Source organism: Lissotriton helveticus, chromosome 6 (genome assembly GCF_964261635.1).
Source record: "Lissotriton helveticus chromosome 6, aLisHel1.1, whole genome shotgun sequence".
Lineage (NCBI taxonomy): Eukaryota > Metazoa > Chordata > Amphibia > Caudata > Salamandridae > Lissotriton > Lissotriton helveticus.
Genome location: NC_136067.1, coordinates 766462037 through 767038752, shown reverse-complemented (window position 1 = coordinate 767038752; position 576716 = coordinate 766462037). Strand labels below are relative to the sequence as shown.

Genomic DNA, 576716 nt, shown 5'->3' with positions numbered 1-576716 from the left:
GTAACTATCCCTGGATGTTGTCTCTGGGAGTATCTAGGGTCTGGCCTGGTCAATTTGAACCCCTGTATTTTGTTCAGGAATCTATCTTGACAGTTAATTTGTGTCTGTGGGCCAGATCAACCATTTTTTCCAATCAGGATGTGTTCTGTTTTGGTTAAAAATATGGGATACGTCTTTCTCAACATCTGTAGTGCTATTACTGTCAGGTGTTGGCTTTGGAATAGACGGTTTGTTCAAGTCTTTAATTTTGGCTAGGCCAAGACAGGTTGTCTGTTGAATGGTATCATTCAAGAATATAATTTGTTCTGGGATCATGCAGGCTCTAAATAATGATTCTATACCTTGGACATGCCAATCTTTGGTACCCCAGATGGTTTTTGTTTCAATATTGTTTTTCCAAAAAACAAATGTAGTCATTTGTTCATAAAATGCTTCTGAATAGATTAATTTAGTGTTTGTCAGCATTGTTTTCATTCCTGTGTTATTTAACATTTTGAAATAAAACACTTCTGCTTCACTTGTGTTAAACCCTGAGAGGTATGAGAATTTCTCATAAAATGTTTTTGAACTGCCTTTTGGTGGAGTTGCACAGTGTTCCCACTGATTATAATTTAAAACATTTCTAGATTGAGCAGATTTATGCAAATAGTGATGTGCAAAATGGTTGTAGCAGTACATTTCTTCATAATTAGATGAACCCTGCAAGTAATCATGTTCTGTAAATTTTGCTGACATTACTAAGTCTGACATCATATCATTAATACTTTCAAAGTCCCAATCATCAGAGAATGTGCTCGGTTTTACAAAGTCACTCAATGAAATCTTAAACTGGTGTGGATACTTCAAGAGCTCGACCGGGCCATAAAGTCATAATCTGTTTTGTCCCAAGCTACCCCGCCGGGTATTGGATTGGCTGTGACATTCACGTATGATAGTTCTCTTTTCTCAATGTGAGATGACTTGTGTGGCTTTAGGACCAAGTTGATGTTCTGACTTGCTTTGTCCATTGTACTATATTTTCCCTCAATGAATTTTCCCAAACAAAGAACCATGATGAGCCAAAGCAGGAGGAAAAGTACACCTAACACAATCCAAAATTCAATCCATGGAGAAATCAGATAGGTTTCTTTGAGTTGATGAAAGAGTTCTGTTACTTTGTCTTTAAAAGATTTTGTTTTTGGCTGTTCTTCAGGCTCGCTTGGATCCTCAGAAAAGTCATCGAAATTGATGAAGTAGCCAGATGCAGTTCTGTCAATTGTTGGAATCGCTTCCGGATTTTTATTTGCTTTTGGAATTTTCTTTGTTTCATTAGCATAGTCTGCGGCTACATCGTTGTAGACAGGTGTTTCTTGATGAACTGTTGCGATTTGGGTTTCAAGAGGCACAAGTCCCATGGTATTATTGCATAGTCCCTTTTTAATCACTGCAGGTTTATCAAATGTGATTAGTCTCTTAGTTTGAACCTCTTGTATTGTAGCAAATTTTGGTGTTCTGCTATTTCTTGGGAGTCCACTGGGCCTACTACTTATTATCGGCCACATGATTGTGGTTTTACCAGGTCGATGGATACAACTCGGTTCTCCTTTTTACCAGCAAGGGGCGGTAGTACAACTGATCTTGTTCCGTTGACAGCTAAGACAGGTACTGCTTTTCTGTAAGAAGGCCCAAATTCCTTCTTCACCGTGATCTTCTCTCTGACCAGATCCCCAATCTTAGGAATCCAGACAGGCCTTGCTGGGACAGGTGGTTTCTCTTCAGTGGCTGTTGGCTGCTGTTTTTGCTTTACGTTGCTCAGGTCTTTTCTTGTTTCATTTAAGTCCTGTAAAATAGCCAAACGATCTTTGATATCAAAGCATTTTTCTTCTACCACTGAAGTCTGACTATCGAGGTCCTGAATGTGCATTCTAGTCCCGAACAATAGTTCGTACGGACTGAAACCTTTTAAAGAATTTCTTGGCAGATTGTTAAGACTACGTTGGACACTTGTTAAATGTTGGACCCATCCAGTACCCATACCTAATACCCTCGCCGTTATAGATTGCTTTATGTGTCGGTTTTTTCTTTCCACAATCCTGTTTCCCTCAGGATGGAAGGGACAAGAGTACCGCAATGCAATGCCCATGCTGGTCATGGCCTCCTTATAAGCTCGAGAGCTAAAAGCAGGACCCTGGTCAGAATATAGCATGCCAATTGCGTATGTGCCGATATAGACTCGCAAATCTTTTATAACAGTTCTGGCATCAGCCGAGCGCTGGTGTCTACATTTTAAGTGAATCTAGTCTTAAAGAATATACATAGGGACGCATGTTTCCTGTTTAATCATGCTTATAGATCGCCTTATGCTTTCTATTAGGTGTTCTGGCACTACTTAGGCCGGTTCGCCACTGAGATCTCTGTTGCAGTTTTGACAGCTCAATTACAAATTTGTAATGTTGCAGGCTCATTCCCGGCCACCAGTATTCTGATTGTAATTCTGTCAGAGATTCCTTGATCTTTCGGTGCCCTAGACCTTCAACCATGTGTGCGTCTGCTATTAGCAAGACTCTCCTGTTCGTGTTTGGAATTACTCTATCCCCCACTCCAGGGATTCGAGCAAAAGGAACGGAGTTTGCATCGATTATGTATGTATAAATAATTGAGTGGATAGTTCACGGGTAATGCTGCACAGTCGCCTTTTGAGGACGCTTTTACCGCCAGCATGGTTTCCCCGTCTATGTATTTTTCTGAACGCTTTTTTGTGGCTACGGAAGCCGGTTTAGTTGCTTCCGCTGTGGCTGTCTCAGCCAATGAATTCCCTGCAGCGTGAACGCCATCACGCTGATGACTCAGTGTATGTATCACGTGAGTCTTTTGTAGTTCTTTCTTTACAAGAACTATTTGTTCCCAAATCGATTTTTGCTTAATTGTGGCACCTGTATCATCTTTGTAACCGTTTTGAACCCATGTCTGCAAGTCAGCATTGTATGATTTGATGCAGGAATGCGAATCGCACACTATTAGTGTCGGGAATTCGTGATCGGCAATGTCGAGCGCCATTTTTAAAGCTATTAATTCAGTCTGTTGACCTGAATTGTTTTTTACAGATTGTGACATTGTTACCAGTGGTCTCAATTTACCTCCGCGCCACCGGCATTTGACAACCTCGCGCATAGCATTATAAGCCTGTTTTCCCCAAACTGAGGGTTCTGCATAACTGTTTGTGTATATTACGCAAGCGTACTGTTGTAGGAGCAGAATGTCGTTAGGCAGAGGATATTCTTTTTCATATGTTAGATATTAAATTTTTTTCATTTCCGGGTCAAAATAGTATTTCACTTTTTCTGTAGCAAGAGAATTTTCCCATTGTATCCATTTTGGATCTAATGCCACAGTAGTTAAATTACATGGGCTTGTTAATGCCTCGAAGGCTGATTCTGCTGTTAAAACAGTAATCCGTCTGCCTTGGGCCTCGGCTCTTTCTTTTGCTACAGCTGTTTGAACCGCATTTACAACATTTTTCGCAAGACTGAATGTTTTTTCAGCTTGTGAGTACAAGTGTGATTTGTATGCTATTGGTACCTTTTCTCCCTCATTAGAGGTCAGGTACGTGAATCCGCATCTTCCTGGGATGACTCGGATTACAAGGTTGCGTGTATTATCACGAGTTTGCAATTTTGTTTTTGCTAACATGTCTGTTTGCAATGATCTCAAAATTTGTGTGTGTTTTTGAGTCCAATTGATTGGTTTAAAATCAGGTTTAATTAATTCATAGAGAGGTTTAACCCTCTCTGCATAATTTAGAATGTATGTTCTTCTGAAATTCAGGAAACCTAGTATTGATTGTAAGTTCCTCAGCGTTTTTGGTGCTTGGAGTACAGCACACTTCTCTAAGAAATGGTCTGCTAGGCTTTTGCCTTCACTTGATAATTCATATCCTAAAAACAGGACAGTTAAATGGGCAATTCGTGACTTTTTAAAGTTGAATTTGTAACCCTCTACTGCGAACCCAAGTATTATGGTGTTCACTCTTTTCAAGTGAGTATCCAAGTCATCATCTGTCAGATAGATGTCATCGACATAAGATAATGCCTCATCATCATACATTTGTAGTAACTCTGTTACCCTTGCTGAGAATAATCCTGGGCTATTCTTGAACCCCTGTGGGAGTCGACAGAAATTTTTCTGCGAACCCATTATTGAGAAAGCGGTCAAATACCTGCTTTCAGGTGCAATGTTTTGAAAAAAAATCCATTAGAGATGTCTAATGTTGTTTTGTATTTTTTGCGCATGATGCTATTCATTGGTGCTGCACTGTGTGAGTTTTGTACTGCAAATGTCTTGCAACATGAATTAAGGTGTCTGTAGTCCAAAACTAGACGATATGAATCATCTGGCTTGGAGACAGGAAACAAAGGATTGTTCATTTGTGAGGTGCATGTTTCAATCACCCCCTGGTATTCAAGTTGATCTAAGATCTCCCTGCCCTGTTTTTTTGCTTCTTGCTTAATTGGGTACTGCCTTTGTGCAGTTGGTTGACTTTTTAATTGGATTTTGTGAGGAGGAGAGTCCTCATCCCATCCTACATGATTTTTATATAATGCAGGAGCTTGGGCTACTGCCCACTTTCTTGCAAGTGTATATTTTTTATGAATAGGAATGTGATTTGAGAAGGCAGGCATAATAATTTCTTCGCCATGAGGGCACTCCCCGACAAACTCTGGTGGCCAGTCCTTTTCAGCTAAAAGGATGTCATAGCCTTTGGAAAGGTTATCCCAAAATAGACCCCTTACTTTCCTAGTTTTATCTCCCTCTATACGTAGTGTTATCTCGTATATCTTATGAGGTTTGCTAACTCTGCTGTCTGCAGTTTCCACTTGAATGTATTGATTCGTGTCCACTGTCTCCAGATGATTCATTGGATCATGCGAGCTATGGTCACTTCTGCTGCGCTGTCTAGCACTGTCTGGGCCCACTCTCCGTTTTTCAGCTGTGTCCTCAGTATCCTCGGCATGTTTTACTATTTTAATGCTGGCTACCTTCTTTCTTGGAAATTGTATTTTTTTACTTTGATGAGCAGGTTCTTTGTCTTTGGACTTGACGTGCTCTTCCCTTTGTTCTGATCGTCCTCTTCTTTCCGATTTCTGCGAGGAAGTCTGAAAAGATCGAGAGGGACGTGTATCAATATCTTGATATCTATCAGGTTTCTTTATATTATCCCTATTTCTAAGGTTGTATCTTTTCTCAGAGGGCTCCCTCTGGGGAGACTTGTGTCCTTGGGACGGAGATCTTTCTCTGCGCCGAGGAGACCTTCCTCTGGACTGGAATCTTTTTTCTTTGGGAGTGGATTGTTTATTTCCATCCCAGCTCTTTTTTGGAGTGTTTAGATTATTTTTAATAAATATTTTCTCAGGATTTTCAGTTAGTTGGGGTTTTACTGGTTTCCCACCCAAACTATCTCTTCCTAGTTCTTCATAGGATTTTTCTATGATTCTGGCAAGTTTAAATGGTTGCTCTGTTATATCTGTCTCTTTCAGTTTCTGGAGGAAAGTTATATCCTCCATTGCCAATTGAACCAACTCTCTATATGCCTGTGTTAATTATTTTATTTTAACTAAGAGTTCTTCACTTGACATTTTTTCAATGTCTGGATGTGGTGTGTAGCTGGCTAGAACCGGCCATGTTGCTCCTGGTCTACCTAGTGGACCGAGCCTGGTGATGTGATTATTATGTTTTAGGGCGCCTTTAAACCAGAGCAGGTGCTCTTGGTATTTTAATGGGATTTCCACCTCCTCAAAAGGAGTGTATTCATCCGGAGGTTCCTCTATTTTGTAATAGTGGAATTCATGTGTGACAGCATTTGCTGCTGGAAAGTTTATCCATGAATAGAATACCTCTGTCTGCCGATATTCATGTGCCTCAATTACGAATATGACTGTACCACCTGTCGATGTTAGTCCATTTTCTATAAGTTTAAGAGTTATAGTTTTTCTTATGTTGACCGGAATGAGTATAGCATTCGGGTCATTCTGTAGGAGACTTGTGTCATCCTCTATGAGTTGAGCTGCTATTCTAGCTGCCTCCCTCTCTTCTTCAGTTTCTGACATTTTTACTGACAGAAAGATTTTTGTTGCAGATCAAGTTTCAAGGAAACAAAGATTAGGTGCACAATATTTTTTGGAACACTGTATCCTTCAACGTTGACTAAACCAAAAACTATACATAGAAATCTCTTCCTACTAAGTTCCGGCGGATTTTTAACCTTTTACCCACTCCAGACGTCTTTTGGAGTATTTACGGGAAAAAAGGGTCTGTGTGAAAAAGCACGACTGAGTTACTCTAACGTCTTGCGTTAGATTTATCGCCTTACCAAACGTTGGGCGCCATGTAGTGTAGTTCCTATATTCCCAATAGGCTCTGCGCATTGGAATAATATATTCAGTAGTGTGGACGTAGGACTGAGGTTATCTAGGTCTCTACTGACTATATTAGACTTAAGGTTTGCCAGCTAGCTCAGAGGTCACTAGAAACTTTCTCGAATAAACGAGGAGGAGTTTAACCTCCCTGGATAGACAAGAAGGGATTAGCTTCTGACAACCATAAAACATGACAACTTTGCTCTCCCTGAATAAGAGTATATCTCTAGAGTTGTGTGAAAACAATAGACAGCTATTTCACTCAGTCAAATGTGCGTACTTAGTTTCACCAGAATGCAGAGAAAAGAGAGACAGGCGTTTTCAATAAAAGGTGTTATTTATTGAGCAGTCTTCTTCCTCATACAAGAGAAATGAATTGTCACGATTGTAATACTCATGGGAAAGTAAAGCGCGTACAGTAAAAGGAGGAGTATAAAATAATACTGTAAAAGCATTGATATGGTTTCTTAGCCATATGATACTTTAAAATAGATAAAATATATACATACATATATACATTTACTAATCATACTCAACTGGTGCTTCTAAATACGCCTACCCCGGTGTACCTGACCTAAGCCTAATACGTGGGAGGGAGTAAGTAAGTAGCAGTTTAAGTTAAGTTTGTTTTGCCAAGAATCTGACTCAAGAATTCTCTGTAAGGGTTTAGTCAGTTCCGTACCTGGGTAATAGAAAGCAGGAGGTCTGGTATCTCTTTCTCAGTACTCGATATCCCAGTAACCCGCGAAGGTATCTGGAAACACCGGAGCTGGATTTCTCGGCAGGAGAAAAGACAGCGTCTCTCTCAGTGCGTCAAAGGGGAGGGGCAGCGTCCGTGGGCTCTCGCATCAGCTGGACTCTCGGGCAAGTAGATAGCTGCTCTGCTCCAGAATCACCACTGTGTGTTTGCTTAAGGCAACGTTGGTATATTTATACCTGAAAGGTGCCTGGGTTTGACGTAAGGTTGGACATAAGACGTCAATAAAGATGTCACTAAGAACTGGCCGTTCTTACAGTGCTTTACAGGAGTTCTAGGACGAAATCAAAACAAAAGCAAGGGGGATTTCCCAGGTTGCTGGAGGCTTGGTTTTGTTTAGAGAACTCAGTGTGCTTACTAGGGGGCCGGAGAAGTAGCCTTGCTTAATGTGACAGCATGTGCTACGACTGAATTATGGATATGATTATTATGCCATTGTATGGATATTTATTGATTATAGCCGGACAAGGGCATAAATTAGCAATATCAATTCGGGTTCCTAGATAAAACACTACAATAGGGAAAGTGATGGATAGTGTAGGGGTGTAATTTACTATTCTAACTTCTGGAAGGTGCAGCAGTAGGGAAAGTGATGGATAGTGTTGGGGTGTAATTTACTATTCTAACTCCAGGAAGGTGCAGCAATAGGGAAAGTGATGTATAGTGTAGGGGTGTAATTTACTATTCTAACTCCAGGAAGGTGCAGCAGTAGGGAAAGTGATGGACAGTGTAGGGGTATGATTTACTATTCAAACTCCTGGAAGGTGCAGCAGTAGGGAAAGTGATGGATAGTGTAGGGGTGTAATTTACTATTCTAACTCCAGGAAGGTGCAGCAGTAGGGAAAGCGATTGATAGTGTAGGGGTGTAATTTACTATTCTTATTCCAGGAAGGTGCAGCAGTTTGGAAAGTGATGGATAGTGTAGGGGTGTAATTTACTATTCTAACTCCAGGAAGGTGCAGCAGTAGGGAAAGTGATGGATAGTGTATGGGTGTAATTTACTATTCTTACTCCAGGAAGGTGCAGCCGTTTGGAAAGTGATGGATAGTGTAGGGGTGTAATTTACTATTCTAACTCCTGGAAGGTGCAGCAGTAGGGAAAGTGATGGATAGTGTAGGGGTATGATTTACTATTCTAACTCCAGGAAGGTGCAGCAGTAGGGAAAGTGATGGATAGTGTAGGGGTGTAATTTACTATTCTAACTCCAGGAAGGTGCTGCAATAGAGAAAGAGAAGAATAGTGTAGGGGTGAAAAGTTGAAAATGTGTAACAATTTACAAGTTACATAAACATTACATCACTAAATCTTTTACTTTCTCATTACAGATAATGTCATCTGACAAAACAGCAAGATACATCAAATCCAATAAAGGAAACAGACTACTTAAACATGCAGGATATATATATATATTGTAAGGAGAGAATAAGTGAACCACGAAAACATTGGAGGTGCGTGCAATATTACTCAAGCCATTGCAAAGGCAGAGCGGTTACTCTTGATGAAACAATAATAAGTACAACTGAGGACAACCACTCTGCCTCTGCAATGGACATTGAAATACGAGAAACTATAAATGAAATGAAAGATATTGCAAGCACCTCCATTGACACTTCGGGTTCTATTTTAAGGGAGGTTGCACAGCATGTCCCCAGTCATATAGCTAGTAGTATGCCTATAATTCCAAATCTGAGGAGAATAATTCAAAGACAAAAGCAGGCAAGTAACACAAATACAACCACTCCACATACTTTTTCTGGAATTAACATTCCACAAGAACTCTCTATTTCTTTTTCTAATGAACCTTTCCTCCTGCACGACAACCAACCCCTCAGAAACGTATACTTATCTTTAGTACACCCCGCAACCTTGTCAACTTAGAGTATAGCGAAATTTGGATGATAAATGGCACGTTTAAAAGCACGCCCCATCCATTCACTCAAGTTTACACTATTCATGCTAAAATTAACAACAATGTAATCCCCTTAGTGTACAGTTTACTACCAGACAAACAATCTACAACCTACACTGAGCTTTTATCAGTGATTAAAAGCAAAACCTCCAACAAAAGTCCTAGGAAAATCATTATTGATTTTGAATTTGCAATGATCAATGTGATCACCAAAACGTACACGGATACCCAAATTCAGGGATGTTTTTTCCATTTTTCCCAGGCATTTTGGCGTAAATTACAAAAAACATCCCTGGTTGTAGATTATTCTAAGGATGGCCAACTAGAATATAAACTTAAAAAACTAACTGCTCTTTGCTTTGTTCTTCCTGAAAGTGTAGACGAGTACTACACTGCAATTACAGAATCTGAATTTTTTACTGAAAATGAAGATAAATTGGCACCCTTACTAAAATATTTTGAGGACACATGGATTGGGCATTTAAGCAGGTCGGGTCGCAGGAGGAAGCCACGTTTCCATGTGAAGTGGTGGAACTGCTACACGAGCTGTTTAGAAGGAGAAGCAAAGACAAACAATGCCATAGAGTGATGGTATAACTCCTTTAACCATACAATTGGAAAACCTCACCCAAACTTCTATCATTTTTTGGAAACTTTGAAGAAGGAGCAAAGTTTTCAAGAAATGAGAATCTCCCAAACAATAACAGGTAGTCTAAATCCACGAATCTCCAAAAACTCAAAAGAAATGTCTGAGAGACTATTGGCTATCTTACAAGAATTTTCGTTGTGTGTGGCTTTAGACTACCTTGATAATGTTGCTAACATACTACATTTCTAACAAAACTTAAAACATTACTTTCCTGCTTTGCCCTAAATTTCTGTAAGATTTCAATTTAATTGGCATTTTTCTTAAAACATTTTTCTAAATATTAATGTCGGGTCACCTTACCTGAAGACGTCTTCTTTCTTCTTTTTTTTTTCTTTTTCCTCAAAATATATCCATAGAAAAGTGTAATCCAACCAGAATACCTCTCCAAATGTTCCAAAAGTTGATTTAAAAAAAAAATCAAATTTTCTGTATTCTTCATTCCATTCTCCAAAGATGAGTCAAGCATTCAATGTGTATTAAAAGAAGTCATTCCAAGATCGAATTCCATTTTTCCAATTGAAATACAAAATCCATAAGGTTTCAGAAGTCTTCTTTCTTCAAAAGCGTTCTCCCAATCCGGAAAAAAAATCCATCTCCAATCCTTCGAAAATCAAATCAATAATCCATCTTCTATTCCAAAAAATCAGATCCCGAATCGGCTTTAAAAAAATGTTTGCCGACATCTTTTTGAAGTCTTCTTTGTTCCATAACGTTATCCCAATCCGGAAAATAATCCAACTCCAATTCATCGAAAACCATAACCCAAAACCATCTTCTTTTGTTGAAAAAATCAGATCCCGATTCGGCAAAAAAAAATATTTTCAAACAATCTTCTTTTAATTTCTGTTATGCAAAAACCATAATCCATAAACCTTGTCCTTTAAAAATAAGTCAATTAATCCCAAAATCCAGGAATTCGATCTTCATCTTGACATTTTTCTTGTACACATGTTAATGTCTTCGTAAACATTCCATGTCAATAAATAAACTATACTTTAAACTTTTTTTTACAACAATATTTAACATTATTTACCATTTCATACTCTAAACAGGCGACCCGACAAAGGCATAGTCTAGCTAAATGATCGGCGACATGCTAAAATAGTAAGCATAACATCAAACATTATATTTGCAACCTCCCCTTATTCTCTCCTTACAATATATATACATATATTAAAATAACTGTTTATAATTAATGTTTTAAATGTTTCCTACCAGAGCGCAGATCTGCTTGCTGCTGCATTGTCCAACGAAGCTCTTCAAAATGGCCGCGTCCATGCACGTTTACGCGTCTACATCATCTTTTGCAACAAACAGAAAAAAAGGACAATTTATTATTGTTGTGTATTATAATACATTAAAGTGGAATTAAACATTTATTTAAATATTTAAAAAAATTATAATAATTTTGCAAATGTACAAATAAAATTATTATAAATATTGTTCTTCTAAATATATATTTTGTTAATAAATGTATTCGAATTTATTTAAGTTTTTCGTGTTTTATTATATTATTAAAGTTATGTTCTATTTTTAAAATGCAAATACAACTTCCATAATTACTATTACATTGTTCTTATCTCTTTACTTGATCCATTTGGTCCTGCTCTGTCCCGCATGTAGCTTCAAATAAACTTAGTAAACTGCTCTCCGGAATACCTAAAAGCAGCTGTAGAAATAAATGAAGGACATTACTTTACATTGAACTCTATTGTAGAGCGTGGGAATTTTTTCTAAATTTATCATACTGTAGTATTTTTTTCTTAAAATATTACTTTACATTAGTAATAATTTTATACTTTACTAATATTACTTAATACTTAAATACATATATTTTAAATAAAATTTCTAAATATTTTCAAGTAATACTTTAAATAATATTTATAAATAATAATATTAGTAACTTTTTTAAATTACTTATATTTATAAATTATTCTTACTATTTAATTTTAAAAAATAATACTATAAATTCTTAATTGATTTTATGGTTATTTAGTTAAATGTCTCTTAATTATTAATACTTCAGCATTTTTTTTAAATTACTATATTTAAATACTTATTAATACTTCAGCTTTTTTTTAAATTACTATTTTTTTCATAAAATATTACTTTACTTTATTTGCAATTTTTTACTTTTCTATTATTTCTAAAATAATACTTAAATAAATGTATTCAAAAATATTTTTTAAATATTTTCATAGATTACTTTACATAATATTTATTATTAATAATTTTAGTAACTTTTGTTAAATTATAAATATTTATATTTTATTCTCACATTTTATTATTTAAAAATACAACTATAAATTCATAATTGCTTTTTTGGTTATTTAGTAAAATGTCTATTAATTATTAATACTTCTGCATTTTTTTTTAAATTACTATATTTAAATACTTATTAATACTTCAGCATTTTTCTAAAAATTACTATTTTTAAACAACATTAATAAATTTATTTTAAAAAAAATTAACACTTACGTTGTAATAACATGCAACTATTATAGCTCCAGCGGTAAAAATTATAATTAAACAATATTAAATGTATATTAAATATTGAAATTATTTAAAAAAAAATAATTTTAAAAACAAATTAAATTAAAATTAAAATATTATTAATATAATTAAATACTTACCTATACTTACGTTGTAAAGGCATACGTTGTAATAGCACCTGCGTCGTAATGGCATGCGTTGTAATGGCAACTGCGTTGTAATGGTTGCGTTGTGATGGAACTGCGTCATAAAAGTTGCGTTGTAATGGTTGTTCCCCCTAATACTGTGTCACCCAGATGGAAGATCCTCATCACAGCTCCTTGACGGTTGCACTTGTCCTGCCTCTCTTGAGCCCCTAGAAAGTCAACCCCTCTAGCTAGTCATATGTTCCAGAACATATTCAATCAGGGTGTTTTCTTTAGGATCCTGTTCAACCTGCTGTTCCTCTGCTTTGCTCAATGTCGTTCTGAAATGTTTTCCTAAAAGAACTTCAAAAAGTCTCAGTTCAGTCGAATTTTGGGTAGTGCTGTGAAAGCTGAATAACATTAGTTGAAAGTCCTCGTCCAGTCTCAGGCATGTGGCCCCACTGGTTTCCGAAATATTTGTTTGATTGTTTTATGTTGTCCCTCGACCAAGGCATCTATCTATGGATGGTGAACTGGCGTTCATGTTTACGCTATTTCTGGGGCATAAGATACTTGTTAGAACAAGTGGGACACACAAGTGGTGCCCTGATTTGTACTTCCCTCAGTTGGAATGTCCATGTGGGCAAACAAAAGGAATCAGCAGGTCACTGGAATGGTCAGCCATGGGGCCTCCTGTTGAATGTTTTGTTACATATTTGACCTGTCAGTGATCTTCTCCAGAAATTTCCAATAGGCCAATGATGTCACTGGAGAAGGACTTGTGGAGCCTGCATATATCGAAGGGGAGCTCTAGTTACAGGGCCTTGTTTTTTAAACTAGCAAGTAGGATACTGTTTACAGGACTTGGTTGAATTTGCATACACTCCCAGCCAGGGTACTTGTTGTAAAATGTCTTGATGTTCCCCTGTTAAATAGCTGGGGGCCAGTTTAAAAACTATAGTTTGAAAAATATTGGCATCCATATTTCAACACAAGAATGAATGGCAGCCTATGAAGGACCTGGAAGGTAACGAATGGACTTTGAGACTCTTCACTATTTTTAGATAAACCTACCAGGGTCCACAGCAATGCATCTTCTTTTGGTTGCATAGCATGCTTTTTTCTTTTGTTTTTATGGTAGTCATATCCAGAGGTAAAATAGTCCCGCTATAATCACAGGATTTTAAGTACATTTCTGAAGATCGTGTTTCTGTTACTCACTTCTACTAAGTTCACTAACAAATCCAACAGAGAAGGCAAAAAAAAGCACATTGCTTTTGGAAGACGATGTCCATTACTTACCTCGGATATCATGACAGATTGAAAAAACAGGAGAAGTAAATACTTCTCTGCAGTGTGGCGTCACAGCAGTGCTAAAGTAGTTTTCTTGGGTATGGCTTCAACAAGCCATCAGAGTGAACATGAGTTTTGAAACTCTGAGATTCACTGCTCTGATGTCAGAACAATGAAAAATGGGTTTCATGTTTTCAATGCTCTGGCATCAGAGCAGTGAAACACTAGGATCCCCAGCCTGAGCTCCAGCTGGTAACAATCTGCTTCAGAGACTCAAGGGAGGAGGTGGACTGTGGATGGCACTCTTACATCACCAGCTGGAATCTCCCCTGCCAGCCAGGGGTCTGAACAGATCCCACTTATACAGAAATGGAGTCTGTGCTGTCGAGAACGAACTCTGACAAGTCTGAGTGGTTCAAAGGCTATATTGTTTTCATGAGAATAAGGAGAGGGTATTACCAGGGTTGAATGAGGAATTTGGCAAGACGTCAAATATTTTTATTAATTGGTCAAGGAGGGTTCTCTCCTGATGGTGGTGGGGGAAGTTGGCAGAAAGACAGCTATTTATTGTTAGGTGAGCTGTGGAGGAGAGGCTTGACTTGAGAATGGTGGAATTGGTGGCAAGACGTCATGTATGCACACATTAGGATATTGTTTTGGACACTCTGAGAAACCCAGTGTTTCTGGGATTACCAGTTCAGAAAATACCCAAACCGGTAACTCTAGGCCTGTATGACTCTGGACATGGAGCCTTATGCGGTGCTCAAGTGTTTGTTGGAATCTGTTGCACCTGGTCGCAACTGCCATGCTGCTGCACGTGAGGGGAGCAGTGACCACTCCCTCTGTCCCTCCCCTCTCGGCTGTGCCCGGCACACATTTAACAGCCCCGAGCAGGCGGCAAAGGGGTGCAGATTTCAGCCCATTATGTCTCCTGAAAGGGGGAAAACATGCTGAATTTGGCCTAGCATTGCTGGGTGTGCGTGCAATTACTCTATTCTGGAAGGAATACCCTGTAATCCCTGGATTTATTTGCAGAGATACTGGCTGAGGGAAGTGAAGCCATTTTCCTCCCCCCCCCCCTCCCGTGATTCTACCCCTGTGCAGCTGCTCTGTGGGATGGAAGATAATTAGGGGGAGGGAGAGATGGAAATACATAACATAGCTCTTTTCTTCGTGCAAATCTGGGGCCCATTAAACTCTCTACTGAACGAATCGGAGTCCACAACTGAGGCTAGTTATCAAATAAATACATTTAAATAAGGTGAAGCATATTAGGCTCCACAAAGAGACATAGAATGATTATGTTTCAAACAATAAAGATTTATTAAAACATTGACAGGGTTACATATTCAAATCATCACATTAACTGTAAATCAATAATCAATACACAAATGCATTTAGCAGTTATGAAGTTCAACTAAATCAAAATCATATAAGCAAGAAGCAAACTATTATGAAATCATCTTAAAGAAAGAGCAAGGCACATCAGCAGGGCCGGACTGGGATCGCAAACCAGCCCTGGCAATTATGTCCAACCGGCGAGGGTGGGGGAGGGGTTATGGGGTGCTGGTGGTAACAGTGCTGCTGCACTTTTGTTACAAGGGGACGATTTTGCAGCACTGCTGAAAAATCGGCCCCAGGAACAAGAAGGCCCCCACAGGTCCAAAACCGGCCTCCACCCTTCTGGCCGACCAGGGAAACGTCGGGTGCCCGCTACGGCCTGTCCGGGCCTGCACATCAGTACTCCCATAAAGAGAGAGCACCCTATTCTGCTAAATCGGAACAAGGTTCTGCAAGGTTCTGATAAGAAGTCTCTGAATCTCATATAGATTGCACTAACTTAAATCACACAATTCTTACATTTGATGCCCCTACACAATGAAGTAGCCAGAAAAATAAAATACCCCACACTTGAATCATACCTCTATTCACACTGCGCATACAAAGTGATCAATTCGGACCCTCGTTAGAAGAGTTCCTTTACTTCTTTCATCTTCCTTCCATCCATCCTTCCACCCTTCTATCTATTCATCCATTCATCTGTCCATTTCCATTATTTCACTCATCTACCCATCAATATTTCCATGTATCCAACCATTTGTTCTTTCACCTTTCATCTTTCCTTTCTTTCTCCCTTTTATCCAGCCTTTTTCCTTTTCTCCTTATTTCCTTTCAAGTTTCCGTACTTCCTCATACCAACCCTTTCTCCTCCTGTTCTTTCTTTCCTCTATTTATCCATCTTTGATCTTGAATCCTTACTTTTTCTTTCTTGTCGTTCTCGTGATCACTTTTTCTCTTTGCCCCCCTCCCCCCCCTGTGTTTTCCTCTATTTTATCATTTCTCATTCTCTGTTGTTCTGTGCTGGTCAGTCTACCTCCCATAGCCCTTTGGACGTATATTCCCAGCAGTGTTATTTGTGAGCATTTTGTCAGCAGGCCTACAGACAGAGGAGGCTCATAAACAATCAATTAAAGCTTTAGTCTAACAACGTTCAGCAGTCTATGACACCTAGTAGTACCCCCGCTTAAGTTGTGTAAGTGGAAGGTTTCTTACACTACTGCACCTACACATGGTTGCCATAAAACTCCCCAATCAGGTGAAGTCATACACAGGTAAACTAAGCTCAATATTTTCTCAAGGTCCTACCCAGTGAAGCCACTCTAAGCATCTTCAAAACTTACAGTTATCTGCAGCATAATGAGATACATTGGACCAGCTTTTTCTCTGCATTTGCACTGAAACACTTGTTAGTACATTTTACAAGTATCACCTAAAAACAAAACATTTCACAGGAGAATGAAAACAAGGACACATCACATCTGTGAATGTAGAGTCAGTTTCTTCTGGAAATAAGAAAGACATGATATGAAATAAGATGGCAACCAGATGTTAGCCATTTTTGAATGCAGGCCTACATTAGCTGTGGTATATCTAAACTTGAATTTATCAGCATGAGCAAATGTTAATGTCGAAATAAATGCAAAACATTTAACTACGAAAAAAATCAGAACTTGAATGTGTAGATGTGTAATTGTCACTATATGAAGTTTTTCACCTCGGGCTTCTAATTAACATCTTCGACAAGTCGAGGCTCACTCTTGTTGTCTGTTAGATGTCATTTGGAATCCCTCAGTGGAAAAAAACTAGGCTTGGGAGTCATTTTAATTATGCAGGAGTAATCAGAGTCATTTCAGTTATTTCTTTATGTGGAATTACAGATAATAATGTGATTACGTCCACTTGCATGAGTAAGAGTAATTTGGGGGGGTGGGTAATCCTACTGCGAGAGTACATTTAGCAAGCGTGTGCGGCTGCTTGCGCTGCTGTTTACGTTGTGTTGCATTTAGGACTATTTTCTTGTGCAAAATGCATCCTCACACCCATTGTAAAATCCAAAGTTGAATTTCGCACCAAGAAACTAGTGTTAATGCCAGGAGTAAATTGTGGGAAAATCCTACCACAAGTACACATTTGGCAAACGTGAGCAGTTGTTTGCACTCGTTATTCATGTTCTGTTGCATTTTAGCGCTATTTATTAAAGCAAAATAGATCCTCGCATCCATTCTGAAAGAAAATAGCACTACATACAGAATTACTCTTCTCGTGCAATCGTGCTGAATTTTTTAGGTAAGTCTGGGTGTTTACACTACCACGGAATTATGCGGGATATGCCCACCCCTCAAAACAACTGATTATTGGTTGCGACCATCTTCTCTATATTTTTCACAAAATTGTATTCGTATTTTCTTAATAACGGCTTCAAAGGGAGGTTACATACAACATAACCTAACTTTCGGGTAAGTTAGAAATCTAAGATTGAAAAATATATGTTTGCTTTGTATTACTCTTCCTACCTAATATCTTGTCATTGACAGTAACCAACTCACTGACTGCAACAGGAGGTTGCGTAGTCTGCAAAAAAAGACTTTAACGTTTAAATATATATATTGTATTTTCTAAAAACGTAAACACAATTTCCACGTGAAATCAACAATGTATAATACCTGCAAATTCTTTTTTGTACATTATTATCATGCAATGCTTAAAATTGATTTAATGGAAATACTTTAGAATAGCTCAAGAATTGTAACTAGCATATTTGTGATAGCTTTACATTAAAACTGTTCTTTATTATTTTCACCACTAGGTGACACTGTGGTATTATTAGCTCGCTTCAGTCTTCTCGCACTAGAATAAAATCAGTTCGTCGAGCATTTTCAGAGTTATGGATTTTCACGTTCAAAATGGGCATAGGATAGTTCCATCTTTGTTAGTGACTTTCATATTGAAATACTCCATGGAGTCTTCAGACGGTTCGGCCTTAGCCTTCGCAACACGAAATTAATTGGATATCAGTTATAGTAAACATCTTTTTATATTGCCGCGTCTTTGTAGCTCCTTACCTTCTGCAACTTTGTCTCTGTCAAGTAGAGTCCCCTCTGCGTCACACGGCCCTGCTTAGAGCTGTAACTGTGGGACAAGTTTCTTTCGGCAAGCAAACGCGCCAATTTAATACATCTTTCTTACTTTTTTTATTTTTTAGATTAGCTCTTTGATTTCACAGTACTAAGCCCATGCACAGAACATTATAAATAACACGCTCACTGGCAATACCCTAATGAGGGTCTACCAGGAAGAACTAATTCTAGTTTTGACGAACTTTACATCAGAAAAAGGGGAAGGGTGCTTTTGTAAATTAGTTACATAATTGGCGTGGGTCACGTCTTACGGCTTGTTGTGTGTAAAAAGTAAGGTAACAAAAAGAGTTCCTTTCAGATTTATTAGGCGTTGAATAGGCCTGGCGAAGAAGAACGAAAACAGAATGAGACATCTGTATTACACGCGCAGCGTCCTGACTTGCTTTGCAATGTCCCGGAAGGACAGAAGGCTAAGGCGGGTTCACCAAGAATTATACTCGTGATCAGCAGATCAACACATATCTCGGCAGCAACCAGTGCTTAAATTGGGCCGGTACTGACCGGTACGGAGTATGGCACTTTTTAATTTTGAGAGGGAGAGTACCTGCACTTTTCAGGAGTGACTTAATACTTTTAATTGGAGAGTACCAGCACCTCTCAGAAACAAGTAGGTACTCTGGTAAGAGTGACCTGCACTTCTATTTTTGCAGTTCAAGCACTGGCAGAAGCATTTATCACACTAAAACAGTTTTAGCGTTGTAAACTTTTTTTAAGGACTTCTTTGTAAGTGCAGCTTTCTGCAATTGTATGATTGCATATTCTTTCAAAATATGCGTTGAATGTGTTTAGGTATGTCAGGGGAGTATTGGTCTCTCCCGCCACTATTGACTGTTTGTTTGATGTATCTTCCCCCCTCCAAGAAGCATGCTTGCATAGTAATGCAAGAGGAACTTAATTACATCTGAAACTTCATTACATCTGAAAACTAATATCAGAATGAAATGTGAGGTGTTCCTGCTATTTTTACTGTAGGAGGCTTTTTAATGTTTTAGTCGGTTCTCTGTCTGCCGGAGCACCCCATATCCACTGCTAAACACGCAGTGGCAAAGGCAAAAGGTGTGGTCTGTCTTTGAAACAGCAGGAGGCAAACGCACAAATACTTTCATATGTTGAAGCCAGCCCGGTTGGCTTTGCCAATGCCTGTTGAATTCACCCCAGCACATCTATAACAAAGGTTTTAAGCAAACAACACCACCCTTCAATGACCTTTAACCATATTTCCACTAGAGGTGGCCAAGGTAACTTCTTCTGCAGCACAAGGACATTTGTCGACCATTACAGTGTTCCTTTTGAAAAAGGAGTTTGCAGAGGTTTGCAGACATGTTTGCCAGTTCCACTTCCAGAGGTGACACTCTGAAGATAAATGCTGATCCTGAAATAGCTCATCTGCAGCCACAACTGTGAGCTGCCCCATCAACAAAAAAACCCCACAGTCAACATTTCTCTTCTATGCCCTCTGTCTGGGTTATCCGATTAATTGAACGTAAATGGAAACATATACTACCAGACCATACTGAGCAGGTGAAACAAGCAAGCAAGCCTTTTTTGACTGGGGACAGGACAGGGATGGGAGTGGGGTCGAACCCCTGTCATCCGGTTCGTTTTGCAGCATAGATTTCCAGATATAGTGGCAAAACAGCAATGGTTTTTGCAAGGAAATCTGAACATAGGCTCATCCAATACTCCAGAGGCCTTGCACAGCAGCTAGGAGCATGACTTCTTCTTCATAGCAGCAGAGCATGTATTTGCTTGTAAGAAAATGATATGATGCCCTCTCAGGGCTGTTTTAGGGCCGGACAGTGAAATTAATTCCTCAGACTATTCAAGCCCTGATAGTGGTGTCCTGACCCATAACCAACAGAGGGATTTCCTGGTGTCCAGTATACATATATCATCCCGGGTAGCAAAGGCTCCTTGTAGACCACAAAGCTCACATTCAAAAGTTCAGGAAATCGATTTACACAAATGACTTGCGCAAGGACGTTTTTTGAGGCGGGCAGAGATGATGAATGCCCTAGGACTGGTGGGGCGCCGCGCCAACAAGTGCATAATCTGTCCCATGCACACCAGGGCGAAAGCCAGGATTATAGGTCGAATCTTTGCATTAAACAGAGCAGGCAGTTGCCCAGGACCCCTAGTAACTTGGTGCATCCAGATATATTCCTTCAATGTAGCAGGAACTGATCAGCCAGCTCGGAGATACACCTACTGTATGCAGCTGAATGCTGTATGTAGAGGGCGAACATACAACAGCTTAAACTGAAATCACAAATTATGCATAGGGAAGATCTGAAGCGTCACTACCCTGCCTGACAATGTTAGAGTAAAATGGGAAGCGCCACGTTCTAGTTGTAGAAAATATAGAAGGGTGGGAGACCCAATATACCCTCGCAGGCTTGGGCAGATACTGTAAATTTAAACGGTGCCGGCAAGGGAATTTATTTGAAAAATTAACAGATTCCAGACTTAGATCTTAATTCTATATATTAGTCTGTTCAAGCAAAATTGATATCTGATCTCAATTGAATTTGTCAGTCTGTCAATAGGACGATGGTAAATGAAGAAACAGCACGGGAAATCTTTTTTATCAAAAAATATTTCTTTTATATATATTTTTCAAAAATTCAAAGGGTACATTAAACAGTTAAAAAACGGATCATGATGCTAACAAATGAAAAAGAAATCATAAATTATTCCTATAATTCATCTGTACATAAAGTCCAATCCAATCTAATCAATCAAAACAACAAATGACTCCTATTTTTCTTAAACTAAAGGTCGCTTGTATAATTAACAGCAGATGGGGAAATGGATACAGTAGTCGACGTTTCGGTCTTTTGTTGTATGACTACTTAAGACCTTCCTCAGGATAACAAGCATGAGCATATGGCAGTGACCCCTAAGAAGACATAATGTAAACATTACTTCTTTGTCCAGATTTATTATTAATCTTTCATAGTCTGGATATTCATAACAACCATTTGTTTGCAATAGAATAATTTTTACGTAGACCTATTTAAAACAGTGAATACAAATTCATTATGGTAAGATGAAAGACAAACTCTCAACATTATACATTTGTCGTGGAACAGTTATATCTAATCAATTTTATTATTTTTTTAGAAATCAGCTTACTTTTTGAATCAATCCTGTTATGACTTCAGAATTAGTGCAATCAAAAAATGGACTCTCTGTGGCAATCCTGATTGTCTAAAATAAGAAATGAGCATGTCAAGAGACTAAAACTCAAAATGCAGGCATTAATCCCCTGTTTAATTCATTGTAGGTAATTACCTCATTATTATGTGTCTCATGGACTAATCAATGCGAGGAATTTCTTTACTCGTAACCGGTCGTCTCCTTAATTCCTTTGTAATTTATATTGTCTCCTGAATTGATTACCAATCTGAAAAAGTCAAAATTGAAGTTTTCACTTATGGTAATATCAATGATAAGATATTATGTTTTAAAGATACCAAAAATTGTATGGTCAGAGTTTGGACTCGAACATTATATGTATTAAAGTCATACAATGCCTCAATGAGACATTGAAAACTATGAATGGCATCAACATCGAAGAAGTGTCTTGTAAAGATGCCATATGTTAGAACCCGGCAATATGAATAAATGCTAGAATGTTAAAAATTGCGGGTAACATGAACTCACATAAAATCTATCTTGTCGTGATGCCGGTTTAGTCCAAAATTATGATAAGCATGGAACTATAACCGTAGCGAACACTCAGATATTTAAGAAGAAAAATCATGGGTGCGAGGCCTTTGTTGGAAATCAATTGTGCAAAATCAATGTCGTTATGGCGCCTATTGAGTCTTAAGAATCTTGCGCTGCATTAGGCATCTTTGTAAAATATCGGCTAATCTCATTGTAGGCGCTATGATTTCATAGGTACTGAGTTAGTCTGCAAAAAAGTTACAACATTATGAGACCTGTTGAAACTGGCCGTTCGTACGTTGCATTTGGCTTCTTAGTAAAGTATCGGCTTAACCCACTAAGAGTGCTCCGATATCATTAGTCAGAGACATATGCGGAAAATGATTGCGCAGTATAAATGGTTTAAGCTAGCACCAAAACTCGAATGTTGCTGCACAACTATTGAATCTAAACGCTAAGTACTACATTTTTGGCGACTTTTTAAATTGTCGGCTTGTTGCATTGTGAACGTTCCAAAATGATTAACGGTCACATTGTTTTGGTAAATACAAAGCCAAAAGCTTATGAGAAAATCTAATAGTGCAGCCTCATGAGGGAGAAAACTGTGCATCTAGGCATGGAACTTACTTGCAAGGATTAATTGCCGAACTGGAATAGTGAGACGCTGAGACCTTCCGGAAGCAGGGATCAAGTAAATTCTTGCGAGATCGAGCATCAACGTGACCCGATCGCGTCTCTCATTTTAAAGGTCCTCACCTAGAGAGGTGAGCCAATCAAGATGTACCGTATTGTGTCGGCCATCTTAGAATGATAGCTATCGAATCATAAATACAAATAAATTATCTCTATGTACACAAGAATTATGCCAACCTCTGCCTTTCGTGATAGTTGTATAGAAAAATCGATCCTTAAACCGCATTGCGAATATTCAAAATAAAAGGCGCAATAAAAAAGGCTTGGCTTTCATTTTAAAGGGCCTCACTTGAAGAGGTGAACCAAACAAGATGTGCCGTTTTATGGTGGCCATCTTGAAACGATGTCTATGCACACGAGAATTATAGCAACCGATATCTTTTGTAACAGTTGTGTGAAAGAATCAATCTTTAAGCCATAACCTAAATGTATGATATTTAGGGGCTTAACTTATTTAAGAATTGAATCCATGTGGAACATGCATTCAACTGATGGTATATACATATAGGACACAACGTCAACTAATAATGTAAATGTTCAAAAGGGTTATTCGGGATCTATAACAGCTTTTTTAACGTGATGTTACAGACAAAAGAAATTTACGCCATCTTAAAGTATCTTATGCGAAAAATTGAAACTAAGTCTTATAACACCTTGTAGTGTTGAAAATCGCTTGAAATAAAGTTGCATTTATCTGAGGGTATCTTGAAAACACACCAGTCTCTTTTTGCATATAAAATTCTCTTTCGCTATATGTGGCGCTCACAATCTTATCTTCAAACAAAAAACTTGACGTTACTATGGTTTAAATAGATCGAAGAGCCATATTATAACACTAAATGTCGCTTCTCAAGCGCTCACAATCTAACATTACGGAGGGCTTAACAACTGTCTAACATGTTTGCACAAATGATCTTGAGGTTAGACAATTTTAAAATTGAATTCTACAAGTTGGAATAGCATATATATATAATACATCGTAGCATTAGGCACTTACAAGAATACCTAAACATCAGCACAATGTTTGTATATTACTGGCGCTTATACTAACTCAATGAAGTGCGTTTTTTTCAGGGTGATTTATGATTAATTCATTTCAAACGATACATGCTAAGGTATGCCACTCCGTGACTGAGTTTAAACCAGATTTAATACTATTAGCCTGGTGTATCCAACGGTTTTCTTTGAGTGTCAGAATTTTAACAACATTTTTCTGTCAGATGGTTGGTTTAACCACCTCTACAATCCACCAGTTCATGTCTTTTTCTGTATGTTTGATCGACTAGTGGGGCATTTTCAACTTTGCAGCAAATTCTAGATTGGTGTTGTAAGATTCTCTTTTTCACCATCTGGGTGGTCTTACCTATATATGGTAGACCACAAGGACATTTTATGCAGAACACCACGTTGGTGGTTTTGCAATTGGAAAAGTGCTTGATTACAGTGGTTATTCCATTCAATTTGAAGGATTCAATCTTGTTTGTTGAGGCACAGGCTATTGCATTTGAAAAAAACTGGTAGCAGTTGTTTCATATTGTCAACTATATCAATCTCTTAAGAGTCCTACGCATGCACTAATCGGTCTCTCAAATTTGGACCTCGTTTAAAAACAAACATTGTTTTTTCAACGAATTCAGGTAGTGCTGCCAGCAGAGACCAATGCTTGTTGACTATTTTCTTTATTTGATTGGTTGCTGTACCAAATGTTGTAACACATACCAGCGGTGATTGGTTTGTTTTCTGCTTGGTCTGTTTTCTGCTTGGTCTCAAGGAGACCATCGCGGTTGTTGTACCATGATCTCTTGAGCGATTTTTTAAAAAGTCTGTTAGGGTAACCCCTTGCATGAAGTTTCTCCTTGAGGATCTTAGCTTCATGAAAATAGTCCACTCGTCTGGTGCAATTCCTCCGGAGGCGGAGAAATTGCCCAAATGGCAGCCCATCTCTTAAAGCTTGAGGATGGGGACTATTGTATTTAAGCAACGTATTTCTCGCTGTCGGTTTGGTAAAGAGAGTTGTGTAAAGTGTATTTTCCTCTCCTACTTTGATAGTGATGTCAAGAAAATTCATATGACTGTTGCTGCATTCCAGTGTAAATCTAAGATGGAGATTTCTACTATTCAACCATTCATGAAATTGTGAGAGCAACTCTTTGCTTCCTTTCCAAATTAAAAAGACATCGTCTATATATCTCACCCAGCAAGATATGTTGGCTGAGAAAGGATTTAAAAAATGATAGACATGCTTTTGTTCAAAGTCGGAGACATAAAAATTTGCTATGTCGGGGGCATCAATAGCCCCCATTGCTACTCCCTTGAGCTGCTTATGAAACGTTTTCTCAAATAGGAAAAAATTCTCACATAGAGAGATCCTGATGCAATTCACTATAAACTCTGTTGGCACATTATGTGGTCTTATCCGTGTATCTAAAAGTTCTTCTATTATCGTCAGGGCCTCATTTTGCGGGATGTTAGAGTAGAGGCTCTCTATATCGATAGATACTAGCAGTTCGCTCAAGGGATCGAAAAATTTGATTTTCTAATATTTTGATTACTGCAGTGGTGTCTCTGATGTACTGTTGGGACTCAACTGCAAATGGTCATATAAAAAAGTCTGAGTATTGTGCTAGAGGTTTTAGGATGGAGTCGCATCCCGAGACAATTGGTCTCCCCGGGGGTACTGTAGCATGCTTGTGCACTTTTGGAAGAATGTATATGGCCGGCACTGTTGGAGCTTTACTAATCAAAAATGCAGCTTCTTTTTCGCTCAAACAGCCTCCTTCAAGGCCAATGAGGCTAAGGGATGCAATCTCTTTCTCTAGGCGACCAGTTGGATCAGCTGTAAGTTGCTTATAATTTAATTCAACTGTGCATTAAAGAATCAACTTACATTGATATGTACAATAATATATTATTTATAAAAAAAAGTATAACATTTTCAGTCTTCACCATAATCAGCTATACATCAAATATATGTATACTTTCTTATTCTCCTTTTAATCGGGTTAAGCACAACATATCAATTGTGGTATTCAAAAATACTTTTCCATATTCATTCATAATATATAAGTATGCTCTCTTGAATTGGATAATGCTCCCTCTAAAGTTAGCAATTTCGAAAGTTCACTGACTCAGTCTTAGTTATTTGCATAGTTGTTGTCATACCATTCCCTCTCTTTTGTAGCCACCATGACTGCTTCATGTATCCAGAAGTATGTTTGAGAAGTGCAATTGGATATATTGCTTGCATTTTAAATCTGCAGCTAAGTATACCTTCAGTCAAGCTGGTTGTTTCTCACACTAAATTACGAAAGCAGAATGTGCTTGGACAATCAGTTCTCATATGCTTGTAATTCCCACTCGAGGAATAGTATTTTCAGCATAAGTTAGAAACAATTCACCCTATTTTCCACTTTTGTTTCTGGTGTTCACTGTAATCTAACATAGACATTCTGCTGTTATAATTTGCCTGATGTGTCAGTGTGAACGAAAGAGCCCCTTCCTATTCTCCTTCAGTATGATCTAATCCAAGAGTTCTGCACAGTGATTTCTACACTTAGATAAAACGCTATAGATAATTTACCTATTTCTCTAAATAAGCAGGAACTAGAGCTTAATTCCCATTTTCCATTAAATGCTTTTCCAGATAATTGCCTACCACATTTACTCTCTGTTCTACCGCTCTTATTTCAAGAAAGACCTGTTATATGTTTTTGAAGCGCGATATCTCTCCCTTTCAGTAGGGGTGGTGAAAATGTTTGACATACATTTGAAAATGTAGTGCCAAAAAAAGTAGTGCTTATGGTTTCATTATCTACATTTTACAACGTTTTGGGATCAAGCAATGCTTCCAAATACAATTATCCTATAACAACACACACAGTCATGGTAAAACACAACAATGTTACATAAATTACTATAAAGACAAAAAAAGCTTCAAATGGACTGATTTGATTGGGTGATCCACGTGAGAAAACAGCACAATACACATGAGTTGCAACAGTAGAGACAATGTATATGAAAAACCACAACAAAAAAACTTTGGCTAGTACTAAAGCACATTCAGTATGGCGGAGGTGTAGTAACACTTCCAACCCATTATACTAACAGCACATGAATGGATAAGATCAATGTTCAAAATCATTGATGTTTCAACCCAATTTAAATGGAAGCGAAGTCTTCATCAGTACATATTCATGCACATCTATCCAAAATGGAGGTACCAGGGTGAGTTAACATTGCTAAAGGACAAAAAGAAAACTATCCATGAAACTATGTAGTGCAGAGTATTACTTGAAAAAAATGATTTGAATGTAAGATGAGAGCACTTTAAATGCTTATCACAACAATTGCGAAGGTTGGTGTCCAGAAAATGACATAGTCTTCAAAAGATGAAGGCCAAATCTGAGCTTTCAATACTTAGATAAAAAGAAAGAGGTTATCCTCAAGACTCTTCATATGTTTAGGAAAGAGGGTTTGTATTCTCCGAAGAAAGACCTGCTGGTACCTGGAGACAGATCACTCAATAATGATCAAATAGTGTGTATTAGAGAATTCTACACGCAGAGTAATTAGATTAAGACATTTGTTAACAAGCACAGGCATTAGGTAAAAAATATTTTGGTAAGGTCCAATAATACATTATTTGCATTAAAAAAAGGGAGAAACATCATGACAAGTATAGACAGATTTGGACTGCCAATGGTAGACCCCCCAACCATCCCATCACAATGGGGAATCCACCCATAGGTGGTCATTATAAGTGTGGTGCCTGCAAGGCTTGTGCATTCTATATTGAAACCAAATCATTTGTCCATGATGACATAAAGCATTCTTATATATATAGTCTGTAACTATAATTCAGTTAATGCAATCTATGGTATATAGTACCTCTGATCACTTTTATATTGGTCAAACTATCAGGAAAGTGAAAATGCATACTTTGCAATATTGCATCAGAATTAATTATGGTACAGTAGAAGCACCTTTAGTCAAATTGCAAACAATGACTCAACAACATATTCAGGTGGAGGATATATTTCCTCTATCCTAAACAGTCCTGAATGCAAATATATAGACTCTTTACATTCCATTGAAAGTGGACTGAATTGGTCTGAGGAAGGTGGACGCCTTATCATTAGTTTAAGAGTTAACTGAATAATGAGGTTATGACACATGCAAGAAATTTGAATCCAATTTACATTCATTACGGTGTATATATATATGTTCATTTCGTATATCATTGTATATATCTTTGTCGTGTTCTGTATAGCCTGTATTATGCATGTTGAATTGGAGAATAGTGTACATCCACGATACCGCCAAGTCCTAATATTCTTTGACATTTTCATGGTGGTGTCTGTATATAAGCACATTTAGCACCACCGATATGGTGCCTGTGCAGTCTTTCTTCTGTGAACAGTAACTTTAATTTTTTTTATAAATTATTTACTTTGTTAACAAATATATATCATTTTTTTCTACTGATAATGAAATTTATTCCCAATAATGTTTTACATGTTTCTCTAATTTAAAGCTTTAAATTGTATGCCTATTTCAATTTTGGTCTAACGACAGCGGGCATGTACATATATATATATTTTTTTATGCCTTTATGATTTCCCTGTAACAATTACATTTTGCCATGTTTCTTTGAAAGCCACGGTTACCTCAACCTGATTGTAGTTCACAATAAACATGGTAAGTTTTGAGCATAAATGTATCTTTTTGTGAATGTTTTATGTGGATGATAGCCCGTTTATGGTGACTCTTAATCTTGTTTTTGCAGCTTTTTTTTTACTGTATAGTGATGCCTAGTTCTATAATTTTTTTAACAGTTATGATTTAGTTCAATTTCTAGATGATTCCATATTGGTGCTAAATCTCATCTTAGAATACCCACCTTTTATTCAAGCTGTAAAAATCACTATCCTGCTAATAACTATGCTTCATGTTTTTCTACCTTAAAGTTTAGTGGTTGTAAGAAGGAGCATTCTAGTGGAGCATTAACCAATAAATGCATGTCAGGTTTCATCCACAGAGATGTTTCCAAGTCTCCTATCCTACATTTAGCATGTTTATTGCATGGGGCACTAGTATGTACCCCCCTCTGAGTTCTAGAATTTACATGCAGATGGTATCCTGACTTTTATTTGTCATTGGTGTCAATGGTGGTGCAATCCGCCCCACAACCACTCTTGTTTTCCCCTCTGCCAGATTAGGATGGCGGAGAGGACAGCGGTGGACGGAAAGACCGTCCGCCGCTTTACCGCCGCAGTCGCCATGCGACCGCGGCGGTAATAGATTAATATGGTGGAGGTGTCCAATGGACACCGCCAGCCATATTACGATGGCAAAATGTGTGGGCCTTTCCGCGGCGGCAATGACGTCACAGAAAGGCAGGCGGAGATTGCTGCGGGGGCCCCATGCAGGGCCCCCAGGTTGCCGCCACTGTCGGGGGGCACACGGGGGTACCTATGGTATCCCCCCACATGTACATATGCAAAGTGGCAGGCACCGCGCGGTGCCTGCCGCTTTGCATGTGTGAATGCATCAACTTATGTTTTACATTGTGGCGGGCGGTGCAGAGAGCACCGCCCGCCACAATGTAAAACATATAGGATGTGCCCGCCACTGTGGCGGCCACATCCTAATACCCCAACGGGACCCCCGCCCTTATGCCGGGCGGTCCCGATATCCGTTAGGGTGGCGGGCGGACAAAGTCCACCCGCCATTCTAATGGACTCCTAAGTGTGACCTCTTAATGGAGAGAGGATTACTGTCCCTTTCCTGGGTGCAGTACATAATGCAATATGATTTTATAGATACCCAGATCCTTTTGTATGTGTCAGTGAAAATGTAATCTGCTGGACCCTTGTGTGTAAAGTTCAGCTATTATATGGAACCCAGAGCCTTGCATTGATACTGTGTATGTTGAGTGTGTGTATGTATAGTATGCGTGTATTTCAGGTGTGGGTATAACACTCTATCTATGTATGAGTAAGAGAACTGAAGCCTGTGCAGTCCATTTTGGTTGCGACTGGAATGACATGGCACCAGATAGAAAATGAAGACAGCTTCCCCAGCCAGTGAAAGTGTATTTCTTGTGGCAGGAGGGCAAGCTCCAGACAATAAAGTGAGGAGGATGGAGACAGGCCTACCTAAAGAAATTCCATGAAGGCTTTGTTAGCAAGGGATGCTGATTAGTACTTCCGGAGCACTGCAATATGGTTGATGGCAGGGATGAGGGGAGAGACTGCAGTTTCTGTTGTGAGGAAGTTTCTATGTCAGGACTGCTCTTGTGTGAGCCCTTGAATACTGATTCAGAAAAGCTGATGATAGCCATGTGCAGAAATCCCCAAGCTTCATTGTGCTGATGATGTGGGTGTTCCTGATTGGAGACAGCTTCAATGCTCCCCATATGTGGAGATCACTTCACTCACAGGCTGAGTCTAGAGAGCTATCTGGGAGGAACACTAAAAAAGCAAGCCAACCCAACCCAAACCTGTTCTGAAGGTTAAAACAGTGGATCCACTTCCCCTGTCCAGAAAATATGTATACCAGTTGGATCTAAACCAGCCCTGTAGGAAGCTGGTTCTCTATATAGTGTACTAAAATGAAGTACATTGTGCTGAGAGTCCAGTGAGTCCCTTATTGGTTTACAGACGCAAAAGTAGATAAAACTAACACTCCATTTGTGGTAGTGTGGGTGGGCGGTTAGGCTTAAAAGAGGGTAAAGCTAAGTATTTGTTGTACTCTCAGAGTCAATAAATGAGACACACCCTTAAGAATAAATCATAGACTAATTTGCAAAAATAATATCATTTTTTATATCATTTTTCTGCCCAAGAACTTCGTTCTACAGTAAGTACTCCCCAAAATCAATCACATTTGTTTACAATTATGCACTATTGTAATCAATAGGGAAAAAGACAAAAATGCATGTAAAATCGTACAGTCGACTTTCAAAGTTCACCTCTTGGATAATGATAGTTAGCAAGGCCAGGTCTAATGTTCCAACAGTGGAGTATCTGGAGTATCTCGGATTTGGCTGGTTGCAGGGTGCTGAGGTCTTTGGTAGCTGGTGCGCTACTGGAGAGGGGGCCTCTTGAAAACATACGGTACAAGGGGACTTACAGGGAAGTTCGAGTGGGCCCACTTGAAGAAGCAGGTCTCAAAGGCCTCAGGACCACATGAGCACAGCTGCATCATCGTTACCGGGGCCAGTCGGGAAGTGTGCAGAGCAGATAGGTCAGCCGGACAGCGTGCATCAGGATGTCCTCATGGTCAGGAGCAGGCAACTAGTAGAGGCAATTTTGGGACAGCTGGGCCACTCCCAATGTAATTCTCAGGAGTCTCAATGTCCCTCGTGGGGGGGTCTTGCTTCCTGGAAAGTTGGAGTCTGGAGGGGACTCTTCATTTCGGTTCAGGTTGCATGAAGTCTGGTACCCCAGGTATTGGTATGGCATGTCCCCCAAACCAAACTTAGTTGGGGGACAGATCTGACTCTTCGGAGCTGGTATACCAATTTTGGTCTTCTGGGTGCTGCTTCGTAGTTTCCGAGGAGCAGCAAGTTGGTAAGTCCAGAGTCTGCAGTTCAGTTCCTAGTGTCACAGGGGAGCAGAGCCTCTGCTCCAAGGGGGTTCTTTAGCAATTTGTCGAAGATTGGAGGTTCTCTGGGGTTCTTGAAGTCCTCACAGTGGCAAGGCAAGGCAAGGCAGCATACCATGGTTGAGTCCTTCAGGCAGGAGGCAGGGTTTGGTGCCAATTTCTCTGCACCAGGGCTTCAGTTCTGGTGAGGAAGCTCTTCTTGGTCAGCTTCTTCTTTGTGCCCATTGAATTTAAGGTTCAAGGTTCAGGGGTGCCACCTAATTACTGAATTTAAGGGCATTAAAGGGGAGACAGTTAGTAGCCAATTGGCTACTACCTGTAGGGTATCTACATCATCTAAGTAACCACTTCCCGCTCTGGAAGACCATTTCAACCTGGAGGAGGCGTGAAGCACCTCTGGCCAGAGCAGGCTTTGTTTTGGGCCTCTGAGAGCACAGACTCTCACTCCATGAGGTAAGAAACATGTCTTGTGGTGGCAGGCTCGCTATGACTAGCCAGCGACCACACCAGTGCTTAGTAGGTTTTCAGGGGACCCTCTAAAGGGTCCCCTTTTGCATTTATTAATAAATCAATACTGACATCAGTGAGCATTTATAAATACAAGTTGTTTGGTACCAAACATCTTAGGATAGAGTAAAGTCATAATGGAGCTAGTAAACTCATAATGACATATATCCAGCCCATGCACTCTCTATGGCTTCCCTGTGCACTTACAATATCTAAGAATGGCTCAGATATTGCAGTGTCATATTGGTGCACGCAGATATGTCCACACATGGGATATAGTGCACACTGCCTTAGGGATGTAAGACCTGCAGTAGGTGTGAGTTACCTATAGCTCATGCAGTGTATGAGGGCATGGCACACAGGGCTACGTGCTATGGCGACTCTTCAGTTTTCTCTGCACCAAGGCACGCAGCCTGCAATGGCAGTTTCCATAGTCTTGGTGAGTCTTGGTACAATTTGTGCTGCAGCCCCAGTGGACCCTCTTTAGTATCCATGGGATAGGTACCAGGGGTACCATATACTAGGGACTTACAGGTGTGGCTGAAGTTGTTCCAATCTTGGTATAGATTTGGGAAAGAGATCTGGCACTGGGAACCTGGTTAGCATGGACCCAGTGCACTAATAGTTCGAAATGACATCAGGTATAATGCAAAAAATCGGGGCTAACCATGTAGAATGTGAGGCAATTTAATATTTTCTAGCAGATTAAACATTCTACTGCCCAAAGACCAATGCAGACTCCCTTAATTATCTCCAACAGCTTGCTTGGTGTAGTGTATTTGGTTCATATTGCTCCCATCTTATCGATGAACAAATATAAATATGCATTAGTTGCAATCCGTTCATGATCCAAATTTCTATGGGTATGGCCACAAAGAAATGCAGATGCTCCAACAGTTGTAAATGACTTGCAATGCCTAGTAGCGATGGGGAAGTCCACACATGGTCCTGTGTTCGCCTCAAACACTTATAGGAATGCCATGTCTGCTCTAGGGGTGTGCCTGCATTATTCTGACCCAAATAACACAAATAGCAATAATGTGATAGAAAGAGCAAGAGGCATGCTCAAGCAATCCTTTACTGCTGGTATATTAAGTTTATGACTTAACTGGTTACATCACCTGTATGATGTACAGAAGCCATTAAATAACCCCCTTGAAGTTTTGAATGGAGTCACACTATTGTTTAGTGCACCACTGTATGTACTAGAAAATTCTGAAGAGGTGGCTGAAAAGCAAAGGACTGACTGGAGCACAGTTTAACTGTTTTACAGGATATCCAAAAGGTCAAGGACAAGTGGTCTAATTTGAAGACATCAGATCCTGCCACAGGCCCAAAAATGTTTTTTAAAGCTGGTCAAGGGTGGAGTCCCAATGTGGATGACCTAGTTCAAGAGAAGACTAAGCCTGGGCGGAGTTACGCTTCGCGGAACTCCACAAAGTGACAAAAAAAACTCCACTGTGCTATGCAGAGTTTTGCGGGTGGTGTAGTGAAAGGTGAAAAAGTTTTATTGTTTCAGTTAATTAAAACCATAACAATACAATTTTATAAAATCAACTACTCATTTAAAATTCCTTTTATATAGATAAATTCTCTATTAGTTCATTCTGAGTCTAGTGCTAAAATTTGTTGTTAAAAACAATTAAGCAGTCCATGTTGTTTATAGTTCCAAGAGTTCTGATATTTATTCAGTTCAAAAGAGCCCTCTTACTGCGCTTCCGCAGTTTTGTTGTCATTGTGTGGGCCGGATGCCTGGTTGTGTTTTAACGCTTGAGCGTGAGCCATGAGGAACTTTAATAGTAAACAGTTCAAACGGGTGTCTGTTGGATTCAAAGTTGACATAATCGCGGATCTACACGTTCTTATGCCTCGTTCATTCATTGCCCTTTTTAAAAAAACTGCTCGTGCTTGGGCTAAATTCGGGCAGATACAAACTAGATGAGTAAAGTCCTCCTTGCTGCTCCCACATAGTCTACAGGTTTTGGGTCCTTCGTGTAGCCAAGTTGGTTGGTCCATAGTTGATGGAAAGTTTCCCAGACGGAGCCCCATTAACTTTTGTTTTTTGCAAGCCGGGAATGTAATTGTTAGATATGGGGCTGCAGTGAGAGTTTTATAGTTTGATATGATCATCCAGGCGTGTTTTCTTGTGCTGAACGTGGCTTTATCGAGTAGAAGAGAATGGAATTTTGTTGACTTGTTGATGGCTTGTTTAAACACTTGATAAGGCAAATTCAGTTCCCAGAGATTTCTTGTTCCAGTCTCGGTTATGGCCTTCTCAAGGTATTGGTTGTGTGGGGATTTAACATCATTTTTTATCTCTTCCCACAATGCTTGATGTAGATCTGAGGTTGCTATGTTCTGTTTCAAGCTATACCAGTACTTTATATTTGCGTACATTCTTCCCACTGTTTCATTTATTATTCCAAATTCCAATCTCATCTGGGCTGGTGAAGCTCCCCGTTGAATTTGGAAGGTGGATTTAAGGATGGCTGTCTGCATTTTATTGAGCAATTCCGCGTCTTTCCCGTGCAATCCCATGCTGCCGTATGACAGGGTGGGAAGCACCTTTGCTTTTATCGTTGCCAATAGGGGTTTGTAAGATGGCCCCTTAAGCTTTTTGGCCAAGGATCTAAAAGCAAATGACAATGAGTTTGCTCTCTGGGCGATGTACGTCTTTTGCTGCTGGTGGTTATATCGATTGTCAAAATAGAAGCCCAGATACTTATAGTTGGTCACGGCCTCTATTTTTGTTCCCTCCAGATGAATGTGTGAGTTGACTGATCGTCGTCTGGTGATGACCATTGTTTTTGTTTTTGTTGTATTTATCTCCAGGTTGTTATTTGTTATGAATTCCGCAATCCCTACTAGAGACCTTTGAAGGCCGATCTTCGTTAGGCTCAGCAATACCACGTCTTCCGCGTAGGATAGATGGGTTAATGGTAAGGAGCCTAGCTTGGGTAAATGGGATGAGATCTTGTTTAGGGTTGGGGCTAAGTCTGCCATAAAAAGATTAAAAAGATGAGGTGCCAGAACGCAGCCCTGCTTGAGGCCTCTGCTGGTATTGATTCGTTTTGAGAGCCGTGTACCGTTCCCCAATTTTACTTCCATCCAAGTGTTGGAATAAAGGAGTAGGATTCCTCTCAGTGTTTTGTCCGGGATGTTCCAACTGCGCAGTTTTCTCCATAAGATGTTACGATCTACGCTATCGAAGGCCGCCTTTAAGTCGATGAAACATAGGTAGAGGGGCAGTTTTTTCCGTAGGTATTTATCGGCTAACACTGAGAGAGACAGGATGTTTGTCATCGTCCCGGTCCCTTTCCTGAAGCCTGTTTGGTTGGGCGGTATTCTCTTTGTGGCATCAGACCAGTTTGTTAGATCTTCCAGGATAAGGGATGCGAAGTACTTCGCCTCCACGTCCAGGAGGGCGATCAGTCTGTAATTTGCTGGGGATGTCCTGTCTCCTCCTTTGAAGATGGGTGAGATTATGGATCCCCGCCAGCTTGATGGAATTTGATTTACCCTTTCTATCTCGTCAAAGAGTTTTCTTAATTTTCTGCTCCAAAAGTCCGGATCAGTTTTGAAAATTATCGGTGGTATCCCGTTTGGCCCTGGAGCTCCACTGCCGTGAGTTTTCTTTATATCCTCTTCGCAGAGCCTCATCTCCCATGGCTGAACCATGTCACAGTGAAGCCTTGTTGTAAGGAGTTCCCCTTCTGATGGTTGATTTGCTCTGCGTTCTTCCTTCGGATGTTGTGTTTGCCTGTGAGTGGTTTTGAGTTCACCAATGGAAACGGTGCTCGCTTTTCTTTGTATGTCCTCATTGGTGGTATTTTGTTGGTTTCCTTCTATGTTGGGCTGGTCGGGTGTTGTTTGCGAGAATCTCTGTGTTAGTAGCATGACCCAATCCGCTTCTTGGACATTAGATGTTATTGGGTTGGAGGGATGGTTTAAGCTGTTTATGATCCTCCAGAATGCGTTTGAGTTGGTGTTCTTTGCCGTGCAGAGTAGTCTTGCCCAGAAGTCATCATTCAGTGATCTTTTATGTTCCCACAGTTTCTTTTTGTACTCTTTCTTAAGGTTCTGTCTTTGAGCCCAATGTTTTGGGGATGCGGTTGTCTTTTTTAGTGATCTGGCGTTTCTCCTTATTTCTATTTTGAGTTTTAACAGGTTCTTTGGGAGTGGGTTTTTGTAAGTTAGGGGCCGTGTTTTTTTTGTAATGGACTTGGTTGTTGTTAACTTTGCCATGAAGTCCTCCCATTTTTGTATTTGGTTGCCTGTAGTTTTCTCACTTTCCATTTTTAAGCTCTGTACATTGGCCTGCAACTCGTCTATATTGGCCGTTGTCCAATTAAGTCGTTTCAGGTTAGTGGTAGGGGAGCTATTTCCCACTGACCTGGAGCTGCGATGTTTGGTGAGTTTTAAATTAAAGTAAGTGTGTTGGTATGAATGATCACTTTTTGATGTGTATTCAATTGAAAATTCCTGGACGAATTGCAGTAATGGAAGTGAGACTGCTGTGTAATCGAGTCTTGAGGTGGTTAAGGTTCCTAAATGGGTGTACTGCGGTGGATTATCACCTGGAGTTCTTCCGTTGAGGAACCGCAGCCTAAGGAATTCCAGGGTTGTTACCAGTTGTTGCCCGATTTGATCGAAACGCTCTGTTTTAAGCTGGCTTTGTGGTTTGACATTCCAGTATTCATTGGCAGCACTTAGCATCTCATCCTCCTCTGGTGAAAAGAAAAGATTAAATTTGAGTTAAAGTCACCTGTCAGGATGATTTCCCAGGTGGGATTGTTATTTCGGATGTCCCTGATAGTGGATACTAGCTCATCCAGCTGGGCTTGTTTCTCTTTCGCCTTTGGAGGTGCGTAGAAATTAATCAATAGTTCCGGAGCTGATCTGCCTGGTAGGGATAGTTTTATTAGTTGTGTATTTGGCCCTTGCGGTGCTATTTGTTCTGATTTAATGTTAATTTCCGATGAGATATAAACTGATAGCCCCCCTTTTGGTTGACCGTAGGTGAAGTTTTTCCTCGCAGGGATGCTAAAATGTGTGTACCCAACGAGGGGTACCCCCTCAAGTGCCCAAGTTTCTTGAAGGGCGATGATATCGCATGCAGTCCAGTTGAGGGGGGGTAGGCCATCTTCCAACCACTTCCTGGACCCGGCTATATTCCAGGACAGTAGATGGAAGTTTTCCTGGCTGTTATCCTTTTCAAGTTTTTTGGGTGGTCAGTTTTTCTTCTGTTTGTTCAAGGTGTCTGTTAGGCCGCGCCAATGGGTGGTGTAGTGGTTTACCTCATGCCTTTCAATACTGATTTTTAATGCCGGGCCTCCATCACGCTCTGTAAAATCAGCGTAAATGGCATCTCGCACAGTGCAAGAAGGCACTGCTACTTTCTGCTGCTCAAGCAGAAGTTCTACTTGAATGTTTCTCAACATGAGCGGTAGCGACCATCTGCGACCGCCCACGTTGAGAAATCTTGCTGGGAAGTAGTCTAGCACTGGATTTTCCTCACCGTTGGCGAACGAATTCGAGGAAAGAACTCCACTCGGTAGAGCAGAGTTTTTTGTGCCAGCGGAGCGGAGTTCCCCACCCAGGTTTAGAGAAGACCCCTAGTGAATAAGTATTTGGACCATCACCCATTGCAGTTCTTGGGGTACAAGGTACACAAACTCTAATTTTGCCTCCATTGCCTAGTTGAAAAGAAAACAGAAAGGTACATCAATCACATTAAAAAGCACTATGTGGACGATTCTGTACAACAGACCCTCTCAGACACCAAGACACCTTCAGAGTATAGCTTCACAACGTTTCCCTACTCTAAAGGAGGTACTCCTGGGCAACAGCAGCGAGATTCTGACTCAATCTGGGGATTAATGAACTTATTAGGGCTCTAGCTTTATACTAAGTGACTGGTTCCATGGAGGAATCTAGCATTGTAATTTCTATTTCCACATTTTCAACACTTCTGATAATACGGTGGTTTACCATGAGCCTCCTAATGTGCCCACAGCAATGGAAATAATGTTGTTGCAAAATAGAAAATTGTATGAAAATGACTCAGACCTTGTTGCAAAGGATTTGGCTGCACACTCCATAGTCACTTGAAGCCAAAGAATGATTTGTGCTTATAACTGGTTCCATGACAGGTACCTGCCTCCACTATGGTCCTACTTCTAGATTAGTACAGTAGTATTCTTCTTTCTATTGTGTTTCATTTTGATAATTGTTGTTTTACTGTTCTTGAATGAACAGGTGGTTTAAATACCTTATATGTTAAAGTTTGCACTTGATGACATGATAACATGTGGTTCCTTTTCAGATGAATGAGACATTAAAACTGTTGAACAAACGATTGCTTATCTTCAGGCTTACATAACCCTCAATGAAGAGCACCCTTATTTGAATACAAACAATGACAAAGAAATGTTATGCTTCCACCACTATGCACACCATTTCATACACAAGGCTAGTTATCCTAGAAAACTATGTAACTATACCCAGTGGGAACATTGCCAAACAGCACCTTTGAACATTCACCCAAACTTCTTGAACACAGTCCTTTACTTTATTAATACTTAGAGAAATGATATTCCTGAACAAAAAAATCTAACAGATTTGGATCCAAGAATGACTTTAAAACACCATCAATTCCAAAAGTAGACTTGGCACAATTTCCAAATTTGCAGAAGAAAGAACATTTCTGATGATAACCAACACATAACAAAACATACAGAAAAAGAAAACATTCTACAATAAGGTAAAATAACCGCAGAATAAATACACTGTAATCTCTCCAAACAGTATAATAAAATTTGGAATGTATGTATTAAAACATAAAGGAAGAGAAGAGTCAGAGAGAGCGGGGAAAGGAAAGAAGTAGAAACATTCCTTAAGAGGAAATAAAGACTTATTGAAGAAATCTGAGTAATTTACAACAATGCAGAATAAATATTAGAATAAAGTAGGTGAGACAATAATTCCAATGAATATGAATTCAATAAAAAATGAAAGAAAGTTAAGGGGGTGTTTTAAACTTCCTCAGTAAAGGATTAATGTAAACTGGACATTAAAGTAGAGGAGTCAAGAAAAGCAGTTACTGGTAACGGAAGCCAGGGATAATGGGGTGACATAATTCCTATCCAACCTATGATTGTAATAATTGCCATACCTCCATGCTTGAAAGTAAATATTGAGAGCATTTTACCATTTTTTTGTTATTTGTTGAAAAGCAGTAGCAATTAGTAAATGTACAATTTGTACATTGAAATCACAGTCATCCCAAGCTACAAAAAGGCTACCTAGAAATGTATTTGCAAAGAAGAAGGGGATTTGTGTGAGGAAAATGTGGTTATTTTGTGTCCAGGTTTGAAGCCAAAATGAATATATATATGGACACTCAAATAGCATATGTTTGTGAAGTTGAATTAGAAAGGCATCATGTCAACCTGTAGGCAATATATATTAGGATTCATTTTGTGTAAGGTAGTTGGTGTAATCATTAGTCTGTTGTATATAAAAAATGTTTGGGTGACGTTAGCAGCACTAGAGGGTTTGCAAATCTTTAACCATATTTTATTCCATAAATAGGGTGAAAAGAAAGTGTGCAGATCCGTTTCCAATAGCAACTCCAGTGATGACTTCTCTAGGGGTTCAGGTAGAGAAGTAAATTGAGTATATATTTTGGAAGCAGGGGGGTAGGTTAATAGAAATGTTTGCAAGGGTGAAGGCATGGGCGTTGGAGAGATGCTAGAACAAAGGAAGTTATAAGATTCAAGAATAGCTGACCTTAATGTCTGGTATTTGAGTTCATATGAATTTGGAAAATTAAATAAAGATTGTGCTTGAGGAAAGGGGATCACTGACTAATTATGTATTAATTTGTGAGTCCATAGAAACCCTTTTTTCTACTACGATTTCAAAGAAATCGATCTCCTATTAATTTTAATGAGCGTATTGTACCAAATAGAAGATTGAAGAAATTGATTTAAGATGGAAACCGACAAGCGTTTTTGAGAATGGGGATTGGCATAGAGGAGGATTGTTGGGTAAAAGACACAAACTCTGGAAAAGAAAAGGGTTGACTAAAAGATAACTCAAGCTTTGTCCCTAAGGGGTGCTCATGTGAACGGTGTTCATTGTAGTAATGAGCCAATTGTTTCAAAGAAATAGCGGCGGCATGATAGGGTTGGAAGTTTTGTAAGTTGACTCCCCCTCGTTGCTTACTGTGTTGAAGCTTGATGGGAGACATGCAAGCTGTTTTGTTATTAAATAAAAAAAACAATTAGGATAGTAAATCTTTTTTTTTTTAAATTGAAGATGTAATATTGGTTGGAATTGTGGAAAAATTGAAAAGTATTATGGGGACTAATATCATTTTTATAGAATCCAGTCTAGCTTACCATGAGAGGAAGAATGGATTCAACTGTGACACATCAAATGTTTCAAATGTTTATTTGTCATGATTCAGTTAATGAAAACCATTACATGATATAAAACAACATAAAATGTGACTTGTGAGTGCTCTGTTAAAAGAGGTAAGAACTATCTTATTTATTTATTTATTTGTGTTCTTGTATAGCGCAGGAAGTCAATCCTCGAAAGGGTATCTCCGCGCTTACGCATAACCAAATGAGCCAGATATCTGTAGCTAGACAGTGAGATGAAGGGGAAAAGCCTAACAAGCGACAAATAAAAAGGTTTTCAGAGACTTCTTAAAGAAAAGAAAGTTGGTTGTATTTTTGAGAGTGCAGGGGGCAGTGAGTTCCAGAGGATGGGGCGTTTATGGGACAAGGCTCGCCCTCCCTGCCTTGCTTTTTTTATGCAGGGAACCTGGAGTTGTTGCTGACTGCTGGAGCGCAAGGTTCGGCTGGGTTTGTAAGGTATAAATATTTCTTTTAGATATTTGGGTCCATTGCCAAACAGACATCTATGAATTATGCAGCAGATTTTAAATTTTACACGCTGTCTAATTGGCAACCAGTGGAGTTTAGTCAAGAGGGGAAGTGAGGCAGACCTTGGCGGGGCGTTGAGAACTAGTCTCGCGGCGGTGTTCTGGACCACCTGTAGTCTCTGTAGTTGTTCTTCATTTGCCGAGAGCAACAGGCCATTACAGTAGTCCAGCCTACTTATAACCAAGGCCTGGACGAGAGTCTTTCTATAGGAATCAGATAGAAATGGGAAGACTCGTCGTAGCAGACCAATGACCTGGAAGCAGGAACCTGCTACTTGATTTGTGTGCTCTTTAAACAGGAGTGTTTTGTCCAAGCGCACACCAACATTTTTGACGGTCTGTTTGGGGCTTGGAGTTGGTCCCAAATCCAGAGGCCACCAATCTGGGGACCACAGAAGTGAGGACTCCCCGAACAGCATTACTTCAGTCTTGCCTACATTACACTGGAGGCGATTAGTAGCCATCCAGTGAGATATTGCCCTCATTCCGTCCGCAAAAGATATTTTTATTGCGGGCGTTAGAGTTTTAAAGGGGAACAAAAGCTGAGTGTCGTCAGCGTACGATACAGGGGTGAACCCATAGGATCTTACAATATCTGCCAAGGGGGCCACATACACGTTGAAAAGTGTGGGGCTTAGGCAAGAGCCCTGTGGCACTCCCTTGGTGAGCTCCCTTGAGATAGAATGGTGGGAGCCCAATCTTACCTCTTGTTGGCGCTCCGAAAGAAAGCTTTCCAGCCAAGAAAGAGCCACCCCTTCTATTCCTTTCTCCCTCAGACGACCGAGAAGTATCTCATGGGACACAGTATCGAAGGCAGCGGATAGGTCCAACAGCACTAGAATCATTGAATTTCCTCCATCCAGTGACATCTTGATGTTATCAGTCACTTAAAGGAGGGCAGATTCCGTGCTGTGATTGGGCCTAAATCCGGATTGAGAGTGGTCCAGGCCCTCCGCTGCCTCGATATATTTGGACAAATGAGTGTTAACGTGTCTCTCGGTCATCTTGCTGAGAAAGGGTAGGAGGGAGATGGGTCGAAGGTTGGAAAGATCGATCCATGGGATTGCTGCGTTCTTTCGGATAGGGTTACCACTGCTTTTTTCCATTCCATGGGCACTGATCCTTCCCTAAGAGAGTGATTGATCAGTGTTAAAATATGGGGCCTGAGCAGATTTTGCAGAGAAGCAGTTATTTTAGCTGGTAAAAGATCATCTGGAGAACCAGATTTTATATGGCTCATAAGGGAGGTGGAATCTGAGTCATTGACTGCTGGGAATGCCGTAAGTGTGGTTTTACTCCGTGTGGGCAGAGTGGAAGGGGGGAGAAAGTTGTTACTATTTTGATTGGAGACCAATAGAATTTTGTCGTAAATCAAGTTAATTTTATTTTAAAAAAACAGGGAGATTTAGTCGCATAATTGTTGGGAAAAGTCGTCAGGGCTTTTGCATGCGATAGGTTTTACAAATTCCTGAAGGATTTTAAATAATTCCTTAGATCGATTTCCTGCTTCTGCAAGTTGTTGAGATAGGCTACTCCTCCGAGCGAGTTTGATGTTTTTGTAATATTTTGTCTGGGCCTCATAGTGTGCCTTCTTGTTTCCTTCGGTTCGCGTTTTTCTCCACTTCTTTTCCAGTCTCCTACATTTTTGTTTTTCTGTTTTAAGTTCTTCGGTATACCATGTTTCCTGTTTGGTGGCAGGGTATTGTTTGTGTAATTTTAGAGGTGCTATTTTATCAATTGCTTCTTTGAGGGAGTTATTAAATTTGGTTAAAACGGTCTCAATACTGTCTGTCTCTGTGGGAGTGGGCTGCTTCCATACCTTTTGCAATTCCTCTACGGTGACTTTATGCCATTGTCGACGCCAGACAGGGGGTAGGGCGTTTTTATTAGAGGGCTTGTCCGCCTTAGATATTGAAAATTCCACGATGAGGTGGTCGGACCACAGTATTTTGGCCGGGGAAAGGCATTTTATTTTGGGAAAATTAGTGAAAACCAGATCGAGGAGATGGCCACCTGTATGGGTGGGCTCGTGGTTTTGCAAAGTCAAACCGAGGGAGGATAGTTCTGAAACCAGGGAAATTGTTTCAGGAAGAGTGGGGTTATCAACGTGGACATTAAAATCGCCAAGAAGTAGGAAGTCTTGTTTTATTATTTATATTATATAAGTTATAACAATTCAATACATATATAAGTTGTACATATCTAAAAATGTGGCATTCATCTCCCCAACCATTGGTTCTTTTCAGCTACTGAGATGTGAATTGTCTGGCTGAGGTTGAAGGAAGTGGCCCGATTAGGTTAACCCGGGTCACTCACAACCACCTCTCAGCCTTCCACACCAAATGAAGAGTTGGTCAGACAGTAGAGGCTACAAAACAATATCTGTTTATTCAAAGTACACTCAAAGCGGAGCCCGGTCTGCCCAGTCTCATAGGAGTGCTGCAGAGGGACTAAAGTCCACAAGCATATAAATACATTTAGTATATTTCGTAACTGGGCTAGAACACGCCCATAGTGGAATTTTCCAAGCAGGCACTGTAAAGCAATGTGAACGAGAGAAAAAAAGCAATCTCAGTACTCCTATCTTACAAAGTTGCGGTGTCCAAGGCCACTGCAGGGGGGCCAGTCTTCTGACAAGTGGATGAAGGCCTATATCTAGTAGGAAAGGTATGCGCTAACAAGAACAGTCTATTCATTAGTAAAGCAAAACCCAACCTTGGAGAAACAAAACCTAGTGAGGGCCGTTTCTCAGAAATAGCAAAAGATTCGTTTTGATCATGATTCAAAATGGCGCATACATAAAAAATGTCGTCGCGTACATGAATTTTTCTATTCTAACAAGAGGGCTTCTCAGGGAGGCCTATTTGTTGTTTCATTTACATTATAAAGGGCTGGTGCATGATGTCATTAATACATTTAAAATGCCTTTAAGGCCTTAAAATTGGTATGACTTTCAGTGATTACTTAAAGTGCAATAGATTGGGTAGGAAGTCCAGACTGTTATTCAAGCAAAGTTACTGCAAACAGATGTAAACTTGAGCATTGACAAAAGGTGTAATCATAATTATTGTACGATTTAGATAATAGCGTGCTTAAGAAATTTACCAGTGGAAAGGGCCCAGAGCGCTGGGCTGGGTGATTCTAGGTTTCTCAGGATAGTAATCAGTTATAAGTTTTTTAGCATTGTGTAGGGATTGAGAAGTCCAGGATGGCATTGTGAAGAATCTCTGAGAATTGTAACGAATTTCCTGCACCTTGAAAAAGTGGTTGCATCGGTTTGGAAAGACATACAGAGGATGCCTTTATACAAGTACAGACCCCCTTTGTCAGAAATATTGGTTTCAGTAGGGCCCTCCTTGTGTCATCAAAAGTGGGCAGCAGCACAGAAGGTGCAGCCATAATTCTTGTTTGAACATTTATAGTCTGCAGTCCCCTCCTTTGTCTTGATTGGCCCATATCGAGTTAACCGCATGCGTGCGGCGGCTTTTTTCGCGCTGCGCGGCTTTTTTTAAAAAGCCGCGTTACATGACGAGCTCAGCTCGTCATGAGCGTGCGAGCGGCACAACTCATGATGAGCTGAGCTCGTCATGAGCGGGGAAGGGGTTAAAATCTACTATTGGTAGGCCAAGGAGGCGAAGAGGTGTAGTGCAGCGGCCAGGGCCGCTGACTCAGGAACACGGGGTCTCACGGTTTGATCCCTGGTACCAGCAGCATATTAGCCCAGCACCATGTGACGCTGGGCAATACCTCGCTTAATTTTCCCGATGGCTCCCAGCGCCTTGACACCCTCAGGTAATTGTTTGCACTTTACAAATACTGGTATTATTATTATTATTATTATTATTATTATTATTATTATATGTACATAATGTCTCTCCACACTCTGCGGTTGATGGCAACTGATAGATATGGCAGAGATTTCCCACCAGGTATGATGAATTTAAAGGACATACAATCTCCAAGAACCTCAGAGAAGCCAGGTCTTTCTGAAATGGAACTAGCCGCACCTGCTTATTGATTACCTTTTTCTATGTCATGAAGGTAATGGATTCAAAGGCAAGTGCTGCTGGATCAATTTGGAAGTACGCAACTGCCCTCTCTAGTTTCCAGTTCCATGGAGTTCCAGGGTTCTCGAAGATGACTCTGAAACAGGCCTTAAGGGACTTCTCTGGAGCTTTCAGTATAAGTAAATAGTATTTCAGAAAGTCCACCTCACAAGTTAGAGTTTGGTATAACAGACCAATTTCCAGTTCAAGCCTTGATCTGCTGAGGTATTTAAGCAGTTGGAAGATCCTCTTGCACCCCGCACACTGGGCGTTTTCAAGGCAACCCGAACAAGAACCGGGAAAAGCCTGGTATATTGTAGCGCTGGAGAAGGGAGGCCTGAGTAACATTGATTATTGCTGCAGCATAGGGACTATTTAATTTCTTTTTGCAGATTCAGTGAGCCACACCCTCAGATAGTTATATTTTGCTGCTGTAGCGATGATCTTGGGACCCATGGTGCATGAGAGCTAGTTCTTATTCTTGTAACAGCCAACAATTACGATTTTGGTCTTTTCTGGATTAATAGTGCAAAACTCCTTCTTGTTATACAAGTGGAGGCTGGTCAGTTTTCGTTAAAGGTCCACTTTTGTGTGATCCATGATTACTATATCATCCGCGTACTGAAGTATATAGCATATGAAACAGCTTGTGGCCTTATGGGCGAGAGCGAGGCAACTGTTTGCTAATAAGGAGCACATGGAAGGCCTTCTGACCGAATGTTAGCCCTGTTGTTATTGCCACTTGCTAAGCCGGGTTGTTTCGTTCAAAGGTAATAGCTTCTACTTTTCCAGTTGCTTTATAAAGATTAGGAGGCCACCTGATAGACACCCAAATAAGCTTATACGTTTGGCAGCATGAAAAGCTCATGCAAGCAATATAAAACTGTGGGGTTTGAAGTCCATGTTTCCTGTAGGTAGATGATATCGCTGTTGTACAAGTATGCTACTCCATATTTAGATGACAGGGTGGATTTCCATTCTGTGACATCCCATGATGTAATTATGAGCTTAGTCTCCTTTGACAATTTCTGTAAATGGAGACAGGGTGGTTGCTTTCAGCTAGGAATAGGTGTATTGAACTCCAATCTGAAGGTTAGTCAACTGATTCCATCCGTCGATGTTCTGAGACCTTGATAGGCATCTTACATTTCTATGGTTGTTGACAAAGGATACTTCCAGGGAATTTGAGGCTTTCAAGGTGCTTGGTAGCCAGTCATGGGTGGCACCCCATGCACCTCTCAGTACAATTCTGTGCCATCTGGTAGGTCTCAATATCAATAATACATGCAACTATTTTGATGGATGGAGCTTAATACCCCATTCCTCATAGGTTTTTGATTCTCTCAGGATGGCATCTCTGATGTTGGAACTTCTCCATATGGTGACTGAGGCCTCCAAGGACCCTTTTCCCAGGATTTGAGCGAATCTCACAGAGGTTGGATGACGTTAGGTTTTTCAGTTTAGGAATGTGTTGGAGTAAGTGGAGCAAGTTGCATCTACTTAATGTGTTGAGGGGCCTACTAGAAGTATGAGGAATGAAAACCAATCGCAGATGGTTCTTATGGTCTGCAGGTGGAGTTGCCCCTGATGTGGGAGTTTGGGATGCCAATCACTGTTGTGGGGGGACAGGTTTGGTGCTGTTTCTGCCTAAAGGATCGATTGAATGAATGTGTTTAAGATTACTGCTTTGGACAGTTTGTCTACATATAGTGGGGAGTTGGTCTTTTTGATGAAACCGTCTTGTTATCCCCCAATTTTGTTCCCCCCGATTGAGTGGTGGACTTGATGTTGATTTTCATTTGCTCTCTCCAGTTCTGTTACCACTAACTGAGTGGGAGATTTAAAGTGTCTGTGGGCCTGTTCTAAATTGACGTTTGGACCATTGAATGCAGTTCCTTGGCCTAGGATATTTTTGGGCTCAATTGGCAATAAGCGTTTTGGTGCCAGTTTATGTCCCAGTTTATGACTCAACGGTAGTTGTGGATCTTGGTTCTGCCCCAGGTTTATTTAAAGTTTCGCATAGTGCTCAGGTAGTAGTGGGATCCTGGACGATTGTTTTTAAAGTTTCTTGGTCATTAGTTCCTTTCAGGGTGGCAGTTTTTGTTGTTGAGCCACCTGGCTTGGGTTCCAGATGCATGGGAATTCACAGCGTGTCCTGCGAGCAACTTTGAGGGCTTGCAGATTCCGTGGACCTAGTGCTTGATTTAGGGGTTGGGTTAAAGATTGAGAAGAGCTTGGTGGCGTTACCTTGTTGATTTGTGCATGACACACTGTTAGACCCAGCTCCAGTTTATGAGACGCTGTTTTAAAAAAAAGTATTTTTAGTGTCTTTTTTCCCATCTTGAGAGGGTGGAAGAGATTGCAGGAGCAGGTAGACCTAGTGATTCTGGGGTTCGTAGTGGTGACACTTGCCAGTCGAATGTTGAGAGGCAGGGTCCAAGTTATTAATAGTAGTGCATGAGTGCAGATTGTTGAAGAGTAGGTCCTTGATTCAGTTACTAAGGGAGACACTCATTCCATTGCTGGGGATGGCTTGACATCTGTGTCTGTTTTGTAAAGTGCCAGGGTTTTTTCCAGGGGTGGCTCGAGTGAAGATTTTCCTGGTGTTTGTGTTGAACTTTTAACACTGTCTTGAGCTTAGCAAAGATTTTATGATCCTTGTTCTCTTTAGGAATGTGACACCTTAAAGCATCTTGAAAGGTGAAAGACACCATTTGACAGAGGTCAAAAATGTGAAACGTTGATGTAATTTGGGGACTAATACCGTAGAAAAATTATGGTAAAATTCAAAAGGCAAGCCATCTGGCCCAGGAGCCTTAGCTTTTTTTAATAGAGTTAATTGCTATACGAATGTCCTGAAGAGAAATGAGAAATGTCAGCACAAAGAGAGTAAAAATCAGTATTCGCATCAAGATCTTTATGAATGGAGGATAGGTATTGGTCAATGTCGATATGAGAAGGGTGACTTTCTGGGGTATAAAGTGCTTTATAATACTCCGAACATTCTGCTAAAATGTCATTATCCTTAAATACTGGGGTTGTGTCATCACGCAAGATTGTTTCAATTTGCTCTTTATTTATTTTAAGATTACATCATTTGCTAAGAGTTTGCCTGCTTTAGTTTGTCCTCCATTGTATTTAGAGATTTATTTAAGAAGGTAAGAAGCAGCATTCTCCATAGAAAGTGAAATTTAATTTAGCTTTAACTAATTCAGTGAACCATGAATTGGATTTGGATGTACAATGTGTTCTGATGATTTAATATGTCTCCTAATGTCTAAAGCTTTTTTTGTAGCTGTTTTCTTTTTGTTAGAGACATAAGATAAAATGAAACCATTTGAGGTAGCTTTAAAAGTGTCCCAAACAGTGTGGAAGGAGATATCCGGAAATTCATTTATAAGGAAACATTCATGGACAAAAGCTTGAAAAAGCTGAGAAAAACTAGTGTCTAATAAAAAGAGGTATTAAAATGCCAACGTCTTACCTTTGGAGTGACAGGAAGAAAATCTAAGTCTAAAGTAAGTGGAGCGTGATCTGAAATCAAAATGGTTTCAATATCTGCATGCATGCTAGATGTATTGAGGTAGTGCTTTAGAAATAAACAGGTAATCAATTCTGTATTGTGACAAATGAACAGGAGAAAAGAAGGTATATTCTTGCAAACAAGGATTGCTGAGTCTCCATTAGTCTATAGGAGCTCACTGCTTAATGGCTGCAGGGAATTGTTTATGCATGTAGGAAGGAATAAAAGTAATTTTAGAGGAACAATCTAAAAATTGGTCTATTGCAAGATTACAATCTTCTCCAAAGTACTCATTTGTAATAGACATCAACTTATGTGTAATGATAGGCCAGAATTTTTTGTCAATATGAGTGGGAGGGTAAATATTGAAAATTGTTATTGCGATGTTATTGATAGTTAGGCATAATAAAAACCATCAACTGTCTGTGTATAGTTCTTGTGACAACAACTTAACATCTAAGGTTTTTTTGTTACAAAAGTACAACAACTCCATTACGTTTACTTGTCCCTGGTGATGAAAAAGCATAACCTTCCCCATTAGGAACACGTTTTGGAACTTCTTTTTCCACAACATAAGATTCCTGAAATAAAGGGACATCTGCTTTTAATTTGGCTAAATGAGTAAGTACCCTTCGTTGCTTAATGGGTGAACCTAACCCCTTAAAATTCCAACTGATTATACGTAAAGTCATGAACAACAATTTAAACTAATCCTAGCAAATTCTACAAACTGAACATTATATACGTAATCTGCATTTCTATAAACAAGAACAAAATCAGTAAAATTAGTAGCAGAAAAACTGGAAAGAGAGAATATAAATAAGAACATGAATAAATTCCAATGAGTATTAACAACCAGATACATAACATTTGAGATGAAGCAATGTGATTTAACAGTTAACATTATCATAAAACGAATGAGAAGAGAGAGATATGAGGAAGTAAAAAGGTAAGAAGATAGAAAAGTACAGAAATAAAAGGATAAATAATTGTATAAGTAGGAAGAAAGAAAGAAAAAAGAGAATAGTGAGAGAGCAGAAATCAGTAGAAGTAGAGTAGAGACAGAAATCAGAGAAGACAAAATGACAAAAGTAAAATACCTATAAAAAACACAAAAAGTTGAAGGTAGCGACACCATTTAAGGGAGATGGAATGACTGGAACCGCGTAGCAGCCAAAAGGGAGAGGATGAGACCACATACAACAATAATACATAATCTTCAAGGTTTATGCCAAACAGTACCTGAAATGAGAGGAATGAATGAAAGAAATAATTATTTTAGGAACAGTCCACACAATGAGAAAGGAGACCCATGAATATAACACATAAGTGATAATGAAAAGCTAGTTTATTACAAGAATATTCTCAAGAGAAACCACAGCGAACAAATACATGTCAAACTAAAGAAAACTTTGAGATATCCATCTCTTCTCCTCTGCAAGTATTGATAAAACACTGCAATAACAACAGATCTTCATACATCATAGTTTTATTCTTGTGAGTTATGTTAAACAGACATAGATGGAAAGGTCAGAATCTTGCATTCAAAGAAGAAAGAGCTGGTCTCATATCTAGGAATCTTTTTCTCCTATCCGCCATAGCTTTGGCGAAATCCTGTGCAAAGAACAGCTGTGATCCAGACCATGAATTCGTCCTTTGACCTTAGCAGCCCTGATAACTTGAAGTAGTTCAGCGTATTCTAAGAAGTAAATAATGACTCCTCTGGGTTTTAGTCATGATGAAGGATACCAGTAGAGTATCCCAATCTGTGCGCTCATTATATATTTAATAATGGGGTAGCCGAGAGTTCTAAAATCTTTGGAAGGAGGGATTGTACGAATGAAACATGGTTTTTGCCTCCCACCCCCTCCTTTAGACCATACATATGGAAGATATTCCTTCTATCCCGATTTTCTCAGTCTTCAGCGTGTTTTTGTAGTTGTGACACTTCAGATTGTAGACTTTGAAGAGTGTGCATGGTGTCTTCAATGCCATTAACTTGTTGCTCTATGTGAGTAACCCTACTGTACATGAGTGACCAGTTATTGAAGGCTTGCAGTTAGTTATTGGTGCCTTCCATTTAAGGTTTCCGAGTTCTAATTTCCTCAAGCAAAAGTTGCATTGAGATGGCGTTGTATGATTTGAGGGGTGATAGAGGATCTTTTTTAACTCAATTTGGGGCCTGAGTAGTGCTAAGACTGGTTGTGATGTTTCCACCAGATGACACAGTGGAAGACAAGGCTGATTCTTGACTATTACTTTCCAGTTCAGAAAATCAATTTGCAGTTGTTGAGTAGTCTCAATCCTCTGATTCTTCCCATAAGATAATGAGTAGAATAAATATCTAGGCCATATTACAAAAAAAGAAACGCTACCTCTATAGTTAAATGCATACAAAGCAATGCCAAGAAAATTATTAAAAGATTCACAAAAACAGCACATAAAACACTGCTTTATATCTGACGTGCTTTTACGAGTCTTAGCAACTGATTTGAATTAAAAGAGGTTTGTGGAGCGTTGAGATTAAATGCAGACTGTTCTTGAGGTAATGGAAGCGAAAATGAAGCTTTAAAATGGCGGGTGTGACATTTTTATCAGTGTGCCTGCCGTGTTTGATGGGAAAAATGCATGTTTGTGGTCAGAGAAATAAACTTGCAGAGAGAGGTGATGTTCCTACAGATTGTCCTGCCAAAACAAGAAAGTTTCCCTCTGTTTTTGTGAATGTCAAGCTGACTCGTCCCTGTGGCCACTGCGTAGCTCCTCAGGTCACGGCCATCTTGCTATGGCTCCAATCCACGGTCTCCGACCCTGTTTAACTTGTGCTTTTTAGTGTCACACATGTTAATCCCTGATGATTCACACTCTCTTGCTACACTTGCTTCCATGATGCAATTTGGGGTTTGGTAGCGGTCATTGCTGTGCCATACAGTAGGGTTAGACACCAGGATACAATGAACTGTGAATGACACTGTTTAACATCAGAGGGATGGCATTTGACTCCCACAGTCTGGAAAGCAGATCAGCTAACAACATAAAGAATGAGACAGGTTTAAAACAAAACATACCTAAGCCCAGCTGGAGGAGCAAACTTGTAACTACATGCTATGGCATTAACATATGTCACAGACGTGCATGCTCTTATCTGAAGACATATGATTAAATTCAAGTACCTCTATCTTTTTCCCAAAATGATAATTTCCTCTATAACAACATTCAATACACTTTATCAAATATGCTATTTATGTTTACATAGCATCCATATAGAACAGTTTCTAACCAATTTCATCTCTTTCACCAGAAAATCCAACTGTATACATTGATTAATGAGCCCAATATTTGTCGAGGAACCACACCTCTCTAGGTTGATAACTTTATCATAAGTGAAGGCAGGTAAAATGGACAGCAAGTGCATTGCAACAGTGAAATAATTATTTATGATAGTGGCTCACAATTTGGGAATATTTCAAAGAGGATGAATTATACAACAACCCAAGCCCAGTCTTTTAAGAAATTCAAAGAAAGCAAGCATACATAGAAAATGTCAGATTCGGTCTTTGAGACAGTCCGATCCAGGGGATACACAGCATGCTAAAGTGAGAATGATTTACATGTCAACCAGGGCTCTGGGTACTGTCATCACAGCCTCTGCTATTTTAGTGCTAGAGATCTCTCAATCCAAATCCACTTGTAGTTTATGAGCAGGTGTGGAATGGTGAGACCTGCCATTAATGCATTTCCTGACTAGCATCATTGGGCTCAACAGAGGTGTATCATTTTGCATAGAAGGAGGTAAATTCATTTATTATGGCCAGTGAGTGTGAAAGAATATTACTCCTAACATTGTATGGCAGGTAGAGTTTCCTGCTATTTTAGCTGTAGGGCAAACAGTGTCCTTGATTTTTTACCATGTGAATAGGTTTTCCCCTTATGTGGGTCGGAGCGTTCTCTGCTAAAGCAAAGAATATAGTATTAATTTCAAATGTTTTGATCATCAGGGTCGGCAAATTTTCCTCTGTTGGGTGTTAATGATAACATTGTTGTATGGAGTGGATTTCAGTCTTCAAGACTGTACTCTTGCCTTCAGCTTCCTAACGTGCCATAGCCAAGTCCCTCATTACCATACCTCATAAGCACAATTTCCCTGCCACCCATTATAATTGTGGGGAAGTAACCGATGTTTTGTTAAGTTTTAAGTAGTCTCCATGTAGTTCTTGCTGTTTTGGAGGCCTACATTTCATTGCATTCATCTTACAAGTGCAGTTTTTAGGAAACACTATTTGAAAATCTAGTAATATATAAATCTATGCATGATTCAAAATCCATCCTTAGGTATATACCATGGGGAACATTCCACCATTCAATGTGAAACAATCCAGCCTTGATGCTATACCATGCGCCATGAAAAGGTAGATTATGCTCTTTCTCCGTCTGTTGGCTTAGGCGCCATGGAATTGGCAATGTGGTCTTCCATTTAATTGTAAAGGAGACCCCTATCATTCTTTTGTCTAAAATTGGTAATACTGTTTTAGCAGTGATAGGATCTAGTGCCAGGTTCTAATCTCCTCCCACTATGACTTCTGTGAATGACCTAGTCAGGCTGGAGAAAAAGGCATGTTTGGACCGGAAGGAGCATAGACTTATCCTACTATAAAGGTGGGATCTTGTACATTCATTTGGCAAATACATTGTGCCCTGCAGCATCCATTCAAATCTTTTGTACCTGTGCAGCAAGTTATTCTTGTAAGACAATGGCCACTTCATTTTTCCTACACTGTGAGGGAAGTCTGTTTGGGAGGCTGACTCTATTTGGAGATCCATTTTGTTGGCCGAATACTTTGTGTCCTGCTCCGAGCCCCAAGAAAAGCTTTCTGACTGACTATTTCCTTTCTATAAAAGATCAATAATGTGGTTAGTTCACATAATTTTCAACTGGAATCTTATCCATCACTGTAAGACCATCATTCAGGCACGTATTAACATCAGGCTTAATTACAGGAATGCCCTACATATTGGAATGTCTGATTATTTTTTCACACGTTTCCAAAATATTCAGGCAATTTATTCAGATAATTTACCCAACAGAGCTTCTGGGTCTGCCAGCCTACAGTCCCTTTACAATCCAGGTCCACAGATCTTCAGAAACAAAGTCTGCTCCTATATTAGTGCCAGGATACTTCCCTTGGAAGCAGCTGTTTTGTGCTTTAAAGAAACTTGTTCATTCATTTATTTACACAGACCCTCGAGAGAAGTCAGGTCCTCTTATCAGGCCAACATTGTCTCAAGACGAATTTCGCAGGTCAGAACTGGCAGCTGATCTTTTACCTATATGGCAACCATTCATTGGAACGTCCTTTCATTAAAACTGAGTTTGATGCCCAAACTCACTGTATTTTGTAAATTACTGAACAAAGTTTGTTTTCTGGCTAGTGGTGTGTTTTTTCTTTACATGTTTTGTCCCCATTCCCTGCTATTCTTAACTCTGGTGCTTTCTTGGTATTGTTTTTATCTAACGCTGGACTATCCCTTCAGGGATGAGTGTGCACTTTAGAAAATTCCTAAATATATAAAGTCCCTTGGATCATTGTTTGATCCATCCAAGCCAGAGGAAGAGAGCACTCTTCCTCCCCATTCCCTTCGCAATCTCAGATTCTGTAGGACATGCAGTTCATATTGAGTGACCAGATGATGAGTTCCATTTGCTTACAATGCCCCATTTCTCCCAATAAGTCAATCAATCAAGGATTGAAAAATAGTGGCAAATCACCTGTGAGGGTCTCAAGGCACTGGAGAAGCTAGCTGCTTCGTGGTGCTCTCGTTCATTCGAACAGCCAGGTCTTGAGTCCTTTTTTGTGTTTCTGGAGTGATGAAGGTTGTTTCAAGCTTTGACCGCCAGGTGTGAGGATGAGCGTCCTCTGCTGTTGCATCTGTGGATCCAGGGGGTGTCTGCAAGGAAGAGGGAGGCGAATTGTAGGTGTCTGGTCGGTTGGTGGAAGGTCATACGTTTGTTAATGTTTGTTAGTCAGAGGGGTACATTGAAAAAGAGCAAGGATAAAAAAGTGATTGTGGTATTGTTTAGAATATTTTCACTTTGTCTATGCTCAGGCAGTGAAAAAGAAAGATACAATTTGGATAAGCCTTTGAAGGCCACACCTAGGTTGCTAGAAACAAATTTGTATTTTCATTAATGTTCCTATTTCAAAAGCATATATGTTTCTAACAATGGTTGGCTTAATCAAGTGGCCATCCAGCCACTCCCATTTGTCCTCATTCTCCCTCCACCAGATGCCTATCTTCCTAATGGGCTGAGGGGCCACATCCTCTCACCTTTTGGCCACTATAAAGAATGTCAGCCTGACAGACACTGTTTTTTTTCAGATCAGGCAGCCAGGAGCTAGATAGGCGCTAAATGCGCAGGCTCCTGGCTGCCTGAGCTGAGCTTTGCTGGGTTGAAGATGTCACAGCTCCTGTGGGCTTGATATCTTCCACCTGGCAAAGCACCACAAGGTCACTCCCCTTGTGATGAAGGGGAGCGTCACTGATTGTCTTGGACCTGGACGCTTCAGTTTTAAGCCGTGAAGTGCCCAGGGCCGAGTGTCAATCACTGACATCTTGTCATAGAGTTGGGTGGGATGGGGTCAGCAGTCTCACTGACCGCATTCCACTCTGTGATGAATGAAGAACTGGTGCCTTCCCTCATTAGCTGACTCAAGGTCAGCCAATGGGGGAAGGCAGCAGTCCCAACCCTCCTGGGACCTCTGAGGCTTGAGACTGCTGCCTTCCCTCCTTGAGTGACCTTAGGTCAGCCAAGTAGGGAAGGCAGCAGTCCCAACCCTTCTGGGCCTCCGAGGCTTGAGACTGCTGCCTTCCCTCATTGACTGACCATAGGTCAGCAAATGAGGGACGGCAGCAGTCCCAACCCTCCTGGAATCTCAGATGCAGAGCTGGACAGGTGAGTATGATTTTACTTTTAATGTTTGGTGCATGCATGCAATAATATGCATGTGTACATTTGGTGGTCCCTTTTATGATGGCCGACTGCTACGGAGCTCCCGCAGAGAAGTTTCCCAGGCTAGGGATCGCCGTATGATGTGAATCCCTGGAAAAAGTCCCCCCTCCATCAAGTTGCCACTGTTTGGCAAATGAGCCGCGATGCAATGAAAGGCTGACTGCAGATTCTTAGAAGCGAGAAACAAAGAGGTAGGAACCTGGGAAGATCCCCCAGGCTCGGGATCGCTGCCAGTGTAAATCTCACTGGGTGTCTGGAGAATTGCCTGCAGACAGCCTCCTACCATGCCATCCCAGTACGTCCCCTCTCAAAAAAGCAGGAATTTCTGAGCTAGGTCCCACTTCGCTGACCCACTGCCTTCCCCACTCTCCTCTGCCCCTGTGACATGCCGGAGGGGGATGAGGGAGAGAGCTAGATGTCCATTCTGAGGCAGAGTCAACCCACCACTGCCCTCCTTTGCTGACAGCTGGCCTCCAGTCCTACAGTGCTTGGACACTGTCTTTCTGCTTGCCAGCACACTTGTGATGTCCCAGAACGGGGGTGGGTGAGAACAGGGCAGCCATGACGTCGGAAGAAGAGCTCACCACCTCTGCTGTCAGCCTGCCCCTGCCCATGGCGTTTGACTGGCCCTCTGGGATTAGGACTGATCGTTCGGAAGCGCAGATGCAATGCAGGTGCAAATGGAAAGCGAAATAAGCTGAAGATTTGAGGTGAGCCTGAATATACCCCCTGTGTGCCCGACCAACCTCAGTCTGCACAAAAGACTGCAGTTGAATGCAGGACTCCACGTGCTCCAGGAGTAGCCTGCCCATCTGACCCCGTGTGCCGCCTAGTAATGAGTCGGCCCTTGAGATCCGGTTCGACCACGGACTGCCACCCCCTCACCTCTGTCACATGCGGGACTCACTCGCAGGAAAAGAGCCCCTCACTGCTTTTTGACTTTGGCTCTATGCCCATTCACTGATCTATACTCTTATTCGATGTTAACATGCTATTTTATGCCTGCATGCTTTCCTGCTCATTTGGCAGCAACACTGTTAGCTTATCTGCATATGCCTAAGTCGACACGTCCCCTATCGTAGCTAGTTCAGAGCTATAGTGCCTATATTTCCTGCTGTCCATCTTATACACTGTTTCCATATATATGTGATTTTCCACGTGGCTATACCCACCCTTTTTTGTAACTCATATAATCATGACTATCTATAATGTACTTATGTGTGGGCGGTCGCTCTGTATTGGTCTTACTTCATTTTCTTGTATTTCCCATATGTAACTGGGGTAACTATCTCTCTACCAATTATGTAAAACGCTCTGATTCCTTCGGGTCAAGTTTGCGCTATATAATATAAAACACGCCAAATAAATATAAATAAATAAATTTAAAAAGTGAGTATTACAAATTGATGTATGTGTGTGTGTGTGCATGTGCGAAAGCATGAGTGTGAATGCATGTGTATGAGTGTGTGACCCCCCACCCCACTCTCTGGTAAAAGTACAGGCCTCCACTGCCCTCCACTCCCACTCTGACTCTAAGGAGGGAATCTCTACCCTTCCATTGTATCATTTGAAAAATGATACATTCCTTGTTACTCTTCCTTCTCTTCTCTGAGCAGTGATCATAGTCCCCTGATGCCTGACAACCCGCCAGGGGTTAGGTTCATACAGAAGCCAAAAGTTACTGACCGCGTACGGATCTTTGACCAACACTGCATCGCCTACAGCAATGCCAGTAGACCGGGCAGGTCTCCTAGCACTGCTATCCCCATTCACTTTGCGACTGTGGGTGTTAGACCTACCAGCCTTGGAGTGGTCTTCCCCTCAATTTTATGCTTACCCCCACCACTTTTCTGACCTTGTTTTTGCTGAATTTTGGACTCTGTGCACTGTACCACTGCCAACCAGTGCTAAAGTACTTGTGCTCTTTCCACTAAACTTGCAATATTGATCCATCCCCAATTGTCATATTTAACTTACTTATAAGTCCCTAGTAAAGTAGTACCGCTTGTACCTAGTGCCTACAAATTAAATTCTACTAGTGGGCCTGCAGCACTGATTGTGCCACTCACTTAAGTAGCCCTTTAACCGTGGCTCAGGCCAGCCACAGCAGGGTCTGTGTGTGTGCAGTTTACACGGCCGTGTCACCCTGGCAAAACAACCCTTTTGCCAGGCCCAAACCTTCCCTTTTTATACATGTAAGTCACCCCCTGTTAGGCCTTGCATAACCCACTGGCAGGGTGAAAAGTATTCAAAAGGCAGGACATGTACTTTTAGGTTTTACATGTCTTGGTAGTGAAAAACTCCCAAATTAATTTTTCACTATTGCAAGGCTCCCATAGTATAACATTGGGATTACTTTATTACATTTTATAAGTGTAATTCCTTGTTGGGAAGAGATAAGACACCCCAAGTCTGGTGCCTCTGGAATCACAATTTAAAATCACAACTTATGTTGGAGTCAGATTTTAAATTGGAATTCTGACAATTTCCCTTTTAGAAGGCTGACATTTTCTTATTTTAGTCATTTGGTGTCTGCTGCCTGTCTCTGTTCAGTCTGGGTTGGGGTGACAGCTGGACGTTGTGTATTCCCTCTAGGCAGCCACACAGAAAGGAAGCTTAGGTGTGACTTGATGGACCTTGATGTCTCATCCTGACAGGATGGGAGGGAGGAGCTTGGCACAACCTCATACTTAAACCTGAATAGTCTGTGGCCTGTTTCCCACACAAAGGGCTGCATACCGCCCCTCATAATGAGTCTGGAGCCTGGGCAGGAAGGGAGACTTCAAACCTCTTCTTTGAAATCTCTCTTCAGTACACTTCTGGACCTGTCGCTACTCTGCCAGGAAGAAAAAGTGCTGAGCTGCTGAAAGGACTGCCACTCTGCTGGTCTGCTGCTTTGCTGGACTCCTGCCTTGATATGCTGGCCTACTGCCAGCTGTTCCCCTGCCTGGGTGAGAAGGACTGGACCTGCATTTCTTGAACCAAGAGTGACTCCAAGGGCTTGCTGACTTGCCTCCTGGTCTGAAATCTCAGGGGCATAAAAGACTTCCACCGCTTCTGCTGCTACACCTGTGCTCTGCCATCTGTGAGTTGCCCTGCCAAGTGGTGCCACCCCAGTCCCGGACCCTTGGAAGTGAGGCCTAAGGTGCTAGCTTCAACAAAACCCACGCATCCTCTCCGGAACCGGTGTATCAATGCCGTTACGTGAATCCAAACTGGTGCATTGCATTCAGAACTAGTGCATCGCTGCAGTTGAGTGTATCAGAACTGGTGAATTGCACTCTGAACCAACGCATTGCCATTGTTGCGTGGAGAAAATAAACTAATCTTGACCACTACGTGGCTTTATACTGACACATCGCTTCGGCTGCACCCCGCATCTTCTTTGACGGCAACGCAGCCTAGATCAAGGTACTCCCTCTATCAGGCCCGCTCACCATCGCAGTCAGCCTCAACTTTTGACTTTGTCCCAGCTCGTCACGACCAAATGTCCCAAATAGGTGCTTATTGCTTCTAATTGCTATTTTACATTTTTTTCTTAAAAAAATATTATCTCAACTTCTAGTTATTGGATTCTTTTCTTAAGTTTGATATTATTAAAGAATAACAAGAAAAAGAACAGCAATGAAATGGGTTAAACCAATTCTATTTAACATGACATTATTGGAAGAAAATATGTCATAGGAAAAGTAATATGTAAGGATGGAACTATCAAGCTGAATACAAATTGAGAAATACACAATATAAATAATAAAGGGGAAAAGCAAGAGAAGAGGAGCATTATATAATTAATATAAAATCATTAAGAGAAAAAGATATAAGAGATAAATACTCTAACATTGTAAGCATATATATTACGTTTTTGTGACATAATAAAAACATACGAGAATGAACACTTACTAATTATCTAAGGGTATAAAAGCAAAGGGAGAAATGAAGGTGGTGTCTGTACTTCATCTGATACGTTTGCATTTTTAGCAGCAGAAGGAGCAGACAATGATAAATAAGTTGTGAGTGGGAGCCATAAAATATCTCTTTTAATTGCTAGAGATATAGGAGAGATATAATTAGTATCTAGTCAGTGATGAAAGCAGACAGCATTCCACCAAGATCAAAAAGTGACTTTATATGCCTGTTTCCAATTTGTGGTTATTAGATGAAAAGCAATAGCTAACAATAAATCCAAAAGTTTAAAATTCATTGGTGACGAGGGCCACTGGGTTGAAAGAGTGCCTACAAATATGTTTGTTAGGGAAAAGGGGACCTGAACTTTAAAAATTGTCTTCATTTGGGACCCGACTAATTGCAAAATTGTTGGATTGGGGGACATTCAAACAACATGTGCTTTAAGTCGGCAGAAGGACAGGGGCAGGGCCAACAAGAAGAGGACATGTCTGGAAAAAAGGATGCTAATCTCACTGGGGAAAATAAAACCTGTTGATAAATGAAATAAAGGGTTTGTGTAGTATTCGCAGCGCGGGAAGTTCTATGAAGCTTAGACCATAATTTGTCCCAAGAAGTGGTTGGCCAGGTTTGTGCTAGATCCTCTTCCCAAGCCAATTCAACTTTAGATTTGAGTCTGTCCGGAAGCATCTGCAAAGATTTATATAGAGTGGACTCAGAGGGGAAGGTGCCCAATATTGAAGATAGATTTTTGTAATTTGTAGGAAAATTAGGAGAACTTGGTAAAGTAAGAAGATATTGATTGAGAGAAGGACAAAGGAGGTTATATTGCAGTCTAGAGGACGCTGGTAAAGAAAATTTCATTTGCAGGTCCGAAAAAGAGAGGGGTAGATCATTAATTAAAAGCTGAGATATCCAACGTAAGCCTTTAGAGCACCAGGTTTTCCAATATATAGAGCGGTTATGAATTTGTAATAGTTTATTATGCCAAATAGGTTGTTGTTGATAGGAGTTAGTTGAGGGATATGATGACGGTAAGAGAGGAACCAAAAATGACGGGAGAACGTAAAAATGAAATATTGATAGTAAAAGGAAGGACTTCCTGGAAATCGAAAGGGCCAATACAAAATGTCTCTATTTCCAGCCACAAGGGAGGATATATAGGAAGATCCAAAGAGAGCCAACAGGCAGATTGTTTTAGGGAGAAGGTGGAGTTATAAGTTTTAAAATCAGGAAACCTCTAACCTCCATTAGGTTTGTTCTTTTTTAAAGAAAATAATGATATATAAGAGGGCTTGCCTTTTCATAAAAATGTTGTTAAGATAGAATCAATTTTCTAAAAGTAGTATCCAGGAATATGTATTGGAATCATGGAGATAATACATAATATAGGAGGAGAAAGCATCATTTTTATCGAGTCTCATCAACCCCACCAGGAAAGAAATAGGGGATACCAACGTGTAATAGCATCATTCAATTTTTTGGTGATGTAATCAAAGTTTAGCTTTAGTGTTTCAGAAATTAATGGAGCGAACCACAAGCCTAAATATTTTATTTTAGTTGACTGCCATGAAAAACCAGAATGGACAAAGAAAAGTTTTTGACATAAAACATTTAGAGGTAAGACTTCACATTTGTCGGTGTTAAGGCGATACCCAAAGAGTTGAGAGAAAAAGAGGCTACTTGTTGAAGGAAAGGGCAAAGAGAGGATGCAGGATAAGAACAATTCAGTAGAATGTCATCAGCGTATACTGACATTTTGACCTGATGAGTACTGAATTGAAATCCGGAAGTAAGATCATCTTGCCTAATCTTAGTTAAAAAAGGCTCTAACGCTATGACAAATACTAGCTGAAATAAGGGACACCCTTGACGCACACCTCTAAGCAAAGTTAAATAGTCAGAAGTTTTTACCATTGACAAATATTGAGGCTTTGGGACCTGAGTATAGCAAGGAAATTAAAGCAATCAACTTTGGAGGAAAGCTAGCCCATTTTAATGCATGAAACATAAAATCCCAACCAATCCTATCCAAGGCCTTTTCTTCGTCTAAGGTAATAGCGGCAATAGGGTAGTCTAAGGATGAGGCTTTGCTTAAGACATTGAAGAACACCCGAGAATTGTCAGAAGCTAATCTTCGTTTAACGAAACCAGATTGTTTTAGGCCAATCACAAAAGGTAAAACAGGATCACTACGGAGAGCCAAAATCTTTGCAAAGATCTTGTAATCAGTATTGACAAGAGAAATGGGTCGATAATTCTTACAGAGGGAGTAATCTTGGTCTTTCTTAGGAATTAAGCAGATCAAGGCCTCCTGAAATGTGCCTTGAGAGGACCCTTTATCAGAGAAAGATTTAAATAAAAGTAAAAGATTGAGTAAGAGAAGTTGTGCAAAATGATCATAATACTCAATTGTAAAGCCATCTAGACCGGGTGCTTTGCCGCGATGCAGCACCAAGACTGCATGGGGAATTCCTGCTAGAGAGATATCTAATTCCAAGGGCTCAAAATCAATGTGTTGAGAAGGAGGAGAAGCAATAGATTGAAAATAAGTTGTAAGATCAGACTGATCCGGAAGGAATTCAGGCATATATAAATCCTTATAAAATGAAACAAATTAATTTAAAATGTCATTATCTTTATAAATTGTAGTAACAGTAGGGCCTTGTAAAGATTCTATTCTAGTTCTTTCCTTTCTTACTTTTAATTCATTAGCCAGTAGTTTCCCCATTTTGTCCTGACCCCCATAATATCAAGAACTACTTTTCAATAAATAATTGGAGACAGTGCCTGTGAAAAGTCTGTTAAAAGTGAGTTTAGCATCTATAAGATTCTTCAGGGCCGACTCATTGTGAAAGTGATAATAAGTATATTCCAATTGTTTAAATTAAGCAATTGAGTGCATTGGGCCTCTAGAGACTTTTTCTTTTGTGATATAAAATCTATATTAAAACCTCTGGCGGCTGCTTTAAAGGAGTCCCATATCATAACAAACGAAACTTTTGGGGTTGAGTTAATAATAAAAAATTTGATGCAAAGGAATTAAATTGTTGACAGAAATTGGGATCTAGAAGTAATGAATTATTAAAGTGCCATCTCCCTTAAAGTGGAGAGAAAGGGATAAGGTCTATATCTGAATGAACAGGAGCGTGATCTGAGATACAAATTTAACCAATTTCGGATTGGGCCAAAGATTTGTTCGGTAAAAGGTAATCAATGCGGGATTGTGAGTGATGTGAGGCTGAATAAAGACTATATTCTCTAAGATCAGGGTGACAAAGTCCCCAAATAACGACCAACGATTTGCGTTTTATTGTGGAAGTAAATTGCTAATGCATTTTAGAGAGGACAAACTTAATTTTTGAATATCTATCTAATTTGGGATCATGGATTTGATTACAGTCCCCACCAAATATAATATAATCATCAAACTATAAAAGCAATTTGTCAGACATGTCAGTCCAGGAAACTGTATCAACCGAGGTAAGACCATATACATTAAAAATAACTAAAGGAATCTTACATATAAGCAGTTTAACAATAATCCAACGACCTTCAGTATCAAATTCTTGCTGAACAACAGAGACAAGCAGTTTTTTTATGACATAAGATCAAGACTCTATTTTTCATACCCAAAGCTGGAGAATTAAATACATGACCCACCCAACATCTCTTCAGCTTGGAAGCTTCATCATCAGAAATATGAGTTTCTTGAAGGAAGGCAATATCAGCCTTCAATTTTGCTAGATAAGATAGCACCCGTTGCCTCTTAATGGGATTGCTTAGTCCTTTAAAGTTCCAGGTAGTAACCCAAAATGTAACTTAATAATGAAAGCATGAACAGACAATATGCTTACAAGAGTAAGGTTAAAGATAGAAATTGGCCTTGATGAGCAATACAGATCTTTTTATTGATTGTGTGCATGCATCTCTCATCTTCTCCCAAGTTTGTACTCCACCATGAAGGAGTATTCTTGCAGCAGCAGGACACTTTTCTCTAACCTTTGAGGGGTTTATGATGACGACCCCTTGAACAACGGAATCAGCAGTTTATGGTCTGTTCGCACCATGAAGTGGTATCTGTAGGCATACAGATGGAAATGACAACACCCCAAGTATATTGCGATTGCCTCTTGTTCTGTCTGTGAATCTCTTTGTTCAGTAGGGGTGGGTGCTGTACTTGTGTAGAAAACCATAGCCTACTCCCAACTCTTTTGTTTGCTGAGATAATACAGCCTAAGCCCAGTTGGGCTTGTATCCACCTCCAGCTCTGTGGCCGTCTGGGGGATCAAACTATGCAAGGGTGATGTCTGCCGGGAGTGCAGCCTTGGTCTTTTGGAATTCTTTCCCCTGAGGCATGTCCCAGATCCATGGCATGCTCGCTTTGGTGAGTTCTTGTAGTGGCTGAGCGAGAGACGTAAGGTCTTGGATGAACTAATCAGAGTAGTTAACCATCCCTCGAAAGTTGCGCACTCCCAACACACTCTGTGGGGTTGGCAGTTCTTCATGTCATGTACCTTTGCTGGGTCAGGTGCCACACCTGCCGCTGAAAACTAATATCCAAAGACGCTGATCCTATTCCATATGAGTTCACACTTTTCTTTGTGTAATATAAGGCCACACACTCAGAGGCAACAACTGCTCGGCTGCCAGAAATTAGTGACCCGCCCTGTCCACATCTTCATAATCCATGATGTTGGCTTCCACTGGTGGAAAGGCCAATCCTGTTCACAACATGGGGAAGGGCCTTTCGAAGGTCTCGTGCCGATCGACATACCCTTGCAAAGTATTTGTTTTTGGCAAGTGGCGCAAGTCTTTCTCTAAGCAGGGTTTTCTATTGGTCAGTGGCTGGGGCTGCATGGAAGGTGTTTAGTGATAATTCTGCCTTTCAGCTGGACTGCCTGAACACAAAACGTTCGTAGTCAGAATTTGCCATGGGTTCGAAGTAGGCTGTCAGTACAATGATGATGGTGTCATAGGTGTGTGGGGGCCCTGCTTCATGGTGAGAATGGGCAGTTTGAAGATGTCTGCAACAGCGAGGTTGAGAAACAGCACCCTCTGGCATTCATCAACCACTCCTGTGGCTGTGAAGTATAAGTTCAACCTCTCAATCCACAGTTTCGATTTAGAGGCCTACAAACTGTGGGTCCTGTGATGGCAAAGGATTCAATCGCCAGTACACCAACCATGTTGGTGGGGATCATTCCCTTACTCTCTCTAGTTAGACCTTCACCAACTCTGCAGTGTTTTTAGCAAGCAGCACCACAGTCCTGTGGAATCAGTAGTATTGTCACCCCCACTGTGGCTCAAAAGTGGCTGGGCTCCGTTTCTCAGTTTCGGTGTGGATCCCAGCAGTGAGGGTGAGGATACCTGTCCAACCACTGTGGTGAAATGGGCAGCAGGGTCCAGTATCTCGAAGAAGGCTGCTCTGGTGGCCACACATGCTTTGGCTCAGTGGTGCAGGGGCAGCAGTGGGGCGTGCACTGAATGTGGCAGTGAATGTGCCCCATAGAGACAGATGTCAAGTGCCACACTCCCTCACCGAACACTGTGACCAGCTGGCTGGCAAGGTTGCTGTCAGTTAGAGCTCTTAGGGTTCCCCTGGCTGAAAAGGCATCAATTGCGGGGCTCACAGCATGCACCTCTCCAGATGAGATGGGCGTGAGGCACTGGGACCTCGTTACACGCATGTCACATAGAGGCACTCTGCCATTCACGTCACCAGTGGATGGGATTGCTGGTGCTTTGATAAGTGTGTGGGCCTCTGCAGCAGATGGACATTAGCACTGGTGGGTTGCAGCACCAGCCCAGTCCTGGTTGGCAATGTGGTGGGCTTCTGCCATCGGCTAGCGCTGCATGCAGTACACAAACAGACACAATGAAGGTGGGTAATTAATTCCCAAGAAAATCCTGTGTCTTTTATTTGTGCCACACATCACATCTTGGTATTTCCAGTTTGCTGAGCATCCCGTGAGGTATTTCCCATCTCTACTAGATGGGAGCCTCCCTTCACTCCTGGGTTGACGCCCACTAAATTACCGGGGCTTCCATACAGGGGTGCGCTTCGTCACCACGCAACCTCCTCATTCTAAAATGGAGTCCCTCCGTCTGCCTACTAGCTGCTCCAGGCAAGCAAGTTTTCACAAAAAAGTGCTCATTCTGTTATGTTATGTTATGTTATTTTATTTTTATATAGCGCAAATTACCACTGGTCTCTAAGCGCTTAAAGAGAGTGAGCAGAACGCTGCTAGATTGCCGGATGGAGGATTAAACAGGTGTCAATGTTTCTCTAAACAGATGGGTTTTTAACAATTTTCTAAAGGGTAGTAGGGCTGATTCCTTGCGCAGAGGCTCTGGTAGGTCGTTCCAGATCCGTGGCAAAAGGACCGAGAACGCTCTGCCCCCTTTGGTCTTGAGATTGTATCTAGAGCAGGCTAATCTACAGGGCTCTAAGGAGCGCAGAGCCCATTCCGGGCCATACTTCTGTACTCTGTCATTTATATATTTTGGCGCATCTCCATATAGGGCCTTATGGGCTATACACACGCTCTTAAAACGCACCCGCTGATCAATAGGCATCCAGTGGAGTTTATGCAGTAAGGGGGTGGCTCTCGTACACCTAGGGAGGTTGAAAATTAACCTTGCTGCATCATTTTGTACCACCTGCAGCAACCTCAGTAGCTGCTGATGGATGCCTAAGTAGAGGGCATTCTCATAGTCTAGCCGGGAGATGACCGTAGCTGAAACAATTGATTGTAGGACCGCAGTGGAGAGGAGTGGCACAACTTTCCGTAAATGCCTGAGTAGGCCTATACAAGTACCCACCACTGCCGATACCTGGCTAGACATTGACAGATCAGAGTCAATCTTCAAGCCCAAGCTCTTTACTACTGGTACTGGGGTTGGTGCTACACCTAGTTCCGAGGGCCAAAACAGTTCACACCAAGGGCTATTTTGAGCTGGGACAATGAGCACCTCAGTTTTATCAGGATTGATTTTTAGCGAGTTGGCTGCCATCCAGTTGACAGTGAATCAGAGGAGATTTCTCACTGATTCTTGTACCTGGCTGGTATGCTTAAGGCGGACCAGGAGTTTGGTGTCATCAGCATAGTTAAAGACCTGACAGTCCCTGCCTGTGAGCGCCTCCACCAGGGGCTACAGGTAGATGTTAAATAGGAGTGGAGACAAAGCAGAGCCCTCTGGGCTCCACAGGTCAGGGAGCCCAAAGTCGACATCTGGTCACCCATTTGAACTCTTTGGGTACGGTCGGTCAAAAAGGAAGTAAGCCACTAAAGTGCCTGCCCCTTTATGCCCAGATTCGACAACGGGCACAGCAAGATGTCAAAGCTGACCGTGTCAAATGCTGCTGACAGATCTAATAAAATCCGAGCACTCGGATGTTTATTATCGGCTCGGACTCTAAGTTAGTCCAGCACGGAGACCATCACCAGCTCAGTGCTATGGTGTGCCCTGAAACCAGCATGTCTAGGGTGGAGCAGCTGATGCTCATCTAGATAAGTTTGCAAGGGATTTCAGGACATGCTGTTCCAGTATTTTAGCAAAGAAAGGGAGCTGTGAGATGGGTCTATTGTTTTTTAAGACTGACGCATCAGCCCCTGGCTTTTTTAAAAGAGGAGTGACCCCTGCTTCCTTCAACATTGTAGGTAAATAGCTGAGGGCTAGAGACTCGTTGAGTAGTTCCAGGGCCTGCTTTTCCACTCCCGACAGGGCCTCTTGAAAGAGGCTCGGCGGACAGGGATCCATTTGTGAGCCTGACTTGGTCTGTTTGGCTAGTATGGTTAAAGTTGTCAGGTCAATTTTTGGAAAGCTACTCAACTGGCTACTCGGGCATGGGGGTGCGTGCTGCTCCAGGAGGCTGGGGTCTACGGGATTTGTGGTGATTTCTAAGAGAATATCCCGGACCTTTTGAAGGAAGAACTCCTGAAAGTTATCGCAGGTCGGCAGATCTCCCATGGTGTTTTTGTCCCCTCTTTGACTCAGTTCCCTCAGTATTGCAAAGATCTCTTTTTGTTTGTTACCTGCCAAGCTAATCCTGGCTTCATAGAAGGCAGCCTTCTTACCTAGGATTGCTGATTTATAAGTGCCAAGGAGATTTTTATAGGTAATTCGGTCTAGTGGATCATACCTAAGTCTCCACCTCCTCTCAGCTTGGGGAAGGATTGTTTTTTTTCCCTTAAGGACTCATCGTACCAAGGGGCTCCTTTCCCTTTATCTCTGACCCTTTCTTTCCGTTCAGGCGCCAAGACATCAAAGGCCTGACCTAAATGAGAGAATAGGGCAGCTCATTTATGATCCAGGTTATCCTCACTAAGCTCAGGAACGGTAATGGAGTGGAGTAAGGCGATTAAGGAATCTGCCTCGACGTTCTTCCATGACCTAACTTTCCTCCACAAAGGTGGTGGAGGCAAGAGTGGGCTGTCCATGGGGACCCAACATCTCACCAGCGAATGGTCCGACCAGGGACAGCGACTGATATCAGTTATATGGTTTGGAGGACCAGATTAGATCTAACGTGTGCCCTTTAATATGGGTGGGTCCAATTACCAATTGCACCATTTCCATAGAGCACATATTAGACTCAAATAGAGATTCTGCAGGTTCTCTATGTACCCTGTCCCAGTGGTAGTTGAAGTCCCCTACCACCAGGAGGTGTTTGTACCTGGAGCATAGATCGGACAAGAGTTACATAAAACTCTCATTAAAGTCAGGTGTGGGTCTGGGGGGACGATATGCTACTAACAATATAAAACAGGATGACTCCAGGAAGATTTTTATTGCCAGGATGTCTGCACTGTCACAATTATCCGTCAGTAATTTAGTAACAGTGAGGCTCTTTTTAAACAGAACCGCAACTCCCCCACCCCTGTACTCTCCTGGTCTATTATGCCAGACCGCATCATAGTCGGCAGGCAGAGCTGCCACTATGTCAGGGGTAGAGCTGTCCCCCAACAATGTCTCCATGAGTGCCAAGACATCAATGTTTCCCTCTTGTAGAAGGGAAAACACTTCGAGGTGGTGTTTCTGTAAGGAGCGGGTATTAAGAACCGCTACCTTCAGGCTGTTTCCTCTGGGGGCACGGGGCTGTCCTGGGGTACTCTGGGCCCTCTTCCCCTCTCCCTTCAAGTGACTATCCACCAACAGAGATTCCGCTAACAGTTTTGCGCCGACACTATCGTCAAGCCCAAAACTCTCTGGCTTAAGTACCCATAAGGTCTCAGGTGCATACCTCAATGCCCGACCAGGGGGTCTGACCCCTGGACCATTCTCAGCACTGTCCGCATTCCTGCCCTGATCTCCTGATCTCCTTCACCCTTCTACCATCCCTGCCATATAAGTGCACGGACTCCGAATACCCCTCACCTTATGAAGAGCCAGAAGTGGGCTTACTGGTGAAATGGCTCTTGGTAATAGCAACACCCTCCTCCAGCGTTGCTGAAGAGCTGGGAAGCACACAGGCTCCCTTAAGCCAGCAGCGTTGTGATTGGTCTGAACACCGTGAATTGTTCCCTTTTACACTGCTCTGAGAGCAGAGCAGTAGGGCAACCCCAGGAGAAGCCGCCCCTGAGAATGCTGCCGACATAGAGCTACTCTTAAGAATGGCCATTCGGAGCTTGGGGTGGCTCCGCCCCCTGAAATGAGACAGTAAGGGGTGGGGAAGGAGGTGGTGAAATGGGAAGGGGAGACGGAATGGAGGAGAACAGAGGAGAGGAGGTGCCTATGGGAGAAAATATGGGGAGGGAGGCATGGGATCGGGCAGAGTAATTAAATGCAGCGAGGAAAGTAAGATTAATGAAGAGAGGGAGAAAAGCGAAGTTGAAACGAGAGAAGAGAAGTATCTCAGTGTGAAACAACAAGAAGAGTTGAAAGTGCAGATGGCAGCATCCTAGGACTACACGCCGAGAATGTACAGTTCAGTGCACATATAATGGGGCCAGACAAAAAGCGAGGCACTACCAGTTTTTATCAATCCATACAGACAGTGGGACACATCCATGATGGAACCGGACCACAGCAGTGGAGTAAGTGGGCGGCAGCCTCTCTATTAAAGAATGTGGGCACCAGTTTTTTTCATAAAAAAATTAAACACTGCCCTGTCCCTCACTCTCAATCCCCTCTCACCTGCATCTGAATGTATGCACACTCATTTTTGATTCACAAGTTAAAATATTTTTAACTGTAACGGATGCTTCCTGTGCCGTAGGTCAGTGTGTACCGTTTTTGGCTAATAAAATACTGACATTTGGTATTCACCTGAAATACATCTGAAACATATTAAAATTTTAATTTTAAGATATAGCGTGACTCTTAAAATAAGGCTGACACCTTCCAAAAGGTAGATTGGTAACATAACATTTTGTTATAGCTTTTTTTATACGACCTCAGGTAAAGTGCTGTCCTAATCAAATTAAAACTCATCCATAATGTATTTTACAAAATGTAACTTACACATAAGCGCTCCTCTCAACCAATTTCTGTATTCAGACTGTATTTGTTCCTGGCACAAAACTAGGTAAACATGATAGATTGGTGCCAGGCTAACAAGAAATCTTGCATGGTGTGCGTGAGAGAACAGAGTAAACTAATAAGGACAACTGATACTAAATTATAACTGCCCCCGTGGCTGGCTTGGAAAGACACGGCCATGCAGAGGTCGCAGCTCATCGGCCACTGCGGCAGGCAGAAGCCACCGCGCTCGAGAAGGCTTAATTTTCAGACTTCATCGAGGTACTTTGTAATCTTAGCAGCACGCAGGAACAATACATCAGATAGTTCGAGAAGGACCCAGTCAGACCAAGGTGGATCGATTTCACAGGGAAGTGTACAGGGCGCAGATAGAATTATAACGACATATCAAAACAGGGAAAGCCTAACTGTGACCGTGATAAAGGGCAAGCCAGTGGTAGGGAACGTCTTGTGTTTCAGCCATGGATACTGTGATAATGTGCACAACTCTGAACAGCCAACTTTGTGTTTTGGCAAACTTTTTCCTTGCTACAATGTTGTTACGCATGCAAAGATTATATTAGCCAAATGGTTTACGTATACGAACATTTGTCGGACACAAATCAAATCAAATTAATCTTGTTTCGACTGTTAAGTAACAATCATAAAAGAAAACAATCTACATAAAGAGAAGGCGCACAAGTTGAGCTCCTCCAGACCATACGACCCTTCTCTGTGAGTAAAATTATAAGCACCTGCTTGGCACACGCAATAAGTTGAAGCGAGCCCAAGGAGGAGACAACTGAAGTTTTTTCAAAATCTACACTCGGCACCCTCCAAGACCAGACCATTTGGGAGCTTTTTTCAATATATGTAGATAGTGAGATGTCTTTAGACATATTTTACATTATATGACTCAAATATTTACGGGAAGAATATATTTATGAAAGTCCTGCAAAAGGTGGACTAGAAATATTTCTCCACCATATCTACTGTAACACGCAAGAGGATGAGCTTAGCATCCCTAGGTATTCCCCATCCCAAGACTCCCTCCTGGTGACTCAAAGTCCCATTCCAAATGGTGAGAGTGCAGGGCATTGCCAGAACATAGGAGGCAGGTCTCCGTCTGCGTCACTGCCCAGTAGGCAATTCCCTGTGGCAATCAGTCCCATGTGGAGTATTCTTGCGCTAGTAAGGTATATGGGGTGAGGCTGAATCGGCTGGAATTGGCAGGCTATTACCGCCTTTCTAGGGGCTGCCACCGCTTCAAACCAGTCCTCATCGCCCATCAATCCCAAATCCCCCTCCCACGCCACCTGCACCGCCACCATTGGATCTGTCAAGATACGAAGAAGAAGCATGTGTGTTCAGTGCATATTGTACTCCACTTGTGGATTTAAAAAAAAATTCAGCGACCCAGTATGTAACAGATCACCCAATGTAGATATACCTATGGTCTTCCAGGCAGAGAGTCCACAACCTGCGGGAGCCTGCTGCCCCTCCATAGCAGTCCATGCCCCTTAAGGGTCAGACTACCTGCCCATCCCATGGATTTCGCTGCATCTGCCCATACAGTCAGCACCACTCTCCTGTCGGAGGGCAAGATCGGCAGGATATCACCACCATAAAGCAGGCGTGGAAGATTGCTACAACCCATGATCCACCATCCAAAGCATATCCCAGATCATCAATTCAGTCGTTCACTATGAGCAAGTGCACAGCTCTGTAATAAAGGAGAATGTCAGGAGTGCATATCCCTCCCTGAAAGATGGGCTGACAGCCCTTCTCCAAGGATATTCGGGGGCTTTCCTCTCCCCACAACAAAGTTCTAATCAAGGTTGTTAGAACTGGGGGTCTCTAGTTGGCAGAGGTAGGTACCACTGTCCAAATAGGGACCCTTGCTTCTAGTCAGGGCAAGGAGATAACCCTCTGAGATAACCCCTGCTCACCCTCTAGGTAGCTTGGCACGAGCAGTCTAGGCTAACCAGAGGCAATGCGTAAAGTATTTGTACCAACACTCACAGTAACACAGTGAAAACACCACAAACTGACTCCACAACAGTTTAGAAAAAGAAAGGTATTTTAATCTAAACTACACAAGACCAAAACGACAAAAATCCAACATACACAGTTCAAGAATATGGTTTCAAAAAGAGTTCTTAAGGTTGCGTTAGAATTCTCTATGTTGCGATAGAATTCTCTACTGATGCGTGAAAAGTTCACAGTTGCGTCACGTTTACTCACAGTACCTTTTAGTTGCAACAAAGTTCCAAAAGCAGAAGCTGGTGCGGTGGAAAACAAGCGATGCATTGCTCCTGAGACCCTGGGGAGGCGATGCGACAGCCCCGCTGCAGCAGCGGGCGTGTTGCGACGAATCCGGTCTGTATGGGGAGGAAGGCCACTTGTATGGATTCCGATGCGTAGGTTCCGTAGGAAGTCTGTTCTCGCAAAGGCACGATGCGACGATCTCGTAGGGGCTGCGACGATCTCCGGGGCGACGATGCGCAGTCCAGCGGGGATCCTCTCTCTCGCAGCTCCTCGATGCGTTGATTCTGCGACGATGCTCGCAGCGACGTGATGCGGTCCGCAAGCAAGCGGTGCGGCGATCTCACCCAGCGACGACAGGCTCTGCGATGATACTCGCAGCGATGTTCGATTCTCCCGCACCGGTCTGGTGCGTCCCGCAAACGAAGGATGCGACGTCTCTGGCAGCGGTGTCAGACGCTGCGACGATCTCGACCTCCGTAGCGGCGGGAAACTTCTCGCACTGTCGGGGATGCGCTCCGCAAGCGAGCGATGCGACACTTTTCAGTTACAAAAGTCACTCAAGCTTAGTTTCAAGCTTCCCAGCACAGGTACAACTTCCAGAGGCCCCACAACTGGATCAAGCACTCTAGGAAGGACAGAACTCTCTCAGCAGAGTCCAGGGAAGCTGGGGGTGAAGTCCTTTTGTTCCTGGGACTTCAAAACAGGGAGCCAGCTCTTCTCAGGCCCTTGGAGATTCCTTCAAGACAGGGGACACAGCTCAACAGCAAAGTCCTTCCCCTCTCCTTGGCAGCAAAGCAACAGGTCAGTCCAGCAGAGCAACAGCAGGACAATCTTCCTTCTTCAGTTTCAGCTTTCTCCTTGGCAGAGGTTCCTTCTTGATTTCCAGGATGATCTAATTTTCTGTTGTCAGGGGTCCTGTACTTATACCCCTAAAGTCTTTGTTCTCTTGGTGCATGTGGGCCCTGAGCCCGGTCTGAGCCAGTTCTGGGTGTTTCCTGAGTACTTTGTTTTGCTGGCTTCTGACTTCCTTTCAGAGTGAGGGGCAGGGTCCTCAGCCGCCCAGCAGGGGGGTGGAGCCAGCATTGTGGAAGGCAGGCACAGCCCTATTCAGCCCAGGTGCTAACTCCTCCCACTACTCCAGTTGCAAATGCAGTCATTCAGCCTAGTGCTGACTCATCCAGGGGAATTCCCTCCTGGGGAATTCCCCAGCCGCTGTCACTCTCAAACCAGACAGTCAATACACAAACAGGCCCAGGCACACAGAAGGGTCAAACAAGAGAACAGCAACTTTCTAAAAGTGCTGTTCTCAAATACAGGATTTAAAAACAACCTTTCCCAAAAGATGTGTTATTAAATTCTGAGTTCAGGGATACTAGATACTTATGTCCTATCTTGTTCCTATGGGAAGAAATGCTGTTAACCACTGTAGCCAGCATCCCCCATGTTAACCTATGGAGCAAGATAGCCTTACAGTAGTGAAGAACGAAAATGGCTGCCATTCACTACCAGAGCATGTCACCTGCACTAGTACATGCTCTACCTTTTACATGCACTGCACCCTGCCCACGGGGGTACCTTGGGCCTTCCATAGGGGTGACTGATGTGCTCAAAAAGGGAAGGGTTAGGCCTGATCAGTGGGGACACTGACCAGGAGGACATGGCAGTTCTAAACTGCTCACAGGCACTGCAGTGTCAGGCCTGAGACATTATTTTAGGGCTACTCCTGTGGGTGGCACAATCGGTGCTGCAGGCCCACTAGTAGCATTTGTCATCACCAGCCCTGGCACACCCAGTGCACTCTACTAGGGACTTCATGGTGATACAAATATGCCAAACACGTATATCCAATCAGAATAACACTTTACATAGAGAGCATATGCACTTTAGCACTGATCAGCAGTGGTAAAGTGCGCAGAGTCCTATTGCCAACAGCCACGGGTCAGGAAAAATAAGGGAGGAAGAAGCAAAAAGTTTGAGGATGACCCTGCAAGAAGGGCCAGTTCCAACAAAGGTGTTTACTTTGGTGAAGAAGACTCGACCCACCGAGAAGGGGTGATTTTGCAGCTGATAAGGAAGTTGTGGGAGGGAGACCGTATTAAATGTGACAGAGATCCCCAAGAGGGACAGAGGGATGGTGGATCAGAATTTCCCATCTCTCCTAAGACCTTTAAGCTGAGCTAAAAGATTGATCTTATAGGACCGGGTCCTCTTATCTGTGATTAAGACCCCTAGATATTTGAACACAAAGAGGAGCACCTGTAGCCCAGGTGCCCACATATTTCCTGTGGGCAGGGGGGAATAGGGTAGATCGAGGATGTATTAGTGTTCATGGTTAGGTCAGAGTATGACCTAAAGATCTAAAGGATCTGAAGAACCCAGGGTCCAGTCGTCTCCGGATCATCTAGGAACCACAAGACATCATCAGTGTACAGTGTATAGTGAAATTCTGTCACTCACCTTGGAGGACCACTGGAAGCCCCGGAACACCCACGCTCCCAGAGGCCCAATCACCAGAGCAAACAACAAGAGGGACAAAGGGCAGCCCTTGCGAGTGCCCCTTTTTATAGGGAACAAATCCGATATTGTCCCCTGACTCGTATCCGGGCCCTAAGGTTGGTATAGAGCAAGTGCACATAGCTAATTACCTTTGGCCCAAATCCAAAACGGAGCAAGAGGGCAAACACTGTCTACTGAATCAAAGGCTTTTCTAAAGTCAACCAAGAGTAAAATATTGTAATGGATGGTTTTTATAACAATAATAAATATGTTATATTTTTTATATTCATGTGGTGTTTCAGACTGTTCTGATGATTATCTCAAAACATACTATGTAGTTTCAAATCTTTATTTCGATCGATTGATCATAAAAGATGTACAAATTATCTCACATTGTTTAAAACCCAAATAAAAGAAAAGAAAAGAAAAAAAAAAGGAAAAACATGTCGTTATCTAAAATGCATTGATGATTAAAATCAACTTTAAGAACAATTTCAAATAATCGAGGGGAAGAAAAATTATTGAGAGACTCCACCTCCCTTTACCAGTCTAGAGCGAACATGCCACATTGCAGTTAAAAATGTAGCCATGGAAAAGACAATCAATGGGGATAAGTCAGTTTTTAGAACTCTATATGCGGGAAACAGTGTTCTGAATCCCAGATTTTTAAGGACGGGGACAAGCCAGTATTTTCTGCTTTTCCTGTAGGCTCCGCATATGAATGCTACATGAACCTCGTTCTCCTCAGACTGGGCACATACCGGGCATGTCCCTTTTCCGGACTCGCCGGACCATGTTTTTGTAAAGGACCCGAGGGGAAGAGTCCCGTACCTCCACTGTAGGAATAACTTTCTTGTTAGGGGCGGAGTTATGTCGTTCAGAACAGCTTCTAGATTGTATGAGTCCTTATTTTTAATAAACTGGGATGATAAGGATCCCTCACAAGTGCCCTCCAGAGCCCAAGCAAGCATGTGGTCATAATATACTCTGGACAGCATTTTCCTTGGGATTCTGGTACAGGCATTTTCCGGGTCTAACCACAGTTCTGGCATTCTGAGAGTTTCACAAATCCTCTTGATGTAAGTTAGCCAGGGCGTGTTAGCAGCATTAGGTAATGTTAAAAATTCCTGGAGCTCAGTTCTGTAAATAGTAAGATCTTGACTACTCCAGAGGCGACGCCAAAAAGTAAGCGGTTTAAGGCCAAGCTCCTCGGTAATAGGCCTCACGCCCAGATCCAATCTCAGGGGTAGTAATGGCGTGCCTGGGGGGAGAGCTGTCAGCTGCCTAAGGAATTTATTTTCTGTAATTAGGAGGCTTTGTGATTGTAAGTGGCCCCAGAGCTCAGCCCCGTAAGTGACTGCCCCCTTGCCTGAAATTTGTAAATCTGCAATGCAGGGCCTAGTGGGCGATGGGATGACTTCTTAGAATGCCCCCCGCCTTCTGAGATAGTTTCATGTTAGCTTTTGTTTGGTGTACCCCCCATGTCAGATGTTGATTCAATGTCATCCCCAGGTACTCAAATGTGTACACCCTTTCCAAGCTTACCGGGCCTAGCATGGGATTAGGGCGATTGGAGGGCAAGGGGTTTAAAATCATAAATTTAGTTTTCTGGGGGTTTACTTCGAGTCCCCTTGCTGCACAAAACTCCAGGAAGCCATCTAAAACTCGCTGGATGCCCATTGGCAATTTGGACAGCAGCAGGGTGTCATCCGCAAACATTATTGCGGGCACCCTGCTGCCGCACAGTTTCGGGGCGTCGATGTTGGCTATCCTTGTCAGGTGCTCGATCACCCCGTTCACAAAGAGGCAGAACAGGGTCGGTGCAAGCACACAACCCTGCCTCACCCCTATGCGAACGGGGAATCTTTCGGTTAATTTACCGCTTCTCCCACACCTGACACGTGCAAAGTTATTATGGTGTAATTTCATCAGGACTGCCAGAATGTCCTCTGGGACGCCCAGCTCCGCCATAACCCTCCACAATTTGGGTCTAGGGACCAGGTCGAAGGCGGCGCGCAGATCCACGAAAACCGTGTACAGCGCGCCGCCCTCGACCAGTGCAGTCCTCCAGTACATGAGATTCAGTCTAAATATCTGATCCACTGTGGAGACCCCCCTCCTGAATCCCGCCTGGTACGGGCTCAGGGTATCCATGTCCTCCAGCCAATTTTGGAGCCGGTCCAGCATCAACCTACCAAAGAGCTTCTGAGATACGTCGATAAGGCTGATGGGACGATAGTTGGCTGGTAGCAGTGGGGATCCCTTTTTAAATATTGGGACCACCTCTGCTCCCAGCCAAGTATCCGGAACCTCCATTCCACCCAGAACCGCATTAAATACCAACATGAGAAAGGGGGGCCCATATCCCTGGCTCCTGCTTATAAAGGTCACCTGGTACCCCATCGAGGCCAGGAGCTTTGCCTGTTGCCAACCCTCCAATGGCTGCCCGAACTTCTTTTTCAGTGAAGGGTTCGCCCTCCGGGGCGTTCGGTAGGGTAAAGGGGATATGTCCCAGAGCCTCGTCCTCAGGTGCATATAGGGATTGGAAGTGATTTTGCCACGTGCTCGGGCGATATTAGGTTCGATTGCCGAGGGGAGATCTTCCGAACCATGATTAACTATGCGCCAGAATTTGCGAGAGTCTCTGGTGGCTAATGCACCCGCGAGTTTCTCCCAATAATGTTGGTCCCATTCGGCCTTGGCATTTACCAGGAGTTTCTTGTATGCCCCTCTCCTGGCATGGATTTCCTCCTTACTTTGGCCTGCCTTGACAGCGAGCAGAAGATCTCGTTTAGAGTTTCGGCATGTGGCATTATACCAGGTCTTTTTGTGTATCCTGCTAGTTCTACCTGCTCCCATTGGGAAAAGATCCAATTCCAGTGTATTAATTAGATCTTCATGTATTTGCCCTAGCTGTTTTCTGTTTTCCCCATTGCTAATTTCTTCCCCGTAGGCAAAGGCCTTTTCCAACACTGGGATTATTTTAGCATAGAGCCTAGGTAACTTATCGCCACGTGAGACCAAATTTTCCCACTTCACTCTCCTTCGGTTATTCTCAAGAAGTAGCCCTGATTTTACCCTTTGTTCTTCCCGTCCCATGTCCTCATTGCCTAGCATGGCATATTCGAGCTCCAGGGCGTTGTGGTCGCTGTCCATTCTATCTATTATCTTAAAATCAATAACTCGTGCCCAGGATGACAATTGAACTAAAACGTAGTCCAATCGAGATTCGCTTCCTACCTTATTAAAGGTACATTTACTTGGAGTGTCTGATTTGGTGCGCCCATTGCACGCTCTGAGTCCATAATTAAGTGTGAGGGCGGTTATCTGTAGGGCGAGGGGGGTCCATGCCCTAGGTGGGGGTGACTCCGGAGCCGGTACCAACCATCTTGAATCCTCCTCTAGGGAGGGTCCGTCAAGTAGGCCAGGCAGCGGCTCGTAATGGGAGTTCAGATCCCCTCCAACCAAATAATGGGACTCCCTTGGCATTTGGCTCAAAAAGGTGGAGAGTTCCTCAATCATGGTAGATTCCCTTGTTATAGGTACTGGTCTCGAATAAACATTTATTATTACCATTTTGTTAGAATTTGGCCATTCCAACAAAACCGCCAGTATATTGTCAGAGTCCACAGTTAAAGAGCTGGCCTTGCAGCCCAAGTGGGAAGCTACCCAAATAACCAGTCCTCCGGATGGTCGACCCCGACCACCCCATTTTGCGGGTTTTGAGAATACTACAAAGCCCTGGGAAGTGTGCTCCTCTCTAGCCCAAGTTTCCTGGAACAGGCAGATATTTTTTGAGTTAATGAAGGAAACCCAATCATCGCAGTCCAATTTATTACCCAGCCCGGCAACATTCCATGAGATCAGGGTCAATGGGGGTGGCATTATAGAATGTTGAGGGATGTGATTCATCTCATTTATTGCCAAATTTACCATAAGGTTGTCTGGTACTTCCCCCTCGCCTGTCTCAACAATCATACTGCTGTCAGACTGGTCTACTATAGGATCTGCTTGATCTTGTGAATATACGGGGTCCTTCGGTGGGGGTGGCTTTTCCCGCGAGAGCATGGTATGTCCAGGGGTATTGTTTTCCTCCTCACTGTCCTCTATAGATTCTAATTGGAACTGCCCTATGATATTCATCCTGGGTTGTCAATCGACTGTCTCAAGGCTACTATACCTACTATAGGTAGTAAAATAGGCTGGCTGATAGTTTCGATGTGGCCTGGGAACTTCTCTCACTTCTCCCCTCCATCTACTCCCCCTCCTGTTGGGAAATTCCCAGCCCTCTTCATCATCGTATGTGGATGGATATTCATGCCCCCTTCTCCTATTATAGTAGGCGTCCCTCCTGCCTCCATTGTTAATCTCCCATTGCCCCGCCATTTCTTGGTGGTGCCCCCATCTCTGTTCATCAAATGCGTATACGCTGGAAGGATAGAAAAATTACAGGGGGAGGGACTGAATGATATTCTCTTGTTCATGGTGGGGCCAACTACAGATGTATGTGGCTGTCATGGGATCGCGAAAACTGACCAGGACACAGTCCCCGCCAATCGTTTTCCTCATGTTACCTACCCAAGTGGCCCTTCTCACCATGAGAATGTCACTAGTTGTACCAGGTGGCAGAGGTCTATGTTTGAATAGCCAGTCGATAACCTTGTTTTTAAGGGAGGGCATCGTCTCAATGGTAGTGGATTTTAACTCAGGTACCCCCACAAGGATTACTGTGTAGGGGGACGCCTCTGGTGGTAGGTTCACAGTTCTGTGTGTATTGTTTTGCCTATTACCTGGGGGTTGCTGGTCACTCTGTAGGTTTTTTGGAGGGTTAGGATTGTTTTTAGGATGGATGGTTGTATTTAATACAGGGGGTGGGGCGGTTGGGTGTGTGTGGGCTGGCTAATTGAATTTCCTTTAGGCACAAGCTGGGGAGTCTTGATTTCACTGGGTTTTTGTTTCATATTTTGGGTAGTCAATGTGCCTTTTTTCTTTATTGTATTTGCGGTTATTAACTCCTGGGGTTTATTAGGGATTGATTCCAACCCCCCTTTAGCTCTCTTTGTTTCTACTTTTAGGCTATCTGCCAGCTGCACTGTGGATTTTTCAATATTAACCAGCCTGGCTTCGATTTTTATCAGGCGGGCTTCTAAGGGGCTTAAGAGGGACCTCATGAGTGCACCTATATCTGCCAATGTAATGTCCTCAGAGGAGGATTGTAATGTAGTATTATTAAAATTAAGTGATTGGTCTAGGTGTACAATATCAGTGAGTGGAACCTCTGGTCTATCCTCGCATAAGTTGCCCGCACTACTATCCCCCACCCTTGAAGTGTTCCTTGCGGAATTAGGTTTTGGTGTTTTTGCTTTTCTCCCTCCCTTAGTTCCCTTAGTTGACTCTCCTCTCTTCCTTTTTTGAATGGCTCCTTCCTTTGCCCCCCTTGCGAGACCTGGGACATTCTCGACGGTGATGGTTAAAGCCGAATCGAGGCAAGGGGTTGGGATTGTGACTTGTGGTGTTTGGCCCGTTGGGAGGGTCAACAAGCTCATGTCATCAAGGTCGGAATTAGTGATTGAGTGGTTGACCCCTGAAGCCCCGTTAGTGGATTCATTAGCCAGAGGCCCTCCCTCTGGTGTTTTGGCCAGGGCCAGTGGGCCTATCGATGATCTCCGTACCCAATCAATTTCCTGGGAAATGCGTCTTTCAAGCCCTTCAATGTCCTCTATCAAGAGTGATCCCGCTTTAACAAAATAGTTATCAAGTGTACCTTTAGCAGCTCCTACCGCAGCCAGTGTTGATTTGCTCCTTGTTTCCCTAGTACACATTTTGGGTCCTGTGTACTGGAGCCGGTAATGTAGAAATCCAAGGGGGGTGGCCCGGTCCCGGTCTCTGCCGTCCTCGAACGGCCTCAAACGGCCCGCCCTTTGCCCGGGCTTAGCCCCGGGCGCACCCGCGCACTCCCGCGCAGCGGCCGTACATCCTTCAAAAATAGCAAATGAGAGGAGTGATGGGCGGTGGGGGCGGTGCCAGCAGGGAGAGCAGCCCAGGTGAAGCAGATTGGGCTCGCAGGGACTCCTGGGTGATGGAGTCCCTGCTAACGTGCTCGCAGCCCTGCCAGCAACAACACGCCCCAAGTCCTAGCACAGGAGACCGCCCCTCTCCCAGCAGCAGCTCCCGCTGATGTCACACGCGCTGCGGGACCCGCTAAGCGGGTCCGGTGAGTTGCTGTGGGTTTTCCAAGGGGCAGAAGTCGAATAAAGAAGCAGCAGCAGTCCGGTGGTAGGTCCAAGCAAAGGGCAGGTAAGCGTCCCACGAACAAAGTCCTGCAACCTGTTTTGTGCTCCATGGGCGGGGGGGGCGGGGCCAGCAGGGAGAGCAGCCCAGGTGAAGCAGATTGGGCTCGTAGGGACTCCTGGGTGATGGAGTCCCTGCTAACGTGCTCGCAGCCCTGCCAGCAACAACACGCCCCAAGTCCTAGCACAGGAGACCGCCCCTCTCCCAGCAGCAGCTCCCGCTGATGTCACACGCGCTGCGGGACCCGCTAAGCGGGTCCGGCGAGTTGCTGTGGGTTTTCCAAGGGGCAGAAGTCGAATAAAGAAGCAGCAGCAGTCCGGTGGCAGGTCCAAGCAAAGGGCAGGTAAGCGTCCCACAAACAAAGTCCTGCAACCTGTTTTGTGCTCCGTGGGCGGGGGGGCGGGGCCAGCAGGGAGAGCAGCCCAGGTGAAGCAGATTGGGCTCGCAGGGACTCCTGGGTGATGGAGTCCCTGCTAATGTGCTCGCAGCCCTGCCAGCAACAACACGCCCCAAGTCCTGGCACAGGAGACCACCCCTCTCCCAGCAGCAGCTCCCGCTGATGTAACACGCGCTGCGGGACCCGCAAAGCGGGTCCGGCGAGTTGCTGTGGGTTTTCCAAGGGGCAGAAGTCGAATAAAGAAGCAGCAGCAGTCCGGTGGCAGGTTCAAGCAAAGGGCAGGTAAGCGTCCCACGAACAAAGTCCTGCAACCTGTTTTGTGCTCCGTGGGCGGGGGGGCGGGGCCAGCAGGGAGAGCAGCCCAGGTGAAGCAGATTGGGCTCGCAGGGACTCCTGGGTGATGGAGTCCCTGCTAACGTGCTCGCAGCCCTGCCAGCAACAACACGCCCCAAGTCCTAGCACAGGAGACCGCCCCTCTCCCAGCAGCAGCTCCCGCTGATGTCACACGCACTGCGGGACCCGCGAAGCGGGTCCGGCGAGTTGCTGTGGGTTTTCCAAGGGGCAGAAGTCGAATAAAGAAGCAGCAGCAGTGTGGTGGCAGGTCCAAGCAAAGGGCAGGTAAGCGTCCCACGAACAAAGTCCTGCAACCTGTTTTGTGCTCCGTGGGCGGGGGGGCGGGGCCAGCAGGGAGAGCAGCCCAGGTGAAGCAGATTGGGCTCGCAGGGACTCCTGGGTGATGGAGTCCCTGCTAACGTGCTCGCAGCCCTGCCAGCAACAACACGCCCCAAGTCCTAGCACAGGAGACCGCCCCTCTCCCAGCAGCAGCTCCCGCTGATGTAACACGCGCTGCGGGACCCGCGAAGCGGGTCCGGCGAGTTGCTGTGGGTTTTCCAAGGGGCAGAAGTCGAATAAAGAAGCAGCAGCAGTCCGGTGGCAGGTCCAAGCAAAGGGCAGGTAAGCGTCCCACGAACAAAGTCCTGCAACCTGTTTTGTGCTCCGTGGGCGGGGGGGCGGGGCCAGCAGGGAGAGCAGCCCAGGTGAAGCAGATTGGGCTCGCAGGGACTCCTGGGTGATGGAGTCCCTGCTAATGTGCTCGCAGTCCTGCCAGCAACAACACGCCCCAAGTCCTAGCACAGGAGACCACCCCTCTCCCAGCAGCAGCTCCCGCTGATGTAACACGCGCTGCGGGACCCGCGAAGCGGGTCCGGCGAGTTGCTGTGGGTTTTCCAAGGGGCAGAAGTCGAATAAAGAAGCAGCAGCAGTCCGGTGGCAGGTCCAAGCAAAGGGCAGGTAAGCGTCCCACGAACAAAGTCCTGCAACCTGTTTTGTGCTCCGTGGGCGGGGGGGCGGGGCCAGCAGGGAGAGCAGCCCAGGTGAAGCAGATTGGGCTCGCAGGGACTCCTGGGTGATGGAGTCCCTGCTAACGTGCTCGCAGCCCAGCCAGCAACAACACGCCCCAAGTCCTAGCACAGGAGACCGCCCCTCTCCCAGCAGCAGCTCCCGCTGATGTCACACGCACTGCGGGACCCGCGAAGCGGGTCCGGCGAGTTGCTGTGGGTTTTCCACATTTATTGTAAATGATTCATTCCTCATTTTGCAGGCAGCCAGACCACTCACTAACTCACTGCAACAGAATGAATCCAATATGTGAAAGCCATTCAACCATCAAAACGAAATTTCTCAAATGTGTACTTAACTCTGTGCTAGAGTCCGTATTAAGTTGTTCCAACTGTGATAAACCTTATATATTGCAAACGAGTCTTGATGGTATACTGTGTCCATCCCACGGGACACAGAGAATACTGTTCAGGAGATGTGGAGTGTACCGCTGTGGCAGAACACCTCCAAATTGTGATGGCTGAGGTGCAGTGTCGCTTTCTGGAGGAAAGTGTGCTGTGAAGTAAATGACAGTCAAGTGAGAAATGTGTAGTCTTGTAGTACTAGGTTTTGAAAGTTTTGCAAGACTACCAAAATTCTACCAGCATTAGTTTTCCAGCACTATAAGCAGTGCTTAATTTGTAAAAAAAAAGAAGTGCAAGTGATGAAAATTTTGCAAAGGAGGCCAGCGCTCACGTCTTCCTCTGGTGAGCCCCACTTTCAACACTCTCACTGCCTCCGTCTCTATCTTCTAACCTTGATCTGTTGTCTGTCCCTTAAGTCTTTGCTCTAAGAGTCTTTCCTCTCACCTCTCTAATTGTTTTCTATCACCTTTGTTACACCCTGTATTTCTGATTTGCCCTCTATTCATTTTTTCTCTACTCTTTTATCCATGCTCTGCTCTCTCTCCCCTCGATCATGGCTCTTTATTATCACTCTCTAGCAGTGATTAGCTGTGTCTCCATGATATCATTTGTCTGCTTTTTTTCCTCTGTACTGTCCTCCACATCTTTTCATTATATCTTCTCTCTTCTTAATGCTCTCTTCTTCACATCATGGCTGCTTTCTCTTTGTATCTGGTTTGCTCTCCTCCTTTTCTTCTAATTTGCTCCATTTTATCTCTCTCCTCTCTTGTTGTTTCTTCTCCTCCTTACTCTTGCTGTCTCATCTCTAACACTGCTGCTGCCTGTGACCACCATCTCAGCCTGTACATGTCCTTGCTATTTTGAACGCTGCATTTTCCTGTTGTCATTTCTAAAGAAGCGGAATATGACGTGTTTTACTTTCTTACCTACACCGAGTGCAAAAACGAAATGTACACCAAATGGAACATGTTTTTTTGCATATATTAATCAGTGAAGTATGACTGGGTTTATTGCGGAACAGGTGTCTGCTTGAGCACAGCAGGTCATGTCACTGCTAGTGCTTCCTGTAATTAGTAGGTCCAGGGATGGCGACGGCATCGGCTTCCACTGCTCAGCTTGCTGTGATCCTGCCTGCTACAGCACAGGCATTGTCCACAGCAGTAATGCTGCCAATGCCGGTAAGTATGGCTGTCGTGCCTACTGGACTCACTCACGCTCAGCAATTACCATGATGGGGTGCAGGGCACAGATTCTACTGGTGACTCCATGACACACAAAAGTTGTGTTGGGCCACAGCTGTATCAAGCATATTGAGGATAGTAGCAATGCAGGGCTGCCGGATATGCTACTCTGGCTACGCAACAAGTGGAAAGTCCACACTTAATTTCATTTATTCTTCCTCAAGAGCCCTCACTCCCAATTTCCAAATGCGCTCTTGCAGCTTCCTTGCCTCAACTCCGTCATGAGCCAGCCCCCAGCTACAATTATCCAATGGGAGGTTAAGGCTCAGGCAGTGGAAGGGGGCAGCAGACTAGGGGAATAGAATGCAAGCCATAGTTTGTCGATGACTTCTTGGATTTGTGATCAACGTGATGACATCATCACTAACGTGGTGATACACAATCATGCCTGCCTGGACAGGCATATGCCAGCCTGTCTATTAACATTTACCAGCCAGTCACCATGCAATGTATGGTATTCTTTTTATTTTGAATTGAACAATTAATATTGAGACCACCATTTGTAGGTTCAGAAATTGTAGCCCTGGCCCTGTGAAAGAAGTACAGGTGCTGAGCACCTGAAAGCAGCTGCTCAAATTAAGCACTGACTATAAGTAAGATCTCACCTTTACTACATTGCTAGAAATTTTGGTCCCAAAGAGAGAAGCAGTTGGAGTTCTGATGTGTAGCGGTCATCTTGATTGAAGCCCCGACCTTTGTCAGCATGGAATAGGATGTTGGAACTTAGAAAAGAACCAAGATAGGAAGACATGAATATTTATACAGAATCTTGGAATTTAGATTTTCATGCATTTTGAAGGTCAAAAAAGATGTGTATGTACAAACTGATTCAAGGATAAAAGTATTGCACAAAAAAATAGATACAATCTTTGGGTGCGCTGAAACTGAGTTTGGACATTTAATAGAGAGCCCTCCATGGGATGTTGTGAGGAAAGACGTATTTGTGGAGTCAAGTTTTATTCGAAGCAAAGAAACCGTTTTCTTAAGGACATTCTCTGCTTATAAACCAACGTAGGTGGTTACTGAAATCAGTCACTGAAATGTGCAAATTGTAGGCACATGTTTGGACAAATTGGACATACCATCAAGAAGCGTTTGAAGATAGACTGTTTAAATAAAAGACTGTGAATTAATAATGATATTCCTGCCTTTCAGATCATAAATGCATATAAATTATAGACAGAGGGGAAATAGCTCACAAGCCATATGGTAATGGCGATTGTTGAGAATCAACTCATTGTATAGGGAATGATGCTGATCCAAGACCTTTCACTCATATTATATTCTTGTGATTCGAAAACTAATTTCCTGGAGTGCCCTCCCTAATTCCATTCTGTTTGTCTAGCCTCTCTGAAATGTATTTGCTGAGTCGGGCTGCTGGGGCGAGCTTCTGTAGGTGATGCTGCAGAGGAATGGTTATCTGACAAAACTGATGCATCTGGTGTTGGACTAGGAACAGCTCTATAAAAACCTCAGGATTATACATCTTTGTTACCAATTCAGTATGACTTTATTACCTTGAGAAAAAAAAATTCTCCAACCGTTTAGCCTTCTCCCTTCCTGTTTTGCTGAATTGTTTTTTCTTGGCTTTTTGTGCATTTTACCACTGTTAACCAATGCTAAAGTGCTTGTGCTCACTCTCTAAAGCATGGTAAAAGTGGCTTACACCTGAATGGCATATTTAATTTGCCTATATGCCTATGGTAAAGTGGTATACCATGTACCCTCAGCTGGTAAATTAAATGCTACTAGAGGGACTTCAGCACTTATTGTGTCATCCACATAAGTAGTCTCGTAAAACATGTCTGAGGTCTGCCATTGCAGCCTTTGTGCAGTTTTAAACTGCTGATTCGACCTGGCATCATAAACCCCTTGGCAGGCCTAAATGTCCTGGTAATGCACTCCTGAATTTATTTGTTTTTCACTACTGTGAGGCATACCGCTCCCATAGGAGACATAACATTGGGTTACCTAATTACATGTAGTCATTTTTGTTTGGAAGCAGATAGAAATATCAAGTAATTGTATTTTTAAATCCTCTTTAAAGGTAAAGTCTAATTTGAAGTTACAATTCTGAAAATGACACATAGAAAGATGACATTTTCTTGTCCTAACCATTTGATGCCTGACGCCTGTTTCCTAAGTCACATGACTAGGTGTAATTGGCAGTTGGCCTTTGTGTATTTGTCCCAGCAACTCATGCAATAGAGGGACTGGGCGTTGGCAGGATGGGCCATCCTAACAGGATGCGAGTGGCGGAGTTGTACACAGCACCACTTGCACATCAAAGCAGTGGCAGCTGGTGACATTGAAAGTGGTGAGGCGTAAAACCTACGGGAGGTTCTGGGGGGGGATGGGGTGGGTGGTTCGACACCTGAGAAAAGTTTGAAAAAAAGAGTTGGCAAATGGTGCATATTCAAGCAAACCAGAAGGTGTGAAGTACAGCTCAGACAATACTACTGTTTACTACTGCCTTCAAACAGGATCTTTACTGCAGCCTGGCGGTGCCAGAGGGTCAGAGACTTAGATCCAAGCTCTGAGAACAAAGCATCACATCTCAACACTGCAGTGCTGCCCACAGCACATAACCCTGCAGTGCTGCACACAGTACATATTAACCCTGCAGAGCTGCACACAGGACATAACAACCGTGCAGAGCTGCACACGGGAAACATCGTTAACAATGCGGGCACTACACCGCAATGCTGTTACAACGCGGTTGTTACAACGACCGCGATGTAACCACGCTATGCCATTACAACGCAAGTCTTTACATCGACTTGCGCTAGATGGCGTGCTAACATTACAAATAGTGTAGTTTACTATCCCAACACCTTCCCTACTTTTAAGTGGACTGGAGTTGGAATAGTAAATTACACTTTTCTAATGTTAGCACGCCATCTAGCGCAAGTCGATGTAAAGACTTGCGTTGTAATAGCATACCGTGGTAACATCGCAGTCGTTGTAACGACCACAATGTAACGGCACGCGTTGTAATAACTAGTGTTGTTCTGTCATACATCCCTGCACACAAGACATAACAACCCTGCAGAGCTGCACACAGGACATAACAACCCTGCAGGGCTGCACACAGGACATAACAACCCTGCAGCAAAAAATGAAGCAAAACGTGTCCAAATTAAACAGGGTTCCAAGTTTCTGCACACATGCAAAAGTTCAACTGGCTTGAGGACATTCTCTGCTTATAAACCAACATAGGTGGATACTGAAATCAGTAACCACCTATGTTGTTAAAATTTCATGTTAGGAAGGCATGAGGAAAACCAGTGGGGAGCAATTTTAACGTTCAAATACAATATTTATTTGCTACAAAAATCAGTAGTCTCCCGCCTCTATCCACATTCTAAAAACACCCCCTAGTCCATGGGTTATAAAGGGCTTAAGACACTACACATCAGAACAGTTGGGGTGTACTCCCGGAGAGGGTGCATATCTTAAAATCAGGTGCACCCTTAGTTTGAATCTGGGAAGGATGATGGAAGCTTGACAGTCTGTGTTGAACCTCACAAATTTACCTCAGACCTGAGGCTGCCTTGCTCCTGTCCCCAAGAGCTGTTAAACTGGCCAGTATTTGGCATCCGCAGTCAGTGCAGCCCATGAATATCTGTCATATACACATGGCGAGTATCTGAACCATGAGTACTTCCCCACATGGCAATGTGTGACCCTGGGCAATTCCCACAACACCTGCCTGTGCTGTGAGTGCTGTATGTCGCATGTATTCAACCATATTGTAAAACTTAGCATTGCCTATACAAGAAATTGATCGGTTTAAACCGTCCGACTAATTAAAGGGCACGGGGTGGGCATGCTGACACTGAGAGAAGAGGGGAAAGCGGTGACAGAATGAGAGGAGGTTTTGAAACACCGAGAATGGTAAAGGGAGACAGGCAAAGAAGAGTAAGGGAAACTGGAAATCCTGTAAAGATAATTATACACTTCCCGCGTCTCCACAATTTCATTCACCCTTGCAAGTGTGGGTAGATGATACGAGGCCGAGCCTCCGTTTCAATATTCCTGCCAGGATCCGCACTTGGATGGCAGAGATAAGGATTAATAACATGCCGCCAGAAGCCACACTTGGCACGAGCCGGTATCCCACGCACCATCAGTGATCCAGCACCGAATGACACCTGAAACATTGTTTACTTCCCTCACCACCCTCCGAAACAAGGTCAATGGGATTTAAAAAAGGGAAAATGCTTACCTGCACGTGTGTCGTTTGAAACCATGGCTGCAGGCACCTTTCTTTTTCCAGCAACTGTGTCCCGGAAAGAGGGGCTGCCAAACTGAAACTAATGCATAGCTACTCCCCTAAGGTCGCCTCGGCCTTACCCAACTGGGAAGCCTAATTCACAGAGGCAAAAGAAGTGCTGCAATTGTTACCACCCCCTGCACTGTGCACCAGCCCTACCCCTTCCCACTATCCTGAATGGCGCTCCACTGACCGTGCCCTGGGCCAATTCCTTAGCGCCCCATTTAAATCCATGCACTGCCGCTTTATGCAGCAACTTCCACAAGGCTGATGTCACCCCCTCCTCGCTTGTGCCTCGAGGGCGAGGAATAGTCCTGGCCCAGCTTTGCACATGTGCACATTGTGCAGAAACTGGAAGACTCTTCGAGACTAGTACAAAAAAAAAGATTTTATATAGTTTCACGGGGGAGCACAGAGAGAATGAACACCATGGAGCAGTTTTAAAAGTTTTAAAACTGCTCCATGGAGTTCATTCTCTACCTTTAGTTTTCCCCCATGCTGGTAGGTAGGGCAACACCCCCTACACCCCTTAATACCAGCCACCACTGCATCAAAGATGATTCCTCAGCCCACACGCAAATAACTTCACATTAGTCTTTTGTGCCACAAGACTTCCTGAAATCATGGCGGGGGAGAAGAACACCATCTCTGTGTGTGGTGGGGACTCTAGAAGTTTCTTCCAATTGAAAGCTGGTGCCAGGAATACAATTAAGACTCTCAGACCCACTCTTCAGTTCACTACTGGACCTTCAGAGCACTTCTCAGAGTATTGCTCAGCTGCCTGTGGCCTATTGTGTACTTCAGAGGACTGCCGTTCTGCACCGAGAGGGCTGCTTTGCTGCCTGAAGCCTGCTACGTGCTCTCAGACAACTTCCATGTTGTTTGACACCCTGGAAGTGGTATTAAAAGTGCCTAGATAGTCCAAATTCAAAAAGTTGGGACACAAGATGCATCCCCTGTCAGCCTGAATTAACTGTAGCTCTGCTACATTCCCCTCATTAGCAAATTTTGTTAAGCAACACCTCGCAGAAAGGATCTCCGGTGTCTTGGAGCCCGCATTGGCTACTGCCTGCAGCTTTGTCCCACTGGAGATTTTCTAGTTCCAAATAAGAGACTAAGGTTCTCAATATAATGTTGGTGGGACCATAGCAGAGGGTCTTTTTTGGCATTTTTTCTGCCTTCCACCCTAGCGGTCCATCCGCCCGATTTAGATAGCGGCTGGCAATAGGAGAGAAGACCGCTGCATTCCCACCAACTCCACCAGGATGTTGCTCCGTGCCCCTAAAGTGGGATGGGCTGCAGTAGGCAGCGCCCGAACTCCAGCCAGGATTCCTGCTGTCCAGATTTGGATGTGGGCTGTTTCAAAGGGAATCCCAATGGGAATTGCTCCTACCTCGAGTCGGCAATATGGGAGTAAAAGGGGTGAAAAATCACCTTTTTCAGGGTACAACCTGTGAATTTGTCCTCTACTCCTTCCCCCAGGTCCCCCCTTACCTACTTCACATTGACTGCAACAGACTGGCGCTGTGTTTTTGACAGACCCGAAGGTAGGTGTTCGTGGTGTGTGTGGGCGCACATTGCATGGTGACTGTAGTTTGGAGGGGTGCAATGCAGAATGTACAAAATATGCTCACTTCACGTAGCCTACATACACATATGTACACATACACAACATATGTGTTTTGCGTAAATAAAAATAATGTTACTTACCTGTCCCCCACCACCACAGTCGCCCTGTCAGTACTCTGCTGACAGGACACTGCCAGCCCAATGGAACATCCAAATCTGTTCGGTGGGACGCCATTATACGGATGGCGACGGGAGTTTCTTCGCCAGCACAGAAGATGGCTGCTGCAGCGGTATTCTGTGTATCGCATATACATCTAAATACGGTGGGCGGAAGATCGTCAGCCAGGTGGAGTACTCAGTCCCGCTGCAGCGGCGGGACAGCAGTTGAACCACCAAGATCTAAATCAAGCCCTAAGCCCAAATGTAGAAATCTTCACTGTGATTTTGTCCAGCGCTCCCCGGCGACGACACCTCCTCCTCGGACACCGCCAACTACCTTACCTTCTTAGATATTTGAATTCAAAAATTATTTTAAGTCTGAAGGTAAGAGGAGACCAGGCCCAATCCACCTAGTGTATCTGAACCACGCTCATTGCAGTCACCATGCAATGTATGCTCCAGTCTCACACAACTAGATGTCCACAGTTGGCACTTTGATCTTTTAGGTGCTAGATTGCACTAAAATAAAAAAAATATAACTCTGGTTCTACTGATTGGAGTTTTGCCATTTTGGTGACAAATAATTTGTAAAATATTACTCTATTTTTCTAAATCAATGTGGGATTGTTCTTGTGTTCTGCTGTTAGGTGCTGCATAAATAGTTTATACATTGCCTCTAAGTTAAACCTGACTACTTTTGTGTTAAGCTACCAGAGGGTTAAGCACAGGTTAATTTAGTGACTTTTCGAGGATCACCTTGACAAGGTTTGTGGCTGATGCTTGAGAAAGGCTCATATCCTTTTTTGATGGTTTTTAGATCATCAGACTGTTCATTCAGAAGGTCATCTTCAAATGAATATGGTTGTTTTATCTATACATCTAAATCAAATATTGCCCAAATAGCTGTATGCTGGTGGTGAGGTATGTGAAATGAAAGAGGTCATAGATGTCCTTGGTTGAAGGCGGGGCAATGACGTGGGTGGAGAGGAGAAACATCCGCGTGTAACTTTGTCAATCAAGGACCCTGAAAGAGATGGTACAACTACTTCTGCGGTAAAGCCTAAATACGAGGAGAGCATGAGGAGGAAGAAAATGCTGGAGGGGGAGAAATTGGCACTGACAGAGGAGACCAGGCACACTGGCATTGTCAGAGGTGATACAAGAGGAGTTGGAGCCAGTAGAGCAGCAGGATTCAGCATGTACACTCTTTGTATCCAGTGTGAACCAGGATCAGAGTGAGTGTGCCAAAGAGGATAAGAAAAGACTAACACCCATCACACCGGGGTAAGAGGAAACCTGCAATGCTGATTGATTCAGCTACCTTCAGGCAGAGTGTTATAACCTACTTGTTGGTTGGTGCATCCTTCCCATTCTTGTTCTCTGCTTTCTGCTCAGCCAATGGTGATATCATTTGGAATGTTGAGTGTGTTTGTGCTTGAGGAGATGACAGTTGGAGCGGATGGGCTGAGCAGCAAGGAGGCTGCTCTTGGTGGGGCATTACATGGATCTTACCATCATCTTGTAACTTATATTTGATCCTGTAACCTGACAAATAAACCTACAACTTGTTTTCTACACGACCTGTCTACGAGACATTCTTAATTTTAACACAGAGGTTGCTTTGTTCCTTTCTGCCATGGACTCTGCCACTGTGATTCTTACCCTGTGGTGTCATCCCAGTCCTTGTTTCTTGGAAATAGGCCCGAATGTGCACTGCCAGCTGTGGACCCAGCCGGACCAACGCCACTCCTCTGCTGTGCAGTGCCACCCCAAGCAGGACCAACACATCACCTCAGCTGCATAGACTTTTCTGTTGCAAATGCTTTGCATTGCCGCTGCAGCCCGTAGCCTCATCAGAACCACCACTACGTGACACATCCCGCCACTGGCCCTCACATCACCACCCCCTTGTTGACAGCGCCCTTGATGATGTCACAGTACTCTGTTTCACAAGCCCCACAGCTTCTTTGGAACAAGCTGGTGTGCAAGGCATCCTTAATGCAGGTCTTTGCATTGCAAGCCCCTCGTCTAACCCCATCTCTGACCCCAAACTCATACCTTGGCTGTACCATGCACCCTCGACGCGGGAAATCGCAACACTCTGCAACTGGGATTTAAGGTACACCTGTCCAGTGCGCCTAAATGGGTCCCTGTAGCCAGACCGACCTCCATCACAGTAGGACTGAACTTGCGACTTTGTCCCGGTCCGGCACAACCAGATTTCCACAGATTGTTCTTAGTTATTTGCACTATTTTCACATAAACCTTTAACTACTAATTGGATTATTGTCATTTTGGTCTTGTTTTATTTAATAAAAATTACTCTATTTTTCTAATTCGGTGTTGGGTTCTTCTAGTGTTCAGTTTTCACATTCTTACTGTTTGAAGAGTTGCAAAAATACCTTACACTGTGCCGCTGAGTTAATCCTGACTGCTCTGTGTCAAGCTACCAGCGGGCCGAGCACCTGTCAATGTGGGGTTTGCTTGTGACTTCACCCTGACAAGGATTTTGGTTGCTGCTTGAGTAGTGTTCCTCCCCCCTCAACCAGTAACCCAATTTTTTTTTACAAGGGCACACTCTCTTTGAGAAATAATTCAGAGTAAAACTTTTCTAATACCCTTACCCAATGGTTTACCTGTTTGTGACTGCTTTGCCAATAATTGATGACTCCTCTCATTACAATCAAGAATAAGGATAGCCTTTGTTTGTCATCTATTTCTTACAGAGGTTTCCATTAACATCATTGACTATGATTTCTTATCCTCCAGTGTTTCAGTGAACTGCTAGTCCCCTCCATTAAGGATCTTACATTTGGCATTTTTAGGATCTGTCTGAACAACAGAGATCTCAGCTTTTAGTTTTTTCCTCATGGTAAATACTCAGTGAGAGGCACCAAACCCTTAAGGAAAATGTATACTTGTACCATAAAACAATCAGTAAATTCCAAATTATCAACAAGAAATCCCTCAAATGTATGCATATTTCTTCAAAGAACTATGTGTTAACAAATATTGTACTAGCAATGTTAAATGATTTGGGAGTGAAATTGTAAAGTTCTATCTATAACTTTAGTGAAATCAGAGAATGGTCAGTACTACTATGAAAGAATATTTCAGTAGACACGACCTGGCTCTTTATTAATTAAGAAGTTAAAAAATAATCAGTTCTAAAATAAATAATGTCTATCCCTATCTTAGTAAAGGTATAGCCGTTAACTCCTGTGCCAAATGACAATCAGCTGCAGGTTTTCTCCCAGCCTATATCCTTTTCACTGTAGCTTAGAAAGTTGAAAGTAAGGGCTTGTCTAAATCAGGATTCAACTGTAAGTTAAATCACCAGTGATAATAAAGTACCCTAGAGGACCACCAGCTCAGCTATTAATATTTGATAACAGGCTGGATCATCAGAAATAGCTCCAAAGGTCACCCCTAAGATTATCTTCTGATTCTGATCTGATATTTTAATAATTAACCATCGGCTCAATGAACCTGATTGAAAATTTTAGCTCCTCTCCTTATCAAAACCACTTTTCCCAGACTCGAGAGCCTGGAAGCAATTAGTAACTTTCCGAAACTAGGCAAGTTTCAAAAATGCCTTTGATTCTGCAGACTTAAGATGAGTCTCCAACAAATACATTATATCTAGAACTAAAGCTTTCAGACAAAGGGAAATGTTATTGTTTTAACTTTATTGTGTAGACAATTCAGCTTCCAGGAACTGAAAATATCCCAATCATTTAACAAGACTAATTTGCATATACTCCACTCAAGGAATACACATTTTCATAAAAATACCTTTTTATTCTATCATCCCTAAAAAATACAGGCACCTGGTGTAGCACAATAATATAATCTCAGTCTCCCCCACCCACCTATGGGATGTCAGCTCACCTTGACATATTCCTACGGGTTCCTGGCTGGCTCATTAACCAACAGTCTATAATTAAACAATATCCTGTGAAACTAGGCATATCACTTAGGGCTTGATTGCAAGTTTGGCACAGTTGTGCCGGCTCTCTGCTGGCACAGCTGTTACAAACCTACCCAAGGACAGCCCACAGTATTACGAGTTGACCTAGTGTATACCACACAGTCCTTCACCTTTCCCATGACGGTGCCTGAAAAACAATCACCGCAATGGGAATGGCAAAAAGTTCCAGCACGGCATGGACGGTGACATTCATGCCATGCTAGAACTTTGGGGTAATACAGACAGGGGGGTGACATTTTGTGCCCCCCTGAATGTATCCCTATGGCAGGGGGGTCATAGGGGCCTTGTAAGGCCCCCTTTGTTCCTCCACCACCATCCTTTTCATGGCAGGGCTCCCACCATGAAATGACTTGCTGTGGCGGAACTTGTAATATGCTCAGTGGTACTGCACCACTCCAGCTGAGCATCTTACATTTTAGTGCAACTGCGCCACCACCAGGTAACAACTGTTCCTAGGTGCAGTCGGTGATCCTCCGCCGCAACAACTTTCAAAGTCATAATGCGGCAGACGGTGGACCACCACCGGAAGTCTAGTGGTCAGAAGACCGCCAGACTCGAAATCAGGCCCCTAATCTTCCAGTGTCTTAAAAAACAAAAAAGAACATGTCCATGTGTAGTGTAACTGGTGCTCATGTAAAGCTCTTCAAAGCCTTCTAATTGAGTTTGCGCTTTATAAAACTGCAAGAAAAAGCAATTTAAATGAACTATGCTGAAGAGGAAGAATCATTATAGTTAGCTGGCTCCTCAGCTTGTGGTTTCTTCACATTTGAGTAGATATTACACAGGAAATATATTGCTTACAGGTAAAATGTGGACATTTTATCACTGAACTCTATTCAAAGATATCCAGAGAAAGGTGGTGACACCATGAGTCTTAAATCTGTTTATGAGTTGGCACGTCTTCTGCTGTTTCTCATTTGTCTTATGAGAGACAGGAAATCTAACAGAGATGGTAAGGTAACTTAATGCAGTAGAGCATCTTTTCTTAAAGACTTTTTTACCTCCTTTGAAAGGATTGAACACAATCTGGAATTTTCTTTAACTTTTATCTTCCAGGAGTGATGAGTGGGAACCCAATGAGCTCTTTGGATTTCTATTTTCCCTTCAATACTTTACAGACCCAGGAATAGAGAACTAACCAGAGTGACACTAATTCTAGAACAACTAGTTTGGAGCCAGAAGAAACGTCAACTGGTTATATTTTAACTCTACCTCCTATGGCAACAGAATCAGTAATGAAAAAAACTGTGGACCATTTAGTAGTGGAGACAGCCATATTTAGAAAGAAAGAAGTTACACTCCAGGCACAGTTTAGGGTATCTGAGCAGTTTTGGGACAAGCATGCACTTGGTTTGAAGTCTAGGACTCCCCGAAGAGAAGGAACGTATAATGAGATAAAAATTAAGGTATTGTGACACTTCTCACTCCCAAGTCATAAAAGTGACATAAAAGCGACCACAAATACATTGTGCATCGATGTTAACTAGATGGGGTGGTAGTGCGACCCCATGAAGGACACACCAGTCTGTGTAAATAGGAGCTACAAAAGGGGTCAAACATACTGATTGGGAGTTTTCATAGACAAATGATCTGAATCAGGAATGCACCGATCTGGATATCCACAAAGCCTCTAATTGATCAGTAGGATCATTGGTGGCAAATGCTGGTAACAGATCAAGTAAAATGAGTGCACTAACACTGTGGCTCGCGATACCTTTGACCAGGTATCTTGAGGTTTGCTATGGTCAACTATGGGTGCCTTTGGCATCGGAGGTAGATTTATAGCTTGGTTCAGTGCCTATACAGAAACCCTATGGCAATGCTCGTACTGGATGGGCATAGGACTCCATTATTTACCATCTGTCGAGGTACCCGCCAGGCTGTCCCCCCTGCTATTTGCCATCTACATCAGTGTGCAGAAAAAATATGGAGTTTGAAGTTTCGAACTACAGAAATATTGAGTCCTAAAAATTGTCAGTGAGAAATATCGACAGCAAGAATATTGTGGTCAAAAATATCAATTTGAAGGGTAAGAAAATTGTTTTTTTAAATATAGAAGTCAATAGTATCATTTGCAAAAATATAGTTGATTTTTTAATTAGTGTCATGCATATTAGTATATATTTTAAATGTATGTGATGATATTGTTTAAGTATTGTTTATGTTTTTTAATATATGTGTTACATTTTTAGTAGTTAATAATTTTATTTTAATTACATTTTGCGTTTTTTAGTTCCGTAGAGCAGTGGTTCCCAAACTTTTGACTCCTGAGGACCCCCACTGAATCACTACTGGAAGCCGGGTACCCCCAAGCAATTAGTACACATTTCTTTTTAAAAACGCCTTTTGAAGCAGAGTCAATTTCAAGAGGGAGACAGCCTGAATTGGGTCTATTGGCATGGACATGTATGCATACAGCAGTGTATTATTTAGTGATACAAGTCTCCTGCTCTCAGCCATAGCAGCACCTCTACATTCTCATTCCAGAGCCTTGGAGTGGTGACCCTTCCTTACAGCAACAGGTTGAATGATTGTGAATTGTTAGCATTTTTACCTATTCACAGTTTAAGAAGGTCTAAAATATTATACAATTATGAAGCATTTTATAATAAAGACATGCCCCAAGAAGCAATGAAAATTGTGAAAATTCTAACAAGATAGTGCACAAAGCGATGAGTCCAGTGTACAGAGCAAATTCAAGGTCTATATTAGGAGTTCATCATGGAAGTGCAAGAGATGGCAGGAATGTATCTGCACAGGAGGCATATTGTTTCAGCGAGATCATGGAACAATGCTATGCCAATTACCATAAACCCCTGTTAGACATAATCTTTAGACCAGACAGCAGAACAACATTTTACCACCAAGGGATGAGCAGTGCAGTTAAGGCATATTTCAGAGAGGCCTCGCGTGGCACCTTAAATGACCTTCTCCTGTTAGGATGCCCACTGCCCCTTCCCTTGCCAACAACAAACTGCAAATGCTACACAGAATAAGAGCTTGATATGTCTGAATATGAAAGCTTGACAGAACACATAATTCACCCAAGGGCTTGTGGAGAGTGAGCAATCAGACAGCAGCACGAAAATCCTACTGCTGATCCTGGCTGCATCTATTTTTACCTGCCTGCCAAGTAACGGTAACCTATACACATGTGCCTTTCAACGCTTCATTGCTTTTATTGTATTGCCTGTGTTTTCATTGTTGTGTCTGTGACTGCTGTTGTTTGTCTTCCCCCGCTGCCTGTATTTGGTCCGTGCCCCTTTTTCTTCCCTCTGTTCCCCTCGCTGTCCCCTTGCTCTCTCTGCCCGGTCTTTCCTTCTGTACCCCTCGCTGCCCCGTGTCTCTGCCCGTTCTGCCTTCTGTTCTTAGCTGCCCCTATATTTCTGTATTTTGCCTCTGTGCCACTCGTTTTTTGTGCCCTTCTGCCCACTCGTTTTTCCCTAGTATTTTGTACCTTTCTGCCCTCTGTTCCATTCATTTTTTTGTGCCATTCTGCCCTCTGTTCCATTTGTTTTTCCCTCGTTTTTTGTGCCTTTCTGCCCTCTGTTCTACTCGTTTTCCCTCCTTTTTTGTGCTTTTCTGCCCTCTGTGCCACTCATTTTCCCCTCATTTTTATGCCCTTCTGCCCTCTGTTCCACTAGTTTTTTGTGCCCTTCTGCCCTCTGTTCCACTCGTTTTTTGTGCCCTTCTGCCCTCTGTTTCACTTGTTCTTTTCCTTGTTTTTGTGCCCCTTTTGCCTTATGTTCCACTCGTTTTTTGTGCCCTTCTGCCTTCTGTTCCACTCTTTTTTTCCTTGTTTTTGTGCCCCTTTTGCCCTCTGCTACACTCGTTTTTTGTGCCCTTCTGCCCTCTGTTCCACTTGTTTTTCCCTCGTTTTTGTGCCTTTCTGCCCTCTGTTCCACTCGTTTTTCCTCGTTTTTTGTGCCTTTCTGCCCTCTGTGCCACTCATTTTTCCCTCAGTTTTTGTGCCTTTCTGCCCTGTTCCACTCGCTATTCCCTCATTTTTTGTGCTCTTCTGCCCTCTGTTCCACTTGTTTTTTGTGCCCTTCTGCCCTCTGTTCCACTCGTTTTTTTGTGCCCTTCTGCGCCACTCGTTTTTTCCATGTTTTTGTGTTTCTTTTGCCTTCTGTTCCACTCGTTTCCCCAGCCTCTGTGCCCCCTGCGGACCGCCCCCCCCCTGACTGCCCACTCGTTGCCCCCGCCTCCCGATTGTATTGTTGTGGTCTCGACGCCCCTGCACCAACATTCACAGCTCTTGTGTGCTGTGAGGACGCATGGGAGTTTCATTTTTCACTACAATGATAGGCACTTGAGTCCTGCGGACCCCCTGGGAATGTCTCACGGACCTCTGGGTGTCCACAGACCACAGTTTGGGAAATGCTGCGGTAGAGGGTTGTGGCTTTATGAGGGAATAGGGTGGGAAGTAATTTAATTATAATAAATTAATGATTTTTTTATTTATTAATATTTATTTATTTGAGATTTTATAGTATTCTTTGTGGGAAGTAATTTATTTTTAATTAATTATTATTTGTTGTTAATTAATATTAATTGAAAAATAAATATGGACATTGTGTAATTAATTTTAGGTGTGAGTTGTGGGGTTTATAGGGGTAAAGGATCGGAAGTAATTTATTTTTAATTAATTAATAATTAGTGGTTAAATAAATAATACATTTCTTAACACAATCTCCAAACTTTGCTCACATCGCTCTATATTATAATGTGTACCTCTCAAAAGCTAGGTTAACATATCTATACCTCCGCAAACAACTTTTTACTAGAGTAAACATGATTTAGAAAAGGTTTACCAACATTAGTACACTTACTGACATTTCACAAAAAAGTTTATAAAATATATTATTAAATTCCTGAACTTGCAGTTCCTACTTACATGTAGATGTGCACACCAGTCTCTTTTAGCTCCACATTAGTTCACTTCTGCTGAGCACAACTCAAACAGACCTTCTCCTCCTCCAAAGTAACCCTCTGTTGGATAATGGGTGTGCATACTGGAGTATGAGGGGGGACAACCCTGTGCTTTCAAACCTCTCTCTCAAATAAATATGCATAATAGGTTGTGTGGTGGGAACGGCCTCTCCTCTGAGACCTCTGTTTCAGATAACAGGTGTACATAGTAGTGAGTGCAAAGGGACAGGCGTGCATAATAGGCTGTGTGGATGGAGTAAATTCTCTTTTGAGAAGTCTGTTTCAGATGACGAATGGGAGTAATAGTGAGTGGAGAGGGACTGCCCTTTCCTCTCAGACCTCTATCTGAGATGACAGGTATGCATAGTAGTGAGTGGAGAAGGACTGCCATTTCCTCTCAAAACTCTCTCTGAGATGACAGGTGTGCATATTAGAGTGCATACATGGACTGGCCTCTCCTGTCAGACCTATCTCCCATATGAGAGGAGTGCATAGTATAGCGTGCTGAGCGAGATTTACACCAAATCACAAAAAGCACAATCTGCAGACCAATATCTTGTTTCCTGACATATTTGCTGTAATTCTGTTCAGCAGTTTTTGCTGTTCCCCTGCCTAAAAAAGTCTATGAAAAATGCATGGGGATTTTATGTTTTCAGACCCCCCCTTTATTTTGCCCCCTTTTGACAGATCACCCCAAACGTTCCAGGAAGGAGCTAAGGTAGAGGAACAATTGTATTGGAAAGTTTCATGAAAATCCATCAAATGCGACCAAAGTTATTAGCAAACCAAAGACACTCAGTCTATAGAAAGTCAAGTCAAGTCAAAAGATTTGTATAGCGCGCTACATACACAGAGGGTCTCAAGGCGCTTGAAGAAGGGTGGGGAGTTACTTGTCGAATATCCACGTTTTGAGTTGCTTTCTGAATGTTAGGTGGTTCTGAGTAAGGCGAAGGTGAGTGGGAAGTGAGTTCCAAGTTTTAGCTGCTAGGTAGGAGAAGGATCTACCTCCCATGGTGGTTTTGTTGATGCGAGGTACAGTGGCAAGGGCTTGGTTGGAGGATCGTAGCTGGCGGGAGGGGGTGTAGTAGGATAGTCGTGTGTTGAGGCATTCGGGTCCGATTTCGTAGAGTGCTTTGTGTGCGTGGGTTAGGAGCCGGAAAGTGATCCTCTTATTGACGGGGAGCCAGTGGAGGTTTTTCAGGTGATCAGAGATGTGTTCTTTACGCGGGATGTCTAATATGAGCCTGGCTGAGGCGTTCTGGATGCGTTGTAGTTTTTTCTGGAGTTTTGCGGTGGTGCCGGCGTAGAGGGTGTTTCCGTAGTCTAGTCGGCTCGTGACCAGAGCGTGGGTGACTGTTTTTCTAGTTTCGGTAGGGATCCAGCTAAATGTTTTTTTGAGCATGCGAAGAATTGTTGAAGCAAGATGAAGAAACGGCGTTGACTTGTCTGTTCATCGAGAGTGAGGAATCCAGGATGACGCCCAGGTTCCGTGCGTGGTCCGTCGGGATGGGTGCTTTTCCAAGGGCCTCTGGCCACCAAGAATCGTCCCAGGCGGAGGGGGAGGTACCTAAGATGAGGACTTCTGTTTTGTCTGAGTTCAGTTTCAGACGGCTGTGCTTCATCCATTCGGCTACTTCTTTCATTCCTTCGTGTAGGTTGGTTTTGGCCGTGTTAGGGTCTCTGGTGAGTGATAGGATCAGTTGAGTGTCGTCGGCGTAGGAGATGATGTTGAGGTTATGTTGGCGTGCGATGGCCGCGAGGGGGCTCATGTAAACGTTGAAGAGGGTGGGACTGAGTGAGGACCCTTGAGGTACGCCGCAGATGACTTCAGTAGCCTCTGACTTGAATGGTGGAAGGCGGACTCTCTGGGTTCTTCCGGAGAGGAACGAGGTGATCCATTCCAGTGCTTTTCCTTGGATTCCGATGTTTTTGAGGCGCTGTAGAAGGGTGTTATGGCAGACTGTGTCGAAGGCTGCGGAGAGGTCGAGGAGGATGAGGGCGACTGTGTCTCCATTGTCCAGTAGAGTTCGAATGTCGTCTGTTGCTGCGATGAGGGCGGTTTCGGTGCTGTGCTTGGCTCGGAAGCCGGACTGTGAGGAGTCGAGGGATTTGTTGGTTTCGAGGAATGCGGCGAGCTGGTTGTTGACAGCTTTCTCGATGACTTTGGCCGGGAATGGAAGGAGTGAGATAGGGCGATAGTTTTTGAGTTCAGTGGGGTCAGCTGTGGGTTTCTTCAGGAGGGCACTGAGTTCGGCATGTTTCCAGCTTTCCGGGAAGGTTGCAGAGTTGAGGGAGCAGTTGATGACGTCTCGGAGGTGCGGTGCAATAATGGAGTCTGCTTTGTTAAAGATGTGGTGAGGGCAAGGGTCAGTGGGGGATCCTGAGTGGATAGAGTTCATCAGACGGATGGTGTCCTCAGTGGAGATTGGCTTCCAGTCATTGAGGATGTTCAGGGGAGGTGGGGGTCCTGCAGGGGATTGGGTGGGTTGGTCTCCGGGTTGGTTGTCGAAGCTGTTGTGGATGTCAGCAATTTTGTTGTGGAAGAATGAGGCTAGGGAGTCGCAGAGGGCTTGAGAGGGGGTGATGTCGTTGGAGTTGGCTGAGGGGTTGGTAAATTCCTTGACGATGTTGAATAATTCCTTGCTGTTGTGGGCGTTGTTATCTAGACGGTCCTTGAAGGCTGCTTTCTTGGCATTTCGGATTAGTTGGTGGTGTATGCGGGTGGCGTTTTTGAAGGCGTCCTTGGTGCTGGTGGTTGGGTCTTTTTTCCAGGCCTTCTCGAGGGAGCGACAGAGTTTCTTGGATTTCTTAAGGTCATCGTTGAACCAGGAGGCCTTCTTGCTGCCTAGTTTGATTTGTCGTTTTTTCAGTGGTGCTAGGATGTCGGCGCTGTTGGATAACCATTGGGTGAGGTTGGTGGCTGCTTGGTCTGGGTTTGAGGAGTGGGCGGGGGGCTTTTGAAGAAGCGATGAGGAGATCTGGTCGATGGTGATTTTGTTCCAGTTTCTTTGCAGAGTGGGTTGGGGGTGGTTGTTGGATGTGGGCTTGTTGTAGGTGAAGTGAACGCAGCTGTGGTCAGTCCAAAGGAGAGCTGTGGTGTGGCTGAAGGAAACATGCTTGCTGGAGGTGAAGATGGGGTCGAGTGTGTGACCTGCGATGTGGGTGGGGGTAGTGACAAGTTGTTTAAGTCCGAGGTTTGCGAGGTTGTCCAAAAGGGTGGTGGTGTTGCGGTCGTTGTTCTTTTCAAGGTGAAAGTTGAGGTCTCCCAAAAGGATGTAGTCCTCGGAGGGGAGCGCGTGTGGAGTGATGAAGTCCGTGATGTCTTCACTAAATGGTGCGCGGGGTCCTGGTGGCCTGTAAAGGAGGGTGCCTCTGAGTGTGGTCTTGGGGTCGATGTGGATCTGGAAGTGAAGGTGTTCAGAGTTGGCGAGATTGACGTCTGAGCTGGTTGAGATGCGGATGGATTTCTTATGGACGATAGCGATGCCTCCTCCTGTGTGGCCGGTACGGTCCTTGCGAATGATCTTATAGCCTTCCGGGATGGCAATGGTGATGTCTGGGGCTGAAGAGGCATTCATCCATGTTTCTGTTAGGAAGGCGACGTCCGGAGAGATGGTGTCGAGTAGATTCCAGAGGTCAATGGCGTGTCTGTGGACCGAGCGGGTGTTGAGCAGGATGCATTGTAGGTGGTTGGTGTCAGATCTCAGTTTGGTGTTAGTGGATGAGGAGTTGTTCTTGGTGACGTCGAACTTGCAGGAGTAGCAGGAAAAGGGGCCATGGATGTGTCCAGGAGCAGCTTGGACGCAGTTGAGGGAGCGGCCGGGGTTGAGGGCTAGGAGGGTGGTGGCATCGTAAGTAATGCGGGAGGGGTGGACTTTACGAGGACCAGGGGCTCTGGTGCTGGGCGCGGTCCAGGCGCGGACGGGCGTAGACGGGCTTACCTTTGGCGCACCTTCGGCGCGGCCGTAGCGCGTGGACGCTGCGCGTGGGTACATCTGTCCATAAATGGATAGTGGGGGGGGCGGAGCGTGGGAGGGTCAGCTGGGAGGCGGGATCGTGGAGGCGGGTCAGGGGATATCACAACAACAAAATGGAGGGCAGAAATGAAAGTGAAAACAGCGAGGGCACAGCACAATGCACGCCAGCATGCAGACTAAGGCTCCTAGGTACAGCAGACTAATTCTCCACTAAAAGCGCTATTCACCAAGCAGTCAGCCTTCAAAGCGTAACACAGAAATGATGTTAGAGCGGACCAAACAGAGCACTAAGCAAATGAGCACCCCTAAGTTTTCAAAGCGCTACACGATGATCAGCCACTAAGCACACTTAATGAAAACGAGCTACAATACCCGCTGTTGTATTCAAAGCGCTACAAGCACAAAGCGCGATATAAATGAATGATACAAAAGTATCCAAAACGCTGCACGAGCAATATCTTCAAAGCGCGGTTTATCTGTTTGGCGCTACAATACCAGGCGCAGTCTGTAGGTCGCGGGTGCAAGGGGCTTCAGCTGCGGTGTAGGTGCTGCAAATCAAAAGAGCAAGGGAGCGTGGGGGAGCGACCGTTTAGGATGGAATCCAGGCGGTCACCAAAGCAGACCTAAATATAAATACCTAGTTGCAACAAATCATTATGGTGAAAACGAGAATCCTAGTAGAGTCAATACTTTTCTAATATGGCACCCCCCGTCACCCCCTTACTTGAAGAATGATTCTAAAGGGTCACGTGGGAGACACTTTACCTCAACACGCAGAAAGGTAGGGGCTTGAAGGAAGATTAAACACAGGGGCGCATAGGGCTTCTTCTTGCATTCTGGAAGGCACAGATGGGTAGGCAAAATCGGAACGACTGCCGGACTGTCAAGTAAGGGATACCTGTCCTTCCAAGGATAGGAGAGATTGGAGCAACATATACGAGAGCTTTTTCCTAATATTAGCTTTATTTTCCTCCATTAGATGACCTATGGGCAGTCAAAATATTCCACCTATCCTAAGGAACCCTGAAACTAATTGATTAGGGTGAGATTACCTCCTCAACATTGGCACAACATGGAAAACATTATTTCTGATATAAATTGCACACTACAGCTACCTTGCTTGATTTTTTATGTGAATGAATGAATGTATATGTTTCTAAAAATGGATTATTTCTTACACTTTACATGTGGAATCTTCTTGAAGATGGGGCAATATAAAAAAAGCAGCTAAGAATCTCTAAGATGAAGTTAACACCACCCACAATTTATGTGTGTATATATTGTCTCTAAAAGTTGTTTTTGTTTGTGTGCAATCTTTCAGGTCATCATTGCGACTCTATAAAGTACTCATCCTAACCTGGGTGTAAGTTCACACACACTGAATATCACTTTTTCAAGTAGGGCAAACTCATTTGTAGACCTTTGGATGCCTATAGTGGTAGATTATGTTAAGCAGGTCCTGATGAAATGCCATTGATCCATTTAGGGACAGAGAAGGTGTGAAACATGACAACCACTGGATGTTAACAGTCTAGGAGCTGTGATTTGTCCTGGAAATTGCACCATGTGTTTTTAACTATTGAAAGTGGGCCTGGAATAAATTGCACACATAGAGGAACCCTAGTCAATTTTAACAGTAATAGGTCACCAAGTGACATCTCTCTGAAACACACGTCCCCAGAATTGGGTCACTAGACAGAAAATGCAAACTATCAAAAGATCTCCAGCAAAGTACCCCTTTATGGGGCCTGTTGGCATTGCAGCGCCAGTCCAACGAGGAGCTTAGCTCGATGGTGAAGACTGCCACCATTGGTGGGTGAGGGCTTGTGCTCCTAAAAGAGAGCTACCCTTGATGACCTGGTCGGATCAAATACATTAATATAGGCTAGTCTCCCAAGATTATTCTCAGCACCCACATTTTGGTTTTTGAAGGTTAGGGATATCCTGCTCCCCTACCCCTTGAGGGGGGCATCCCAGAGTGAGCTCACCTGGTGCCAAAATTTAAGAAAAATGTTTTTCCCACGATCCTGTGTTTTTTTTCTCCAGAATATGACCCCCATGGTGGGGCAGGGCATGGGGGCAATCAAAATATATATAGTAGAGGGGTTCCAATTTCAGCTTCGGGACCCCTTCCCCTGGGGCCTGGCATAATAATGAACGGGGAGTGTTGTGTCGCTCCTATATATCCTATACAGGATCTGCACGTTCGGATAACTTAAACTGGGCGTGGTGGCAGACTGGTTCCGAGCACCCCTACTGGATATGTTATCTGGTTTGCATTAGCTAGCTCACAGTGCCACTAGAGTCTCTTCTTATCGGGAAGAGAATAGTTTCTGGCAACCTCAGAATATGGCAACCCTGATCCCTCAGGATCATGGAAACAAGATACTACTTTTCGTTCAGTCACTCGTGCTCACTTCGTTTGTCTCAGAGATATACAGAATAAACAGCCTGGGCGTTTCAATAAGGATTTATTGAACAGATGTTATTCTAGTGTAGAATAGATTTGCTGTAACAACCATTAGACAGTAGCAGATATATATGATGAGCAGTACTACGAAAGTAAAGGGATGGTACAGTTCTACCATCTTGCAGTAATCATGAATATATACAAGTACATAAACCAAATGCTAAGAAAGGGAAGTATTGTAGGAGAACGTACTAACTAGATGTACCTAAATGTACCTAGCATCGGTGTAGGTATTATGGATTATGCGATATGCCAAGACTCTCTCTAAGGTCTAGTCAGCCCAATTACCTGAGTAATGAGAGAATATGGGACCCCGCCTTGGTCTCGAGTTGGACACCCCATGAGGGATGTTAGACCACTGCTAACTAGAGCATCTGCATGCAGGAACCTCAGCGTCTCTGGTCATTGTGTCAGCCGGGAAGTCACGTCTCCTCTGTCTGTCTAAGCAAGACATAATGTATATATACACACAGATCTCCCCAGGGGTCCTACCTTGCTGTGTTACTGTGTCAGCCTAAAGGATGGCGTTGGGCTTGAACTTTAACATTGATAATATACAGTAGATGTCCGTCCTGCTGTAAGTCCTGCTGTGATTCCAAGAAACCTCATGCATAATGTATACTGATCGAACCAGGGAAAAACCCGCGTTCTGAAAGCAGTATCGTATCTTGGTAAACGGTCAGTCCCTATGAACCTTTATGTATGAAATGTAGGGAAGAATGTAGGTGAAAGGTTGCAGTGCCAGTCAATCAAACTCTTTATTCGGCTGTATACCACCCATAAAATAGTGCATCATAAAAACATTTCAAAGAGAATGATACAATAAAAATAATAAAATACAAACAGTAAATGATGATTCCATGACAATAACAATTACAGGATATCCAAGCAATCTTAGAGCAATTTGTCCACAGGCAGGGATCCATAATGCCTAGGCACTACAATATTCAGTCAAAATTAATAGATGGATAAAAAGGGGAACGTCTTTATACAAATTCCCTGTAAATGGTTGTCAATTTCAATTGTCAAGATTGATCATGAAATATATTAAGTCAACATAGGAAAATCTTAAGACCTAAGCACATAATTATAAATAAACATATATAGAATCATTTCCCAACAATATTCCGGAGCCGAATAGCGGAAGTAATATACTTATAGACCATAAGGCAAATAAATTCATCTTTTAAAAGCAAAAGATAATGTAACGCGGCACAACACTTTTATTTAGAGTGGTTTTAAAAAAGCATATCGGGTTAATGTAAAGTTTACAGAAAAACATAAAATGCAAGGTGGTCTGGACTGATTCTGAATCACATGGGCACAAATCCAATTTGGCATCGCAATACGCATCACGAGGATAAAAAACCAGTACGTGGGAGATGCCAATCCTGAATCTTATAAGATAAAACATTTTAACATGGGAAAAATAAAAAGAAAGATAGGGCTCAGTGCCTAGAGAGCAAACTAACAATGAGTGGTCAACAATAACCCTTTTCTTTGCCATCTCTTGGTTGTCTCTAATCAAATAGGAAAAAAGAACAATTGATGGACAGAATGCCGAACAATGTGGTGAGCAAAAAATTATGGATTTAGGCCCAGATCTCTGTACTGGGGTGAATGTATGACATTGTTCTGCATTCGGTCCAGCAACTGTTGTTTTGCATTTGTCACCACGAGTGGGACGGGTATGCCCAGACGTGGGTTCCGTGCTCTCCATGCCACTAGAATTAAGCTATCCTGGCTGAAGAGGGATGAAACCCCGAAACTGGTTCTAGGATGCTTGTTTCCAGTATAGGGAGGACCTGGTTTGGCAGTTTGGGCTGTACTGTTCCCATGAGGCACAGGGTCAAGACTGATTTGCATATGGCTGGGTTCAAACTAGAATGGCATGGTGAGCAAAAAAACGATGGATTTAGGGCCAGATCTCAGTACGGGTGTGAATATATGACATTGTTCTGCATTTGGTCCATCAACTGTTGTTTTTGCTTTATTCAAATATGAGTGTGTTAAAAATTCTCTTTTCAGCTTCGCTCTTGATATTTTAACTATGTTTCCAGGGCTGTCGAGACAATCCGACAGTCTCAGTTTCTCCAGCTGATTATTTATTTTGGTAACCCAGGGGATTTTTTTACACAATCCAGTTGTAAACAATCTAAAATGACAACGAGATTCAGAGCTGTTTCTTCTTTTGCCCAAATATTGTGCCATAGTAATAAAGGTGCTAGTTGTATACGAAAGGACAGCGGGATGACACCAAGTTCACTATGACAGATGGTGGCAGCAGTACTTTTAGGGACTGCCAACAATCATTTCATAAACGTATTCTCAGCTCTCTGTAAGCCCATGATATTATGAGAGTCCCAGACTCCAGCAACGTACAAAGTAACAGCACACGTATGGGCTTTATAGATATCTATGATGGCTTTTATGGGTCTGGAGCCTAATTTTTTTAGTAAATCTGAAAATAGCCTTCACATTTTTATTAAATCCCCTGGTCCTTGCCTCTACTGCAGGTTGCAATGTTTAGCTGCGCCTATATAGGGTACCTATATGGAATATAACAGTAGGGGGCATGCAGCCTTCCTCCCCGAGCCAATTATGGGCTGGGGACTCCATCCACCAGGGCACAGGATTAATAATGAAAGGAGAGGAGGGGGTGCAACCCCCCAACCTGAGCCGATTACAGCCCTGGGGATGTCATCTCCAGTGGCCAGGCATACTAATGAAATGTTGGAGGGAGATTATAGCCCTAATGATGCCATCCCCCAAGATCTGGCACAAAATTGAAACGGGAAGGGGATGCCTGCCCCCCTCTCTGAGCCTAAAAAGGCCCCAGGCACCTCACTTCCCAGTGCTGGCTCTAGTTATGTGTCTCGGGAAGACCACTCCCGGGAGACAATCTCCCTGCCGCCAAGAGTGCAGGCAGGGGAAACTTGTCTACTCCCACCTGGCGGAGGTGCAAGAATACATCCGCCAGGTTGGAGCAGACATTTGTTTTCCTGCTCATTCTCTTGTGGGCAGGGAAACTGAGATTTCTCCCACCCAGTGGATGCAGAGAGCGGAACCTGGACCCACCAGGTGGGGGAAAAGTTGTGTGCTGTGGGTCACCCGGGGCACTGAGGCACCCACATTAGGTTCCAGGCAATGGAGATCCTGGGCTGTGTACAAGCTTGGGGAGTGTGCCACACAACCCTACACTTACAAAAATCATTCGGCCTTGGGGAATAGGAGTCCCCCGACCTCTGAAGGCTCAGGGAGGGGGGCTGGGCACCCTTCTCCATTTAATGAATGTTGATCATGGGGGATGGGGTTCCAGGGGCCAATAAAGGCTCTGGGAGGGGCTCTGCAGGTACCCTCCCCTTGTAATGAATGTTGACCCCAGGGAATACGGTCCGCTGGGGCCAGTTAACACTCGGCAATGGGGACCACATACTCCCGCCCCTTTAAAGGCTTTGGGAGGGGGGGCACATGCCCCCTCCCCTTTTAATGAATGTTGGCCCAAAGGAATGGTGTCTGCGACCTTCTAATGCTCAGGGAGGAAGTCAGCAAGCCCACTCCACATAAAAAAAGAAATAATTTGCCCCAATTGATGGGGTCCTTGGGGCCAGCAATGGTTTGGGGAGGGGGACTGTATGCCATCCCCCGCTTTATATGAAGTTGGGCCCTGGAGGATGCTTTGGTCACCAACTCCAATGTTGGCTCGGGGGGGCTACACATCTCCTCCTTTAAATGAAGTTCAACCCTGGCGCATGAGGTCCCCGGGGTCCGTATTGGCTTGGGGAGGAAGGCACATACCCTCTTCCCCATGTCCTGTGCCCAACCCTGTGCACAGTTAAAGACCATGCATGACTTGGGGGTGGCTGCCCATGGAGGGATTTATGTAAGGCCTAGCCGCAAATCAGTATTTGTGCCCAAACATGCACCACGGACTACCAAAGGCTGTATGTTGCATGGGGTTGGGTGCTTTGCAGCCAACCCCATGCCTTGCATGACCTTAAGGGTTGGGTTTATGTATGGTAATAAAGCATTACTTTAAAAAAAATGTAATACCTTGAAATTCACTAAAAACAACGTTTAAAGCGATGTTATAGTTAGTAATGGTAAATATATCGTACTTGGCATTAAAAAAAACCTCATAAATCCACTTTAAAAAAAGCAAAGGTTAAAGGGAGAGTATAGTTATGTGAAAATGTCAGCTAAAACATACTGTTTAAAATTAACAAAACCACTGAAATTCACCAGTTATAGTTATTTCAAGTAACTATAACTTGTGTCCTAAAGTAACTATAACTTGAGCCCTTGCCATGCACTACTAATTACCTCACATATCATATCACTCAAGACATGCTCTATGACATCACTGATTACATCTGAAATGACATCATTGATGATAACATTGTGCATGGCGGGGCACATGTTATAGTTACCTGAGGTAACTATAACTGGTGAATTTCAAATATTGAACTGACGTTACAGTTAGGTGAAAATGTCAGTAAAACATTACATTTTAAAAAAATGTAAACCTCTGAAATTCACCATTTATAGTAAACTGAAGGAGCTATAACGTGAATGTTCACCATGTGCTCTGCTTATTACCTTACTTACTACATTACTCATGACATGTTGTATGACATAATTGATAACATTAATGGAACATCTGAAATTATATAATTGATGACACACTGTGCATGGTGGGCGACCTCCACCTAACACCCCTCTGGCTGGCGATCCTGTTCATGAAACATCCTGGGGTTGCCAGCCACTCAGTGCTGGACAAAACCCCAAGGTTGGACAACAACCTGTAGACACCCACTGAACTTTATTTTGTGTCCCTCTGTAACCTTGTGGTAATTTTGCTGTCATTTGTAGTACTCTTGTGAATTTCCTTGCTGAGTATAGGAAGTGTACCATGAGTTCACAGCGGTGCATTTTTTTTCTTCACTTTGATACCAAGGGGGTCCCACAAGGACGTCTAGGTCATCTTACACTTCCCCCGTATATGTTGCTTTGTTTTTATTTTCAGGATATGGCGGACTAGTCCTCAAGTCCTAAAATGGCGGCCACAACATTTCTCCTCATGTTGCAGCCAATCAATGAAATGCCTTGGTCCTGTGGATAAAACCAATCAGTATGCTTCATTGGCTGTTTAGTTCCATAGTACTAACTGCTGATCAGATTTACACCCACTTACAAAAAGCACGATTTCTGGAATAAGATAGAGCTTTTTTGGCAAATTTGGTGAAATTCCATGCAGCACTTTTCACTGTAGCATTGTCCAAAATTGCATGGGGGAAGTGTGTTTTGGAGTGCACCGCTTCACAGATCACCCCGAAACTTTCCAGGATGGAGCTGAGGTTAATGAGGTTTTTTTTGTGGAAAGTTTTGTGAAGATTTGTCACACTGCGCCAAATTTGTTACGAAATCAAAAAATGATTTTCTTTGTAAACATGGTCCTAACAATAACATTTCTTGCATGCCTGTAGAAGGTTGGCCACAAGGGCCATCAGCCACTTATCCATGGCAGACATTAAGTCACCTGTGCTAGGTAGTGAACTGCCCTTGAACAGCCCCTGCCTCACAATGAGCATGTGTTCAATGAGAACCACGTTAGGCCATTCAAGGTTCGCCCATTTGACCACCCACCCAATTTAGAGTGGGAGCTCAAATGGTCAATTTTCACTGTCCGTCACCACCATGCAAAACCTGGTGGTAAGGGACACAGGAGACAACTCCAATGATGTGGGGGTCATTTGTTTTTTTTTGTTTTAAAAAACAAAATCCTGCTTTGGGATTTTGCTTTTGAGAATAAAAAAACAGATTAAAAGTTTGATTGACAATACTGTCACGTTGATGGAGCCATCCATCACACTTTTAATTCATTGACAGGAACCGCTCTGGTGGCAGTTCCTGCCAATGTAAGAGATGTCAGCGGACCTACAGAAATGTCTAGAATCAGAGGGCATGTTCTCTGTGAGGAAGATTGAGTATTTTACTCCGTCACCCTGGTGGAGTATAGACCGTTCTCCGTAGTCTACATCGGGCCCTAAATCATACAAGAAATACAAAAGTTCGGGAAGAGACAGTGAAACATCTTATTGGATTTCCATACATTTATGTACTCATATAGGATGATGAGCCCTCACCTACCTAGTGTGGGATGCTTCTTCTATCAGGTCCACACTCAGCACTGGGAAGCATCTAAGAGTACTATTCTTTAGTGGTTGTACATGGGTTCCCTAGCATGGGTGAGTTTATGTCCTCTCTGTTGACATGTATGTTATCATTTTATTACATTGTAAGACCTATGAAAAATGTATGTAGGTGAGCTAAAAAAATTCTTTTTACTTGTGTATCCCTACTACAAGATTACAAATAGTAGGGCTACACAACAGACCCTGCTTCTCTTTCACATTTACATGTTTTGTGTTAGGTGATATTCCACATCACCAGAGCACAAGTCCTTTTTTTTTTATTTAGAAAATTTTTATTGAAAGAAGGCCGTACAAAAATATATATATACAGATGTGCGTACAATGATGGCGGTCCTGTCTATGAACAGTCCATTCGTGAGTTCGTTCTCCCTCCACTGGGAGAGGAAAGAAAGAAGAGAGAAAGAAAGAGGGGGGGGGGGTCGAGTGAGTGGGCACGCTCGTTGTTGTCTTTTACTGGGTCTTCCTCAGGTGCTCGTCCAGCGGGTCCCACATGTGTAGCTTGGCTTTATGTTCTTTTGAGAAGGTGCCTGTGATGTTGTCGGCACCCCTCAGGAAGGTGACCCAGTTGACCCATGTCTTGAAGTTTGCTTTGGCTGTGTTTTTCCAGTTCGTTAGGATTATTTTAAGGGCTGCTGTGAGGAGTAGGTCGAGGAGTTCTCTCTCTTCTCTACTTTTTAGATTAGCTGTTAGGTGTTCAGTCGCCAGGCTCACGAAGCTGATTTTCAGATCGGTTTTGAGCATGTCGTTCAAGAAAGTATTGATTTGAGCCCAGAACCTCTTGACTTTCACGCAGGTGAAGATGAGGTGCTCGAGGGTGCCTTCCTCTTTCAGGCAGTTCCAGCATCTGTCCGAGTCTGCGATGCCGACCTTGTGGAGTTTGGATGGCGTCCAGTAGGCCTTGTGAAGTAGCCAAAATTTTGTTTGCGCTAGCTGTGGTGTGATTTTGTTTGTCGTTGCTGAGCTCCACATTTTTGCTCGTTCTGTTTCACTCAGTTGCCTGCCCAGGAGCGTCTCCCATGTATTAGTGGCTTTTTTGTTCTGCGCCAGCTTGGATGGGCTCAGGAGCTTATAGATCTTCGCCGTTTGGTGACCTGCTGAGTTAAGGAGCTGCAGGTATTTGATGATTCCCGGCTCTCCTCCGCAAAGGTTGGCTTTTGTTATTGCTGTCCTGATCTTTAGGAAGTTATAGAACTCTCGGTTCGGGAGGGCATGCAGCAGCTGTAGGTTCTGAAACGGCAGTGGTCTTTGCCTGGTCTCTGTTTGGCTGGGGGTGCTGATGCCTTCCCCGATCCAAATGTCATTATGCAACGTCGCCCCCTGGTAGGTCACTTTAGTGTTGAACCAGATCGATTCCCATGCTGTGCCTTTCATCTTCTGCGCCATGTGCCTGTCCACTTTCAGCAGGGCCTCTCTCGTGTGTTTTAGTATGGCGTTGGCTTTTAGTGGATGCCGGTTCGCTGTTAGGAGTGCTATCGGCTTGAGCCCTCCCAGGATGTCTTGTTCGACCTCTAGCCATACTGGTATGTACGTTTGTGTGGCATCTATCCAGGCGATACCCTGTCTCGCCAGACATGCCGTTTGGTATGTCTTGAAGTTCGCCAGATTAAGGCCTCCGAGGTCTCTTGACAGTCTTAGTTTTTGTAGGCTTATCCTTGGCTTTTTGTTTTTCCATAGAAAGATGTTTATAAGTTGGTCCAGTTTTTTGTGGAATATCTCTGTCATCGGGAGAGGTAGCATTGTTAGCGTGTAGTTTATTGCCGGTGTTATCATCATTTTGATGGTTTCAATTCGCCCCCACCAGCTGATGTACTTTGGTGACCATAACTCCAGCCTTTCTTTTATCTTTTTCAGCGTGAGATCCTCGTTGTGTTGTAGCGTTGATGTGAGGTCTCTCCCAAAGTGGAGCCCTAGATATTTCAGTGGTTTCGTCTGCCATGCCAGAGCACAAGTCCTAAAAAAAGAATCGGGGGAACGCTGACGCTTGCACCATCAGACTCATTGCCTCCCCTCGCTCACCCCTTAGATGCGATTGCATCAGAAAAGCCAGCACGTGAGCAGCGTTCTGAATGTGCTCCGATCTCGCCCCAAAGAGGCCAAAAAGTGAATTTATGGCTCCATTTGCTCCAGTTATCGAGCGCCCGGTAAAATAAGTGGGGGGGGGACGCCGTCCACCCGCGTGGTACCCCGACTCGAGCCCTGCACATCACAATCCTGAAAGATCAGCTGATGTCAACTGGAGACCTGCAGTTTGTGTTTATTCTTCAGTTTGCCACAGATCGAGAAGTAGCCGTTGTCTAGTATGTCATCATCTTTTGGAGCAGCCTTGCCGCAACCTAAGTAACTATGCTCTAAGCAGGTACACAGGTGCCAGCCGCTTCGAAAAGGTATTGATGGGCGGCAGGTACACCAGGACCTGTGAAATCCCAACCTCGGTGCTACACCTGCTCAAAATGTTGATGCCGCCCCTCAACCCTCACCCCCCCCCCCCTCCGTCCCCCACCCCCCCACCACCCCCCGTGCTTCACATGTACACAATGCTCGAATACAAAAAGAATTAGGGACACAAACTGAGTATTCCATTGCAACTATGCTGTTCTTATTTTTCAAGTGAAAGCCGTGGAGAGGTTGTCCCCTGGGTGTCCCGTGCATTTTAAAGTTTATAGGACATATTCTTCTGTCATAACTCTTTGGGCAGACAGCCAGCCCCACGCTTCCTCGTCCTCCCGTCTTGGCGGGAATTCGTCATGACTTTTCCCAAAGCTGACGCACGCCACCTTCCTCAGATGGGTTCCGGTAACTGTAATTTTCAATATAAGATCTATGAAACTGCAAATGATACAGCCCTGCTCAAGTCTCCTGCAAAAAAAAAGAAATAAAAAGTAAAAAGGGCTGACATTTCCAGAAACGCATTACCGGGCTTCGGCTCCACCGAAGTCTAGCTGGCTGAATTGCGAACCCCACACTCATCATGAGCTAAAAATCCATCTCAGATAATTGACGTTTATTTGATTGAAACAGCAGGGCGCCCTCCATCACCATGGGATGAGGCCATATGGAAGAACAGTGTGTGCGCAGATAATGTTTGTCTGCGGAGTGTGTCAATGTGTTTAGAGATTATTCACAGGGCTCAGGGGATTCTCCTATGGTAATGCTTCAGCCAAATTAGAATCAGATTAATTGCTCTAATCTAATGGAAAGACAATGTTTATCAAATTATTGCTTCCTTCGCCGCATGGTGTTGCGGTGCCATTACTCTTTTTGGGCTTAAGGAAAAAAAGAGAGAATGAAAAGGCTTTTTGTAGAACATCTGGTCTTGAGCAATTGTTATCAGGCGGGCTCCTGTACACATTTGCGGCCGCGGTTTATAACTGAGGTAAACAATGCATTCGGATAAGAGGCTTGTGCTCAATAAATAGCCCGCCACTGTCCTGCGAGAGCAATTCACATCCGCTCATAATGCACTTCGTACGATAATGCGCGCGTGCGGCGGAGGCGAATGGAGGCTTTGACAAGATTGGTAGGGAGCCTTCTCAGAACGCGGAAGGTTATCTACCACCCCCAAATGAACACAGAATTGCATGTAAATAGTTTCCTCTCGAATTTGTATTTTAAAGCAAAAGGAGTTGTGTCCTAAAGTGCATTTTGACATTCAGAGTAAACAGGAACTATTCGTTTGTTCACAAAATCAACGCGGCCAGCTCTTAGTTTTTTTTAAAATGGGTATTCTTTCTGACAGTTGGTTACCTACACTGAGTGAGCCAATTAAGAGGGTGTCGCTGTTCAGCAGAGTATCACCTTTTATTGAATTACTGTTGATTATGGGATTAAAGGGAAAAATATGCAGAAATCCGTGTTTCAGTGGCATTTCTCGCATGTTTTCCCTATTGGCATGTGCATTTTCACCAAGATATTTCACTTGATTTCCATAGGGGAAGTGCCCGGGAGTCTCAGCATCATTGATTCTTACGAAGTTCTGGAACAAAATGCAAATTAGACTAAGATCACAAACTGACTATTTCAGTTTTAAAAATCAACTCAAATTTACATATAAAGGGCCACATGTATGTGCCTTTTTTAAGGTCGCAAACGGCCCGATTCGGAGAATCGGGCTATTAGGTACCGGAAAAAAGGCTTTCCCAATGTACCAACCCCGACTGTGCGATTCGGTAACCTATTACCGAATCGCAAAATGGGTTAGAGATTCGCTGTTAGGAAGTGGTGTGTTTAGGTCGTTGCTTCCTAATACTGAATCGCAATCAATATTAATAAGGTAGCCGATTTGCGACGCCCTAAGAATCGCTATATGTAACTCTTGGAGTTTCATACCCTATTACCGAATCGCAAAATGGGTTAGAGATTCGCTATTAGGAAGGGGTGTGTTTAGGTCGTTGCTTCCTAATACTGAATCGCAATTAATATTAATTAGTAAGCCGATTTGCTACCCCCTAAGAATCGCTATATGTAACTCTTGGAGTTTCATACATTTGCAATTGCTATTACCTAATTGCAATTTGCCTTAAAATTGCAATTAGGTAATCGCTATTACAAATGTTGATGCATGTGGCCATCAATCTCAAGTGAGAATCGTAACCTTCCAATCTTTTTTATCTTTTTCTTCCAGTTAGATGGACGAGTCATCTGAAGCACCAGGACATCTCTATTTGACGTCATTATTACGCTATAGAAGCTCTGTATTCATTCATTCAATAAAAATCCCAACTCGCGGTGTTCCTGCTTTCTGCTTTTCTTGCAATATGGTCTATGGACAAGAATTATGCACAACATTGCAAGCGAACTAATAAGAAACACTGAGACGATCAAGAGTCTGGATGACATGTAAATTCCAAAGAAAAATTGTATTGTGAATAAAACATCTATTCTCTGCCTCCAGCTGTAAATCGGGTCTATGTATATTCAAAGAAAAAAACACAAAGGTTAAAGTTTAGTTATATTTAGGAAAACGTTTTGTTTCCTGTACAAACCAAACTTAAACTCCACAAACATTAGAAATTCTAAGAAAGCGTAGAGAAGACTAGTATACAGTGGAGTGGCATACAGAGAAATAAAGTACACTGGAGTGTCGTACAGTGGAGAGGCATACAGTGGAATAGTGCAGAGTGGAGTAGGGTACAGTAGAGTGTCATACAGAGGAATGGTGTACCGTGGAGTAGTGTACTGTGAAGTGGCCTACAAAAGAGTGGCATGCACTGGAGCAGCGTATGGTGGAGTGGGGTAGAGAGGAATATCATACAGTGGAGGGGAGTAGTGTGGAGCTGCGCACAGTGCCATCGGGTGAAGTGGAGTATCATACAGTGGAACAGCGTAGTGTGGAGTACTATAAAGTGGGACAGAGTAGAATAGTGTAGACTGGACTGGCGTACAGTGAAGTGGGGTGGTGTGGAATATTATGCAGTGAAGTGGCGTAGAATAGAGAGGGATTCAACGGAATAGCGTAGAATAGAGTGGCAAAGGGTGGAGTGGTTTACACTGGAGTGGCGTAGAGTGGAGTTGCATATAGTGGTGTGGCATACAATAGAATGGTGTACACTGGAGTGTTGTATAGTGGAGTTGCATAAAATGGAATAGCGCAGAGTGGAGTGGCCTACAGTGGAGAGGCACAAGTGGAATAGGGGAAAGCTCTCTTTTGCCACTGAAGCCGGGTGCAAGTTACTGAACTGCCTGTTTTGGGGACTTAATTCTCCTGCCGGAATCACCGCCTGCCTTGGTGTGCCTGCTCGCCCCCCGCCGCCGCACTATTACATCAACTGTGCGGCCGCTGTGTGGGGGTGAGCATCTGGGGACTACACTTCCCAGTAGGTCTAGCGGCCAGAAGACGCACACCGAGAATACGCGCCAGGAGGCGCACAAAAAGCCGCATCACTCTCGGGGGAGCGGGAAAGCTCTCTTTTGCCACTGAAGCCGGGTGCAAGTTACTGACCTGCATTTTTGGGGGACTCACTTCTCCTGCCGGAATCGCCGCCCGCCTTGGTGTGCCTGCTCGCCCCCCCGCCGCCGCACTATTACATCTACTGTGAGGCCGCTGTGTGGGGGTGAGCATCTGGGGACTACACTTCCCAGTAGGCCTAGCGGCCGGAAGACGCACACCGGGAAAACGTGCCAGGAGGCGCACAAACAGCCGCATCACTCTTCGCGGCGCGGGAGCGCCCGGGCTAAGCCCGGGCCAAGGGCGGGCCCGTTTAAGCCCGTTCAAGACCGGACAAGGACGGGACGGGCCACACCATTAACGGCTGGAGCATCACCACAAGGTTAGTGCCCTATGATAGATCCAAGGGGTAACATATACCTTACATAACCATGCTAGATTGATACCCTGCTGTAAGCACTCATGGCTGCTACTCAGGAATGAAACCTACCGGGGGCTCACTCATGGGCACCCTAGATAATTTCCTTATTAGGGTATCATCAGCCCTGGCCAAAGACATAGTACTTACTGAGGAAGGGTTCTCCCTGGACATAGCCTGTGATATAAGATCCTCATTGGGCCCCCTGGCAAGGGCTAGGTCGCCAATAAGTCAGCAAGTTGACACCCAGGGGACGCTCCCTCCGTCGGGTGTGGAGGCGAGAACCTTATCGCCCCAGCCAGTAATCATTCTGGACACATGTGAGACCACTCCTAATAGGAGGGGCCTCGTGGGGGATGTAGATAGAGCCCCATCGCATTATATAAGAACTCGGCCAGCAAGTCAAGCTAAACAATGTTTGGCACAGCAGATTGGGGGAGTGCCAGCCAAAAGAAAGTGACCAGAGGCACATCCACATGCTGGGGGAAGAAAAGCAAAAAGTGCAAAAAACTCTGCAACCAAAGAGGACTCGGTGATAATTCCACCAACTAGCTCTAAGCAGCCCGGAACACTTGGTAAAGATGGCCAAAATAGCCACACGGATTTGCGGGGGAGGAAACATACCCGGACTTGGGACCACTGTTTTGGAAAAAACTGAAGGGCACCTTGAAGAAGATATGCCATCCAATTCATGATCGCCTGGACTCAATAGAAAATAGATTGGTGTGTCTTGAACTTTCTCTTGCACAAGTGCAAAAGCAGTCAGGACCAAGGCACAGTACCATAAATGCTCGGCCAAAAACCCCTTCTGTCCTTAAAATAGCTGATCCTAGCATTGGTGTTGTGAGAATAGGGGGGATAAGGATAATCAGTCTAGCAAAGGGGTGCCCCCAGCTATCTCCCGGCCCCCTGCGTTGGCAGAGGGCGGGAGTATAGCACAATCTAATAGACCTCCCCAGTCTAAGAATGTAACCAATGTTTTGCCCCCGGCCGTCAACAAGGTAGGGGCTGGGTCATCGCTAGTGAACAATAGGATAGCTCAGGGAGTTGTGGGAAGGAGGGAAACTAGACAGCATAACTTGCTCCCCTTGCCTACGGCATACAATGATACTCCATTACCTTACATTGATCTCCCTCCCCAATCAGCCCCCTTTGTAGTAGTCTTGGTTGGGGTTCCACCAGTTGCTCAGGGGAAGCATGAATCTAATTTAGATCTGAAGCACAAGTGTATTTTTTGGCTTAATAAGTTTCGCCCGTTGCCATCTAACATGCGTGCTGAGATCTTGGGGGCTAGGAGAGTAAATTGGATAAGAAGAGGATGTAAGACTGTGGCAGGAGATTGTATTATCATCAATTTCAGAGACCAGAGATGTGTTAATCACATTTGTAACTGGCAATGTAATGATCTTTCCCCTGGGATCCAGTAACTTCCGTTGGCCTATCTCTATGACCCTCCAGTTTCTTTTGAAAGGGATATTTTCCAGCAAGGCACCACACCAAATGATTGCCCATTGGGGAACGTGAGGCTGTTCAATAGATTCCAGGCTTTGTCTGGGCTGGCGGATTGTGATTGACTTCATGTACAATTAAGGCCCGCCCCATGTAGTATAGTAGGGAAGCACAGGGAGGTGGTGGATCTGAACTCGAGGGTAGGGCTAGTGCCCATCCAGGGCAGTAGCTTAGTGGGGGAGGTTGATGTGGATCAAAATATTACAACCACTGTAAATATTGAGCTGGATAATGAAGCCCGTTCACCGGAGAGGCAGATCTCTGCATTCCAAGGATCTAGCTGTCACAACTGGAACAGATTGACCCACCTTTGGATCCAGACACGGCGGGAGCGAAGCAGATGCTAGATTCACTCTTCCCTAGGAGCAGTACCCCAAGTGAGCAATATAGATAACGCTCCGCTGAGAGGACCTTACCCAGGGAAGGGGAAAAATGGAGAAATAAAATATAAAGGACTGGCAGCCAGAAATCATCCACAGCACTGAGTGACGGGTGGAACCCTCACGTTGGGTCTGTGTTCTGTTTACCTGCAGAAATACACAAGGGACATTATAAGTACACCCCCCCCTATCTTGTCTCAACATATACTATATGTATAGCTGAATGTTTCACTCACTGGTAGAAGCTGCCACAAACGTCCATACAAAAACAGGTTCATCAAAAAAGGAAAAAAAATAAAGTAAAGGAAAAGAAATTCGAACCAACAGAGCTTCACAGTCTTGAAGAGCGATAGTCTTGGGGATACTGTCAATGCAAGAAGAAGGCTACTTAGCTTACACGCGGCTGGTGCTTTCAGGGAAGTAAAATACCTTCAGAGTTCCAGAGCGTAGCCTGAAAGCAATCCCACTTGCCTCCTAAAAAGTTCTCCGAAACCCAAATCTCCGAGCTGCACCACCGCTCGTAGTATTCCACAATTCCACAAAGGTGTCAATCCAAACGTAAGTACGAGTAACCAAAAAACAAAAAGGATCCAATGAACTGTTATTCCATAAAAGCTCACAGTTCATGGTTCGCGCTCAGTGAAAGCTGAAAGCGTCTCTCCCTGCTTCCAGCGCGGCTCCTAAACGCTTGTTTCCAAGTTCGTTTCCAAGTACATAAACCAAAGGCACACCATGAAAGCAGAAAGCGTCTCTCCTGCTTCACGCGGCTACAATGTTCCTAGCCCGAATCACGGGCACACGATATCGGACTCTCTAGTTTCCCAGACTCCAGATAACTCCAAAAGGGCTAACACAACAGGTGACAAGCACTGATTGCAATCAGAGTGAGGCAGATATAGGAAACTGAAGGTTAACAGATCAGACACAAAGAACAGACTTAACACTCAGGCATTCTGGGATATGGAGTTCAAGGCTATCTGCACCTAAACCATGACAGAACCCCCTCTCAAGGACCGACGTCTCGGCGGTCCACCAGGCTTCGTAGGATGCATGGAGTGAAAACGCCTCAAAAGCCCAGGACAATGCAGATTGGCGCGAGGTTCCCAAGAGCGTTCCTCTGGGCCATACCCTTTCCAATCGATCAGGTAGTGCAAGACACCCCTCACCCTTCTGGAATCCAACACTGCCCGCACTTCGTATTCCACCTCCCCGTCTATTTCTATAGGCTGAGGTTTCATGGAAGGTCTAGTTCCTTGCACATATGGCTTCAGTAGGGACACATGGAACACAGGGTGGATGTGCCAAGAGGAGGGAAGCCTTAACTTCATGGCTACGGGATTGATCACCTCAAGAATGGAATATGGACCAACATATTTAGGTTGCAACCGAGTGTTCCCCTTAAATTTCAAGTATCTAGTGCTCAACCATACTTTGTCGCCAGGAGTGTATGTTGGTTCAGGGGTTCTTTTCCTGTCTGCCTGTACCTTGTCACGATTTCTGGCTGCCTCCAGATTCTCCCTAGCTTTCTGCACAACAGATGTAAGGTGAGCATGGTGTTCCTGAATGGTAGGATGAGAGGAGGAACTTGGATTCTCAAAGGGCAGGAAATTGGGGTGATACCCATGAAGACAAAAGAAGGGCGAACAACCCAAGGTGGAATGAGTAGCGTTATTATAGGCGAACTCCGCCATCCACAATAACGTTCTCCACTCCTCATCTTGCTGGAGAGTGAAACACCGCAAATATTGTTCTAGGGTTTGGTTAAGCCTTTCTGTCTTGCCATCCGTTTGTGGATGATAGCTTGTGGATAATCTAGCATCGATCTTCATAATGTCACACAAAGCCTTCCAAAATCTGGAGGTGAACTGTGTTCCTCTATCCGTAATGAGAACAGAAGGAACACCATGTAGTCTAACTACATTTTGCAAAAAGACAGTAGCTAGTTCTCCTGACGTGGGTAACTTAGTTAAAGCAATAAAATGGCCCATTTTAGTTAGATGGTCTATAACCACCAAGATGGTGTTGTTGCCGAAACTGAGAGGCATTTCCACGATGAAATCCATGGACACAGTATGCCATGGGGCAGGAGGAATGGGTATGGGACGTAACAATCCGCTGCTTCAATGATGTGTTACTTTCCCTTGAATGCAAACAGGACATCTAGCAATGTACTCCTCGATGTCCTTTCGTATGGTCTCCCACCAGAAACACCGTGAAGTGGTCTGGAACGTTTTCTGGACTCCCATGTGTCCACTTAGTGAAGAGTCATGTGTCCATTGAAGCGCCTGATTCCGTAACTCGTTCACAGGAAGGTACAATTATTCGTTCCTAAAGAGTAACTTGTTTTTCAATGTTCTTTGCAATGGTTCTTTGGCTATCCAAGCATGTACGTCCATGACCGCCGTCCTCTCTTCCACTTCCTTCAGGAATTCTGAGGAACATGTGATCGCGGAAGCAGAAGGTGAGAAGGTCGCCTTGTGAAGAATGATGGGCGGATCTCCAGTTTCTGTTGTTTGCTCCTGTATTACAGACGCAGGTCTTGAAAGGGCATCATCTTTCCCATTTTGTGGGCCAGGACGGTATTTGATTATGAAATCGAAATCAGAAAAGAACAGAGACCACCGTAATTGCCTTGGTGTTAATGCTTTCGCACTTTTCAGAAAGAGGAGGTTCCGGTGATCCGTGTACATCTCTACCGTGTGTCTGGCTCCTAACAGATGATGGCGCCATTCTTCGCACGCCCTCTTAATGGCCAGCAGTTCTTTATCTGTAATACTGTAGTTGATCTCACTTGGTGACAATTTCCTAGAAAAATATGCCACTGGATGTAGTTGGCCTGTTTCAGGGTGTCTCTGCGACAGTATGCCACCTAGGGCGTAATAAGAGGCATCTGTTTCCATCACGAAAGGCTGACTGGCATCTGGATGTCGCAGGACGGGGGCTGTCACAAAGCGGGTTTTTAATTCTTGAAAGGCCAGTTCCGCAGCATCGGTCCACTTGAAGACCACTCCTTTCTTCAACAGTTGGGTTAAAGGCTGTATTATTCCAGAGAAGTTTTTAATGAATCGCCTGTAGAAATTTGCGAATCCCATGAAGCTCTGTAAGGACTTCACAGAAGAGGGAGGTTTCCACTGAATGATTGCTTGTATCTTCTTCTGGTCCATCTTCAGCCCCTTCGGACCTATGACGTAACGCAGAAACTCCACTTCGGTGGTATGAAACAAACACTTCTCCAATTTAGCGTATAGCTCATGACGCTGCAATCGTTCCAAGACTTCCGTTACATGCTGGACATGGTCTTCTTGTGTGGCTGAATAAATCAAAATGTCGTCAATGTAGACGATGCACGAGACATCCAGTAAACCCCTCAGCACCTCATCCATAAAGAATTGAAATGCCGCAGGGGCATTACACAAGCCGAAGGGCATAACTTGATACTTGTAGAGCCCATATTTGGTCCGGAAAGCGGTCTTCCATTCATCCCCTCTGCGAACTCTCACAAGGTGGTACGCACCCCGCAAGTCCAACTTGGTAAATATCCTTGCGTCCTTCAACTGGTCCAGGAGGACGGGAATAAGAGGGAGAGGGTACCTGTTCTTTCTGGTGACTCTATTGATGGCTCTATAGTCTATGCATGTTCGCAATCCCCCCTCCCTCTTAGGGATAAAAAACAAAGGTGAGGAAGCAGGGGACTTGGACGGACGAATGAAACCAGACTCCAGCATCTTCTTCAGATATTGTTGCAGATAGGTGTTTTCTGCCTCAGTGAGGGCGTATATTCTGCTACAAGGGATACTAGCTCCAGGTTCCAGCTCTATTACACAATCGTATTCCCTGTGCGGAGGTAATTTGCTGGCTTCTTTTTCGCTGAAGACATCCCGAAACTTCTGGTAGGCCTCCGGAAGAGTATTGATAGCATTAACTCTCAAACTTCTCCCTCCGCTGGCTAGGGCACTGGCAGGAGTTTCCATGTTAATTTCCTCGCACAGGTGATGTAGGGTACAATGCTCTGCACAGTAATCCGAGCTAAGGGTAATGGTACGATCTGCCCATTTAACAGTAGGGTCGTGTTTCGTCAACCATGGCATCCCTAAAATCAATTTAAATTGAGGAGCATCGATTATATCAAAGGAAATATACTCATAATGGTTTTGTCCTACTTGCATGACCAGTTGCCGAGTATGGTAACATACAGGCCCTGAGGTCAGATCCGATCCATCCACGGCCTTCACTGCTTCAGGTGTTTCTTTCTGAATGCGCGGTACACCTATACTTCTTGCATATTGCTGGTCAATAAAATTGCCTGTAGCTCCTGAATCCAACATTGCATGTACCATCACAGGCATTTTTTCTGGCCATTTGATGGTAACACACAAATTCATGTGGGGCACAGATGGTTGCATGGTGTTGGCTACAGCGTGATAGACCTCTTTTTCTTTGTCTTGACTCAAACAAGGGGTCTCTAACTTGTTTGAGCTCTCTAGTTTCCCGAAGGGGACAAAAGGTAATCCACTGCCGGTATGTTCCGTGTGTTTTTGGTTTTGGCTTTGCAATCTTTAATGAAATGCCCCGCCTTCCCACAATACATACAGAGTTTCTGATTGCGTCTTCGGTTTCGTTCCTCTGGACTTAAGGGGCCCCTTACCCCTCCTATTTGCATTGGTTCAGTTGTGTCGGGAGCGGATGCGCCTTCTGTTACGGTTATGGGTTTGGACATCGGAAATTTCACTTCGTAACGATGTTTATCGCCTTTCCTTTCCTGAAGTCTATGATCCAACTGAACCGTAAGGTCTATGAGCTCTTCACACGAAGACGGCATATTCACCACCTGAGCCAGTACATCCTTTAGTTCCCCTCTCAATCCCTGATAAAACAAGGAGACTCTCTTTGCAGAAGGCCAGTCAGTTTCAACAACAAGACGATTAAAGTTTGTTATATAAGTTACCAAATCTTGTGACCCTTGTTTAAGTGTGATAAGTTCTCTATCTAGGGACAGCATATGAGCCTTCCGATCAAATAATTTGCGCATTTCTTCACAAAACTCATCATACTTAGATAATACTGGATCGTTTCTGTCAATAAGAGGGAATGACCAGGTTGCTGCATTGCCGCCCAAGTAAGATAACATAAAAGCAGTTTTAGAATAATCGTCAGGGAAGACAGCAGGTTTACACATGAAGTGTAACTTACACTGCCCTAAAAATGTACCAAATTTTTTAGGATCCCCTAAAAACCTCTCAGGGGGAGCTAATGGTAATTGCACTGGTTGAATAACCTGAATGGTGGAAGGGCCTTGTATCCCCTGAGCGATGAGAGGAGGGGCCTGTGAAGGAGGCTGTAAGGTTGCGGCCCGAATGTACTGGGCGCCTTTAGAACTGGTGGGACTAGTCCGCGTTAAGCCGGAAATCTCACTACGCAACTGACTGACTTCATTCCGCATTTCCTGATTCTCTCCTCTGAATGTGTCCACCTCCAGCCGTAAAGCTGTAAGGGACTCCAACAGAGTAGTCATGACTGTATGAGTATCCATCGCTCAGGCCGTTGCGAATACTTGGGCTTGTCACTCTGTCACAACTGGAACAGATTGACCCACCTTTGGATCCAGACACGGCGGGAGCGAAGCAGATGCTAGATTCACTCTTCCCTAGGAGCAGTACCCCAAGTGAGCAATATAGATAACGCTCCGCTGAGAGGACCTTACCCAGGGAAGGGGAAAAATGGAGAAATAAAATATAAAGGACTGGCAGCCAGAAATCATCCACAGCACTGAGTGACGGATGGAACCCTCACGTTGGGTCTGTGTTCTGTTTACCTGCAGAAATACACAAGGGACATTATAAGTACACCCCCCCCCCTATCTTGTCTCAACATATACTATATGTATAGCTGAATGTTTCACTCACTGGTAGAAGCTGCCACAAACGTCCATACAAAAACAGGTGCATCAAAAAAGGAAAAAAAATAAAGTAAAGGAAAAGAAATTCGAACCAACAGAGCTTCACAGTCTTGAAGAGCGATAGTCTTGGGGATACTGTCAATGCAAGAAGAAGGCTACTTAGCTTACACGCGGCTGGTGCTTTCAGGGAAGTAAAATACCTTCAGAGTTCCAGATAGTATCCTGAAAGCAATCCCACTTGCCTCCTAAAAAGTTCTCCGAAGCCCAAATCTCCGAGCTGCACCACCGCTCGTAGTATTCCACAATTCCACAAAGGTGTCAATCCAAACGTAAGTACGAGTAACCAAAAAACAAAAAGGATCCAATGAACTGTTATTCCATAAAAGCTCACAGTTCACGGTTCGCGCTCAGTGAAAGCTGAAAGCGTCTCTCCCTGCTTCCAGCGCGGCTCCTAAACGCTTGTTTCCAAGTTCGTTTCCAAGTGCATAAACCAAAGGCACACCATGAAAGCAGAAAGCGTCTCTCCTGCTTCACGCGGCTACAATGTTCCTAGCCCGAATCACGGGCACACGATATCGGACTCTCTAGCTTCCCAGACTCCAGATAACTCCAAAAGGGCTAACACAACAGGTGACAAGCACCGATTGCAATCAGAGTGAGGCAGATATAGGAAACGGAAGGTTAACAGATCAGACACAAAGAACAGACTTAACACTCAGGCATTCTGGGATATGGAGTTCAAGGCTATCTGCACCTAAACCATGACACTAGCGATCATCTTGTAGGGGGAGACTTGACTCCGGTCTTTAAGGGACTAGTATGTCACACATCTCTTATTTCATGGAATGTGGCGGGAGTCGGGTCTAAAATCATTTCGCCTGTTTGGCAGGAATTTATTGATCACTTCGATGCATGCTTGTTTCAGGAGGTGTGGGCAATTGAACCCGTATTTAAAATAGGGTATTTGAATTTTTTTGTACCGGCTGTTAAAAAACGCCAGGGTCGCACGATGGGGGGCCTGGTGATTTGGGTTAGGCAGAGTCTTAAATGTCATATCCAGTTGCTCCCTGTGACGAGCTGTGATATTCTTGCTGTTAGACTTAGCTTCCCAAAAAACCTAATAATTGACATCTATAATGTTTATGCAAGGGGGCTCCCTGCCGGTAAAAAATCTGACGTTATTGCAGAGCTAGATATATTGTTGCAGGCAACTCCCCCTAATATATTGCCACTGATCGCGGGGGATTTTAACACTAAGTTTGAACCCCTTGGTCTGGATGATACGCACCTAACAGAGGAGGAGGATGGCAGGTGGGGAATCCCTCAACTAAGCATTAATCTTATAAAAAAATGGACAGAGGCTGCTATACAGATGAAGGGCCTCTGCATGGGGAACCAGTTGAGGGCTGCTAATGGGCGCACATTCTCAGACAAAATGGGAAAGGAAACTTTCGACAACGGTGTAAGGACAAGTAATATTAACTATTTGCTTGTCCCGCTTAAGTTGTAGTCTACTCTCCTAGATATGGAGGTGGTTGTCCGTGCTGAGAGTGACCATAATCCCCTATCTGCGTCATTTAACCTGGGCATACACAAAGTGGACGAGGCTATGGGAGGACTAATTCTGCCTGATTTGGTTCTATCAAATGATGAGCGCCATCTTAAGTGGTGCCAAGTTGTGGGACATCAGAAAATCATCTCTGACATCAGGGCAGATCTGGAAGAGACATTAGCTGCCATGGAGGAGGCCACCTTGTGTGGCCCTTCCCATCAACTTTTGATATTGGCTCACAATAGGCTGTTTACTGAGCTGAAAACATATTTCTGCAAACTTTGCTCGGGCAGTAGACCCCAGACTAAAAAAGAGGAAAGCTGGTATAATGGGTCCTGCCGTCAAGCTAGGGGAGAGCTAGGCCAGGCACTTAAGTCTAAAGATTTAAGCAAAATAAAGGTGGCTCGTGCAAATTATAGGCATAAGCAACATATAGCAAAAAGGGAATGGGAAGAGAGTAGGTGGCAAGTTCTTAAAATGGTATGAAAGGCTAAAAACCCAAAACTTTTTTGGAACATTTTTAAATTGGACAGGGGAGGGCATCGAGAGTGCCCTCAAAATAATGTTGACCAAAACTCTGGGTCGAGTTCTTTAGGCCCCAATATGCAAATAGTGTAGCTAGTAACAGGGTGGGGGGTTTTGTGCATACTTTTTATGGGGAGACCGCCTTCACAGTAGGAGAAGTGGATAGGGCATTAGACCTAGTTAATGAGGGTCGCGCTACAGGCATGGACTGTGTACCAGCGGACTTATTTCTGAATAACAGAGCACGCTGGAGGATTTATATTCTGTACGTGGCAAATGCCATAGCACAAGGGATGGAGGTACCAAAATCATGGAAAGGTGCAGAAATAGTGCCAGTGTATAAAAAAGGGGATAGGTCGACAGCCGGTAATTATAGACCAATAAGTCTGATTGACTCCATCCAAAAAAATGTGGGACGGCTTGTATTGGGAAAAATCCAGTCCTGGATGGAGGATGACAACATTCTGAGTCACCTCCAGGCTGGCTTTCGCCCGAAAACAAGCACCATAGACCAGGTTTTCCGGTTCATTATGCTATATTGGCAGACGGTGGTACTGGAGAAAGGCACCCTGTTTACCGTCTTTGTAGATCTAAGGGCGGCTTTAGCCCTTGTTCCACGTAATATCTTGTGGCAAGTTCTTGCAGGGTTAGGGATGGCACCCGAGCTGTTGAGCCTAATCGTCCGCTTACATGAGGATACGTTTGCCCGGGTTCGGTGGGGCCGTCAGGGTGAGGTCACAGAAACCTTCCCGGTTGAGCGGGGAGTGAGGCAAGGTTGCGTCATGGCGCCTACCTTGTTCTCGCTCTTCGTGAACGGGGTGGCGGAGTTCCTTTCCCTGACCCCGACTGATGCCCCAGCGATGTGTGGTGAGCGGGTCCCGATCCTCATGTTCGCGGACGATACACTGATAATGTCAAAAACGCTAAGTGGGCTCCATCGTGCCTTAAAGTGCTTTGAAGATTTTTGTCTGGAGAGGGGTCTTGAAATAAATACGGCAAAGACAAAGTTTATGGTTCTTAATGGCTGTATATTGACTGGGCTAGTCAAACCCTTCAGAGGGATGAAATATATAAACGGCGCCCCGTTGGAGCGGGTCGACGCCTTTACCTATCTGGGGGTCACACTCCAGAGAGATATGGGGTGGACCAGCCAATTAGATATTGCGGTATTAAAACACTACCAGCAGGCTGGCATTCTTCTGAAAAGGTTTAGCTCGTCTTTAACAAAGCCCATTAGCCCACTACTGGAAGTCTACGGAATGAAGGTGCTGAACTTTGGGGGTTCCAGAATTTAAGAAACCTGACGCTAGCAGAAAATGAATTTCTGCGAAAGGTAACTAGCGTTCCTATAATTACTCCATTAACACCACTCATGTGGGATTTGGGAAAAAAATGGTTCAAGACCATGCCTCTTTGCGGCCCTTGTTGTATTGGCGCCGCCTATGGACCACAGATGAGCTTCAGCACTACGCCCAGGGAATAAGGGAGATAATGAGTAAGAATGGTTGCCTAAAAATACACTGGCTGAAGTCCATTTGGTCCCTACTATTCAGGATGGGATTCAGGGACCCGGGAAATGCTGCATTCCCTTCCAAGAAAAACTTGAAAGAAATTTACTGGAAGATGGTAAATGCAGATGTCTGTACAAATGGTCTTTTCTCAAACTTAACAGGTCGTTTTCTGGAGTTCAAGGCCCAACCGAAACTGGAAATATATTGGGATGCCATAGAGAAACAGCAGGATCGAAAACTCTATTTCCAACTTAGAGTAGGCTCCCTTCCAGTAAGGTTTTTTACAGCTAAATGGGCAGGTGAAAACGGCATGGATAAATGCCCTAAGTGTGGGGAGGAACGAGAGACAATAAGTCATCTCCTCTTTTTCTGTCCCTTGTATACTGCCCCTAGAGCCAAGTGGGTTAGGCCAACTTGCAAATTGCTTGGCACACGTAGGCATGCAGAGGCCCTAAGAATCCTATGTACTGACCCTAGTCCCCCAATTGCCATTGCTATGGCTAAATTTCTGAAATGGGCTTGGGTCATCCGTATGCGATTAATTGTGGAAGGGCTCTGATTACTAAGTATATACTAGCATTAACTATGTGTAAATACGTGGGACGTTATATTTTACATGAGCTATGTGCAATATTCCCTGTTCTTCATGAAAAATGATGGATTTCCTTCTGATTTTTAGAATTTTATGAAATCGTCAAGATTGATATTCGGCAATAGTTTAATCTATTTTTAAATATTTATTGTACTGTTTTTATTGTTTTTTTTATATTGAAAAATGTGTTTTTTTATGCTTTTATGACTTAACTGTCGAATAAAGTTTATGACTTGTTAGGAATAGTGTATAGTGGAGTAGCATGCATCGGAGTGGTGCACAGTGGAGTGGGGTACAGTGGAATACCATACAGAGTAGTGGCCTAGAGTGGAGTGGTGTAAAGTGGAGTGGCATAGAGTGGAGTGGTGTAAAGTAGAGTGGCTTAGAGTGGAGTGCCGTACACTGGAGTGGAATGGGGCTGTAGGTGAAATTTAGCAGGGACGTAGATGATGGTATGTACAGTAACACAAAGTAGCAATTTGCGCTGCCTTGTATTTCTCTAGATTTACGAGGCAACACAGGGCCACGCATGGTGGCCTTGTGTTGCTTTGTAAATCTGACTTAAGTATTGCGCTGCCCATTCAACACCATCCGTGGCACAAGGGTAACACAATACAATAATACAGGTAGGTGTTAGATATATATTGGGTCACTGTATACCATGGTAACTTCGTGGTATAGTGTGGTACATGGTGATGAAATAGCAGTATAATATTGGCTAATGGCTATCTTTACAAAATTAAGTTGGTCATATTATTTTTAGTACACTTTAGCTATGTTCTGAGTCTGGCCTTAGATAGAGGTAATTCAAATGTTTTATTGCCGTTCCCTACTTATTATCACTTTATTAAAATGATAATAGGTAGGAATATAAATATATTTAGTTTACATATTTTGAAATAAGTGTACAAAGTACCACGCTAGTCTAGCAAATGGTTTTTTGTTTTTAAGTAGTGTGGTAATTTTTAGGCATTACTGCACTACTTTTGTAGACCTTTTTTTAAAGTATTAAATATGTTGAAAAAATTATTAGTAGACTATATTTGTGAACTACAGTGTATTATAGGGGTTTTTCAATTTTTAAACATTCTAATTTTTTTAAATGTCTAAGTACCATGGTACTTCCAAGCTAGCACCGTAGTATGATGTAATTTTTTAAAAAATATGTAAAACTCATAATCATTTTTCCCTACATATTACCAATTTGCTTAAGTGGTACTAAGTAGGGAACAATATGAACCTAATACTTATACAGATTTAAGCCCTTAACCCAGAACAAATCAAACTATAATAAACCAACATGCCCTCACCTTTTGTAAAGGCAGTAATTAGGCAATCACATAATGACTTGCCACAACCATGATCCACAGTAATATCGTTAAATTTGCAAAATTCCCATGGCTTGAGAAATCACTAAATTAAATGCTGTATCACTTAAAAATCTTACTCTATTTACCTGTAATACCAAAAAGGAGCATCGGCAAACCACAATCTTTAATCCTGCCAAATGTCATTAAATTCTAGTTTGTTATCTAACATGAAATAATGTGTATGTGAATACAAATAACTGCAAAGTTAAAATGTATTTTGTTAATATGAATAAATAATGAATACGTTGATGAAAAAAAAGCTGACACAAAACATTTATTTTGAATAAAAGGTTACACTAAAGTCAGAATTAAGTAGCGAACCTTAAGGGTTAGCATCAGCAGTGCAGAAAGGGTCCGGTGACAAGCATATCACCTACCTCGCTCTTTGACTTTTAGGAGACTAGCATCCTCCCCCCTTACTGCACGCCCTGTTGAAAACTACATATAGCTTGAATATTGTTGATTATTTTGAAAATTTCGAATGCACAGTACAACCCCACTACTTTTTTCAATTTTTTGCTACCAGTACTGTAGCACCAGCAAAATGCAGTTTGATTCAATTTCAAATATCACAGACAATAAAGCAGACACCAAAACCTACACATGAGCTCAAGCTTTGGACATCTACGCTTTGATAACAGACATTCAAACTTTCAGCAATCAAAGTGGATCGATACCCCAACAGTTAAGACAACTGGAATTTTTGTCTAAAAGTGTACTGAATCAAAAACTTCATGCCTCAACACTAATTCAATACCACAACGTTCAACGAATACCACGTGGATTACGGCTACCATTCAAACCTATGCTCTTCAAATTCCAATACAACAAACATTTCATGGATAAGTGGCACCCAATTCTTAATAAGTGCTCATTGGATTTAATTCTACTATTAGTAGAGGAACTCGCAAAAATCATCAAGGATTTAGAAGAAGAATTAGAATTATTAACCAATGAACTATCACGTCAAATACAATCAGAGGAATGGAGTGTCATCTTGAAAGAGCTGCAGGATAAACTGGATAAATATGGAAAGGACACACAAGATCGAAAACTCCGTAAATTTAAATGCGATACCATCGATTATAAGTTAAACGAGGTCTACACCTGGGAAGAGGTGTATGCCCAACGGAGACCACCAACAAGACCTGTAACATCATCACTAGAGAGTGTGGTATCAGATCAGGAGTTAACCTTATCGCGACAACCACCAACAAATGCAGCACCACAAGCAACCAGTGAAGGCAGTTCAATGCAAGGAACAGGAAACCAAGATCAGGCACAGCAGAGTTTTTTAGAGAAGGGCACAGTAGCGGGCAAACCACCAGAAGCAGCAGGCACACAAAAACAAGACGCAGCCAAAGAACCGGTCAGTTCAAACCTAAGGAGCAAAACGAAACCTTAGTGATAAACATCTCAAGCAAGGAACTAAACAAACAGCAACTACGAGTATTACAAAAAGGCACACGTTTTGTACCAACATTCTCAAGCAACCATTTCAATACTGAAATCAGCCTTTTTAAATTTATGCGTTCATTACGCTTAAAACATTTTTTTACCAACATAGTACCCACATTACCCGAGTTGCCAGCAATTACTACAAGTGAATACAAGGAATTTAAGCCACCAAGTACGTTTATGCCACCTACATCCCATAAACTGTTAGATACATTTGAGATTCTGAATTGGAATTGGAATAAAAAGCAAAGAAAAAATATCAATAAACATGAAGAGATAATTATCCAAAAATTGGCTCGGGATTCGTCTATAACAATTCAAACAGCCGACAAAGGAGGAGCGCTAGTAAATATGGATACCTCATTTTATGAAGCAAAAGTTTTTGAACATCTCAATGACGAATCTACATATCTGATTTTAACTGAAGATCCACTCAATGATATTTCCAAGACATTTGATTCCATTCTACAAAACACAGTCGAAATGGGCTGGATCAGTAACCAGACAAAAAGATTTTTGACAACTACAACACCAAGATGTCCTAGGATCTACATGTTGCCAAAGATCCATAAGAATCTAAAAGACCCACCCTTCAGACCTATAGTAAGTGGATGTGGATCCATCTTTGAGCCCTTAGGGCAATACATTGCTGAATTTCTTCAACCATTTGTCCAAAACTGGGCAACCTATCTCAAGGACACCACACATTTTTTACAACTGCTACAAAATGTCAATACAGATTTGAATGAGCTAATTTTGTGTACAATAGATGTGACATCTCTGTACACATCGATACCGATTAATGAAGGTTTAGAATCTTGTGAATGGGCCCTTTTACAATCTTCAAATTTACCAGAAAACAAAGTCTTTCTGTTAGAATTGTTACAATTCTGTTTACGCCATTCTTATTTTTCTTGGAAATCTAACTGGTATCTACAAATTAGCGGAACCTCAATGGGTTTTTCTGGAGCTCCAGTCTTTGCCAATATTTTTATGGCTAAATTTGAACATGATTTTATTTTGTTTGATGCATCATGGAAGAAACACCTGGTGTTTTATAAAAGATTCATAGACAACATTTTTCTGTTGTGGAATGGTTCAGAAGAGATGCTACAACATCAAATCAATGGACTTAATACTAAGAATTGTCGGATTCAATTTACTTCAAAAATAGACCACTTAGAAATCCCTTACTTGGATGTCATGGTATACAACAACAAACATCGACTTGAGACAAGGGTTTTTCATAAACCCACCGATTGGAACAATACTCTGCTGTTTTCCAGCTTTCACCCTAAATCATTGCTTCAAAACTTACCTTTGTCACAGTTTATGAGGGCTAAACGCATTGCATCCACAGATCAAGCGTTCAACCAAGAATTGACATTACAAAAACAAAAATTCACAGACTGTGGATATCCATCACAAATCTTACAATCAGCAGAATCCAAAATACAGACTATAACAAGAAGCCACCTGTTACAACCCAAGGCCAAATCATTGCAACAACGTATGGTATTTGTCACTAAATTTTCAATACAATCAATGCAAATCAAAACCATCATTAATAAACGCTGGGAACTATTGGAGACAGAACAAGACTTTCATGGAATTTTCAAAGATAAACCGTTGTTCGCTTATAATAGAACCAGAAACCTTAAAGAGATGGTGACTAAATCCAGAATACCATCGACTCAACTGAGCTTGGCACAATCTGGAATGAAAAGATGCGCTAATTGCGTTCATTGTAACAATGTTATAGTCAGTAACACTATTCAACATCCACAAACTGGCAAAATTATCAAAATGCGCCATAGAGCAGACTGCAATTCTACTCACGTTGTCTATAGCATAAAATGCTCTTGTGGCAAAATATATATAGGAAAAACAGACAGGAAAATAAAGACACGTATATCTGAACATAAGAGTCGTATTCGTACTCAATCTACAACATCGAGTCTAGCCACCCACTGGAATGAAGAGAATCACACTATACCACAACTCAGATTTCAAGTATTGGAAGTAATTGATCAAAAACCTGATCGGGATAACATTAGTTTGTTATCACAAAGAGAGATCTGGTGGATAAAATGTATGGAAACCATGTTGCCCAAAGGACTCAATGATAAGTTAGACATGATTTGCTTCTTGTAATCACGCAGGAATCTTCAACGTCACATTTCCTTAGTTGGGTGCTATACTTTCGCAGAGTTGACAAACACAGTGTTAGGGTTACACAGTATTCATCTCACCAATTATGAAGATAGCAATCCAATTATGTGCAGTAGGTTCAGTAACACTCACCCCTAGCAGTGCACTATCTTATCAATCAGTTTAGTTATACATTTTGAATATATTTATTATCTTGGAGGAACTCATGACTATGTATGTAATTATATTCCAGATTCACCTTGTGTTCACCATTTTATTATAAATGCATTTTGTTATGTCATACATTGTTAATTCATGTACTCAAATACATTCATATCGTCAACTTACAATACCTTATGAGTTACCCCAACATCACTTTATTACACGTCTTTTGAGGTACATTTATTTTTCAATAATTTACAGCAAATTAAACTTCATTGCCATCGCTTGTTCTCAAAAAAAATATTTTCGTTCTCGGCATGCTATAATGCCGACACATGCGGGCGCTCATCTAGAAGTTTGAGAATCACGGATTTCTTATCCGGTAATGGTTATACCAATAGGTAATGGAGTCGTTTTCCTTTACCACGCACGTTGTTTTCAGGCATATTAGACCAGTCAAATATGGCTGCCATCGATTCCATGCTTGCTAGCTACTCTTTACCATAGACACCTTCTGCTTTCACTCGTCCGCTTTCTAGCACACTAACATTCCATTTACAAAACCATACCGGCACAAACATTTTCGCGGTTCGATGGTAGAACGGCAATAGCGTAGACCCAGATATCACCTTTCAGGTAACTATTTACGAAGTGCACCTGCGATAGTGAACTGTTGCTTTATCGATTAGTCAGGTTTTGATGGGCATTCTGTATTTATGTCGTTTTTGCATAGATCATTTTTTACAACTTACCGAGTCAGTTTGCACTGCGCCGACAGGCTCTTCTGAAAATCCAGGTACTTTTGATTTTTATCACTTTCTTGTCGCATTATCGTTTACATGAGCATACAGCAGTTTAGGACTCTGGCAACTCAGTTCAACATTAGTAGCGTTTTTTCTCATTTTTTCAGGATCTTCATTGTTTTGTCGACTATTGGCAATTGAAGCTTACTGGCAGTTAGAAGGTACACGTCTTATACTCTTGGTGTTCAGAGAATGTTGTAGTGCTTGGTTCTCCTAGTAATAGGTTCACTACCTTTGTGTCTTTATTTCCCAGTAATTGCCTAAAACAACTTAGATATCTGCTGACCACGGAAGTACAGTTAGTACTACATCTTGAATTGTTGGTAAGCTTCGCGCTTTGACATTGTTGGTCCGTCTCATTTTCACTCACCACTAACATTCGTGTTTAAAGACATGCATGACACTATCACGGTAACACTTGTTGCACTAATTTCCGAATCTACTCATAGAATGCACATGGACTTATTCTCGATCCGCTTTGTTTGCTAAATATTAAGAACTACTAATGGTACTGATATTAATTATTTTACATTTTCAGCTCCCCTGAAGAAGAGATCTTTGTTATCTCGAAATGCATTGGGATTTACAACAAGAATATGTCATTTATGTAAATTGAAATTACATGCAGTGCTTTTTTGTTATCTAACATGAAATAATGTGTATGTGAATGCAAATAACTGCAAAGTTAAAATGTATTTTGTTAATATGAATAAATAATGAATAAGTTGATGAAAAAAAAGCTGACACAAAACATTTATTTTGAATAAAAGGTTACACTAAAGTCAGAATTAAGTAGCGAACCTTAAGGGTTAGCTTCAGCAGTGCAGAAAGGGTCCGGTGACAAGCACATCACCAACCTCGCTCTTTGACTTTTAGGAGACTAGCATCCTCCCCCCTTACTGCACGCCCTGTTGAAAACTACATATAACTTGAATATCGCTGATTATTTTGAAAATTTCGAGTGCACAGTACAACCCCACTACTTTTTTAAATTAAATTCAATAGAGCCATATTGCAATACGCACAACACGAAAATCTATGCAAAATGCATGGTGGAAAATCCTGTTTTGGGACCCCCCTTTTTACTTTGCACACTCCTTAACAAATCACTGCAAAACTTTGCATCCTCTGCCATTCTAGAAAAAGAAATTGGCCTACAAAGTTCATGGAGATTCGTCAAACTGACAAAAACTTATTAACAGTCTCCGAAGACCACTTAGCAATCGCGCTGTGCTGGATTTATTGGAGATAACAGGAGGGGTAGTTGGCCCCCAATGACGTCCTTGGGCTTCTTTTACCCCCAGTAAGTTCCACATAGCAGGATTGCTGAGTTGTGATAGGAGGCCATGCCACCTTTCTCCACCACACTGCAAATGCAGCTCCTGGCACACTACTAGTAGGCGGAGGAAGTCCCCTTGGCTCTTGAGGGTCCTTGGGGACCAACTACCCCTACTGTCATTTCCAGTAAGACTCACACATCTGGATTGCTGAGAGTTTTTCAGAGGCCAACGACTTGCCGGAGGTTTTTTACTCCATTTTTTTAGGGAAGGTTGGCTGTGTAGCCCCTCTTCCCTGGGCTGATTTCGGCCCTGGGGAACTCATCCCCGGGGCCAGTTTTTTATGATATGGAGTGGGGGGCTGCACAGCCTTCTTCACCGGGCCGATTACGACCCCAGGGACCCCATACCCCAGGGCCTAACCTTTTCCTTTTTTAAAAAACTTTCTTTTATAGAAGAGAAGGGGGCTGCGTGAACACCTTTCTCTGGGCCACATTTGGCCCCGGGGACCCCATCCCCGAGGCCTGGCCTGAATTTTTATTTTATTTTAACATCAGAGGGGGGTGTGTGGTCCCCCTGCTGAGACCAATTTCTGCCCTGGGGACCCCACCTCCCGGGGCTGGGCCTTTATAATTTTTTTAAGGAGGAGGGGGCCCATGCAATCCCCTTCCCTGGCCGATACTGGTCCCCATCCCCTAGTGCCCGACCTGTAGTGCAGTGCCCATGGCACCGACATTTCCCACATTGGGGGCCATGGGGAACCTGAAGACCCTTGCGGTGCCGGCCGGCTCCCACTTCCTGCGGAAGCTGGCATTGCTTTTTACACACAAGGGAGCTGCTAACATGCAGCTCCCTGTGTGTAAAAAGCAAAGTTTGCTCCACTTTGAGCAAGCAAGAGCAAAATGCTCTCGCTTGCTCAAAGCGGAGCACACTGTTTGCTATGGCATAGCGGGAGCAGAGCTCCTGCCATGCCATAGCAAACTGCAATGTCCTGGGGGTGGGCACCCTGGGACATTGCTGGAGCTGGACCTGGGGGTCGCAGTCCCCAGGGCTCTGTAGGGATGAAGGAGCGGGGGTGCATGGCCCCCCTCCTTCATAGACTAGGACCTGCCCCAGGGAGGTGGTAGTCCCCAGAGCGAGAGTGGCCCGGGAGGGGGACCAAGTGGCCCCCCTCCCATTTATTTAAAATACAGTTTGGTCCTGAGTAGGTGGTTGTCCCTGGGCCCAGGGGGTCCATTATGCCCCCCAACATGAAAATCTAAAAGCCCCCAGGAGGTGGTTGTCCCCGGAACAGGTGGGTCCTCGAAGCCCCCATTACATAAGCTCCAGGGAGGTGGCAGTCCCCGGGGCTGCCGGGGAAGCCATAGAGCCTCCCCGCAATTCTTCACTAATTAGCCCCAGGGAGGTGGCAGTCGCCGGGGCTGCAGGGAGCCCCCGTGGCCTCCCCACATTTCAATTGTCTTTTGCTCTGCAGAGGTGGTGCTCCCCATGGTTGTAGGGGGCCCGCACGGGCTCCCCATCATTATTTTCATTTTCCCCCAGGACCTGGCCTAAATAAAATAAAGCATGGGAGCCTGCGATTTGTTTATTTTTTCATTTTTGGCGGGAGTCACAAATTCAACACTACTCCAGATTAACTATTTTTTTTAATGCTTTTTTGGTCCTGGGAGGTCCCTGTCAGATTCCCTAACGAGGCCTAGGGGGTCAGGTTGTTTCTACCCTGCCCCATTTTTTTATTTACATTTTTTTTCTTGTGTTTCAGTTCAACCGAGTCACAAGATGGCTGCCAACACTTGCTGGTTTGAAGTGTTGGCAGCCAATCAGATCAAGGGCACGAGATCGGGAGGGGTCATGGATCCACAGCAGCCTCAATTGTATATCTGAGAAATCTTTACATTTCTCAGCAACTACTGAGTGGATATACATTATTTAACAAAAAGGGCACTTTCTGGACCAAGAGCTACCATTCTGCCAAATTTGGTGTAATGCAGTTCAGCAGTTCGGGCTGTAGCAGTGTCTAAAGCTTCCTATGGAGATTAAAATACAGAAAAAGTGTTTTGGGACCCCCCCTTTTTCTCGTCCCCACTTGACGGATCATCTCCCAAAATTTTCAAGAAAGCACCCGAAGTGACCGAGCCATTAATTTTGAAAATTTCAAGAGGATTCATCAAACGACGCCAAAGTTATTGACAAATGAAAAAAAGTTCTTCCTATGGAAACTACATCCTAACTATAACTACCTACTGGTGACTGCCAGTAGGAATATATATTTATATATGTATATGTATGTGTGTGTATGAAAAGCAACATTTAAAGCTTAACTATACTATTTTCGCACATTCAACGAGGCAGCATGGCACTGAAAAATACTTCCTGACAGCCAAAGCTCAGCTGAACATAGGATATAATTAAAATATGTTTTCAGAATTTTCCTGAACAGTTTTAGATTACATTGAAAGTGTAGAGATAAAGAAAGGAAGTTCCATGGCTTGGCAGCAGCAATCAAAAAGCTCTGTCATCAATATATATACACGCTGGATCTTGACACAATGAGCTGAACAGTAGTGGCAGAATGGAGAGCTCTCTTGGGGATATGAAGAGTAAATTTCTTAGCCACAAAATAAAAGAAAATTTAGCTATATTGTCCTATAGACAAATATATGGCTTTAAAGAAAATCCTGCTTTTCATCGGTTACCATCAACAATGTTTGCTCTTAGTGTGTTTTTAGTAATCAGGCTTGCAGACCTGTTTCCGGTATCCGGCAATACCCTCCTCATTACCCAAGCGGCACAACACCGTCTATGCATTGACAATAGGCATCACCCGCCATTTTCGAATTACGCTTTTCTGTTCCTACGGCCATTGATACTTTGTGCGGACCCTTGCACATTCTAGGCTTGAAAACCCGATCAGGACCGGGTTGGAATTATCACCGGTCCCCCGAAACTACGATACCCCATACCTTTGCAGCCCTGAAGATTCATTGGGTTAACACCCTTACTGACGAAACACGTGTCGGCTGGTTTCTTTCTTTATGGATCTCCTTTGACAGGAGAACCATTCACATACCAATTAAAACAGGAATAGAAAGAACATTTGTGTGTGATCTTATCCTTGGAACACTTTAACTTGATTACTCATATCGTTAAAATTGTTGTGTGCGCTTTGTATTAACTGAAGCTGGTGGACAAGAGCGATTGGGGCAGCTAAATATACGGCATTACTGTAATTTAGCCTTGACTGAATCAAGGTGTTTACGATAGTCACATGATCAACAGGGCCAATGCTTGGCCGCAATGATCTTAACACTTTGAGTTGTTTTAGAAAGAGTATTCATCTGGGTGTTTAGAGAAAAGTTTGCATCAATCAAGAAACCTAAATCACAGACTGAAAATGTAGGACATCTGCTCATTGTATCCAGCCAAGTAAATGTAGCACCGGATCCGGATAAGGTCTGAGTGGGTACCCGCAGGTGCCCGATTTTGTCAAGATTTAATTTCATGAAATTGGTGGACATACACCTATGAGTGATGGATAAAGACTTGGCCGTATTTGGTTGACAATCAAAGGAGAATGGCACTGGGTTGGACAGTCAGACAATCAGTTATGTGTCATCGGCATACATAAAAGGAGGTTACAATAGCCAAAGAAATATGTCTAAAGGAACCATGTATAAATAAAACAATCTGAATGCTAAGACTGAACCTTGTGGGACCTCAGCTGAGAGCTCTCGCACTCACTCCGCAGGGAGGGATGTCCAAAATCTGTCTAAACTCTGACAAAAAAGATAAAAAACATTTAAGACTTTACCAGCAACATCTATGTCAGCCAACATACAACACCATAATAGACTTATCAATGGTTTCAAATGCAGCTGAGCTTTTCAATAGTACTAATGCACCCACTCCTCCTCTGTCTACGATTAAACATAGATCATAAGGGGCTGAAACCACATCGAGTTCAGTACTCCTACCAGATCGAAAAACAGTTTGAAAGTAGTTAAAGTTTAATGTAAATATTTAATTCTGATGGGGTCAGTAGCAAGCATTATTAGCCCTATTTGGATTACCTAGCTACCTGTAATGTGGCCCTAATAAGGGTCAGTTTAAACCAGAGACTTAAATAAGTTTATTGCCCCGGTAACAGAACAATTTTGCTGCATAATTCCCAGATCATATTTTGATGCCAATCTAATTTTTCAACAACATTTGCACAGAATGGAGACTGCAACAAGCATGGGCAAAGCCCATAGATCTGGCTTTAATGTGCCAACTCATACAAAAAAGTTATGTACAAATACTGTTTACAAGTGCTTGCTTAAATTCTGTTTATCACATTAAAGTCTATGCTATTGACTTTGCAAATTCTGGGGGAAAATGCAAAAAAGGATTACTTTATGTAAAGAACGAAGGTAGGTGGGGCACCAGAGAGCCAGGCAGGAAGATGCCTGCCTTTCGGTGAGGGTCTGCTTACTGACTCTCAAATTCCCTATCCCTTCCCCCCGAGAGTGGTGGATGAGTGGAGCGATATGAGGCTGCGGATTGGGCCTGGTTTGGTGTGCGTTGTGGGTGGAGTGTTAATGTGTGCCCAGAGGATACTGCGGGGGCAGTGATTTTGTGGCTTGCCTCAGTGGTTCGGGTGCTGTGGACCTGTTGATCTGCACAACTTGCTTGTGAGAGGGCAGGCGGTCAGAGTGGCATGGCAGCTGGAGCCCCTTGGAGGGCTGGGCAATCAGGACACTGAACTGCCCCTCAAAGTTGCGGTTGACCACAGGCAGATTCAAGGTGAGTCTGACTCTTGGGAGAGACCGGGCGTCTCAGTGGTTTAATGGGGCAGCCCATTGTAACAATGAAGAAACGATTGATTAAGTAATTTACTTTAATTAAGTTAAGCATAACATAAGGATGCCGTCAGCTTATCTCTAAGGGGCTCAGCTGCTATCTCAACATTCGATAGCGAGCGCCTGAGCTATGACAGCGGAACATTCCAAAGCGGGTGGAAAGGGAGGGGAGTCAAAAGGGGAAGAAAGGAGCAATCCAAGTTACAACACATCATCCTCCCTAGGGAAAGAGAAGGGAGGTAAGGAGGGAAATACCCACCCACAATGATGACCTGTGGTCTTTCGCAGAAGACCACAGAAACACAACACTTTGTAACCCATTACCGATCACGATCTCATCATGTATTGTTTGTGCCAGTGAGGAGGGATTCTAGGTCTATCACTCTTTCTGTATAGTGGGACCCCTCCCTTGATGTCTCCACCCTCCATTCTTCCTGAGCCTATGCTAGTTTTTTCCACCTCTGTGGGCACCACCCGATCATGGCTCCATAATCTTCCATCTTCCATGAACACTGTGTTCTTCTTTGGCATTCTGATGGTACTGGGAGCATAAAACTTTCCGTCTCCTTTTCTTAGTCTCTCTGGTTTCCTGACGTAGACCTTTTGTCCTTGCTGGAACTCTCTCCTTGACTCCCCACTTCCTGTCATACCATTCCTTGTATTTCCATTGATTGGTCTCGATCCTCCTCTTGACTTCTTTGGGATCAATCTCTTCAGTTTGCTTTCTTCCCATCCAATTAGGGGTCAGCTTTGTTCCTGGTTTCCTTCCTCTAAGTAACTCGAAGGGTGTGCATCCTGTAGTAGATTTAGGCGTGGTGTGATATGCCCATAGCATGTCTCTTATTGCTTCTTCGATGTTTTTCCCAGCCTGATTGGCCAGCTGCATGCACTCTTTCAACATGCGGTTTACTCTTTCCACCTTGCCTTTCGCTTTGGGGCAATACAGTGGCGTGCGGATATGGGTTATGGAGCAGTCTTTCAGGAACTCCTTCATCTCTTCAGAGATCAGCTGCACTCCGTTGTCCGTTACCAGTGTCAAAGGGATTCCCTCTCGCGAGAACACCTCCTTCATGAACTCAATGATCGACCTTGTGTTCACATTGTGGACCATCTTGCATGTTATCCAGCTTGAAAAGTAATCCACCAGAACAAGTAGGTACCACTCATGAGATCCCTTGCCATGGATTGGACCGGCTATGTCGAAGCCTAGCTTGTCCCAAGGAATCTCTGGAACTTCCACCGGTGACAATGGTGCTCGTCTAGTGACTTTTGATTTGTCACTCAGGCTGCATGCGTAGCAGTCCCGTACTTTGTCTTCCATTTCACTGTCCATTGCTGGGAACCAATAGTCCACACGTAGTCTAGCTTTGCACAAACTGCGGCCCAAATGACCTTCGTGAGCCAGTTCCACGATCTGGTTCCCTAAAGCCTCCGGTGGAACAAGCTTCCCAGACTTGAGTATGAAATTTCCTTCAACAGAAAGATCTTCCCGCACATTCCAATACGGTTGGATATCAACTTCCATGTCCTTGCACTTCTTAGGCCATCCAGTGAGGATATGTTTCTTTACCTTCTTCAATACTTCATCTTTTTCCATCTGGGTTACCCACACATCCTTTTCTACCGCAGCTAATCTCACCTCCAGGATGGAGTCACCATTCGACTCTTCTTCCTCCTCTCCTCCTGCTGGTGCTCTCGATAAAAAGTCTGCAACCCTGTTCTGTTGCCCTGGAATATAAGTCACTTTGAAATTATATGCTTGTAGTCCTACGGCCCATTTGGCAATGCGGGGCGTCATGCTTTCCATGTCCTTCTTAGTGAATAGTGGAACCAGGGGCTTGTGGTCAGTTTGTATCTCAAACGGAATGCCCCATATGAAAAACTTGTAATGACGGATAGCCCAGTAGACCGCCAGAGCCTCTTTTTCTATGGTCGAATAATTTGCTTCTGATGAAGTGAGGGTCCTTGATGCAAAAGCCACAATTTTGACTTTACTTCCTTCTCTTTGCGCTAAAGTCGCCCCTATGCCTCTATTGCTGGCATCTGTCGAAATGATAGTTGCTCCATTGGGGTCGAATTTGCCAATGAACGGGGCTTCAATGATTGCTTTTCTTATGCTCTTCATGGACATCTCTTGTTCTTTACCCCAAGCAAAAACACTATCTTTTTTGATCAAATCTCTTAGAGGCTGCGATACCATAGCAAAGTCCTTGATAAATTTGGCCATGTACTCAGCAAGCCCTAAGAACGATAGTATGTCCTCCTTGCTTTTGGGTATGGGGGCGTCTCTCACAGCTCTGACCAAGTCGTACTTAGGCTTGATGCCTTCCTCTGATAAGGTGTGTCCCAGGTAGTCTACTGAACTTACTCCTAGCTTGCACTTGCTTGGTTTAGTGGTGAACCCTACTTCCTTCAGTTTCTCCAAGACCTTCTTTGCCATCTCATTGTGTTCTTCATCGCTACTTCCATAGATCAGTATGTCGTCTTGGAAACAGATGGTCTTCTTGCAATCTTTTAGCACATGTTGCATGACTCTTTGGAAGGCTGCGGCCGCAGACGCCAAACCAAATGGCATTCGCAAAAACTTAAAGTTGCCAAAAGGGGTGGTAAATGCCGTTTTGATTTGGTAGTATGCGGAAGATAGGTCTAGTACACTAAAAAACTTGGCCCCCCTGATCGTGCTCAACATTTCACTGATACGGGGAAGTGGAAACCTATCCACTAGAATGTTTGCATTTAGATCTCTCAGGTCCACACAGAGTCTTATGCTGTTTCCACCATCTTTCGCCGTGATAACAATCGGGGCGAGCCATGCTGAACTCTCAATTTCAGTGATAACTCCTTGACTGACCAATCTTTGAAGTTCTTGTTGGAGGGGTTCTCTCATGCGCAATGGTATGGATCTGGTTTTGTGCACTACGGGTGCTGCCCCCTCCTTGAGAATAATCTTGTGCATATAGTTCTTGAATACTCCTAAACTTTCACTAAATACCTCCTTAAACTCCTCGGTGAGGTCCCCCGCTATGCCTACCAGGTTGATGAGTAACACCTGCTCCTTGTTATTCGGGTCTAATTTCATACCCAACTCCTTCTGGTGTTTCCAGCCCAATAGGGTCGAGCCACTAGTGGACACATACACTTTCCCCACCGTGTGCCTGTCTTTAAAAGAGATTCTCATTGTCACCATACCCTCTAAGGGGATTCTTCCCTTGTTGTACCCCTTGGGATTTATATCAGCTTGCATCATTTTAATAGGGTGGTTTGCAAACTTATCTTCAAATACACTTTTGTCTACCAACGTATATGGTGAACATGAATCAGCATACATACTGAACTTTACACCATCAAGTAAAACATCACATTTGGGATAAATGTCATCATTATTTTCATCCTCTTCTTCCACTTGGAAGATATACGATTTCTCCCCTTCCTCATCCTGAGGAGACTCTTCAATGGCATGTACAGCTTTGCTAGGTGTCTTACAAACTTTGGAATAGTGCCCCCACCTGTTACACTTCCTACATTGAACATTTCTCGCCGGGCACTTCCAGTTGTTGGCCAAGTGATTTGAACTACCACACTTAAAACACACCATGGATCCTGTCTTACTACGCACAATTTCTTTACTCTTGTCCCCTACTTTGCATATGGTTTCTCCCTCTGTGTGGATCTTGTTTTCTGCCCTCTCTTTGTTTGTCCCCTCCTGTGGTTTCATTTCTCTCATACAACGTGCGGTGTGTTCTAGGCCTTTAGCTATGTTGAGGGCTTCTTCTAAATTAGGATTCTTAGTGAGTAATTCCTCTTGTGTTTTAGTATCATTGGTGCATCTCACGAGTTGATCCCTAATCAACGAGTCTGTGAGTTGCCCAAATTCACAAGTAGCAGATAATCCTCTAAGCACTGCTATGTATGCACTCACCCTCTCCTCTTTCTTCTGTGCCCTCTTAAAAAACTTGTGTCTTTCCATTACCACATTTATTTTTTCTTTAAAATGTGACTCTAACTCCCTCAAAGTGCACTCATAGACGTTAATACCCTCCGCTACTTCCACCTGTTCATCCTCCACCGACCTCCCAGTAATGTCTTCATAGATTTTACTACCATGTGTGCCCAAATTGTGGAGTAGTATATGCTGTTTCCTTATGTTTGAATAATTACTACCTCCTATGGCAATAAGATACGATTTAAAAATACCTTCCCACCTCCTCCAGGGAATAACTGGTTCTCCTAACTCGTTAAGGAATGGTGGAGGTTGACTCATACCTGCGCCAGTCATTGCCATGAACTGTCTTAAAATTATTTTTTTTTTAAATGCACCCTTTAAAATGAGAAAGTGGAGGAACAATTGCTGGAGATAAGGTAATCGTATTTAGGAAAGAAAACTGCTTCTACGAATAATTCCCCACAATTGCAATTTTACACAAACAAAACACAATCTCCCACCTCACGATATATTTTCCACCGAGAGAATATATTTAGAAGTCCCCTTTCAATTTCTGATGAATCAGGCTGAGAAGCCCAAAGAGGCATAGGTCACCTCCCCCATTGGCGGGAACTTCCTGTGGAGGAGTGTCTCTCAGAGTGGTTCCTGTAAGAACGAAGCTGCCTGAGGAAAAGGGTGAGTCTCCGCTCCTCGCTTTGTGAAATTCGTTATGCTCGCTCTAAAACAACAGTCAGTTAACCAGATTAGACTCAAATCCCCACCCGGGAGACGGTAAACAGGGCTGGGGAAAGGTTCGTCGAGATAATTGCTTTTCTCTCAGACAGATTGCAGACTCGCGTCCTCTTCAGCGAGAGCGCAGACACCAAATCAGAGCACCTGGCATTGGAGGGAACACCAACGGGGAAGTTAATGGTCGGCTACCAGTTACTCAAGCTCTACAGTGCGCCCCGCTATGACACCAAGATGCGCCGCCTCAGACAGAGTAGTTTTTGTCCCCACGTCACAGCCTTGAAATACGTAAATCTACCCCTGTGCCCGACCTGACACACGAGTTATCCTCCTACGCACTGCTTTAATTTACGTCGAAGAAGACACCTGGGCCCGACCTGACACCCGAGTGGTCCGCCTCCTCACTGCCTTAATTTACTTAAGAGCAAACCCCTGTGCCCGACCTGACACACAAATATTCCCCTACTAGTCAGCTGTTAACATCACGCAGACTGCTTAACGGACCCGCTATAACTCACTTCAATATGCCGAGAAGTGCTCCCAATATTCAAATAGCCAGCCCGCCGGCGCTTCAGCCACAGCAGCGGTTTGACTTAGCTGCCTACTGTCGATCACCGTAGACTCCTTGATCCTTCATCCGATAAGCATATATTTCATTCCAGGGGAACGACATCCACTGTCCCTGGCACAGTCTCCTCACCTCGTCGCCAACAAATGTAACAATGAAGAAACGATTGATTAAGTAATTTACTTTAATTAAGTTAAGCATAACATAAGGATGCCGTCAGCTTATCTCTAAGGGGCTCAGCTGCTATCTCAACATTCGATAGCGAGCGCCTGAGCTATGACAGCGGAACATTCCAAAGCTGGTGGAAAGGGAGGGGAGTCAAAAGGGGAAGAAAGGAGCAATCCAAGTTACAACACCCATCTCTGGAGCGAATTTGGGACAGTGTACTGCCCAACCCCCCAGTGGGACTGTGATCGATCCATTCACACTGGACGCTCCCTTCTCTTAGCTACTGGTGCTGTTATCTTCTGTGAGAAGGGCTCAGGCTGGATGGGGTGCACTGCATCGCCCAGCTTGGGTGAGATCTGTGCATGTCCGAGCCTAGTATGCTCGGGCTCCTCAGACACCCATCTACCAAGATGAGGTAGGACTGGGTGCCCTCACTGGACAGTATTCTGCTCTAGATGGCAGTGCTGCCTGGGGCAACGTGATCAGCTCCCTAATAAGCCTTTGGCCACAGCCTGCCTCTTAATCCCCTGGCTGATGCTTCATCATTGGCAAGCTAGACAAATGATAGTGCCAGCAGCCCTTTGAAAGTAAAACATCCAGCAGAGCTGTTGAAGATAACCACAACCAGGGTCCCTCCCCTGTGGGTCCCGTAGGCAATCCTATTGCTGCCTTCTAGTTGATATGATTATTTACGACAAGGGGTGGTGAGGGACAGAGTCTCTGAATTAAGCAGAATACTCTCACCCAGTCAAGAGATCAGGGCTAGATCCAACACCGTTTTTTAGCTCATTTCACCATCCCAGTTTCAGAACCTGGCTGTATGCAAATTAGTCTGTTCCTGTCCCAGTGCATGATGGGAACAGGGCAAACCAAACTACAAAAGCCAATTCTTACACTGGGAAGGAAACAAGCTTCCGGGGACCGGTTTTTGGCATTACAGCCGTCTTCGGCCCGGCTTGCTTGAATCCTGATGGTGCAATGAGCAAGGGACTCATGTCTGAGTATACCCTTCCACGCTTAGGGTAGACAAAATTATTTACAACAAGGGGTGGTGAGGGACAGAGTCTCTGAATTAAGCAGAATACTCTCACACAGTCAAGAGATCAGGGCTAGATCCAACACCGTTTTTTAGCTCATTGCACCATCCCAGTTTCAGAACCTGGCTGTATGCAAATTAGTCTGTTCCTGTCCCAGTGCATGATGGGAACAGGGCAAACCAAACTACAAAAGCCAATTCTTACACTGGGAAGGAAACAAGCTTCCGGGGACCGGTTTCTGGCATTACAGCCGTCTTCAGCCCGGCTTGCTTGAATCCTGATGGTGCAATGAGCAAGGGACTCGTGTCTGAGTATACCCTTCCACGCTTAGGGTGGACAAAATTATTTACAACAAGGGGTGGTGAGGGACAGAGTCTCTGAATTAAGCAGAATACTCTCACCCAGTCAAGAGATCAGGGCTAGATCCAACACCGTTTTTTAGCTCATTGCACCATCCCAGTTTCAGAACCTGGCTGTATGCAAATTAGTCTGTTCCTGTCCCAGTGCATGATGGGAACAGGGCAAACCAAACTACAAAAGCCAATTCTTACACTGGGAAGGAAACAAGCTTCCGGGGACCGGTTTCTGGCATTACAGCCGTCTTCGGCCCGGCTTGCTTGAATCCTGATGGTGCAATGAGCAAGGGACTCACATCTGAGTATACCCTTCCACGCTTGAAATGCCAGAAACCGGTCCCCGGAAGCTTGTTTCCTTCCCGGTGTAAGAATTGGCTTTTGTAGTCTGGTCTGCCCTGTTCCCATGATGCACTGGGCCAGGGACAGACTAATTTGCATACAGCCGGGTTCTGAAACTGGGATGGTGCAATGAGCTAAAAAACGGTGTTCGATCTAGCCCTGATCTATTGACTGGGTGAGAGTACTCTGCTTAATTCAGAGACTCTGTCCATCACCACCCCTTGTTGTAAATAATTTTGTCCACCCTAAGCGTGGAAGGGTATACTCAGATGTGAGTCCCTTGCTCATTGCACCATCAGGATTCAAGCAAGCCGGGCCGAAGACGGCTGAAATGCCAGAAACCGGTCCCCGGAAGCTTGTTTCCTTCCCGGTGTAAGAATAGGCTTTTGTAGTCTGGTTTGCCCTGTTCCCATGATGCACTGGGCCAGGGACAGACTAATTTGCATACAGCCGGGTTCTGAAACTGGGATGGTGCAATGAGCTAAAAAACGGTGTTGGATCTAGCCCTGATCTATTGACTGGGTGAGAGTACTCTGCTTAATTCAGAGACTCTGTCCATCACCACCCCTTGTTGTAAATAATTCTAGTTGATATGAAGCAAGGCCTCTACACTATTGATTCTAAATTAGACATGGTCCCCACTGACTCAATCATATGAAGGAGTGAATGGACAGGTAAAGTGAGAGAATTGGCCATTTAGAATGCCGAGTCTGGGACTCGGAGGATACATCCGCCACACACACTAAGCAGCTTCTTCGGATAGAGAAGGTCTTGCAGGCCATCAAAACTAAACATAAGGGGCTCGAGACACCTTCTAGGTGCAATAATCTCAAATTGTACGTTTCCCTGAGTCTACCCCTTGAAAAAGATTGAATCTGACATTGAGGACTTGCTTCGCTCGTTGAGCGGGAGATCTCTTAACTTCTCTGTTCTCTGTCAAGCGGGCTCACCGGTCCCTGAGGACCCGACCTCCCCCTGTGCCTCTGGGTGCCTTGGGATAGAGTGAGTGGGATGGGTATGGTCAGACATGAGTCCCGTGCTCTCCACACCACTGGAGTCAAGCTATCCTGGCTGATGACGGCTGGCAGCCAGAAACCAGTCCTAGGATGCTTGATTCCGGTCCAGGAAAGACATGGGTTGGCAGTTTGGGCTGGACTATACCCATGAGGCACAGGGTCAAGGCTGATTTGCATATGGCCATGTCTGAACTGGGGTGGCTTGGTGAGCAAAAAAACTATGGATTTAGGCCCAGATCTCTGTACTGGGGTGAATGTATGACATTGTTCTGCATTCTGTCCATCAACTGTTATTTTTGCATTTATTATATAAACAACATCAATCCTTCATTTAGACAGAGGAGCATTTCACTGGCACTGAGAGGTTGACCCATGCCAGAATTCTAGCCCAGTTGTTTTCTGTTTACCTCATGCAAGGGATGCTATTCACCTCACCACCAAGACAGGCAGCCTGATGACACTTACCCAGAGGTAATGGCGAGTTTGATCACCCTACAGGTATTTGGCAGATTCACACACCCTAGACATACAGGTTAGGAAGTGGTAGAAGTACAATATATCACATTATTCTGTTTACTTCTATTGATTTTTGCAGCACAAGTATTTTATGCAAGAATCACAATGCTTAAATAACTATGTTAACACTTTACTGTGTATTTCTTGTGTATCTCTTTGGGTATGCATTAGTAATAAGTGAAAGGGTTCTAGAACTGTTAACATGATTTTCTTGGGGAGTCAAGGTTGTCATGTTCTGAAGTTGCAAAATCCATTTGGTACTTTGAGAAGTTAGGGTTACAGATGGAGCACTGTGATCTAGCAGGACTTAGGCCAATATATCCGTATGGTGTGCATGGAGTAAGCCTCACACCGTACCGATGGTTATGTAGTCCAAACAAATGCACCCCTATTCACTTCTTAACCGGAAACATCCATGGTGTTAGAGAAAAATCCTCCTCAGCTGAGTAGGTAAATCCTTTCTATTAACTGTAGGCTGTTCAAGCTTGAACCTTTCTAACGACCACCCCATAGAGGTATCCTCTCTGAACTCCACACATTCACATGGCTGAAGAAACAGTAACTAATATACCAGTGAACTGCAGACATACGGTTACACAAATCCTGTTACAACATTGACGTACGGGTGGCGAAGTTAACTCTGTGGTTGAGGAAGCATTCAGGACAGAGGTATTCTATTCATGGGTTAAATTCCCAGCCACAGAAATATGAACATGACAGGTTCAAACATACACTTAGGCTGCAGATCATAACAATTATACAGCTTAGGCAGCTCTAGAAATACAACTACCTTATCAATCACACCAAAATTGGTTTGAAGGTGCCCTACCACCTACACCCAACAATCTTAGACTAGGTCCCCTCAGTAATGAGGGAGAAACATGGCTAGTCTTAGACGGTTACACACCTTACCCAGATATAGAAAATCTGACAGTGCCAGACCTCATGTGCTATAGACAGATCTGGTTAAAAAATACAGATGTTTCACACGATTTGTCATGAGAAAAATGACAACAAATCCTGCAAGGGCTGCTTATGCTGCACATCCTCAATTGGGTATGCCTGGAATTAGTCCAGTCACTATCAATGCAGTCTTAGGGTAAAATTCCCATCAGACTGGAGAAAATTCAGTTTTGGATTGAACAAAAAACAAATCACATTGAAACAGTGTTTCACCTCAGGAAAAACTCAGAATTCTCACAATATACTTGCCAAAGGGATGGGTCCCCCGGTGGAACACTGCACCACTTGGGGTACAGTCTTTGCTGTAGTATATACCAGAACATATGGTACACCCTCATTAGCTGGTTTGTCAAAAGTGCTTACATAGATTCAAAAAGAGTGTGGGTCAGCTGTATAGATCCACCAAGCAGCATGTGGTTAAATTGAAAGTTTATTTTCCATCAAGTACCTCCAGTCTCACTCTTAAAGATTCTCTACTCCAACTCCTCTTTCTTCATAAGAAGACATTCCAATCCCCAGTTCCAAGTTCCACATTACATAGGAAAATTCGAGCAACTCTACACCCCCTTTACATATATACAAGTGCATCCATTATACAGAATGGAAACATTTGAAACTATGCTAACAAGATTTATATCAAAATTCAACATCAGAACTTTATACATAGAAAATGTACCCCCTGTCACATCATGCATGTTATCCAGAACTTCACAACACTGGAGAGAGGGAGGGAAATTAATAATGCTAGGCACTATGTGAGGTGGGAACTCCTGGTCCCCCAATTAATCTGAAAAAACAATAGAGGAGTAACCCCTCGTGGGTAGAGAGAGAAGTAACTCTCTAATAATGAGCAATAGTGCTCTGGCTAGCACATTTTGCCCCAACCTGTTACTGGATAAAGCATATCCTTATAGAAGACCCCTCACTCACCAACCTAGTTGGTGACATGCTTCATCATCGGGGTCCCACCCCATAGGCCGAGTGCCTACAGGGTGTGCTGCGACACCTGATTACAGTGGAGCTGGTTTTGTTTTTATGTGTACAAGACTATCAAAATTGTGTATTAAAAAGGGCCAACACTACTCACTTCAAGATTTATTCTTGAGCGCTTGAACCCTTATTAAAAATAAAGTGTGGCACCTTTGCCTAATTAGGAAGGCTTCGGTGTCAAAAGTCGTGTTAAAATATATAAAAATAGCAAAAGTGTGCTATGTGAATGTGAATATACAAAATTATTGTTTAAAAAAGGTCTACATGTTTCAACCCAGACATGGATTCAAGGGTTTTCGTCAGGACCGTAGGTGATTTGAACTGGGTGGTCCGCCCGCGCTAAGGAGCGTCCTGCCCTAGTTCAATTTAGAGATCCTAAATAGGGATCTCGTGAAAAAAGTGCGTTTGTTCAATTTTGAAAAAAACTGTAAAAAACAGGGAAACAAAGAACAGGAGGGGTCACACACAGGGGTAGACAAAATGGATTGTACCACATATAACATATAAATTCAGGATTATTCGGACAATCATAATATCCACGTGTGGAATCATACCAGTATGTCACTTTCGTGGTTATTAATATATCTATTGCGTGGGTGGCAACAGAACTATAGTGAAAAAATGGCCGGGAAGTGCCTTTTGATTAAAGGGCAGCCGCCAAATGAGGGGTGTCGATATGATTTGGCGTCTGGGATACGTGAAAATCAGGGGTCGGTAAATGGGAGAGTGACCTGTTAGCGTGCTGCGCTGTGAACGGCTGCCAAGACAACTGTGAGCAGTCGTGAAAAAACCGTCTCAATGATATTGTGGCGGCTGATTGTTTTGTGCTTACGCTTGAAAGCGAAACTCTCGCTTCATAGGCACCAGCGTAACCAAGTGGACAGGATTCCGTCTCCTGTAGGTGAAAAACAAGTTTCCAGTGTCAGCGCTATTGACAAAGCGCATTGACAATCGAGTATTGCCCCAAGACAAAGTAGTAAATACTACAAGCGATCGTTCCCGCTTAGCGGTCCTTCAAAGTGTACTTACTTGTCGCTTCTGTTCATCAGACCGATTAACCTACTTGGTTCTTGCTCGGCGTGCCCCGTGGAGTGTCTCCGGTGCCTGTTTGCCGGTAATGTGAACACTTCCTTGTTGGGCGTGGCCGGGTCACGTGTGGTGAGCACGTGGTCAGAGGTTGGCCAATCAGAATTTTCGGTGAGCATTGTTGTAGGACTGGCCCGAGTAAGGCAATGTGTACATTGCCATGGTAACGAGTGCAGTGATCACGAGCGGACAGCGCTCGCGTTGCTGAGCCATGGTTCAGGGGTATTATTTATCGTTTTTCTAAGCACGTACATGGGAGTCATGGGCAATATTTACAAATGATTACTATACAGAGATTACTTTCAGGACACAGGGAAATTCGCCCTTTCTTCGGGGGCTTTTGGTAAAACAGGACAATTATATGAGAACTCCGTCTGGTGAGGTCTAGACTGATGTATTCCCTTATGTCAGCACATTGTTCCACGGAATATTATCATTTAAACCGGTTTTGTGCGTGCAAAGTCTATAGACCCACCTCTGTTCCTTCTCATATAGGCGTTTGTCTAGGTTTGTACCTGGTTGTACTTGTTCAATTATTGTCCATTTTATGTCATCAGCAGTGTGACCCAGCGACAAAAAATGTTCAGTAAGTTTTGTATTTGTCTTCCTGCACCTGATGGTGCTTCTGTGCTCTCCTATGCGGAGTTTTATTTTTCTACTGGTCATTCCTACATAATGCAAGTCGCATGGGCATGTCAATCTGTAGATGACATTCTCGCTGTTGCAGTTAGTCTGTCCTCTAATTGTCCATACTTTGTTTGGTTCCAACAGTAGTGTTTTTGTATTTGTGGTAAAAGGGCAGACACTGCAACTTCCGCATTTGTAGTGACCAGTTACCTTGGGTAGACCCCATAGGTTAGTTTGTGTTTCTTTCCTAGGATGTACCGCAAGGGGTCTGGTGTTTACTACGGCATCCTTTATGCTTCGTGCTCTTCTGAAAGAGAATAACGGTTTGTTCCATCTTAGGTTGCCTGTATTCAGAATATTCCAGTGTTTTTTTACTATTCTTGACACATCATTGGATATAGTGTTATATGTTGTCACACACGTCAAAGGGATCTCTTCCGGGATCCTTTCCTTTGGTTCCAAAAGCGCTGCGCGAGGCTGATTACGAGCTCGCTTCTGGCTTTTCTGGAGGATTCTGTTTGGGTAACCACGGTTTTGGAGTTTCTGAGAAAGATCTTTGGCTTGGCTCTTGTAGTCATCCAGTTCACTACAGTTCCTACGGATCCTCAGGTATTGCCCGTATGGTAAGTTTTCACGTAGGGGTCTGGGGTGGAAGCTTTCAAAACGGAGGAGATTATTTTTGGCAGTAGGTTTGTAATGGGTAATAGTAGTCAGTTTCCCATCTTTTTTTGTGATTTTTACATCTAGGAAGACCAAAGTGTCACTGTTTTTTTCATATGTAAACTTTAGGTGATTGTCTCAAGTGTTTATCCAATTGAAAAAGGAGGTTAGTGATTCCTCTGAGCCTTTCCAAATGGTTAGCACATCATCGATGTACCTACGCCATATTAGCAGATTGGAGCTATAGGGGTTTGTATCGCTAAGAATGTATTTTTCTTCAAAGTCAAAAACATACAAACCCGCTATGCTTGGAGCAAAAGAACTGCCCATGGATGTCCCACCCGTCTGTAGGAATATTTGGCCCTCAAACTCAAAATAATTCCTTTTCAGTGCTAGCCTTGCACACTCGAGAATGAATTTTTTGGGTGTTCTTGATGTCCATATTTCCTTCTCTAGAGCTCTTTCTAGTACTTCCAGCGTTGCATCTTGAGGGATGCTAGTGTACAAGCTCTCAATGTCAAAACTCACCAGGATGGTGTCATTATCCACAGTGAGTTGGTCGAGAATTTGTAAGAGACTCTTTGTGTCCTGTAAGTATGTGCTGGTTCTCTGTACCATGGCTTTGAAGAAAACATCGCAAAATTGTGATAATGGTTCGAGGACTGATCCCAAACCAGAGACAATTGGTCTACCTGGCGGTGGTGTTCTGTTTTTATGTATTTTGGGGAGGGTATAGAAATAGGGGATTTTCCCTTCGCTGTTGCAAAGGAAATTTGCCTCCTGTTTAGATATAAAACCCTCTGTTTCTCCATATTCCACTAGCGATGTTATCTCGCTTTTCAAATCCTCTGTCGGATCCACTGGTAGTCTCCGATAGCTGTTGTCATCTGCTAGAAGTCGAAGACATTCGGTTTGGTAAGCTGTGCGATCTTGCACAACAATTCCTCCACCCTTATCTGCAGGTTTTATCACAATTGTGTCACAGTTCCGCAGGGTGTCGAGGGCAACCCTTTCCTGATTAGTCAGGTTCATGAATTGTTTCTTGGGTTTCGTATTCTCAATGTCATTGAAAACAGCCTGCTCGAATGTGGAAACTTCCACCGGTATTGAGTGTGGCGGAGGGTTGAAAGTGGCTTTGTTTCTCAGGCCTGTTTCATTAGGATCTGGATTCTCCTCAGAGATTGGCCTTTTTTCGAAAAAGGCTTTTAGTCTGAGTTTTCGAAAGAAAGACGAGAGTTCGCAGTGAAGTCTGAACTTGTCCAGATTCGCTGTCGGTACAAAACCTAAGCCTTTATTCAAAACTGATTCTTCGGCTTTGCTTAGTGGTCTAGTTGCGAGGTTGGTTATTAGGTTCTCCGGTTGCTTGGTCCTGCTTGTTGCGGCTTGGGCTTGTTCTGATTCGTGCTCGGATCTTCCGCTGCCCAGTGTACCTGAGCTCCCTGGTTTTGGTTTCTTCGTTTTCCCCTTCCCCTTCCGCCCCGGTATAAAAAAGGGGGTGTGTAGGGGTTTGGTTGGAAAAACGGCTGCTGGAAGGGTGGTTGCCAGCCGTACACTGGCATATTTTGCGGATGATAGTAAGGATCGGGTGGTCCTTGCATTGGTACCGGTGCATAATGTGACCAGTTCCCTTGTCCTCTACCCCGTCCTCTCCCTCTTGGTTTGGGGTTACTTCCTCCAGAATTTGTACTTGAATTGGAAGTATTGCTTGAGGCATTACTGGAGGCATCTGAAGTATCTTCTCCTTTAGATTGAGGGGTAAATTCTGGGTCAGAGTATGGGTATGTCTTGGTATAGGAAAATTTCTTTAGATCCTTCTGGAACTTTTGCACTTTTTGCTGGGTTAAGTTGTCTTTATAGTCTGTCATTTCCTTGTTTAATTCATCAAGTTTTTTCTTAAAGCCTGTAATCGTAGTCTTCATGTGGCTTTCTGTCACCTGGATCTCGACTTGTATTTTTTCGGACAGTCTTAAGGCTGTCTTTAATATCAAGACGATCCAATCGTGTGTGCAGTGCCATGCTATGGCCGCCCAGTCTTTTCGAAAGGCTTCGTCTTCAAGAAAAATGCGAGGTGCATTTGAAACCAGTAGCCCTTTTGGAGCCATGCTGTTACTCAGGTATTCTTTTAGGATTGTCCCATGTAAGATGGTCCTGATTCTGTTTCTCTTCATCTCTGTAAGTTTCTCCCAATCTTTAGTTGTTGAAATGCTTTGTGCTATATTTGCATCTGCGAACACAGATAGGTCACTCATGATCTCATCGACCTCTGCAGAGGTATATGATAGACCCTGGTTTTCGGCCATGTTGCCAATGGTTTTTTTTGGCAAGTGTAGTGTGGTGTCTAATATGTATTATATAACTCTCGCAGCTGCGCGCTGCCTAAATCTTCACAACACTGGAGAGAGGGAGGGAAATTAATAATGCTAGGCACTATGTGAGGTGGGAACTCCTGGTCCCCCAATTAATCTGAAAAAACAATAGAGGAGTAACCCCTCGTGGGTAGAGAGAGAAGTAACTCTCTAATAATGAGCAATAGTGCTCTGGCTAGCACATTTTGCCCCAACCTGTTACTGGATAAAGCATATCCTTATAGAAGACCCCTCACTCACCAACCTAGTTGGTGACATGCTTCATCATCGGGGTCCCACCCCATAGGCCGAGTGCCTACAGGGTGTGCTGCGACACCTGATTACAGTGGAGCTGGTTTTGTTTTTATGTGTACAAGACTATCAAAATTGTGTATTAAAAAGGGCCAACACTACTCACTTCAAGATTTATTCTTGAGCGCTTGAACCCTTATTAAAAATAAAGTGTGGCACCTTTGCCTAATTAGGAAGGCTTCGGTGTCAAAAGTCGTGTTAAAATATATAAAAATAGCAAAAGTGTGCTATGTGAATGTGAATATACAAAATTATTGTTTAAAAAAGGTCTACATGTTTCAACCCAGACATGGATTCAAGGGTTTTCGTCAGGACCGTAGGTGATTTGAACTGGGTGGTCCGCCCGCGCTAAGGAGCGTCCTGCCCTAGTTCAATTTAGAGATCCTAAATAGGGATCTCGTGAAAAAAGTGCGTTTGTTCAATTTTGAAAAAAACTGTAAAAAACAGGGAAACAAAGAACAGGAGGGGTCACACACAGGGGTAGACAAAATGGATTGTACCACATATAACATATAAATTCAGGATTATTCGGACAATCATAATATCCACGTGTGGAATCATACCAGTATGTCACTTTCGTGGTTATTAATATATCTATTGCGTGGGTGGCAACAGAACTATAGTGAAAAAATGGCCGGGAAGTGCCTTTTGATTAAAGGGCAGCCGCCAAATGAGGGGTGTCGATATGATTTGGCGTCTGGGATACGTGAAAATCAGGGGTCGGTAAATGGGAGAGTGACCTGTTAGCGTGCTGCGCTGTGAACGGCTGCCAAGACAACTGTGAGCAGTCGTGAAAAAACCGTCTCAATGATATTGTGGCGGCTGATTGTTTTGTGCTTACGCTTGAAAGCGAAACTCTCGCTTCATAGGCACCAGCGTAACCAAGTGGACAGGATTCCGTCTCCTGTAGGTGAAAAACAAGTTTCCAGTGTCAGCGCTATTGACAAAGCGCATTGACAATCGAGTATTGCCCCAAGACAAAGTAGTAAATACTACAAGCGATCGTTCCCGCTTAGCGGTCCTTCAAAGTGTACTTACTTGTCGCTTCTGTTCATCAGACCGATTAACCTACTTGGTTCTTGCTCGGCGTGCCCCGTGGAGTGTCTCCGGTGCCTGTTTGCCGGTAATGTGAACACTTCCTTGTTGGGCGTGGCCGGGTCACGTGTGGTGAGCACGTGGTCAGAGGTTGGCCAATCAGAATTTTCGGTGAGCATTGTTGTAGGACTGGCCCGAGTAAGGCAATGTGTACATTGCCATGGTAACGAGTACAGTGATCACGAGCGGACAGCGCTCGCGTTGCTGAGCCATGGTTCAGGGGTATTATTTATCGTTTTTCTAAGCACGTACATGGGAGTCATGGGCAATATTTACAAATGATTACTATACAGAGATTACTTTCAGGACACAGGGAAATTCGCCCTTTCTTCGGGGGCTTTTGGTAAAACAGGACAATTATATGAGAACTCCGTCTGGTGAGGTCTAGACTGATGTATTCCCTTATGTCAGCACATTGTTCCACGGAATATTATCATTTAAACCGGTTTTGTGCGTGCAAAGTCTATAGACCCACCTCTGTTCCTTCTCATATAGGCGTTTGTCTAGGTTTGTACCTGGTTGTACTTGTTCAATTATTGTCCATTTTATGTCATCAGCAGTGTGACCCAGCGACAAAAAATGTTCAGTAAGTTTTGTATTTGTCTTCCTGCACCTGATGGTGCTTCTGTGCTCTCCTATGCGGAGTTTTATTTTTCTACTGGTCATTCCTACATAATGCAAGTCGCATGGGCATGTCAATCTGTAGATGACATTCTCGCTGTTGCAGTTAGTCTGTCCTCTAATTGTCCATACTTTGTTTGGTTCCAACAGTAGTGTTTTTGTATTTGTGGTAAAAGGGCAGACACTGCAACTTCCGCATTTGTAGTGACCAGTTACCTTGGGTAGACCCCATAGGTTAGTTTGTGTTTCTTTCCTAGGATGTACCGCAAGGGGTCTGGTGTTTACTACGGCATCCTTTATGCTTCGTGCTCTTCTGAAAGAGAATAACGGTTTGTTCCATCTTAGGTTGCCTGTATTCAGAATATTCCAGTGTTTTTTTACTATTCTTGACACATCATTGGATATAGTGTTATATGTTGTCACACACGTCAAAGGGATCTCTTCCGGGATCCTTTCCTTTGGTTCCAAAAGCGCTGCGCGAGGCTGATTACGAGCTCGCTTCTGGCTTTTCTGGAGGATTCTGTTTGGGTAACCACGGTTTTGGAGTTTCTGAGAAAGATCTTTGGCTTGGCTCTTGTAGTCATCCAGTTCACTACAGTTCCTACGGATCCTCAGGTATTGCCCGTATGGTAAGTTTTCACGTAGGGGTCTGGGGTGGAAGCTTTCAAAACGGAGGAGATTATTTTTGGCAGTAGGTTTGTAATGGGTAATAGTAGTCAGTTTCCCATCTTTTTTTGTGATTTTTACATCTAGGAAGACCAAAGTGTCACTGTTTTTTTCATATGTAAACTTTAGGTGATTGTCTCGAGTGTTTATCCAATTGAAAAAGGAGGTTAGTGATTCCTCTGAGCCTTTCCAAATGGTTAGCACATCATCGATGTACCTACGCCATATTAGCAGATTGGAGCTATAGGGGTTTGTATCGCTAAGAATGTATTTTTCTTCAAAGTCAAAAACATACAAACCCGCTATGCTTGGAGCAAAAGAACTGCCCATGGATGTCCCACCCGTCTGTAGGAATATTTGGCCCTCAAACTCAAAATAATTCCTTTTCAGTGCTAGCCTTGCACACTCGAGAATGAATTTTTTGGGTGTTCTTGATGTCCATATTTCCTTCTCTAGAGCTCTTTCTAGTACTTCCAGCGTTGCATCTTGAGGGATGCTAGTGTACAAGCTCTCAATGTCAAAACTCACCAGGATGGTGTCATTATCCACAGTGAGTTGGTCGAGAATTTGTAAGAGACTCTTTGTGTCCTGTAAGTATGTGCTGGTTCTCTGTACCATGGCTTTGAAGAAAACATCGCAAAATTGTGATAATGGTTCGAGGACTGATCCCAAACCAGAGACAATTGGTCTACCTGGCGGTGGTGTTCTGTTTTTATGTATTTTGGGGAGGGTATAGAAATAGGGGATTTTCCCTTCGCTGTTGCAAAGGAAATTTGCCTCCTGTTTAGATATAAAACCCTCTGTTTCTCCATATTCCACTAGCGATGTTATCTCGCTTTTCAAATCCTCTGTCGGATCCACTGGTAGTCTCCGATAGCTGTTGTCATCTGCTAGAAGTCGAAGACATTCGGTTTGGTAAGCTGTGCGATCTTGCACAACAATTCCTCCACCCTTATCTGCAGGTTTTATCACAATTGTGTCACAGTTCCGCAGGGTGTCGAGGGCAACCCTTTCCTGATTAGTCAGGTTCATGAATTGTTTCTTGGGTTTCGTATTCTCAATGTCATTGAAAACAGCCTGCTCGAATGTGGAAACTTCCACCGGTATTGAGTGTGGCGGAGGGTTGAAAGTGGCTTTGTTTCTCAGGCCTGTTTCATTAGGATCTGGATTCTCCTCAGAGATTGGCCTTTTTTCGAAAAAGGCTTTTAGTCTGAGTTTTCGAAAGAAAGACGAGAGTTCGCAGTGAAGTCTGAACTTGTCCAGATTCGCTGTCGGTACAAAACCTAAGCCTTTATTCAAAACTGATTCTTCGGCTTTGCTTAGTGGTCTAGTTGCGAGGTTGGTTATTAGGTTCTCCGGTTGCTTGGTCCTGCTTGTTGCGGCTTGGGCTTGTTCTGATTCGTGCTCGGATCTTCCGCTGCCCAGTGTACCTGAGCTCCCTGGTTTTGGTTTCTTCGTTTTCCCCTTCCCCTTCCGCCCCGGTATAAAAAAGGGGGTGTGTAGGGGTTTGGTTGGAAAAACGGCTGCTGGAAGGGTGGTTGCCAGCCGTACACTGGCATATTTTGCGGATGATAGTAAGGATCGGGTGGTCCTTGCATTGGTACCGGTGCATAATGTGACCAGTTCCCTTGTCCTCTACCCCGTCCTCTCCCTCTTGGTTTGGGGTTACTTCCTCCAGAATTTGTACTTGAATTGGAAGTATTGCTTGAGGCATTACTGGAGGCATCTGAAGTATCTTCTCCTTTAGATTGAGGGGTAAATTCTGGGTCAGAGTATGGGTATGTCTTGGTATAGGAAAATTTCTTTAGATCCTTCTGGAACTTTTGCACTTTTTGCTGGGTTAAGTTGTCTTTATAGTCTGTCATTTCCTTGTTTAATTCATCAAGTTTTTTCTTAAAGCCTGTAATCGTAGTCTTCATGTGGCTTTCTGTCACCTGGATCTCGACTTGTATTTTTTCGGACAGTCTTAAGGCTGTCTTTAATATCAAGACGATCCAATCGTGTGTGCAGTGCCATGCTATGGCCGCCCAGTCTTTTCGAAAGGCTTCGTCTTCAAGAAAAATGCGAGGTGCATTTGAAACCAGTAGCCCTTTTGGAGCCATGCTGTTACTCAGGTATTCTTTTAGGATTGTCCCATGTAAGATGGTCCTGATTCTGTTTCTCTTCATCTCTGTAAGTTTCTCCCAATCTTTAGTTGTTGAAATGCTTTGTGCTATATTTGCATCTGCGAACACAGATAGGTCACTCATGATCTCATCGACCTCTGCAGAGGTATATGATAGACCCTGGTTTTCGGCCATGTTGCCAATGGGTTTTTTTGGCAAGTGTAGTGTGGTGTCTAATATGTATTATATAACTCTCGCAGCTGCGCGCTGCCTAAATCTTCACAACACTGGAGAGAGGGAGGGAAATTAATAATGCTAGGCACTATGTGAGGTGGGAACTCCTGGTCCCCCAATTAATCTGAAAAAACAATAGAGGAGTAACCCCTCGTGGGTAGAGAGAGAAGTAACTCTCTAATAATGAGCAATAGTGCTCTGGCTAGCACATTTTGCCCCAACCTGTTACTGGATAAAGCATATCCTTATAGAAGACCCCTCACTCACCAACCTAGTTGGTGACATGCTTCATCATCGGGGTCCCACCCCATAGGCCGAGTGCCTACAGGGTGTGCTGCGACACCTGATTACAGTGGAGCTGGTTTTGTTTTTATGTGTACAAGACTATCAAAATTGTGTATTAAAAAGGGCCAACACTACTCACTTCAAGATTTATTCTTGAGCGCTTGAACCCTTATTAAAAATAAAGTGTGGCACCTTTGCCTAATTAGGAAGGCTTCGGTGTCAAAAGTCGTGTTAAAATATATAAAAATAGCAAAAGTGTGCTATGTGAATGTGAATATACAAAATTATTGTTTAAAAAAGGTCTACATGTTTCAACCCAGACATGGATTCAAGGGTTTTCGTCAGGACCGTAGGTGATTTGAACTGGGTGGTCCGCCCGCGCTAAGGAGCGTCCTGCCCTAGTTCAATTTAGAGATCCTAAATAGGGATCTCGTGAAAAAAGTGCGTTTGTTCAATTTTGAAAAAACCTGTAAAAAACAGGGAAACAAAGAACAGGAGGGGTCACACACAGGGGTAGACAAAATGGATTGTACCACATATAACATATAAATTCAGGATTATTCGGACAATCATAATATCCACGTGTGGAATCATACCAGTATGTCACTTTCGTGGTTATTAATATATCTATTGCGTTGGTGGCAACAGAACTATAGTGAAAAAATGGCCGGGAAGTGCCTTTTGATTAAAGGGCAGCCGCCAAATGAGGGGTGTCGATATGATTTGGCGTCTGGGATACGTGAAAATCAGGGGTCGGTAAATGGGAGAGTGACCTGTTAGCGTGCTGCGCTGTGAACGGCTGCCAAGACAACTGTGAGCAGTCGTGAAAAAACAAAAACAAAACCAGCTCCACTGTAATCAGGTGTCGCAGCACACCCTGTAGGCACTCGGCCTATGGGGTGGGACCCCGATGATGAAGCATGTCACCAACTAGGTTGGTGAGTGAGGGGTCTTCTATAAGGATATGCTTTATCCAGTAACAGGTTGGGGCAAAATGTGCTAGCCAGAGCACTATTGCTCATTATTAGAGAGTTACTTCTCTCTCTACCCACGAGGGGTTACTCCTCTATTGTTTTTTCAGATTAATTGGGGGACCAGGAGTTCCCACCTCACATAGTGCCTAGCATTATTAATTTCCCTCCCTCTCTCCAGTGTTGTGAAGATTTAGGCAGCGCGCAGCTGCGAGAGTTATATAATACATATTAGACACCACACTACACTTGCCAAAAAAACCCATTGGCAACATGGCCGAAAACCAGGGTCTATCATATACCTCTGCAGAGGTCGATGAGATCATGAGTGACCTATCTGTGTTCGCAGATGCAAATATAGCACAAAGCATTTCAACAACTAAAGATTGGGAGAAACTTACAGAGATGAAGAGAAACAGAATCAGGACCATCTTACATGGGACAATCCTAAAAGAATACCTGAGTAACAGCATGGCTCCAAAAGGGCTACTGGTTTCAAATGCACCTCGCATTTTTCTTGAAGACGAAGCCTTTCGAAAAGACTGGGCGGCCATAGCATGGCACTGCACACACGATTGGATCGTCTTGATATTAAAGACAGCCTTAAGACTGTCCGAAAAAATACAAGTCGAGATCCAGGTGACAGAAAGCCACATGAAGACTACGATTACAGGCTTTAAGAAAAAACTTGATGAATTAAACAAGGAAATGACAGACTATAAAGACAACTTAACCCAGCAAAAAGTGCAAAAGTTCCAGAAGGATCTAAAGAAATTTTCCTATACCAAGACATACCCATACTCTGACCCAGAATTTACCCCTCAATCTAAAGGAGAAGATACTTCAGATGCCTCCAGTAATGCCTCAAGCAATACTTCCAATTCAAGTACAAATTCTGGAGGAAGTAACCCCAAACCAAGAGGGAGAGGACGGGGTAGAGGACAAGGGAACTGGTCACATTATGCACCGGTACCAATGCAAGGACCACCCGATCCTTACTATCATCCGCAAAATATGCCAGTGTACGGCTGGCAACCACCCTTCCAGCAGCCGTTTTTCCAACCAAACCCCTACACACCCCCTTTTTTATACCGGGGCGGAAGGGGAAGGGGAAAACGAAGAAACCAAAACCAGGGAGCTCAGGTACACTGGGCAGCGGAAGATCCGAGCACGAATCAGAACAAGCCCAAGCCGCAACAAGCAGGACCAAGCAACCGGAGAACCTAATAACCAACCTCGCAACTAGACCACTAAGCAAAGCCGAAGAATCAGTTTTGAATAAAGGCTTAGGTTTTGTACCGACAGCGAATCTGGACAAGTTCAGACTTCACTGCGAACTCTCGTCTTTCTTTCGAAAACTCAGACTAAAAGCCTTTTTCGAAAAAAGGCCAATCTCTGAGGAGAATCCAGATCCTAATGAAACAGGCCTGAGAAACAAAGCCACTTTCAACCCTCCGCCACACTCAATACCGGTGGAAGTTTCCACATTCGAGCAGGCTGTTTTCAATGACATTGAGAATACGAAACCCAAGAAACAATTCATGAACCTGACTAATCAGGAAAGGGTTGCCCTCGACACCCTGCGGAACTGTGACACAATTGTGATAAAACCTGCAGATAAGGGTGGAGGAATTGTTGTGCAAGATCGCACAGCTTACCAAACCGAATGTCTTCGACTTCTAGCAGATGACAACAGCTATCGGAGACTACCAGTGGATCCGACAGAGGATTTGAAAAGCGAGATAACATCGCTAGTGGAATATGGAGAAACAGAGGGTTTTATATCTAAACAGGAGGCAAATTTCCTTTGCAACAGCGAAGGGAAAATCCCCTATTTCTATACCCTCCCCAAAATACATAAAAACAGAACACCACCGCCAGGTAGACCAATTGTCTCTGGTTTGGGATCAGTCCTCGAACCATTATCACAATTTTGCGATGTTTTCTTCAAAGCCATGGTACAGAGAACCAGCACATACTTACAGGACACAAAGAGTCTCTTACAAATTCTCGACCAACTCACTGTGGATAATGACACCATCCTGGTGAGTTTTGACATTGAGAGCTTGTACACTAGCATCCCTCAAGATGCAACGCTGGAAGTACTAGAAAGAGCTCTAGAGAAGGAAATATGGACATCAAGAACACCCAAAAAATTCATTCTCGAGTGTGCAAGGCTAGCACTGAAAAGGAATTATTTTGAGTTTGAGGGCCAAATATTCCTACAGACGGGTGGGACATCCATGGGCAGTTCTTTTGCTCCAAGCATAGCGGGTTTGTATGTTTTTGACTTTGAAGAAAAATACATTCTTAGCGATACAAACCCCTATAGCTCCAATCTGCTAATATGGCGTAGGTACATCGATGATGTGCTAACCATTTGGAAAGGCTCAGAGGAATCACTAACCTCCTTTTTCAATTGGATAAACACTCGAGACAATCACCTAAAGTTTACATATGAAAAAAACAGTGACACTTTGGTCTTCCTAGATGTAAAAATCACAAAAAAAGATGGGAAACTGACTACTATTACCCATTACAAACCTACTGCCAAAAATAATCTCCTCCGTTTTGAAAGCTTCCACCCCAGACCCCTACGTGAAAACTTACCATACGGGCAATACCTGAGGATCCGTAGGAACTGTAGTGAACTGGATGACTACAAGAGCCAAGCCAAAGATCTTTCTCAGAAACTCCAAAACCGTGGTTACCCAAACAGAATCCTCCAGAAAAGCCAGAAGCGAGCTCGTAATCAGCCTCGCGCAGCGCTTTTGGAACCAAAGGAAAGGATCCCGGAAGAGATCCCTTTGACGTGTGTGACAACATATAACACTATATCCAATGATGTGTCAAGAATAGTAAAAAAACACTGGAATATTCTGAATACAGGCAACCTAAGATGGAACAAACCGTTATTCTCTTTCAGAAGAGCATGAAGCATAAAGGATGCCGTAGTAAACACCAGACCCCTTGCGGTACATCCTAGGAAAGAAACACAAACTAACCTATGGGGTCTACCCAAGGTAACTGGTCACTACAAATGCGGAAGTTGCAGTGTCTGCCCTTTTACCACAAATACAAAAACACTACTGTTGGAACCAAACAAAGTATGGACAATTAGAGGACAGACTAACTGCAACAGCGAGAATGTCATCTACAGATTGACATGCCCATGCGACTTGCATTATGTAGGAATGACCAGTAGAAAAATAAAACTCCGCATAGGAGAGCACAGAAGCACCATCAGGTGCAGGAAGACAAATACAAAACTTACTGAACATTTTTTGTCGCTGGGTCACACTGCTGATGACATAAAATGGACAATAATTGAACAAGTACAACCAGGTACAAACCTAGACAAACGCCTATATGAGAAGGAACAGAGGTGGGTCTATAGACTTTGCACGCACAAAACCGGTTTAAATGATAATATTCCGTGGAACAATGTGCTGACATAAGGGAATACATCAGTCTAGACCTCACCAGACGGAGTTCTCATATAATTGTCCTGTTTTACCAAAAGCCCCCGAAGAAAGGGCGAATTTCCCTGTGTCCTGAAAGTAATCTCTGTATAGTAATCATTTGTAAATATTGCCCATGACTCCCATGTACGTGCTTAGAAAAACGATAAATAATACCCCTGAACCATGGCTCAGCAACGCGAGCGCTGTCCGCTCGTGATCACTGCACTCGTTACCATGGCAATGTACACATTGCCTTACTCGGGCCAGTCCTACAACAATGCTCACCGAAAATTCTGATTGGCCAACCTCTGACCACGTGCTCACCACACGTGACCCGGCCACGCCCAACAAGGAAGTGTTCACATTACCGGCAAACAGGCACCGGAGACACTCCACGGGGCACGCCGAGCAAGAACCAAGTAGGTTAATCGGTCTGATGAACAGAAGCGACAAGTAAGTACACTTTGAAGGACCGCTAAGCGGGAACGATCGCTTGTAGTATTTACTACTTTGTCTTGGGGCAATACTCGATTGTCAATGCGCTTTGTCAATAGCGCTGACACTGGAAACTTGTTTTTCACCTACAGGAGACGGAATCCTGTCCACTTGGTTACGCTGGTGCCTATGAAGCGAGAGTTTCGCTTTCAAGCGTAAGCACAAAACAATCAGCCGCCACAATATCATTGAGACGGTTTTTTCACGACTGCTCACAGTTGTCTTGGCAGCCGTTCACAGCGCAGCACGCTAACAGGTCACTCTCCCATTTACCGACCCCTGATTTTCACGTATCCCAGACGCCAAATCATATCGACACCCCTCATTTGGCGGCTGCCCTTTAATCAAAAGGCACTTCCCGGCCATTTTTTCACTATAGTTCTGTTGCCACCCACGCAATAGATATATTAATAACCACGAAAGTGACATACTGGTATGATTCCACACGTGGATATTATGATTGTCCGAATAATCCTGAATTTATATGTTATATGTGGTACAATCCATTTTGTCTACCCCTGTGTGTGACCCCTCCTGTTCTTTGTTTCCCTGTTTTTTACAGGTTTTTTCAAAATTGAACAAACGCACTTTTTTCACGAGATCCCTATTTAGGATCTCTAAATTGAACTAGGGCAGGACGCTCCTTAGCGCGGGCGGACCACCCAGTTCAAATCACCTACGGTCCTGACGAAAACCCTTGAATCCATGTCTGGGTTGAAACATGTAGACCTTTTTTAAACAATAATTTTGTATATTCACATTCACATAGCACACTTTTGCTATTTTTATATATTTTAACACGACTTTTGACACCGAAGCCTTCCTAATTAGGCAAAGGTGCCACACTTTATTTTTAATAAGGGTTCAAGCGCTCAAGAATAAATCTTGAAGTGAGTAGTGTTGGCCCTTTTTAATACACAATTTTGATAGTCTTGTACACATAAAAACAAAACCAGCTCCACTGTAATCAGGTGTCGCAGCACACCCTGTAGGCACTCGGCCTATGGGGTGGGACCCCGATGATGAAGCATGTCACCAACTAGGTTGGTGAGTGAGGGGTCTTCTATAAGGATATGCTTTATCCAGTAACAGGTTGGGGCAAAATGTGCTAGCCAGAGCACTATTGCTCATTATTAGAGAGTTACTTCTCTCTCTACCCACGAGGGGTTACTCCTCTATTGTTTTTTCATGTTATCCAGAACACCTTGTGGAAATTTGCATACGTTTCCCAAACTCCATACAGATCTGTCCACCAAAAGCACAACACTCCTCTTTCCCTTCTTTGCCTGGATAGGCTTGGAGAACTTTCTTTCCCCTTTTTTGACAATACCACCTCTTCTAACTGCCTCCCAGTCACCCATCTTAATGTCTGTTATTTTGACACACTTCTTCGCATCATGATATTCTTTGGTCTTGTGTTGCTTCTCTGCCACACTACCATACACAGCATTGTGATCTACCCTAACACATTCTTTGCTATTCGACAATGCGGGAGCCTCCTTTAACCTGGCTCTCATCCTTTAAGAGATATGAATTGTGACTCTCCAGTCTCCAAGTGAGGTGGTATCCAGTACACCCAAATCATCTTTCGCAATTCACTATTCCAAGGTAAGCCGTTAGCCAAGGAAAGCTGAATGTTCTCCATGATCAAGCAGTTGATTCTTGCAACCAAACCATTGGCCTGAGGACTTAACAAAGCTACTCTTTCATGTTTCACACCCACTCTTTTCAAGAATTCCTTCATACTCCTGGAAATTAAACAACAATGTAGCCACTGAATAATGGAAAATTAGGATTCCCCATACCGGTGTGCATAGATGTAGAGAAGATACAAAATATTCGGCACAGATTTCCCCTCAAATTCTAGTGATATCTTTGATGTTATTGAACCGGACTCATTTGAAGTAATTAGGATCCAAATGCCTACAGAGAAAAAACCTAACATCAGGCCTGATTCCATTTGATACCCCAATACAGATGAATCTGGCTTCCGATCGATTAGCAGGTTCCTTATTGGAGCACCGAAAGCAGCCCGGAAGTAAAGCTTAAAACCAGGTCGTTGGAAACCCACCTGTAGTAAAGAAGTTTCAGAATATGCAAAGCCTGCCTAGTTCCTTATAGTCCCAGATAAAGCTGCCTTTAGACATGAATGAGTTCAGAACCTGAAGCGGTATTGCACAAAAGTTACAGAAACTTGGGAAGGATATTCCCGTTTTGACTATATTACAATGCCCTATTATGCTAAAAGGAAGAATATTGCATGACTGTATCTAGTGTATAACTATCTGTAATAAGGGTTTGTAGTTCCGTTGAAAGTTACAATCAACCCTGGTATGCAGCCTGACTCCTAGGTAGGTATCAGCTGTGACAGTCCCAGGGATTGGGATCTCTAGTTGAAAATTTAGCAAAAGATGGGGTCTTGTTAGATTGTGTTATATCCAAAGACAGCCCTGAACTTTGCAGCCTCGTTTGACATTTGTTCAATAGCTATCATAGGGTCTGGAGTATAAATGGAGACATCATCGCCATGGGCACCTTTTTAATATGACCGTCTGAATCTGTTGATTAATGATAAGTCTTAAGTAGGGTTTGATGTAGAGGGTTCACTGACAAAACATCGACACCCAAAACATTCCCATACCACAATATTGAGTCATAAATATAAATTTAAAAAATATTGACATCCTATATTTATAAATGTGAGTACAAAATATTGGAAACAAAATATCGATGATATAAATATAGATGTAAAAAAAATGTTTTTATATATTACATAAAATAATAAATATTAAATATATTAAATAATAAACTTTAAAAAAATAGTTTGAATATACATTTTAACAAAAATAACAAATAAACTTAACCTAAAAAAGTTAAACACACATATATAAGAATTCTTATATATATTTACTGCAAAACAATGAACAAACTATTACTTTAAATTTATTTTATAATTTAAAAAACATACAAATTTAATAAATATATATATACATATATCAATAAAATTAAATTTATGTTAAAAACATTCTATTATTTATTAAAAAACGATTTCAAAATATTTAAACTTAAATATCTGTAGTAGTCTCACCATTCTCTTGGTTGTATCTCTATGATGTCACTGCAATGGTGATGGAATGTGTATGTTTAAATACTGGTGGACAGTTATTGTGTTCCCTGGAACCTGTGGAGATGAACAGACATTAAACATAGTGTTTCCACTCTTACCTGCCTCACTGTGATCACTACAAAATTGGCGATGAGCTTGTCAGTTCCTCTCTCCAGCCACCTGTGCTGCAGTACTCCTAGTCATGTCTCTGCCTTATCTGTGGTCATCTGGCCATTCAATTTCTTCTTGAGCACTCTGGTTCTTCAAATCGGCGTTTATGTGTATCTGCTGTGCTAGTCTTCATCGGATTATCTAAAGGCTCCTCTGGACATTTAATTGTTTACTCAATGTGATCCAGCCTTCCTAATAGGAGCAGAGCAGTTCTGTCTCACAAATGCTGGTCCTAACAGTGAATTCACTTTTCCAACTCTCTCCCCCTGTGAGTTTACTCTGATTGCGCTGTTCCTTTGTGTGTCCGGCGGCTACAAGTGCCAGCGGCTGTTCTGCTCGTACTGGCAATGAGAACTAAGTTGTGTGCCTTGTGTCTCCTGCGGCAGTGTTGGATGTCCTGGCATAAGGAGCTCCATTCAGCAGCGGTGCCAATAGGAAACTGATGACGTATTTGAGTATTCAAGCAGTATTAGCGATTGTACGGAGTGTTGATATTGCACCAGTGATAAAGTCATTAACTCCTTCGACGCTCATGACTAGCTCAGCTCGTCATGGAGTTGCCATTCATTTCAATGGAAATTACATGGGAAGGATGGAAAAGGCCTTAGCATCCAAGTGGTTAAGATTGTCAAACCTCCTCTCCAGAATGTAGATCTGCGTGGTGGACCTTGGATGAAATTAGCAGTTGACTTTGTGGACCTGTTAAATGTTCTTCCAAACAAGTACAAATTTGCCTTGATTGTAGCTGATTATTTCACCAAGTGGTGGGAGGTTCATTTTATGACTGATGCCAATACTCAAGAAGTTATTACATTTTTTGAAGGTCTTTTTGAAAGGGAAGGCTTCCCCAAGGCATTTGTTTCAGACAATGGTGTACAGTTTACTTCTAAGGAAAAGTCTGATTTTTTATCACAATCTGGTATTTTGCATCATCGTGTGGCTTTATAGCACCCACAGGCCAATTGTTTCATTGAGCGCATTAACTAGATTTTGGTTGAGTGTGTTCAATGGGCTGTTTCTTCCAAGACTGAGATTAAAGAAGCAGTTCAAAGCATGTTGTGGGCTCGTCGTACCACTCCCAATCCTTTGACGGGTTCGAATTCTTTTGAGCTGCTTCATGGGAGGTTTGCTACTTTTCATATGTGCCCTTCTTGGATGAAGAGATGGGGTTTATGACCTAAGAGTGATGTTACTCGAACCGGGGAAGCACTTAACAGACCGCTTGCTTCTGATGTGGATGGGTTTGTTTCAAGGTCAAAGTGGGAGATTGAGTCACCGCACAATGTGGCTAAGGGTCTCTTCAAATTTGGCCCTCCTGTTAGAGTGGATGCTACTTCATGTTTTGCTGTGCGGGTCAATGAGATGAATTGGTGGAATCTTTCTAGGATATACAAAGTACCCAGTAAAGTAGTGTTGCAGTTGGGGCATTAGTCTGGAGATTTTGCTCAAGTTCTCCAACAATCACATGGGAGAAATGCTCAGCAGTCTCGGAAAAGTAGTGTTCCATCGCCTTCTCAGCCTCACAGTTTGGCTCTTGAATATGTTCCTCCACGCAGGAGTGAGAGGAGAGTTGTTGTACTGAAACCTTTAGATCTTTGATCACTTCTTTTTGTATCTGCCATTACTATGCAATGTTTTTACAGCAGTTTTTATGCAATGTTTATACAGCTAATATGCAATGTTTATAGAGTTGTTTTTGCCATTATTATGTTTTTTTTTATTTTGAGTTGTTTTTTCTCTGTATCTTCATTTTTATGCTCATTTTTAATTTTGTGTTGCGAGAAAGGAGATGTTGTAGTAGTCTCTCCATTCTCTTGGTTGTATCTCAAAAATGTCACTGCTATGGTCATGGAATGTGTATGTTTGAATACTGGGGGACAGTTATTGTGTTCCCTGGAAGCTGAGGAGATGAACATACATTAAAACTAGTGTTTCCATACTTACCTGCCTCAGTGTGAACACTACAGTGGAGGGGTAAAAATTATTCTTATAACTATTACTATTCAAACTCCAGTAAGTGCAACAGTAGGGAAAGTGTTGGATAGGGGAGGGATACAATTTACAATTCCAACTGCAGTCAGTGTAACAGTAAGTAAAGTGTTGGATAGCGGAGGCATACAAATTACTATTCCCACTCCAGTCAGTGCAACAGTAGGGAACGTGTTGGCTAGTGGAGAGGTAAAAATGTGTATTCCCACTCCAGTCTGTGCAACAGTAGGGAAAGTGTTGCATAGAGGAGGGGTAAACAATACTATTCCCACTCCAATAAGTGCAACAGGAGGGTAAGTGTTGGACAGCGGAGGAGTAAAAATTACTATTCCCACTCCAATGCATGCAACAATAGGGAAAATGTTGAGTAGTGGATTGGCAAAAATTATGATTCCCACTGCAGTCAGTGCAACAGCAAGGAAAGTGTTGGATAGCGGAGGCGTAAACATTACTATTCCCACTCCAGTCAGTGCAACCGTAAGGAAAGTGTTGGATAGCGGAGGGGTAAAAATTATTATTCCAACTTCAGTAAGTGCAACAGTAGGGAAAGTGTTGGATAGCAGAGGGATCAAATTTACTATTCCCACTGCAGTCAGTGCAACAGTAGGGAAAGTGATGCATTGCGGAGGCATAAAAATTACTATTCCCACTCCAGTCACTGCAACAGTAGGGAAAGTGTTGGATAGAGGAGAGGTAAAAATTACTATTCCCACTCCAGCAGTGCAACAGTAGGGAAAGTGTGTGAGGACTCCATGAAAAAGAAAGAAGACTTTCTTCTCTCTTTTTCTGTTCACAACACACGGCTCTGAGTCTCAACTCACGCCTTGACAGACTAGTTATCATTGATTTAACAAACATTCATGCATGCCATAAACAGACATCACCATGACACTCCTGGTCGTGGGCCAACAGGGGGCACACACACCCATCGTAATCCATGTCAGCTACCTACACGTTGGAGAGGCACACGTCTATGCACCACTCGGATAGGCACGTGCAACATTGCAACACAGGTTGAACGCAGGTGACGTCCGCAATCCAGAAGCTCAGCCGGTAAGTGATCTGCAGCACTACCAAAGGCAGTGCACACAGGACATGCAGCAGATGTGCAAGGTATAGGTGGACGTGAATGGAGTCGACCATGTGTTTGGGATGCCCTGCCATTGTGTCAGTGGCTTTGCTTGTAGCTGCACTGACTTGCCGTGTGCCAGTCTTGTGTATGAAATGGCACAGCTTGGTGCAATGAGCTGGGTCTGTGTGCAATGGGTACAGGGCAGGGGTGTGGTGAGAGTACGTGTGAAGGCCATTTCACGCACGCTAACAATGACAAAGGACTTTTGAGTGTGGGATGTTTACTCGTTGTTCTCAAATCGGGCAATGCATAGTGTGGGAGACGGATGCAAATATTATCGTATCTGTCAGGGGGGCTGGCAACTTGCAAGTTCCTTCCCAGAGCAGCAGATGCGCTAGCGCAAGATAGCTCAGCCAAAGAACTTTTCATCCCTACAGTAACTTCTCCAGCTGCCTTCATATAGGATGTGTACAGAGGCCGGTCATGGGTGTTGTGGGATGTCTGCGACCCTGGTCTTCATGGATGAGAGGCCCAGCACGTGGCACATGGGCGGGTTCACTGTGTGTTACTTTGCCAAACAGATGCTCCTCCCTCCCGTGAGCCCCCACACTTTGGTGCGCTGCGCTCTTGTATCCTGTGCACTCCTACGGCACACCATTGTAACCCCTATTCACGAATGTCCTGTGGCATTCCAACCACACCGTGACACTGCCCTTTGGAAGTGGTGCATGCCACTTTACAACATCGACTGCTGCGGCCCTTGTGGCGGCCACACCAGAACACAGAGACACACTTACAGCACTTCCTGCACATGGACATGTCCGAGACACCCCATTCCCTTTTGTGGATAGGCACATCCCTGCACTGACCTGTGTACACCGGACCAGGACACGCCGCTTGTGCATGCAGGAGGATGCATGCGTATCTACATGTCCAGGCTCACTGTCAACGCTGAGGTGACATGGTAACGTCCGCTGAAGACAGCACACTGTGATAATGCAGGGCCCGTGCCCATCATGCTAACACAATGACCACACAGACACACTTGCTCAGATGCAGGTTCGGGGGGCTTTGGCGGCCCTGGGGTTGTTACGATGAGTGTTGTGGCCCTCATGGGTATCCGTGTATCATGCTCATTGACTCTATGGCACCTATGGGTGTTCCGGTGTGGCTCTTGGCTGTGTTCCCTTTCATGCTGCAGGTAGTCGTTCTGCTTAACACCAGCAGAAAGAAGGTGTAAAATTCCTGGTGCTAACGCGGCTTATCGACGGAATTTGTTTCGCATCGCAGTTTTTGCCTTTCGTTGTAAAGTTGTGATGTGGTTGTTTCGTGTACAGAATGTACAGAAAAATAAACAAACTGGGCAGTGTATCCTGTCAAGATCCAGCACCTGACCCACTATTCCCAATCAATATAAATACAATGAGATTTCTTCATTGATTTTGTGTGTACACTGTAAATGCACCCACTACCACAGTGCAATTCAATACAGGATTTTAGTATTTAGAATAACTCGCAAAGGTGCACCTCGTGTGAATTTGCACGGGAACACTTACTCTGCATCTCATTATCAGCACTTTAATGCAACTAAAGTTGAGATAAAGCTAACACACTATTCAGAAGCTGGTACAAACTGCAGACATCACCAGTATTCCTGCGATAACTGCCCCAAAATTTAATACCATGGTGGACACCACCAAATAACAGTAATAAGATCGAGAAAGAGTCACACAGCACTTAAGTAACAACCAAAAAGTTTATTGAAATGTAACAAACTCAACACAAAATAACAAGGCAGAAGACTCCTTTTGGGTCCATCAATGTCAACGACACAGCCTGGAAAATAAAGCACAAAATAAGGACGTGTGTTATGTGCATATCAAAGGAATGAGACACAGAGAAAGAGAGACGGAAAAAAAACAGAGAGAAAAAGAGAGGGAAGGAAAGGAAGGGAGTGAGAAAGGGAGAGAGAGTGAGAGAGATAGTAGGAAAGGAAGGAAGAGAGTGAGAGAGAGGGTGAAGAGAGGGAAGAGAGAGAGAGAGAGAGACACTGCCACCCCTGTGCATCCGTGACCAAAATATTACCTGCTGCCACCAGAGTGTCTACCAGTGGGCACTCCACGTGCCTGTGAAAGCTCCAGGGCCCGGTCCCGCCACCATGGCTTGGTATACATTATGTGGACCTGCTCCGCGGCCCAGCAGATCCCACACATGTTGCTGGGTCCTGAGTCATCAATGGCATAGACCACATCAGCTTCTGGTGCCGGTAACCCTGTATGACGCAAGTCAGCGCCACGTGGTGCTAGGCTGCTGACGGCCATACAACTTAGGGTGCGACTAACCCTGTGCAACTCAAGTCCACACCACGTGGTGGTAGGCACAAGACGGCCACATCAGCTTCGGGTGGCACTAACCCTGTGCAACTCAAGTCCGCGCCAAGTGGTAGTAGGCCCCTGACGGCCACTTCATCCTCGGGTGGCACTAACCCTGTGCAACTCAAGTCCGCGCCACATTGTGGTAGGCCTGTGACGGCCACACAGCTCAGGGTGCGACTAACTCCCTGTGCAACTTTTAATGGACTCTTTATGATTCAGACCCGTGGAGCGTCCGCCATCCAGTCACCACCGACAATAAAGGATGTGATGTTGTAGATCCATTATATTTGTGTGGTCACATGGCCTATGATGCATGTGCCAGATGGGTGTGGTGTGTGTGCAAACCTGCCCTAAGGGAGTGACCGTGACATGTTGACAACTAGACCACTGACCTGCACACCAGCAGCGAGTACGCCTGTGATAGGTAGCTATGTGGGGCCAACTTCGGAACATAATCTGAGTGGTGTGGCATACGACTGAACAGGGCAGGGATAGCCACAATGACTCTGGGGCTCTGGGCATGGTTCAGTACATGCCCGGACAAGGAAGTGACTAATGCATGTGTCCCCATTGTAGTCTTTACGGCACCAGAAACACAATAGCTATGTAGCATACTGTGACTGGCCTCCCATTAGATGAGCATCATTGACGTAAGGTGAATCACTGTCTCTAAATTCTTCCACATATTCATACATAAATTAGGTAAAACATAACACAGCAGTGAGTCACTGGATGTTTGTTGCACATCCATTGGAGTTTAGCAGCTGGAGCGATAGAGGGACATGACAAGCACACTTCACAATATGGGCTCATGGAGGGCGAACCAGAGTCCACCCGGGGATGACAGGTACAGCGGAACTGGAAGGGTACAGTCCCCACTGAGGTTGCCGTGTCATTGGTCATTGAAGAGGATATGGCAGGCCATGTCGCGGACCAAGGTGAGTCCATCAGAGTGTAACGTGGGACAATGGAAGGTCGTAGGGCCATGTGTGGCACCAAGGATAAACAGGCCTGGTGGCGGAAAATAATGGTAGTGCCTTCTTCTGATCTCAAACCCATCCACATCCTCGTCCTCGTATGTGTGCACTGCCCCACCTGTGGGTTTTCCTGTACCAGCTGCGGAACTGTGTGCCACTGAGACATGAGTGGACAAAGGTGGATTTTTTTCCGCACTGTGTGCCACTGACACATCGGTGGACGGTGATGGACTGTCTTTCGCACTGTGTGCCACTGACACTTCATGGCGCGCAGTGGATATGCCTGCCACACTATGAGGCACTAACACACCAGGGGGCAGAGATGTGAAGGGTGTGGGAGCAGCAGCATTCATCTGCGCCATGCCTTGTGGCAGCAGTGCCATGATGAGGATATGAAGGGCATGTTAGATCCCAGCTACATTTCATGTTCAGCGGTGGGTGCCATCCTTTACGCCTCCATCCACAGCATGTCCTCCATGAGCGTCTGCATGTGTGGCAGGTCGTGGCATTTAAAAAAAATTGGAAATTTACTGATAAAAATCATAGGTTTCAGACACGTTATAGTTAGAAATTAGCATTTAAAAAACCTTAGAAGTTCACTGAAAAAACCATAGGTTTCAGACACGTTATAGTCAGAAATTTACATTTAGAAAACCTTAGAAATTCACTTAAAAAACCATAGGTTTCAGACATGTTATAGTTAGTTGGACATTTCACTTGTAACCATAGAAATTCCTCTGTTATAGTTAGTTCAGCTAACTATAATTCATGCACCTGCAATGCACTGCTGATGACGTCACATATTACATCATTCATGACATGGTCAGTGATATCACTGATGACATCTCAAATGACATCATTGATGACATCATCCACGTGAAAATCTGATGCACCTCCTCACACTCCAATATAACCTTTGATACATCCGCTCTAAAAATATAGAGTATCATTTTCAAAATCATCAACACACCAATACCAGTTACTACATAAGCACTCACTGATTCCTAGGTCTAGATACACATCTACTCATTCACCCATGCAGTACCTCATACATTCAGTCACTGATGAATACACCACTATCATATGCACTCATACATCTTTACAGATACTCACGCACTGCCACTCACCCATTGAGTTATTCACACTCGTAGTCAGTCACGTAAAGGATCAATCACACTCCCATTTACTCATGTATAAAGTTATACAAACACCACCGTACGTATTTATACAGATACTAATGCATACTTAGTCTCTTATGTAATCACTGATACAAGAACACACTCATCCATACAGCCACTCTCACAATCACTGACTTTTATGTATAGTTATTTAGATACTTCAACTCTCACATACACTGTATTTTACATATGTAGTTACTTGCTCATGTACCACTGAGACATCCATTCAGTTACCAACAGACTCATACACACACTCACCCACTCATACGGCTGTTTCTACATGCACATTTGAACCCATACGCCCAGTGAATCAACCACTCACACATCCATTCAGTCAGATACCTCTCACCCACCCACACACCCATTCACTCTCCTATACAAATACTCAGGCAACCAATCAATAACCCATAGAGACACTTATGTAGCTACTGAGCAACCCATGCAGCAGGTTACACAACAACAGACAGACTGATACAGACATTCACACAGTTAGTCACTAACCCATGCATTCAGTAAGAAACATGTAATCATTCATTTATACAGTCAGTCACGTACCTACTAAATCCTTTATACAGACACATATACACCCACTCATTCTTCAATACAGCTTGGCATATATATAAAACAAATTTAAACTTTACAGAAACACACAGTCACTGGATGATGTCATCAGTGATGTCACTGACCATGTCATGAATGATGTAATATGTGACATCATCAGTAGTGCATTGCGGTTGCGTGAGTTATAGTTAGCTGAACTAACTATAACAGGGGAATTTCTATGGTTTTGAGTGAAATGTCCAACTAACTAAAACATGTCTGAAAAACTATGGTTTTTTCAGTGAAAAAAATATATACATAAATATATCTATATATATATCTATATCTTTATCTATATATATCTATATAAAACAACATTTGGTCACGTGACTGATTGATACTACAACTCCCATAGTGCAATAAAAAGTCATAATGTACTCGGAAGTCCGTATTTCAAACATAGTGCTTACTTACAATGTCTTTACTGCACTGGCATTTGATTTTAAGTCCAAATAGAAGATCAGCACGTGAAAGCTCCTCTAGGCTTAATGCTGGCGTAATGCATACAATTTTACAAGTGTCCTCCAAACTTGCCTCTTCTCCGGACCGATCAGCACAGGATGTTATCCTTGCCAAATCCCTTCCATGCGCACACACGTTCGCTTTCATTAGCCATCCATTAGTAGGTGTGCATGCACGAGTGGGTCATGCTCCTTATTTAAGTCCACACACAGTCCTCCGAGCCAGGAGCCCCCAACCCTTCAGGGCGGCCTCTTTTAAAATGGGCACGGAGAAGCCCATCAATCACAAGAAAAGAACACAGAGGCCCAGTTCTGGATTCGTGGCAGTTTAATTTGAAAGACCAGCAGCACAAATTACTCCATTTTCCCTACGCGTTTCGGCGCTCCTGCGCCTTGGTCACGAGTGGAGATATGCAAAGTGCTTACGTGCATGCTTTTAAAACAACATTTGGTCACGTGACTGATTGATACTACAACTCCCATAGTGCAATAAAAAGTCATAATGTACTCGGAAGTCCGTATTTCAAACATAGTGCTTACTTACAATGTCTATATGCAAAGTGCTTACGTGCATGCTTTTAAAACAACATTTGGTCACGTGACTGATTGTATCAAGAGAAGAGGCAGGTTTGGAGGACACTCGTAAAATTGTATGCATTACGCCAGCATTAAGCCTAGAGGAGCTTTCACGTGCTGATCTTCCATTTGGACTTAAAATCAAATGCCAGTGCAGTTCTTTTTATATATATTTTGAGGAGGGGCGCTGAAGAAGGCAGACACGCCGAAATGCATTCGCCATGGACATGTATACAATAAAGTGCTTCTTTGACTCTACCTTGGGTTGCTGCTTGTTCTTTGGAAGGAGTTGAAAGCCATTAATTGATGCGCTAAGCCAGTGCGCATTTCAGCGTTCCCCCGCCATGCAAAGAGGTACGAACATTCTGGCAAGCTCCGTGGAGCATTGAGTCTATTGCGTTGGCAATATTGTTCGTTACCCACCACGACGCTGGGAAGAAACTGCGGTAAGGAGGTGACTTCACTTTCTTGACGGGCAACCGGGATTCCTGTGCTGGCCCCCGCACCATATTCCTGGCTGAAAGGTTGTGGCGGTGATAAGGTGGAAGAGAGGGGGCACTGGACTGTATGCGTGTCTTACCTCCCTGGATGCTACTCAACCTGCGCCTGTCCTTTTCACCTACTCTCGATGTGTCACCCCGAGGAATTTCTCTGTTCCTGCAATGTACAACATATAGCATTGTGGGACATGCAGTCCTTACAATTTGGACTACATAAGAGGGCCGTTTAACAACTGGGGCGGAGCATGGTGAGCTCAACAGCGTTTAAGGCAGGACTTTCCATATCGCAGCTGAAAAGCATTTTGAGGAGGGGCGCTGAAGAAGGCAGACACGCCGAAATGCATTCGCCATGGACATGTATACAATAAAGTGCTTCTTTGACTCTACCTTGGGTTGCTGCTCGTTCTTTGGAAGGAGTTGAAAGCCATTAATTGATGCGCTAAGCCAGTGCGCATTTCAGCGTTCCCCCGCCATGCAAAGAGGTACGAACATTCTGGCAAGCTCCGTGGAGCATTGAGTCTATTGCGTTGGTAATATTGTTCGTTACCCACCACGACGCTGGGAAGAAACTGCGGTAAGGAGGTGACTTCACTTTCTTGACGGGCAACCGGGATTCCTGTGCTGGCCCCCGCACCATATTCCTGGCTGAAAGGTTGTGGCGGTGATAAGGTGGAAGAGAGGGGGCACTGGACTGTATGCGTATCTTACCTACCTGGATGCTACTCAACCTGCGCCTGTCCTTTTCACCTACTCTGGATGTGTCACCCCGAGGAATTTCTCTGTTCCTGCAATGTACAACATATAGCATTGTGGGACATGCAGTCCTTACAATTTGGACTACATAAGAGGGCCGTTTAACAACTGGGGCGGAGCATGGTGAGCTCGACAGCGTTTAAGGCAGGACTTTCCATATCGCAGCTGAAAAGCATTTTGAGGAGGGGCGCTGAAGAAGGCAGACACGCCGAAATGCATTCGCCATGGACATGTATACAATAAAGTGCTTCTTTGACTCTACCTTGGGTTGCTGCTCGTTCTTTGGAAGGAGTTGAAAGCCATATATATATATATATTGAATACAAAGAACCAGCGCTTCGAAGCGCACACGGAGTTCAATCTTCGTAACAGCTCAGCGGCTTCCCTTCCCACAGGTAAAATAACTCAGCCTAACGCGTTTCGGAGCTGTGATGCTCCTTGTTCACAGGCAAACACATGAAGAGCAGAAAATCAAGGAAGGCTGCGCCGTCGGAAAACCTTCATCCCGGGGGCCCACTGAAGGGCTATTTCATTATTAATTATTTACCACATGAAACGAGCAAGGCGGCACCAGCCTACCATAGGGAGACTACTAAAGACTCAAAGTACCGGCATGCAACGTTGTTACAAGGCACTAAGTGATGACGAAATAAAAGACTTGCCGGTAATGTGCCTTCCTTGATTTTCTGCTCTTCATGTGTTTGCCTGTGAACAAGGAGCATCACAGCTCCGAAACACGTTAGGCTGAGTTATTTTACCTGTGGGAAGGGAAGCCGCTGAGCTGTTACGAAGATTGAACTCCGTGTGCGCTTCGAAGCGCTGGTTCTTTGTATTCAAAATGTCATGCGGCAATCCATTGTCGCGAAGCTGCACCGCCCGGACTCGGGGCCAAGGAGACACCTGAACTGTTCCAAGTCTCCAGCTGGGGTCTTCAATCAGCTGCGCCGTCGGAAAACCTTCATCCCGGGGGCCCACTGAAGGGCTATTTCATTATTAATTATTTACCACATGAAACGAGCAAGGCGGCACCAGCCTACCATAGGGAGACTACTAAAGACTCAAAGTACCGGCATGCAACGTTGTTACAAGGCACTAAGTGATGACGAAATAAAAGACTTGCCGGTAATGTGCCTTCCTTGATTTTCTGCTCTTCATGTGTTTGCCTGTGAACAAGGAGCATCACAGCTCCGAAACGCGTTAGGCTGAGTTATTTTACCTGTGGGAAGGGAAGCCGCTGAGCTGTTACGAAGATTGAACTCCGTGTGCGCTTCGAAGCGCTGGTTCTTTGTATTCAATATATATATATATATATATATATATATATATATATATATATATATATATATATATATATATATATATATATATATATATATCATTCAAAGTTGCTCCAGAGCAAGGGAAACGCTACTCCACGAAGATAGGAAAACATTCCTTTTTACTGCACACAATCACGCTGGCAGCCCCAGTTCGAATCAGTTGCTTTTCCTTGACGCATTTCGCTGCACCTGAAGCTTATTCCTAAGGAGAAGGGGACACAGGCAAGATTCGGTTGGTATTTAAAAGTTTACATTTTACCCATATTGCATCTGCTTCCAATAAAGATGTATGCTGGGATTTGAAGTCCAAAATAATCCCTTTCAATAGGGTCCGTTATTTTTGCCCAACTTTTTTTCAGCCCCATCATTTTGCACAATTGTTTATTGCCCTCCAGTGGGTTCCAAGGCTGCCCTCGTGATTTCATTCAGGCATATCTTCGCGCTGACCGGCTATGGTAAGACACAGCCTCACAGACCTGATTTCCAGTTTGCAGACGGTGCTTCTCCCGCGGCACAGAGCCTGCCGCATTAAATCATTCAAAGTTGCTCCAGAGCAAGGGAAACGCTACTCCACGAAGATAGGAAAACATTCCTTTTTATTGCACACAATCACGCTGGCAGCCCCAGTTCGAATCAGTTGCTTTTCCTTGACGCCTTTCGCTGCACCTGCAGCTTATTCCTAAGGAGAAGGGGACACAGGCAAGATTCGGTTGGTATTTAAAAGTTTACATTTTACCCATATTGCATCTGCTTCCAATAAAGATGTATGCTGGGATTTGAAGTCCAAAATAATCCCTTTCAATAGGGTCCGTTATTTTTGCCCAACTTTTTTTCAGCCCCATCATTTTGCACAATTGTTTATTGCCCTCCAGTGGGTTCCAAGGCTGCCCTCGTGATTTCATTCAGGCATATCTTCGCGCTGACCGGCTATGGTAAGACACAGCCTCACAGACCTGATTTCCAGTTTGCAGACGGTGCTTCTCCCGCGGCATGGAGCCTGCCGCATTAAATCATTCAAAGTTGCTCCAGAGCAAGGGAAACGCTACTCCACGAAGATAGGAAAACATTCCTTTTTATTGCACACAATCACGCTGGCAGCCCCAGTTCGAATCAGTTGCTTTTCCTTGACGCGTTTCGCTGCACCTGCAGCTTATTCCTAAGGAGAAGGGGACACAGGCAAGATTCGGTTGGTATTTAAAAGTTTACATTTTACCCATATTGCATCTGCTTCCAATAAAGATGTATGCTGGGATTTGAAGTCCAAAATAATCCCTTTCAATAGGGTCCGTTATTTTTGCCCAACTTTTTTTCAGCCCCATCATTTTGCACAATTGTTTATTGCCCTCCAGTGGGTTCCAAGGCTGCCCTCGTGATTTCATTCAGGCATATCTTCGCGCTGACCGGCTATGGTAAGACACAGCCTCACAGACCTGATTTCCAGTTCATATATATATATATATATATATTATGTTCCCAACTAGGAGGGGTAAAAAAAAATGCACTGGAGACCACACTTTAAAAAAAAATGTTTGTCAAATTCACTGATCACTTGCAAATGAGCAGCAAAATGTATCCCAAAAATACTTCTTGGGCAAGGTCTAGGGGGTCTGGGTATTCTTCCCCGACCCCCTTGTGTTTTTTTTGCCTTCTTTCTTTGGACTTTGGCTGAGGCCTGAGTCCTACGATTGCTGCCACCACTTCCGGGTTGCAGTGGTGGGAGCCAATTAGATCTAATTTCTAGACCTATCAGATCCGCGGAGGATTCATGTTTCTAGATATATATATATATATATATACATCTTTTGTCTTTAATATCTCCAAAACTAATTACACCAAATTACAAGAGGCACTCTTTCTGAACCAAGATCTAGCTTTCTACCAAATTTGGTGTAATTCCATTCAGTGGTTGGTCTGTAGTCGTGTCCAGAATCCCAATGCAAAATTGCTTGGTGAAATCGCATTTTGGAACCCAGCCCAAAAATTTCAAACAGCAGCTGAAGTGAGTGGAAAATTAGTTTTGAATATCTCATTAAGACACGTCAAATGGCGGCAAATTTATTAGCAGAACAAAAAATGCTTTTCCTTAGGAAACTAGGTCCAAACTATAACTAAATATATGTGTGTGGTGGTTGCCACTCTGTAGTTATATTTAGTATTACCAGAGATAGTAATTCCTCAGATTTTTCACCATTAATAACTTTGATCCTATTTGACGAATCTGCATGAAACTTTGCAGACCTACTCCTCTTTCTACATTGGCATAAAATGGAACGTTTCATAAAGATTCGTCAAGTGGGTTAAAAAAGGGGGGTTCCCAAATCATGTTTAGGCACCACTGCATTTCTCATAGACTTTGTACTCAACTGTAGCGCAAAAATGGCAGGATGGATGTGAATGAAATTTTGCAGGATTACACATTATGATGCGCAGATGATCTTTTGGGTCCTGCAGGTAAGTAGGGTAAGTATTTTCATAAGCTATTTCATCTTAGTGACATCTATAGTCGCTGTATTTTTATGAAATTTCACAATTTATTGAGGTATTTTGTAGGAAAAAACATGGTGATAGCAATGACAAGTCATTTTGTGATTGGCTAATAACTGTCTTTACAAAAGTTAAAGGCAGCCATATTGTTTTTAGGTACACTTTGACTGAGTTCTGAATTACGCCTTTGTATATAGATAAGTATAGGATTTGATATTTTTCCCCTACGTATTATCACTTCATTAAAATGGTAATAGGTACGGAAAAATATATAATATAATATAATATAATATAATATAATATAATCTATACTACTATTATAAAGGAAGAACTTTGAGGCTTTGAGGCGGGTAAACTCGGGAACCACAGCGCCAATCCACACACCCGATACATCGTTGGAATCCTCAGGGTGTGCAAATGGACATAGGCTATATAAAGTAAAAAAATACGTTATATTTAAAAAATGTACATTATAAAAAAAGTAGTCCCCTCGAAGTAGCGCCGGCCGTGACCTGCGTGCTGATGTCAGGAGCACGGGGAGGAGCGGCGTCCAGGAGCGGCAGACATGGCACGGGGGAGGAGCGGTGAGGAGCGGTGAGGAGCGGTGGACTGAGGAGCGGCGGCTGAGGTAAGGCAGTGGGGGTCGGGGCAGGCGGGGGACAGGGTGATGTAAGGCTCCAAACTACCACGATCACGCTCATTAGTTTTACCTCAAACACAGCTCAGGAAGTTGAACTGCAGAGCGCCAGCGTTTCAGCGTTAAGGGTCATTATGTTGACACGCGGGCATCATGTTACCATGCTGGAATCTCGGCACGCCGAGCTCCGTCAAGGGGAAACCACGTTCAAAGAGACCCCACAGGCGAAAGTGATCCATCAACCTCGGAGCCGTGTTTAAATGTGCCCTTTTTTCGTGGTACTTTTCAAGTGGACGGGGAAAGCAAACAGCCCGAAGCGCACTGCTGTGACTATCATATGTCACCTTTTTAAGGCTCCGGGGGACAATGTCGGTGCAGACGGGGGTTGTGGCAGGTGGGGGATGGGGCGGGCGGGGACGGGGAAAACAAGCAACCCGAAGGAAAGCCAGGAAATCTGGCTCGGTTTATCCCCACTCTAAACACATGGAAATGGTAATTTCCAGGCGAAGGCTGGAGTAATAGCTGCAATACAGTGAGACGGTTTTACATTATAGTGCTCTGCTGTGACTATCATATGTCGCCTTTTTAAGGCTCCGGGGGACAATGTCGTGGCAGGCGGGGGTCGGGGCAGGCAGGGGACGGGGCGGGCGGGGGCCCAAAATGCTGGACAATGTCGGGGCAGGCGGGGGTCGGGGAAGCCTGATTGCTCCCAGACAAGGTCGGGACGGGCTGCTAGTATAATATAATATAATATAATATAATATAATATAATATAGGGTTTTATATATTTTTAAAATAAAGATATAGGAGTTCCACAATAGTTCTTAGGAGTACCAGGATGCTTTAAATAAATGGAAAAAATTATAAAAAATTCAAAATACATTGTAGCACACTATATTTTAGAAATATGGTGTACTACAGTGTTTTTTCTATTTTTAATATACTCAAAAAGTAAACACAACAAAGTCTATGCAGTACTGCTGCAATACCTACAAATTACTGCGTATTTAAAACATTTTAAAAAGATGTTCAATTCTCCCTAATTGGCTTGAAAAATGTATACATTTTTCTACCTATTACCACTTTAATAAATTCATAATAGGTAGTGAAAAACAATTATTCCTACTACTTACCTGTATGTAACACCGTAACCCAGAAAGCAGTGAAATGCAGAAACAGACAAACTCTGCTAAACGCTACATGACTGCCTTTTACCTTTGGTAAACACAGTCATAAGCCAATCACATACTGACTTCTCATCTGAACTTACCGCAGTATAAAGCGGTACAGTATATAACTACCTTTTTCATAACTTATTATTTTAACAGTACTTGACAGTACTTAACAGTACTTGCAGCATTCACACATGTTACCAAAAATTTACACCTCACAATGTATATTCCAGAAACATTACATCCTCATTCGGTCACACACTTTAATGCTATGTCTGTTTGAATGACCACACTCCACTTTAAGCCACTCCACTCTACTCTATTACACTGTACGCCACTCCTCTTTACTTCAGTTGGCTATATGCCACTCTACTCTTCGCTAATCCACTGAATGCTACTCCACTCAACTCCAGTCCTCTCTACGACGCTCCACTCTACACTATCACTGTACACTATTATGCTCCTCCACTCTATGCTACTCCACTGAACGCTATTCCACTGCGCAGAACTCCACTCTTTAACATTATTGTACTCTATAACATTCCAATGTATGCCACTTCACTGTACACACCTGCACTATATGCTATTACAGTATATGCCACTTTACGCCACTCCACTCTACATCACTCCACTGATGCCCATCCGCTCTAGGACCATCTACAGTAAGCTATTACACTATATACTACTCTATTCTACACCACTCCACTTTACACCATTCCATTCTGTGGCACTACACACTATGCTACTGCATTCTACTCTATTCTACTGCATGACACTCCACTGTAAATCACTCTTTCCTATGCTGCTCTATTTTTTTTTAATGTATTTTTTTCTCTAAGTTACAAATCAACACATGGCCAGTGTGCAACAAAGATCAACGTCCATAATTCTCATCATATTATCAATCCCAGCATCCTCATGACCTTCCTCACTAAGCCACTATTGTTTTACAATGTCAATACAGTATTATCCACTCCACGAGAATCTTCCCAATGAGCTCATGAGTGCTGTAAGAAAACAGGGTGTTAGGTTCTTAAGTGCCTTCAATTACCAATACAAGTCGTATAATTTACAATAAGCCACCACAATCAAACACCCTCCCCCTCCCACTGCCGCCAGTGTGTCGTAACAACATCCGTTCCTTGGCGTCTTGATTCGGGACGATCGTGGGTCAGTACCTCTTGGTCCCGGTACTCCTCTGAACCCCCCATTCCATTGTCACAGGGCTAGATCTATATTCCTATCTCAGTTCTTGGTTCCTCATGGGGAGCGCATCAGACCCTCCCCAACCGGGTCCCCTTCCGAGCCAGTTTCTGGAATCTGCAGCGCTATTACTAGTGCCTCTCACGCCTTTGCTGCCTTCATTGCCTTCTCATTATTAGCGCGTATAGCCTGTTGCAATCTTACTGTGCCCTCACTCCTAGCCCACGTAAGTAGTTCTGATTTCCACTTCCCTATACTAGGCCCTGGCCGTGACTTCCATTGGGCCGTGATCTCTCTTAGCCAATAGTAGGCCTAGATCTATAAACTTGCTCGTGATTTTCATTTTGGGAGTATGAGGAAACCAATGCAAAATACAGGTGCGTATGTCAGCCTCTACTTGTCGCTCCATGATGCCACATAGCAGGCCAACCACCTCCTGCCAGTACATTCCTAACTGTCTGCAGCTCCACAACATATGGTGCAGTTCCACCCCCTCTAGGTTATAGCGCGGGCACTAGTCCATTTCTATCTGGAAATACTGATTAATCTTGGCCGGCGTCAAATAGGCCCTATGCAGTAAAAAGAAATGTACTAATTATAACCTAGCGTTTCTAGAACTCTTCCAAGCCCTCCGGGTCAACTGTGCCCACGTAGCGTCCGGTATTTCCTTCCCAAGGTCAACCTCCCACTTTCTCTGCATGTCTTGCAAAAGTTGCAGGCCTTCAGTGACCAGTTGACTGTAAATACAAGTGACCGCCTTAAACGTTCCCGCCGCCATCACTACAAATTGACATGCCATAGCAGTCTGTCGTTCCAATAGCCCTCCCCTCCAGTGGCGTTGTATCTCTGAGACAGGTCTGCATGCAATAAATAATCCCCTCGAGGCAGGTTGTTCTTTCCTGAAGCGTTTGAAAAGGCAATAACACCCCATCGTCATACAAATACCCCATTACCTGGACTCCCATCGTCTCCCAGTCTGCCAGTGACGACCAATCCCCTCCATGCGGTAGGGCAGTACACATGCCCAGGGGTATCTCCGGAGCATACAGGCGACTAATCCCCGTTCTACAATGGCTCTGGTTCCAACACTGTCTCAGCGTCTGCTCTTCTGTGGTTAGTGACCCGACACACAGACCCTGCTATAATATTGTAAACAATAGCACGTGGCGCTGTATCCACCAGCCCTCTGGGCCGTCAGGGCCCCTGAACTCCAGAGCCACTGCCTGAGTAAGCCATTGCAACTGAGCCGCCAAGTAATAAAATTCAAAGTCCGGTACCGCTAAACCCCCATCAATCGTGGCCTCATCATTGGAGATAAAGCCACCCGCCGTCTCCCGTGTCCCCATATGAAGCCTCTAACCATGGATCTGATCTGCTTGAAGATGACCCCCGGTATCCACAACGGCAATGTCCTAAAGTAATATAGCAAGCGGGGGAGCGTCACCATCTTCAGGAGTGCCACCCTACCAGCCACAGACAGTGGGAGAGTGCTCCAAAAGGCCAAGTTACCTCACAGTCCCAGTAAAGCCCTTCCCACCCTCCCTTCCAGTAAATCAGCAGGTGCATGATATATATTGGTCCCTAGATAGGATAAACAGCTCAGCTCCCACTGAACCTCTGTTATTGGGGCCGAGCCTGCTGTTGAAGGGATCACCGGAAAAAGACAAGTCTTCCCCCAGTTGACTCTCAGCCCTGAAATCGCCCCGAATATCCTCAGCAGGCTCATCGCCCCCTCCAGTGCCTCTCCAGTGTCAGTCAAGAAGACAAGTAGATCATCAGCATACAGAGATATATACTGTTCATCGCCCCGCAAGGACAGGCCCCTAGAGTACCGCCCCTCCTAGCATGCTCAGCCAACGGTTCGATGGCCAACAGCAGTGGCGACAACGGACATCGCTGTCGTGTTCCTAGTTCTACTGAGCAGGGGGACTATATCACCATCCATGTCCGCACCCTAGCACTAGCCATCCTATACAATAATCCCGTCCATCCCACAAACGCCTCCCCAAGGCCGAATGCACGAATTACTCTGTACAAATATGGCCACTCCAGGCTATCAAATGCCTTCTATATGTCTACTGACAATACTGCAGCATTTGAAGCATCCCTATGATCTGCGTCCAGTATGCGAATTAAGCGTCGCCCATTAACAGCCGTATTCGGGGTCGGGATAAAGCCCGTCTGGTCACAGTGGACCAGTTGTACCATGTAGGGTAAGAGCCGAGTCGCCAGAATTCTTCTTAATATCTTATAGTCAGATGTCAGCATAGATAACGGGCGATACGACGATCTGTCTAATGGGTCCCTTCCTGGTTTCGGACGTGGGATATCGATGGCCTCTCTTATGGAAGCTGGGAGCCTCCCCTTCACCCATGCCTCTTTATAAACCGCCAACAATTGCGGCGCAAGTAAATCAATATAAGTGGAATAAAACTCAATGGGCAGATCGTCAGTACCCGGTGTTTTATTACGTGCCGTGTGTTTAATGGCACTCCGTTTTTCCCCCAGAGTAACGTCTTGCCCCAACAATTTTGCTTGCTCCTCTTCCAGCTGGGGCAAGGTTATATCAGTCAAGAAGTCTTCCAGAACCTCGCCAGTGCCCTCTAACTGACTCTTATATAAGCCCTTGTAATACTCTAAGAACAAATCGTTGATCCCTCTCTGGGTATAGACCGGTAAAACCCAACAATGAATTCAATGCCAAGATAGGCGTGCCCTGAGGCGCTGGAGTAGCCAACCAAGCCAGCAACGTGCTTGCCTTGTCCCGCTCCGCATGGGCCCGTGCCAGATAAGCCCTGTGATCATAGCATCGTAATCTCTCTATCTGAGTTGCCACCTCTTCCCTGGCCCCCACTATTTCTTCCAGCTGCTCGGGGTGTTCTGGCCTCTCCCTCTCAACTCCGCGCAACCTGTTTTCTGCTGCTGCCAAGTCATTTAGCAGCGTCCTCCTGACTCCCGCCGATTTAGCAATGCACAATTGTTGTACATTGATTCTTCATGTATTATGGTTGTCTCTTGTCTTAGTCCTTTCTTTGTGTTTTCTTGTTCTCTCTTCTATCTGGAGAATTCCACTAGTGTCAGTTGGTGGTCTGGTCAGCTGGCGAGGCTTGTGCTCAGCTGTGTCCTACAATAAATCTACATATGATCAACAATACCTCTCGGAAGGTTCCGTGCACAGATAGGTATTCTCCATTTGTACCTAAAATCACAGTCTTCTAAGTCCACAAATATGCACCTGTACTGAAATGTCTCTGACGAAACAAAGATGTAAGAATTGCTTACTCTGTATTAAGTACGCTGTGCCGAACCTAGTTATAATAAAACCAGCCAAACAAAATACTAAACAATACCACAGGATGGCACTGTTGTAGAGGATCTCATCAAAACTGTCTCCAAATACACGTACGAGTCTGCCAAGTCAAATGCTGTTGAGTGCAAGGTTCTACATGCAGATTGCACGAAACCCTATCGATGGAAATGGCAACACGAGAAATACCCCCGCAATGTGTAGGGATTAATTGCAGTAGTTCATTACACATGGTAACATTCCATCGAATACAATCTGATGAAAGATGCCAAAGTTGGAATGTATTTGCTTTCCCGTACCTTCGGCAACTTTCCAATGATAACATTTATGGAAACAGGTTCCTCCTTTCAATCACTCAAAATGCTGTGAATGTTCCGTTTAAAATCTGTAAAAACATACCTGGCAAGTCTTTTGATGAGCGAAAATCATTCCGCTTGTATTAATAAAAAGAAGCACCGTTATGCCTAAATTACTCGCACCTCAGCATTGCCGGACACTATTAATCTTTACACGAACTTAAAATGGCCGCCACATGAGGAAGAACGAGAGTGAGGCTTGAAGCGCACGTGTTGCGCATGGGTGAGCCATCACTTCCTGTCACTTCCTGAAGAATGTTCTCCTGGTCGAGATCGTGCTCCTGACATCACTCTGAACAACAGAGAAAAGGTTGCCAGGATACCGTGACGCATCATGCAGTTTTCAAATAAGGCGAGTACTCACGGTTGCAGCTCTTCCGCTGAGACCAATGGAGAAGCCAATACGTCATCACATTGACATGGGCAACGGAGAAGCACAGATAAACACGGAGGCAAAAACGGCATACACAAGATGAAAAACTCACGGTAGATAAATAAACTTGAATTCATTTCCTCGTTTCTTTCATGCGTTCAAGACTCGGTCACTACTTTTATTTGATAGTTGTGGAGGAGTTCCTCACCAAAGGCAGTTCTCTTTTTTTTTTTCTGTTTGATTGAGGATAAATTAAGTTTAACTTCTGCTACCAATTTAGACAGATTTCTCCATTTACAGAACGCTTTAAATATTTCCAGCAGGTTTCCTCTGTTCTCTCTCTGCGCTTCAAAGACTCATAGTTGCTGGACTGCTTATTTTCTCTTTTCTTTACTTCTAAATTCAGTTGGGCGATAACGAGTCTTTGCTTCTTGTTGCGCAGTGCTGCCAGGGATGAGAAATGGACTCACGGTTCTTAAATTTTCTTAGACTTTTCGCTAAATCATCCGGTTACCATCTTCTTTTGATGATGTTACTGGCAGCAGATATATGGGTTCTTTTGCGAGGTGTAGCTCAAGCTGTGTTAGATGATTCTTCTTTGGTCTGGTCAGCAGAAAACTTCGCCAAAATGTTGTATATAAAATAGTAAGTGATGACAGGATACTTCTTGTTGATCATATGTAGATTTATTGTAGGACACAGCAAAGCACAAGCCTCGCCAGCTGACCAGACCACCAACTGACACTAGTGGAATTCTCCAGATAGATGAGAGAACAAGAAAACACAAAGAAAGGACTAAGACAAGAGACAACCATAATACATGAAGAATCAATGTACAACAACAATCCTCTCGTCACCAACTTGAAGACGTCCCACTCCATCGCTGTATTAGATGCCGTCCCCCCATTTTCTGTCAAATACTGTTCAATGCCCATTTCTATATCCTTGCGGAAGACCGCGACCTCCAGCATCTCTGGGCGTAGTCGCCACAGTTGTATCGCTGGGTCAGCCCCGAACCCAGCTAATCATTATCAATAGCGGATTATGATCCGAGAGCGTTCTCACCAAATACTCACTGCTAAGAATATTTGCTTGTACATCCTGAGTGTACAATATTGTATCCAGGTGCACATGCAAGTAATGCAAGGCTGAGAAGAAAGAATAGTCATGGTCGTCTAGGTGTTGCATTCGCCATGTGTCTACAAACCATCCCTTCTCCTGCCAATCCCTCCTGGCCCTAGTAATCCTGTGTATCGGAGTCTCCAGCAATGGTGGGTGTGACTGATCCATAACAACATCAGTTATCGAATTAAAATCCCCTCTCAATATCACAGAAAAGCCACCTGCTCAACATTAGGGGCGTATATGCTAACAATTTCACATCCAGACCATTCAGCCACCCCCCCACCACCACAAACCTCCCTTCTGGGTCAACAAACTGTTGGTTCATCTGGAATGGTACTCCTGCCCTAACCCATAAGTGCGACCCCCTTGCAAATGCAGAATATGTTGTACAATAAACTTGCCCCCGCCATCTACGTTGCAACGTGCTGCCCTCCACTTTATTAATGTGGGTTTCCTGCAGAGCACCCCTCTCCATATCAAATAAGCATTTACCCTGTGGCGCTTTCTCATTGTATGCATCCCCCTCACGTTCAACGTCAGGCATTTAAAATCAAGTATCGTCCCCATGTTGATCCGTTATCCCTCGGTACCGCTGCACTTTCCCCACAGACGCACCGGCAGCCACTACAACTCCAAAGAAACCATTTAACAGTCCCCAACAGCCCCACCCCAGAACAGGTGGCAACAAATCAGCACCCATCCAAACTCTCAACTCAACAGCTTCCCCGGTAGCTACCAGGGATCTCTACTCACAATAGAGGGGAGGTGACCAAGTACCAGACGGCCCGATTCCAATTCAATCAGCCATCTCACGCCTTACCTCGTCCCCGCTAATGCTACAGCACCACTGTAGCCCCCCGAATTAAGGGAACTCCTCCCCAAGTCCTCCTTATCCACCCTCTGACCCCCGCCACATCACATCCTATAATACAACAACAAATAGAAAAGAGGAAGAATGTTTGTAACCAATAACACCCTCCAGTCCCGGAGAGAGTCTTACTGTACTATGCATCAGCTATCTCATCAGCAGTCCCTGAAGTGACATGAGGCATAGTAACACTCGCCGAGTCCGATTCTTCAGACGCTGTCCCAGCCGATCCCTTCTCGGAGTCAGTCGCTCCCGTCTGCTCCGTCTCCTGTTCGTGAGAAATCTCTGTCACTGCTTTCAGCGCTGCTAAGCATTCTGTCTTCATCTGAGAGACCGTCAGTTTCTGGGATCTGAGCCTCCGCCTTCCAGTGCGCCTTGGTCGGGGAGGGCGCGGGGCCCCCCAGCAGCCTCCAAGCTGAGGCCAGCCTCTCCCTGTCCTGCCCAGTAGGATTTCAGCCAGTCCCTTGCTTCCTCAGGGGTGATAAAGAAAAAGGTCTTATTATCCATGGCCTCCCTCAATCGCACTGGAAACATCAGGGAATATTTTAACCCTTCTGTGCGGAGTGCCTTCTGTACTTCCAGAAAGGTGGCTCGCTGTCGCTGCACCTCGAAAGTATAGTCAGGAAACAACGTCATAGTGACATTTTCCACCCTGAAGGGGCCCACGGTGCGCGCTCTGTTCAGAAGCAGGTCTCTATCTCTGTAGTGTAATAGGCGTGCCACCACAGGTCTGGGCGGCCTCCCAGGGTTCAATGGGCGAGCTGGCACCCTATGCGCTCTCTCCAGGGCGAAGAAAGAGGACAATCCCTCAGGCGCAACTTCCGTCTTCAATCAGGCCTCCAGATAGTCCACCATACTTTCTCCTTCCTCTCCTTCGGGCAGGCCCACCAGGCGTACATTATTCCTTCTGTTCTTCCCCTTGGCATCCTCTGTCCTCTTCTCCAAAGCTTGCAGGCCTCGGCGCATGTCACCCATCTGTGTCTCAAGAGCTTTGTGCGCCGGCTCCAGATCTCCCAGCGTGGCTTTGGTTATTTTCACCCGGTCTGCCAGTTTTGTGTGATCAGCACGGAGAATACCCAGCCCCACTGACACCTGTGCTATATCCTTTTGAAGAGCATCTATAGTGTCCGTGATGGTTTTAAGTATTACCTCCACTTGTTGCTGCATCATCCCCTCTGGATGCGACTCTGATGCCTCAGTTTTTCAGTGATCCACCGCCTTTTCCTCTTGTTTCGAGGGTACCCCCCTGTTTGCCCCATTGCTTGCCCATGGTCGTCCTCCTTGCAGGTCTAAAAACTCCCAGCCAGTGCCGTTCTTCGTCTTCCCCCATCCTCCTCCGTCGCTGAAGAGTCTTCGCAATGGTCCACGCCTCGAAGTGCCCTGCTTGACCTCCGCGTAGAGGGATAGTCGCCACTCAGCCCCCAATATGCCCAGGCCACTCCCTTGGTTGTTCCTCTCAGTTCGTGGTGCTACACAGTGTGGCGCTCAACCGTCCGCTTAGTCCCCTAGGCCATCACTCTTCTGAGTGTACATCACCATGGTCTGGTCCCAGACCAATAGCCTCCGGCAGTCCACCTCAAATCCTGGGCACAAGACCAGCAACCACAAGCATGCCCACCATCGTTCTGGCGCACAACGTCACCCATGGCTCAGTCCCTGCTGTGCCATCCCCACAGATTTCAGCCTCCTTACGGCAACGTCAGTGGCAGCCCATCAATGTGCTCCCTCTCCCCGTCAGGGGCAGGCCATAAGCACTAGTGCACCCGGGTAAACTCCACTCACAGATTTCCACTGCCCCAGGTCAGCTCAGGCAACCGATCCGGGTAGCACCCACAGGGTTCTGCCGCCTCTTCGCACCCCCTCAGTTGCCAAGTCAGCAGCTCAACTAGCCATCACCCCAGGCTTCTCAATGAGTCTCCATGCGAGTCCCATCACGTCTCAGGGTCCATCCCAGGCAGTATTCGCCCACAGGGGGTTCACCCCCTAATTGTAGGCCTCCAGGGCAAGAGCCGACCTCACACCTGCCTCCTGACCCTCAATGGTGTTACAATGCTTTATTCATTCAATGGTGGCCACACACTCACCATAAACTGTCTGCACCCACCTCCACTCCCGGTCTATGTATGCTGCAGCGCTACCTCACAGGGCGTCCCTGCCCTTCTGCGCTCCGCTGCACTGTGTCTCACTTGTTGCAGCCGCTTTAGCCTCCCACGTTGCTCCAGGAGAACAGTCCATTGTAAAAACAAACAAACCACTGAGTCTGGTAGAAAAAATATAGGTTTGATTCAATGACTCAACGGCATGTATTCCACGTGATCATACAGTTGCAGTTGCACTTTTTAAAAAAAGGGTTTTTATGTTCTTTTTTTATTGGAAACCTCCCAGTCCCTGCATGTTGCAGCGCTACCTCACAGGGCGTCCCTCCCCTTCTGTGCTCCACTGCACTGTGCTTCTCTTGTCCCAGCCGCTCTAGCCTCCCCGCGCTGCTCCAGGAGGACGGAGGCCAGAGGGGGGCCGGGGGAAGGGAGAGCTCCACGCACCGCGGCAGCCGCTGCCACCCTGGTACCTCCGCTACCGCTAGCTGCCGGACCGCTCCTCAGACTCCTCCACCCAGTAGGCAGCTTACAGAAGTCCGGCTCTCCCTCTTGCCAGCTGCTGCCACTCGAGAACGGCTCAGCGCTCCTCCTTGACGGCTGCCGCCATCTTGAGCGCCCAGGATCCCGGCATCATCTCGCCTCTGGTTTCCCTCTGCTACGATCTCATCCCCCGTAGGCACAGCAGTCAGCACCAGGGCGGCACAGCACACCACCAGCTCTGTTTTGCAGGGACAGAGTTGGTCCCTAAGCAGGAGAAATGCCGGGGTTGGCGCGGAGCTCTTAACTCACGCGTCCATCTGCATCAGCCCTTAAGCCACTCCCCTTCTCTATGCTACTCTACCGTATGCCGCTCCACTCTACATCACTAAACTGTATGCCAGTAAACGTTGTTCTTCGACTCTACACCACTCCACTTTAAACTACTCCACTGTAAGTCAATTCCACTGTAAGCCACTGTTCTCTATGCCACTAGACTCTATGCTATTCTACTGTACACCACTGCACTCTACAACACTCCACTCTACACCACTCGACAGTACACTATTACACTGTACACCACTACAGTCTACCCCACCACAATCTACCTACCCCACTCTATAGCATTCCACTCTACAAAACTCCACTCTAGGTCACTCCACTGTATGCCACCCCACTGTATGCCAATCCAGTCTATGATATTTCACTGTATGCCACTACTCTGTATCTCACTTCATACTACGGCACTCCACTCTATGCCATTCCATTGTACACAACAACACATTATGCCACTCTTCTTTATGTCACTCCACTCTACCCCACTCCAGTGTACTCTAATCCTCTGTATGCCGCTCCACTCCACTATCCGCTACTCAAATCTATGCTGCTGCACTCTACCCTATTGCACTGTACGCCACTCCTCTGTGCACAAGTCCACTCCACACCACTACACTCTATGACACTATGCTTTATGCCACTCTGCTCTATGCAACTCCACTTTATGCCAGTCTATTCTACAACATTCCACTCTACCCCACTGCACTATACCTTACTCCACTCTATGTTATTCCACTGTTTACCGCTCCACTGTACAGCGCTCTGGTCTACTCCACTACACTGTACACAACTACAATGTACGACACTCCACTGTATGCTATCCGTCTCTTTGCCACTCCATTCAACGCCACTCCACTGTATGCCACGCTAGTATATACTGTTCCTTTATACCCCACTTCACTCTATGCCACTCTACTGTACCCCACTTTATACTTTACAAATCCACTCTACTCCACTCCACTGTATGCTACTCCAATCTATGCTATTTCACTGTATGCAATTCAACTCTTACCACTCTACTATATACTATTCTACTCTACACCACTACGCCACTCCACTGTTTGCTATTCCACTCGAATCCACTCCACTCCACTCTAAGGCAAGCCCGTATGCGCCCGTCCGTGCCCGTCCGCGCCCCTCCGTGCCTGGACCACGCCCAGCGCCAGAACCCCTGGCCCCCGCCACACCCAGAGTACCCGACTAAGATACGACTCCACCGCCCTCAACGCACTCAACACCGGACGACTACCGCCTGCTACCAAGCCACCCCGAAGCGAACCTACGGACCGTTCACCTGCCAAGCCTGCAAATTCACCTGCCTTCGAACCTGCCCCCCGCCCACCAAACACAGCAGCAACAACAACAATCACCTCAAGTGCATCCTCCTCAACACCCGCTCCGTCCACAAACACGCCGTCAAACTCTGGGACCTCCTCGACACAACAGCTCCAGATGTTGCCTTCCTCACTGAAACCTGGATGAACGCTTCCTCGGCCCCCGACATCGCCATAGCCATCCCGGACGGATACAAAATCACCCGGAAGGACCGCGTCAAACAAACCGGAGGAGAAATCGCCATCGTCTACAGGAAAACCATCAGCATCACAACCTCAATTGAAGACACACTCTCTGCCGCCAAACACCTACACTTCCAGATTCACACCGACCCCAAGACCACCCTTAGAGGAACGCTCATCTACAGACCCCCTGGCTCACGCACACAATTCAGCGAAACCATCGTCGACTTTATCAGCCCGCATGCCCTAGCCTCACCAGAATACATCCTCCTAGGGGACCTAAACTTCCACCTGGAGAAAAACAGCGACAACAACACCTTCACCCTGCTCGACAACCTCGCCAACTTCGGACTCAAACAACTGGTGAACACCCCCACCCACCTCGACGGCCACACGCTCGACCCCATCTTCTCCTCCAGCAACCACGTCTCCTTCAACCACTCCACCGTACTACACTGGACCGACCACAGATGCATCCACTTCACCTTCAATAAGAATACATCCCACCACCGCACGCAACAGATCCCCCGCAGATGCTGGAGCAAACTCACCACAGACCAGCTCCTCTCATCTCTAAGCCAGAACCCGCCAGCCGACACCGCTGACACCAACGAAGCAGCCCACAACCTCGCACAGTGGATCACCAACTACACAGATGACCTCGCCCCACTGAAGAACCCCCCAAGCAAGACCGGCTACAGGAAAACCTCATGGTTCACTGACACCCTCAAAGAATCAAAAAAATCCCGCCGAACCCTCGAAAAAACCTGGCGCCACAAACGGACAACAGAAAACATGACAGCCCTCAAGAACGCCACGCGCAAATACCACCAGCTGATGCGCACCACCAAAAGGTCATCTTTCAAAAAACGGCTAGACAGCAACACCCACAACAGCAAGGAACTCTTCAGCATCGTCAAAGAACTCTCCAACCCCAGCGCTAGCAACAACAACATCACACTGACACAAGATCTCTGCAACTCCCTCGCCACGTTCTTCCACCTCAAGATCGCAGATATACACGACAGCTTCAGACCCCAGAGTCCGCCTCCAGTCACCGAACCAACGACCCTGACCACCACCCTCCGCACCTGGACCCCTATCAGCACTGAAGACACCACTCACGTCATGAACACTATCCACTCCGGCTCCCCATCGGACCCATGCCCCCATCATATCTTCAACAAAGCTGACATCATCATCGCACCCCACCTCCGGAACGTCATTAACAACTCCTTCACATCAGCCACCTTCCCTGAGAGCTGGAAACACGCAGAAATCAACGCCGTTTTGAAGAAACCCACAGCAGACCCCAAAGACCTCAAAAACGTCCGCCCCATCTCTCTTCTTCCCTTCCCGGCAAAAGTCATCGAGAAGACCGTCAATAAATAGCTGACTGCAATCCTCGAGACAAACAACTCGCTCGACCCGTCCCAGTCTGGATTTCGTGCCAACCACAGCACCAAGACCGCCTTCATCGCAGACACCGACGACATCAGGACCATTATGGACAACGGAGAAACAACCGCTCTCATCCTCCTGGATCTCTCGGCAGCCTTTGATACCGTATGCCATCGCGCCCTAATAACCCGCCTCTTCAACACTGGGATCCAAGGAAAGGCCCTGGACTGGATCACCTCGTTCCTCTCAGACAGAACCCAGAGAGTCCGCTTCCCTCCCTTCCACTCAGCGGCCACCGAGATCATCTGCGGCGTACCCCAAGGCTTCTCGCTCAGCCCAACCCTCTTCAATATCTACATGAGCCCCCTCGCCGCCATCGCACGCAAACACAACATCAACATCATCTCCTACGCCGACGACACCCAGCTGATACTCTCTCTCACCAAAGACCCAGCCACCGCCAAAACCAACCTCCAAGAAGGAATGAAAGACGTCACAGAATGGATGAAGCTCAGCCGCCTGAAGCTGAACTCACACAAGACGGAGGTCCTCATCCTCGGACAATCGCCTTCCGCCTGGGACGACTCCTGATGGCCCGCAGCGCTGGGCTCCGCGACAACACCCTCAGACCACGCCCGCAACCTAGGATTCATCCTGGACTCCTCCCTCACGATAACCAAGCAAGTCAATGCCGTCTCGTCCTCTTGCTTCAACACCCTGCGCATGCTCCGAAAGATCTTCAGGTGGATCCCCACCGAAACCAGAAAGACCGTCACCCAGGCCCTCGTCACCAGCCGACTGGAGTAGGGAAACGCCCTATACGCTGGAACCACCGCCAAACTTCAGAAACGACTACAGTGCATACAGACGCCTCCGCACGACTCATCCTCGACATCCCTCGCCCCAACCACATATCCGCCCACCTGAGAAGCCTGCACTGGCTCACCGTCAGCAAGAGGATCACGTTCAGGCTCCTCACCCACGCACACAAGGCACTCCACAACATGGGCCCCGAATACCTCAACAACCGCCTCTCATTCTACACTCCCACCAGCCAGCTACGCTCCACCAGCCTCGCCCTCGCCACCATCCCACGGATTCGCAGAATCACCACCGGAGGAAGATCTCCTACCTGGCAGCCAAAACATGGAACTCCCTCCCTGCACACCTACGACTGACCGAGGACCATCTCACCTTCAGGAAACACTTCAATACCTGGCTATTCGAGCAGTAGCAGCACCCCGCCTCCCCCCACAGCGCCTTGAGACCCTCACGGGTGTTTAGCGCGCTCTATAAATGCATTGATTGATTGATTGATCCACTCTAAGTCTGTCCACTGTACGCTATTTAAGTTTACATCACTCCTCTCTATGCCAGTCCACTCTACACCATACTACTATACACTATTTTGCTCAACATCACATCACTCCATAACACTCCACTATATACAATTCTACTGTACGTCACTATAGTATACCTCACTCAAATGTATGCCACTACACTGTACAACGCTCTGGTCTATGCCACTACCCTGTACACAACTCAACTGTATGACACTCCGCTGCATGCTATCCCACTCTATTCCACTCCACTCTACACTACTCCACTGTATGGCACTCTGCTATATGCTGTTCCTTGTATGCCAATCCACTGTGCACCACTCCACTATGACACTCAAATCTACTCCACTTCACTGTACACTACTCCAATCTATGCTATTTCACTGCATGCAATTCCACTCTTACCACTCCCCTCTACGCTATTCCACTCAACGCCACTGCGCTCTATGTCGCTCCACTATACTCTATTCTAGTTTACTCCACTCCACTCCATGCCACTTCACGAGAATCTATTCCAACTGTACGCTATTCTAGTTTATGTCACTCCACTCTACACCACTCCAATGTACGCCATTCAACTAGATGCTATTTTTCTCTATGCACTTCACTCTAAGACACTCCACTCCATACGATCCTACTGTATGCCACTATAGTATACCTCACTTCACTGTATGCTGCACCACTCTACACCACTCCACTATATGCTATTCTACTGCACACCACTCCACTCAATGCTACTACACTACAAAACTCTACTGTATGCTATTCCACTCTACAGTACCCCATTCCAGTGCTATTTCACTGTACTTTTCTTCACTGTACACCACTGCCCTGTATGCCACTCTACTATACACTACTGCACTCAACACAAATCCACTGTACCCTATTCCAATCAATGCCTCACTGGTGTTTCACCAATACTGTGAATTTCACTTCACTGTATGCCACTCCACTCTATCATACCCCACTCTACACTATTTAACTGGATGTTATTGCACTGTATGCTATTCTAGTGTATTCCACTGCAGTCTACGCCACTCCATTCTACGCCACTCCACTATACACTGTAAGGCACTACTACACTCTACACTATTCTACTGTATGTTACCACACTGAGCATCACTCCACAATACTCCACTCCACTCTATGCCACTGCGATCTTTGGTACTCCATTGTATGCTATTACAGTCTACCACACTCCATTGTACACCACTGCACTCTTTGCCACTTAACGTATGCTATTCTACTGCACGCCACTCCACTCTATGCCACTCCACTCTACAACACTCCATTGTATGCTATTCCACTTCATGCCACTCCACCGTATGCCAATCCACTCTACACCACTCCACTGTACCCCACTTCATTGTGTGCGACTCCACTATATAGTATTCTACTGCTTCATAACTGCACTATGTGCCATTCAACTCTATGCTATTCAACTGTAAGCCGCTTCACTCTACCCCACTCCACTGTACACTACTCCACTAAACCCCAATCCACTTCACTCTATGCCACTTCAGTCCATGCCACTTCACTCTACGCTACTACACTAATGCTATTTCAGTGTATTGTGTGCTATTTCACTGTATGCTACCTGACTCTACACAACTCTCCTATATGTCACTCCACTGTACACCACTCCAATATGCCACAGTCTACTCTATGTCTGTCTACTTTTGCCACTCCAAACTATGTCACTCCTCTGTACACCACTCCATTTTATGCTATTACATTTTACACCACTCCACTCTATGCCATTCCACAATTCACTAATCCACTATATGTCACTACAGTCTATGACACTCCACTGTTCACCACTCCACTCTTTGGCAACCTACTCTCTGCTATTCCAGTGTATGAACTCCATCCGATGCTATTTCACTCTACCCTCTCTACTGTATGCCACTCTAATATATGCCAATACAGTGTAAACCACTCAACTGTATGCTTCTTAACTGTACACTTTTCCACTTTATTGCAGTGCACTGTATGCCACTCAAATCTACGCTATTCCACTGTATGCTACTCCAGTCTATGCCACTCCACTATACGCCTTCCAGTGTGCCTTCCAGTGTACGCTACTCTATACTCTAATCTACTCCTCTGTACCCAACTCCAAGGTATACTGTTCCACTCTCTCCCCACTTGACTGTACACCAATACAGTTAATGACACTCCACTATACGCAACTCCACTGAATGTTATTCCTCTCAGTGCCATGCCACTGTATGCCACTTCACTGTCTGCTGTATCATTAGATGCCTTTCCACTTTAAGACACTCAACTCTAGCCTATTCCACTCTATGCTACTCTACTCAATGACTCTCTAGGCCACAAGTCTTGACAACACTACATGCCATTGCCCCACACTCTAGTCTACTGTATCTCGCTGCACTGTACAATATTGCACTCCAGTCTATGCCACTATGCTATACTCAACAGTTTCACACACTACACAGCATACCACTTCACTGTATGAAATGTCACTCAACTCTACAATACTTTACTCCACTGTATACTACACCATTTCAGTGTACTACGCTCAACAGCAGTGTAATATGTGAGACACTATTGCCTTATATGACACTTTAGTTAACTCTATGCTACGTTACTCCACTAAACTGCACTGTTCGACAGTTTGGCCCACTGTATGACTCTCCAATGTGCCCGCTCCCCTCTACAACACCGATATTGCACTGTACAACACTCTAGTCAACTCAATGCCATTCTACAACACTCTACTCAACTATATGCCAGTTAATGACACTGCACTCCACTGCACTCCATGACACTAGATTTCATGACACTACAGTTGACAATACTCTACTGTAAAACACTCAACTGTACTGTACGATACACTGCTCCACTGTACAACATGCCACTACACTCTATAATTCTCCACTCCACTATACAACACACCACCCCACCCCACTATATAACTCTTTACTCCAATATACGTAAACCCCCTTTCCACTCTACCCTACTTCACGGTATGCCACTCCACAACATTAGACTCTACACTGTACAACACTATCCTGTACGATACTCTATGGAACTGCATTTAAGAATACTTAACCAAAAAAATCTCTCAACACTGTTTTGAAACACCTTTTTATAAAAAAATAAAAACCATTTACATTTAATCAAAAAGCCCAAGGTTAGAGCTAAGTTATATTTTGTAAAACTTTATTTATTCTTAATATACAAACCCAACTTAAACTGTACAAACAGGAGAAATCAAAATATATAATTTTAACCTAAATTTCTAAGTTATGGAACATTAGATAGAACTTACAAGCAGAATTTACACACCACCTTCAATTTACAGTATATTGTGCACCTCCGTACACTTTCTTATCACATCAATTGGCACATTACATTAACTATAACCTGCCACTCTACAATGCACTGTTTTTATTAGAAATTCTTTGATTTCAGATGTCATAAGTGTTATTATAACTGTATTGATTTCACATGCTATAAGTTATATATTATGCAAGGATATATTTGTGCATGTAAAAAGATCAAGTTATAAATAATGTAGCGTGGCGATTGACGCAAGAAGAATGTTTATGGAAGTGCAGTAATTCATAATGTAAAATCTAGGAAATAACAAATGTGTATTAAAACAAGCTATGCATTTCTGATATATGCCCAAGAATTTTGAGTCTAGGAATGTGTACCACTTTGTATTTGGGATTACCCATATATCAGATAATTCCTAGGAAGTTTCACAAAATGCGTTCTTTTGTACTCACTGGCTTAAAGTGGAAGTCAAAAGAGAAATTTAATAGATAACTACAATTGTCTTACAATTTGGCATTCCCACATTTCTCACAATTAAACTAGTATGTGTGGGTTTTGGGATAGGAATGTCCCCTGCATGGTGAACTGGGGACACTTGTTCTGAGAGCACGATTGTGTGTTAAACTGGTATCCTGACTTTTTATTTTGGATGTGGCATTGTGCTAATCTAGGCACATACGACTGCTGTCTGTGCCCTGGTTGAGGCCCATAAGACAGTGGTGGTAGCATACTTAATTTTGTAAATCATTAGTGTGGCCACACCTTTCTTTGTCAGGTAGAGGGTAGTCCTCAGAGCTCACTAATGTAAGATCTGCTGTTGTGTGGATCCCAGGACCTAGCACTGCCATTCTGTATAGTAGGACTTAGTGTGAGGTATGAGTCTGAGTACTGGGACCAGTGAGATCCATACATAATAGCCCCTGGTTTGGAAAGGCATAGGATTGATTGAGGGTTATATAGCTTCCTCAGACTGGGGAAGTACATTGACTACATTTCTATGGATGAAAGGTGGCTATTCAACCCCAGAAGCAAGGTTGTATTGAGATAGGGCTGCCTGTAGAAATCCAAGGAAGACCTTGTTAGCAGGAGGCTTCAGATTAGTTCTTATTTAGAAGTGCCGTAGGAAAGATAGTAGAGATGAGGAATGGAACTGTAATTTCTCTTTCTCAAGGTGTGGCAGTTTCAAGGCCAGGTCGACTCTTTTGCCTGTTACTGATTACTGTTTCCGGAAGACTGATGACAGTCAGGTGCAGAGATCCTACACTTCATTATCTTGTTTTGGATGCTCCTGCTTGAAGCCAGGCATATTGCTACCTGTGGTGAAAGCCATCACTCTGCATAAAAGTTATGTCTGAGGAGCAGCCTGGAAAAGGAATTTAAAATAGAACCACCCCAAATCTGTTCTGAAACCTTAAACAGTAGTTCCACAAAATTCTGACTATGCAAAGATAGGCCTGAAGGTGGACATTCCAAGAGCTGTGGGAGAAAGTGTTAAGGGTAGATTTAAATGAGTCTCAGTGGAATGGTGATGATGCAAATGACGAATTCCTTGAAATATGTGGCAAGAATTAAAATATCCTGCAAAATTAAGTTTAGGTCTTGCTTTAAAACAAAACACTACACTAAATTGGCAAATCTGGAGGGGATATGGAAAAGGTCACACACATTTTCTGGATGTGACCCTATATAACACAGTACTAGGACAGTATCCTCTTCATGCTTGAGGAATCCACCAGAACAGCACTAGTGAGGTGTCCTGAGGTGAATTTACTAGGAGGCCCATTACATTTTAAGATAGGGAAAACATGCATCATATGTCTCTAGCAACGAAAAGCTTATATGCACTGGACGCTTAGATTACACCCACAGGGTACATGTTGATGTAGAACATTTTTGACTGCTGGGATGAAACAGTTATGCAGGTGGTGCAGTCGAGGGAGAGGGAGTTCAACAGGCAATGGAAGCTGATAGTGTAATTTCTAGCCCAGGACTACTGTCCACTATGCTTGAATCTGAAACATGCAAAGTAATATTGCTGACATAAGCCGCACATTTTTAAGTCCTGTAAGGAACAGAAGAGTAATTTCCCCATTTTCTTTAATCATAGTTTAAAAGGTTCTAAAGCAACAATATATATCAAAGGTGATAACCAACATCATATAAATTGCATTTATATTCCAAAACAAATGCGTTTTGCATCACCAGAATTTTTTTGGACTACAGTTCGAACGGCTGTATTGAAGCAACATCCATTGACACAGGGAAGACATATAATTGTGGTGCCTCCTGTTCCTGCCCTAGAGGCCATGACAAAGGCCAGCATTCCAAGCTTGGAAGCCTGACATCTGAGATGGAACCAGTTGCCCTCTTCCTTGACAGCTATTGATGTAGATGATATTTTTTTACCATAATTTGAGAACACAGGAACATCTCCAGTATGAACAGGAATACTCCATGTCTAGTAAAATTTTGTCTCTAGATGTCTAAGCAAGCAACAAGTACTCGCCGCGTGTGCTGCAGTTGAAGGTGTCATGAAGGGTGGAGTTTTAAAGGCACAAAAACATATACAGAAACATTTAGGTGACTGTACTGCTCAACTAGCTGAATTGAAAGATTTGGTTATGGTTTTGCAGAACACTGATTCATAATTCCCCACATGTATGTGAATTACCTTATTGGCGCTTGAATGGATTTAGTGATTCAAAAGGAAAAACTAAAAGCTTCTTTGGGGGAACAGTGGCAGCTTTGAAAGATGCTTTGCCATTTACTCATGGGATCAACACATTGAGTCATCAACTTGGTGGAATACACGTTGCAAGGAATTGATTGGCTGATGAAGCTGCCAAGGCCGCTGTTTAGATTGTATCAGTGGCTGCGATTACTTGTTCACATATGAGAATAGATGATGACATTATGGCTGCTATCACTGCCTCAGCTAGTGGCGCGCCCTTTCCTAAAGGCTAGTCAGTTAAGAACTCATATCTATTGAGTCCTCAAAATGTTCCCTTTGCCCGCATTCCTGGTGTGGGTGATTGAGAGATACTCAAGTGTGACCACAGGTTAGAGTTAATCATAGCAGCTCATGAGAGTTTGGCATCTGTCCATGCAGGTGTGATGGCGATTGTTTCTTTATTACAGAAAAAATACTGTGGCAGGGTCCTTGTCAACAGACCAGAAAATGTATACTTTGTTGTGACATTTTTCAACAAATTAAAGGCTTCACCATTGCACGCCCACTGCAAACACCACATTTGGTCTTAAATAAGCCATTACCTTATGTCTATTTAGGTCATTGCTGACCACTTCATATGGATGGTTCCTTTAAATATATTTTAGTGGCTGTTTATTCTTGCTCTTGATTTCTTTGGGTGTGGCCACAGTGATTGGCTGATGATTGATCTTTTATTAAAGGTTTTGCAAGTATTTATCCATACATATGAAGTGGCAGCATTCCAATCAGACCAGGGCCCGGCTTTCGCCTCTAAGGCATACCGGGACACTATGTGCACCCTGCCCCTTATCATCTTGATGGAAATTTAATAGTGGAATGGAAGAACTGTGATTTAAAGCAGTCCTTAACAGCTAGAGTTGTTTGTTCAGGTCATAGTTAGACTCATCACTTGTACGGTACACAGGGAGCTTTAAATAATCTTCCTAGATGCATGTTGGGTGATCATACTCCATATGAGGTGTTGTTTGGGGTATCGTGCACTGATGCCTGTCCTTGCCATCCAAGATACTTGAACTGTGATTTTGCCACTGTGTGCTGGTTGTAAACAAAAATTACAAGTTTAAATGGATTTGATCAAGTTACACCATGTGGCCAGTTCTCCATAGTAGGACACAAGGGTTTCTGGCTAGTTAGTTGTCATTTCTCCCTACCCTGCAGGAAATCCCCCTACAAGGAATATGTAGCCCTAATGTTGCTTCTCCCAGGCTGGGGTCGTCAGATGCTGAGCTTTTGATCCTTCAGATTGATGGTGGAAGCACAGGGTGTGCTTCTGACGTGAGTTTGCTATTTTTTACTATTGCTCATTGCAATTACATTGTGTATTATCAACCGCCTTTGGAGGATTCTACCTGATCTCCTTTGCTTAATGAAGTCCTTTTTTTTCTCAGACTACCGCTGGTTATTTGTCAACAGTGACAATTTTTCTTCAGACTCTTTGTAGTCCTCTTTGCAATTTGTGTGTGGCTATTCCTTTTGGCTGAAACAGACTGACCTAATTCCTCCTTGGTCCTATTGTTGGATTTTTCTTTCATTTTTCTTCTCATCCTTTGGGTTGGATTTGTTACAGTCTTCTTTCTACTGCTGAAAAGGCACTATTTCCCTTAATGTATTGCTTCAGAACTGGTAGATGAGGTGCTTACACCCCATTAATCATCACGTAAGGTCCTGAGACACTTGTCCCTTGTGAACATTACTGCATTCCCTGTCTCTGAGGACATTGTGTGGGATAGGGTCCCTTATGATATTGTTGGTCCTATGGAAACATTACAAATTCTGTATGCATTTAAAGTTGCTACGGATGACATTATTACCCCAGGTTCAATTTCTGATTAATGGGATGTTATGACTGTTACTAATATGCTATCTTAATTGAAAGCATACACAGTATTTAAAAATGAAGATTTTTATTATAATTCTGTAAATAATGGTGAATGGGTTTGTTACCATCAATACTCCTGTCGGTTTTTACACAGAGCTAGTACTCCACATGCTATTTTCAATTATACACAGTAGAAACACTGTCTGACAGTACATGTAGGTAGTTTGAATACTTATTTGAAGAAGTTCCCTTATTTTTCTTGTCATGTCCCTATGGACCCGGTTTCATATTTTCATAATTCATGCCTTTCCCACTGAAAGAAAATATGCTCACACAAACAAAGTTGATTTACTCTGATTCATTTATTAGACAACTCTCCCTACAGGGTTATGTGTATTAGAAAAATAATATTGAGCTGAAGTCTGTTTGCGAAATGCATTGTTAGCAGGTTCAGGGCACTGATGATTTATTTAGATCATGGATGATCCCTCGGCAGGTGATCTTTTTAAACAAAACAGTACAACAGACTACATGTCCTGGGTTTGACAATGTTTACAATCTGAAAACATCAAGCAGTCTCTCTCCTGCTCGATTTGATAACTGGCAACAGTGTGTTAATTGCACAGAAAAACATCTTAATGAAATGGTGCAGACTGGAAAATATAATTCTTCAATTTCTGGTTCAGATGGGTGGTTATTATAACCAGTTGATACCAATGGTTGTAATGGTCATTTTTCGAACTCTTCTGAAAGGTTTAAAGCAAACAGGCCAGACCCCCAGTATATTCAGTCACTTCACTCTGTGGTGGTCACTCTGTATAATGTTGGGAAACTATGCCAGCAGTGGTTAGAACACTCGACATTGTCAGCAGTAAAACATCACTTATCACTCCTTTCTGATAATATGGATTTGCAGGGTCCTGCTGGGTCCCAGAGCACTTAATCTAAACATTTTTTAAATTCCAGTTATAATGACATTTGGAAATTTTCTCAACAAGAAGCTGCTGAACGTTGGAGACAAATTGATAAAAAACTAAATGGAAAAATTTTGGCTGTTGTCGATAATGGGATGACCAAATTGTCAATTCATAATATTAACTGAATACTGTTGTTTCATCTGCATTCAATATCATTCAAAATGACATATCTATGCTTCAACATGCAACAAAATGGTCCTGTAGGACAACTCGACTAAGACAAATTAATTAGCCTATCTTGATTCAACACACATAATTATGAGGCACTTATCCGAGGGAAAGGGGCATATATTATTCCTGAAAACAGGAAGAGTAATTAAAAATTACATTAAACAAAGAAACACAACTGAATGAAGCTAATTCAAATTGTATTGAAATTCAGCAATATATATACATTATTTATGTACAATATTTGCTCCAACACATGTAACACAAGTGCTCAAGGAAAATGCTCATGCATAAGCGATAAAAGGAAATTGGAAAATGACAGCCTGAACCATTCACTTTGAAAAACAGTCATATTGTATTGAGCCTGGCTGTCATCATTTTCAACAAATAAGTTCTCATCCAAAGAAGAGAGGTACGTTTATGAATCAGTATTGCCTCTCTCTGGATAACATACTCAGTCCATGCAGTAAAAATGGAGAATGTCAACGTTTTGACCTGAAACTGGGAAAGGAAGGCCAATTAGAACTGGGAGCGGGTCATTATGTTTCCATATAATTGATCAAGACTACATTTTTGTTGCTTTCTAATGGAAGCTATTTAATTTTAAATGCTCAAAGTTGTTGTGGGATCAAACCAGGTGTCCCTTCTGTGGTTACTGTTTCCAGGGTTTTTGAATTTCTGTTCCTATTTCCTTCCACGCATATTGGTATGAAAGTTTACTTTGTGGCATGAGGTACCGGTGAATGCCATACATTTTGATGGAATGAGCAGCTTTATTGTTTCAAACTGATATGGCTCTCATATTTTCCTGAGCAACTTTTGATCTCCAAGTAGCACGTTCTTTGTCAGAGATGCATTTCTTTTACAAACTCAATTGCCACAGCATTTTGGTGAGCTTGTGCGCTATATTTCCAATGCTTCTATCACAGCTGGAGTGGCACGCTTTTTTAAGCATTCAGGTCTGAACTTTTTTGTATATTCCAGACTGTAGTTGGAATTATTCGGTACTTTTTGCACTCCTTATTTTCATTAATCTTTGGAGACCTTCTGATTGTATTATTACTCCTTGTTGCTGTATTGGTTCTATGTTTGTTGCTCTGAAATGGATGTTCCACAGTGAATTCAAATGGAAATGGAACTACCGCACATCAGTATTTTTGAGAGTTGATGTTACTGAAACTGAACGAACTCTGTCCTTCTGGCCCGTATGGTGCAGCCTGGGTTTCACGGTCAAAGCTGCTCATTTGAGAATGGACTTGACTTATGCCTTTTCACGTAATTGTTGCAATCTCCAGATATAAATCTGTTTGAGTGTCCCATGCAGTCGCATCAACTGTGTTGTCAAATGATGCTGCTTCCTCGGCTGTAAGATACCTATTATGAGCCGCCTTCTCCAATGCCAGATGCTCCTTTGACTTCAGGTTTCCTGGCATCTCAGCTGAGTTCTGATGATGCACTCCTGGCATTATCACCTTTGGCTTCTGCTGAATGGACTGGTGATGACTATCTTCGTTCTTTGGACCTTGCCCTTCAGAGCTCTTTCAATGCAATGTCTGCCGATGTGATTCCCTCTTGGGCCCTAATGACACTCTAGATATGGATGTTGTGGACACTTCGGAGATGCTGTCTTCCACTTTGGATGGCTCTTTGACTACTAAATGGGCCTTTTTTTAATTTCTTTTTTCTTTCTCATAGTATACATGGTTTTTAATTGCCATTTTGTATAACCTTTGAGTCTGCGCATGTTGTTAAAGTGGTAATATGAAACTCAAAGCTTTTTACATACATTATGGCTGTTGCTAACGTTTCATAAAGTCGTATCTTCCAACCACAGGGAGGCTGTTATAAGGATTTAGTCTCCATTTTAGTTTTCCTTTTTAACTTAGCGTCTTTTTAAGATGATCGTTTGAACACGTTTTTCACGAACGCAAGAAAATGTCATGCACACATTGATTTTTGGTAGACATTGTTGTTCTCTGTAGTCTACACTTTTAATTCCATGAAAGGCATGCTAGAACGTGATGCCCTTGCCTTATTTTATGTTCATAGGCTACAACTCTTTTTGCCCAGACTAAGTAACAGATGTTTTTCTGTGTCTCTAGCAGAATGAGATAAGGCTGGTGTTTTAATATTTAAACAGCATCCATTTTAAATTTGGTGACAGGTACTACATACCAGAGTTATCATAGAAGCTCCTGAGAGCTGTGGCTGAGATGCAGCTTTGGGTGCCCTGTCATTCATCTTACAAAGGAAGATAGTTGCAGCAGTAGATATATTCAGGCTTGCACATTGAGACGGAGTGCATTCGTTACTGCACTGATGCTGACCTCCTGAGACATTACACCAAGGTATGGGTTAGATCATTCCAACAGGGTCTGGCAGAAGAGTACCCCCACCACGCTCTTTCTAGAGTAGGGGTTTTAGTGATTAATAGTAACATGGTTTTCATCATTCTAATAAAGCTTATAAAAATGATGTTTCTCTTTTGTTTAAAAATCACATTTCATGTCTTATTTTCAAGGATTAGATCTTTTCAATAAACATTTGAACATTTATTAATGACTCTTCTCTTTGTGAAGACCATGGACATGTAAAAATAAAAAATAAAAGAATAAGATCTGTTTTTATGAAGTCCTTGGGAATAAGAGTGGTCATGTTCGAAGTTACTGATAGCATCTGTAACTCTGGAGGTTTAAAAGTTTAGATGCAGTACTGTGAGCTAGCCATACCAACATTTACTGATGATATAGGAAGACTCAGTCCCTATAATATGCCGTTTTGTCGATCTAATACACAGTCTTACTAAATTTGTAGGGACAGTATAACACAAGGACCAAGAAGAGATCACCGGATGTTGCCAGAACTGCAATGCTTTCCAAGGCATGGGCCCCTCTCTCAGGGTAAACCCAGTTGATGGTGCCCAGCCTAGACGGCCACACTCCTGGACCAGCTGGAGCTCTGACCTGGGACATGGCCAGAGATTCTCACCCTAGTCAAGAAGGAGAGCACTCACAGGTCTACAAAGTCTTATCCTGAGCAATTTGCAACATGACAGGCCTGAGAATGGAGGCCAGGGCCTGCTGGAACAATGACGCAAGCCCAATCAAAGCCTTCCACCCCACCAAAAGCTGAGACCAGCCATCTGTCATTGGTATGGGGTGACCAGGACCCCTGCACTGTGCAGTGAGAGAAATTTATTGAAAGACCCATACACTCTCCCTACTAATCTAGAGCAAGGGCACCACCCTTTCTTGTAATCCATGCACACTTGGTGACAGAGGGGGACTTTTGTGCAAATGTATCCAACCCTGTGGAGCCCTGGTTGGGTTTCAAGCTTCAAATGATCCATCATTGGGACCTACAGAGCAGATGAGAATCATTTACACAGTCACTCCCAGAAATTATATGTTTGTTTATCCATTTGTTTTTTTGTATATACAAAATTTCACAAGTGACATTGACTTGACAAATTTTACATCACACATGTGGTCATGATAAATGTCACACAGGCATACTTTTGCAGTAGAGAACCCACATTTATTTTCATCTCCATCTTAGTAGACAGAGCCCTTATTACTAATTACTCAAACTCTCAACACACTTCCCTGTTTTCTTAATGAATAAATATACTATATGTTTTATGACGTAATGAATATCTCTATGCTACCAGAATGGGAGACAGGTGGAAAGTCGACTAATTATGGGGACGTTTGGCTGACTTTTAAGAAATTATTCATAGGAAATGAACCAATTTAAATACAATCTGAATTTAGCTAACATAATCAAGAACATATATGACAATTGTATGCTTATATTTTATTTTTTCATCTGTATTCTTATCTTCAGGGCTACGGATTGTCTGCAGATCAAGTGTGGGTGAAGCAAGCGTCTATTAAGGCAATGAGAAAGAAAAGAGTGAATTTCTTTTTAATTTTTATATTATCTTGGAAGGTATAATGAATATTGAGTGTTTTGCCTTCAAAATTTCTTATCACTTTCTGGTCTTTGTGCATTTGTGGAGTTTGAAAAGAAAAGATGTTTTTTTTTCTCAAAGTCTTACATTGGTAACTGCTTTGATATGTTTCTAGCAATTTTCCAATATGCTTAGTTCCTCAGAAGTATCTTTCTTCTTTGTGACTATTGCATGTGACAAGTGGGTACCGGGTTTACAGAATGGAATTCAGAAACACCCTGGCCTGTCATGTTAAGTAGATTGTTATTTGCTCTCTCTGGTTTTTTCTTCGAAATAATGCTGCTGAGGTGATAGCACTGAAGACAATCGGGGCTATTCAAAAAGGAAAGTTACAATTGTGAGTAACTTTACTCTTACACTTTTGAATAACTTTTCTACTTTTGGCTCTTAACAAAATATGAGTGTAAAATTGATCCAAAGTATAGACATGTATACACCTCCTGAAAAAAGGGGTGGGGCCAAACTTACAAGTATGAGTTACTACTGCCAAAAAGGAAATGATAGTACCACATATCGGGTACTGTATCACCCTCCCACAGAAATCAATGGAGGTAGGGACTTAAAATATTACCCTATAGGAAATATTGTAAAATTAAAGTGAATCATTTAAAATGGTTTAAAAGTAAATAGATATAATTTAATATAAAAAATATACAAATAAAACCATATTTATTATTTCACGTTTGAATGTATTTTTACAACCTTTCTGTTCTGTTTTAAAAAAAAAATCAAAAATAAATGTGAATAATATATCATTAAATAATGTTAGTTAACACTGTACATCACTTTAAATTAATTCTAAAAACAGGCTATTTTTGTACTTTAGGAGGGAATTTATTATTTAATTTAAACTCCATAAAAGGTCATTTTAATTTCATGTATTATATTTAAAATCATTAAAGATTTAATTCAAAATTAAATATTTATTCCTGTAGCATATTTTAGTGAATGTACAATATTATTTAACATACATATTTATGTCTAACTTTTAATCTTTTTTTGTTTTCCCTATACTTTACCATACAGAGATCCCCACCCACACTGCAGAGTCTCCCTGTGATAAAGTTTAGGAAAAAGTAAAAACGTTTATTTAACTAAATAGCAATCAGTAAATATTTCCTTTGATTTCTATGAGAGGGTGTTGCAGTACCAGTGGCAGGCGAAGTGTGTTGATGATGGACTTATTTCAGCTCTAAGCTGGTGTAATTTACTACTGCTTTGGGCCCTGTTTTGGCTGTAGTAGCTTTTGAAGTCAAGCCTGTATTGACATTTTAATATAGACTATGTCTCCATCATCTCTAGGAATCTGTGGCTCGATTCCCAGAAGAAGGCGCTGTTATAGCGTCGAAAACGCGCGTCGGAACCTATTCCATTCTTGCCACGTTACTACTTGTTGGATTAGATAAAGACAGTCTGTCTTTTTAACATTGTGATTTTTATACTGTACATTTTCTGTTTAATACCTACTGTTGAATTTATTGTGTTTTTTAACTTTTAATTTTTAATAAAATAGATTCTATTTTTCATAAATTTTACTTGCTTGACATTGCATTTTCTGCTGAGTTTGAATGACAATTTAATCATAGACGTGTAGCATTTTGAACTGTCTACGATGATACCCACATTGTGTTTTACCCTGTCCTAGAAGTTCCTTACTTTGTCAGGGGGTCCTTGATATTTCCTATATTTACCCACAGCCTGTCTGTGTGGGACTGTTTGCAATTTATACTAAAAATAAGACACATTTGTTAGTCTATTTTTGATACTGTATATTTTGCCTTCATAGGTTAGTAGTATTGGTTACATGTTACTACATACGTTTACTATCCCTTTTGTCTCCTTCTTATTTTCACTCTGGTATTGAAATTTCCATTATCTCTTTGTCTCTCATCACACTAACTCATGGCCCAACTTAAAACATTTGGGTTCTCAGATGAGGACTTCGCATTATTGGTAGGCACTAGCAGCTCATTTGGCAGTAGCTCTAAAACCAATAGCCATGCCAATGAAGATATAAATAAACTGTTAGACCTAAAGAAAAAACTCGCCAGGATAGAAGCCCATGGGAAATTTATGCTCGGGTACCTTAAAGCGGGAATTATCCCCCAGGGCCTCGGAGTACGTAATGTTCCTGGCCTGTTTGTTCAGTACAAAGAATATTTAGAAAAATGGAGTATGATCGCGAGCCGATGCTCTCGTGATCTTATGATCTTAATAATAGAAACTGCTAGAGACCTAGCAGCCGCACTCAAATTAGAACTGCAGGAATTAGAGGATAAGATTAAAAAAGACAGTAATGCTGAAGAAGCACTCAAAAAAATATAAGAATGCATTAAAGAACTTGCATCATTTACTGAATTCCTTAATAAAAGAAAAACAGACAAATTAGCCAGGGAAAAAAGGTTTAGCACAATAGAACGAACCTATCCATATTTAAATGTGGATTTCTATAAACAGAACCACTATATAAATGATCAAACTTCACGACCACAGAAAATACAAACATTTTTGGACACATCAGGCTCCGACAATGAAGGCTCTTCACATACATATGATTCTGCTAATACATATAACTCATTTAATCCTATCAATAATCAAAAGTCTTTTTTAGGGCCACGCGGGCCGAGACAAGGCAAACAACGGGTCAGGTTTCAACCCCAATTGTCACACAGGGGCAACTACCAAGTACAACAATATTAACCGGACCCCCAATATCTTTTGGAGACTCGCAACCGTCAATATTGGAAGCATGGAATGTAATCCCCATCTTCAATCTGTCTTCATATGAACTCAACATTCACGATACAGATCTCCTCTCTAAAGGTCTATCATATGTACCACACACGTCAGCCAACAAATTCGAACTCTTCAAAGACATTCATTCCTTCTTCCGCAAAATTAGACTTAGGAAATTCTTTGAATCCAATGAATTTGATACCTCCCTTCCCAGTGATCATACCAACCTATCATTACCGTCCATTTTCACGCCCACTTTAGAACAAGTAGGAACTGAAGTTGCTACCTTTGAGAATGTAGTCATTAAACAACTGGAACAACAACTTAAGTACATCCCCAAACGCATATACAATCTTAATAAAAATGAATTTTCAGCCATGACCCACCTTAAAGCCAACAAATCACTCACTATAAAGTGCTGTGATAAGGGAGGAGGGATAGTTGTTATAAACACTACAGACTACAAAACCAAAATGTTAATTCTTTTAGAAGATCAGAACTTCTATTCTAAAATTACCATCAACCCCACTTCCAAAATACAAAAAAGGATTCTTCACCTAACAGAATTAGCATTAAATGAGGGATCGATCTCCACTAAAGAACATGAATATCTGAATCACTCCACAGGCAAAACCGCCTGTATTTACGGGGTACCAAAGATTCAGAAAAACATAGATAACCCCCGTATAGACCTATAGTCTCCACCATAGGCACTGTCACTGTACCTCTATCCAAATTCTTGTATAACCTTTTGAGACCATATATCCCTTTAACTCCATCTTATATCCAAGATACAAGGGACATTATCTATAAAGTTGAGCACCTACCTTTTAATCACCATCAGGAGGTGTTCGTTATATTGGATATCGAGTCGCTGTATAGCAACATACCACAGGCTGGCGCTATACAAGCAACCGATTGGTTCATAGACACATTCAGTATACCATGCTGCAAACCCTTCATTATTGAATGCTTACAAATCATACTCACAGAAAACATTTTCTCTTTTGGTAGTGACCTGTTTCGCCAAACTAAAGGCGTCAGTATGGGTGCATCTGTTGCACCATCAATTGCTAACATCTATATAGCCATGTGTGAATCGAAATTCATCTTCAATGAGGTCGCCCCCTTTTTCGAATCGGTTACCCACTGGTCCAGATATATAGATGATATCTTTTTTATCTGGACCGGTGGTCAGACACCATAACCAACTATATTGAATGACTTAACCTCACTGACTCCCATCTCAAATTCACATCTAACACCAGCAGCACCCAAGTCGAATTTCTTGATATTAACATACTTAACCGATTAGGACATCTTGAAGTAGATCTACACGTTAAAACCACCGCACGCAATACTCTTCTTCATTTCCACAGTTTCCATCCCCGCAATCAGAAAGACAGTATCCCCTTTTCCCAATTCTTGCGAGTCAGGCACAACTGTTCCACCTTAGCCGACTTCGATAAACAATCTAAAGTCCTGAAAACTAATTTCAAGGAAAGAGGATACCCACATAGACTGATCAGAGAATCATATAAAATAGCCAGATACTTTGATAGAGATAGTCTTCTCAAATCACAAAGCAAACAATCTAAAAACCAGCTAGTGTGCATTACTAAACATTCAACACTTGATGTTACAGTAAAACATATAATAAACAAAAATTGGCACATTTTAAATTGCAACAGTACAACCATCAATAAATTAGAGAAACCCATATACGCTCATCATAGGAATAAGAATTTAAAAGATATTTTAGTTCATTCAAAATTTGAAGAACTAACATCCACACCGTTTTTTGTTCAAAAATCCATTAACAGTCACTTCCCCATCAAAGGCACCGTTAAATGCACACAATCTAAATCTTGCGACTCCATAATTCCAGGTGAGACATTCAGATATAATGGTGTCAACACCCAAGCCACGAACATGTGGAATTGCAAGACACAGAACGTAGTATTTACCAACCTAAGAATAGCAAGGGGTCACAAAAATATAATTGAAGTGTGTGTGCCTTAACCACTAAAGAAAAGTGTTGTCATCAGATCAACTCACAACATCTGTCAAAGGGTCTCTCCAAATATTCAAAGAGTTCCCATCAGACTCCCATCCTGTACCGCCCTACATCATTTGGGAACCTTCAAAATGCATCTGGGAGATTGAGCACCCAGTGCCAGATTTGGCAAGACTCAACCAAATTACTCACATCAGTTCCAAACTTGTTGTATTCAATAGTAGGTATCAGGAAGTAGTTGAAAAGCAGTGCTCATTAAAGTAAACCAAAAAATGTGTGAGGTGTGGTGGCTAAAATTGAGTAAGAGGAGGAAAATATGTTTAATGGATACCTCCCTTTCCTCAATATTAAAAACAGTGCAAACGGTAGTTTTAACAAATAACTACACAGATGAAAAAATGGTCGACATGTTTCTGCAGACTATCATTGGGCCCATGGGTCACCTTGCTGCTTCATCAGGACCTAATTGCGCTACTGCTAAAAGTGATGATGTGAATTAAATCATACGAAAAAGTGATAATCAAAGTAAATATCACCTGAGAATTCTCCCAATCTGTAGGAGAATGTCGCCCCCCTCACCTGGCCACAGCTCAGGTAACACGGAGGACCGCTCTGTCCGTCGGTACTTCAGACGTCCTTCTGGGCTGTCTGTGGGAGGTCAGCCAGAAGGACGTCTGGAGTACCGACGGACAGAGCGGTGCTCCGTGTTACCTGAGCTGTGGCCAGGTGAGGGGGGGACATTCTCCTACAGATTGGGAGAATTCTCAGGTGATATTTACTTTGATTATCACTTTTTCGTATGATTTAATTCACATCATCACTTTTAGCAGTAGCGCAATTAGGTCCTGATGAAGCAGCAAGGTGACCCATGGGCCCAATGATAGTCTGCAGAAACATGTCGACCATTTTTTCATCTGTGTAGTTATTTGATAAAACTACCATTTGCACTGTTTTTAATATTGAGGAAAGGGAGGTATCCATTAAACATATTTTCCTCCTCTTACTCAATTTTAGCCACCACACCTCACACATTTTTTGGTTTACTTTAATGAGCACTGCTTTTCAACTACTTCCTGATACCTACTATTGAATACAACAAGTTTGGAACTGATGTGAGTGATTTGGTTGAGTCTTGCCAAATCTGGCACTGGGTGCTCAATCTCCCAGATGCATTTTGAAGGTTCCCAAATGATGTAGGGCGGTACAGGATGGGAGTCTGATGGGAACTCTTTGAATATTTGGAGAGACCCTTTGACAGATGTTGCGAGTTGATCTGATGACAACACTTTTCTTTAGTGGTTAAGGCACACACACTTCAATTATATTTTTGTGACCCCTTGCTATTCTTAGGTTGGTAAATAATTCAGTATCAGGGTTGTAGCATTGGAAGGTCGTTAAACATTCCCTGGGACCCCCCCTTTTGTGTATTGAAACAGAACGTAGTATACCTCGTTCTGTGTCCCTGCAATGTAGCATATGTTGGAGAAACAGCCAGAGCCATACATGTTCACATTGCCGAGCATAGATCATCCATCAAGACAGCTAAAATGTTAGCTCCCTTGACTAAACATTTTCTCGAAAACAACCATAAACCAGTAGACTTACGCTGGCGCATTCTAGAAAAAATTAACACCTCTGATACCATCAACAGCACCAGTATAAGGAAAAAACGTGAAGTCTACTGGATTTTCTCACTCGATAAAGTTAAAAGAGGCCTCAACAATGACTTACCATGGGAAAATGCCATAATTTAAGGGAAATCCCATTCTTTAGTCATTTAAATTAACCACTTCACACAAAACATTGGATGAATTATCTGTGCCTCTACATCACCCAATGTTTGGTTAACACAATATACGCCCACTATTCTTTTGCCCATATAGATCCTTCAACTATACACAATAGATTGTGGCAGATAGATTCTCTTTAGCCACACATATACGTCCTTCTAATCTTATAGATCTATTGTTCCCCCCCTTTAATAATAATGAGCCATAGATTTGGGGACTTTGAGTATTTCTCCTGCACTTGTCATACATATGCCACCGCAACAGAGTGTCTCCATACCTTTCAATTATGTCTGCAACACAAAGACCACTGTGCTCGGAACTACGCTCCATCTTTACATGAGGAGGCCTATTATTCCTAAAACTTTTAGAAAAATTGTTTCCTTTCACGAACTCGTATTAATAATACCCTCAGTTATATATATATAGGAAATTCACCATTATGAGATACTCACTAGTATTTATTTAGTCAATATCATTATGTCCACACAATTTTGCTATCTTTTGTATTCATGATGACGCTTTAACATGTGATCCGGAAGTCTATCTATCATACGTGACACACCTACATAGCTCACGTCTCTTGCGATACTGGGATGAGTATAACTTTAGATCGCCTTGTCGGTTACGTTTAGCAGCCAGGTACAGCATTTCTGCCCGGAGACTATGCGCTTCCTCATCTGTTTATTAGGTAAGAAACACGCGTTTACATCTCGCTTGTTCTATAGATGTAATGTGCCGCTACTTAACAGATGAGTGTCCCCAGCACATATTCTCATCCATCTCACCTGTTGAACCGTTTCCCCCTCCTGCTAGGTGCTTCCCCATTTACCGGCACTAATTGATTTATAACTAGAGAGGAGTTCAGCCTCCACTTCTGCGGAGATTTATACATGAGAGCCGTCCTATGTTGGCAGATATATATTTGAATTCCACTCTGGCTCCCTGCCCCTAGATGGGCGCCAACACGGCCAACTCTCTGCACCTATCGTGCACAATGCCACTTTTACATTAGGCAAACTTGTTACAAGTAACCACTAATTGCATATAAAATCTTACCTCATTATCATAAATCGATCTACTATGCAATCCCCTTATTAGGCTGCACTGTAAAAAGTAACCATTGATTAATCACTTTTCTAGTTCCCCCCTTCTTTCTAATTATTGAAACCAATGTTCTGGAATGTGTCATATTTTGTTGACTCTCGGCAAGATGGCAGCCGCTTGATCCCGAGTGAGCGTCTCCCCTGTCTGGTTTCAGCGGAATTAGCATTTTTCCGAGAGTTTGACGGAGCAGAACGGAGAGAGAAAGGATTGAGACTAGTGCGGAGGAGTGAAGAATTCTGTAGTACTGTCGGTTTTGGCAGAATTTGTGCAGTTACCTGGAGAGTTACATGTTAACATCACGGCGAGATTGCAGCGTTTGGGTGCGGGTGTCTTGGCTCGAGGTGACCATTCTCCGGAGTCAGGCGCACCTGTGGGCGTGGAAGGTGTGGTCTCCGAAGAACCTGCAGCAGGAAGCAGCGGCGTTCGGCAATTTTGGTGTTCATATGCCACCTCGCAAGAACGAGAAGGTCCCCGCTGGCGCCATGGTAGAATCACCGGCTGCTTTTCGGAAAGGAGCGCCGGTACCGATCTCAGAAAGAAAAAAACGGCAAATTTGAAAAAGCTGGCCCCAAGGCTTTACCGGTGAGTCTTAAGAAGGGCATAATTAAAGGGAAAGTTATGGAAAAGACACAGCCCCGGTAAACGGGAGTGAGTGAGGACTGCAAAAACAGGGTTATGGGGACTCAGGCATTAGCTGTGGCCGGTGTCGGACGGGGGGAAAGCGGCAACAATCCCCGGGATGTTCTCTGGGAAGGGACCCCGGAGCAGAAATCAGCACCAAAATTCAAAAGTGTTGTCTGGGGCTGTAGGAGAGGCGGAAATTTGTAAGAATGGTGAGAAGCCGGCAACGGAAAAAACAAAGGGGGCACTAGCACCCACAGAAGGGCTAAAAGGCACATCACAAGATACGAGTGATACTGTAACTCTGGAAGTGGATGGTGAGATAAAGCGGTGCACGGTTGCTAGTATAAGCTCCGAGCCACTGATGTTTGATGTAGCTGAGCCTGGAGAAAATGAAGGAGTTATTAATATCGTTGAGAGCTCAGCACAGAACTCCGAGACTGATCAGAGTGAATCTTCTAAGTTTTCTACTCCCTCTGGAGGAATAGTATACTCAGGATCAGCCGCGGGTAACCTCCATGAGGCTCAGGAGGGAGATAGTTTATTTGCGGTCCCAGAAGACTCTGAGACTACTGCAGATTCTTCTGACTCTGCTGAGGGGGACGTAACGACAGGAGATGAAAGTGGGAGTCCTCCTAATACTGGGGATACGTTAAGGAAGGTGACCCCCCGGTGCGCCAAAGGAAGAAATATGTTTAAACAAGGATGCAGGGCAGCAGACAGTGATGGGTCTGAGGCTGGTAATAACAATCTCCAATGGGACTATTTACATGCTACCACCTCTATGGCCGGTGCAGATGGTTTGAGTGCTCAGGAAGAGCAAGGGGGGGCGGCGGATGCATCTCGCCCTAACTCAGTGATATATTCTATGTTGAAGTCCATTCAAAGCGAAGCACGGCAAGAACATAAAAGAGCCCAGCTGGCCACTATGAAGATTCAAGGGGCTATTTGCAAGAACACTAAGGCTTGTGCGGAGGTTATTGCCAGAACTACTGCCCTGGAAGAGCGGATTGTTGGGCTCGAGACTGGATTACAGTGTGCTGAACAGAAGACTACTGCCAACGACGACAAGTTAACAGACATAATGTGGAAGTTGGAAGATTCCGAGAATCGCCTACGCAGGAATAATTTAAGACTGCTCGGAATTTAAGAGAATGTGGAAGGGCAGGACATTAGAGGTTTTGTGGTGAAACTATTCAAGACCGCATTCCCGGAGCTGTTGCATTGGTGCTGGGAAACAGAAATACAAAGAGCACATCGGTTTCCTTTTATGCTAAAATAGAATCCAGGCACTGAATCCAAACCAAGGGCTATACTAATTTTTTTGGGTAATTTTCTGTTAAGGCAAGCTATTTTTGAAAAAGCCCGCCCTGACGCTAAGAGAAATGCAGAGGGGCACTCGTTTTTTGTATGCCCCGACTTTTGCCACGTAACAGTGGAACGGAGGTGGCGACTCCGTACACTGATTATTCCTTTTCAAAAGAAGGGATGCGAGATTTATTTAATGAATCCCGCAATGTTAAAGGTTATTTTTTGTGGCAAAACACGGGTGTTTCTATCCGAAATACAAGCCGAGGTATACTTGAATGAACTAAATTAAAGAAAAGGCTGGGCACACCGTTTTTTAACTGTATAAGAGAGTATTCAGTGTATACACTATTATTACATGCGTGCTGCTTAGGTGGGCACAATGTCCATGATGTGCTTAATCGATTAACAAGAATACTACAAGCGAAACCGCTTGTCCTAATGCGCACAGTTGCTGTACCTGCTGGATTGCTACTGTTCAAATAATATACCTTACTGAGCAAACATTACTTGACAATACGTTATTCAATCAACATTTGCAAGTCAGAAATCATTTTGAAAAAAATCTTTTCTATTCAATTCTTTATACATTAGAAGAAGAATCCACATGTTATGCGCCAATTATATGCATCATTGGGTAACATTATCACATTCTCAGTTATTACATGAACTTATTGTACATTTCTTTGTAATGCCCTATGCATTTCGGGCCCTTGGCCCTTCCTCAGGGGCAAAATCTGCAAAAAATCAAAAGAAGATACATCGTATTTGATTTTGTTCAATTTCTGTGAGGGATCTACAGTCAGATAAACTAGTACAAACATTATTCCTAGATACCATAGTATTTAATCATGCCAAAATGTCAGTCCAAGTGTTGACTGTAACAGATGGGAAAATCGGAAAAAATGATACTGAGAGAGGCTAGAAAGATAACAAGAGGAGTGAAGTGAAGAGGTGAAAGGACGGATCGATTAAAGTGCCAATACTAGAAACGCTCCGTGGCGATCAATAGTGCAACCAATACTTTTAACCCAGAGGTAAAGGACGATCTCGAGGTGCGAGGTCACTGACCTTGTTATACTGAGTATTAACAATGGGGTGATACATGGAACATTCTTCAATGCCCTGCGCGGATGCTGGAAAAATACAGAGGAGTGTGTTTAAGAACGTTGCATCTGACCTGATAAACAACGCTGGGCAACAAAACGGTGAAAAATCGTACCTCGCCGGGTTCGTGGAAACTAGTCACGTGGTGATCGATGGGTAGATGATTCAGTCGGGTGGGTTCTTTACGCTAAAGATACAAACGAGCGGGACTGTTTAATACTTATAAACGGACCCTTACAAAAGAGCAGACAAGGCCCTTGCGGTTTGTAGGGAAAAAAATTTACCTTGCACGAATTGAAGGTCCGCTGTGACACTTCCCAGGAGAGTTCCGGATTGACTGCTAAGTCGATTGCGGGATGCCGCGCATGCGTGTAGCAAGCTTAAGAGAATAGTCCTAGAAAACGGACTAAGTTGTATATATCGAGGTAAATTACAAGATAATGGCGGCCATTATTAAATGAAGTGAAGTACTGTGAATATTAGTGAAGAGAAAGCTTCAAAAGTGATGAAAACTGGAAAGGGTCAAGGTGTGTATAGAAAAATGACTACACAATACATGGCATTAGTATTCCAGGTAATGAGTACAATATTTATACTAGACATGTATTTACATAGCAAACTCATACAAATAATTGTGAACAGAGTACTGAACTCTAGGATCGCACGCAAGCGGCTGGTGGGGCATTATCACAGGTAACACCCTAGATCTGCTCTATCATTGATCCCTTTGGGATCTTGTGTATCTAATTTTTTTATCCAGAATGTTTCTCGTTGGAGTAATTTTTTGGTGGTGTCCTTCCCAGGGGTGGATTTGACTACTTCGAGGACCTGGAACTTGAGCTGTGCTATCGTATGTCTATTTATGGTCCAATGCGTTGCCAGACTGCTGTTAGGGTTATTGTTGCGAATAGTGCTTTTATGCTCTGATATCCGTGTCTTAATCTTGCGTTCAGTCTTGCCTACGTATAGGAGGCCACATGGGCATTTTATGGCATAGATAAGATGGGTGGAGTTACAATCTGCGTTATGTTTAGTTTTGAAGGTTTCTCCGGTATGAGGATGTCTGATGTTATCACTCACTATGACGTTGTTACACTGGACACAGTTCTGGCATTTTCTTGTGCCACGGTACACTTCTTGAGTGCTCACAGTGGGTGCTTTCAACATCTCTTTTACGTTTCTGGACCTTTTATAGGCGAAAATTGGTCTGTCTTTAAACAGCCCTTGGAAGTCATTTTCATTGCTGAGGAGATCCCAGTGTTGAATAATACTCTTTTTGATTTCTCTTGAGCTAGTTGAATATTTAGAGACAAATACTTGGCGACTCGTCTCAGATTTCGTTTTAGATGTAAGCAATGACACCCGATCTTTTTCTGCTACTTTCAGTTTGGTATTGTCTAGAAGAGCCTGTGGATATTTCTTCTCCAAATATTTATCGGAGATCATTACAATGTTGCGTTCAAGTGTGTCAGTTTCTGTACATATCCTTTTTGCTCTCAACATCTGTGAGTATGGTGAGTTCACAATCAGGTTTTTTGGGTGAAAACTATTAAACATTAACGCTGTGTTTTTGTCTGTAGCTTTGTGATATATCTCAGTTCGAATTTCATTGTATTCCAGTTTCACTAGTACATCCAGAAAAGGAATTTCTTTTGACTCTATTGTGCTGGTGATCTGAAGGTGTTCATCAAGTGTATTTAGTTGGGTTATTTTCTGTTCGAGCATTTCCCTGGTGTTCTGCCATATGAGGAAGACATAGACGACATCTTCCTCATATGGCAGAACACCAGGGAAATGCTCGAACAGAAAATAACCCAACTAAATACACTTGATGAACACCTTCAGATCACCAGCACAATAGAGTCAAAAGAAATTCCTTTTCTGGATGTACTAGTGAAACTGGAATACAATGAAATTCGAACTGAGATATATCACAAAGCTACAGACAAAAACACAGCGTTAATGTTTAATAGTTTTCACCCAAAAAACCTGATTGTGAACTCACCATACTCACAGATGTTGAGAGCAAAAAGGATATGTACAGAAACTGACACACTTGAACGCAACATTGTAATGATCTCCGATAAATATTTGGAGAAGAAATATCCACAGGCTCTTCTAGACAATACCAAACTGAAAGTAGCAGAAAAAGATCGGGTGTCATTGCTTACATCTAAAACGAAATCTGAGACGAGTCGCCAAGTATTTGTCTCTAAATATTCAACTAGCTCAAGAGAAATCAAAAAGAGTATTATTCAACACTGGGATCTCCTCAGCAATGAAAATGACTTCCAAGGGCTGTTTAAAGACAGACCAATTTTCGCCTATAAAAGGTCCAGAAACGTAAAAGAGATGTTGAAAGCACCCACTGTGAGCACTCAAGAAGTGTACCGTGGCACAAGAAAATGCCAGAACTGTGTCCAGTGTAACAACGTCATAGTGAGTGATAACATCAGACATCCTCATACCGGAGAAACCTTCAAAACTAAACATAACGCAGATTGTAACTCCACCCATCTTATCTATGCCATAAAATGCCCATGTGGCCTCCTATACGTAGGCAAGACTGAACGCAAGATTAAGACACGGATATCAGAGCATAAAAGCACTATTCGCAACAATAACCCTAACAGCAGTCTGGCAACGCATTGGACCATAAATAGACATACGATAGCACAGCTCAAGTTCCAGGTCCTCGAAGTAGTCAAATCCACCCCTGGGAAGGACACCACCAAAAAATTACTCCAACGAGAAACATTCTGGATAAAACAATTAGATACACAAGATCCCAAAGGGATCAATGATAGAGCAGTTCTAGGGTGTTACCTGTGATAATGCCCCACCAGCCGCTTGCGTGCGATCCTAGAGTTCAGTACTCTGTTCACAATTATTTGTATGAGTTTGCTATGTAAATACATGTCTAGTATAAATATTGTACTCATTACCTGGAATACCAATGCCATGTATTGTGTAGTCATTTTTCTATACACACCTTGACCCTTTCCAGTTTTCATCACTTTTGAAGCTTTCTCTTCACTAATATTCACAGTACTTCACTTCATTTAATAATGGCCGCCATTATCTTGTAATTTACCTCGATATATACAACTTAGTCCGTTTTCTAGGACTATTCTCTTAAGCTTGCTACACGCATGCGCGGCATCCCGCAATCGACTTAGCAGTCAATCCGGAACTCTCCTGGGAAGTGTCACAGCGGACCTTCAATTCGTGCAAGGTAAATTTTTTTCCCTACAAACCGCAAGGGCCTTGTCTGCTCTTTTGTAAGGGTCCGTTTATAAGTATTAAACAGTCCCGCTCGTTTGTATCTTTAGCATAAAGAACCCACCCGACTGAATCATCTACCCATCGATCACCACGTGACTAGTTTCCACGAACCCGGCGAGGTACGATTTTTCACCGTTTTGTTGCCCAGCGTTGTTTATCAGGTCAGATGCAACGTTCTTAAACACACTCCTCTGTATTTTTCCAGCATCCGCGCAGGGCATTGAAGAATGTTCCATGTATCACCCCATTGTTAATACTCAGTATAACAAGGTCAGTGACCTCGCACCTCGAGATCGTCCTTTACCTCTGGGTTAAAAGTATTGGTTGCACTATTGATCGCCACGGAGCGTTTCTAGTATTGGCACTTTAATCGATCCATCCTTTCACCTCTTCACTTCACTCCTCTTGTTATCTTTCTAGCCTCTCTCAGTATCATTTTTTCCGACTTTCCCATCTGTTACAGTCAACACTTGGACTGACATTTTGGCATGATTAAATACTATGGTATCTAGGAATAATGTTTGTACTAGTTTATCTGACTGTAGATCCCTCACAGAAATTGAACAAAATCAAATACGATGTATCTTCTTTTGATTTTTTGCAGATTTTGCCCCTGAGGAAGGGCCAAGGGCCCGAAATGCATAGGGCATTACAAAGAAATGTACAATAAGTTCATGTAATAACTGAGAATGTGATAATGTTACCCAATGATGCATATAATTGGCGCATAACATGTGGATTCTTCTTCTAATGTATAAAGAATTGAATAGAAAAGATTTTTTTCAAAATGATTTCTGACTTGCAAATGTTGATTGAATAACGTATTGTCAAGTAATGTTTGCTCAGTAAGGTATATTATTTGAACAGTAGCAATCCAGCAGGTACAGCAACTGTGCGCATTAGGACAAGCGGTTTCGCTTGTAGTATTCTTATACTTGAATGAACTGCCTGATGGTTAACTTTGGATTTAAGTATAGAGGACATTGAGTCTATTCTTTTAATGGTGTATGCTCTACATGTCTCACAGGAGCTGTATAATTGTTTCCGCTATTTTTTCTCACTTCACTTTCTTCACTTTCTTTTCCTACTGATCCATTGATTGTTATATGTCTTCTCACTCTCATGGTTTGACGTGCTACAGACAGGGGGAGACCACGGGCATTTGGGAAGCGGGAGGCATCACACGGGTCCACGGACCCCTATTGCCTCTTTTTTGGGTGGGGCGGATCTGGGGGTGGGTGTTTTTGGAGTGAGGGTTGGAGAGGGGGCAGGGGGGATGCAGAGGGAGGGAAGAATGGATCTTGTTATTGGAGGGAGTTTGTTTAAGGTTCCACTTAAGACTGGCAGGTTTAATTCTAGAAGGAAGTATTTAGTAGTATGGCTATACGAGTAGCATCTATTAATATATGTGGTCTAAATGATCCGAATAAGCGTAGGCGTATTAGAGAAGATCTTCAGTTTCTGCTGGCAGATATCATTTGTTTCCAAGAAACCCATATTGTGGCCAGTCGACACAAATGTGTGGAGTTTGAGGGGTTTCAGCTAGTTTCATGGACTAAATTAGAAGCCAAGACTAAAGGGGTCGCCATTTTGGCAAGACGTGGGAAGGTAAATATTTTTCGGACAGCAGTAGATTTATATGGGCGCTGGGTTATTGTACATGGCAAATTTTCAAATAAAGAATTAACCTTATGTTCAATATATGGGCCTGTTCTGGATGACCCAGAAATTTATAAACGGTTGAATTTGGAGTTGTTAGGTTGGCCCTCGCCATTGATATTTTGTGGTGACCTCAACATCAATATTGAATGTGATCTGATGAATCAAACCAGGGCAACCTATGCAGGACGTAAACCAAGGGTTTATAGGGCCCTACGGTACATGATGGATTTGCATGGGTTAATCGATGCCTGGGCATTTTTCAGACCCAAGGACCCTGGATTTACTTATTTTTCTGCCCCACATAAAATGTGTTCTAGATTAGATTATTTTCCTATTTCTTCTGTACTTGCTGCTAAATCTAATATCATCCGATATCCACTTTTACTCGAGATCAGTGTACAATGTAGTAGGGATAAGCCAGATTTATGGACGTTTAATCGGGGTCTGCTAAGAGATAGCACCTATATAGAGGTTATGGCCGGTTGGATTATAAGATTTCTGGAGGAAAATTTGGGCAGTACCCGGATACAAAATGTGTGGGATACATTAAAGGCGGGATAAGGGGCAAGGGGCAAGATTACTCGCTTTGGCTGGGAGAGTCAAAAAAAGGAAAAAGATGCATTAGTTAAGTTATATTCTAAATTAGAGAAGGCCGAGGCCAATCTGGCCCGTGTACTTGCTCAGGATGAGGATAGCAATCTTGTCCAAACCCAGATTATTTTAGCTAAAGCAGCGATAATAGAAATATCCCAAAGTAAGGTGGCTAGTAAATTCATGGCATGGAGAACTAAGATGTTTGAAAATAGCGAAAGAGCTGGACACCTACTTGCCTCTAGAACTAGGGAAAGAGAATCTGTAATGCGAATTAAAAATATTTATGATCCCGATGTTGGTCTTGTATGTGAGGAAGGTGCTATCGTTGTAGCATTTCAGAAATGTTATCAAAAACTGTATAAAGAGGATATCCAGGAAAACTAGGCAACACAGGAGGAAATTCTGGATTATTTGAGGGAAATAGAGGTTGAGGCTTTGTCCGCTGAGGAGAGGAATATGTTAGATACTGATATAGGAATGGATGAAATTTTGCTAGCTATTGACGCCCTCCCGTCTGGCAAAGCTGTAGGTCCTGATTTCTAACCAGGGGAATTTTACAATTGTTTCCGTTCTCAACTTTCACCAATTATGATCGAAATGTTTCAGAAGATTCAGAAAGGAGACTTGCCTCCTGAATCGTGGAGAACTGCCCGAATTGTGACATTTTTAAAGAAGGGTAAGGAACCCTCAGATACAGGGTCTTATCGACCCATTACGCTTATAAATAGCGATATAAAGATATATGCCAAGATATTAGCGAACCGGCTTTCGGGGGTGATTAAAAAGTTGGTTTCCCCTCAACAGCAGGGGTTTGTTCCCGGACGGGAAACAATAGACCACATTCGGTGCACAATTGCATTGTTTGATTTTACTAAGGTTTCAGGAGACCCTATGGCTTTAATTCTGCTCGATGCAGAAAAAGCCTTTGATAGGCTCTCCTGGCCTTTTTTATGGGCCACTATGAAACATTACGGGTTCGGGGATAAATTCATAGTTGCAATAAAGAGTATGTATAATCAACCCAAAGCCCAGATCTCTGTTATGGGAATACAGTCAGGCATAATTATCATTCTGAGAGGTACAAGGCAGGGATGTTCCTGCTCACCTTTATTATTTGCTATTATTATAGATCCCTTAATTAAAAAACTTTTGTTTAACAATTTGATACGTCCAATTTGTGTAAAGGGGGGGGCGATACTAAAGTTCTCGAGTATGCGGATGATTTAGCTATAATAACTGACTCTCCTTTGGAGGCTTTACAAGAAATCCAGACCCTTACGTCACAGTTTGGGGCACTTTCAGGATATCTTCTAAATGAGGCCAAGACTCAAATTATACACAACAATAAAATTGCTCTAGTAGATCCTCGGTGTTGCATAATGCGAAATATTTGGGGGTAGAGATTTGCGCTAATCCAGATGAGATAATACCGATTAATTTAAATCCACTGTTAGATAAAATTGATGTTGATGCCCGTCGATTGATTAATCTTCAACTAACACTAATGGGCCGATGTAATGTGGTCAAAATGATATTCCTACCTAAAATATTGTATTATTTAAGAGCTATCCCTTTATTATTTGAGCAAATTTGGTGTACGAAGTTGGATCGGATCATCTCCTGGTTTTTATGGGCAGGGAAACGGCCCAGACGGGCCATGAAATATATGACATTGCCTAGGGAGAGGGGGGAATGGTCTGTACCCAATTTTCAGATTTATTATTGGGCAATCACGGTTAGGCATATTGCGGAACTTTTGGATTTTGAATATTTAGAATGTACGGATATTTCAATTTATCATTTAATTTTGGGAGAGGAGGCGTGAGGGTTATTATTTAGACATATTGATTTTGCTTATTTCAAACGGGTTAGGATAGGTGTTGTGGGGGGCTTTCAAAGTCTGGTATAGGATTCGGAAATTGTGCAGTATCGGATGGCTTCATATTTATTCTCCTCTGGTTGGGAACACCCTATTACCTGGAATTTTTCAAGATGCATATTTTAGAGAATGGGTATTACAAGGGGTTATGGTAATTGGGGATATAGTTTCGGTATCCAGCCTGCTGCAAAAGTTTGGAGTTAGCAATAGACATTTTTTTAAGCTTCTACAGATCCAAGATTTTATGTTCTAGAAAAACGGTTAATTGGTGTCAAATTCCGCTTATCGATGGTGTAAAAGTGGGGCAACCAACTATTTCTAGGATTTATAAGTTACTAAATGAGACTCGGACTGACAATCTTGCTAAACATTTTAGTCGGTGGCAGATTGGATTAAATGCTGGACAGGAGGCATGTGAGGAATCTTTAGACTATAGTCAAACAGCTTCCATTTCAGCAAACCTCCAGGTCCAGTGTTATAAGACCTGGTTTAACCTTTATATCACTCCACATCGTATTCAACAATGGGGGGTACAGTTGGGGTTGATTGCCCCAGGTGTGGGGAATATGCTGTCGACGGTATTCATATGTTTGCATCTTGTTCTTGTTTGACGTCTTGTTTAAATAAGATCGAACAATGTTTGGTGCAAATGCTAGAGCAAAGGGTACCATTGACCCCTCAGGCCATAATGCTGGGTGTAGTAGACCAGAATTTGACTGAACCTGAACGTAATTTTTTATAACTATGGCAATTTTGCGACTTTTAATTGTTACTATTTGGATGGACTCTACCCCCCCCCGAATGTATATGAATGTCTGGTCAAATTGGTCAATGTGAGCAACTGGGAAATGCTGGTTTATAGGAGAAGGAGTCCTAGGGTTCGGAGGGAGGTAGAACGTATATAGGAACCTTTGAACAATTGGATGTCTGTTGAGAATTAGGGATCAAGGATTTTCCCTTTTTTCTCTTTCTTTCTTTTTTGGTAGTGTCAGTTTTTTGATGCTTATTTTTTATGGGTTTTCTCTTTTTCTATTGTTGGTATATTCAATTTTGTTCTTTTTCTTCTCTCTCTCTGTTGCATTCCCTCTGTTGGGTGGGGGGATTGGGTGAAAATGAAAGAAAAAAGGGGATGTTCGACATGGTTATTATGTATGTTAATTTGAATATGTGAATGAACTAATTATCATGTCGTATGTCTAATAAATATGTTTAAAAAAAAAAGAAAAGAAACCAATGTTCTTTACAGTTACAGGAGCGTCATTGTTTATATTATTTTGCGTTATCCATGGCCTCTGGAATCTACTAAGCCGTAGGAAGAAAATCCTTCATTATATCATCGCACATACAACATAAGGTAAATTGTTCACATTTACGTATACATCTATATAATAAGCATCCTGTCCTAACTTTAAAGAATCCCATTAAACTACATTCGTTTTGCCCCACACTGAACGGTCTGTGCATGTCTCACACTGTTTATTAGATAGTGTTTGGTCATTGCCAGACATGGAATTTTTTCCTTAAGACATGACCTCATGTAAAGAGCTTGAGTAGCTCATTTTAATATCCTACACTAATCACCTGTTCATCCTTAAGACCCTAGTCACCTATTAAAAACAAGACTAGTGATTAGCAATTATCCATTTTTTATCTTCTTCTTTTCAGAGTCATCTAGACTCCCATCTCCGTGAGTGTTCCTGCACTACTATATAATAACATTATAGACTCTCATTTTAAAGAATTATATATCAAGAAGACCATAATCAGATCAACAGATAGAGTCCTATATATTCTAAAATAACAAGGTTAGTAATATTTTATTTTCCTATTTATAGTCACCTATATCTAGGATGACAGTAACACTCCTCATGATTTACTTTTCTATCATTTTAGTATTGATCAAAAATTTTATACAGACAAGAAGCTCTTGTAAATCGCCGGTGTTTAAATATACAGGTATTATAAATTAAATCCCCTCAGCTAGCCTCACAGTGTAAATCATCATCTATACACACAAGGTGTTTGGAATTATCAGTTTATCCTTTTCATCTATTCCATTCTATACTGTGTCTGTCACCTTTATCCATTGGTATTTTTGATATATATCACATCCCATTCTTCCCTGTCACTTCTTGTGAGTAAAGTATTATTCACCCCTGTTCCTCATACTAACCAAGTCCTCCTTATCATTAACTATTCTATGTCTATACACTACTTGGCTACAACATTGATTATGACTTATGGAGTCCTACAATCACATATGGACACTCTATCGACTAGTAATAACTGTTATGTGAGACATTGTCATGTTTAACCACTATCTCCCTTGAAGGCACTGCATATTACCACATTGTTTTTCATTGTCATTCACTTTTTGAGCACTATAAATATTGTTACAGTTTAATACATTAATGCATTGGTCAAGCCTGTATTGACATTTTAATATAGACTATGTCTCCATCATCTCTAGGAATCTGTGGCTCGATTCCCAGAAGAAGGCGCTGTTATAGCGTCGAAACGCGCGTCGGAAGCTATTCCATTCTTGCCACGTTACTACTTGTTGGATCAGATAAAGACAGTCTGTCTTTTTAACATTGTGATTTTTATACTGTACATTTTGGGGTCGATTTCGATTCGGGAAAAAAAACGTCCGTACGATTTGTATCCGGAGTCCTCTCCGTACGAATCGTACCCGTCCGTCCGAGTCGCGTAGTACGATCCGTATTCCGTGAATCCGTCCGAATCGTTGCGATCCGTACGTATTGCAGGGCTGAAACCGTGAATGGTACGACTCATACACATGCCGTATGACTCGTACACATGCTGTACGACCCGACGAGTACGATCTGGACCAGGGTATGAGGACGCGATTCGTACGGTCCACGTCAGGTAAGGGCGAGTCGTACAGAAAAGCACACAAACACCTACACACCGTATGGTCCATACACCCCATGATCGCAGGGGAACGGTGCGTACCCCTGCGATCATCGGGTGTATGCTCCATATCCTATGTACGCTGGGTGTACGCACCGTACCCCATGTACGATGGGTGTACACACCGTACCCCATGTATGATGGGTGTACGCACCCAGTTATGGTACCCCTGCGGTCATGGGGGGTATGCACCGTACCCGAGGGGGCCGTTCCGTACCTGTTTCGGCACGAACTCTGCTTTTACGGCTGTTTTCAGCTCCCGTAGAAAAAGGGTTGTTCGGTGCGTACCCGACACGTATCGTACTTGCTGGGTCGTAAAAACCAGCCGCAAACCATACAGATGTCGCGTACAGTGGGTTCCGAGGGGGAATCGTACGGAGATTAGAGTCGTACGGTCTCTGTACGACTCGTTCGGAGTACGGCTCCTGGTACGAATCGTACTTCGTCATACATATGGGGGACGTTGCAGGGTACGATTCGTACGGGAAAAAACGCTCCGAACGGCTATTCGGAGCGGTTTTTCCCAAACGTAATCGGCCCCTCTGTGTTTAATACCTACTGTTGAATTTATTGTGTTTTTTAACTTTTAATTTTTAATAAAATAGATTCTATTTTTCATAAATTTTACTTGCTTGACATTGCATTTTCTGCTAAGTTTGAATGACAATTTAATCATAGATGTGTAGCATTTTGAACTGTCTTGGATGATACCCACATTGTGTAGCTTTTGAAGGGCCATTTATTAGCAATGGGCTTAATCTTTTGTGGGTGGATTTAAGTCCCTCCCTAAATCGCTCCCTAATCCTTTTTTAACATCGCCTTAGTCTTTCCTAAACCCCTACCTTATTCCTCATTTTCCTGCGTCTCCCCTCTGTCCCTTCCCCTTTTACGACTTGAATGTATTCTTATATGTGTAGAGACTCAGCAGTCCAGGCAGAGATCACACAACAGAAAAAGATAGGAGAGGCAGAGGTAATCTCTGAATGTAAATTTGTGGGTAGCATTTTGTGGTACGCTTGTAGTGCTATTGTAATACTACAAGCGTACTACATAATGCAGTTTGTGAGTTGGACCCCACATGCATAATGCTTGGCTCTGGTATTGTCATAACATTTCTTAGAATTGTTTATTTGCCTTCTCCTCTGAAGGTACTGAGTTGTGCAGCAGAGATGTGACCAGATTCCATTAAAGCAAGTCATATATGGGGTCCTACAGACGAGGTTTAGTTGTACGATGGCAGTTATGGCATACGACCAATCAGAAGTTGAGAGTAAACTGAGTTCACTCGTCTTTGTACACCAACTTGGCACTGAGCCCGATAAACAGGCCTGTTAAAAAAATCAATACATAATTTGAAATGTTATTCACCATTTGTGGGCACATGCAATTTTTGCGAGCAAAAACTCACTCTGTACGCATATTATTCTCATTTTATGTAAGCGTATATCCCTAAATACCCCACTGGCTTTGGTGAGTGAAATGTGTATTGCCTTTTTTAGTTTCTTTCCTCAAAGAATTTCAGATCATCACAAAGAAAGCGAAAACGAATGCCCTTTTCTTTTTTGGAATACTGTAAAGTCATTATGAATATGATTGGTGTGGTTTAATTTTTAGGTCAGATAAACCTCATAAAGTTCATATATTTAATATCTTCACTTGCAGATGGAAAATACAGTACAATATCTTGGAGCATGTTTTAAAAAATGCGTTGTGCTCTCATTATGTTAAAATATTTCTCTATAATTTGATAATTGTGGCCTTCCTATGAGCGACCTAATGCTATAATGAAGTACACATTTTGAGTTAGCACTGCTGTTGTTTTTCATTTACAATTACAAATGAGCATTAGTAATACAGATTGCCACTAACATCCACTGCGATTTCGGGACTACATTTACATACAAATGAAAGACATGATGTGCATGCCGAGGTAACAGTGGCAGGGATATTACAAAATTAAGTATTAACCAAGGTCATTGTGGCAGGCAATGCAACTATTAGACATTTGACTAGTTCTTCGGAGAGATGTGCACACTTTAATATCATTATTTTAATACAAGATCTGGACATTATCATTAATGTTAAATAAAGACGTTGCTTCAGGGTATTGTAGAACAATAAACCTTTGATTAAAACAATTAATATAATTTAACTTCGACTGTGTCTTTTTTTTCTAAATCACTGGGTCATTTACTTTAGCACTATGAGATAGGTCTTCCCATCACATTCAAGTGAATTAATGTCAAAGGTAATAGAAAAAAGCCCAATTTAACAACAGGGAGAACATTAATGCTCTATGCATGACAGTCCCACCTAGGCAAATGAAGGCACGCTAAGGAAATGGCGAGGCATTCTGCTTAGACATATAACGAAGATTCAACTTAAAACAGATTTTCTGCAGTACTAAGTTGAAGGTTAGGGGAGGGAACATCGATGTTCCCCTTGGGTAGCTTAGTGGTATGCCCATTTCGAGACTAGGTAAATCCAAAAGTAATTTGTGAGTAGATTCACGCACTCTGCCCAGTTATGTCCATCTCACAGGCACAGACAGATGCACTTTTGAAAACAGTTAGAGTAAGTATGCAAAACAGGGTAGAAAACCTCAACAAACATTTCAATATTTAATGGTGTTGTTGGGGAAGACATTTCTCAAAGCATTGAGTAAGTTCTGTGGAAGCGGTCTTAGTCGACATTCTGTCTGATATCTTGGTTGTAAGACTTTATCACGCATACGATTGTTTAGGTCTGCGTTAGCCAAGAACTTTTGATTTTACTTACATTATATGTATAATAAACTTGCTTAAAGGGGCTTTCAGTCACCTCTCTTCTTCCTTTGATCTGTTGCTGTGTGATTCACATTTTATTTCCGCCCACTACAGCATACAGCATATGGCACTGCGCCATCCTACTTCAGCCACTAGGGGGCATATTACCAACAACTAGCGATAATTATCGCTGTGTTGGCTTAGCGGCTATAATTTTATCGCCGTGTAGCGACGATTTTTATCGCTTAGGAGCCTTGATATTATCAAGGTTTATCTCCTAAGCGATAAAAATTGGCTGAAATGCATGAATATCGCTGAAAAGTCAGCGATATTCATGCATTACCGAGCGAATGCTCTTAGCCATATTATCCACCTCCCATTGGATAACATGGCTAAGAACTGCTCAGGGCAGGTGTTAGCTTTTGGAGATATTCGCGCTTAGCGCGAATATCTCTAAAAGTTGGTAATAGGAGATAGCGATGTTAGCGACCAGTCGCTAACATCTTGGCACGCCCACTTTGCATGCCATTAGTGATAAATTTCTCTGACATGCAAAGCGGGGCCCAAGATGGTCGCTATCTCCTACTAGCTGCCGCTAACTGGTGTTAGCAACAGCTAGGTAATAGGGAGATTATTTTGTCTCTGCTTTCTTGGCTTTTAAAGCCAAAAAAGTGGAGATAAATCCCTTGATAATATGCCCCTAGATTCCTTCACTTTGAGTGAATGCATTTTACTCTCCCACAATGAGCACTGCACACAAAGTAGTTTCTCTAGTGTTTGTGTTTTTTTTGTTTCTACTGTATAATTAGTTTAGAGTTGCCTTTGTGTTTAGAGCCTGAGGTGAACGTAGGGGGCTGTATACCACATGGGAGCACAGGCCACATTTCATGCTCTATCAAGTTACGCTCATTTTACTCTGCATGTAGTACACAAACAGAAAAGCTTCAATATTATATATGTGAATTCATAAGTAGACAATTCTTCAGAACATGTTTATTCTGGACTCAGTTTCACTAATGGTTTTTAATAAACATCACCCAGGAAGGGATAAACTGGTGCGACCAGACCAGGCTGTCTTTATTACAGGGAAGGTCACATCGTTCAACTTATTTGAACTTACGCACCCTATTTTCATCCAAGACATAGACCCAGAGCTCAGCGCTGTGGCAGTCTTTTTAGACGCCACCAAATGTTTTGACTCCATTGAATGGGACTATCTTCTGTCAGCCTTAGTGCATATGGGCTTCCCTCCAAGGTACTGCACATGGGTACAGTTACTTTATTCTAAACCTACAGCAAAACTACTAATAAACGGTGCACACTCCTCAGCATTCCATATAAGTCATGGTAGGAGGCAGGGCTACCGACTATCTCCACTCCTTTTTGCACTGGCGGTGGAGCCTCTGGCCACCACTCTGTGGCAAAATCATAGGGAATGTGCACTGAGATACTCCACTAGACGCATACTGGTACCACTCTATGCTGATGATATTAAGCTATACATTCGCGATCCTCAGTAAAACCTGAATGGGGTGCTTTGGGACTTTATTAGGTTCGGAAGGTGCTCTGGAGTCACAATTAACTGGAAGAAATCCCAGATATTCCTTTCTCTCCTTAAACACCTTGCCCTGTCAACCAGAATACCCGCTTAGCTGGGCTGCAACAGACATGAAATATTTAGGAATTGTTATCAGCCGCGACAGGGAAGAACTCATCAGGGCAAATTATGGCAGTGCGCTGGATAAGATAACAGGCTCCATTACCAAATGGATTGCCATGCCCCTCTTCATGGCGGGATGCATTGCAATAATGAAGATGATTATCTTGCCTCGACTACTATACATATTTATAGACATTCCACACACCCCTGGGCCTTACTTTTTTAAATACCTAAAGTCACAGCTAATCAGGCTTGCATGGGGGTAGACAGCCCAGAATTAAGTGGTCCACCCTTACCTTACCCTTAGCAATGGGCAAATTTGAGGCGCCAAACCCAGAGTCATATTACTTGTGCGGCCAAGTGCACTATGCAATCTACTGGTTTCACCCTCCACCATTTATGCCCCACTTAGAGGTATAACGGGGTTATATGGCTCCCACATCTCGGACTGGCTTCATAGGGGTGGAATGGCTAAAAACTGGAGATAGATACTCCACAGTGGCGTGTATAAATGCAGCGTGACAGTGCATCGCAATGAGGCTAGGCGTGCCAATGCTGTACTCTCCAACCCTGCCAATAGAACATCACAGCAATCTTCCTGTGACCATGAGGGAATCTGCTGCAGCATGCTGCGCCAGCATACTATACATACATGAGGGGATTTTTACCTCAAATAACAATTTCAGACTAAGGAGGAGTTATTTGGAGAGCATCTTCCTACTCCAATGGAGCTGTTTATGTACATTAGACTTAGGCAAGATGGAGTGACATGCACCCCAGCATTTCCAGAGGAGCTGCATAATTTGGCACCATTACATACTATGTTACAGTCCACTAGCCTTATGCACATGGTAGCAAGGCTATACACAAATGCCCTTACGTCAAGAACACTACCCCAGGACAGAGCACTAACAAGCTGGTAGGCAAACAGGGTTTTCCACTTGAAGACACACAGTGGAATTACTGTTGTCAGCAGGCAGGTAAAATAACTGCTAGCAGGAGACTGTGGATCATTCACTACAAATATTTACATAGGATATATTACCCCCCAGCGAGAAAGCGCAGATATGGGTTGTGGACCCCTGATTGTTGTGAGAGATGCGACTCAGAGGGAGCAGATTTCCTTCGCTTGGCCTAGTCCTGCAGACTGGAGCATAAATATTGGGAAAAGGTCGGGAGCACCATGTCCCAAATGGTGGGAACAGATTTAAGCCTCACTCCAGTTACTGCACTATTGGGTTACACTGAGAAAATTGAGGGGACAGTTCGCAGATTTGTATCACTGGAGCTATTGTCGGCCAAGCGTAGGGTTGTATGAAGATGGGTGTGGGGGAGGGCTCCTAAATTTAAGGAATGGATGCATGACTTGATCTATTGCCAAGAACAGTTAACCAAGCCTCTTAGCTTCGGAGCCCCCGATATCTGGGACCCATTAAATTATTTAATGAGGACCCTACAGGATGCAAATGTATCACATGCCTCCCATGCTCACCGAGAGAAGTTACTGATACACAGGTGATGACTTAGAAAACCCTCTCCGCATAATATAAAATGTGGAATATACACGATTAAATTGATGTGCAGATGCAAACCTGCCATGTCCTAATCATATGTGGGGCAAGGGAGGACAGTAATATAGTTGCGCCAAACAGTAAGTGAATGATATTGAAATGTAATTGCAGAAGGTACTGTGCTTTATCGAAATTTGCACTGATGTTACTTGTTTATATCTTTGATGTTCTCTGTTCTTATTATTATTTTCTCTTTTTTCTTCTGGAAAATCAAATGAAATAGAATTAAAAAAAAACATCACCAAGGAAGAAAATCCATCTTTATCATGTTTAATTTACAGCACTTGTAACATCTTCTAATCGTATTTTCTTCTTTCTTCCGTTTTTTTATTCTCTCTCCTCTCCTCTTTTCTCCTCTCTCCATCTTTATCATGTTTAATTTGCAGCACTTGTAACATTTTCTAACCGTATTTCCTTCTTTCCTTCCTTTTTTATTTCCTCTCCTCTCCTCTCCTCTCCTCTCCTCTCCTCTCCTCTCCTCTCCTCTCCTCTCCTCTTTTCTCCTTCTAAAAGTAAGAGGCTGCAGCCAGTGGCAGAATGATTAGCTTTTATTTGGTCTGTGTTAGTCAAGACTTTTTGATTTTACTAAAATTATGTGTACGGCATAGTTACTTATAAGGTTTGCAGCCACACTTCATCCATTTGATTGTGGTTGTGTCATTCCGATTTGTCTCCAACCTACTCAAGCATGCATCAAGGAGCAATGCATCAGTTCACTTGAACTTCACAATGAGCTAAGGCATGCTGCAGTTCACAATGAGCATATGCACACACAAAATAGTTTCCTTCAGTGCGAGGGAGTACTATGGCAATGTGTGTTTTTTAAAAATTCAAAAAACATTTTTATGCCTTGAGTCAATGTATTTTTTAGATTGACGAACGCCCAGCAGCTTCCTGAAAATGTAGTTTTGAAAAAACTATGACAAAACAAGAATTGCCAAAAGGCTGGCAGACAACACCAGACCTATTGATTCTGCCAATGATTGTGTTAATTTTAATATTAAAAACATGTTTTTCTTTTTATGAGGGGACTCCCCAAACACACTTCTTTTTTTAATTTACTCTAAAATATTCTTTATTACTACTTCCCCAAAACCCCTAAAATTACCCTTACTACCCTTTACCACTACCCACCCCTAAACCCTTAAATTACTCATACAGCCCTTTACCACTACTCACCCCAAAACCCTAAATTTTGCATTACCATTATTTGTAATATATCCACGCACATGCTACAAACATAATAAAAAGGACTGTCACCAGGAATGTCAGGTGAACATTAAATGGCAGCCGTCTCAGAATTATAAAATAACACAAATGTCCTTGATAACAGATAATTATGGCAATATGACAAAAAACAATAGCAGTATAATTAATTATTTCAATTATATACATTTATAGAATTCAATTGATTACCATAATTAGTTAAGAGACATGTAGAGATTAATCAATGATTTTCTAAATTCATCTTTTGTCATAATAAACAAGGAACATCAAATATAAAGATAATTCTAGCCATCGCCAGTATAGCTCCAGGAAAGGCGGCGGGCCCAGACGGCCCTCCAGGGGATCTACTTCTACATGACCCCAAACCCTGGGCTCACTTTATCTCGCTTTTAATTAATCTCATTGCTGAAGGCCTTCCTATCCCCGATTCTTGGAGGGCGCAGAGGTGGTAGCCATATATAAAAAGGGGGATAGGGAGGACCCTGCCAACTACAGGTCGATCAGTTTGATCGATGTAATTCAGAAGGTGGTTGGCAGGGTTCTCCTTGAGGATCAGGACTTGGATGATTGACGGGAACATCCTTTCACATTTCCAGGCAGGATTCAGACAGAAGGTGGGTACGATGGACCAGGTTTTTAGATTTTTTATGATATACTGGAAAATGGTGGTTATCGGGAAAGGCAGTCTATATTTGGCATTCATTGATCTAAAGACTGCCTTCGACCTGGTTCCACATCCCAAACTCTGGAAGGTGCTGTCTGAATTGGGTGCTCCCCCGCTAATCCTTGATTTTATCATGCGCCTACATGAGGGTAATTATGTGAGAATTAGGTGGGGAAATCAGGGCCAGTTAACAGACAGGGTGGCGGTGAACAGAGGGGTACGCCAGGGCTGTGTGCTGGCTCCGACTCTGTTCTCTCTTTTTGTTAATGGGGTGGTAGACCATTTAAGAGAGGACCCAGCGGATGCCCCAGCCCTGGCTGGTGAGAAAGTCCCCACCCTACTCTTCGCCGACGACACCCTCCTTTTATCAAAGAGTCCTAGGGGTCTACAAAAACTACTGGACAGGTTCAGCTCCTTTTGTGATCTAAGGGGTCTATCTATTAATACGTCCAAAACCAAGCTGATGGGTCTATCCCCGTCTAAATGCTTCAGAAATAACTTCACCCTTAATGGTACTCCGCTCGACATGGTGGAGTCTTTTGATTACTTGGGAATTCGGGTTAATAGCTCGATGAAATGGAGCTCCCATCTGGCCAAAATGGTCCTTAACCACACGCGGGTAGCAGGGGCGATTTTAAGAGATCAGCAACTTTCTATCTCCAAACCGGTGGCACCGGCTCTTGTGGTATATGAGGGCAAAGCTTTACCATCGGCCCTCTATGGGTCGGAACGTTGGGGATTCGAGGACACCTCTGATCTAGCCAGATCTGAAAACAAGTTCTATAGAGGTCTGGTTGATCTCCCATCCTCGACGCCTTTGATACCACTTCGCCAGGATTTGGGGAAACGGTCCATTAAAGACATCGTACGGCTTCGCCCATTACTATTCTGGACGCCCCTAACAAGGACTCCCGAACTGTCAAATTATGCTGCTGCCCTTAGCGAACTTATCAAGTTAGACACGGGTAATACAATTTAATGGATTTGTAAGCTTAGACAGCTGGTGATAGATATTGGACTAGGGGAGACATGGGTTAGTCAGACGCCGCCACCCAAAGAAACCATCAAGAAAGCATACTGGGAGTGGGTCCAGGAGAAGGAGGCCAGTGCATCCAACAGGGGGTCCCTTACCGAACAATTTCTGGAACACAAGCCGGTCCGGAAATTGCAATCCTATCTGGATTTCATTCAAACCCCCAGAGACAGGATGCTATACATGAAATTGAGGTTTGGAACCCTGCCACTAAATGAATTCACGGCTGGGTGGAAACAGGGCAATGTAACATCCCCTTTTTGTCCTGGTTGTGCAGCCCCTCGAGAGTCCACTGCCCATTTCCTTTTTGCCTGCCCAGCCTATAGGCATGCAAGAAGGAAATGGCTCAAACCTATTTGCAGGAACTTGGGGACCAAGAAGAACTGTATGGCGCTCTGCATTCTAAGAACTGATACCATCTCCCTCACCATGGTCTGTGGAGTAGCCATATACTTGGCTGCCCTTGGCTAACACGCAATAAGCTGCTAAAGGAGGGGAGGCACTAGGCGAGGCTTGGGGTCTTTTTAGCAGTACCAAAGACTTTATTGTCCATGTACAAGTATTTTAAAGCATTTTATTGTATCTGCTTTTTATTGTAGTTGTTTTAATGGTAGTACTTTAAACGAGTGTATTTATTGGTCCTATGAAGCAGTTGATATTTAAGCACTATCTGTTATCATACCCTCTGTTGTATATATCAATGAATTGCTTTTTTATTAGTCTTTTTTTAACATGATTCATGAATGTTTATGCTTTTATGATATCTTTATCGAATAAAGCAAATTCAACAACATCAAATATTACTAAATCATGATACTTTCTATGTTCCACTTTTTCATGAATAAATTATTCGATTTCATGGGTTTGTGCTATTATTATTATTAATTAATCTATCTTGTTCATGTCAGCCTGGAACTTAGTATTCAAACTGTGTAACTGTTCTGTTCCTATACATGGTCTTGGTTTGGACATTAAGCCCAAGTGGGCTAAATATATCTATGTTACTATTCTTCAGTTCCTCCTGTATATAATCCTTATACTTGTCCTGATCTCACAATTGTTAAAAACCATTCTTTAAATGACGAATATACCAAAGGTGCATACAACAAATCCCAGAGCTTTATTACATGTCTAGATCGTCTATATCAAATTATTAATTTCCTCCTAACTGAATGTACACAATTTCCCTGGTCTGCTTAAAGTGTTGAATCCCCTTGTACACCTGTGCAAATACAAAAAGGTTAAAAACTAATAAAATCATATATGTACCCCTCCAAACTAGATTAAACATTCTTAGGCAACCAGTGTTTAAATATCATTTCTAATACTGCTTCATTAACCCACTTTACCAGACATTTCCTCACCTGAATTGAATGCTGTAGCCACTAGGGTATTAAATCAAATGATTTATTTAGATTACAGTCTCTGTAGTTCTAAAAGTGTATTGCCCCCCTAATTTGTGTTCGATCTCAATCAAAGTGGAAGAATCTTAGCAGTTGGCATTCCTTTCATGAACTGCAACAAAGCACCCCATTGGGTATCATGTCTCTTTATAGCTCTTAAGTGTTCCATCACTCTTTTTTGACTGAATGGATCATACTCCCAATATACATTTTGTCACAGGGACACCGAGGATGATGCCCACAGTAATCAGAATTACCTGTCAGTCTTTTAAAAATGTATAAATCTTAATCAGTATGGGTATAGGAAAGTCTGTATGCTCTTTCTATATTTACATGCTACACTGTTGTTGTATTTAAAGAAGCCCAGTTTGCTTGGGGCCTAAAGATGTTTTGTTGGGGAATGCACCTCACTCTTACTTACAAAGTACTTTAGAGATTGGTTCTCCCTGAACGTAACCCCTGGATACTCGCTAATATGTTAGACCAGTATATCATCACTTATAAGAATGTGCCAGTGTTTTCTTAGTACTGGGTGCTCCCTTACTATACAGAGTCATGAATCTTATGACTCCCCCGTCACCTGTTGACTGTTTTTGGAAGCAGTTGTTCTTGTTGCCTAACAATAAATGAGATCTTTGTACCTTATTCACTCTATCCACTGCTGACTTTATGATTTTCTTGCTGTATCCCCACTCCGAACATCTAGATATCATTACATGTTTTTTTCTCAAACTCATGTTCAGAGCTGCAACTCCTTTTTGCCCTTAATAGCTCTCTGTAATGGATACTGCAGTTCAAATTCTGATTTTGGGCGCTATTCGCATGTAAGCTATTACCTGTTGTCAATTTATGCTATAGTTTTGTCTCTAGTTTCTGCCCACGTACATAAACTTTCAAATCCAGATAATGGATTCCCTTCTTATTCATGGTACCTGTGAATTTCTAGTTAAATTCATTGTCATCAAGAGATAACATGAATTCCTCAACTGATTTCTCTGATCCCCTCCAGATGACAAAGAGGTCACTTATGTATCTTACCCAGAGAACAACATAGTCAGAATAATCTGTGATGTTACTAGCTAGCTGCTCCTCCCTCCAGCCCTTGAATAAAAAAAATTAAATTTATGTTGAACAATTTTTAATCAAGCAGCATATGGAAGAAACCATGGATCATCCTGGGGATTGCATAAGGTCTTCTTCTAGATATTTGGAATGTGACATGACAAACATGTTGCCTCCCTTACCTGAATGTCAGAATACAATGCTATCATCATCCAGAAGTTGTCCTATCACCTTATGTTGGTTATATGTAAGGTTATATTTGCCCTCCAACCTCATGTACCTCAATGTTTTCAATTCTATGATGACTCCTTTTTTAATTACAACAATGGTACTATGGTGTACTGCTGGGAGAAGCAGTGACTTGGGTTTGAAACCACCGTGGCTACTAAGGTCTACTTGTAACCTAAAGTCTTCCAAATGCAAAATGGGATTGATTACATCCTCTGAATTAGATTCCAATTCTGCACAAGCGTGTAATATTCAGAAATCACTAATCAACAGGTTACTTATATTAGGTGCAACATCTCTGGTATTTAACCCTTGATTGCTGTTAGTGTGGTTCCTATATTTCAGCTGGAATATGAACAAAAGTAAGCAGTTCCTAATGAAACTAAAGACAAAGGACTGCACAGGGTGGTTTTTAATGGATGGATATGCTTCTAATAGGAGTTCGGGCCCTCACACACCCGAATGGGTGTCATTCTTCATCATTGGGCTCGCTCCTCAATTGGCTGGTGCTACAATACCCGACGGGGAACCACAAGGAGGAACTTTGCCAGAGATCTTTTTAGAACAGCTGTTTGATGAAGTGAAGGTGTGTGGCATAATAATGTGGTGTAGTTTGGTAAAACAAGTGTGATGCAAAAGTGTATTAAAATAGGTGAAGTGATGCTCAAAACCAAGAAATGTATTGAAGGAGTTCACTAGCCTAGTTAAAAATGCTAATAGCTATACAGGACATATTGGTCCTAGATAGCTCAGTGTATTATTGGCTTAATTGGCCAACATGTCTCTTGCCTGTTATTAGTCAAAAAGCATGATGTGATGATTGTTCAGGACTTACAAACTACTCTAATCTAGACAGTGCCTGGTTTCTCTGGGTATGAATTCTCAATGTGAGATAACCAGTCACTCAACCAATTTGTAGTAAATCTTGCACCTTAAGTTCAATAAAAAAACATCCTGAAAAACAAAGACAAACATGAAATTGCATATTTGTCAATCACAAAAAAACATTTCTGAGCACTGCATGAGAAGCAACTGTGAACAGCATGCCCCAAGGTAACGTGTTTGCAAGGCAATGTGAGAATAAATGACCACCAAAAACACATAAAAATATGACAATTTTGAAGCCACAACATTGAGGTTCACCTTCTCTGTTGCAATATAAGTTAACAATAACAAGGACTCTCCCAGTTAGGGTAGTGGTTCAGCCGTGCAAGAAAAATGAGTGAGAAAAATTGTTAGCGTTTAGTGGGGAGAAAGCGTTAAGATACATATTTTCTTTTTTTTTGTCCTCGTTAAAGAAAGAAAGTGAATTGTCTTAAAGCAGTACCATGGTGCACTCCTGGACCCGATAGAGGGGACACGCCACCCTGTAGATCTCTTTCCAACTCAAAGGGTACCTGGGAACGTGGACTCCATGACACTTGCGAATTTACCAGGATAATATCGAGCCGATGGTTTCTGCATGAACCATCTTCTCAAAAACTCACTTGTTTCATAATCATTGGACTTTTGTGTATACTAGGAAGTCACAACACCCAAGTTAACTAACCCACTCTTCCCATAGTCCCCAACATCTTGTTCTTTTCTTTGACTTACAACCCATGTCCAACTTATGGGCTCTTTTAACTGAAGTAACCCAATCTAAGATCTTTGGCGGATTAGGGGAAATCCAGTTTAAACAGATTTCCCTTCTTGCCAAAAGAACTAGAACAAACAGAAGTGAAGCCTGAGCATTTGACAATGTGTTGTTAATACTGTCATCAAGTAGAATTCCAAAAATAATTAAAACCAGGCTTACCTTAATTTCTTGGCCAATTACATCTGAGATAGTCCTACCCACTTGCCTCCAGAAGCCCTGGATCTCAGGACACTGCATGAACATGTGTACATCATCCGCGCTCCTCAGGGTACATTTCACACAAGACTTCTCTACACCTCCCAGCTTGGAAAGCCTCTTTGGGGTCCAATAAGCTCCGTGGAGTGCGAACAGATGATTTCTCTTCAATGGTGCAGCCTTGACAACCCTCCACAAAGTGCTCAATGATACTTGCCAGTAAGATGTGACATCGCTGGAAGGCAGTTCTCTAATCCAGGGCTCCTCCGTGGGCAATGGTGGTGGGTCTTCTTTAATAAACAGCCAGTACCATTTAGATACTGCTTTGCTTTGGTGGCGAGGAACTAAAAACTTATCCTCCAGCTCATCATTTATAGCTACATCTTTGCCCAGATTTGCAGCCCAACGAGACAGTTGATAACATTTGAATCTAGATAGGCTTTGGTTTGGTTGTGAGTTTAACTCATCCCAAGGCAGTAGTTTATTATCTCTGAGTAATTGGCCCCATTTCTGAAAGCCATTTTTCCATAGAGGGCCTGATAATCTGTTGTTTAGGCAATCAGGAGTACCTGGCAAGTTCCATATAGGAGCATTCGAACAATAGCATGGGATTCTAAAAATCTTCCTCACCTGGAACAATAGTTCCCAGGCCGACCATAGCACCTTAAGTTTGAACTTTTTAAAGTATCTGGGATGTCAGAATTTAAAAAAAGAAATCCATCTCCCCCTGGGGGACACTGTTTGACATGGCTACGAAGTAATGCGGAAAGCAGGAAGAGTCAAGCAGCACACATCTCATATTCTTAAAATGGAGCTGGCTGTTAACCCGGTTGCTTTTTTACATCTTCATTTCTTCCATGCGATTCTGACCCCTTTGTAAGCCCAAAGAAAACTATTTATATCCGACTAGATTATTTTAAGTGGCGGCGCTAAAAAATAAAGGGATTGTATTAAGAATGAATGTATTTTAGGCAAAACAGACATCTTAGCAAGATTGGATCTGCCAAGAATTGATAGTGGAAGGTTGCACCAAGATCTTAATAGGGATCTGACCTCTTTCCTTTTAACCTTCAGATTGACTTGGGCCAATTTGTCGAGGTCCTGAGTGATTTGAATGCCTAAATGTCTTATTTGATTATGAACTAAAGGCGAGTTAGATTGGCAGTTCGAAGACATGATTTCAGTTTTTTGCGTGTTGATTAAATAACCAGATATCTTCCCAAAATCATTCAGCAGTTGCTCCAACTTTGGCAGAACTGCTGGGGATTCTTTTGTAAAAATCATCTGATCATCGGCATATAAAGCTAGCTTTTTTACCCATCCCCTATATTCGAATGGAGCAAAAACCTCCCTGGTCCTAATGTTATGAGCCAGTGGTTCTATGTAATGATCAAAGAGGAGAGGGGAAAGGGGGCAACTTTGCCTAGTACCTCACTCTAAACTAACTAAGTTGGTTAAATTGCCATTGACTATTATCCTAGCTTTAGAAGTTTTATTGATGTTCCTAATAGTCTTAGAGATGTTATCTTCTAAACCGAACGCTTGAACTATATGATGTAAACAAGACCAGCTCACCCGATCAAATGCTTCAGCCGCGTCAAATGCAAAAATCGTGAGCAGCAAATTGTTAGCTGAAGCGATATCGATTGCTCCTATCAATTCATGAGTTAAATCATGATGTTGACGCCCTCTAATAAACCCCTTTTGATCAGGATGAACTAAATGCCCCATCATGTTATTCAGTCTCCCTGCTATAATTTGCGCAAAAACGTTATAGTCTCAATTTAGCAAGGAGATAGGTCTATAGGACTCACGTTCTTTTTCTCTTTATCGGGCTTTAAAATCAAGGAAACCACTGCCTCATTCCAGGAACTGGGGATTGGAGATTTGTTAGAGAAAATGCTGTCAAATATTTTCTCCATAACAAGGGCGAGGGTTTCACTACGTTCAATATAGAACTCGTTGGGGATAGCATCTAAACCTGCAGCACTACCTCTTTTTAGATTTCTTTATTGTAGATTTAATTTCAAGTAGTGTGATCTTCCTATTTAACTGTTGGGCCTGGTCTACAGATAAGGGTTATAAGGAAGCTTTATGCACATAGTTTTTTATTTGGGAATCTGGGACTACTAGGTCTTCAGTGTGCAATTCTTGAAAGAATAACTCAAATGCTTTTTCCATATTAACCGTGTGATACTGTCTCCCCTGTTTCTGTATTGCAGATCTCCTTAATTAAGTTTCTGGTTAAATTGACTCGGAATCTCCAGGCCAGAAGCTTTCCGCACCCTTCTCCATATTCGTGATTAGCGAGTTTACTAACTTCCCACCTTCTTCTAGTGATAGTATCAAGATAGTCTGCCATATCCTGCCGCTTAGCTAGTATCTCTGAGCTTTCCTCCCTCTGTTCTGCATTATTTTGATTGGCTGCTTGATTAAGCAAGGCTCTAAGGATTTTGGCTTCCAATAACCTAAGTCTTTCTTTAGCTTCCTTGTTGATTTTTGCTGAAATGCTAATAATTCTACCTCTAATAAATGCCTCATAGGCGTCCCATATTACCTTCATTGGAGCTGACCGATCATTCACTTAAAAAAAGAGCAACGTGTCTATCTTTAACTGTTCTACTGCTGAAACATCTCTAAGAATAACTTTATCAAATGTCCATCTTTTTATTTTTGGTTAACTAGAAAATGTTAAATCTATCCGGACCGCTGAATGATCTGATAAGTGTTCTGGGATGTGAGATAGGGCACTTACATAACTTGTCAGTCTGGAATCTGTCAAGAACAATGGCTATGTATTTTATAATGAAAAGTAAAATTCTGAGGCCCAGTTACAGACCTATTATTAACTCGCCAAATATCTACCAGTCTCAGGTCATGCATAAGAACTTTAATCAGGGAGCCCATTTTCGTAGAAACCAATCTCCCCCCTTGGACCTATCAAGAGCGGGGTTCAGCAAAATGTTAAAATCACCACCCATAATAATAGGTAAATTAGTTTCGAGTAGGTGGTTGTATATGATTTTAAGGGATGACTCATCATCTATGTTAGGGCCATAGTATAACCAGAACTACCCACTCATCTCGTATTTTAATATCCTTTATGACCCAACGCCCCTATTGTCTATCTTTGAGGAGCCCAAGATTGCTTTGGCAAATTTGTTAACAGTGATGGCGACACCTTTAGTACAATAGGGTTGCGTGGTGTGGCGCGAGCAGTTGAATCCATCTCTGCTTGGCAACCGCCATCTCCCATTCCTCGACTGTAAGATGATGTTCTTGCAGAATCATAATATCATAATCAGCTTGACTTAGATATCGAAAAATCCTTCTTTGTCTGCTCACTACCCTTAATCCATTTATATTCCATGTACACATTCTGGTTTCAGCCGTTTAAGCCATGCCCACGCACCTTATCTCTAGACCAGGAGAGCGCACCCTTGATGCAAGCTATTCCTTTCTGGTTAGTGACATCCTTAACAAAAATGTGTATATGAGGACTTTTTCTATTTTTTCCCTATTTTGCTCCCCACCCAGTGAAAAACGAACATTACTAGCACCCCTATAAACTTTCCGGACTGTGAATGCCTTCCGTTTTTTATAAAATTCAGCGCCACACATACCTTCTCGGGTATACTTATATATCGTCCGCCAGGACCACAAGGACAGTTTCTTTCGGATCTCGCCTCAGCTCTGCCAACTTTACTATCTTAGGCGATCTCAACATCCACCTAGACGACCCAAATGACTCTATAGCCAGAGAACTTTCCTCTAGCCTAATCGCCCTCGAATTACACCAACGCGTTACTGGGCCCACCCACCAAAAAGGACACCTTTTAGACCCGGTCTTTAGCAACTGCAAAAACCTCCATGTTGGAATTGCCTCCCCCCTTCCTTGGTCTGACCACTTCCTCATCCCACTCACCTGGACCCTGCCCCTTCACCTCCCCCCCAAACCCCCGACAACTCAACGCTCCCGCAACTGGTCCAAACTCCCTTTAACTGAGTGGCAGGATCTCCTTCAAGGCACTAAACCCATTAACACCTCCGCTCCCACTCTAGACAATGAGAACTACAACAACTGGATCAGCAGTGCCCTAGAAACAGTACTACCACTAAAAAACTCCCATCCTAAAAGGGGCAATCCTACAGCCCCGTAGTATACGAGTGATCTATGTGAGGCCAAACGTGTCTGTAAACGACTCGAGAGGAAGTGGCGCCTCAGTTACCTTCCAGCAGACAAAGCAAGCAATCGAACGGCAATCAAAAACTACAAAGCAAATATCAATCTAGCTCAGGCTAAATACTTTGAACTCAAGATTGAGAAGGCAGCCTCCAAACCTAGGGAGATTTATCAGATAGCAAAATCCCTTTTGCAACTTCCTGAGGCCCCAAAACATCACAATAACACTCAGACCCACTGCGAGGAAATAGCTGAGTATTTCCACCAAAAGATAGAAACCATCAACTCCTCTTTTCCCCCCACCGTTACCCTGATCTCAGACTCCGTCAACATAGACCACATGACGGCTCCCTCCTGCGTTCTCAATAGCTTTCCCCCACTAGAACTTACCAAACTGGAAAAACTCATGAGCCAGATTAAATCTGGATCACCCATCGACCCAGCTCCTCCCAGCGCTCTCACCCAGATAACCCATCTGATCTCGCCCACCATACAAGACCTGCTCAACTCATCCCTCCAGACTGGTACTGTTCCACCTCCATGGAAAAGGGCAATGGTTAGAGCTCTATTAAAAAAGCCCAATCTGGATCAATCCAACCCCGCTAACTATAGACCTATATCCCTTCTGCCATGGCTTAGCAAACTTCTCGAGAAGCATGTAAACATCATTCTCACTGACTTCCTGGAAGCCAACAACATACTAGACCTCTCTCAGACCGGCTTCAGGCCCCGTCATGGTACGGAGACTGCACTTATTGCAGTGACGGAGGAGGCACGGAGGATCTTGGACGATGGCGGGTCCACAGCCATCGTCCTACTCGACCTAAGTGCCGCCTTCGACACTGTCAATCATAACATCCTACTTCACCAGCTTAACAAAATAGGAGTGTCAGGCACAGCACTCATTTGGCTGAGGTCTTTCCTTACGGATAGATCCTTCCAGGTCTTTGAAAGGGACTTCACCTCAGCCAGTAAACCCCTCACTTGTGGAGTGCCTCAGGGCTCCTCCCTGAGCCCTACCCTTTTTAATGTCTACCTACGCCCCCTAGCTGATGTCGTCCGCCCATTCGGGGTGAAAATTGTCACCTACGCGGACGACACGCAGCTAGTATTAGCACTGGACCCCCCCCTGAACTCTCATCACAGATTACATATCTGCCTTGAAGCCGTCGCTGCTTGGATGTCTAGCTCTTGTCTCAAACTTAACGGGGACAAAACAGAGATAGTGCTCCTTGGAAATAACATCTCGAAATCCATCAATCCCATCTGGCCTCTCTGCTTAGGAAGCCCCCCGCAACCCAAGGAGCAAATCAAGAGCTTAGGCATCTGGCTCGACCAGACTCTAACCTTCAACTACCAAGCCACCAAGCTTGCTGCCACCTGCTTCGGGCTGATGAGACTTCTCCGCAAAATTCTCCCCCTCCTTCCGTTCCATTCAAGACAGATTATGGTTCAAGGCCTGATCCTCTCCCGTCTCGATTGTGGAAACGCCCTATATCTGGGGGCCCCACAATCTACACTTAACAGACTCCAGGTCATTCAAAACTGTGCGGCAAGAATCCTCCTGGATATCCCCCGCCGAACTTCAGTCAGAGCCAGACTGAAGGATCTTCACTGGCTCCCGGTGAGATCCAGAATTGAATTTAAGAGCATGTGCATCGCACACCGATCCTACTGGGGTACAGGCCCCTCTATTAACTCCCCCCTGATGAAAGCCTATCTACCCTCCCGCCCACTCAGGTCTACAACCTCCCACCTCGCCTCAGTACCACGCATTAGGAAGGTCAGATGTGGAGGCCGCTCGCTTTCTTACAACCTGGCTAGGATCTGGAACTCCCTTCCCCTCCCTATCAGATCAGAACCTAACCTTCTCACCTTCCGTAAACTATTAAAAACTTGGCTCTTCAGCAAAATTCCAATCTAACTTTTCACTCAGCTTCTCTTACTCCAGCCTCTCCAGCCCAACTCACTCTTTTCTATAGCGCTGGGACGCCCCTGGGTAGCCAACGCGCTTTACAAATCATCAATACAATACAATCAATACAATACTTTCTTCTCGTGTGTTCCCACCCCCCCACCCTTCTCCGGGAACCCTAATAAACCTCATTGGGTATGATGAAAATTAACCCCTGTGAGCTCACTACCCACTCACCCTGGCCACTGATAGTTATAACAGACTTTCATGCAAAACTATCCCTGATCTTTAATTTGATCAATGAAGATCCCTACCTCTATGGGGTCTCTGAAGTTAGACATTTTAGGGCAGATTTAAAAGCCCTTGCGCCTTGTAGTGTAGTTCCTATCTTCCCAATAGGCTCTGCGCATTGGAATAATACCTACAGCAGTAAAGGCCTAGACCAGACGTTAACTAGGTCTACTACTGTCGATACTAGACTTAAGTTTTGGGTTTGCCAGCGTAGCTCAGAGTTCGCTAGAAACTTTCTCGAATGTTCAAGGAGGAATTCACTTCCCTGATTAGACAAGAAGGGATTTAGTTTCTGACAACCATAGAACATGACAACTTTGCTCTCCCCTATTCAAGAGTCAATCTCGAGAGTCGTGTGAGCACAAGGCAATTATTTTACTCAGTCAGTACGTGCATTCTTAGTCTCATCAGATTGTAGAGAAAAGGAAGAGACGGGCGTGTTCAATAAAAAGGTGTTATTTATTGATCAGTCTCTTTTCTCGTACAAGAGAAATGGATCGATATTATTGCAATACTTATAGTTAAGTAAAGTGCATACATTAAAAGCAATAGTATAAAATAATACTGTAAAAACATTGATATGGTTTCTGAGCCATATGATGTTTAAAATGATTAAAATATATTTACATACACATATACATTTGACTAAACGTACTCAACTGGTGTTTCTAAATACGCCTACCCCGTGTACCTGACCTAAGTCTAATGCGTGGGCGGGAATAGAAAGTCACAGTTTAAGTTAAGTTTGTTTTTGCCAAGTGAATAACTAAAGGATTCTCTGTGAGGGGTTATTCAGTTCTGTACCTGGAAGTTAGGATGAATGAGGAATGGTATCTCTTTCTCTGCTCTCGATATTCCAGGCCGCCTGCGAGGGCTACCCGGAAGCGCCGGTGCTGGGTCTCTCGGCTTGAGATAGCAGCGCGTCTCTCAGTGCGTCAGGAAGGCGGGGCTGCTGCCAGCGGGGTCTGCTTCTGCTCTCGGCTTCGGCAAGTGTGGCTGCTCCGTCTTGTCACCACGCGTGTGTTTGCATAGGGCAAGATCGGCAATATTTATACCTTAAAGGTGCCGAGATTGACGTAAGGATGGACATAGATACGTCAATAAAGATGTCATACGACTTGCTCGTTAGCACATTCTTTACTAAAGTTCTCTGTGAAATCAAAACAATGGCCGCAGGGTTTTTCCCAGGTTGTCATAGGTTTGATTTGTTATGAGAACATCGTATGCCTTATCAGGGGCTGGAGGAATGTCGCTTGTCTAATTAGATCTCAAGCGTTATGACCTAATCAGATAACACGTTCCTGTGCCGTAGTGTGACTGCGTCAGATAACGGTATCTGCATCATGGGGGCTTGTCTTGCCTCATGGGCTGACTGTTAGTTAACTTGATAGTTAGTTTAACCAGAATAGGGTCGGGAATAGGGGGATCGATTCAGAACCTATAGGAATACACAACACCCACTCCACGCTAACTATGGTCATATTTACTAATCTATGCATAGTATAACATAGTACAACATACTATAGAGAATAGTGTATACCTTACCACCCCAAAATACATAAATGCATTTTGAAATTTTCAAATATACTGAAAAAATGCAGTCATATATTTTGTATGCACTTAAGCTATGAATTAAATGCAAAAGTAAACACGCATTTGTATGCATTATTGCTAATTTGGTATTTGAGAAATACACATGAAATGGCTCTTAACATGGCTATACAGAAAGAAAGTTCGAGACCATTTCATCACATAATAAAATGTTTGTGAACATACCAGCGGGCAGCTAAAGCCTAAAAAGTATCTAAAAATAGAAATCTTAGTTCTCTAGGAATAGTTTCTTACTTTAAGCAGAAGATCAGTGTCCCGGAAAAAATATGGGAAAATATTTTAGGGGGTTGCTGAAAATTGCTGTCCGTGAACTGGATTGTAATTGTTCATGTGACTTTATTTTTAAAGTTGAAGGCCGAATTCAGGGAACGCCGTGTGCGAGTTTACTCAAAAGTCTCTATTTCTGTTCTGGAGAGAACATCATATCATTCAGGCTTTCGAATAAACTGTAAACAGCTTCATGGGAAAGTTCCACTAAGTCGGAAATAGGTGTAACCATGCATTCATGCGCATGATTGTCTCCATTGACATTCTGATTTGCATTGCTGACAGAAGGTCGTACCTGTTCGATGCTGCTTTCATCTTGAACTTCACTACTCTTCAATCGTAGTGGTGAAGATTCCAGGAATGCCGTCATCAGGATTGGCAGCCTTTGAGGGCAGCACAAAGCGTGAACCTTGGTAGGAACCAACAATGTATCTGCATCCACCGGCGCATCTGATTGTAGCGTCAGACAGGTGTCTAACACGCATTCTTCTCCGCATAGCAGACACCTTAGTACAGGTAAAACACACCTTTGCCACATCGGTCGAAATGATAGAAACCAAGTCATGTTCAGGTCTCTAAGCCGGGAGAGTCCCAGGATTTTTGATATCCGGTCCCGGTATCCAATGGCTAGGATCGTCTCTTCCATTGTCGCGAGAGTTTGATCTGTGACATGGGTTGCCATAACGAAAAATAAGGACTAAGAATAGGATTCCTGCAATTAGTCCCAGGATCAGGGGAAGTCCGCCAAAAATCGAATGGACGAAATCTGGAAAAATACCCAGTATGGCTTTGAATGGTGTTAATGCCATCGAAAATACTGTCTTAAATACCCCTGAGATCCCATTGGTATCAGAAATATTTAAGATTTCGCTCAGGATTTCCGCGAAATGTACGGGGGAATTAGTTGATAATAATGTATGTATCTCTGCAGTCGTCCTTGCGACTTGTAGATCATACGTTTCTTTTGATGACGTGAGCCTTGTAGGCGTCTGTAGAAGCACTGTTTTCATTCTGCTTAAAGTATCTATTCGAATAGAAGTAATTTTCAAATTGGGCCATGCCCTTGCCTCCCTGTCTGGGAAGGAGCTGGGGAACAAAGAACGTCCACAGCACTTGACCTTCGCCGTTGTAGTGACTAGATAAGGAGTCCCGGGCATAAGACTACAACATCTGCGGTCTACAATAAGAATGTAACTCCCATTATAGAGTCTTTGAAAGAATGGTTCTATTTCAGTTGCAGGTGCGCCTTGCTGGTGACATGAAAGGTTGTATGAATTCCCTTCACAGGCTCCGTGCAAACTAATACCGTTACACAGAAGCGTGCCGCTTAGTGACATAGCACAATTGTTGCCACTAAGAAACACTTTCTGTCCTTTATTACTGACACATGCATGTGAATAGGGCAGGTTCCAAGTTGTTTTAAGGTACCCCTTCCCCAATTTCTCGTACATGCCAGCCTGTATATATTTTTGGCAGTATTGAAACCTGAAGGTTGAGATTGGAATATTTATGATTCCGTGGATTATCCATTCACTGACAGGTCGTTCTGACATTGTCATTGGTAATCTTTCTAGTTTTTCAATGCTCAAGATTGTATAATCAGCACCCTTTTGCGCCATACCGATTTGTCTATCAGTAAGGTTAAAGATTTGGAATAGTGACGTTGTGTTGATTAAACGCCAAGGCACATAGCCTGAACGCAGATTTTGTAACGTCCAGCCAAGCTGTACAATAGAACGCAATTGTGACTGACCATGTTGTAATAACAGTAAGTCTTGCGATAATATATTCGTGTGCCTCGATTACGAATATGACTGTGCCACCTCTAGGTGTCAGTCCATTTTCTATAAGTTTTAAGGTTATAGATCTCCTTTTAATGACCGGAATGAGTGTTATATTCGGGTCTGCTGCTTGCATGGTAGCATCAGCATCTTCGAGTTCAGTTGCTAATCTAACTGCCTCTCTTTCTTCATCACTGTCTCCCATTTTACCGACAGGATGGTATTATGGTTGTTTGCAGATCAGGTTTCTTTATGGAAACAGAGATTAGATGCACAATATTTTGGAACAGTGTATCCTTCAACGTTGACTATACCAAGAACCATACAGGTTTTGGAGGATATAACCTTTCACCCACTCCAGACGTCTTTGGAGTATAATGGGAAAAGGGGTCTGAGTGAGAAAGCACGACTGAGTTACTCTAAATGTCTTACGTTAGTTTTATCGCCCTTTCCAAACGCGTTGGGCGCCATGTAGTGTAGTTCCTATCTTCCCAATAGGCTCTGCGCATTGGAATAATACCTACAGCAGTAAAGGCCTAGACCAGACGTTAACTAGGTCTACTACTGTCGATACTAGACTTAAGTTTTGGGTTTGCCAGCGTAGCTCAGAGTTCGCTAGAAAGTTTCTCGAATGTTCAAGGAGGAATTCACTTCCCTGATTAGACAAGAAGGGATTTAGTTTCTGACAACCATAGAACATGACAACTTTGCTCTCCCCTAATCAAGAGTCAATCTCGAGAGTCGTGTGAGCACAAGGCAATTATTTTACTCAGTCAGTACGTGCATTCTTAGTCTCATCAGATTGTAGAGAAAAGGAAGAGACGGGCGTGTTCAATAAAAAGGTGTTATTTATTGATCAGTCTCTTTTCTCGTACAAGAGAAATGGATCGATATTATTGCAATACTTATAGTTAAGTAAAGTGCATACATTAAAAGCAATAGTATAAAATAATACTGTAAAAACATTGATATGGTTTCTGAGCCATATGATGTTTAAAATGATTAAAATATATTTACATACACATATACATTTGACTAAACGTACTCAACTGGTGTTTCTAAATACGCCTACCCCGTGTACCTGACCTAAGTCTAATGCGTGGGCGGGAATAGAAAGTCACAGTTTAAGTTAAGTTTGTGTTTGCCAAGTGAATAACTAAAGAATTCTCTGTGAGGGGTTATTCAGTTCTGTACCTGGAAGTTAGGATGAATGAGGAATGGTATCTCTTTCTCTGCTCTCGATATTCCAGGCCGCCTGCGAGGGCTACCCGGAAGCGCCGGTGCTGGGTCTCTCGGCTTGAGATAGCAGCGCGTCTCTCAGCGCGTCAGGAAGGCGGGGCTGCTGCCAGCGGGGTCTGCTTCTGCTCTCGGCTTCGGCAAGTGTGGCTGCTCCGTCTTGTCACCACGCGTGTGTTTGCATAGGGCAAGATCGGCAATATTTATACCTTAAAGGTGCCGAGATTGACGTAAGGATGGACATAGATACGTCATTAAAGATGTCATACGACTTGCTCGTTAGCACATTCTTTACTAAAGTTCTCTGTGAAATCAAAACAATGGCCGCAGGGTTTTTCCCAGGTTGTCATAGGTTTGATTTGTTATGAGAACGTCGTATGCCTTATCAGGGGCTGGAGGAATGTCGCTTGTCTAATTAGATCTCAAGCGTTATGACCTAATCAGATAACACGTTCCTGTGCCGTCGTGTGACTGCGTCAGATAACGGTATCTGCATCATGGGGGCTTGTCTTGCCTCATGGGCTGACTGTTAGTTAACTTGATAGTTAGTTTAACCAGAATAGGGTCAGGAATAGGGGGATCGATTCAGAACCTATAGGAATACACGACAGCCTCTTTTACACTGCCATTGCATCACTTTTGTGACGCAGCGGCGGCGCAAAACCAGCGCCATGCTGCGGGGTATTTACAACGTGACACATCTGGGAGATGTGTCACGTTGTAAAACCCTGCGCTTGAAGTAGGCATTCCTGCGCAGTGGGGGGGAGATGTTCTGGTGCAGGAACGCCTCCTAAAAGTGGCTGAGTGAAATCTACAAGATTTCACTCAGTCACTTTTGAGCCCATGCTGCGTCAAAACCCTGCGCCTGCTTGAAGCAGGCGTAAGGATTGACGCAGTATTGTAAAGATAGGGCACCCCAGAGCCTTGCTGGAGCTGCGTCGCGCTTGCGACACAACTCCAGCCATGCGCCGCCTTTACAGCACAGATGTAAATGCGGCGCATCCATGGTGGCGGAGCCGTGATGCACAATAACTGGTGCATCCCTGCTGATTTGCAGGGATGCGCCAGTTATTGTAAATCTGCCCCTCTGTTTTTCCACATCACCTTAAGTAGGAAACCTTAGCTGTACAGAGGCACCCATATATCTTAAAATCTGCATGAATTTTCCCAGTTCCCATTGACTGTCCTGCGTAACTCTTGAGAGGTCTGACCTTATCCAAAACACCCAGTCCTCTTTCGTGAAGCTGCCAGCTTTTAAGGCGATAGTACACTCTCTTTTAGTGCATACGTTTTAAAGTTTATAAGAATTCGCTGGGGATTTTTTCAGTTTGGGTTTTTGGAAAATAGATCTCTGTGAATTCTCTGGATGTCTAATTCCAATTCCTTAACATACAACATGTGGATACATTCTTTTAGCAAATTTATGACAAAGGTTTTAATGTCCCCACCCTATGGGATATTCATAATTTTAATTTTGTTACTCCTAGCATTATTTTCTAGGGTCTCCAGTTTATATAGCATGTCCTTTCCTCCCCTTTTAATGCCAGAATCTCAGTGCAGTTCAGCTCAACTTATTTATTCAAGGCTTCTATTGAGGCTTCCATTACACAGATTCTTTCAGTAATTGCCGACATTTTGGCTTCTAAGTATTCGCATGACTCTTGTATTTTAGCCTGATTCGTCTCTGAAATAGTAAACTTACTCCGAATTTCCGAAGATAAGGCATCTAACATATGTGCCAGATTTAGTTGGTCTGGGGTAATTAATCCTGATGGCATTACTAAAGAGGCTGACGTAGAGTTAGAAGTGTCAGAACCGGAGCCAAAGCCAGAGCCAGAACCAGGACCAGAGACAGATTCCAAGCCATTTTCGCCTAATACCTCAAACCTGATAGCGGTTGTAATGTTGGCGAATCCCACCTAGCCGGGAACTGGGATAGTTTTCATTGTGTCCATTTTTGACTCAAATAACTTTGGAGTCCTAATTGGTGCTATCTTCCCATAGTCTTTACTTATAGAAGACTGGGTCTCGTCTTCTGGCAAAGGAGCAATTTATGGTTTTTCCTTTATTTTAAAATACGTTCTGAGAGACGGAGTAATCTTAAGTATCGGAATTTCTTCCAATTGTCGTGAGGCCGAAATGGCTTGCTGGACCCCCTTTCAGTTCTTGCCTGTTTTCTTATTGGTGGAGTTTCCCTAATGTGGGGAAATGGGGGGTGATGGTGTACTGAGCTTCCAAGGACTCCGATTGAGTAAAAATGTTATTATGCAAGGTATATCTAGCATGATGGACTGTTGTTATGATTTTCTCTTCTGGAACCGCTTGTGAGTGCCGGCTCTCCAACAACTCAGAGGGCTCAGGTGGAATTGAATTATCAGCGAGACCCCCTTTATATGTGTTGTCTGCTTGGGGTGATCCCAGGGCTGACGACTTTGATTTTGCTTTCCTTTTTCTCTTTGGGGAAAGCGTAAAGATTGGATGCTCCGGTCTTGTGGATAGAAGATACTTACATGGACGTGGAACGGCATCCACCAAGAGACCTACCCCGGCATTGTACTCTACCAGAAATCGCAGCCAAACACCTATGACGACTACAACGCATCCAAAACGCCTCCGTACGACTGATCGTCAACGTCCCCCGCCACAGCCACATCACCCCCCACCTGAGAGACCTACACTGGCTCCCCGTCGACAAGAGGATCACCTTCAAGCTCCTCACCCACACACACAAAGCACTCCACAACGCCGGACCAGCCTACCTGAACAGCAGACTCAGCTTCCACACCCCCACCCGCCAGCTCCGCTCCGCCAGCCTCGCCCGCGCCGTTGTCCATCGCATCCAATGAACGACCTCCGGCGGCAGATCCTTCTCCTACCTCGCCGCCAAGACCTGGAACACCCTCCCTACCCACATGCGGCAGACCCAAGACCTACTCGCCTTCAGAAGACTCCTCAAGACCTGGCTCTTCGAGCAGTAGCAGCACCCCCTCTCCCCTCAGTGCCTTGGGACCCTCACGGGTAAGTAGCACGCTTTACAAGTACTCTGATTGATTGATTGGAAGAGAGGAGCAGTCAGGGTGGAGTCAATTTATGCGTGTTCAATGCAATGTTTTTGAGCATCGTTGCACCAATTTTAATACACTTTTGTCATACACTTACTTTACCAATCTACGCCACATTTTTAGACCACACTCCCTCACTTCATCAAACAGCTGTTCTAAAAATATCTCTGGCAAAGCGCCCCCATGTGACATTGCTGGGCCAGCCCGATGAGGAACTTGCCCAACGATGAAGCATGACACCCATTCCGTATGTGAGGGCCATTGCTCCTCTTAGGAGCATAATCCTCCCTTAAAAAAACATCCTGCACAGTCATTCTTCTTTAGTTTTCACTCAGAACTGCATACCTTTATTCATACTTTAGATGTGATAAGGAGCTTGTGTGTTGGACCTATAACGCTGCTGGTTCCCCCTCATTTTGAAATAGCCAATATTTCAGCTTCCGTTTCCTAGTAAGATTAAATTAATCCACTCTATTTTGACACCGTTAAACTCTTTGCTGGGGCAAAATGACAGACCTAAAGACAACACATCCATCTCAATATTGGTTAAAATACAGTATAAAAAATCTATTACATTTCTACCAGTGCCCTTCATTATGTCTTTTTGTTTCCCTTGCTTATATTCCCATGAGGTTTGTTACTCCTTTCAGTCTATTTTTTCTTGCTTGTATGTAATTTTTCTTCGTCTACCTTTTCGGCTTCTTCATAGGCACTGCTCTATCCTTGAATGAATGTATGAATGAATATAAAACTTGTAAAGCGCTAACTTTGCCCAAGGGCGTCAAGGCGCTAAAAGCAGAAGATAAAAGTAGACAGCCAAGACACCTCTAAACCAGTATCTAGGTATACTACCAAGTTTTTAGCATTTTATGAAACACAAGGTGTGAACATTGTCCAACAATTTCGTCAGAAAGGGAATTCCACAGTTTAGCAGCAGTCGCTGAGAAGGATCTCCCCCCCCATCTCAGCCGCTTAAATCTAGGCACCGTAAGAAGATGTTTTCTGGCCGACCTGAGGTTGCTAGTGGGGACGTAATGATGAAATAATACTTTAACACCGTCCAGGCTCCGACCATAGTAGGCATTATGAGTGAGGCAAAGAGCCTTAAACATAACCCTACGGTCAATAGAGAGCCAGTGCAAAGCCCGGAGGGAGGATGAGACTGGAAGATGTTTAGACACATCCATCACCAGCCTAACTGCAGCGTTTTGCACCAACTGCAAACGTTGCAGTTGCCCCTTATTAATACCCAAATAAAGGGCGTTGCAGTAATCTAGTCTGGAAAGTATTAAAGCAACAACAACTTGTTTACGGGCAGCAAGAGAAAGACACTGAGCAATCTTCTTTATGATCCTTATAAGCCCAACACAGGTAGCTACCGTCCAACTAATCTGTAGATTGAGGGACAATGACTTGTCCAACAAGATTCCCAGGTTCCTACCATGGGAAACAGGATGGGGGCAAGTACCCAGAGATTCTGGCCACCACTCCCCAGACCAGATGTTAACCTTATCCCCAAAAATAAGAACCTCTGTCTTCTCGCCATTCAATTTAAGATTTTGACCATCCATGATGAAACTGCTTACATACAGTTTTTAAAATTGCAGGCAGCATCACTGATGTTATGCGTAATGGACACCATGGTCTGCGTGTCATCCACATATGATAACACTTCCAGACCAAAAGATTTTACCACCCCTGCTAGTGGTGCAACATTGATGTTAAACAATGTAGGGCTCAACGAAGAGCCCTGAGGCACCCCGCATAGCAAGGGGGTTGGCTCAGAATAGAAATTGCCCAGTTTCACCGTTTGGGTCCGGTCACTTAGAAAAGAGGCGAGAAGACTTAACGCAGAGCCTCCAACCCCTTTCTCCCTGAGGCGATCCACAAGCCTCAGTGGAGAAAGGGTATCAAAAGCTGCGGTAAGGTCCAATAAAATCAACAGAGTAGTATGGCCTGCATCCACCTGAGTGCGAATATTACCAAGCACCGTGGTGAGCGCAGTTTCGGTGCTGTGGCCACTTCTAAAGCCATGTTGAGACCCATCCAGAATTTCGTGGTCTCTCAAATAAGCACTCAAATGATGATTAAGGTGTGATTCCAGGATTTTAGCTGGGACTGGCAAGAGAGAGATGGGTCGATAATTCTTCAATTCAAGTGCGTCCAGCAATGGCTTTTTAAAAAGAGGCCTAACTACAGCCGCCTTCCAGGCCAGAGGGTATTTCCCCTCTGAAATAGCCAAAATAAGGACTGTGGTGAGATGCGGCAGAATAGCCTCTTTTGTACTCTTTAGAAATTTCAAAGGACAAGAGTCCATTGGCGGACTAGACTTAATTCCCTCTAACAGAAGATCTGTGCTCCGGAAGGCAAGTAGACAGGGGAGCATATTATTGCTAAAGCTTTCCCCCATGCCACTTTCATACTGAGTGTCTGGATCCAGATTAAGATTTTGGGCTTCCAACTGAGCATATATCTGTTGGATCTTTGAGCAAAAGAAAGCTGAGAGCCTGTCACAGAGCTCCTGTGACACCTCACCAGGATCAATGATTTTAGGAGTGATCAAGGAGTTTACCATATTAAAGAGCTCTTTAGATGATTTTATAGCCTCAGAGACCTTAACAAAGAACCTTCCCTTCTCTTCCAGAATAGCCACCTTATATGCCCTTAGACAGTATTTATGCAGGTTTCTGCCTAATACTGTATACTCAGTACGCCATGATCTTTCCATCCTCCTACACTCCTGTCTCAGCTTACAAAGTCTCTCAGAAAACCACGGGCAGAGGGTCTTTTCCTAGCTGAGTAATGGGTTTTTAAGGGGGCTAAGCTACGTAGTACTTCTACTAGCTTTGTGGAAAACTCAAGGCCGCTAAGTTGGCACTTAAGTGTCCTGGAATAAGAAAATTTGCCAATACGTCAGCTACATCCTCATTACTAACCAACTTAAGGTTCTGTTATTCCAGTTTTTTCTTGTTATCCGGTTGCAAGACCCCAGACGCCGAGACCATCAGATTAAAAGGGATAGCAAAGTGATCAGACCACGCCAACGGCAAGGCCTCTCCTACCCCCAATGCTGTGATCATTGGAAAAAATCCCATCCAGGGTGTGGCCCGCCACATGGGAAGGGAGAGTAACTAGTTGGGAAAAACCACAACCATTCAAATTTTCCACAATGATTAGGGTATCATGATTAGCAGAGTTCTCTAAGTGAAAATTAAAACCACCAAGAAGGGAGAAACTATTTCTATCCAAATAAGGCTCCAAAAGCTTACAGAAATCCTGAGGAAAGGAAGCCCTAGATCCCAGATGGCGATAACAGAGCACTCCAGAAAAGCTTTCAGTGGGATGGGTGTCTATAGAGAAGTATAGAGCCTGATGATCGGCCGGGGATGTGAGTGGTTCGGAGCGACAGGTAAAAGAGTCCCTATACAAAATGCCCAAACCCCCACTGCGTATGCCTACTCTATCAAATCTTGTGAGGCGGTATCCATTAGGGATAGCCTCTACAAGATCTGGGCCTGAAAAATCATTAGCCCATGTTTCCGTTAAAAATACCCAATCAGGATTTTGTTGTAATACAAAATCTTTGAAGGCGATAATATTTTTAATCAGGGATCTAACATTTATCAGGAAACCAACAACTCCCTTCACCACGGCTTTGTTATTGACCGGGCTCTCCTCTCCACCCCCTGTAGTTTTAAAGTCACAAAGCCCATAAGAGGAGGGTGATTTATTAGACAGAATATCTGGGTCCAAGGTCTGAGTGCAGTGGGCCGTAGCCTTACCTACACCCCATAGTTCCTCTCTGGAGTACCTCAATATAGCACTCCCGTCAGGCATTAAAGAACCAGCATCCCTGGCGTGAGGCGTGGACTTGGCGCGGACGGGTGCAGACGGGCATGCCTTTGGCGCACCGGCAGCGCGCCCGCTGCTCGCGTCCGCTGCACGACCAGCAGGGCATGCTATTTTTATGGGTTTCGCGCTCTAGAGTGCTAACCCAGCTGTCTCCGCCCCCCTGACTCTGCCGAGAAGCAATGGAGCCTCATGCATCCTCGACAACAAATGGTAACAACCGCGGTGGACCGGGGAGCGAGGCAGGACGTCTGAGACCAGAGAGTCTGCTCCCACTAACATGCCAGGTAGGCAATTTACAATACGATTGCCTAGGATCAGTGATGTCAATTGAGATGTCATCAGTGATGTCATGAGTGATGTCACTGACTATGTCATGAGTGATGTAATATGTGACGTCATTAGCAGTGCTTTGCGGGCGTGCCAGTTTATAGTGAGTACAACTAACTATAACGTGGGAATTTCAATGGTTTTGTATGAGTAAATTGTCCAGCTAACTATAACCGATATAAAACCTATGGTTTTTTCAATGAATTTGCTAGGTTTTTTAAATGCTAATTCCTAACTATAACATGTGTAAAACCTATGGTTTTTTAGTGAATTTTAATGGTTTTTTAAGTGCTAACCCCTAAATAAAATATGTGTGAAAATCTTTGTTTTTTTTAATGAATATAAATACAACATTAAAACACTGAAAGTTTTTTTTTTTTCTCCTTTCTTTACTGCCCTTCCCTTAGTTTTTCATTCCCCTTAACTCATTCCTCTACCTATAGTCCCCTTCTTTCACTCACTCTTCGACTCCTCTTTTTTCACTCACCATACTCCCTTTTTCTCACTCTTTCTCTTAGTCCCTTCCTTTCCTTCACTCAGTCATTTCAATCACTCATTTATGCACTATGCTTTCAAACAAAAAAATGAACGACACAGTGTATTTGGAATATAACTCTTTTTAGAGAATTGAATGAGTTCTGAAAATAACTTTTTTTTCTTTTGTTGTTTTATATTTTTTAGCTTTTTTAAAAGTTTTATATTTTTTGGGGTTTTTTTGCAAAAAAATCAGGAACTGCAACTTGGAAACTATTCAACAAGAACAAAATAAATGAAAAATATAAAAATTATTATCTCTTTTCAGAGCATTTATGATCCTGAATGCTGCGTTCAATTACTTTTAGGCTCTGTTCACCAAAAACAATACCATCAAAACATTTGTTGCATCGCATATGCACATGTGCCAAATATGGCTTAAGGTCCATTTCTGCTGTTGCTGGCGATGGAGGTCGAGCTGTAGATGTGCTGGCCGCAGCTGGTGGAATCTGCTGGGCCAGAGCTCTTGTGGCTGCTTGGGCATATCGCACAGGGTGGACATTTTTTACATGTCTTATCATAGTATGGATTGAAAAAGAGTATTTTTAAGAGGGTTTCCCCCTTGAAAGAACAGTACCACAAAGGGTACACGTTACTTTAGGGGCATTTACCATTTTTAGTCCCTCAGGAAAAGTAAAAAACTTCCAAATAAAAGAAGATATCCCCTTCTTGGCTTGCTGGCGATATTCCATGTGGGAGTCAGAAGAAGAAGATGTTCTTTCCTGTCTTTCTGCCATCCTGTTGTTTTTTCTGCTTCCAGCTCCAAAAAGGGTCCTTCTTCCAGGAGAATAAAGCAAATAAAATGTTGTTTCCGAGTCACATGACTTGACCTTTTTTTTTTTATTAAATTGCGAGGTGCGCGACCGGGTGCGTGCACCCCACACATTTTTCAAGAACAAAAAAAAGGTTTCTTTGCGCGTCGGAGTTGTTTAGGGACCCCTGAGAAGCTCTAGGGGGTCAGGGACTGTCTACCTTGCCTCCTTTTCACGTTTTGAAACTTTTATGTAAATCGGGTAAAGCACCATTTTAAACCGACGTGTGCGAACGGGTGCGCGCACCCCGCTATTTTTTTAACAAAAAAAAGGGGTTTTTGGCCCGTCGAGATTCTTCTGGGACCCCCTGAGAAACTCTAGGGGGCCAGGGAGTGTCTAGCTTGCCTCCTTTTCACGTTTTGAAACTTTTATGTAAATCGGGCAAAACGCTATTTTCAAGCGACGTGCGCGATCGGGTGCACGCACCCGAGCGCGCACGTGAAGTCATGTGACTCGAAAACAACACTTTTCATTGGTTAAAAGTAGTTTCTGTTCTAGAATCTTCAAAAACCCCACCCAATTCCCTCACTATCTGTTTCACTCTCATGGGAGAAGGAGCCTTTGCAACTTTCCTGAGAATTTTCTGAAATGGCTGCAAGACAGGATTCATCTTCTGATTCTGGGGAAGAATATCGGCTACCACAAAGAAAAGGGAAGGAATCTTACAATTGGAAATTTTTTACTTTTCCTGAAGGGCTAAAAAAAGTGAATGCACCGAAAGTCACATGCACTATATGTGGCACTGTTCTGTCAAGGGGAAACCCTTCAAAAAAGTACTCCTTTTCAATTCATACAATGATAAGGCATGTTAGACAAGTGCACCCCGTGCAATTTGCACAGGCATCAACAAGAGCCCTGGCCACATAAATACCACCAGCTGTGGCCAGCACATCATCTGGATGACCACCTGCATCTGCATCCACTGCAGAGTTGGACTTAAGACCATTCTTGACAAAAGTCCACATGAGATGTTACAAATGTTTTGAAATTATTGTGTACGGGGAGCAGAGCCTCTCTCTGATCGAGCGGAGAATTAATGAACATCAATGCTCCCAGAAAAGATGAATTTTTTCAAAGTTTGAATTTATTTTGTTCCTGTTGAACAGTGTTTCAGTTGAAGATTTCTGTTCCTGTTAGAAAAATCAAAAAAAATATAAAACTTTCAAAAAATAAATAAATAAATAAAACAACAAAACAAAAAAAAGTTATTTTCAGAACTAACTTATTTTTCCAAAAAGAGCTCTATTTGTTACGCACTGTGTCATCTTTCTTTTGTATGAATGTGTAGTGTATATATGACTAAATGAAATGAATGACAAAAATGGAGTAAGGGACTGAGCAAATGAGTGAGGTAAAGGAAGTATTGTGACTGAAGATAGTGAAGTAAAAGAGTGACTGAAACTAGGGGACAGATGTACGTTACATGGTGCATCCCTGCAAATAAGCAGGGATGCGCCAAGTAACCTACGACAAGCAAAACCACCCGTGCGCCACCACTGATGTCCCACATTTACAATGTGGCGCACCATGGGGCAAAAACGGCACACATGCGTGACGCATCTGTGCCGTAAAGGTGTCGCATTGCTGGAGTTGCGTCACATGCACGATGCAGCTCCAGCAATGCTCCTGGGGGACCCATTCAACTAATGCTGCTTCAAGCCTTACGCCTGCTTCAAGCAGGCACAGGGTTTTGACATAGCATTGGCCTAAAAGTGATTTTTAGCCACTTTTAGCAGGCGCTCCTGCGCAGGAACGCCCCCCCCTGCACCAGAACACCTCCTTAAGGCGCAGGGCTTTACAACGTGACACATCTCCCAGATGCGTCACGTTGTAAATAGCCCGCACCATGGCGCATCTTTTGCACTGCCGCTGCGTCACAAAAGTGACGCAACGGCAGCGCAAAAGAGGCGTAAAGGGCTTGTAAATCTGCCCCAAGATGTCTAAAGGTAGGGTAGTGAGTTAAGGGAAATTAAAAATTATGGGAAGAGCAGTATGGAAAAGAAAGTAAAGGTGGAGGAGTCACAGAAGGGGAGTGAGGATGGATATATGGACGGAGAGCAAGGGACAAAGCGAGATACATAGAGTAGGGTTAGGGGAGTGAAGGTAAAAGAAATGGAAAGATGATGAAGGAAGGGGATTTGAGGATGATAAAAGGGAGGTAAGTGAAAGTGAGAATTGGGAAATAAGTGATTAAAAATTGAGTAACAGAATGAAGGGACTTAGGAAAGCATAGAAAGGGAATGGAACAGAGGGACAGATTTATGTTACCCAACACATCTCTGCAAAATAGCAGAGATGCGCCAGGAAAGATGCGATACACAAATTAATCCTTGCACCACTCATGATGCACCGCATTTGCACTGCGGTGCACCATGGCACAGGAATAAACAGATGCATGTCACATCTAGGGCTGAAAGTTTGCACAGTATTGAAATTCTGTTCCATGCAGGACGCAACTCCAGCACTTTTCCAACTTGCTCTATCTGTAACGTGCTACGTCAACCTTTACACCTGCTTCAACAGATGCAATGTTTTGACACATCAGTGTTGGTGAAGTGACTCAGTTAAATCTTGTAGATTTCACTGAATCACTTTTCAAAGGGGTTCTTGTGACGGAATGCCTACCCCTGCGTGGAAATGCCCACATGAAACCTGAGACTGGTTTCATGTGGTGCAGGGTTTTACAACGTGATGCATCTCCCTGCACTATGGCGCTTCTTTTGCACTGCCACTGCGTAAGAAATGTGACGCACAGGCGGTATAAAAGAGGGCAATGGGCTTCTAAATTTGTCCCTGAGGAATTAAATGAGTGAAAGAGTGTGAGGGAGAGTAATGGAAAGAGAGAGGAAAAGAGAAAAGGGGTGAGATACAGACAGGAAGAGAAGTAAGACTGAGTAACACACAATAAAAGAGGGAGAAAAAAATATTCAAAATATGAGTGAGAGAGTAAATGAAAAGGCGGTAGCACAAGGGAATGAGAAAAAGAAATTAGGGAGCAAGATTGACAGATGAAGTGAGGAAAAGAAAATGAGGGGTACAGAAGAAATTGGAGAAGAAGAAAAGGAATGGGAGTGATGCACAGAGAAGAGAACATGAAGTGGGCGAAGAGGAGTGAGATTCAGTAAAGAGCAGTGATAGTGAGGGAAGGGATATAAGAGTGAGGGGAAAAGAGTAATGGAAAAAAAAGCAAGATAAATGTAGTGATAGTAGAAGATAGGAAAGACAAGTAAAGGACAGAGAGAGAAAAAGGTAGTTAGACAAGGTGAGTGAGGCTGAAAAAACAGTATTAATAATGACAGAAAGACTGTAAAGAAGAAAGAAGGGAAATAATGGGAATAAGTAAAGGAAACTAAAGGAAAGTAAAAAGAGTTAAGGAAGGCGAATAAGAGATAGATTTAACAATGACCAAGACACAAAGAGAAGTAAGAGAGTGATTAAAAAGTATTTTTGTTTGTCATACTTACCGTAGAAATAGTAACAAACTAATAGTAAATTTCTTTTAAAAATATACTATCTGTGGAAGAAAAGAAAAAATAGAGTTATAATATACATTTCATAAAACAAAAGAAAGTAGGAGTGCCGGAAACAGAAAGTGAAACAAAGGAAGAGAAAGGGAGAGAGAGAGAGGGACAGAATGTGTAGTGTATAAATCAATGACTAAGATGACTGAGTGAAAGAGAGGAAGAGAGGAAGGGACTGAGGTAATGACTGTGGAAAGGAAAGCATGGTGAGGGAGGAAAGGAGAGTATGATGAGTAATGGAAGATGAGAGAAACAGTGTGTAAAAGAAAAGGACTAAGGGTAGAGGAGTGAGTTAAGGAGAGTGAAAGGGCACTAAGAGAAATAGAGTGAAGAAGAGTGAGTGAGAGAAGGTGAATGGGGTAGAGACAGGGAAGGAGTGTAAGGGATGGACAAAGGGAAATAGAGTAGGCTAAGGGGACTGAAGTATGGATTGAAGTATGGTGAATGAGGATAAGTGAAGGAAGCAGAGTAAGGGAACAGGGGTGAGGTAGAGTAAGAGAAGGGCATTGAGATTAGGGAAACAGGGGTGATAGAGGGTGGATAAAGGCGAGTGAGCATGAGACAAGGGGAGTGAGAAAGTGAAGAGACAGAGGGAGTGAAGGAAACAGTGACAGAAGGGGACTCAGGGAAGGAGCAAAGAAAGGTAAATGACGAAATGTGGATGAGTTAACGGGAGTGAGCGTGAGACAAGGGGACTGACAAAGTGAGGGGATGAAAGGAGTGAGGGTAAGAGAGAAGGAGTGAGGGAAGGATAGGGAGAAACAGAAATAAAAAACTAATGAAAAAGTATTTTTTATTAGTCATACTTACTTTATAAATGTAATATCTGTGGAAGAGAATAAACAAATCAGTTATAATAAATATTTGTGAATACAAAATACAAAATAACTTGTACAATATGTTATATGGTTTATTTTTGCTGTTCTCAGAATATATTGATTTTCACTATAAACAGTGAGTTCAATACTACTCATCATATAACAGCGGGGAAAAAAACCACAATCAAAATGATTGTGTTTAAAAAACCCCGACAACATTTGATTACATAATGTAAATATTTGAAAAAAACATGTCTTAAATGTTTTCTCTAAATCGCAATTTCATATGTAAGCATGCTACATCTTCAACAATCACAAAGTAATAAAATAATATGACTTATTTTTAAATACCTCTCAATAAACTTCTGTACAAGCATGTTTTAACAACATTTATCTGAAGTAGTCATTTTGTTCTCAGATACTATTCCTCACGGCCAAATAGTATGAGTAAAGTCCTTATTTTGCAAATTATTTAATTGTACCATTCTTTTCCCAACCTTTAGAATGAAACGTTCCAACGTGTTCTGTACCATGAAACATTACTTCAATCTGTACCTGATACTATCACTATGCCAAATACAAGTTTCATTTTTAAATTTGGTCACCCTCACTCGCACGATACTTCTGAACAACAGAGTATCTTTTCTTAACAGCAGTAATCTTCCTACGCCAAGTAATTTTACTGAAATTTGGGTTGCAAAAACACCAGATAAGAATTTGGTAAATCAAAAAGCAAACATTTTTTAAAAGTCAATTGACTATCATTACAGTGAGTCCACCCTGTTGGAGATTTCAAATAAGCTGTGTAATGTCCTGATGTTGTTGAAGGACCATCATGGAAGATAATTGCTACAGTTACAAAAGTTCTTCCAGAAATTGATAGTTGAGAAGCCACAACATTTTTTATTGAAGTTGTCAATTTTGTTCCATCAGGTCTGCATCGTTGGAACATTAAAATTACATACTGTCCATATCTTCGGATAAATAATGTTGATAACATTTCTGAGTTACATTGAGAACAGACCATGTTTTGATGCGCATCTCTACCTAGATTATTGAAAGACACTGCTTTACAGTCTGGTAATGTTTAATATATAAATCTTTCAGTGTGTATGTCAGTAAAATTTGAAAATGAACAATTGTCGCACTTATGTTGCCATTTATAAGAAAGGCCAAAAAGACTATCAATATCTACACCTTCATCTTGTAAAACTGTAAGCATATACATAATAAATTCTTGACAATCTTGCTGAATATTCGGAGAAAATTGATTTAGTCCAGCACATATGTCTAAAACATTTCGAAGTTCAGAAACATTTGCTATTTGACTATTATCACTGTTACATTTCTGAAACACAGAATTTAATGAACAACAAAATGTTTGGTCCCGATTTTCAACAATCTGTTGCTGTAAACTTTTAAGAAAAAAAACAACATTAACCACTACATTTGCATAGCAGTTGACACCAGAACTGTTTTCACATTTAAATCCAACAATCTCTTCAGTAGTAACTTTTTTCTTTTTGCTACCAATCACAGGTTCATCTATTTTTTTTCGTTTCTCTACTACTTCAGTACATTTTTCCTCATATCTCCTTTTTCGACCTATCACACACTTTTCAATTGAAGGATATTGAGGTAAACTTGGAGCATATTCTCTTCTTAACCTGTTATACTCCTCACACAATTTAGATCTGCACTAATCTTTGTCTCATCAAAATCAATCAGATACAATCCAGATAAAGATCGAACACGAGATAAAGCAACATAGGCCATACCCTCTTTGAACACAGTACTTCCAATATTTATCAAAGCACTATCTACACTTAAACCTTGAGATTTATGAATAGTCACCGCACATGCCAAACAAACAGTAAACTGTTTTCGTCGGACATATAAATCTTTTACAAGCAAAAATCGATTTGAACAACGACAGACTTGTTGTACCTCTTCAATTCCATCAAATTTGATTTTTAAAAATTCAATCTCATCTCTATTTGGGTAATTCACAAAACCAACAACATTACCCATTGCTCCATTCACCAAACCTCTTTCCACATGTAAATTTCTTCGTAAAATAATCCGACATTTTAAACATACATACAGATTCTTTTCTAAACCAGCAGTTTTAGATATTGATTTCTCTAAAGAATCCAATTTTAACTTCAACCTTTCTGACAAAATAATAGTACTTCCTTCATGCTCTATTCTATCTTTAGCTTCCAGTTTCTTAATTTCTTGATTTTCTAACTTCAACATTTTTTCATTGAACATTGAACATTCTTGTAGAGTTGGCATCAAGCATATAACTGACTTATCTTCTGCCTCTTTACTATATATTTTCTCTGCCACATTATTTTCATTTGGAAACAAATTGGAAAGTAATCGTGTTTGTAAAGTTTCTTTGGCATGTTTACTTAGTTTTCCAATTCTTATATCATGAAGAATATTTCCATATTTAGCATCCTTTGCCTGTCGCATATTTTGAATGAGTTCAGTATATTTGAAATGTGACCATATATTAACATTTCCAATACTTCCCAGCACTTTCTGGTGTCTTCATGTGTAACAGTTTTAAATACAGGTTGTCCTTTTACAGGAGTTAGCTGCAGTAGATCTCCAAAAACGATGACGTGTTTGCCTCCAAATAACACATCGTACTCTGTTTTAAGAATCTGTTGCATTCTTAAATGCACAAAGGCAAGCATTAAATTTGATACCATGCTTACCTCATCAATAATGAGAAGTTTCATTTTTTTTAGGACTCTAGAAACTTCACAACAAGCTTCTCCAGATAGCTTGTGGTATTGTAATTTATTTTCATGTTCAACTGGCAGCATCAATAAACGATGTAAAGTAATCCCTTTAATGTTGTGTGCTGCCAACCTAGTTGGAGCAGTAACAACACAAGAGAGTGATGACTCAGTTCTTTGCTGTAGATATGTGGCAATTCCTTTAATTAGAAAACTGTTACCTGTTCCAGCTTCTCCACTCACATATAGTGGGACAGGATGAAATGACATACATGAGCATTCTTTTTTCTCATGACGAAAACCATGCTCAATCTGCTCTGTCACTTCATCATATATTTGTTTTTGCTCAAGATTAAGTTACTTTTCCAATTCTTCTAAGTTTATTACATCCTCTTGAACTTGTTCCATTGCTCTTTCCACCTCATCCATGGCAGTGGCTGCTTCATTTTGGATAATCGGTTGTCCTAGTGGATCTTGACTCAATGAAGCAGAACTTTGACTATCTTGAGAACTGTCTCTAGCAATCTCCGCTGCTATTGTTGCTTCTTGCTCTATTTCGTCCTTCAACATTTGCAGATAATTACTAAAAACAGGACATTCTATACTATTTTTAGATGCGTTGAATGAATCTTCATAACTGTCAAAGTCACCAAGTAGTTCCTCTTCTTTACGCCATGGTTTAAAGAGTTGCAAAAGAGCTAAATAGTAAAATTCTCTTTTGTCAAGAGTTTCACCACTCAGTGTTCGGTGATTAATCAAATATCCTTTTCTTTGTTTCATCAGACATCCTTCACATCCAATCACAGCATATACACCTTTATCAATATCCTCTGTAATATTCCTTTTAAAAGTGTAGTTTTGTAGTATTTCATACAGACAAATGTTTTCAAGCAGATTGCTTCTATTTGGATAGTATGTATCCAACATGTTTGTCTTCAGAATGTCTGTACTGTTTGGTTCTTTCTCTGCTAAATATTCAATTTCTTGAACAGGTTTCAAAACTCGGTTTCGTGTTCTTGCAAGACCTATACTCACCCAAATGATTGTTCGAGATTTTGCATAAAGACTTGCTGATGATAATCGATCACAACATTCATATGCTCCAATTTCTCGATTAGATAACATCTTCAAACTGTAGGTATACAATTTCTTACTTAGGCTCTTTTCATGAGAAATGTCTTCCCACATATTCTTTAGTTCCGTCTTTTCACATTTGGTGATGTAAGACGTTACATATCGAGCCACAGCAATAGAGTTGTCTGAAACATATTGAATATTCATGTTAGCATTCCACATGGACAAAATGACTGGGTTATAGTCATTTATGTATTTTGACTCTTCATTTCTTCTTAAATTGTACGTATTTTTTGGTGATCTTCTTGTGACAGTATGTCGCAAAGACGACATAAAATTGTTCACTCTTCCTTTTAAAATTACTGGTCGGGGAAATCCAAAACGACATTTGGTATAGAATTTATCCTTTGATTTGAATTTTCGTCGACAATATTTGCCACAACGATGCCTTTGAAATCGTAACACTTTCCCTCTTAAGTCCTTATCAATTGTACTTTTGGGTATATCACATGTTGCATATTCTTCAATGAAAGACAGTACAGTGTCATCTGAGTCTTTTCCAAATTTGGGAGCATCTCTGATCCATAATAGCATATGAATATGAGGAGCACCTCTCGCTTGATACTCTTTTCTCCAAAAGAAATCCAGAACTTCGCCAAGAGGAGGATTTTTTTTGTTTGTAATAAAAGACATCATAGCTTCAAATCTATGATTAAAATATCTGCAAACATTAACTGGATCCAAAGAACACAGTTCTCCAGGTGTCTTGTACTCTACATTTTCGATGTTTGCATTTGCCTCTCGAAGAAATTCAAGTAAATCTTCACAAGCATACTCAGCACAGCTTAGAGTTAGAAACCATGTAGGTGCTCCTAAGTTTCTTAGCATACATTTCAAATCCCCATGACGACGGTACCAATACTCATTAGTACCACGCTGACATGCCATTAGATTAATTAGGTGAGAATACAAAACCGTGTCTTTCTGTTGGACTTTATCCATAAACTTTCTTGCTGAAACATTTTGCAGATGTACTCCACTTTTTAGTATATGGTTTACTGCATAAGAAAGTCCAGATAAGTCACTCTCAAACAGAAGATGAAACAAATATGGAATACATTGACGAAATCTCGGATCTTCTGCATATAATCTTGTTGTCCGGTATTCAGATGCAGGAATCTGCATAGGTCGGTCATCATATCATGCACCTTGACCTGTTGGAAATAACTGAGGAAAACAACGAGCTTCCAAGCTTTCTTCCCATACACTAATGGGAGTTCCTTCTGCTTTTTTCATCTGAAATAATTCAATAGCATTCCCCATTGCTTCTTTGGAATGCAGTGGATGAACACTGTAATGTTCATAAATTTCTTCACTTCTGGACACATCCACTTTTTCAATTTGTTCAGCAGACAAATCATTATTCTCTACTTCATTTATTTCTTCTTCTCCTACGTATACATTTTTATAGTATTTATTGTTTTTGACCAAATACAACGTTGCCTTTTTTACTTTTCTAACATCCACTAAATCTTACCAGATTTTCTTACTCTTTGTAGGCACACCATTAACTAGAATAACTAAAGGTTCCTCTTCTACATTTTCAACACCAATTGTCTCAATGTTTTTCTTTAAATCAAGAGGCAAATATACAACTCTTCCCTTTAATCCTCTTTGTAAATCTGAAGGATTTAATTTCCCTGTCTTAGGCCCCATACGAACAATAGCCTGAAATGGATGCACACATTGAATCAGAATAGTCTCATAGGTATTTAAATCCTGCAGTTCAGATGGAATACTCACCAACTCAAGATTATTATGTACAGCTCTAGCAGGCATTCTATTATCACTTAATTTATTATAACAATATTTACAAATACGTTGATCAGAACCCAAATCAATTTCAATTTCAAAAGCTTTTATTCGATTTGATACACACAAATCATACAAGCATAATAAGATACATAGTTAAAATATTAAAATCGCCATATGAACAATAAGAAAGGAGGTAGGAAGATGTGCAAAGGCTAGTGTGCAACAATTAAAAAGTAATCTTGCATTTTAAGTCATCAGGCTGTTACAAAAAAAAAATACGAGACATTCATAGATGAACAGACAGGTAATCAATAGGGTTTACTTAATAGAGATTTCCTGGCAGCTGTACATTTCAATTTAAATAATCATAACATACTGTGGACATCAACAAGTAAAAATAATACCTTAGTTACTAAAATTGGTATAAAACTTGACAACATATATATACAGACAGGAATGTAAAGGTAATAGCAGCATAATACAATTCCTGGCAGCTGTATAACATAGGTACAGACAGGTAAGTATAAAAGATATTATAGTACAATACTTTTCCTGGCAGCTGTACACTTCAAAATAAAAGTAGCCAGAAAAAAACAAATCTCCTCATTCTCTAATGAGGATAAAAGTATCAGTGCATTTTCTGTAGTACAAATATTATACTTTATAAAAATCGGTTTAAGGTATTTTAACCTAAGAAAATGAAAAAATTTACAAAAAAGTAGAAAATGGCAACTACTCTGGCGGGAAGTACTGTCACACGGGCAGGGTGTCTCTGATCTGACTCTCGTGTTTGGAAATGCAACCAAATGGTGAACGATACCCAATCTGACACGTGTTAGAACATACTGATGAGAGGGCCGGGTCACATACACAAGGTAGGGTTGGAGCCCCGAAATTAAATTCAAGTCTTTATAAAATTTCACGGTAATAAGATTACCAGAAATTTTATCTCGCTCTGCCTTTTGAAAATTTAGAAACGTTGTCTTAATTTCTTTTTTTGAAATAAAAACAACCTCTTCTGGCTCACGGAACACATCAATATTAAAAAGAAGGAGATACCAACGATGAATGTATCTCAACCACTGTATGCGTGAAGAATGGTGCAAACCTATACAGTCAAGAATAATATCTTGAGTGAATCGAGTCTCTGGCTTAGCCCAAATAGAACGCCACAATAAAAGTGGCCGAACTGCTGCTAAGTCAGAAATAAACTCGACCCCGACCTCTTCGTGGATCAATTGAACAGAGGCAGAAGGGGGAACACATAACACCCTCCTAAGAAACTTATTTTCCACCTTTTGCAGGGATGTACCCTCGCTGTGGCCCCATACACCTGCCCCATACAGTGCAGAAGAGACACAACAAACATTGTATATGTTCATCATGTCTGGAATGCTTCGTGAACCCAGCTTGGAGGCAAATCGAAAGATACTGCTAGTGGACCGCAGCATTTTTAATCTAATAGAATCAAATTCCGAGGTCCAGGTCCCACTATTATTATATGTAATTCCCAGATAACAAAAGGATTTGACATGAGTCAGTTTTTCTTTATCCAGGAAAAAGGTATGCTTTGACTGCTTTGCTGCCTGACCGCATGACATAACATACGTCTTGGTTTTGTTCACTCGTAGCCTCCTAACTTGAATAAACTGCATAAAATTATCAATTAAGCGCTGGAGGCCAATCTGTGTTCGAGATAAAAGAACAGCGTCATCCGCATAAAGTAACAGCGGGACCGGTTTACCACCAATCAGGGGAGCGTCTGCTGGGATGTCAACCAAGGAACGGTCGACATCATTAATAAAAAGAGAGAATAAAAGCGGGGCCAGAACACATCCCTGGCGTATGCCCCGTGACACTTTAAAAAACGGGGTGCATTCACCTAGGGTACCATAGCGGACCTTACAGGAGAGTTTTTCATAAAGTCTTGCTAAGAAATGAACGATTTCCCTCGGTGCCCCTGCATCAAGCAAAACCTCCCAAAGAATAGCGTGGTTAACCAAATCAAAAGCGCTACTCAAATCAGCAAAACATAAAAAGAGGTTGCCATTTTTGGCCACAGTATATTTATTAATTAAAAGGTCCAAATTTACACATTGATCCAATGTGCCCAAACCTTTCCGGAAGCCGTATTGGACTCTAGTTAAAATATTTGATTCAGTTGCCCAATTTTCTAGCCTTTTGAGCAAAATCCTACTCATTATTTTTACAGAGGCATCCAACAAAGAAATAGGCCGATAGTTGGAGGCCTCTGACTTATTACCTTTCTTGTGTAAGGGATAATAACCGATTGACCCCAGGTAGAAGGGAAATTAGTTTCTGCCGCACTGTTAAATATCCTCACCAGGATGGGAGCCCACAAAGCTGGTTCATCTTTGTATAAATCCAGCGGGACCCCATCAGGGCCAGGGGCCTTGCCTCCTTTGCTAATAGAAATTCCTTCATGGCTTTCTTCTAATGTTATTCCCAACGGGAGGGGTAACCAAGGGGTAGACTCAGGTGACAGTGACACAAGGGGTAACCCTTCCGGATTAAAAATTTTTGAAAAGTGACTGACCCAATCGCTGCATGCCACATAGGATGTTAGTTCTGGAACATCTTCTTTATTGAGAAAAGGACTGTTAATTGTTTCCCAATAAAGTTTGCAGTTTTTGGTCTCAGCTGCTTCCTTCAACTTATCCCACGCCTCAATCTGTAATACCCTTTTCCTATTATTAATTGCTATTTTATATCTGGCCCTAAGATATTGTATATCCTCCTTAACACGTGGTTTGATACCTAAAGCTTTCTTTAATTCCCGGAGGGCGACTATACAGGTCTTATCAAACCACCCCTGCTTCGGACCACTATTGGATGATGGGGCCTTAGTAAAAATACCATCAATAATACTATTCATGGAGACAAAGTCGACTAATAAGCGACCGGGGTCACAGTCACTATCTAGACAGGAACTAATTTGGTTCTTACAGCTAGTAAGAACCTCCTTCTGCTTAGCCTTGGAATTAAATCCAGTCCATTTAATCCTTAGACCCTTCGGTCTTATAGGTACTAGGTCAGTAGAGCATTTTTCACCTGAAACTGTCGAGGTACCATGCCCTAGAAGGGTAACACGGATGCTGTTATGGTCACTGAGACTTTCTTCAGTTACAAACAAATCGGTAAAGTCACCACTGCTAGACAAAAGAATATGATCTATAAAAGATCCTGCGTCTCTTCCTGTAAATGTGGGGCATGTTATTGCCTGATTATTTATATTACAGTTTAACAGGGTCAAGTCTAGTGTAACTAGCATATTGTTTAGGGTGGTACCATAACTACAGTGTTGGAAGTGAGGAAAATCCTCCCTCACACCCGTACCCCCCCAGTGACTACTCATAGCCACTCCGAAGCCACAGATATTCCCATTAGACAAATGGCAGGGCTGCAAATTAAAATCCCCTGCCCAAACAACCTCAGCCTTTCTTTTCGAAATGCCCAAGGCCTTGGCAATTTCCCTTTCTAGAGGCGGTAGAATATCTCCTCTGGTGGCATCAAAAATGTTGTTGTAGAAATTTACTACAACTAAATCAATACTCTTCCTACACTCCACTCTTATAACTTGACTATGGGTCCCAACTGTCGTACTGCTTTTAACAGTACAATCACACAGCTTGGTGGACAAAAGCATCAAAAGGCCCCCCTTGGCCCTGCCCGAGCTAGATTTGGTAGCTTTAAGGCAGTGAGATGCGTACCCATCGATGTTAATAAGGTCCAGACACCACGTTTCCTGCAGAAGGATTAGGTCCAATCCCTCCCCTATAAATCTGGTCCAGAAGGGTGTACCTATTTTGCTGGCAAGGCCAGCAATATTCCAGGAAATAAGGGAGAGTCCTGCTGGCTTACTAGTGTCGCCAATGATGGTCGGCTCTGGCTGGATTACACGTGATGGGAAAGAACCAACTTCCTGGGGGTTAGTATCTAGGCCTAATGCGGGGGCAACGGTAGATGTACATGCATCAAGGCTATCCCTATTTTCTATATGCGAGAGGGATATTAGCGATGGCACTACAGGGAATTCAGAATGTGTCGGGGAAAGTATAACTAGAGGAACACTCTCCATATCTATTTTAGGCGTAGAGATGTTTAAATCTAAACTAAGTCAATCTACCTCGTCTAACACAGCATATCTGTTAGGATGGACAAATTGTGAATACGAGGGATCTTGGGAAGAAGGCAAGTCCTGCCATGTTTGTTGCCACTGGGGTTTAGCTGGTTGTAGGGGCTGAAAAGGTTGCTGCCACTGATGAGCAAGCTGATATGGAGGTGGTGGATAATGGGGAGGTTGTTGCCATTGAGGACTAACATGGTGTGGGGGAAAAGATAAGGAATGTGATGGCTGCTGCTGAAAACTAGCAAAATGTGGAAAAAAAGAAGAAGGGTGTGGTGGTTGCTGCCAAGGTTTAATGATATGTTGCGGGGGAAACGCAGGTCCTCTATTACTTGAAAAAGTAGAACAAGGGAGATTTGGCCTTGATGGCATAGGAAGAAAATAAGACAAGGGAAGTGGATTGATTTGAGTAGCAGGACCATTGTTGGGTGCATTACATATGTAACTGGCTGCCCCTATATCCCTAAAATTAACTGTAATTACATCCCCTACTATTGTTTTCTTACTTCTGCCCACCCAGTCCCCTCTACGCACAGTAAGAATTTCACCGTTCATATTATTAGGTAGAGGTTTATGTAAGTGGAGCCACTGAGCGCATTTATTTCTTAACTCAACAAAAGTTTCTTTTGCTCCCTCCTTCAGTGGGGGAACTGCTGTCAACACGACCACGAAGGGGGAGACTTCTGGTGGCAGATTAATTGACTTGAAACGCGCCTGCTTTGGCTTGAGACCTTCAGTCTTATTTGCAACGTTTGTAGGGGGAAGTACTAAAGGGGTACTAGACTTTCCTACAACATCTTTTACTTGAGGAGTAGTGACTTTGTTACCAACAACAGAGTGTTGATGAGTCGGAATAGAACCCACCGCCTTCGAAGTGGATAAAGCTATGGATTGAACAGAGTTATTCCCTGATTGGGACAGATGAGATAAGGCTGAATTCCCGGGGACTATAGTTACATGTGCATTATTTAATACATCTTTAGGAAGCTGGACACAGGATGAGCATTTAGGGGCTGCTTCTGTGATCCCTTGTGGCTGGACAGGCCCTGTCCCGTTCGTCTTATTTGGCCATTTCGAGTGCATTAAAGAAGTGAGCCTGTCTAGTTTGGAAATTAAAGGCTTAATTTGTGCTGCTATTGTAGCCTCAAGGTCCAATTTAAGATCTGTAACCATATTTTGCACCCAGCACGGTATACCTGGTGCCAGTTGCAGGGTAGGTGATATCAAATTGTGGTTCCTTGCTGCAATTTTTTCTTTGTTTTTACTCCTGGATGTAACTTTTGGTGGAATGATAACCCTCCCCCCAGAATCTATAGGTACAGGAGCTGTTTCCACATCAGTTAACCCACCCAGACTCGGCTCCGCTTTGCCAGGTGACTGACAGGCTTCTAGATCTGGGGTGGCCTCTAGATCGACAAAAGACGGATCCGTGTCTGATAGGGCGACCGATAAATCAACAGCATTCGGTACAGTCAGTGCGCTAGTAGTAGGCAGGGTTAATGGTAAAGAACAATTATTCAGTAACTGCTGGGCGGGTGATTTGGCATTTGCAAGAGAACCTAAAGACGAACGCTTTGCGTTCGCAAGATCCATGGAGACTCTTTTTTCCAATAAAACAATACTTTGGTCAATAGTCTCATTCACCCGTGAAATAAAAAGATCTATTGGACCAGTTACCTGTGCTACCGCCGTAGCTTTTTTTGTACAACTTCTAGTTCTGTTACGCATGGCTGACATCTGTGGCGCAGAGACAGTAGAAGGTGATAGTACAGCTAAAAGGCGGCCGCAAATGTTTCAGTACACAAATAGAAGGCACAGGTCCGTCTACCTTAGCAATTGGTTGATTGGGGGCAATAAGTCAGGGGTTCAGGGCCAGGGCCGTCCTTTGCCGTCCTTGAACGGCCTTAAACGGCCCGCTCTTTGCCCGGTCTTCGCCCCGGCCGTTGCCCCGCGCGCGTCCCGCGTGCGCGTTGTTGCCGCAGGATATATAGGAAGGTCAAGTGAAGGGGCGGGAAGAGGACCAGCTGCGGCCGATCAGCGCCGTGCTGCACGCTGGTCCTCGCAGTCCCGCCTCACGCCTTAGGGTGCAGATACCGGCTCAACAATGCCGCGTTGGTGCTCCTATGCACTCAGGGGGGTCCAGCAACCGTAAAACTGCCAAAGTTCCTTGCCTGCGAGCGGCACCCGCGGAGCGGGGGCCGCGAGGCGTAGGTTCAGCAAACAGGGAAATAAAGGCGAAGGGAGCTGTACTCGCTACACGTCAGCTCAGAAGAAAATCCCAGGCGGCTCACTCGCCGCGATGATTTTGACGGGTGGAGGGGCGGGAAGAGGACCAGCTGCGGCCGATCAGCGCCGCGCTGCACGCTGGTCCTCGCAGTCCCACCTCACGCCTTAGGGTGCAGATACCGGCTCAACAATGCCGCGTTGGTGCTCCTATGCACTCAGGGGGGTCCAGCAACCGTAAAACTGCCAAAGTTCCTTGCCTGCGAGCGGCACCCGCGGAGCAGGGGCCGCGAGGCGTAGGTTCAGCAAACAGGGAAATAAAGGCGAAGGGAGCTGTACTCGCTGCACGTCAGCTCAGAAGAAAATCCCAGGCGGCTCACTCGCCGCGATGATTTTGACGGGTGGAGGGGCGGGAAGAGGACCAGCTGCGGCCGATCAGCGCCGCGCTGCACGCTGGTCCTCGCAGTCCCGCCTCACGCCTTAGGGTGCAGATACCGGCTCAACAATGCCGCGTTGGTGCTCCTATGCACTCAGGGGGGTCCAGCAACCGTAAAACTGCCAAAGTTCCTTGCCTGCGAGCGGCTCCCGCGGAGCGGGGGCCGCGAGGCGTAGGTTCAGCAAACAGGGAAATAAAGGCGAAGGGAGCTGTATTCGCTGCACGTCAGCTCAGAAGAAAATCCCAGGCGGCTCACTCGCCGCGATGATTTTGACGGGTGGAGGGGCGGGAAGAGGACCAGCTGCGGCCGATCAGCGCCGCGCTGCACGCTGGTCCTCGCAGTCCCGCCTCACGCCTTAGGGTGCAGATACCGGCTCAACAATGCCGCGTTGGTGCTCCTATGCACTCAGGGGGGTCCAGCAACCGTAAAACTGCCAAAGTTCCTTGCCTGCGAGCGGGACCCGCGGAGCGGGGGCCGCGAGGCGTAGGTTCAGCAAACAGGGAAATAAAGGCGAAGGGAGCTGTACTCGCTACACGTCAGCTCAGAAGAAAATCCCAGGCGGCTCACTCGCCGCGATGATTTTGACGGGTGGAGGGGCGGGAAGAGGACCAGCTGCGGCCGATCAGCGCCGCGCTGCACGCTGGTCCTCGCAGTCCCGCCTCACGCCTTAGGGTGCAGATACCGGCTCAACAATGCCGCGTTGGTGCTCCTATGCACTCAGGGGGGTCCAGCAACCGTAAAACTGCCAAAGTTCCTTGCCTGCGAGCGGCACCCGCGGAGCGGGGGCCGCGAGGCGTAGGTTCAGCAAACAGGGAAATAAAGGCGAAGGGAGCTGTACTCGCTGCACGTCAGCTCAGAAGAAAATCCCAGGCGGCTCACTCGCCGCGATGATTTTGACGGGTGGAGGGGCGGGAAGAGGACCAGCTGCGGCCGATCAGCGCCGCGCTGCACGCTGGTCCTCGCAGTCCCGCCTCACGCCTTAGGGTGCAGATACCGGCTCAACAATGCCGCGTTGGTGCTCCTATGCACTCAGGGGGGTCCAGCAACCGTAAAACTGCCAAAGTTCCTTGCCTGCGAGCGGCCCCCGCGGAGCGGGGGCCGCGAGGCGTAGGTTCAGCAAACAGGGAAATAAAGGCGAAGGGAGCTGTACTCGCTGCACGTCAGCTCAGAAGAAAATCCCCAAGAACCCAAATCAAAACAATTTTCTACCAACAAATAAGTTGCAAAATGTTTCCACTCACTATTATTCTCCTCTTCACTTTTTAAATATAAATCAACTAACCTAGTTTGATTTTTGTAATGAGTGCGTCGACAACACACACAAGGAAAATTTGGTTTTTCACCCACAATAACCTTAAACTTTGTTATTTCCTGTTCAAAATTTTCAGTATTAAAATTCCGGACATTTTCTACCACATTTCCATCTATTACTGTATCAGTTTCTGCACTGTCTTCTTTTGGACCAAAGTAACTAACCTCAATTTCTTCACAGATCTTCTTAACATCTAATTTAGATCCATGCAAAAGAGCACTATTCAACTGTTTGAGCTTAAGTGCTGGACATTTTGCATAATACAACCTTCTCACTAATTTCCTCACTTCGGTATGATGCACTGCTAACATCCTGAAATGGTGAAAAACACTCTGGCATACTTTTTTAGAAAGACAAGCCAGAGAATGCCCTTGCAGACCTTTTTTTTCTCTCACTCTGCAAGGGTCTAATTCTTGCAACATTTTAACTTTTTGTTTAAGACTTTTCTTAGCATACTTACGTAAGAAATTGCGAACGAAATCAATTGAATCCTGTCGTACACTGCAAATACAACTACAATTCCAAGTGTAAACAGGAGCCTTAGGACGTCTCCCTAAAACTTCATCAGCTATCACCTTTTCTGTATTTCTAGGCACAATTTTCTCTTTTTCAATAGGGCAACCGACCTTTACGTATATGCTCGACCACTGGTGTCAACTGCATGCAACAAATCATTACTTTGAAAGTAACTCTCTTCATTAAAAAATGGCTCACAACTTGAACTATGCATCCATTTTCCAGAAAAAACATCACAAAAATTAGTCCTATTAATTACTCTTTTCCATTTACTCTTAGCTTTTAAAACTTTGATTCACTCATTCATAGTATTTATTCTATTAATTACTAAAACAAATACCTTTTTATGTCTCAAATGCACGTTCAACAATATTCTCAATATACTTTTTTTCTTATAAAAAGCAGATTTCCTTTTAGAAATGTTTACATTTTTTAATAAATTAAATAATATAAAACATACGCTTCCTGATTTCCCCAAACTGATTAGTACGTCTATTAATTTGTTCACCGCAGAGTTGGGAAACATTTTTCTTTTTTCTCTGATTTCTCCTTGTAGATACTGCCAAATGTTTTTCCTTTCCCACATTATCCCCAAAAAATTTCCTTTGACATAATTTTTTTTATAAAATCCTTGGTTGTCTTACCAGGAGCACTCTTCTTTTTGTCCGTCCTTTGTTGATTACGTAATTCTTCAAATTGTTTTCTCTTGGAATAGTATGTCTGTTTTTGGTTTTTTCTTTTTTAATTTTTGTTCGGCATGTTGATTTTTCTTTCTGTTCAAAATTATAATCTGTTATGAATAAAGAAAAAAAATATTATAGACCTCTACTAACATATAACAGAGAAATTATATCCACTAAATAATGTAAACACTGGTTCAGTTTATAAGTAAAATTAAGGCATAGCAACAGTCTCTGAACAGAGTAGGAAATCATGTAGTGAGTGCTGTTTGTAACTTGATGGCAGTGCATTGGTGTGTCAACATTATAGACGTATTTGCTAAGAATAATATTTCAGGGTTAAGAACAGTACAGTGGTTTTCAGGCGGTTTAGGGGGTCATAGTGGAATTAATGTTTCTGACCCTAATCTCTAACACACTTCATTAAAACATTTATTCTCATTTTGATTAAACACATGAACGATCAATACTACAAGAAGACTGACTCGAAAAATGTTTTATTATAAATTATAAATTTATTCGTCAAACATTTCATAGTCCAATAAAACTTGCAACATGACTTCATCCGGTATTTCATTTTCATCATAAACAACATTTTCATTTTCCAATTCAAAATCTTCTATCACTTCAACAAAAGCACTGTCCAAACTCTCATCCAAAAAATCTTCATTTCCAGTATCATTTTCCTCTGGAAAAGTCCATCTTTCACTTCCTCTAATAAATCACTTGAGATTTCAAAATTCAAAGCAACGTTTTCTTGATGCTCTTCCATTGTATCAATAATATTATGTTGCTGGTCCTTCCAAAAAAATATAAAGACTTAATTATATCTTTTTCACAAATAGATAAGTAAAAACTACCTTTACCAATTTTATAAGTACATACATTACCATACTTTTAAACACATTAACTACACAAATTAATCTGCCACCTTCCTCTTTTTTAAAAACAGACTCACACTGTGATCCAAGACACATAACACTATCCCTTGCAATTTATTTAAATGATTACTGCAGTCAAAGGGGGTCTTACTGTGAGTTTTGTTTAAGGGTTTTCTGGACTGTAGAACTGTTGAAAGACTTTATAATTTATTTCTAGGGATGGATTTTCTGAGTTTAGCACAATAAACTGGTGTTTAAACTGTGTACAGACTGAAGGTGGAACTCACAGTGCACAAATGTAAATTCACTAAAAAGATTACTACTTTCCACAAAGACAGTTGCTTTTGCCTTTCAACAGCACACTCAGCATCTAAATTGCACAGCATGCACAAAATTTCATGCTAAGCATGAGCAACCATATCATAATAGACCTCTGCAAATGCATATAAAAGGGTGCAGAGAGATGGTACAGGCACAGATATAGAGAGATGGTGCTGAAATAACGCAGGCAGACAGTAAACTGTTACAGTCAGAGAATAGATGGTGCACTGCTGCAAGTAAAAGAACAGATGGAGCAGTTACAAAAAAAAAAGGTGCAGAGACACAGTGAGATGGTATGAGCAGAGAGACACATAGTACAGGCAGAGACAGACATAGTAGATTGCATGTAACATGCTGGTCATGTGTCTAAGATCACACTGTGAGTCAAATTTGATTTTAAATTAATCTGGGTGAATAATTTGCTTAATTGATGTGTTTTAAAATCATGTTTGGAAGACAATTAGGCTTCAGGATATGAACTGTTAGAGAATCTTAGGCAGCATATCTGTTAGGCCTCTTATTTGCTAAAAAGGTTCTATGTTGTGCAATAAAGATCCAGGGTGTGCTGTTGAAATGAAAAAGGAATGTTATTTCTTGCTTACATGTATATGGTCTGTTTTGTGCCAGTAGAGACGGTGAGATGGTATGAAAACAGACACAGATAGTGCAAGCAGACTCAAACATGGTAGACACAGATGATAAAATGGTACAATAGAGAAAAAATGCTTGAAACAGACACTGAAATGTTACATCCAGAGGCTACATGAAGCACACAGAGGCGCAGATAGAGAAGATAGAGAGAAAACAGTACAACCAGAGAGTGCGAAACTACAGAGAAAGAGGGAAAATATTTATCATGGTAGGACTGCATAACACACACCAACAGCCATATCATAATAGGCCTCTGCAAATACACAAGAACGGGTGCAGACATATGGTACAGCCAGAGTTAGAGAGATAATGCAGATTTAGCAAGAAATAATGCACGCAGACACTAAACTGTTACAGGTAGAGGATACATAAAGTAGGACTGCAAAGAATACAACACATGGAGCAGTCCCATAAAAAGATGGTGCCGAGAGACAGTAAAATAGTATGACAACATACATAAATAGTGCAAGCAGATACAGACAAGGTACACATGAAAGATAAAATGGTACAACACAGAACAAATGGTGGAAACATTGAGAGAATTTTTTCTTATTATTTTAAACTGCACAAAAATAGATCCCCTTTACAAATTAGCAACTCACATTTAGAAATGGTTTTGAAGGTTCACAACACTCTCAATTACACTCCAGATTCTTGGATTTGAGCAGCAAACACTAAAAAACCCAAAAAAACACTAATTTTATTACCATGTTACACACATCTTTATTACACAGCATAGAGCCTTTTTGGCAAGTAAGAGGCTTAACAGACATGCTACCTAAGATTCTCTAGCAGTACATATCCTAAAGCCTAACTGACTTCAAGAAATGATTTTTTAACATATCAAGTAAGCAAATTATTCACCCAGATTCATTTACAATCAAGCTTGACTCATAGTGTGATCTTAGACATATGACCAGGATGTTATATGCAATCTTTATGATATGTACTGCTAGAGAATCTTAGGCAGCATGTCTGTTAGGCCTCTAACTTGCCAAAAGGAATCACCATGGATCTTTTGCCAACTAAGAAGCCTAACAGACATACTGGCTAAGATTCTCTAGCAGTACATATCATAAAGCTTAACTGACTTCAAGAAATAATTTTTTAACACGCAACACATAACATTTATTTCTGATTACATGTAACATCCTGCTCATGTGCCTAAGATCACACTGTGAGTGAAGCTTAATTCACCCATCAGTGTGATCTTAGGCAGATGACCAGGATGTCACATGTAATCTACCATGTCTTTAAAAACATGTACTTCCATATTTTTAAAGACATCAACTAAGCATATTATTCACCCAGATCCATTTAAAATCAAGCTTGACTCACAGTGTGATCTTAGGCAAATGACCAGCATGTAACATGTAATCTACCATGTCTATCTCTGCAAGCAGTATGTGTGTCTCTGCTCATAATATTTCACTGTCTCTACAGACCAAAAACAGGCCACCTATATATAAGCAACACATAACATTAATTTCTCATTACATGTAACATCCTGCTAATCTGCCTAAGATCACACTGTGACTGAAGCTTAATTCACCCATCAGTGTGATCTTAGGCAGATGACCATGATGTCACATGTAATCTACCATGTCTTTAAAAAACATGTACTTCCATATTTTTAAAGACATCAACTAAGCATATTATTCACCCAGATTCATTTAAAATGAAGCTTGACTCACAGTGTGATCTTAAACACATGACCAGGATGTTACATGCAATCTTTATGATATGTACTGCTACAGAATCTTAGGCAGCATGTCTGTTAGGCCTCTTAGTTGCTAAAAGGAATCACCATGGATCTTTTGGCAACTAAGAGCCTAACAGACATGCTGAGTAAGATTCTCTAGCAGTGCATATCATAAAGCCTAACTGACTTCTAGAAATAATTTTTTAACACATCAACTAACCAAATTATTCACCCAGATTCATTTAAAATCAAGCTTGACTCACAGTGTGATCTTAGACACATGACCAGGATGTTACATGCAATGTTTATGACATGTACTGCTAGAGAATCTTAGGCAGCATGTCAAAACAGGCCACCTATATATAAATTGATACTTGTATAGCGCACTACTCACCCGCAAGGGTCTCAAGGCGCTTGTACGAATACCGCAGTGGAATCCATCCTGGCTTTCCCTGTGAGGTATCCACTCCTGGGCACCCCCAAGGTGGAGGCCAGGCATCCTTGGCGTTATGGGGGCCGTTGTTGAGATTAAGCAAGCTATTGCCCAGAGTTGCAGAGTGGGACTCCATGATTGGAATAGGTGAGAATTATCAGGTCCGTGGAATTTTGAGCCCAAGACCCACCAAGGCGGGCAATTGAAACCTGGTCCCGGACTAGACCTCTGCATCAGGGTCTGCCGCTCTTACCATTGAGCCACACTTCTCCACTACACTCCACCTATATAAGCAAGACATAACATTCATTTCTCATTACATGTAACATGCTGGTCATGTGCCTAAGATCACACTGTGAGTGAAGCTTGATTCACCCATCAGTGTGAGCTTAGACAGATGACCAGGTTGTTACATGTAATCTACCAAGTCTTTGAAAAAACATGTACTTCCAGATTTTTAAAAATTGTATGGTGCATATTGGAAATGTATTTTGGAAATGTGTTATGTTTCTGCTTTGGTTTGTGGTGGACATTGAAATGGGCTGCGCTTTGTGTCCAAAACGATTTACTATGTGTTGGAACTGGGGGTTGCCCAAGTCTCAAAGGGGGTAGCATGGCATCAAGCGGGCAGGCCAAACTTGGAGGACATGTGAAGCACTCACGCAGTACCCTCAGTCAACACACCAGGCACACCACAGAAGAGGCAGGACACCAATTTGAGTTGGAAAATTAAGTAGTTTAGTATCTCCAACCTGCAAGGCAAAAATGCATCAACAGTGTCATCATAACACGGCGCCAACTGGCACCAGAGCCAAGTACTTCAGAGGGGGATTATTTACATGGGATAAAAAGGATTTAGTCCATAGTCCATAGTGTCTAGCTGAAATATAAACAGGTTAGCATTTGGCACGAACATCAGTGACACCTATATAAGGGAAAAATGCACTTGGCGTATTCGCCCATTAAACATGCAATCAAACATTAGGGATAAAAACCCAAAATAGCTGGCATTGGTGACTCCTGCAAAAAGAATAGGAATCACCTGGCATTACCATTAGGCAGGAACACCTGTAATAAGACATCAGGTTTCTCCCCCCTCCCTTTAGGGAACTATGCGTCAGGCAGGGCCAACTCAGGCCTTCATCCTTGGTAGCGGCTGTAATTACAGCAGACAGCATCCTGCATAACCCCTGTAAGAAAAGACATCATGGCCTACCAGCATCCACTAGCAGGCGGGTATAACCATAGGACTATTAAGCCACCTTCGCAAGCTCTACAGGGCATACAGAACCCCAGTGCTATAGCCTTAGGGAAAAGACCTGGGGAACATGACTTCTTAGCCCCCAACCTGCAACACAAACATCAGGTAGTGCATTGGCATCAATAACATTTGAACCAGGCTTGGATCCCACTGCACTTGGGCATCAATCCCCTAGCTTAGGCGTAACACTGGGCATGTCATCACAGCACATTATCATTGGACCCCCATCACCATAAATGCATGGGTCTTATCATACCAGCAGGGGACACATTACCAAAGCTGCTTTGCCATAGGGCACCATCACCTGCGGTGTAAACAAAGGGGGAGGTTCAGCAGGGGTAGAAGCACAACCCAACTTCCCAAATAGACAAGTCCACTGTAGGGACAATTAGTCTCGGCCACGCTACCCACAGCGGGGAGTCCCTCCGGGTCCTCGGGCGGTATTACCCAGTCTCCAACAGAAGAGAGGTGGGGCGAGCACCGACCCTCTTCAGACGTCCCACTCACCGGCTGCTCCCGGGGATGTCCTGTGGGCTGTAGGCTCTCCTCCCGCTGCTGGCTCCTTTCTCAAGGAGGCCGGTCAGGAGACTCTTTGTGCTCTTCTCCGGTAAGCTCGGACCATTAAGCAGGATGAGGGGAGGGGCAGGCACCGACTCGCACCTCGACGCCCCCTCCCTCTCGCTCCATTATGGGTGGGCACAGCGGGACTTCCCTCCGGGGCTTCCTCACATCACCCCCGGTCTCGTGCTCCTTTGGGGGCGGGGGCCTAGTGCCAGGGAGGCTCCCGTCCAGCTCCTTCACCCTAACGGGCAACTGTCGCTCTTCGCGCGGGGCTCCTCTCTTCACGAGAGCCCCGCCGACACTGGCGCTCTTCCTCCTTCCTCCCGGGCCCCTCCCTCTGGGCCGGGGCACTCACCGGTGGGGTGGCCTCCCGCTCCGGTCTTCCAATCGGGGCTCCCTCCTGACCACGGGGGCCCCGCACCACCGTCGTTTCACCCGGGTCCCCCCTCCTTCCTCACAGGGACCCGGGGCTTAGACTCGGCTCCTCTCCTCTGGCTGTCAGCCGGCAGCCAATCAGTGCGCGGCGGGGGCGGGCCGATGACGCGGTCAGGCCCCCGTCACGTGAGGCAGGAGTCAGCGGCCTCCGGGCCTAGCGCGGACCTCTCTCCACTTCGGCGGCCCCCTCCTGACACCGGGGGTCCCTGCAACGATGCGCCACACCGCGGGGAAAGGCCTCCTCGCAGCGCCGGGCTGCGGCGGTGAAATTGGCGGCACAAGGGGTAGGCTCCCTTTTTAATTAATTAATTAAATGGCGGACAGCGCGCCAAAACGAGGGTAGGCTCCTCCAGCTCAAGTCCCCTCACAGTCTCCTCAGCCCACACAGCGCGATTCTCTTCACAGCTTCCTCAGCGCCCGGGCTGTGATAAGGGGTAGGTTCCCTTCTATTTAATTATTTATATGTCGCTCTTCACAGAAAAAGGGGCGCTTTTCTCAAAGGACAGCTCCTCCCTCAGCCCACACAGTCCTCAGGGCCGACAGCACTTCGAGGGCCACACCAATCACAGGGCACAGTCCCTTGGGGGCACAATCCTCCCCGGGCAGCTCCACAGGCAGCAACAGTCTTTGGACACCCAGCGCTTAGGGGACGATACTGCAGTTTACAGCACTTGACAGCACTCCTCACAGGGGGGTAAACAGTCCCGCAGTCCGCCTCAGGGGCACACTCCTCACCTCCTGGGCGCTTCCTCACGCAATGCTGGCGTGGTACCCGGTCCAAACAGCGTCAGTGACCTAGGTTGGGGCCCTCCCTTGTCAGGGGCCCAGGGGACAGCAGAGGGGGGAGTTTAGGGGTACAGGGCCCAGCTCACAGGCCCATGTGGCGGTAGCACCTCACAGCAGGTCCCCCTCCCTTCCTTGTCCCAGCGCTGACTGACTCTCTGGTGACACTTCTCCCTATTTATACCCTCCTCCCAGGCAGTGCCAGGACCTTCTAGAATGTTGGCACATCTAGCCTAAACTGGTTCTAGGGGAGGGGTGAGCACCCTGGGTGCCAGGCTTTCCCTCCAAAAGCTAGGGGTAGCTGGGTAATATTATCTAGACTGCTAACCTATGTCAGTCCAGTGGCAAAACCCATGGCCATGGCATCCATTTTAAAAGCAATACATTTCAGTCAGGTACATTTCCAAAATGGGGGTGCAGTTTTAAAATGGGGGATTTTACAAGTGCTCACATTACTTCAGGTAATTACATTTTTCACAAGATGTCTCACACCACTCATGGCCTATACAGGTTTAATCCCATGGGGGAGACATTCAAATTAGGGGGTCAAAAGCGAAAAATTTTGGGGGAAAAAGGCCAAGTCCAACACGACTCCCCCCCAGCCAAAAGCCAGGGTAGACATATCAATGCCTTGATGGGCTTCCCTGCTTGGGGCGGAAAAAGGTGGACGCAGGCCTGCAACTACAGGAGCACCTGCAGTCTCTCCTCCACTCTGGAACCCGATGGTTCTCTTTCGCAACCCTCCCTTCACCAACAAAACCACCCCACTGGTGTTCCCTAGTGGGATGTTTCTCCTTCCTAGAGTGGGAGGCTCTAGCCTCAGGCTTGTAATTCCCTTGGACCACTCTTCTCTCTCCAAATTGCCACTGGTCCACCCATCTGGGGTCTACACCCTCAGACTGACCAGCCCTTAGGGGCGAGGCTCTCCTCCCCCTACTTCTCCTCCAAGGGTTCCTCCATCTCCTACGCTGGGGGACACCCTCACACAACTCTCTCCCCAACCTGGAGCCGAAACCCACAGGCTGAACCGGTGACAGGGGCGAGTCCTCCCTCTCCCTGCACCCCCTCCCAGAGTTCCGCACCCTCCTACCCGGAGAAGTACCCCTGGGAGTCACTTCCGGGGGGACTCTGGTTACAGAGGTCCCTCCCACCAGGGCAGGCAAACCCTGTCCCTGGCCACCCAACCCAGGATCTGCGCCCTGTGGCTGAGCTGGTGACAGAGAAGAGACCTTCCTCCCTCTGCACCCCCTCCCAGAGTTCCGCACCCTCCCACTGGGAGTAGTACCCCTGGGAGTCAAATTGGTAGGGACCTGAATTACAGGTACCCCACCCTCCAGGTCAGGCAACCCCTTAACCTGGAACCCCAGTCCAGGATCTAAACCCTGTGACTGGTCAGACCCCCGAACCACTGGAGCTCCAATTATTGATGCTCCGGGTCCTCCTGACATGAGGGGATCCCTTCCTCTGGATGACACATCGGGACAGCCTAGACTCCCAACCTGGGGTTCTCTTAAAGAACACTCCAGGCCCGGTGACCACAGCTGGGGCATCTCGGGACACCTCCCCGTCTCACTCCCTTCAGGATCACTTCCCTCAGCCTTCCCAGACGCTCTGGCACTTACCCAGAGGTCTGCCTCCCGTGCAAGTTCCCTGGGGTCTGAGAACCCGCACCGCAACAGATGGTGACGCAGTCTTGGGAAACAACTCCTCAGCATGTGCTCCCGGATAACGGCATGGCACAGCCCTTCCCAATCCTCCACTGCTCTCCTCACCACCCAATCCTCCAGTACAGTCCAACACTCCTCCTCGAATTCTCCCCAGGACTGATGGAACAGCTTTCCCCTGCCCCTAAACACTAACCCGTCCTCCTCTTCCGGGGAATCAGGCACAGTCTCTCGGGCTTCGGGAGTGGGACTCCTTGCACTGGACCTACACTCGCTGCCACCACTGGATCCCACCCTCTTCGGTGAATCCAGACTCCTAAAACCACTCTCAGGGGACAACCTACCCACCTGAGCTGATCTCTCTCTGGCGAAGGCCCTCTCCGCCTCCGCCATCCTCTCCAGCGCTAGGACTTTTTCAGTCTCTAGTCGCTGCTCTTCTACCCTCAGCTGCGCTAAGCCCTCGGCATGCCTGAGCTTTGCCAGCGCCAGCTGATACTCCCTCTCTTCTCTCCTATCTACCCACTCTTCTGGGGACAGGGAAAGGGATGGGGCAGTGCCCCCGGGACTGGACCCAGTGCGAGACTCCCTATCTTCGGTGTCCTCCACAGCTACTGGCGTCTCTGCCCTGCTAGACTCTTCCTCCTCCTCATCGGAGCAACTACCTCCCAGGGTTCAGGATGGGGAGCCCTCTCTCTGGTCTCTAACCCACTGACCCTTCAAAACTTCGGGGGGGTAGTCAGACAAGTCCCCATTAATCTCTAAGGGCTCTCCCCTCTTGAGGGCCTCATAGAGAAACAAATTCCTCCTAATGTTCCCTACTGGGGGTATCCCTCTCTCCAGGAGGAAGTCTATCACCTCCTGTTCGGTGTACTCCATCAGTTCCACTTCCTGGTAAATCAACCCCATCGTGGCGAGGTACACCCGGGACACACCCTCCCAGTGGAACAAGGGGACAGTTCAGACACTTTCAGGAGGAAGCAACAATAATCCCCACAACAAGGCTCGGATTACCTCCAAAGCTCTATTTGCAGTGTAACCCGTGGCCGCTGTGGTACTGCGCAAACACAAGTCCTATCCCACCGCTCTGCCACCAAATGTTGGAACTGGGGGTTGCCCAAGTCTCAAAGGGGGTAGCATGGCATCAAGCGGGCAGGCCAAACTTGGAGGACATGTGAAGCACTCACGCAGTACCCTCAGTCAACACACCAGGCACACCACAGAAGAGGCAGGACACCAATTTGAGTTGGAAAATTAAGTAGTTTAGTATCTCCAACCTGCAAGGCAAAAATGCATCAACAGTGTCATCATAACACGGCGCCAACTGGCACCAGAGCCAAGTACTTCAGAGGGGGATTATTTACATGGGATAAAAAGGATTTAGTCCATAGTCCATAGTGTCTAGCTGAAATATAAACAGGTTAGCATTTGGCACGAACATCAGTGACACCTATATAAGGGAAAAATGCACTTGGCGTATTCGCCCATTAAACATGCAATCAAACATTAGGGATAAAAACCCAAAATAGCTGGCATTGGCGACTCCTGCAAAAAGAATAGGAATCACCTGGCATTACCATTAGGCAGGAACACCTGTAATAAGACATCAGGTTTCTCCCCCCTCCCTTTAGGGAACTATGCGTCAGGCAGGGCCAACTCAGGCCTTCATCCTTGGTAGCGGCTGTAATTACAGCAGACAGCATCCTGCATAACCCCTGTAAGAAAAGACATCATGGCCTACCAGCATCCACTAGCAGGCGGGTATAACCATAGGACTATTAAGCCACCTTCGCAAGCTCTACAGGGCATACAGAACCCCAGTGCTATAGCCTTAGGGAAAAGACCTGGGGAACATGACTTCTTAGCCCCTAACCTGCAACACAAACATCAGGTAGTGCATTGGCATCAATAACATTTGAACCAGGCTTGGATCCCACTGCACTTGGGCATCAATCCCCTAGCTTAGGCGTAACACTGGGCATGTCATCACAGCACATTATCATTGGACCCCCATCACCATAAATGCATGGGTCTTATCATACCAGCAGGGGACACATTACCAAAGCTGCTTTGCCATAGGGCACCATCACCTGCGGTGTAAACAAAGGGGGAGGTTCAGCAGGGGTAGAAGCACAACCCAACTTCCCAAATAGACAAGTCCACTGTAGGGACAATTAGTCTCGGCCACGCTACCCACAGCGGGGAGTCCCTCCGGGTCCTCGGGCGGTATTACCCAGTCTCCAACAGAAGAGAGGTGGGGCGAGCACCGACCCTCTTCAGACGTCCCACTCACCGGCTGCTCCCGGGGATGTCCTGTGGGCTGTAGGCTCTCCTCCCGCTGCTGGCTCCTTTCTCAAGGAGGCCGGTCAGGAGACTCTTTGTGCTCTTCTCCGGTAAGCTCGGACCATTAAGCAGGAGGAGGGGAGGGGCAGGCACCGACTCGCACCTCGACGCCCCCTCCCTCTCGCTCCATTATGGGTGGGCACAGCGGGACTTCCCTCCGGGGCTTCCTCACATCACCCCCGGTCTCGTGCTCCTTTGGGGGCGGGGGCCTAGTGCCAGGGAGGCTCCCGTCCAGCTCCTTCACCCTAACGGGCAACTGTCGCTCTTCGCGCGGGGCTCCTCTCTTCACGAGAGCCCCGCCGACACTGGCGCTCTTCCTCCTTCCTCCCGGGCCCCTCCCTCTGGGCCGGGGCACTCACCTGCGGGGTGGCCTCCCGCTCCGGTCTTCCAATCGGGGCTCCCTCCTGACCACGGGGGCCCCGCACCACCGTCGTTTCTCCCGGGTCCCCCCTCCTTCCTCACAGGGACCCGGGGCTTAGACTCGGCTCCTCTCCTCTGGCTGTCAGCCGGCAGCCAATCAGTGCGCGGCGGGGGCGGGCCGATGACGCGGTCAGGCCCCCGTCACGTGAGGCAGGAGTCAGCGGCCTCCGGGCCTAGCGCGGACCTCTCTCCACTTCGGCGGCCCCCTCCTGACACCGGGGGTCGCTGCAACCATGCGCCACACCGCGGGGAAAGGCCTCCTCGCAGCGCCGGGCTGCGGCGGTGAAATCGGCGGCACAAGGGGTAGGCTCCCTTTTTAATTAATTAATTAAATGGCGGACAGCGCGCCAAAACGAGGGTAGGCTCCTCCAGCTCAAGTCCCCTCACAGTCTCCTCAGCCCACACAGCGCGATTCTCTTCACAGCTTCCTCAGCGCCCGGGCTGTGATAAGGGGTAGGCTCCCTTCTATTTAATTATTTATATGTCGCTCTTCACAGAAAAAGGGGCGCTTTTCTCAAAGGACAGCTCCTCCCTCAGCCCACACAGTCCTCAGGGCCGACAGCACTTCGAGGGCCACACCAATCACAGGGCACAGTCCCTTGGGGGCACAATCCTCCCCGGGCAGCTCCACAGGCAGCAACAGTCTTTGGACACCCAGCGCTTAGGGGACGATACTGCAGTTTACAGCACTTGACAGCACTCCTCACAGGGGGGTAAACAGTCCCGCAGTCCGCCTCAGGGGCACACTCCTCACCTCCTGGGCGCTTCCTCACGCAATGCTGGCGTGGTACCCGGTCCAAACAGCGTCAGTGACCTAGGTTGGGGCCCTCCCTTGTCAGGGGCCCAGGGGACAGCAGAGGGGGGAGTTTAGGGGTACAGGGCCCAGCTCACAGGCCCATGTGGCGGTAGCACCTCACAGCAGGTCCCCCTCCCTTCCTTGTCCCAGCGCTGACTGACTCTCTGGTGACACTTCTCCCTATTTATACCCTCCTCCCAGGCAGTGCCAGGACCTTCTAGAATGTTGGCACATCTAGCCTAAACTGGTTCTAGGGGAGGGGGTGAGCACCCTGGGTGCCAGGCTTTCCCTCCAAAAGCTAGGGGTAGCTGGGTAATATTATCTAGACTGCTAACCTATGTCAGTCCAGTGGCAAAACCCATGGCCATGGCATCCATTTTAAAAGCAATACATTTCAGTCAGGTACATTTCCAAAATGGGGGTGCAGTTTTAAAATGGGGGATTTTACAAGTGCTCACATTACTTCAGGTAATTACATTTTTCACAAGATGTCTCACACCACTCATGGCCTATACAGGTTTAATCCCATGGGGGAGACATTCAAAATAGGGGGTCAAAAGCGAAAAATTTTGGGGGAAAAAGGCCAAGTCCAACACTATGTAAAATGTTTTCTTGTAAAAAGTCATCACCCAACTATTCATCATCTTAATATTAATATTACTATTATTCACCCACATTCATTTTAAATCAAGCTTGACTCACAGTGTGATCTTAGGCACATGACCAGGATGTTACATGTAATCTACCATGTCTGTCTCTGCAAGCAGTATGTGTGTCTCTGATCATATTATTTCACTGTCTCTCCAGGCCAAAAAGAGGCCACCTATATATAAGCAACACATAACATTTATTTCTCATTACATGTAACATCTTGCTCATGTGCCTAGGATCACACTGTGACTGAAGCTTGATTTACCCATCAGTGTGATCTTAGGCAGCATGTCAAAACAGGCCAACTATATGTAAGCAAGACATAACATTCATTTCTCATTACATGTAACATGCTAGACATATGCCTAAGATCACACTGATGGGTGAATCAAGCTTGACTCACAGTGTGATCTTAGGCACATGACCAGAATGTTACATGTAATCTACCATGTCTTTAACAAACATGTACTTCCATATTTTTAAAGACATTAACTAAGCATATTATTCACCCAGATCTATTTAAAATAAAGCTTGACTGACAGTGTGATCTTAGGCACATGACCAGAATGTTACATATAATCTACCATGTCTGTCTCTACAAGCAGTATGTGTGTCTCTGCTCATAATATTTCACTGTCTCTACTGGCCAGAAACAGCCCACCTATATATAAGCCTATATATATATATATACCAGACTTTTTACCAGAAAACATTTTCCATAGTAAATCGTTTTTAACACAGAGCACAGCCCATTTAAATGACCACTACAAAGCAAAGCAGAAACCTAACTCATTTCCAAAATACATTTCCAATATGCACCATACAATTTTTAAACAGCATTACAAAACAACATGACACACAATGCAAAAAATAAAAAAGCACAATATGCTTCTTAATCTTCCCCATACTGCATACAGCAGTGTATCTTCATTAAATGAATCATATTTCAGATAACACACAGGCACAGAGTAAGATGAGACACAGGCACAGAATACCCTTTAAGCTAAAAGAGGCAAACTGTTAGAAGGCACATGTGACATTATTGAAAATTATAAAAATATAATTTCTTACTTTAAACAGACACTCAGTGTAATTTAAAAATTGTATGGTGCATATTGGAAATGTATTTTGGAAATGAGTTAGGTTTCTGCTTTGCTTTGTAGTGGACATTGAAATGGGATGCACTTTGTGTCAAAAACGATTTACTATGTATTATTCACCCACATTCATTTAAAATCAAGCTTGACTCACAGTGTGATCATAGGCACATGACCAGGAAGTTACATGTAAGCTACCATGTCTGTCGCTGGAAGCAGTATGTGTGTCTCTGATCATATTATTTCACTGTCTCTACAGGCCAAAAAAAAGGCCACCTATATATAAGCAACACATAACATTTATTTCTCATTACATGTAACATCCTGCTCATGTGCATAAGATCACACTGTGAGTGAAGCTTGATTCACCCATCAGTGTGATCTTAGGCAGACGACCAGAATGTCATATGTAATCTACCATGTCTTTAAAAAACATGTACTTCCATATTTTTAAAGACATCATCTAAGCATATTATTCACCCAGATTCATTTAAAATGAAGCTTGACTCACAGTGTGATTCTAAACACATGACCAGGATGTTACATGCAATCTTTATGATATGTACTGCTAGAGAATCTTAGGCAGCATGTCAAAACAGGCCACCTATATATAAGCAACACATAACATTCATTTCTCATTACATGTAACATGTTGGTCATATGCCTAAGATCACACTGATGGGTGAATCAAGCTTGACTCACAGTGTGATCTTAGGCACATGACCAGAATGTTACATGTAATCTACCATGTCTTTAAAAAACATGTACTTCCATATTTTTAAAGACATCAACTAAGCATATTATTCACCTAGATCCATTAAAAATCAAGCTTAACTCACAGTGTGATCTTAAGCACATGACCAGAATGTTACATATAATCTACAATGTCTGTCTCTACAAGCAGTATGATTGCCTCTGCTCATAATATTTCACGGTCTCTACTGGCCAAAAACAGCCCACCTATATATAAGCATATATATATACCAGACTTTTTACCAGAAAACATTTTCCATAGTAAATCGTTTTTAACAGAGAGCACAGCTCATTTAAATGACCACTACAAAGCAAAGCAGAAACCTAACTCATTTCCAAAATACATTTCCAATATGCACCATACAATTTTTAAACAGCATTACAAAACAACATGACACACAATGCAAAAAATAAAAAAGCACAATATGCTTCTTAATCTTCCCCATACTGCATACCGCAGTGTATCTTCATTAAATGAATCATATTTCAGATAACACACAGGCACAGAGTAAGATGAGACCCAGACACAGAATACCCTTTAAGCTAAAAGAGGCAAACTGTTAGAAGGCACATGTGACATTATTGAAAAGTACAAAAATATAATTTCTTACTTTAAACAGACAGTCAGTGTAATCCTTGACCAACATTTAAAAACCAGACTTTTTACCAGAAAACATTTTCCATAGTAAATCGTTTTTGGCACAAAGCACAGCTCATTTAAATGACCACTACAGAAACAAAGCAGAAACCTAACTCATTTTCAAAATATATTTCCAATATGCACCATTCTATGTTTAAACAGCATTACAAAAAAAATGACACAAAATACAAGAATAAAGAAGCACAAAATGCTTCTTATTCTTCCCCATAGTGCATACAGCAGTCTATCTTTATTAAAATAATAATTACTCACCTTTACAAATGCTTTGGAAGATGTAGAACAGTGTCAGTCACACTCAACAGATTTTCTTAAGCAGAATCTCTGAATAATGCTTCTTTCACTGGAGCCTGAGAATAATGGCACAGATTCCCTCTCATTTCAGACCCATATTCTTGTACATAACCAATAAAAATTCTTCCCACACAAATTCAAAACCAAACTGCACATTTTAATTGGTTGTACATTTGAACTCTTTGAAAGTCACATAACATTCACCCATCCCCCCAGTGCTCATTCACCCTGTTACCATGGTAACTCCCTCCTAACCCAGCACACTGTTGAAAAGTTGATCATACTATGTTGCAAACAAATGCAGCAAGTGTGTTTGACCTCTCAATGTACCAGCTAATCATGTGCAATGTTTCTTGAAATGACTTTTCCTCAACCATTGAAATGACTTCTTTAAAAAAAAAAGCATGCACCCTAATTTTCAGTGCTGAATTTTAAGAAAGCACCAATCATTTCTTGTTTTTCAAGTGCACTGAATCTCAACCACTTTTTTCATAACTCCTACTTTCAAACTGCCATTTCATTTCCACAACTCATCTGAATACAAGCACATCTACCTTCAAGATGCCAAAAGTCTGGTTTGTGGGTCATAGCTTTGTCCACTGGATTCAAAAATACGCAGCTAACAGAGGTATTTACAACCTTGATTTACCAAATGTGGACATTGTATGGATTGGACAGAAAGGATTGAGAAGTCAGTTCAAGAAGTCTTTATTCGATTAGTCAAATCATAAAAGACAATAAAATACAATATATACATATTAGGATTGAGAAGTCACCAATTGATACCATTGGTAAAATCCTTTATGCATTTACCACACCCCGACCTCATAATTGTGCACTGTGGTGGAAATGATTTAGGCACATTGACTGGGGTAGGTCTGGAAATGCTTTTAAAGGACATCTTTGGGCAATTGATGTCACTTTTTCCCAAAACTGCCTTGGTATATTCTAATATATGCCAAAGGCAAAAATGGAACTGGTCCAACCAATTTTGTCCACAGATTGAGAAAGCAAGGAAACATGTAAATAAATCTGTTTATGCTTACATGAGAGACTATGGAATGGGTAGTATATACCACAACAACTTGCGTTACAATATGCAAGGCATCTATAGGAGAGATGGTGTACATTTCACCGATGAGGGGAATAGAGTCTTCCTCTGTAACATAAGACTCCGCATCAGTACTTACTTGTAGGTACAAAAAACACCCAATTAACACAACGGCTCTTTTTAGAGCCAACTAACATCTAAACACTCAAACTTGTAATTTAACTCCATTTTTTTAATCTTTTTTTGTCGCCGTGCGCGCACCTCGCAACGTTTTTGCGAGGAAAAAACAAAAAAAATGTTTCTTTTTGGCTTTGGGGGTCCTTAATGGACCCCCTGAGAAAACCTAGGGGGTCAGGGAGTCTCCACCCTGCCCCCTTTCCACGATCTCCGCTATAGTTTTTAACAGTCTTGTAAATCGAGGTGAGCGACCGGGTGCGCGCACCCCGCAACTTTTTAGAAAAAAAATAAAGATTTTTTTGGGCCTTGGGGGTCCTTAATGGACCCCCTGAGAAAACCTAGAGGGTCAGGGAGTCTCCACCCTGCCCCCTTTCCACGTTCTGCCCCTTTGTTCTCTACAATATGTTGACTCGCACTGACAAAATGGGGGTCAACACTTCCTGATTTCCTCCGAATCGAATGTTGACAGACGTCAAACAGCAAATCAGAATTCCACTCGCGCACAGGGGTGCGCGCACGGTGCGCGCTTATAGATATATAAGTGATTTCAACTTTAATTTTCTCAGCAACTACTGGAGGGATTTACACCATTTAAAGAAAAGCGTAATCTGCGAACCAGACTCTACCTTTTTGCCAAATTTCTTATAATTCCATTCAGCCGTTCGGGCTGTAGCCGTGTCTAAAGGTCCTATGGAAAATAACATGGGGAAAACGCATTTTGGGACCCCCCTTTTATCTCAGCCCCCACTTGACAAATCCCCCCCAAACTTTCAAGGAAGGAGCAGAGCGGAGCGGGCCATCTTCTTTGAGAAATTCGCGAAGATTCAACAACCGGCGCCAAAGTTATTCCCAATAGAATGTTGCGGATTTCCTATGGAAACTAGGTCCCAACTATAACTACCGCCAGTAGGTAATATATATAAATATAAAAGTGAACCACAAGTACCAGAAAGCATCACGAGCCATGAGGGGCGGTCCACCGAGGACAGAACTTAAAAATTACGTACAAAAACACGTGGGTTCACGGACAACTATGCAAGCATCTACGGCGTACCTCTGAGGAAGTTCGAGGAAAGAACGAAACATGTTAGGATTGCCGTTTGTGAATAAATTCAGGATGCAAACCTCGCTGGTGATGTGCGGCTGATTCTTCTCTTTGGAAGTTGTTTTGGCAATCTTTATCGGTGTGGTCCCACCGCAGCGACGCACTGCCAGCAAGCGCGCCGGAGTCTGCCCGACCTAAGGACCTTGTTTGTTGAACACGAGAGTGACAAGGGCAGGCTGGTGACGCCAAAGACAGACTTTGGCATGGTTCTTGGGAAGCCTAAAAATGGTAATTCTCGGGGCACAGCGAAGTATGTTTCCTGCAACAATAAGACAATGACCTTGCAACAAAAATACCCATTGGAGGGTTTAAAATAAATATAAAAGTGAACCACAAGTACCAGAAAGCATCACGAGCCATGAGGGGCGGTCCACCGAGGACAGAACTTAAAAATTACGTACAAAAACAAGTGGGTTCACGGACAACTATGCAAGCATCTACGGCGTACCTCTGAGGAAGTTCGAGGAAAGAACGAAACATATTAGGATTGCCGTTTGTGAATAAATTCAGGATGCAAACCTCGCTGGTGATGTGCGGCTGATTCTTCTCTTTGGAAGTTGTTTTGGCAATCTTTATCGGTGTGGTCCCACCGCAGCGACGCACTGCCAGCAAGCACGCCGGAGTCTGCCCGACCTAAGGACCTTGTTTGTTGAACACGAGAGTGACAAGGGCAGGCTGGTGACGCCAAAGACAGACTTTGGCATGGTTCTTGGGAAGCCTAAAAATGGTAATTCTCGGGGCACAGCGAAGTATGTTTCCTGCAGCAATAAGACAATGACCTTGCAACAAAAATACCCATTGGAGGGTTTAAAATAAATATAAAAGTGAACCACAAGTACCAGAAAGCATCACGAGCCATGAGGGGCGGTCCACCGAGGACAGAACTTAAAAATTACGTACAAAAACACGTGGGTTCACGGACAACTATGCAAGCATCTACGGCGTACCTCTGAGGAAGTTCGAGGAAAGAACGAAACATGTTAGGATTGCCGTTTGTGAATAAATTCAGGATGCAAACCTCGCTGGTGATGTGCGGCTGATTCTTCTCTTTGGAAGTTGTTTTGGCAATCTTTATCGGTGTGGTCCCACCGCAGCGACGCACTGCCAGCAAGCGCGCCGGAGTCTGCCCGACCTAAGGACCTTGTTTGTTGAACACGAGAGTGACAAGGGCAGGCTGGTGACGCCAAAGACAGACTTTGGCATGGTTCTTGGGAAGCCTAAAAATGGTAATTCTCGGGGCACAGCGAAGTATGTTTCCTGCAGCAATAAGACAATGACCTTGCAACAAAAATACCCATTGGAGGGTTTAAAATAAATATAAAAGTGAACCACAAGTACCAGAAAGCATCACGAGCCATGAGGGGCGGTCCACCGAGGACAGAACTTAAAAATTACGTACAAAAACACGTGGGTTCACGGACAACTATGCAAGCATCTACGGCGTACCTCTGAGGAAGTTCGAGGAAAGAACGAAACATGTTAGGATTGCCGTTTGTGAATAAATTCAGGATGCAAACCTCGCTGGTGATGTGCGGCTGATTCTTCTCTTTGGAAGTTGTTTTGGCAATCTTTATCGGTGTGGTCCCACTGCAGCGACGCACTGCCAGCAAGCGCGCCGGAGTCTGCCCGACCTAAGGACCTTGTTTGTTGAACACGAGAGTGACAAGGGCAGGCTGGTGACGCCAAAGACAGACTTTGGCATGGTTCTTGGGAAGCCTAAAAATGGTAATTCTCGGGGCACAGCGAAGTATGTTTCCTGCAGCAATAAGACAATGACCTTGCAACAAAAATACCCATTGGAGGGTTTAAAATAAATATAAAAGTGAACCACAAGTACCAGAAAGCATCACGAGCCATGAGGGGCGGTCCACCGAGGACAGAACTTAAAAATTACGTACAAAAACACGTGGGTTCACGGACAACTATGCAAGCATCTACGGCGTACCTCTGAGGAAGTTCGAGGAAAGAACGAAACATGTTAGGATTGCCGTTTGTGAATAAATTCAGGATGCAAACCTCGCTGGTGATGTGCGGCTGATTCTTCTCTTTGGAATTTGTTTTGGCAAAAAAAAAAAAAAATATATATATATATATATATATATATATATATATATATATATGTGTGTGTGTATATGTATATATATGTATATATATATATACACTGGAGAGTTTCTCAAAATAATATCATAGACGGAATGGCAAAAAAGCTACCTGCTTATAACGATCGATGTAAAATCTCTATACACCTCAATTGAACATGAAACAGGATTAAATGCAATGAGATACTTTCTCAAGCAACGACATGTGAGACAAACTGAACACTCTGAGATGATCCTAGAAATGACCGACATGTGTCTACAAAATAACATCTTCTTCAATCAACAACTATAGCAACAAGTCTGCTAGACCACAATAGGACTTTCCTTCTCCCCCAACTAAGCCCATTTAACTATGGGCCGGTGGGAGAGGGAAGTTGCATGGAGTGACATGTATGAACAATAACTATGCAAAATAGTGATTTGGCTGTGATATATAGACGATTTATTCCTGATATGAAATGGGTCAAAAGAAGAATTCCAACACTATTTCTAAGGCATAAATCACAATGAACACAAATTAAGATTTACGTATAATATCAGTGAAAAGGTATTTGCTTTCCTGGTCATTAAAGTATTTGTCAAAAATCAAAAACTGGAAACGACCATGTACAGAAAGCCAACTGCAACCAACAGTGTGTTACGTGGCACCAGCTTCCATCCCAAAGCACTAATCACAAGTATCCCACTTGGAAAGTTACTAAGGACCATAAGAAATTGCTCAGAAAAAGTCAACATTATTGCTCAGATTCACAAAGTAAAAACAAGATTTTACCAATGCAAATATCCAACAGCATACATTAAACAAGGAGCAATGAGAGTAAAGGGTAAAACAAGACAACAAATACTTATGTGGAAACCATATAAAGAAAGTATGAGTACGGAACCAATCAGGATGATAACAACATTCAATAAAGAACATCAACTGATATATAAGATTTTCCAAAAACATTGGAACATTCTGACAAGTGACAAAGATATGGCAAAAGCAGTAGGCAAAAAACCACAAACAACTTACAGAGAAGTACGCTCCCTCAGATATCAATTGTTGAGAAGCCATTATTCAGACCAGCAACCAGAAAGCTGGGTACAACAGCAAAGCAAAGGCATTGTAAAATGCAATAACTGTAAAGCATGCAGGATTGGCAAATGGAAAAGTAATGCTGATTGAACATAAAATAACCTGCGACAAACAGTTTGTGGTATATTTCATTGAATGTGAATGTGGCCTCAAGTATGTGGGAAGCACAATATGCCCATTGAAGAAACAAATTTTAGAATACATACGGGCTGTTCAACACAAAGATGTTAGTTATGCAATTGCAAAACACCATGCTCAACAACATGATAGTAACTTGAAAACCTTAAGGTGCAATGGAGTAGCACATGTCCCTAAAAACAAGAGAGGTGGAAATAGAACCTTACAACTGCAAAGACTGGAGAGCAAATATATAATAAGACTGCGAACAAAAATACCATTTGGTCTCAATACAGACGAAGAACTGTATGTACACTTATAACACAAGAGACATCTGTTGTGAAGTATAACAGGACTAAGGCTGTAATATGTGACATTGTCAGTGAGTAACCTAGGTAGAAACTTACATATAATCAGAAGGTAAAATCAGTAGTGTGAGCCATGAACACCTTCACATTAGAACAGTCAGAAGGGTTGTGTATATATGAAAAAAGTAAACATGTAAAAGATAAAATGTTCTTAACAATTACAAAGATATCTGCAACAATTAGACACTCCCAATTACTTAAATTGGTAAGGAGAAAAATTACCAGGCATACAGTGGTTGTTCCAAAATCACCCAATAGCGTATCTGTGTAAGTATAACTCTCATACCTATCTATTTAACTATCGAAAAGTATATATCAATATACCAGTAGCGACCTATTGTTATCACACACATCTAGATTTTGATAATACTTGCATCCATAAAGGACAAAGAATAAGAATTGGGGTATTACAATTTCCTTAAGGGATTATATGTGTAGGCATAAGGCACCTACCAGCACTAACAATCAATCCTTGGAGAAATACCAGCATGTTAAATTAGGGGCACTCAGCCATCTAAAAAAATATTAATTAAAAATAACGAATAAAACAGAGGGTACAATCCGAAAAATGAAATACAAAAGTATAAAAATATAATAAACCCTAAATAATTTCACCTGTCTGATGGGGGCACTCAGCCCACTAGAAAATGACATCACATCAACATTTTAGTCAATCTGTGATACACACAGGTGACATATAACAAAACAAACTACTGGCAACATAAATACGATGTAAAATGTCAGGCCAACATAAGTCTCCTGGCTTAGAAGAATGGAGACCGAGCTGTTAAACAGTGATATTGATGTTCTTCTCCACTCTTATGCCCTCCCACTAAACACCGACAAGACCCTCTGGACTCATGCAAGGCCCCTATGGGCTTAATCCAAACCATCCATGCCAACCAGAACAGGGAATCGTCCCACAACCTCAGAGTTATAAACAATGACAACCTCAAACAAGTGAACATCATGCAGACTCCGACCGCCCACACACAGCTCCAATTGAAATGCATACCACTAAGTTACAGACCAGCGAGTAAACATGCAGCCTCATTCAAAACAATAAGCTTGATATCATCATCCTCACGGAAACCTGGCTTAAAGGCTCGTCCACCCCTATTCTTGACCTTCTAGTCCCACCTATCCATGACATAATTCAATTACACAGATCAATAAAACATACACCAAAATACACTCTCAGTCTCTCATTCTGATCCCTCTGCTCTGACCTCCAGTAAGTACCTATGCATCAACATCTCTAGCAATCACAGCCCGGTATGCAAAATATATACATTCTACCACCCCCCTGTGGACAATCTTTTCTTCATTGAACAATTAATGGAAATCATCTCATCCAATGATGACACCCTAGTTTCCCAAATATTCCTGTGAGATATCAACCTTCACTGATCTAACCCAATTAATCAACCTGTAAACTGTCTAAAACCCTTCCTATTTGAGCACACTTCTTTCTTCATCTCCAAAGGAAAATACGTCTCAATAGATGCCATTATCCCTTGTGATTGGTCTGACCATTACAGCATCTTCTTCCTAATTAACAAGGAGGTTTCACTGAAGAGGGTTCAACCCAAGAAAATGAAGCATTGGAAAAGGAACCTTAGGAATATTAACTCCATGGATCTAGCAACCCGCTGTAGAAAGGCCTTGACTCCCCAATTGGACATGTCTGATGTTCATATCCTCACAGATTTCTATAATACCACCATTTCTGGCATCCTGGACAAAATAGCCCCTCTACAACAAAAAAGTGCCTCCCTCAAAATCTCCAAACCTTGGTTCAATGACAACCTAAGCTCTGAACGCCTTAACCTAAGGTTAGCTGAAAGAACCTGGAGATACATTACCCTCTACTGAATATCTAATTCACCTTAGATTGGTCAGGAACACTTATAACAAAAAATCAGAACTGCATAGGTTGACTTCTTCAGAACCCAACTTAATCAAGCCAAAAACCACCTCAAGGAACTGTTTGAAACTGTTAAAAAACAATCAGGCAAGACACCCAACAGCTCTGACCTTGGTGACGGCCTTCCATCATGCGACCAGTTGGTGGCCTTCTTCACTGAGAAAACAAAAAGCATGAGTATTGACCTGGAAGCAAAGAGGGCTGTTATGCCATCATCAGTGAGAACTGGTCCAGCTCACCATGAGCGGCTCAGTCCCCCCAGTACTGGCATCAAGAACGACACCTCTTGGATCTCCTTTACTCCCCTCAATGAAAGAGATATTTACAACACTCTGCGGGTGATCAACCCATCTAGTCATTTCATAACCTGCTACCCCCACCCGTCTTCAAAGATATCAAGGATATTATCCTCTCCCTATGGACAAAGATTGTCAATGTCTCACTATGGCAAGGCACATTCCCCGACTGCTTAAAAGTGGCATAGGACTCCCCCATACAAAAAAAGCCTAATGCAGACAGATCTGATCTCAATTACTTCTGGCCTATCTCCACCATCCCCACGCTGGTTAAACTGCTGGAAAAATGCACGCAGATGCAACTTTGTGCATACATGGAGTATTCCCAACTTCTGAACAAGCATCAATCCAGATTTTGAAGAGGCCACAGCACGGAACCTGCTCTCACTCATATTATGGATGACATCTTGATAATGCTAGACCACAACAAAGCATGTCTCCTGATCCTCCTTGACCTTTCTTCAGCTTTTGACACTGTTAACCACGACAATCTCCTATCCATCCTTGCACACAAGATGGGCTTTTCAGGTCCGGTATTGCAATGGTTTACTTCCTTCCTCCATATTAGATCACAAAAAATCAAGATAAAACAATCCCTATCCCAGCCCTCCAAGGTTTCTATGGGGGGGTTCCACAGGGGTCAGCACTATCACCAAAACTCTTCAATTTATTCGTAGAATCTTTGGCAAATGGTCTGAACTCCGCAAACATCCTCTTCCATATGTATGCAGATTACACTCAACTTTTTCTGAAAATCACCTCCCCTGAAGACTTCATCTCACTCAATACTACCCTTTTGGATACTCAAAACTGGATAACTGACAACCACCTCATGCTCAACATCTACAAAACAGAATTCCTTCTCACTGTTCCACCTACACAGACCCCCAAGATAGACCACTGGCTGGAATAACTTACGGCCTTCAACTGCACTCCCCACATTATGGACAACGCAAAATCCCTCAGAATCACACTTGATAAGCACTTAAACAAGCAGAATCATATTAGCAATTTAAGCAAGGGGGCTAAACACCAGATGAAAACATTAAGGAACCTAAAACCTTTCCTTTCACAAGAGGACTTCAAGATGGGAGTGCAAGCTCTGGTAATGCCTAGACTAGACTGTGGTAGCTCCACGCTCTGTGGACTTCTCAAATATAACTTGGCCCCACTAAAAACGTCCTTTAAGGTAGCCTTGGCCCCACTAAAAGCATCCATTAAGGCAGCGGCTAGACTGATCACTGGTTCAAAAAGAAACAAGCACATTTCCCTGCCCCCAAATCCCTAAACTGGCTGCCGTATGAGGCTAGAATACTGCTAAAGAACCTGCATGACTTACAAAGCCCTACATCTCAAGACTCCCATATATCTGGCTCAACAACTAGAACTATCTGGGGTTGCAGCCAGTCAAGAAGTGCAAGTTCATGGCTTTTAAATCCACAAATCTTCCACAAAAGGAGAACGAGTCACAGAGCCTTTTCAGGCACTGCCCCAAAGATTTGGAACTCTCTTCCTCCGGAAGTCCGACGACTTTCTTCCACTACTACCTGCAAAAAAGAAGTAAACAAATCCTAATGGCTACACTTTTTGAAATAAAACGGCTCTGGCCCCACTGCTCACTGAATTCCCCTTGAATTACTATTATATTGTTTGACACCATTGAATCCCAGCATTAGCCTGCCGTGCTCATTTATGGAGCAAAGATTATTTAATATTCTTCTCCATGTTCTGTATACGCACTACCTTAACTATGTTGCTTGACTGTCTTGTTGTTGTATGCATATATATGTAATGCCTATCCAAATTGTATAGCGCTCTGATACCTGCCTGAATCACGTTCACACTATGTAAAACTTTCAGAAGAAATAAATAAAGAAGGCCTGCCACGGGCTCATGTTATTCATACATTGAGTCATCAGCGTGTAGGCATTCTCGTTGTAGGGAATTCAATGGCAGGCAAAGCCTCCAAGGCAGCAGTTCGTACTGCTGCCGTTGCTGCAATAACTTGCTCTAGCACGAGGATAGATGGAGCAATTATGATAGCTGTCAATATCATGCGCAACAGCTCAGCCCTCCCTGGCGAAAGGTTTCCACTCAAGTACTCCTACAATTAAATGCGCAAAACAATCTGTAAGCTCAAATTCCAGGAGTGGGGGATAGAATAATACCAAACAATGATCGCAGATTGGGATTGATACTAGCTGCACATGAGGGTCTGGGTTTAGCACATGCATGGATCTCTGCTCCAGTTTCACTACTAAAGCAGCACTATTGGTGGCCAGGTCTTACTAAACAGACCAAGAACTTTGTCCTCAAATGCGACATCTGTCAACAGATGAAGGGCCCAACTGTATTACATGCACCACAGACACCTGTATTGATCTCAGACAAACACCTCACATGTGTCTAGTTGGATCACTTGATCCCCTCACAATCAAGCAGGGCTTACAAGTATATCTTGGTGACAGTAGATTCATGCTCTACATTCCTGTGGGTTTGGCCACAGGGTTCGGCTGACCCTCCTACTGTTATAAAGGATTGGTGAGTCTATATCTGCACATTCACAATTGGCACACTACATTCTGACCAGGTTCTGGCGCTTAGCTCTAAGGTTTACAAAGAAGCAATAGGAAGCTTGGATGTGGCTTTGCGGTACTCCTACCCCTATCAACCTGAGGAAAATTCGGTAGTTGAGAGGAAAAACTGTGCCTTAAAACCATTCTTAACAGCAAGGGTATTAGGTTTGAGTAGCAGTTGGGTTAATCACCTATATGGGGTCAGGAGGGTACTCACTTAACAACATGCCAAGAAAATCCCTGGGGGGTTGCACACCTTATGAACTCCTGTTTGGGGTAAGGATGTGGGTACCATACCTGGATAGTGTCAGCACAATGTGAAGGCCCATTTGACCTCAATGATCATTTGGATGTTTTACAGGACATTAAAGAATACCAAGCTTTACAAAGCAACACACACCGCCACTGGTGAAGTGAAAACGGTGACAGCAAGATCTGCCTGGGTTGGGGAGATTGGGGACTTGGTCAGAGAAAAAAAATGTGAACAAAAAAGAATTTGGGCCACTGTACAGAGCACCTGTACCTGTCCTAGCTCTAGAAAGGAATCCGCATGGTCCTTCTTCCACCTCTTGCTGGCTGCTGAGATAAAAGATGTGTCTCTATTGATCTGATCAAACCAGACTATGTGTCCGATTCTCAACACTAGACCCCATGGGTTCCTGGGTAGCCACTGCACTCCTCTCACTACTGTACAGGAAGTTCAGATGGAACCTTTAATAACAACTGAAGACTCCACTTTCCAAAGAGAAGCTGTGAACAACAATAAAATGACACTTCTCCCTATTGAAACAACTACAACTGTACAGTCAACAAGTACAAAAATTTCAATTTGAAAAATTGACGACGTCTACGTAAACATGCCCTAGATTGAGTCATCTATCATTTCTACAAAACCTACCAAGCTGCCAAGAATAGACCAGAGGGCGTTTTGCTACTTCGTGCATCATGACAATTTCTAATTGGATCCGAGTGAACCTGAGCTGCCAACACCGCCTCTCCTTTTCAAGCTTCGAGTTTATGCTTTCTATCTTTGGTTGAAAGAGACTTATTACTTTGTTCCCTAGGTACATCTAAGGATTACAATTGGATTTATTTTCTTTGTACTTTGGATTGGTATAGTATCTGTCTTTTTTCTACTCCTGAATGGACACCTTCTCACAGAACCCTCTGCAGTGCAACTTGTGAACTTGGTTCTCAAACCACATGCATCATCACACCGTGAACTAAGAGACTTATCCCTGGTGAACATTACAGCGGTTCTAGTTCCTGAAGGAAATGTAAAGGACAGGGTATTGTATGATGTATATGGTCCTACTGAACTTTTTATAATTCTATATTTGTTTAAAATTTCTTTAAATTACATCATTACCTATAAAACTTTCTCTGCATGATTGGGACATTGAAACTGTGCAGAATTGGCTTTCAGATTTAGAGCAACCAGCTACATTTTCTAATGATGAATTGTATGATGGTACAATTCATTTTGGAGACAAGTTGTTACCAGCATTATGGGCACAATTTTTTACATTAGGCTAGTATCCCATGCGCTGTTTATAATTACACACAAAGGGAACACTGCCCAACACCACCGAGAGATAGTTCAAAGACTTTTACACAGAAGTTTGCTTATTTTTCAGGTTTCGAAACATCAGAACCAGCCTTGTATTATTATAGGCTTCCACCTACACCTGCAAAGAAAAATATGCTAACAAACACCAAGTTGATATACTCTGCTTCTTTATTTCCCAACTGTCTATACAGTGTTCTGACTTTTGGAAAGACATTATAGACACAAAGTCTACCTTTTATGAATGCATTTTATTAATCTGCATTGTGTGACCGCATTCCTGAAGAACACATTGTTTCAATTGATTCATCATCTAATTGAACCATGTAACTTCTCTGCGAAGGAATACTTTTAGAAATATTAACCTCATATTTCTGGGTCAACTTGGCCAATTTATCAGGTGTAATTGGCGCTTGTCTTGTAATTTCTTTACACAGATAAATGAATTCTTTATCTTGATATAGATTCAAATGTTCCAAATCGAAACATTCCCTAACGATTTCTTCTCATAACATTTTTAATTTGGGACTATTTAGTGGCCTCTCTTCCTCAGGTTCTGTGTCAGCCATCTGCACAGTTTTCTCTGTCTTTTTAATTCATGTTACTTCCTCAAACCATGGTGGAAAAATTCCATATTCAAACAAATGTGTTTTCCCCAGGGCAATACTTCCCTTATCTCTTAATGCTTCGACCATCTGAGGTAGTCTCCATGCAGCAATCTGTGAATTCAGAGAAGTCAGAATAAATCCTGATGTTGGTTAACCTCCTACAACTCCTTGAATCTCTGAAGTCAGGTTAACATTTACTGGGGATATTGCAATCGATCTAGGCACTGTCTGTACAGTTGCTGGTTTCGTTACTTGCACTGGACCAGTCATAACAGATGTAGTCATGTAGAAGAACAATCTGTGGTTGAGCAACACGTGGTGAGGCAATCAAAAGTATTTGAAGGGGTCTCTCAACTTGCACTATACCAGCTTCTACAAGGGCAGTAGACACTGTACTGCTTGTGCAATGGCAACATTTCCAGCACTAACAGTTGGTGTTGCATAAGGCGGGGGTCGAGCAGTTAACATTTCCTTGAAAATATCATCCCTTAAATCACTATCTCTCTCGTTTCCTTTTTCCTTTTTTTGTTGTCTTTTTCTAGTGTCTTTGTCTTATTCACTTTCTCTGGTATTTCTGCAGAAATGAGTGGATAAAATCTAGTCCCTTCTGCTATGGCTTTCCTCCTTCTCTGCTGTTTTTTATCCCATCGAGCGTCTTCATAATTACGCATTTCCCTCTATGTCCTTCTCTGATATTTTTCCCTTTCTTTCTCTTGTGCAACTTTTCCCCACATATTCAAAGCTTCATATGGAGTAGCTCTATGGGCAGTTTCATTTCATATAGGGTTTCTTTCAATCTCTGAGTAATTATAGTTTCAAAGCTATCATATTTTGGAAATTGTAATGGACCTTCCTTCTCAGTAATTTTGCAACATTGACAAAGTCCTAACCATATATGTAATCCCAATTCAGTTATCATGTAATGTGCAGGTACAATCTCAGGAGGTGCCTTTTCACCTTCCCGTATCGAATTGTAACATCACCCATCATAAAACTCTTCGATCTTTCAAACATTTCATGATTCTCATAAATTATTGAGGTAATACAATTGCAATTCAATATTTTGATTCTGTTCCAGAAGCATCAGATTTATTTTACTCCCATCCTGACAGTTTTATTTATCGAAATCCTGTTAACAAATCCAGAACCAATATTCACACAACCAACAACCTATCACGGAGCGGCACCCTGATGTCACCTTCCAATCACAGTGCGAGAGTATACCAGCCAACCAATCCCAGTGCAAAACACTTAGACGTATAATCTCACTCCTTGCAGCAGCTCACCCTCCTTTACAATTTCTTTTGTACTTGCACAATTCATAAAAAATCATTAAAACAACAAATAACAAAACTTTTGGAATGTAGGTGTAGGTAGGGACCTAGTGAAAACAAATGGTTCCCTTGGTTGTATTGATTATCAGATTACACTGAGGACCTACCTCTCTAGGATCAGTACCACCAGATCTATAGAGTTATCACCACATGCTTATCAGTCATTCAGCAATGGGAGTACATTTACTAGGAACGAAACCACAAAAAACACAATCTAGAGGATTCAAAAGTGAAATGCATAGCCAGGAAAAATTCTTTGCATTATTTTATTTCTAAAACCAGTTAATGTAAAAGGCTCAGTATGCCACACAGAATTCAAGTTACAGTCAGTTTGTACTCTAGATGCGAAAAAACTTTTAAATTTCATTTAGGTCAATCCATCATATCAAACATCAGATCAGCATAACAATTTTTACATATAATAACATAGTATTCAACTGCATCTCAAAACATATTTAATTAAAAAAGAAATTATTTTAATATAAAATGCATAAAAAAGTGCTGTGCGCACCACCTTCCTCAGGACAAATTTAAAAACGATCTGTTGGAATGAATATACATAGTCACTGATCATTATTTGTGATATGCTTTACAAACAAATTTTTATGGCTATCATTGCCTTTTAACATCCTAGTCCTCCTCATTGGCTCAATATACATGCATTTGTTCTCATCAATATTTATAAACCTGTGCTGTACATTTGTGGATCCCGCTCCCAGTCTGAATCCCCTACTCCTATTATCATACTACATTCACTTTGATTAATCTTTTAAGAATGTCATTCACACCATGTTCTTAGGGTTGGGCTCATACATCCATTTTTAGTACCCACTACTCTTATTCTCAGGGCATTTACTTCTATTTGATTCAGCTCCTCATATTCATAATGAAAGATCTACATATCACACACCTGATACGTGGCTGTTTGATGCTCCACTTGTCAGGTTCAATATTGTAACTTCATTAATGGTTTACAATAACTCCATAAAAACACACAAAAAACTGGGCAAAAAAAGGAAGGAAAGAGAGGTTCTCAATTAATAATCTTTTGTGCCCCTATTGGTAATAAGGGGCCTATTATGATTGCGGTTTTTCCGCATCCTCCGGGACGGCGGAAGCCACCGCCGGCCCGGAGGATGCGGAAAAACCGCAGCGGACCCACCAAAGACCCACCGCCACATTAGGATGGCTGGTGGGTCCTGGTTTCCGTCCGCAGCTTTTCCGCCGCGGTTGGCTTACAACGCGGCGGAAAAGCTTTAATATGGTGGCGGTGTCTCTCAGACACCGTCCGCCATATTAGGAAGGGCTTCAAAACATGCTTTTCCTCTGCGGGTTTTCCGCTGTGGAAAAGCATGTGTAACTTCACTGCGGGGTCCCGTTGCGGGCCCCCTAGGTGAAGGGGGGTGGGGGTGCACATGGGGGGTACCTATGGTACCCCCCTGCATTTGTATGCAGAAATCGGCAGGCACCGCACGGTGCCTGCTGCTTTCTGCATACAAATGCAATTTATGCATTTTTACCATTGCCGCGGATGCAGCTTGAAGCCGCACCCGCCGCAATGGTAAAAATAGAGGATGTGACCGCCAGGGTGGCGGTCACATCCTAATTGCACAGGAGGGAACTCCGCAGGCAATGCGGAGGTTCCCTCCTGCTCTATGGTGGCGGACGGACTCAGGTCCGTCCGCCATCATAATCGGCCCCTAAATGTGGTATTCTTGGTGTGTTCACTTACCTTGGATAAGGAAAATACCTCCTATATCAATTTCGTATATCAAGGGACCTACCACTAGTAATAAGGTTACAATCACAATATAAGGCCCAGTCAAGGTGTCAATAAATTATTCCTTTGCTCAACCCTTGATAGCTGGCTACAAGCAGGCAGGCTTAACTTAGCAGAAAGGTGTGTAAATCATTTAAAAGCACCAAATACACTAAATAAGTAAGACACAACACACAATAAAAATGCAACACCAATTTTTAAAAATAGGAATTTTTTTATGATTATAGTGACATTAAAATGAAACGAGCATGTGCAATGCAATAGATCTGGCATTTGTGAGAGTGAGACCTATTGGCACTGTAAATGACAATGTCTTTTAGTTATGTATTTTGGTTTTGAGTGTAGTGGATGCATATGTTGTGTGGTGGAATTATGTGGGTTGCACCGGAATTGTTAGTTGTGGAATTGTGTGATGTGTAGTGCATTTTGTAGGGGAATTATGTGATACTGTGAATAGATGGGATGAGAGCGGCACAGAATATATAGAAAGGAAGACAGAGAGAAGATAGGTAGCTTATTTAGGTAGTGGTGAATGAACTTGAGACAGGAGCAGAAAATGGGTGAGAAAAAGAAAAAGAATGGGAGAGGAGGCTACAGATGCATACAGAGGCAGCACCTATGTATGCAGAAGATGCCCTGAGAAGAGGAAAATGGTGTGGATTTGAGGGAGGGAACCTTGAAAAGATACAATCAAGGAAATTGTGCTTGAAGACGTGAAGTTAACCATATGAAAGAGGCGAGAAGAGTATGGGAGAGAGAGGGAGAGAGCGGTGTGAGAGAGTTCAAGAGAGAGAAAGAGGGAGGAGTTGGAGGGGCACCCGGGGTGTTGGGAAGGAGAAGCGAGAAGTGGATCAGTACACAGTGTGATGAGGTGTTTAAAAATGTTGTGTTATGTACTTAATATTTGTGGTTCTCAGTGGAGAACTAAATCAAATAAAATTAACTTGACTTGACTTGACTTGAAGATCGGTAAAATCTCTGCTCTGAACCAGGATTCGGGGACTGGTGCATCGCTAGCTAAGGCATTTGCTAGTGAAGTTATATATGGGACCCATAAATCTTGATCGTGCTTGAATACATCTGCCGGAATGCAGTCAGGCCCAGGAGCTCTGCCACTCGGAATCACTTTCAGCACAGACTCCACCTCTTTATGTGAGAATTCCAATGGTTCATCATAACTGGGGGGCAGGAAAACCTCAACATTACTATCAAGTATCTTAAATTGATTTTCAAAATAGGTTACCCAGTGCTGCGACTCGACATGGTTACTCGGTGTCAGTGATTGCGGGCAGTTCCCCCACTTTAATAGGTGCCAAAAGTGGGTCATATTACGACCATTGCAGGCCTGTAACAACTCCTTCCAACGGTCTTCATCCCACGATTTTTTAGCTTCTTTCTGCACTGCTTTGTAGGTGACCCTGCATTGCTTGATGTTATCCTGTGATCTAGATTTAATAGCTTTCACCAAAGCTTGTTGGGCCTGCCTACAGCTATTGTTGTACCATGAGCTAGGCCTCAGCAATTTATCCTTTTTACAGGGGATGTTTTTAATAAAATACTTTTTAAGGTCCATAAAAAGATCACTGTGGATGCTCAATGAATTAACATTGAGCACCTCTTTTGACTCGCAACCGTTGAGTTTACACAGAGAGCTTGAGACCAAATCCCTAATGTCAACACGGGTCCTCTCATTAGTGGCTATCCTAGGCCACCGTACCCTTCTTTGGTCATTGGAAATAGTTACCATCTCCTGGTCTATTACACCTTCACTCATGGAGGAACTACTATCATTAAATGTCAGAATCAGAGGGTTGTGGTCACTTTCTGGCCTACTCTCAAACACCATATCTAAAATATTAGGCCACATCTCCACATTAACAAATATATAGTCAATGCGGCTGCCAGATCTGCCGTTATCAAACGTCTTTGCACCCTGCCTATCTGACTGAGCCCTGCCGTTGACCGCCCTCAAACCCTTGTCCAGGCACAAGCCCTTCAATTGGAGTGCAGCCTCGGACCATTTCCTTATGGGTTGTAGGTCCAGATAGGGAACACTCTACAATACATCCACGTCTTCGGTGAGCTTACCATCATCCAGGTCTAGGGGCTCAAAACCCGTGTTAAAATCACCAATATTAATCCGGTAACTAGAATTATCCTCCTGGTTCAGATGACTTTCCAGGATTGAAACACCTTGAGAGCTCCTACCACCCGGTAGGCCCCTCGAATAAACATTATATATGGACACGTTGAGGCCCTTTGATGATCTAACCCGGATAGCCATAATATCGGGGCTATTAATAGAAACCTCTTCCACCTTTATTCCCTCACGTTGCTGTACCCAAAGGGTCAGCCCACCAACTGGTCTACCCCTCGGTCCCTTGACTGCTGGTTTAGAGAAATTTAAATAACCCACATGAAAGACTCCTTCCACAGACCAAGTCTCTTGGAAGGTCCATAAATCCGTGTTCTCTATGAAACTTGCCCAATCAGGTGAGAGTAGTTTGGATTTCAACCCCGCAATATTCCACGAGGATAGAGTTATGAAGGATCTCATTGAGCAAGGGATCGCCAGTGGGCGATCTTCATGGACAACATAAGTATCCCGCTGAACCGGGCTCTGACAAGTTTTAACTGCTCTGCCAATAAGATTTGCCCGATAGGAATCACTCCCCCCACACAACTCCCTCTGGGTACCAAAAATATTCCCTCCAATCATCTTCTTAACCCCATGTCCTTCGACCCGCAGTGGGGTGACACACCCACTCAGTCAATCAATGTATTCTAATGTGGATAGTAACTCAAAACGATTGCTGATCTGAATTGGATAATCAACCAAGTTGTAAGCCCTATGGGGAACCCAGGCTTCCTTAAATCTTGGAGTCCTACAAGGGTTATAAAAAACCCTAGGGGTAAACTTTTGATGCCATCAGCAGCGGGGGGGATGGGGGGGTTAATGGGCAGCCGTCTCAAGGATGTGTTGTACAAAGGAAGGAGACCTGAAACTCAATACCACCCAGTCACCCGCCAAGGATTTATGTGAATGGCTAACCCAGTTGATGCACCTCACCATTTTAAATTCATCAATAATGCCTTACTAATGCCAGACTTTTTTCTCAGAAAGTAAAGAGCTTTATTTTTAAGGGTTGACCAGTGCTCGCGAGTACCCAAAGGGAGTGGGGGCACGTTAGCTAGGATAATAGTGTAGGGTGTTGCTTCGGGGGGGGAGGCTAGGAAGCATATTGGGACCCCCTTCTAGCCCTTCTTCATCCCTCCTCCCGTTACCTGCTGCCTCATTCCACTGCACTGTTGGAGCCATAGAGCCGATTTTTTTATTCGGCCGGTCTGGATCTACAGCACTTGACACCTGAGGGACCCGGGCAGTGCATACTTGGCCGTTTGGTATATCACCAGTTTGCATGGTGGTTTCTACCCCTGAAGGTTTACTTGGGGCACCCCCATTATCTTGCGCAATATAATGGATTGGAAACCTTTGCTTACTACTGGAGAGACATTGTTCAATTTTATAGAGCCTCTCATCTATTGAGTCAAGTCTTTTAAGAATGGGGGCGATGAGGGCAGCTAACTGATCCTTTAGTATTGTGCACAGATTTTCTTGGTTAAACTGGGCATTAGCGCCAACAGTAGAATTAACTACGGGAGCATTAACATCTGTATTCCCAAAAACATATACCCCACTAATTCAATCAATCAATCAATCAATCAATCATACCATTTGTATAGCGCACTACTCACCCGGGAGGGTCTCAAGGCGCTTAGGGGAAGGGGTATGCTACTGCTCGAACAGCCAGGTCTTGAGTTGTCTCCTGAAGGCGAGATGGTCCTGGGTCAGCCGAAGGTAGGTGGATGGGGAGGGAGTTCCATGTCTTGGCAGCCAGGTAAGACAAGGATCTTCCTCCGGCGGTGGCTCTTCGGATGCGTGGTACAGCGGCGAGGGCGAGGCTGGTGGACCGTAGCTGGCGGGTGGGCGTGTAGAAGGTCATGCGGTCGTTGAGGTACTTGGGGCCCAGGTCGTGGAGAGACTTGTGTGCGTGGGTGAGGAGCCGGAACGTGATCCTCTTGTCGATGGGGAGCCAGTGCAGGTTCCTCAGGTGGCTGGAGATGTGGCTGCGTCGGGGGACATCCAGGATAAGTCGGGCGGAGGCGTTCTGGATGCGCTGGAGTCTTTTCTGTAGCTTGGCTGTGGTTCCGGCGTAGAGGACATTCCCGTAGTCCAGTCGGCTGGTGACGAGTGCCTGGGTGACTGTCTTCCTGGTCTCGGTCGGGATCCAGCGGAAGATCTTGCGAAGCATACGCAGGGTGTTGAAGCACGATGAGGAGACGAAGTTGACTTGTCTGGTCATCGAGAGGGAGGAGTCCAGGATGAAGCCCAGGTTGCGTGCGTGGTCGGTTGGCTTGGGTGCGGTGCCCAGGGCTGGGGGCCACCAGGAGTCGTCCCAGGCGGAGGGCGAAGATCCCAGGATGAGGACTTCTGTCTTGTCCGAGTTCAGTTTCAGGCGGCTGTCCTTCATCCACTCGGCGACGTCTTTCATCCCTTCGTGTAGGCAGGTTCTGGCGGTGTCGGGGTCTCTGGTGAGGGAGAGGATCAGCTGGGTGTCGTCGGCGTAAGAGATGATGTTGAGGTTGTGCGGGCGTGCGATGGCTGCAAGAGGTCTCATGTAGACGTTGAAGAGGGTGGGGCTGAGTGAAGATCCTTGCGGAACGCCGCAGATGACTTCGGTGGCCTCGGAGTAAACGGGGGGAGGCGGACTCTTTGTGTTCTTCCGGCGAGGAACGAGATGATCCACTCCAGTGCCTTCTCTTGGATACCGATATTGCTGAGGCGCTGGACTAGGGTGCGGTGGCAGACAGTGTCGAACGCAGCGGAGAGGTCCAGGAGGATGAGGGCCACTGTTTCCCCCTTGTCGAGCAGGGTCCGGATGTCGTTGGTGGCTGCGATGAGGGCGGTCTCGGTGCTGTGGTTGGCTCTGAAGCCGGACTGCGAGGGGTTGAGGGATTGGTTCGTCTCGAGGAAGGCGGCCAGCTGTCTGTTGACGATCTTCTCGATGACTTTAGCAGGAAAAGGGAGGAGCGAGATGAGGCGGAAGTTTTTGAGGTCGGTGGGGTCCGCTGTTGGTTTCTTCAGGAGGGCGCTGAGCTCGGCGTGCTTCCAGCTCTCCGGGAAGGTGGCGGTGTTGAAGGAGGTGTTGATGATGTTCCGGAGTTGGGGTGCGATGGTGGAGTCGGCCTTGTTGAAGACGTGGTGTGGGCAGGGGTCGGTCGGTGATCCGGAGTGGATGGTGTTCATCGTGCGGGCTGTGTCCTCGGTGGTCACCGTGGTCCAGGTGCGGAGGGTGGTGGTGGTGGTGGGGGGCGTTGGTTCGACGGTGGGGTGCATGGATGGTGTGCTGAAGCTGTTGTGGATGTCGGCGATCTTGCGGTGGAAGAACGAGGCGAGGGAGTCGCAGAGGTCTTGTGACGGAGTGATGTCGTTGGTGCCGGTGCTGGGGTTGGAGAACTCCTTGACGATGCTGAAGAGTTCCTTGCTGTTGTGGGTATTGTTGTCCAGTCGTTCCTTCAGGGATTTCTTCTTGGTGGTGCGGATAAGCTGGTGGTGCTTGCGGGTGGTGTGTTTGAGGGCGGTCATATTGTCGGTGGTCCGGTCGAGGAGCCAGGCTTTCTCGAGGGTGCAGCAGGTCTTCTTGGAGTCCTTGAGTTCGTCGGTGAACCAGGATGCCTTCTTGCTTCTGGGTCTGCTGGGAGGGTTCTTCAGTGGTGCGAGGTCGTCAGCGCAGGCGACAGATGCAGCTTGTTTAGCTGGGCAGCGACCTTTCCTTTTTTATTCATAGGCGGTTCAACCCCTTTCCCCCCCCCAGTGCTTTCCTCCCCCTTGTCTTAACCATAGCCGGACTCTGGATGCTACATTGGGGTCACAAAGCACCAGGAATGGGGGGCATGGACACCTCACATATCGAACTAGGTGGGGTAATCTCACCAGAGGGATCCACTTCAATACTCGTTTGAGAGGGGGGTGGCTGGGCACAAGGCAAAGAGCCACCCCTAGATAAAACTGGCTCCAAGGAAAGCCTACGTTCAGTTGCCTGAATCTCGTGAATTAGAACTGATTCCGCTCGATTTAAAAAAGCATTAAGTGTACCCACCATCCTATCCCCTACCTTCCTATTACTCATAGCTGCAGGGTACAACGTTAAGGGAACCCCCAAGAGTTCAAACCAGGCAATTTACAGAGAACAACAAGCAAATGATAATAGTCCCAAAGGAAGGATGCAGTCTTATAGTTCTCAGCAGAGGATGTTAGAGATGTGGCACCTGCGCTGCAGGAGGCCGGGCCGGTTTTGAGGGCCTCAGGCGCCTTCCAACAACATCACTTCCCCTGCGACTTGCAGGGACTTCTGGGGCTTGTGGTCCTTGGCGACCCCACCAACACGCCGCGCTGCGCCGCTCCCCTCACAGCTGGAATGGCGTCTCCGGGCTCCTGGCGTCTCCGGGCTCCTGCTTTCCTGGCAAGGTGAGCTAAATCAATGGCGCGGTATGAAATTAAGTGTCCCGCGCTGCGGGAGAGCCGGGCCGGTTTTGAGGGCCTCAGGCGCCCTCCAACAGCGTCACTTCCCCTGCAACTTGCAGGGACTTCTGGGGCTTGTGGTCCTTGGCGACCCCACCAACACGCCGTGCCGTTCCCCTCACGGCTGGAATGGCTTCTCCGGGCTCCTGGCGTTTCCGGGCTCCTGCTTTCCTGGCAAGGTGAGCTAAATCAATGGCACTGTATGAAATTAAGTGAAAACTAAACATAAAACAAAAGTCAGCCACTGAAAAAGCTGTGCAGCACAATTCAGTCGTTTGGTAACACCTGATGGAGCGAGATAGAAAACAAAATTTTGTTTAAACTCGCAAAGTCAAATTTCCATAACATGAATAATAATATTAATGATTTGTGAAATGTCGTGCTAATACAACTTAGATTAAACTTTACACGTGGGGGGGACTAATATGTGTGCTCATAAACGTGCATAAATGTTGCATCTTTTTGTTCGTGCAAAATAATAAAATAATTTATTGTTTTCGTTCTTGTCATTACTAACTGCTGCAAACTTAAAAGAAGCATGTGCTTGTTTTGCTTTTCCTTGTCTGTGTGATGTCATTTCTACTATTCTAGGTGCATATGGGTCTCATAGAAAAACGGAGACTGGTAAATATAAACGCTGCTTATTTGTTTGCAATGGCTAGGTAACATTTTGATTAATCGGGTGGGTTAATTAATTAGTGAAACATGGGGTGGATACAGAATCTACTTTATTTCTTACATTAATACTTTTCTTGTGTTTGTTTTATACTAGAAAACATAAGTTGCCTGCTTTTGGGCCTAGTCATTTGAACCGCAGAAAAAGTGCTGACATAAATTCTGCAGAAAGTCACGAGACGCCCATTCTGAATTAAAACGTTTATTGAATCTGCATTCACAAAGCAAAAACTGATGAGCTGACATCATTCTGTCGGACATGGCCAAGGTCGAAAGTGAACATTTTGTCAGTCCTTAACTTGGCATCCGCGGAAGTTGTACTGAAAGTCTATGGAAGCTGCGAGGATGACTTAATACATAGTTGCAATCGCAGGAAGCTTCTGGCTTCACGTGGAAGAGACAATGGTCTTTATGAGACATGATTTTGTGGAATTTTTTGAGAATCGGGTGACATGTCACTTGTCACTCTCAGCCAATGGGACGTCGAGGATTTCTGAAAACTTTCCTTTGCTAGTTTAGTTAGCGTAGAAAGGTATAAAAAGTCATGCCCTTAGGGTTGGGCTGGCTGCTGCTTTCTGACTTTCCGATGAGGGTGAAGTGCTGCTGGACTTTGCGTGGAGCACGTAAGAATCCTCAAAGAACTTTACTTTAATTCTTATCTATTTAGCTTAATTTAGGGACTTAGGTTTTAGAAATGCTAAACTTTAAATATTCACTTTGAATTTTGATTCACTTGTTTAAATTGTATTTTCCATATTTCTTTACAATCATGCTTGCTTTATTGCTAATAAAATTCATTTATAAAACTATATATTAACATACCATAATTTAGAAAATAAAATCTTACTTTTGACAAACAAGCTGGTCTTGGTTATTCAGAAGTGTAGGTTACTATTAGCTAGATCACGTCGCCTATGGTGGTCATATAAATAGTTGGGTTTTATTCTAATGACAATATTCTTTCTGCAAATGTATAAATATGTATATAAATTGTAGATAATGTGTATATAGATTTATTCTGACCACCTGATTCAGTAGGCCCAAAATATATCAGGTTTATAAATGGGTCCATATATAGTATAGAATTTTGTTTATAGGTTATGAAATTGGGTAGCGTTGTTTATGATATATTTTCTATAGCCCGCTGGATCAATTCTCTGGTAGCAGAAATTGATGGTTGCTAAGGGGTAACCAAAGTAATATGTTGGTTGCTAAGGGTTACGTCATGGTATGGAAATAGGATCGATGTTTTAACACATGTTAAGTTCGTTTTTCGTACCTATCTGTAAGCTATACCGGTATAGATTGTGTGGCGAGAAATTAGTCACGCAAGCCATCTGTTCTGTTTGTAGTGATATCGCCGAATATCACAAGAGGTATCGCCGTGTACCATAGTGTTGTCGCCGAGCAGCACAGTTTTAGGGCTAGGTCTGAATCTTGTATAGTGAGGGTTTTCTAAGAAATCAAAGCAGCATGAGAATAGGGACAAAGCGCCTTCCATAAAACTCACTGTGATGAGAGTATTAGTTACATCCGAGCTTGAGTGAAGGGTAAATTTAACGTCGGTGCATGATTATCTATAAACAGGTTAGAGTCCTGTACGGGTACATGTTTCATATCTATAAACAGGTGAGAGCCCTGTACGGATAACGTCGTTATTTTGCTAACGGTGCATGATTTCTATAAACAGGTGAAAGTCCTGTACGGATTTCATGTGTGTTTGAAATTAGGGAATTTTCCGAATGAAAGTGCGAGTTTGAATTGTATTTTATGTTCAAGTGGAACTCTTAGAACTTTCACTTCGCGGTGGGTTCAGAGTAAAGCGAGTTCATAATTATACGTGTTAGAAGGGTGGGGTAAGGTTACTCTACTGACAATTGAATATTATCCTTAGTGTGAATAGCGCCGTCTATTCCGAAGTGTGGATACTTGAATGCATGTAAACTATCCTAAATAGTGAAACGAACAGATGTTGTCCTTATAGTCATTGTTAAAAAATTAATTTACACTGAAAAGTGTCCTTAAAATGGCGCTGTGAAAAGATTTTGTGAAGGAGGGGTAAGCGCCAGGAGTGAGAAGCGAGAAACCGCAGCTGCTGTGTACGTCACAGAGCCGCGCTGGGATTGGGTGACCTACGTCACAAGCTGTATTCTGATTGGCTCTTGAGTCTCTGACGGTCTGTGAGCTGATTGGTCCTTCGGAAAAACTCTAAATTTATTGGTTAAGCAGAAAAGTGACGTAGCTCAACTGTCATTGGCTTGTTGGTGTGTTTCGCGCAAGGATTGGTTGTTTTACGGAACATCCCGGAAATATTTTACGAACGATTTTGTGAATTAGAATTAACTCTTAAAATGAGTTATCATTTTAAACATGTTGAGAAAAAGACAACATTATTTCAGAAATTCAAGAATTTATTTTCACCTGACAAGAAAATCGAAACGCGAGGTGGTAAATTACTTCATAAGTATAAAACACCTGCAGCGTATATGGAAGGTGAATACGGATATCATACTGTCTTATGGTTCGACAGTTGGAAACGCTATACTAAAAACGACGGTGTTTTAGCTTGGCCTGATGATGGTTCATTTAACGTAAGAGTCTTAAGAAATTTACGAGAGAAAATGAATGCTCTTGTTCCAAAACCGAGACCAACTCAATTTGAAGCTTTAGTTGAGTGGGAAGACGAAATGTATCAATTACAAAGAGAAGCTAGTGGAATTAAAAGACCTTCTAAAAATCCATCTTGGAAAAGAGAAACTCATGAAGATAGATTGCGAATGTGGAGACAGGGAAACATGAGTGAAGGATTGTATTTAATTCATGAAATGGTAATGGGTTCTCCTACAGGAAAATCTATGGAAAGTGAATCTGAGGATGCAGTTATGGAAGAAATATATACAACTGCTAGAAAGAATCAGCCTAATCAGCCTTTGAGACCTCCTAGATCATGGTCTACTCCGGTGGTTTCTACTGAAACTTCACCGAGTGCACCTCCAATTAGTGAAGCTCCTAAACTTTATCCAAATAATTGTGAAATCACTGAAACTCCTAGAAGACCAGAATTTGAGAATGCTCGAAATGAGGGTAGACATTTTTCAATGACTCCAAGAGCAAGGGAACCTCCAAAAGATTATACAAGAGAGGCAAGAAATGTTGAGGATGTTGATTATAATGAATATTTAAGATCTAAAGAAGAATTAATTAAAAGAATGACAAAAGGCATGGAAGCTGTCACAGTTCCAGTAACAATTGGTCCTGTTCAGCCTGTATTTGACCAAAGAGATACAAACAAAATCGGATTAACTATTCCTTTAAATACTGAAACTCAAAAGGCTACTGAAAAATTTTATTCAGACTTAACTGAATTAAACACTTCTAGATCGAGAATGCCTGATTTAACCTTTAATGAGGATTTATCTCCAAAAACACCAATGGGTGCCATGTCAGATGTAGGGAGTCCTGAAGTCAGGGTAACCACACCAAAACTTGATGTGGCTAAATTAAAAGCGAATATCGAAGAATTAATAATTGGAACGATTGGTCCTGATAGTTTAAATTACTATCGAGATGATGAACTACTGTTCATCTGCAAAAGCATTCAGTGGAAAACGAAAAATAAATATGATCAACTAGAGGATCTAGCAGCAGAACTTGAAATCGATGTGAGTAAGCAAAAGAACTTTGCAAAACATTACAGATTAGACTTTTCAGAAAGTGACATTGAGAGTTTGAACTCAATGGGAAGAATAGTTCACATTAAAGATTTGATTGTCTATATCAAAAAGCTAGGAGAACTGAACAAATGGAGAGTAAAATGGACGAAAAAGAAGGAAGATGAAAGATTGGATAAATTGTCAAAACAATTTCCAATGAGAGAAGTTGCAGGTGGAGGATATGTTCATGTCCCTTGGTCAAGACAGGACATTCTGTTATTTACAAATGACTTTCCAAAATTAAGGGAAAAACCAGTTGAGTGGTACAGACAAGTTGATAGATTTATCAAAGTGTCAAAAGTTCTGTGGATTGATTTGGATGGATTTTTTGACATTGTTGTTCCATCTGATCTTTGGACAGAATGCAAAATATCGATTAGTTGGCCAAAAGCAGAACCTGAGCGAATTAAAGAAACAGGTGCCCCAAATCCAATTGTAATGGATTTCTATGAAAAAGTAATTGTTTGGATGAAAAACAAAATTCCACCCAAAGAAATTGATTGGGTTAAAATAGAAAGAACAGAACAGGAAACAAAAGAATCAGTTCATTCCTTTTATGAAAGACTACTGTTAATCTTTAAACAATACAGTGGTTATGAAAAATTGGATGAAAAAGACATGAGTCATTTTATCTATAGATTTGTTTATGGACTAAAACCTGAAATTGGAGAAATGATCAGAACTAGTATTGTCGGATGGCAAGCATTATCTATAGATGATATTCTAAGAAAAGCAAAGTATTGCAGTGATGAAATAGAAGTAAAACAGAAGAAGCTGAAGGAGAAAGCCATGTGGGCTCAGGTAAAGGTGGCTGAGCAACAGATTGCCAGCATGGGAAATAAGAACACTAATTTTGTTCAAACTGGAAATACAAACCAGATACAAGGAAAGTTTAAAGGTAATAATTTCACAAAGAAATTTAGCCCAAAGATTGAGGAGTTAAAGCAAAGATTACCTTGTTTTAATTGTGGCGAAATTGGACATTGGAGGGACGAGTGTCCTCATCCTCCTAGAAACTCAAAGAATCCCTTATTGAATCCACAGATGCAGAATGGTGTTGACCTGCAGCGACAGCTACAGATGCAACAGGGGTTAAACGAATTTAATATTCAGCGACAGTTACAGCAACAGCCACAACAACAGGTGAATAATCGTCAAGACCAATTGCCACAACCACCTTTTCCGAATTGTGGGGGAGTTCAAAAATATAATCCAAACGTGGGATTTCAGGGAAGTGAACAGGTAATAAAACCACAGAAACAGCAAAAGCAGCAAAAGGTTCAAATGCAAAATGCTTCACAACAATTTTTATTAACAGAAAGTCAAGACAGTGATTCGGATGATTATTGCTGACGGTGCCCGAGAGAGGAGGAAGAGTGTGTTATTGGAGCCACTCTTGAGGTTGACCAGTCTGGTCCTTATGTAAACGGGAAAGTTAATGATGTAGACATCACTTTTCTAGTGGACACTGGTGCTACCCGTTCTACTGTTAGATCAGTGGAAATTGAAAACCTACCTCTCTCTGGGGATACCATCCAAGTTGTTGGAGTAAGTAATCAGCAAATTAAAACAGACTTAACTGATCCAGTACCAGTTGAAATTGGAAATTATAGAGATAAACACAGATTTGTAGTTTGTAATAGTAGTCCAGTAAATCTATTAGGTAGAGACATCCTTTGTAAAATGAATTGCAGAATATATTGTTCTCCTGATGGAGTTGAGTTACAAACAATGGAGGAAGATGGTTTGTACAGAATGACAATGATGATGATGGAAGCAGAACAAACAAAATTGTTTCCTGCATTTGAAGAAAAGGATTTACCTGAAGAGCTAAAAGAAACAGTGAAATCTGAAATATGGGATTTTACTGGGAATGAGATGGGTCTAATGAAAAACGTAGATCCTGTAAAGATTGCATTGAAACAGGGAATAGAATTTCCAAATACTCCACAGTATAAAATGAAAACAGAAACAATTGAAGGTATTACACCTATAATTGAAAAATTGACCAAGCAAGGTGTTTTAAAAGAAATGAAGAGTAGCTCTTGTAATTCACCAATTATGGGAGTTAAAAAGTCTAACGGAACATTTAGGATCGTACAAGATTTGAGAAAGGTTAATCAAATTGTCGTTCCATGTTGTCCTGTGGTTCCAAATCCAGCAGTAATTCTATTTCAGATTCCACATGATGCTGAATGGTATACAGTCATTGACCTTTGCAATGCATTCTTTACTGTTCCCTTACATCCAGACAGTTATGAAATCTTTGCTTTCAGATTCCAAGGTAAGACCCTTGGATGGACAAGAATCCCTCAGGGCTATACAGAAAGTCCTTCAATCTTTAACGAACTGTTAAAAAGATCATTAGAAGATTTAGACTTACCAGGTAGGTCTACATTGGTGCAGTATATTGATGATTTGTTAATAGCTGCAAAGACAAGAGAAAATTGTGTAACAGACACAATAATTCTGTTAAATCGTCTTGCAGAAGAAGGACATAAAGTGTCCCCAGCAAAACTACAGTTTTGCAAACAAGAAGTAAAATATCTTGGTCACAGAATTGCAAAAGGAAAAAGACAAGTAACAATAGAGAGAATAAAAATGATTCAAGCAATGTTACCACCGAGAACACAAAGACAGGTCAGAATGTTCTTGGGAATGGTAGGTTACTGTCGACAATGGATAAGTGGATTTTCAGTAATTGCAAAACCACTACAAAGACTAACCAAATCAGATGTAAAAGATCCAATTATTCTCAATGATGCTGAGATGGAATCTTTTGAAAACCTGAAAAAGAGCTTATGCCAAGCTCCTGCTTTAGGTATGCCAAATTATGAGAAAGATTTTGAACTGTATTGCAGTGAGAGAGAAGGATGTGCATTATCTGTGTTAATACAGAGACATGGAAATCTAAAGAAACCTATTGCATACTTCTCTGCAGTTCTTGATCCAATTGCAAAAGCTTTACCAGGTTGTTTGAAAGCAGTTGCAGCTACAAGTATCAGCCTCGAACAAAGTGAAGGAATCATTATGGGATTTCCTGTAAAAGTTTTTGTGCCTCATTCAGTTGAAATATTACTGACAAGAGGTAAGACTCAACATTTAACAAGTAGCAGATTGACAAAGTATGAGAAAATCATACTGGGAGCAGATAATGTTTCGATTTCAAGATGTTTGAATCTGAATCCTTCTACATTACTGCCTGATTCTGAAATTGTTGATGACATTGAAACTGAACATGAATGTTTAGATGTCATGGAATTCTGCACTAAACCAAGAAAAGACATCAAAGACAGACCTTTGTCTGAATCGGATTTTGTCTACTTTGTAGATGGCTCATGCTTAAGATCCGAAGGAGGTGTCTTGAAAGCTTCATACTCAGTTTGTACAGTTGTAGATGTTGAAGAAGCATCATGTCTTGAAGGAGTTCGTTCAGCACAAGTGGCTGAATTGATTGCTTTAATTCGTGCATGTGAAATATCAAAGGATATAAGAGTTACCATCATTACTGATAGTCAGTATGGGTACGGAGTTGTACATGATTATGGACAACTCTGGTCACAGAGAGGATACATGACATCAACAGGATCACCAATTAAAAATGCAGTTTTCATTAGAAGATTAATTGAAGCAATACAATTGCCAAAAGAAATTGCCATTGTGAAGTGTGCAGCACACACTAGAGGAACTGATTATATTTCCAAGGGAAATGCCTTCGCAGATGAAACAACAAAATACTGCGCAAGGAAAAATTATTCATACAATCGGGAGAGGAGTAAAGAAACTGATTCAAATTCATTAATGCTAACAACTGTTGTAGAAACATGGCATGAGATTAGAGATTTACAAAACGAAGCAGATGATGAAGAAAAAGACTTATGGTTAAGATCAGATTGTAGACCACGTGAAGAAGATGGAGTGTGGGTTTACAAAGATGGCAGAGTAGTTTTACCAAATTGTTTGATTGCTGACATGGCCAGATTATATCATGGTCCTGCACATCTAGGAAGAGATTCTATGGTCAGACTTTTCAGAGAAACATGGTTCAATACCAAATTTAGAACAATTGCTGAATCTTTTTGTCAAAGGTGTTTGTCATGCCAACAAATGAATCCAAACAGAAAATCAGTGGTGGGGACAGGAATAATTGGTCGAGAAGGTGGTCCCTTTACCAGGTTACAAATAGATTTCATCGAAATGCCTTTACACAACTGTTTGAAATATGTGCTTGTAATTGTATGTTTGTTCTCAAGATGGGTAGAGGCTTTCCCTACACGACATTGTGATTCAATTACAGTAGCAAAACTAATGCTAAGAGAAATCATCCCAAGGTACGGTTTTCCAGTCACTATTGAGAGTGATGGAGGAAGCCATTTTGATAACAAACTGATGAAGTTAATTTGTGAAGCTTTGAGCATTGAGCAGAAAATACATTGTGCATACAGACCAGAGGCATCAGGTGTAGTTGAACAAATGAATGGAACACTCAAAAACAGAATTGGAAAAATGTGTCTTGAAACAGGTATCAAGTGGACAGATGCTCTTCCACTTGTTTTGATGTCATTAAGAAGTACACCAGATAAAAAGACAGGTTTGAGTCCTCATGAAATTTTAATGGGAAGAGTTATGAGGCAAGCTTTTGTACCTGTAGGTAAACTATTGAGCATAAATGACAGTGCAATTTTGGATTACTGTAAAAGGTTATCTGATATGGTAACTTCTGTGTCTAATCAGGTGGGAACTGAAGCTCAATCAAATGAAAAAGTTTTGACACATGATCTGAGACCAGGCGATTGGGTCAGAACAAAAGTACATCGGAGGAGGAATTGTCTATCTCCTAGATGGCAGAAACCTAGACAGATAATCTTGATCACTACTAATGCTGTAAAGTGCAGAGGATTAAAACGCTGGATTCATCCTAGTCATACTATTCCAGTACCAACTCCTGAGAGTTCTGACGTTGAAAGTGATACCACAGATGATTCTGATTCTGAAGCAGAAGACAGAACAGAAGGTGAAGTAATTCCAGATTCTGAAGATCGACAAGAAAGTGGACATCTGGAAACTGTGCCAGTGAATGGGAATGTAACAAGAAAAGACTTAGAAATCATTGAAATAGATTCTGAAGGTGAAGAGAATCTGTTAAAAGGAAAGATAACTGAAGATTCGGTTGTCTCCATTGAAGACAAAGAAGCTGAACCAAAAGAAGTTTCAGACCAGGAGAATATCGAAAGGCAGAGAACAAACTCTGAAGTAAGGAACAAAAATCCGAAATCTGGGAAGTTAGAGGTAATTGAGGAAGAGGAGGAGAACGAATTACCGAGTACCAGTGATGGAAGACAAAGTGAAGTTCCTGAAGGAGTGAAATTGCCGAATAGAGAAGTTCCTGAGTCAATTGAAATTTCAGACTACGAAACTGAAGAAAGTGACGTGGAAGGTGAAAGTGAAAAGAGAAAGAAAAGGAATTGGAAGTCAGAATCAAATAATTCTGAACCAAAGAAGAAGTACGTGAGAAAAGCAGACTACTGGCCTGGTGGAAGGTTGAGAGTCAGACTGATCAAAAAGCCAATAGAACAAGTTGAAGAAATCAGTAGTCAAAAGAGTCCTGGAAAAGAAGTTGGAGTTGGAAGAAAAATTGAAGTAATATCAAGAAAAGGGAAGAGGATAATTAGACCAAATCAAAAATACAAGTCTCCTGAGTGGACTTACTTAGTAATTCCACCTGTTATTGATATATATGATAGTAGTGAAGAAGAAAACGAAATCCAAGAAATTAGTGACAATGATTGAAGTACAGAAATATTAAATTGGCAAAAGGCTGAAGAAATCTTGTTAGTTGACACAAGGTCGAAGAAAAACTTTTTAGTTGAAAGAAAACTTATGTATGACATAAGGTCGAAGAAATCTTGTTTAGGGTTATAAAAGAAAAATATATTTTAAAAGGGGGGTGTATATACATTTTAAAATTTATTTTTATTTTTGAGGCTAAAACTAACCTAAAAATGCCTTATGTTAAGGAGAACACTTCAAGATGTTCTGTTTTTAAAAGATGCTGTAAGATGACTCTGGTATGTCTGCTCATTCTAGTTCTGCTCTGGTTGGTACTAGCTGTGATTATTCCTTTAGAAATGAATAGAGAATTACACAAAGTTAATTTAACAAGCAAAGCTCTGGTTAGCCAAACTAAACATAGTACATCTGCAAAAGTTATTGATCATCAACCTAACATTCATCAAGATAAATCAATAGGTGATTTTTCAAGCAATACATTCACAAAGCTTTTGAGTGAATACGTCAAGGTAATGGATGCAAAAGACTGTTATGTCTGTGTTAAGTTACCTGCTTCTGTTTCTGAGGGAGTAACATATAATATGCTTCCTCTCACTTATGCTGTTACATGTAGTGTATTAACTAGTTTATTTTATCAAACTGGTCGTTTAGAATATTACTATTCAAATTATGATGAAATTTTTGCTAATGTTAAGATTGATAATGCTTTAAATAAACATAAGAAAGCAAAACAAATGAGAGAATATTTCCTTGTTACTAATGAACTTACATATGAGTATGCTTACAAGAATAATCTAACATGTAAATTAAGTGCTGAAGGAAAGAAATTTTTGAACATGGTTGAAGAGAGAAGAGCAATTTATAAGAGAAATGAATTAGTCAAGCAGACTAAAACTGCTTTCTGGCAGAAAGAGGACGAGAAGTTAAATGGCAAAATGCTTGAAAATATTGCAATTCACATAGACAAACCTGTTAGTGGAAAACTTTGCATTAGAAGAGATAACACACTTTTTGATAATTACTTTGTAGGTGCAAGTAACTGTGAAGATACTTATCAGATTATGGGAGGTTGGGGATTTAAAGGTGGGAAAGATCCTATCTTTCCAGGGATTTATTTTGTTTGTGGTGACAAGGCCTACTACAACCTTCCAGACCATTGGTATGGAACTTGTTATGTGGGAATTGTTTTTCCTAAAGTGTTTCATGTTGACAGAGATTCAGAAGGATTGTTTAAAATTCATAATTATGTAAATAGAGCTAAAAGAGAAACTTTTACCGAAGTTTTGGGAGATATTTTTCAAGCTATAATACCTTTTGTTGGTATAACCCTAAATGCTGGGAGAATTAGAAAATTGTCCACTATAGTTGATAGATTATCAACTGACACTGCTGATGGATTTCAATTAGTCAATGTTGAAGTTATTGCAATTAGATCCATGGTAATTCAAGATCGTCTTGCTTTAGACATACTCCTAGCAAAAGAAGGAGGAGTCTGTGGCATTTTACATGTCCAACATTGCTGTACATATATACCTGATGAAAGTAAGAATATTGAAATGTATATTAAGAATATTACACAAATGCATTCAGAGATAATTCCTTTAGAAGAAGAAGATTTTACAGGGAAACTTTCAAAAAGGTTTCAAGCAATTAAAAACTGGTTTCATAATATCGGAAGTTCAATTCTTGGCAAGATTCTGGCACCTTTGATTGTAATAGTATTCATTTTTATTTTGACCAAATTAGGTTGTTTGTTACATAAGAGAAAGAAACAGTTGAGAGAAAAGAAAAGAATCTATAAACTCAGAAAAGAAGAAGAAAGGGAGATCGAGTTACAGGAGTTACATAGAGAGCGTCATGTTAATTGTAAAGATTATGCAGAAACAGACTTTTAGGTTTACTGATACAAATGAATTTGAATCGATTTCTTATAAATTTAATTTACCAAAATTTTGAGTGCTGGTGTGGTGATTTGTTAATCACCAGATGAGGGAGTTGATGGAGCGAGATAGAAAACAAAATTTTGTTTAAACTCGCAAAGTCACATTTCCATAACATGAATAATAATATTAATGATTTGTGAAATGTCGTGCTAATACAACTTAGATTAAACTTTACACGTGGGGGGGACTAATATGTGTGCTCATAAACGTGCATAAATGTTGCATCTTTTTGTTCGTGCAAAATAATAAAATAATTTATTGTTTTCGTTCTTGTCATTACTAACTGCTGCAAACTTAAAAGAAGCATGTGCTTGTTTTGCTTTTCCTTGTCTGTGTGATGTCATTTCTACTATTCTAGGTGCATATGGGTCTCATAGAAAAACGGAGACTGGTAAATATAAACGCTGCTTATTTGTTTGCAATGGCTAGGTAACATTTTGATTAATCGGGTGGGTTAATTAATTAGTGAAACATGGGGTGGATACAGAATCTACTTTATTTCTTACATTAATACTTTTCTTGTGTTTGTTTTATACTAGAAAACATAAGTTGCCTGCTTTTGGGCCTAGTCATTTGAACCGCAGAAAAAGTGCTGACATAAATTCTGCAGAAAGTCACGAGACGCCCATTCTGAATTAAAACGTTTATTGAATCTGCATTCACAAAGCAAAAACTGATGAGCTGACATCATTCTGTCGGACATGGCCAAGGTCGAAAGTGAACATTTTGTCAGTCCTTAACTTGGCATCCGCGGAAGTTGTACTGAAAGTCTATGGAAGCTGCGAGGATGACTTAATACATAGTTGCAATCGCAGGAAGCTTCTGGCTTCACGTGGAAGAGACAATGGTCTTTATGAGACATGATTTTGTGGAACTTTTTGAGAATCGGGTGACATGTCACTTGTCACTCTCAGCCAATGGGACGTCGAGGATTTCTGAAAACTTTCCTTTGCTAGTTTAGTTAGCGTAGAAAGGTATAAAAAGTCATGCCCTTAGGGTTGGGCTGGCTGCTGCTTTCTGACTTTCCGATGAGGGTGAAGTGCTGCTGGACTTTGCGTGGAGCACGTAAGAATCCTCAAAGAACTTTACTTTAATTCTTATCTATTTAGCTTAATTTAGGGACTTAGGTTTTAGAAATGCTAAACTTTAAATATTCACTTTGAATTTTGATTCACTTGTTTAAATTGTATTTTCCATATTTCTTTACAATCATGCTTGCTTTATTGCTAATAAAATTCATTTATAAAACTATCAATTTACATACCATAATTTAGAAAATAAAATCTTACTTTTGACAAACAAGCTGGTCTTGGTTATTCAGAAGTGTAGGTTACTATTAGCTAGATCACGTCGCCTATGGTGGTCATATAAATAGTTGGGTTTTATTCTAATGACAATATTCTTTCTGCAAATGTATAAATATGTATATAAATTGTAGATAATGTGTATATAGATTTATTCTGACCACCTGATTCAGTAGGCCCAAAATATATCAGGTTTATAAATGGGTCCATATATAGTATAGAATTTTGTTTATAGGTTATGAAATTGGGTAGCGTTGTTTATGATATATTTTCTATAGCCCGCTGGATCACACCCACATAGGAAGATACGTGGTCTGCAATAGTTACAAGTCTGGTGTGCTGTGCTGAGGGTGAGACGGTGCTGTGCTGATTCTGAGGTGGTGCTCAGGTGATGCTGAATTACCTTTCATTCCCGTTCCTGTGCTGGCTTCTGAGTATAACTAGCTTTAGGTGGTTGATCTTTGCCACCATGTTTTGAACCAGCAGCTATTTCATCATCATAAGTTAAACCACAATAACAGTTCTAAGTTCAGTCAATGATGAGAGTTTAAATTTGTTTTCAAAGTTTATTTCTCATTAAGAGATGAGTAAGAATCGTTTTATTCAGATTAGTCAATAAATTCGAGTAAGTTTACAGAAATCTAATTAAAAGATGGTTAGAACTAATCATCAAATTGTGTATGAAGTGTGTTCCATAAAGGAAATGTTTCACTTTCTGAAGAACAAGACCAAAGTGTAGAGTTAGTAAAACTGATGAAGAGTTTGAATTCAAAGGAAAAGAGTGAGATAAAGAAAACATTAAGCTCAAAATCCAGTTTAAGCACTGGAACTTCCCATTAAGTGTAGTTCCTGAAAATCAGCTGAGTCTCAATAATTTTAGCAAAAAGCATACAGTTGCAGTAGCAATCTGTCAAAATCGATCATCATAATAAGCCAAAGGAAGAACAGCAACACTGTAGCCACAACTGTTAAAAAGGGACAAGGAAAATGGGTCTCTGGAAATAGCTGCGTGGAAAAGGCGGGCAAGATAATTGTTACAGACATCTGACGTTCATAGCTTCTTGATTCATAGACCTCCTCTCTCATATGCATTGAATACAGTTTAATCTTCTAATGTTAATGTTTCATCGAGTAAACAATGAACTATGCTAAGAAGAGAAACATCAGCTTGCATAATACTGTTGAATAATGCATCTCATTAATAAAATCAAGAAATACTGTTTTAAATTGTCCAACTAATCTATTCAAGTATTATTTGAAATATGGGGTAAATATGAAGTTTGTTAGCACAATCAAATGTGTCTTAGCAAAATATAATAGATTTGTTAAACCGGAACATTCTACAAATTACGAATATTCATAAGCATGTCACACTAAGGTCAGATCTCTAGATTTCATAGTGCAGTTTTCAACATTGTCAAGTTCATTTCTAGTTAAAAGAAAATTTGTATTTAAACATTTCTGTGGCCTATAGGAATATCTATATCTGCCTAGTGCAGTTTTCACATTTAAATGTGTGTCATTTAATTTTTAAAGTTTACGTAAATCATTGCACATACAGCTGGTACTCCAAATAATTTTAGTTTTAATTAATTGGCTTCTAGAACAGTTATATATTACACAGGAGTGGCATTTGGAGCATGCACCATTTTGTTTCAAGCTCAAACTGTTTACATCAAAACTATTCTCAAAGCAGCAGTTATTTCAAGAATCAGGATTTAGAAGAATCTCAAACATATGGCTATTTTTAAATGTGATGTTTTGAATCTTAAAGTGCCTTCAAACAGCAGATGTCACTTTAGCATAATGTAATACATGTGAGTCTGCAATCCATTATAAAAAAACTGTCTAATTTTGTTATTACAGGTTAGTTGTGATGTTTCTAGTCACCTGTAATAAAAAAATGATGACGCTCCTCAACTGTAACACGTTATTACAGCTGACTTGTGACATCATAATACTAGTATCAAGTGTGAAAGGAAGGTCACACAGCATAATTACAGCCTCAGTTTGAACAAGGAAAACAGGAACATATTTTGATATATTTGTCTAAGAAGAATAAGTGATTAGCAGAAAAGACGACATGTTTAATTCACACTGCTGCTGGTCATTGCTGGAAAGACAGAGTCTCTGCATGTTTCCACACAATTTCAGCCACATCGTTTTTTACCTGACTTACAGTATACTATTCTAATATCATTTTACAAAAATTTCAAACTTCTTTTTGGTGTGTTTAATTTCTCAGTACATATTCTGTTTTTATTCTTCTTGTCTGCCATAAACATGAAAGACACCAAGGATCTTCCTTTACTTAATCCCTGATGCATGACCTTTTGTGCTGACTTGTAGGGAGATTAACGACCCTAGTGTCATATTGCTATCTCTTTAAATCATTTGAAATGAATGAATCTTGCAAGTGGCATTCATAAGATACTGAACATGCATAGTGGATCTCCAGAGATATCTATAGGTCCTTTAGCCTAATTCGGTTCCTTCTTAGACTGTACAAGCTAAAGGGTTGTGTATAGTTTTGATAGATAAACAGAAATGCGCACGCAACACATCCTTAGATCTAGTTGATATTATGGTTCTAACAAACATTGTTAGTGGAGAGCAAAGTTGTGCTTAGTGAACATGAGACATAAATATAGTTAAACATATGTTGATTGAAACGTACCATAAATATTAAGTCACATTGTGCCTAGATCAAACCATATTGTAACAAAGCACTGATTTTGAGATTTTGAGTAATTTTTAGATTTTAAGTCTAGTAAACTCCAGTCTTACCAGTGGAATACAAATGTAAGGAGAAGGAAACAAACCCAACAGCATATTAGCATAAATTAATGTTTGCCCAGAAGGATTATCTTTTTATCTGTAATGAATGAAGAGCAAATTTAGGGCCTGATTTAGAGTTTGCCAGATGAATTACTCTGTCACAAATTTCACAGATATCCCATCCGCCTTTTAATTTTGCGGATGGGATATCCCTCTTTTTTGTAGCAGAGTAAAGCACCAAATTAATATCAAGCCCTTGTTTCTTATCTTAGTATATTCAAAGTCATAGGTGCCTATCATATAAAGTAACCTTCTCTAGTGCTATTTTTTACACTCTTTTTAGCAGATTAGTATGATGTAAAGAGGCAGCAGCTTTGAAGAAGCAAGCAGTAGAAAGACCAATAGCACGTCTCCTAAATCAAATAATGATTTTAGCATGGAATTGCAAGGTTGATGACAATTATAAGATATTGATATGTTGTTTCTTTTTGAGAGCACTAGTCGGGTAGGTTCACCCCGTGTCCTTACATTATTCCTGCATTGTATATAAGTTATATTTTGGGCATTCAATTGCTTTCACAAATGTAACAAAGAAAATGTAGAGACATGTTGTAGTGCTTAAGGCCCAATATTCTATTGTTCCAACTTTTATAGAAACAAACTACACAATCAACAATTTCAAGCACTAACAACTTAGTATTGTGTATATATTGTGTGAAATTAAAATTTGCTCATAAGTGTCCTAAACATTAGAAACATGAGAATCATTTACCCTATTAGAGTGAGTCATATTCTTGTTAATGCCCTTGGGTGGTAGTCACATAGAATTATTACATGACCACTTGTTAAGCCATCTTCTTTTGCGTAGAGACAGGGCTCTCACCTAAGGTGAACAAACATTATTGGTCATAGGCTGAGGGTGTCCATACTGCTGTTTTCTTATGGTGCTGTGCCAAACTGATGTATGAGTTTTTGCCTTACGCTTTGTGCACATGAACTATTAGGCGATTCACCGGAAACTTCGCAGCAACTCACATTTCTTATTTTATTGTTTATTAAGACATGCATGAAAAATGACGGTTGCACTCTTTGTCATCTTCCTGTATTGCCTCCACATGCAAATTTACTCTGCATTCTATGGGCCTGATTAAAAAAAAAAATTCTGTGCCTAAACTTCCATTACATTGTTTTCAGTTCCAACACATTCTCAGAAGCATGTCTAGAAAGCTGCACCAGGCAGAGGTTTCCAGGAGTACTACTGGGAATTTTATGTGACATCTTTTAAGGGCTCCTATTTCCCAAGTGCAGAATCTAGGGCCTGATTCTCAAAAGTAATCTAAGACAAAATCCTAACTTTATGACTTTCGGTATTAATAAAGTGCATTTAGGAGTCGTAACGTTAGGATTCCTAACTTTACTACTCCTAATTACCTTTTGTGAATACCAAAAGTCGTAAAGTTAGGATTTTCACTCAGATTACTTTTGTGAATCAGGCCCCTGTGTAGATTTCAGCACATTTTTATCCTTTTTATCTTTGTGTGAAAAACAGCTTTCCCTATTGGGAGATTCTGTCTCGTTCCCTCTCACCAATTATGGGGGTAAGCCAGTCTTTTTCTCATACCTGGTCCAAAGTGGGAAGGGGTCTGATTGGAGTTTGTTAATGCCCACAAACATACATGTTTGTGGGTGTCAAAAAGAAAATGGGACAGTCTCTTGTCTCTCTGGGATAGACTGAAAGAGAAACCAGTCATAGTTAAAAGAAAGAAAAAGCATTGAATGAAAAGAATAGAAAGAAAAGAAAAATAACCATGCACGATAGGAAACGAAATGGAAGATATACAACAAAGGGGGAGGCAAGGGGATTAAAAAAAAAAAGTAAGAACCGACTTGCTCTTCCCCAGAGAGTGATGTCATCAAGGGGCCACACAACCCAGATAAGAAAATTGAAGTGAAAGAGACCAGAAGGATAAAAGCATCTGGAACAGAGGGCCCACACTGAAAACAAACTCAGAGAAGGGAACACGAGGTCCGTCGCATGACTCAGACAGCTACTAAAGGGTTGTCAAGCAGGAGAAAGAGCCGGGGAGAGTGGTTCTAATAATAAATGGTGGAAAAACTCTGGATTGTTGGCAAATCCACTATAGGAAGTGAATGTTCCCCTCCACTTCTTCAAGATGTGCCTGGCACAGGAGAGTGCATGGAATAGAAAACAGGGCAGGGAGGACGACAGTGCGTGGAATGTGTGATTAATACAAGACAAGAACATAAAAAGGGGAAAGCAGGCAATATTAAGTATGGGGATACAAAGTCTGAAGAAACTTTGCTGCAGATGTATTTAAGAAGTAAAAGCAGTGCTTAATTTGAGCAGGTGTTTGGTGGTTGGAAACGTGACTCATTTTTGGGAACTGGCACTTATTTGTCTTTATCAGCCGTTTACTGAGATCAACATGTGGAAAAAAACACATAAAGCAGAAAAACTGAGGAAGACGGAAATACCATCACAGAGGGAGAAAGCAGGCAGGAACCAGCGAGAGAGAGATAAATGGGCAGGCTGTTTCCTATAGTGGAGTAAAGCCACAAGAGGTGGATGTAAGACCACCTGCCTTGGTATTCGGAGCGCAGGTGCTTAATTGCTTCAGCAGCAGTCTTCTGAGCAGAGTTTCGGGTAGAGGTACTCTTCCTTTTACAAATTAAGCACTGAAAGATATTAAGGACCCGAACTAATAAAAAAAATAGGTAACAGAGAAAACAAAAGCAAAGTTCATGGATTAGAAGATTCTGGAAGATAATTTTGAATTTGGAACAAGAAAGGATAAGCTTGCAGAAAGGAAACTCCACAAGACACATTATTAATGAAGGACCTAAAAGTAAGGAAACAAAAGGAGATTGAGCTAATGAGCAATAGACAAGCTACCCTGCTGTCAATCATATAGAATAAGAAACATAACACAGCAGGATTATTCAGTTCTTTATTTCTGTTTTTGTCATTAGTGTACCACTTATGTTTATTTACACGTGCGTGCTCTGTGAATACACTCTGGTGAGTATGTTGCCCAGATTATCCACCTCTTATCGGCAATCTAGAGAAAAGGAGGAAAAAGACTTCCTCGATACTTTATGTAAAAAAAATGTCCTGTGAAGCTAGACTGGGTTATAAACAAAGACTTCAATAAAAGAAATGCTAAATTAAGAGATTCTCCCTATCCCTAATATTCTGCCTACTTCTGTATAATGATTTGACTCACTCTCCCACGGGAGGTATTCATAAGCATACAAGGCAAATCACTTCTTCTATTGCGTAATTCCCACCCCTAATCTGGCATTTACTACTGCGGGTTTCTCCACACTCATGACAGGCACATTCATAGTAAAGCTGTTTACTCCTGCCAGGAATCATTTCTTTTTTTTTTAGTTCTTGGCAGGCAGAAACGGGTTTATTTAATCAATTAGCGTACGTTTATGGTTGACAATATATCAGCGAATAGGACCCTACTTGTTGATGTAACGACTCCCCACATTTCTCTATTCTAGAGAGACAGTGATGCTCTATATAGCATTTTTGGTCGCGGTGCTTAAACATTTGAAACATTTCCAACTCCCTTCTTAACGAAGTGTTTAAATTCGTGACCTTGCTTATATCATATGGGTCTCTGTAGCCGAAGGCTCCCACGGTTCACCTGCATTTCATCATTAGACTGGCACAGAAAGGAAAACATTTGGGTTAGGTCCATTTATGTGGCATTCCCATCCAATTCCTTTGTCAGTGAAAGACAGAAAAACACTCTTTCTTTTCTTCCTCGCTATCACTTCTGCGTTCATGTGATTTAAGTTTTACTTGCAACAGAAACAGATACCAATCCTTAGCCTGATGCCTCTTTCTGCCACACATTGCAACCCCGGGGAAACTAGTACGAACTTTTTTAGATAAATAGTGCACCTCCGCACCATTAACTTTTATTCTAAAAAATGCAGAATCTTGACATTCTGAAAGATGTGAATCCCAGAGGACTTTAAAATTCCTGGGGGAGTAAATGACTGTTGTTTGATCCCACTGCTTGCATAAGACTGCCTGTCAAACTCCGATAAACCTTTGCTGACCCCTTTTTTCATGTCTACGAGATCATAAGATCCCCGGCTACCCACTGTATTGTCCCGGAACAGAGACTGCTGCTCTTAATTATAGCTATCTCAACATCAGAGATGTCCTATTTCCATAAAGCTACTTAACTTAATCAAAGGATTCAAATAGTCTTTAAAGTCGCTTTATGTGGATAATGGTGATGTGGTAGTCTGCATAATTGCAGTATTTGTCCTTGACATATTTTAGATTATTTCTGCAGGGGAAGGCAAGATTCTAACTAAGTTTGTCTGAGTGGGAGCATGTACCGTGGCTACTTAAATGTCAATAGTACCATGATTAACACAATGACAAATGCAGTAGAAGGTCACCACAGAATGGTTTGTTGAGACAAACTCTCAAGCATCACTACTTATTTGCTATCATATAGAGGTGGGTGTGCGATTTACAGTACTGCTACTATTTGTGTTGCTTTCTGTATGATAGCCAGTGATTTAATTGCATGAAAGAATGTTAGATACTACGGAGCCTATTTACGAGCCCCTTGCACCGGCGTTGCGTCTCTTTTTGTGATGCAACGGCGGCGCAAAACCACCAAATCATAATTATGAGGCTTTGCAAAGCCACTTTCTGTGGCTTTGAATGGATCATAGATATTGAGTAAGGTAACGCAGCGCAAATCACTGCATTGCCTTACTCTGCGCTAGCTAGGCTTTCCATGGGCATTGCGGTGGGTGTTCCCATGCAACAGCTATGGATTTTTACGTATCCCCAGATTTGCAAGACCATGTAAACCTGGGGATGTGCCAAAACCTTACACGTCCCTAGACGTGCTGCGCTGCCCTGTGCCAAATCCGCATAAATATTTCCCTACATGCTTAAATAGGACAGCAAAGGAAACCTTGGGGCAAATACATGGGGTTTTAGCACTTGGCAGCGCAGCAAGTCATCTTACTGTACTGCCATGCGTCAAAGTGAAAGGGCAGGAATGCACTGCATATACGGCATATGGGGCATCCCTGTCCCCTCCCCCTGTGCTGGTGGCATTTTTGGCAGCCTAGCGCAAACGCAGCACCATGGTGCAAGGATGCCTCCATGCCTCCATTGCATGCAGGACATTTTGTTGGTGCAGAAAGGGTAACCTTCCTGCACAAAAACAATCCTGTGAGGCTTTTTCCTCTTTTTATGGGAGGCATAAGGATTCGGGTGCATCCCCAGATTACACAGTCCTGTAAATCTAGGGATGCATCAAAATCCATGCGTGCTGCATGGGAACACATACCAGAATGCCCATGGAATGCCTCTGTGGCGCGTAGTAAGGCAAAGCAGCGATTTGTGCTGTTACCTTACTACAAATCGATGAGGCCATTCAAACCACACAAAGTGGGTTTTGTGTGACCTCATAAATATGATGTGGTGGTTTGCACCACCGTTGCGTGCTGTAACAGTGACCCTAGAGGCTCATAAATATGCCCCCAGGTGCCTGCATTCGTTAACGAGGCATGGCAGCTAACGGTTGAGCATGGAAGTTAGGGTAACTGTGAGGAAGTTGTCAAGGAGCAATGACTTTCAATTATGCTCTCTCCTGTTTCTGAGGTCGAGGTCCCTGAAACAAGAGCTCAGGGGAACCAAAGCCTTACCATAAGGCTTATTGGCCTCCACATCTCATACTTCAGGCTACAGCTTTTATTATTGTGTCAGTCATTCGTGCTCCTAATGGCAGCAATGAATCCAGTTGACTTTAATGGTTTATGTGGAACACTGAGGCAATTCTCCCCCTGTGGAATATTTAAATTACAACAAATAACCACCAGTCTGAATGAACTATTATTCCACTGTTTTAGAATGCATTTTAGGGCTGGCTACATACAACTCTAGTTGGCTGCAGATCTTTTGTTACTGATTATTTGAAATATACGTACTGTGGGCTTTGGCTCTAGCCAGCTGAGTATTCCTCTCTCACCTCGACTTTCACCGTTTTTGTCACATCCAATGCTTTATCTTATACATACAATACTTCGCCCACAACCAATACCACCACTACCAATATCACCATCAATCCCACTGATATCACTAACACCCCAACCCCCAATACCAGCGATAGCACCATCACCATATCACCAATAGTATCACCAAGAATACCACCAGCAGCACCATTAACATCACCACTACTATTATCCCTATTACTACAAAACCCACCACCAATACCATTAATACTAACTTTTCACCAGTATCACACCACCACCTGTACCATCACTTCTTGGGGTCCAGGGGTTTTGTTTCCTCTGGACCACATTATACTGCTTTACAAATCAAGGTATTCATTTCATCATAAGAATGCATTTGAAAACATGATGGACTGTTAACATAACATTAGGTTCTTGTTCTTTAAACAGTGTGTTCGCTATATCTATATGCACAGTTTCGGCTCTTTGATTGGAGACTTAATTTGTGCCACTGGCACCACACCACCACCAATACCTCCTCACATACCACCAGCAGCACCAATATCACTGACACCACTACCACCAATAATATAATCTCCAATTCCACCACAACCACCACCAGGATCACCATCAGCAATAACATTAGCACCACCACCACAACAACATCCTCACCGTCACTACCAAGGACTGACAAAGCCAAAGGCTTGGCTTTAATGTGCTCTCGTGTGGAAATACTTTTCTGCATTTCTGTTTGCATGGCATGTGTTATCACATTAAAACAAGGTCATTTTGCTTTTACATTGCTTGTTCTATTTTAAGAGATAGCATGAGCCAGATTGCATCTTTTAATCTTTAACAATAAACCTGGCAGGGGAAAACCTGGCAGTGGAAATCATGGCCCACACACATTTCTGAACTCTAATATTTTCAATACAAGCAACCACTTACGACAACAGAGTTCCCTAAAATCTTTGGCCAGGTGGAGAAATGTAAGCCTAACTACCCCTTTTTCTTTCCTGTGTAGTTTTAATAAGTTTCTCCGGGCCCGATTCACAGAACTAACTTAAGACAAAATCCAAAACTTACTACCATTTTGGTATTTACAGAAGGCACTTACTCATTTTGGTATTCACAGAAGGCACTTACTTATCAATGAGTAAGTGCCTTCTGTGCATACCAAAATGAGTAAGTTACTCAAATGAGTAAGTTATTCAAAATGAGTAAGTAACTAATTTTGGTATTCACAGAAGGCACATACTCATCAATGAGTAAATGCCTTCTGTGAATACCAAAATGACTAACAGCCCGATTCATGAAGCGAAATAGCGCCCGCAATGGCTGCGAAAACGCAATTGCGGGTGCAAAACACGGAATCGGCATTCAAGTACGAAATAGCGAAATCGCAAAAAAATAATAGCGAGCGGAATAGCGATTACGCTGTAAAAGTCGCAGACTCCGGGAAGTCGAGCATTAGCGATAATGAAATAGCGACCAACCACGGAATCTGCGAATTGAATAGCGAAACGCAATATTGTCTCAATCGGCATTCATGAAAGAAATACATTAGCGAAAAATCGCTAAATCGCACATTAGCGCGGCGCAATTTAAGGACAACTCAAAGCAGGTGGTAACCATAAAAGCCATGATTAACCAAAATTTGAAAAACTGTTAGCCAATCACCAACAGGTCCAGGCCTGACCAATCACACATAAGGACATTCAGCAGCAGCAATAGGCGTTCCACAATTCCTGGGATGTACATGGTGGTGAGGCGGCGAAGGCTACAGCGAGCAGCACGGAGGAGACGCATGAGGCAGGCAAGGATTTACCGGCAGCGGGTCACCTTGCTGGGGCAAACCAGAGAACAGATTTATGCTAAATACAGGCTGAATGGGGAAATGATCACCTGGCTGATACAAGAACTCGACCCCATCATGCAGCACCCAACAAGGCGAAACAATTCCGTGCCCACACATGTGCAGGTATTGTGCAGCCTGCACCTCCTGGCATCCGGCAGTTTCCAGGGCATAGTAGCCGCTGCTGGGGGGATTTCCCAGCCCACCATGTCACGCTGCCTCCACACTTTTGTTGACGCCATGCTCACCCAGCTCCACCGGCACATCACATTTCCCACGAGCCAACAGGATTTGGACCTCACAAAACTACAATTTTATAATGTTGCCCATTTTCCCCATGTCCTTGGCTGCATAGACTGTACCCACGTCGCCATCTGCCCACCAGCTGGCACGGAGTATATGTACCGCAACAGGAAGTCGTACCACTCCCTCAACATACAGATGGTCTGCAATGCCAAGACCATCATCACTGACATTGTGGCCCAGTACCCAGGGAGTACCCATGACTCCTTCATCTTCAGGCACAGCGGACTCCACACACGACTGATCAGGGGAGAGTTTGGGGAAGGACACCTACTTGGTAAGTACACTTTGTCGACAATGTCACATTGCTATGAAGTAACTGCGCTGCACAGGCAATCAACATCTGCTCCTCTCATTCAGGTGACAGTGGCTACGCCCTACGGGAATACCTCCTGACCCCTTACCTCAACCCTGCCACACCTCAGCAACGCCGCTACAATGTTGCGCACATCCGGACAAGGAACTGTATTGAAAGGACATTTGGCCTGCTCAAGAGCAGGTTCCGTATACTGCACAAGACAGGTGGGGCCATGTATTACAGTCCTGCAGCGTGCTGCCGCATTGTGGCTGTCTGTGCAATGCTTCATAACATTGCAACCAAGCGCCGGATACCAGTTGACATCTCAGGCAGTGAATCTGAGGGGGACGACCGGCCACCAGCACATGCGCACCATGCACGCGGGGAGAACCCAGCTGAAGGCCACAGACGTCGCTACCACATCACAGCTAACAATTTCTAGCCCACCCCCTTCCCCCACCCCACATATCACAATTGCATGCAAACTGTAATGATTACACAAGGCGTATGTGTGCACCAAAATAAATGTATTTGTTTGAATCACAAAAAAATAAATGGGTCTTCGTAACAACTATTTACAAAATGCAGTATTCATGCATACTGCATGAGACGCTCCATGGCAGGCTTAAGTTCAGCCTGCGCCTGTGTCCCTGACACAATGTCATTGGCGCCTCCGGCGCACAATTCCCATGCGCCTGGGAGCCTCTTCCTCTTCCTGGGCAGCTGGAGCTGGGGCAGCCCTTGTGCTGCGCCTAGGTGGGGGGGCCTGCGTGGCAGAGTGGCTGCTGACACTAGAGGCACCCTCACTAGCATCATCACCCCCAACAATTGCCGGAATCACAGGTGCGTGCAGTGCGGTGACGGCGGTTGTCAAGTGCTCCAGCACCCGGGTAATATCCTCGCAGCACTGGACGAGTTGGTGCTGCTGGGTTAACGAGCGCCGCGCAAGCAGGGTGGTGGCATTTGCCGAGGCATAATTGGAGCGGCTATATGTGGACAGCCGGCTCAGCAACTGGTGGTGGCGCCTGCTAGCAACACTTCGGTGCTTCACCAGCGCTGCAGTGTTGTGTTCCATAGCCGTCGCCATGCGGTCAATGGCCGCCGTCATGCGGTCCACCCTCTCGCCCACTCCCGCCACATTGCGGCCGATCTTCTGCAGCTGGAGCTGGATGGCTCCTTGCTGCTGCGACTGGCGCTGGTGTAAACGCAGCATGCGCCGCTCCACACTCATGCAGGCGTGGAAATGGCCATTGCCCCTCCTGGTGGTCGGCCGCTGTGTAGCGGATGTGGCTGGCCCAGATGGTGGTGGACGAGCTGCAGGTCTTGCAGCAGCTGGTGTTGCAGGTGCGGCAGGTGTGGTGGGTGGCCTGGCCTTGGCAGCCGGTGGGCCTGAGGCGGATGCAGAAGGCAAGGTGGGTGGCCTGGCCTTGGCAGCCGGTGGGCCTGAGGCGGATGCAGCAGGCAAGGTGGGTGGCCTGGCCTTGGCAGCCGGTGGGCCTGAGGCGGATGCAGCAGGCAAGGTGGGTGGCCTGGCCTTGGCAGCCGGTGGGCCTGAGGCGGATGCAGCAGGCAAGGTGGGTGGCCTGGCCTTGGCAGCCGGTGGGCCTGAGGCGGATGCAGCAGGCAAGGTGGGTGGCCTGGCTGCTGGTGTTGGCGCTGCCGCAGGGGCTGGTGGCTGGGTAGCAGGTAGGGATTCCTCCTCCTGGGCCTCCTCGTCGATCAGCAGCCTCTCACTGTCGCTGCTATCTCCCGCACCTGTGAGGGTAAGTGGATACTCATTAGGTGCATGTGACTGTCAGACGTGCAGATGTTACATGCATGCTGGGTGTCATTCCCTGGGTGGCTGTGTATTTGCGCACTTTGGAACCTTTCGGGCCGCATTGTGGTACTACTACATTGTGGACATACTACGTCTCCCACAATGCTTCAGGGCATTTCCTGATGCACGGCATGACTAAGGGCCAATGAGTGAGCCTATTTGGTCAGGGGCGGTCATAGGGGACAGGGTCGCAGTCGCATGCCACTTACCTTGGGTGTCGTGGGTGGGGCGGGAGGAGTCCAGAGGGGTCACGCCAACACACGCCTCCCTCTCCAACGTGTCCTCTACCCGGTCCTCCAGGGGGGTGTTGGGTGGGACAGTCGGTCCACCACCTCCGGTGCCTGATGCCTCACCAAGGCGCTCCGCCACCCTCTCCTTGGCACGCCCTCGGAGGTCGTACCACCGCTTTTTTAATTCCTCCAGGGACCTGTCCGCAACGCCCACAGAGTTCACGCTTGCGGCAATCCCCACCCAGATCCTCCTCTTCTCCTGCTCTGGGACCCTCCGGGAGTTTGCACCAAACAGCTGGTCGTGGTTGGCCACCACACCCTCTATGAGGTTCTCCAGCTCCTGTTCGGAGAATTTCAGTTTGCGCTTGCGGCCAGCGCGGTTGCTGGGTCCGGGCTGCGGGTCGTCTGACATAGCGGTCGCTATTTCGGCGGGGTCGGGATGCGCAAACGGCGGGTTGGTGGCAGCTTTCCGTCGTGGACAGTCGACTGATGGCGTCACTGTGGTGTTTGGGGGTGGGATTTGGCTGCTTCCTGGTTGTGATGTCATCACGGTGCTCGGAATGCGTCTTCCCGTTTTCCAGATCCCGCGAGAATGCGACTCGCAATCCCGTGCAATCGGGATTGCGAGCGCAATCTCGTGCGATCGGGATTGCGAGTCGCCATCCCGATCGCAGGTAGCCGGAAATAGCGATTATTCTGCGTTTTTTGTGGGTCGCTAATGGCTTTAGCGCCCGCATGCGAGTCGCTATTTTTTCTCCGAAAAGTACATGAATGCCGTTTTGCGTTTCCTCAATAGCGAGTCGCTATTGATCGCTATTAGGGACACGCAAAACGGCCCGTACATGAATCAGGCTGATTGTGTCTTCTGTGAGTACCAAAATGGTAGTAAGTTTAGGATTTTGTCTTAAGTTAGTTCTGTGAATCGGGCCCTCTATACCTAGCATCCATTACAGCTTTTGTAACCAGCCTTCAAAAGAAATCTGAAAGCTACCTTCCAATCAGCTAAGATTATGTATTTCACTAAAAGTGTCATGTGTAAGATAATCTTATTGGCTTTCAACTATTCAGGACCCCAGTCCATCTGCAATTGGTCAAATAATATGAGCGTGCCACCGTGAAATAGGGCGCCCAGGGTAACTACCCCAGCATCTTCCCATGACATCAATCCCTCTCTCCCAATTAGTTCAATAAATATCTCGATGGAACTGACACGAATCTCGGGGTAGTATGGTGAGATAGGTGCATTAGGCTTAGACTCCTGTGGAAGCTTTCGTGTGCTCTGCGCAGCAGATTGATGGCCTCATGGGGAAGTCTTACATGTGGTAATAATATCTCCCTAATAGCACATTGCGCGTGATCGATCGAGGGCAATCCTAAGTCATCAAGCCAGTGGGCAGGCCATTGTAGCTGTGCTGCTAGATGATAAAGCTCAAAGTTTGGGGCCAGAAGTCCTTCTATTAGTGCGACCCTCCTAATGGGAATATTATTTCTCCATGAGCAATTTTCAGAGTCTTCCTGCTTTTCTTTTAACAACATATGTTGTTCATCTGCATGCAATACTCAGGCCCTAAATTCTTCTGCATTTAATGTCCACTCAATGAAAATGGTTTTGTATCGGAATTAGCTACTGCAGTTCGCACAAAATATCTGGGCTACTAGTTATATTGAATTATTTCTGGTCACAATATTTTTTGGTAGACCTGAATAGAGCACTAACCAGTTGTTATCTACTTTTTAATCTTGCTCCAAGTATAGTAAACCATTCTGTGAAGGTTTTTCAATTTTAATCTACTGGCAAAAGCAGTAAAACAATCTTTTCGATCAAGCCAATGGTATTATAAATATGATCTTAACAACATGTAGAAAATATTTCCATTATGTGCTAAAATCGTCGCTGAAGGCCATCGTGCTCTGTTAATAAAAACATCAGAAATAAAGTTTTTTTTAAGTATTACATTTTCTGAGTCAAACATGAAGCAATTTGCTATAAACTATTTGACTTAAATAATTTAAGAGATACACAGAAATTGTAGAGCCTTGCGAGTTTGGAACATACTGTTACTAAAACGTGTCTGACTCATATTTTCTGTCAGGACGAGAACATATTATTAAGGGATTGTATGCTGGACGTCAGCCTTCACTTTTAATAGCACAAAAGAAGAAATCACACAATGATCAACTCAGGTTCTGTTGCTGAAGGCTGACGATGGTATCTCTCCGTTGGCCCTAACATTATTGTAGTGACCATACTAAAACATAATTGCACTGATTGGAGTGCAAATTTAATTGGTACCTACATCAACATCTTTAATACAGGGATAATCCCAACATATTGGAGAGATTCAATATTACATCAGGTACACAAACAGGGCCAGCATCTGGTCCCACAAGTTATTGCTGAATAGTACTTCTGAACTTAGATGGCAAGATGTTTGCTAAATTTGTGCTGCAAAAAGGTTCACAATGTGCCTTGCACAGGAAAATACTCAACATTTCTCAAAATGGTTTCAGGGCAAAATGCTCTGCTCTTAATAATGTTATGGCATTGATCTTTCTGGCAGCAACTACCATGAAATGGAATAAACTACTTGTGAGTTATGTGAACCACTCCATGGCTTTTGACAAAGTCTCTAGAAGCTGGCTTCCATTGAGGTTGCACTCATGGGGTACAATCCATACTCTACTTCATTTTCAAAATGCCTGGCATAAATTGATAACTTAACTTGGGTGCAAGTTGAAGTATCAAATTATACGGTCTTAAGTCTAGACCATATAAGGCTTGAGGTCTGCATCAGGGTGGCATAGTGGCCCCCTTTTTTCTCATTGTAAATAGCAGATTGCCCAACGTTTTAGATTATCCAAATTACTTTGTACTGAAACTTGTCTCAAAGAGGATCAGACATTAAGCATATGTGGATGGTTTAATTATTCTACTCAAGTGGGCCTTCAAAGACAATTAAATTACCTACAGCAGTATAACAAGATCAACAGCCTAACAATCTATGAACAACTAAAATTATGGACCGATTTAAAGTTTGGTGGATGGGTTCCTCCATTACATACATGACGAATATCTCATTCACAAAATTACAAATGCATTATATCTTATGTCACTGGTAATAATGCTGATCTGACATCTGTCACGTTTGTCATTGAGTAACTGGACTGCCAAATTCTAAATCAGGCCGTTTGTATTTCGAGTTCTACAATGTTGCATTGGAATGTGTAATCGACTCTTCTCTGATTGAACTGGCTCTGGCTACTCGTACTTTAAGGGGACTTGATCATCATAAGTTAAAATAGAATACACATTTCCAAACTAGCTAGGGATCTACGGATACCGCTAATAGTGCTAAGCACATTTCCAATAGGTACGAGGCTTTGTGATAAGACCCACTATTACAGTAGCTGACTTGAAACTAATTCCCCTACAGCTCTATAGTTCATCATTTTTTTGCATATAAACAGTTTACCAGTTGGACAAAATTTTACATCAGAAGTGTTTGTTGCCACATACATCTTAGATCCTCAACTCCCCATTGTAGCCTTCTAGCCAAATTGTGTCTTTGTTTGTTTTTTTTGTCCTCATTTGCCACCCATCTCACTTTGAATGTACACTCAGGCCGTCCGTACCCACACTCAGCAAACTGAGAGGAATAGGCGGCTAAGGGTTGGAATAGCCCACCTACTGGCACTAAGACTTGCTGATGTGTACACTGAAGCGCCCACTGAGATAACTTTATTTTATAAGGTTCTAGAGCTAGGTGACCTTTTGTATTGGGAGCTCCCCACTTATACTCGAAGTGGTCCCCAACTGGCCTTAGAGTATTCAGGCAGCATAATCATAGGACCCTAGAGGGAAGGAAAAAGACGAAGAAAAAAAAACTGCCCCCTCCACTTCGGGTCCCATCTTGATTTCAATATATTCCAGAAAGTTCTGTTCTTTTGGCTGCCAGTTCTCGATAGATCCAATTTAGAAGTCGCCAGAACTGAAGATAGCCAGTCTAAAAAGGAAGGAGGGATGGGTTCTGTCCATGTTATGCATATTTGTCTCCTAGCCAGGAGCATAGCGTAAAAAAGTAGTGATCTTGCATGGCCTCTAACATAATCCTGAAGGCCAAAAAAGACGAAGGATGAATCAATGATAACAGGGATTCCAATTAGGTCTGACATAAATTTACCAACACTGTCCCAAAAGGATGTCAGAGCTGGACACTCTTTAAACCTATGAGTGTCTTGAAGCGAAGGCCAGACCACATTTCTTGCAGCATACAGGCAGCTCTTTATTGATTTTAGAAAGCTTCAGCGGGGTGAAATAAACCCCGTGGATAGTATACAGATGATTTCTTTTTAGCCACACCGGCTTTACTATATCATACAGGAGTTTACACGAGGTTTGCCACAGAGCGTCACATTCTTGGCCTGGTAAGACACTCCCCCATAGACCTTGAGCAAGTTTGAACTCTCCATCCACTGCCTCTAGCACTGCCTGATACCAGAAGGAGACTTCTTTCTTCCCTCGAGGTCTGGTCACAAGGTTGTATTCTAAATCGGTACCTTTCCCTAATAAGCCACCCTTGGTTGTTTGTAACTGAGCCTGAACCCAGCTAGCCAGCTGGAGGTATTTGAACCTGGACAGACCTGGCCCAACCCTCTCGCTAAGTGTTTCCCATGTTAACAAAGTGCCATCTGAGATCAGGTCCCCCCAAACTGCCAGGCCCGATTCCCTTAGCGGGACTGCCAAACTCTCCCTCAGACATTCTGGACCCCCGGGGGAGTCCCATAAGGGGGCCATACTAGAGAAGTAACCAAGAGTGACCGACCTCCTCAAGTCTGCCCACGTTTTACCCAGGCCCTGCAAAACCTTAAGCCTGACTTTTTTGAAGAACTTAACATCTCCAACTTTAAACAAAAAGCCTTCCACCGGTAAATGTGCACCCTGAAGCATTGCTAAAAACATCCCTCCTATTCCAGTATTAACCGGCATTTTTAAAAGCATACGGGCGTGAGAGAGTTGGAAGGCCAAAGCATAAAGCTGGATATCAGGCAGGACCAGATCCCCTTCTCTCTTCGACGTCTCAGCTTTTTCCAGGCTAACCTCGCAAATTTATAACCCCAGGCAAATGAGTTGATCTCCCTCTGGATTTTATCAATTTTTGATTCTACCAAGCCAATTCTTATACTGGGAAGGAAACAAGCTTCCGGGGACCGGTTTCTGGCATTTCAGCCGTCGTCCGCCCGGCTTGCTTGAATCCTGATGGTGCAATGAGCAAGGGACTCACATCTGAGTATACCCTTCCACGCTTATGGTGGATAAAATGATTCAGAAAAGGGGGTGGTGATAAACAGAGTGTCTGAATTAAGCAGACCACTCTTACCCAGTCCAAAGATCAGGGCTTGATCCATCACAGTTTTTTAGCTCACTGCACCATCCCAGCCCAGAACCCGGCTATATGCAAATTAGTCTGTTCCTGTCCCAGTGCATGATGGGAACAGGGCAAACCAAACTACCAAGCCAATTCTTATACTGGGAAGGAAACAAGCTTCCGGGGACCGGTTTCTGGCATTTCAGCCGTCGTCGGGCCGGCTTGCTTGAATCCTGATGGTGCAATGAGCAAGGGACTCACATCTGAGTATACCCTTCCACGCTTATGGTGGACAAAATGATTCAGAAAAGGGGGTGGTGATGAACAGAGTGTCTGAATTAAGCAGACCACTCTTACCCAGTCCAAAGATCAGGGCTTGATCCATCACCGTTTTTTAGCTCACTGCACCATCCCAGCTCAGAACCCGGCTATATGCAAATTAGTCTGTTCCTGTCCCAGTGCATGATGGGAACAGGGCAAACCAAACTACCAAGCCAATTCTTACACTGGGAAGGAAACAAGCTTCCGGGGACCGGTTTCTGGCATTTCAGCCGTCGTCGGCCCGGCTTGCTTAAATCCTGATGGTGCAATGAGCAAGGGACTCACATCTGAGTATACCCTTCCACGTTTATGGTGGACAAAATGATTCAGAAAAGGGAGTGGTGATGAACAGAGTGTCTGAATTAAGCAGACCACTCTTACCCAGTCCAAAGATCAAGGCTTGATCCATCACCGTTTTTTAGCTCACTGCACCATCCCAGCTCAGAACCCGGCTATATGCAAATTAGTCTGTTCCTGTCCCAGTGCATGATGGGAACAGGGCAAACCAAACTACCAAGCCAATTCTTATACTGGGAAGGAAACAAGCTTCCGGGGACCGGTTTCTGGCATTTCAGCCGTCGTCGGCCCGGCTTGCTTGAATCCTGATGGTGCAATGAGCAAGGGACTCACATCTGAGTATACCCTTCCATGCTTATGGTGGACAAAATGATTCAGAAAAGGGGGTGGTGATGAACAGAGTGTCTGAATTAAGCAGACCACTCTTACCCAGTCCAAAGATCAGGGCTTGATCCATCACTGTTTTTTAGCTCACTGCACCATCCCAGCTCAGAACCCGGCTATATGCAAATTAGTCTGTTCCTGTCCCAGTGCATGATGGGAACAGGGCAAACCAAACTACCAAGCCAATTCTTATACTGGGAAGGAAACAAGCTTCCGGGGACCGGTTTCTGGCATTTCAGCCGTCGTCGGCCCGGCTTGCTTGAATCCTGATGGTGCAATGAGCAAGGGACTCACATCTGAGTATACCCTTCCACGCTTATGGTGGACAAAATGATTCAGAAAAGGGGGTGGTGATGAACAGAGTGTCTGAATTAAGCAGACCACTCTTACCCAGTCCAAAGATCAGGGCTTGATCCATCACCGTTTTTTAGCTCACTGCACCATCCCATCTCAGAACCCGGCTATATGCAAATTAGTCTGTTCCTGTCCCAGTTCATGATGGGAACAGGGCAAACCGAACAACCAAGCCAATTCTTATACTGGGAAGGAAACAAGCTTCCGGGGACCGGTTTCTGGCATTTCAGCCGTCGTCGGCCCGGCTTGCTTGAATCCTGATGGTGCAATGAGCAAGGGACTCACATCTGAGTATACCCTTCCACGCTTATGGTGGACAAAATGATTCAGAAAAGGGGGCTCCAGCGCCGCAGCCCCCCAGCACGTCGAGCTGAGAGAGAAAGTTACTAAAGCTGGGCCAGGAAAGCCAGGGAAGCCGCCTTCGCCTTCGCCTCCACCGAAACACATCCGTGGGAGGCGGGCCACTGGCACACAGCGAAACGTTGAGATGGAACCTGGACCGGAGCTCGAGCAAAATCAGCGACGGGCAATGCAAGCGCCTCTTCACCTGACGGCCAACCACCCCATGGTCTGCGAAAAGGGGGGGAGAGGGCACCTCCAGCCGCCGACGCAACCTGGAACCAGACCCGGGACCGAACAACTGCTACCGCCGCCGACCCCGCACAGGCAAGCGGCGCTGCCCCAAACGAAGAAAAAACCCTAACAAACCCGAAAAGGCCTGGGAAGAGGTAGGTCACTTCGCTATCACTTTGTGGACCTTGTGGAGCCCTCAGCCCTCCATTGCACTATTAACAGAGCGCTAGAGGGTCGGGTAGAATTTTCAGGTTCAGCGGCAGCTCAGCATGCTGCCGCCATGTTCTCCCTCCAGCCAAATTGTGTCTTGTTTCTTGAATTGCAGTTGACACTTTTCAATATGTTAATTTAATTTGTTGTTGGGCTAGCACTGAACAGAATTATTTAACAAGCAATAGCAAAACCAATTGGTTTGGCAGTGCCTGCAAGCCTTTTGGCAAATCTTGTTTTGTTTTGTCATGGTTTTTTCAAACGTTATTGTTCAGAAGGCTGCTGGGCGCTCATCAATTAAAAAAATATTTTTTGCTAAAGGCAAAAACGTTGTTTTGGTCTCAGAAAGGAACGCACAATACCATAGTATTGCCTGGCACCAAGGGGAACTACTTTGTGTATGGATGTACTTCTTGTGAATGGGAGGCAGGCAGTAACTTATAGTTAAGTCAGACAATGACTAAAGTGGGCTGACAGATTGCCCCTTGTTCCTTGCTGGATCGGGTGTAGTCAAAATTTGAATGACACAACCACAGACTAATGGATGAAGTCTGGCTGAAAACCCCTATACGTAACTATGTTATACTCAAATGTTCAGTAAAATAAAAACATCTTGGCTAACATAAACCTAAAAATGCCAGTCAGTCTGGCATTGGCTATAAGCCTCTTGTTTTCCAGACAGAAGGCATGAAAGAAAGAGAAAGAGAGAGAAAGAAAGAAAGAAAGAAAGACAGAAAGAACAAAAGAAAGAAAGAAAGAAAGAAAGAAAGAAAGAAAGAAAGAAAGAAAGAAGAAAAAGGAAAGCAGCAGAGCTATGTAGCCCCTCTAGCCCAATTAGTTAAGTCCTGCAGGTTAAAAATTCTTTCTTATGCAGACGACACCCAGCTGGTCATTTCATTTGGGCAAGACTTTGTGAATGACAAACAGCAATTTGTCTCCTGCATGAGAACAATCGCCATCTGGATGTCCCTTAACTTTATCCAACTAAACGGGGCAAAACTGAGATTCTTCTGTTTCGCAAAGCCCAGCTCCACTGGACGGATGACTGGTGCTCTGCTGAACTTGGTCCTGCCCCTTCACCGAGCAGAACAGCCAGCAATATGGGCATACTGTTAGATGACAAACTATCCATTAAAGACCAGATCAACTCCACCTGTGAACCTGCTTGGGCACACTGCACCTACTTAGTAAAATCTTTTCAGTGGATTTCTCTGAGCCCCCTGGACACGGTTGCCCAGGCATTAATCATCAGCGCTTGGATTACTAGAATGCCCTAATGCTCGGGTCAAATCAACCCCTCCTAGCCCATATACAGGTGGTTCGAAATACTTCTGCCCACATGGTTAACAATTTGCCTCCATGAACCCCTTCAGGCCCCATGCTCAGAACTCTTCATTGGCTCCCCATCAGACAGAAAGCATTCTTCAAATAGCTTTGCCTTGCCTCCAAATCTGTGTCTGAATCTAGGATCAAAATAACAACTTCTTTTATGCCATGGTGTATTTGTGCATCAAAATAAAATGGCTGGGCTTTCTCCTTCCTTGCCCCATTCCACTGGAACAGACTCCCCTTATTTATTTGGGCATGCACCAGTTTTGCAGGTTTTACAAAACATCTTAAAACCTGGCTGTTTAATCAGCTGCTTTCATGTTTCATCCACCTGCCGGTCACAGCACCATGATGTTCCCTGGAGGATGAGTCGTTGCGCTATTTAAAGAACCAATTAACATACAATAACGTAACAGAAAAAGAAAGAGGTAGGTAAGAATGTAATAAAGAGGAGGAAAAAAAGAAAGTAAGAAAGAAAGAAAGAAAGAAAGAACGAAAGAAAGAAGGCAAGAAAGAAGAAGGCAAGAAAGTAAGAGAAATGAAAAAGGAAGCAAAGAAAGGAAATTATGATTGAAAGAGAGAAAGAAAAAGAAAGAAAAGAAGGCAAGAAAAATGAAACAAGGAAAGAAAATGGGAAAGAAGGGAAGAGGAAGGTAAAGAATAAGGAAAGAAAGACAGACAGATAGAAATAGGACAGAAAGAAAGAGGCTGCAAAAGAAAGAAGTAAAGAAGGAATAAAAGAAGGAAGGAAGGAAAGAAAGATGAATGAAAGGAAGAAAGAAAATGAAAGAAAGACAGAAAAGAAAGAATTAAAGAACGAAAGAGAAAAGAGAGAAAGATAAAAGCCAAGAAGGAAAGAAAGAAGGAAGGAAAGAAAGAAAGAAGTAAAGAAAGAAGAAGCAAAGGAAGAAAGAATGAAAAACAGATATGGTTGCAAAAATAAAGCAACCACATGATCTTATATTTAGAGTTTGTGTGAGCTGTTGTTTATATACTAATCTCCTTTAAAAGACTCTGTTCTCCACAACATTTTCAGACTAGTCGATGCACAACTGTTATTGCAGCATGCTGATTTTCATACAGATTGTTTAATTGACAGATACTTAAGGACAGATCCTGTAGTGTAGTTCCTATTATCCCAATAGGCTCTGCGCATTGGAATAATATCTTCAATAGTATAGACCTAGGGCAGAGGTTAACTAGGTCTTCTACCAACGATATTAGACTTAAAGTTTTGTGTTTGCCAGCTAGCTCAGAGTTCACTAGAAACTTTCTCGAATAGGCAAGGAGGATTTTAACCTCCCTGGATAGACAAGAAGGGATTTAGTTTCTGACAACCATAGAACATGACAACTTTGCTCTCTCCTAATCAAGAGTGTATCTCTAGAGTCGTGTGAAAACAAAAGACAACTTATTTTACTCAGTCAGTTCAGTGCATTCTTAGTTTCACCAGATTGTAGAGAAAAGGAAAAGACGGGCGTGTTCAATAAAAGATATTATTTATTGATCAGTCTCCTTTCTCATACAAGAGAAATGAATCGCTATTATTGTAATACTTATAGTTAAGTAAAGTGCATACAGTAAAGACAGAATTATAAAATAATACTGTAAAAGCATTGATATGGTTTCTGAGCCATATGATACTTTAAAATGGATAAAATAGATACATACATATATACATTTGACTAATCATACTCAACTGGTGCTTCTAACCTCGCCTACCCCAGTGTACCTGACCTAAGCCTAATACGTGGGCGGGAGTAGATAAGTAGCAGTTTAAGTTAAGTTTGTTTGCCAAGGGACTGACTCGAGAATTCTCTGCAAGGGGTTATTCAGTTCTGTACCTGAGATCTAGAATGATGGAGGGCTGGTATCTCTTATCCCAGGTCTTGATATTCCAGCTGCCTGCGAGGGCTGCTTGGAAGCGCCGGAGCTGGATTTCTCAGCAGGAGAAAGGCAGCGTCTCGTTCTCAGCGCGTCAGGAAGGCGGGGCAGCGCCTGTGGGCTTCGCTCTCTGCTGGGCTCCTCGGCACGTCTCGCTGCTCCGATCTCGTCACCACCGCATGTGTTTGCTTAAGGCAATGTCGGTAATATTTATACCTGAAAGGTTCCGAGATTGACGTAAGGATGGACATATATACGTCAATAAGGATGTCATATGAACGGGCTCGTTCGCACATTCTTTTGCTGAAGTTCTCTGTGAAATCAAAACAATGGCTATGGGAATTTCCCAGGTCGCTGTAGGTTTGATTTGTTTTGAGAACTCCGTATGCCTTATCAGGGGCTGGAGGAATATCGCTTGTCTAATTAGATGGCATGCGTTATGACCTAATCAGATAACGCGCTTCTGTGCCGTGGTGTGGCTTAATCAGATAACGGTTTTTGCACCGTTAGATGGCTGCTAGTTAATTATTAACCAGACCAGGGTCAGGAATAGGGGAATCGATACAGTACCTATAGGAATACATCACACCCACTCCACGTAGACTATGTCCATATTTACAAATCTAGGCATAGTGAAACCCGTAGCGTTTGTGTATATCGTACCACCCCAAAATACATTCATATGTATCCTGAAAATTTTGAAACATAATCATATGTACTATCACGTGTACTATATGCATAAGCAGTCTAATAATGCTAAACATATAACGCATATTTTTAAATTCAGCATGAATAAATGCGAAAACCACACATGAAATGGCTCTTAATACAGAAAAAAAGCGCGAGACCATTTCATCACAATCATAAAGTTTTGTATGAGAGCGCTAGAGGATAGCTAATGTCTCGTGACTACCTAAAATAGAAATTCAGTTCTCTAAGAATAATGTCTACTTTAAGCAGAAGATAAGTGTCCCAAAAAATCGTAAATATTTTGGAATTGGGGAAAAAGGTTCTTGCAGTCTGAACAAACTGATGAAAAAATTGTTCATATCGCTTTTTGAGAAGTTCAAGGCCAAATTCAGCATGTAGGGAACTCCGAGTGCTATTTTGCTCAAAGTTATTCCTGCTGCTCTGGTGAAAACATCATATCATTTAGACTGTTGAAAAAACTGTCAACAGTTTCTTGCGTAAGTTCCACTAATTCGGAAAAGGTTGTTACCGTGCATTCATGAGCCTGAGCATGATTGCCTCCATTGATGTTTTGATCAGCATAGCTGACTGAAGGTCGTACCTGATCGATGCTGCTTTCATCTTGTGCTTCACTACCCCTCAATCGTAGTGGTGAAGTCTCCACGAATGCCGTCATCAGGATTGGTAGCCGCTGGGGACAGCACAATGCATGAGCCGTTACCGGACCCAACAAGGTATCTGCGTCCATTGGCACATCCGATAGTAGTGCCAGACAGGTGTCCAACACGCATTCTTCGCCGCATAGCAAGCACCTTAATACAGGCATAACACAACTTTGCCACATTGGTCTAAATGAAAGAGACCAAGTCATGTTCAGGTCTCTAAGCCGGGATAGTCCAAGGATTTTAGTTACCCGGTCCCGGTAGCCAATGGCTAGGATCATTTCTTCCCTTGTCGCAGGTGTTTTGTCTGTGACATGGTTTGCCATAGCGAAATAACAGGATCAAAAATAGAATACCCACTACTAGTCCCAAAAGGAGTGGAAGTCCGCCAAAAATGGAATGGACAAAGTCTGGAAAAATACCCAGGATGGCTTTGAATGGAGTTAAAGCACCCGAAAACACTGCTTTAAATACACTGGAGACACCAGTGGTATCAGAAATATTTAAGATTTTGTTCAGTATTTCTGCAAAATGTATGGGGGAATTAGTTGATAATATGATGTGAGCCTGGTCAGCGTCTGTAGGAGCACAGTCTTCATTCTGCTTAAAGTATCTATTCGAATAGAAGCAATTTTCAAATCGGGCCATAACCTTGCCTCCCTGTCTGGAGAATCGTTCGGGAACAATACTCGTTCACAGCACATGACCTTCCTAGTCACGGTTATGAGATAAGGTTTTCCGGGCAGCAAACTACAACATCTGCGATCTACTATTAGAATGTAACTCCCGTTCGAGAGTCTCCTAAAGAATGGTTCTATTTGTGTTGCAGGTGTGCCTAGCTGGTAACATGAAAGGTTATTTGAAGTCCCTTCACAGGCTCCATGCAAGCTAATACCCTGACACAGAAGTGTACCGCTTAATGATCTTGCACAATTATTGCCACTGAGAAACACTTTCTGGCCTTTATTACTGACACATTCGTGTGTATAGGGCAAGTTCCATATTGACTTAATGTACCCTTTACCCAACCTTTCATACTGGCCTGCCTGTATATATTTTTGGCAGAATTGAAACTGGAAAGTAGTTATTGGAATATTTATTATTCCATGTATTATCCATTCAATGACAGGTCGTTCTGACATTGTCAATGGTAATCTCTCAAGTCTTTCAATGCTCAGAATTGTATAGTCAGCACTCTTCTGCGCCAGACTGATTTGTTTATCAGTAAGGTTAAAGATATTAAATAATGATGTTGTGTTGATTAAACGCCAAGGCACATAGCCAGAACGCAGATTTTGTAACGTCCAGCCAAGCTGTACAATAGAACGCAATTGGGACTGACCGTGTTGTAACATCAGTAAGTCTTGCGATATTATATCGATTGCTGAAGACACAATGCTGTCCAGAGAATATATTCTGGAGGACAGAGTCATTAACCCATTGTCCACCACAGAAAGTGATTTTTCCAAATTAATACGGTCAATTTCCCGTATTTTTTCTGCTGTCTCAATTTGAGTTACTTTCCAAACTTCGTTATAAGCTGCATATATAGAGGCCGCTATGAAACGTTTTTGCCGCTGTTTGCATGGTCCCAATATGAAATCACGCAAGTCAGCACCTTCTGTAAGTAAAGTTAGGTGTTGCTTAATTTCAGCCAGTGTGGACGTTTGTAGCCATTGAAGGCAGAGCTTGCCCACGCTGTAGGTGGTTACTATCCCTGGATGTTGTCTTTGGGAATATCTAGGGTCTGGCCTAGTCAATGTGAACCCCTGTTTTTTGTTCAGGAATCTGTCTTGACAGTTATTTGTATCTGTGGGCCAGATCAACCATTTTTTCCATTCAGGATGTGTTCTGTTTTGGTTTAATATATGGTTTACGTCTATCTCATCATCTATAGAGCTATTACTGTTCACTGTTGGCTTTGGAATAGACGGTTTGTTCAAATCTTTGATTTTGGCTAAGCCAAGACAGGTAGTTTGTTGAATAGTGTCATTCAAAAATATAATTTGTTCTGGGATCATGCAGGCTCTAAACAATGATTCTATACCTTGTACTTGCCAATCTCTTGTACCCCAAACAGTTTTTGCTTCAATAATATTGTTCCAGAAATCAAACCCAAATGTATTCATTTGTTCAAAGAATGAATCGTAATATATCAATTTTGTGTTTGTAAGCATGGTCTTCATACCTGTCTTATTTGACAATTTGAAATAAAATGTTTCTGCCTTACTTGTGTTAAACCCAGAAAAGTATGAATATTTATCATAAAATGTTTTTGAGCTGTCTTTTGGAGGAGTAGCACAATGTTCCCATTGGTTATAATTTAAAACATTTCTAGGTTGTGCAGATTTATGTAGATAATGGTTACCATAGTGGTTGTAGCAGAACATCTGATCATAATTAGACGAACCCTGCAAATAATCATGTTCTGTAAATTTAGCAGACATCAGAAGATCAGACATCATATCATTAATACTTTCAAAGTCCCAATCATCAGCAAATGAGCTCGGTTTTACAAAGTCACTCAATGAGATCTTGAATTGGTGTGGATACTTCAGGATTTCAACCGGACCATAGATTTCATAATCAGTTTTGTCCCATGCTACACCGCCTGGTATAGGATTGGCTGTGAAGTTCACTGAAGAAAGTTCTCTTTTCTCGATGTGTGAAGATGTGTGTGGTTTAAGGACCAAGTTGATTTTCTGGCTTACTGTGTCCATTTTAGCATATTTTCCTTCAATGAAATGTCCCAAGCATAGTACCATGATGAGCCAAAGAATGAGGATAAATGCACCGAAGGCCACCCAAAATTCAATCCATGGAGAAATCAGATAGGTTTCTTTCAGCTGTTGAAAAAGTTCCTTAGCTTTATCTTTAAAAGTTTTTGTTGATGGCTGTTTCTTTGCTTTACTCAGGTCTTCAGATGAATCATCGAAGTTGATGAAGTAGCCGGATGCTGTTCTGTCAATTGTTCCAATTGTTTTTGGATTTTGCTTTGTTTCATTAGCAAAGTCTGCAGTTACATCATCATAGGTTGTTGTTTGTTGATGAAAAGTTTTAATTTGGGTTTTAAGAGGTTCAAGTTCCATTGCTTTGTTGCATAGTCCTTGTTGATTCACTGTAGATTTTCCAAATGTGATCAGTCTTCCAGTTTGAGCCTCTGTATTCGTAGCAAACATTGGTGTTCTGCTACTTCTTGGGAGTCCACTTGGCCTACTGTTTGTTATCGGCCACATGATTGTGGTTTAACCAGGTCGATGGATACAACTCGGTTCTCCTTTTTACCAGGAAGGGGCGGTAGTACTACTGATCTTGTCCCGTTGACAGACAAGACAGGAACTGTAAGAAGGCCCAAATTCCTTCTTCACCGCGATCTTCTCTCTGACTAGATCCCCGACTTTTGGAATCCAGACAGGCCTTGCTGGGACAGGTGGTTTCTCTTCAGTGGTTGTTGGCTGTTGTTTCAACTTTATGTTGCTCAGGTCTTTTCTTGTTTCATTTAAGTCCTGTAAAATAGCCAAACGATCTTTGATATCAAAGCTTTTGTCTTTAACCACTGAAGTCTGACTATCAAGATCTTGGATCATCATTCTAGTCCCGAACAATAGTTCGTACGGACTGAACCCTTTCAGAGAATTCCTTGGCAGGTTATTTAGACTACGTTGGACACTTATTAAATGTTTGACCCACCCAGCTCCCGAACCTAATACCTTTTCCGTTATAGATTGCTTTATGTCTTGGTTTTTTCTTTACACCATCCCGTATCCCTCAGGAAGGAAGTGAGAAGAGTCCCGCTATGCTATGCTCATTTGGTCATGCTTCCCTTTAAGCCTGAGGGCTAAAGGGAACACATTATTCAAAACGTAGCATGCTCCTAGCGTATATGCCATTATAGACTTGCAAATCCTTGTATAACAGTCCAGACGTCAGCCGAGCGCTGGGATCTACATCATAAGTGAAAATTAGTCTTTTTATGTTAATATAACGCTTTTTGGTGATGGGTACATTCTTATTGTTGTTGTTTTTCTGGAGCGAAGTGCCATGGCAATAGTCCTCCTCGCTCGCCACTGCGATCTCTATTGCAGTCTGGGCAGTTTTTTACAAAAATGTGATGATGCAGGCTCATGCCTGGCCACCAGTACACTGATTGTAATTCTTCCAGAGAATTTTTTAGCTTAAGGTGTCTGAGACCCTCACCCATATGTGCGTCTGCTATTAACAAGCCTCTCCTGTCCGTGTTTGGAATTACTCTATCCCCCACTCCAGGGATTCGAGCAAAAAGGACTGAGTTTGCATCGATTATGTATGTATAATTGAGTGGATAACTGATCGGTAGTGCTGAACAGTCGCCTTTTGATGGCGTTTTCACCGCCAGCACAGTTGCACCGTCAATGTATTTTACTGCATGCTTTTTTGTAGCTAAGGAAGCCGATTTTGCTGCTACCGCTGTGGCTGTCTCAGCCAATGAATTCCCTGCAACGTGAACGCCATCACGCTGATGACTCAGTGAATGTATCACGTGAGTTTTTGGTAGTTCTTTCCTTAAAAGAACTAATTGTTCCCAAAGCGCTTTCTGCTTTATTGTGGCACCTGTGTCATCTTTGTAACCGTTTTGAATCCATTTCTGCAAATCGTTATTGTATGATTTGACGCAGTAATACGAATCGCACACTATAAGTGTCGGGAATTCGCGATCGGCATTATCTAGCGCCATTTTTAATGCTATTATTTCAGTTTGCTGTTCTGAATTATTTTCCACTGAGTGTGTTTTTGTAAGTAGAGGCCTTAATTTACCTCCGCGCCACACTTCTTTTACAATTTCGCATGTGGCGTTGTAAGCCAGCTCTCCCCAAACTGAGGGTTGAGCATGACCGTCTGTATATATTACACAGGCGTACTGTCGTAAAGGCAGAATGTCGATTGGCAGAGGGTATTCTCTTTCATATTCTAGATATTTTAATTCTTTCATTTCCGGGTCAAAATAGTATTTTACTATGTCTGTAGCAACAGAATTTACCCATTGTATCCATTCTGGATTTAGTGCAGTTGTCTGTAAATTACATGGTGTTGTTAATGCCTCAAAAGCTGAGTCTGCTGTTCTGACTGTAACCTGTCTACCGTCTGCTTGGTATTTTTCTTTTGCTACAGCTGTTTGAACCGCATGAACAATGCTTTCCTTAATGCTGAAGCTTTTTTCAGCTTCTGTGTACAAATGTGATTTGTATGCTATTGGTACCTTCTCTCCCTCATTAGAGGTCAGGTATGTGAATCCGCATCTTCCTGGGATGACTCGAATCACAAGGTTGCGTGTGTTGTCACGTGTTTGTAATTTTGTTTTAACTAACATATCTGTTTGTAAAGATCTAAAAATTTCTGTGTGTTTTTGAGTCCAATTAATTTTTTTAAAATCTGGTTTTATTAGATCATAGAGAGGTTTAATTCTCTCTGCATAATTTATAATGTAAGTTCTTCCGAAATTTAGGAAGCCTAGAATTGATTGTAAGTTTTTCAGTGTTCTAGGTGCTTGGATTACAGCACATTTCTCTAGGAAATTGTCAGCCAGGCTTTTGCCTTCACTTGATAGTTCATATCCTAAAAACAGGACTGTTAGATGGGCAATTCTTGACTTTTTAAAGTTGAATTTGTAACCCTCTGCTGCGAACCCAAGTATTATGGTGTTCACTCTCTTCAAGTGAGTATCCAAGTCATCATCTGTTAGATAGATGTCGTCGACATAAGATAATGCCTCGTCATCATATGTTTGTAGTAATTCAGTTACTCTCGCTGAGAATAATCCTGGGCTGTTCTTGAACCCCTGGGGCAAACAACAGAAATTTTTTTGCGTGCCATTTATTGAGAACGTCGTCAAATATCTGCTCTCTGGTGCTATATTTTGACAAAAGAATCCATTAGAAATGTCTAAGGTGGTTTTGTATTTTTTGCGCACTATGTTATTCATTAGTGCAGCACTATGCGAATTTTGTACCGCAAATGTTTTGCAACATGAGTTAAGGTGTCTGTAGTCCAAAACAAGACGATATGAATTGTCTGGCTTGGAGACAGGAAACAAAGGGTTGTTCATTTGTGAGGTGCAAGTTTCAATCACCCCCTGGTATTCAAGTTGATCTAGGATCTCTTTTACCTGTTTTTTAGCTTCTTGCTTAATCGGGTACTGCCTCTGTGCATTAGGTTGTGATTTTAACTGGATTTTGTGAGGAGGAGAGTCCTCATCCCATCCCACATGATTTTTATATAAGGCAGGGGCTTGAGCTACTGCCCACTTTCTTGCAAGTGTATATTTTTTATGAATTGGAATATGGTTTGAGAAGGCAGGCATAATTATTTCTTCGCCATGTGGGCACTCCCTGACAAACTCTGGAGGCCAGTCTCGTTCAGCTAGAAGGATGTCATAGCCCTTGGAGAGATTATCCCAAAATAGACCCTTATTTTTCTAGTCTTATCCCCCTCTATACGCAATGTTATTTCATATATTTTATGAGGTTTGCTAACTCTGGTATCTGCAGTTTCCACCTGAATGTATTCATTCGTGTCCACTGTCTCCAGATGATTCATAAGGACTTTGCGAGCTATGCTCACTTCTGCTGCGCTGTCTAGCATTGTCTGAGCCCATTCTCCGTTTTTCAGCTGTGTCCTCAGTATTCTCGGCATTGTTAATTACTTTAATACTGGCTACCTTCTTTTTTGGAAATTGTAATTTTTTATTCAGATGAGCAGGTTCTTTGTCTTTGGACTTGACGTGCTCTTCCCTGTGTTCTGATCGTCCTCTTCTTTCCGATTTCTGCGAGGAAGTCTGAAAAGATTGAGAGGGACGTGTATCAATATCTTGATATCTATCAGGTTTTTTTATATTATCCCTATTTCTAAGGTTGTATTTTTTCACAGAGGGCTCCCTTTGGGGAGACTTGCATCCTTGATCAGGAGATCTTTCTCTCCGCCGAGGAGACCTTCCTCTGGACTGGAATCTTTTTTCTTTAGGATTGGATTGTTTATTTCCATCCCAGCTCTTTTTTTGAGTGTTTAAGTTATTTTTTATAAATACCTTTTCAGGACTTTCAACTAGTTGAGGTTTCACTGGTATTCCACCCAAACTATCTCTTCCTAGTTCTTCATAGGATTTTTCTATGATTCTGGCAATTTCAGATGGTTGGTCTGCTATATTTGTCTCTTTTAACCTCTGGCGAATCGCCACATTTGCTGCTTCTCCCTTTATGTTGGCTAATATTATTGCAGAGACCTGCTTGAAATCTTTCAGTAGTTTCATACCGAGAGTTAAAGCGGGTTCTGGACCGTATTCATCTTGAATCTGTTTTAGCACATCTGGTATTACTGACATGGATGGTACACCATGTGGTTTTGTGTAAATGGAAGCAAAGACTGTTCCCCAAGTGTCACAGTCCTCCACATGTGGTGCGATTCCCATTGGAAGACAGATAGTCAGAATCCTATGTTTCTCAACAGGGGTGGTATCTGGAAACACCGCCTCTATTTGAGTGATTTTTTGTGCTAGCCAGAAAGGAATTTGTTCCCGTTTTGCGGGTGCTTTACCTAGACAGGACTGTATGTTTTGCGGTGTAATTTTATTTGTGTTCCCCTGATGAGTGGTCAGCTGTGGAATTTTAATTGCTGGTTGGATTGTTGAAGTCCGCATTACATATTGGACTAATTGTCTATGTATTTTTATTAATTGTTTTAGCTGTGTTAAAAGCTCTGGTGCAGGCATTTCTTCAATGTCTGGATGTGGTGTATATCCGGCTAGGACCGGCCACGTTGCTCCTGGTCTACCTAGTGGACCGAGCCTGGTGATGTGATTATTTTGTTTTAGGGCGCCATGAAACAAGAGCAGGTGCTCTTGGAATTTGAGTGGTATTTCCACTTCCTCGAAAGGAGTGTACTCACTAGGAGGTTCCTCTATTTTGTAATAGTGGAAGTCCTTTGTTACAGCGTTTGCTGCTGGAAAGTTTATCCATGAATAGAATACCTCTGTCTGCCGATATTCGTGTGCCTCAATTACGAATATGACTGTACCACCTCTTGGTGTCAGTCCATTTTCTATAAGTTTTAGGGTTATAGATTTCCTTATGTTGACCGGGATGAGTATTGCATCTGGGTCATTTTCCAGCAGAGTATTGTCTGCTACTAGGAGTTCAGCTGCTAGTCTAACTGTCTCCCTTTCTTCTTCACTTTCTGTCATTTTACTGACAGGAAGGTTATTCTGTTTGTTTGCAGATCAGGTTTCTATGGAAACAAAGATTAGATGCACAATATTTTGGAACAGTGTATCCTTCAACGTTGAATTAACCAAGAACCATACATAGGAGTCTCCTCCTGCGAGGTTTGGCGGATATGACCTTTCACCCACTCAGACGTCTTTGGAGTGTTATGGGAAAAAGGGGTTCTGTGTGAAAAAGCACGACTGAGTTACTCTAATGTCTTGCGTTAGTTTTATCGCCTATCCAAACGGTTGGGCGCCATGTAGTGTAGTTCCTATTATCCCAATAGGCTCTGCGCATTGGAATAATATCTTCAATAGTATAGACCTAGGGCAGAGGTTAACTAGGTCTTCTACCGACGATATTAGACTTAAAGTTTTGTGTTTGCCAGCTAGCTCAGAGTTCACTAGAAACTTTCTTGAATAGGCAAGGAGGATTTTAACCTCCCTGGATAGACAAGAAGGGATTTAGTTTCTGACAACCATAGAACATGACAAATTTGCTCTCCCCTAATCAAGAGTGTATCTCTAGAGTCGTGTGAAAACAAAAGACAACTTATTTTACTCAGTCAGTTCAGTGCATTCTTAGTTTCACCAGATTGTAGAGAAAAGGAAAAGACGGGCGTGTTCAATAAAAGATATTATTTATTGATCAGTCTCCTTTCTCATACAAGAGAAATGAATCGCTATTATTGTAATACTTATAGTTAAGTAAAGTGCATACAGTAAAGACAGAATTTTAAAATAATACTGTAAAAGCATTGATATGGTTTCTGAGCCATATGATACTTTAAAATGGCTAAAATAGATACATACATATATACATTTGACTAATCATACTCAACTGGTGCTTCTAACCTCGCCTACCCCAGTGTACCTGACCTAAGCCTAATACGTGGGCGGGAGTAGATAAGTAGCAGTTTAAGTTAAGTTTGTTTGCCAAGGGACTGACTCGAGAATTCTCTGCAAGGGGTTATTCAGTTCTGTACCTGAGATCTAGAATGATGGAGGGCTGGTATCACTTATCCCAGGTCTTGATATTCCAGCTGCCTGCGAGGGCTGCTTGGAAGCGCCGGAGCTGGATTTCCCAGCAGGAGAAAGGCAGCGTCTCGTTCTCAGCGCGTCAGGAAGGCGGGGCAGCGCCTGTGGGCTTCGCTCTCTGCTGGGCTCCTCGGCACGTCTCGCTGCTCCGATCTCGTCACCACCGCATGTGTTTGCTTAAGGCAATGTCGGTAATATTTATACCTGAAAGGTGCCGAGATTGACATAAGGATGGACATATATACGTCAATAAGGATGTCATATGAACGGGCTCGTTCGCACATTCTTTTGCTGAAGTTCTCTGTGAAATCAAAACAATGGCTATGGGAATTTCCCAGGTCACTGTAGGTTTGATTTGTTTTGAGAACTCCGTATGCCTTATCAGGGGCTGGAGGAATATCGCTTGTCTAATTAGATGGCATGCGTTATGACCTAATCAGATAACGCGCTTCTGTGCCGTGGTGTGGCTTAATCAGATAACGGTTTTTGCACCGTTAGATGGCTGCTAGTTAATTATTAACCAGACCAGGGTCAGGAATAGGGGAATCGATACAGTACCTATAGGAATACATCACAATCCCAGAGAGCTGATAATCCGAAATCTCAGGAGCTAATGTGGGATTATTCACTTAGGGCACAACTGGTTGGGACTGCGAAAAGAATGGAAAAACAACCGACTAAATCTACGGCAGTTCCCCCGGCCCCTCCGACTTTGGAATCTATTCTTCAGTGTGTCATGGCACACGGGAGGAAGCTCGAATGGAGAGCAAACGAGCACAAAATGTTGCCAGGAAACTACAGGGGGCTGTGAGAAAAATCGGTAGGACCTGTAGTAACATCTGCAATCGGATGTCAGAAGTAGAAACAAGAACAGTAACTCTTGAGGAGAATCTGGCAGGCTCAAAGGGCTTAGTGGATGCACATGAAGCACAACTTGTAGACATTCAATGGAAACTCGAAGAGAGCGAGAATCGCCAGAGAAGGAACAATCTTTGTTTTCTGGGGGTGCCGGAAGGAAAAGAGGGGCAAGACATGAGAGCATTTATGGTCCAGATGCTGCAAAAGGCCTTCCCTGAACTAGAAGGCTGGAGCTGGTCCCATGAAGTTCAGGGGGCTCATCGAGTCCCATTCAATATCCGTCAACCAATCCGACCCGATACTAAACCATGGGTAATCCTAGTTTATTTTGGGAACTTCCTATTAAGGCAACTGATCTTTGAGAAGGCTAGACCAGATGCACAACGAGCGGTGGATGGGTTCTCGTTTTTCTCAAGGCCAGATTTCTGCTACATCGCGGTGGAACGAAGGTGGCGACTGTGCCAGATGATTTCGCAGTTTCAGGAGAAGGGTGCACAAGCCTTTCTATTAAATCCTGCCCGGCTTAAAATGATCTGGAAGGACCGGGTCAGAGTTTTCACATCAGAAATTAAGGCCAAGGAGTTTTTAGATGCTTGTGGCATATGATCGCTGAACTTCTAATCTTTGGACATAAGTGTGCCTTAACTCACGGTCTTTTAGACCCCCAGGGGAAAATTAATCTCATCTAATTTATGTTGTTTTTGTATACTTTTGAGTTATTTTTTCTCCTCTTGAAGCTCAGATAGCTCAGATAGTGTTGATCTAGTCAGGAACAGGGGTATGATGCTCGATGCTTATTCATTGGGAGGGCAAGGAGCGGGTGGAGGGGGGATAGGTTGGGTTTTCTTTTTTTTTCCCTCTTTCTTTGATTATCACATGTTTTGTATAATAGTCACCCTAGCGGGGGACGCACCACCACCATCACCCACAGACCAAGTCAGGTCTGTTGCTTTACTTTGCAGGGGGAGGACGGGTGGTGGGTGGGGCGCGGGGATGGCAGTGGGGGAGGGGAGTGGGGTGGAGGGGGCAGAAAGCAAAAAAAACTCAGGAAAGCAAATCAATGTTTTTTAGTTTAATGGCTAGAGACTGGGTTCAAAGCAAGCGGATGGTAAGGTCTATGAAGCAAAGCAGGCACTAGAGGGGTCAATGTAGATATTGGGATGGGTAAGCTAACTGTCTGTACGATTAATATCGGGGGGCTGAACGATCGAGCTAAGAGAGATAGGACAAAGGAAGCACTGCGAACCATGGGTTTGGATGTTATCTGCCAGCAGGAGACTCATCTCCCGTGGCAGAAGAGAGGTCTTCATTTTATCCATGGCTTCTCGCAAATTATCTGTTCTACTTAGACGGTAAATACGAGAGGAGTGGCAATACATGTTTCCCACCGGCTTCCTCCAAGTATTCGTACACTATCGGACAAGTGAGGTCGGTGGGTGATTGTGGTAATTCCCACTCTTGGTACACTTTGCACCGTTTATGGGGCAAACATAGACGACGCCGACCTAATGATAGAAATAGAGGTAGAGCTCGCATCCTGGCCCACTCCATTGATACTGTGTGGAGATTTTAATATTCATATGGATTCAGGGGGTCTGGGGAGTGCTGGGTACCAAGGTAGGAAACCACGGGTCTTTCATGCCGTACAGGCTCTGGCCGCAAGTCATGGCTGGTAGATATTTGGTCATTAAATAAGCCTGGGGACCCAGGATATACTTATTATTCATGCCCACATAGAAAGTATGTTAGGCTGGGCTACTTTTACATCTCAAGCTCGCTTGTAAGTAAAGCTCAGATAAAGAAGTTATCAAAGTTCCTCTCGGATCATAATCCTCTAGTTCTGGAGATCGAGAGCTCAGGGTATGTGAAACCCTCAGCTTGGTGGACTTTTGATAGGAAATTATTGGCTACTAATGGGTTCATCGATCATATCAAACTCTGGACTACTCAATTTTTTGAGATTAATAGGTATAGTACGTCGAGGTAGACGGTTTGGGATGCTTACAAATCTGGGCTACGAGGGGAGGTAATTAGCTTTGCCGGGTTCCATAGGAAGAAGCAGCAAGAGCTTATTAGATCATTGATGCAAGAATTGAGTAGTCAGGAGATAGAACACATGGCCACTATTGCTCAAAAACAGACCCTGAGGCAGTCAGAGATCGAACTTAAAGTAATCAGCACCAAAGCAAAGATAAATGGGATATTTAACCAAACCATTGCTGAAAGATTCATAACTAATAGACAGGAGCATTATGAATATGGGGAAAAACAGGGAAACATCTGGCTCTGCGGACTAGACAAAGAACAACGACAAGTAGCATTTCGCAGTTAAAAAGAAGGGATGGTACATTGTCTTCTGATCCTCAGGAGATACTGAATATTTTTCAAGATTTCTATCAAGATCTTTATAAATCCAGGCAACAAACTAGAGTGGGATCAGCGACTTTACCTCCCCCTGAGATACAAGAATTAGAGGGAGAGATTTCATTGCAAGAAGTTAATGAGGCTTTGTCATCAATGGCCTCTGGTAAGGCGGCAGGCCCAGATGGCATACCGATGGAGATTTACAAGCTTTTGCTTAAGGAACTTGCCCCCTTGCTCTGAGATCTGTTCCTTGCAGTCCAGCATAAAGGTATTCCGCCCAAGTCTTGGGAGGAGACCAGTATAGTCATCTTTTTGAAAAAGGGGAAGGCGGCGAAGGATCCGGCCTCCTATAGGCCTATCACACTGATAAATACGGATGAGAATCTTTATTCTAAAATCCTAGCGAGTAGGATCGCAAAGGTTATTGATTCCCTAGTTAGTCCATGGCAACATGGTTTTATTCCCGGTCGCAGTACAACTGATCACATTAATAGGGTAATCTCACTATTCAACATCGCGGAGAGCTCAGGGCAACAAATGTCGCTAATATTATTAGACGCCCAAAAAGCGTTCGACCAAGTAGAATGGGGGTATCTGTGGCAGAATTTAAGATCTAATGGCTTTGGGCCCCGCATACTCACTGCCCTAAGAGCAATGTATGTACAGTCTTATGCGAAAATACAATTGATGGGGCAACAGTCTGGACAGGTAAAGGTCACAAGGGGGACCAGGCAGGGGTGCCCTTGTTCCCCTATTCTCTTCGCGTTATATATAGACCCGCTAATTAGAGCTATCTTAAACAACCCAGTGATTCTATCGGTGGAGTTCAGGGGGTACAGTACTAAAGTACTTGCCTACACAGATGACATCGCGGTAGTCACCCCTGACCCACAGGCGTCAATTGGCAGATTAGAAGAACTAGCTAGGGAGTTTGGAGAGGAATCTGGTTATGGGTTAAATACGGACAAAACCAAGATCATTTGTTCCAGTTCAATTTTATGGCAGGATTCTAGAAGGGCAGAGGCAGCAACATATTTAGGGATCACAATTGCCGCTGATGTAGATACCATCTGGAAGATTAACGTAGACCCCCTCCTGACTGTAATGAGTGCAGATCTTAAGAGGTAAAACAATCTACATCTCTCGATTATTGGCAGGGCAAACGTTATAAAAATGACTATGTTTCCAAAAATACTTTATTTACTCCGTTGTATACCGCTAGAACCTCCGAATCTTATGTTTGAAAAAGTAGATGCGATTTTTTCACAGTTTATCTGGGGGTTCGGGAAAGTAAGGAGATCGTTGAGATTTATGGTTCTGCCCCAAAATCGAGGGGGGCTGGCAGTCCCATGTATGTTATACTACTATTGGGCTATTATGTTCCAACAAATGTCCATACTGTTTAAATCAACCCCTCAAATTCGAAAGACAGAGATTCCACCATCCGTCTATGAATTCGCTTTGGGAAAATGTCCCCCTGGCCTTTTACTTAGACAACTGGACAACAGGTATTATAAAAGAACTCGTTTCAAACCTCTCAAAGCTGCATGGAGGGTGTGGCAGAAAACCAGTAAACTATTGAACATTCCTAAAATTAATCGCCACCTTCTATTATGGCGGTCATCACTCTTTCCCGACTCTTTGTTTGATAAGATTGGTAGTAAATGGGAACAGGCAGGAATTAGTTCTGTCGGTGATATCATTAATTCAACTGGCCTTAAGTCATTTGTAGAGATACAGGACCATTTTGAGATAGATCCCGGAAGCGTATTAAAATATCTGCAATTAAGGGAATCCACTAAAACCTTCATGGGCCACATTATGTCCCATCCAAACATCCCGCTTTTGGAAATTTTGGTTCGGAAGCATCCCCAAGTGAAGGAAGTGTATGCATTGATGATAGGAGCTAGCGAGGATGATCTAGTTAAAGTTGAAAGCGCTTGGGCAACTAAACTTGGTAATCAGGATGTGGATTTATGCAAGTCTCTTGAATTATCCCACATGGTTTTATTATCGGCCTATTTAAAGGCTCAACACTTTAAGACCATTTACAGCTTATATTTTACACTGGCTAAACTCTGGACCTGGGGGTTAAGGGATTCGAATGAATGTCCAAGGTGTGGGCAGGGCCCGGCCAACATGATTCATATGTTCGCCAATTGCCCCGATCTGGGGTTGGTCAAATTGGGGATTGAAGCCTTTCTCAATAAGATCATGGGATGTCCAATCATATTAACATCTTCTTTAATATTGTTGGGATGGGATGAATCCCTACAGTTAGAAAGAATGCATGCTTATTTCTGTTTCATGGCAACAGCTGCTTTTCGTTTATTAATTGCTTCTAAATGAAAGGACAAAGACCCACCGACGTATCAGGCTTGGTATGCTAGACTGTTTCATATATTCAATTTGGAGGTTACTTTGTATAAATGCAAAGGGAACAGAGCAAGGAAAAAAGCCCAGCAAATCTGGGGACCATTGTTGGAGGTCCAGACATAAGTGTAGTATAAATTCTCCTAGGGGGATTTTGTTTCTTTTTCTTTTTTCTCTTTTCTTTTTTTTTCCTTCCCCCTCTATCTGTTCCCTGTGATTGGTTTCTTACATGCTTATTGGGGTTTGCCACCCTCTTTTCCGTTTATGCTTTACTTTAAATTTGTTTTTGGATTCATTATGTTTTATTTAATGTATGCTTAATTGTTTACATATGTATATTTGTATATTTGCTTTCCCGAAAAAAAAAAAAAAAAAATAAATAAAAGACTCTGTTCTCCACAATATTTTCAGACTAGTGTCAGGATCCTTCCTAATAAAGGGTCAGCAAGGTATCTCAGGGCAAAGAAACTGAACTGGAGTTCGACTCCTTCCTGGTCCAGGGCATGGAATTCACGGAATTCCAAGATGGCGAATAAGCAGGACAATTGCCAGCCTAGTTGCCAGTCTAGTTTCTCTGAGCATTCCAGAGCGGAGTTCAGGTGAGGCGCGAGCTCTATCTGAGCTGCGCACTTCACCGAGTATTCTGCCCGAGTCAGTCAGAGAAAATTCCGTCAGAGTAGAAACGTTTTCAAAAACGTTATTCAGAGTTCAGAGTTTGTAAAATATATAGATATATTCCTAGTGAGATACCGTTTAATAATTCCTGAAGGTAATTGCCACATTAGAAGAACGTTACAGTTGACAGAAAAGACTCTTAAATGCCTTCGTCGAAGACAGCATTTCATCGCCTCAGGAACTATTCCAGCAGCATTCACGTCCTAGAAGAGCAGCGTAAACACGGAGCTAAGTGACTAATTAATTCTTGACAGTTCAGCTGATTTATTGCGAGATGATTACAGGCTGTGTCTTTTTCTGAATGAGAAGATAAAAGCTGAGACATTTGAGTTAGTGCTAATGGCACAGAGGCAAAACCGAAATAAGTATTCCAGTGAAAAGTTAAATAGTTAGCTTTAAATTTAGTTTGTTAATTATTTGTTAGAAGGAAGAAACAAACGCTTACCTGAAAATAGTGAGACTTATCACTCAAGCAGGAAGTCTGCAATCCTAAAAAAGAAGAACAAAGACAAGTTAACAGAATCCCTTAAAGAAGATAACAGAATACAGTACTGGTAGGTCAAAAGAGATTAAGAGAGATAACAGGCAAAAGAGAGAGTGAGCAGGGAATTAATTAATCTACTGTTTTGCAGATGAGGTTCACACAAGCCAGATACTAACACAAGAAAAAACGAATAAAAGACATGGAGTTGCATAGAAGGGTAGGTTAATAGACTTAAAACATAGTACTCTAGTAAAGTAGAAGAGTGGAATAATTAATTGGAATTATTTGTTCTAGTGTGATTGGAACACCAATAGGCAGCCCCGGGTAAAAAGGAACCACATCAGTACTAAGAAGAGCAACAGGTCAACACAGTCCCTTGGGTATGTAAGAGTAGTCGCTAAAAGAAGACAGTTGAGCAGAGCCTTGATGTTAGGACTAAATATTTGTATGTGTTTTAGTATTCACAGGAATCTTTGATAGGCTGATTAAAAGTCAGAAGAGGATTCATTGAAGTATCGAGGGATCTGGACCAGTCTCTTCTGTGCCTTTTCTTTTTTATGGTTATTTTCTCCACTTTTCCCCTTCCCTTTTTCTGATTGCTTGGAGTTATGATTTCACTCTGACTCCGACTGATTGGAGAGAGGGAGTTGGAAAGCAAGCATCATCTGTTCCTGTGCAAGTCGACATAGAGACAAGAATTGAAGGTTCGTGGAGCCCTGACAGAGTGAAGTGCCCACGTTGTAAATTTGCACCCGAACAGAATGGTTGAGGGGGTTAATTTGCAGACCTTAGGGGCGGTATTAGATGCCATCAAAAAAGAGTTAGTGACAGTAAAGGAAGAGAATCGGGGTTTGAGGCAGGAGGTGATAAATGCCAGAAAGGAAACAGCTGAGTTAGCGCAGAGGATAAGAAATTCACCTGTAGGGAATAGAGAAAATCCCACTACCTCAGCAGGGGAAGTCAATAGGTTGACAACACAGGTGATACACTCTTTGTCCCCAGTCATTCCCTTAGCTGCACCAGAGAGATTTAGTGGGGACCCACAGAAGGCACAAGTGTTTATCACACAATGCTCTCTGCATTTCATGTGCCGTCCTTCTATCTTCCCTGACGCACAATCCAAAGTGGCATTTATCTTGTCATATTTGAGTGGAGATGCAGCCGCCTGGTCAATGCCCATCGTGACTCGAGATGACCCTCTCCTGCAGAATTACGATGAATTTAAAAAGGAATTCTTGCGCATTTTTGATCGAAGACGAATCTCTCAAGCAGTAGATAATGAACTACTGGAATTAAAGCAGGGAAATAGAGATTTGGTGGAGTACTTGGCCCATTTTAATAACTTGATAATGGAAACAGATTGGCCGGAAAGTAAAAGGACAGCAATTTTTTATCGTGGTCTCCGGGATGAATTAAAAGATGGGCTGGCGCAAATTCCCAACCGACCCACGGAAATATCAGCACTCATAGACTTGGTCCTAGAATTGGATTTCCGGCAAGGTGAAAGACGAGGAGAAAGGAAGCGAGAGTTTCGAAGTACAGTGCCTCGTTTTGACAGGGCAAGGACTGACGTAGGAAGAGTTGCAGAAGGGTCCAACAGTCAAGAACCAATGCAGATAGGGGCAATAAGGGGTCCGCTTACTAAAGAAGAAAAAGAGAAGAGACGAACCAGTAATTTGTGTATGTATTGTGGTTCAGGCGGACATTTTGTGAGGAATTGCCCGAAGAAACCCAAAGGGTCATACAAGCCGAAGGAAAACTAGTTGCACCACCTGTAGAAGGAGTTGTACAGGTGGATGCGAGTCAAGATTCAACTCCACAAGAACATCAACAGGCCAATACTCTGCAATCATCTTCTCCACATCTTGTATTATCCATGACGATCAAATTCCGTCAGGAGGTTAAGGAGGGAGTGACGGTAATGGTGGATTCAGGGGCAACGGGGAACTTTTGCGATCAAAAGTTTGCTGCCAAAATAGGATTGAAGGCAATCCTCAAGGATAAGAGTGAACCAGTTAGAGCCATCAATGGAACAAACCTATCTTCTGGGCCCATAGTTAGCCCTACCGAATTAGTGCAGTTGATAAGAGAAGATGGACATCAAGAAGAAATTCAGTTTAATCTAATAGACGCTCCTCAATTCCAGTTAATCCTAGGACTACCTTGGCTCACAGAGCATAATCCGACCATCAATTGGGCAGCAAGAACTATAGAAATGACTTCGAACTATTGCAAGAATCATTGCTTGGGAAACCAAAAGAAAAAAGATCAAGAAAATCCAGCTCAAGCCTTGTGTTCAGCGAATGCAGTAGTGTGTGTAATCAATACGCAGTCCATACCATCGCAATATCAAGAATTTGAAGATGTGTTTGATGAGCAGGAAGCAGAACAACTGCCACCCCATAGAGTATACGATTGTAAAATAGACTTTGAACCGGGAGCAAATATGCCTTGTAGCCGGGTTTATGCCTTAACTGAGAAGGAGCATAATCATTTAAAAGAATACATCAACAAGTACTTGGCTAACGGATTCATTCGCCCCTCCCAATCTCCAGTATCCTCGCCTTTGTTTTTCGTGCCAAAGAAGGAAGAGGGCGAGTTAAGAACCTGCATAGACTACCGCGCAATCAATCGGATAACAAAGAAAAATAGATACCCACTACCCCTCATCTCAGTCTTGTTGGACCAGGTGAAAGGAGCCCAGATATTTACCAAATTGGACCTGAGGGGGGCCTATCACCTCATCCGAGTAAGGGCCAGCGATGGATGGAAAACTGCCTTTAGAACTCGCTTTGGATTATTTGAATACCAAGTGATGCCCTATGGGCTGTGCAATGCCCCAGCTGCGTTCCAGCATTTTATCAACGATGTCCTTAGTGAATTTATAGACCAATGTGCAATCGTGTACATAGATGATATATTGATCTACTCCGTCAACACACAGGAACATCAGAATCAAGTGAGGAGAATTTTACAGAAACTGAGAGAAAATAAGTTGTTTGTCAAGTTGGAGAAATGTGCTTTTGATGTCACAGAAGTGGAATTCTTGGGGTTCGTGATCTCGCCAGCAGGAGTACTCATGGATCAACGAAAGGTTCAGGCCGTCTTGGAGTGGAAGTCTCCAACCAGTGTGAAAGAAGTACAAGCATTTATTGGCTTCGCCAATTTTTATCGAAGATTTATCAGTGAATTTTCTCGACGAATTCTGCCACTCACACGACTATTGAGGAAGGGAGTTAGATTTCAGTGGACTGGAGAAGCTGAGACAGCGTTCAAGGCATTGAAAAAAGAATTCACGTCAGCCCCAATTCTTCTTCATGAAGACCCATCAGAACCCTTTTATGTGGAGACAGATGCCTTAGATTTGGCGGTGGGTGGAGTACTTTCTCAGAGAAATAAGCAGACAGGTCAACTACATCCGGTTGCCTATCGTTCAAGAAAGCTGTCACCAGCAGAAATCAATTACACAATTACTGAAAAGGAGCTGTTGGCAATAAAGGACGCCTTCAAGGAATGGAGACATTATTTGATGGGTGCTCACCACGTTGTAACAGTTTACACGGACCATCGAAACCTAAAATTTCTAAAGTCAGCCAGAACTCTAACCCCGAGACAGCTTCGTTGGTCATTATACTTTGCTGACTACGATTTTGTCATCACATACAGGCCTGGAGCGCAGAATGGCAAGGCGGACGCTTTGTCCCGTATGGGAACAGGAGAAGAAAAAGATCAAATTAAGACACAAGCCATTATCCCTGATACCAAAATCATAGGCGTCGTTGAAACTCAGAGTGTGAAGGAACAGATATCTCGAGCCTTGACACCAGCGAAGATGTTGGAGTGGACTCAACAGGAAGAGGACAGAGAGATACTTGATGGTCTACCTTATCACTCAGGAGCCTTGTATTTGCCAACGTCTACACTGCAGAACCAAGTCATGAAGGAATGTCATGATCATTTGTTGGCAGGGGATTGGTGTCACTACAACGTGGTTTATAACAACGCATTCCGTTACATCGGAATTTTTACAACGCAGGATCCATTACATCGGATGCCATTACAACGCATGGCATTACATAGCAGATGCTATTACAACGCATGGCATTACATCGTAAGTATAGGTAAGTATACCTTTTTAAAAAAATGTAATTAAGTTAATTTAATTAATTTAATTTAATTAATTTAATTAAAATACATTTTAAAATAGTAATTAATTTTATTTAATAAATTTAAATCTATTTATTTAAATTAATTTTAATAAAAATTTTAATTAATTTTATTTAATTAATATAATTAAATTAATTTAATTTAAATATTTTTTTGATTGTAATTAAATTAAATTATTTAAAATAATGTATTTAATTTAATTATTTTAATTAAGAAATGTAATTAATATAATATAATTAATTTAATTTAACCTAAAAACACCCCTGTACCCCAAAACCCAAACCCTGCCCTGAAACCTAAAAACACCCCTGTACCCCAAAACCCAAACCCTACCCTGAAACCTAAAAACACCCTTGTACCCCAAAACCCAAACCCTACCCTGAAACCTAAAAACACCCCTGTATCCCAAAACCCAAACCCTACCCTGAAACCTAAAAACACCCCTGTACCCCAAAACCCAAACCCTACCCTGAAACCTAAAAACACCCCTGTACCCCAAAACCCAAACCCTACCCTGAAACCTAAAAACACCCCTGTACCCCAAAACCCAAACCCTACCCTGAAACCTAAAACACCCCTGTACCCCAAAACCCAAACCCTACCCTGAAACCTAAAAACACCCCTGTACCCCAAAACCCAAACCCTACCCTGAAACCTAAAAACACCCCTGTACCCCAAAACCCAAACCCTACCCTGACACCTAAAAACACCCCTGTACCCCAAAACCCAAACCCTACCCTGAAACCTAAAAACACCCCTGTACCCCAAAACCCAAACCCTACCCTGAAACCTAAAAACACCCCTGTACCCCAAAACCCTAAAACCTAAAAACACCCCTGTACCCCAAAACCCAAACCCTGCCCTAAAACCTAAAAATACCCAAACACCCCAAAACATATACCTCAGTACCCCAAAACATATACTCCTATACTCATACTTATTTAAAAAATTACTTAAATTAATAAATTTAATTTATAATATTTAAAACATAAATAAATATTTTTATTTATTTTTATTTATAATTAATAATAATTAAATCAATTATATAATATTAAATAAAATAAAAAAAAATTATATACTTACCAATACTTACGATGTAATGGTATGCGTTGTAATACCATCTGCTATGTAATGCCATGCGTTGTAATGGCATCCGATGTAATGGATCCTGCGTTGTAATAGCTGCGTTGTAACAGCATTACGACGTAAAAGTTGCGTTGTAAGTGATACACACCGTTGGCAGGTCATAAAGGAGAATTGAAGACGATGGACTTAGTGAAAAGAAGTTACTGGTGGCCACAAATGAACAAAGACATAGAGCAATATGTGAAAACTTGTGAGATATGTGCGCAGGGGAAGTCAGAACGACAGGCACCTAAAGGTTTGTTACAACCCTTACCTACTCCTCCATATCCTTGGCATACAATCACCTTAGACGTAATAACAGATCTTCCTTCCTGTCAAGGTTTCAATACCATTTTAGTGGTAGTTGATACATACACCAAAATGACACATTTTGTGGCCATGAAAGGGATTCCAACGGCAAAACAGCTAGCAACTCATTTTAGTGCACAGGTGGTGCGGCTGCATGGGATTCCTAAGGTTATTATATCAGATCGTGGAACCCAATTTGTGTCTCATTTCTGGAGAGTCTTCATGAAGGCACTAGGAGTGGAGACGCGTTTTTCCACTAGTTTCCACCCGGAAATGGATGGACAAACGGAACGAGTAAATCAGGAAGTGGAACAGTACTTGCGATTATTCACCTTAAAACAGGGTGGGGAGTGGCTGGACTATTTGTGGGCTGCTGAGTTCGCTCATAACAACGCCACAAATGTGTCCACGGGTTATTCCCCGTTTTATTTGAATTATGGTAAACATCCAAATGTTACCATGCTGGATGTTTCACTTCCAGTTCCAGCAGTTCAGGATTTGGTGACCCATTTGAGTCAGGTACATAATTCTGCATCTGAAAATTTAGAACAGGCAAAGAATAAGTACAAAAAATATGCAGATAAAAAGAGGAGGGATTCCCCACACCTAGAAATAGGAGATGAGGTTTGGTTAAACACCAAGAACTTGCGTTTGAAGGGAAATCGAAAGTTCCAGCCTCGATTCATTGGTCCTTATCCTATTGAAGCACAAATTAATCCAGTAACCTATAAATTGACACTACCTACAAAACTCAAGGTTCACCCAGTCTTCCATGTTTCTTTGTTTAAAAAGGCAGTACCAGGATTAAGACGAGAGAGTGCTCCACCACCTGTTCAGTTGGAAGCAGGTGTGGAATTTGAAGTAAAGGACATTTTAGATTCAAAAATAGTGAAGGGAAAACTGTACTACTTGGTGGATTGGAAGGGTTATGGGCCAGAGGAACGCTCTTGGGAGTTAGAGTCAGATGTACATGCACCTAGGTTAGTGAGACTTTTTCATCAGCGAAACCCAACCAAACCCAGACCGGGAGGGCCTTCCTTGGTGGGGGGTACTGTCAGGATCCTTCCTAATAAAGGGTCAGCAAGGTATCTCAGGGCAAAGAAACTGAACTGGAGTTCGACTCCTTCCTGGTCCAGGGCATGGAATTCACGGAATTCCAAGATGGTGAATAAGCAGCAGAATTGCCAGCCTAGTTGCCAGTCGAGTTTCTCTGAGCATTCCAGAGCGGAGTTCAGGTGAGGCGCGAGCTCTATCTGAGCTGCGCACTTCACCGAGTATTCTGCCCGAGTCAGTCAGAGAAAATTCCGTCAGAGTAGAAACGTTTTCAAAAACGTTATTCAGAGTTCAGAGTTTGTAAAATATATAGATATATTCCTAGTGAGATACCGTTTAATAATTCCTGAAGGTAATTGCCACATTAGAAGAACGTTACAGTTGACAGAAAAGACTCTTAAATGCCTTCGTCGAAGACAGCATTTCATCGCCTCAGGAACTGTTCCAGCAGCATTCACGTCCTAGAAGAGCAGCGTAAACACGGAGGTAAGTGACTAATTAATTCTTGACAGTTCAGCTGATTTATTGCGAGATGATTACAGACTGTGTCTTTTTCTGAATGAGAAGATAAAAGCTGAGACATTTGAGTTAGTGCTAATGGCACAGAGGCAAAACCGAAATAAGTATTCCAGCGAAAAGTTAAATAGTTAGCTTTAAATTTAGTTTGTTAATTATTTGTTAGAAGGAAGAAACAAACGCTTACCTGAAAATAGTGAGACTTATCACTCAAGCAGGAAGTCTGCAATCCTAAAAAAGAAGAACAAAGACAAGTTAGCAGAATCCCTTAAAGAAGATAACAGAATACAGTACTGGTAGGTCAAAAGAGATTAAGAGAGATAACAGGCAAAAGAGAGAGTGAGCAGGGAATTAATTAATCTACTGTTTTGCAGATGAGGTTCACACAAGCCAGATACTAACACAAGAAAAAACGAATAAAAGACATGGAGTTGCATAGAAGGGTAGGTTAATAGACTTAAAACATAGTACTCCAATAGAGTAGAAGAGTGGAATAATTAATTGGAATTATTTGTTCTAGTGTGATTGGAACACCAATAGGCAGCCCCGGGTAAAAAGGAACCACATCAGTACTAAGAAGAGCAACAGGTCAACACAGTCCCTTGGGTATGTAAGAGTAGTCGCTAAAAGAAGACAGTTGAGCAGAGCCTTGATGTTAGGACTAAATATTTGTATGTGTTTTAGTATTCACAGGAATCTTTGAGAGGCTGATTAAAAGTCAGAAGAGGATTCATTGAAGTATCGAGGGATCTGGACCAGTCTCTTCTGTGCCTTTTCTGGTTATTTTCTCCACTTTTCCCCTTCCCTTTTTCTGATTGCTTGGAGTTATGATTTCACTCTGACTCCGACTGATTGGAGAGAGGGAGTTGGAAAGCAAGCATCATCTGTTCCTGTGCAAGTCGACATAGAGACAAGAATTGAAGGTTCGTGGAGCCCTGACAACTAGTCGGTGCACCACTGTTATTGCAGCATGCTGATTTTCATACAGATTGTTTATTTGACAGATACATTGTGACACAAAGAATGATGGCCATTCATAAGAAGACACAACATCAGAAGGACATAGGATGCATAACTTAATACAGAACAGTTTCAAATGGGCTCAATCTGGTATGGTGTGAAAAAGCAGCAGATAAACAAACGCTACCCAAAAAGGAATTTACAACAGAATTTGCAGGAGAAGAAGGGATAAATCTGGAATGTGCGAAATGCGCACCTTTGTTAAAAAATGTCCTGCCATCACATCAGGCTCTACAAACAAAGGCAACACTAAAGTAGTAAGGTAAAACAAAAACACTGGCACTAAATGGAACTACCTTGTGTGTGAATGTGCTCCTGAAAGGGCTAAATGTAGTCACTAAAAGTGAATTTAGTTAGTGACTGAAGTAGGCTCCATTGCCCCATGCTGCATGCTGTAATGGACATAAGAATAATGTGAACGACACAACAGCAGACCCCTGGATGAAGAAAAGTGGCTGAAAACTCCTTTAAGTATGTTTATTGTACTTATGTACATATAATTTGAATGAAATCAAAGGAAATTTTCCTTATGAATTCTAGCATCCAATAGCTAACTGACAAATATATGAGCACAGAAATATGGTGGTAGTGGTATAAAGATGCCCTGCATATCCAATGACACCGCAAATGTAGCAATGAAACAGAGTAACATGTGCTCAATGGGCCAGAAACACTATGCCACCAAACTATTGTTAAACATACATGAGAGAGAAACTCCTGCACATAATGAAAATAGATTAATAAACCCAGAGCACTACAAAATGTTATTTTTTGTCTGGTGATGTAGCAGGTCCAAATGTTATTACAACCACATTCAGAGGTCCTGCAATGGCTGTATTGTTTGTACATAAGAAGACAGCCAACTTGTGTATCGTCTTAGACAACTTTTTCAAGGCTGTTTACTGTAGTCAACTGGAATGGTCCAGCCGAAACACGAGGACCCAAGGAGTAATTTGAACCTTGATGCCAAATGAGAAATGAAAGGGTGTCACTGTGTGCTGTGCTACAGTTGCCCATAAGTCGTGACCGCATAGTATTGAAATGTTTCAGAGTCACTTAGGTCACAAAACAGAATGTATTAGTTTCTATAGGGCCATGCTAAGCATGTGAATACCGTCTGTATGGTGCAGAATAAATGTTTTTGTAGTGCTCTGGGTTTATTAATGGAAATATAAAAGCAATATCATTTTTGCTTACCTATTACAATTTATAGAGTAGAGCCTCACCAAATGAAAATGAACCTTAAACTCCTTATCCATGTACATCCCCTCTTTCTGTCCATTCTTTCTCACCAGTACACCCTCCACCCCAGAGAACACACCACTAAGCACCAAGAAAAAGTAGGGGGAACAGAAGTGGTGTGGGTGCTTCCTGGATCATACCAGGGACTCCCCATATCTGATTCACCCACCAACTTGCCCTTCTTTCGGTGATCTATTCATTCATGGTATTTCAACTCCAAGAGGTACTGTTTCGAAGTCTGGATTCTCTTTTTTGCCTCTCCTGACATGATTACTTTTTTAGTGGAGTTCAGGACCACCATTCTTCTGCAGGAATTCTTGTCAGCAGGCATGCCGAGGTTACAGGGGCTGAAGAAAGCCTTCTGCAACAGGTAGTTTAATGAGATTGCTGCCCCTTGGAAGGACGATAAAAGACCTCAAGTGCTGCAGATAACCTCCTTCTGCTACAGGTCTGCAAGAAACTAAGCACATTTCAAATAGGTTTCTTTTTATCTTTGAATCTGAACATGCTTGCATGGCACTGCCATGATTTACGTTTCCTGAGTCTAGAATTGGTGAGAGAGGTGGACTTGCAAGACATGGCAATCAACACGTGTTTCCAAACTGTCCTGTCGCTGCCAGCCTTCTGGAGGCCCTTTGGACAAAGGAGGTGTTCCTGGAAAGTTAAGGATGCTATTTGTCCTGGAATTCCGGAATCCCTCTGCATTATTTCTCAGCTAATTTGAATCAACGAATGTTATATTTTTTATACAGTGTTTTTCCTCAAATGATGTTTCTAGCTGTTTGTAGTAATCCAATCTGACCTATGCAGAATGGATCAAAACATTGTAGCATTTAATAAGTAGGGTAGAGGGATTGGACATTGACAGCTTTGAAACCTCAGTGATTTAACCAATCCATTATCACTCTTTAAAAAAAAGTGCCTTTAGATGTTGCATGTTGTAGTGGGTTGCTATTTGAACCTGGTATTCCATTTATATTAACATGCTGCACTTTGAAGGTGTGAATTTCCATTGGCTTTTCCTTGCCATATAACTGCTGATAACAATAACTTTAAAGATGACCCTTCCTTTCAATCACTTAGACAGGATTTGTAAAGCATGGCTATTCCCCCGTGAGGGTCTCCAGGCACTATGAGCCCTTCAGTGGATACAGTTTAGTCGAACAACCAGGTCTTAAGTCATTTCCTGAATTCCAGCAGTGAGGATGATGTTCGTAGGTGAAGGAGGAGGTTGTTCCAGGACTTTGCCGTGAGATAGGAAAAGGAGGGACATACACTGTTGCTTCTGTACAATGGGGGATGTGGGAAAATAAGAGGGATGCAGCACGAAGGTTTCTATTGGGTTGGTGAAAGTTAATGCAGTGGTTGATGTACGTTGGTTCCTGGTTGTGAAGGGATTTGAAGGTGTGGACCAGCATATTGAATTGGCCACTTATGTTGATGTAACTTCTGGCAATGTCATGGATGCCAAACAGCATGCATAATAGGACAGCCCTGTCCCCCACTGGGAAATTTGAAAGTTGATTCTATTCCCTACCATCCCTCCTGACTAGGCAGCAGCAGCTTATCAACTTCATGGGGAGGCATATTTGTTGGTTGCATCTTAATTCGTTACCCCAGCATAGGTAAAGAACCGCTTTGCTCCAACTATGAGTTCTACCCAGATAGTTCCACAATAATGGACCATAGCTCTTCTCTCCAGATGCAGAGATGTACATCAGAGGCACTATTAGAGAAGGAGCACACATTTTTCTTTCCAACACAGCCCTTCAAAAAGTGTGTAGGCTAGAGATTTGCAGCACAGCCAATATCTCTAATCAGGGATTTTTCTAAATCGTGGTACAATAGAGTGGGCCCCTCCGTGCCACAAAGGGCATTACACCTTCTCCGCCCCTCAAAAATGGTCTGCTTCCATAGTTCACTCCAGTACCTCTCATTCAGATGAGCTAAAATGGCTATAAAAAACAGGACATTTTATGTTAAAACATGCAAAATATTGTGAGAAGGCAGCCCCTCCATGTACTGAGCTTGACTCCCAATCTGATGTGCTATTAGCCTACCTAGGTACCTAGGTCAGTGAGATACAACAACAATCCAGCAACAGGCCACCAGAAACCAGGAAGTTGCACCAGAAGGTGGCTGTTGATGAAGATGGGTTCAAATTGGCACGAGGACTGTTCTCCTTAACCTCTGTGCAAACCACCTTTCTTTTGAATCCCATGAGAGGCAGATCAGGGAGCCTACTTCTAGTCAATCCTCACAGTGGACATGACATCCCTCCTGTATTCATGGGATATATATGTACAAATTAAAAAACGAAACAGTGTGTGGAGCCTTGCCTTCTAGCACAAACTATATACCTGTGTGACCTGCATTCATCATTTGCGTTTCAGTTCCCCCTCGCAAGCAAATTAGGAGGGCTACCCCATGTCTGCAACCAAAGGGACGCAGCATACTTTTGGACTTCAGAGAACATTTTCTTTAATTTGGAAAAAATTATTTAAGTAGGCAGGTATGACTCCTGATAGACAGTGGGTTTTTCTCTTAGACCTCCACTCAGCATCTATATTTGAGCCCCCATCGTGGAGCAGATTGGGGTATTACCCCATTATGTCCCAGGCAGGACAACTGAAGTATATGCCGGGGTGAAGGAATAATTTTTTTAAAACATAAAAAATGTAAATGGAGTGGGGAATGCGACTGACTGGCGGAAAGCATGCCTCTTGAGGAACTCCACCCTCCAACTGTATTTCAGCTCCCCAGGAGAAGCAGATTCGGTCCGTTACCATCTGGTTACCCCCTTTAAGGGACCTGTAATGCTTCCACAAATCAAGTGTTAATTATTCCAATTGAAAAAAAATAAATGGGGTGGTGATTTGGTCCTCCTGGCAGATGAAATGCCTCTCTCTCCAATTTTAATCATCCACATTCTGCATTTCAGATTTCCTCACACAATACATTGGGTTGTTACATCCAAACTGACTCCCTAGGGCAGTGGATTCCCACTAACAGCATGTGAATATTTAATTTTACACAACTTGGGAATTTGCAGGAGCTAGTCACCATGGCCTAATGTCGCCTTGGCCAAGCCATCCAAAATTTCACTCTGTCAAGTTGGGACCACACATGAGGATGAGCACATCAGAATAGGGAGGAATACATATAATATGTGTCTATGTGAGAAACATCTTGGACACATCTTGTCACTTTGTCATTCATCTACAGTTCTTGACCTACTGATAACAGACTTTGTGAACATTAACTACTAGGCAAAATGAAAGAAGGCATGACTTGTATGAAGTGCAGTAATGTTCCTAACTCATAATGCCTCATAAACTTCAAATGTTAATAAACAAAACATTGTATTCAAATGTAAATGCTTCTAAAACCAAACATTCACAGAGCCCCAAATATCATATTATCCTGTAACCATATCAGCCTTATAAAGTCAACCTGAAAATTAAGCTGCCTCGTCATGTGTGTGGAGCGACCCTATGTCAGGGAATGCACCAGACAGCTGAGCACAGCAATCACTCAGGCTCCCTCAGTGCATTGAGAGGGGTGAGGGGAAGCATTTGCACAGACCAGATAACTGGAAGATGGTGGAGAAGCCATGAGTTATTTGGAAATTGCTGAAGGTGAGTCCCATAGTGCAAGCAAGAAAGGGTAGGCACAGCATGTGTGCCGGTTATGGCTGGTCCGGGCAATTTGAGCACCAAAACACAAGTTACAGGTAATTTGACAAGAGCTACCAAACCAATAGAGGAGAAGGGCAAAGTCTGGTAAGGTTTCAAGTGAAGTAGTGACCACATACAGAAAGGACTGACTCCACTTGGTGGAGTAAAATATGTATGACAAGACTGATGGAGGGGCGCACTAAGTTTGCTGGTCCCAAAGAGAGAACAATATGACATGAAAAGTTGAAAAAACAAAGTAGCAATCTTGCAACAGGACACTTTAAGAATGCAAAAAATGTTCTGTTCATCTTGAAATGGGTTAGTATTGAATACGTTTATAAAGATTCTTCATTCATTCTCAAAGATTGTATAATAAGGCCAAATGGAAAGCGAGTGGTGGTCAGCACTTGCTTGAAGCTACTAACCAATTAATTATGAATCCTATATTAAAAAATACTTGCTAAGGAGTACATGTACAGCGATGTTAGGTGACAAAGAAACAAACACATTCAACCGTGCCATTGAAAGTTACTAAGGGCAAACCGAAAAAGACAAAGTTAAAGCAAGCGAGAATAAAATAAATATCAGGTTGCCAGACATCAATGACCATTAGTGAATCATTGAACAGCCAGAAATATACACCATGACGCCTCCTGCAAAACAGTCTGACCTAAATGACACTACTTTTTAAAGATAGATAATTAGTAAATGATGGATTCTGCATGAAGGCAGGGAAGAGGCCAACGTAATTAAATGCTCACCACTGAGAGATGCTGTAATCTGTGTGTTGCACGTTTGAACCATGAAAGGGTGAACTCAGCCTTCCAACCTTTTGAGTTCGCCACTTTGAGCAGAATTGAGAAGTATTGGTGACACCTGAAATGTGGTGTAAAGTGATACACACAACCACATAGTTATTGTAAGAAAATGGTATATTAGTAAGGAAGGATGTGGGAGCTTCCCAAGTAACAAGACCAATATCCCATTAGGTCCAACACACAACTTCAATAAATTAACCTGGGCTCACTCCCTGGTAGCTATGGCACAGAGCAGACAGGTTTAACCTAAGGAATGTGTTTAAAGTATTTAGCAAAACCAAAGCAATTGAAAAGACAAAGCGCAACACAATAATTATCACATCATTTATAAAAATAGAGAACAATTTAATAAGAAAAATGATACCAGAGTAACTGAAATCCACTAAGAATAACTGGTGATACGCATTTTTGAAAATTTTGGAGCAAACAATGCTAAGACAAAGTAAAGTGCCAGTCAGTGTTTGCGGTTGACTGGGAACTAAGTGTGATTTCACGATTAATGCGGAGGAAAGAAAGGTGTATACTCCCAGGAGTTCGGCCCAGTCAAAGATTTTGCCTTCTGACTTAGGGTCTGCTTACAATGGCGGTGAGACCGCTACCATCAGGCCGTCAGTGGCTGTCACACTGCCATCCAGCTCGTTGTATCCGACCGTCGCATTAGGATGCAGGCAGTCGGATCTCGGCTGGTGGAGGGAAAGACTACAGCATCCAGCAGGATCAAGGATCCCGTCAGTGTGGTAGCCTGAATCCTATTCCCTACAATGGAGCAGTACCTGCTCAGGCACTGCAGTAGGGATTAGGGTGTCACTTTCTGCTGGCCCTATAATGGTGGTTTACCCGCCATAAAAAGGCTGGCAGGCAATGACTTTGGGGGCCCCTAGCAGGGCCCACTCCACTCCTGGCCCTCCACTATGGTGCCCCCTAAACATCCCTGCACCACGTGGCAGGCACTGCATTGTGCCCGCCACATAGTGCAGGGATGTTTCAAATGTACATATTTGGTACTGCAGCGTGTGCTGTGGCCTGCCACACACACCACAATGCAAAGTATACACATTGTGACCACCGTAAAGGCGGTCGCCTCGTAATGCAGGTAGCTGCACTGCCGACTTCCTGTCTGCGGTCCTGTATTTGCCACACTCCTAGTCAGACGAAAGTCCGACCAGCATTGTAATACCCCCCTTAGTCTCTGAAATGGAAGTTGAAATCCTCCAGTGGAGCAAGGCTGCAGGATGTGTCTGGGGAAAGCTTCCCAAAGTCAGAGAGTGGTTGTACAAGGTGCAGCTGAAGCCATTTTTTTACAGGAAAATCTGTGAATGGGAATATGAAAAATTAGCTGCCATTGAAACTCATCAGGTGAATGCTTTTCTTGTGTTCACCTGGTCAAGAGTTCTAACTTTGGACTTCATGTTGTTTTTAAAGCTCTAAATTCTCCAGAAGGGCTATCCTGGGTGTTGTATCTGACGAAGTCCCCTCAATGTCAGACAGCTTTGACACAAGGTCTAGGGAGTCCCAACATCTCAGACTTTCTGGGGCAGTTCCTCTTGCCTATGGCCAAGTCTCACAGGACTTCAGGGACAAAGGTGGCGACTGCGCCAGATGATTTCGCAGTTTCAGGAGAAGGGTGCACAAGCCTTTCTATTAAATCCTGCCCGGCTTAAAATGATCTGGAAGGACCGGGTCAGAGTTTTCACATCAGAAATTAAGGCCAAGGAGTTTTTAGATGCTTGTGGCATATGATCGCTGAACTTCTAATCTTTGGACATAAGTGTGCCTTAACTCACGGTCTTTTAGACCCCCTGGGTAAAATTAATCTCATCTAATTTATGTCGTTTTTGTATACTTTTGAGTTATTTTTTCTCCTCTTGAAGCTCAGATAGCTTAGATAGTGTTGATCTAGTCAGGAACAGGGGTATGATGCTCGATGCTTATTCATTGGGAGGGCAAGGAGCGGGGGGGTAGGTTGGGTTTTCTTTTTTTTCTCCACTTTCTTTGATTATCACATGTTTTGTATAATAGTCACCCTAGCGGGGGACGCACCACCACCATCACCCACAGACCAAGTCAGGTCTGTTGCTTTACTTTGCAGGGGGGGACGGGTGGTGGGTGGGGCGCGGGGATGGCAGTGGGGAGGGGAGTGGGGTGGAGGGGGCAGAAAGAAAAAACTCAGGAAAGCAAATCAATGTTTTTTAGTTTAATGGCTAGAGACTGGGTTCAAAGCAAGCGGATGGTAAGGTCTATGAAGCAAAGTAGGCACTAGGGGGGTCAATGTAGATATTGGGATGGGTAAGCTAACTGTCTGTACGATTAATATCGGGGGGCTGAACGATCGAGCTAAGAGAGATAGGACAAAGGAAGCACTGCGAACCATGGGTTTGGATGTTATCTGCCAGCAGGAGACTCATCTCCCATGGCAGAAGAGAGGTCTTAATTTTATCCCTGGCTTCTCGCAAATTATCTGTTCTACTTAGACGGTAAATACGAGAGGAGTGGCAATACATGTTTCCCACCAAGTATTCGTACACTATCGGACAAGTGGGGTCGGTGGGTGAATGTGGTAATTCCCACTCTTGGTACACTTTGCACCGTTTATGGGGCAAACATAGACGACGCCGACCTAATGATAGAAATAGAGGTAGAGCTCGCATCCTGGCCCACTCCATTGATACTGTGTGGAGATTTTAATATTCATATGGATTCAGGGGGTCTGGGGAGTGCTGGGTACCAAGGTAGGAAAACCACGGGTCTTTCATGCCGTACAGGCTCTGGCCGCAAGTCATGGCTGGTAGATATTTGGTCATTAAATAAGCCTGGGGACCCAGGATATACTTATTATTCATGCCCACATAGAAAGTATGTTAGGCTGGGCTACTTTTACATCTCAAGCTCGCTTGTAAGTAAAGCTCAGATAAAGAAGTTATCAAAGTTCCTCTTGGATCATAATCCTCTAGTTCTGGAGATCGAGAGCTCAGGGTATGTGAAACCCTCAGCTGGGTGGACTTTTGATAGGAAATTATTGGCTACTAATGGGTTCATCGATCATATCAAACTCTGGACTACTCAATTTTTTGACATTAATAGGTATAGTACGTCGAGGTAGACGGTTTGGGATGCTTACAAATCTGGGCTAAGAGGGGAGGTAATTAGCTTTGCCGGGTTCCATAGGAAGAAGCAGCAAGAGCTTATTAGATCATTGATGCAAGAATTGAGTAGTCAGGAGATAGAACACATGGCCACTATTGCTCAAAAACAGACCCTGCGGCAGTCAGAGATCGAACTTAAACTAATCAGCACCAAAGCAAAGATAAATGGGATATTTAACCAAACCATTGCTGAAAGATTCCAAACTAATAGACAGGAGCATTATGAATATGGGGAAAAACAGGGAAACATCTGGCTCTGCGGACTAAACAAAGAACAACGACAAGTAGCATTTCGCAGTTAAAAAGAAGGGATGGTACATTGTCTTCTGATCCTCAGGAGATACTGAATATTTTTCAAGATTTCAATCAAGATCTTTATAAATCCAGGCAACAAACTAGAGTGGGATCAGCGACTTTACCTCCCCCTGAGATACGAGAATTAGAGGGAGAGATTTCATTGCAAGAAGTTAATGAGGCTTTGTCATCAATGACCTCTGGTAAGGCGGCAGGCCCAGATGGCATACCCATGGAGATTTACAAGCTTTTGCTTAAGGAACTTGCCCCCTTGCTCTGAGATCTGTTCCTTGCAGTCAAGCATAAAGGTATTCCGCCCAAGTCATGGGAGGAGACCAGTATAGTCATCTTTTTGAAAAATGGGAAGGCGGCGGAGGATCCGGCCTCCTATAGGCCTATCACACTGATAAATACGGATGAGAATCTTTATTCTAAAATCCTAGCGAGTAGGATCGCAAAGGTTATTGATTCCCTAGTTAGTCCATGGCAACATGGTTTTATTCCCGGTCGCAGTACAACTGATCACATTAATAGGGTAATATCACTATTCAACATCGCGGAGAGCTCAGGGCAACAAATGTCGCTAATATTATTAGACGCCCAAAAAGCGTTCGACCAAGTAGAATGGGGGTATCTGTGGCAGAATTTAAGATCTAATGGCTTTGGGCCCCGCATACTCACTGCCCTAAGAGCAATGTATGTACAGTCTTATGCGAAAATACAATTGATGGGGCAACAGTCTGGACAGGTAAAGGTCACAAGGGGGACCAGGCAGGGGTGCCCTTGTTCCCCTATTCTCTTCGCGTTATATATAGACCCGCTAATTAGAGCTGTCTTAAACAACCCAGTGATTCTATCGGTGGTGTTCAGGGGGTACAGTACTAAAGTACTTGCCTACACAGATGACATCGCGGTAGTCACCCCTGACCCACAGGCGTCAATTGGCAGATTAGAAGAACTAGCTAGGGAGTTTGGAGAGGAATCTGGTTATGGGTTAAATACGGACAAAACCAAGATCATTTGTTCCAGTTCAATTTTATGGCAGGATTCTAGAAGGGCAGAGGCAGCAACATATTTAGGGATCACAATTGCCGCTGATGTAGATACCATCTGGAAGATTAACGTAGACCCCCTCCTGACTATAATGAGTGCAGATCTTAAGAGGTAAAACAATCTACATCTCTCGATTATTGGCAGGGCAAACGTTATAAAAATGACTATGTTTCCAAAAATACTTTATTTACTCCGTTGTATACCGCTAGAACCTCCGAATCTTATGTTTGAAAAAGTAGATGCGATTTTTTCACAGTTTATCTGGGGGTACGGGAAAGTAAGGAGATCGTTGAGATTTATGGTTCTGCCCCAAAATCGAGGGGGGCTGGCAGTCCCATGTATGTTATACTACTATTGGGCTATTATGTTCCAACAAATGTCCATACTGTTTAAATCAACCCCTCAAATTAGAAAGACAGAGATTCCACCATCCGTCTATGAATTCGCTTTGGGAAAATGTCCCCCTGGCCTTTTACTTAGACAACTGGACAACAGGTATTATAAAAGAACTCGTTTCAAACCTCTCAAAGCTGCATGGAGGGTGTGGCAGAAAACCAGTAAACTATTGAACATTCCTAAAATTAATCGCCACCTTCTATTATGGCGGTCATCACTCTTTCCCGACTCTTTGTTTGATAAGATTGGTAGTAAATGGGAACAGGCAGGAATTAGTTCTGTCGGTGATATCATTAATTCAACTGGCCTTAAGTCATTTGTAGAGATACAGGACCATTTTGAGATAGATCCCGGAAGCGTATTAAAATATCTGCAATTAAGGGAATCCACTAAAACCTTCATGGGCCACATTATGTCCCATCCAAACATCCCGCTTTTGGAAATTTTGGTTCGGAAGCATCCCCAAGTGAAGGAAGTGTATGCATTGATGATAGGAGCTAGCGAGGATGATCTAGTTAAAGTTGAAAGCGCTTGGGCAACTAAACTTGGTAATCAGGATGTGGATTTATGCAAGTCTCTTGAATTATCCCACATGGTTTTATTATCGGCCTATTTAAAGGCTCAACACTTTAAGACCATTTACAGCGTATATTTTACACTGGCTAAACTCTGGACCTGGGGGTTAAGGGATTCGAATGAATGTCCAAGGTGTGGGCAGGGCCCGGCCAACATGATTCATATGTTCGCCAATTGCCCCGATCTGGGGTTAGTCAAATTGGGGATTGAAGCCTTTCTCAATAAGATCATGGGATGTCCAATCATATTAACATCTTCTTTAATATTGTTGGGATGGGATGAATCCCTGCAGTTAGAAAGAATGCATGCTTATTTCTGTTTCATGGCAACAGCTGCTTTTCGTTTATTAATTGCTTCTAAATGAAAGGACAAAGACCCACCGACGTATCAGGCTTGGTATGCTAGACTGTTTCATATATTCAATTTGGAGGTTACTTTGTATAAATGCAAAGGGAACAGAGCAAGGAAAAAAGCCCAGCAAATCTGGGGACCATTGTTGGAGGTCCAGACATAAGTGTAGTATAAATTCTCCTAGGGGGATTTTGTTTCTTTTTCTTTTTTCTCTTTTCTTTTTTTTCCTTCCCCCTCTATCTGTTCCCTGTGATTGGTTTCTTACATGCTTATTGGGGTTTGCCACCCTCTTTTCCGTTTATGCTTTACTTTAAATTTGTTTTTGGATTAATTATGTTTTATTTAATGTATGCTTAATTGTTTACATATGTATATTTGTATATTTGCTTTCCCGAAAAAAATAAATAAATAAAAGACTCTGTTCTCCACAATATTTTCAGACTAGTGTCAGGATCCTTCCTATCAAAGGGTCAGCAAGGTATCTCAGGGCAAAGAAACTGAACTGGAGTTCGACTCCTTCCTGGTCCAGGGCATGGAATTCACGGAATTCCAAGATGGCGAATAAGCAGGACAATTGCCAGCCTAGTTGCCAGTCTAGTTTCTCTGAGCATTCCAGAGCGGAGTTCAGGTGAGGCGCGAGCTCTATCTGAGCTACGCACTTCACCGAGTATTCTGCCCGAGTCAGTCAGAGAAAATTCCGTCAGAGTAGAAACGTTTTCAAAAACGTTATTCAGAGTTCAGAGTTTGTAAAATATATAGATATATTTCTAGTGAGATACCGTTTAATAATTCCTGAAGGTAATTGCCACATTAGAAGAACGTTACAGTTGACAGAAAAGACTCTTAAATGCCTTCGTCGAAGACAGCATTTCATCGCCTCAGGAACTGTTCCAGCAGCATTCACGTCCTAGAAGAGCAGCGTAAACACGGAGCTAAGTGACTAATTAATTCTTGACAGTTCAGCTGATTTATTGCGAGATGATTACAGACTGTGTCTTTTTCTGAATGAGAAGATAAAAGCTGAGACATTTGAGTTAGTGCTAATGGCACAGAGGCAAAACCGAAATAAGTATTCCAGTGAAAAGTTAAATAGTTAGCTTTAAATTTAGTTTGTTAATTATTTGTTAGAAGGAAGAAACAAACGCTTACCTGAAAATAGTGAGACTTATCACTCAAGCAGGAAGTCTGCAATCCTAAAAAAGAAGAACAAAGACAAGTTAACAGAATCCCTTAAAGAAGATAACAGAATACAGTACTGGTAGGTCAAAAGAGATTAAGAGAGATAACAGGCAAAAGAGAGAGTGAGCAGGGAATTAATTAATCTACTGTTTTGCAGATGAGGTTCACACAAGCTAGATACTAACACAAGAAAAAACTAATAAAAGACATGGAGTTGCATAGAAGGGTAGGTTAATAGACTTAAAACATAGTACTCCAATAGAGTAGAAGAGTGGAATAATTAATTGGAATTATTTGTTCTAGTGTGATTGGAACACCAATAGGCAGCCCCGGGTAAAAAGGAACCACATCAGTACTAAGAAGAGCAACAGGTCAACACAGTCCCTTGGGTATGTAAGAGTAGTCGCTAAAAGAAGACAGTTGAGCAGAGCCTTGATGTTAGGACTAAATATTTGTATGTGTTTTAGTATTCACAGGAATCTTTGATAGGCTGATTAAAAGTCAGAAGAGGATTCATTGAAGTATCGAGGGATCTGGACCAGTCTCTTCTGTGCCTTCTCTTTTTTATGGTTATTTTCTCCACTTTTCCCCTTCCCTTTTTCTGATTGCTTGGAGTTATGATTTCACTCTGACTCCGACTGATTGGAGAGAGGGAGTTGGAAAGCAAGCATCATCTGTTCCTGTGCAAGTCGACATAGAGACAAGAATTGAAGGTTCGTGGAGCCCTGACAGAGTGAAGTGCCCACGTTGTAAATTTACACCCAAACAGAATGGTTGAGGGGGTTAATTTGCAGACCTTAGGGGCGGTATTAGATGCCATCCAAAAAGAGTTAGTGACAGTAAAGGAAGAGAATCGGGGTTTGAGGCAGGAGGTGATAAATGCCAGAAAGGAAACAGCTGAGTTAGCGCAGAGGATAAGAAATCCACCTGTAGGGAATAGAGAAAATCCCACTACCTCAGCAGGGGAAGTCAATAGGTTGACAACACAGGTGATACACTCTTTGTCCCCAGTCATTCCCTTAGCTGCACCAGAGAGATTTAGTGGGGACCCACAGAAGGCACAAGTGTTTATCACACAATGCTCTCTGCATTTCATGTGCCGTCCTTCTATCTTCCCTGACGCACAATCCAAAGTGGCATTTATCTTGTCATATTTGAGTGGAGATGCAGCCGCCTGGTCAATGCCCATCGTGACTCGAGATGACCCTCTCCTGCAGAATTACGATGAATTTAAAAAGGAATTCTTGCGCATTTTTGATCGAAGACGAATCTCTCAAGCAGTAGATAATGAACTACTGGAATTAAAGCAGGGAAATAGAGATTTGGTGGCGTACTTGGCCCATTTTAATAAGTTGATAATGGAAACAGATTGGCCGGAAAGTAAAAGGACAGCAATTTTTTATCGTGGTCTCCGGGATGAATTAAAAGATGGGCTGGCGCAAATTCCCAACCGACCCACGGAAATATCAGCACTCATAGACTTGGTCCTAGAATTGGATTTCCGGCAAGGTGAAAGACGAGGAGAAAGGAAGCGAGAGTTTCGAAGTACAGTGCCTCGTTTTGACAGGACAAGGACTGACGTAGGAAGAGTTGCAGAAGGGTCCAACAGTCAAGAACCAATGCAGATAGGGGCAATAAGGGGTCCGCTTACTAAAGAAGAAAAAGAGAAGAGACGAACCAGTAATTTGTGTATGTATTGTGGTTCAGGCGGACATTTTGTGAGGAATTGCCCGAAGAAACCCAAAGGATCATACAAGCCGAAGGAAAACTAGTTGCACCACCTGTAGAAGGAGTTGTACAGGTGGATGCGAGTCAAGATTCAACTCCACAAGAACATCAACAGGCAAATACTCTGCAATCATCTTCTCCACATCTTGTATTATCCATGACGATCAAATTCCGTCAGGAGGTTAAGGAGGGAGTGACGGTAATGGTGGATTCAGGGGCAACGGGGAACTTTTGCGATCAAAAGTTTGCTGCCAAAATAGGATTGAAGGCAATCCTCAAGGATAAGAGTGAACCAGTTAGAGCCATCGATGGAACAAACCTATCTTCTGGGCCCATAGTTAGCCATACCGAATTAGTGCAGTTCATAAGAGAAGATGGACATCAAGAAGAAATTCAGTTTAATCTAATAGATGCTCCTCAATTCCAGTTAATCCTAGGACTACCTTGGCTCACAGAGCACAATCCGACCATCGATTGGGCAGCAAGAACTATAGAAATGACTTCGGACTATTGCAAGAATCATTGCTTGGGAAACCAAAAGAAAAAAGATCAAGAAAATCCAGCTCAAGCCTTGTGTTCAGCGAATGCAGTAGTGTGTGTAATCAATACGCAGTCCATACCATCGCAATATCAAGAATTTGAAGATGTGTTTGATGAGCAGGAAGCAGAACAACTACCACCCCATAGAGTATACGATTGTAAAATAGACTTTGAACCGGGAGCAAATATGCCTTGTAGCCGGGTTTATGCCTTAACTGAGAAGGAGCATAATCATTTAAAAGAATACATCAACAAGTACTTGGCTAACGGATTCTTTCGCCCCTCCCAATCTCCAGTATCCTCGCCTTTGTTTTTCGTGCCAAAGAAGGAAGAGGGCGAGTTAAGAACCTGCATAGACTACCGCGCAATCAATCGGATAACAAAGAAAAATAGATACCCACTACCCCTCATCTCAGTCTTGTTGGACCAGGTGAAAGGAGCCCAGATATTTACCAAATTGGACCTGAGGGGGGCCTATCACCTCATCCGAGTAAGGGCCGGCGATGAATGGAAAACTGCCTTTAGAACTCGCTTTGGATTATTTGAATACCAAGTGATGCCCTATGGGCTGTGCAATGCCCCAGCTGCGTTCCAGCATTTTATCAACGATGTCCTTAGTGAATTTATAGACCAATGTGCAATCGTGTACATAGATGATATATTGATCTACTCCGTCAACACACAGGAACATCAGAATCAAGTGAGGAGAATTTTACAGAAACTGAGAGAAAATAAGTTGTTTGTCAAGTTGGAGAAATGTGCTTTTGATGTCACAGAAGTGGAATTCTTGGGGTTCGTGATCTCCCCAGCAGGGGTACTCATGGATCAACGAAAGGTTCAGGCCGTCTTGGAGTGGAAGTCTCCAACCAGTGTGAAAGAAGTACAAGCATTTATTGGCTTCGCCAATTTTTATCGAAGATTTATCAGTGAATTTTCTCGACGAATTCTGCCACTCACACGACTATTGAGGAAGGGAGTTAGATTTCAGTGGACTGGAGAAGCTGAGACAGCGTTCAAGGCATTGAAAAAAGAATTCACGTCAGCCCCAATTCTTCTTAATGCAGACCCATCAGAACCCTTTTATGTGGAGACAGATGCCTCAGATTTGGCGGTGGGTGGAATACTTTCTCAGAGAAATAAGCAGACAGGTCAACTACATCCGGTTGCCTATCGTTCAAGAAAGCTGTCACCAGCAGAAATCAATTACACAATTACTGAAAAGGAGCTGTTGGCAATAAAGGACGCCTTCAAGGAATGGAGACATTATTTGATGGGTGCTCACCACGTTGTAACAGTTTACACGGACCATCGAAACCTAAAATTTCTAAAGTCAGCCAGAACTCTAACCCCGAGACAGCTTCGTTGGTCATTATACTTTGCTGACTACGATTTTGTCATCACATACAGGCCTGGAGCGCAGAATGGCAAGGCGGACGCTTTGTCCCGTATGGGAACAGGAGAAGAAAAAGATCAAATTAAGACACAAGCCATTATCCCTGATACCAACATCATAGGCGTAGTTGAAACTCAGAGTGTGAAGGAACAGATATCTCGAGCCTTGACACCAGCGAAGATGTTGGAGTGGACTCAACAGGAAGAGGACAGAGAGATACTTGATGGTCTACCTTATCACTCAGGAGCCTTGTATTTGCCAACGTCTACACTGCAGAACCAAGTCATGAAGGAATGTCATGATCATTTGTTGGCAGGTCATAAAGGAGAATTGAAGACGATGGACTTAGTGAAAAGAAGTTACTGGTGGCCACAAATGAACAAAGACATAGAGCAATATGTGAAAACTTGTGAGATATGTGCGCAGGGGAAGTCAGAACGACAGGCACCTAAAGGTTTGTTACAACCCTTACCTACTCCTCCATATCCTTGGCATACAATCACCTTAGACTTAATAACAGATCTTCCTTCCTGTCAAGGTTTCAATACCATTTTAGTGGTAGTTGATACATACACCAAAATGACACATTTTGTGGCCATGAAAGGGATTCCAACGGCAAAACAGCTAGCAACTCATTTTAGTGCACAGGTGGTGCGGCTGCATGGGATTCCTAAGGTTATTATATCAGATCGTGGAACCCAATTTGTGTCTCATTTCTGGAGAGTCTTCATGAAGGCACTAGGAGTGGAGACGCGTTTTTCCACTAGTTTCCACCCGGAAACGGATGGACAAACGGAACGAGTAAATCAGGAAGTGGAACAGTACTTGCGATTATTCACCTTAAAACAGGGTGGGGAGTGGCTGGACTATTTGTGGGCTGCTGAGTTCGCTCATAACAACGCCACAAATGTGTCCACGGGTTATTCCCCGTTTTATTTGAATTCTGGCAAACATCCAAATGTTACCATGCTGGATGTTTCACTTCCAGTTCCAGCAGTTCAGGATTTGGTGACCCATTTGAGTCAGGTACATAATTCTGCATCTGAAAATTTAGAACAGGCAAAGAATAAGTACAAAAAATATGCAGATAAAAAGAGGAGGGATTCCCCACACCTAGAAATAGGAGATGAGGTTTGGTTAAACACCAAGAACTTGCGTTTGAAGGGAAATCGAAAGTTCCAGCCTCGATTCATTGGTCCTTATCCTATTGAAGCACACATTAATCCAGTAACCTATAAATTGACACTACCTACAAAACTCAAGGTTCACCCAGTCTTCCATGTTTCTCTGTTAAAAAAGGCAGTACCAGGATTAAGACGAGAGAGTGCTCCACCACCTGTTCAGTTGGAAGCAGGTGTGGAATTTGAAGTAAAGGACATTTTAGATTCAAAAATAGTGAAGGGAAAACTGTACTACTTGGTGGATTGGAAGGGTTATGGGCCAGAGGAACGCTCTTGGGAGTTAGAGTCAGATGTACATGCACCTAGGTTAGTGAGACTTTTTCATCAGCGAAACCCAACCAAACCCAGACCGGGAGGGCCTTCCTTGGTGGGGGGTACTGTCAGGATCCTTCCTAATAAAGGGTCAGCAAGGTATCTCAGGGCAAAGAAACTGAACTGGAGTTCGACTCCTTCCTGGTCCAGGGCATGGAATTCACGGAATTCCAAGATGGTGAATAAGCAGGACAATTGCCAGCCTAGTTGCCAGTCTAGTTTCTCTGAGCATTCCAGAGCGGAGTTCAGGTGAGGCGCGAGCTCTATCTGAGCTGCGCACTTCACCGAGTATTCTGCCCGAGTCAGTCAGAGAAAATTCCGTCAGAGTAGAAACGTTTTCAAAAACGTTATTCAGAGTTCAGAGTTTGTAAAATATATAGATATATTCCTAGTGAGATACCGTTTAATAATTCCTGAAGGTAATTGCCACATTAGAAGAACGTTACAGTTGACAGAAAAGACTCTTAAATGCCTTCGTCGAAGACAGCATTTCATCGCCTCAGGAACTGTTCCAGCATCATTCACGTCCTAGAAAAGCAGCGTAAACACGGAGCTAAGTGACTAATTAATTCTTGACAGTTCGGCTGATTTATTGCGAGATGATTACAGACTGTGTCTTTTTCTGAATGAGAAGATACAAGCTGAGACATTTGAGTTAGTGCTAATGGCACAGAGGCAAAACCGAAATAAGTATTCCAGTGAAAAGTTAAATAGTTAGCTTTAAATTTAGTTTGTTAATTATTTGTTAGAAGGAAGAAACAAACGCTTACCTGAAAATAGTGAGACTTATCACTCAAGCAGGAAGTCTGCAATCCTAAAAAAGAAGAACAAAGACAAGTTAACAGAATCCCTTAAAGAAGATAACAGAATACAGTACTGGTAGGTCAAAAGAGATTAAGAGAGATAACAGGCAAAAGAGAGAGTGAGCAGGGAATTAATTAATCTACTGTTTCCGCTGATGAGGTTCACACAAGCCAGATACTAACACAAGAAAAAACGAATAAAAGACATGGAGTTGCATAGAAGGGTAGGTTAATAGACTTAAAACATAGTACTCCAATAGAGTAGAAGAGTGGAATAATTAATTGGAATTATTTGTTCTAGTGTGATTGGAACACCAATAGGCAGCCCCGGGTAAAAAGGAACCACATCAGTACTAAGAAGAGCAACAGGTCAACACAGTCCCTTGGGTATGTAAGAGTAGTCGCTAAAAGAAGACAGTTGAGCAGAGCCTTGATGTTAGGACTACATATTTGTATGTGTTTTAGTATTCACAGGAATCTTTGATAGGCTGATTAAAAGTCAGAAGAGGATTCATTGAAGTATCGAGGGATCTGGACCAGTCTCTTCTGTGCCTTTTCTTTTTTATTGTTATTTTCTCCACTTTTCCCCTTCCCTTTTTCTGATTGCTTGGAGTTATGATTTCACTCTGACTCCGACTGATTGGAGAGAGGGAGTTGGAAAGCAAGCATCATCTGTTCCTGTGCAAGTCGACATAGAGACAAGAATTGAAGGTTCGTGGAGCCCTGACAACTAGTCGGTGCACAACTGTTATTGCAGCATGCTGATTTTCATACAGATTGTTTATTTGACAGATACATTGTGACACAAAGAATGATGGCCATTCATAAGAAGACACAACATCAGAAGGACATAGGATGCATAACCTAATACAGAACAGTTTCAAATGGGCTCAATCTGGTATGGTGTGAAAAAGCAGCAGATAAACAAACGCTACCCAAAAAGGAATTTACAACAGAATTTGCAGGAGAAGAAGGGATAAATCTGGAATGTGCGAAATGCGCACCTTTGTTAAAAAATGTCCTGCCATCACATCAGGCTCTACAAACAAAGGCAACACTAAAGTAGTAAGGTAAAACAAAAACACTGGCACTAAATGGAACTACCTTGTGTGTGAATGTGCTCCTGAAAGGGCTAAATGTAGTCACTGAAAGTGAATTTAGTTAGTGACTGAAGTAGGCTCCATTGCCCCATGCTGCATGCTGTAATGGACATAAGAATAATGTGAACGACACAACAGCAGACCCCTGGATGAAGAAAAGTGGCTGAAAACTCCTTTAAGTATGTTTATTGTACTTATGTACATATAATTTGAATGAAATCAAAGGAAATTTTCCTTATGAATTCTAGCATCCAATAGCTAACTGACAAATATATGAGCACAGAAATATGGTGGTAGTGGTATAAAGATGCTCTGCATATCCAATGACACCGCAAATGTAGCAATGAAACAGAGTAACATGTGCTCAATGGGCCAGAAACACTATGCCACCAAACTATTGTTAAACATACATGAGAGAGAAACTCCTGCACATAATGAAAATAGATTAATAAACCCAGAGCACTACAAAATGTTTTTTTTTGTCTGGTGATGTAGCAGGTCCAAATGTTATTACAACCACATTCAGAGGTCCAGCAATGGCTGTATTGTTTGTACATAAGAAGACAGCCAACTTGTGTATCGTCTTAGACAACTTTTTCAAGGCTGTTTACTGTAGTCAACTGGAATGGTCCAGCCGAAACACGAGGACCCAAGGAGTAATTTGAACCTTGATGCCAAATGAGAAATGAAAGGGTGTCACTGTGTGCTGTGCTACAGTTGCCCATAAGTCGTGACCGCATAGTATTGAAATGTTTCAGAGTCACTTAGGTCACAAAACAGAATGTATTAGTTTCTATAGGGCCATGCTAAGCATGTGAATACCGTCTGTATGGTGCAGAATAAATGTTTTTGTAGTGCTCTGGGTTTATTAATGGAAATATAAAAGCAATATCATTTTTGCTTACCTATTACAATTTATAGAGTAGAGCCTCACCAAATGAAAATGAACCTTAAACTCCTTATCCATGTACATCCCCTCTTTCTGTCCATTCTTTCTCACCAGTACACCCTCCATCCCAGAGAACACACCACTAAGCACCAAGAAAAAGTAGGGGGAACAGAAGTGGTGTGGGTGCTTCCTGGATCATACCAGGGACTCCCCATATCTGATTCACCCACCAACTTGCCCTTCTTTCGGTGATCTATTCATTCGTGGTATTTCAACTCCAAGAGGTACTGTTTCGAAGTCTGGATTCTCTTTTTTGCCTCTCCTGACATGATTACTTTTTTAGTGGAGTTCAGGACCACCATTCTTCTGCAGGAATTCTTGTCAGCAGGCATGCCGAGGTTACAGGGGCTGAAGAAAGCCTTCTGCTACAGGTAATTTAATGAGATTGCTGCCCCTTGGAAGGACGATAAAAGACCTCAAGTGCTGCAGATAACCTCCTTCTGCTACAGGTCTGCAAGAAACTAAGCACATTTCAAATAGGTTTCTTTTTATCTTTGAATCTGAACATGCTTGCATGGCACTGCCATGATTTACGTTTCCTGAGTCTAGAATTGGTGAGAGAGGTGGACTTGCAAGACATGGCAATCAACACGTGTTTCCAAACTGTCCTGTCGCTGCCAGCCTTCTGGAGGCCCTTTGGACAAAGGAGGTGTTCCTGGAAAGTTAAGGATGCTATTTGTCCTGGAATTCCGGAATCCCTCTGCATTATTTCTCAGCTAATTTGAATCAACGAATGTTATATTTTTTATACAGTGTTTTTCCTCAAATGATGTTTCTAGCTGTTTGTAGTAATCCAATCTGACCTATGCAGAATGGATCAAAACATTGTAGCATTTAATAAGTAGGGTAGAGGGATTGGACATTGACAGCTTTGAAACCTCAGTGATTTAACCAATCCATTATCACTCTTTAAAAAAAAGTGCCTTTAGATGTTGCATGTTGTAGTGGGTTGCTATTTGAACCTGGTATTCCATTTATATTAACATGCTGCACTTTGAAGGTGTGAATTTCCATTGGCTTTTCCTTGCCATATAACTGCTGATAACAATAACTTTAAAGATGACCCTTCCTTTCAATCAGTTAGACAGGATTTGTAAAGCATGGCTATTCCCCCGTGAGGGTCTCCAGGCACTATGAGCCCTTCAGTGGATACAGTTTAGTCGAACAACCAGGTCTTAAGTCCTTTCCTGAATTCCAGCAGTGAGGATGATGTTCGTAGGTGAAGGAGGAGGTTGTTCCAGGACTTTGCCGTGAGATAGGAAAAGGAGGGACCTACACTGTTGCTTCTGTACAATGGGGGATGTGGGAAAATAAGAGGGATGCAGCACGAAGGTTTCTATTGGGTTGGTGAAAGTTAATGCAGTGGTTGATGTACGTTGGTTCCTGGTTGTGAAGGGATTTGAAGGTGTGGACCAGCATATTGAATTGGCCACTTATGTTGATGTAACTTCTGGCAATGTCATGGATGCCAAACACCATGCATAATAGGACAGCCCTGTCCCCCACTGGGAAATTTGAAAGTTGATTCTATTCCCTACCATCCCTACTGACTAGGCAGCAGCAGCTTATCAACTCCATGGGGAGGCATATTTGTTGGTTGCATCTTAATTCGTTACCCCAGCATAGGTAAAGAACCGCTTTGCTCCGACTATGAGTTCTACCCAGATAGTTCCACAATAATGGACCATAGCTCTTCTCTCCAGATGCAGAGATGTACATCAGAGGCACTATTAGAGAAGGAGCACACATTTTTCTTTCCAACACAGCCCTTTAAAAAGTGTGTAGGCTAGAGATTTGCAGCACGGCCAATATCTCTAATCAGGGATTTTTCTAAATTGTGGTAAAATAGAGTGGGCCCCTTCATGCCACAAAGGGCATTACACCTTCTCCGCCCCTCAAAAATGGTCTACTTCCATAGTTCACTCCAGTACCTCTCATTCAGATGAGCTAAAATGGCTATAAAAAACAGGACATTTTATGTTAAAACATGCAAAATAGTGTGAGAAGGCAGCCCCTCCATGTACTGAGCTTTACTCCCAATCTGATGTGCTATTAGCCTACCTAGGTACCTAGGTCAGTGAGATACAACAACAATCCAGCAACAGGCCACCAGAAACCAGGAAGTTGCACCAGAAGGTGGCTGTTGATGAAGAGGATGGGTTCAAATTGGCACAAGGACTGTTCTCCTTAACCTCTGTTCAAACCACCTTTCTTTTGATTCCCATGAGAGGCCTACTTCTAGTCAATCCTCACAGTGGACATGAAATCCCTCCTGTATTCATGGGATATATATGTACAAATTCAAAAACGAAACATGGGGTGGAGCATTACCTTCCAGCACAAACTATATACCTGTGTGACCTGCATTCATCATTTGCGTTTCAGTTCCCCTTTGGAAGCAGATTAGGAGGGCTATCCCATGTCTGCAACCAAAGGGACGCAGCATACTTTTGGACTTCAGAGAACATTTTCTTTAATTTGGAAAAAATTATTTAAGTAGGCTGGTATGACTCCTGACAGACAGTGGGTTTTTCTCTTAGACCTCCACTCAGCATCTGTATTTGAGCCCCCATCGTGGAGCAGATTGGGGTATTACCCCATTAAGCCCAGGCAGGAGCACTGAAGTATTTGCCGGGGTAAAGGAATATTTTTTTTAAAACATAAAAAATGTAAATGGAGGGGGAAAAGCGGCTGACTGGCGGAAAGCATGCCTCTTGAGGAACTCCACCCTCCAACTATATTTCAACTCCCCAGGAGAAGCAGATTCGGTCTGTTAGCATCTGGTTACCCCCTTTAAGGGACCTGGGATGCTTCCACGAATCAAGTGTTATTTATTCCAATTGAAAACAAATAAATGGGGTGGTGATCTGGTCCTCCTGGCAGATGACATGCCTCTCTCCAATTTTCATCATCCACATTCTGCATTTCAGATTTCCTCACACAATACATTGGGGTGTTATATCCAAACTGACTCCCTAGGGCAGTGGATTCCCACTAACAGCATGTGAATATTTAATTTTACACAACTTGGGAATTTGCAGGAGCTAGTCACCATGACCTAATGTCACCTTGGCCAAACAATCCAAAATTTCACTCTGTCAAGTTGGGACCACACATGAGGATGAGCACATCAGAATAGGGAGGAATACATATAATATGTGTCTATGTGAGAAACATCTTGGACACATCTTGTCACTTTGTCATTCATCTACAGTTCTTGACCTACTGATAACAGACTTTGTGAACATTAGATACTAGGCAGAATGAAAGAAGGCATGGCTTGGATGAAGTGCAGTAATGTTCCTAACTCATAATGCCTCATAAACATCAAATGTTAATAAACAAAACATTGTATTCAAATTTAAATGCTTCTAAAACCAAACATTCACAGTCCCCCAAATATCATATTATCCTGTAACCATATCAACCTTATCAAGTCAACCTAAAAATTAAGCAGCCTCGTCATGTGTGTAGGTAGACCCTATGTCAGGGAATGCACCAGACAGCTGAGCACAGCAATCACTCAGGCTCCCTCAGTGCATTTAGATGGGTAAGGGAAGCATTTGCACAGACCAGATAACTGGAAGATGGTGGAAAAGCCATGAGTTCTTTGGAAATTGCTGAAGGTGAGTCCCATAGTGCAAGCAAGAAAGGGTAGGCACAGCATGTGTGCCGGTTATGGCTGGTCCGGGCAATTTGAGCACCAAAACACAAGTTACAGGTAATTTGACAAGAGCTACCAAACCAATAGAGGAGAAGGGCAAAGACTGGTAAGGTTTCAAGTGGAGTAGTGACCACATTCAAAAAGGACTGACTCCACTTGGTGGAGTAAAATATGTACGACAAGACTGATGGAGGGGCACACAAAGTTTGTTGGTCCCAAAGAGAGAAAAATATGACATGAGAAGTTGAAAAAAAAGTAGAAATCTTGCAATAGGACACTTTAAGAATGCAAAAAATGTTCTGTCATCTTGAAATGGGTTAGTATTGAATAAGTTTATAAAGATTCTTCATTCATTCTCAAAGATTGTATAATAAGGCCACATGGAACGCGAGTGGTGGTCAGCACATGCTTGAAGCTACTAGCCAATTAATTATGAATCCTATATTAAAAATTCTTGCTAAGGAGTAATTGTACAGCGATGTTAGGTGACAAAGAAACAAACACATTCAACCGTGCCATTGAAAGTTACTAAGGGCAAACCGAAAAAGACGAAGTTAAAGCAAGTGAGAATAAAATAAATATCAGGTTGCCAGACATCAATGACGATTAGTGAATCATTGAACAGCCAGAAATATACAACATGATGCCTCCTGAAAAACAGTCTGACCTAAATGACACTACTTTTTAAAGATAGATAATTAGTAAATGATGGATTCTGCATGAAGGCAGGGAAGAGGCAAACGTAATTAAATGCTCACCATGTAATCTGTGTGTTGCACGTTTGAACCCTGAAAGGGCGAACTCAGCCTTCCAACCTTTTGAGTTCACCACTTTGAACAGAATTGAGAAAGTATTGGTGACTATAACAAAAGGAGCTCAAAGGGGAACAAAGCACTAAGAAGGCGGAGGCAGCCCCCCACTCAATCAGTATCCAACAACAAATGCCTCCACCGACCAACACCAAAAACGTTAAACAGACCTGGGGTAGAGTTGTACAAAGGATCAAACTCTCACACACATAGTGTAAACTTTTACACTCATCTAAGGCCGTGGTGTATGTACTAAAAGAAATACTACAGTCGTATCTACTAGCCACAAAAGAGACAAAAGTGCAAAAAATGTGGAGACGTAGAGGGAGCGCCTCACGGTAGAAACACCGAGGGGGTTCCTGGCTTGAAATTGCCAGTTTACCCACTTCTCATCATCGGTCGCTCTCTCCTTGTCGTGACAAAACAAACAGAGAAAAACCCAAAATGTAAAGATAAACTTATATAAAGTGCCGTGTAAATAGACAAACTACTAAACCACTCACCTAAGTCTAAAAATAAGTGAGAGTGTGCACCTAGAACCCCTGCAATAGCCAGAATGCAAGCAGGCTGGCCACCGCTGTTTAAAATAAAGAACCACTTGCTGGCTCTGATAAGTTTATTCTGCTGCTGCAAGTAGTCCTGATTTAAAAATGGTTCAAATTATACCATACTTAGTAAATGCCAACATGTTTCATTGCTATAATTTCAGCAATTTCGTCAGGGCAACAAACGGGGTTTCAAAGTCGGCTTATTGTTTTTCTCAGTTCAGACGACCTGTAGTATAATAAAAAAACATCAAACACAGCGAGGAGTTAATGTGAGTAGTTGCATGTAACTAACATTTTGTAAGCCTCAATACCAACCGAGAGGCAGCCGTATTCTACTGCATAGAGCCCTCCTCCTAATGATCCCCAAGCAGTGCCGCCACCCGCAGACACACTCCCCGGTCCTCTTACCACTACCGGCTACGCTCGGTGCTTCAATGTTTCCACTCGAAGACCCCACTGACGAGCGGACTTAAAACTCGGGTGTTTCCAGGGTCACGTGTGCCTGTGACTGACGCAGTGCGATGACGAGTCACGTAATTGTGTACACCAGCGCCGCGCCGCCATCTTAGATTGGGCAGAACTGTATATATAATTATACACTGCGTGCATTTAAGTTGCCGATATTGCAACCCCCCCCCGTGCCACACTGTTAAATATCTAATTTGAAGTTGGAACAGGACACGGTCTCATAATATAAATTTGATTGAATTCTTTGTTGGGAGATGTTATTTAACAGGGCATATTATGCTCTTTGATGACACAAATGTTGGCAAGGGCGGTGGGGCTTTTAAACATGTGTCTACATTGCCCCAGTGATGCAATTTGGATGGAACCATCTGCCTACATTGTGTATGACAATGCATAAACCATCAAAAAAAGGGGGGGGCCTTACAATGAATGAATCTGTGGGTGGCACGATGTCAACAAAGGGTCACAAATATAAGGCTTACTGTTAGCAACATCTGTTTTCTGTCAACACCCGGGTTTTAAGTCCGCTCGTCAGTGGGGTCTTCGAGCGGAAACATTGAAGCACCGAGCGTAGCCGGTAGTGGTAAGAGGACCGGGGAGTGTGCCTGCGGGTGGCGGCACTGCTTGGGGATCATTAGGAGGAGGGCTCTATGCAGTAGATTATGGCTGCCTCTCGGGTGGTATTGAGGCTTACAAAATGAGTAGAGTTAGACTGCGTGCAGTTGGTCGCTTAATCGAGCTGCCGGCTGTGATCAGCATCACGTGTGTTTATCTCTCGGTCAGATTAACAAGGCATTGTCTTTACCTCCTTGAATTTATAATCTCATTAGGAATATTGTTCAGAACAACTTCACTAGTTATACTCCCTTGTTTCTATATCTGTAGGTCGCATATATTTAATATGCACCGCCTGTGAGCACGTGATCTGTTGACACGTGACCTTCAAGGACTGGTGGTTGTTGGTATGCAGCACCTGGACAACCATCAGGTAAAATGCCATGTCCTCTTTCAGTGAACTGGTGTGTGCACATAGTTTGTAAGCCTGTCAGTTACATACAACTACTCACATTAACTCCTTGCTGTGTTTGATGTTTTTTTTATTATACTACAGGTCGTCTGAACTGAGAAAAACAATAAGCCGACTTTGAAACCCCATTTGTTGCCCTGACGAAATTGCTGAAATTATAGCAATGAAACATGTTGGCATTTACTAAGTATGGTATAATTTGAACCATTTTTAAATCAGGACTACTTGCAGCAGCAGAATAAACTTATCAGAGCCAGCAAGTGGTTCTTTATTTTAAACAGCGGTGGCCAGCCTGCTTGCATTCTGGCTATTGCAGGGGTTCTAGGTGCACACTCTCACTTATTTTTAGACTTAGGTGAGTGGTTTAGTAGTTTGTCTATTTACACGGCACTTTATATAAGTTTATCTTTACATTTTGGGTTCTTCTCTGTTTGTTTTGTCACGACAAGGAGAGAGCGACCGATGATGAGAAGTGGGTAAACTGGCAATTTCAAGCCAGGAACCCCCTTGGGTGTTTCTACCGTGAGGCGCTCTCTCTACGTCTCCACATTTTTTGCACTTTTGTCTCTTTTGTGGCTAGTAGATACGACTGTAGTATTTCTTTTAGTACATACACCACAGCCTTAGATGAGTGTAAAAGTTTACACTATGTGTGTGAGAGTTTGATCCTTTGTACAACTCTACCCCAGGTCTGTTTAACGTTTTTGGTGTTGGTCGGTGGAGGCATTTGTTGTTGGATAAAGTATTGGTGACACCTGAAATGTGGTGTAAAGTGATACACACACTCACATAGTTATTGTAAGAAAATTGTATATTAGTAAGGAAGGATGTGGGAGCTTCCCAAGTAACAAGTCCAATATCCCATTAGGTCCATCACACAACTTCAATAAATAAACCTGGGCTCAATCTCTGGTAGCTATGGCACAGAGCAGACAGGTTTAACCTAAGGAATGTGTTTAAAGTTTTAGCAAAACCAAAGCAATTGAAAAGACAAAGCGCAACACAATAAATGTCACATCATTTATAAAAATAGAGAACAATTTAATAAGAAAAATGATACCAGAGTAACTGAAATCCACTAAGAAAAAGTAAAGTGCTAATCAGAAGTCAGTGTTTGTGGTTGACTGGGAACTAAGTGTGATTTCACGATGAATGCGGAGGAAAGAAAGGTGTATACTCCCAGGAGTTCGGCCCCGTCAAAGATTTTGCATTCTGACTTAGGGTCTGCCTACAATGGCGGTGAGACCGCCACCGTCAGGCCGTCAGTGGCTGTCACACTGCCATCCAGCACGTTGTATCCGACCGTTGCATTAGGATGCAGGCAGCCGGATCTCGGCTGGTGGAGGGAAAGACTACAGCATCCAGCAGGATCAAGGATCCCGTCAGTGTGGTAGCCTAAATCCTATTCCCTACAATGGAGCAGTACCTGCTCAGGCACTGCAGTAGGAATTAGGGTGTCACTTTCTGCTGGCCCTATAATGGCGGTTTACCCGCCATAAAAAGGCTGGCAGACAATGACTTTGGCGGCCCCTAGCAGGGCCCCCTCCACTCCTGGCCTCCGCTATGGTGCCCCCTAAACATTCCTGCACCACGTGGCAGGCACTGCATTGTGCCCGCTACATAGTGCAGGGATGTTTCAAATGTGCATATTTTGTACTGCAGCGTGTGCTGTGGCCTGCCACACACACCACAATGCAAAGTATACACATTGTGACCACCGTAAAGGCGGTCGCCTCGTAATGCAGGTAGCGGCACTGCCGACTTCTTGTCTGCGGTCCTGTATTCGCCACACTGCCGGTCAGACGAAAGTCCGACCAGCATTGTAATCCGCCCCTTAGTCTCTGAAATGGAAGTTGAAATCCTCCAGTGGAGCAAGGCTGCAGGATGTATCTGGGGAAATCTTCCCGAAGTCAGAGAGTGGTTGTACAAGGTGCAGCTGAATCCATTTTTTTACAGGAAAATATGTGAATGGGAATATGAAAAATTAGCTGCCATTGAAACTCATCAGTTGAATGCTTTTCTTGTGTTCACCTGGTCGAGAGTTCTAACTTTGGACTTCATGTTGTTTTTAAAGCTCTAAATTCTCCAGACGGTCTATCCTGGGTGTTGTATCTGACGAAGTCCCCTCAATGTCAGACAGCTTTGACACAAGGTCTAGGGAGTCCCAACATCTCAGACTTTCTGGGGCAGTTCCTCTTGCCTATGGCCAAGTCTCACAGGACTTCAGGGACAACACTTATGTGCCAGTACTCACATCAGGAGTGGCGACCAGAAGGCTACAGTCCAGGTGTTACTGGTCAGCTGGGCACTTCAGTAAGAAGGCCTTTGCAGCTTGTTGTATCACTGTAGTCGCCAACTTGCCCTTGGAGTATCATTCTCAGACCTGGGCACAAGTGGAATTCTCCACACAGGTCCCTCACAGCAGCCCTAGTCGTCACTGGTCTTCAGGACCAGATGTGTTCTGATGAGCTGTGGGTGAGGTGCTACTTTTGTGGTGGGATGACTCCTGGACATTCCTTAACCAATGAGAAAAACACTCCCAGGGACCCTTCCCACATTTCAGCACATTCTGTTTGCCTTTCCGCAAACTATCCCACAGTACACTATTCTAATTAAAATCCAACATCTCAGCACTGTCTGGCCTGCCAATGTGGAGTGTGCTTAGGGAAATATTCTGTCCCCTCCTCCTTCTCAAATATGTTTAACTGGTTCTGGGACCAGTTTCACCTTCCACTGGGCTGTTGCCAAGCTGCCTATAGATGGCCCAATGAACAAAAGCATCTCGTCTTCAGGTCTCCCTTTAAACTGAACTATGATTTTGAAGACCTTCCCCTGGTTCCTTTTAAGTTAATCAAGTGCCTGGACCCTACCCAATTGCAGGTCCTGAGCAGAAAGCCGCCAAATACTTCCTCTCCCCCAGGTCTTTCTGCTAAAAGGCCTAAGCCATTTTTTCTGATTTTTAGAACAGTTTACACAGATTATTAAGGGGTTATCACTGACAGGGGCCAGCGGCTGGCAGACTAACATTAATTAGCCTATTGAAGGTTCAGACAAAGTCTAACTTTATAAAAGTTACTTTTCTTAAAAATTTATTAAAAATCTTTCTCAAATTGAATTTTAAATGAACACAAAAAAGTAGTGGTTACATTATTTTAGTTGCTGGTCCCAAACCAAAGGAATCAGAGTTATGATTTTCTTCAGAATTTTAGCTATTCTCATAGGACAGCTATACCCACTCTGCAGTGAAAATAATTTTTGGGTTCAGCTTGATGTAACTCTCATAATTTTCCGTTGCTTAATTAAGTGAAATTACAGGAAACTAACACACAATTATGTGAGGAGAATAGCCTAGCATTTGGCACTGTTTTCTCACTGCTAAATGCGCCCTTGAATCCAAAATGGAACAGAGGATGCATTTTGGGCTAAGAAAATAGTGCTAAATTCGGGTTAACAGGAACAGCAGTAGCCATTTAAACTTGCGGAGTATGTTGTTTCTGTGACCTGATGGTTGTATTTGTGTGCCAAATGACTCATAATTACACAAACAGTCATAATCTTGTTATTTTAGTTAATTTTGAGTAACGCTAAATTACCGAAATTACTCCGAATACTCCGGCGTAATTACAATTTTACCCAGGCCTACTTTGGGGGGTTCGTCACTGTAGGTGCATGTCGACAATACATTCTTGCATTTACCACTTTTAAATAGTAGACATAATCCTTGTGGGCTACAAGTCCAATTTTGGGGTGACTTATTTGATATTTAAAAATGGGTTTCTTCATTGTCTAAAAGGGTTATTCTGACAGGTTTGCCTGTAAAAGTAAAAGATTCAGCAGTCAGGATACAGAGGTAGGCCTGAAGCCATGTTTTCTTTGTCTGCCTAGTGCAAATTACTAAATTAAATTAAAAAACAAAATTGCAATAAAATAAATTGTAAAACCGACAGGCTATTACCGATCTACACCTGCTTAAATCTCTAGACCTGATGGCGTAGCCAATTAATTTTATAAAACATTTTTGTAGCAGATCTGACCCTGCACTTAGTAGCTATGTTTAACTCATTTTTACAAATGGGCATGGTCTCTCCCACAAGGGCTGAGGCCAATGTGGCAATAAGCCATGAGGTGGGTAAATCACCAGATCTTTGTGAAGCAAACTGGCCTCACGCCCTAATAAACATGGAAGTTTTCCACAGAAGTTCTGGCGGACTGTTTAATGCCTCATGTCATATTTCATTTACCCAGATCAGTCGAGATTTGTCCTTCATTAACAGACAGTAGATAACATACACTGAGTGCTACAACTTATATAAAAGGCATTTTTAGACGAACATCCCCTAACACTTCTGTCAGATGCTGTAAAAGGATTTACCAGGGTAAACCTGTTGTTTTTTCCATAAAGTACTCAAAGAGATGAGATGGGCACCAAATATGTTGACATGGGTAACAGCTAACTACAAAACTCTGATGGCCTGAATATTAGTTAATGCATGCAAGCCTGAATCCATTTACCTCTACAGAGGTACCTGTCAGGGGTATTGCCTATTGCCCTTCTCTTTTTGCTAGCAGTTGAACCCTCGTGGCAGATGTAAACAACATGAAACAATACTTAAACATTAAATAGATCACAAGCAAAAATAAACAAATAATACATCTTTAACAAAGATCACACAATGAAATAGAGGAAATAATTTAATATTTGAATAATTTACATCATTTCTTTATCCAGTCAAAATAAAAAAAACAATAATTTACAAATCACCCATTACTTAATTAATCAATTAAAAAATTACTCAACTAGTAATCTAATTAACTAATTGAATAAAAGATAAATAATTGTTTTTATTTATTAAAATATGTAGCAATTAAATAATTTGCACAGTTCCTAAGATAACGAAACAGTTTCACTTTGCAAATAATTAATTTTATAAAATGTTAAAATATATATTAAAATATCCTCCCAACCTACTCATTTGCAAACCAAACAACCCCCAGTAATTAAAAAAACATCTCTGAAACAAAACTTAATAAAATATTTCCCAAAAATACAGCTACTAAAATCACCTCCAGACAACCACAATAACATATTATTAACTTCAAACACAACGCCACAAACAATAAAAATATCCTAAATCACGATGATATACAAATATATTTTAACAAAGTTGGTATTAATGACCTTCAAGAATAATATTTTTAATTGGAATATTCTCTGCTACTATATTATTGTCATCACAAAATATTTTGACTTATCTGAGGTGTCAGGCAGCAGTATATTGCTTCAAAGTGATATAGACAATAGCATACTGAGGATCGACAGAAGATCTGTTAATTTAACCATACTCCGGAAATCATCTCACAAATATACCTGAGAAAGACTCTACAAAAGGGAGAGAACCTAGAGGCAGTGGTCAATCTCACTAGGAAAAACGGAGACATGACACAGAAAACCAAAAGACGCAAAGTATGACACACCCATCAACAACTTCAACAGCAATTGTCAGACTAGGACGAGGACAAACATGACCCTATTAAATCTGAGTGAAATTCCCCAGCTCTAAACATCAGGCAAGGGGGAAGAACACATGAAAAAAGGATCACTGACATAATATCGAATACAAAAAAAAAGGCATTTAAAATATCGACTTCAAAATATCGACTACAAAAACTATCGAAGTCCTATCTACAAACAGGTAAGTACAAAAAAATCAAATACAAAATATCGTTTAACAATAATATAGTTAGTCAAAATATTGAATTTTTGTAAATATCTTATAAGTAATTTAAAATAAATGAAATATTAAAAATAATTGACTAAAACATACTTAAAAATACTTAAATAACATAAAAACGATAAAATAATTAATTTAAGTTAAATAAAAACAATTTTATTTTTTAAAACATATATATTTTTTTCCACATAATATTAATTTTAAAAAAACAATATTTTTACCTTAGGATAGCGTAGGGGTAAAAATTACTATTCCCACTCCAGTGAGTGCAACAGTAGGGAAAGCGCTGGATAGCGTATGGGGTAAAAATTACTATTCCCACTCCAGAGGTTGCAACAGTAGGGAACGAGTTGGATAGCGTAGGGGTAAAAATTACTATTTCCACTCCAGTGAGTGCAACAGTAGGGAAAGCGTTGGATAGCGTAGGGGTAAAAATTACTGTTCCCCCTCCAGTGAGTGCAACAGTAAGGAAAGTAAATACTTCATATAATATTTTAAAATATATATCTATTAATATCTATAAAAAATTTATTACAAGTAATTACCAATTTAATATCATATATTAATTAATCAATTAAAAATACAAATTAAAATAATCATTACAATTAGTTACTTATTAATACAAAATAATTACAAATTAACAATTAATTATTTGGCAATTAAAAATTAATTAACAATTAATTCAAAATAAATACCAATAAAATACATTTACATATTTAATTCATTATCATTAAATTACTTCCCACCCTATTCCCCTATAAACCCACAACCCGCTACAGGAAATAAATGAGTAAAATTAACATAATTATCAAATAATCAATTAAGTAAAATTAATTACCAATTAAAACTTAATTAATTACCAAATAAAAAATGATTTAACAATTAATTCAAAAAAATACCAATAAATAAATTGACATATTTAATTAATTATAATTAAATTACTATCCACCCTATTCCCCTATAAACCCACAACCCGCTACAGAAAATTAATTATTAAAATAACATAATTATCAATTAATCAAGTAAAATTAATTACCAATTAAAATTTAATTAATTACCAAATAAAAATTAATTATCAATTAATTCAAAATAAGTACCAATCAATAAATTTACATATTTAATTAATTATAATTAAATGACCTCCCACCCGCTCGCCGGCGCAGACACTGGGTGATTTGTCTTTCCTTTCAACACGGATTAACAGAGGCTGTTTATTGAACATTTCCAAACTGAGGGGCAGAGCACTTCGGGAATAAGAGCCGGTCCGGGACTGCGAGGACCAGCGGGCCTTGCCTGTCATCATTGGCCACAGCTGGGGCCTCTTCCCGCACCCTCCTTCCTCTTCTACATAACGCCTCGCGGCCCCCGCTTCGCGGGAGCCGCTCGCAGGCGCAGACACTGGGTGATTTCTCTTACCTTTCAACACGGATTGTTTATTGAACATTTCCAAACTGAGGGGCAGAGCACTTCGGGAATGAGAGCCGGTCCGGGACTGCGAGGACCAGCGGGCCTTGCCTGTCATCATTGGCCACAGCTGGGGTCTCTTCCCGCACCCTCCTCCCTCTTCTATATAACGCCTCGCCACCCTCGCTTCGTGGGAGCCGCTCGCAGGCGCAGACACTGGGTGATTTCTCTTTCCTTTCAACACGGATTAACAGAGGCTTTTTATTGAACATTTCCAAACTGAGGGGCAGAGTACTTCGGGAATAAGAGCCGGTCCGGGACTGCGAGGATCAGCGGGCCTTGCCTGTCATCACTGGCCACAGCTGGGGCCTCTTCCCGCACCCTCCTCCTACCTACTTTAGCCACGCCCACATTCGCGCACGCGGGATGCGCGCGGGATGCGCGCGGGATGAGCCCGGGCCAAGGGCGGGCCGTCTAAGGCAGTCCAAGGTCGATCATGGCCGGGCTGGGCCCCCCACTCTTACATTCGTCTCCTGCTAACAACTTGCATATATCGATCTACTCATCTAGTAAAATCACCATTGTGAGCAGGTACATTCGTGTGACATACTCTCTAAAAGCGTCGGCTGGCACTGGTTGCAAGTCGCTATGCCTTCGCGGTCTGGGAAAAATTGTTACATTACCCTTGCCAATTCAAATGGGGTGGCTACTGGAACCCTGGATCACTTTTTCAAGAGAGCTTCGACAATACTTGAAAAGGAAATTGCTTATGTGGAGAACCGTCTATCTTTGGATTCAATAACGGGGAAGCGATCCTCCCTAGGGCAAATAGGGACCGTGGCCTCCCCGGTGCCTACGAACCCTACAGGGAAGGAAACTGGGTTGGTGGATGTCGACGATGCTGAGGAAAAGCTGGATGGCTCCAGCATTGTTTCATCTCCTCTGAGTTTGTCCTCCTGTAGTAATAATACTGGTCTATCAAATTCTCCGAGGCTATCTATCCCCCATCTCCCCCCAACCTCAAACAGAGGACTCTAGTTAATATTAAATCCACAAGTAAGAAAAGAGGGGGTGGCCCTTTAAAGGCTCGTCAAGCAAAAGTACAAAAGAAGAACCCGACCTTGACACTGCCAGTCACTGTTCAGCCTTCCATCCCTTCTAGGGCCGTTTAATACCCACTTATCTCCCTGATTGTTCTACTGAGGAGGGTGGCCTCCTGGGTAAAATTGAATTCCTGGTGAAATCCTTGATGCTCCAACTCTTAGGGGCCGATTCCGTAAAAAGCACTCCGAATCGTCGTACGGAGCATTTTTTTCCGTACGAATCGTACCCGTAATCGTCCCCGTACGAACGACGTAATACGATCCACACCCAATGCAGCTATCCGTACGAATCATACCAGGGACAGTACGAATGAAATTCCCGTACGAATCGCCCTCGGAAGCCACTGTACACGACGTATATACGGTTCGCGGCTGCTTTTTACGACCCGGCAAGTACGATCCGTGTTGTGTACGCTCCGTACAACCCTTTTTCTATGGGAGCTGGAAACTGTCGTACAGTCAGAGTTCACCCCGAAACAGGTACGGAACGGCCTCCCCCGGGTACGGCGCGTACACCCCATGATCGCGGGGGTACGGCGCATACCCATGCAATCATGGGGGGTACGTGCCGTACGGTGTGTAGGTGATCGTGCGCTTTTCACTACGAATCGCCCTTACCTGACGTGGACGGTACGAATCGCGTCTGGGTAGCCCGATCGGGATCGTAATCGTCCGGTCGTACAGCGTCCGTACGAGTCGTACGGAAACGGCGCCGGATGCGAGTCGTACGGATGGTGATTTTTAACGGATCGGAATCGACCCCATGGAGAGAACCCGGATGATCAATTCAAAGTTAGACCAGATTGAGAAACAGGTCGGAGGAAACACAGCCTTATTAGCCGACCTGGCAAAAAGTCTCATCATCACTAACCCCCCGGATAATAATCCTGTAAACTCAACGTTGCCCACAAAATATCGTTCCCCTGGTTCTACAGTCCCTACAAAAGTCAATTATGTAGACCAAAAGTCACTACGTAAATCCCCTAAAAAAGTACAGATATCTTCTTTATCACAGAAGACCCCACCTCCTAAAACAGTACCTAAACGAAATATGAGTCATCGAAAGGGGGATAAATTGGATTCAGGTAAGAAAATGGAACCCTCCCAAAGTAAGGCCGATAAGGAAAATGGGAAAACAGCCCCGAAAAATATACATAGATCACGTAACGTAAGAGTAGATCTACCGCCGGAATCCGCACCTTATGTTGTTATCATGGCAGGAGTCCCTGAGCTCCCTGTGGGATTAAAGGAAGACCATCGAGCCTTAAGAAATAAAGTAATATATTGGCTGCGCAATAACAGACCTCTGCCGGCCCATATAAATGGTGAGATTTTAAATGTAAGGCGTGTAAACTGGGTCGGATCACGTCCAAAAGACAGAAAGGGGGATGCTATTATTATTAATTTCAAAGATCATAGAGCAGTGAGGCATATTGGTGACTGGTATGAGGCGAGAGGTAGTGATTCCATCTCCACACATTACCTTAGCTATTTTTACCCGCAGACGCCAGCCCCATATCCCAAAGAATGTTCATTGGGAAGGCAGTTTCTAAATAGTCACGGCATAGAATATCATGGTGCTAATCAAATGTTTTTCAACCACCCACAAAGTTTTCCCCAAAATCAGGGCTTCCATAATTTCAACTCAGTACATCAAGGTTTTAATTTACCCACTTTCAATCATTTTTCAATGCTTTATGGATTGGAAGATGTGGACTGACTTTACCCGACTGCCACTGGGAAATCCAGCATTCTTGCTAAACCTGTAGTGCTCGAAATCGCAGTGGTAGGAGGTCCAGATGTCCAGGAAGAGGATATCAGGGACAAGCCTTCATTAAAGCAGACTACCCAGAGAGTAAATAATATGGTAGATCAAAATAAAGTCGCAATCTCTATGAGAGAACCCATCAAACACGTAGAAGAAAGTCTAGTGGACATATGTGCAGATGATGTACATATGGGAGCCCATAGTACCCCTTCGGAAGATAGTTTACCACCAAACGAAAGGCAATCACTTAAACTTATGTTTTGGAACATTGCGGGCCTTCGTTCAAAGGTTCATGATGGTAGTGCCCTAAACTTTGTTCAAAATCATAGTGTTATCTGTCTCCAGGAGACATGGGCTACAACAGAATTGCACCTGGTGGGATATAAGACCTACTTTAGTTCTGCAATAGCAGCCAACTCGGGTAGGGCGAAGGGAGGCTTGTCGGTTTTTATAGCCAACACAATTGGGGGATTGAAAACAACAGTTTTACATTTGGACACAAATTACCAGTTGCTCTGTCTCTCGTTTAATAATAGAGAGACCATCCTTCTCCTTAATTTTTATAATAATTTAGTGGAAGGACAGGCCCTGAACGTTCTGGGTTCCATACGCCACAAGCTCTCAAAGTTGGTACAGGAGGTAGGGGATAGAGCAAGTGTAAGTATTATATGGGGGGGTGATTTCAACCAGCACCCTTGCACCCGCAGTAATAGTAACTTATGTGGGTTGGTTGATGAACAAGAGGAGCCAATCGTGCACTTTAGTCATAATCCTATGGGGGCATATCTAAATGAAGTGCTCTCAGAACTGGGGCTCATGATGGTGAATAAATTAAACAAGATTTCCCCACGGCTAGAGCCAACCTTCTTGGGGAGGGGTTGCGAGACCACAATAGATTTCATTCTAGCATCAAATACTCTAGCAAATAGAGTCCTACGTTTCGATCTACTGGTCAATACACTGAGTGACCACAGTGCTCTTAGCTTAGATCTCTTTCTAGACTATGCCCAGCAGCCCATACAGTCTATAGCCAGTGCCTTAACCCAGAATACCCTACATATAGCAAAGATAAACGGATATTCTCTAAGATGGGAGAAGGTAGATCCCGGGGAAATAACCAGAAAAGTGATATGCGCAGTATATCCTTCTATACTAAAATGCTTAGATCTGGAAGTCCCGGAGGATGAAGTCCTATATAATTTTGAGGTAATTTTGGGGAAAACAAATGAATTATTAACGGCTAAGGTAAAAAGTGACCGACCAAGGAAAATAGGATGGTTTAATCATAAATGCACGGCAGCACATAAAAAATGTATATTAGCCCTAAAAAAACGAACAGAGATCAAGAAGAAATCAGGATCCTAAGAAAGGACTACAATATAGCGTGTAAAGAAAGGAAGGCTGAACTAAAACAAGCCCTATGGGACCAACTACATGAAAGCTCTCTAGATAAGAACAGTGAGGCATTTTGGAGAGTGATAAAAGCTCCCTCCTTGGTAGATCGTAAGAACCTTCCATCCATAGACGTAGCCATTGAGGGATCAGCGTGGGTGGACCATTTTTCGGAAATATTTAAGAAGAGTCCAGAACCGGTAGGGATAGACGCAGCATCTAGTGATAGCCCCTTGGTGGTAGTTTATCACATCTCGCTAGATCTGGTCATAAGCGAGGTTCTCCAAGCGCTAAACGCAAGCAGAAATGGGAAAGCCCCGGGCCCAGATGGGGTTCCCGCAGACTTTTTTAAATACAAAATAGATCTGTGGGCCCCAATATTAACCAGGGTCTTCGGGGCAGCAATGAAATACCGTCTGCTGTCCTCCTGGACCAAATCCATCATGGTCCCTATATTTAAGAAAGGAGACAGGAACGTAGCGTCCTGCTATCACCCGATCTCACTGCTGGACTTGCTGGGCAAGGTGGTGGCGGGAATAGTGCTTGAGCGCTTGCAGCAGTGGGCGGACGATGGTGGGATTCTCTCTGATCTCCAGTTTGGATTTCGGGAGGGTTTTGGGACGACCGAGCAAGCCCTAAATTTATCTATGTTGTTGGGTAAGTACGTTTGTGCAAAGCAGGGTAGGTTATACATGGTCTATGTTCACCTGTCTGCTGCTTTTGACTGCGTCTCCCATACGAAATTGTGGTTCATCCTCTTAGAAATGGGCATTGATGCCCCTCTGATAGACTTCTTGAGGGAGCTGTACTCGAATGCCTCCGCGAGGGTACGCTTTGGTGTAAAAGGCGAGTTGTCTGAGTCGTTCAGAGTAGAGCATGGTGTCCGGCAGGGTTGTGTCCTGGCCCCCTTTCTCTTTTCACTTTATACAAATGGACTGGAGGTGGCGATGTTGAGGGGGGGCCAGGATCTACCCCAAGTAAGAAATCGCCCGATACCCGCCCTGCTCCACGCGGACGACGCCGTGATACTGGTCCATACCCCTCGCGAGTTTCAGAAGGCGTTGGATAGGTATGCGACATTTAGGGGACACCTTGACTTGCGAATAAATATAAAAAAGACTTATGTGATGGCAGCCGGTTCAGGGAAAATAGGGGGTAAAGATATATTCCTTGACAGAGAAAGACTCGAAGTTACTGGCCAATACCCCTATCTAGGCATCGTAATTGATGACAGAATAAGTTGGAAACCTGCAATTGAGGCCAGGAAACACCACCTAATGCGAGCTATTGCTGCACTCATAAGCTTTTCACAGAAGCTGGGTAAAATGCCACCTCCAGAATTGTTGCATATCTATAGAGCTAAGTGTCAATCGACAGCCCTGTATGGGGCTGGACTGTGGGGCCATACTAATACTAGCTCCTTACAAATAGCAGAAAACACCTTTCTAAGATTTTTATTAACGGCACCTAAATGCGTTTCTACATTTGCGTGTCATGCGGAATTGGGGATCCCGTATTTGATGGACTTGGCAAAAATACAACCACTTTTACTTTGGCGTCGCATTTGGACAGCAACGAAAAATTCACTTACTAAGCAAATAGTGGCAGACTGTATGTCATTAGACCATTCAGCGAAAATCACCTGGCTTATGTATGTGAAAAAGTTTCTGACCGACCTAGGGCTTGGAAACTATTACTTTGCTCCTGAGAGGATTTCTGAAATATCTAGAAAGGAATTGAAAGTGAGGGCATTGAGTCACATAGAAGAGTTGCGTATCGCCATAGAAGCAAAAAAAGCTTCGGTTCAACATTCAATGGCGATCCAGACCACCCTTACAATTCAACCATACTTAACATTTGTTTTGTCACAATTTGAGCGATTTGTTCTGGTAAGATTCAGATTTAATATATTTCATCGATTGGTGGCATTTCCAGCCCAAAACAGTTGGGATCGAATACTATCATTCTGTCCATGTGATGGAATATCAGAACAATCCACCATTCATACTACTCTGTTCTGTAACTTTTATGTCAGTCATCGTAAGCTTTGGTTGTTGCCGTTGTTAAAAAAAATGGGTATTAGAAGATGTCGCCCAGCCATGCTGCGACTGCAATTTTTAGAGTCCGAACGGATTTGTAAATACATCGTGACATTTCTGAAATGTATTTTTAATCATAGAGCAAATCTTTGATAAATTGTTTTATCTTAGAAACATATTAAATATCAGAAATTAAGAATACATATGTATTACTGAGCATGGCTGAGGCTACCCCATTCTGTATGGATATCACGTTTTTAATTAATTATAAAAATGTATGTTTAATATATATACAATGTTGTTTTTTACTTGTGACACCGCTTTTATGGTTTTTTATGTACTTTAAAAACCGAATAAAGGAAATTATATATACCTGTTTGCCATAGATGATCAGACGGCTGCATTTTAACTGCTAGGCATGTTAAGTATCAACTAATGGATGTATTTTAACTGTAGGCATGCTAAGTATCAACTGGACTTTTGTTATCTCCATTTTCCTTGCTTTTACTGCAATGATAATTCATGCACATTGTATTATTTCTTTTATATGTAAAATGTTGTGAAATCTTTTATGGCGAAAATTTGCCGAAATAAAGAAACAATGAGTGTACTTCCCACCCTATTCCCCTATAAACCCACAACCCGCTACAGAATTAAATTACGCAAAAATTAAATAACATAATATTCATTAATTAAAAATAAATTATAACATAAATACACAGTTTTCACACATATACTAACATAAAAACACTATAAAAATTCGATATTATTAAAAATTTGATATTTTAATAACCTATATTATATACTTCGATATATTGACTTTCTATATTTTAAAAATTTGATATTACATTACCTACCTTAAAAACAATATTTTTGATGACTATATTCTGTCCATTCGATATTTTGTCTATTCTATATTTTGAAGTCGATATTTTGTCTATTCGATATTTTCTACTTGATATTTTGTCTGTTTACCATGAAAAAAAGCCATGGTGTGACAGCTATTACACCATCCGAATGACCATCTGATTCAAGGAGCATTTTGCCATGTTTTGTTGGATCGATGGTATCACTTATCACACCACAGTCAAGAGAACAGTCATGTAGGAAACCACATAAATAATCCAAGTCAGATTGCAAGAAGATTTCACCACAATATCGTGGATAAATAGAAATGCTAATCACGCCAATGTAAAATAAAACTCCCCATAGTCAACCACTTAAAAACACGTCATATTCAATAAACCAATCTGGGATTTAAAGAGCGCTGCAAATCACCCTTGAGGTTCTCAAGGACCTGGAGTAGCTGATTGGTTCTAGGTGAGTGTTCATTTGAACAGCTAGGTCATGAGTCCTTTCCTGAATTCACGGAGCGAAGGGGCAGTCCTGTATCGCAGGGGAAGGTTGTTCTAAGCTTTGGCCATCAGGTGTGAGAAGGAACGTCCTCCGCTGCTGCTTCGGTAGATCCGGGGTTTGTATTGTCTGTAGTCTCTTCGTGAGGCATGCAGTGATTCCTATGTAGAGTGTGTTCCCGTAGTTTAATCTGCTGGGGATGAGTGCCTGTGACAGTCCTTCTGGTGTTGACTGGGAGCCTCCTTAAAATCTTGAAGAGCAGGCATTGGATGTAGAAGCAGGTAAATGAGACTGTGCTTACCTGTTTCTTCATAGATAGATTGCTGTCCAAGAGGATGCCGAGGTTGCAGGCATGGTCTGTAGGGGCAGGAGATGGACTGAGTTCCACAGGCCACCATGCTTTGTTCCATGGTTGGTGTTTTCCCAAAGATGAGGACCTCCATATTGTCCATGTTGAGTTTGAGACAGTTGTCATTCATCCAGTAGGGCGATATTCATCATACATCTGTGGAAGTTGGCTGTGGGAGTGGAAGGGTCTTTTGACAGTGAGAGGATGAGATGGGTGTCAATGGCATAGGAGATGATGTTGAGCCCAGGCGATCTTACGGTGTCAGCCAGAGGAGCTTTGTACGTGTTGAAGAGGGTGGGATTGAGGGATGATCCTTGGGGGACACTGTACATGATCTTCTTGCCTTTCTAGGTGAATGTTGGGAGATGGACTCTCTGGGTTCTTCTGGTGAGGTTTGAGGCAATCCATTTGAGGGCTTCTCCCTGGATTCCGATGTGGTGGAGTCTGTTGATCAAGATATGATGGGAGACGGTGCTGAAGGTGGCTGACTGGTCCAGGAGAATGAGGGATGCCATTTCACTGTGGTCCAGGAGGGCCCTGAAGTTGTCAGTGGCTGTCTTGATGATGTGGTTGGCTCGGAATCCAGATTGAGAGGGGTCCAGGATGTTGTTGTGTTTCAAGTGTTCGGTGCGTTGCTGGGTGATTGCCTTCTCGAGAACCTTTGCTAGAAAGGGGAGCAGGGAAAGGGGCCTGTAGTACTTTGGTTCTGCAGTATCGGAGGATGGTTTCTTCAGACGAGGTCTCACTACCATGTGTTTCCAGTCCTCAGGAAAGGAGGCCGAGATGATGGAAGTGTTCAGGACTTTCTTGAGTTTGCGGACAATCGTGTTACTCTCAAGGTTGAAGATGTGATGGAGCCAGTGGTCCGTGGGTGCTCCACAGTGCACAGAGTTCATGATGGAGATCGTGACTTGAGTTGTGAGAGGGACTAACTGGTAAGTGGGTGTGAGTGGGCTAGTGGTGTCAGCTACGGGGGTTGGGGTCTGATGCTTTCGTAGATGACTGAGATCTTGGAGTGGAAGACGTCCATCAGGGTGTCTCACGGTTCTTGGGAGGGGGTGATGTTCTCGGTGGCTACTGGTTTGGAGAACTCCATCACTATGGCAAAGAGCTCCTTGCTGCAGTTTGTGCTGGCTTCTATGTGGTCTGCTAGGGCATTCTTCTTTGTGTCTCTCAGGATGCAGTGGTACTGATTGAGTAAATTGCTGTCTTGAAGGTGGTATGGTCTCCTGTCTGTATGCTGGTGTGCCACTTAATTTCCAGTTGCTGGTAATTTGGTGGATTTCAGCTCCATGGTGAACCAGCTGGCTCTTCTGGCAGGTCTTTTTGATGTGGATGTCTGAGAGATGTTCAGTGCAGCCTGTTCTGGGTAGGATGTTGTGTCTGGGAGGTGGGAGTTGAGAGCGTTGTTTCACTGGTCGTCAGATGTCCATCAGCTCCCTTGAATGTACCACAGAGGTAATCCCTCCATCTACTGAGCACTGTGATCAAATTGCAGTTTACTTTGTGAACAAAGTGAACAACATCCACACTTCTATCCCTGAAAGTGTTAGGACTTTTAAGAAGCCTCTGCTCCCCAGTACTCTGCTAGAAACCCCAGGAAAACTTCTCAATTTACAACCTATTTCAGAGACTGATACTTTCAGGCTAATGCTTAGAGCTAAATCTGGATCCCCCTAGACCGTGCATTCTCAGCTATCCTGGAAAAGGGCAGTGCTGCTATTGCTCTGGTACTAACAGAACAACTCAACTTGTCTTTCTGCACTGGCCTAGTCCAGAAAGTGTGGAAGCACGCCACGGCCAGCCCTCTGCTCAAAAAAGCCTACCCTAGACCTATTACAGCCTGAGAATTTAAGACCTATATCATTACTGCCCTACTTTGCAAAAGTGGCCGAGAAGTTTGTCAACCAACAACTAATGCAATTTGTATAGGAACACGATCTCTTCCATGAGAAACAGTCTGGATTCAGACCCTGTTTTAGCACAGAAACGGTGCTACTTCTACCTTCAGATTCAATACCCAAAATTGCTGATGATGGTCAAACGGCAGCTCTAGTCATGCTTGAGCTGAGCGCCACTTTCGATACAGTTTCTCATGGCCTGCTACTTGATAGGCTACACCATGCAGGTATAGGAGGTCTGGTCATGGGCTGACTTGGCAAGTTTTCTGGAGGGTCACACCTTTCAACCTACCCAGCAACCCTATGTTTCGTTTACTCAACATCTGAAACAGTGGGTGTGATCCAGCGGGCTATAGAAAATATATCATAAACAACGCTACCCAACTTCATAACCTATAAACAAAATTCTAAACTAAATATGGACCCATTTATAAACCTGATATATTTTGGGCCTACTGAATCAGGTGGTCAGAATAAATCTATATACACATTATCTACAAACTATATACATATTTATACATTTGCAGAAAGAATATTGTCATTAGAATAAAACCCAACCATTTAAACGACCACCATAGGCGACGTGATCTAGCTAATAGTAACCTACACTTCTGAATAACCAAGACCAGCTTGTTTGTCAAAAGTAAGATTTTATTTACTAAATTATGGTATATAAGTTGAAAGTTTTATGAATGAAATTTAATAGCAATAATGCAAGCATGATTATAATGAAATATGAGAAAATTACTATTTAAGCAAATGAAACAATTTTAAAGAAAATATATAAAGTTTAGCATTTCTAAAACCTAATTCCCTAACTGAGCTAAATAGATAGAAATTAAAGTAAAGTTCTTTGAGGATTCTTACGTGCTCCACGCAAAGTCCAGCAGCACATCACCCTCATCGGAAAGTCAGAAAGCAGCAGCCAGCCCAACCCTAAGGGTATGACTTTTTATACCTTTCTACACTAACTAAACTAGCAAAGGAAAGTTTTCAGAAATCCTCGACGTCCCATTGGCTGAGAGTGACAAGTGACATGTCACCCGTTTCTCAAAAAGTTCCATTAAATCATGTCTCATAAAGACCATTGTCTCTTCCACGTGAAGCCAGAAGTTTCCTGAGATTGCAACAAATGTATTAAGTCATTCTCGCAGCGTCCATAGACTTTCAATACAACTTCCGCGGATGCCAAGTTAAGGACTGACAAAATGTTCACTTTCGACCTTGGCCATGTCCGACAGAATGATGTCAGCTCATCAGTTTTTGCTTTGTGAATGCAGCTTCAATAAACGCTTTAATTCAGAATGGGAGTCTCGTGACTTTCTGCAGAATTATATGTCAGCTCTTTTTCTGCGGCTCAAATGACTAGGCCCAAAAGCAGGCAATTTATGATTTCTAATATAAAACAAACACAAGAAAAGTATTAATGTAAGAAATAATGTAGATTCTGTATCCACCCCTTGGTTTACTAATTAATTAACCCACCCGATTAATCATAATGTTACCTAGCCATTGCAAACAAATAAAGCAGCGTTTATATCTACCAGTCTCCGTTTCTTCATGAGACCCATATGCACCTATAATAGTAGAAATGACATCACACAGACAAGGAAAAGCAAAATAAGCACATGCTTCTTTTAAGTTTGCAGCAATTAGTAATGACAAAAACGAAAACAATAAATTATTTTATTATTTTGTACGAACAAAAAGATGCAACACTTAAGCACGTTTATGAGCACACATGTTAGTCCCCCCACGTGTAAAGTTTAATCTAAGTTGTATTAGCACGACATATCACAAATCATTAATATTATTATTCATGTTATGGAAATGTGACTTTGCGAGTTTAAACAAAATTTTGTTTTCTATCTCGCTCCATCAACTCCCTCATCTGGTGATTAACAAATCACCACACCAGCACTCAAAATTTTGGTAAATTAAATTTCTAAGAAATCGATTCAAATTCATTTGTATTAGTAAACCTAAAAGTCTGTTTCTGCATAATCTTTGCAATTATTATAACGCTCTCTATGTAACTCCTGCAATTCGATCTCTCTTTCTTCTTCTTTTCTGAGTTTATAGATTCTTTTCTTTTCTCTCAACTGTTTCTTTCTTTTATGTAACAAACAACCTAATTTAGTCAAAATAAAAATGAATACTATTACAATCAAAGGTGCCAGAATCTTGCCAAGAATTGAATTTCCGATATTATGAAACCAGTTTTTAATTGCTTGAAACCTTTTTGAAAGTTTCCCTGTAAAATCATCTTCTTCTAAAGGAATTATCTCTGAATGCATTTGTGTAATATTCTTTATATACATTTCAATATTCTTACTTTCATCAGGTATATATGTACAGCAATGTTGGACATGTAAAATGCCACAGACTCCTCCCTCTTTTGCTAGGAGTATGTCTAAAGCAAGTCGGTCTTGAATTACCATAGATCTAATTGCAATAACTTCAACATTCACTAATTGAAATCCATCAGCAGTGTCAGTTGATAACCTATCAACTATAGTGGACAATTTTCTGATTCTCCCTGCATTTAGGGTTATACCAACAAAAGGTATTACAGCTTGAAAAATATCTCCCAGAACTTCAGTAAAAGTTTCTCTTTTAGCTCTATTTACATAATTATGAATTTTAAACAATCCTTCTGAATCTCTGTCAACATGAAACACTTTAGGAAAAACAATTCCCACATAACAAGTTCCATACCAATGGTCTGGAAGGTTGTAGTAGGCTTTGTCACCACAAACAAAATAAATCCCAGGAAAGATAGGATCCTTTCCACCTTTGAATCCCCAACCTCCCATAATCTGATAAGTATCTTCACAGTTACTAGCACCTACAAAATAATTATCAAAAAGTGTGTTATCTCTTCTAATGCAAAGCTTTCCACTAACTGGTTTGTCTATGTGAATTGCAATATTTTCAAGCATTTTACCATTTAACTTCTCATCCTCTTTCTGCCAGAAAGCTGTCTTAGTCTGCTTGACTAATTCATTCCTCTTATAAATTGCTCTTCTCTCTTCAACCATATTCAAAAATTTCTTTCCTTCAGCACTTAATTTACATGTTAGATTATTCTTATAAGCATACTCATATGTGAGTTCATTAATAACAAGGAAATATTCTCTCATTTGTTTTGCTTTCTTATGCTTATTTAGAGCATTATCAATCTTAATATTAGCAAAAATTTCATCATAATTTGAATAGTAATATTCTAAATGTCCAGTTTGATAAAATAAACTAGTTAATACACTACATGTTACAGCATAAGTGAGAGGAAGCATATTATATGTTACTCCCTCAGAAACAGAAGCAGGTAACTTAACGCAGACATAACAGTCTTTTGCATCCATTACCTTAACATATTCACTCAATAGCTTTGTGAATGTATTACTTGAAAAATCACCTATTGATTTATCTTGATGAATGTTAGGCTGATGATTAATAACTTTTGCAGACGTACTATGTTTAGTTTGGCTAACCAGAGCTTTGCTTGTTATGTTAGCTTTGTGTAATTCTCTATTCATTTCTAAAGGGATAATCACAGCTAGAACCAACCAGAGCAGAACTAAAATGAGCAGACACACCAGAGTCATCTTACAGCATCTTTTAAAAACAGAACACTTTGAAGTGCTCTCCTTAACATAAGGCATTTTTGGTTAATTTTAGCCTCAAAATTAAAAATAAATTTTAAAATTCTAAATTTATTTACACCCCCCTTTTAAAATATTTTTATTTTTAAAACCCTAAACAAGATTTCTTCGACCTTATGTCATACATAAGTTTTCTCCAACTAAACAGTTTTTCTTCGACCTTGTGTCAACTAACAAGATTTCTTCAGCCTTATGCCAAATTAATATTTTTGTACTTCAATCATTGTCACTAATTTCTTGGATTTCGTTTTCTTCTTCACTACTATCATATATGTCAATAACAGGTGGAATTACTAAGTAAGTCCACTCAGGAGACTTGTATTTTTGGTTTGGTCTTATTATTCTCTTCCCTTTTCTCGATATCACTTCAATTTTTCTTCCAACTCCAACTTCTTTTCCAGGACTCTTTTGACTACTGATTTCTTCAACTTGTTCTTTTGGCTTTCTAATCAATCTAACTCTCAATCTTCCACCTGGCCAGTAGTCTGTTTTTCTCACGTACTTCTTCTTTGGTTCAGAATTATTTAATTCTGACTTCCAAGTCCTTTTCTTTGCATTTTCACCTTCACCTTCAACGTCACTTTCTTCAGTTTCGTAGTCTGAAATTTCAATTGACTCAGGAACTTCTCTATTCGGCAATTTCACTCCTTCAGGAACACTTTGTCTTCCATCACTGGTACTCGGTAATTCGTTCTCTTCCTCTTCTTCAATTACCTCTAACTTCCCAGATTTCGGATTTCTGTTCCTTACTTCAGAGTTTGTTCTCTGCCTTTCGATACTCTCCTGATCTGAAACTTCTTTTTGTTCAGCTTCTTTGTCTTCTATGGAGACAACCGAATCCTCAGTTATTTTTCCTTTTAACAGATTCTCTTCACCTTCAGAATCTATTTCAATGATTTCCAAGTCTTTTCTTGTCAAGTTTCCATTCACAGGCACAGTTTCCAGATGTCGACTTTCTTGTCGATCTTCAGAATCTGGAATTATTTCACCTTCTGTTCTGTCTTCTGCTTCAGAATCAGAATCATCTGTGGTATCACTTTCAACATCAGAGCTCTCAGGAGTTGGTACTGGAATAGTATGACTAGGATGTATCCAACGTTTTAATCCTCTGCACTTTACAGCATTAGTAGTGATCAAAATTATCTGCCTAGGTTTCTGCCATCTAGGAGCTAGACAATTCCTCCTCCGATGTACTTTTGTTCTGACCCAATCGCCAGGTCTCAGATCATGTGTCAAAACCTTTTCATTTGATTGAGCTTCAGTTCCCACCTGATTAGACACAGAAGTTACCATATCAGATAACCTTTTACAGTAATCAAAAATTGCACTGTCATTTATGCTCAACAGTTTACCTACAGGTACAAAAGCTTGCCTCATAACTCTTCCCATTAAAATTTCATGAGGACTCAAACCTGTCTTTTTATCTGGTGTACTTCTTAATGACATCAAAACAAGTGGAAGAGCATCAGTCCACTTTATGCCTGTTTCAAGACACATTTTTCCAATTCTGTTTTTAATTGTCCCATTTATTTGTTCAACTACACCTGATGCCTCTGGTCTGTATGCACAGTGTATTTTCTGCTCAATGCTCAAAGCTTCACAAATTAACTTCATCAGTTTGTTATCAAAATGGCTTCCTCCATCACTCTCAATAGTCACTGGAAAACCGTACCTTGGGATGATTTCTCTGAGCATAAGTTTTGCCACTGTAATTGAATCACAATGTCGTGTAGGGAAAGCCTCTACCCATCTTGAGAATAAGCATACAATTACAAGTACATATTTCAAACAGTTGTGTAAGGGCATTTCAATGAAATCCATTTGTAACCTGGTAAAGGGACCACCCTCTCGACCAATTGTTCCTGTCCCCACCACTGATTTTCTGTTTGGATTCATTTGTTGGCATGACAAACACCTTTGACAAAAAGATTCAGCAATGGTTCTAAATTTGGTATTGAACCATGTTTCTCTAAAAAGTCTGACCATAGAATCTCTTCCTAGATGTGCAGGACCATGATATAATCTGGCCATGTCAGCAATCAAGCAATTTGGTAGGACTACTCTGCCATCTTTGTAAACCCACACTCCATCTTCTTCTCGTGGTCTACAATCTGATCTTAACCATAGGTCTTTTTCTTCATCATCTGCTTCATTTTGTAAATCTCCAATCTCATGCCATGTTTCTACAACAGTTGTTAGCATTAATGAATTTGAATCAGTTTCTTTACTCCTATTCCGATTGTAAGAATAATTTTTTCTTGCGCAGTACTTTGCTGTTTCGTCTGCGAAGGCATTTCCCTTGGAAATATAATCAGTTCCTCTAGTGTGCGCTGCACATTTGACAATGGCAATTTCTTTTGGCAATTGTATTGCTTCAATTAATCTCCTAATGAAAACTGCATTTTTAATTGGTGATCCTGCTGATGTTATGTATCCTCTCTGTGACCAGAGTTGTCCATAATCATGTACAACTCCGTACCCATACTGACTATCAGTAATGATGGTAGCTCTTATATCCTTTGATATTTCACATGCACGAATTAAAGCAATCAATTCAGCTACTTGTGCTGAACGAACTCCTTCAAGACATGATGCTTCTTCAACATCTACGACTGTACAAACTGAATATGCAGATTTTAAGACACCTCCTTCGGATCTTAAGCATGAGCCATCTACAAAGTAGACAAAATCCGATTCAGACAAAGGTCTGTCTTTGATGTCTTTTCTTGGTTTGGTGCAGAATTCCATGACATCTAAACATTCATGTTCTGTTTCAATGTCATCAACAATTTCAGAATCAGGCAGTAATGTAGAAGGATTCAGATTTAAACATCTTGAAATCGAAACATTATCTGCTCCCAGTATGATTTTCTCATACTTTGTCAATCTGCTACTTGTTAAATGTTGAGTTTTACCTCTTGTCAGTAATATTTCAACTGAATGAGGCACAAAAACTTTCACTGGAAATCCCATTATGATCCCTTCACTTTGTTCGAGGCTGATACTTGTAGCTGCAACTGCTTTTAAGCAACCTGGTAATGCTTTTGCAATTGGATCAAGAACTGCAGAGAAGTATGCAATAGGTTTCTTTAAATTTCCATGTCTCTGTATTAACACAGATAATGCACATCCTTCTCTCTCACTGCAATACAGTTCAAAATCTTTCTCATAATTTGGCATACCTAAAGCAGGAGCTTGACATAAGCTCTTTTTCAGGTTCTCAAAAGATTCCATCTCAGCATCATTGAGAATAATTGGATCTTTTACATCTGATTTGGTCAGTCTTTGTAGTGGTTTTGCAATTACTGAAAATCCACTTATCCATTGTCGACAGTAACCTACCATTCCCAAGAACATTCTGACCTGTCTTTGTGTTCTTGGTGGTAATATTGCCTGAATCATTTTTATTCTCTCTATTGTTACTTGTCTTTTTCCCTTTGCAATTCTGTGACCAAGATATTTTACTTCTTGTTTGCAAAACTGTAGTTTTGCTGGGGATACTTTATGTCCTTCTTCTGCAAGGCGATTTAACAGAATTATTGTGTCTGTTACACAATTTTCTCTTGTCTTTGCAGCTATTAACAAATCATCAATATACTGCACCAGTGTAGACCTACCTGGTAAGTCTAAATCTTCTAATGATCTTTTTAACAATTCATTAAAGATTGAAGGACTTTCTGTATAGCCCTGAGGGATTCTTGTCCATCCAAGGGTCTTACCTTGGAATCTGAAAGCAAAGATTTCATAACTGTCTGGATGTAGGGGAACAGTAAAGAATGCATTGCAAAGGTCAATGACTGTGTACCATTCAGCATCATGTGGAATCTGAAATAGAATTACTGCTGGATTTGGAACCACAGGACAACATGGAACGACAATTTGATTAACCTTTCTCAAATCTTGTACGATCCTAAATGTTCCGTTAGACTTTTTAACTCCCATAATTGGTGAATTACAAGAGCTACTCTTCATTTCTTTTAATACACCTTGCTTGATTAATTTTTAAATTATAGGTGTAATACCTTCAATTGTTTCTGTTTTCATTTTATACTGTGGAGTGTTTGGAAATTCTATTCCCTGTTTCAATGCAATTTTTACAGGATCTACGTTTTTCATCAGACCCATCTCATTTCCAGTAAAATCCCATATTTCAGATTTCACTGTTTCTTTTAGCTCTTCAGGTAAATCCTTTTCTTCAAATGCAGGAAACAATTTTGTTTCTTCTGCTTCCATCATCATCATTGTCATCCTGTATAAACCATCTTCCTCCATTGTTTGTAACTCAACTCCATCAGGAGAACAATATATTCTGCAATTCATTTTACATAGGATGTCTCTGCCTAATAGATTTACTGGACTACTATTACAAACCACAAATCTGTGTTTGTCTCTGTAATTTCCAATTTCAACTGGTACTGGATCAGTTAAGTCTGTTTTAATTTGCTGATTACTTACTCCGACAACTTGGATGGTATCCCCAGAGAGAGGTAGGTTTTCAATTTCCACTGATCTAACAGTAGAACGGGTAGCACCAGTGTCCACTAGAAAAGTGATGTCTACGTCATTAACTTTCCCGTTTACATAAGGACCAGACTGGTCAACCTCAAGAGTGGCTCCAACAACACACTCTTCCTCCTCTCTCGGGCACCGTCAGCAATAATCATCAGAATCACTGTCTTGACTTTCTGCTAATAAAAATTGTTGAGAAGCATTTTGCATTTGAACCCTTTGCTGCTTTTGCTGTTTTTGTGGTTTTATTACCTGTTCACTTCCCTGAAATCCCACGTTTGGATTATATTTTTGAATTCCCCCACAATTCGGAAAAGGTGGTTGTGGCAATTGTTCTTGACGATTATTCACCTGTTGTTGTTGCTGTTGCTGTAATTGTCGCTGAATATTAAATTCGTTTAACCCCTGTTGCATCTGTAGCTGTCGCTGCAGGTCAACACCATTCTGCATCTGTGGATTCAATAAGGGATTCTTTAAGTTTTTAGGAGGATGAGGACACTCGTCCCTCCAATGTCCAATTTCGCCACAATTAAAACAAGGTAATCTTTGTTTCAGCTCCTCTATCTTTGGGCTAAATTTCTTTGGGAAATTATTACCTTTAAACTTTCCTTGTATCTGGTTTGTATTTCCAGTTTGAACAAAATTAGTGTTCTTATTTCCCATGCTGGCAATCTGTTGCTCAGCCACCTTTACCTGAGCCCACATGGCTTTCTCTTTCAACTTCTTCTGTTTTACTTCTATTTCATCGCTACAATACTTTGCTTTTCTTAGAATATCATCTACAGATAGTGATTGCCATCCGACAATACTAGTTCTGATCATTTCTCCAATTTCAGGTTTTAGTCCAAAAACAAATCTATAGACAAAATGACTCATGTCTTTTTCATCTAATTTTTCACAACCACTGTATTGTTTAAAAATTAACAGCAGTCTTTCATAAAAAGAATGAACTGATTCTTTTGTTTCTTGTTCTGTTCTTTCTATTTTAACCCAATCAACTTCTTTGGGTGGAATTTTGTTTTTCATCCAAACAATTACTTTTTCATAGAAATCCATTACAAGTGGATTTGGGGCACCTGTTTCTTTAATTCGCTCAGGTTCTGTTTTTGGCCAACTAATCGATATTTTGCATTCTGTCCAAAGATCAGATGGAACTACAATGTCAAAAAATCCATCCAAATCAATCCACAGAACTTTTGACACTTTGATAAATCTATCGACTTGCCTGTACCACTCGACTGGTTTTTCCCTCAATTTTGGAAAGTCATTTGTAAATAACAAAATGTCCTGTCTCGACCAAGGGACATGAACATATCCTCCTCCTGCAACTTCTCTCATTGGAAATTGTTTTGACAATTTTTCCAACCTTTCATCTTCCTTCTTTTTCGTCCATTTTACTCTCCATTTGTTCAGTTCTCCTAGCTTTTTGATATATACAATCAAATCTTTAATATGAACTATTCTTCCCATTGAGTTCAAACTTTCAATGTCACTTTCTGAAAAGTCTAATCTGTAATGTTTTGCAAAATTCTTTTGTTTACTCACATCGATTTCAAGTTCTGCTGCTAAATCCTCTAGTTGATCATATTTATTTTTCGTTTTCCACTGAATGCTTTTACAAATGAACAGAAGTTCATCATCTCGATAGTAATTTAAACTATCTGGGCCAATTGTTCCAATTATTAATTCTTCGATATTCGCTTTTAATTTGGCCACGTCAAGTTTTGGTGTGGTTACCCTGACTTCAGGACTCCCTACATCTGACATAGCACCCATTGGTGTTTTTGGAGATAAATCCTCATTAAAGGTTAAATCAGGCATTCTCGATCTAGAAGTGTTTAATTCAGTTAAGTCTGAATAAAATTTTTCAGTAGTCTTTTGAGTTTCTGTATTTAAAGGAATAGTTAATCCATTTTTGTTTATATCTTTTTGATCAAATACGGGTTGAACAGGACCAATTGTTACTGGAACTGTGACAGCTTCCATGCCTTTTGTCATTCTTTTAATTAATTCTTCTTTAGACCTTAAATATTCATTATAATCAATATCCTCAACATTTCTTGTCTCTCTTGTATAATCTTTTGGAGGTTCTCTTGCTCTTGGGGTCATTGTAAAATGTCTACCTTCATTTCGAGCATTCTCGAATTCTGGTCTTCTAGGAGTTTCAGTGATTTCACAATTATTTGGATAAAGTTTAGGAGCTTCACTAATTGGAGGTGCACTCGGTGAAGTTTCAGTAGAAACCACCGGAGTAGACCATGATCTAGGAGGTCTCAAAGGCTGATTAGGCTGATTCTTTCTAGTAGTTGTATATATTTCTTCCATAACGGCATCCTCAGATTCACTTTCCATAGATTTCCCTGTAGGAGAACCCATTACCATTTCATGAATTAAATATAATCCTTCACTCATGTTTCCCTGTCTCCACATTCGCAATCTATCTTCATGAGTTTCTCTTTTCCAAGATGGATTTTTAGAAGGTCTTTTAATCCCACTAGCTTCTCTTTGTAACTGATACATCTCGTCTTCCCACTCAACTAAAGCTTCAAATTGAGTTGGTCTCGGTTTTGGAACAAGAGCATTCATTTTCTCTCGTAAATTTCTTAAGACTCTTACATTAAAAGAACCATCATCAGGCCAAGCTAAAACACCGTCATTTTTAGTATATCGTTTCCAACTGTCGAACCATAAGACAGTATGATATCCGTATTCACCTTCCATATACGCTGCAGGTGTTTTATACTTATGAAGTAGTTTACCACCTCGCGTTTCGATTTTCTTGTCAGGTGAAAATAAATTCTTAAATTTCTGAAATAATGTTGTCTTTTTCTCAACATGTTTAAAATGATAACTCATTTTTAAGAGTTAAATCTAATTCACAAATTCGTTCGTAAAATCCGTGATGTTCCGCAAAACAACCAATCCGTGCGCGAAACACACCAACAAGCCAATCACAGTTGCGTCACTTTTCTGCTCAACCAATAAATTTTGAGTTTTTCTGAACGACCAATCAGCTCACAGGCCGTCAGAGACTCAAGAGCCAATCAGAATACAGCTTGTGACGTAGGTCACCCAATCCCAGCGCGGCTCTGTGACGTACACAGCAGCTGCGGTTTCTCGCTTCTCACTCCTGGCGCTTACCCCTCTTTCACAAAATCTTTTCACAGCGCCATTTTAAGGACACTTTTCAGTGTAAATTAATTCTTAACAATGACTATAAAGACAACATCTGTTCGTTTCACTATTTAGGATAGTTTACATACATTCAAGTATCCACACTTCGGAATAGGCGGCGCTATTCACACTAAGGATAATATTCAATTGTCAGTAGAGTAACCTTACCCCACCCTTCTAACACGTATAATTATGAACTCGCTTTGCTCTGAACCCACCGCGAAGTGAAAGTTCTAAGAGTTCCACTTGAACATAAAATACAATTCAAACTCGCACTTTTACACGGAAAATTCCCTAATTTCAAACACACATGAAATCCGTACAGGACTCTCACCTGTTTATAGAAATCATGCACCGTTAGCAAAATAACGACGTTATCCGTACAGGGCTCTCACCTGTTTATAGATATGAAACATGTACCCGTACAGGACTCTAACCTGTTTATAGATAATCATGCACCGACGCTAATTTACCCTTCACTCAAGCTCGGATATAACTAATACTTTCATCACAGTGAGTTTTATGGAAGGCGCTTTGTCCCTATTCTCATGCTGCTTTGATTTCTTAGAAAACCCTCACTATACAAGATTCAGACCTAGCCCTAAAACTGTGCTGCTCGGCGACAACACTATGGTATACGGCGATACCTCTTGTGATACTCGGCGATATCACTACAAACAGAACAGATGGCTTGCGTGACTAATTTATCGCCACACAATCTATACCGGTATAGCTTACAGATAGCACGAAAAACGAACTTAACATGTGTTAAAACATCGATCCTATTTCCATACCACAATAACGCTAGTAACCCTTAGCAACCAACATATTACCTTGGTTACCTCTTAGCAACCATCAATTTCTGCTACCAGAGAATTGATCCAGCGGGCTATAGAAAATATATCATAAACAACGCTACCCAACTTCATAACCTATAAACAAAATTCTAAACTAAATATGGACCCATTTATAAACCTGATATATTTTGGGCCTACTGAATCAGGTGGTCAGAATAAATCTATATACACATTATCTACAAACTATATACATATTTATACATTTGCAGAAAGAATATTGTCATTAGAATAAAACCCAACCATTTAAACGACCACCATAGGCGACGTGATCTAGCTAATAGTAACCTACACTTCTGAATAACCAAGACCAGCTTGTTTGTCAAAAGTAAGATTTTATTTACTAAATTATGGTATATAAGTTGAAAGTTTTATGAATGAAATTTAATAGCAATAATGCAAGCATGATTATAATGAAATATGAGAAAATTACTATTTAAGCAAATGAAACAATTTTAAAGAAAATATATAAAGTTTAGCATTTCTAAAACCTAATTCCCTAACTGAGCTAAATAGATAGAAATTAAAGTAAAGTTCTTTGAGGATTCTTACGTGCTCCACGCAAAGTCCAGCAGCACATCACCCTCATCGGAAAGTCAGAAAGCAGCAGCCAGCCCAACCCTAAGGGTATGACTTTTTATACCTTTCTACACTAACTAAACTAGCAAAGGAAAGTTTTCAGAAATCCTCGACGTCCCATTGGCTGAGAGTGACAAGTGACATGTCACCCGTTTCTCAAAAAGTTCCATTAAATCATGTCTCATAAAGACCATTGTCTCTTCCACGTGAAGCCAGAAGTTTCCTGAGATTGCAACAAATGTATTAAGTCATTCTCGCAGCGTCCATAGACTTTCAATACAACTTCCGCGGATGCCAAGTTAAGGACTGACAAAATGTTCACTTTCGACCTTGGCCATGTCCGACAGAATGATGTCAGCTCATCAGTTTTTGCTTTGTGAATGCAGCTTCAATAAACGCTTTAATTCAGAATGGGAGTCTCGTGACTTTCTGCAGAATTATATGTCAGCTCTTTTTCTGCGGCTCAAATGACTAGGCCCAAAAGCAGGCAATTTATGATTTCTAATATAAAACAAACACAAGAAAAGTATTAATGTAAGAAATAATGTAGATTCTGTATCCACCCCTTGGTTTACTAATTAATTAACCCACCCGATTAATCATAATGTTACCTAGCCATTGCAAACAAATAAAGCAGCGTTTATATCTACCAGTCTCCGTTTCTTCATGAGACCCATATGCACCTATAATAGTAGAAATGACATCACACAGACAAGGAAAAGCAAAATAAGCACATGCTTCTTTTAAGTTTGCAGCAATTAGTAATGACAAAAACGAAAACAATAAATTATTTTATTATTTTGTACGAACAAAAAGATGCAACACTTATGCACGTTTATGAGCACACATGTTAGTCCCCCCACGTGTAAAGTTTAATCTAAGTTGTATTAGCACGACATATCACAAATCATTAATATTATTATTCATGTTATGGAAATGTGACTTTGCGAGTTTAAACAAAATTTTGTTTTCTATCTCGCTCCATCAGGTGCCTCAGGGCTCCGCTTTGAGCACGACCCTGTTGAATCTATATATGCAGCCATTGGCAAGACCTGCTGAACAAACATGGGGTACAGACAGTGTCATATGCAGAGGACACGCAGCTGATCCTCCCTTTGGCCCAGGACAATGGCAATGCGGCCGAGGATTTTAAGCTCTGCCTGGAGGACATGGAAAATTGGATGAAACACAGCTGTCTCAGGCTAAATGCCAGCACAACAGACATTCTAGTGGTAGGAAATTAACACTCCATCTGGTCCTTGAGGTGGTGGCCTTTGTTGTTAGGATTTCCACTTTCTCTGAGCCAGAAAATTAAAAAGTCTTGGAGTCTGGTTTGACTCCACCTTATCCTTCTCTGATCAGATTTCAGCTCTCACAGGGTACTTGTTACGGAATCTTAAAAATGCTGAAAAATCCTAGGATTTATTCCAGATGATGCTAGAAAGACAGTGGTACAGGCGCTTGTGACAGCTAGACTGGACTATTTGAATGTGCTCTATCTGGGGGCACAAAAAAGTAGCATATATATGCTCCAACGGGTGCAAAAAGCTGCAGCTTTAATGCATCTAAACATCCCTAGATTTTCCCCAAAAGGTAGCGCTCTGGAGATGCTCCACTGGATCCCTAGATGAGAGGATTTCCTTCAAAGCCTTGTGCTATGTCCAGAGAATACTGCAGGGCAAGGGCCTGACATATCTCTGCCCCATGATACACCCCTTCCATCCCACGCTCAGTCTGAGATCAGCTGGAACCGGACTGGTCTGCATTCCTAAATTCAACAGGAAATGTTTTGGAGGTATCTCTTTTAGGTATCTGGCAGCCAAGAGGTGAAATTCTCTACCTACATACATAAGACAGAAGAAATCAGAATTAGCTTTTAGGAAGTAACTCAAAACTTGGCTGTTTAAGAAAAATCCTGCTCCGTAGGGTTTCTTTACCCCTCTTGTGCAATTATGATCATAGCCTCTGAATGGAATTCAGTGCGGGGACACTCCGTAATGGAGTAACCATTGCGCTTTATAAACTGCCATAACATAACAAACATGTATTTTTACAATTTCTGCACCTGGGGCTTGAGGGTTGATAGCTCCTGAAATGGTGAAGTGAATACTGTGGTGGTTGGTGCAGGTGAGCTGTGAGACGTGGCTTTACTTGTCGCTGGTTGGGAGTCGAGCATAGGTCCTGCAATGTGGGTAGGGTGACAAGCTGCTTGAGGCCTATGTTGCCCCTTCTTTCCAGGAGGTTGGTTGTGTTGGTGTCACTGGGGTTGTTGAGGTGGAAGTTGAGACCCCCAGGAAGATGTAATGCTCAGAGTCGATGATAATTGGGGCGATGAGGCCTTGGATGATGTTTCAGAAGCTGGTGCATGGTCCTGGTCGTCTGTAGACGAGGGTGCCTGTGATGGTGCTTTTACTGTCTGTGTGGATTTAGAAGTTGAGATGCTCAATTACCGGGTCTGGTCGTCTGAGGAGGTCGTGTAGCAGATGCTATGAGGATGTCGTGTAGCAGATGCTATCCTTGTAGATGATGGCAATTCCACCTCTATGTTTTTTGGTTCACCCTTGTGTGTTAACTTGTAGCCTCCGGTGGTGGTGATGGCGATGTCTGGCGCATTGCGTAGAATGCACTAGAGTTGTGCTGGGGCGGTCTCAGTCAGCGTGGTGGAAGCCGTCGTGTATGCAGTGTCTCCGTGGTATACGAGTGATCTACGTGAGGCCAAACGTGTCTGTAAACGACTCGAGAGGAAGTGGCGCCTCAGTTACCTTCCAGCAGACAAAGCAAGCTATCGAACGGCAATCAAAAACTACAAAGCAAATATCCATCTAGCTCAGGCTAAATACTTTGAACTCAAGATCGAGAAGGCAGCCTCCAAACCTAGGGAGATTTATCAGATAGCAAAATCCCTTTTGCAACTTCCTGAGGCCCCAAAACATCACAATAACACTCAGACCCACTGCGAGGAAATAGCTGAGTATTTCCACCAAAAGATAGAAACCATCAACTCCTCTTTTCCCCCCACCGTTACCCTGATCTCAGACTCCGTCAACATAGACCACATGACGGCTCCCTCCTGCGTTCTCAATAGCTTTCCCCCACTAGAACTTACCAAACTGGAAAAACTCATGAGCCAGATTAAATCTGGATCACCCATCGACCCAGCTCCTCCCAGCGCTCTCACCCAGATAACCCATCTCATCTCGCCCACCATACAAGACCTGCTCAACTCATCCCTCCAGACTGGTACTGTTCCACCTCCATGGAAAAGGGCAATGGTTAGAGCTCTATTAAAAAAGCCCAATCTGGATCAATCCAACCCCGCTAACTATAGACCTATATCCCTTCTGCCATGGCTTAGCAAACTTCTCGAGAAGCATGTAAACATCATTCTCACTGACTTCCTGGAAGCCAACAACATACTAGACCTCTCTCAGACCGGCTTCAGGCCCCGTCATGGTACGGAGACTGCACTTATTGCAGTGACGGAGGAGGCACGGAGGATCTTGGACGATGGCGGGTCCACAGCCATCGTCCTACTCGACCTAAGTGCCGCCTTCGACACTGTCAATCATAACATCCTACTTCACCAGCTTAACAAAATAGGAGTGTCAGGCACAGCACTCATTTGGCTGAGGTCTTTCCTTACGGATAGATCCTTCCAGGTCTTTGAAAGGGACTTCACCTCAGCCAGTAAACCCCTCACTTGTGGAGTGCCTCAGGGCTCCTCCCTGAGCCCTACCCTTTTTAATGTCTACCTACGCCCCCTAGCTGATGTCGTCCGCCCATTCGGGGTGAAAATTGTCACCTACGCGGACAACACGCAGCTAGTGGTAGCACTGGACCCCCCCTGAACTCTCATCACAGATTACATATCTGCCTTGAAGCCGTCGCTGCTTGGATGTCTAGCTCTTGTCTCAAACTTAACGGGGACAAAACAGAGATAATGCTCCTTGGAAATAACATCTCGAAATCCATCAATCCCATCTGGCCTCTCTGCTTAGGAAGCCCCCCGCAACCCAAGGAGCAAATCAAGAGCTTAGGCATCTGGCTCGACCACACTCTAACCTTCAACTACCAAGCCACCAAGCTTGCTGCCACCTGCTTCGGGCTGATGAGACTTCTCCGCAAAATCCTCCCCCTCCTTCCGTTCCATTCAAGACGGATTATGGTTCAAGGCCTGATCCTCTCCCGTCTCGATTGTGGAAACGCCCTATATCTGGGGGCCCCACAATCTACACTTAACAGACTCCAGGTCATTCAAAACTGTGCGGCAAGAATCCTCCTGGATATCCCCCGCCGAACTTCAGTCAGAGCCAGACTGAAGGATCTTCACTGGCTCCCGGTGAGATCCAGAATTGAATTTAAGAGCATGTGCATCGCACACCGATCCTACTGGGGTACAGGCCCCTCTATTAACTCCCCCCTGATGAAAGCCTATCTACCCTCCCGCCCACTCAGGTCTACAACCTCCCACCTCGCCTCAGTACCACGCATTAGGAAGGCCAGATGTGGAGGCCGCTCGCTTTCTTACAACCTGGCTAGGATCTGGAACTCCCTTCCCCTCCCTATCAGATCAGAACCTAACCTTCTCACCTTCCGTAAACTATTAAAAACTTGGCTCTTCAGCAAAATTCCAATCTAACTTTTCACTCAGCTTCTCTTACTCCAGCCTCTCCAGCCCAACTCACTCTTTTCTATAGCGCTGGGACGCCCCTGGGTAGCCAACGCGCTTTACAAATCATCAATTCAATTCAATTCAATTCAATTCCGGCATTGTTGGTTGCTTTTGTCTTGGAGGTGAAGCGCCAGTGCTGGCAGGAGAACGGTCCTGTAATGGTGTGTGGAGATGTGCAGCAGCAGTGGTTGACACATCCGAGATCCAGGGCTCGGGGTCTGCAGTGGTGTATATCCGCGGGGTGGAGGAACTTAGGTTCCTGGCACTGGGCAAGGTCCAGGTAAAGATGGACGCAGATGGGCTTCCCTTTGGCGCCGGTGGTGCAGTCGCCCTGAGACCTCCATTAAGTAGGCCCTGGAGGGTCACTGGAAGGTAGTGGGAGGAAAAACTGCAACATTCGCCTGGGCTGCCCAGGGGGGTAAGGTTAGATAACAGGATTGGCAGCACAATAAAAACAGCACAGTGAATACAGCAGAGAATATCAAACAAAAGAAAACAAAGTGGTGCAAGAGAGATTCAGATAGCTTCTTACATCCAAACTGCATTGCACCATATTTTGATAGTTCAACACGGTCACCAGCTACACCATCCAACATGCCACGTCAGTCAGAGCCATATATGGATCTGAACATAACAGCATTCTCAGTGACTCGAGCAACTGAGTTGACTCAACGATTTCCTAGATTTCTAGACCAAATGCTAGAAAGACACTTAAGGTTTTTCTCCTCAAGTTGGGAAAAGGAGTAGAAATGTCATGTTGTCTTTCTTCAAGAAGTAGTGAGCTGGCATGTCATAAGAAAGACATACAAATCTGGCAGTACATAATCCTTCTATGTCCACAGCAAAGACAACGTACATCACTTTCTGCCCTAGGGATCCGACAGGAAGACCTGGGAAAGGTAAGGCATTGCAGAGAGGCACTGTCAGGACAGATTTAGGAGAAAACAAATCCTTTGCGGTGTAGAAGAACAAACTTAACCGAAAGGGAATTAATAATAAATAAAAGATATACATAAATAAATCATTACATGATAAATAAATAAATAATAGATAGGTACGATACACATGTCTGTGTAGTCTGGTCTCCCTTTATTATTGAGAAAGCACTTGCAACAAACCTTAAAAATAATACTGCCATTTTTTGATTCCCCCCCCCACCATCACACTTGTTTACAGGTGAAGCTCTAAAAAGCAGTATTTGCCTTGAAAGGTATGCAACGGATCCATTCATCACAGAAAAAAATTAAAAAGCTACATCTCTCGCAAACAAATGGATGATGAAGCCTACCGCAGAAGTAAATCTTGTGCATGTCACCTAAGATAACTTTTTCCATCATCAATTTCTGCACGGCAAATTGCTGTTAAAAGTGAAATTATACCGCTAATGAACATTGTCAGCATGCTCTAATCGGCGGGATTATGTTTACTGAGCACGCTGTTATATCTCATACGGTGGCCTGCTGCAATAAAAAGAGCACAAAAAATTATTAGGCAACATGCAATTATGAAAACAGCTTGAGAAAACACGTCAAATAGAACATTTTGATCTCTGGAAAACTGTGATGATCTCAAAACTCTTTAAGAGTATTACAATACCAAAGAGTGCTTTCAAAGAAAATCTCAAACTTCAAATGGTTTCTTTGTCTTGAGAACCGCTTGCTACTGAAATACAGAGCCCTTTTATTGACACATTTAGAAGTACCACTTCAAATCTTAATAACTCTTTATATAAAAGATGTGCTATGCATATTGCATTTGGATGTCATCGAATGGTGACCAGAGTTATTTGCAATGTATGTGCCAGCACTTCGATGATTAAAAGTTTAAGAAAACCTACCTAGCTAAAGGCATAAAAAGACTTGTCACTTTCAAGCACGGAGTTGGCAAATACAGTGATGTAGAAAAACAGCTAAATGGATTAACGAGAAAGTTTGCAAAAGTTATGAGACCCATGTGTCAGTTACTTTAAAAAATTGGACCTTTTGATTGCGACACTGAGATTTTTCTTTCTTGGGCCTTCTTGGTACCGGGCAATAAAACTGCTATAGTGGTACAGAGAAGTGCGATTTATTGGCCATGACAAGAACCAAAATGTTGTAGAAGTCATTACTGGACGCAGGGTATTGTAAATAACCCTTAAAGGGGCAGGGTGGGCTCACCCCGACCACCTGTTCAATTTGGAGAGCGGGAAGGGGCCCACTTGGACACCCCAAAAGGTTGGAATAACAAAGGAATAAAATCAACCACAAGTACTCCAGTACAACTCCACCACAGTAGTCTTGTGGCGGACCCAGTGGCAGTTATGTTCTTGTCTAGATACTAAGGTACAGAAGAAAGACGAGCACATGGACAGTGGAGGGTAGGTGGGGGGCTGGTGCAAAAAGCTGACAAAGGAGGGTAGGTAAGAGAAGGGGCTGCACATGGACAATGGAGGGAGGGCAGCAAGCTGACAATGAAAGGTAGGCGGTAGGGGCAGTGGCCGCAAGCCTTTAACGGTTAGTAACAGGTGAGGTGGGGGAATAATTTGACAATGAAGGTTAGGTAAGAGGGGCTGGGACAGCAAGTGTACAAAGGTGTCTCCCTGCTGGCCTTCTGCCTGATTGAGCAGCAGTTGCAAACACAACAGTGATGGACAGAATGTGGATCAATGTCACACATTCACCCCAGTCCAAAGATCTGGGCCCAAATCCATCGTTTTTCCACTCCACACCACCCTGGGTTAGACAATGGCGATATGCAAATCAGCGCTGACCCTGTGCCCCATGGGAACAGTCCAGTCCGAACTACAAAAGCCATGTCCTTCCCAGAACGGAAACAAGCATCCGAGGACCGGCCCGGTTTCGAGGTAACACCTCTCATCAGCCCGGCTAGCTTGATTCCAGTGGTGTGGAGTGCCTGGGACTCACGTCTGAGCATCCCCAGTACACTTAGAGCGGTAATTGCAAACACAACAGTGATGGACAGAATGTGGATCAATGTCACACATTCACCCCAGTCCAAAGATCTGGGCCCAAATCCATCGTTTTTCCACTCCACACCACCCTGGGTTAGACAATGGCGATATGCAAATCAGCGCTGACCCTGTGCCCCATGGGAACAGTCCAGTCCGAACTACAAAAGCCATGTCCTTCCCAGAACGGAAACAAGCATCCGAGGACCGGCCCGGTTTCGAGGTAACACCTCTCATCAGCCCGGCTAGCTTGATTCCAGTGGTGTGGAGTGCCTGGGACTCACGTCTGAGCATCCCCAGTACACTTAGAGCGGTAATTGCAAACACAACAGTGATGGACAGAATGTGGATCAATGTCACACATTCACCCCAGTCCAAAGATCTGGGCCCAAATCCATCGTTTTTCCACTCCACACCACCCTGGGTTAGACAATGGCGATATGCAAATCAGCGCTGACCCTGTGCCCCATGGGAACAGTCCAGTCCGAACTACAAAAGCCATGTCCTTCCCAGAACGGAAACAAGCATCCGAGGACCGGCCCGGTTTCGAGGTAACACCTCTCATCAGCCCGGCTAGCTTGATTCCAGTGGTGTGGAGTGCCTGGGACTCACGTCTGAGCATCCCCAGTACACTTAGAGCGGTAATTGCAAACACAACAGTGATGGACAGAATGTGGATCAATGTCACACATTCACCCCAGTCCAAAGATCTGGGCCCAAATCCATCGTTTTTCCACTCCACACCACCCTGGGTTAGACAATGGCGATATGCAAATCAGCGCTGACCCTGTGCCCCATGGGAACAGTCCAGTCCGAACTACAAAAGCCATGTCCTTCCCAGAACGGAAACAAGCATCCGAGGACCGGCCCGGTTTCGAGGTAACACCTCTCATCAGCCCGGCTAGCTTGATTCCAGTGGTGTGGAGTGCCTGGGACTCACGTCTGAGCATCCCCAGTACACTTAGAGCGGTAATTGCAAACACAACAGTGATGGACAGAATGTGGATCAATGTCACACATTCACCCCAGTCCAAAGATCTGGGCCCAAATCCATCGTTTTTCCACTCCACACCACCCTGGGTTAGACAATGGCGATATGCAAATCAGCGCTGACCCTGTGCCCCATGGGAACAGTCCAGTCCGAACTACAAAAGCCATGTCCTTCCCAGAACGGAAACAAGCATCCGAGGACCGGCCCGGTTTCGAGGTAACACCTCTCATCAGCCCGGCTAGCTTGATTCCAGTGGTGTGGAGTGCCTGGGACTCACGTCTGAGCATCCCCAGTACACTTAGAGCGGTAATTGCAAACACAACAGTGATGGACAGAATGTGGATCAATGTCACACATTCACCCCAGTCCAAAGATCTGGGCCCAAATCCATCGTTTTTCCACTCCACACCACCCTGGGTTAGACAATGGCGATATGCAAATCAGCGCTGACCCTGTGCCCCATGGGAACAGTCCAGTCCGAACTACAAAAGCCATGTCCTTCCCAGAACGGAAACAAGCATCCGAGGACCGGCCCGGTTTCGAGGTAACACCTCTCATCAGCCCGGCTAGCTTGATTCCAGTGGTGTGGAGTGCCTGGGACTCACGTCTGAGCATCCCCAGTACACTTAGAGCGGTAATTGCAAACACAACAGTGATGGACAGAATGTGGATCAATGTCACACATTCACCCCAGTCCAAAGATCTGGGCCCAAATCCATCGTTTTTCCACTCCACACCACCCTGGGTTAGACAATGGCGATATGCAAATCAGCGCTGACCCTGTGCCCCATGGGAACAGTCCAGTCCGAACTACAAAAGCCATGTCCTTCCCAGAACGGAAACAAGCATCCGAGGACCGGCCCGGTTTCGAGGTAACACCTCTCATCAGCCCGGCTAGCTTGATTCCAGTGGTGTGGAGTGCCTGGGACTCACGTCTGAGCATCCCCAGTACACTTAGAGCGGTAATTGCAAACACAACAGTGATGGACAGAATGTGGATCAATGTCACACATTCACCCCAGTCCAAAGATCTGGGCCCAAATCCATCGTTTTTCCACTCCACACCACCCTGGGTTAGACAATGGCGATATGCAAATCAGCGCTGACCCTGTGCCCCATGGGAACAGTCCAGTCCGAACTACAAAAGCCATGTCCTTCCCAGAACGGAAACAAGCATCCGAGGACCGGCCCGGTTTCGAGGTAACACCTCTCATCAGCCCGGCTAGCTTGATTCCAGTGGTGTGGAGTGCCTGGGACTCACATCTGAGCATCCCCAGTACACTTAGAGCGGTAATTGCAAACACAACAGTGATGGACAGAATGTGGATCAATGTCACACATTCACCCCAGTCCAAATATCTGGGCCCAAATCCATCGTTTTTCCACTCCACACCACCCTGGGTTAGACAATGGCGATATGCAAATCAGCGCTGACCCTGTGCCCCATGGGAACAGTCCAGTCCGAACTACAAAAGCCATGTCCTTCCCAGAACGGAAACAAGCATCCGAGGACCGGCCCGGTTTCGAGGTAACACCTCTCATCAGCCCGGCTAGCTTGATTCCAGTGGTGTGGAGTGCCTGGGACTCACGTCTGAGCATCCCCAGTACACTTAGAGCGGTAATTGCAAACAAAACAGTGATGGACAGAATGTGGATCAATGTCACACATTCACCCCAGTCCAAAGATCTGGGCCCAAATCCATCGTTTTTCCACTCCACACCACCCTGGGTTAGACAATGGCGATATGCAAATCAGCGCTGACCCTGTGCCCCATGGGAACAGTCCAGTCCGAACTACAAAAGCCATGTCCTTCCCAGAACGGAAACAAGCATCCGAGGACCGGCCCGGTTTCGAGGTAACACCTCTCATCAGCCCGGCTAGCTTGATTCCAGTGGTGTGGAGTGCCTGGGACTCACGTCTGAGCATCCCCAGTACACTTAGAGCGGTAATTGCAAACACAACAGTGATGGACAGAATGTGGATCAATGTCACACATTCACCCCAGTCCAAAGATCTGGGCCCAAATCCATCGTTTTTCCACTCCACACCACCCTGGGTTAGACAATGGCGATATGCAAATGAGCGCTGACCCTGTGCTCCATGGGAACAGTCCAGTCCGAACTACAAAAGCCATGTCCTTCCCAGAACGGAAACAAGCATCCGAGGACCGGCCCGGTTTCGAGGTAACACCTCTCATCAGCCCGGCTAGCTTGATTCCAGTGGTGTGGAGTGCCTGGGACTCACGTCTGAGCATCCCCAGTACACTTCGAGCGGTAATTGCAAACACAACAGTGATGGACAGAATATGGATCAATGTCACACATTCACCCCAGTCCAAAGATCTGGGCCCAAATCCATCGTTTTTCCACTCCACACCACCCTGGGTTAGACAATGGCGATATGCAAATCAGCGCTGACCCTGTGCCCCATGGGAACAGTCCAGTCCGAACTACAAAAGCCATGTCCTTCCCAGAACGGAAACAAGCATCCGAGGACCGGCCCGGTTTCGAGGTAACACCTCTCATCAGCCCGGCTAGCTTGATTCCAGTGGTGTGGAGTGCCTGGGACTCACGTCTGAGCATCCCCAGTACACTTAGAGCGGTAATTGCAAACACAACAGTGATGGACAGAATGTGGATCAATGTCACACATTCACCCCAGTCCAAAGATCTGGGCCCAAATCCATCGTTTTTCCACTCCACACCACCCTGGGTTAGACAATGGCGATATGCAAATCAGCGCTGACCCTGTGCCCCATGGGAACAGTCCAGTCCGAACTACAAAAGCCATGTCCTTCCCAGAACGGAAACAAGCATCCGAGGACCGGCCCGGTTTCGAGGTAACACCTCTCATCAGCCCGGCTAGCTTGATTCCAGTGGTGTGGAGTGCCTGGGACTCACGTCTGAGCATCCCCAGTACACTTAGAGCGGTAATTGCAAACACAACAGTGATGGACAGAATGTGGATCAATGTCACACATTCACCCCAGTCCAAAGATCTGGGCCCAAATCCATCGTTTTTCCACTCCACACCACCCTGGGTTAGACAATGGCGATATGCAAATCAGCGCTGACCCTGTGCCCCATGGGAACAGTCCAGTCCGAACTACAAAAGCCATGTCCTTCCCAGAACGGAAACAAGCATCCGAGGACCGGCCCGGTTTCGAGGTAACACCTCTCATCAGCCCGGCTAGCTTGATTCCAGTGGTGTGGAGTGCCTGGGACTCACGTCTGAGCATCCCCAGTACACTTAGAGCGGTAATTGCAAACACAACAGTGATGGACAGAATGTGGATCAATGTCACACATTCACCCCAGTCCAAAGATCTGGGCCCAAATCCATCGTTTTTCCACTCCACACCACCCTGGGTTAGACAATGGCGATATGCAAATCAGCGCTGACCCTGTGCCCCATGGGAACAGTCCAGTCCGAACTACAAAAGCCATGTCCTTCCCAGAACGGAAACAAGCATCCGAGGACCGGCCCGGTTTCGAGGTAACACCTCTCATCAGCCCGGCTAGCTTGATTCCAGTGGTGTGGAGTGCCTGGGACTCACGTCTGAGCATCCCCAGTACACTTAGAGCGGTAATTGCAAACACAACAGTGATGGACAGAATGTGGATCAATGTCACACATTCACCCCAGTCCAAAGATCTGGGCCCAAATCCATCGTTTTTCCACTCCACACCACCCTGGGTTAGACAATGGCGATATGCAAATCAGCGCTGACCCTGTGCCCCATGGGAACAGTCCAGTCCGAACTACAAAAGCCATGTCCTTCCCAGAACGGAAACAAGCATCCGAGGACCGGCCCGGTTTCGAGGTAACACCTCTCATCAGCCCGGCTAGCTTGATTCCAGTGGTGTGGAGTGCCTGGGACTCACGTCTGAGCATCCCCAGTACACTTAGAGCGGTAATTGCAAACACAACAGTGATGGACAGAATGTGGATCAATGTCACACATTCACCCCAGTCCAAAGATCTGGGCCCAAATCCATCGTTTTTCCACTCCACACCACCCTGGGTTAGACAATGGCGATATGCAAATCAGCGCTGACCCTGTGCCCCATGGGAACAGTCCAGTCCGAACTACAAAAGCCATGTCCTTCCCAGAACGGAAACAAGCATCCGAGGACCGGCCCGGTTTCGAGGTAACACCTCTCATCAGCCCGGCTAGCTTGATTCCAGTGGTGTGGAGTGCCTGGGACTCACGTCTGAGCATCCCCAGTACACTTAGAGCGGTAATTGCAAACACAACAGTGATGGACAGAATGTGGATCAATGTCACACATTCACCCCAGTCCAAAGATCTGGGCCCAAATCCATCGTTTTTCCACTCCACACCACCCTGGGTTAGACAATGGCGATATGCAAATCTGCGTTGACCCTGTGCCCCATGGGAACAGTCCAGTCCGAACTACAAAAGCCCTGTCCTTCCCAGAACGGAAACAAGCATCCGAGGACCGGCCCGGTTTCGAGGTAACACCTCTCATCAGCCCGGCTAGCTTGATTCCAGTGGTGTGGAGTGCCTGGGACTCACATCTGAGCATCCCCAGTACACTTAGAGCGGTAATTGCAAACACAACAGTGATGGACAGAATGTGGATCAATGTCACACATTCACCCCAGTCCAAATATCTGGGCCCAAATCCATCGTTTTTCCACTCCACACCACCCTGGGTTAGACAATGGCGATATGCAAATCAGCGCTGACCCTGTGCCCCATGGGAACAGTCCAGTCCGAACTACAAAAGCCATGTCCTTCCCAGAACGGAAACAAGCATCCGAGGACCGGCCCGGTTTCGAGGTAACACCTCTCATCAGCCCGGCTAGCTTGATTCCAGTGGTGTGGAGTGCCTGGGACTCACGTCTGAGCATCCCCAGTACACTTAGAGCGGTAATTGCAAACAAAACAGTGATGGACAGAATGTGGATCAATGTCACACATTCACCCCAGTCCAAAGATCTGGGCCCAAATCCATCGTTTTTCCACTCCACACCACCCTGGGTTAGACAATGGCGATATGCAAATCAGCGCTGACCCTGTGCCCCATGGGAACAGTCCAGTCCGAACTACAAAAGCCATGTCCTTCCCAGAACGGAAACAAGCATCCGAAGACCGGCCCGGTTTCGAGGTAACACCTCTCATCAGCCCGGCTAGCTTGATTCCAGTGGTGTGGAGTGCCTGGGACTCACGTCTGAGCATCCCCAGTACACTTAGAGCGGTAATTGCAAACACAACAGTGATGGACAGAATGTGGATCAATGTCACACATTCACCCCAGTCCAAAGATCTGGGCCCAAATCCATCGTTTTTCCACTCCACACCACCCTGGGTTAGACAATGGCGATATGCAAATGAGCGCTGACCCTGTGCCCCATGGGAACAGTCCAGTCCGAACTACAAAAGCCATGTCCTTCCCAGAACGGAAACAAGCATCCGAGGACCGGCCCGGTTTCGAGGTAACACCTCTCATCAGCCCGGCTAGCTTGATTCCAGTGGTGTGGAGTGCCTGGGACTCACGTCTGAGCATCCCCAGTACACTTCGAGCGGTAATTGCAAACACAACAGTGATGGACAGAATATGGATCAATGTCACACATTCACCCCAGTCCAAAGATCTGGGCCCAAATCCATCGTTTTTCCACTCCACACCACCCTGGGTTAGACAATGGCGATATGCAAATCAGCGCTGACCCTGTGCCCCATGGGAACAGTCCAGTCCGAACTACAAAAGCCATGTCCTTCCCAGAACGGAAACAAGCATCCGAGGACCGGCCCGGTTTCGAGGTAACACCTCTCATCAGCCCGGCTAGCTTGATTCCAGTGGTGTGGAGTGCCTGGGACTCACGTCTGAGCATCCCCAGTACACTTAGAGCGGTAATTGCAAACACAACAGTGATGGACAGAATGTGGATCAATGTCACACATTCACCCCAGTCCAAAGATCTGGGCCCAAATCCATCGTTTTTCCACTCCACACCACCCTGGGTTAGACAATGGCGATATGCAAATCAGCGCTGACCCTGTGCCCCATGGGAACAGTCCAGTCCGAACTACAAAAGCCATGTCCTTCCCAGAACGGAAACAAGCATCCGAGGACCGGCCCGGTTTCGAGGTAACACCTCTCATCAGCCCGGCTAGCTTGATTCCAGTGGTGTGGAGTGCCTGGGACTCACGTCTGAGCATCCCCAGTACACTTAGAGCGGTAATTGCAAACACAACATTGATGGACAGAATGTGGATCAATGTCACACATTCACCCCAGTCCAAAGATCTGGGCCCAAATCCATCGTTTTTCCACTCCACACCACCCTGGGTTAGACAATGGCGATATGCAAATCAGCGCTGACCCTGTGCCCCATGGGAACAGTCCAGTCCGAACTACAAAAGCCATGTCCTTCCCAGAACGGAAACAAGCATCCGAGGACCGGCCCGGTTTCGAGGTAACACCTCTCATCAGCCCGGCTAGCTTGATTCCAGTGGTGTGGAGTGCCTGGGACTCACGTCTGAGCATCCCCAGTACACTTAGAGCGGTAATTGCAAACACAACAGTGATGGACAGAATGTGGATCAATGTCACACATTCACCCCAGTCCAAAGATCTGGGCCCAAATCCATCGTTTTTCCACTCCACACCACCCTGGGTTAGACAATGGCGATATGCAAATCAGCGCTGACCCTGTGCCCCATGGGAACAGTCCAGTCCGAACTACAAAAGCCATGTCCTTCCCAGAACGGAAACAAGCATCCGAGGACCGGCCCGGTTTCGAGGTAACACCTCTCATCAGCCCGGCTAGCTTGATTCCAGTGGTGTGGAGTGCCTGGGACTCACGTCTGAGCATCCCCAGTACACTTAGAGCGGTAATTGCAAACACAACAGTGATGGACAGAATGTGGATCAATGTCACACATTCACCCCAGTCCAAAGATCTGGGCCCAAATCCATCGTTTTTCCACTCCACACCACCCTGGGTTAGACAATGGCGATATGCAAATCAGCGCTGACCCTGTGCCCCATGGGAACAGTCCAGTCCGAACTACAAAAGCCATGTCCTTCCCAGAACGGAAACAAGCATCCGAGGACCGGCCCGGTTTCGAGGTAACACCTCTCATCAGCCCGGCTAGCTTGATTCCAGTGGTGTGGAGTGCCTGGGACTCACGTCTGAGCATCCCCAGTACACTTAGAGCGGTAATTGCAAACACAACAGTGATGGACAGAATGTGGATCAATGTCACACATTCACCCCAGTCCAAAGATCTGGGCCCAAATCCATCGTTTTTCCACTCCACACCACCCTGGGTTAGACAATGGCGATATGCAAATCAGCGCTGACCCTGTGCCCCATGGGAACAGTCCAGTCCGAACTACAAAAGCCATGTCCTTCCCAGAACGGAAACAAGCATCCGAGGACCGGCCCGGTTTCGAGGTAACACCTCTCATCAGCCCGGCTAGCTTGATTCCAGTGGTGTGGAGTGCCTGGGACTCACGTCTGAGCATCCCCAGTACACTTAGAGCGGTAATTGCAAACACAACAGTGATGGACAGAATGTGGATCAATGTCACACATTCACCCCAGTCCAAAGATCTGGGCCCAAATCCATCGTTTTTCCACTCCACACCACCCTGGGTTAGACAATGGCGATATGCAAATCAGCGCTGACCCTGTGCCCCATGGGAACAGTCCAGTCCGAACTACAAAAGCCATGTCCTTCCCAGAACGGAAACAAGCATCCGAGGACCGGCCCGGTTTCGAGGTAACACCTCTCATCAGCCCGGCTAGCTTGATTCCAGTGGTGTGGAGTGCCTGGGACTCACGTCTGAGCATCCCCAGTACACTTAGAGCGGTAATTGCAAACACAACAGTGATGGACAGAATGTGGATCAATGTCACACATTCACCCCAGTCCAAAGATCTGGGCCCAAATCCATCGTTTTTCCACTCCACACCACCCTGGGTTAGACAATGGCGATATGCAAATCAGCGCTGACCCTGTGCCCCATGGGAACAGTCCAGTCCGAACTACAAAAGCCATGTCCTTCCCAGAACGGAAACAAGCATCCGAGGACCGGCCCGGTTTCGAGGTAACACCTCTCATCAGCCCGGCTAGCTTGATTCCAGTGGTGTGGAGTGCCTGGGACTCACGTCTGAGCATCCCCAGTACACTTAGAGCGGTAATTGCAAACACAACAGTGATGGACAGAATGTGGATCAATGTCACACATTCACCCCAGTCCAAAGATCTGGGCCCAAATCCATTGTTTTTCCACTCCACACCACCCTGGGTTAGACAATGGCGATATGCAAATCAGCGCTGACCCTGTGCCCCATGGGAACAGTCCAGTCCGAACTACAAAAGCCATGTCCTTCCCAGAACGGAAACAAGCATCCGAGGACCGGCCCGGTTTCGAGGTAACACCTCTCATCAGCCCGGCTAGCTTGATTCCAGTGGTGTGGAGTGCCTGGGACTCACGTCTGAGCATCCCCAGTACACTTAGAGCGGTAATTGCAAACACAACAGTGATGGACAGAATGTGGATCAATGTCACACATTCACCCCAGTCCAAAGATCTGGGCCCAAATCCATCGTTTTTCCACTCCACACCACCCTGGGTTAGACAATGGCGATATGCAAATCAGCGCTGACCCTGTGCCCCATGGGAACAGTCCAGTCCGAACTACAAAAGCCATGTCCTTCCCAGAACGGAAACAAGCATCCGAGGACCGGCCCGGTTTCGAGGTAACACCTCTCATCAGCCCGGCTAGCTTGATTCCAGTGGTGTGGAGTGCCTGGGACTCACGTCTGAGCATCCCCAGTACACTTAGAGCGGTAATTGCAAACACAACAGTGATGGACAGAATGTGGATCAATGTCACACATTCACCCCAGTCCAAAGATCTGGGCCCAAATCCATTGTTTTTCCACTCCACACCACCCTGGGTTAGACAATGGCGATATGCAAATCAGCGCTGACCCTGTGCCCCATGGGAACAGTCCAGTCCGAACTACAAAAGCCATGTCCTTCCCAGAACGGAAACAAGCATCCGAGGACCGGCCCGGTTTCGAGGTAACACCTCTCATCAGCCCGGCTAGCTTGATTCCAGTGGTGTGGAGTGCCTGGGACTCACGTCTGAGCATCCCCAGTACACTTCGAGCGGTAATTGCAAACACAACAGTGATGGACAGAATATGGATCAATGTCACACATTCACCCCAGTCCAAAGATCTGGGCCCAAATCCATCGTTTTTCCACTCCACACCACCCTGGGTTAGACAATGGCGATATGCAAATCAGCGCTGACCCTGTGCCCCATGGGAACAGTCCAGTCCGAACTACAAAAGCCATGTCCTTCCCAGAACGGAAACAAGCATCCGAGGACCGGCCCGGTTTCGAGGTAACACCTCTCATCAGCCCGGCTAGCTTGATTCCAGTGGTGTGGAGTGCCTGGGACTCACGTCTGAGCATCCCCAGTACACTTAGAGCGGTAATTGCAAACACAACAGTGATGGACAGAATGTGGATCAATGTCACACATTCACCCCAGTCCAAAGATCTGGGCCCAAATCCATCGTTTTTCCACTCCACACCACCCTGGGTTAGACAATGGCGATATGCAAATCAGCGCTGACCCTGTGCCCCATGGGAACAGTCCAGTCCGAACTACAAAAGCCATGTCCTTCCCAGAACGGAAACAAGCATCCGAGGACCGGCCCGGTTTCGAGGTAACACCTCTCATCAGCCCGGCTAGCTTGATTCCAGTGGTGTGGAGTGCCTGGGACTCACGTCTGAGCATCCCCAGTACACTTAGAGCGGTAATTGCAAACACAACATTGATGGACAGAATGTGGATCAATGTCACACATTCACCCCAGTCCAAAGATCTGGGCCCAAATCCATCGTTTTTCCACTCCACACCACCCTGGGTTAGACAATGGCGATATGCAAATCAGCGCTGACCCTGTGCCCCATGGGAACAGTCCAGTCCGAACTACAAAAGCCATGTCCTTCCCAGAACGGAAACAAGCATCCGAGGACCGGCCCGGTTTCGAGGTAACACCTCTCATCAGCCCGGCTAGCTTGATTCCAGTGGTGTGGAGTGCCTGGGACTCACGTCTGAGCATCCCCAGTACACTTAGAGCGGTAATTGCAAACACAACAGTGATGGACAGAATGTGGATCAATGTCACACATTCACCCCAGTCCAAAGATCTGGGCCCAAATCCATCGTTTTTCCACTCCACACCACCCTGGGTTAGACAATGGCGATATGCAAATCAGCGCTGACCCTGTGCCCCATGGGAACAGTCCAGTCCGAACTACAAAAGCCATGTCCTTCCCAGAACGGAAACAAGCATCCGAGGACCGGCCCGGTTTCGAGGTAACACCTCTCATCAGCCCGGCTAGCTTGATTCCAGTGGTGTGGAGTGCCTGGGACTCACGTCTGAGCATCCCCAGTACACTTAGAGCGGTAATTGCAAACACAACAGTGATGGACAGAATGTGGATCAATGTCACACATTCACCCCAGTCCAAAGATCTGGGCCCAAATCCATCGTTTTTCCACTCCACACCACCCTGGGTTAGACAATGGCGATATGCAAATCAGCGCTGACCCTGTGCCCCATGGGAACAGTCCAGTCCGAACTACAAAAGCCATGTCCTTCCCAGAACGGAAACAAGCATCCGAGGACCGGCCCGGTTTCGAGGTAACACCTCTCATCAGCCCGGCTAGCTTGATTCCAGTGGTGTGGAGTGCCTGGGACTCACGTCTGAGCATCCCCAGTACACTTAGAGCGGTAATTGCAAACACAACAGTGATGGACAGAATGTGGATCAATGTCACACATTCACCCCAGTCCAAAGATCTGGGCCCAAATCCATCGTTTTTCCACTCCACACCACCCTGGGTTAGACAATGGCGATATGCAAATCAGCGCTGACCCTGTGCCCCATGGGAACAGTCCAGTCCGAACTACAAAAGCCATGTCCTTCCCAGAACGGAAACAAGCATCCGAGGACCGGCCCGGTTTCGAGGTAACACCTCTCATCAGCCCGGCTAGCTTGATTCCAGTGGTGTGGAGTGCCTGGGACTCACGTCTGAGCATCCCCAGTACACTTAGAGCGGTAATTGCAAACACAACAGTGATGGACAGAATGTGGATCAATGTCACACATTCACCCCAGTCCAAAGATCTGGGCCCAAATCCATCGTTTTTCCACTCCACACCACCCTGGGTTAGACAATGGCGATATGCAAATCAGCGCTGACCCTGTGCCCCATGGGAACAGTCCAGTCCGAACTACAAAAGCCATGTCCTTCCCAGAACGGAAACAAGCATCCGAGGACCGGCCCGGTTTCGAGGTAACACCTCTCATCAGCCCGGCTAGCTTGATTCCAGTGGTGTGGAGTGCCTGGGACTCACGTCTGAGCATCCCCAGTACACTTAGAGCGGTAATTGCAAACACAACAGTGATGGACAGAATGTGGATCAATGTCACACATTCACCCCAGTCCAAAGATCTGGGCCCAAATCCATCGTTTTTCCACTCCACACCACCCTGGGTTAGACAATGGCGATATGCAAATCAGCGCTGACCCTGTGCCCCATGGGAACAGTCCAGTCCGAACTACAAAAGCCATGTCCTTCCCAGAACGGAAACAAGCATCCGAGGACCGGCCCGGTTTCGAGGTAACACCTCTCATCAGCCCGGCTAGCTTGATTCCAGTGGTGTGGAGTGCCTGGGACTCACGTCTGAGCATCCCCAGTACACTTAGAGCGGTAATTGCAAACACAACAGTGATGGACAGAATGTGGATCAATGTCACACATTCACCCCAGTCCAAAGATCTGGGCCCAAATCCATTGTTTTTCCACTCCACACCACCCTGGGTTAGACAATGGCGATATGCAAATCAGCGCTGACCCTGTGCCCCATGGGAACAGTCCAGTCCGAACTACAAAAGCCATGTCCTTCCCAGAACGGAAACAAGCATCCGAGGACCGGCCCGGTTTCGAGGTAACACCTCTCATCAGCCCGGCTAGCTTGATTCCAGTGGTGTGGAGTGCCTGGGACTCACGTCTGAGCATCCCCAGTACACTTAGAGCGGTAATTGCAAACACAACAGTGATGGACAGAATGTGGATCAATGTCACACATTCACCCCAGTCCAAAGATCTGGGCCCAAATCCATCGTTTTTCCACTCCACACCACCCTGGGTTAGACAATGGCGATATGCAAATCAGCGCTGACCCTGTGCCCCATGGGAACAGTCCAGTCCGAACTACAAAAGCCATGTCCTTCCCAGAACGGAAACAAGCATCCGAGGACCGGCCCGGTTTCGAGGTAACACCTCTCATCAGCCCGGCTAGCTTGATTCCAGTGGTGTGGAGTGCCTGGGACTCACGTCTGAGCATCCCCAGTACACTTAGAGCGGTAATTGCAAACACAACAGTGATGGACAGAATGTGGATCAATGTCACACATTCACCCCAGTCCAAAGATCTGGGCCCAAATCCATTGTTTTTCCACTCCACACCACCCTGGGTTAGACAATGGCGATATGCAAATCAGCGCTGACCCTGTGCCCCATGGGAACAGTCCAGTCCGAACTACAAAAGCCATGTCCTTCCCAGAACGGAAACAAGCATCCGAGGACCGGCCCGGTTTCGAGGTAACACCTCTCATCAGCCCGGCTAGCTTGATTCGAGTGGTGTGGAGTGCCTGGGACTCATGTCTGAGCATCCCCAGTACACTTAGAGCGGTAATTGCAAACACAACAGTGATGGACAGAATGTGGATCAATGTCACACATTCACCCCAGTCCAAAGATCTGGGCCCAAATCCATCGTTTTTCCACTCCACACCACCCTGGGTTAGACAATGGCGATATGCAAATCAGCGCTGACCCTGTGCCCCATGGGAACAGTCCAGTCCGAACTACAAAAGCCATGTCCTTCCCAGAACGGAAACAAGCATCCGAGGACCGGCCCGGTTTCGAGGTAACACCTCTCATCAGCCCGGCTAGCTTGATTCCAGTGGTGTGGAGTGCCTGGGACTCACGTCTGAGCATCCCCAGTACACTTAGAGCGGTAATTGCAAACACAACAGTGATGGACAGAATGTGGATCAATGTCACACATTCACCCCAGTCCAAAGATCTGGGCCCAAATCCATCGTTTTTCCACTCCACACCACCCTGGGTTAGACAATGGCGATATGCAAATCAGCGCTGACCCTGTGCCCCATGGGAACAGTCCAGTCCGAACTACAAAAGCCATGTCCTTCCCAGAACGGAAACAAGCATCCGAGGACCGGCCCGGTTTCGAGGTAACACCTCTCATCAGCCCGGCTAGCTTGATTCCAGTGGTGTGGAGTGCCTGGGACTCACGTCTGAGCATCCCCAGTACACTTAGAGCGGTAATTGCAAACACAACAGTGATGGACAGAATGTGGATCAATGTCACACATTCACCCCAGTCCAAAGATCTGGGCCCAAATCCATCATTTTCCCACTCCACACCACCCTGGGTTAGACAATGGCGATATGCAAATCAGCGCTGACCCTGTGCCCCATGGGAACAGTCCAGTCCGAACTACAAAAGCCATGTCCTTCCCAGAACGGAAACAAGCATCCGAGGACCGGCCCGGTTTCGAGGTAACACCTCTCATCAGCCCGGCTAGCTTGATTCCAGTGGTGTGGAGTGCCTGGGACTCACGTCTGAGCATCCCCAGTACACTTAGAGCGGTAATTGCAAACACAACAGTGATGGACAGAATGTGGATCAATGTCACACATTCACCCCAGTCCAAAGATCTGGGCCCAAATCCATCGTTTTTCCACTCCACACCACCCTGGGTTAGACAATGGCGATATGCAAATCAGCGCTGACCCTGTGCCCCATGGGAACAGTCCAGTCCGAACTACAAAAGCCATGTCCTTCCCAGAACGGAAACAAGCATCCGAGGACCGGCCCGGTTTCGAGGTAACACCTCTCATCAGCCCGGCTAGCTTGATTCCAGTGGTGTGGAGTGCCTGGGACTCACGTCTGAGCATCCCCAGTACACTTAGAGCGGTAATTGCAAACACAACAGTGATGGACAGAATGTGGATCAATGTCACACATTCACCCCAGTCCAAAGATCTGGGCCCAAATCCATTGTTTTTCCACTCCACACCACCTTGGGTTAGACAATGGCGATATGCAAATCAGCGCTGACCCTGTGCCCCATGGGAACAGTCCAGTCCGAACTACAAAAGCCATGTCCTTCCAAGAACGGAAACAAGCATCCGAGGACCGGCACGGTTTCGAGGTAACACCTCTCATCAGCCCGGCTAGCTTGATTCCAGTGGTGTGGAGTGCCTGGGACTCACGTCTGAGCATCCCCAGTACACTTAGAGCGGTAATTGCAAACACAACAGTGATGGACAGAATGTGGATCAATGTCACACATTCACCCCAGTCCAAAGATCTGGGCCCAAATCCATCGTTTTTCCACTCCACACCACCCTGGGTTAGACAATGGCGATATGCAAATCAGCACTGACCCTGTGCCCCATGGGAACAGTCCAGTCCGAACTACAAAAGCCATGTCCTTCCCAGAACGGAAACAAGCATCCGAGGACCGGCCCGGTTTCGAGGTAACACCTCTCATCAGCCCGGCTAGCTTGATTCCAGTGGTGTGGAGTGCCTGGGACTCACGTCTGAGCATCCCCAGTACACTTAGAGCGGTAATTGCAAACACAACAGTGATGGACAGAATGTGGATCAATGTCACACATTCACCCCAGTCCAAAGATCTGGGCCCAAATCCATCGTTTTTCCACTCCACACCACCCTGGGTTAGACAATGGCGATATGCAAATCAGCGCTGACCCTGTGCCCCATGGGAACAGTCCAGTCCGAACTACAAAAGCCATGTCCTTCCCAGAACGGAAACAAGCATCCGAGGACCGGCCCGGTTTCGAGGTAACACCTCTCATCAGCCCGGCTAGCTTGATTCCAGTGGTGTGGAGTGCCTGGGACTCACGTCTGAGCATCCCCAGTACACTTAGAGCGGTAATTGCAAACACAACAGTGATGGACAGAATGTGGATCAATGTCACACATTCACCCCAGTCCAAAGATCTGGGCCCAAATCCATCGTTTTTCCACTCCACACCACCCTGGGTTAGACAATGGCGATATGCAAATCAGCGCTGACCCTGTGCCCCATGGGAACAGTCCAGTCCGAACTACAAAAGCCATGTCCTTCCCAGAACGGAAACAAGCATCCGAGGACCGGCACGGTTTCGAGGTAACACCTCTCATCAGCCCGGCTAGCTTGATTCCAGTGGTGTGGAGTGCCTGGGACTCACGTCTGAGCATCCCCAGTACACTTAGAGCGGTAATTGCAAACACAACAGTGATGGACAGAATGTGGATCAATGTCACACATTCACCCCAGTCCAAAGATCTGGGCCCAAATCCATCGTTTTTCCACTCCACACCACCCTGGGTTAGACAATGGCGATATGCAAATCAGCGCTGACCCTGTGCCCCATGGGAACAGTCCAGTCCGAACTACAAAAGCCATGTCCTTCCCAGAACGGAAACAAGCATCCGAGGACCGGCCCGGTTTCGAGGTAACACCTTTCATCAGCCCGGCTAGCTTGATTCCAGTGGTGTGGAGTGCCTGGGACTCACGTCTGAGCATCCCCAGTACACTTAGAGCGGTAATTGCAAACACAACAGTGATGGACAGAATGTGGATCAATGTCACACATTCACCCCAGTCCAAAGATCTGGGCCCAAATCCATCGTTTTTCCACTCCACACCACCCTGGGTTAGACAATGGCGATATGCAAATCAGCGCTGACCCTGTGCCCCATGGGAACAGTCCAGTCCGAACTACAAAAGCCATGTCCTTCCCAGAACGGAAACAAGCATCCGAGGACCGGCCCGGTTTCGAGGTAACACCTCTCATCAGCCCGGCTAGCTTGATTCCAGTGGTGTGGAGTGCCTGGGACTCACGTCTGAGCATCCCCAGTACACTTAGAGCGGTAATTGCAAACACAACAGTGATGGACAGAATGTGGATCAATGTCACACATTCACCCCAGTCCAAAGATCTGGGCCCAAATCCATCGTTTTTCCACTCCACACCACCCTGGGTTAGACAATGGCGATATGCAAATCAGCGCTGACCCTGTGCCCCATGGGAACAGTCCAGTCCGAACTACAAAAGCCATGTCCTTCCCAGAACGGAAACAAGCATCCGAGGACCGGCCCGGTTTCGAGGTAACACCTCTCATCAGCCCGGCTAGCTTGATTCCAGTGGTGTGGAGTGCCTGGGACTCACGTCTGAGCATCCCCAGTACACTTAGAGCGGTAATTGCAAACACAACAGTGATGGACAGAATGTGGATCAATGTCACACATTCACCCCAGTCCAAAGATCTGGGCCCAAATCCATCGTTTTTCCACTCCACACCACCCTGGGTTAGACAATGGCGATATGCAAATCAGCGCTGACCCTGTGCCCCATGGGAACAGTCCAGTCCGAACTACAAAAGCCATGTCCTTCCCAGAACGGAAACAAGCATCCGAGGACCGGCCCGGTTTCGAGGTAACACCTCTCATCAGCCCGGCTAGCTTGATTCCAGTGGTGTGGAGTGCCTGGGACTCACGTCTGAGCATCCCCAGTACACTTAGAGCGGTAATTGCAAACACAACAGTGATGGACAGAATGTGGATCAATGTCACACATTCCCCCCAGTCCAAAGATCTGGGCCCAAATCCATCGTTTTTCCACTCCACACCACCCTGGGTTAGACAATGGCGATATGCAAATCAGCGCTGACCCTGTGCCCCATGGGAACAGTCCAGTCCGAACTACAAAAGCCATGTCCTTCCCAGAACGGAAACAAGCATCCGAGGACCGGCCCGGTTTCGAGGTAACACCTCTCATCAGCCCGGCTAGCTTGATTCCAGTGGTGTGGAGTGCCTGGGACTCACGTCTGAGCATCCCCAGTACACTTAGAGCGGTAATTGCAAACACAACAGTGATGGACAGAATGTGGATCAATGTCACACATTCACCCCAGTCCAAAGATCTGGGCCCAAATCCATCGTTTTTCCACTCCACACCACCCTGGGTTAGACAATGGCGATATGCAAATCAGCGCTGACCCTGTGCCCCATGGGAACAGTCCAGTCCGAACTACAAAAGCCATGTCCTTCCCAGAACGGAAACAAGCATCCGAGGACCGGCCCGGTTTCGAGGTAACACCTCTCATCAGCCCGGCTAGCTTGATTCCAGTGGTGTGGAGTGCCTGGGACTCACGTCTGAGCATCCCCAGTACACTTAGAGCGGTAATTGCAAACACAACAGTGATGGACAGAATGTGGATCAATGTCACACATTCACCCCAGTCCAAAGATCTGGGCCCAAATCCATCGTTTTTCCACTCCACACCACCCTGGGTTAGACAATGGCGATATGCAAATCAGCGCTGACCCTGTGCCCCATGGGAACAGTCCAGTCCGAACTACAAAAGCCATGTCCTTCCCAGAACGGAAACAAGCATCCGAGGACCGGCCCGGTTTCGAGGTAACACCTCTCATCAGCCCGGCTAGCTTGATTCCAGTGGTGTGGAGTGCCTGGGACTCACGTCTGAGCATCCCCAGTACACTTAGAGCGGTAATTGCAAACACAACAGTGATGGACAGAATGTGGATCAATGTCACACATTCACCCCAGTCCAAAGATCTGGGCCCAAATCCATCGTTTTTCCACTCCACACCACCCTGGGTTAGACAATGGCGATATGCAAATCAGCGCTGACCCTGTGCCCCATGGGAACAGTCCAGTCCGAACTACAAAAGCCATGTCCTTCCCAGAACGGAAACAAGCATCCGAGGACCGGCCCGGTTTCGAGGTAACACCTCTCATCAGCCCGGCTAGCTTGATTCCAGTGGTGTGGAGTGCCTGGGACTCACGTCTGAGCATCCCCAGTACACTTAGAGCGGTAATTGCAAACACAACAGTGATGGACAGAATGTGGATCAATGTCACACATTCACCCCAGTCCAAAGATCTGGGCCCAAATCCATCGTTTTTCCACTCCACACCACCCTGGGTTAGACAATGGCGATATGCAAATCAGCGCTGACCCTGTGCCCCATGGGAACAGTCCGAACTACAAAAGCCATGTCCTTCCCAGAACGGAAACAAGCATCCGAGGACCGGCCCGGTTTCGAGGTAACACCTCTCATCAGCCCGGCTAGCTTGATTCCAGTGGTGTGGAGTGCCTGGGACTCACGTCTGAGCATCCCCAGTACACTTAGAGCGGTAATTGCAAACACAACAGTGATGGACAGAATGTGGATCAATGTCACACATTCACCCCAGTCCAACGATCTGGGCCCAAATCCATAGTTTTTCCACTCCACACCACCCTGGGTTAGACAATGGCGATATGCAAATCAGCGCTGACCCTGTGCCCCATGGGAACAGTCCAGTCCGAACTACAAAAGCCATGTCCTTCCCAGAACGGAAACAAGCATCCGAGGACCGGCCCGGTTTCGAGGTAACACCTCTCATCAGCCCGGCTAGCTTGATTCCAGTGGTGTGGAGTGCCTGGGACTCACGTCTGAGCATCCCCAGTACACTTAGAGCGGTAATTGCAAACACAACAGTGATGGACAGAATGTGGATCAATGTCACACATTCACCCCAGTCCAAAGATCTGGGCCCAAATCCATCGTTTTTCCACTCCACACCACCCTGGGTTAGACAATGGCGATATGCAAATCAGCGCTGACCCTGTGCCCCATGGGAACAGTCCAGTCCAAACTACAAAAGCCATGTCCTTCCCAGAACGGAAACAAGCATCCGAGGACCGTCCCGGTTACGAGGTAACACCTCTCATCAGCCCGGCTAGCTTGATTCCAGTGGTGTGGAGTGCCTGGGACTCACGTCTGAGCATCCCCAGTACACTTAGAGCGGTAATTGCAAACACAACAGTGATGGACAGAATGTGGATCAATGTCACACATTCACCCCAGTCCAAAGATCTGGGCCCAAATCCATCGTTTTTCCACTCCACACCACCCTGGGTTAGACAATGGCGATATGCAAATCAGCGCTGACCCTGTGCCCCATGGGAACAGTCCAGTCCGAACTACAAAAGCCAAGCTGATTTGCATATCGCCATTGTCTAACCCAGGGTGGTGTGGAGTGGAAAAACAATGGATTTGGGCCCAGATCTTTTGACTGGGGTGAATGTGTGACATTGATCCACATTCTGTCCATCACTGTTGTGTTTGCAATTACCGCTCTAAGTGTACTGGGGATGCTCAGACGTGAGTCCCAGGCACTCCACACCGCTGGAGTCAAGCTAGCCGGGCTGATGAGAGGTGTTACCTCGAAACCGGGCCGGTCCTCGGATGCTTGCTTCCGTTCTGGGAAGGACATGGCTTTTGTAGTTCGGACTGGACTGTTCCCATGGGGCACAGGGTCAGCGCTGATTTGCATATCGCCATTGTCTAACCCAGGGTGGTGTGGAGTGGAAAAATGATGGATTTGGGCCCAGATCTTTTGACTGGGGTGAATGTGTGACATTGATCCACATTCTGTCCATCACTGTTGTGTTTGCAATTACCGCTCTAAGTGTACTGGGGATGCTCAGACGTGAGTCCCAGGCACTCCACACCACTGGAGTCAAGCTAGCCGGGCTGATGAGAGGTGTTACCTCGAAACCGGGCCCGTCCTCGGATGCTTGCTTCCGTTCTGGGAAGGACATGGCTTTTGTAGTTCGGACTGGACTGTTCCCATGGGGCACAGGGTCAGCGCTGATTTGCATATCGCCATTGTCTAACCCAGGGTGGTGTGGAGTGGAAAAACGATGGATTTGGGCCCAGATCTTTTGACTGGGGTGAATGTGTGACATTGATCCACATTCTGTCCATCACTGTTGTGTTTGCAATTACCGCTCTAAGTGTACTGGGGATGCTCAGACGTGAGTCCCAGGCACTCCACACCACTGGAGTCAAGCTAGCCGGGCTGATGAGAGGTGTTACCTCGAAACCGGGCCGGTCCTCGGATGCTTGCTTCCGTTCTGGGAAGGACATGGCTTTTGTAGTTCGGACTGGACTGTTCCCATGGGGCACAGGGTCAGCGCTGATTTGCATATCGCCATTGTCTAACCCAGGGTGGTGTGGAGTGGAAAAACGATGGATTTGGGCCCAGATCTTTTGACTGGGGTGAATGTGTGACATTGATCCACATTCTGTCCATCACTGTTGTGTTTGCAATTACTGATTGAGCAGCAGGGCATAAGTGGATACATTGCCTGTGGTAATCTGCACAGAGTTACTGAGACTGCAGGTCCCTTGCTGCACGACCGGTGGTGGTCTATCAGAACCCGTTGTGGGCGATAATTGCTTGGGCTGTCTGGAGGTCTTGGGCACTACGGTATCTTCTGGCCCCATAGTAAATCCTGAAACCAAAGGATTACCAGTGCCATAACACCGCCTGAAGGAACTTGCGGTGGGGAGCAAGGGGCGGAATCCAGATGCTGCGGACCCCTATGGCCAGCGTTGCTGCGACCTGAGGCCCCCGGCCTGAGAACCACGAGACACACTCACTTGTCTTTCTTTTAAGGAACAGTTCTAATCTCCTGGATCCGCCCTGATACGGACCTCCCCGTCTGTTCTACACAGCGCCTGCCCGATGAGGTCCTCTGCAGTCGCGCCCTCTCTGGCACTGCTCGTCCCTTTTCTCACCATGGGACGTACAAAGGGCAAACAACCGGACATGTCTGCAGATGATTCTTCACCCCAGAGAGAACATGGCTCTGCCTCCCAGGCATCCTTGGTTAGCTGTGTCCCGTTGACCCCCCTGAAACCTTCTCTGGATAAACTAGACCAAATACTTGGTGAGATAAAGGCATTGCGCCAGGCTATGGAACACCAAATGGGCACCATCACTACCAATCTCAATATCCTACGGGCAGACCATGCCAAACTTTCAGACTCTGTGAAAGACCATACACAGACCCTTGCTGAACTGGTCCCACAACAGAGAGTACACTCCAAACAGTTGACACAAATGGAGAACCAGCTTACCACCCTTCTAGATAGGACAGAGGATGCGGAGGGAAGGGCTAGATGCAACAACATTCTCATCATAGGTATGCCGGAGTGGTCAGAGTGACTGGATGCGACCCGCTTTGTTGAGCAGTGGCTTCGAGACCATGTGGCCCTGGAGGGTCTTTACAATTTTTTTTGTATAGAGCGTGCACATCGTATTCCCACCGGCAAACCAACAGCGTGCCTCCCACCCAGACGGGTCATTGCCCGCATCCTTAACTATAGGGACCGCGACCACTTACTACAAAAGCCCGCCAAAATGCATCTATTCATTATGAAAGCTCACAAATCTCACTGAATCCAGACTACACCAAACAGGTGCAGTGACAAAGAACCTTCTAACAGCCACTCAAGAAAAAAACTTCAGGCTCTCAATTTATCCTATGCTTTACTGTTTCCTTCCTGTTTAAAAATTATTCATCACCAGAAAGCTCACTTTTTTGAATATCCTGAATCAGCTAACGTATGGTTAGAGTCTACTCTGCCCCCCCAGTCCTTGGCCAGTATACACCAGAGAATACCACAACTTCCATCACAGCCAGTTAAAATGAGTCCCCGCCGCATCAGAACGAGCCGAGTGGTCTTGGATCGGAGGCCTACTTTGGACCAGGCTGTTACGGGACAGGAATCTGCAGTACTGGCTGCTGCTTATTTCCGGGATACTACACAGGTCAAGTCCCCGTAACAGTCGGATGACAACCCATTGCCATCTGACTCTGAAAGCAATGATGTTTTGTTTCATTCGATAACTCCTCAAATTGTGAAGGACTTATATGGGTAGTCTGCTTGTGTCGGCATTACGATGCTTCTTGCTTAATAGTTATGCTCATTCGTAATTTAACACGCCCCTCTCCCCTTTTTTTAAAACTATTTGTGGAGACCAGGCCATGTTATGGACATTAATGTACATGCTCATTTATTTTATTTGTATGTGCCACGGGGCCTGGCATGCATGCAGGAGGTATACTATTTAAATGTGAATTTAATACGTTCTCTCTCCCCCAGGTTTGGCATTTTAATTTTCTTTAATACGAAGTCCGGCCCAGGGTGCAGCTCCGACATGGCAGGCTTAACCATGCTCTCTTTGGTGCCCACCCCCCCTGCAGCTTCTGCAGTATATATCAGTTTGAATATAATGTGTTGCATTGTTAGTTTGGACCAACCTAGTTTGATTGTTGGCCCAAGTATCCCGGGGTTATGTTTAATAAAGGGATGTTTGTTCTTGGTTCGGGCCGCACTGTATCTCCTATTGTGCTCCACAGCTTATTGCCGGGTGCACTGTTACGATATCCTACTACCTTATGGCTGCTTTGGTTAAATATAAATTGCTGACATGGAATGTTCAGGGAATGTGGTCTGCGCATAAAAGACATCGTATTTATGCTCAACTGAATAGATGCAAGGTTCATATCACTTTCATACAAGAAACTCACCTGACTGATTCGAAATCTCCAAAATGCATAGAAAATGGAAAGGGCAGTTTTTACCTCTTATTCTGCTTTTGCTAGGGGGTCGGTAATTTGGATTCGAAGTGGGGTGCCCTTTACCTTAATAGAAGCTGGTAGATTCTGAAGGGCGTTCTGTCTTGTTATCTGGGAAGTTGGATGGTTCCCCGGTGATTCTTGGGTGTGTGTCTGCCCCAAATTCGGGTCAGACTAATTACCTTACCAGGCTTAACACTGTCCGATCAGACTGGGCGCATATTCCTTGGATTATTGGGGGCGATTTTAACTCGGTCCTAGATATTCACTTAGATCGTTCACATCCCCCATTACGAGGTGCTGTACCCCTGACTAAACATACAGAGTTTTTACAAGCCTGGGCTACAGGCTGGTCTTTTCAAGATATCTGTCGTGCTCACTACCCTGGATGCAGAGAATATTCATTTTACTCCCCTCCACACCAATTGCACACTAGAATTGACCGCATATCCTGTACTACACTGTTGATAACCCAAATGACTGATTCCACATATCTGGGGAAAACATTGTCCGATCATAACCCTATGGAGGTGACACTGACATGGGGTAAAGTTCCTACCCCGGTACCCACTTGGCGGCTCTGGACACAATTGCTAGAGGACCCGGTTTTCCGTGATACTCTGGGCACCACTATCACAAATTATTTCACAGAAAACACAGGGACGGCCTCATCTTTTCTGGTGGAGTGGGATGCCTTCAAAACTGTTCTCCGAGGCACGGCTATTGGAGCCATGGTGTGAGCCCGGCAGGAAGTTCAAGAAAATCTTGCCCTGGTAGAGGCCTCTCTTAATAGGCTTGAGACTGTGGAACTTACTAACCCGTCACAACTCCCGCCCCTTCAGGAAGCCAGAATCAAATAGGCTGAACTGTTAGAGCAACTCCGGCTAGATTATAGGTCTTATACACAATACAGTCACAAAGATGCTGACAAATCAGGGACTCTTCTGGCACGCCTGATCCGAGATTCTCATTCCCCAGTGCCCATTACTGAAGTTTATTTCCCTGACAGAATGATTGTGTCTACCCCAGCAACCATTTATTTAGCATTATTTACATATTATTGAAGTTTGTATACTGTTACCACTTCTTCTAATGATATCTCAGCCTTTCTCCAGGACTTGCCCTTCCCCCAGTTATCGGATGCCATTCATTCTGAATTGGAGGGTCCTATAACTGCAGCTGGAATTAAGGAAGCCATTAAGGCTTTTCCCAGAAATAAGACCCCAGGCTTAGATGACCTGCCCGTGGAATTTTATGCACTGTTTGCTGAAACACTGGTCCCTCACCTCCAGACCCTTTACAACACGGCCCTGGACAAAGCTGCCTTACCCTTAACGACCATGCAAGCATTGGTAACTTCTTTCCCTAATCCTCACTGAGACCCCCGTGATATTTCTGGCTATTGCCCACTTTAATTATTGAACACTGTATACAAGATACTCAGTAAATTATTAGCCAATCGATTACATCTGTATCTTTCTAAGCGAGTTCATATAGATCAATGCGGCTTTGTTCTGGGCCACAGCACCTCACTTAATATATGGCGGCTCCATTATATTATGGAAGCAGCGGCAGTCGCGTCCCCCACAACGGGATGTATTTCCCTTGATATGCAACAAGCCTTTGACACCCTTTCTTGGCAGTACATGTGGGCCGCCCTGGAACGATATGGTATTCTCAAAGGTTACCTACAATGGGTGCAGCTCCTATACAATGCCACGACGGCACGTGCCCATACTGGCGTACATATTTCCCCAGCCTATTCAATAACAAGAGGTACCCGTCAGGGTTGCCCCCTATTCCCTCTGTTATTTGTATTGGCGATGGAACCTGTCCTTCTCCAACTCCGGAAACCTTGACCTTAATTTGGATCCCATCCCATCCATCTTTAAACGCTTTGAATTTGTTTCCAGCTTGACAATTAATGCTACCAAATCTTATGCCTTTTTGTATGCGATACTGGGAAACTCCAGATCCTGTTTTATTTTGTGAACTAACACTACAGACGATGCCGGATACGTTCAGATACTTAGGTATTCAAATCTATGGAACCCCACAAGACCTAATCGACGGCAACATACTGAAGGCGATCGCTTCCCTTCGGAAGCAGGTCTGCTTTTGGGTTTCCTTACCACTGTCAGTGATGGGAAGAATTTCACTTTCCAAAATGGGGATGCTTCCTCGTCTACTATATTATTTTGCTAACATACCTGTCGTGATTCCGTCATCTATTTTTAAAACTTTGAATACATTACTGATTGAACTTATTTGGGGTAATGGCCGTAGGAGAATAGCGTTGGCAAAATTACAACTGCGTCCGAAAGTGGGAGGTCTAGGAGCGCCTGATTTTAAGGCATATTGCCTGGCTAGCTAACTACAATGGCTCTCCTACTGGTTAGCGGGTCGTCAGCTGCAGGAAATAGAATATACTCCTCGACTTTTGCACCATGGCACTCTGCACAATATGCTCTTACCCAATGGTAGGATTCCACATACGCTCCCTTCTTTACTCAGCACGGCTCTCCTATATTGAAAACAATCACTCTATTGGAAACAATCACTCAAATATACCAGAAAAGCCATTCCATACTTCGACAATATAACATTAATGGGAATCCCCACTGCTACTGGGATAGTCACTGCTAAAAATGGCAATTAGTGTTTTTTTATTTACGATAGTCACTGCTAAAAGGTTATCCTCATGGACGACCAAAGGGGTCTCGACGGTGGGAGTGTTATTTACTGAGGGCACCCTGACTGATCATGACAATTTCCAGCGTGCTCAAGGAGTACCTTCAACTTTATTCCTCTTACACGCAGCACTGGTTTGTTATATTAAACAACATTGGGCCCCTGATTGGTCTGAACCTCCGACACATGCTTTAGTCCATGCGATACACCTAATGGGAGTAGGCCGACACCTAGTCCATTGGCTGTACAGGGGTATTAGGACTCATTTTAGAACACCCTTACTCTTACTCCGCACCCCGTAGTCATTTGATCTTAACAGGGAATTTACGGATAAAGAATGGGTCTCGTTATTGGAATTCCCTAAGAAAGTTTCCCGTAATGCTCGTTTTAAATATATCCAATCAATGATCTTACAAAGAGCATACCTCACACCACACTCACTCAATAATATACCCAGACGCCCAACTCTCCTGCCCTAGATGTTAGGAAGCAGATGCAAACCTCATTCACATGCTCTGGGCCTGTCATGGACTCCGTTTGGCATGCCGTCACTCATACTATTCGACAAGTTACTAACACTTACGACTGGTTATCTCCAGAAGCTTGTCTTTCGGGCCTCCATAGATGCCGCAAGAAACAGAAGGTACAGTTGAAATTTGCCGACCTGGCACTACTTATTGCTAAGCGAGCGATTACGATGAGGTGGGAATCTGCCTCTCCACCTATGCCACTGTACAGGCCAGGCACACAAAATTCATACGATGGGGAGTAGCTGAAAGTACTATACTCCGACAGGAGGAACTACGGGGCTTGCGTAAGACTCCTGTCTCATTAGAATGGGATCAAATGCTGGAAGTCTTCCGAGCTATAGATTCTTTTACACACCCCGGCATCACCAATAGCTGTGACTCACCCCATTACTCCAGCATTTCCCTGAAAGACTTACCTGTATTTCTTTTTGACCAGTGTCAGATTTATAATTATAGTGTGCAGGTACACAACAGTACCTTTTGTACCCACCTAGGTTGTCACTAAACGTATTTAACCACTATTATGTATCATCGGCTCTATGTGCACAAGGGATAGTTCCATAGGAGTCTGGGACATCATTCAGTATCCATGAACCAGAGAACAGGGGGGGGGGTGTCCTAATTTTTCTTTCATCACTAACCATAATTTCTATGGCAATATGAACCCCCTCTTTTTATTCCTTTTTTTAGTAAAATGTTTTGTATTTTACCAGTTTGATTCAATCAAGGTGGCTTCAGGTGTCGGTTACTTTTGTCATAAGTAAGAATGTTAGCGCTCTAATTGTTCTTTAGCACACTCTAGGAGGATGCAGTAGAACACAAGGGAATCGACTGACAGGCTGCTCATCTGGGAGGTACATGTTTGACTGAGAATGTCAGACTTCATTCTCATACGGCTGAGAAAGATAGTGTGAATTTACAGAAAATATGTCCTCGTTTTTCTTTCTGGAGCACCTTTCATTGCCTATATGGAAAAAACATGAGAAAACAGTTTTGTTTCAAACACAATTCATGAAATCCCAGCAAATGCTTTTTGACAGGGTAAAATCACCTACCTTAGAACACATCACAATTCCTACAGTTAATATGGTACCAAGAACAAATAATTTATATTGTAACTAAAATTTGTAATCACCTTTTATAATTTCTCCTTTTTGTGAGACTCAAAACCTGCCATTCACTACAATGCATTTCAATGGGGTGCTACCATATATATTGGTCCAAAGATGGCTGCCAGCACTTCCTGGTTGAAGCTCTGACAGCCAATCAGATCTCACCATGAGATCTGTGCTTAGGATCCACCCAGATACACACATTTTTTTTCCGTTAATATCTGAAGAACTGCTAAACGGATTTATACCAAATAACAAAAAGCATACTTTCTGGACCAAAGGTTACCTTTCTGCCAAATTTGGAGTAATTACGTCCAGCGGTTCGGGCTGTAGTAGTGTCTCAAAATTCCAATTGAGATTACATGGAGAAAAAGCAAATTTTTTTAGCTCCCATTTTCCTTGACCCCCCACTTGACGAATCTATCTATCTATCTATCTATCTATCTATCTATCTATCTATCTATCTATCTATCTATCTATCTATCTATCTATCTATCTATCTATCTATCTATCTATCTATCTATCTATCTATCTATCTATCTATCTATCTACCTATCTATCTATCTATCTATCTATCTATCTATCTATCTATAGATATAGATATATATATATATTTACACACACAGATACACTCTCACACCCACTCACATAATTATACAAACACCCTCACACCCACTCACATACTTATACAAACACCCTCACACCCACTCACATACTCATACAGACACTCTCACACCCACTCACATAAAGAACAAAATAGTGAACTGTATATCTAGACTAATTTTTAATTTTCGCCTAATTCACGGTTTCTAAATTGTGATACATTGTGATCACATGATTGGAATAGGAAGCTATAAAGTTCTGGCAGTCCAGTCTCGGTTTTGGTACTGCGGAGTTGCCGCAATTTCAAAGAATTCTGGAAAATAAATCTTAAAAACAATATTTAAAATTCTGCATTTTCTCACAAAGCATTTAGAAATGTTATTTCAATAAAAAAATGTTCTTTAAATATTTTTAAATAAAAAAGTGTACAAAAAAAGAAAAAACATGCAAAATATGAATGAATATTCTACAATTTAAAAAAAAGTAAAAAAACAATCCAAGAAAAATATAAACTACATAAAGATCTTATAATATGTATATAATATGTATATGATATTTTTAAATATACAATAACATTTTAAAAAAAAAAGTAAAATACTATAGTTACAAGACTTGAGCTTAAATTTTTTTATATTTTCCGAAAAATTCAAAGGTTACTTGGTTATTAAATTTAAGAACATAACATTTAAAAAACACCTGAAATTCAGTGGAAAAAACAAAGGTTACAGGGATTTTACAGTTAGGCTCAGATGTCAGTCATGCAAAAACATAGAAATTCAGCAGTTTTAGTTACCTGAGTTAACTATAACTTACCCCACCGCAATGCACTCCTTATGACTTCACATATTATACCACTCATGACATGGTCAGTTTCATCACTGATGACATCTATCTATCTATCTATCTATCTATCTATCTATCTATCTATCTATCTATCTATCTATCTATCTATCTATCTATCTATCTATCTATCTATCTATCTATCTATCCATCCATCCATCCATCCATCCATCCATCCATCCATCCATCCATCCATCCATCTATCTATCTATCTATCTATCTATAGATATAGATATATATATTTACACACACAGATACACTCTCACACCCACTCACATAATTATACAAACACCCTCACACCCACTCACATACTTATACAAACACCCTCACACCCACTCACATACCCATACAGACACTCTCACACCCACTCACATAAAGAACAAAATAGTGAACTGTATATCTAGACTAATTTTTAATTTTCGCCTAATTCACGGTTTCTAAATTGTGATACATTGTGATCACATGATTGGAATAGGAAGCTATAAAGTTCTGGCAGTCCAGTCTCGGTTTTGGTACTGCGGAGTTGCCGCAATTTCAAAGAATTCTGGAAAATAAATCTTAAAAACAATATTTAAAATTCTGCATTTTCTCACAAAGCATTTAGAAATGTTATTTCAATAAAAAAATGTTCTTTAAATATTTTTAAATAAAAAAGTGTACAAAAAAAGAAAAAACATGCAAAATATGAATGAATATTCTACAATTTAAAAAAAAGTAAAAAAACAATCCAAGAAAAATATAAACTACATAAAGATCTTATAATATGTATATAATATGTATATGATATTTTTAAATATACAATAACATTTTTAAAAAAAAAGTAAAATACTATAGTTACAAGACTTGAGCTTACATTTTTTTATATTTTCCGAAAAATTCAAAGGTTACTTGGTTATTAAATTTAAGAACATAACATTTGAAAAACACCTGAAATTCAGTGGAAAAAACAAAGGTTACAGGGATTTTACAGTTAGGCTCAGATGTCAGTCATGCAAAAACATAGAAATTCAGCAGTTTTAGTTACCTGAGCTAACTATAACTTTGCCACCGCAATGCACTCCTTATGACTTCACATATTATGCCACTCATGACATGGTCAGTTTCATCACTGATGACATCTAAAAAAACATCACTGATAACATCACTGATGATATCATCCACAGAACCCACTCACACCCCAATGCAATTTCTCATACACCAAGGGCCCGATGTAAGACACCAAATACCGGTCGGTAACGGCCGATTTCGTCCGTTACCGACCGGTATTTGGTGTTTGAGATATAGGGGGCCTAAAATTTACCGATTCCGTAATTTTACCGATTCCGTAATTTTACCGATTCGGTAAAATACCGAATCGGTAAATTTTTCACAGGCCCTTAAGAATTTGTTATTTACCATGAAATACTATTTCATGGTTAATAACGAATTCCTGTATACATGCACATCTGTACATGTACACCTGTGCCATGTGGCACACATACATGCCCTAAGTGACACCCTGTCCCCCTTGACAATTCGGTAATTTTACCGAATCGGTATTTACCGATTCGGTAATTGACATTGATTCCTATGGGCCTCAAGGCCCATAGGAATCAATGTCAATTACCGAATCGATAAATACCGATTCGGTAATTACGAATCATACCGATTCAGTAAAAATTAACGAATAATTTCCTACATCTCATTTACTGAATCTAGAATACCGAATCAGTAAAATTCGGTATTCTAGAGTCGGTAAATAAGATTTACCTACATCGGGCCCCAAGTCACATACCCACACAAGTATTCATATACCCATTCATAGAACCATACAACTTACAGATCTACTCACTCAGATACACACACACCCACTTACTCACCCATACAGGCACTCAGACAGCTACTCACTAACCCATACAGTTAGTCACACAACCACTCACTCATCCATAATACAACTCATACACTCACCCATATAGTTATTCACACACCCACCTATTCAACCATGCAATACTCATACAGCGATTCACTCGCCGGTACAAGGTGGGGGGGGGTACCAAAACTCAAAATCCTTATGCAATGAACTACACCAAATTTGGCAGAATGCTAGTTCTTGGTCAGCAGATTGTGCTTTTTGTGATTTAGTATAAATCCGTTTAGAAGCTTTTGAGAAATTAAGGGTTAAAAATAAATGGGTATTTGTATTTGACAGTAGGGTCCACAAGAGTCTCAGAAACTATTGCAGGGGTGCTCATTTAACTATTGCAGGGGTGCTCATCTAAAAATAGAACTTTCTGATTGGCATAGGGAACTTTATTTACCTTGGGCAATCTCGCTCCCGCAGAAGTCTGACTCCTACAAGAGCAAGCATTTGGATTGGCTGCCAGCAACATGAGAAACATGTTACTGATAGTCTTTATAGGACTCACAGACTTATTCCCCTGTCTTGAGGTTCTAAAACAAAGATATATAGGGGCAGAGTAGGGATACCCTGACTCCATAGGCCCCTGAAGTGGAACCCAGAGGGACGCCCGGGCCCAAAAAAGAATAAAAACTATAAAAAATGCCACATTCCTAAAAGACTCTCATAGGGTCCCCTCCCAAAAATGGTAGCCTGGCTCCATTTAAATACCTTATGCTACGATGAGCCTACCCCCAGGGTTGATTTCATATAGTGTAAGGGGGCTGCTTGGCTCTCCTTCCCAAGCCTCCAAAATCCCAGTGAAGCCCACCCCCAGCGTTGAAAATTGTTAATATGGGGAGAGGGGACACATGGCCCCCCTACCAAAGCTGCCAGGGCCCCTTGGAAGACCACTGCTGGGGCTAACATCAGCTTGCATGGGAAGAGGGCACACAGCCCCCCGAGCCTTGTGAGACCACAGAAAGCACTCCCCAAGGGCTGATTACTTGAAAGGAGGGGGACCAGGGAAACCTGTGTTTGCACTTATTTGGAGGAAGCATTTTCAAAATTCCCACCATGTGTTAGTAAACACCAAGCCCGCTCCCAGCGGGTGGCAGCTTAAAAAATGCTCCACAAGCTGGGAGTGGACTTTTCATCTGTTTCCCTGACCACACAGAAGTTGGCAGGAATAAGATTAGGAGATTGCTCCCTCCTGCAGGGAGCAGCATTATTAGGTGTTTCCTATATGCGGGAGCATTGCCGGCTCCCATTGTGTGTGGAGCTGGAAGGGACTGTGAGGCCCTTGGGGCTTCTCTTATAGCCCTCAGCACCAGGGCACCCACCTGTTATTGCTTTTAATGGGATCTCCAGGGCCAAAATCAGCTTGAGAGCGGGCTGCATGCCCCGTTCCCCCAGAAAATATCACTGGGCTCCAAGGGATGGGGTGCCCTGGGCTGAAATCATCCTGGGGAGGAGGTCCACACATGCCACTACCCCTCAAAATGATGCAGAGCCACAGGGGATGGTGTCCCCTGGGCCAAAACAGGACTCGGAGGATGCAGAATGCCCCCTCCTTATAATAAATTAGGTCCCCTGGGCCAGAATCGGTCCAGGAAGAGGTCACATGTCCCCCTCCCTTTAAACCTAATGCTGGACTCCCGTTTCTTTAATTAAAAAACAAACGTCCCCGGAGGATGGAGACCCCAGTGCCAGGCCCAATAGCCAACCCCATAGGATTGGGTGTATGGAGGAGGGATTATCTGCAGGCAGGGGGCTACATTTATATATCAAAATTAAGTATTACTTCATGCTAAAAAACCTAGAAATTCACAGAATAAAACGGAGGTTAAAGTAACGTCTGATTTTTATCCCTCTCATCCACCCCTCATTTTCTTGTTTATTATCACGGTGTGTCTTTCTGTGTGTTTATTTTACATTTTAGTCTTTGTTATTTTTTACTTTTTTGTGACTTTTTGCACTTTGTATTATTTTTGTTTTTCCTATCCTTCAGTGACTGTCCTCCTCCTGTTTCACTTCCTTTCTGCTTTACTAGTCCTACTTCTTTCCCTGGCCCCATGGCCGAAGAAGGCAACAGCGGTAGTGCAGGGGCCACGCTCCCCTCCATGTGGGTGCTGGCATTGTTCAGGGATATAGTTAGCCCAATTTTTACTGAGGCGGAGGTGGCCCTGGCCACCCTGATTCTTTGCGTTCAGCGCCACCACCCCTCCATGCCGGCAGCAGGCCTGATTTAGAAAGTATAATGCTACTCTGTATGTCTGTCAACATATTTTTTTTAGAGAGTAACTGTACCACTAATCTTGTTTTTTAATCTTCTTTATTTCTTTCATCGGTACCCAAGGGCAAGAGTGCATTGGAGCATGGCACAGGAGCTGCGACCACCACTGCCACTACTGTAGCAGATCGTTCTGCTAGCCCAAGTAAGTCATATTTATTATTATTTTCCTAACTTTTACTTCTGCACTGGTAAAATAGTTTGGTCTGGTGTATTTTTTTATACTTTCTACTTTTTTTAGATCCTCTATCTATTATTTTTTAAATTACCAATCCAGCATTATCTTTTTTTCTATATTTCCTATTGCTGTAGCTGACTTTCTCCTGTCCGAAGCTTTCTTCTGCTCTATTAGTAAGTTGTTCTGGGGGTCTCTAGTTGGCAATGGTTATCACCTTTGTCCAAATAGGGACCCTTACTTCTAAGTCAGGATAAGGGGATTACACTCCTTAATTACCCCTGCTCACCCCCTTGGTAGCTTGGCATGAGCAGACAGGCTTATCTCAGAGGCAGTGTGTTAAGCATTTGTGAATATACATAGTAATACAGTGATAACACTACAGATGGACACAACACAGGTTTTATACAAATAAGTATTCTTTATATAGACTTAAACACAAGACCACAAACAACAACAATCCACAATACTACACTTAAGATTACTTAAAAGATGATTAAAGTCTCTTACTTCAAGTTGTTGGTAAATGCGACAATGTTCTCAACAAGGTACCTGGATGCATAACGCAAAGTAAACAAAAGGCTCGCAAAAGGGGAGATGCGTCGGTTCCGTGACCCGGGGGAACGGTTGCGTCCTTCCTCAATGCTTGCGCAGAGTAGGGGACTCGTCGTGAGCCTTACCGGTGCGGAGGTGATGCGTAGATTCTCAGCCTGCGGGCCTGTTGCGGTGCGCAAGATTGTACCTTGGTGCGATGCAATGATCCGGTTGCGATGCGAGAAGATGGGACCCTTGATGCGGAGATGCGATGCGATGACGATCCGATGACGCCCTGGCAGTCTTGCAACGACTCTGTACTTGGAAGCCGCGACAGGCCCTGCGACACGCTTCTCCGGGGATGCGATGGCGACTCTCTCGATGTTGTCATGCTTCTCCGGCAATGCGACAGCAGGCAGCTTCGATGAACACACGCTTCCAGGGAGATGTGGCGAAGTCTCGCTTCTCTGGCGTTGCGATGATTTCTTATGCGGCGGCGACGTGCTTCTTCTCGATGCGTCGCGCTTCCAGCTCCCAGCGGCACGCAAGTGACTGGAGTCAGAATTCCCAGCAAGGAAATTCAGGAGGGAGCTGGAGGTGAAGTCTTTTGGCCCTAAGACTTCAGCAGGAGGCAAGCACAGTTCAAGCCCTTGGAGAATATTCTGTAAATGAACATCTTTACAAAGTCCTTCTCCTTTCCCTTGGTAATGAAGCAACCACTGCAGGCCAACCCAGCAAACAGCACACTGACAGAGGGGCAGTACAACTCCTGCAGCTACCTTGGTTCTTCTCCTTGGCAGAAAGTTTTCTTGTCCAGAAGTGATCTAATCTCTTGGGATCAGAGTCCCAATATTTATACCCCAAAATCCTTTGTTCTCTGAAGGCAGAGAGGCCTCTGCCTAGTCCAAACCAGTTCCTGAGCACTTTGTTTACATGACTCTCTTCTTCTTTTCACTGTGCAGGGCAGAGACATCAGATGCCCCACAGGAGGTGGAGCCAGCACAGGTGATGGAAGCTACAGCTCTGGAGCACTCTGTTGACATGATTCCTACTCTCGTTTCACATTGCAGGGCAGAAACATCAGACAAGCCACAGGGGATGGTGCCAGCATTGTAGAGGGAAGGCCCTGCCCTATTCAGGTCCCAGGTGCAACTCTTCCCTCCCATCTAGATGCAGATCTCTCTATTCGCCTCTGGGCTGCCCCAGCCTGTCTCCTGGAATACCCCAGCCCTGTCACTCACAAACCCAGACAAGGAATACACAACCCAGCAGAGGCAGGCTCAAATGGTTAGGCAAGCAAATAACCTACTTTCTAAAAGTGGTATTTGCAAACACAGAATATTAAAATAAACGTTACTAAAAAATGTATTTGATTATTCTGAGTTCAGGCGTACTAAATTCGAATTTCTACTGTGTTCCCTGAGTCAGTTAGGATTATAAGCATGTAATAATCTAACTGCCTATTCTGGCCTATGAGAACAGGTAGCCTTCAATAGTGAAAAACGAAAATGGCTGTAATTCACTATTAGAACATGCTACACACATCAGAGCATGTCCTACCTTATACTTACAATGCACCCTACCCATGGGCCTACCATAGGGGTGTCTAATATGAAGTAAAGGGAAGGTTTAGGGACTGGAAAGTGGATGCACTTGGCCAAGTCGACATGGCAGTGCTAGACTGCACACAGGCCTTGCAATGGCAGGCCTGAGGCACACTTTACAAGCTGCTTCTGTGGGTGGCACAACCAGTGCTGCAAGCTCACCAGCAGCATTTGATTTACAAGCCCTGGGCACACATGGTGCACTATACTAGAGGCTGACAGATAAATCAAATAACCCAATCATGGAATCCAATTAGTATATCAGTTTAACATAGGGAGCACTTGCACTGTGGTACTGATTAGCAGTGGCACAGTGCCCAAAGCATAAATCCAGAAAAAACATATCAAAACAGAGGAGGCAATCCGTCAAAAATGGAAGGGAGAATCACGCCAATGATGCCAGGTCTAATAGTAGGCTTTCCCTCTGCCCTCTGTTATATGTCTTGTGGTACTGTAAGACAAAGAGAACAGATTTTTGATACAGTGATTAAGATTGCAGGCTGAAGTATGCTATTATTCACCTCACATGTTTGTTGAGAAAGTTTTCTTGCTCAAACAGTCAAAAGAGAGAGTGGCCACAGTCATGGACCATTAATTCTGTCTTATCATTTATACAGTATACCAGCAGTTTCCATGACAGTGCAGCATGGCAGGAAAGGAATGAGATATCCCTTTGCCTTTGCCAACCCAGACTACATGTCCTTCATTGACCATTCCACCCCTTTTTTGCGCTTCACTCTCATAGAAGCTCTGTTCCTCCATTAGGAGAAAAAAGGTTTTGATTGACTGGACTACCTGGCTTTATAACATGTTCAACCAACAAGCCTCCCAAAGTGATAGTTTCGAAAGAAGATACTGTAGTGCTAACCGAACTGTAGGGAGGTATTGCTGTTGTACTTTGTTCAAAATAATAATTGCTTAGGTGCTTAGGTGGCGAATCTGGTTTCTAAAATGGATAATTTTCTTTTTAGCCAACCGACCACCAGTGCCGAAGCCAGTGCCAGCCACGAGGCAGGAGGGAGTGCAATGGAGGAGTCCCAGGTGGTTGGAAGGGGAGGATTCCCAGCAGTGCCAGGGGTGAGTTTTAAGTCACATTGCTTGCTTATTGACCAATTAAGCATACTGTATTTGTTAAGCGAGGCAGATATCCCACCCATCATCATCACCTCCCTGCCCATGACATTTCGCCACCCGTGACCTACCTGCAGCATGATTCAGTTTGTCACTGCACTGTTGGTAGTGTAGTGTGTGTCTGCTTCCTTTAGTGAATTAGGCATTCGGGAGTTTGCAATGCATTGCAAACTGAAAACAAGGTCTGTTTCTGAATGCCCACTAAGTCACTTCCATAATTCATTCCTGCTGTCCTAGCCTACCAAATAATGGAAAGTTCTATTCTTGGTATGATGGATTTGCTCCTCTTTAAATTTTCCCTTTCATCATTCATCCACCACAGTGACTGACCAAGCACACGTGTTGCCTGTCTGCTACCTGAACGCAACCAGCACCAGTGACCCTGGTCCACCGACTCACATCCGCTACAACTCTAGCACCTTCCATGCTCTCAACCCCAGATGCAACAACAACTGCCAGGTTTCGATGCCGAACAATACCTAAGGCCTGAACTCCTGTCTACTGTCGACACTGCCGCTGCACCTTCACCCACCTCTGGACCCCAGCAGCAGCCTCAGCCTACCGGACATCACCGCTCACAAACCAATCAACTGCATCCTCCTCAACATGCACTCCCTACACAAGCACATCTTGGAAATCTGGGATCTCCTCAATACCTAAGCGCCCAGCGTCACCTTCCTCACAGAAACCTAGACCAATGCCAACTCCGCGCCTGACATCGCCACTGCCATTTCTGACAGATATAAGATCCTGCAGAAAGACTGCCCCTCCCGCCCAGGAGGAGGCATCACCATCATCCACAAAAGCACCCTCCACATGACATCCACCAGTCCAGACGACACTATGACCCTCATGGAACATCTCCACTTCCAGATCCAGACCAACCCTAACTCCGCGGAACCCTTATCTACAGGCCATCCGGCCTGCGCTCCTTTCACTGACACCATCACCGACCTAATTACACCCCATGTTTTTACCTCCACTGACTACATCCTACCGGGAGACCTAAACTTCCACCTGAACAACCACAATGACCCCAATACCACCACCCTCCTAGAGAACCTTGCCAACGTAGGACTGAACCAACTGGTCACTGCCCTCATGCACACAGCGGTACACACACTCGACCTCGTCTTCACAGAAGGAAACAGCGTCTCCTACAGCCACACCATGGAACTCCTCTGGACAGACTATCACTGCATTCACTTCTCTTTCAGAAAACCCATCGTAAACAAGCATGCCCACAGCCTCCCCGGTAGAAGCCAGAACTAAGCCCCAGAAGACCAGTTCACCTTTTTCCTCATCAGCACCCCGCCACCAACGACACTAGACGCTAACACCATGTCAAGCAACTTCCACCACAGGATCATGAACGGCACAGACACACTCGCCACCCTGAAGAAAGCCACAGGATGACACATCAAGAAACCAAGCTGGTCCACCCCGGGACTCCAAAAATCCAGGCGCTCCTGCCGACAACTCGAAAAGACATGGAGGAACAACAAAACCCTAGAAACACACATCACCTACAGGGCAGACACCATAGCACACCACCAACTCATCAAATCCACACAGAAGAAATTCCTTCAAGACAGAATCGTCACTGACACCCACAACACCAAATAACTCTTCTCCATCAGCAAGGAATTTACCAAACCCAAAAGCAAAAGAACAGAATTCCCACCCTCCCAAAACCTCTGCACCAGACTCCGCACTTTTGTTCACCTCAAGATTAAGATGAAATACAACTTCGACAACCAAGACCTCGGTACCGCTCTATCTACCACCCCCCAGCGACACCACCCAACAGACCCTGCTCACGATAGAAGACACCCTTGAGACCATGAAGAACATCCACTCCAGAGCACCCTCAGACCCCTACCCCCCACAACTTCCACAGAACTGTCACAGGCATCAGAGTAGAACTACACAAGACAATCACCTCGAAACCGCCACATTCTCTAATGACTAGAAACACGCAAAAGTCAACCCATTTCTGAAGAAACGCTCTGCTGACCCGACAGACCTCAAAATCTTCAGGCCCATCTCCCTGCTTCCATTTACAGCCAATGTCAAAGAAAATGCTGTCAACACCCAGCTAGCAAACTTCACCGAAGCCAACAACATCCTGGACATCTCCTGATCCAGATTCCACAGCAACCACAGCAACAAGTCACCCCTACTCACTGCCACCACCGACATCTGTTCCCTCCTCGATGTTCCGTAACCACTTACAAGTAAACCCAACACTGCAGGAGTGCAGTAGGTCCCATTCACTACCCGTGCCTTAATTACTACTCCATGTACATATATCAGAGCAATAGTAAAAGAAGGCACCGAGAGAAGATGGGGGAAAAACAAGGGAAGGTTAGAAACAAGATGTGGACCCTCAGTACGATGCTCCCCCTCTGCACTGGCCGATTACACTGATTAGGGACAGCAGGTCTGAGAAGCTGAAGAAAAGAGAGAAAGAGCAACATCAGGTACTGAAGAGAACAACAGTCAAACCCTATTAAGCAGCGGTTTATGGCAGTGTTGTTTTACTTCTTACTACGTCTTGAAAACACCTCATCAAAAAGGGGTAGTCAGAAGAACCAGTGATTCCAGAAACATAAAAATATACTTCCCAGGTCCAAAGAGGATCGAAATATCCCCTTCTCAACTGTGGGATAAAACGCCCCACCAGCAAAAACCCGCTGAATACAGAGGCAAAAAATAAGGGATCCCTTCTTTTCCGATGCGGTCCCTGTACGCTTCATGAAAGCGTCCAGGAAACCCACAACAAACGGAACTGGTTAAAAAATGTATGCTGAATTGCAGGAAAAAGCAAAAAGGAAAAACAAACAAATAGTCCCGTACTTCACCTGCGAAATCCAAAGGAATAAGCAGTTCAACGAGAGCTAAGCCAGGAGCTTGTCCAGCACTCCTGCAGAAGACAATATCCAAAGAGCAAGTCCGTAACAGAGTCAGCAATGAAGGAGGCATCAGGCAATCCAACAATGCTGCGGGCGAAGTCCTTTCAGTGACATGAACCAGAATTGAAACCAAGCATGGAAAAGAAGGCGTACATTGTGTTTATACCCGCTCACAATACAGGACCCACTGCATACGCACCATTGCTCTCACAGTACCCAAAAGAAAGAATAGATAAAAGGTAAGTGATATCAAGCCCCTACTAACCCTACCTATACTCGGGACCTAACACTCGACCAGGGCCAAATGGCAGCCCTCATCCTTCTGGACCTCTCAGTTGCATTCAACATCATCTCCCACTGCACACTAGACACCAGACTCCACAACAACAGCATCCACAGAAAGGGCCTTTACTGAATATGCTCCTTTCTCACAGCAAGAACTCAGAGAGTCAGACTCACGCCCTTCCTCTCAGAACCAACAGAGACCAGAGTGCCCCAGGGATCCTTCTTCAAGATCAGCATGGCCCCCCTTGCAACCATCATCAGACCATGGGCTCGACCTCGCCTCCTAGGCTGATGTTAAGGCCTTCACTCACCTGAAAATACAGGCTGTTCAACTTGAGAGACAAGAAGATATTTCTCTTCTGCCCTTAAGAATTCACTCCTAATTGACTGAATGTTTAAATTCAGCCAGGCAAGACTAAACGCCCAAGGGAAGGGGGAATTGGGACAAAATAATAAACAGAAAGAGGCACTCCAAGATCCTGCTTCACTTAGCTCTGGAATGTTCTGACATTTATGGACTGTATTCGTCACAGGGAAATAAACAACAAAAAGGTTAGCAATTGTCTTTTGCGCTTACATGTTTATCTGTGCATCACCAATAAAAACTAATATACCTTTCACTTCTGGTTATGTCTTTACCAGAATCTTATTTCTATTAAGGCACAGCTTTTTAGATACAATTTGTTTAGTCCTCTGCAAAGAAATAATAACATTTATATAACAATAGTCACCAATGCACCGATATTGAAAATTATAATTTTCCAATAAAAATATTGTCTTTGTAAAAACAAAACTCACTTAGGAATTATTACGCAAGAGAATCACTTGTTAAATTACTAATGTTCTGTTATATCTTTCTCTTGTAGGTTTAATGAAGTCCTGAAATTTCCTCAAGTTTGATTCAGCACTACAAGGTAAATAACAGTTTTATCAATGGGTTGATTTATGGTCCTTTCCACGATTGCTTGTACTCAGCATGTGCCAACAAAATATATTCATCTTTGGTTCACGAGTATCCTATTTTTTGTTATTCAAGAACTGTCACAAATTTGTATTTACTGTCTTTGTCTTGAAAAGAAGAAAATGTTTCTCAAATTTTATACCTTCTAGAACAATGCGCATTGTCCCTGAAATGAATATTCGTCATACTGTTAAAATCGACTTACTTGCTCCTTGAGTGATGGCTGCTAATATTTGTTGAGGAGGAATGATGGGAGGACCTGTTGTATCTTTTTTAGACTCATTTGTGTAACCATACCTAGACAAAATATCTGATTGCAGCTGATGTTTTCCTGATCTATAAGTGATCACGAAATCAAATGCACTAAAGAATCTAACCATCGCATTTGACAGGGTGTAAGTGGATTCACAGAACGAACAAATTGCAAGTTCTTTTGATCACTAAATATGGCCACAGGATACTTTGTTCCCATTAAATGATGTCTCCATTCAGTAAAAGCTAGTTTAATGGCTAAGAGCTCTCTCTCAGCTACAGTATAATTTTGCTCAGCCGGGAGTCACTTTTTAGAATAAAAGGCTACAGGATGCAATTGGCCATCTTGAGTATCTCTTTGAGAGAGAACTCCTTCTACGGCCACCTGTGAAGCGTCCGCTTCAACAAAGAAAGGAGGATCTGGATGTGGAGGTTTTAGTAAAGGTGCAGAGGTAAATCTTTGTTTTAAATGAGCAAAAGCCTGAGCTGTCTGGTCAGTCCATACAAACACTTACCCTTTCTGAAGTAATTTAGTAATGGGTACTACTGTTTCAGCAAAGTGAGGTATGAAACGTCTATAAAAATTTGCAAAGCCAAAAATTCTTTGTATTTCTTTCACAGACGTGGGTTCTGGCCACTGCTCAATTGCGCTCACCTTTTTTGGATCCATCATAATTCCTGCTGGGGATAAACAATATCCAAGAAAATCTACAGTGTCTGTATTGAAGATACATTTTTCCAATTTTGCAAATAAAAGATTTTCTTGCAATTTAGCTAACACTGCTCTTCCGTGATGTATATGTTCGTCTTTTGTTTTAGAGTAGATAAATATATCACCTATATAAACAATTACACAGATATCAAGGAATTCATGTAATACTTCATTAATAGGGTATTGAACACCCGCAGGGGCATTACATAAACCAAAAGGCATAACGGTGTACTCATATAGGCCAAATTTGTTTTTGAAAGCGGTTTTCCATTCGTCATTCTCTTTTACTCTGACCAAATGATAGGCCCCTCTTAAATCCAGCTTGGTGTAAATTGTGGAATGACGTAACTGGTCAAGGAGGACTGGTATTAGAGGCAGTGGGTACTTATTCTTAATGGTCGCTTTGTTTAATCCGCGATAGTCTATACAGGCACGTAAGGATCCATCAGGTTTAGGAATGAAAAATAGTAGCGAGGAAACAGGGGATGTTGAATGCCGTATGAAACCAGATGCTAACAACTCATCTAGGTAAGTTCTCAAATATTTAGTTTCTTCCTCTGAAAGAGTATACACTCTACTACTTGGTAAAGGAGCCCCAGGTATAAGATCTATGCGACAATCATATGATCTATGTGGTGGTAATGAGGACGCTTTTACAGGATCAAACACATCTTTAAAATCTTGGTATTCTGATGGAATAACAAGAGAAGGTGGCACAGTACTTGCACAATGCAAAACCGTCATGCAATCATTAGGAGCTTCTTGATAACATGATGCTCGACAATAAGAAGAATCTAAGGTCACTGTTCGTGAAGTCCAATTTATTTTAGGGTTATGTGTGATCAACCAAGGTACTCCTAAAATAAGCCCAAAATTAGGTGTATCGATTAGGTCAAAACTTATCATTTCTGTATGCCCATTTCGACACACCATTATGATGGGACAGGTACTCTTTGTTATCATTCCAGATGATAATTCAGATCCATCTACAGCACAAACCGCCTCAAGTTGAGTCTTCAACTCAGTGGGAACATGTAATTCTTGGGCTAACTTTATGTCCATAAAGTTTCCTGTGGCTCCTGAATCTAGTAAAACTGGGACTGATTGACGCAACTGAGTACTGATTATTAAAATAACTTGAATAACAAAATGTCTAGGTATTCGTGGCGCATTATTTGCTAGATATTGGGAGATCTGATAATTTTTATTTCTCGTGCAAGCAACCCCTGTTCTTGATGAGTTCTTTAGTTTTCCTGCTCCAAAGGGGTTGTAATTAAAGCGTCAGTCTTTTTAGGTACTTTAGATTTGACCAGGGGTTGTAATTAAAGCGTAAGTCTTTTTAGGTACTTTAGATTTGACCGGACAATCTTTTGCAAAACGTCCTGAACGAGCACACTATAAACATAAGTTTAATTTTCTTCTTCTATCCTTTTCTTCATTTGACAAAGGCCCTTGTATCGTTCCTATTTTCATTGGTATCTGGTTCCATAGTCTTACTCTCCAATTCCTTTTTCTCATGTTTTATTACTGAGAATCTAGGCTCAATTTCTGTCTTATCACCCCTTCTTTCTCGTAAGCGATTATCTAATTTAACAACTAAGTCTACAAAATCTCAATAATCTTCAGGTAAGTCCACAATGTGCGCTAGAGCAACTTTTAAATTGTCACTCAAACCTCTATAGAATAGAGATGTGTGCTTTTCTTCAGGCCACTGGGTTTCTGTTAAAAACCTGTTAATTGTGGTGACATAAGTTAACAGATCTTTGTTTCCTTGTTTTAGATTAAGCAACTCATTATCACTTGCTTGTATGTAAGTATGTTTAGCAAATAGTTCAGTCATTGTCCTTTTAAACATGGGCCAATTATGTAAAATGGGATCATCTCTGTCAGTGTATGGTATAGACCAGTTTGCTGCAATGCCACCCAAATAAGAGAGTAAAAAATCCACCATAGTTGCGTCTGTAGGAAATAATTGGGGTATACATATAAAATGCAACTGACATTGGCTAACAAACACATTAAACTTGCTACTATCACCAAAAATGCGTTCTGGAGCCGAAAACGGCACAACATTAGGAACAGCTACAGTAACTTGAACTGGTGATGGACTTGTTTCAGACATCATAAATGTATTTGACATGTTAGATTTAGCTCCTTTTTCTGTGGAATTTGTAAAAGCAGAAGAAAAAGGAGTGTCCCACAAAGAATCTCTAGGTTTGTAACGCACCACTTCTTGACGTAAAGTCAGATTCTCTTGTTTCAACTTATCAATTTCTAACTGCATCTGTTGTAACAGCACAGTTACAGAATTATTTCTTTCTATATCGTCACTAAGAGCCTGAGCCATTGCCTGACCATCAATTCTAATGTCTTCCAAATCCATATCTCTCAAAAAGAACCTTTATTTTTGTGAAGGCTTATGCTTCTGTTAAGGCCTTCACTCACCTGAAAATCCAGGCTGTTCAACTTGAGAGATGAGAAGATATTTCTCTTCTGCCATTAAGAATTGACTCCTGATTGACTGAATGTCTAAATGCAACCAGGCAAGACTAAACTCCCAAGGGATGGGGGAATTAGGACAAAATAACAAACAGAAAGAGACACTCCAAGATCCTGCTTCACTTAGCTCTGGAATGTTCTGACTTCTATGGACTATATCTCTAGTCACAGAGAAATTAACAACAAAAAGATTAGCAGTTGTCTTTTGCACTTATATGTTTATCTATGCATCACCAATAAAAACTAATATACCTTTCACTTCTGGTTATGTCTTTATCAGAATCTTATTTCTACTAAGGCACAGTTTTTTAGATACAATTTGTTTAGTCCTCTGCAAAGAAATAATAACATGTATATAACAATAGTCACCAATGCACCGATATTGAAAATTATAATTTTCCAATAAAGATATTGTCTTTGTAAAAACAAAACTCACTTAGGAATTATTATGAAAGAGGATCACTTGTTAAATTACTAATGTTCTGTTTTGTCTTTCTCTTGTAGGTTTAATGAAGTCCTGAAATTTCCTCAAGTTTGATTCAGCACTACAAGGTAAATAACAGTTTTATCAATGGCTTGATTTATGGTCCTATCCACGATTGCTTGTACTCAGCATGTGCCAACAAAATATATTTATCTTTGGTTCATGAGTATCCTATTTTTTGTTATTCAAGAACTGTCACAAATTTGTATTTACTGCGTTAGTCTTGAAAAGAAGAAAATGTTTCTCAAGTTTTTTTACCTTCTAGAACAATGCGCATTGTCTCTGGAATGCATAATCGTCATACTGTTAAAATCGACTTACTTGCTTCTTGTACGCGGTGTACACGTGTCTTTTTTAATTCAGAAAACCTTAGTTTGTGTTGTAGGTTGGAGCACATTTCAAGCTGGACCGGAGAAGCAGAAGCAAGCGTTTCTGCAGCGTGAAAGGAAGAGAAACGACACCGGACAGGAAGGCATTCAACAAGTTGCCATCTCCATGACAACCACTGAAGAGGAAGAGGCGCCGTCGGAAGACTTGGTGGAAGAGTGATCCCAAACTTCAGGTAAGAAAGGAGGGAACAACGAGCGTAAGCACATTTGCTCGCTCCCTCAGTATTTTTATAGCTGTGCTGGAGGGTGGGTTCTTCTCACGAGGTAGGAAAGACAATGTAGTGCATGTGTAACAACTGTCTCCTCTAACAGCGTGCACCATATGCAAATGGGTTCTTGGCATTTGAGCGCTCATCTTAGTATCAGCCTGACTTTCCAATAAAACAAGCACTGGCAAACTCAAAAGGAACAAATACATATATCTATTCATCCCAGACAATTAGATATATTTCAAGATCAAGGGTTTTAATGTAGAAACAAACATTATTATTCATGGTTCAGTGTGAGTTTGAGCATAATTCTGTAAAGAAACCCTAACAGCTCATGACACCCAGCTCCTCCTCTCCCTAACCAAAGAACCCAACATCACCAGGCACAACTTCCAAGATGGGATAAAGGCTGTCGTCACATGGTTGAAGAAGAGCTACCTGAAACTCAACTCTGGGAAAATAGAAGTCGTCCTCCTTAGCTCCACCCCCTCCGCATGCGATGACACCTGGTGGCCACCTGTTCTCTGAAACCCATCCATCCTGACGGACCACGCACAAAACCTTTGCATCATACTTGACTCATTGCTCACGGAGAACCACTAGATCAACGCCGTATCCTCAACCTGCTTCAATACCCTCCACAAACTCCCCAAAAAGTTCAGATGGATCCCATCCTAATCCAGAAAAATGGTCATGCATGCCCTCATCAGTAGCACACTGGACTACTGCAATACTCTCTATGCCAGAATCAACAAAAAACTAACTACTTTGCAAACTCCTGATCATCTAGAACGCTGCAGCCAGACTGATCCTAGACACCCCCGTCACAACCAGATCACCCAACACCTCCGTGATCTCCACTGTCTCCCCATCGAAAGAAGAGTGACCTTCAAGCTCTTAGTACCCATACAAGGCTCTCCACAACATTGGACCAGCAAACCTAAACAACCGCCTCTCCCTCCATGCACCCAAGAGGCACCCCTGATCAGCTGACCTCTCTCTGGTCACCATCCCATGCATCTACAAGACCAGAATGGGAAGAAATCCTTCTCCTACCTCACAGCCAAGGCATGGAACGACCTCCCCCTCCACCTCCAGCAAGTCCCTACACTGCTCCAGTTCAGGAAGGACCTCAATACCTGGCTCTTCGGAAGACCCCAGCACACAACTGAGCCTCCCCCACTCCCCGCTAGCACCTTGAGACCCTTGTGGGCAAGGAGCTGCGCTTTACCAACAATGATTGATTGATTGTAGAACATGATGATCAGTGACACCCCACTATGCTGTAGTTAAACCTCTACCTAGCTTATTCCTCTAACTTACCTTGCAGTAGAGTAACTTTCCTAACTACGAAGTGAAGTTATTTGTTTAAAATCATTTGTGGTGGATGTTCAAGCAGGTGTGTAAAGTGGGACTAAGTGGGACTAAATCTCTGATTTAGAGTTTGGCAGGTGAGATACTCTGTGACAAACGTGTCTAATATAATATATCCTGTTTCCTTCCCTATACTGTAGTGCATCGTTTTTTTTCACTATTTTTCTACTGTCAACTTACAGCAGACAGGATATCCTTTCCTTGTGACGTATGTGAATTAGTATGATTATTATTATTCATCTGCCTCTTCTAAGTTTGGACTCACTCTGAGTGAGGGTAGGATTAAAAAGACAGTCTGAGAATAGCAGGGCTGTTGGATTTAAAGTAAGTTAATAAATTATCCATTACAACTGCCCCAAAAACATCAATGCTGCAGACTTCAGAGTTTAGCAGACGTGGTACTACATTCCTCCATTAATGTTGCACATCAAGAATACTACTATTGATTGTGCTGCATATATGCCATAGTCATTAGTGAGAGGTAATTTTTACACACAAAGTGTCTGTTTAGTTTTACTGTGAAATCCTTTAAACAAAAAACACTTTTATTATAGTGGTATTCTGGCTTTATTCTTTGCGGTCAGTGCTATTATTATGTGTTGTGATGCATGTGTGGAGAAAACTTGGCCCTGTGACTTATTACATCAAAACTTCCAATGGCCCTACAGAGCCAGCAATGTTCTGCTACTGTGCCACTGTACACAAGTATTATAATTTGTGTTTTTCATTTCTTTCCTTTCTTGATATAGTTGCTTGTGCTGTTAGAGCTGCACCATCCTGGCAGGAGATAGCTGCCCGTCTGTGGTGCCACAGGATGGAAGCCATCCAGGCAGAATATTGCTAGCTGGTGGCTTTGGGGGAGGAGGAGTAAGAGGCATGGTGCCTCCATTCCCTCTGGCCAGCTGGCCTTACTTTCATTCCAGCCACACCATCAGTAGCACTGCCCAAAGTCGGGATCCAACACTGCTGCCCGCCCCCGTCCTCATCAACAGACCGCCTCCTTCACAGCACCCTACATGAGCTGGCGTGGACTAGCATGAGCCAGCATTAACTTGTTCTAGAGGTGGCATGCCTTCAGTTCTGCCTAAATACACTCTGAATCCCCATTTTTTAATATACTTTTTTTGGTAGGAAGCACTTTTGTTGTGGGTGGAGAGGGTAGGAATTGGGAAGGGCAGTTGGGGAAAGGACTTAGGACTTATTTTGAGACATTGATACTTGAAACATTGGGGTGAGATTTATTTGGGGAGAGGGGTTGGCCTGTTGTGGGTGGAGAGGATGGGTTTTTCTTTGTAAAAAAATAAATGGCTAGTTTTTTTTTTCATATTACTCGCAATCTATATTTTGTCTTTGCACTGCTTTAGTTCAGTCTTTTTTTTTTACAAAAAGCTGCCATCTGAATAGTCACATACTGTCCATTCACTTTTCCCTCTCAACATTCTCTATCTGATTCTGAAGTCTGTTGTCATATATTTATTTGGCAGGTTACTTACTATACTTATACTGAAAAAAACAATTCCCCGCTACGAGAGCAGGAACAACGCAAACTAGATCTGTCTTATTGCTTAAGGAGGTTAACTTTTGCTATTTTTGCAGTACCCAGCCACTCATCAAAGTGTATACCAGTTCGTTATACCCTTGTCCTATTACCCTCTGTAACTATATTGACCACTTGGGGGTTTGCGTATGCCTATTGCATGCAACATACATAAACAAATCCTAATCTTCTTCTGTAGAAGTTACTAACTAAACTAGTTCACTTCACTTCTTAATTCCTGTACCTAGATAGATGAAACAATGACTGCTACGTCGCTCAGGCTTCCAAAACCTTATTGCAGGAGTTCCCTAGATTCCTTCTTAATGGAGGTGGTAGTAATAGTGGGCTAGAGCGCAAACAGGGAAGAAATGATAAGCGATGTCCCTGTCCCTCCTAGGTGAACTTCAACTGTAGGATTATTCAGAAAGATTAACCTTCTCAGGAAACTAGATTGAAAGAAAATAGAATTAGTGGGTTATTTTTTAATATAGCTTATCAAAGACTGAGACCAGACCACCACCATGATTCAAAGACCAGATATTACAAAACTAGCAGTACTAACTTCTAAGCAAGGTGGAGCTAGTATTTAATTTATTAAAACAATTCAAACTAAACTTAGTAAATCCTCAAGTCAAGAGTAGACTCAGAAGGTTAAGCATTTAAACAACAAAAGCTCTGAATCATGATGTTGATGAATGATGATTGATGTACTATCCCTTTTATGCGTGAGGGTGGGTAAATGGGACTGGTATGGGCTATTGCTCAGATAAAAAGATCCTGCAATGAGTTGGTGTTTCTTTCACCACATCTGCCCCACCAAGTGTGTGATCCATTTATGGTTATAAAATATTAATGTTATTGTGGATTCAAGTAGAAGCCAGGACAGAAGGAAAGCATCATGAGAAGTGGACCAAGAGGTAGAGCAAGGGAATAGGCCCCTGCAATCATTCATGATGATTTGTGTGCAAATAACTGACAACAATTTTACAACCAATCCCAGACAAAAAGCTGTTTATACCTGGCTGCTTTATCAATTAGCTGAGTGTGTCCATCATGTGATGATGTAACTGACATCCACATGTCTGTCTCCAGGTATAGCCCCCCAACCACAACTACGTAAAAAAAGGAGTTTGACATTTTATCCAACACACGAGCGAAACCAACGCACCGCTCTCTAGTCCACAGGGGTCCAGTCATCATCATATTGGTTTCCCTTTGAAGTAGATAACTTCCTTCTTCTGGCTGTTGAGGTAGTCCCACCGAGTCCTGACTCTGACTAATGAATCAACCCAATTCCTGTCTTGTAATGCACTGCTGTTGATGAACAGGAAGAGCAAAAGAATTTGAGCATTTTGTGTATATTTTTGTTTGTTGCTTAAACTGACTGGTGTGGTCTCTGAAGAACCCGAAAAAAAGTACAGCAAGGAGTGACCATGCAAGTTAATCTATCTAAGTGTGAAAGGGCAAATCACTCTCAGGCAAATTCACCCATCAGCTCCAAAACATCGCAAATCATCAAAATCAAGTTTACAGATTAGATGACCATCCTCACTGTCTGCCACCACATAAATCATCATCACTCTCACTATGTATTCACCACTCATTGGTGCAATAGGAACCTGTTCCAATCCAAGCACGGTGGAACACAGTTGTCGTAGTGCATCTCATCTGTTCCCATGGAAGCAACACAATGGCATCTTTGTAAATTAATTATCTTTAACGGGGCAGCCCTGCTAGGGAATTAAAAAAACTAATAGGTAAGGGACGGAGGCAGTTATTGACTTCATGTCTTTCAAGTGAATGGGGAGGCTTCATCACTGCACACTGGTCCAACACCTATCCGGTAATACATGTGAATAAATGGCGAGGCTGTATAAGTCAGACACAAAACATATAAAGTTCCTCTAGCTAAATCCAATTATTTTTCAAAGCAGTTTGATGATTATTTGGAGGTTCTTTGGTGCCCTACTCAATTAGGGAAGCAGGGTTCATCCTCAAACTCCAGGGGCTCACCCAGGATTTAGACAGCTAATGCAATTGAGTCTGAGCAATTGCCTTCAACCTCCATCTGTGGAGTTTCAGGAACAGTGTAATCATGTGGAATAAAGTGTTGGTTCATTTTAATCAAGGTCAAGCTCTCCATGTTTTGAGGCAGGAGATTGGACCTACTAACTGTGACAACTGCACCAGCTGCACTGAGCACAGGCTCAGCAGACACACCGTCTACAGGACATGCCAGATACTTTGTTGCCAGCTTGCTGAGGTCTGACTATTGGCTTCTCTTCCCATACCAATAAAACAATGAGTTTTGATCTATGTAGACCTCTTTTGGGTCTTGGAACATTCCTCTGAAAGGACATTGGTGCTGCCACTTTCTCAGCCTCTTTTGCCTTCGCTACTGCACTTGACTATGCAAAAACATCAGTTGATGGACAGAATGCAGAACAATGTCATACATTCACCCCAGTACAGAGATCTGGGCCTAAATCCATCGTCGTTTTGCACTCCACACCACCCCAGTTCAGACATGGCCATATGCAAATCAGCCTTGACCCTATACCTCATGGGAACAGTCCAGCCCGAACTGCCAAGCCATGTCTTTCCTGGACCAGAATCAAGCATTCTAGGACTGTTTTCTGACTATCAGCCGTCGTCAGCCAGGAAAGCTTGACTCCAGTGGTGTGGAGAGCATGGGACTAACGTCTGAGCATACCTATCCCACTCGGGGTGACAAATGCAAAAACAACAGTTGATGGACAGAATGCAGAACAATGTCGTACATCCACCCCAGTACAGAGATCTGTGCCTTAATGCATTGTTTTTTTGCACTCCACACCACCCCAGTTCAGACATGGCCATATGCAAATCAGCCTTGACCCTGTACCTCATGGGAACAGTCCAGCCCGAACTGCCAAGCCATGTCTTTCCTGGACCAGAATCAAGCATTCTAGGACCGGTTTCTGACTATCAGCCGTCGTCAGCCAGGATAGCTTGACTCCAGAGGTGTGGAGAGCATGGGACTAACGTCTGAGCTTACCCATCCGACTCGGGGTGACAAATGCAAAAACAACAGTTGATGGACAGAATGCAGAACAATGCCATACATTCTCCCCAGTACAGCGATCTGGGCCTATATCCATCGTTTTTTTGCACTCCACACCACCCCAGTTCAGACATGGCCATATGCAAATCAGCCTTGACCCTGTACCTCATGGGTACAGTCCAGCCCGAACTGCCAAGCCATGTCTTTCCTGGACCGGAATCAAGCATGAGGCACAGGGTCAAGACTGATTTGCATATGGCCATGTCTGAACTGGGGTGGCTTGGTGAGCAAAATAACGATGGATTAAACCCAGATCTGTGACTGGGGTGAATGTTTTGCCATTGTGCAACATTCCGTCCATCATCTTGTGTGTTTTGCACTTGACTAAAGCCCTGCCACTTGATTCTTCTGTTGCTGATGTTGTTATTGTTGATGTCTCTGTTGCTGGTGTTGGCTGTGGTGAGAAAACAGCACTGCACTCTCTGGAGGTTGAAAGAATGCCCATCGTCTGCCCAGGACTCTAAATTCCAGCCATTCTTCTTCCAGCTCTCTCACTTGCCCAACAAACCATGTTTTATATAGTAACACATCCTCTTCTGAAAAAGGAGTGGCCTGTCTTGTTTTGTACTGTGGATCAAGTATTGTGGCACAGAGTACTCTTTGGACCACACAATCTCTCTTTGCAAACTTGGATTAAAAGACGAAAGTGAAGGATTAAGCTCTCAACCAACTCATACACTTCTTCTTTCACACCAGGGAACCCTTGTGACACCTTTTTAACTGGCCCTGTAGCAGATGCAACAGCATTATAACTTGGTTCATCGTACTGTCCTCCTTGCTAACTTCCAGTGTAAAAACCTCAGAAGGCATTTGACTAGGCTCCATTTGTCCACTTCCATGGTCATACTTTTACCTGTTAGATCCCCTCCTCTTTGAAGGACAGAGTCAGTGATCAGTCTGTACTGCTCAAACAGATGTTGCAACATGTAACAGGTAGAGTTCCAATGTGTTGGGAACTCCTGTAAGAGGGCTTTAACTTGTACTCAATTAGCACACTAAATGATCCTCAACTGCTTCCAGGTTTTAAAAGAATGACTGAAATGAGTGAAGACACTTCTGCTGGTGGTGAGTATGTATCTTCTTTTTTTGAGAAAGTCATTCACAATCTGGCTGATGCAATGCACCAAACATAGGACCCTGAAATAGCCATCATTTACCATTCCCTTAACTATTATTATATTTTGGATACCTTTCCACCCAAATCCCCAGTAAATTACATAAAAAGATACTATAATAAAACTTAAGTCCTGATTACGAGTTTGGCGGTCCGACTGCCTGAGAACCACATCACCAAGTAGCCCACAGTGATGGCTGTCGATAGACCATAGTATTATGAGTTGACCATGGTGCCGGCGATGTGGACGTGGAGATCTTGCAGCAGTGGCGAGTACTTTTTCCAAACATATTTATAACTGAGCGTGCATTTAGACTGCACATGTGTCGGATGCACACATATGCCTGATACATGTGGAAATATACCATCTAACCATAGCCGGAGTCTGGCCCATATGTGGCCAGTCCTGGCAATGTGTATATGGTACCAAACTGCCTCACCTGTAAATTGTCCCAAACAGGGTCGTAATTCTTGGGGTGATGATCCTGCTGTGAAGGGGGTCCTGAAGAAATGGAGCCACGTAGGACTATGCCTGGAAGAACAAGAAAGGGGTAGGTATGCACCCAAAATTGTTCATTTCTGCCACCTTGAAGCAGGTGGTCGGACCTCTGCGGTCAGCTCGTGGAAAAGGCAACTCGTAATATGACTGCGATGCAGCTCCCCCGTATCGCCTTTGGCGCTGCCTTTCCCTGACCACGAATCAGGTGGTCGGTGGTCTGCTGGGAGTCTCAGCGGTTCAGTTGCAGTCTTTGCAGAGGCATTCTCCCAACTTGTAATATGTCGACCGCCAAGCTTGCCTCAGTCAGTCAGACTGGCACCGCCAGTATGGCAGTCCACCTACCGCCAAACACATAATAAGACCCTAAATAACTACATTTTAGAAAATGTAAATCAATCAAATAAATAATTAACATAATGAATTACCAATTATTCATTTAATGAACATAAAAACGAAGAAAAAATAACAGTATTTTATATTTAAGATAACACCCCACACTAAATGCAAACAAACCCTGCAACATGCTATTAAATCGAAAATCACTAATTAATAAAAAAAAAATATATTCTGTTAAAATTGCAAACTATACTTAAGTAGTTATGAGAATAATTAATCGATTAAATAGCTTACATAATTAATTATCAATTCATTATTTACTTAGCATAAAACATGTAATAAACATACAAATATAGAATTGTATTTTAAATATCTTCCCCACTCTAACCGACTATAAGCTGAAAAACCTGCTACTAAATTTAAAAGTACTAATTAAACATAAAATGTACACATTAAATATTACGAATGAAACTTAAACATAAAAACACATACAATATTTTTTTAAAAGCAATATTATATATCTAAAAAAATATATACGCACCTTCTGTATCCTGTCCCACAATATATTTTACTTTATTAAATTCTTGTACAATGATATTTTTTGAATGACATTTTGGACATTCACTGTTCTTCTACCTCAAACCTCAGACAATAAATCTATTGTGTGCATGTGTGCAGCTCCTTTCATCCACCCTCCACCCAATCCTAGGGCTGTCTGTTATATGGCCATTCTTGAAGCAATCTTGCAGCTTTTCTTTCATACGAATTTTCTCATAACTGAAACTAGTTTCCAGGTATTTTCTCTTGTCCTTTATGATTTTAGAAGAACCTACTAATCCTCCCCTGGTCCCAATCTCTTGCTCACAACTCAGAACATGGCTCAACTATAATTATTGCTTACTCTGAACCCATCAGGTGAATTCTATTCAATGGATGTCAATTATTTAATCATTGTATGAGACCCTTATATGGATAGACTGGACCTGACAAAGGTGTCTGATGTTATTCCGCGTTGTTTGTGCGTGTCTGTGTTTTTGCATGCCTTTTTTTACTTTGCTTAGAATTGTTAACATATTAGATAAAGCACTGCTCTGTCTTTGAGGATAACCCCACACGAAACAATAAACCTTGAAAAACAACACAGGCTGAAATACGAGCACAGGCTGGCCTTTAGAGTATGATAGCTGATTTTTAAAGGAAAATCACTTTGTGAAAGGATGAAATTGAAAAGACAGGGGTCGTTGTATTAAAACATCATGGAAGATAGGTGAATCAAGAGGGTCAGGTGATGGTGAAAATTAATTATTTGGGAAGAGGAAATGACTGCAATGAAGACATCAAGTGCCAACTAGACTCTGTTGTCTTTTACCATCTCAAGGATTGTCATTAAATGGATAGTATTGCTAGATAGGTACGAAACTAATGAAAATAAGAATGTTATAATTCAAGAAATGTGGTCCAACCCATACCATTATTAGGAGACTATTCCATCAATCAACTTTGAAATATGCCATTGCTTGTGGAGGCTAATTCTTTGGGTACCTTGGGAGGATTATTGTGTAGAAACAGTATTGAGTACATATTCATAATTTCCTAGATATGACCAATATCAGTAAATGACTTTTTAACCACTTCAGCGCTAATGACAAGGGTAACTCGTCATGGACTTTCCATTGATTTCAATGGAAAGTCAATGGAAGCTCATCAGGTGCCTTAGCAGCCAAGTGGTTAAACATGGTCTAGCATGTTTTAATATGTAGTCCAGGCCTTACTATATACATATCATATAGAGCGACAAAGCAATGTTTCACTTGAAACCAAGCATTAGTGCCTGAAAGAGGATTTACTTTTTACCTGGTTTATTTTACGAAGCCTAAGCAGAAAACAAAACATTGTGTTGCAGAATCAAGAAGGTGTCAGCAAGAATAATTTGGAGCTAACACCAGCTAAAATATTCAAAGTTGCTACAAGGTGTACCTATGTCGGACAGACCTGTCCCTAATATATTTAACACTATCCATTCGACAAGTGTAATAGAAAGATTATGAGTATCAGATATGCTAGTCACAGACTAGAGCAACCATGAGCCTCCATTACTAACATTAAAGTGTGTATGCAGTTTACGTACAGCACTCTATTCCACCATAATATTGAGTGCCAAAATGTGTAGTGCCAGGAAATGGTGTATATCTAGGACAAAAAATATTGAAATGGGGAGTTTGTATAGGTAAGTATAGATTTACTTTATGTATCGCTACATATATGTACCCTAACAATATGCATATCTTCAAGGTACACAAATAAGAGTTAACATTTATAAATCTATACTTTAAGTACGCTATAGTTATATGCACTTACATTCTCAATATTTTAGTCTTTGATATTTTGATATTCTGGTGCCATGATATTTTTGCTGTCAATATTTCAATCTAAAGCTGGATATAACATATGCCTCCTAGAGGTGAAAACTGTAGACTAATGGAAAAAGTGATGCCAGGAGGACATTGGTGAATATGGGGTACGTTCCAATGTGGTGCATAATTTGTTAAATAATAAGTGCCAGGGCCCTTGTGAGGAGGCCACTTGAGCTTGCACCACCCATTGCCACTGCCATGCTGCCAATTACAGTACATACACAACTACTAGCCATCACACTGCTACAAGTGAGACAATGCAGACAGTTCGAGCCCCCCAAAGCTACAAGAATGGCTTGGGAGACAGGTCTTAATTGTTTAAATGTTCAAATAATTAATAAACGACTGTTGTTGTGCTCATCTATATATTCCACAAACAGTGTCACCATGTGGCATCTGCCATAAGGGCCGGTGTTGAAAATTAAGAGCATCGGAAACCACTTGCTCAACTTAAGCACTGTTCTAATGGCAACTGTGGTAAAATGTAGAGCCTAAATATAACTTTTATCCATGTGAGTGAATCACATGAGGTCCTCCTAGAGTTTCAGCTTAGTAAATTAACTGAACTATATGAACAGAAGGATGAAAAGAGGTAGATGATTACCGCTACAACTCTGGATCTATATAGAGCTGGCTGCAAATGTTTATAATGTGCCAATGCATAGCTTGAAGGTTGAAATGGAGGTTTGAAAGGACATCATTGCCCAGTGCAAGCAGGAACTCAAAAAACTTAGCATGTAGAAAGAATTTTGGGAGTTGATCATTTTGGGTCCGATGTACAAAACACTCCTGTGGTTGCAAATCCTGAAATTTGCAAAGTCACTGAGTTTGTAAACATAAATGAGATTTTTAGAATATATAACACCTCTTAAGGAGTGTAGAACATTTTTTGCATTAATTTATAGACACCCTAATGCTATTTGTATAGAGAAATTATGTGTAGATAAACTATAGTGAATGTAGCCTGAATTTTAAAATGACTAATGTTGTTTGTTATCTTGCTTTGTAGAACATGAATATTTTATCTCTAGGTGAGCTGGATTTCTATTAGTCAAATTCAATGTTTTATTCCCTTCTTAACCTTGTGAACAAATGCTTTATTTTCTTTGTGATTATCGTGAAATGTTTTAATGAATAACATGTTCACGAAGAAACCTACAATTTGCAGCCCAGTCCATTTATCCTATCCTGTTACAGATAGAGTAAGTCTGAAGGACACAGAAAGAAGCTTGCATTGTGAAAAGCCTTGAGAAATGAATGAGCATATAATTGTATCATTTCACTTCAAGCTGATTGGACAGTTTTGTGAAAACTGTGTACATCCTATCGTGGGAAAATAGGCCCGTGTCAACGTGGAATTCACAACGCGGCAGTAGCATGTGATAGACAGCAGATAATGCAGCAAATGTCAGCATGAAAATCAACACCACGTCACAAAAATGCGATAGCGAATGCAAAAAAGCATGCGATGAGGCCAACCGAGGTACAAAAAGTAGCAAAAAACAGCCACAGGCCTGCAAATCCCACGCGCCTTGCAATACAATGCACCATACAAAAACACAAAAAAATACACCAGAAACAAGCTAAAGCACATAGCAACATGGATGCACCTTGACCCAGCGGAGTTGGAGCAAACCCAGGCCACAGTCATCAGTGTGGACACAGTGCAAGGAGTAGGGAGTACAGACAACAGGGAGTGCCACAAACAGGGACTGGGTGGATGGGGGAGATGGGCACAATGGCATAGATAAACAATGAGGTGTAGCACACTGCACACCCACAAACACCCAGGATCATGTCCCCTTGGCACATTGCAGCCCACACACACACACAGCACAAACAGCACACCCACATTGACGACAACGTGGAACAATGCACATATCCGACACTGCAGAACAGAGGACACAACTGGCTGTGCACAGCACAGAACCACGCCCAGGGGCAGGCAAATAGCAGTCACACACCCATGTTGGCTGTGCGTACGATGGCCCTGGCCACCCCCCTTTATGAATTGAGTGAGTGACGACAAAGCTACATGTCCAAGCTCCAACCAGCTGCCTGCAGTGACATGTCTGCATCTGATGTACACAGCACAATGTAATGTCACAGGGCCCAGGGCCCACATGCATACTACAAGACCACAGGGACACACGCAGATATCATGCTGAACTGGCTACTGGCACATGTGCCTGGCCCCTATATTGGCAGGGTCACATGTACAGTGACGCCTGTGCTGGATGTCTGGTGCTGGCAACCACTTGAACGTTGGACACCAGAGCAGCGGAAACAGAACACACATGCAGTACAGAGTCAACTGCTGAGCAACATGGAGTGAGCCAGAGAAATTCCAGAGGGCAGCCAACATGCAAACAGAAGTGTCCATGAGTTGCAGTGCACTGGGCTTTGGACACTGGAGATGAGCGCGCTCATGTGAAGAAAAAGTCATGAATACGAGCAAATTACTCAATATACAGAACTGGGAAACGTGAAGTTAATTGATAAGAGAAATGTGGCAACCAAAGGTCAGGCAAAAGTTACAACTACAAACACACGGCCCACAAGAACAAAAGACCCCCAAATGGACCGGGAAGGAAACCAAATAAAAGAACTGGATGAGGTCGAACCAGTACTGACCTTGATCCCGGAATACGCAACAAAGGGAAGACAGGATACCCTTAACAGAGGAAATATTATAAAATTAGTTAAGGAAATTCCGGAATTAAATGGATTAGCCTCACAAGACATCGAAGCAGTGGAGTGCCAACAAAATAAAGCCAAGCCAGAAATTGAAAACTCGGTTATTACTTGACATCAAAGGAGCTGGCTGTTAAAATCTTTGCCTATAAAGCAACATTTGAGAGCTGGGGAATAACCCTAAAGCAACATAAGTGCCCCAGATATCCCTACCCCCTTTCTAATAGTTCAGCCCACGTAAAGGAGGAGGAACCGCAAAGCCCCAAGGTCAAAACGTGCCTACGCGCAGCACGGGCATCGTCCCAGGGAAATACACTAGGATCCAAAATCAACTCCAAAAACCAGACTTTCAAAAGCTGACCCCATTGTAGCAACCAGGACTGGTCATGGATCCCATCGGTGTTAAGCAAAAAGAGTTCCTAGAAAATTTGCAAATGCCACAGTCAGAGAACAAATACAAGTCCCACACACGGAAGAAATAAACCCGGCAACAATTAAAATATGCTCATGGAATGTGCACAGGTTCAGCAGTATGGAGCAGGACCACGAAACCCAATCAGTTTTTGGTGAACACGATATAATACTCCTACAAGAGACCTGGAACTCGACCCACCTAGGAATTCCAGGCTTCATTGATTATCACATACTAGCAGAGAGGCTGTCTAATCATGGGCATCCACGAGGCGCCCTATCAACTTTTGTGTCGCAAAAAATTAACTGGGAACAGGAGGAACTGGACGTCGGGCTGAACTGGGTTCAAGCCACAAAAATCACAAAAAAAGCCCCAGTACCAGCTTCTACTGTTAAACATCTACATACATCCAGACCGAAAAGCAAAAACTGAAAAAATGGGATTGCTAATCAAACTCATTAAAACCCTTCAAAAAACCAACAAATCAAGCTCGTTGATAATATCGGGAGACTTTAATTGTAACCTACTGAGCGCCGATAAGGGTAGACCCAACAGGGAGAAAAGAGTAGCAAACGGGTCCAAACAAGTTCCACTGAGCAACATAAACCCAATGGGCCTAACAATCCTAAAAAGCAAAAAAAATGGTCACTCTTTGCCCGTACCCACCTATATGAGTGGAAAGGTGAAATCTACTATAGACTTTACAATTATAAGTGCCAGTATAATAAATTCTATAGTGGAATACTCAATAGTCCAGCGCTTGGAAAGTGATCATTTCCCACAAATCATACGGATGATCATCGCAGTACCAAGTGCTGAAAAATTATGCTCGCTACTGCTACAACCAGAAAAATTCAACCTCCGGAAAATAAAGTGGAGGGGAGGAGAAACAAAGAACATCCAGTCCACAGCCAGTAACTTTGTGACTAAACTCGGGAGCTTAGAACATGGAGGCCCCGTAAACAACTGGGAAAATGTATTAGAGGACCTGAAGGAAAAGCACTCGGTTCTGCCCTGGGTGAATAGAGATGGAAAAGTAAAGTCAGCACCATGGTTCAACTCTGAATTAAGACTCAAAAAGAGAAAACTAGCCAGGGCATTAAAGACCCAACAAAGATCGGCCGCACAGGGAAACAAACTAAACCACAATGTCATTAAAAGCATGAGAAAAAAATACCGGAAAAGCTATGGACGCAAAGGCACAATATAAAGAATCGATCTGGGAAAAACTACTGTTTACAAGCAAAAAATCTAACTCCCAAGACTTTTGGGCCATCATTAATGATCTAAACTCAGGTGTAGTACTGCAACAGGACCCTGGAATCGGGGACAGGACCTGGGGAGATTATGTGAAGAACCTTTATCTAAAAAAGGAACCACATAGAAACAAAAATAACCGAGGTCTATCAACTAATACCGAACATGATGTCCTAAAAATCAGATGCACTAGTGAAAGAATGCACGAAAACGCTAACCCTGAAAAAGACGTTTTCTACCAAGACACTCTGACTACCCGCACCCACTTAAAAATGCTAATTCAAAAACTCAAAGCAGAGGGGTCTCCTGGACCAAAAGGTCTTCCAACTGCAGTATTCAAAACCAACGAAGATTTTTGGGCCGAACACTTAACAGTGTTATTCAACCATATTTTTACAAAGGGAAACATACCTGTTTCATGGAAAGGAAACATCATTCACCCAATTCATAAGAAAGGGGATCGAAAACATCCAGGGAATTACAGGTTGATTTCCTTAATCAACGTTGAAGCAAAGCTCTATGCTTTGTGCCTCTTGGAAGAGCTGCAAGACTGGGCAAAATCCATTAACATAATCCCTAGCTTCCAAATTGGATTTAGACAAGAGATGGGGATGACCACATATTTGACCACCTTGGGCCGGCTAATGGAGAATGCCAAAAAAAGAACCAACGACTATACGGGTGTTTGTCGATATAAAAGCAGCCTTCGACCACGTAAGTAGGCCAAGAATCTGGGGAAAGTTAAGAAAATGGGGGCTGCCAGACAAATCAATAAACGCAATAATCAGCCTGTACAGCGATACATGGGCAAAAGTAAAACAAGGGAACGGGATCAGTCTAACAAAAATCGAGACCCAGGACGGCTTAAAACAAGGCTGTGTCCTAGCCCCCAGCCTTTTTAATTTATACTTAGCAGACATCGGATGCAATGTAGAAAAAATCGAGAGTCACGCCCCGAAACTAGGCAACGTTTCAGTCCCAATTCTGCAGTATGCAGATGATATAGTACTACTAAGCAAAACACCAATAGGCCGGCAACGCTTAGTAAATATGTTATCGTTTTATTTAGCACAAGAAAATTTGGAGCTGAACAAAGAAAAAACAAAAGTGCTACGGCTAGTGGAGGGGAAGAAATTGAACTTTAAATGGTCAATCAACAACTCAGTCCTAGAAGAACAGGACTCATATAAGTATTTGGGGATGACCCTTGAGCAAGGGAATTAAAAAAGAAGCACTTTCTGGTATTAAAAGTGAAGGCCCAATCATTAATCTAGGCATACAGGCAACTGCAACAAAAAATGGCCGGCCCAAATTATACTCACTTACTAAAAGTAATGGCTTCACAAATAATACCTACCTTGTCATATTGGTTAACCACGTGGCTAGGAGGGGAGGCAAAAGTTTTAAACAACCTACAAAACAAAATCTACAAAGTAGTGTTTAATCTGCCTCAATCAGCCGCGCCCACCCAAGTCTGCCTCGAATTTGGCTTACAGAACCAAAAATTCCGGTCAATGTCCACGTTTGCAAAGCTTTGTCATAAAATTTGTTCTGCCCCAAGCGAGTCAATGGACAACATCTGCTGGAAGGAAATAAATTATCAGTAAAACCAGCCTAACACCACCTTATGGGGAAGCTACCTTAGCACCTGTTTGACCACATTGGATCTACAAGAAATATGGAAAAAAAAATAGACCAAGTGTACTTCTGTAAAGTAGCCAACGGGTCAGCAAAAAGGAATTCCTTGTTAGAAGACAAAATATCTTTAACGAAACGGCGACACGCATGGACAGTAGTCAACTCTTACACTCATCAAAAACCACAGGGATACTTAGCCTCACATTACAGTCAACATTTAAAAAAAGCTTTTGTAGCTTACCGAATGGGCATGCACTACTCAAAGGATTTAAGGCCCTCTTGGAAACATCAAATCGAAAGTCCCAACTGTAGACTGTGTGGACACCAGAAGGAAACTTTGACGCATCTGCTATATGCATGTCCAGCTGTACCAGCTCTAAGAAGACGGTGCCTACGGGCCATCTTTATCACGTTAAAGATACGCAACTACTGGCAAGCAGTGACAAGCTGGCTAGGAGGCACATCGTCCATCTTGGCATGTCGTTGAGTTAAATTTATGACCAAGGTAACAAAACTGATACAAGAAATTGAACTGACAAGGCACCTAGTGGTTCAAGGAAGGAAGTCCGTGGTGGCAGAAAGGACAATACTGAAAACTTTGCTAATGAACGTAACAATGTATTATAATGGATGAAACATGATCAGTGCTGTCCCTACCTGGGATAGAATATTTATTCTTTTATTGATTCAAAATTTGTAATTTTTTACCTGTCCGAATATTGTAACGATTTTTATTCATCAAACAATAAAATAAAATTGAAATTGAAATTGTGAAAAAAAGTCTCGGATTGTGTCCCTTCAATATATTACTGATGCAGATGCAGTGGGGTGTGTTAGACCTGCATCATCTTGCCCAACAACATCTCAAGGCCCCCCCACTGTTTGAGGTGACATACCTGCACAATGGCTCCACAGCACAAAACACAATCAGCAACGGGCAATGTCCTGCGGTGCACCGAGTCACTGGCACCTGGAGTGCTGAGCAGGGTATCAGGCCGATGATGGCATCCACGAGAGGCCTGAGCAAGTTCAAAGTCTGAAAGGTGATGACAAAGTCAAAGTCTGCAATGTAAAGAGACCAACGCAGCTGACGTGGTGTGAGAGTTCGAGCAGATCACAAACATTTGAGGTTGCGGTGATCCGTAAACACTGTTATCGTGTGTTTTGCCCCCATTTAATAATGTCTCCAATCTTTGAAGGCATCCTTGATTGCCAGGAGTTCTTTTTCTGTAATATTGTAGTTGCATTCAGCAGGATTAAGTTTGCGGGACCGATATGCCACTGGGTGTCACTGTCCGGTGTCCTTGTGCCTCTGAGAAAGTATCCCTCCAATGGCTAGGTCCGATGCGTCTGTCTCCAGATAAAAAGGCTCAGAGGGATCTGCATGAAGCAACACTGGTGCTGTGGTGAAACTGTCCTTCATCAACTGGAAAGCCTCTTCGGCTTCTTCGGACCAGTGGAACTGAACTCCCTTCTTCAGAAGATGAGTCAGCTGAAGTATCTTATTGAAGAATCCATTAATGAATCATCTGTAAAAATTAGAGAATCCGATAAAGCTTTGAACCTCCTTGATACAGGTAGGAGATTTCCAATCTGTTATCGCCTTCACTTTTTGTTCATCTATTCGAACTCCTGCAGGCGATAACACCAAACGTAAGAATTCTACGGTATTTGTGTTGAAAAGGCATTTTTCCAATTTAACGTACAGAGAGTTCTCTCCTAGACGTTGTAAAACAGCTCTGACCTGGTCGTGGTGTTCTTCAACCGTGTTGGAATAAATCAGGATGTCATCTATGTAGACTATAGCACATCAGTCAATGAATTCACTTAAGACATCGTTGATAAAGTACTAGAAGGCCGTTGGTGCGTTACAGAGACCTTATGGCATCACAAGATACTCAAAAAGGCCAAATTTGGTCCTGAAAGCAGTCTTCCACTTGTCGCCTTGCCGAAGTCTAATCAAGTGGTACGCTCCTCATAGGTCTAGATGAGTGTATATCTTTGCTTCCTTCACTTGATCAATTAGTACTGAAATGAAAGGCAACGGATAACGATTCTTAACAGTTATCCTGTTAATTGCTCTAAAGTCAATACAAGTCCTGAGATCTCGGTCTTTTTTCAGCATGAACAAAAGTGGAGAAGAGACAGGAGACTGCGGCGGTCGAATACATCCTTTGTCCAGATTCTTAGATTTTGCAGTCATAGGGCCTTTGGGGTGATAAGGTCACTGCTTTAATCTCACCAAAGACATCAGCAAGGTCTTGGTATTCTTCTGGTATCGTAGTAGTTTGGATTACACATACCGAACTTCCACCTTCACACAGCTGGGTGGCTGTGCAGGGCACAGAAAAATGTGTTTGATCATTGAAACAATTTTTGGTGCAGTAGTTTGAATTTAATTGAATAATTCGGGCTCCCCAATCAATTGACGGGTTGTGCTCAGTTAGCCATGGTAAACCAAGAATCAGTTGAAACTGGGGGGCGTTTATTAAATTAAATTGCAAGGTCTGTTGGTGTCCCTCGACAGTAGTCATGTGTACCAATTCTGCATGGCAGGTTATAGGCCCTGAAGTTAATTCTGTACCATCCACCGCTCTGACCTTCTCACTTTTCTCCTTCTTGATAGCTTGTAAACCAATCAGGTTAGCAAATTTGTGGTCGCAGAAATTACCTGTTGCCCCTGAATCCATCATGACAGTTATTCCTGTCAAAAAACAATACCTCCAAACCTTAATGTCACAGTCATAACCAAATGAGGAGAGGAGGCTTGTAGTGTATTTGCCAATTGGTGATTTGTTGGAGTCGTTTTCCATTCGCATCCACAGGTCCAACTCCGCTTACCTGTGGTGCCTCTTGTTTTCCTTCTCCTTTGCGGGCAGCTTTGGTCTCTTTAAACAGTTCTTGACAAAATGTCCACTTCCTCCACAATATAGGCACAGTTTGTTCAGCCTTCTTTTTTATTTTTCTTCTTTAGAGAGTGGACCTCTGACTACACCAATTTGCATGGGTTCAATTCCCGAAGAACTCTCTACTGCCCTTGTGGATTCTGTTTTAACACGGTCAAAACGAGGAACACTTGGTCTAAACTCCTTCCGCCGTTCTCCTTTCCGCTCCCTCTGCCGATAATCAATCTCTAAGGTTTAATCCACTAAGGCAGAGATATCGGTGGGGTGATTAGGGATTTGGGATAGAGACTCCTTCAGTTCCTCTTGCAATAGAATACTGCTGCTCTTTTATCCTCGAGCCAGTTGGTCTCTTCCACTAGTTTATTAAATTGGGCTAGGTAAGACACAAGTTCTCGGTTTCCTTGCTTTAACTCCAACAGTTTGTTGTCTGAAGCTTGAGATGCTATTCTCCTATCAAAAATTCGGAGAAATTCTTTCTTGAAGTCATCTAATCTGTACAAAATTGGGTCATCCTTGGTTACTAGTGGCATGGACCATGAGGCGACATCCCCACTAAGGTAGGACAAGATAAACGCCACTCGGGATTGAGCATCGGGAAAGATCGTTGGGCGGCACATAAACTGCAGAGAGGATTGGGTCAAAAAAAGTGCGCTTTCTGCGGGTCTTCATTGAATCGCTCTGGAGGGGCAAGAGGTATTACTGGGGATAATGAGTGGATTATTTGTGTGGGGGCAAAGGATGAAGTGCTGATTTTAGGACTCTGTGTTTCAAAGGATGTGGTGCTTGGCCTAGATCCAAAAACTGGTTTTCTCGTTTTAATGGGAATTATCTGTCAGGAATCATTCAGTCAGCTCTATATACTACACAGGACATTTCCGCCCCAAGAAGTCAGTCAGGGTTGTGGTGAAACCTAGAATGGTGAACTTCTGGGTAGATGTGAATTAGTTAGGGAATTCAAGATGGTCGCCGCTATTGCCGTGGTGACATTTCGGCGACGTTCTAGTCTCCCGCTATCTTGAAGAGCGAGAGCGCTGAGAACTGCGCACTTCAAAATAGACTTTACCGTGAGTGGCCGCAATCCAAGGCGCTCACAGGAGTTTCGAGTTAGTGTTTCTGTGTGAATAATTCATAGTCCTGTTCCTAAATATCTTAGTCCAGAGTCGAAGTTGGGTTAGCGGAGAGAACCAAGACTGTGAACAGTTCTCGTCTTTCGACGCGTTAGAGAAGAGAAACTCCGTCGAGAGCAGGCTGCACTTTGACAGTTATTCTAGCAAGAGTCTGAGGAGTTCTTGTGAGGAAGTCTTCTGAATTCTTCCTGAGGAAAAATATTCTCAACTTGCAGTTCCAACCCCGCAGCGAGGACAAGTCTACGGACGGCGGAGGACGGCAAGTCAGCATCCCCTGAAGGACCAAGTAAGACTTTTCCAATTGTCTGGAAGACCTTCTAGTTTTCCTCAGAGCTCCCCTATTGCGCTGTCCCTATCTCTCCCCCCTCCCCCCTTTCACCTTCCTGGTTCCCTTTTGCGCGCATCTTCCAAGAGTTCAAGACTGTCTTCATGAACTGCATGACCAACTTCACATACTTGAGAGCAGACTCCCATTTGGCAGCAACGTTACCATAGAAGAAGGTAGGCGAGGGAATACTGGGTTGAAGATTAAGGAGCATTTCCTCTAATTCAGTTCCTAACGGGGTGTTCTCCTTTTTTCAGTGTTGTTCACTCCTTCATGGTAACCACTTGCAACCACATACAGAGAGGGGCAAGGCTCTAAAGACTACTGGTAGGATAAACTGGATTTGAGTACTATATGTCCTGGAAGTGTAGTTGGAGTTTCTGCATTGTCTTTCTCTCTTTCCTCTGTGCATTAGGAACCCATGAGCTGTCCTGACCACCAATAGAATATAGAAGGTCAAGTGGGTGCCAATTGTCGTTGGAGTGTCTCTCTTTTCTGTCCACTTCCCCTTTCCCCGTCTCTGGTGCCGTTGCTCGTGAAGCGGCGTCACTGGGGACAGGGCATTGGGAGCCAGCATCAGTTCTGCCTCTGCGAAGAATCTGGGACCTGACAGTTTGAAGTGCCCAAGTGGTTCACTCGCCCAGGCAGAATGGTTGAAGAGTTTAGTCTAAAGTCCCTTGGGGAAATGTTAGCCGGGATACAGAGAGAGATTGGAGCTGTGAGGAAGGTCGATGGGTTGGCAATGAGTAATCCCGCAGGGTCTTCCCCAGGTTCTAGTAAGAGTACCACTGAATCTGATACCAGAACGGTAGCACAAGTTATTCATTCTGTTTCTCCCTTAATTCCTTTAGCGGCTCCGGAGCGATTTCATGGGGACCCCCAAAAGGCCCAGTTGTTTCTGACCCAATGTTCGTTACATTTTATTTGTCGTCCTACTCTTTTCCCTGATGCTCAGTCTAGAGTGGCGTTTGTCTTGTCATATCTGGGCGGGGACGCTGCAAATTGGGCAATGCCTCTGGTAACACGAGATGAACCATTCCTGCATGATTTTGATCAATTTAAAACGGAGTTTCTCCGTATATTTGATAGAAGGAGGATATCTCAGGCTACTGATAATGAATTGCTTGAGCTCAGACAGGGGTCAGGAGATTTGATTACCTATTTGGCACAGTTTAACAAACTCATTGTCGAAACTCAATGGCCTGAGGAGAAGAGAGCAGCTCTGTTTTACCGAGGACTTCGGGATGAACTGAAAGATTCCCTAGCCCAGCTACCTAACCGGCCAACTGAGCTTTCGGCCTTGGTTGATTTGGTGTTGGAGTTGGATTTTCGTAGTGTGGAAAGAAAAGGGGAAAAGAAGAGAGATTTTCGAGTCAGTATTCCACGCTTTGATAGAATGAAGACAGAAGGATCTAAGAGTGTCAGTGCCCAGTCGAAGGTCGAACCAATGCAGATTGGAGCAGTTCGTGGACCCCTGAGTAAGGAAGAGAAAGAACAGAGAAGATTGAAGAGATTGTGTTTGTATTGTGGAATGCCGGGGCATTTTGTTAAAGAATGCACAAAACGACCTAAGATCCAGATGAAGGGAAACGCCATGAACCATCAGTAGAAAGGGTCGCTCTGATGGCGGAAGTTGAGAAGACGATCCCAGAAGGTCATTCGCTTTCGAACACATTACAGACTCTGATGCCTCATCTTATCTTGCAGTTGACCTTAAAGTTTCGAGGTCAAGAAATTCCTGGAGTAGCGGTAATGTTAGACTCAGGGGCCACGGGCAATTTTGGCAACATCAAGTATGCAGAGCGAATGGGCATCCAGTCTATCAAAAAAATTAAGAGTGAACCAGTGAGAGCGGTGGATGGAACCAACTTGTCTTCTGGTCCAATCACTTATCACACTGAACCTGTGAAACTTTATCAAGTAGATGGTCATCATGAGCAGGTGCAATTTAATCTGATTGACGCGCCGCAGTTTCAGTTGATTTTAGGCTTACCATGGCTTACCTTGCACAATCCAACAATTAATTGGGAAAATCGGACAGTGAAGATGCAATCAGATTTTTGTCATGAACATTGTTATAGTCAGGATCCACCGAAGCTCATTCCGACTCAATCGCAATTAATTTCGCATGGGGGGCAGACGGTCAGTGTGATTACGTCTGTGGAAATTCCAGCAGAATACCAAGAATGCAGGGAAGTCTTTAATGAGAGAGTAGCTGAAGTATTACCTCCACATCGCTCCTATGATTGTACTATCGATTTGGAGCCGGGAGCGGTGCTTCCTTTTACGGAAAAAGAGAACCAATATTTGAAGGAATATCTGGATCGTTATCTGGCAAATGGATTCATTAGACCCTCCCAATCCCCGGTATCCTCGCCTTTGTTTTTTATTCCTAAGAAGGAAGAGGGAACTTTAAGAACCTGTATTGACTATCGAGCGTTAAACCGAGCCACCATCAAAAATCGATATCCTTTGCCCTTAATTTCGGTCTTGTTGGATCAGATCAAAGATGCTCAGATCTTTACTAAACTGGATTTGCGCGGGGCCTACCATCTGGTGCGGATGAAGGAGGGACACGAATGGAAGACCGCATTCCGAACGAAGTGCGGTTTGTTTGAATATTGCGTGATGCCCTTCGGCCTTTGCAATGCCCCTGCTGTGTTCCAGCATTTTATTAACGATGTCATGGGAGATCTGATTGACAAGATTGCAGTAATCTATCTTGATGACATTTTGATTTTCTCTAAAGATCCTCAAGAACATCCCGAACATGTGAAGACGGTGCTGCATCGTTTACAAACTCATCATCTATTTGTAAAATTGGAAAAATGTACATTCAGTTCCAATCGAGTGGAGTTTTTAGGATTTGTGCTATCTCCACAGGGAGTGATGATAGATCCGGGAAAAGTACGAGCTGTTGAGGATTGGCCGTCGCCCAAGGATGTGAAGGAGATTCAGAGATTTCTGGGTTTTGCTAATTTTTACCGTCGATTCATCTCCGGTTTCTCACAATTGATTGTTCCGATTACTCAACTTCTCAAGAAAGGGGTGAAATTCCAGTGGTCCAGTGAGGCTGAGAACGCTTTCGTTCCCCTGAAGAAGAGTTTCACATCCGCTCCACTCTTACGTCATGCTGATCCAGCTGAACCTTTCTTTGTGGAAGCAGACGCTTCGGATCAGGCGATTGGAGGGGTCTTATCACAGAGACATCCAGATACAGGGCAACTGCATCCCGTAGCTTTTCGATCACGAAAACTGAATGCAGCGGAAATCAACTACACGATTGCTGAAAAAGAGCTTTTGGCTGTGAAGGATGCCTTCGAAGACTGGAGACATTATCTTTTGGGAGCTCGACATAAAGTAACCGTGTTCACGGATCACAAGAACTTGAAATTCTTGAAGACGGCAAAGACTTTAACCCCCCGGCAGCTGCGTTGGTCTCTCTATTTTTCTGACTTTGATTTTGTTATTACTTATCGACCAGGCAGTAAGAATGGGAAGGCGGACGCATTGTCGCGAATTGATACTGTAGAAACACAGCATTTGGTGGAGGTCCAACCAATTATTCCGGAGACTCAAGTTATCTGCACAGTCACCTCGGATGGATTTCAAGAAGCAGTCAAGAAAAGTCTGTCTGCAGAAGACATCAAGGCTTGGGTAGCTCAAGATCCAGAACGCAAGTGTCACCAACAATTGCCATACTATCGAGAAGCGTTATATCTCCCAACCCTGTCCTTACAAGAAAAGGCCTTGAGGATGTGCCATGATCAACCATTAGCTGGACATAAGGGCTTTATGAAAACTCTAGATCTGGTTCAGCGTTATTTTTGGTGGCCTGAGCTGTCTGCCTCTGTCAAGCAGTATGTGTTGTCTTGTGATCTATGTGCCCGAAGTAAAGCTACACGACAGGTTCCATAGGGTATGTTGCAACCCTTACCAACTCCTACCTGTCCGTGGCATACTGTATCAATGGATCTGATTGTTGATCTACCCCTTAGTAAAGGGTTTAACACCATTTTGGTCTTTGTGGATACTTTCTCCAAGATGTGTCATTTTGTCCCCCTGACTGGACTCCCTTCTGCAAAAGAGTTGGCGAGATTATTTGGGGAATACGTAGTGAGGTTACATGGAGTTCCCAAGATAGTGATTTCTGATCGGGGGGCTCAATTTGTTTCCCACTTCTGGAAGGCTTTTCTTAATGGATTAGGGGTTGAGCCTAGGTATTCTACAAGTTATCACCCGAGACTGACGGTCAAACTGAGCGTCAAAATCAGGAACTTGAACAATATTTAAGACTGTTTCTTATGGATCAGAGAGGGGAGTGGGCTGTTCAGTTGTGGATGGCTGAGTTCGCATGTAATAATGCGAAAAGTGCATCTACAGGCTATTCTCCTTTCTATGTCAATTATGGCAGACATCCTAACCCTTTTTGTGTTCAGGAGGAATTGGGGGTGCCTGCAGCGGAGGAGTTGTTGAAAGACATGTCTTCCCTTCACAAATCTGCAGAAGAAAATTTAATTCAGGCTAAAGTAAAGTACAAGCAATATGCAGATAGACACCGTAAACCAGCTCCAGAGTATCAGGCAGGTGATAGGGTGTGGTTGTCCACTAAGCATTTACATCTCAAAGGGAATAGGAAGTTTCAGCCTCGGTTTGTGGGTCCATATTTAATTGAAGAGGTTCTGGGTCCAGTCACGGTGAAATTAAAACTTCCTCCAACCATGAAGATTCACCCCGTCTTCCATGTGTCATTGTTGAAGAAGACTTCCCCTCAGGTTAGGATAGAGAAGCCTCCTCCTCCACTTCTTGTTCAGGGACATTCTGAATATGAGGTCAAAGGTATTCTGGACTCCAAGATCCGTTCCAATAAGTTGTTCTATCTGATAGATTGGAAAGGATATGGTCCGGAAGATCGCTCCTGGGAAAAAGCTGAAGATGTTCGTGCTTCTCAGTCAGTCAAACGCTTTCATTCTCAGTTCCCGTCCAAGCCAGGACCGCTGTCTCGGTCATTGAGAGGGGGTACTGTCAGGAATCATTCAGTCAGCTCTATATACTACACAGGACATTTCCGCCCCAAGAAGTCATTCAGGGTTGTGGTGAAACCTAGAATGGTGAACTTCTGGGTAGATGTGAATTAGTTAGGGAATTCAAGATGGTTGCCGCTATTGCCGTGGTGACATTTCGGCGACGTTCTAGTCTCCCGCTATCTTGAAGAGCGAAAGCGCTGAGAACTGCGCACTTCAAAATAGACTTTACCGTGAGTGGCCGCAATCCAAGGCGCTCACAGGAGTTTCGAGTTAGTGTTTCTGTGTGAATAATTCATAGTCCTGTTCCTAAATATCTTAGTCCAGAGTCGAAGTTGGGTTAGCGGAGAGAACCAAGACTGTGAACAGTTCTCGTCTTTCGACGCGTTAGAGAAGAGAAACTCCGTCGAGAGCAGGCTGCACTTTGACAGTTATTCTAGCAAGAGTCTGAGGAGTTCTTGTGAGGAAGTCTTCTGAATTCTTCCTGAGGAAAAATATTCTCAACTTGCAGTTCCAACCCCGCAGCGAGGACAAGTCTACGGACGGCGGAGGACGGCAAGTCAGCATCCCCTGAAGGACCAAGTAAGACTTTTCCAATTGTCTGGAAGACCTTCTAGTTTTCCTCAGAGCTCCCCTATTGCGCTGTCCCTATCTCTTCCCCCCCCCCTTTCACCTTCCTGGTTCCCTTTTGCGCGCATCTTCCAAGAGTTCAAGACTGTCTTCATGAACTGCATGACCAACTTCACATACTTGAGAGCAGACTCCCATTTGGCAGCAACGTTACCATAGAAGAAGGTAGGTGAGGGAATACTGGGTTGAAGATTAAGGAGCATTTCCTCTAATTCAGTTCCTAACGGGGTGTCCTCCTTTTTACAGTGTTGTTCACTCCTTCATGGTAACCACTCGCAACCACATACAGAGAGGGGCAAGGCTCTAAAGACTACTGGTAGGATAAACTGGATTTGAGTACTATATGTCCTGGAAGTGTAGTTGGAGTTTCTGCATTGTCTTTCTCTCTTTCCTCTGTGCATTAGGAACCCATGAGCTGTCCTGACCACCAATAGAATATAGAAGGTCAAGTGGGTGCCAATTGTCGTTGGAGTGTCTCTCTTTTCTGTCCACTTCCCCTTTCCCCGTCTCTGGTGCCGTTGCTCGTGAAGCGGCGTCACTGGGGACAGGGCATTGGGTGCCAGCATCAGTTCTGCCTCTGTGAAGAATCTGGGACCTGACATTATCTCCTGTCTTAGTATTTTATTTTCCTCTCTAACTGCCTCTAAGTCCCTTTGTATATTACTCAAATTCTCGCCCACATTTTTTAAATCAAGTCCTTCTGCCATTCTGCTCAGGTGCTTGTACCAACGTGGGCACTTCACTCTGTCAGGGTCTAAATACTTATCGCTTTCTGAACCACACAGGAGCAGAATGATGCTAGATCCCAATGCCCTTCTCAGAACCAACCCTCCTAGGTCTTTTAGTATTCCATTGCAGATAAGTTCTAAGGGGGGGGGGGGGAAAGGGTTGGAACAGAGAAGAGACTGCTCCAATAGTCTGCCTGTTCAGCTACGTCTTCTTCTTCTTCTTACAGGACTGCAACATTAACATGTAAAACCTTTATTTACTGTGCCTTTTAACTTACTGTTTTTTCTATGGTGTATTAATAACTTATCTTACCAGAATTTTTACTGAAGCTTACTTCTCTTCCACTTCTCATATATTGTTTGCTAGGTTGTATGAAAAGTCTTCACTCAAGTCTCTTTTCTTTTCGTTCTCAGGTACATTCTGCACTTGATCCTGCTATCCTTAATGTAAGAAAGATAAGGTAAGTATTTATTTCTGTATTCCTCATTTACATATTATTTGGGTTTCTCCTTCTTTCTATTAACTCACTTTAAAGAGTCTGGAGTGGGCCATGGGAAGCACAATTCATTCTGCCCCTGGGTTTTAATGTTTGCTGCAGAGTTAATTTATTCTGTCCAGAGAACATTACTGGAGTACTTTAACTGGGCCTTTACTTATTTATCTTCAAACTTAACACATGGCAAAAGAAAGAAATATGCCAGGCTTTTGACCCTGACTTCACCTTTTAATTAATTTTCTGAAGAGTGAACACGTTTCAGTCAAAGAAGATCCAGTGTGTTGAAAAGTCACACTGGGTCTGACGGATTCTGGAACAGCTGAATAAGACAGCTGACTCAAAAAGCTTTTTATTTAAACTTCTCAGCTAAGGAAAGCAATTACTGAAGGGTAGCTCCAGTTTTCAAAGAAGGAAAATAAATTCTGACTTTGTTTCCTTTTTAAATAGAAATTTACTTCTGACATGATAACCTTTTCTCACAGAATGTTTTGTATTAGCTACATAGTTTAACACTAACCTGATAAGTGAGGGAATGTAGTTCCGACAAAGCTAACCCCGATTTTATCGCAACTACCCTAATTGACTTCCACAATGCTGGGAAAACAGGTGCTCTCCAAATATTTCTTCAGTGTAGTGCACAGTGGAATGTTGAAGCACACTTCACCAGGTGCTCTGAAGCCTAAAAGACTAGACTGCTAACAGTGGTGTGCTGTTGCAGTATGTGCATGTTGGCAGCCATCTTGGAGTTCCATCGGTGCCAACAAGCACTCCAGCTTGAGGGATGAACTGACTTTTGATAATTTAGTGGGGGGAGATGGTAGCCAGCATTGCGTTAAAAGGAGGAAACCTCCAGTGATTCCTGACACTGAGTTAGTGGTCCCAGATGCACTGCGGCCGGCATAGGCACCCAGCCACGGGACAGTGACTTGTGGTGCAGTCAGATGGGCCATCCGAACTGAGCGGGTCACCATCACTGTCCGCAGTGTATGTTTCGGAGTGTTTTGGGGAACAGTGGAAGGTGTCTTCCGGTGCAAGACGCAGAAAGGTTTGATTTTATCCTGAAGCAGCAAACGGAGGAGTGGAATGCGACAACTCCGTTGCCACCACCAATTCCGTATCAGCTACATGAGGATGAAAACTGCCCCCTAGTCCATAGGCTCAGACACCACCACAGTTCGACCAGAGAGTGTCCATGAATGTCAGGAAACAGACGTAGTGGCACCGGAGCTGAGTGGGGGTGCAGTCTGCGATTATGCCGGTACACTGATATCAACTCCGCCATTGCTGAATCATGACTCTGTGGCCTACTGAACCGCAGTGTAGGCCAGAGGCAGCAGTCAGCACAGGCCATTCACCGAGTGTCACCGGCATAGGTTGGTGGCCCCACCGGCCTGCGTAGTTCAGGTTCAGTGGCACCACGTATTCGATCACCTCCATGACTGTGACCCAGCTTTTGTCCGAACTGGGCCGCATCTTCCTCTTACTCCTCTCCGTTCGACCACTGGTGTGGACCCTGCCATTTGTGAAACGCGACTAGGTGCTGGATGTGAGACCTTCTGGTCCGCAGAGTTGTCCTGGTCCCTGTTCCACGTTAAGTATGGGCGAAATTTACAAATTCGCGGTCTGCAAATTTGCGCGAAATGGCAAAAAAAATCCGCAAGTTCGCGAATTTTCCCGCGAACTCGCAGATTTTGTTGCCATTTGCACAAATATGTGACCACGTGTGCCTGTAACTTTGCCAGCGCGCCAAAAGGCGCCGAGGTCCCTTGAGTGAGCTGGCCATTATAGTGGGGACGGGCGGGAAGATGTTTCATACCGCTAGTGTGTGGTGGACGGCGCCAAATGGGCGGGGCTTCTGTGCAAGTTCACATGCATCTTGTTTATAAAGGGTCAGAGACCAAGCAGAGCAGCAGATGAGGAGAAAGCAGCCTCCTGGTCATAGGAGCTACACGGGGATGGCGCTCGGGAAACTCATGAATGCAAAAATACGTTTGGCACAGGACCCCAGAATACCTCAGAATCCAAGATAGCTCTGCTGCGCGTGTTGGTACACAGCCATTCTGATCCTGCTCAGTGGGTTCAGGCGCATGCAGCTGCTGCTGCTGGACAATATCCCATCTCATACTAAACTGCCCTGTACAGGCATATGCTGGTGTTGGGCAGTAGGGTGCAGTGGCATGCGGGGGCTGCACGCCTGGTAGATGCGCATACCGGTGACAGGGGGGGACATGTGTTTTTTGGTGCTGTGTAGCAAGTTATGACATTTTGTACATTTTAACTGCACCAGACGGTGGTACCACCTACACGGATCAGGAGCATCCAGGCACCAGACTTCATGGTGCAAGAGCATAATGATGCTGTGCGGTACGGGTATATATGTACTGGGGGCAGGGGAGCACTTAACACAATGTGTGCTCACATCCAGAGGGCTCCCAGGCAATTGAGCATGTCACACTGAGAGGGCTCTGGGGCAGTTCAGCAGCACGGGGGCTCACACCCACTGGGCCCCGGGGCAGTTCAGTAGCGCGGGGTCTCACAACTCCTATGCAGCTCAGCAGCACAGGGGCTCACACCCACAGGGTTCCCGGGCAGTTTAGCAGCACCGCCCTCTGGTTCATCACTGCCACCCTCTGGTTCATCACTGCCACCCTCTGGTTCACCACTGCCACCCTCTGGTTCATTACTGCCACCCTCTGGTTCACCCCTGCCACCCTCTGGTTCACCACTGTCACCCTCTGGTTCATCACTGCCACCCTCTGGTTCATCACAGCACCCTCTGGTTCACCACTGCCACCCTCTGGTTCATCACTGTCACCCTATGGTTCATCACTGCCACCCTCTGGTTCATCAAAGCACCCTCTGGGTCACCACTTCCACCCTCTGGTTCATCACTGCCACCCTCTGGTTCATCACTGTCACCCTCTGGTTCATCACTGCCACCCTCTGGTTCATCACAGCACCCTCTGGTTCACCACAGCTTCACCACTGCCACCCTCTGGTTCATCATTGTCACCCTCTAGTTCATCACTGCCACCATCTGGTTCATCATAGCACCCTATGGTTCACCACTGCCACCCTCTGGTTCATCACTGCCACCCTCTGGTTCATCACAGCACCCTCTGGTTCACCACTGCCACCCTCTGGTTCATCACTGTCACCCTCTGGTTCATCACTGCCACCTTCTGGTTCATCACAGCACCCCATGGGTCACCATTACCATCCTCTGGTTCATCACTGCCACCCTCTGGTTCATCACTGCCACCCTCTGGTTCACCACTGCCACCCTCTGGTTCATCACTGTCACCCTCTGGTTCATCACTGCCACCCTCTGGTTCATCACAGCCACCCTCTGGTTCACCACTGCACCTTCTGGTTCATCACAGCACCCTCTGGTTCACCACTGTAGATTATGGGGAGAAAGCAGACCTGCCCAGCCAGCCTCAACCAAGACAAATTAATTTGGGGCTGGTTAATGTGTTACTGAATTTGAGCTTCAAGTCCGGCACCTACTTCCTTATCTGTAAGTGCTTCCTGTTGAGGCAACCTTTCCGCAAGGAACCCTACTAGCTGGGGTGACATTGTTGCATCCACCACACTCCATACACCAGAGGTGTATGTCGCCGTGGATATGGGTGTGTTCTCCATTCTGCGGTCTGTCCAGCACTTCGTCGCCACTCTTGACTTTGTGTACTTTCCCAATCATGGTTCTACTGCATCCTTCACACATGCCTACTTGCATCCTCTCCCCACATTCGTCTATTGTGTGGCTGAGTTGCCATGACATTGATTGGCCATGTTCACGGCTTGCCCAGGTTAACATTGTAAATTGTTAAATCATGTCTGGTGGGTGGGCATGTTGTTGTGCATGTTGGTTGTGAACTTGTGACTTGTGCATTGCCATACTTGTGAATTGCATGGTTGTGGAGTTAAGGTGAGTGGGGTGTTAATAGGGAACTTTCCAAGGAGCTGTGCATTACCCTGGGTGCCATCCTGGGAAGGCTGCTTGCGGATTGAATGTCGGAATGTGAAGGGATCATGCACAATGACTGTGTATTTGGATGCGACATTGGTGAAGGTCCCACTGTGTTCTGATGTTGCCTGCACATAGATGTGTGACATGTGCTTCCTGTTGCGCTGCTTGTGTGCTGTGTCACCATGGGGCACAGTTGGGATATTTGTGCAGTGGATTGCTCCCAACACGTGCGTGCCCCCGGCCATTGCATATGGTCCTTGCTTGGTCTCCAGCGGTTCATGCACATTGTATTGGCCGTACCGGGCCTGGGGTGCGAAGGTGATGGTGATGGTAATGTCCATGACAGGGGTGGGGGACTTGGATGTGGATGTCTGTGAGACTCCACCGACTCTGGCGGGTGTTGGTTGGGGTGTGCCAGGGTCCAACAGGTGCAGCACGGCCAGCGGCTTGGTGGGGGTGGGATGTTGGTTGTCTGCTGTGTTGGTGCCGTTGGCCTGTTGTGCGATGATGGCCAGGATGCAAAGGATGGTTGTCCCTTTCAGCCTGAAGTGGACAGTGAGATTGTCGCTGTCTTTGTCTGCGCTGCCTCTGTGGTGGTCCGGGGGGGGGGGAGGGGGGAGGTGTGCCGGGTGGGTGTTTTGGCAATCTTGGGTGTCCAAGCTGCATGATCAGTAACTCCATGGCTTCTGTTTGTCTTCAGGCGTGGCTCTGGGCTGGGCTCTCGATTGTGGTGCAGGCTGCCGTCCGACTTTACACCAGGTCAGGGCAGGTGTAAATTTCCTGCTGCTAACGCGCCTCATCGCATGTTTTGCGATCTGGCTGGTCATTGTGAATGTTGAGGTGTGGTGTTTTTTGGCACGGGAACGCCTACTCTGCATCTCATTAGCGATAGTTGCAGGGGTCCTCTGTACCGATGTTTTTTGCGGCTGCCATCGCGGGAAAACTGGTGCTGGAGGCTGTTAGCACCAGCTTGTGAATGGTGGGGTAAATTTATCATGACTTTGGCTGTGATAAAGTGCAGTTAATTCGGCGATTGCTCCTTGTGAATATGCCCCTATGTGCTTTAGTTCAGATGATCTGAATAGAATAGAGGAGAGTGTAAGATTTAGAGTACTCTCTCAAAGAGAGGACTGACATTCCTTTGTCCTTCCCTTTTGAGGAAATCCCTTGTTGGATCTTCATCTATGTTATATGATTTTGATTTAATTTGAACTGTGTATTTCTCAAGGATACACATTTTGATTTTCAATTGATGCTAACTTGATTTTTGCCTTCTGTAAACCAGTACATTTTAATAAACCTTCATGATTTGAAAGCAAAGTACACCCTGTATTTCTTGAGGAGATTAATGTGCTTCACATTTATTGAATATATTGATTTGTCGACCAGGCTTAGCCATGGAGCACCAAAATCCTTAGGGGAGTAACACTGGTCCTGGTCAAACGTGAAAGGGGCCCATATTTACAAGGCCATGAAAAGTAATGCAGCATGGCTTTACATGGCCTTGTAAATAAGGGCAGGCACACTGTCCCGATGGTGTGTGAAAAAAAGTGATTCACCGGCCAGGCAATGGTCTTGTAAATGAGGCCTTTTGTGATGTGACCTGTAAGTTTATAGATTGCATAGCAAAATTAAAGACTTAGAGACTCTTGACTGCTTCATTTGGTACATTCTTACTCCGCTCACGGGCTTGAGATTGTGATGAATCACATGCCCTCCACAACCCAATTCAAAATGAGCATATCTTTGCCACTACATGACGTTTAATCTTGTGTACATTCATCATCTTGTAATCTTTCAACATTCTACTTAATGTCTGTCTGAAAGGAAGCTTGTTGATGACAATGTTTACAAAAGCAGCAGCCTCATTGATATGCAGAGCGGAATACCCTGACACCTGCTGAAGACAGCAGCAAAACTAGTATTCCACATGTGAAGCTACAGAATTTATAAGGTAAAATATCCTCAATTTGAAAGCCAACTTTAATATAATGCAAATATTCCCATTTTAGAAACACGACAATTCTCAGACAAAATTCTCTTTTTTGCACATATATGTATTCACCACCGGTTTGTGTTCCTCTATACCAAATTCAGAAAATAGCTTCTTTTGTAGGTGGAGACACATTAATAGTACATTGACTCGTAGGCCTGGATCACAAAACATTTTACTCTCGGCCTACTTTGTGGTTGGCTGGTAAATTAAGGCAGTGCTTGGTGCAAACACCTTTCACCACCGTATTGCCAATGCAATTTTCTGGAGGTGATATTACGAGACAAGAATGTTTGTACATATTTGTTATGAAGCATTTTGTTGTGGTGGTGATGTGTTCTGTAGGTTTTTTGTGCTGTTGTGTTTTTATGCTGCATTATTGTAATGTGATCTTCTGCTTTAATGTGGCTGTTGTGTTGCATCCTGCTTTGACTGTTTTGTTTTATCCTGTCATGTTGTAATTGTTTTATTGCATTGCTTTATGTAGCGTATTGTGATACTTACGGTTCTTTGATATATGTCAACAAATGATGCTTCATTTCCAGCCAATAGCAGCACACACCAATAACGTTCCTGTGACAAGCAACTGCGTAACTCTTTCTAAGGTGGTGAAATAGTGCTGCTTCAGCTCTGTAACTATATAAAACACCAGCCATCCCAAAACTGTCTTAATTTAGCACTTGCAGTGCTCACAATAAATTATGTGAGCAGTGCTTAATTTGTAGCAATATAAGTGCAGGTGACCAAACTTTTTCATGGGAGGCTATCATCTTCTTTCCTCACTTGCGACGCCAAGTTTCCCCCCTGGCTGCACCTTTTGCCTGCATGAATAGCCAACAAGAGAAGAAAGAAAGCCCACTTTCCTCAAAACAGGTTGGAGGCAGCTGTCCCGCACGAGAAACATTTGAAAATATAGAGTCAATTTGTGCATTGAATGTCCTTTTTTTCACTTAAATTTTCTAAAAAGCATAAAGACCATTCGGTTTGCGCTATACAAATGTAATCTGCTACATGAAAGGCAAATAGAAAGAAACAGAACATCAGAGAAAAGGAAATAGAATAGGGACAGTTATACCAACCAACTAGAAGTAAAACTCTTGAAATGTAAAGGGAGGCTCCATTTCTGACTTAAATTATCCTAAGGGTTGCAACATTTAGGACCCAACCGATGTAGGACAGACCTGAGTCCGTCCGACATCGGTCAGAAACAGTGACCGACTGATCTATTGTCATCAGTTACGGCCCTGCAAGTACGATGCGACCGAACGTATGTTACACAATGGGAGCATGCATTCCACCCGGAATGCATGCCCGCATTGTGAAATGGAGGGGTGCAGTTCATCCCTGCACCCTGTGGACGGCACCCCAAGGTGCCTGCCACCAGGTGCAGGGATCAACAAGGCCATTCGGTGACCTCGCACCCATGGGGGCCCTACTGGGGGCCCCGAAAGGCAGTTTTCGACTGCCTTCCATGCCGTAAACACTGGCACCAAAAGGCAGTGAAAAAGCAGCCAAGGGAGTACTGAAGGATTTCCGGACAGCAGACAGGGTCTCCGAGCCCGTCATAAGCCATCCGGAAATCCGAGTCGTATTTCTTTCCAACAGAGCCCATTGGATTGGCTCGGTCGGAAAGGAATCTGGCTGGCACATTCCGATGCGGGTGGAAGGGTTTCGAACATCGGTCGGAGCCCTTCCATCCAAATTCGGAATCGTCCCCTTATTGTTGACAAAGACAACAGTGTTTTTGTTTGTAAAGTTTAGAACATGAGCATTGGGCCTCGTGGAAACACATTTCAATGTCAGTATTTAATGCTCTGTGTGGCTTTGAGGTAAACTTGAGGAGCTTAGATTATTTGATGTAAGATAGACCCAAGCGAACTGAGAAAGCCAATGAATAATGGGGTCTTGGTGTACAGGCTCAGCATGCACTACCAAGGGTTGGTCATAGATAGGGCTAGCTAGGTACTTACGCCCCAATAAAAGTGGAGGAAAAAGGCTGTGATACTACTATTTTTTTTTCATGCAATAATATACAAAATGTAGGCTCCATCTGGAAACTCTGATCCTGTTAAAGAGCTGGCAGTACTGGGATGGCAGCAGGTGAGAACAGAAAAAGGTTATTGGAGGAAAGGCTGCTCTTGTCGTATGCATTTTCAGCTCCTTAAAGCATGTGCCTGTGCATAGAACAAGCACTTCACATGCTGGAAAAAGGAATCTCCTCTCATACTGTACCGTGTAATGCATGAGAGCAGGTGCTGGAAACAGTGCTCAGAGTGACGATCTAGCCTCTCCCTTGAATATTGGACTCCAGCAGTACCGGATAGAGGGCCTCATTTGCTGTCAATGTATTTGATAAAAGTTGTTGGTTTTGCACACCAACTTTTGCTAAAGGCATTTGTATTTTGCGAACTGACTTATGTATAATTAGGCCAGTTCTCAAAATAAAGAATTGCAGTAGGTTGAAATTTGATCTACCTCATAAATATTAATGAGGTGATTTGCAAATTGCAACCCACTACGATTGGCTAGAACCACAGGCATGGTTGTCCATCATGTTTGTGCTGGCTTCTCAATTAAGCAACGTTTTTTGTTTCAAAATCGTCCCATTTTATTACATGTAACAGGATGTGTTGAAAAAGAAAAATGAAATGTTTTGCAAAGATATTTTCTAGTAAGGAAAGGTCCAAGAGCACTGCCTACTCCTAAAAACTGTTTTTTTAAACATTCACAAAAGGAAAGGAGTCCCTTCCGGACCCCTTTCCATAGGTGAATGGATTACCTCCTCCTTGAGGTGGTGGAAAAATATTAATGCTTTTGGACCGTTTTAAGTACATACATTTCTTAAGGAATCAGTATTTGGAAAGACCCCCTTAACACACCACTTCTTACTACCAATTGGTAATGTATTCTTAAACTAATTTCACAATTCTGAAAACCTTGTCCAAATCAATAAATGGCCTTATATATTTAAGAAAAGGTTTTAGCATTCACAAACCCTCTGACTTACTAAATCAGAGGGTTTGAGAATGCTATTACAATTAATACATGTGGCCCAGTGAGAGCAGCAGACAAGCACTGTTTCACTCCTCAAGATCGAGTACACCAAGGAGAGAGACCCAGGGTGACAGTTGTCCCCCACCTGAGGTTTTGCAAAACATTTTCTGTGCAGAGGTTCATGCAAAAAGGCCGTGCAATTTGTGCCCAGGTTGCGCAGTTCAGGGGTCTGTCCCTCCTACTGAGGCAGCCGTGGACACTTCTGCTGAGCGAGTATGCTCTGCTGGCTGCTCCAGAATCTAGATTGTTTGTGACCTGTCCGGCAGACACACTCTTACTGAGGTAGGCTGAGGGGCCAAAGCTGCATTTCCTGCTGTTTGGTGCAGGCACACTTCTGTTCTTGAATTCCAAAAGGCAGAGGCTCGAAAGCAAGGGTACACTGTAGTTCATTCGTCCTGTCCTCATAGCCAATGAGCAACATAAAAGAGTTTTCTCAGCCAGTCCCAGGATGCAACATTTTTCCTCCTGCTAACAAGAGATATCTTTTTTTCATGATTCACTGTGAGCACTTTAATGTCACAAAGCCAATGCCCTTGCAAACCACAATTCCTTTAATTACAGACCAAAAAGTAATCTGTAATGGGTCAAAAAGGGACACCTGATTTCAGTCACAAATAATGGTATATTGTGCGTTGGGCTGGCGAAGGACTTTTTGTATAGGCCTGAGGACCATACGTGTGGGATGGACCAAAAAAGTGGTCCCCTGAAAAAGGTGCTGTTGCTGTCCACAAGCACAAATTAACCACTGGAAATGGCAGAAAGAGTTTTTGCATTGCATACCTGCAATGCAGGCATGCTGCTGATTGCATGCATTACAGATGCATGGAAAGTATTTGGAGGATCAATGATTCTTCCCTATCCCTGGCATTTATCTAGAGCACTCCACAAATTCCCTCATCTAAAAAAAAACTGTTCCTCTTCCATCACTAACTTCTTTTTTTCCAGCTGTTCCTCATGTAAAACCTCCACACGAGTCGGCATGTACTTCTTGGAGTATAACAACTTCTGAAATGAGTGACACATGATGCAAAATGTTATTGACTTTACATGGGTGGTTATAGTGAACCATACGTATCCCAAATTAAAGAATCTTACACCGAAATTGTCTCTCCACAAGATCTATGTGCCTAATATATGAATTTTCCATCTACAAAAAGTGGTGGCAAATTGCACACCGACATTTTGTGAATGGAAAGGAATTTCATGAACTGACCTATGCACTAATAGATCAGTTTACAAACTTCTGAATTTGAGTGGGCTGCAGGCCCACCTACCTCAGTAATTGGCAAATTGCAACCCACTGCGAATGGCTAGAGTCACAGGCATGGTGGCTGGACCACTGATGAAATATCAACTACCAAAAACAGCGAACTACAAAAATATTGCGGTAAATATATATTGTACACACAACTATTGACACCCTATACTTAAACAATAAATTACAGAAATATCAATAAAAAAAATCGCCTAAATAAATATTGAGTATAAAAATATCACCAACAAAAATATAGATAACAAAAATATCGATAAAATTAAAACATAATGAAACAAAAATATCGAGAACACTAATATAGATGACATAAATATCGCTAAAATATATAAATAATATTGATACTACCAGTAAACATTGAAAAAAGACTGTACACAAATAATTAATTATTTAACATAAGCCAAATATTTATAATAAATTATAACAACATATATACAAATTAATACATTATTTTTTAAATTATATTATAATTACACTAACCCAAATTAACAAATACATAAAAAATATAACCTTAAATTACTTTCCAAAAATACTAAAATTACATATATAAAATATAAAAAAATAGATTTTTAAAATTACATTTATTAACAAATATATTTAAACAACCACAACAAATAACATAAATATAAACATTACAAATATTTACCTAATTAAAAAGTAACAGCTAAAAATTTCAAATAATGTATCTCAACGAATCAATTTAAACTAAAAACACACAAACCAATAAAAAAGGTTAACTAATCAACTGAACACTATAAAAACAAACAATTAATTAACACATTTTTACCATTTATCTGCCAAACACGGAGGAAGAGCGTTACTTTGTGAAAGAGAGACCAGAAAAGAAAGAAATCTATACAAACTACTATATCAAATTATACTACAACACAGGTAAGAACAAAATATGTTTTACTAAATATAAATGCCTCGACATCCTTACTTTAAATAACTAAAATAATGAAATGTTCCCCATGTTTTAATAGAAACTGCAATACAACCAAACCGATAAAAAACAACACTAATATATTATTAGGTACCTTATTCAACTCAACATAATAAATAGTATAAATAATAAGTGTAAAACTTAACCTATAAAGAAAGTAAATAACTCTAATTTTTTACACATATCAAAAGTACAAAACATAACTAATAAACACATTTTTCTTCACAGCTTTTACAAACTGCACCTACAAAGATCATCCACGAAATCAAAATCATCAAATACAAGAAGTAAGTATTATTTGTTTTAGTGCTAAATAAAAAACAATACAAATAAATTAAAAACATATCTCACATGTAATATACATAAACACTTTCCTTTCAAACCAACAGAAAATTAAACAGTGATAAAATAACAAGCAGCAAATAATCCCATCAACAAAAGTCAAAGAACACTAATGTAAGTATTCTTTGAGGCTAATGACACCGGGGTCAGCAGGAGTCCCATGCGCATTAATATCTTTGTCTGCCTCTTCATAAGTACAGAAGTGCTATTACATTATGGCGGCCATTCGGGGACAAGCACTCTGGCTAAAAAGTCATCCACGGTCCTGAAAGTACCCGGTGCCCACAGCGATCACCAGGCAAGCAAATAAAGACATAAATCAATAATAAATATCTACATCCAAATGAACGTAAAGTCCTAACTCTTAGACCACAATTTCAACTAGAAGCCTGACCCTAAAATGGCTTCCACCCAGGGCCTGGCACACCGGTGACCACGTCCTCTGGCCGAGCATTAAAACTGTAGCCCGATCCACCAAATGCAAGAAATGGCTGCATCTAATCCCCAGCATACTCCAAAAGGAAGTGAGTCAATCAAATAACTTCTACCCCTAGCTCCAACACAATTCACCCCGGATGCCTGACTACAAAATGGCGGCTCCCTGAGTCAAGGTATCCTGATGACAAAATTCTTCTCTCCAGAGAGGGGCAACCCAGCCAATCAACCTAACACAACCATTGGCTACCTCAAGCTCCAGGTCAGGTCACTGTGACGCAAACGGAAAAACAGACCTAATTTCTATAATAACAACCATTATATCACAGTTTCTCCAACAAACTGTAGCATTGCGGTCCTGCAAGCAGGTAAACTCTCAGTACATTACACACAGCTGGCGACCAACAAGGTTACAAATAGAGAGGCCCAACTAACCTCTTGACAACCCTGACGAATCGAACACAAATAACAACCAGGTATGGTCAGAAAGCTGCCTAGAAAGAGTCTGCCATCCAATACAACAATGCATAACAGAGCAAATAAATCACAGGACAGTCTAACCCCCATCCGAATCAGCTCAGCACATGGCTTAATACCCCATGGCTAGAACTCATTTTTCGTCATCTACCCCCCCGACCTCTCACCTAAACCGAAAAGAAACTTTAAACACAGGCTGATTAGACAGCACCAAGAAACACTAATTGCAGACATATACCACTGCTGCGAAAAAGGCATGCAGAAAATGGACCTTATTTTTCACACCCAAAATCCAGCGGGATGGAACTCAACTCTCAGTTCCCTCCTCCACATCTCTAAAACAATAGCAACCCCTGCAGTTGCAAACTATCGTTCATAATTCCTAACCTCCACACACGCAACGGCAACACCTTTGCGACCATTTACAGCAATGGAACAGTCCTGATCCAAGCCAACAAAGCCAACCTGGATACATTCGACTCACTCTTCCCCATGCAACACATCGCCTTCACTCATCTATCCCACTCTCACTCGAAAGTAACCCTAACCCCGAGCCAGCCGTCCCTGGAAAACTATCAAAATAATCCCTTGATTCAAACCTATCACTCCAACCTATCTCCACCTAGCCTCACCATCCCATCCAACTCCCCCCCAATTCACACAACTCATCCCAATTAGACACGCCTAACACAAGGCTCGCACAAGATGATACATTACAGCCCTTCTCCTGTCTCCCCCTCTCCCTATACCTCCATTCAGCAACCAATGAAACCGGCCTGCAGACAACAGCCCAGAATCCACCCAAAACCAATGAAAGTACCACACAATTCCCGAAACAACCTTTCACAGTGCACCCCCACGATTTTCCCCAAACATCACACAGCTACTAGAAGTTCTGGGAGCCTCACCGCATAGATAAGTTCTCCCCATCCCGGAACCCAACCAAGAACCCTTCATCCATAGATGACCAGACTCGAGACACACCGAGACCAAACCCCCCCACTCCTCCCTCATGAGTTCAGCCCAAAGATTGGCACAACTGGAATATCAGCTAGAAATAGTCATACAGGGTATTAATAAAATTCTATCTACCCGATCCACCTCCACCACCAAACGCCCATCCCCTACACACATGGATACTACCAACAAACACACTGACCACCACAAGACACAACTACTCAGATGGAAGAAAACACCCCTTAGAATCCAACCACATGGACCCAAAAAGACGAGCGCTGTAATGTCCATCCAAGAGGCGAGGAATCTCGCCGAATCCTATGAAGATGCTCCAACGGTCGTCACCTGCTCTGTGATACAAGTAATCACTGGATTTGGTGGAGACCATACCGCATCAAGAACAGTGAGACCGCCATCTCACCTCACCAACATTCCTATGACTATGATCCAAGTAATCAATGGACTTGATAAAGAATATATCGCGCAGAGAACAGTGAGACCTCCAGCTCACCTCGCCAATATTCCTATGGCTCCCTCAAGGGAGAAGCACAACAACGAGAGGTTGACTAAATGCATTCTCATAAAGAGCAGATCTGCAAACAAACATGCAACTGAACTGGCAGAAACCATACTAACACAAGACCTTGACATCCCGTTCATCACAGAAACCTGGTTAAACGAATCCTCACCCCCCATCTTCGATATGCTAATACCTCTGGGGTTCTCAATCATCAATAAGGACAGAAAAAAACAGCGAGGTCGGGGGACAGCTATCATACATAAAAAGAACATCTCTATAACAGAAACAGACCCCTTCAAATACAATACATTGGAATACCTAACCTCCACCATCAAGACCGCAGACAACAAAATGTCACCTCCTCTATCCCCCACCAGGCAACACTTCTGCATTTGGAGAACATCTGGCAGACCTGATCTCACACTGCTCACTATCAGATGCGAACTACATAATTCTATGAGACCTAAACCTCCACTGGAACGAGGCAAACAACCCTCTGATACAAACTTTGAATGAGCTCCTCCACAATAACAATTTGACCCAACACTGCACCGAACAAACGCACAACAAAGGCTCAATTCTCGATGCCATCATAGCTCAAGAAGATGTAATCACCATAGATTGTACCCTCCCTGTTGACTGGTCAGACCACCATCTCATTCTTTTTCATATCAATCAAAAGTCTCATCGACCGCCCAGCACAAATGAGCACTTTCACTGGGCGAGAAACCTGAGACAGATCCCCCTTGAGGTACTAGAAGAAAGGCTAAGTACACTACCCCCCTTCACGGCAGGCGAGAGGTCCACAACAGAACTCACCTCACAGTACAATGCGGCTCTGACCGACATGCTGGAACAAATAGCACCCCTGAAACAGAAAAAAAACAAGACCCTCCCATCGAGATCGTGGTTCAACACTGACCTAAACCTAGAAATAAGACAACTAAGAGCTGCGGAAAGACTTTGGTGTAGTAACCCTTTGACTACACACCTTGAATAACTCAAAAAGGAACAAAGGAACTATAAAAAGCACATCATAAATGAAAAATCCACTTTCTTCTGCGGTGCACTCTATAATGCTAAAAATCGCCCCAAAGAACTCGTCAACATCAAACAACAAACATCCAAACCATCACCTTCTACAATTCTGGCCTCCAAAGACCTATGTAACAAATCTGCCAATTTCTTCAATGAAAAAATATCGAAGATTGAGCTCTCACTTAAGGATCACCTCCGTCCTCCCAATGAAGGCCCGCTACTCGACAAAGAAGTCATGAACTCACTCAGGCATTCTAGAAACAACTGGATAACATTCACACCAGTCACGAAACTGAAATTATTGAACTGACTACCGGATCCAAGCCTTCATCACACATTTAGGACCCTCTCTCTAAGCTCAACTGGCTAAAAATCTCAAACTCTCTCTAGCGCCACGCTGGTCAGAGATTATAAATAGCTCTCTGGAAACAGGAATCATACCTGACTGCCTCAAAATCAGTCAGGTAACACCATTACTGAAAAAAGCAGGCACTGACCCTAACGACCTCAACAACTTCAAACCTGTCTCCAATCTCCCATTCCTAGCAAGACTACTAGAAAAATGTGTTCTCTGCCAACTCACCCATCACATGGACAACAACGATCTCCTGGACCCTCACCAATCGGTCTTTAGAAAAGGATGCAGCACTGAGACTGCCATATTGAATGTCTATGACAACATCCACAAATCACTGGACATGGACTTCTGCTATCTACATATACTCCTAGACCTTTCGTCGGCCTTTGATACAATTGACCACAATCTATTCATCAATGTACTCCGAGAAAGGGGTCAAGCAGAAGGGGTGGTCTTACAATGGTTCACCTCCTTCCTGTAAAACCGCTCTCAAAGAATATAAATCTGAAACTTCACGTCTGACCTACACCCTATATATTACAGGTGCATTGTCCCATGCACGTCTCCTTCCCTGTCCACCTTGATTTGAGCACATATCAGCAGATACAGAGTTAATGGTAATATAACACTGGTATCTTGTATAAGGCATCCTGTTAGTGTATGGATTTCCTCTATTTCAACTCATGGAATGCCATCCTGTTCATATATGTGTTTACTGTAAATTATGTTCATGTATTATGTCATGTTCTTAACCGCATGCGCGCTAAGCGTTTTCCCGCTGTGCGCTACGTTTTAAAAAAACCTGCGGTTCATGACGAGCTCAGCTCGTCATGAGCGTACGAGAGGCGTAAGTCATGACGAGCTGAGCTCGTCATGAGCGTCGAAGGAGTTAAACTGTGGCTCCATCATGCTGAATGTAATAGAATAATGTGTAGTTATTCTGTGCAAACCCTGGGCCTGAAAGACAGTTGGGCCACACCCAGGACCACACTCAGCAATCCCTGGGCCTGAAAGACAGTTAGAAGCCACACCCGGTTTGCCACGACCCTGGGCCTGAAAGACAGTTGGGCCACACCCAGGACCACAACCAGCACCTGCTTAGTAGCCTATTTAAACCACTCCCCTTCACTATTCAGGGCTTGGCCTTGTTGCTTCAACACACTTACCTGACTCCAGCTTTTCCGATCGGCATCTCCTACTTGACAGCCTTGCATCAGCAATTTCTTGGCTTTCTTGTTCCGGGCTGAGTCTCCGGTCCGATGTCTTCTTCCGTATCGTGTTTCCTAAAAAATAAGCGCACAGAGAAAACATGCTTTAAGGTACTTTTTAGAAGACAACTATCCCACGGTGAGTCTGCTTACATTAGAACGTGGAACGTTAGCTTTAGAACTTGGAACATTGCTCTTTGAACTGTGCATATAATTAGAACGATATTTCTTGTACAGAAGGAGCACACGTCATCTCGAGTGTTACAGTGAGTTTTCTCGTAGTACCCAGAAACTATTGACATTTATAAAGCAAAGACGATTGTGCCTTTTTAAAAGTCTGAAAATAGTTATCGCAAAGCAAAGTTAGCCTTAAGAATCACAACAGCACAGATGTGGTTTTGAGTACTATTATTTTGTATGCAGTATTTTGTTCCTTTATGGCAGAAGGTTGTTTTTGCAGCATTTGAACTTCTGTGGACTCAAGGCATATGATCCTAAGCTGGGCATATAAGGATTCAGGTACCTATGCTGATGAACATAACTAAATGCTATCATGATTGTTAAACTTATTTGAAAGTATGTTAATGATTGTATTGGTTATTGCAGATTGCATAAATCGACAAGTAGATTGTTAGATCAACCTAAACTTCTGTTGAAACCTATGTAGTCTCTAGGTAAGAATTATTTGAGACTTTTGGTTACAAGTGTATGATAACTGTAAGAAGATACTGCCTCACAGATATACACATTGTTTATCTTCAGTGTTTTGTACTTAGGAGTCTAGTAGAAAACTCATGCCACTATCCAGTTACATTTCTGTTTATTGTATCCTGTGAATACTCAAGCCCCCAGAAGTCCTGGTCCCCCCTAAAAGAAGACCACTGGAATCTTCTTGTTTCTCTTCCCTTTTCCCCCCTGAGACTACCGGATTGATCCTAAGTAATATCTTGGTATCACTCAGCTAGTTTCTAGAGGGATTGGGGACCTGTCCTCTTATTATTCACATAGCCATCAAGGTGAAACTATCTGGAGCACATGTGAGTGCCTCGTAACACTATACCCAGAGGCGTACCCCAAGGTTCAGTTCTCTCACCTGCACTGTTCAACATTTACATGGAGCCACTCACCACCATCCTCCAAAAATCCAACATTCCCTTCCACCTCTATGCCGACGACACCCAGATCTACCTCGAAACCTCCACCATAGCGGACATGCAAAGACTCAACGTTACCCTAATAGAAGTCCAAAAATGGCTGTCCCATAACCATCTGAAACTCAACCAAGATAAAATGGAAATTCTCCTCATTGCCAACAAAGAGCAGAGCCTCGAATCATGGATTGGTTAAAGTCCATTGATTCTCTCAACTGCACTCTCACCCCGGCAGACTCCGTAAAGTCAATGGGAATAACTTTAGACCCTAACCTTGACATGGTCAAACACATCAAGAACACCACAAGTTGTGCCTTCTTCAACTTAAAACTACTAAATAAAATCAAACACTTCATACCTCCAAAGACCTTAAGCAAGTCACGCAATGACTTGTGCTATCCAGATTAGACTATGGGAACGCCACCTTCACAGGCACGGCTAAGCTACACCTAGCTCCTCTTAGATCGACCCTAAATGCAGCAGCCAGAATGGTGACGTGAGTGAACAAATATGAACACATCTCCCCGCTAACTTCAGAACTGCCTATCTCACCCACCAAGCTCTGCACACTGGCAAACCCACCTATCTAGCTGCCAAACTCAACAAAGCAGAACAGACAAGAAATCTTAGGAGCCCCAACACTATGCTACTCATCCCCCCGAACACCTGTAAACAGGAAATGCACCCAGAATTTGGAATGCCATCCCCTTTAATGTCAGGACGAACCCTTCCTTCAAAGAACTCAAAAAACAACTCAAAGTGCTCTTCCTCAATCGAGCTTTCACAAAATGACAATGGTCATACAACGGCTGATCCGCCACCAACTGATCTAGTCACTACGATAAGACCAACTCCTTACAGCATCTTACTCTTGCCCCGCACTATTACCTCCTCCACAACTATTCTGCATTTGTTTGCAACGGGACTTATACTGATCAACGGCACATCTTGAACAATGTGTGTACTGTCCCTCTCTTTGCTTACTCAACTGTTATTCGACAGATGTTGTAAAGCGCTCCAATACCTTCGGGTCTGGCTAGCGCTATTTAAAACTCCAAAATAAAATAAAATAAATAATTTGATGATAAGGAAAATGAGGCACATTGGAATAAGGTAATTGACTTGGATTACATAATTTGGTCAGGTATGGAATCCGGGCTCCATCCCAGGATTCCTGGTTGCACAGTACTGCCTCTAAGCGGGTTCCTCTTTATCCTGTTGTACACCTAAGATTGCCTTTCATTCTCTGGAACAGCTGCTGATATACACTGTACTTTATTTTTTTGCTTGTTTATAGCACTCATTACACTTGAAGAGGTGTTGGAGCGCGTTGGCAAATTCTCCTGACTGCACTGCAGCGAGGCCAGCTCCAATAAAAATACCCCGTCCCGCCCAGACTTCAATATCTACAACAAAGAAGACCTCAAGCCCCCTTAACATCCCCAACCCTCAGTCCCCAAATCTGTGTCCGTGTGTGCCCCTCTTTCTGCTGTTTGAGCAGCATGTGGAGTAAAGAGCCTTTCCTTCACAGCCCATGTCGACTTCGATCTGTAGCTGTGAATACAGATTACCATGGGACTGTGCTTCTTGCCCTCCTGCTGAAACAAACTCCCAAAGAAGGGAAGTGCTTCAACAGCCTGTTAGAATCTATCTAAGTCCATTTTCCTTTAAACATGCCATAACTCTTGCAGTAGAATGACGTGTGAGCATCTGTTGTTTGAACAGGGCTGTTGTTTATGCTCCTGGTGGCAAATCAAGTGTGCCTGAAATGAAGCAAAAAGGATGTGATTACAGGGATATTTGCTTTGCGCTGATCCTTATAAATAAATAATATAATTTAGTCTGGTTGGTAATGTGCAATGTCTATAAACTTGTCAGACATACATTGATTTCGTCCTACCTGCATATGTTGATGCTGAATATCATTTCTGACTTCATGACCGTATTGTATACGTCTCACCAGTTCCTAGTAGAGAGAATCTCCTTTTGATTTGAACGTCTCTGAAAAACTAGTAGTAGTAGTATAAGCTTTATTCGAGATAACTTCTCATAAAAGCACAACACATAATCAAATACATTACAGATAAAAACAATTAATTCATACATCATTATATATACATGTTCTAAAAAACAGTTGTGCAAGCTCATACAATACTAAACAATAAGAATTGCACATAAAAATAAGTCCAAATTGCAATAGGACTACATTTAAAAATTACATAAGATTAAGTAAGCCTACCTATCAACCTCCGCCTGATTGACCAAGCCCACCCCAGATATTTGGCCACTCCAAGGACAATCGACTCTTGAGTGGATGCGCATAGGATTCTCATAGCCACCACACTGTGTCGTGTCCCAAGATTTTTACAAACTGGAGTTAGCCATACCCTCCTTGGTAACAAATAAGCATCGCAGGCAAATAGAAAATGGCCTAGACTTTCTGTAGGAGCTTTACACGCTGGGCAACATATAGAGGTCGAACTCTGCCAGCCTGCAGTTAGTGTTTTTAGCGGAAGGGATCCAGACCTTAACTGGAAGACTAACTTCCTGTCCAATGGGGCAGTAATACTGTCCCAATAAATTTCTAAAATAGGACAGATTTTGACTTCCAAAAAACGACCAGCCATAGAATCAGATCTCGTGCCACTCAGAAGGCTGTTATCTACCCAGTCCCAATAGTGAGACTTGAGGGCTTCTTTACTTGGAAAAACTTCCCCCTGGGGATTGGTCCAGAGGTTAGAAAGACCCAGTTTGATTAACATGGCTTGTAAATTCTTTAGCCAGTCGATCTTATGAAAGTTATCTTCCTTAATTATTGCCAGGAATCCATCTGCATAATGTTTAATCTCTGGAGTTGTCCAGAGACGTCTCCAGTAGAGAATGGGGCGCAATCGCGCTCTATCACTAATTGATCGTCTACCTAGATCAAGAAACAGTGGAATTAGGGGAGTGCTCTGGGGGACGCCTGTAATTCCTCTAAGGAACTTATTCTCTGATGTCTGTAGGGACGATAACTTTTCCCAGGCCCACAACTCTGCACCATACAGTGCCGCACCTAGGACCTTTGCATCATACACTATGAGGACAGGCTTGATGGGTTTGGTTTTAGATGTTCTATGTTCCCCCCGCAAAGCCCCCGAAATTTGCTGATGTTTTAAAACTGTTTTGTCCAGGTGATGTGACCAACCCAGGCCATCTGCTATTAGGACCCCTAAGTATGTAAACTCCCTAACCACCTCTAGCTTAGTATTATTCAAGGATACCCTAGCTTGGGCTTTGTGGCGCGGGGAAAAGATCATTAACTTCGTCTTACCCACATTTACTTCAAGACCGTGCTCTTTACAAAAATCATCAAATATGTTTAGAGCACGCTGTAAGCCCGCAGGAGTCTTTGACATAATTAGGGTATCGTCAGCGAACATCAGGATCGGGACCCTGACGCCCGCTAGCGAAGGAGCATCTACACCGACATCTAACAACCTCCCCACGATCCCATTAATAAATAGTGAAAAAAGTAGGGGTGCCATTGCACAGCCTTGGCGGACCCCCCTTTCTACCGGGAAATCTGGTGTTGACTCACCATTCCCACCCCACTGGACTCTAGCAAAATTACATTCATGCAATCGCATGATTAGAGTAAGGAGTTCAGCTGGAATGCCTAGTTTGTGTAAAACCATCCATAGCTTGCACCTTGGGACCAAATCAACGGCTGCCCGCAAGTCGACAAATGCAACATACAGGCAGCCTTTGCCAAGCAATACCGTCCTCCACCGCAAAATGGTGAAGCGAAAAATATGGTCGATTGTGCTGGTGGCCCGCCTAAATCCCGCTTGGTAGGGGGAAAGAGCATTGTTGTTGTCCACCCAGTCCATAAGCTGATTTACAACCATTTTCCCCACAACTTTTTGTATGGTAGCAATCAAGCTTATTGGCCTATAATTAGCCGGGAGGGACCGGTCTCCTTTTTTGTAGATGGGTATGATAACGGCACCTTGCCACAGCTCAGGGACCACCCCTCTCTTGGCAATGGCGTTACCCAATAAAAAAACATACCTCGCCCATCTCTTCATGTCTTGTTTAAAGACATCCGAGGGTATCCCGTCTAACCCTGGTGCCCTCCCACCTTGGACTGAGCAAATTGCTATTTCAACTTCCTTAAGGGAGAACAGGTTATCAATATCAAAGACTGGCGATATCACCTCCCCTATCCCGACCTTCTTTACTTCTGCATATTGTGGTCTAAAATACTCAACCCAGGCTTCTTCAGCTACATTATTATCAGGCCTATCAGGGGTACCGCCTCTACCCCACTTTATAATCTTCCAAAAAAGCCTGGAATCCTTACTACTGGAAGCGTCCTTCAACTCTACCCAGTGCTCTTCATCCCATTTTCTCTTTGCTTGGGAAATGCTTGTTTTATACAATTTCCTGGCTGCACTAATTGCATCCCTATCTCTTTCTCTGATAGCACGGCCCAATGCCAATCTTGCTGACCTACACTGACAATTAAACGACCTGGCCACTTTAGGAGGTTTTTTCCCTTTGGTGCTTTGTGATTGCATAAAGTGCGGTTTTAAGAGACAGAAAAAGTTGTTGTGAATATCTGTAATATCCCTGGAACCAGGGATTGTAGGTTTTGCCACTTCCATAGAAGTAAGAGCCTTGTCCACCTCAACATTAATAAAGGTCATTGTTTCTTCATTTGCTAGTACCCTTGGCCATTTCAACCTTCGCATATCGTTGGCCATTACTGGGATTTGGTCATTTCTTATGAACATGTTTTGGGGCCCAACATTCCACCATTTATGGGTCACACAAAGGGGATTGTGATCACTTTCCAATCTACCCTTGATAACCATATCATGAACCCCCCGCCAGAGTGAAAGACTACATATTACATAATCTATTCTACTCCTACTATGACCATTATCAAAAGTACAAGCACCCTCTTTGTCCCCTGATGTCCTCCCATTTAGGGCTCTTAGCCCATGCTCCATACACATGGCGTTTAGTAGCATTATGTCCTTCGTCCACCGCTTGACAGGACTTAAACACAAAGATGGTACTCCCCAGAGCATGTCCTCATCATGACCTAGGGGATCATTTGTACTCTCAAGTGGCTCGAAGGTCCTATTTAAATCCCCAGCTACTACTACTCTGTTGCCTAGTGACTTAGTTTCTGAAAAGGCGGACAATGCCTCTAAGATGGAAGAACTCCCTGAGTTGGTACCTCTTGCATAGATGTTATACAGATCTATCACATCCCACCTTTCAGAGGACATTCTTAACATTTGTATGTCACTAAGGCCCAAATCCAACACTTTAATAGAAATACCCAGATCCTGCTTTATCCATACTGTAAGCCCTCCCATTGGCCGGCCCCTAGCCCCTCTAGAGGCAGGAATTGAACATTTTAAATACCCTCGCAGGAAAACAGGGTCGCAGGCCCATGTTTCCTGAAAGCAACACACATCGAACCCATTGATAAAATCTAACCAGATTTGTGATTCTAACTTGCTGCCCAGCCCAGCAATATTCCAAGATAAAAACTTCCCAGAGCTAAGCCCATCCCCACGTGCTGCATTTGTGTTAGAGCATGATTGGTGGTCCATTGAGCTTTCATCATTCCCATCAAGTCTCACGATTTTCCTCGTACTACCCCCATCCATATCATTATCAACATTTGCAGTTGGCGTGGGTAACTCCCCCGCTCCATCATTGACACCTACTTCCCCAAAACTTTCCACCATATTCGAGATCTCATTGCCAATATTCACAACATTTAGCATTAAACCAACATTTGAATCAAGTTCAACATAATCCCCTTGTTGATTCCTGCTATTTCCTCCCCTACTAGTATTCATGTGATCAAGGGTCTGTCAACAACCCCACCCTAGATCTTGCCATCCACCCGGGGGATTATGAGTCGGGCCAGTGATATAATCATGGCGCTGTAGCAGTGGAACTGGTGTAATAATCCCTGGCCATGGAAGACTAGAGGGGCAGTTTTGCTCATTGAGCAGACTAGTCGAAACACTGGTAGGACGTGGGTAAAAAAAAGTAAGGTCAACAATGCCAATTCCTCCATTATTTGTGCCCCATCCCTGTCTTGTTATCCATCCTGCCACCCTTGGACCTTGAAAATTGACCACAATACAGTCCCCCCCCAGGCTTTTGGTGGTAGAGCCTATCCAATCTATTCTCCTTACCCCCAATATTAGTCCATCAACTTCCCCTGGTAGAGGCCGATTCACCCTTAGCCAGTGCATAACCTTATTTTTAAGCATCTGGAAGGTTTCTCTCTGACCCGTTGAAAGTGGTGGAACATTTATAAGGACTATTACAAAGGGGAAGGAATCTGGGGTAAGGTTCATGGGGGGTTTCTTATGAGGTGGCTTTATCGGGGCTGGTAAGGACGGTCTGGGAACTATAGGAGCAGGCCGGGGTACCGGTTTATTTGCTGTAGGCTGGTTACTAGTTAGTGGGGCAGATGGTAAAGCAGTGCCCGTTTTAGTACACGCATTACCCCCGCTCCCATAGTAACCAAAGAGTTTAAACTAAGCGGCGGTTGTTGCGCCGCAGTCTGAGCTGGAGTTACAATATTAGGGGAATTTTTAGCGGGTCCCGGTGGTGCTAAGTCAGGAGGCTTCAGTGGTCTCTTCACAACCGCACTACCTGTCTTGGGTGGTAATGGAGAGTTAGTTTGTTGCCTTCGTCCCTTATCTTGTGATACACATTGAGTAGTATTCTGGGACTTACTACTTTCATCCAGCCTTGCCTGGGCTTTTATTAATGCCTTTGTTGAGAAAAAGTTATCTAATGTTACCTGCTCAAAATGGTCTAGCCGGTCGGAAAGCTTACTAATTCGTTCCTCTATTGGGAGCAGAATTGACCGTAGCAACCTTTCTAAGTCAGGAAACAGGTTGCAGGGGAGTGGCGGTTTATCTGCCATTGCCAAACCAGTGTCTGGAGAATTAGTAGTACTAGGATCTAGGCTGTCTAATAGCACAACATCCCCCTCTTGTATAATTTCCCTACTACGGCTTACTTCAGTAACAGCCTTACTGGGGCACGTACTTTTGTTTACTTTTCTTAGTTTATGTGGGGGTTTTGCTGGATAACATTTTCTAGGTACAGTAGACCTTTTTCTTTTTGATCCAGATTTAGGTTGGGCCAAGGAAACCTGAGCACATACATCTGCTGTACATATTATAGAGTCTGTATGGCTCACACAAGATGAAATCGGGTCAGCTACAGTACCCTGGTTCTCCTCGTTAGTAATAGCATCATGACATATTTCGACTACAACAGGCAAGTTTAGTGATGAAAAAGGTGTTACCAATGCAGGATAGGTTTGTACAGAGCGCTTATCTATAGGATTTTTTAGAAGTTCAATAGATAATCGGCGCTCAGCACGCCTCTCGGCAAGCGTTATTTCTTTATCAATGATCTGGGCCGGGCGGTTAAAAAATGTATCTATAGTTCCAATAACTGTTGGGCCAGCCTCGACTGGTGGAGTCATCGGAACAATACTACTTGGGGATTCAGGCATACCTTGTGGTAACCAGCCCTTTAACAGAACTTACTGGTGAGCACTTATCTGACACAGCAAAAAACTTGAAAATATAAAGTCCGTTAGAGTCAATGTCAGAGGGCTGGCCCAGCCCGGCCTCCTCCGGCCCCGGACGGCCACAGACGGTCCCGCCCTTATCCCGGGCTTCTCCCGGCGCGCTCCCGCTCGCTCCCGCGAAGCGGTAGCACTGGTCACCTTTAAACAGTAATACGGCAGGCTCATAGGCTGGTAGGCGGGTGGGCGTGGCCAGCGGGGAGAGCAGCCCAGGTGTGTCAAATTGGGCGCGCAGGGCCTCCTGGACACTGGAGTCCCTGCCTATGTGCTCGCAGCCCCGCCGACGCTGTCACCTGCCCCGCGCTCCTCACAGAAGAGTTCCCAAACAGCCAGCAGCTTCTGCAGTCAAAGAGCGCTGCGGGACCCGCGAAGCGGGTCCGACGAGGCGCTGGGATGATCCTTCGTGCAGAGACTCGCTGGATAGCAGCAAAAGAACCAAGGACCAAGTAAGGGCTATCACACTACTCCAGAAGGGTCCCAGTGGGCCGGAGGCAAGGTCTGTTTTTCACTCCGTTGGCGGGGGCGTGGCCAGCGGGGAGAGCAGCCCAGGGTGTCAAATTGGGCGCGCAGGGACTCCTGGACACTGGAGTCCCTGCCTATGTGCTCGCAGCCCCGCCGACGCTGTCACCTGCCCCGCGCTCCTCACAGAAGAGTTCCCAAACAGCCAGCAGCTTCTGCAGTCAAAGAGCGCTGCGGGACCCGCGCAGCGGGTCCGGCGAGGCGCTGGGATGATCCTTCGTGCAGAGACTCGCTGGATAGCAGCAAAAGAACCAAGGACCAAGTAAGGGCTATCACACTACTCCAGAAGGGTCCCGGTGGGCCGGAGGCAAGGTCTGTTTTTCACTCCATTGGCGGGGGCATGGCCAGCGGGGAGAGCAGCCCAGGTGTGTCAAATTGGGCGCACAGGGACTCCTGGACACTGGAGTCCCTGCCTATGTGCTCGCAGCCCCGCCGATGCTGTCACCTGCCCCGCGCTCCTCACAGAAGAGTTCCCAAACAGCCAGCAGCTTCTGCAGTCAAAGAGCGCTGCAGGACCCGCGAAGCGGGTCCGGCGAGGCGCTGGGATGATCCTTCGTGCAGAGACTCGCTGGATAGCAGCAAAAGAACCAAGGACCCAGTAAGGGCTATCACACTACTCCAGAAGGGTCCCGGTGGGCCGGAGGCAAGGTCTGTTTTTCACTCCGTTGGCAGGGGGCGTGGCCAGCGGGGAGAGCAGCCCAGGTGTGTCAAATTGGGCGCGCAGGGACTCCTGGACACTGGAGTCCCTGCCTATGTGCTCGCAGCCCCGCCGACGCTGTCACCTGCCCCGCGCTCCTCACAGAAGAGTTCCCAAACAGCCAGCAGCTTCTGCAGTCAAAGAGCGCTGCGGGACCCGCGAAGCCGGTCCGGCGAGGCGCTGGGATGATCCTTTGTGCAGAGACTCGCTGGATAGCAGCAAAAGAACCAAGGACCAAGTAAGGGCTATCACACTACTCTAGAAAAACTAGTATAGCTTTAGGTTTCGAATGTAAAACCTAAATAAATCAAGAAAACGTTTGCTGGATGTGGTGCATGTGAACGCACAGCAGGACATATTGTACTTCAGAGCTGTAGAGCCATCTAAGGTCCCCGCGCCCTGCCCCATCATTGGACACAACAGGTGAGACAATATATTACATTTAGTTGTACATTGATGTAAAATAAACAGTGTCCGGCATTGTTGCTAATACACTGCTCAAACTCATGCATATAGCTCTGATAATGCATCTCACTTCTAGTACTGCACAAAGACCCATGCACAGCTCTTTCAGTGCACCTCCATATAACACACATACTAGCTGAGTTTATGTACCTCTAGTCTGTAGCAACACTTGATATTACTGTGCTTAAACCCCCGTGTGAAATTTGCCAATGCTCTTTAATTCTGTCTAGTAGCACCTCTTGACTTTTTCTTGTTTGGGCTCACTTAGAGTGTGACTAATGAATCTCTATCCTGCAGCTGTGCCTGCTTTCACAATGCCTAGACTCACATAAAACTCTGCCAATGTCCCTCAATTGTGCAGCAGCAACTGCTATTTTAGTGCTAACATTCACACACTGCTAGCTAGCTGGCTGCTCATCACACAGACTGCAACTACACACACATCAGGAGATTAAATAACACTCTCTGGGATTTCCCTGGCTGCCTGCCAAATAACATGTTCACACCTATCCAACACCATGACACTCCAAATAACATCTATTTTCTCCTACTGGTCATGCTGCCGATGGTAAAGAAAAACTCATGTTTATCTCACTGCCGCAATAAAGGCTGTTTTTTTCTGTGTCTGCCATCCAGGCACAGAAACGTACGCATGTTTTTTGCAGTTCATCCATTTCTAGTTCAATGAGAGATGTTTAAGATACTGACCTATGGTTTGTAGACATTTTCTATGCATTTTCTGTCGGGGATCCACCCTGGGGTTCCTCCCAAAAAATCATGCTAAAACTGATCTCTGCATGTAAGCGAAACACCATGAATGTGTTCCCAGTAGAAACGTGAACCTTTTTTCTTGTCCTCATATACCTCCAGACACAGCAGCTGAAACCGCAGGTGCCCACTGACTGTCTGCTGATTCAATGCCAGCGAGTTTGAGAGATATTGGCTCAGAGGTGCTCCTGGGGGTGGCGGGGACGGGGGACAAGGCTTTTCTCACTCTATCTCGTACAGCCTATCAGGCTTAATCACAGGACCGAAAGAAGTCAGGGTTACTCTCTCTCCAACTGACATACCGTGCCCAGCCCTCAGCCGCCTTCCCACTTCTTTTACAGACTCAATTAAAAACTGCAGACTCTATCCATCGAGGCGAGGCATTTGGAGTGATTTGGCAAAGTGGGGCTAAGCCAGTTCAAACAGATCTTCGTCCTTGTGAGACCTATTGTATTTGCACCCACACAGAGACACACACACAAAGCCACCCACACACACATACAGAGCCACCCACACAGAGTCATTCACATAGAGCCACCCACACAGAGCCACCCACACATACACAGAGCCACCCACCCACACAGAGCCACCCACCCACACACAGAGCCACCCACCCACATACAGAGCCACCCACACACACACAGAGCCACCCGCACACACACACAGAGCCACCCACCCACACACAGAGCCACACACCCACACACAGAGCCACCGGCACACACACAGAGCCACCAACACACAGAGCCACCCACACACACACAGAGCCACACACAAAAAAACTACCCACACAGAGCCACACACACACAGAGCCCAACACACATAACCCCACACACAGAGCCCCACACACAGAGCCACACACACAGAGCCACACACACACACACACGCAGAGCCACACACAGGGAACAGAGGCCAGAAAAAATGTTCACAACGAGGGAACAGGGGGCAGGAAAGCAAGCACAACGAGGGGGCAGGAGAGCAAGCACAACCAACGTGGGGGCAGGAGAGCAAGCGCAACCAACGAGGGGGCAGGAGAGCAAGCACAACCAATGAGGGGGCAGGAGAGCAAGCACAAAGAACGAGGGGGCAGGGGAGCAAGCACAAAGAACGAGGGGGCAGGGGAGCAAGCACAGCGAGGGTGCAGGGGAGCAAGCACAGCGAGGGTGCAGGGGAGCAAGCACAGCGAGGGTGCAGGGGAGCAAGCACAGCGAGGGTGCAGGGGAGCAAGCACAGCAAGGTGGCAGGGGAGCAAGCACAGTGAGGGGGCAGGGGAGCAAGCACAGCGAGAGGGCTGGAGAGCAAGCACAGCGAAGGGGCTAGAGAGCAAGCACAGCAAGGTGTAGGGGAGCAAGCAACAGCGAGGGGGCAGGGGAGCAAGCACAGCCAGGGGGCAGGGGAGCAAGCACAGCCAGGGGCAGGGGAGCAAGCACAGCCAGGGGGCAGGGGAGCAAGCACAGCCAGGGGGCAGGGGAGCAAGCACAGCATGGGGGCAGGGGAGAAAGCACAGCGAGGAGGCTGGAGAGCAAGCACAGCGAGGGTACAGGGGAGCAAGCAAAGCGAGGGTGCAGGGGAGCAAGCACAGCGAGGGGGCAGGGGAGCAAGCACAGCCAGGGGGCAGGGGAGCAAGCACAGCCAGGGGGCAGGGGAGCAAGCACAGCCAGGGGGCAGAGGAGCAAGCACAGCGAGGGGGTAAGGGAGCAAGCACAGCAAGGGGGAAGGAGAGCATCCAGTATCACTATCTGTGTGTCTGACAAAAGAGGTTTTACGAACACTGCTCAATGGCTCCCAGACCTCGTGAGGAAATCTCGGATTCACCGATACATTCAAGTGACATTAAAAGGTCTCATCGATCTCTGTGTGTTTTGTAATCAGGTGGCAAGGAGATGGAACAGGTGACACCACTGAGTCAATGCTCAGAAAACAGCTAATAGCTGAGGCATGAGTCAGCTGTAGATTGTGATGGGTAAGGTGAAACACAAATAACAACTCCAAGATTACTGCTCTTTGGGGTGGGAGTCAGTCATAGGTGACAGCCCAGGATCGCACTCTACAGTAGCTCTCAGAGGCCAATAACAATCCAACAGCTTTGATGGGCACTTCAAGGGTTCCCCCTCCCAAGCGGACTCACCATGCTGGCGGCTCCACAGGCGTTGCGGTAAGTAGCACCTAAAAACCGGCGAAACAAGCCCTAGGCAGCAGCATGCTTTGGAAGATGATAGAAAGTAGGAGCAGCATAGAAAAGTAATACGACTATGGAAATAAAAAGAGGACAAAGTAACGAGTCCGAAAGTACTGAGATAAATAGAAAAAGAAGTTCTAGTTTCCTACCAAGTTAGTGTAATTCTGTTCACTAAGCGAACAGCAAAGTTCCCTATGGGAGTTAAAAAGGAAAAGGCAACATTTTGATCACTCTTACCCTAACATTTCGCTTCTGGACAAATTTGCGCAAAACTTGAGCCACTTACGCCAATTGACGGGAGAGGTTTGTGCAGCTTTAGCAAACATCACCCAAGTTATAAGCAAAGGCAAATGTGTTTTTAATTAAATCTGCAAATTAACCCCTACCACGAATGCGCAGGGTCTGACTGTAATATATGTACATAGGCAAACTCGTTTAAATTAAACTAATGGGCAAACTGCAGTTTTGTTGCTACATTGATTGGAGATTACATCCCCTGAAATTAAAGGGACAACCGAAACGGGGATCGGATAATACTGCCTCTGCTCACTTTGTCCTTCCGACAAAGGATGTTTGCTTAAGGCCATCTGTGCAGGGTCCCCCGAGGCTGATAAGCAACTGCTGACTGAATAGGGAACTCCCTCCCACCCCCCCAACCCCTGTTGCCTTGCTTAAATATGCAAAAAGAAAACTATTGTTTGCCCTGCAGCTAGGCGCATTTCACGTAAGATCTCCAAAAGACAATGGATTTGCATTGTAGTCTCTGGGTTTTCCAGACCTCCGCCCTGTGGGTACTGGGCGCCTACCTACACAGCTACTAGCAACCTCCCTCCCTCAGCAGACTGCTCAAACTACCAGACAGTGTAAAACATAAACAAACAATACAAGTCGAAGCCAGGAGATAAGCAGCCAGGAAAAGCATAGTTCTCGATTTGACAAATATCTGAAAAACCGCTGTCATTTATTTTAGTCTAACCCTCAGAAGCACAAGAACGAGGCAAGAAGAGACAAGAAAAGCGAGCACTCACCGGAGGTCGGACAGAAATGGCGTCAGAAAAGCGCCACCATTTTCGCATTCGGGGGCGTGTTTTTTTTGCTGTTGAGTGACACGGAGTTAAAAACTGCAAAAAACACGAGCCCGAATCTGGAAAAGACGGGGCTTGAACAGAGTGACGCCCCTCTCCTCCAATGGCTGGCCTCCGTTTAGGAAGCCAACCAATGGAGAAGAGGGCGGGTTAAAGCCCCCATACTGTAAACGCAGTGTGCGCTAGGCCGAGACCTAAAAAGTAGGGCTTTCTGCCCAGGTCCTGAGTTCTGGAGAGGCTGACCTTTTATTCCAAATAGGATCAGAGGAGGGCTCACCATTAATTGACTTACAGTGACCCCTGAAAGCGTGCTCTGCACCCCCTCCAAAAAGCCCTTCAGACCAGGGCATAGAGCAAACATATGTATATTGTCCGCCTTTTTCTCATCACAGTGGTTATAGCAGGGTGGGGTACCTGCAATGAATATGGTTTGCCTTCTAGGAGTTAAACACTTTCTATGCCAGGTGAAAAGATGATTCTTCCTAAGTGGGATTGGTTTCACTGTAGACCACATCATGCTGGCCACCCGGGAAAGCCTTCTCTCTAGGATGCCTTAATAGATCTTAAAATCAAATATGGAGTAGGGAAATGGGCCAAAATGAGTCCGCTCTCCTGGGGTTTTTATTTGGTTTTAGGAGTAAAAGCAATTAAGGCCTCGTTCCACGGTGGGGGTGTTTCTGACAACCCTGCTAATTGTAGGTTAAACAGGACCTTCCATATTGGAATTAATATTTCCTTCATTGCTTTAAAGAACTCCACATAAGGGAACCTGGACCTGCCACCATCCCATTCCGGAATGTATTGATTTGTGAAATAATTTCCTCCTTCGTAATATCCTAGATATGGACAATCATTTTTATAGAAGCAATCAGATATTACCACAGAGTCTTCTGACACAGTACCATTAGCATCCACTATCAAACGTTCTATGTAATTTCGTTCTCTATCCACTCTTACCTTCCGGGCTAACAGCTTACCACTTCATTCCCCATACTCAAAATAAGCAAGCTTGCTGACATGCCACCTTGCCGTCACTCTACTCTCAATAACCTGAACATACTCTGCCTGTTTTCTTACCAACCTCTCTCTCTCTCTCACACTCCTTTTGCCCTGGCTCCTGAAGGCAAAACAAGGTGTTCCTTCTCCATAGCCCCAAACTCCTCCTTAAAGCCCCTATCCTCTTATTGTGATATTCTAAATATGATAAAGCCTTGATTTAGCAAACATCCATGGGCCACTGCTTTATATGAGTCCCAGACTATCCTCATGAGGGATGAGCCCATATGAACATAGAAGTAACACCTGCTCTCCTCCTTTAATGCATGTCTTAAGGTCACATCTGACAGCAGCACTCTGTCCACTGTCCACGTAGCGCTAATCTGTGTTTTGTGGAAACTGATCTCTAACAGGACTGCCACTTGATTGGAGGAACGAACTAGAACATGTTTTACCACTTTGGGAAGTAGTGATTTATCATTTAAGAAGTTTGTATGGTACAGTTTCTGACATTTTTAATTCACATTTCTTTTTGACACCTTTTCCACAAAGAACCTGCTCCCCAGTAATCTGGTGTTGTAGCACACCAGGGAGGCATTCGGCTTCTCCTGGTGGGCCCGATGATGAAGCATGTCACCACCCAGGGTGGTGAGTGAGGGCTTCCAAAAAAAAAAACGCTGATTTCCAATGTGACTTATTCAGGGTGATTTCTTCTCTGTGTCTAGTGCTTACACACTTCTTTCACGACACTCTTTTGTTGTTTTACAAGATTGACCAGGGGGACCAAGAGTGCCCTTTACCCTCTCTCTCAATTTGTTATTACCTACTAATATACTTATCACAGCTATCCTTACAAAAACATGGGAACCCTGTCACTCCAACATTTCCAAAGTGGTCATGAGGACAATTTTCACCATATTCCCTTTTTTGTCTTTTCCCGTTTTTGACCCTCTCTAAACCCCCACCATGTTAACCCTCCGTTGCTGCACAAATACTTCTGAGGAGTGCAGAAAACCAGGAATCTAGAACCTGAAAGTGGAATGCTACAGGAGCTAAGAGTTAGGATTATCAGGAGCCAGGAAACAAGTGAAGAAACCCAACCTTGTATTGACACACCCTCCAACCAGACTCAAGCCTTTAAATAGTAAAATACCAGGAAAAGGAAAGGACATCAAACATCACAATACAGGAAACATAATGGATTAGGAAGGTCAGGAAGAAACCAAGGGAGGAACAGCCATGCTAAAAAGGGAAAAGAAAAGAGAATGAAATTCTGAAGTGGGCAGCTGCAGAGCCACCTTAAAAGGCAGCTGCAAATCATCAACATTGCCATTATGGCATTTAGAGAGGAGGAACAACAGCCAGGAGCAGAGGTGCACAAGAGTAGACAGGCTCAGGTGAGAGATGCGCTGAGTTTACAACCAAGGGCTTTGTTCGCTGTCTTCCTAGGGCTGGGAATTGTGTGGCACTTGAAAGTACCACGGTCCATGGACACAACTTTCCAAATATTTGAAAATAGTCAAAGAGTTAAGATTAATTTGGAGTTCATATGATGAGGGGGACACCCTCTAGGTTTTAATTGAAATAATTTGAACCCTTGCAGATTTTTATACTCGTGCCAAGCCCACATGCGGTACCCGTCTTAATTAATCAGGAGCAGATTTTTGTGCAGGGTTTTCTACTTATTCCATGGATGAGTCTGACTTATTTACAGAAGGGGTCATGTGAATCGGACTCCAAACCGCTAAAGATGCACCACTATAACAATTGTGCAAAGAAATGGCCAAAGGTGTGATACAAAGCAAACTGCTTACTCTACAGCAAGTACATAGTCATCAAGGCATCAGACTTCTGTGTAACCAGGAAAAGTAATGCACATGCCTACGTGAATGCAAACTATACCTAATGAATTGTACCTAATGAAGCATGGTGTGGTTCAACATAATCTTCCTCACTCCTCTACCCCATTCCCAAAGGTGTTATTCACACTGGAGTGTAGTGTACTTTCAGCCTATTTCTAACTACAACAGCAAGCATTATGGATCTCCAGTCACTTCACAAACGACTATCAGTGTATCTGGTTAGTGACAAAATGCAGTGCTCAGCTGGTTATCATGATAATATAAGAGGACACTTCTGGGGGCCAGACCATTCATACCCTCAGAAACTGAGCATGTTGGACTTGGCCCTTTTTTGTCTTCCTACTAGTCTTTTTTCTGACCTGGTTTTGGTGGTTTAAGGACTCTGGGCACTTTATCACTGCTGTCCAGTGTAAAGTGCATGTGCTCTCTATGGTAAAGCATGGTAAGATTGGCCTACACCTATACCCGGGGCCTGTAAATTCAATGCAACTGGTGGGCTTGCAGCGTTGATTGTGCCTTCCACCAAAGTAGCCTTTCAAACCTATCTCAGGCCTCTGCCATTGCAGGGCTTACCCGCGCAGTTTACTGCCGCTGTGACGTGGCACATAAAGTGGGTGCCACGTCTGTGACTTCCCTTTTACTACATATCAGTCACCCCTAAGGTGACTGATATATAGCCCTAGCTAGCCCTAGCTAGCCTTATGGGCAGGTAGCATTGTAGGTAAAAGGTGGGACATGTGCCTTAACTGTGTGGCATGTCCTGGTAGTGACAAACAGCCATTTTGGTTTCCCACTACTGTGAGGCTGCCCTCTCATAGGAATGAAATGGGGATTCCCTGATAAGTGTTTCAGTGGTAATTCCTGATATGAGAGGAGCAATGTTGGAAATGGACCTTTTTGCAGGGTTATCCCCAAACTTTTTGCTTCTTTCTCCTTTGTTTTTCCTGACCTGTGGTTGTTGGCTATGGGACTCTAGGCACTTTACCACTGCTGATCAGTGCTAAAGTACATATGCTCCCCGTGTAAATTGTTATTGTGATTGGTTATCCATGATTGGCTTAATTGTTTTACCAGTAGGTCCCTAGTAAAGTGCACTGAGTGTGCCAGGGCTGGTGACTCAATTGCTACTAGTGGACTTGCAGCATTGATTGTGCCACCCACATGAGTAGCACTGAAAAGAGGTCTCAGGCCTGCCACCGCAGTGCCTGTGCGCAGTTTGTTAACTGCCATGTCGACCCGGCCAGTGTAGCCCTGATCTTTGGACTGGGTAAGAGTGGTCTGCTTAATTCAGGCACTCTGTTCATCACCACCCCCTTTTCTGAATCATTTTGTCCACCATAAGCGTGGAAGGGTATACTCAGATGTGAGTCCCTTGCTCATTGCACCATCAGGATTCAAGCAAGCCGGGCCGACGACGCCTGAAATGCCAGAAACCGGTCCCCGGAAGCTTGTTTCCTTCCCAGTACAAGAATTGGCTTGGTAGTTTGGTTTGCCCTGTTCCCATCATGCACTGGGACAGGAACAGATTAATTTGCATATAGCCAAGTTCTGAGCTGGGATGGTACAGTGAGCTAAAAAACGGTGATGGATCAAGCCCTGATCTTTGGACTGGGTAAGAGTGGTCTGCTTAATTCAGGCACTCTGTTCATCACCACCCCCTTTTCTGAATCATTTTGTCCACCATAAGCGTGGAAGGGTATACTCAGATGTGAGTCCCTTGCTCATTGCACCATCAGGATTCAAGCAAGCCGGCCCGACGACGCCTGAAATGGCAGAAACCGGTCCCCGGAAGCTTGTTTCCTTCCCAGTACAAGAATTGGCTTGGTAGTTTGGTTTGCCCTGTTCCCATCATGCACTGGGACAGGAACAGACTAATTTGCATATAGCCAAGTTCTGAGCTGGGATGGTGCAGTGAGCTAAAAAATGGTGATGGATCAAGCCCTGATCTTTGGACTGGGTAAGAGTGGTCTGCTTAATTCAGGCACTCTGTTCATCACCACCCCCTTTCTGAATCAGTGTAACCACTGGCCAGGCCTTTCCCTTCCCCTTTCTTACACATTGGACACCCCAATGGTTTGCCCAAGGTACCTCCCTTGGCAGGGTGCAGTGTATGTGAAAGGTGGGACATGTACTAGTGTGGGTAACATGTCCTGATAGTGAAATACTGCCAATTTCGTTTTTCACTATTGAAAGGCTATCTTGCCCATAGGACAGAATAGGGAATGTTGTGTGACATGTGTGCCTGCATATCTGCCCATAGACGCAATATAGAAAATTGGGGAAACAATCTTTACAACGCAACTTTTACAAAGCACTACCATTACAACGAAATTTTTACAACGCAACATCCATTACATAGCATGCCATTACAACGCAACCATTACAACGCATGATACTACAACGCATACCATTACAACGCATGTCATTACAACGCAGTTATTACAACGCATACCATTACCATCCAACGCTTACCCTACTGTTGCACCCCCTGGAGTTAGAATAGTAACTTTTACCCCTATACTATCCAACACTTACCCTACTGTTGCACCCCCTCGAGTTAGAATAGTAATTTTTACCCCTACACTATCCAATACTTACCATACATCCAATGTAATGTTATGCGTTGTAATGGTATGCGTTGTAAAGGTAGTATGCGTTGTAATGGAATGTGTTGTAAAGGTAGTTTAAAAAAATTTGTTGTAATGGAATGCGTTGTAATGGAATGCGTTGTAATGGATGTTGTGTTGTAAAAAATGCGTTGTAAAGGTGTGTGTTGTAAAAGTATGCGTTGTAACGTCATACAACCGAAAATTGGAATCTGGTACCATTGAACTCAGAATGTAATAACACATCTTTTAGGAATGGTAGTTTTTAAATTCTGTGTTTGAAAATAGCACTTTTAAAAAGTGGCTATTTTCTTGTTCAACCTTTCTGTGTGCGTCTGCCTGTTTGTAGATTGACTGTCTGGTTTGAGAGTGATAGGGGCTGGGGTGGCTCCAGGAGTCTGCGTGAGTCAGCACTAGGCTGAATAGACCCATCTGCATTTGGAGTGGTGGGAGGAGTAGCACCTGTGCCTGCCTTTCAAAATGCTTACTCCACCTCCTGTGGTGCGTCTGATGACCCTGGCCCACACTAACAAAGAAAGAACTTGCGCACTGGCAGAGTGCACCCAGAACTGGTTTGTACTGGGTCCAGGACCTCTCACACATAGAGAACAAAGTCTTTTGGGGTATAAGTATGAGAGCTGAAACCCCTGAATTTGAGACTACTTCATGATCAAGATGAATCCCTGCCAAAGAAGATCAGCTGAAGAGCCTGAGGAAAAGTAGTGCCCTTGCTGTGTGTCTGGGGTGGCCTGCAGTTTGCTGTTTCTACTGAGGAGTGAACTAAAGTACTTTGCTGTGTGCTATGTCCCGTGCTTGAAGAAGGACTTGGCTGTGTGCTGTGTCCCTCTGAAGAAAAGTCTCCAAGCGCCTGAGAAGAGCTGCCCTCCTTTTTCTGAAGTCCCAGGCACAAAAGGACTTCACCCCAGCTTCCCTGAACTTCCTTGCTGGGAGTTCCAATCTGCCTGGAGGGCCTGTAACTGTGTGTGAGGCCTTTTTGCTGAAGGGAGCTGGAAAGGCGACGCAACGAGAGAAGTGCGACGCCACCGCAGCAGCCGCTGTTGCATCATCGAGGAAGCGTGTTGCCGCTTCCAGTGGTCACTGTCGCATCACTGGAGAAGCGTGTCACATGGCCGTCACATCTCTGAGGAAGCTCGCTGCTGCTGATCGCCACCGTAACTCTGGAGAAGCGTGTCACAGTCACTGAGGGCATTGTCGCATCACCGGGGAAGTGTGTCGGAGGGCCTGTCATGACTCAGTAAACAACTGATATCGCAGTAAAGATGCAATTTTCTCGCATCGCACAGGATCATTGCAACGCATCGAGGTGCCATCTTGTCGCATCTGAACCAGAGCGCAGGAACAATTGACGCATCACCTTTTTTGCAACCCTTTTGTTTGTTTTGCGTTATGCATCCCAGGTACTCTGTTGGTAAAGTGTCGCATTTCATCATCTACAAGTTTATTTTTGCAACAACATTTCTAAAGACATTCTACTGAGTTTTGTATGTTGGATTTTTGTAGTTTTGGTCCTGTGTAGTTTAGATAAAGAGATTTTATTTTTCTAAACTGATGTGGAGTCAATTTGTGGTGTTTTCACTGTGTTACTGTGAGTGTTGGTACAAATCCTTTACGCATTGCCATTGGGATAAACCTGTCTGCTCATGCAAAACTACCAAGGGTGTGAGCAGGGGTTGTCTAAAGTGTGTGTCCCCCTTACCCTGACTAGAAGCAAGGGTCCCTATATGGACAAAGGCACCTACCTCTGCCAAATAGCGACCCCCAGTTCTAACATTGACGGGCAGCGTTGAGGATTTAAACTTGTATTTGTACTCAACCCACAGTGATTGGTGTACATCACTAGTTTAGTGCAGACCACTATGCAACCACATACTGTGTTTAGTTTTTGGTTCAATTTTTGAGTAACCCTGAAAGTATCCGTGCATCATGTCTCAGAAGTATAAACCTGCAAGTGAGGTTGCGGAACTGGAGGTTGATATTGAAATGTTATGTGATTACAAAGTAGGTCAACTCAAGCAGTTCTTCAGGAGTTTTGGATGTCCCATGACGAGGAGCTCCAGGAAGGAGGAGCTACAGAAGGCCTTAAAAGTTTGGTGGGAGGCCAAAGACGCTGGGGACACAGGTGATGCAGAGGTGGATGAGGATGCACGAGTCCAGAGCAGCCTCCAGGGCTGGCAGCAACCATTCCGCTAGAAGTTTTTCCCCAGCGGAGTTGGAGGAAAACTAAAGGGTTAGAGATCATGAGTTAGAAGTTATGAGGTTCGAGATGAAAATATTGGAAAGGGAGAACCAAAAGGCTGCAATGGAAGAAAAGAGATTGCTTGAGGAGAGCAAGAAGATTTATGCTTTGGAAGAATTGAAATTGACCTTGGCACATGAGTTAAGAATGAGGGAGCTTGATTTGGAGCTCAAGAGGCTTGAGGCCTTGAGCGTCGTAGCCAAGAAAGAAGAACAGTGTGTAGCTCAGGAAGTGAAGTCCAGCTAAAATGGTGGCAGCAAAATTGAGTTAACTACTGCTGAGGGAGCAGTACAAGCATCCAGAGATGTGGCGCCTGACTTGAGGGAGGGGGTTGACATACATCAGGGGGTTCAAGTTTATGAGGTAGCTCCAGTGGTGTGCAGTGTCCCTGAAGTAGATTGAGGAACTGACACAGGGATTCATATCCCTAGTAGTGGGAGGAACGCTCTACTGACTCTGGATGAGGGGTGCAGGGAGAGGGGTTCCCCGTGGTTGAAGTCCTGGTGTGTGAACGTGGAGACCGCCCAGATGACTGTGGGTTGAGTGACAGAGACAGTTAGACACTGTCTTGCCAATCTCAGGAGAATGGTCTGGGGTACTTGTGTGAGGCACTGGAGGGTGGGGTAAAGGGTAGCTTGGTTAACAACTGTGGGGGGCTGTGTGATTCATTTGTTGGAGAGCATATTTTAAGTTACTGTGAGTGTTGGTACAAATACTTTACACATTGCCTTTGGAATAAGCCTGTCTGCTCGTGCCAAGCTACCAAGGGGGTGAGCAGAGGTTATCTAAAGTGTGTATCTCCCTTACCCTGACAAGAAGCAAGGTTCCCTATTTGGACAACTAGAGACCCCCAGTTCTAACAAGCAGCGTGGTCAAGTTTGGTATGTAAGGAATAGTAATAATAAATGCTGCGTAATGGTGTGCGCAGATTTATTATCACTATTTTAGAAATGCCACTTTTGGAAGTTGGCATTCCTGTGTGCTATGTGTCTTTGTACCTGCCTGATGTGTGTTGCATGTCTGGCTCTGGAGGGACAGGGGTTGGTAAGGTTTGTGTCTCCAGAGGGGCTGGGTGAGTCCGCACTAGGCTGAATAGGCAGATGTGCATTTGGAGCAATGGGAGGAGTAGCCCCTGACCCTGAATAGGTCTGTGCCTGCCTTGTTCAATGCTGGCTCCGCACCCCTGTGGTATGTCTGGGGCCAGAGCCTAACCTGACAGTTAGGATGGGTAAACACTGTAAAGAAATGTTTGAGTGTCCCCAGAACTGGATTAAACTGGGTTCCCAAGCCCTGTGCCAGGGCAGAACAAAGACAAGCATAGTATAAATATTTGGGTTGTGACCCCATGTAGACGGCTGTGTGTGCTGACCTGGAACTGGTGGCCGGCTGGCTGCTGAGATGCCAGGGGGAACCACCGTGGGATCCAGCTGCTGCTTCCTGGGGGTCCCTAGGTGCTGGTCTGCCTGTGCCCAGTCTCTGCCCCTGATGACCTTGGACTGAGTGCCCTGCAGATCAGACTTGGTGCCAGGAGGACACGGCCCAGACTTGAGGTGGGTAATCTGCAAAGACAGCATGTGGTGAGTGCTAAGTTCATGACCCTATGCGAGGGTCCCAGCAGCAGTGTGTGGGAAGTGTTGCTGTCCTTGCTGACACTGTTGGGAGCTGGGCTGCAGAGTGCGCCCTGAGAGCACTGAGAGGATGAGAGATGCAGGAGAGGCTGGAAGCCAGGCAGGGTCCAAGCGTGGTTGTAGGTGTGGCTCCAGAAAGAACAGGGAAGTCTTGGAGCTAGCGTGTGCAGCGCTGCTTGTGCCTGGTGTATGTCCTGTAGGAGAGGGGGAAGCTGAGGTAAGAAGTGCTCTACCCCTCTCTCTTGCATTCCTGGGATCCTTTTCACTGTTTTGAAGCCACCCTGCATTTTGTTTTAAATTCCCGGCCGTAAAGCGGGACTTCAAGCCGCCAGAAGTCAGGCAAAGACTGTCTGGTTGTGTGCGTGGCCGGCAGGAGAGCTGGAGCCTTGCAGGCATCTGTTTCCTCACAAGAAGGAAGTCAGCCAAGCATGAAGCCTGGAGGTGGGCGGGGGTTTTAATCCAGGGAGCCCGGCCATGCCCATGCAAGAGGAGGAAGAGAGCCCTTGTGGTTCCCAGCAGCCAGAGGAAGGACGGCGCCCGAGTCGACCCGGCCCCTCAGGATGGGGTCAGACCACCACCAGTGACTGCCTTACCCTGGGAGCACATGACCACTGTTGGATGCAGCAGGCAGCACCTTATCCCGCTCAACCCCCCAAGGACTGGTGATTGGGGCTGTGCCTCTTTCTGCTTAGTTGTGCCTGGCCCGCGGCCACAGTGGTGAAACGCTCTGCCTTGTGGCAGCTGCACTGCATGGTCATGTGCAGCTGCACCCATATTGGATGTTGAGGCATTTGGATAGGGCGATGCCTCTGCGAAGGCTCCCAGGTCTCACAGGGGAAGGGTCCCCACAGAATTGCTGCATTCCCTGGAGGGCAGGCACGTGAGGGCCCAGTAGCCCACCGGCATTCCTGCAGTCCTGGATGAAGGTGGGCAGAAGGCCCAGAAACCTACCAGGAAGGAAGCAGGATATCGAGCAGCAGCTCGGAGGAGGGTACAGTGAAGGTGTCATGGGCATCTACTAGTCATTAGAATATGTGCCCCCTAATGATGTTTGCTATGTGCACTACTGCTGATCTGGCTATATTATATTACGTTTTGCATATTATGTGGTCTTAGTCGATGTTAGGATTTTCATGCCTAAGATTTATGCATAATGTGTTTGTGCTAAGTGCCTTTACCAATAGTTAATAGTTGTGTTATTACTTACCTGTTTTGTTTTGATGGTTCTGACAGTGGCTCGATTGACCCTGTCCTATATATAATCCCCTGTAAAGTATTACCTAGTGCCAGGTGGCACATTGTACATTTGAGATTATGCTCTGATGTGTTTATGAATAATACAAAGGCTATTGTTATATAACCTTGTGTGGAGTTTCTTTTGTAGTGTGCCTATTGTGTCGCTGCTGTGTGGGTGTGTTGCGCAAACACTTTACACATTGCCTCTGGGATAAGCCTGACTGCTCGTGCCAAGCTACCAAGGGGATGAGCAGGGAATATTATCTTCAGTGTGTAGCTCCCTTGCCCTGACCAGAGTGGTGGTTTCTGCCTGGCTTAGGCGCTTGCCCAACCCAACCAGAAATCCCATTTCTAACAGAGCCGCTCAAAATGTCTGCAGATGTACCCATGATGCGATATGTTGGCTTTCTGTTTCCCAAATCCCAACATTGGCAGATCAGATTTCAGGTGACGGAGAGCAAACATGTAATCAGAATGAGTAACACTAATACTACTTCTACTATTACTTCTACTACTACTACTACTACTACTACTAATAATAATAATAATACAAATAATATTAGTAATAGCAATACAAATATCAACACTAATAATAATACTACTACTACTAAAAATAATCCTACAATATTACTACCAATTATCATACCAGTGACAGCATTATTATTATTACTATTATTGTTGTTGTTGTTATTATTATTATTATTATTATTATTATTATTACCATAAATATTACGATTGATAATAATATTATATTTTCTCATTTGAACATAATATTATTATTATTCTATTATATATTAGTGCATTTCTGTGGATTGATCCTTCTCTTCCATTTAAATCCATTTAAAAAGCAGAAAACATTTACTCTTAAGGTGGATAGGCAAAACCACAATTGCAACTATGAGTCACTTTTATTCCATTCCTGGCACGAATGCGGCTACACGGTGCCAGCAATATGAGTAGTGCATTCCACTCACTGCTACACATCATGCATGCCACCAAAACCCTTAAGACATTGGCCACACTCATAACCTCCCCTCTTTTAACAAAGGACAACAATAGATGTATATCACACGTGCTCTATCCTTCACTCCGCTTTGCCCCTCTGAATGTTTATGTGCAGTGACTAATATCTGGACAGCACCACCACTCTGGTCATCATGCACAGTACCCAAACACTTCCCACATAGGCCACACAGCATTACATTTCCAACCAAGAACTCCCCTACAGTGTATCATGCTACCAGTCTGCTAATGCACAGGGGCTGCTTGATGAAGTTTATGAAACACTAAATGAATGTAACTGCAAAACACAACTATTACTACTTCTACTACTATTATCAACTTAAAAACATTACTATTCAAATGATATGTTGAAAGGTTTATTTCTATTTTACACCCTGGGAAATCTTCCATCCCACGTCAAATGCCTGCTTCTATCTGCAATGTGATTGCATAATCATTTATTAACATCTATATGCGCCTTTAATCCGTAGCAAACTCACTGCTTCTACTTAAGGGCTAAAATAAAAATACAAATGTTGATTGGCTGTATGCAAGAACCACTGCATGAAACTACATCTAGGGCATTTCTATTTGAATCAAAGCATTCAATACAAATATGTATCTGGAAATTGAATCACAAATTGAATACATTGTAACTCTAACCACTGCTTGCTGATCAAGGCTCAAGTGGTCGATTTATGATTAGTGAAGACAAAAAATATCCATTAACTGCTACCGTAGGCTGATAATACTGTACTGCATCATTCATCATTACAGGAAGCAGTCTAATAATAGACTGCAATCAAAGAATTTAGTGGTACCAGTGATTGATGGCATTTCTAAAAATTGCCCAATGATGTGCTGCATATGTTCAAGAGTTTGTCAAAATGATTGCACTTAATGAGAAAGAAAGCTGTGATTGTCTCTTTATTAATGAGAAAGACAAATATAATTATCCATCAATGTCACTATCTTGTTATGGTTTAATGAAAAAGAAAAATGTGACAGTCTATCTCTTTCAATGTACCTACCTATATTTTCACTAAAAGTTTTTTTCTATGTGTTTTCATCCCTGAATGCGAATCTTATTTATAAAAGAAATATGATATAGACCTGATCTCGTCTGAAGAAGTTAGAGAAACATGCTACCCCAGCAAAAGTATATCTAACATGATGTGTGGCACTTATAAAAATGTGGGATTGAACTTGAAAACCAGTTACAGAACTCAGGATGTGTTGTGGAGAGGCCGAATAATTGGGGCAGAATTAAACTGCAGTTCAAACATATTTACATTTGTGGACCAGGGAAGCAAGTGGCCAAGGAAGTAAAGTGATTGGCTCAGAAATATATATATGGTAGTCAACTGCAAAACCCATGATTGGAAGCCACATCTTCAGCTTCGGCTTGTATGAATTTAAAAATGTGCATGCGCGATTGGCACAACTGGGAAACTTTTTAACTATACGTGTGAGTCAAAGTATTGCTGTTTTTCCCCATTGCACATGCCATGACAGGCTATGATGACTGTTTCCGGCTTTTACTATGCAGGCTTCCTGTAGGAAGAGGGTGTTTTATGAGACATAGCTAGGGGAGGAAAACGAACATGGAGAACGAGACTAACAGGGGTATGAAGAGCGGCCATCAGTGGACCGAGGGTTTGAACAATGGACCAGAAATGACTTGGGAAATAAGGGTCGATCCTATATGTAGGGAGCAGATTTAATTCTGTTTTTGTGTCATTTTGAGACACGAAGCACAGGGACACTTTTTAGTTGAGTATGAGCCCTGGGATTTTGCCACTAAGAAGAAGTTAGGGATAACTGTGAGTGAGGTTAGTTATTTTTTGGCAGATTTTTTAGTGGAGAGGAGGATTCATTGCCTAACATAATAGCATCTTATCTATTTAAAAAGAAAGCTTTTGTTTGGGATGTTAGACCCCTTTAAGGAAGCAAATTTAAATGTGACGCGAATAATGATCATATATTTGAATGTTGCTCTCTATCGTTCTGCCTACTTTTTCTGTCATTTCTAACTGTCCAATTAATTGTCTTCTTTCTCTCTCGCTTCCCTTACCCCTTTCCATGAATATGTCACAGTCCTTGTCTGTGCAGTATTTGAAACTAGGTTTTGGTTTCACTTGGTTTCACGTCACGGAACGTAAACATTTAATATAATGTTGTAAACATCGTAGCACTCTTTTCGTAAAGGTAAGCAGCTAGGACATTGAAGGAACGTAGCAACACAAGCAAAATACAGAATACAAGGGGATCAAAGATAACAACGAACACAGGCAAAGACAATAGGTCTGTCTTTGGCTGTTGTGCTATTGAATTAGCCAGTACTTGTTTTGTTTGTTATACCATCATGCTTTGGCAAAAAAGTTATGTCTGGCCTTTTATAAGAGAAAGTCCTTAAAAGATTTCGCGTGAGTTTTTGTGTATGTTTGCTGGCGGAAGTACGAACAGGAAAGATAGGGAAAAAATGATGTAAAAACATGAGAAGAAATGTGTAAGCCCTGACACCACACTAATTATCCTCATCGCACATTACTCGCAGGATCCACACTGTAGCGTTCTAGTTGTTTGCCCGGCCGGGTATAGAGACCCGGAATGACATCCACACATTGTAACACTCTCTGGCCAGGCGTGGCCAGAGAGCTATAAATAAAAGGGCCGGGGTCGCTCGTGACTTCCGGTCCCGACTATGTTACCTGTGCGATATGTGGTTCTTTAGTGTGCTGATACCCTGTGCGACGCTGTGTTCCTCATGTTTGCAATATTATATATATATATATATGTCCCCTGCGTGCCCTCAGCACGCTATACTGGCAACGAGGGTGGGATCCAAAGAACTGCGATCCCGGACGGCAGAAAAGAGACTAACTGTCCAGCCGAGCTGTGCCCCGCGAGACCGCGACACCAGGTGGAGAAGCAGTGTGCCGGAAGCCGTGGGGTAAGTGAAGTGCCCTTCTGCAAGCCCCGCCGACGAGGACCGCAGAGACGCGTACGTGCACCCCCGCGACGCTCCCGATCGGCTGGGAAGCGCCGCACCAGACTACACAGCGCGCGCATGTGCAGACAGAAGCAGAGGCCCCAACGGCCTGACTGAGCGTGTGATAGACATCGCAGGTCACCCGGCCAATAATTTTCACCATACACGTACCAGGCCCATATTTTTCCAATTTATCATATACATTAATCGGGTGACCTAACAACTCTACTACCAGTAACCCTGGTTCCTTTCCTATTTATTTCTATTGTACCCGACTTACCAATCCACCGTTACGGGTACCTATGACCACAACGGATCAGGGAGCTAGCTGTAAAAGAAAAGGCAGGCAAAATACAATACCGACTTTTATTTCTTCTGTATTCATCAAATAACCACAGACTACTGGGAAGTTTTAAAAGTTTATCTTAGAAATCAGATTGTGAGAGAATGCAATTTACAACGAGAAAGCAATCTATAATCAGAATAATGAAGAACACATAACCATATAAAAAGAAAACTAAGGCAACCATTTATTAGTCTATAGGAAAGTAATAACAAAGCGATATGCTAAATAGATTTCGGAAATGGATCACGAACTAGAATTTTACTATTTAGAAAATACTTCAAAATAAAAGATTGGAAATCCTATACATCTATAGGAGGGGAAAAGTGGAACACGCTACAGTTCTAGCATCATTACGTCAAAATCAGATTGCAGGAGAAAATTATATACCACATTAATAATTCATAAACAGTATGGAGAGAATGTGTTCTAAAAGGTAAGGAAACATAGGGACATGCTAAAGAAAATGTACGGTATGACTTTTATAGTAGGTTGCGGAAAGCATGGAAAATTAACGTATGCAAAGAAATGTCTTTATTAAAGCAAAGACAGAAAATGGAAGGTGCAGCATAGAGTTCTTAGCCCTATATAATTACCTAGAATGGTGTGCAGACCAACCCTGGCCACGGATCAGTCAAGGACAGGAAATACCCCAAGGAAGGACAGTCATCTATGGGACAGCAGGTGCAGATTGGACACCCCAGGACAGGACAGGAAAACCAGATTAGGATCAGGACAGGACCACCAAGGCACGACCGGTACCCGCAGTTCGGAAGCAACGCCTGCACTCCACCCTCTCTGCAGCTATCAATCAGAACTCCGATTGGGTTAGCGAACTCCCCAGCAAAGTGCTCCGCCAGCACTTAAGGTTTGGTAAAACCTTTAGAGTCTATGGTCAAGTTCGGACAGAGTGCTCCGCAGCGCTCTGTATTCAGTCACCTATTGTGTGTGTTGGGTCAGTGACAGGTCAGCTATTCAGACAAGTCGGACAAATTCTCTAGCTAATCCTAGGCTAGTTATACTGTTTTCGGGTCAGTGTACCACCCCCCAAATGTTGCAAGTGTTAGAAGCCCCAATTTCGATTGGTCCCCAAGTAGGATAGGTCAACACACCAATCAGAACAAACTTCTACAAGCCTAAATTACCATTTTCTGAGACCGCCTAGCAGGTTTGGGGTTCTCACGATAGAAATGACAGAATACAATAGAAAATATAACATTTGTTTCGAATGTAACACATTTTAGCTTCTCCGGCTGGGTGAAGGTGCATCTTCCCAGGCACGTCTTGGCAGGGACCTTCAGTTGGCACTTGGTCAATGCCACCGGCAGAATACGGACATGCGCAGGACATCACATCAATATCGAGTCTTTGAGCATTGTATCAGACCCTCAATACCGCGGTACATAAAAAGTAAGCGAAAACAAATTAAAACATAGAAATAAATGAATTCACTATATACCATGAAGAGCTACTTTATACTCCTTAAATCGGAAAAATATAATATGGCATTATAATTAGTGCAACAGACAATAACACGAGAGCATCTGCACAAGCTTCACCACGTTAGAACACCGACAGCCATTTTAGACGCAAGCACGCATGCGCACATTTTCCCACCAGAAACTGCAACTACGTCACGTCACGTGAGTGTGACTAACGCATGCGCAGAAGCAAACCCATCAAGCGGCGGCCATTTTAGGGACAATGATTATTTGTATTAGTATCTTTTAATCAAGTGCGGGGGGAGGTAGAATGTTGATCCATTCAGTTTCCAAAGTCAATATCTTAATCAGAGTGTGGGAATGGATCACTTGTCCTGTACAACCTTCGGTATGCAGGTAAAATACAGGAAATGGGGTGTCCCGATCTAAAATGACCCTCATGCACGTGATGGGTATATTGTCGTTTAAAGCGGTATATCTTGGTTCTCCGCTTTTAAATCACGTGTGTGCATAATCATCAGGTCGATCAAGTTATGCAGCTTCCACCAGGAGGTTCTTACCCAAGGTTGATGCAGTAGTGAGCCAGTGAAAGGGGATTCTAAAATAGTATTAAAAGGGGCCACTAAAACCAGGGAGTCTTTTATTAGTCTGGTTTTCGGGTCCGGTAACTCTTAGTATGGTGCACGTTGGAACTGGATTATGAGTAGTAAGTGCACTTAGAGTCTGAAGAAGAATAGTGGGAAGGAAAGTTCTAAAATGGTCGACATGTTTCTGCCATACTGCCTGGTTTAGGACTTACAGGCATTCATCAGGACCGTTAAGTGAATAACGTGAAAATTATATAAAAAAAAAGGTGCTCAAAAAGTGATAAATAAAGGTTGTTGACCTGTTATTCTTGTTATAGAGGTCTCAGTGTACCTCGCGCATATAATTAGTGCGCTCCAGTCGGAATGATTGAGCTTCAGGGGGACTCTTGTGCCCGTCCCTGGCGTCTACTGTGCGCGCTGCTCATGTCAAACCGGAAACCTGTATTTTACCTGCATACCGAAGGTTGTACAGGACAAGTGATCCATTCCCACACTTTGATTAAGATATTTGTATTAGTAAACACATAGGCAAGCGTCACTACGATACACATAAACCAAAAATAAAGGGAAATTAGTAAAACGTACAGGTTGAATTATAGGATTAAGTGTTATTCGAGGTTCTTGATGTCAAGCAAGTCGCGTAATATGCAAAATCTTGCTTCATCAATCCCCTCTTTGATGATATTTACTATCATCACAAACTAATGGAACCAGATGCCAACTTTCTCACACTTTGTGCATTTCAATTTCTTCCAACATCCGATTTAATTTCTCTTTCACATCTTTATCAGGGTGAGAATTTTTCATCTTTTTGTAAATCTGATTATTTAAGTCTTCCAATTCAAGTTCATCCACACTCCGTTTCACACCTCTCTTATTCACAGCGTATTTCTTTGTGTGTTTGCGGCATTTGCAACAGACAAATATGAGAAATATGACGAAACCTATCACTCCAATTGGCATCAGTACCTTAAACAATAAACCTTTACCTAAATTAGCAAACCAATGACCTACAGCGGAGAGACCATTAGTAAGTCTCTTCCAGGCACTATCAACCTCCAGTGGTTTGAGTTCCTTTTCCAAATTAGTAATGTTCTTTACGTACCTTTTGATTTGTACACTTTTGTCCGGTATGTAAGTGCAACAATGTTGCGCTTTCAACATCCGGCAGACTCCGCCCTCTTTTGCTAATAAGGTGTCAAGCGCAAGTCTGTTCTGCAAAACCATTGATCTGATCGCAACCATTTCGGTATTGACCAGCAGGAATCCATGAGCTGTGTCAGTAGACAACACATCCACTATTGTGGATAATTTGCAAATTCTGTGTGTGTTCAGAACAACTCCCACTCCAGGTATCAGTGCACTAAAAATACTACCCATTATTTCACCTACGCTTTCTCTTTTACTACGCACTAAGCCATTAGTGTTTTCATTGCTTCCAGCAATTTCCTTCACATGGTATATTTTCGGGAAGACAATGCCAAAGTAGCAG

The 576716-nt window shown here is 43.4% G+C and overlaps 1 long non-coding RNA gene across 2 annotated transcripts; it reads left to right on the top strand.

Moving 5' to 3' along the window:
• The first annotated feature begins 135467 nt into the window (after positions 1–135467).
• LOC144761525 (uncharacterized) lies at positions 135468–487597 on the top strand. 2 transcript variants are annotated; one of them, XR_013595763.1, is made up of 5 exons: positions 135468–135541; positions 135639–135701; positions 135816–135869; positions 135962–136031; positions 487519–487597. It is a non-coding gene; the product is annotated as an uncharacterized LOC144761525 (long non-coding RNA). The 2 variants fall into 2 exon arrangements; XR_013595762.1 differs by lacking the exon at positions 487519–487597 and adding an exon at positions 136247–136303.
• Positions 487598–576716: the final 89119 nt, after the last annotated feature.